The sequence below is a fragment of the Cyprinodon tularosa genome, unplaced genomic scaffold (genome assembly GCF_016077235.1).
Source record: "Cyprinodon tularosa strain WSP-4 unplaced genomic scaffold, ASM1607723v1 ctg370, whole genome shotgun sequence".
NCBI lineage: Eukaryota > Metazoa > Chordata > Actinopteri > Cyprinodontiformes > Cyprinodontidae > Cyprinodon > Cyprinodon tularosa.
Genome location: NW_024039086.1, coordinates 125,001 through 580,000, shown reverse-complemented (window position 1 = coordinate 580,000; position 455,000 = coordinate 125,001). Strand labels below are relative to the sequence as shown.

Genomic DNA, 455,000 nt, shown 5'->3' with positions numbered 1-455,000 from the left:
CTGTGATATGATTTTTTTACAAAACCCAGAGCAGGTTTTTTAAAGTCTGTTCATTCATTTCTTACCCATGGGTTCAGCAGCCAACTCTGGAGGCGGACAGGTGAAGTTAATCGTCTGCAGTGTCTTGATTTTGTTCTAAGAGAATTCTACCATTTTGAGCCCCAACAGCAGCTGACAGCTGGCTGTGAATAAATCTACTCTGTTAGGGTCTTTCTGTTGGCGTTCGATTTTAATAAAAAGCAGACAGCCTCTGAAGCCTCTGTTGTCAAATATTAGGTCATGATTCAGAGGGCAGCAATCTCTTGTGAGATTGATGGAGACTCTAAGTTTTGGCACCACTGTGTGTAACTTCTTCATTCTGGTTCGCTTCAGGTATTCACTGTTGCTGGATGACAAAGACAAGCAGGAGAAAAAGCGTCCGGCGTCTGCCATGAAGTCCTCCTCAGATTCTCCCGTAAAGACCTTCTACTACGGCGGGTCTCCGAGCAGCAGCCTGAGGAACTTCACCGGCTGCATCAGCCATGCGTACATCAACAGGTGAATCCCCCACCTTCCATTCTGCTTCAGAGGTCTTGTTCTGTTTCCAAGGTGATGTTTCCGCTCGTCATGCTGATCAGTTCTTCCCCTGTCACGCTGTAGACAAGACCGAGACATTGAGGCGGAGGACTTCCAGAAGTACACAGAGAAGGTGAACGTTTCTCTGCAGGACTGTCCGGCACAGCAGCCTCCTGCTGCGCTGATGTCACCACACAGGGCAACGTCTAAAGCCAAACAGAGCCAGAAGGTACAACAAACACGGTTGGGTCATACCCAGAAACTATAGCTCTACCACAACCTTGGAAAGATCACCTCTTTTTGAGCGCTTCCAGATGTTAAGTAGCGGTGCTTTCCACAGGTTGCCAGAGATAAGTCCAGTCATCTTCTGGAGCCGACCAGCTCTGATCAAAAGTCACCAGAGCCCAGCATCCAGTCTTGCTACCTCTCCCCAAGTCCTAGATCAACACACCAGGCCTTCCGCTATGGCGGAGTTGCCAACAGCAGGCAGCACTACGCAGGTGTCCCTGCTTCTCTTCCTGAGAGGTGGGTCAAGCCCAGAACCTTCTCATAGTAAGTGGTCCAATCAAAGCTCGCTGTATAAATCTACGCTTTGGTTTTATCTTCCAGGTGCCACTTGTCCCTGTCCCTAAAGATCCAATCTGCCTCAGGCCTCATCTTCTATGTATCCGATGAGCAAGAGGACAACTTCATGGCTCTTTTCCTGGTGGAGGGAAAGCTTGTGTTTAGTTTCAATGTAGGAGACCAGAAGGTTCAAATTCGGACAGAGAAGAGATATGACGATGGCGTCTGGCACAGTGTGAGTTCAACTAGTCTGGATCCTAAGATTCTGACGGCATATGTGAACTTCCTGGTGTTTTAAGCTGATCGGCTGGTCTCTGGGCTACAGGTTGCTTGCATCCGGGATGGGAAGACAGGGCGGCTAGTGATGGACAGACACACGGTGTTTGAAGAGAGAGCTCAGGCAGACAAGGTTGTCTGGAAAGTCAGTGACTTCCTCTTTGTTGGAGGAGTTCCTCCTGGGAGAGCACAAAGGAACATTAAGGTAGGAGTCACACCTTCATAGTTTTTAGTTTTACAACTACATATGAACTATTCTTAGTCAATTTTAAAGCAAAATTTTGATCTTTTTTTGAAAGCTTTAGAAAAAAAAAAACAGAAATAAGGATTAGAGCTAGCGATTGGTCCAGTAAGCTCGATGTTTCGGAGCATGCATAGAGCCCATAGAGGAAAACACTGCATCAGTGTGCATGTCATTTCAAGAAAGTCATGTGACCGATACAGGAGTTGTTTCTACTGACTGACTCACTAAACTGTGTTTAAAATCTGTCAACATGATGCATCTGCTAAAAAAAGTCTCATCTTTTGCAGTTTATCATTAATTGAGAAGACAACACATAAAACAGATCCATTCTACAGATAGAGAAATGTTAATAGAATAGACATCCATTATCTGTTCTAGGTTGTGTCCCTCTCTTCTTGTCCCTTTTCTACTTGTTTTCCTCTCTATGTTTTGTACTCAGCTGACTTTTCATGCTGTCTCTAAAGAAATGAAAGATTTTTTCCAAGCACTAAGCTCACTTAGCTGATTGCTCCTTCCTGTGTTTCCAAAAAGGCCAAAGTAAATAACCCAGTCCTTCTTTTCACTGTAGACAAGCCATGATCTGCTTCTCTGTTCTCCATTTTTAATTTGGATGAAATAATAGCTGTATGAATCATGAAAGCAGACAAGACTATCTGCTGAATCTGTGGGCATTTACACTGACTTGCTGTGATGTTCTTTGCTGAAAGCGAACAGAATTTCCAGAATTTCCATGCTTTAAAATGGTCCAGTCAAAGCCGGCCCTATCAGGCCCAATCAGGAATCTGTTTCATTATTCGTTCTATCCATCAAATCTGAATTTGTTTGAGCTTTTTTAGAAAATACGTTTTAAAGCTGTCAGTGTCCAGATGTGTACAACTGAAAGGACTGAAACGCATTAAAACATTCCTGCAAGGCTTTGAATCCAAATGCTTGCCACACGTTTTAGATTAGCATTTGTGATGTACTTTTTAGAGGAAATAGGTAAGAATTTCTGCAGGCTTGTGCTCTTAAAACAAATCTCCTGTTTGTTCGTATTTCCTTTAGAGGAACTCTGCACACAGCTTTACTGGCTGCATGAAGAACCTTCAGCTGGATGGACGACGCCTGTCCTCTGCAGCTGAGACTTTTGGGGTCAGCCCGTGCTTTGAAGGACTGAAGGAAGACGGAACGTACTTTTCAGAGGAGGGAGGATATGTGGTTATGGGTATGTTCTGTTCTTTGTTTGTTCTGCAACAGTTTGGCTCTGATTTAGGGATGCAATTCACTAAAGCCTTCTCCATCTACCATGCTAGTGGCTAGCATGTATTTTTATGTCATGTTACGAACATTTTGCCTGATCCTGTCCACTTTTCATCAAATCCTTGCTTTCAAAGCTTAGCAGGAAAGATCTGCTGCTCCTCCATGCAGCACAGCTTATAGGAGACATTTTGTGGCGTCAGTATTCTGCCAAAAGTCCACACCAGAGCATTTGAATCGAATGGAGCACCATGCAATTCAGGAGGATGTTCGCTCAATCGCTCTGCCACTCAAATTTATGCCAGGACTAGGGTGACCAGACGTCCTTTTTTTCCCGGACAGGTCCTACTTTTCATACCTAATGAAATGTCCGGGGGGAATTTCAAAATCATCCATAGTTTTGGTCTACTACAGTGCAGCAGAACCAAGCCATCAGCTTCGGGGCTGATTCGGGAACTGATCCGGACAGGTGGAGGGAGCCAACGGCGGACGGAGAGACCGAACCCGACCCGGTGACAGTAGTTGTGGCCAAAGCCATGCACAGTAAGGCAGGAGGGCGGAAGCTTACCGTCTCCGGGTCGGGATCGGTCACTCCGTCCCGGGCTGACTCAGGACCAGCCGGGTCGATTCGAATGCCCGGTCCCGTCCAGTCAGCTACAAAAAAAAAGCTCAGATCAAACAGGCACTTTACAGTTCACCAGATCATCCAGTCAGATTAAAGTTTTCTATCTAAGGAAAACCAGCTGATTGCATCGACTCATTGACTCAAAGGCAATCGCTCACACTAAGCATGCTTGTAGCGACAGTGGAGAGGAAAAACTCTCTTTTCACAGGAAGAAACCTCCAGCAGAACCAGGCTCAGTGTGAGCAATTGCATTGTCTTATTTTAAGTGCATATTATATAATTATCTTATTTTAAGAGTAAAATCCTCATCCCATTGGCAAACTACCTCATTTACCTACCCAAATTAAGGGTAAATACACTTTTTTAGATCGTTTTTCCAGTGCATGTATGATTACTACACTGGAAAATGATTTAGAAATAAGTGAAAAATGTCTTAAATTAAGTGTATTTACCCTTAATTTAACTAGGTAAATTTGGTAGTTTGCCTCATTTACCATTTTTACTCTTAAAATAAGATATTTTGATAAAATGCACTTGAAATAAGACAATGCAATTTAAATGTAAATTGTCTTGTTCCATTGGCAAGATGTTTCTTTTACCTCCACAATTCAAGAACAAATTCACGTATCATATGTAGAATTACTTATCTAGATTTTTATTTTTTACAGTGTAGAAACATCTGCAAGGGTGTGAATAGTTTTTACTTCACGTGAGGACCTTGATTTTGTTGATTTCAAAACCAGATAACCCACCTAGCATGGTATTTAATTGCCAAAAAAACCATGTGTAGCTGGGTGGAATATGTTGATTTCCTTACAGCTCTAGGGGGAGATGAAGGCGATGACAGGGTAGAGATATCCCTATAATGTCTCCATCTGGGTTAGATAGAAGCTGAACGAACTGACTGACTGCTCACATGCTCACAGGCTGAGGTTCTGGGCCCAGACATCCCACACATCTGTTCACATGCTGAATATTTCATCCCTTCAGATGAATCCTTCGAGCTGGGCTTGAGGTTCGAGTTAGTGATGGAAGTGCGACCGTGTGTGGCGTCAGCCGTGCTACTTCACGTGCGGGTGGCAGAGGGTTATTTCATCATGTACATTCATCAAGGAGCGGTGAGTCCTAACTCAGGTACCCTGAGAACATGCTGGCGCCTTCTGGTCAGTCCATCAAAACGCTGCATGTTTCCCTCTTCCAGGTGGTCGTTGTCGTCAACGACGGCACACATGAGTTCTCTACTAAAGTATCACCAAGGCAGGGCGTGTGTGACGGCACCTGGCACAGCATCACAGGTGAGGAAAGGATGCTTTGGCTGACAGGCAGTGCCTTGAATTCTCATCCCTTCCCCTTTCCACAGTATACTATATTATAATGTCAAGATACATTTGAAGTGTTTGACTGGTACTTTATATAATACAAACTAAGCTGTCGGTCCATGAGGATAACATGCTGGTGAAGATTCTCAGTCATCCAGGTCATAGTCATTCCAAAAAACAATCCATTGGATTTTGTTTCCAAGTTTGAAGACATTTCGCTTCCCATCCAGGAAGCTTTTTCAATTCAAAATATCAGAAATGTAAGAAGGAATCCTCTGATCTTTATATTGGAGAAACCAAACAGCCTCTCCACAGACGTATGACCCAACAGCAAAAGATGTTTATATTATCTGGATGTATTTATTAGAAAAAGCTTTTTGTTGTATGATTATTTAACTTCCAGGAGAATATTGCAATATTCCTACTTTTCTGTATTCAGTATTTTTCCTGTGTTTTCAGCATAAATCAGCTGCTCTAAATAAATGTTTCTTGATCCCTCAGTGATCCGGGATGCCAATGTGGTTCAGCTGGATGTGGACTCTGAGATCCAACGCGTTGTAGGACCCGTAAACCCCCGTTCTGCAGACACGAAGAGGCCAGTATTTATTGGAGGAGCTCCAGGTAAGGCCACAGCTCCTGCTGCTCCTTCTATTGTAACAAACATGTTCTAACTGGTTTCTTCTTCTTCTAAGATCTCTTCCTCCCAGAAAGCGTGGCCACCAGGAGGCCCTATGTGGGCTGCATGAAGAACCTGACCATCAACAAGAACCCAGTGAGCTTCAGCAAGGCGGTTCTGGTCAGCGGCGCTGTCGGCGTTGGAAGCTGTCCTGCAGCATAACGCTGTTTGTCATCAGTAGCCCCATCACAGCACTGACCAAACTCATTAAATACACCCAATAAGATTGTGTTCATTCAGTCCAAAATTCTTTGTCCAACAAAATGACCAAAACCTTTCAAATCTGATAAGTGGAAAAATTTCAAAATTATTTATCCTGTGGAAATAATTTACAATACAGATGTCCTTTATCACCTTCATCAGCTCAAAACAAAATACACACAGACTTTATTTCATTGTAAGTTTCAGTTTTCTTAGTGTCTCTAATTTGGCACATTTCTATTATAAAAATCAGGATAAAATGTTTCATTTTTGTATTTTTTTTTTTATACCTGATGAATAAAAAATATTTTACATCCAAATTAATGCTTGTCTGTTTTTTTTAGTTTACTCACAAAAACACGAACAATTAGATCTGCAGAGAATCCTCAGGTTTTTCCTTCCTTCCATCCCTGAGCTGTAACAGTGTAACAGATGAGCAGCTAGCCTCTCTGCTGATGCTGCAGCCATCCTGGGAAGAGGCTGCTAAGACCTCCAGGTCGGTGCTGCAGGGGCCAACGATGAAAAAGAACAAACACAGACACAGCTCCTTCCTCCAGACTGTTTGTGTTTAAAGCGATGAACATCACAGGCACTATTGGATCAGTGAAGGTCTCTTCCATTAAAATTGGAGGAATTCAGACCTTTTTCTTTTGTTTTTCCTTGTGCTTACTGCACAGATAAGTCTCTGCTTTCTGCCTTCCCTTCAACTATTCCCTTCCAATATTTGTTTGTTTTTTTACAAAACTTCAAACTCATAAAACTCAAAAACTGGAATTAAATAAAAGTATTCATTATTTAACTAATCTCTGACTGATAACAAAGCTAATAAATAAGAGAATAACTTCCATAGACCAACCTAATGTAAAGAAATAACAGAGATTTATACTGTACTGTAATAATTAATGTCAGTTTTTTTCTGCTGTAACCACTCCTCCAGTTTGGGGGCCCTTTCCCCCAAGGGCCCCAATGACCACGGGTACCACTGATGCCTTGAGCTTCCAGGTTTTCTCCAGCTCTTCTCTGAGCCCCTGGTATTTCTCTAGTTTCTCATGTTTTTTTTTTCTGGTGTTGCAGTCACTTGGTGTTGCTATGTCAACGGCTTTCCTCTGCTTTTTGTCCACCACTACAATGTACGGTGGGTTTGCCATTACCGTTCGGTCCGTCTGTATCTAGAGGTCCCACAGGATCTTACCCCGGTCATTTTCTACCATCTTTGTAGGTGTTTCCCACTTTGACCATACTCTGCACAGATGTTCTTGTACACTATTTCAGCCTCTATTGCTCTGGTGCTTAGAGGCCCAGATTTACCACACACACACACACACACACACACACACACACACACACACACACACACACACACACACACACACACACACACACACACACACACACACATATAGATATATATCTGTGTTTATATATCTGTATGTATATATTAAGGGGAGTGGTGACCTAGTCGTTAGGGCATAGAGCTTGAGCTGAGGTTCTGAGTTCGAAACCCACTCTCACAGACTGCCACTCTGGGTTCCTGAGCAAGAGACCCTAAACCCCACCCTGCTCCCTGGGCGGATGATGTTAAATTCAGAGGTAAAGTTTTCCAATGTGAGATCAATAAAGTTTAATTATTATATTTTCACCTCATCTAGTTTGACTTTAGTTTAAATTGGTTGGGTCTGAATAAATGTGTCTAATCTAAATTGAAGGTCCTTAAAAAGTTGTTTTGGACTTTCAAAAGGTTGTGACATGTAAGAAATTATCGTGATGTTATCTTTAACTTGTCTTTCATGTGATTAAAATTAGATCTAAGGCGCCTCCTATTAATTCTGACAGCAGCCGTCTGAACTGCGGTCTGACCCAAGATGGCCGCCCTATAGGCACGTAGACGCTCCCATTTGACGCGGGTAACGTCCAATGGGGTGGTTACTATGGTAATGATGTCATCAGCACAGGACCAAACACAGTGAAGGCGCGACTCACCACAGCCTTCAAAAGTGTTTCGCTGCGGTCTGCAGCTAACTAAATGAACCCGTAGGGCCTAGCTAACGCTACAGGACGGTCTAAGCCGCTGCTGCCATGACTCAGTCCGTTATTGTTCAAGGTGAGCGGACCTAAAGGACTGCTTTGCTCCATGGAAGCTCTGATATCTAAACTGAAATCTTCTCCCTAGTCGGACAGTGTGGAAACCAGGTCGGATGCAGGTTCTGGGATCTGGCTCTGCGCGAGCACGCGCACGTCAACAAGGTAGGCGCGCGCAGCGAAGCAGCCATCTGAGCCTGTTTTCACAAAAGGGTCTGTTCGAATTCATGGGCTATATCCTCCAAGGTCGCGGTCTACCTAGACTGGATCCTTAGAAGTCCGTGAAAATAGGGAGATCGGAAGAGTTTTAGCTGTGAATTCAAAAATTTCCACCCTTCAAGTGAGTTTTACCGCCGTAGGCTATGTTGCTTAGCAACCGTGACAGTGACACACAGGAAAAGACTGAATACAGAAGTTTTCAAAACTGTTTGTTGGACAAAGACTACACTCACAAGAATCCAGAATGGAATAAAGGTTCCAACCAGCAGGAGCAGGAACAAATAAAATCAAATGTAATGATAGAAACCTGTCAGTTAAATAACCTGCTGCTGTCATTCTGCACATCTCTGATGTTGCTGCTAGTTTCAAATATCCATTCCTGTAAAAATGTCCATAGCTGCATATTGGTTATTTATTCTCCAGTTTTAAATTGTTAAAATGCTTTACAGTATTTTATTGTTTATATTTTAACTCTTCCCTATTATGTTATTCTTATACATTTTTCTAAGGTCCACAGTTGTGTGACCATTTTCATTAATCTCTCTGCTGCTGTAAATTTGCCCATTGTGGAACAATAAAGGGATTTTCTATTCTATTAAAGGAGTAGAAATATATAAGTAAATCTAAACAATCTATGTGTAAGAAATATATCTGCAAAATCTCTAATATTCAACAACAATAGATTCTTAGTAATGCACATTAAGCAAAACAGCAAAAAAATAAAACCATCAGATTTATAGTCTCCACTCTGCAGATATCTGTCCTTAAATTACAGCCAAGCCTATTTACGCAGTAACAGATTAAAATCTATAGATAAGTCAAACATTATCCGCCACATATCTGACTCTAGAACCATTAAAACAACTATTTTCATTAATTTCAGACAGAACTATTCAAATATTTGTATTATATTAAACTGAACTTCCAATATTCATCACTGTTCGGCGCCAAGTAACCTTTCCTCTGATCATGGAGCAGCCGGCTTGCTTGGACTCGCTATGAATCCTGGGATATCCAAGGATACCGAGGATACATCGGATCCGTCCTTCAAATTGGGCAAAAAGAAGGCCGCATAACGAGGAGTCTTGGAATCCGAACACACCTCGGCGCGGCGCTATGACGTAATCTTCCTTCGAATCTGGCCTTCTGAGGACGCAGCGCATTAATTTGAACAGAGCCAAAGAACCCTGAAACTAAACGGTTTGACCCACTGGTCGCTATTCACTGGATTGCTGATTGCTCGTTGGTGGTACGGAGTTGAAGTGAAGCCACCGGCCGCCATATTGGTACTCCCTAGTTAGAGTGGTTGCAATGTAAACGATGGCATTGAACAATGATTTTCTCATTTTTATTAAAATTTTTATAAAAAAATGTTTTAAAGATAAATTAATCACTTTGACACACACTGGCTGTTTTATATCATCAGTAGATTAACTTATAATAAATAAAATAGGCTGATCACATTGCATAGTCAATATGAGGTCCATGAAGTCTCTAAATCATGTAATATAACATTATACAAATCCATCCATCATTAATGTGTTTAATGGAGCAGAATAATACAGATGTGCTGAAAGTGCTAAATTGATGATACACATGTAATGATGACATTGTTATGATAATTACATCTTACATATAATTTAGGATTTCACATAAAGACTGAATTACAAGCACATGTCTGTTAATGCTATAGTATTTTACTGTTTGCATGATGCCGTATACTTTTATCCTGTGTCTGTGCATCAGCCTTTAAATCTAACATTCATTTTTCAAAAAAGCTAAACTAATTAACCAATTGAATAACTAAAGTTTCAGTTTCTACTCTAGAAAAATCACATAAATTGGTAAAATATCAGCCAACATCAAGCTCATATTTTGCTTTTTGCTCTTAGTTACAACAAGAATCTGATCATTTGAAAAAAAACTATACATACAAGAACATATGCACACACTGACAGTGAAATTACCTGTGGAACATCTTCCCACAGCAGACAAACTGATTGTTTTTGCAGCCAAATGCTACACATGTACGCAGTTTCACTGCACATCTCCGTGGGAGTGGGGAGTACCAAGATGGCGGAAGGTGGCTTCACTTTTTTCAGGCTATCAGCAATCCAGTCAATAGAGATCAGAGGTTTAACCTCACTAAGGTTGAAGTTATCCATGAAGCATCTCTAGAAGAGCCTCTAAAGATGGAGTGACTGCAGCAGAGAAGATGACAGAGAGAGCTGAAACAGGGAACACATTAACCTCTATCTCAGGCCATTGTTAGAATAGTCTGTGTTGTGCATACTGTAGTTGTATGCACAACACAGACTGGAGGGGCTGCTCACCTGTTTAAATAGAGTGTGAAGGAAAAACTGGACTTGGATTATCCACCTCTGTAAAGAGGAACTAAACATTAGTATCCTGAAAACATAAAAATATCTCAGAAATGTGTATAAATATCACTAAACAAGACTATGTGCAGTCATATAGGAGTACACTATATCAGGGATGTCAAAACAAATACACCAAGGGCCAAAAAAACAAATTAGCTATAATCTATAATCTGGTTAAATGTTTATAAAAACTCAATTGAAATGAACATAGCCTATTAAACCATGACCTAACACATTGTTTATTAAAAATAAAATATGAATATGAATATTATTAATAAACTTTTATTATATTAATAAACTTATTAAGATAAATGAAAGTGCATGCATTATAAACCAAAAATGCATTTCTGTGCTGCTCTATGATCCTGATGCTTTCTAATAGTAAAATAAGAAAAAAAATCTAATTAGTTGTATTCCTCTCATGGCTCTGATCTGCAATTTTCCCTGAATCCATTCAACTGAAAAAAATTTATAAATAAAATGAAATACAAAAATCTATGGCACACAGACAGAACAATACTTCCTTCAAAGAAAAGTCACATCTTGTACAAAGAAATGTAAAAATGTTGTGATGAATTATGGCAGCGGATCCAGAATTCAGCCAAAGGTTCTTTAAAAAAGGAATTTCTTAAACAAAAAGCAAAGCAATACCAAAAAGGACCGAAGAATCAAAAAGACTACAGACTGCAGGTGTAAGCAGAGGCTGATTGAAGCTAAAATAAAAGGAGCCTGGATGGAGGGAGGGGTGATGGAGACACGCTGCAGAGTGAGGGGCAGGTAGATCCGCACGCCAGGCACAGAATACCAGGAGGTGAACAGACGGCACAGTCAGGGCAGAGGTCCTCGCCTGTAAGCAGAGCTCCGTCTCCATCATGCGGATCCCACCTGCCTCTCGCTCAGCAGCGTGTCTCCATCACCTGCAGCATCAGCACCGCTCCTCCCTTCAGGCTCCTTTAAATTTGGCTTCAATCAGCCTCTGCTGACTCCTGAGCGCAACAGTTGCAGAACAAAGTTAGTGCGCTCTGCCTCCTCAGACAACCGACTTCAATCCAGCTTGTATTGTTAAAGGTGGAAAAAACCAAAACAATCCAAACATGCAAAGCACAACAAAAACTTAAAATAAAAGAAAAATACAATCATGTTTTCTCCTGGGAATGTAGTGTTGGTGCCTGCAGCTCAACCACACCAACACTACATTTCCCACAATTCAACGGTAGCCCGCAAATTCACAGCAGAGCGCACCAGCAGCGGTGGCCAGTGGGCTGGTTCTAATGGTAATATCATCTAGGGCGCCGTGGATAAACAATTGACTTTGACATATGTGCTCTATATGCATACAAGCAGGCTGCATTGAACACGTCTTTGCAATATTTCCCAGGATGATAGAAGTAGCCACAGCCTAAATGGTCGTCCAGAAATGTGCTGTAAGCTGCCATCAGACATGCAGTAATAAGGCAGCAGACTGTGTGCTGACTGAAGGACTGAAGAAGATCAAACCGGCATCTGTGCACAACGACTTTACTCCTTCTTCCATCAAGGTGACAATGATCACAGCAGCACAATGTTTCTGGAACCAACTGTGTTTTCTGAGCATCCGTTTTTTTCTTTACCTCCATCTCATTTTGCACAAAGTATACAGTATTATTATCTAGTTTGTGGACTTATTTATCTGGGTTTTTATGCTTGTTTTTTGTATTTCATTGTGGTGTTGTGCTGTTTTCAAAGTTACTGTTAGTAATAAGACTCCATGGTTTAAAATCATACATGGCACAGAAGGTTCCGCTCTTTAAATCAGTCCAGGCCCGTCTTACGTTTGCCCACGGCCATTGGGACGATCCAGAAGAGTCATGGAAGAAGGACTTTTTGGTCTTGATTCCACTCGGAGGAACAAGAATGCACCATCCCTACTGTGAAGCATGGGGGTGGACGCATCATGCTTTGGGGGGTGTTTTTCTGCACATTGGACAGGTCGACTGCACTGTATTAAGGAGAGAATGATGAGGGGGCCGTGTGTCCATCCGTTAGAGCGTTGGAGACAGGTGGAGGTTGGGTCTTCCAACATGGAAATTACCCGAAGCACACAGCCAGGATAACCAAGGAGTGGCTCTGTAGGAAACATATCGAGGTTCTGGAGTAGACTAGCCAGTCTCCAATGGGGCTTACTGACAGCCCCATCAGCAGACAATGCAGGATAATGATGCACCAAGCAGGGGGTTATAGCCAGCAGCTGTCAGACGATGTCACTGTAACACTCCACCTTAAGGTCATAGGGAAGCGGCTGTTCCAACCGTTGCATTTCCGAATTCTCTCGAGTGGTGCATGACTTTATATGGTCTTTAAAACAGCAATGGAACAAAGTTCATTCCTTGCTTTTGTACTTAGCAGGTTCCCTTATGTGTGAACTGCACCCAAACTTCAGTCAATTAGTTCAGTAAATTTACTTCCATAGAAGATGCACTATAAGGCAGAGGCCTTTGCTGTGCTCTGTTCAGCTGCTCTGCATGTAATGAAAACTCTCTGGAGGTGATGGAACCAATAAGGACATTTGCTGCAAACACTTTGAGAATGTGATTTTTTTTTACTATTTTAATTAAATTAAACCTCAAAAGATGCATCAAATGTTTTTTTTTTTTTATTTAGTTTTGGCGGTATTATGGGCTTGTTCTTTTAGACAGTTGTCTGACAGGAAAGGGGCTATGACAGAGGGGGAGAAACTTGCGGCAAAGGACCACAGGTTGGATTGAAACCTGGGTCGGCCGCGTTGAGGACTAAAGCTTACTTACATGGGTCGTGTGCGCTACCCACTGCACCACCAAAGCACGCCCCGGCAAGGTTAAATTGACTGTATGCCTGCGATCGTTCAGGGAAACCAACCTTGAGTTGAATTTAACTTTTATCAAGACTAATGATGACGCTCCAACTCTGCTGACGGAAAACCAAACTGGTCCTTTTTTCACAACCTGATAAAAAAGTGGAAATAGAATCAGTCCTGATGGATCGCCGCCGAAATTCTCTTGAGTTCTTGAATAGGCTCCCCCTTGCCCTTTTTGCTGGAAACTTCTGTGCGTCCCTAGAAATTCCAGACCGACTGTGCAGAAGCATACCAGCAAAACTGGTTTGCGACCAGACCCAAGCGACATTTAATGTGTTTCAGTTGGAGTATATAAGTATAATCTGCCCTTAATGCATCTTGAGAGACCAACCACTGAACAGCTATACCTATACTTTCAGTTGAAGCTCCATTTCTCTGCAGGACAGTCTTGGACTGACTTTTCTCCTTAGGCAGATTCAATAAACCAATTTTCATCCATTTGGTGATTCTTTGTTTTTCATGTAATTATGTTTTCCTTAAATAAGCCTCATTCCTTTCAGCAGCATTTCTTCTTCCCTCTGGGATTCTCAGTTGACTCTAGATAATCAGATATATATTTGGTTTTAACCTTTGTGATGAATCAGTTTCAAAGTTTCCTGTTAATCGTTTCTGTTTTTCTTTTTTGGTCAAAATAACTTCAATCCTTTGCCTCTGGCCTTTATCCCTTTCAGCTGAGTAACTCTGCACTTCAGCAAAGCCTGTAGGTCTGAACAGGACCTTTAGCTTTAGAAAGCAGACCTGTTCTCTAAAGGGAATCCAGCGACTCGTGTTTGGATGGCTCATTCTAACATCCTTTGTCTTCCTTAGAAGGGACAGTACGACGAGGCCCTCAGTAGCTTTTTCAGGAATGTGGATCCCAGGTAACCAGCATCAGCGCAAACAGAGCTGTGGTGTAGCTGTAGGAGAGTCCATTCTCATATTTGACGTTTGTTTCCAGGAGAAGCGATGGAGGATCCTGTTGTGTTGGAGGGAGGATCCAACATCTGAAGGCCAGAGTAAGTCCAACCAACTTATTGGTAGAAATTCCCTCTTAGATTTCTCTCAAATACCTGCAGTGTGAAAACTAAGACTGACAAAGTAATCGATTATTGAAATAATCGTCAAACTAATTTAGTAATCGATTAACCGTTACCTGGAGTATAGAGACTGTAAAACATGCCTTTAGCTGACAGAGCCAACCACTTAGAGCAGCAAATATACCAAGATTGTAAAAAAATATATATAAAATTTTACATTTAGGATAAAAATATTTTCTTTCTTACAACATGGGAAAAGTGGAAAAGTTTTAGTTTTACCTGGTTTCATAAAAAAAAAGAAAAAAAAAAGTTTTCTTTAAGGAAGCTTTGGCTATCTGATTATTAATCGATTAATTGGAAAAAATAATCAACAGATTTATTGATTGGCAAAATAATTAATAATAAAATACTTTTGATTTATACTGTACTTTTCATCAAAAGATCTAAGAGTGGTACAGGTACAAAGAGAAAAGCATGAAGAGCTATTTTTAGAAGACAGAAAAATGTCTAAAGGAGACCTAAAGTCGTAGGAAAGTCATATTTAAATGTCAAATAATTCCGGCTTAAACATGTATATAAATCTACTCTTATATTATCTCAAAATATTGTCCCAAAATTAAGAAAATTTCTATTTAAAAAAAAAATCTTGTCTTAAAAATCTGGGGTTTTTTCCCCGTAATCTTCTGCAGGCCAGTTAGTTATAGGTCAGCCTGAACACCTAAATTTGGCCAATCATATGGGGGGGGCATGTCCATGGATGATTTGGTGTGTGAGGAGGGAAACCTTGCACTCAATCCTGGTGGAGATGGGAAGGAAGCCAGCTGTTGTTAGCTGCCATTAGTTTGAAAGTAAACAGCATTTTTAACCAGATAAAGTGTAAATAACTATAAAATGATTTTGGATAAATGTAATGATTACTGTAATTAAATTGTATTTATGAAGTAAATGTAAAGGTATGTTAATAAGTAAAGGTATGGATTACTCACAGATCACACACAGGTGGATGGAAATGCTATTTAATGGAAAACCTGCTGAATTTTTCACAGTTCTTGATAATAATCACCTCCTCTGGAGGTTTTTTAATGTGCTATTTTTATATATATTTTTTGAGAGTAAAACTTGCATCCCATGTTTCTGGCATTCGCTCATTGAGATAAGACATGTCTCCATATCTGCCCTGGGTTATTCTGCTTCTGGTCACTCTGTACTGTACTTCTGGTTAACATTTATGTCAACAACCTTTATCATGTTTTGCTCTGAACGTACTCCATAGTAAGCCCATATCAGTTAAGGTGAGATAATTTCCTGCTGACATCTCCTTTATCTCCAAACAAACATCCGCTTCAATAGAGCTCTCCAAACTATTTGGTAAAAGGTCAGGTGGGATGTCTTATGGTGGCTTTAGAGCCAAAATGTCTCAATTACTCTGAAATATTGTCTTTTTCAAAGTTAGTGTATTCACCGCTTTAATTCAGTTTATTTACATAGCACCAGTTCACAACACATGTCATCTCAAGGCACTTTCCAGTTCACCAGATCATCCAGTTAAATTGATTCAAAATTTTCTATCTAGGGAAAACCAGTTGATTGCATCGACTCTTTGACTCGAAGGCAATCCCTCACACTAAGCATGCTTGTGGTGACAGTGGAGAGGAAAAACTCCCTTTTAACAAGAAGAAACCTCCAGCAGAACCAGGCTCAGTGTGAGCGGCCATCTGCTGAGGCTGACTAGGGTTCAAGGAGACACAAACAGACATAGAAAAAGAAGCATAGATACTAAAGGCAGCTGTAAAAGGCAGCCCCGTCCAGGAAACTCACAACCAGGCAGACGATCTCCGAGCCAGCTCCCATGTCAGAGGATGAAGAGAGCACATCCAGTTAGTCACAGTCAGAGAAACAGGACTACACTGGAAAAACAGGTCGATCTCCAACATCTATAAACAAAGGTGTTGATGGAAGCAGCACAGCTGATATTTCTCTCCAGGATGGAGTCACAGCCAAACAGGAACAGACCAGATGAAGCTACTATGAGAAAAAGCAGAGAGAGCAGAACGTTAGAGATTGAACTAACATATTCTGCAGAGTGGGAGAATAGAGATAGAATGAAACAGAATGATGAAAAAGGGGTCCCTATGTCCTCCAGCAGTCTAAGCCTATAGCAGCATAACTATAGAGATAGCTCAGGATAACCTGAGCCACTCTAACTATAAGCTTAAACAAAAAGGAAAGTTTTAAGCCTAGCCTTAAAAGTGGACAGGGTGTCTGCCTCATGGACTAAAACTGATAGTTGGTTCCACAGGAGAGGAGCCTGATAACTAAAGGCTTCCTGTTCTCCTGTGGCCACATCCAGTGAGGTTCACTATGACCCATCTGACTATAAACCTCAGAAGCTCTGGGACATCTATTCCTAGACCTATATTTGCAAAACAGAAACCAAAATAAAGATATTCTAGGACTGTAGTCATAGAAACATGCAGCTGCATGATTCAAAGATAAAAATAAAAACAATCAACTGGACTTGGTTCCAAATGTATGGACCCTTTCGTCTGTTGCAATTTGCATTTTTTTCAAAATAAAACCAAGGCTTTGTTGGGCTACTGTATAAAACCTGGAACTCAACACTATTTCTGACATTTTGAATTGAAAAAGCTTCCTGGTTGACTTAAATGACTGAGAATCTTCGCCAGCATGAATCTACATGGAGATGCACTTATATCCGTTACCTGGAACATCCTTGTCTGTAATTGTCTTTTTCTGAGACATCTTTCCCTGTCATTTCCTGCAGTCCATGTTGGGTGTGGTATACACCATGTTACTAAACAGCATAGCATGGTACCCTTTAAATAAGGCGAAAAATCTGCAGCCTTTATCATCCAAAGGACGGTTCTTGGTCCAGGTCCAGCTAAATAAGATTCCTTCAAAGGGAACATCATTTGGATGAACATATACTTAAGAAAATTAGTCGTTAGTTTATTTTTGGTTTAAAAATGAATACATTTTCATCTATAAGATGTTATTTGTGGAAAATAGCCAATCAAAGGACGTAAAATATAGTAAAAAAGGATTTTACCCATACCTTTAGTCTCACTCTCTTGTGCAAATTCAGAGCAGTTATTTAATGAGTAAATATTAAACCTGCAGTATTTGTAAACTGTAAAGTTCAAAGATGCCTGTGATGCTAATTATAGGACTCACCCTCGTTTATCACCGTTTTTCTGTCAGACCAGCATACCAATAATCAATACGCATGCGCAAGACGTCAGATTTGCGTTTATCCCTTAAGTTTGGTATGAAAAATAGATTTTAAACTACCTCAACGGGAGTGCATCCCTTTAGTAACGTACAAAAAAACTATTTAGAGGAAAAGTCTGGTCTACAAAGAATAACCAATGGATCATTATTTATACCTTAAACTAATATGTTTGCAATGATTTAATGAATTTAGTGTTAATTAGTAAAACAATTAACATAATAATTTTCTATGCGATCACTGAGTCTGGGAGCGGCCATTTTTGCCCAAATATAGTAACCCCTCCCTCCTGCCATCTTCCAGCAGTGACGTCACGGTGCGGTAAGCCTAGCGCCATTCTCTCTGCTTTACAAGCAAAATCAATGGGAACTACTAGACACATCTGCAATCAACAACAATTATTGAAGAATTCCAGAGGACTTCACCATTGAAATTCACCAGAGCTATAGTGAAACTGACAATGCCCACGTGCATGGCAGCTGGAAAGTGGAAAAAAAAAAAAGAAGTTATTTCATCTTTCCGATTCCTGATCCTCCACGGACGGGTTCATGCACTGGGACTTGATCAACAGCCGATACCGCACCGTGACGTCACAAACCAGTAGGTGGTGTTAGTGTTCTTTGACCAACATGGATGCCTCCAGTAAAGCACATTCAAATGAAAATTACTCTGAATTAAAAACACTGATCATTTATTGAACAGTATGTAATACTTTAATATTTAAAGTACTTTCAGAAGTTTGAATTCTGAATATGAGCGGACTTTTCCTTTAAGGTCAGGTCACCATATGCTTCAAAAAACACCAAAAAGTAAGTGATTTGTTTTCTTGTACATGCCTAGGGGATACACGCCCATTGAGGTAGTTTAAAGTGAATTTTTTTGTAGAAAACTAAAGGGATAAACTAAAGGAAAAGATGGGTATTGACTATGGGTATGCTGCTCTGACAGACAGGGTTCCCGCGGGTCCTTAAAAAGTCTTAAAAGGCATTGAATTCTTCAAAATAAAACTAAGGCCTTAATTGGTATTAAAATGTCTTAAATCAGTCTTTTGTAGGTCTTAATTTTTAAAACATCATAAATAGGATTATTTTTATAAGGATTTATTTTTGTAATCTAAATAAAACGTTAAAATTGACCTTTTTTTTTTTTTTTTTTTTTTTATTTAAAAAAATAATGGCTCGCCATTATTGGTTCCGTCCCGATAGCGGAACCAATAAAAGCGTTGTTGCGGCCGGGACATTTGGGAGATGCGCCATTTACTTTTTGTATGGAAAATATGAACAAATGTAAATTGTCTATTCAGCCAAGAGTTTTCTCCATGGCTAAAACCAGGGAACATACATGAGGCTCAGTGGATTTTGTGCAAGAAGTGATTTAAGCTCAGAACGATGGGAATTAAGGCAGTGGATTCGCACATGCAAAGCATGAAACACAAAGCGTCAAAATGAAGTTACAGAGAAACAGCCGGTATTTCTCAGTTTAGTTCCACCCTTGTCTCTGCAACGCCTCCACTTATCACCAAATCAAACATACTAAGAAAACCATACAAAGAAAAATAGCTGCAAAAAAGACTTAGCACTGGTTATGTTGTGGCTTTAAAACTGATTAGTTTTGTTCCCTGCTAAAACAAAGTTTGTGAATTCAGTTAAATAATTGTTAAAATATATCTGTCATTTGTGTGTTTTTAGCTTTCTTCCTGTATGGGAAGCTTTTAAAAATATGAAACATTAGTGCAGTGGTTTATGTTAAAATAAACCTTTGGGTTAAGTTGTCACAAGCGGGTTTTTCTTGTGTTTCTTGTGAATTTGGTCTTAAATTTTTATTTCAAGTGGCATTAAAAAGTCTTAAAAAGTCTTAAATTTAACTTGCCTTATGCTGTAGGAAATCCAGGATGCTTTTGTTTTGTTTATTAGCATGAGTTACTGTATGACAGAGCAGCAGGGATGATTGTAGCAAACAAAGTGAGACCCGTTAATTAATATTCCATCAATGAATACTGAAGCAAAATGAAATGAAGCGGTCAAACAAAATTACGGCAGTCCCACCCTTCTCTTCAGTGAGACAGGTGCGTGCACACCTATTGGTGCACACCCGCCTCCCTTTGAGGCTCAACCTCCATAACGCACATGGATACCCAGGCACACCATGCAACACATAACCTTTTATATCTCCTATATATTCATTCGATGGTGTTGATTGCTATGTGTCTTGAACGCTGTGAAAACTCACACCACTGACTGCAGGTATTGCAGCAAACAGCAGATGGCGCTGCTGCACCAACACTGAGTCTGTATTTTCTCTATTAAGAGAGAGGGAAAAAAAGGCCAAGACTGGTTTATGGACCCCTGGCATGCATTCAAACCCCCATGGGCATGTCTACCTGTTCCTGATCCTGAATTCTGTTCAACCTTTTCTAGAGGAACAATCATTTTTGTCCAGGCCTGTTTTATTAGCTGCTTTAGTTTTATGTCTCTGTTCAATTACGATTTGAAAGCTCATTTTTATTGGTTAATTTAAAGTCATTTGTTATTAATGCTTTTGTCGGTTTCATGTCCTTTCACTTACTTTTTTTTGTTTGTTTTTTTTGTTAGCTATGTGTTTTTTTTCCCGATAGTGTGTCAATCAAATGAAAGATGGCTTTATCTTATGCATGTAACTAATGTCCCCTGAAGGAGGGGAAGAGGAACTACATGTCTGCCCTGCTGCTAATCTGGGCCGAGGAAAGAACAGCCATCAAACAGTACAGACAGACGCTTATGTAGTGCAGACGAGGCTTGACGCTTGTCATCAGTACATCATTTTTCCTAGTAGGAGGGAATAGAGTTATCTTGAGCCAGGGCACGCTGGGGCATGAGGTCCCACACTTCATGTGAGGTACCTTTTTACTCTGCATGCTGAAGCTTAACCCTTTATAGGGCAAGTTAGCGTTTTTGATCACTTGCAAACCCCTTACAAATGGAGTCCCCAGCCGTCCCTCAGTGAGCTCTAGAAGCACAAGATATACACTATATTGCCAAAAGTATTTGCTCACCCATCCAAATTATTGGAATCAGGTGTTCCAATCACTTCCATGGCCACAGGTGTATAAATTCAAGCACCTAGGCATGCAGACTGTTTTTACAAACATTTGTGAAAGAATGGGTCGCTCTCAGGAGCTCAGTGAATTCCAGCGTGGAACTGTGATAGGATGCCACCTGTGCAACAAATCCAGTCGTGAAATTTCCTCGCTCCTAAATATTCCACAGTCAACTGTCAGCTGTATTATAAGAAAATGGAAGTGTTTGGGAATGACAGCAACTCAGCCACGAAGTGGTAGGCCACGTAAACTGACGGAGCGGGGTCAGCGGATGCTGACGCGCATAGTGCGAAGAGGTCGCCAACTTTCTGCAGAGTCAATCACTACAGACCTCCAAACTTCATGTGGCCTTCAGATTAGCTCAAGAACAGTGCGCAGAGAGCTTCATGGAATGGGTTTCCATGGTCGAGCAGCTGCATCCAAGCCATACATCACCAAGTGCAATGCAAAGCGTCGGATGCGGTGGTGTAAAGCACGCCGCCACTGGACTCTAGAGCAGTGGAGACGCGTTCTCTGGAGTGACGAATCGCGCTTCTCCATCTGGCAATCTGATGGACGGGTCTGGGTTTGGCGGTTGCCAGGAGAACGGTACTTGTCTGACTGCATTGTGCCAAGTGTAAAGTTTGGTGGAGGGGGGATTATGGTGTGGGGTTGTTTTTCAGGAGCTGGGCTTGGCCCCTTAGTTCCAGTGAAAGGAACTCTGAATGCTTCAGCATACCAAGACATTTTGGACAATTCCATGCTCCCAACTTTGTGGGAACAGTTTGGAGCTGGCCCCTTCCTCTTCCAACATGACTGTGCACCAGTGCACAAAGCAAGGTCCATAAAGACATGGATGACAGAGTCTGGTGTGGATGAACTTGACTGGCCTGCACAGAGTCCTGACCTCAACCCGATAGAACACCTTTGGGATGAATTAGAGCGGAGACTGAGAGCCAGGCCTTCTCGTCCAACATCAGTGTGCGACCTCACAAATGCGCTTCTGGAAGAATGGTCAAAAATTCCCATAAACACACTCCTAAACCTTGTGGACAGCCTTCCCAGAAGAGTTGAAGCTGTTCTAGCTGCAAAGGGTGGACCGACGTCATATTGAACCCTATGGATTAGGAACGGGATGTCACTTAAGCTCATATGTGAGTCAAGGCAGGTGAGCAAATACTTTTGGCAATATAGTGTATGTTCAGCCATTCAGCAAAGATCCTACTACATGGCTGTACATCTTATTTTGGCATTTGACCAATTAGATGAGCCCTTAAATGATATATTACCCACTGTAAATTAATTTAAAAAAAGTTAACAAGTCAAGAAAAAAAGGTAAAAAGCTAATTGAAAAGTTAAAAAGTAAAGTTACAAAGTTAATAAGCCTAGTTAACAATAATGTTTCGTTTTATAAACTATATAAATGTAAGTGCCAGTATCAGCCTTAATGCCTCTAAGGTTATGTTATGTGTTGTGGTGCAGTTTTCTTCAACAAGCTTTGCTCAAACAAATGTGTGCTTGCATCACAGATCAGCTGCATTTAACCTGGGATTAGAACAGACAGGCTGTATTTACTGTGTCATAATGACGTTTTATTCTCCTTCCATACATTTATTCACCACTTTGTGTTGGTTTAAAATTCCAATAAAATTATCCTATAAATGCCTACAATTTCTCTCAAACATAAAATAGCATTACTAAAACTATAACTAGAAAATAACTGCAGTTTTACGATAACAGGTATAAGCACCAAAAGTATGCAGAATACCATCTAGGAAAACAGAGAAACGCACATGGGAGCTGGAAACACATGGTTTGCAGTAGCAGCAGACCTCATTGAGTGCAGCGAGAGTCACCTTTGAACAGGGAACAAAGGCATACAGTCATTGTGACTCAAGCATAACAGATTGAAAAACATTCTGAGCTATCTCTATAGTTATGCTGCTATAGGCTTTGACCGCTGGAGGACATAGGGACCCCTTTTTCATCATCCTGCTTCATTCCATCTCTATTCTCCCACTCTGCAGAATATGTTAGTTTAATCTCTTGGCTTCTGACTGTGACTAACTGGATGTGCTCTCTTCATCCTCTGACATGGACCTGGCTCGGAGCTCATCTACCTGGCTGTGTGTTTCCTGGACGGGGCCGCCTTTTACAGCTGCCTTTTGTATCTATGCTTCTTTTTCTATCTCTGCTTCTGTCTCCTTGAACCCCAGTCAGCCTCAGCAGATGGCCGCTCACACTGAGCCTGGTTCTGCTTGAGGTTTCTTCTTGTTAAAGGGGAGTTTTTCCTCTCCACTGTCGCCACTAGCATGCTTAGTGTGAGGGATTGTATTTGAGTCAATGAGTCGATGCAATCAGCTGGTTTTCCTTAGATAGAGAACTTTGAATTAATCTGACTGGATGATCTGGTGAACTGGAAAGAGCCTTGAGATGACATGTGTTGTAAATTGGTGCTATAGAAATTATCTGATTTGAATTCTCTGAAAAATCTTAACTTAAGCCATTGGATTCAAATAGTTGGTTCAAATTATTAGCTAGTAATGTAATGGTGTGTATCTGTGAGTCAAAATATGGCAGCCTGGGCTTGGCGTCATGTTCTTATCAGGACTCGCGTAATTTAAGACCACAGGCTACCTTAGTAGCATTGCCCACCATGTCTGTCTCTGTATGGGCACATTATAATACACATCTACTGATCCAGGAAAGCATCTTTGAACTGTATGGGATGGGTTATTTATATCCTGGATGAAAAGCAGACACATCTGCAGGAATGGTGACCAAAATCTTAAACATATTTTCAATCCTTTTTGTTAAATTTATTCAATTATAAATTATTTCAGTGTAAAAGGCAAAAAGGGGCAAGGTGCACTGAGTTTGGACAGTGACTGTAAACTGATAGGAAATTAGGGAGAAAATCCACTTTATAATGTATTTTTTTCCTGCATTAACTTCAAAATGTACTCTTGGAAATAAACCAACATCTATTAGCAGTGTTGAATAATCTAAAGTTATGTAAACAAAGAGGGAAGCACATACGTTTTTTAAACGGCATGCCACAGGATGACATGTAATCAAGGTCACAGGAAGAAACTGGAAAACCGCCAGCTGAGCATAGCACTGCAGTCATGTAACATGAAACACCATTCTCCACGCTGGGCACCCTTTACACAGTTTACACCACTTCTCTGGTCGCTGTTCAACAGCGTGGTTTGGGACTTAACTACAGTAACGTCTCAACACTCGCTGTTATCTAAAATGTGATACGACTTAATTTAAACATTATTTATTCCTGAGGCTTTCTTCCTTCTCAGTGTCAAAGTTTCTCCAGAGAGATTTTATATTTGAATATGATAAGCCAGCTTCAACTTTTATTGTTTTTAGAGAACTTATCTTTCAAGACTAGGCTTAAAACTTTCCTTTCTGATAAAGCTTATAGTTAGAGTGGCTCAGGTTATCCTGAGCTATCTCTATAGTTATGCTGCTATAGGCTTAGACTGCTGGAGGACATAGGGACCCCCATTTCATCATTCTGCTTCATTCTGTCTCTATTCTCCCACTCTGCAGAATCTGTTAGTTCAATCTCTAACGTTCTGCTCTCTCTGCTTTTTCTCATAGTAGCTTCATCTGGTCTGTTCCTGTTTGGCTGTGACTCCATCCTGGAGAGAAATATCAGCTGTGCTGCTTGTTTATAGATGTTGGAGATCGACCTGTTTTTCCAGTGTAGTCCTGTTTCTCTGACTGTGACTGGCTGGATGTGCTCTCTTCCTCCTCTGGCATGGGAGCTGGCTCGGAGCTCGTCTGCCTGGCTGTGTGTTTCCTGGACGGGGTCGCCTGTGGAGCTGGCTTAAAGTTGTCTATTGTGTCTCTGCTTCTGTCACCTTGAACCCCAGTCGGCCTCAGCAGATGGCCGCTTAAATTGAGCCTGGTTCTGCTGGAGGTTTCTTCCTGTTTAATTAATTTGACGTAATGGTATGGTGAACTGTAGAGTGCCTTGAGATGACATGTGTTGTGAATTGGCGCTATAGAAATATATATATGTATATATATATAACATATGACCTTTAAAAGCTCAGAGGTTCTTAGCTTCTAAAACTCAGGTCTGAAATGCCTGGTGAAGAGAGTGCGTGAGTGCGATTCCATTGAAGTGTACATGAGGGGCGCATCTCACATATTTACATCCACAGGCGGTCCTGATTGATATGGAAGAGGGCGTGGTCAACGGGATCCTGCAGGGCGCACTGAGGGAGGTGTTCGACAGCGCTCAGCTCCTCACAGACGTCTCGGGTTCAGGCAACAACTGGTGAGAGACAGACTCGCCACAGGAGTCCTTTGAGCTCTAACGGGGTGGAGCAACTGTGGTGCATCATATTTTTAAACATGTGGCAGCTATTTTACAGTCATTAACACGTGCTGTTACAACATGCTGATTGCTAATTGTTTTGTGCTTAGGGGTAGGAAATAAGCCAAATAGCTCTAATTGAGTTATATTGGTTTTCTTTTTTTTCTGGTAAAAGGATGTCAAATATCTTCACTAAAACCATCATTTTGATTGTGCTGTGAAGATGAAATGTACTGTACCTGAACTATCCAGTTCAGTTCAACTGTATCTGTGTTTTGATTTGGATTAGTGTCATTGTTTTTAATTTTCTGTGAATCATATCGCTGTACATCATAGGCAAGATTCAAAGCTTTGTGAAACAAGATGTGTGAAAATTTCCCTGCATGTGTTCTGCCACGTGACAGCGAGGCTGAAAAACCAAAGATCCATGTGAACTGAAGCTGTTAGTGACTCAGTGAGAAAAGAATTTAAGGCACATTAAAGGGGAGTTCCCACAGGACACTTTAAACCGCTTTAGCATCTTTTCTTTCAGGAACAATTACCTTTTTCATTCTGTAACTGCTGGCTGCACGGAAGCACGTTTCTTTTCTTAGTATAGTCATTATCTTGTGTCACACTAGGCGCTGACTGCACTGACGGCGGCTTTCATTCATTCCACCTCCGGAGATGTCACTGTTGCAAAACAAACTCTAGCTTTACACTTTGAGATCAGCTAGTTTTGAGTTATGTGACTTTGTTAAGCCGGCATCTGTGAAAAATCCAGAACACGTGTAGCTCTTATAGCTCTTATAAGTCTAGCAAATGGTGTTGGTGTGCCAGATAATCTCATTACATACAGTACAGTTACAATGTCTTGAAAAAATGTACTTTATATCCTTTTCTACATTATGTTGGGATCAATAATATTCTTTGATATGTTTTTTGTTTGTTTTTAGGATTTTATGCTGTGATCCAAAATGGTGTATGATAGTGAAGGTAAAGGTAGAGGATAGTATATTCTTTCAAATAAAGTTGCTGTGTAATCATATTCGTCCTTAAGCCGGGTGTAAGCTGTACGATTTTTTTTTTGCCCTTTTCGGGCCGAATCTCCAGCCGTGCGAGAATTCTTTGATCGGGCCGACTTTCAGCCTGATCGTGCGTCCTGCGTTGTGTAGTATACAGTGGGTTACGAGGGGCGACCACCTCCTGATAAGAAAACATAAGTTCAGGAGAAATCAAACAAGTTTGAAATTTATCCAGCAGTCATGAGGTGGTCGTGGACAAATCCTGCTGTTGAAGCAGAGCTACGAGCCGATTTACCAGAACCTCGAGCACTACGCATGTGCAAACAAGACAATTAGATTGCATCGGTCGCACACTGTCAGAACATGCATTGTGAGCTGTGAACTTTTAAACCCTGAGGTTTCTGTGTCCAACGATTGAAAATATCACACAGTGTATGCCCGGCTTTACAGCGGAGTCTGTAATGGAGTGTGTCTGATGAATGTAGCAGTGACGGCTGGTGAAAAATATTTTTGGTGGGGCTGATATAGCCTAGTGTATGTCTCCAACTAATCCAGAATAAGAATTCAAATAAACAATTGGAAATGAAATACAATTTAACAGTAATGATTTAATTTACTATATAATAACAGTAACAGTGATGATTTGGGTCACTGTGACGGGGTTCTTTGACCTTCAAGAATCCAGGCTCAGTCGGGTTACCGGTGTTGGTGATTTATTGTGCTCAAAAACTCAAAACAGGGTGCAAAAGAAACTAAACATATCCAAGATACTCTGGGCCTCAGCCTCCCTCCAGTTACCAGCAATGTAACAAAGAAACAGAAAACAGAAATGGCCGCTCTTCTTCCCACAGCCCTCATTAAATAGTTTAAGCCCCTCCCCTCAGGCTCTCTTATTTCTGATTTATTCGCATTAATCAGTTTTGTCCATATATTACCTCCACAAACAATTGATGTACAAAAACAAATAATTTTTACAACTTAATTCTTTTACACAGATTCATTGACTTATTCAATTACACCAAACTGGGTTTGAACCCAGCAAAGACGCAGCCAGACTGAAGATGACAAGTCCCCGTAGCATAAACACGTACACACCCACACCCCCCGCACACCCACACACACACGGCTAACCCCACTGAAATATTAAGTGTGCACCCTCAATACGCCAGCAGGTAACCAGGAACAGCTTGTGTGTTTTAAGTTCATGGAGCTACTGGTCTCAGCGCGAGTGTATTGGTCCTCACAAGCACAGTATAACAGGAATGTGTGTGTGGCACGCAAAGTTAGAGAGGTTGTTTTAAGTGACGAGGTGGATTCGTCACAGTCACAATAACCATGACATGAAATGTTCATATTCTACAACATGGATGTTCTTCTGGCAAACGGGTAGATAAATAAGGATCTCACCGAATTTGGTGGAAGCTGCATCTCGTTCGTTACATTCGCCATCTTCCCTCTAATTGTCTGCACCTGCGCTTGGGTTCAGAAGCCTGTTAAAGCGCAGTATTTTCAGCGCCCCAAGACCATAAAATTCTGAGACGCTGATTGGCCATTAAATTCACCTAGCAATAGTACACGATTGACAGATTCTCTGCATATGTGGGGCTGTCTGATCAGCGCCCCCAGAACAGAGACGGTAGGAGTCTGTCTGTGGAAATCCACAAATGAATGACAGTAGATAGGGAAATGTAGTTTATATAATTTGTTTTGCTTATAGGTACACAGTCTAGAGAGTAAAAGTGACATATATGAGTTAATTTCTAAAAATATGTTTTACGTTTCTCTCTTCTTATCAGGGAAGGAGGTGCCCCAGCGCCCCCTACGGGCCGGCCGCCACTGGAATGTAGACATGAAATATTTTCAAAATTGTTCTTCAAAAGCAGCCCTATCTCTGCCTAACCTCATGGTAGTACAATGTATTAAGTCTAGTCAAAACTCAATTCAGTTTGTTCATGAAGCGCCAATTTAAAACATGTCCTCTTAACACACTTTACATAATCAAATTATTCAGACTGACTGGTTTAATGTTGTATTGGATAATTCACTCCTAAATGACCAGCTAAAGATGGAAGACAGTCACCTACATTGTCCCTCATACTGAGTGTGTATGCTGGAGTAGAGAGGAAGAACTCCCAGAACACTCCATTGAACATCAAAAAACAGGCCTAACTTTATCATGATGAATGTTGTTAATGGCAGCAGTCCAGCTGATGCCTCCTTCAGGCATTGTTTCATGGCCAAACAGGAACAGACCAGATGAAGCTACTATGAAACGAAAAAAAAAACAGCATATAATGCCAGAAGATGAACTAACCAACAATGCAAAATAGGAGAATTAAAATGTATCACAGTGAGGAACAGTGGCCTCTATGTCCTCTAGCAGCCTAAGCCTATAGCAGCACAACTGTAGAGGAGGCTTCTACAATTCCCGTTTTCGAGGTTGTTTGCTGCACACTTTAGATGTGTCTCTGCTCATCTTTAAAAAAGTACTCAAAAGTACATCCATTTAAAAGTACTTAAGTATTCAAAATTACAAATTAAATTTTCAAATATTACTACATTTCTGTGTAATTTTCAGAGTAATTTTGCAAACTTTGTAACTTGTAATCCACCTGATGTATTGACACTCCAATTTTACGGCACCTGTAAAGAACTTAAGCATAAAAGTGCCGCAAAAAATAAGGGCAGCTATTTTGGAGAAAACAGGAGCGTCCTGAGTATCCTCACACTTTCACTGTGAAATAAAGGTTTAAACTTCAATCTATTACCACAAAGAAACTACAAACCTGCTTTGAGAACCTATCCTACTGAACAACTTGGCCACAAGGCAACAACTAACACCTTAATGAAATTTGTAACCTACAAATAATATCTGACCTGAGTTTCTCATTCCTATCTTGCATGTTTACACATGTTTTAGTTCTTCACCCTGGAGGTAGCTACTTCCTCCTCAACATGTCAAAGCTCTGCATATGCCTGCTAATGAGCGACCATTTGACCAAAGTCAAAAGACCATTTGAGTAAAAGTTAAGTGTAAAGGTACTCACAAATTTACTTCAATTCAATTCAGTTTATTTATATAGCGCCAAATTCACAACACATGTCATCTCAAGGCACTTTACAGTTCAACCAGATCATCCAGTCAAATTGATTCAAAGTTTTCTATCTAAGGAAAACCAGTTGATTGCATCGACTTATTGACTCAAATACAATCCCTCACACTAAGCATGCTTGTAGCGACAGTGGAGAGGAAAAACTCCCTTTTAACAGGAAGAAACCTCCAGCAGAACCAGGCTCAGTGTGAGCGACCATCTGCTGAGGCCGACTGGGGTTCAAGGAGACAGAAGCAGAGATAGAAAAAGAAGCAGAGACACAAAAAGCAGCTGTAAAAGGCGGCCCCGTCCAGAAAACACATAGCCAGGCAGACGAGCTCCGAGCCAGCTCCCATGCCAGAGGACGAAGAGAGAACATCACCCCAGTCACGGTCAGAGAAACAGGACTACACTGGAAAACAGGCCGATCTCCAGCATCTATAAACAAGGGTGTTGATGGAAGCAGCACAGCTGATATTTCTCTACTTAAGTACAGTAATAAAGTAAATTTTCCAAGTTATTGTCCACCACTGTATGGGTACAGTGGATTCAAAATGGCCCTTCCTAGGCAAACGCCAGCCGAATGGCAGCCCACTTCCCTGCAACCCCCAGTGAAATCCCCTCCAACATCCAGCCACTGGGGTGACCCCCTCTAGCATATTTTTTTACTCTGACTCCACCCTTTCACTGAATGACAGGGACTGACCAGGAGATGACGCTTCTCTTTAGCCCTTAATGTCTGCAAATCATGACAGTATTTTAGTACAAATATTGATGTTTAAAAAGGAATTGTAGGGGATTAGCCAAGGACCCATCAAGGAAAGTGGGGAAATTTTGAATGGCTACTACTGTATATATGTCACAATTGTTATCTTATATTCACTTTGAATGACAGACTCTAAAGCAAAGGGGGCGGAGCCACTCCTTAGCTACCGTTACTGGAAGACCCAGTCATGACCCATCTTTAACACCCTTACTCAGTATTACGGCCCATTATGCTGAAATGCAGTGGTGAGAACCCTTTTGCATTCTTCATCAGGAGCCTAGGTGTAGTGAATGCTCTCTGATAAGCCTTTCTATTGTCTCTCCACTCTACATCCATAAATTCTTTAAACATCACCCTGCCTCATCAGTTTTTAATCGAAGCACACATGGACAGGGAACACGTGGTCTTCCCATTTCCTCCGGTATTAGATTTCTACTGTGCATATAAACATGCTTATATTAATCTTTACGTGTCCATCCAGGGCTGTTGGTAACCTGACATACGGCTCTGCCTACAAGGAGTTGATAGTGGACAAACTGAGGAAGGCTGCAGAACACTGCGACTGTCTCCAGTGCTTCTTTCTCATTCACTCAATGGGAGGAGGTGAGTCACTCCAACACTCTGATAGAGAGAATAGATTCTTCAGAGTCAAGTTTGTTCAAAAATTGCCATATTTATATTTAAGGCCTGTCAATCTGGTATAACTTTAATATCTTTTTTTAAGGTAACAAAATAGTAGATGTGATTGCAAGCTGTTTTAAACTAGACATAATTTTTTTTTTTTGTTTACAGATTTTTGCATCTTCTGAGGTGTAAAGCTCTGTATGTCTAACAAACTGTTTGTGCAATCTGGGGTTTCTTCAGCCACAGAAGACACTTTTGTTTTGATGCACAGACATGCAGTGAGGCTTTTACCCTGCGTCCTATTAAAAAGTCTGTCTTTTGCTGCAAATAATCATATTACTGACATTTGATTCTTTTTTTAAAAGTGCAACAACAAACACTGAGTGTGCAAAAGTTAAGGAATTCCTTTCAAAGAAGAGAGGTTGCTGATATCTAACAAAACAGACCGAAGAACGCCACAAAAAGCCCTAAGTTAAAAACAGAGCATTTCTTATGTTGAATTTAATCAACATTTTGGTGATAAATCAACATAAATTAGTGTACATATTTTCTTGCTGTACTTGCTGTCTTGCTCCCTGTACTCGTTCGCTATGGATTAATGATGTCAATTGATGCTGATGATGGCAAGTCAAGAGAGATGCTCCTGTGACTTTGTGGACCTGAACTATGTTTGAAAATGCTTCAGCTTGGAGAAACTTCTCTCTGGTCCAGCTGCTGCTACTGGAAGAGGCAAACCACAGATTGGGATAGATTTCTGCAAGATCCTGAAATTAGAGAGCGCTCCAAGCTTCTCTCTCACCTCCTGCAGTGTGGAAAGTCTTACCTGAACAGCTTAAGTTGCAGCATCAACAGCAATGAAAAAGGAGAGCTCCAGCTTCTTCTGAGCGTCATGGCTCATCAAATTCTTAATGGGAGAACCTGCACTGTGTGGACCTCAGTGGTTTGTTTAGAACAACCTCAAACTTCATCCTCATAGATGTCCTTTGCTGACATCTTTGCAGGATTGTTTCACAGTTAAATAGAACCTAGCTGGAAAAAGCTACTACAAAATGAGAAAACAGAATAATGCCAAAAGTTTAACTAACAAGTAATGCAAAATTGGAGAATTGAAATGTATCACAGTGAGGAACAGTGGCCTCTATGTCCTCTAGCAGGCTAAGCCTATAGCAGCACAACTATAGAGCAGGCTTCTTCAATTCAGGTTCTCGAGGTCCAGTTTGCTGCACATTTTAGACGTTTCTCTGCAAATCCAGTTGCAACACTTGTTGCATGCTGGGAGAATGCATCGACTTGCTCACATGATGTTTCATACCACAACTCTACAGATGCTGAAGCTGTAGAATCTCACCTCCTCTGACAAGGACTGGGCCTCAACCTTAATGATGGGGTGATTTCTCACCTCAGTCGGTGCTTTTCTCACAGCAGCTGCCTCATATCTCAGGGGCTCAACACTCTTCACTTGACTTCCCAACCTTGTGTCAGTTTGCATCTTCAAAGTGATACCCACGTGTTTTATTTTAGTGTGGCCCATCTCTGAGTGGAGGCTGAAAATAGGGTGAAAGCTTGTGTATGATGCCAAAATAGTTAATGGAAGCTTTGGAAGCAACTTCCACAACCAAATTCAGGATATGAGCTCCATATGGCACAAAAAGAGCTCTAGGATTCATTTGTAGCAGGCTGGCTTGAACTCCCATGTTTTTCCCCTTCATGTTTGCCCCATTGTTGTAAGCCTGGCCTCTGCAGTCCTCAAAAGGAACTTTGATCTCTTCTAGTCTCTTTATGCCAAATTCAGACCTGTTGATTTCTCTGCCTCCAATAAAGCCATGCAATGTTCCTTTATGCTTCCTTCCTCCTCTGTCGGTCACACTGCAGGAGTTGATCAGTGCAGCTGATGCCTGGGGGACACTCAAGAATAATTGAGAAATGTTTTGCTTTCTTCATATCACTCTATTTCAGAAATTATCTTGCTGCCCATTAGATTGACTACCGTATTTTCACGACTATAAGGCGCACTTAAACGTCTTTTTTTTCCCCTCAAAATGTGTGGTGCGCCCTTTGGTGCGGTGCGCCTTATGTGTGTTGTAACTGCGACTTTTGAGACCACCTCATTGAGGAGATGATGAAAGAGTGGCTGAATGTAAGGAGACCACGTGTTTTTTTTCCACTCATCACCATCGCTGTTAATATGTAACTCCATGCGTGCCCATCTCACAGCTGATGTGAAAAACATGGGGAAACAAATTAACCCTGTGCTCGCTGTTCAACCGCTCGACATCGGTGTGAACCGGACCCAGCAGGTGCAGCAGAAGCAGCGAGTTTACATGCAAAGTCAATGGTTGACGCGCTTATAGGTGCAGCAAAAGGTCCTGCAGCGCGTTTTGAGCAGCAGGCGCAGCGCGTCGGGAGCGTTTAAGCATCTGACGCACCGCCAACGCGCTGCTGCTGCTCGAGATGGAAAAATTGAAGTTTTGTTGCTTGACGCGCCGCATCAACCAATCAGAAGCTGATCTGGGAGCTGACAGCGAGACAGACACAGCGCTCTGATGACATATGATATTAACGCAAATGAAAAAGGCTGGATGGATGAGGAGATGATGAAAGCGTGGCTGAGGCAGGTGTATGTGAGGAGACCAGGTGTTTTTTTCCACGCATCACCATCGCAGTTAATCTGTGACTCCATGCGTGCCCATCTCACAGCTGATGAGAAAAACATGGTGAATCAAATGGACGCTGTGCTCGCCGTTATCCCGGGAAGTCTGACAAAGGAACTTCCACCGCTCGACATCGGTGTGAAGCGGCCGTTCAAAGTAAGGCTGCGAGCGGCGTGGGAGCGATGGATGACAGACGGAGACCACAGTTTCAGGATAAGTGGAAGGCAGCGCCGGGCAAGTTACGCCACCTTTCGGATGGATTGTAGATGCTTGGACTAAAGTGTCTGCTGGCTCTGTTGTTCAAGCTTTCGCAAAAGCTGGCATTATTTCTGAGGAGCCGCGCTGCACGGAAAGTGACTCTGACAGCGAAGAATGGGAAACTGGCATGTCTGATTTAGCGCAGCTGTTTAATTCAGAAACAGAGGATGATGACTTTGATGGGTTTGATTAATACTTTGTAATAAATACATGAATAAAGCACAAACATACTCAGTTTTGCTCCCGCTCTATTTTTCTACCTGAAAACTTAATTCAACAGCAGCCTCCGGGCCGGGTCTCATCCTCTTCAGCGCGGTGGCTGGCAGGTGTTTTTTCATCTAAATAATCTAAATCTTGCAGCTATATTTGCTGTGATCAGTGGGAATAAAGTAGTTTTAATATGTTTTTAAGTGAGAAAGGCCACCTGAAAACTTAATTGCAGTCAGTTCATCCAGATTATCTATTTCTGTCGGAGGCGCTCAGACCCCCACATACCAGCGGTGCGCCGACAGTAGAAATCCCTTCAACAGCAGCCTCACCGCAGCGGCTGGCAGGTGTTTTTCATCTAAATAATTTAAACTGCAGGCACCAGGATACGGGCAATAAAAGCGAACATATTCCGTCGGCAGGTTTCAGGATTTTAAGTTAATTTAGGAGTAATCACAGCGCTCTGTCATCTGCGATGTGTCTGTCTCATGGCCAGCTCGCAGGTTTGATTAATACTTTGTAATAAATACATGAATAAAGCACAGTCATACTCAGTTTTGGGCCCGCTGTATTTTTAAATACGCAGTAGAGGTATTTAAAGGTAGTAGAGGACATGTACCTGTATATAAAAAACGCGCCCTATAGTCCGGTGCGCCTTATGTGTGTGTTAAATACAGTAATGGGACACATAACTGAGACTGCGCCTTTTAGTACGGTGCGCCTTATGGTCGTGAAAATACGGTAATGTAGGTGGGGCAACCTTGTTATAGTTGTAGGGAAGTCATATTTAAACGTCAATTTATTAATATAATTCTGGCTTAAACATGCATATAAATGTACTCTTTATCAGATGATATTGTCCCAAAAGTTAGAAAATTTCTATTTAAAAATAAAATCTGTCTTAAATGTCTTTAAATTGTTATCTTCTGCAGGCTAGTTAGTTCTACGTCAGCCTGAACACCTAAATTCGGCCAATCATATATCAACGTTCATCCGTCAATCAAATTTTTTCGGTCATAGCATCTTGATTCATATGTTGCAGCTAATACACGCAAAGGTTGAAATGAGAAATCATTTACGTTACAATTGAGTTACTAGCAAGAGGCCTTTTAATAGCCCATAGCTCACTGTCACTACATCACTAATAAAAATCGGCATAAATCTTCTGAACTTGCACTTTATGGCTTCTTTGGTCTTTTAACCTGATCCAGTTAAAAAATTAAGGTTGGATATCACCAACTTTTCTTTTTAATTATGTAAATACTCTACATTTGCCTGTCAATCAACTGGGATCCCACGAGTCATGTTTCCATATTTTATAACTCAATTTATCAGTTGTGGATGTTCCTATTAAAGGTATGCAGTAGAAGACGATTGGTTATTTCCAGATGGATCATCTCAATAAGAGGTCCTCCTAATTGTCAATCAGTTCATGCGCACTTTCAGGCATTTATATCTGTGGTAAGCTACGGTTTCAGACAGTCATTGAAGCTCACCTTTCTCACCGCGGTTCTTTGAAAATGGCAGAGGGTTGGAAGAGTGTCTATGAAGTGTATGAGAAGAAAAGAAAGGCCTCAGAAGAGACAGATATATCCAAGATTGATTTTCACAGAGAGCTTTCTTCGTAAAGCACTGTGGGATTTGCTATTACAGAGGCCCACTGTTGCCATAGGCTGTCACTACCTGACAGCGGCGACCAATAAAAAAGATGGAGAAGAGTTACATGACCAAGGCAAAAAGCAGTCATCATCTGTCCAAAGGGTCAGTTAACTGTGAGTCCCCACTGTATGTGAACACAGTAAACTTGTATGAGCTACGACAGGGGTGCCCAACCAGTCGATCGCGATCTACCAGTCGATCGCGGGCGGAGTTTCAGTCGATCGCGAGAAGTTTTACAATGTAGACCTATTTATGGCTATGACAAAAAAAAACGTTTTAAAAAACACTAATCAAATCATTGATCACGAGAGGCCAACGTCTATTTTCATAATAATAAAATGAAAAGTAAAAAGTATGCAGGGAACCTTTTTTATGCATTGGAATTGCTGGGCATGGTTTGCCACGGTTGCTAGGGTGTTACCAGGGACTCTAAAGTGCGAAGAGGAATCTGCAGAGATAATGAGATAATGACATCTATCACAACTGATGGGGCTCCATCTATGGCTTGGCACACTGCTGAATTCGTTGCTCTGTTCAAGCTGTCTGAAACTTTCCCGGATTTTTTGGATCAACCGCTGCATCATTCAGCAACAACAGCTGTGCGGCAATATTTTAAATATGAAGCATGTCATGGATGTTGCAATGCAGATCGCTTGCTCTGTTCGGGCCAGGAGTTTTCAGAGGCGTTTATTCTGTGCCCAGCTCGGGGGGGCAGGTGCAGACCATCCTGATCTGCTGCTGCACACCGACGTCAGGTGGCTGAGCCTTGGCAGATTCTTTGAAAGATTTTTGGAACTGTAAATTTAAACTTGTTCTGTATATTTATTTCCAAACTTCCACAGAACCTTTCAGTAGCAAGCTACATTCAGAACTGCCCTCTCGCTCTAGCCTCCAACCCTTGACGCCACGCGCCCCATTGCATGCTGGGTATTGGAGTTCAAGAGCTTTCTGGCTCATAACATCACAGGAACTTTTGCCGGAAATTAAAGAAACAGTCAACAACCCATTCTGCTGTATGTTACATCTTCACATCCACATAGTTTTTACCTCAGTATTTTCCTATTTTTATCTGTTTTCCTGTTGACTTTTAATCCATCTGCCAGTTTCTCTGTCAATGCCAACGCCCAGTGAAGTTTATCATTCTTCCCTTCTTAGACTTAGACAGATTTTATTTGTCATTTCGTTTACACAAGTGTAAACAAAATGACATATACATATATACAAATATATATATATATATATATATATATATATATATATATATATATATATATATATATATATATATATATATATATATAAACATATAACTGTAAATTTACAGTTCTGACGTTTTTTGTTTTCTCTCTACTGGACTGTGTTCATCAATTGGTGTATTTAGATTTTTTGTCTGCACAGCCTTTGTCTTGAGATCTTGACTGCTCTTTTCCACAGTTTGAGTGAGTGAGTGAGTGATATGGTTCTGTTTTTGCAACCTATTTTTTTGACACAATTGATAATTTCTCGTTTGTTGGACTTACTGTTTATTCTCCACCTATGCAAATAAAAAACAAATACTGCCCATCCCTTGTGTTTGGCTTGGTAGATCTCGGCATGCCATCAGCTTCAAAAGTAGAACTTGGTTTAAAAAAGGTTCGGCACCCCTGAGCTACGAGAAAAGCACAATTTAAACAGGGTGATGGGCTCGAGCAGGCATATTGTTTTTAAAGTTGTTTAAATACAATATACAACATAATAACAATGTAGTTGCTCCATCAGCTGGATGTGAACTGGGTGTACCAAGCACTAAAGACGTGAAATTTGAGGGGAAAATCACTAAGGAGTATTGAAAGTGTAGAACCAGAGTCTGGTCTAGAATATTTTCACTGTTTTAATGGATCCAAGGATGCAGCATAAACTTTCTGTTGCTCTGGTTGTGAATATAAACTCTGGTTAAACTCATTCAGTTCTCACCTTAATAGCTCCCATTTAGCCGTGCTGCATGGAGGAGCAGCTGAACATCTCTGCTTTGATTGGAAAATGTGGATATGGGTTGAAAAGTAAAAGGCATTATGCCACACACTTGTAACAGGAAAGGAATAGACCCAGCTAACTGCACAAAGTCTTTCCCAGCACTGATTCGACCATAAACAGAGAGCTATAACACAGATAGCATCCCTTTCATTCAAACAAAGGGGTAAATATTCCTACCTCCTGTCTTTTTAATGATAGTTCTACATTTCTGTACATTATAAGTTTATCGTGTTTAACAAATTTTATTTTTTAAGATTGTTCAAAATCATAACAGGTAACATAGTTTGTTATATCTTTTAAGTTTAATAACGTCAAGAAAACATTTTAGTGTAGTATGTATGTCAAACATCAGTGTCTTCCTTCTCAGCCTCTCTTTCACCCAGAGTAACAATATGAATCAAAATGCATCTAATTACCAGATAAAATAGAGCATAAAGCATGAAAATAAAATATATCACACGGACCAGAGATGCTGCAAAAAAATTGAAATCTAAATAAGTCATTTTTTCTTGCAATGAGTGCATTTTTTCTTGAATTGAGGAGTTAAATGAGACTCTTTGCCAATGGAACAAGACAATTTACATTTAAAATAAGAAAACACAATTGCATTGTCTTATTTCAAGTGAATATTATCTAATTATCTTATTTTAAGACTAAAAATACTCATTCCATTGGCAAATTATCTTATTTACCTACTCAAATTAATGGTAAATACACTTAATTCAAGACATTTTTTCTCAATTTTTAGATGGTTTTCGCAGAGATATAAACAAAATGCATTGGGCTAAATGGGTTTTCTTTTGTTCGTCCTTTGTCTTTAGTTAAATTTAGAGCAATGGTTGTACCTAAACTAAAGCTTGTTCCTACCAGTTCCTTGGTTTGTATCATTTCTATTACCACACTGACTGGTTTATCCAGGTACAGGCTCCGGTTTGGGGACCAGAGTGCTCAGCCTGCTGGAAGAGGAGTTTCCTGACGTGTGTCGCATCGTCACCGCCATGTATCCATCAGCAGAAGACGACGTCATCACTTCTCCCTACAACAGCGTCCTTGCCATGAGAGAGCTGACAGAGCATGCAGACTGTGTCCTTCCTGTGGAAAACCAGGTTTCACTTTCTCTCTTTTTTTGCTGAACTTTGCATAATAAACAAATCCCTGATTGATTTTGTTTTTGTTTGTTCCGTTTTTCTGCCCCTGCTTTGCCTTTTCTCCATTGCAGTCTTTAGTGAACATTGTGAACAAGATCAGCCTTATGTCTCATGGTGCAAAGCCTGGCTCTGTGCTGAGGAAGGACAGCGCCGTCACCTCTGGACGGGGCTCGCTCAGCCCAACAGAAAAACCTTTTGATGCAATGAATAACATAGTGGCTAACCTGCTGCTCAATATTACCAGGTATGAATCTGTGCAGAAGAACAGAACATTTTAGGTTAAAACAACATCTTAAAATATAACTTCATCCTCCACAGACAGTCGGAACAAAACTGCTTTTTTTTTTTTTCCAATTTAATGTCATGGAATTTTTTTATTCAGCTTTTTGGTCAACTCATTAAATGACATTTTTGTTTTTACAGTGTTGGACTTGTTTAGTGTAACAAAGTTAATGTTAGGTAAATATCATTTAATTGTTTGAATTATATTGAGCCAATCGATCTTAGCTCACAGTGAAAGGGATGTTTTTGACTCACTAAGGAGGAAAAAGTACCCAGATGGTAGCAACAGGATTAACGTATTCTCACGGCTATAAGGCGCATATAAACGTCTTTTTTTTTCCTCAAAATGTGCGGCGCGCCCTTTGGTGCGGTGCTCCCTATGTGTGTTGTTATTGCGGACGTTTGAGACCACCATAAGAACGTTAAAGGGGGAAGTGTGGGCGTGGAATGTGTATAAAAGAACAGGTATGTGTTTTATGCCGAACTCCTCATCTCCTCATTGAGGAGATGATGAAAGAGTGGCTGAGGGAGGTGAATGTAAGGAGACCAGGTGGTTTTTTCCCACTCATCACCATTGCTGTTAATCTGTGACTCCATGCGTGCCGATCTCACAGCTGATGTGAAAAACATGGTGAAACAAATTAACGCTGTGCTTACCGTTATTGTGGGAGGTCTGACAAAGGAACTTCAACCGCTCGACATCGGTGTGAACCGGCCGTTCAAAGTAAGGTTGCTTTCACAGAAGCAGAAGAAGCAGCGAGTTTTTTTTTTTTTTACAGTGTCCTGTCTGGCAAGGTGGCAATCAGAATAATTGTCTTGATGCCAAAAGGAGCCCAACAGATTTTACTTTCACAAGTGTAGCGGTATGGCAATTGCCATACTGCTCCACTTGTTTCATGTATATAAATTGCTTAATTATAATTATGCAGGGAGTTTTACAGTTCATATGGACACTGCAATGTAAGTAGAGCAGAAAAACAGAAGAAGAAGAAGGGAAAAGAAAAAGAAAAAAACAGGACAAAAGATGAAAGAAAGAGGAGATAGGAAGGAGACAATGACAAAACATTTTCAGTCTGCTTCAACACCTGCAATGAGATGAAAAAAAAGAACAGCACAACCAAAAGACATGGTACGAGATATACAATAAAGCAAACACCTTGAAACTATCGCTAACGTAATATTATTAAGTCTGACATGTACTCTGTGTTACCTGAAGATATGAATGTGGGGTTTCTGTTTGGAAGTGAATCTCTAAGTACCTGAAGCCTAGCACCTGTAGTTGTTTGTGAGGGTGAACTTGTGCATGTAAAGTTTTAACCATAGAAAAAATGCTCAATAGTGGTTGTGGAGAGCCGGAGAGGCACACCCCCCAGAGCACTGAGTCCAGCGCCGGGAGACCCAAAGCCCCAGGCACCCAAAGGGACCCCAGAAGCGAAGGCACCAAGGCGGGGCCAGCCCCGGAAACCAGACCCCCACCAAGGGAGGAGGAGAGACAGCCACGAAGAAGCCCCCCAGCCACCGCCATGCCGGCGCCCCGGGGAGCCGCGGGGACGAGTCCGCGGGCCCCGCCGGCAGCCGGCCACCCCGAAGTAGGGCCGGGCACCGAACACAAGCCCCCCCACGGCGCCGACCGAAACGCCCCAGCCCCACAGAGCACCGAAACACGCCCCGCCCCCCAGCACCAAGCCCCGGCGACCGGCCGCAACACCCACCGCGACCGCACCACCCAGGAAAACACTCAGGCGGCCCCGCCCCCGGCCGGGGCCCATGCGCATCCGCCGCGAACCGGCCGCGAGCGCCGCGGGACCCCCCCAAAACGCCCCCCCGGCCAAAAGCGCAGCCCCACCCCACCAAGACCGATGCCAACAGCGCGCAACGAAACACACCGCGCACAGAATCAGCCCGAGAGCAGAAAAGCCGCCCGGCGCAAAACCGCAAGAAGAGCAGGCCGCAGCCGGCGCAACCACCCCCCCCCAGCAGCCCGAGGGGCAGCACAAAGCCAGAGCGGAGCGAACCGCGCCGCCCCCCCACCGGACGAAGCCAAAGCAGCCCAGCCACGTCCGCCGCCCCCCCCGCCACCCGCACCAGGCCCTGACACGCGGCCAGAGCAGCTCCGCCGCCCCGGCCCCCCACCACGCGCCGGCCATAGCCACTCCAGGCCCCCACCCGCCCCGCAGGCCCCACCCGCCGCGATCAGGCGGGAACAGAGCAGCCCCGCCATGCCTCCAGGGGGGAAAAACCCACCTGAATACCTACCCGCGCAGCCAGCCCGCCCAGACCGGGCCCCCAACACTACCCCCCCCGGAGCCCCCCGGACCCCCACACCCCCGGGGGGCCCCCAGCAGGACCCCCACCCAGCGGGCCCCGCCCCCCCCCCCGAGAAAACAACATCCCAAAAACCCCCCAAAGGAAAAGAAAAAAAAAAAAAAAAAAAAAAAAAAAACAATCCCCCCAAAATGCGACAGGGGGAAAAAAACCAACACCACCCGCCCGCAACCCCGCCCCCCCCCCACCGAGGGAAGAGAAAAAAAAAAAAAAATAAATGGGTAAATTAATTAAATTAATTAATAATTACAATTAAAATAAATGGGCAAAGGGAAAGTGCGAGGGGAAAAAACCCAGACCCCAAAAAACAGGACCCAAACCCGCACCCCCCCCATGCCGTGCGCTCCCCCCCCCCCCCCCCCCCCCCCCCCCCCGAATAGGAAAAAAAAACCCCCCCAGGAACCGGCATCGTAGCAAAGGGGCACCGGCACCGACCCCGAAAATCCCCGAAAAACCCCCAGCCCCCCCCCCGAAGCGGACCAGTCCCAGGCCCCAGGGATCCGGGGCCCAAAGGGGCACCCGATCCCCAACAGGACCCCCAAAAACCCCCGGGGCCGGGCCCGGGGGCCAGGGGAGGGGCCGCCGGGAATGAGCCAGCAGTCCCCCGGGCATCCCCCCCCCACTCCACCAGTGCACCGGTGTCCCCCGACGCCAGCCAGCGGGGGGAGGCAGGCGGGGGGAATGGCTCCGCACTTAGCGGGGGACCTTGAGAGTATTTGGGAGAGGGTGGGGTTTGAGAACCCAACCGGGGAAAGAAAAAAAAAAAAACACACCATCTCAATCATCCCTTCCCTCCCTATGCCCCCACTCGTACCACAAAAAAAAAAAAAACACCCATTCAATCAGCCTTTCCCCCTAGTGCCCCCACTCGTACCACGGGGAAAAAAAAAAAAAATTGAATAAAATAATAATAATAATAAATAAAGAAAATAATAACGCGGACACACATTCACCATAACACTCAATCCAAAATACCAGGACCAAAAACCCGGTGACACGGTTTTTTTTTTTCGGTCCCCGGGGACATCGATACCCCATAAGGAACCTAAAATCCGGATGTAGGGGAGGGGAGCGGCGACACCGCCACCCCAACCCATCTTTTTCCCTGCTTCAAGCCCCCCCCCCCCCACCCCGCAAACGGCCCGGGACCCCCCCCACAAGACCCCCCCCCCGGGACCGGGGCCACCCTCCCCCGGCCACCCAACCAAACCCCCCCCCCCCGAACAAAAGGGGAAAAAAAAAAAAACTTCAACCGGGCCTTCATGCCCCTCCATCCAACCTTCTTGGGAGAGCAGAGGTGACAGCCCCGCCACCAGCAGGCCCCCTGGGCCCCGCAGCCAGCCCCACCAAAAAACACGGTCCAGGTGGCCCCGCTCTTCCCCCCGGGGCCCCAGACCCCCAGGCGGCACCCGGAGAACAGGGGTGTGAAAAGACCCCGATCCCCCTGCGCCCGCTGGGATGTGGTGTTGTTGGTGTTGCCTCAGATGCAATTAAAACGGGGATACCAAGAGGGGGCCCCGGCACCTCCACCCCCCTCCAGGAATAGACGGTGCCGCACACCCCCCCCTTCGACAACCCTAACCTAAATGTCTAGATGCGAGGGGGGATGGAGGGCCGACCGTGGGAGGCCCTAAAAAATAAGCCCCCCCCCCCTGGGGGCCCGACCCCCACCCCCCGAAAATGCCCTACATAATGTGTGTTGTAAAAATGATGTAGAGGGAATGTCTAAAATGCAAAAAAAAATTGGGTGGGGGGACGTCATCAGAAGGTGGGGCCCCTCCGTAACGCCCCCCTCCCCAAAAACCTACATGGTGGCAGAGTGAGGGCGGGCAGAGGAGGTTTTCGGGGAGGGGGAGAAAAGGGACGGGGGTGCTTGCTGCACTCCCAGGGAGCCAGCTCCCCCCCGACTCCAAAGGCACCCCCCGTTCCCCAACCCCCCCAAGAAGGGGCCCCCACCAGTTTCCCCCACCATAGCCCGGGGGACGACCCACAGGACCCACCACCAGCCGGGCAGGGAGCCACACCACCACCCCCCCCCCGTCCTTCCATCCAAAAAAAAAAAATAAAAAAATAAATAAAAAATAGAAAAATAAAAAAATAAAAAAAAAAAATTTAATTAATAAAAAAAAAATAAAAGGGAAAGATAAGAAAAAAAAAAAATAATAAAAATAAATAAATAATAAGGGGGGGAAAACCCCCAGCCGGCCAGCCAACCGAAAACACCGGGCCCCCACCCCGGACAAGCCCCACCGGGGGGGCAGCACGGACCAGGCCCAAGACAGGGAGCCAGCCCCGAAGCCCTTCAAAGATCCCCTTTCCCCTTTTCCACCACCCCCCACCCCCCTCCGAGATGTAATCCCCCCCTACATAAAATAAAGCTACTCACCACACAACGACAGAAGACATCCAGGCCGAGATCTACCTACTCCCCCCCCCCCCCTTTCCCCCCACTTACAGATGCAAACCCGGGGGGGGGGTAAGCACTTGCCATGGGTGTTAATGTCCATGCCCCCCCCACCCAGCGGGGCCCCAGGCACCCCGGCACCCCAGAACCCAAGCAGCACCCCCCACAAACCCAAACCCCCCCCGGGGGCCCCCCGCCCAAGGCAAGCCCCCCGGGATCCCAGCCCCCAGGACCCACCCCAGCCCACCCCGCAGTGGGCCCCGGGAAATCCCAAAAACCCCCGCCGGGCCAGCCCCCCCACCCCGACCCCGGCCCCCGAACGACCCCCCCCCAACACCGGTCCCCAGCACCAAATCCAAGAAGAAAAACCACACAACACAGAAAAGTGCAAATCCCGAGCCCCACTCCAAGCCCGACCCCCCCCACACACCCCCCCCCACACAAAAAAATAAAAAAAAAAAATAAAATAAATAAAAAAATAAAAAAAAAATATTTCTCCCCCCACGGAGAAAAACGGCCGAAAACAACCATGCCCAAACCCACCGCCACACCACAGGACCCCTCCACCCAGAGCTCCTCCCCAGAAAATAACATGCCTGCCCCCCAGGAGCGGGCAAGCCCCCCAAAAAGGAAAAACCCCCCGGCAGGCACCGCCGGGATGCGGGGCCCGAGCACCCCAACAGAAACAACCCCGGAAAGGGCCGACCGGACGCCCGACGGCACCAACCTGCCCCCAGCGGACTCCCCCACCCAAAAAAACAACGAAACCCCCCCCCGCCCCCCCGACCACGCAAACACACCCGCAAGGCAAAGCAAAGGAAAAAGCAGCCCCCCCCGGCGCCGCCAGAGACCAGAGCAGCAAGGCCCGCCCCACCCCAGAACCCGGCACAAGCAGCAAACTAAAAGCACAGACGTGACCCACCACTCCCCCGGGCCCGGCGCGAAAGCAGCCGACCCCCCCCCGCTCCGGCCCCCCGCCCACAGGCCGCCAAAGGAGGACGGCCCCCTCGGCCAGGGGCCCTCCCCCCCCCCCCCGCCCCCCGGCCCCTCCCCCAAAACCCCCTTACCCCCCAAACCCGCCCCCCCCCCCCAACCCCCCCGGGGGGCCCCGGGCCCCCCCACCCCCCCAAAACCCCCAAAGCCCCCGGACCCCCCCCCCCCCCCCCCAGCCCCCGAAACCCCCCCCCCAAACCCCCCCCCCCCGCCCCCCAAAAAACCCCCCCACCCCCCCCCCCCCCCCCCCCCGGGGGCCCCCCCGGGTGGGGGGGGGGGGCCCCCGGGGGGGGGGGGGGGGGGCCCCCCCGGGCCGGGGCCCCCCCGTGGGGGGGGGGGCCCAGGCCCCCCGAAAAGCCCCCCCGGGCCCCAAAAACGCACCCTAGCCCCCCATACACTAAGTGATGGAGCCGACAAGGGGGCCCAGAGAGTCGGTCTGAGGGGATGCAGAGCTGTCTCAAGATTAATAGATCCAACAACAGATCTCTGTACGATTGTGTTTATTTTATCCTTACTTTTCCAATTCATGAGGATAGTTTTCTTTGCGATACATAATGCAGTGAATGCCGAGCAAACCGATTTTTTTCCCATAGAGCTTCCCTCAAAGTCACCCAGCAAGCAACCTGAAGGGGAAATTGGGATTTTACAACCCAGGCACAGTGATAGATCCTTACATACCTGTACCCAGAATCTCTGAACCAGCGTGCATAACCATAACGCGTGAAAATAATTATCAAGTTGATTGCCTGTGCACTGTGGACAGATGTTAGATTGCGCAAAACCCATCTTGAATAATCTTTGACCTGTATAGTGCACTCTGTGGAGGATTTTGTATTGTATTAATTGTAAATTGGGGTTTCTGGTCATGTTAAAAGTTCTTAGACATATCTGAGCCCAGATGTTTTGTTCAAAGCTGACTGATAAATCCTCCTCCCATTTAGTAATAGGAAGAGATATTGTATCATCCAGTTTAGTCAGTGTCCTGTATAACTTACAGTAGTTTGGGGGGGGTTAACTCTAGAAACTCTGATATTTTAGTTGGAATTATTAAACCTCCATCAATATGCTTAAATTTATTTCTAATTATAGCTTTGATTTGCTCATATTCTAAGAATTTATTTTTGTTAATGCCATATTGCAAGTTTAATCTAGCGAATGTGATAAACTCCGTACCTTCAAACAAATGATCCAGATATGTAATACCTTTATTCTTCCAGTACGGAAAGTTTATCACATTATTGTTTTGTAGAATGTCAGGGTTATTCCAGATGGGTGTACGACTGCACGGGATAAGTGATGAGTTCGTTATTTTTTAGAAATTCCCACCATGCTGTCAGGGAAGAGCTGATGTTAATATTTTTGAAACATGGGTGCCGTTTGATCTTAGAGCTAATAAACGGCAAATCTGAGATTATTATATTACTGCATATATCCTGTTCTGTGTCTATCCAGGGCTCATCTAAGGGATTATGTTTTATCCATTTAGAGATGTATTGTAATCTATTTGCTAAATAGTAGTGTTGGAAGTTAGGTAAATCTAGTCCCCCTCTGTCTTTAGTTTTCTGAAGTGTTTTTAAGCTGATACGAGGGGGTTTGTCCTTCCAAAGAAATTTAGAGATGGAAGAATCTAGAGATTTAAACCATTCGGTTGATGGTTTATTTGGGATCATTGAAAATAGGTAGTTAATTCTGGGTAAGACCATCATTTTAATTGAGGCTACCCGACCCAAAAGGGAGATCGGAAGCGATTTCCATCTTTCTAGGTCCTCTTCTATTTTCATTAAAAGAGGGGTGTGGTTGAGTTTTGGTAACTCAGCTAGTTTAGATGACACAGTAATTCCCAAATATTTGATATTTCCTGATTGCAATTGTAGACCTGAGGGATTCTGTAGAGAGCAATTAATTGGTAGTATTACAGATTTAGACCAATTTATAGAGTATTCTGAGACTTTTGAGAAAGATTCTAGTAAACTAATCACTTGAGAGAGGCAAGTGTTTGAGTGCTGGAGATAAAGTAATACATCATCTGCGTAAAGACTAATTTTATGCTCCATTTACATGCCTTTTATACCTTTAATCATATTTGTTTGTCTGATTGTAGCAGCCAGAGGCTCGATAAAAATAGCAAAAAGTGAGGGGGAGAGTGGGCATCCCTGTCTGGTGCCCCTCTGGAGACAAAAACTGGAAGATGTTTGATTGTTTGTCCTGACACAGGCTGTTGGGAAGCTGTATAATATTTTTAACCAATTTATAAAGGAATTGCCAAAGCCAAATTTATGTAGAGTAGCAAATAAAAATTTCCAGTTAACTCTATCGAATGCTTTTTCTGCATCTAAGGACAATATATAGGATTTAAGATTTTTGCTGTAGGAATAATCTATTAAATTCAGCAGTCTGCGTGTGTTAGTAGCTGCCTGCCTCCCTTTAATGAAACCAGTTTGATCTGGGTGGATTATGAGGAGTGACTTTATCTAACCGTTTTGCTAAAGCTTTACAGATTATTTTAATATCCACATTAATTAAGGATATGGGACGATAGCTGGTCGGAAACATAGGATCTTTGCCTGGCTTAAGCAGGAGACTAATGGTGGCAGAATTCATATTAACTGGAAATTTGCCATTATCTAGAGTTTCCTGCAGCATTCTGTGGAACGTTGGGGCCAGAATGTCCCAGAACTCTTTATAGAACTCAGTAGGGAACCCGTCTGGACCTGGCGCTTTATTATTTGGCATGTTTTTTAATGCTTCCTGAACTTCAGCTGTAGACAGCGGTGAGTCCAAGGTCGCTCTTTGACTCTCTGATAATTTAGGAAGAGTTATTTTATCCAGAAATCGCTTGATATCATTATCTGATGGATTTAACTGTGATGTGTATAAAGATTTATAGAAATCTCGGAAGGCATTGTTAATATCCTCCGGATCCTGTAATGTATTACCAATTGAATCTGTAACTGCAAATATAGTCGTTTTTTCTTTGTTTATTTTTAGCTGGTTAGCTAAGAAGCTTCCTGACTTATTGCTATTTTCAAAGTTGTCATTTCGAAGTCTTTGAATTAAAAATTTATTTTGTTTTTCAATAAATTCGTTTAGTTCTAGTTTTGTTTTACGGATTTCCCCTAACTTTTCCTCATCTAGCGAGCTTTCTAGTAACTTTATTTTTCCCTCTAATTCCTGGATCTTTTTTTGTTCTAACTTTTTTTTATGAGATGAAAATGAAATAATTTTACCTCTCATCACTGCTTTCCCTGCCTCCCAAAGTATAGATGCTGATGTTCCTGGTAAATCATTGCACACCAAGTATGATGCCCACTCTTCCTTGAAAAATTTGAGAAACTCTTCATCTTTAAGCAGTGATGTATTTAATCTCCAGCTCTTGTTTTGTGGGGCTATTTTTTTATTTATTAGGGTTAAAGTAACAGGAGCATGATCACTGACAGCAATAGGATGGATTACAGCATCTGAGACATCAGACAGCAGTGAGCTGCTGATTAGGAAATAGTCCAGACGAGAGTAGGAATGATGGACATTGGAAAAGAAAGTGTATTCCTTACTGTTAGGATGAAGAGATCGCCATGCATCGCAAAGACCAAAATCACTCATGTATTGTTTGACTACATTTAATGATTGCCAACTGCGCTGGGTCCCTGTTGTACTCAACCTGTCCATTTCTCCATTTAGACCAAAGTTGAGGTCACCCCCAATAATTAGAGAACAATCCCCGTGCTTTGAAAGTGCATGAAAAACTTTGTGGAAGAATGAGGGGTCGTCAACATTTGGACCATATATGCTGACAATACACAACTTTTGGTTATAAATAGATATTTTAATTATGATGAATCTGCCTTCAGGATCTATAATTTTGTCTAATAAAGTAAAACTGAGGTTTTTGTGGATTAAAATAGCTACCCCTCTCTGTCTAGAGTTATAGCAGGCTGCAAACACATCAGGGAACTCAGGGGAGTTAAGATCACTTATAGATGCCGCTGATTTATGGGTTTCTTGCAATAAGACAACATCTGCATTTAATCTTTTAAGCTGGTTAAAAATCTTAAGCTTCTTCTCTCTGGTGCCAGCCCCATGCACATTCCATGTCACAAACCTTACATTCACCATAGGTGTGAGTGAGAAGATGAAAAGTACATGCCTCTGAATAAATAGTTATACCTAGACCCAGGTAGCATCAAACCGTGTGCTTGTGATTGTGTGGACCACAGGGAAGAAGCAGACGAATAAGGAAAAGGAAGACAGAAAATTAAGAGAGTGCAATGAGTGAGAAAAGGTGAAAGAAAAAGAACCCCAGCCCATGCATTCTGTACCCAGCGGTAACTAGCAGTCATACCGTGCAAACGTGCTCTAGAGCTGTGCATATATTTCATTTATCACCGTGAAATGTTCTATACACTTTGATCAGGTGTCACATGCTTTTAAACCCGCCTGTTGTGCATCTAATAAAGCCAAGGAGTGATCTTCTGATCACTGAACAACTGACCATTAATATAAAGTTTGTCAACTGCTACTGTAGCTCTGACGCCTTCACTGATGTATTTCTTCCTGATTGGGAATAACGCTCGCCTGCGATCTAATATTTCCTTCGGATACTGGTCATTGACGCTGAAATCTGTTCCTCTCAGCTCTCTGCCCTGACTCCTGACCTGCTCTTTCTGCTTGTAATGCTCAAACTTAGCTACAATTGGTCTAGGACGGGATTTATCAGGCTTCTTACCTCCGAGCCGGTGAACGCGATGGAAGGTGATGTTTTTTACCTGGTCCGCCGGGATTTTCAGCTTCTTCTGGAGGAACTCACGTACTATCGTCTCAGGGTCCTCGTCCTGCTGTTCAGCGATTCCAGCGAAGACGAGATTGTCTCTCATGCTCCGCGACTGAATGTCCAGAATGGATTCCTTCATCTTTCTATTTTCGCCGGACAGCTGGATCATCCCCTCGGCGAGTTTGGTGACTTCCCCCTTCAGCGCTTCATTCTCGGCGGTGACGGAGGCCAGCTGAGCTTGGCTGAATTCCAGCGACTCTCTCAAAGCTTGAAACTCCTTATGCAGGACTTCTACCAGGGCAAGGCGGGCGTCCAAGCTAGTTAGCTTTTTGTCGATGGATTCCAGGACGTCGCTGTAGCTCCTGTCTGGAGACAAAGTAGATGTAGAAGCAGCACTGGTTGAACTAGACCGACATCGTTTGGAAGACGGTGTGTTTGTGGATGTGGGATTCTTCGGCTTCCCCATTACGATGTTGTCAAAACACTCGTCCAGGTAGCTCTCCAGGCTCGTCAAGGTCTCGTCTTCCAGTTTGTTCCCTCGGAAATACGGTACAATTGTCAAAGTTTAAATCTGCTTGTTTTATTTACATTTATTGGCTTACTTACCAGGACTGGAATTGTTTGTTTTGAATTACCTGTATGTCGCCATTTTTACTTACGCACACGCCCACAGCTCTCGCGAGATCTCAGCCGCTCATCTCACATCTCACAAAAAAAAAAAAAAAAAAAGAAGAAGCAGCGAGTTTACATGCAAAGTCAATGGTTGACGTGCGTCAAGGCGCAGCAAAAGGTCCCGCAGCGCGTTTTGAGCAGCAGGCGCAGCGCGTCTGGAGCGTTTAAGCATCTGACGCGCGAAAAATTGAAGTTTTGCTGCTCGACACGCCGCATCAACCAATCAGAGAAGCTGATCTGCGAGCTGACAGCGAGACAGACACATCGCTGATGATACAGAGCGCTGTGATCACTCCTCTGAAACAGTTTATTAACGCCTAAATTAACTTAAAATGCTGAAACCTGCCGACAGAATATGTTCGCTTTTATTATCCTGGTGCTGCAGTTTGGATTATTTTGATGAAAAACACCTACCAGCCGCCGCAGTGAACCGCGAGGAGGCCACCCGGCCAGAGGCTGCTGTTGAATTAAGTTGTCAGGTGGATTTTCCCACTTAAAAACATATTGAAACTACTTTATTCCCACTGATCACAACAAATATAGCTGCAAGGCAAAGAAAGGATAGGACAGCTCCGCCCAAGGCGCATCAGGCACACTTTTGCACCGCGCAGCCAGAGCAGCACAGCTGCTTCAGCCGCGCGTCAGAACTAACTGGTACAATCTAAACTGCAGGCACCAGGATAATAAAAGCGAACATATTCTGCCGGCAGATTTCTGCATTTTAAGTTAATTTATGCGTCAATAAACTTTTTCAGAGGAGTGATCACAGCGCTCTGTGTCATCTGCAATGTTTCTGTCTCGCTGTCAGCTCCCAGGTTTGATTAATACTTAATAATAAATACATGAATAAAGCACAGTCATACTCAGTTTTTCTCCCGCTCTATTTTTAAATACACAGTAGAGGTATTTAAACGTAGTAGAGGACATGTACCGGTATATAAAACCCGCGCCCTATAGTCCGGTGCGCCTTATGTGTGTGTTAAATACAGAAATGGCACACATAACTGAGACTGCGCCTTTTAGTACGCTGCGAATTATGGTCGTGAAAATACAGTACTTTGTTCTAACAGGAACCTGCAGTCAATTGAATCCTGATTAATGCACAGCAAGTTCCTTTCTACAGAAGGATTCATATTTTCATGTCGATATATTAGACTAAAACCTGCAGGACTCAAAGAACCAGCTCATGTTTCTTCTACGATAATGACGCATCATTCTTCTTTAAAAGTTTAATGCCAGGGAGTATGGGGTCATTTTGAACTACCCCCATGTTGCTATAAGTCCGTTTGCTGGAGGACAAACAGACCATCTCTTTTTACTTTGTTTTCCTGCTAAAACCGATCTAAATCTGGATGACATTTTTAAATAATTATTTTTGCTGGTATTACAAAGTTTTCTGTACTTTCGAATGTAACCAAATGTATTTTAAATTGGTTTAACTGAGCAGATAGATTTACATCTTGATGTAAAACAAGCTTTTAAGCAGGATTGATCTGAAATGTATTGAATGAATTTGGGAAACTGGGTCAATGTTTCTTCAGTTGGCTTTTGCTGTGAATTAGCATTATTCAATATACTTAAAGGAGATAATTTCTGCAAGTTTCAAAATGTTAATGGGTCACCATGATCTCTCTTTGATTTACAGCTCTGCTCGTTTTGAGGGCTCTCTCAACATGGATCTGAATGAGATTGCTATGAACCTGGTCCCCTTCCCTCGTTTACACTACCTTGTGCCCAGCCTCACCCCCCTGTACACACTGGCGGATGTCAACATTCCCACTAGAAGGTCTGCTTTCTCGCTGTCAGTGCAGCTATTTTTACTTCACACTTGTGTTTTCCTCTCCGGTAGTTGAGCTCACACCTAGTCCTCAGTGACGACCTTGTTGATGTTTATTTAAAACATGGAGCGGTACTGTAGCAGCAAACTCCGCAGGAGAGGTTTCCTTCCCAGGATTATGAGAGATGATTAAAGGTACCTTTAATGTTATACAGGGTTCCTTCGGGTCCTTAAAAAGTCTTAAAAGGCATTGAATTCTTCAAAATAAAACTAAGGCCTTAATTGGTATTAAAATGTCTTAAATCAGTCTTTCGTAGGTCTTAATTTTAAAAAAATCATAAATCATATATTTATTTTTGTAATCTAAATAAAAAGTTAAAATTGACCCTTTTTTTATTTAAAAGAAATAACGGCTCGCCATTATTGGTTCCATCCCGATAGCGGAACCAATAAAGCGTTGTTGCGGCCGGGACATTTGGGAGATGCAACATTAACTTTTTGTCTGGAAAATATGAGCAAGTGTAAATGTAACCAAAATTGTCTCCAGCCAAGAGTTTTCTCCATGGCTAAAACCAGGGAACATACAGGTGCTGGTCATAAAATTAGAATATCATGAAAAAGTAGATTGATTTCAGTAATTCCATTTAAAAAGTGAAACTTGTATATTATATTCATACATTACATACAAACTCATATATTTCAGATGTTTATTTTTTTTAATTTTGATGATTACAAATGACAACAAATGAAAATCTAAAATTCATCATATCAGAAAATTAGAATATTGTGAAAAGGTTCAAAATTGATGGCCCCTGGTGCCACACTCTAATCAGCTAATTAACTCAAACCACCTGCAAAAGCCTTTAAATGGTCTTTCAGTCTAGTTCTATAGGCTACACAATCATGGGGAAGACTGCTGACTTGACAGTTGTCCAAAAGACGACCATCGACACCTTGCACAAGGAGGGCAAGACACAAAAGGTCATCGCTAAAGAGGCTGGCTGTTCACAGAGCTCAGTGTCCAAGCACATTAATAGAGAGGCGAAGGGAAGGAAAAGATGTGGTCGAAAAAAGTGTACAAGCAAGAGAGATAACCGCACCCTGGAGAGGATTGTGAAACAAAACCCCTTCAAAAATGTGGGGGAGATTCACAAAGAGTGGACTGCAGCTGGAGTGAGTGCTTCAAGAACCACCACACACAGACGTATGAAAGACATGGGTTTCTGCTGTCGCATTCCTTGTGTCAAGCCACTCTTGAACCACAGACAGCGTCAGAAGCGTCTTGCCTGGGCTAAAGAGAAACAGGACTGGACTGCTGGTGAGTGGTCCAAAGTCATGTTCTCTGATGAAAGTAAATTTTGCATTTCCTTTGGAAATCAAGGTCCCAGAGTCTGGAGGAAAAGAAGAGAGGCACTTCATCCACGTTGCTTGAAGTCCAGTGTAAAGTTTCCACAGTCAGTGATGGTTTGGGGTGCCATGTCATCTGCTGGTGTTGGTCCATTGTGTTTTCTGAGGTCCAGGGTCAACGCAGCCACATACCAGGAAGTTTTAGAGCACTTCATGCTTCCTGCAGCTGACCAACTTTTTGGAGATGCAGATTTCATTTTCCAACAGGACTTGGCACCTGCACACAGTGCCAAAGCTACCAGTACCTGGTTGAAGGACCATGGTATCCCTGTTCTTAATTGGCCAGCAAACTCTCCTGACCTTAACCTCATAGAAAATCTATGGGGTATTGTGAAGAAGAAGATGCAATACACCAGACCCAACAATTCAGAAGAGCTAAAAGCCACTATTAGAGCAACCTGGGCTATCATAACACCTGAGCAGTGCCACAGACTGATCGACTCCATGCCACGCCGCATTGCTGCAGTAATACAGGCCAAAGGAGGCCCAACTAAATACTGAGTGCTGTACATGCTCATACTTTTCATGTTCATACTTTTCAGTTGGCCAACATTTCTATAAATCCTTTGTTTTTATTGGTCTTCAGTAATATTCTAATTTTCTGATATGATGAATTTGAGATTTTCATTTGTTGTCATTTGTAATCATCAAAATTAAACAAAATAAACATCTGAAATATATGAGTTTGTATGTAATGTATGAATATAATATACAAGTTTCACTTTTTAAATGGAATTACTGAAATCAATCTACTTTTTCATGATATTCTAATTTTATGACCAGCACCTGTACATGAGGCTCAGTGGATTTTGTGCAAGAAGCGATTCAAGCTCAGAGCGATGGGAATTAAGGCAGTGGAGTCGCACATGCGAAGCACGAAACACAAAGCTTCAAAATGAAGTTACCAAGAAACATTTGGTATTTCTCAGTTTAGTTCCACCCTTGTCTCTGCAACGCCTCCACTTATCACCAAATCAAACATACTAAGAAAACGAAACAAAGAAAAATAGCTGCAAAAAGACTTAGCACTGGTTATGTTGTGGCTTTAAAACCCTGCTAAAACAAAGTTAGTGAATTCAGTTAAATAATTGTTCAAATATATCTGTCATTTGTGTGTTTTTAGCTTTCTTCCTGTATGGGAAGCTTTTCAACATTAGAAACATTAGTGCAGTGGTTTATGTTAAAATAAACCTTTGGGTTAAGTTGTCGCAAGCAGGTTTTTCTTGTGTTTCTTGTGGTCTTAAATTTTTATTTCAAGTGGCATTAAAGAGTCTTAAAAAGTCTTGAATTTAACTTGCCTTATGCTGTAGGAACCCTGTTATAGTGTACAGCTACTTGCAGAATATTCATACTTTTTTTGTGAAATTGGGGGGTTTATATATGAAAAAACACTATTCACTGCGGTTAGAGTAGCAGGTCTTTCAGAGATGAGTCTTTTTAAATTAAGCTCATCTCTACTCAATTAGGACAGTTTGGACTATTGTCCTTCACTTTCACATCCTTTACAGATTCTAATTGAGATTCAGCTCTGGACTTTGCCTGGACCACACAACCAGACACGCCGACAGGGGGGGACAAAGAGGTCAATTGTCCCGGGCCCAGGAAGTGGGGGCCCCAAAATTGACCCCAACATAAAATGTTTTGATCTGGACAACAGCGGGCTGCAACCTTTAAAATTTGTTTCGCTGTAAACTAAGGATGTCAGGTTTTCAGAAGTCTGGTGCACAGAGAAAAAAAAAGAGAAAAGGGGAAGATGACACCAAAGGCTTGAGGGAGTAGATATTAAAACAAACTGATGATGAGTCAGGAACAGATCCAGGAACGGAATTGCAGAAAAAAGATGCCCATTCAAAGCCAGGTAAGAAGCACTGCGTTCATCAATGTGATTTGAAAGTATAGCATCTCCTAAGTAGTGTAAGGGAGAAAAACACCTTTTCTTTTAAAGAAACCCTTGAGCTTAGAGCCAAAAGAGCAGAGATGGTAGAGGTCTAGGTGCAGTCTAGGGGCAAAAAGACTGTTGTGGTCCCTGGCTCTAGCAAAGCTGTCAGCTAGCCTGCACACAATAGCATCCTGTCATCTAACCCAGTTCCTTCAGCTCCAGCTCTATGCTAACAGTCATCGTCATGTTAAATAATGAACCTCTGCACCAGTCTGAAACATTTAACACCCACAGGTGGAACTAGAAACGTCCTATATGATTTCACAGCTATAACGGTTTTAAAGGATGTAGTTGTAACAGTAGTATTAATCTATCTGCATGGAGCTCCATTGTTCATTTCTCAGACAGATTTGAGGTAAAATCTTTCAGAGAAGGAAATGTTTTATTGTTGTCTCCCTTTTATCTCCTCTTTCTTTCATCTTTTCTCCTTTTTTGATTGTTTTTCCTTTTCTGTTTTACTTACATTGCAGTGTCCATATAATCTGTAAAACTCCCTGCATAATTATAATAAAGCTATTTATATGCATAAATCAAGCGGAACACTATGGCGATAGCCGTACTACTCCACTAGTGAAAGTAAAATCTGTTGGGCTCTTTTTGGCATCAAGTCAATTATTCCCACATTGCCAGACAGACAGGACACTGTTAAAAAGAAAAAAAGAAAGATTTGAGGTAAATTCATCAGCCTCCATTGAAGAAGTTAGACCATCTGGTTTGAATGAAGCTTTGCAAATATCTTGGATTTTGTTTTTAAAGTTATTTTGTATTTAAAGTGGAAAGAAAACAGAAAAGCTCCTGTTGGTCGCCCTGGTCTTGCTCTACAGCGGCCATGGATGCCCACCTTCTTTGCAGAAAGTTATAGAAATTCTTTACCGGACCATTACCTGGTAGATAATCATTCAGTTTGTTCCTTTATTGTTTCACCTCAGATTGGATCAGATGTTCAGCGATGCCTTCAGTAAAGACCACCAGTTAATCCAAGCTGATCCGAAGCACAGCCTCTATTTGGCCTGTGCTCTGATGGTCAGGGGCAACGTGCAGGTGTCTGACCTCCGCAGGAACATCGAGAGGTAGGAACGCTAACCCCTTCCTTCAAAACACCTAAACATCACAGGATTTGCTTCACCCACCCCCCCGACAGACCCAAAAATTACCTCAACCTTCCTGCTTTCCAATAATACCCCCATTCAGCAGCGTTTCATGACTGCTCTATTCAGCCCCCACCTCCCTTCTGCTCCCCTTTCATCGCTGTCTTCACTGAGAGCGTTTTCCTGAGACATTGATACCTAGACAGGTGTCAGAGCTCATATCTGTGTGAGAACACTCTATTAAAAAAAGGTAGGAGGTAAAGGAGAGGGGAGGCGTCGGCATACTACAAAGTTTCTTCTTGGAATGTTGGCAGGGGTCCGTGTCTGGGATGTTTGTGTATTTTCCCCGGCTCTGCTTCCTCCACTGTCCACAGAAACACAAGTTGAGTATTTTTAGCATTTCTGAGCGGCTGTAAGATCAGTCAGTGGAAAGAGAAACTCCACCTTCATTCTACTCTAGTTTTACCCACCAGAGAACAACGTTTTAATGTTTTTTTAAAAGAAGCAGTAAACTACGGAAGAGGATTAGGGCCACTGAAAAAAAAAGTTAACTGATTTTTACATTTTATTTCAGTTTAACATGGGAAAAAAAGTCAGAATTCTGACTTTTTTCTCAGAATTCTGACTTTAAAGGTGCACTATGCAACCGGCGTTGATTTTCCAGTGAGGCTCCCCCCAGAGAGCGAAAGTAAAAGTGCACTGTCGTAAATATGCACAGCTGTTCTCCTGGTTTCTCCGTCAAGCCAGGAGCCGTTGTTTTGAGCTTAGCAGACAGGCGAACGCAACGAATGACTAACACAGTGAAAGTATGAACATGCACACAAAGAGAGAGAAACCATTCCAATGTTACTTACAATCGCATCAGCAGAAACGCGAGGTCCGCGTCAGCCTTGCAGCCTTCTTTTTATTTTAGCTCTCGCCATTCGGAAAAAGCTTGCCCGATGTTCACCCGTGTACGACTCCTCTCTCTGTCCGGAGCCCTTTTCCTCTTTCTTGCCTGCTCCGACATGGGCTTTCGCTGTTTTCATGCTGGTTCTGCCATGATAACTGCACAAAAATCACCACTGTGCTAGCAACAAGCATGCTTTTAACTGGGGGGTGTAGCAGTTCTCGCCGTAAAGCAATACCGACTCTCGTGAGACTTCTGAGCCTGTGGGTGCGGGTCGGTGCTCCTGCAATTGCAAGTGCGGTATTTCCCCCACAGACCACCAGGGCGGCCGAGAAAACCTTTGTTCAACCTGAAATGACTCATTTAATCATCCAAAACGTTATGGAACACATTAATTAACTGAAAAATGTTGCATAGTGTGCCTTTAATCTCAGAATTCTGACTTTTTTCTCAGAATTCTGACTTTAATCTCAGAATTCTGACTGAATTCTGACAATAAAAAAAGTCAGAATTCTGAGAAAAAAGTCAGAATTCTGACTTTTTCCCATACTATACTGAAATAAAATTAAAAAATCAGTTAACTTTTTTTTTTTTTTTCCAGTGGCCCTAATCCTCTTCCGTAGTAAACAGATACGAGGGGCGTTCAATATCTAATGCCCCTGAGCCACTTCCAGTTGTTTGATCTTGCTGAAATTTTGCATGTGCATTTATTTATGTCTCTATAGATTAAGTGGCAAAATACAAGTCTGAAGTAATTATGGTTTCTGATTTCAGGTGTTTGAACTGAGTCAAGTCTGAAACGGAGCCTGTTGAGTGTCTAGCAGTGATCCGGTTTTTGTTTTGAAAGGAATCACACCACAGGAGAATTTTGATGAAATGAAAGTAAGTTATTGTGATGATGCCCGTTATATGACCTTGCAAAAGTTTTACAAGGTCATATGATAGAGCATCGTCACAATAAATTCAGGGATACACTGTAGGATTTTTTTTTTTTCCTTGTCCAGTCCTGCAAGAATCTTTCGATTTGGCCGGCTTTCAGCCTGATCGTGCGTTGGGTAGAGAACAGGGGCTAACGAGGGGCTCTCACCACCACCTCCTGATCAGGAATCGTAAGGTCGCTAAAAAATCAAACATGTTTGAAATTCAGTCGGCCGTCGTGAGGTGGTCGTTGGCAAATTGCTCAGTGCGCAAACAAGGATTCTTCTTTTTCCTCTTAGATGAAAACACAGAAGCATGGCGGGGGTGCAATGAGTGAAATGGAGTTCTTTCTGTAAAATTGACAGACATTTGTAGCCACGTTTGCTCAGCCATCTCTTTGTCCCAATACATTGCCGCCTTTTCTTTTCAGGGCTTTCAGCACAAAATCGCGCATATTCCTCATATTCCTCTTCTACTTGTCCGAGTAGCGCCAGCTCACTGCGGCGCTGAGTCCAACCTGGTTTTTAGACGTACAGTGTGAGCAGGTAGATCGCATCAGAACGTCGGGTCACACAGTGTGAGAACAAACATGGTGAGCTGTGAACCTTTAAATCCTGCGGTTATCTTGTACAGTGTGCGCTGTAGCTGCGTGCAACAACTGAAAAAAATTGCACAGCGTAAGCCCGGCTTTAGAGTGTGTGTACCTCTTTGAAATACAAAAACCAGATCACTGCTTGACACTCAACAATGCCCTTTCAGACTTGACTCATTTCAAACATCTGTAAATCAGAAACCACAATTAGTTCAGAGCTGTAATTTACAACTTAATCTATAGAGATATAAATCATTGCACATGCAAAATTTCAGCTAGATCAAACAACTGAAACTACTGAAAGTACTACTTTAACTGTTCATCAGAAAAAAATAACAAAGTCAACACAGGAGTTCTGCTACCTGTAATCGATCGATGCGCACCGCCATAGTAAAATAAAAGCCGTCACAGCTTCAGAGTCAAAAAAAATATGTTAAAACAATTTACTGATCATGATTCCGTCCTGGACTACAAAGCAGGGTATTAATGTAGTCTTTTTTTCTGTTTGTTGCTGAAACTGTTGCACTAAAATGCAACTTTATCTTGTTTAATAAGAAAAATACACTTTACCTACCTTGACGGACATGGGGAGATCACCATACGCTTCAAAAAACGCCAAAAAGAAAGTAAGTAGATTGTTTTTTTCTACTTCAATATTTTTTGAACATTCAGCTTAAAATATGCAATATAAAGTGAAATTGGAAAGAAATTCGTTGATGAAAGCTTGCAATCAGCAGCTTTATGTTACACAGGAAATTCAAGCTTTTCAGAGCAATCGGAGGTAGTTTAAGCCCCTTTTCTCAAATCTGGCCAACCATAAATGTTACAGTCGCTTTCTTTTCTAGCAATCATATTTAGCTTAAAATATGCAATATAAAGTGAAATTGGAAAGAAATTCTTTGATCAAAGCTTGCAATCAGCATCTTGATGTTATATAGCAATATAAAGCTTTTCACTCATTTTCTTTTCTGGCAATCATATTTAGCGGAAAATATGCAGTGTAAAGTCAAATTTCCCAGAAATTCTTTTATAAAAACTTGTTAGACGCCCGTTGAGGTAGTTTACCTGTATTGTTCTTACAAAACTAAAGAGATAAACTAAAGGGTTAAACGGGTATTGACTATGGGTATGCTGGTCTGACCAGGTATGCTCATCTGACAACACCAAATCACTTTGGGTTTCTGATACAGACGTGTTTCAGTTAGCATTACCACTGTGTGCTTCACAGGAACCAAGGAAAATATGAGCTTAAAAGGGGCCTTTTGTATTCATCTTCAAGTTAATAAAGAAAAAGCTAAACGTTTATCGTGATAGTGTTTACTTTGTCCTTTTTTAGTTTAAAAATGATTTTTGCACCAGGAGCAAACAGCAGACACAGTTCTTACTCACACATCCATCACTCTGGTAGCTTCTGCAGCTTCAGCTCCCACTTTGGTTGACCCCAACAGTCTTATATTTGATTTTATAGCCCTAATTGTGTCTTATCCCTACTCGCAACTTATTTACTTTTTCATTCTTGATGTTGGATCTTTCCTTGTCTTTCTCATCCAGTATAAAAATGAGCTGAGGTCCAGTTACCAGCTATTATTGTGTTAAACCTTCAACAACTAGATCCAGCAGCATTAATTGGTTAAAGTTAAATAGAGCAGACGCGTCTCCAAAGCTCCCTTAAAACCCCTGTTCAAGAAAACATAAAAACATTATTGAAAAGGAACACCTGGAATAATGCAGATGCAGAAAGTAAACATTGAAATGCATCTACTGGAGCTTTAATTAAATGTAGGTGATATTAAATGTAGGAAAAATTATTAAAGAAGAAGTCCAAAATGCCTGATGAAGATGTGAAGAACCAATCAGGGGGGAAAAAACACAAAGTGTTAAAAGTTTGTTTAGCGAGGGGGAATAAAACCATTAAACATACTATGTGTTCATCAAGAAGGCATACTCTTAATTATAGAAGTGGTTCATCATGGAGGCACCACTCTTTTGATGCTTTTATTGTTAGGATATATTTATTAGATGAAACACTGAAGCAATACAATATATAATAATAGAACAGATGATATCTTTTATTTAGCTAAGGAGCTGTAAAAAGTCATTGCCTTCTATCATTCCAGTTACCCCCTAGAAACCAATGAATAAATATGCTAGAACTGTGTCTTTGAAGATATGCTTGAATTTTTGATGGACAGGTGTATTACGACCAACCTCATTGGCATCTGTGCTGAACAGTAACCCCTTATGTGCTACATTCCTGACAGTTCAAGGGCTCATTATCCTACCGCAGCAGTGTGTTGCAGTGAGCTTGTCGCAGATATTTTTTATTTATGCCCAATATGAAGAGTCGGCCGAGGTGGTGAGGAAGTGGGGGGATGTTTGTGCGACAACGGAGGGACTTGAGGGCCAAAAGGGGAGCGGGGATCCAGGTGGAAAAAGGGTCCCAGCGTTCTCACCTCACTCTTCTAGCTGGTCCATCTTCACGAGTCGTTTTCCACAATGGCGGTCATACAAACAAAACAAGCCGGTAAGGTAGCAAACAGGAAATACATATAGTGTAGAGCGGATGTAGATTTGACCAATCAGAGGCCTCCTATCTGCGGTCATCTACAATTTCGGAGAGGTGCAGCATATCTGGGTTAACTGCAACACACACGCAGACAACCTGGTTTCTTTAGGAAAACACTGACAGCTTGGCCTCATTGTGTCATGTCAGCCGCAGGCAGTTGAAATCTCATTAAGAGAAACTGACTCTGTGGTTCAAAAATCTATGAATGTTGCAATAAAAACACATCTTAAAGAGTTGAGTCTAGAAAAGGACACACCATGTCTAGCTCTTTGCTCCTCTCAGCTCAAATATAATTTAAATCACAGGGAAATGAAAACCCTGGATATGCAGATGTTTACCCCGGAGCTCCTTCATCCTGCTCTCTGAAACCAGGCCCTGAACATCCACAGGTTTAAAAAAGAAACATACAGGCTCCTAAAGAAATGTTATCCGGATAAAGACTGGGGATGAAGTTTAAAAGGGTAAATTTAGTTCAGGTTATTTATAAAACGCTAATCTGACTTTTTGCGGTTAAAACACGTGTGTTAGTTTTGGGTATCCGTTAAAACGGAAAATCCAGAGAGTGAAAGGAGCTTTTTTTGTGTGTGTTGCCTCTTTGTTCAGACCAGAAATGTCCACAAGGGGGCACTCTCCACAAAAAACAATTTTTAGTTCTTGGCCAGCATTTGATGCAGGAAGGGATGCTAAACAAACCATGGCTAACTATGTGTACCCTCACGGGAAAATAAACTGTATGAAAAGGGGTCCAAATTAATGTTTCCCTAAAATGATTTAATCATGATTTTAAAGTAAATTGCAGAAAGAAAGGCCGCCCTCTCCATTGCGTCTTCTTTTGTGCACAAGAGACCATTGTAGGTACCAGATCTGCTCCGCCCCTTCTTATGACATCAACATATGGTAACTCCACTCAGACAAGCTGTTTTGCACCCGTTTCTTAAGGATGAAATCTATTTTAGAGTCTCAATATATTATTACCTACATTTGCTATTATTTTACATTTCATTGGCGATTTAAAGTAGCCGAAAGTTGAAAACAATCATTATCAGTTTTGAAAGAAAGTGCTGCCTTCTAAGACAGACTGAGCTCTGCTATTTAACAAGGTGACAAAACAAGTCTCAGTTTATTTTTATTCTTTTTATTAAGATCTGAGGGAAGGAAGGACAAATAAAACATCTTAAAAATGACTTTCATAGAGATTTCAGACAAATAAAACAGTTTTTCTACCTGTTGTCGCACAAACTTGCCCCAGCTTCCTTACCGCCTCGGCTGTATCTAGACTCACAGCTACTTCCTGATTGTCCCTCTTGCTTTGTGGCGTGGAATAACATAGCGCAGGCCACGCTTCAAAATTGGGCATAAATCAAAAATATCAGCAACAAGCTCACTGCGACACACTGCTGCAGGAGGATAACCAGCCCTTAAAGCTGTTAGGTTTCAGAAAATGGCTCAACTATAGCTCTTCATCACTTCTTTTTCACTGCTGTTCAGTTAGATGAAAGAATACTTGGTAATACTTGCCTGAAAAAGAATTTTTTTTTAGCATGGTTCAATAAAAAAAAAAGTATATCCATAATCTGCCCTTAGAATAGGTTTATCTGTTTTTTGCTTCCTTTGCTTTGTGTGGATTTACTCTAACAGCTTTAATTGGACCATGTAAAATAAAGTTGCTCCTTTCTCATCCTCTTCTCAGACTGAGACCGTCTCTGCCCTTCGTGTCATGGAATCAGGAGGGCTGGAAGACAGGGCTGTGTTCGGAGCCTCCGGTAGGACATTCCCACTCCCTGTTAGCGCTGGCCAACAACACCTGTGTGAAGCCCACCTTCATGGAGCTGAGGGGACGCTTCACAAAGCTCTACAAGAAAAAGGTATGCAACAAACGAACATTTGGATGCATGTTCTTCCTGTTGTTTTCATATACTCACCATGGCCATGAAATTCACCTTTCTTTTGAACTTTTAATAACTTACTACATCAATCCCTTATCATTGTTTGACTGCCGATACACAGGGATTAAAGTATTTCAGCCCCAGGCCGGATTTCCGGCTCGGAGCGATTGCCCGTGGGTGAAAGAATCACTCGAAAATAGATCGACGATAAATAAATAATAATAAATAAAATAAAAATCCCTCATGCTTTGTCAGCCAACGGTAGCAAAGAAGTGCTCTGAAACTAACACTTTTAGTCATTCATCAGAAGGGGAAAATGGTCTTAGGAAAGCTTGTTCCTCCTCTCGTTTGTTGCTCAAGTCGCCAGATAGATTGGGCTACAGTGCTGAAGTTCTACAAGGAAAGTCACCTTGCTCCATTTACGGCTCCATTCAACGAAGAGACGCGTAAATTAAAAAATTAATGAATGAAACTTTGTGTTTGGAGAGAAGGACGATAGAGAGAACGGAATTGCATGGACTGGGTGCAATGCGGTTCATGAACTCAGGGGAAGATGTCTCAACCATAGATAAATAAATGGCGCTGGGCATGGCTGGAGGAGATGGGGCAAGATGGCGAGCCATTTAGCAGCTGGTGCAGGAAGTTAGGTGAATCAGGCTCCTGCTTCTGCACGCTGTGCTCCAGGAACGCTTATTTACGCATCCAGCAGCAAAAATGTGCAAAAACATGAGTTAGACCCTGGTCATCAAGCTGCTGTTTGTGCGCTTTGGAGCTACGGCAACAGCTGATGTACCAGCGTCAATAACTCACCGCGTATGCGAGTTAAAGATAAGGGTGTGTGCTTTCCTCGCCGAACACGACGCTTAGCAGCAGAACTGGATATCAAAAGAAATGTGGTTCATGCAAGTGGTAGATATAGACTCACTTTTGCCATCTGCTGGCCGTTTTTGGTATTGGATTTTCAAAAGTCAAATTTAGTCTTCAATCATTCATGCCATCTCTGATCCCATGCCCCCACTCCCTCCTAGCATGGTGTGAAAATACACACACACTTTTGCTTTAATCCCTGCGATATAGTCGATGCATTTACGTGAATCTTTAAAGCCATTTTAGAGCATTTAGTTTAACAAACTGAAAGGAAATGGTTAAAACTGGATGGATTTACCTGAATATCTTTGCCAGAATAGGAAATAAGATCTAACAGCATCAGTCAGAATTAGTTTTTTATTCTGAAGGATAGTTTTGGCATCAGGCAAGGTGAACGTTGAGCTATTTGTCCTCTGAGACAGGATTAGAGTTAGCTCTGTAAATCTAACCAACACTGAGAAAAGCAGAGTTTTCATTTACCTGCAACCCTTTCCGTTTAGCAAGTTAGACCTCCTTCAACTGAGAATTGTTTGTTGGTGGACCTGCAGAGTGCCTGGATATTACCTGGCAACACCTCAAAGCATGGTGCTGGTAACCTTCCATATATATTACTGGATTGGTAATCATGTGACTACAGGTTGGTAATCATGTGACTACAGGGTGTGCATCAAGGAGGCATTGCCAGGCATTGAGTCATATAAAAAAACATTCTGTTCTAATAAGGAATGAGCATGAATCTGTCACTAAACCAGTGCGAGCTCTCATATTCCTTATGAAGGTTTTAAAAGTCAAATTAAAGCTGGGAAAGTTCCAATATTGCGATGCTCTGACATCCGTACTCTCTCTACCAATAATAAGCAATGTGGAGTCTATGCATTATTGTGTTGACAAATTTACGGCATTAACAACGCTGTAAATGATGTGAAAATGTCTAAACTAAAGGAGGTTCATGTGACTCCTACGGTTATGGTCAGACTGGAGCTATTGCTGAGGACCTGAACCATACGCTCTGTTCTGGTCTTGCTAATCTTATTTATTTTGAAGTGGACAGTTTAGCTGTGCAGGGACATAATGAGAGAGACACAGCCGAAGCTGAGAGACGGCGCAGAGACGGAGAGGATAAGAAAGAGAAACGCTCTGGCCTGCTGTCAGTTAATATTCATAATGGAGCAGGTACAGTAAGACAAAGACTAGTGGCCAAAAGTCTACATGCTAGCTTAGCCTATCAACCACAACTAACTCAGAAAATATGTCTTTAACCCTTTAAAGCCCGATCCAAGAATAAAACAAAACAGAAAATTACTTTTTCTTTTGGTTTGGAGTCCTTATTTGGCCTTTTAACAAAATATGTAAAAAGAAAAAACAGAAATACATTTTTGATATTAATAATTTATTACTATGCGCTAAGTCAAGATTATTTTGCCCTCTGTTATCAGGTATATCTGATTGTGTACAATAGGATTTTGAGCAAAGTTTTTACCATTAAATTATGCGAAAGGTGTCAGACACAAAACATTTCAGAAACCGTATGTCTCAAATATACATTTGGCATTACAGGGTTAATGCAAAAATCTCCAAGAATTTGCATTCTGTGAGCCCTTTACAAACTCCCCTAATAAATTAAGATCAATACGAAAACCTTTGCAATATATTATTTTATTCAACTTTAATCCAACCAGATAAAACAACTTAATGGTTAATTTTTTTAAACACTCTTACTTTTTTCAAAGGCATACCACAATGCTTGTTTTTTTTTTCTAGAATGTTTTGGAAATTTCAGTTCTGATCCTCCTGCTACTCTGACTGTTAGCACAATATGGCACCTGGGTTAGCAGTTAGCTAGCTGAAGCGCCTAATGAAGGATAACCTATCTGGTATTATTTAGATCAGGGGTGTCAAAGTGGTTCCATAAAGCGCCATGTGGCTGCATGTTTTCTTTTCTTTGACTCCATTCATCTCATCAAGTCATCATGTTCAGATTGATGACTTGATGAGATGAATAAAGTCTGGTGTGATATTGCTGGGTTGGAGAGAGAACCTGCAGCCACACGGCGCTTTCTGGAACCAGTTTGACACCCCTGCTATAGATGGTGTGCTGGTGTAGATTCTCAGTCATCCAGGTTGAAGTCATTCCAAAAAAGTAAAAAAAAAACAATCGACTTTGTTTGAAGACGTTTCTCTTCCCATCCAGGAAGTTTTTTCAATTCAAAATGTCAGGAATAGCTTTGAGTTCAAGGTTTTATAGAGTAGACCAACAAAACCTTGTTTTTGTTTAAAAAACATGCAAATTGAAACAGACGAACGGCTCCACCCCTAGCCTGCAATGCCCCATACCTGTCTATGTTTCTGATAGGGGTCATTAGAGGGAATTGTTGGCCTGGCTGAACAGGCGAGGTCTTCTGTTCCCCTCTTTGGGGGTATATAGATGGTGGTAGTGCGTTTTTCCACTACTGTTATGGACCAGCACTACTGGTCCATCACACGGGGTGGATTGATGATGGAGAAAAACCACTAGCACTGAACTTCTCCTCACATCTACTCCTAACAGTAAAAACATGGAAACATTGATGGTTTTAACAGGATACTGACTCCAAATTTAAACTGTTACGGCTGCATTGGGTCCCTGCCATTTTCCCTGTAGGGTTCGGGATACAGGCCCTCTACAGGTGTTACATTTCCCCCTGTTGGTGCTCTGTTGCTTTAAAGCTGCTATGCATGCAGCAGAGGGGAGGCTTTCCCCTCTTCAGAACTCCATTTGGTTTGGTTTCTATTGGATTGGTTGGTTTGTTAAGTCGTTTTTGTTTTATTTCTGATCAGTTTTGGACTTAACATTGATCTATTTTGGTTTCTTATTTCAGGTATTCTTTTTTTTTTTATTATTCTTTATTTCGAACATGCAAGAGAAAAGCAAAAAAACCAATAAAAAAATGTTTAAAAACATTGGAGAGAAAAACAACAAACAAGGTACCTTTCTTTCCTGAGTTAATATACCTCTATTACATGTGCAAAAAGGAGTAGGAAGAAGTAAAACTTATGTGCTCCTTCCCCTTTAATTCTTGTATTTTTTCAATTTACAATACCGTATTTTCACGACCATAAGGCGCACCGTACTAAAAGGCGCAGTCTCAGTTATGTGTGCCATTACTGTATTTAACACACACATAAGGCGCACCGGACTATAGGGCGCGTTTTTTATATACAGGTACATGTCCTCTACTACCTTTAAATACCTCTACTGCGTATTTAAAAATACAGCGGGCCCAAAACTGAGTATGACTGTGCTTTATTCATGTATTTATTACAAAGTATTAATCAAACCTGGCAGCTGGCCGTGAGTCAGACACAATCGCAGATGACAGAGCGCTGTGATCGCTCCTAAATTAACTTAAAATCCTGAAACCTGCTGACGGAATATGTTCGCTTTTATTGCCCGTATCCTGGTGCCTGCAGTTTAAATTATTTAGATGAAAAACACCTGCCAGCCACCGCATGAACCTGGAGGCTGCCCAGCCTAGAGGCTGCTGAGGAAGGGATTTCTACTGTCGGTGCACCGCTGGTATGTGGGGGTCTGAGCGCCTCCGACAGAAATAGATAATCTGGATGAACTGACTGCAATTATTAAGTTTTCAGGTGGACTTTCTCACTTAAAAACATATTAAAACTACTTTATTCCCACTGATCACAGCAAATATAGCTGCAAGATTTAGATTATTTAGATGAAAAAACACCTGCCAGCCACCGCGATGAAGAGGAGGAGACGTGCCGGGGATGCTGTCGAATTAAGTTTTCAGGTAGAAAAATAGAGCGGGAGCAAAACTGAGTATGATTGTGCTTTATTCAAGTATTTATTACAGAGTATTAATCAAACCCATCAAAGTCATCATCCTCTGTTTCTGAATTAAACAGCTGCGCTAAATCAGACATGACAGTTTCCCATTCTTCGCTGTCAGAGTCACTTTCCGTGCAGCGCAGCTCCTCAGAAATAATGCCAGCTTTTGCGAAAGCTTGAACAACAGAGCCAGCAGACACTTTAGTCCAAGCATCTACAATCCATCCGCAAACGGTGGCGTAACTTGCCCGGCGCTGCCTTCCACTTATCCTGAAACTGTGGTCTCCGTCTGTCATCCATCGCTCCCACGCCGCTCGCAGCCTTACTTTGAACGGCCGCTTCACACCGATGTCGAGCGGTGGAAGTTCCTTTGTCAGACCTCCCGGGATAACGGCGAGCACAGCGTCCATTTGATTCACCATGTTTTTCTCATCAGCTGTGAGATGGGCACGCATGGAGTCACAGATTAACTGCGATGGTGATGCGTGGAAAAAACCACCTGTTCTCCTCACATACACCTGCCTCAGCCACGCTTTCATCATCTCCTCATCCATCCAGCCTTTTTCATTTGCGTTAATATCATATATCATCAGAGCGCTGTGTCTGTCTCGCTGTCAGCTCCCAGATCAGCTTCTCTGATTGGTTGATGTGGCGCGTCCAGCAGCAAAACTTCAATTTTTCCATCTCGAGCAGCAGCAGCGCGTTGGCGGTGCGTCAGATGCTTAAACGCTCCTGCTGCTCAAAACGCGCTGCGGGACCTTTTGCTGCACCTATAAGCGCGTCAACCATTGACTTTGCATGTAAACTCGCTGCTTCTGCTGCACCTGCTGGGTCCGGTTCACACCGATGTCGAGCGGTTGAACAGCGAGCACAGCGTTAATTTGTTTCCCCATGTTTTTCACATCAGCTGTGAGATGGGCACGCATGGAGTTACATATTAACAGCGATGGTGAGGAGTGGAAAAAAACCACCTGGTCTCCTTACATTCAGCCACTCTTTCATCATCTCCTCAATGAGGTGGTCTCAAAAGTCGCAGTTACAACACACATAGGGCACACCGCACCAAAGGGCGCACCGCACCTTTTGAGGGAAAAAAAAGACGTTTAAGTGCGCCTTATAGTCGTGAAAATACGGTAATTATAATTATGTTGCTATATATATCCATATAAATACATGCCTACCTACACATTTACATACATAAATATGTATACACATATACAAATAAACAAAACAAAAAACACAAAACAGTTTTTTATTCCTTTAGGATCATTTAATAAATTAAATTTTCATTTAATCAGAAAATGCTTGTGTGGTCTCGTCTCTTACCACACAAAACAAGCCTGGTGGACTTAATATTCTAGCAGCAAACTTTCCTACTCAGTTTTCTTACAGATGAGGTGCTGCAGGATCTTATACTGGAGACTTTTTAATGTTTATCAGTGTCAAACATTTACACTGCAAAAATGTTATCTAAATAAGTCCCTATTTCTTAGAATAAGTGCATTTTTTCTTGAAATGAATAGGTAAGTAAGAGAGTTTGCCAATGGAATGGAAGAGAATTTACATTTAAAATAAGAAAAAGACAATTGCATTGTCCTATTTCAAATGCATATTATCTAATTATCTTATTTTAAAAGTAAAAATATTAATTCCATTTGCAAATCATCTTATTTACCTACTCAAGTAAAGGGTAAATACATTTAATTGAAGAGATTTTTACTTATTTCGGGATCATTTTTGCAGTCTAAGAGCAGATTCAGGTTCTCTGCAATAAAAAAATACATTCCTAGAATCATTCTGTTTGGCAGTATTCTGACTTCTCATTCCTTTTTTTTCTAACCACATTTTGATGTTCATCTTTGTGTGGGTTTTTTTTTAGTAAAAACAGCAGCTGAGATCATTTAACATATTTCTATTTCTGTCTTTCCAGGCTCACTTACATCACTACCTTCATGTAGACGGGATGGATCAGAGCATCTTCTCAGAGTCTTTGTCTTCTCTTAATGCGCTGATCGATGAGTATCATCATCTAGATGCCACAAAAGCCAGACTTCTACCTGATGCGCCCAGACTCTCCATCGCCAGATGAAACATCTCTCCCCATAAAATAAAAACTCACCTTTTTAAATCTGAAAAAAGGCCATTAAATGGATCCAGATGCATAAAGGCATCTGTTTAATGCTTTATGTATGGTGTATATAGTAACGGTTTCTGTCCAGCTGTGTGACGAAGGAGCTCAGCTGTACAGCGGTGATGCTTTCCTCATCTGAACAGAGCAAACTGTAGAGTTGTGTTCTTTCTTTTTGTGATTCTGTAAATTTGACTTTGTAAATAAAACCAATTTATTTTGTCTATTTCAAGTATTTTTTGATTCGTATTCGACTTGACTCGACGTGAATTTTAAAAAAATTATTTTTTTGCAGGATGAAATGTCTGAATTTTCCTAGAAAATATTTTCCCAGCAGATTGAAGTGTCTAAATGAAACGGTTCAAATTCTTCAGGGATTGAAGATCAAAGCATTTTTGAACGCTAACTTCCACCCTAATGAACCACGAAGGATGAATTTTAGATGGAGACAGGAAACGTATTTATAGGGGGTTGATTCAGAGCCAATATTTGTGATGTTTTCCTGTTAGGATGGAAAAAATGGACTTAAAAGTATGGAGTGAATTTTATTCTGATATCCTTGCCAATCAGAGCGTGTGAGCAGAGTGGAAGAAACATGGTGGAGAGCAGAGCGGTTTTCAATTCAAAGGCCGGAGCGAGGATTTAGCTCCGCTCCAGTTCACTCTGATGTGCTCACGTCAATTAAAAATGTTGGATTATAAAATTTGTAAAAAAACATTTATTTGATTTGAGTTAGATTTTTTTTTTCGCCTTGTTTTTTTAATTGAAGAACATTTGCAGGCCAACAATTTTTAATCCTTAAAAAATATGTAGGCCTACTGCAAAAGCCGCAGATACTGATTCCATCACATCTTGGCACATTATCCGCTATTTTCTAATTTGCAATGGGATGCAAAGTGACCTTTTTTAATGTAGTCTAGTAAAATAAATGAATAATTAAATAGGAAACGTGGGGCAATATGAATGGAGCGAAATGTTACATTCACAGCTGGGAAACGATAATTTAACAGCCAGATAAATAAGACAATACACCTGTATCGGTGACATCATTAAACCAAACGCCGTCTGTCCTAGGACCCTGGCATTACATGAAGGGGAAAGTTTAGAAAATGCCTTCTCTTGAAAGTTTGAGTGAGCGTGGAGCGATTTCGCTGGAGCGGTAGGAAAATGAAGGTGAGAGCGGAGCGGACCACCAGTTGCAAAAACTTTCAGCCAGGTCAACAACTCCCCCTAGAGACCCCCTTTCAGAGGCATAGACCAGTATCTGGCATTGCAGGCAAACAGCGAAACCTAAAACGACTCTCCTTTGTTAAGGGGCGGACCCGTTCTTCTGGTTCTATTTGCATATTTTCTAAGCCAAACCAAGGCTCTGTTTTTGGTCCACTATATAAAGCCTCGAACTCAACACTATTTCTGACATTTTGAATTAAATAAGCTTCCTGGATGGGAAGAGAAACATCTTCAAACTTGGAAACAAAGTCCAGAGGATTGATTTTGTTGGAATGACTGTAACCTGGATGACTGAGAATCTTCACCAGAATATCTGAGTAAATAAACCAAAAAAAAGGAATTCAGAAATTGAGCTAAAAAAATGTCTTAATCCAAAGAAAGGCTTTGAAATTAATGATGCACATTTCTGAAAATGTTCCAATATTTTTCTTCAGTTTTTATATACATTTATCTTTTTCAATGTTTTTCCAGATCACATTCTCTACACTTGTTGGAGCTTCTTCCTCTGGAATGAGGAGTGAAGAAGAATTTCCATCATTTGTTTTGGGCTTTAAAAATAAGGAGAATGTGATCCGCGAAAAAAAGTTTGAAAAGATTGCAATTTGTAAAACTCAACGTGAAAAATCGAAAACTTGAAAAAATAGAGTATAAAAAAAGTTTGATAAATAAATCTAAGAAAACAGCAAAGTTACTCCAAAAAACTTTTTTTGTTGAAGATTTTCTTCAAAGATTCGTTCCTTCATTGCTTTGTTTTCAAAATGTTCATTTATAAAACATGCTCTTTGATTGCAAAAATAATGGAACATAATTTATTGCAAAACATGGGAAATTTAAAACCTCATTCAAGGTTTGATGATACAGAGATATAAGGTCAGCTCCTGAAACTTAAGAAAATAAATATAAAGCTTTAGAATCCAAACACTGTTTAATTTAAGGTCCATTGAGATTTTTACTATAACGATACATCTGATATACAAAGAACAGGAAACAAAAATGAAGTCCTTCCAACCAAATTCAGGTAGAAAATAAATAAAACTGACTTTTCCATTCAGTGTTTTATTTTAGAGGGTTTTGTTTTAACTTGATTGGTTCCAGACCAGGGAGGCAAATACAGGGAGGAGAAAGTGAAATGAAGGCGATAACGTTGGTTTATAACCAGTTAGATTTAGAAATGAAGCCATTTTTAGAGTCACAGCTTCTTCTTATTGCACAAACATGTCCCAAAGAAGGAGCTCATTAAAGCTTTTCCCTTCATTTAATGATTGGTTTCAACCATTTTTAAGTAAAGAAAATGTTTTTTGGTTGGCGAATTTCTTATTGCTCATTGTCTTTTTGTAGCGGCTTCTTAAAGTAACTGCAGGTCAGAGAACATGTCACCTGGATCAGTGCACTTCCTCTGGCACACGCAGGATGTGATCCACTGCATCTTCCACTGGATACTGGAGCCTGTTTTACAGGTGAACTTGACTTTGATCATGCTGGACTTGTTGGGGACACAGCAGCGTTTATCTGTGCAAACACCGCAGTAGGTGGGTTTAAACTTCTTAGTGCTGGTGCAGCCTGAGAGCTTCAGTTTCTCTGCCTTCTTTGCTTGGAACTTTGGTCTGCATGTCTTCCCCTTCGGCACCTGGATAAAAAACACAGGCAGGTGTTTTTATGAGTATTGATCAAGCATCTATACAAATTACAGTATATAGTTATATGATTCAGGAATTCAGCTTTCCATGCTGGGTGAACCTAATGATGGGGAGAAATGCTGATATACGGAGTCAATTTTATTCCATTATTGTTGAAAACAAAAAACAATCCAGAAATCGAACTTTGAAAAATGTTAAGTTACAAATTTGTTGTTTTTTTGAAGAGATTAAGAACTCATTAAACTCAATAACAAATGAAACAAAATTGAAAATCCAAAATCAGTATTTTAAAATACTTTTAAATACTTAAAAAAAAATTTAAAAAGCGTTTGAAAAAGAAGTAATATGGAAAAATACATAAAAAATGCAAATCTTTCAAAACATTAAAATTACTCTGAAAATCTTTAAAGTTTTATATCTGGATGGCCTTTTTTTTTATTTTTTTTCCATTTACAAAACATGCTCCTTATAACAATAATGGAACAAAATTCAACCATATAGACCCGACCTTCTACTAAGAGGACGAGTCATAAACCCTGACTGACTAACAAGCCTGCTGCTCAGATTGTATCCAAGCATATGGCCTGAAAGAAATAGTTGCAGAAGCAACATGGGAAACCACAACCTTGAGGAGATTGTGAGAAAAAGCCCATTCAGGCTTTAGGGAGAAATCCATGCAGCTGAAATCGTGATTTATTCAAGCAATTTATTCAAGCTGGTGAGAAAAAGACAAGATCAGGGCTGAAGTTCTGCTATTCAGCTGTTGCTCTTATTGTAATACAAAACGAAGATAAAATCTGGGTCTTAATGAGCTATGAGACATAATGATACCAAATATAATCAACATAAATGAACAGAAACATTTGAATTATAAATCATTGAGGCTGATTCTTCTATATAATACACAAGTTCCTATTTATAAACAAACTTTTGAATGATCTTGATGCACCAGTGCATTAAGAAGACTTTGAGTGAGATAAAGCCATCACCTTGACAGTCCTAAGCAAGCTTTTCTCACACGGTCGCAGCAGGCACAGGCGGCGGTCTTTTCTCATCTCACATTTGCCGTTGTCGTTGCTGACGCGTACCGAGATGCCCAGGCCGCAGGTCTTGGAGCAGGAGCTCCAGGGGGTGGTCTGGACCAGGCAGTTCTTCTTCCAAGCTAAAGGAGGATCCCTGTAAGCTTTCAGTGTTATAGTTAAAGGGTGCTGTGTCAGCAACACCCTGCAGGGCGCCCTGGCCTGATCACAATCACAGCTCACAATGAGAAACACAGAGATGGGAAAATGTCACCAAGGAACTGGACGTAGATTGCAAACAAGGAACGGGATCAGTAATGGAAATTTGGATAAAAGTGCAAACCAGGAAGGAAACTTTGGAAAAACTTTTTATAAAAAAAAAAAAAAAAAAAAAAGATTTTGAGTCACTTTCTCAGATTTGTTTCAAATTTAGATGTTTTTTTTTTCTTGTTTTTCAGATAGGGTTTTTTCTTTCTTTACAAACTGCGTTTTAAACATTTTTGTCGGTAAATATGCAAATCAAGAGCATGCTTTTTAAAACTATTTAAAAAATAGCACTATTGCAATACTGCACTACAGGTGCTGGTCATAAAATTAGAATATCATGAAAAAGTAGATTGATTTCAGTAATTCCATTTAAAAAGTGAAACTTGTATATTATATTCATACATTACATACAAACTCATATATTTCAGATGTTTATTTGGTTTAATTTTGATGATTACAAATGACAACAAATGAAAATCTCAAATTCATCATATCAGAAAATTAGAATATTGTGAAAAGGTTCAAAATTGATGGCCCCTGGTGCCACACTCTAATCAGCTAATTAACTCAAACCACCTGCAAAAGCCTTTAAATGGTCTTTCAGTCTAGTTCTATAGGCTACACAATCATGGGGAAGACTGCTGACTTGACAGTTGTCCAAAAGACGACCATCGACACCTTGCACAAGGAGGGCAAGACACAAAAGGTCATCGCTAAAGAGGCTGGCTGTTCACAGAGCTCAGTGTCCAAGCACATTAATAGAGAGGCGAAGGGAAGGAAAAGATGTGGTCGAAAAAAGTGTACAAGCAAGAGAGATAACCGCACCCTGGAGAGGATTGTGAAACAAAACCCATTCAAAAATGTGGGGGAGATTCACAAAGAGTGGACTGCAGCTGGAGTGAGTGCTTCAAGAACCACCACACACAGACGTATGAAAGACATGGGTTTCTGCTGTCGCATTCCTTGTGTCAAGCCACTCTTGAACCACAGACAGCGTCAGAAGCATCTTGCCTGGGCTAAAGAGAAACAGGACTGGACTGCTGGTGAGTGGTCCAAAGTCATGTTCTCTGATGAAAGTAAATTTTGCATTTCCTTTGGAAATCAAGGTCCCAGAGTCTGGAGGAAAAGAAGAGAGGCACTTCATCCACGTTGCTTGAAGTCCAGTGTAAAGTTTCCACAGTCAGTGATGGTTTGGGGTGCCATGTCATCTGCTGGTGTTGGTCCATTGTGTTTTCTGAGGTCCAGGGTCAACACAGCCACATACCAGGAAGTTTTAGAGCACTTCATGCTTCCTGCAGCTGACCAACTTTTTGGAGATGCAGATTTCATTTTCCAACAGGACTTGGCACCTGCACACAGTGCCAAAGCTACCAGTACCTGGTTGAAGGACCATGGTATCCCTGTTCTTAATTGGCCAGCAAACTCTCCTGACCTTAACCCCATAGAAAATCTATGGGGTATTGTGAAGAAGAAGATGCAATACACCAGACCCAACAATTCAGAAGAGCTAAAAGCCACTATTAGAGCAACCTGGGCTATCATAACACCTGAGCAGTGCCACAGACTGATCGACTCCATGCCACGCCGCATTGCTGCAGTAATACAGGCCAAAGGAGGCCCAACTAAATACTGAGTGCTGTACATGCTCATACTTTTCATGTTCATACTTTTCAGTTGGCCAACATTTCTATAAATCCTTTGTTTTTATTGGTCTTCAGTAATATTCTAATTTTCTGATATGATGAATTTGAGATTTTCATTTGTTGTCATTTGTAATCATCAAAATTAAACAAAATAAACATCTGAAATATATGAGTTTGTATGTAATGTATGAATATAATATACAAGTTTCACTTTTTAAATGGAATTACTGAAATCAATCTACTTTTTCATGATATTCTAATTTTATGACCAGCACCTGTATTTGCAGAACAGAAATCTATTAAAATATTGTTTTTTTTTGGAAAAAAAATACAATTTGGAAAAATGTAACTGAAAATGTTAAATCTATTTTAAAAAATTTCATTTTTCTACATTAAAAAAAATCAGTGTGTTTACCAAATTTCCATTTAAAAAACATGTTTTTCCATTGGAACAAGATTCACTTTATAGACGTTTAGACTTCAGACACTTAATGGAACCTCAGGAGTTGTTGGCAGATTTTAGCAGTTTATAACTCTGGTAAGGAAGTAAAAAGACTCCAAATAATCTAAAATCGTCCATTCTACTGTGAGAAAATAGTCTACATGTGGGAAATAATCACACAACAACTTCTGCACAATCAGACTAACGTTGAGGTGTCATGTGAGTAGCGCTTTGCTCTCTTAGAAAAAACGTGAATGCTAGGCTGGCATTTGCCAAAGAGGAAGTGAACAAAGACCAGAACATCTGGTTTTGATTATGTTCCTTAGAAAAACAGATATTTGGAGAACAGAGCAGAGGACATGTTTGGCAGAAAACCCTGAGAGGCTCTTGCTATCTGTAAAGAATGGAGGTGTAGGTATCATGGTTTGGGGATACTTGGCGTTTGCAAGACCTGACCATTTAATTCTGCTGTTTTTTAGAGGTTTCTTATAGAAAATCTCCCAATATCTGGAGTGAGTCAGGCCCACATCTTGATACGGAGTGATGTTTCCAAGTTTGAAGACGTTTCCCTTCCCATCCAGGAAGATTTTTCAATTCAAACTGTCAGTAATAGTGTTGAGTTTGAGGTTTGATACAGGAGCGCAACAAAGCTGATCTTTATATTGAGAAACCAAACAACCTCTCCACAGACGCATGGCCCAACACAGAAGAGCGCATTCCTCGGGACAACACTCTGTGGTACATCTACACCTTAGCGACAAAGGACATTCTTTGGAGGACCAGAATGTTCACATTTTGGACAAAGAAGACAGGTGGTTTGAGAGGGGCGTGAAGGAAGCCATCTATGTTAAGAAAGAAAAACCAACCTTAAACAGAGGGGGTGCAGATTAAGCTTTCAAAAACCTACAATGCAGCAATTGAGTTGATTCCTTCCCGTATCATTGCAGCCCCAGTCCCTGTACAGGAGAGCGAAAGACCTCGCCTATTCAGCCAGGCCAACAATTCCCTTTAACAACCCCCCTATCAGACAGTTAGACGGTGATGGGGCATTGCAGGCTAACTAACAGACCAAACAACCCCCATTCCTAAGGGGTGGACCCGTTCATCCGTTTCAATTTGCATGTTTTGTAAACAAAAACAAGGCTTTGTTGGGCTACTGTATAAAACCCTGAACTCAATGCTATTTTCTGACATTTTGAATTGAAAAAGCTTCCTGGTTGGAAAGAAAAACGTCTTCAAACTTGGAAACAAGTCCAGTGGATTGTTTTTAATTTTCTTTCTTTTTTTTGTCTTTAAAGAATTCTACTATTCTTAGCCCCAACAGGAGAAGATGCTGTCGCCTGAATTTAAAATGGAAAAGACCCCTCAGTCATCCCACAGCTGCACGTAGGGGTTGCTGCTCAGGCTGATGCTAGAGGTTGCAAACAGAAATAGAGTTTCACAGGAAGTTATGCCACTAAAGAAAATAAAACTAGCAATGAGAGAGCAGGACGTCCTGACACCTATCACAGCTAGAGAACACCGTACTCTTTACATCCTCTGTTAAATTAAAACAAGTTGGTTTTATTTTAGTGAATAATGCAAATTCATGGTTTTCTTTTGGGATGACTGCATATTTAAATTGACTGTATCTAAACTATCCAAAGGCTCAATGGGACCATTGGGGTTTTGCCTGCAGTATTATAATAATACCATATAAAGTGGATGTTCTGAAATCTGAAAAACCTCTGCAGGTTTACTGTGACAGGAACAAAAGCAGGTACCTTCCACTTCAATCCCTTTCACACTTTGCATGCTGTTGCTAAATGCAGCTGGACAGCGCTTCCCATTAAGGCCTGCATGGCCAATCATTTACCACGAACACGCACCTGTCATGTATGTAGTCTCCTGCTGGTGTTTGCTGGGCTTTGGAGCACTTTGAAGACTGGCTGGTCTGTTACTCATCAGCGGAGCTGGGCCTAACATACCAGCGGGCTTCTGAATGAAAGCAGGCGTGCAGCCGATGGCTCCAGCAATGCATGTGCACTTATAGAGGGGGCTGGGCTGGAAAGTTTCTCCGTTCTCATAGTGGAGCCCATTCAAGTCGCAGCCAACCGCCATCATGTCTGCAGGAGAGAGAGGGGTTCATGTGGTTTTCGTTTGAGCTCAGTGTGAATCTCACGGTTCTTCTCATGATAAATAGGCTCTTTATAAAGCATGTTATGTTATTTCTATCAGCACCCTGAGTACTGTGAGATTAAGAGTTAGTTTCATCATTTAGATGCAAGAAAACCGGAGTGGGGTTTCTTTCTTCATAACTGTACATTTTTTACAACAAATGTTGTAGCATGTATTCGGTCATAACACTTTCAAAGAAGCAACCTTAAAGGGGTGGTGGGGGGGGGCTTAACCCATAAACTATAACAGTATTTCATTTTTCATTATTTTTCCAAATGAAGCAAAAGTGCTTAAGCAGAAGGTAAAACATTAACTCAGCCTTCACTTGCATTTTTATTTGGAAAGAAGGAGCCAGATTCTGCTGATCAAATGCGGATATATGAAGAGATCATCAGTAAATGTGGGCACCTCTAATTTTTGAGTAACATGGCTTAACGTTCCATGGTTTTTCAAGTCGGAATCAAACAAATAACACATTTTCTGTAAAAGAACCACAACCTTATTTAAGGAGAAAAGATCAAAGCAGTGTTTTAAGAATATAATGTGCCTCAAACCCAGCAGGGTTCCCGCGGGTCCTTAAAAAGTCTGAAAAGGCATTGAATTCTTCAAAATAAAACTAAGGCCTTAATTGGTATTAAAACGTCTTAAATCAGTCTTTCGTAGGTCTTAATTTTTAAAACATCATAAATAGGATTATTTTTATTGGGATTTATTTTTGTAATCTAATTAAAACGTTAAAATTGACCTTTTTTTTATTTAAAAAAAAAAATGGCTTGCCGGAACCAATAAAAGCGTCGTTGCGGCCGGAACATTTGGGAGATGCGCCATTAACTTTTTGTCTGGAAAATATGAGCAAGTGTAAATGTAACCAAAATTGGCTCCAGCCAAGAGTTTTCTCCATGGCTAAAACCAGGGAACATACATGAGGCTCAGTGGATTTTATGCAAGAAGTCATTCAAGCTCAGAACGATGGGAATTAAGGCGGTGGAGTCGCACATGCAAAGCACGAAACACAAAGCGTCAAAATGAAGTTACCAAGAAACATCTGGTATTTCTCAGTTTAGTTCCACCCTTGTTTCTGCAACGCCTCCACTTATCACCAAATCAAACATACTAAGAAAACGAAACAAAGAAAAATAGCTGCAAAAAGACTTAGCACTGGTTATGTTGTGGCTTTAAAACTGATTTGTTTTGTTCCCTGCTAAAACAAAGTTTGTGAATTCAGTTAAATAATTGTTCAAATATATCTGTCATTTGTGTGTTTTTAGCTTTCTTCCTGTATGGGAAGCTTTTCAAAATTAGAAACATTAGTGCAGTGGTTTATGTTAAAATAAACCTTTGGGTTAAGTTGTCACAAGCGGGTTTTTCTTGTGTTTCTGGTGAATTTGGTCTTAAATGTTTATTTCAAATGGCATTAAAAAGTCTTAAAAAGTCTTGAATTTAACTTGCCTTATGCTGTAGAAACCCTGGTTACACTAACGGCCACCCCACTCACCAGTGTAGATGTTTACTTTACTCTTTATGATTTCTACAGGCAATAGTAAATTCAAACCCTGAAATTATGGCTTTTAGTTTCAGTGCCACCCTAAGATATTTAATGGCCCCATCTGGCCCCCTCTACGAAACAGTGCTGGAGGCACCACTGATACCATGTGAAAATCCAGCTGGTGGAGAGCTTTGCCTATGTTGTTTTTACAGTTAATACATTTGAAAAAAATACCTCGATAGATCATTTGAATTTTATAGATAGTTAAAAGTGAGGGAATCTGTCTAAAAGCTACAGTTAAATAACCACTGACCAGAGAAAGAGAGCAGTGATTAAAAAAAAAATTGCTGCAGCCTTGAAACAAAGGCTGTACAGAAAAAAACACAGAGTATGGCAGGCCGCTTTAACACAAAATCATCTTTATCACTCTTAAGTTCCAGATATATGAAATGGATGTATGATACAAATACAAACCAGATAAATAAACATATGTCCAAAACCAATTTTCTAATGTATCTGATTACATTCCAACGTGTATAAATGATGTCAGGATTACCATTAAGTTTCACTGAGGCTCCAATTCATGATATCTGCAATAAAAGACTGCCTCTCTAAAAGGTATATTCCACAGAAGATTAAGATTAATCAAAAGATCAAAAGATTAATTATTACTAATCATAAAGTACATTTGAGGTGTCTTGTTTTTTTCCTTTTGTCTATTCTATAATATTATTTATGTGACGTGTTAGTTGAAGATATCTTAGATGTAATCCAAGATATCTGAAATTAAGATACTAGTTGATGCTGAACGTATTTAAAATCATCAAATTTTCTTCCAACAACCTTTTTTCTTCTAGACAGCTTTTTATGTCTAGTAAACCAGTCCCAGACTTACATAAGATTTTGGTGGAAGGTACAAACAGTAAAGCGTTTTAGCTATTTCTGCGTTTGTTGGTCAGTGGTTTGCAATGTCAGACCCAGACATGAGCGGTTAAACCTACAGCTGCTTATTCTGTTGCAGTTTAACAGAATCCAGAATGTAATGACAGATTGTCAGACCATCTTGATTTTATGCAAAACCCATCTTCCAAATATATTTAAATCATTCAAAATGTGGTTAGAAATTAATTTAGGCATGAATGAACCTTGGGGTTGTAGAACATTACTGTACTTGCATTATGGGTGCAGCCTTTAGATGTTAATCCTGGGAATTAAACTCAATGTATAGTTACTCAGATTTAGCCTCAAGCATTAAATTCATTGAACACTGATGAACTCACATGAAGAGTTCAGATGACTTCAAGTACTTTTAATAAATGTTAGATGTTTATCAGATGCATGTGAATGAAAGTAGAACACATTCCTAGATTTTCTCTGATAGTTTCCCGCTTTGAAAGCTCCCCTGAGAGTAATAGATCTAAGACATCCCTGCAGGCTTTTTCACACCTGCGTGTTTTTGGATTATTTTCGGCTGAGATTCTTTTTGGGTTTGAGCTTTGCTCCAGGCAATGATTCATGTGCACACCCTACCGAAGCAATACCTAGTTTGCTTGCTTGCTTTACATTGCATTCCGTCATTCACACGCTAATAGTGGTAAGCTACATTGTAGCAACAGCCGGCCTGGGGCTCACTGACAGAATTAGGGCTGTTGTCCACAGGCACCAGCTCTCTCTTTGACCAGCAACTGCGATAAAACTGACCTGGGGTTCAAACCAGCAACCCTCGGGTTGAGGAGGAATTTCTGCATCCTATGCCACTGTTGTCCCACTGCTCTCTGCTGATGGCGTGCAAGTCTAAACCCGTGCTCTAGGTGTTTATACTGACCTGCTGGTACAGCTTCTCAGTGGGAATTAGTTTAGAAAAGTATAAAAGTGAGAACAAATAACTTATAAACCCCAAAAATGCCTGTGTACCCTATTGCAAACATTATTTCCCATCAGCTTAAATTTGATTCTTGCAAAGTTTTAGACTCAAAAGGATAAAACAATAAAGGTTTTGTACCATAAATGTAGAGTTTAACTCTATAATTTGCATTATTTTGTGTCTCACCTTTTTCTGTTGTTTCTTTTTCTGTCACACTCTCTTTTAATGAGAAAGTGACTGATTTGTGAATTTAAAGAAAAAGTCCAGTCATCAAGGAATAATCAATGAATCATTATTTATACCTAAAACTAATACGTTTGCGGTGATTTAATGAATTTAGCATTAATCAGTAAAAAAATAAAAATATTTTTTCCCGATCAATGAGTCTGGGAGCGGCCATTTTTGCCTAAATATAGTAACACCTCACTCCTGACATCTTCCAGCAGTGACGTCACGGTGCGGTAAGCCTAGCGTCATTCTCCACACTTACATGCACACACTCCAACCTCATACCGAGGCTTGTCCGCTGAGAAGTCACAGTACATGCCCTTGTGTGGGTCACACACGTCCCTCTCGTTGCAGCGCTCTCCTATCTGCCGTGCACAGCTTTTGCAGCAACCACAGCCATCGAGGACGGAGCTCACGCCGGGGGCACAGTAGGGTCTCTCACCACACTTGCAAGGCCAATGACAGAACTGCCGCTTCTCAGCCGGCGCCTGTCCTCCTCTTGCTGCCGGCAGTTGCCCGTTCCTCTGAGCATCACTGATGTGCTGCATTAAGGGGAGGAATAACATTAATTAAGAACTGTTTTTCTGTAAAAGTAAAAAAAAATATCCACTGGACTTTGTTTCCAAGATTTGAAGACGTTTCGCCACCTCTCCAGGAAGCTTTCTCAGTTCAAATGTTCTAATTAAGAACTGGTTTTAGCTTGTTTTATAACACAGGGCTCTCTTTAGAGGTACACTCAACCTAAAAAGTCTGTCAGCCAGTAGAAACAGTCAGATTTGTAACAAATGCAGACCAGTGAGGATGGACTCTGAGCGGGGACTAAATAGTGGACTTTATAGTGAACTCAGTTAACTGACCGTTCAGAAAGATCATCACTACTTCTTGCTCCCTGTTTACATAACACAGTGAATGCACCATCTTTGTTATTAGTCGCTGCTACAACATATACCATGATGCTTTGCAATGAGAGTTCTTTCAAAGCAATCTGGGATATATCTGCTCATCTAGTGACCATGGATGATCACTACTTTTCAAGACATTCAGACACTAATCCAAAATGGCATAACCACTATATAGTGCCCTATAGAGTAGCAGCCATTCAAAATAGCCCTTTTCAGTCAAACCCCAGCCGAATGACAGCCCACTTATGTCCAACTACCAGGGAAACTCCCTCCAACTTCCAGCCACTGGATTGACCCCCTCTTGTATATTTTATTACTCTGACTCCACCCTTTCACTGAATTACAGGGTCTGACCAGGAGATGGCGCTTCTCTTCAGATCTTAATGTCCACAAATAATGACAAAAAAATATTTTGGTAGAAATATTGATGTTTAAAAAGGAATTGTAGGAGACAAGCCAAGGACCAGCCAAGGACCGGACAAGGGACCATCAAGAAAAGTGGGAACATTTTGAATGGCTACTACTGTATAGTGATTAGGGCGGATGATTGCAGAAAGCCTTTATGCCCTGCAGGCAGCCGTCTTGGTTACCCTTTGGGATCTATTATCCTACTATCAGATCTTGGTTAAGAGGACAGTGACAAAGACTTGTTCAATCATCTGCCATTGGAGCTGAATTGTAAAGGCTGATTTATGTTCAGAAACTATGTCGTCTGCGTGTGTGTCACAGTGAACACAGATATGCCCCCCCGCCCCTGCTGCAGATACTTTGGTGCACCTTTCCAAAATTGTAGGTGACCTCAGACAGTGCTGCAGACAGGAGGCCTCTGATTGGTCAAATCTACATCCACTCTACACTTTGCATATTTCCTGTTTGATACCTTACCGGCTTGTTTTGTTTTCTATGACCTCCATTTTGGAAAACGACTCGTGAAGATGGACCAGCTAGAAGAGCGAGGTGTGCGAGAACGCTGGGACCCTTTTTCGCACAAAATTCTCCTTGGATTTTTCCACTTCCTCACCGCCTCTGCCATATCTAGACCCACAGCAAGTTCCTGATTGTCCCTCTTGCGGGGGGGCGTGGAATAACATAGCACAGACCACGCTTCAAAATTGGGCATAAATCAAACATATCTGCTTCATACCTGCGACAAACTGCTGCGGGACTATAAACAGCCCTTAAGGCTGTGGTGAGCGATCAGAAAACACTGAAGTAATACTCCTTCCAGGACATTGCTGGGTGAGAGTATGCTAGTAAGTCTCGTCAGGTTCCCACTGGTTCGGGTGGCGTGGTGTGGAATCTGTGCCATCAAACTTCTAGAATCAGGGTGGACGATACCAGCAGCAGTCTATTTGCAGGGGCATTTTAACAATATGTGCAGGTAATGATCTTTGGTTGGCCCTCCTGATGACTACCATTGGTTTAATCTGATGTTGTATGACTTTATGAGAGCCTCTTATGACATTCTCCACACATGCTTTCATTGCCAACAATCTGTCAGGGTTATTAACTTGTTTTTCATAAAGTGTGATTACAACACACTTAGAGGCACTTAACTTAAACTGTCAAATGAGGGAAAATGTGACAAAACATATAGTCTGTCTTCCTTTACACTGCTAAGCTCTGCTGCTACATGCCTGATAATCGACCTGTCAGTTAGGAAACATGATTATAAAAGGAAAATGGCTTGTACCTGTTACACCACAGATCCCTCAGTATTGTTTGCAAAATCCTTTGAAGGTTAGGATTCCAGAGCAGATAGGTACATGCCCAAGAGAATAAATGCGCTCCTAATGTTTGCTAATCCCACACCGAGATGCTGGGTGAGGGACTGTAGCTGAGAATTAGGATGAAGATGCCTCTCAAATGTATTCTTCAAAAGGATAAAGCCATATTCAGCTTGGAAGATACTGATATTTCAGTGCATTGATGAAGTATCCAAATGAGACTGGATTTAAAAGGACTGGTGCCCTCACTACAGAGGCTTACTTTATGCTCACATATGTCAGCTTTTGATTTCCTGAATTGATCTTTGTATTCATCCATCCATTTTTCATCACGCTTATCCCAAGCAGGTTTGCGACAACCATCCACACACACACTCACACATAAAGAGAATTTAGAGAAGCCAGTTAACCTGACAGTCATGTTTTTGGACTGTGGGAGGAAGCCGGAGTCCCTGGAGAGAACCAACGCATGCTCAGGGAGAACATGCAAACTCCACACAGAAACATCCCGGCCCAGGAATCGAACCCAGAACCTTCTTGCTGCAAGGCAGCAGTGCTACCCACTGCTATTGTATTGTTTCATATCTATGCTTACATTGAAAATAGCTTTGATATTTTTCGATGCAGCCAATAAAAAGGCAATGGATAAAACTGTCCTATTATTTTTAAAGGAATAGTACACCCAAAACATGATTAGCCTTAATTTTCTACTCACCCCCATGCTGAACAACACCCTGGAGTACTTTTTTGATATCTCAAATGCATCTGGAGATCTGGGAGGCTTCTTGCTGTCTGCTGACATTCAAATAATGGAGGTCTATGGTGCCCGAGACAGAAAGGTCCATAAAAGTCCACAAAAAACGTGTCAATATTCCTCCATACTGCTCGTCCAATGTATTCCAAGTGTCCTGAGTGGGTAGCATCCAGAATTTACTCGAAACAAAGTCATTTAGAATGTTTTTAGAGCATAAACAGTAGTGTATAGGATTTCCTGAAAGCGCGTTCAAAGCGCTACGGAAACCGCGGCAGACCAACCCAGACGAAAGTGCGCATTCAGCTCAGCAAAGAACTCATGCTCTTCCTCAACACTGAAGTCCTCAGACATTTTTCTTTCGTTGTTTCTTTCTTTGCACAGGTAAACAGCACATTTCTTCTTCTACGCTTGCATTATCGGCAGAGCAGACGCTGAATGCGCACTTTCATCTGGTTTGGTCTGCCGTTTCCGTAGCGTCATGAACGTGCAGGTGCGTGCTTTCAGTAAATCCTATACACTACTGTTTATGCTCTAAAAACATTCTAAATGACTTCGTTTCGAGTAAATTCTGGATGCTACCCACTCAGGACACTTGGAATACATTGGACGAGCAGTATGGAGGAATATTGACACGTTTTTTGTGGACTTTTATGGACCTTTCTGTCTCGGGCACCATAGACCTCCATTATTTGAATGTCAGCAGACAGCAAGAAGCCTCCCAGATCTCCAGATGCATTTGAGATATCAAAAAAGTACTCCAGAGTGTTGTTCAGCATGGGGGTGAGTAGAAAATGAAGGCTAATCATGTTTTGGGTGTACTATTCCTTTAAGTGCTGATGAAGATTCTCAGTCATCCTGGTCATGGTCATTCCGTAAAAGTAAAAAAAATCCACTGGACTTGGTTTCCAAGATTTGAAGACGTTTCGCCACCTCTCCAGGAAGCTTTCTCAATTCAAATGTCTGGATCTGCAGTGAGTTTGAATGTTATATAGACAAAGCCTTGTATTGCTTGGAAACATGCAAATGGTAACCAATGAATGGGTCGTTTGGTTCCATTGTTAGCCTGTAATATCTGAAACCTGTCTATGATTCTGAGGGTCGGTCGTTAAGGAGGGGCATCGTCGTTAAAAGGGGGGGATTGTCTCCTACCTGAAACCTGTCTATTATTGTTAAGGGTCGGTCGTTAAGGAGGTATTGTTCACCGGCTGATGCGGGTAGGTGGTACAAAGCACCTACCCCTAAAGGAATATTATTTTTAGGCTGCTTCAAAATTGTTATTATTTTAACGATAAACCGCAAAAGATGAGACATTTTTCTAGTAGATGCATCATGTTGACAGATACGTTTTCAAACAGTTTAGTGAGTCAGTCAGTTAGAAACTACTCCTTTATTGGTCACATGACTCTCTTGAAACGACACGCGTACCGATACAGTATTTGGCTTCAAGGGCTTGACGCATGCAGCGACAGATCGCTGTTAATGGACCCATCACTAGTTATAGGTAATTATGCATTTTTTTAATCAATATCTCTACATTAAACCTACAAGAACTCATCTCTGCATTTGGGTCCTCAAGCAAGCTCACCCCCCATGTTTGCAAAGACTTTCTTATTCAATCCATTATTTGAAACATCAATACTTTCACTCTGTAGTTACCTTACCTGCCTTCATTGTGCCACTGCAATGGATTTTATATATGTATGCAAAGTGCTACAAGTTGTGTTATTAACAGCAGCCCTTTGTATTCATCCTTCCTAAAAACTGTCTCAAAAGCACAACATAGATGATCAATTTTGACAGAGATTACCTGAATTGTTTCAGTCACTAAAGTGGGCTTTTCTTTGGTAATGCCATAGAAATCAATAGAATGTCACGATTGTAGTCCCGGTAGCTGACCTGATTACTCACTTCATTCACCTGCCGTTCCCTCCCCGCTCTCTAATTATCATTCATCTTATTCAACTGCTTCCTCTGCTATATATACGGTTCAGCTAGGACCAGATCATTATTCGCTTGTATTCTTGTTACTTATGTTACTTATGTTATGTTTTCGTGTCAGTTATTTAAGTGAAACAAACCTAAATAACTGACATGAAAACATAACACAAATAAACAAAGAATAGAAGAATAAGTAATACGAATCCAAGCGAATAATAATCTGGCCCCGATAGCTGGGCTGAACTATATACACTATATTGCCAAAAGTATTTGCTCACCCATCCAAATTATTGGAATCAGGTGTTCCAATCACTTCCATGGCCACAGGTGTATAAATTCAAGCACCTAGGCATGCAGACTGTTTTTACAAACATTTGTGAAAGAATGGGTCGCTCTCAGGAGCTCAGTGAATTCCAGCGTGGAACTGTGATAGGATGCCACCTGTGCAACAAATCCAGTCGTGAAATTTCCTCGCTCCTAAATATTCCACAGTCAACTGTCAGCTGTATTATAAGAAAATGGAAGTGTTTGGGAACGACAGCAACTCAGCCACGAAGTGGTAGGCCACGTAAACTGACGGAGCGGGGTCAGCGGATGCTGACGCGCATAGTGCGAAGAGGTCGCCAACTTTCTGCAGAGTCAATCACTACAGACCTCCAAACTTCATGTGGCCTTCAGATTAGCTCAAGAACAGTGCGCAGAGAGCTTCATGGAATGGGTTTCCATGGTCGAGCAGCTGCATCCAAGCCATACATCACCAAGTGCAATGCAAAGCGTCGGATGCGGTGGTGTAAAGCACGCCGCCACTGGACTCTAGAGCAGTGGAGACGCGTTCTCTGGAGTGACGAATCGCGCTTCTCCATCTGGCAATCTGATGGACGGGTCTGGGTTTGGCGGTTGCCAGGAGAACGGTACTTGTCTGACTGCATTGTGCCAAGTGTAAAGTTTGGTGGAGGGGGGATTATGGTGTGGGGTTGTTTTTCAGGAGCTGGGCTTGGCCCCTTAGTTCCAGTGAAAGGAACTCTGAATGCTTCAGCATACCAAGACATTTTGGACAATTCCATGCTCCCAACTTTGTGGGAACAGTTTGGAGCTGGCCCCTTCCTCTTCCAACATGACTGTGCACCAGTGCACAAAGCAAGGTCCATAAAGACATGGATGACAGAGTCTGGTGTGGATGAACTTGACTGGCCTGCACAGAGTCCTGACCTCAACCCGATAGAACACCTTTGGGATGAATTAGAGCGGAGACTGAGAGCCAGGCCTTCTCGTCCAACATCAGTGTGCGACCTCACAAATGCGCTTCTGGAAGAATGGTCAAAAATTCCCATAAACACACTCCTAAACCTTGTGGACAGCCTTCCCAGAAGAGTTGAAGCTGTTCTAGCTGCAAAGGGTGGACCGACGTCATATTGAACCCTATGGATTAGGAACGGGATGTCACTTAAGCTCATATGTGAGTCAAGGCAGGTGAGCAAATACTTTTGGCAATATAGTGTATATAGCAGAGGGAGCAGGTGAATAAGATGAATGATAATTACAAAGTGGGGAGGTAATGGCAGGTGAATTAATTGAGTAATTAGATCAGCTACTGGGGCTGCAATCATGACACAGAAAGCATCTGCAGCCTTCTTTGGTTCTTTGGATCGAGGGTCGGCTTAGCGGTTTGGTCACATCAGGGTTTTAAAAGATATGACGGGAATGGTGTTCTATTATTGTTGCAAGACAATGATTTGTTTGTAATATTTTCTATTAAATCATATTCTATTTTCTCAAATTTGAATTGTCGAATTTCTTCTTTTAAGATTTAGTTTTGCAAATTGCAAATTGTTTTCAAAATGTATTTTAAAGATCTCTTTACTTTTTCTGTACTTTGGTCCAAACACAAACACTCCTTATAATGTTCACGTTCACCAGAAAAAGTGCTATTGCTGAGGTCTAGCAGACCAATAGAAACGTGTCCCTCCAGAGGAAAGCCCGCCTCCTGAAGGATAGACAATGTGATCTGGAAAACCCAATTTGAAAAAATTATATTTGTAAAATTCAAACTGAAAAGCAGAAATTTTAATAAAAACAAAGTATGAAAAAAACAGAAAACATATATATATACATTTTTAGAGGGAAAATACGGAAGAGAATTAGGGCCACTAAAAAAAAAAAAAAAAATTACTGATTTTATTTCAGTATATTATGAGAAAAGAGTCTGAATTCCGACTTTAATCTCAGAATTCTGACTTTTTTCTCATATTATTTTGAAATTAAATTTTCAAAATCAGGTAACTTTTCCATTTTTAAAGTTCCATTTGTGGATGGCATTTTTTCCCTCAAATTTCCTTTTCCAAAAGGTGTTCTGTGATTGCAACAATAATGGATCAAAATGACCTCCACCGAACAGCTCCAATCTGGTTATCTGGCAGAGATCATGGAGATCTCCAAACCTAAAAAGCCCAATGCTTCTACCCCTTTAAGCTGAAGGTCTGGCCTCTCACCGCTTCGTCCTTCTGTTGCTTGTTTTATACCAACTGATCTAAACTAGTGCTGAGTTGTCTCTCTTCCAAACAACATTGTTTACTATCATTATCAAGCGTCTCCACATGTGCCATATCTTCCCATGGTGGACCAGAAACCTCCACCTGCAGCATCCTCCTGTCTGCATCAAGGGTTTGTGTCTCAGAGCAAAGGCTCCGCTTTGCTTCGTTTTCATCCAGCTGCTGCTTGTTGCTCTAGTTCTGCAGAAAGCTTTCCAAAGGTCACTGAGGGTTATGCCAAAAATCTGAAGCCTGTCTGTCAGCTTCAATGAATGACGATGTGAAAATGGGTCTATAGGAGCTTTTAATGCAAAACCCCTAAGAACACAACATTCCCTTACCTACTCTGTGGAAATAAAGATTAAACTGGTTCATTGACCAAAGTCTGCATAGTGAGACTTTGGTCAATGAGTTAGGAATGTTTGTATGTTTATTTAATCACCGGCTTTCCTGCTACATAGCAAAGCATCTCTAAGGTGTTTCCTCCTTAAAGATGGATAATGAGTGACTCCTGTCCTCCTGAGAGAGCAGAAAAACATCTTTCTCTTCTTACCTGCTGAACAGAGATGAGCAGAACACAGCAGCTGAGGAGTGATAGCATCTCTACAGGATGAAGGTTGCTGTGAGCTCCAGAAGAGGACTCACAGGGTGCTGGGGGAGTCAGAAAATGGGCTTTAGGGTGGTTTGGACTGGGCGAGGGAGAGTGGAATGGGCTGGGATTGGGTGGGGAGAGATCGGAGAGCTGACCTTTTGGAGAAGGGGACAAAGCACCTCTCTGTCTCCTCTGCAAACACACCTTTTCCTTGCCTCACTGATCCAGAAGGGAAATATTTGTCTTCATAACTGCTGGGTGGCTCCGGGCCTTCAGGTCCTGCCCACTTGTTTATTCTAAGTCTGTGGACCTCACTCAGATTGATGGTGGTGGAAGTAAGAGCTAAATCTGTACGCCACGTTGCAAAGCGCACATTTTTTACAAGAGATGCAGAAACTGTTCAATGTAACGTGGTTTCTCGTCTGAGTAAATCCAATCAGTGCTTCCCTGTCTGGTTAGCGGGATGCGTTAGCTTCAAGTTCCAAACAAGACGTGAGCTGAAATATATCTGAGCTCACATTCTGGCAGTATTCCCACTGAGTAAACACTCTACAGGGTCTCCACATGAGAAGATGCAGCTTCTTCTTACTGTAAGGCTGATCCTGGTCTCACTGAGCCAACATGTTGGCTGGAACAAGTATAGCAGATTCCCTTCAAAGAGGTCGGAAGAGTCCATTGTGAGCAGAGACGTTAAGAATGGATTGGGTCACCAACACAGCAATCAGAGCAACCTATAGGCAACTCCTGTTATTGTAAAGGATGAAGGCCGGCACAGGAAGGTGAGTTTAAAGTGGATGTGTTAACCTTGGTCAAAGCTCCACACTTAGGGCTCTGTCACACCTTGCTGATTTATTCAGCATATGCCTGATGTCCTAGAATATCCTAAAAAGCTGGCATATGCGGACGTTTCTATTTTTTTCAATTCTGGGCAGAGTCCAGATCTAGTGTCCAACGACACCCTAACTTATGCATAATGCACGGCAGCATAATGCCCATTGGCATTAAGAAGCATCTGGTAAAGCTGCTCCCATCAGGCATATCACTGCTCCTGAGGGGGGCAGCGATGCACCCGCCCAGTCTGCATAAAAAGATGTCTTTGATCGCGGTATTAACCCAGCTGCTGTTTACCGCCCGCTCAAAAAAAAAAAAGGAAAAGAAAAAAGAAGGAAAGAAGGTTTTTGTTGGCAGTCTGTTGGCATGTCTGTTGGTGGTGAGCATAAACTTATCACCCTCACCTTCTGGATCACCCTATGATGGGGATGAAGTCTAGAGGAGAACTGACGGTTTCCTCCTGTGAACCCCCTTTATACCAAAACGCTGCCAATACGCCATTATACAGTAGCTGGAAGTTAGAAACATGTTCAGTGGTCGTCTGGAACACGTCAAACACTTTGATATGTGTTGGAGAGAAGTTCTTGATAAGTTACACAGAAGTTATGCATAAATTACTCAGAGGTTTTGATTAAGCCAGACGCCACGACTTATGAGTAATTGACACTTAACGTATGTCAACTGTAGGAGCCATTTATAGTTGTTGGTGTTTAGGTATGGTTTGTTTCTGGGTTATTTGTTTTTGGTGGTGGTGACCTATATTCTGCTCTACCATTGGTGGCGGTGTGGAGGGGAAGGCTTTATAGGTAAGACGTGAGAGGGCAGAAAGGGTTTTGGGTGACGGGAGGTCATATGGTTTTTACCGCTTTCTTTGTTACACAATAGCCTGCGTCCTCTGGTTAAATTCTGTTATATTCACATTCTTCATAACTACCTGTCCATCTCACTTGTTGTAAAGACCGCCACTCGGATTGTTTGGAAAGTTTGTTCATATACAGTACAAACGTACTTCAATAAATGGGAACACCCATACCTTATATCCTGGTTTCGACATCCTCTTTTAAGCGCGTTAAATTCTAGATTCCCCACACCCACAAGCGACAAAAAGGTGGTTGATAGACGCTACATCAACCATCAGACAACTGACCTGGAACTTAAGGCCCACCTATGGCATACACTGGCATACATCGAGAAATTTTGAGTATGCTAAAAAATTCCAGAAGTACTCGCCATATGTTGATGTGTGCCAGCATATATCAGTGTGTTTCGGCGTGCTCATAACTTATACAAAACGTACCCATAACTTATCCAACGTATGCCAGTGTTTTGGTCTAAATTGTCAAGGTGTGACAGGAGTTTTAGCCTTTTCATCCACTCATGGGGAAGTAAACAGCTCGAGCTTCCACAAGCCGTTCAGCCAAAACACTGTTCTTATTATAATGGGATCTTTCCTCTGCCTTTGATACTGTGGACCGCATACTGATAAACACACCTGGGAATTTGTTTGGGTTCACTGGTGTGGTGTTAAAATCGTTAAAGTCATACTTTACAGGAAGGTGATTAAAGTCTGTATACAGGTCCTTCTCAAAATATTTGCATATTTTCATAACGGTAAAGTTCATTATTTTCAATAATGTAATTATAAAACTTGAACATTCATATATTTTAGATTCATTCCACACTAACTAAAATATTTCAGTTCATACAGCTCATGAAAACCCAAAATTCCTATATATGTTGTCCTATAGGATCTGTATTTGGGCTGAATCTCTTTCTATTGTACTTTTTCCCATTTTGTCAGATCTTGAAGCGATACAGGAATGTCTCTCCTAATCTGTGTGTTGATGTTTAACTTTACGGCTCTTTTAAACTCTTGAAATTTCATAAACCATCTGACCTCAGCCACTGAAGGTAATGGTAGGAAGGTAAACTGATTTCAGATAATAAAGTAAACATTCTCTGTGTTGTTTTTGATCAGGACCTGTCATTTAAATCCCATATCAAAGAGGTTTCTAGATATTGAAAAAAATAGAAATCTCCTGTCCAGGACTGATGCTGAGAAACTAGTCCATGCATTTGTTACTTCAAGGCTGGACTATTGTAATTCTTTACTATCAGGAAGTCCACAAACTGTAGTTAAAAGCCTTCAGCTGATCCAAAATGCTGCAGCCAGAGTTCTGATGAAAATTAAAAACAGAGATCATATCTCTCCTCTCCTGCTTCTCTTCATTGGCTTCCTGTTAAATCCAGAATAGAATTTAAAATCCTCCTTCTCACATATAAAGCCTCAAATGGCCAAGCTCCATCTGATATCAGAGAAATAAGAAACTTTAGTTTCATTTTTGAAAGTTCTTCATCCTTTCAGCAACTTCCTAGAAAACCGGTTTTATATAATTTTCTATCATCTGAGAAACATTTAATTTGAGATCACGGGTGTAAGAACAGGAATTTGGAAAAATTATTTTGTCTCGTTTGGACTATTGCGGGGGAAACCAATTAAAAATCAGCAGGGTCCGAATAAAGAAAAAAGGTCCAGAGACATTTTTAATTATAATCTGTTTTTTACTTAAACATGCTATAAATTAAAATTTTAAATAAAAAATATAAATATATATAAACAAAAATAAAAAATATTTCCATTTTAACATTTTCAAAAAACTGTTTTTTGAAGTAGAGAACAACAACCTTTCAGTTTGGTATACAGACAATTTCCTGATTCATATATTTGATAAAACACCTGAACTGACCATTACCCGTCTTAATGTTGGCAGTGGGCTTTATGCTGCCCAGCGAGGCTTTAAACCTGGGTTTGAATGGAGACTAAGCCATTCTAAAGCACATATCAAGGAGCTCATTCTGATCCTGGATCCAGATTTATTTTTGATTCTGTTCATGGTGGAGAATCCTGCTTCACAGCAGCAGGTTGAGCCAAACATCCTCTAAATGTTCAAGGTCATCTTTGAGCACCATTTCACTTTTCTTTCACCAGTTCACCACAGTTCTTCCAGCAGTCCACACTTTCTCTGCTCTCTTTTTCTCATCATCTTCTCCTTTTTTCCCATCGCCCGGCTTGCCACAGTTAGCAGCAGCAATCCAGACTGACACACGGATCACGTGCAGCCTGGTGCTGGACGCTCCGTAGGGCTATATTACCAGGAGAAGCGGTGCAAGGGAAGTTAGACACTGTTGTCAGACAACATGCGGTAATTTATAAATGTTTTAAATCAGGACCCACCTGCTGGCTAACCCGGACCAGGACTGTGGTCCGCTAATCCGTGACCTCAGGAGTATTGTAACAGACTTTTTCCCTGGTCATTAAATATGTTTGAAATCCAGACTCTTAACAAAGAAACAACAGAAGAGAAAACTTTACTCCTGCTAAGGCCTCCTGTGCAAGAAATTATATACATTTTAAGCTTTGATGCTCATTTTCAGGCCACAACATGGCCAAAATCATATTAACTCCTGCATAATACCTTATTGATGTCTTACTGTTCCCCTTATTGCCTACTGTAAGATCAGCTGATCAGAGATTGCTTGATGTACCATGGACTCACTTTAAAAGGAGTTAAAAGTCGAGGAGATCAAGGATCTCGGCGACGGCTCCAAGGCTCAGAACTCATTCCCCCGTGCATAAACTCCATTGACTTTAATAGACATGTCTATACAAATTTGCTTTTAACTAAACCGTACATGCATTTGTAGCACGCTTTAATTCTTGCTTTCATAATTGTTAAGCAATCTGTTTCTGCAGAAACTGCTTTACAAATTCACAAACAGCATATGGTGTGAATTTTGTTCCATTATTATTGCAGCACATTTAAAAAAAAATGCAACTTTGAAAAAAACTTCTCAATCAAAAAATGTTTCTGATTTTAGTTTTTCAAAATTATTTATTTTCTTACAACCTTTGTTTTATATCTTATGTTTATCAGTTTGTTGAATTTCATTCTTTGAAAATTGCATTTTCCAGATTACATTTTCTTTAGTTTTGAGGATGTTATGGTTCTCGCCTTGTGGACTTCTGTTTCAGTTTCTTTAAAGTCAGGCATACACCATGCGATTTTTTTCGATCGTTGCACGCAGCTACAGCTCAAACTGTACAACGAAACCTCAGGGTTTGAAAGTTCACAGCTTACGATGTTTATTGTCACGCTAACAAATGCCCAACGCTTTGATACGATCTACCTCCTCACTGTACGCCTAAAAACCAGGTGGGACTCAGGGCCGCAGTGAGACTAACTCGTCTATCCAGCAGCCCAACAAGTAGAAGAGCAATCTGAAGCTCACTAGAGTGGATCGCGTTGCCTTGACAGTTTGTGCAATTTTGTGCTGAAAGTCCTAAAAAGAAAATGTGACGACGTATTTGGACAAAGACATGGCTGAGCAAACATGGCTACTACGGTCTCTTAGTTTTACACTCACACCCCCACCATGCTTCTGGGTTTACATCTGAGAGGAAGAAGAAGAATCCTTGTTTGACCACTGAGCAATGTGCCCATGACCACCTTATGATGAAATTAACTCTGATCCACTCCTGCTCCCAATCTGCTGATTAGCCTGGTCTTTGTTCAGTCTCCCGTCTATACTCCTCATCTTCAGTTTCTTGCTGAGTTGGAATTCATGGGCTGCATCCTCCGAAGGCCAAATTAGTCGGCCGATTACAACATAGCACAGTGCAAAGGTCTGTTCGGATTTGAAGAATCCTTGTTATGCAGAAGGCAAATGCATCCTTCTTTTTGCCCAGTTTGAAGGATGGGTCCGCTGTATCCTCCGTAGGCTTGAATATCCCAGGATTCATTGCGAGACGTTTTTCCTCCAAGCTAGGAGGAAAAAGGTACTTGGCGCCGAACAGTGGTGAATATTGGAAGTGCAGTTTAATATAGTATGTGAATATAAGTATGTGAATAGTTCCGTCTGAAATTAATGAAAATAATTGTTTTTAAATGGTGATTGAGTGATTGTGGCTGTAATTTAAGGACAGATTCTAAGATATATGCAGTGTGGGGACTATACATCTGATACAGTACTACTGTTAAAGCTCCTTGAAAATGTTATTAGCACCCAGATGAGCAGTGAGAAGCGATGGAGAGTTATTGTCACTGGATGATTTAAATAATAAATATAATGCATAATTCTCATCCAGGCTATATGGGCAAATTATAAATTATATCCTAAAAACATTGATCAATTTAGTTCAAGTTTGCCTCAGTAATACTACAATTCCTAAACTTAAAATACATTTATTAAAGGAATTAAAATAGTGGACAAAAAATGCAAAAACAGCTTTTTAATAAAAGTGTCAACAAATGACTTATATCCTAAACCCATTAAATGACTTTACCCATTAAAGGAATAATCCAAAAAGGAAATCTGTGCACTGAGGAAAAAAAATCTTAAATTTGCTATTCCACCTAAAAAAAGAGATTCATTTCAAAACTTTAAATGACCTTAATCCTTCCAGTGTTGGGAAAGTTCTCTTTCTACGTGAACTAGTTCAAAGTTCAGTTCACACATTTTAAAATGAACTAGTTCAGTTCATAGTTCATAATTCAAAACCAAAAAATGAACTAGTTCATAGTTCTTTTTTTTTTTTTCATATATTGCTCAATTACATCATAGCCTACTGTAGAACCACAGACAGCAATTATTTTATCAGTTGTAACTCTGAAACTGTGCGTCAGATTTCATCTTCATATCCAGTTTTGAATCCTTATCCAACCAGGGTTTACATTAGCATTGAGGGGACAGCATTTCCCCATTGTTGCTTTAACGCTTTGTTGCTGTCCATTCACTTCACACTAGTAGCAGCTGCAGCTTTCACCCCTACAGTATATTCTCAAAAACATCAGGAAAAATGTGCTGCTTGAATGGTCTTTTTTATGAGTAATTATTAAAACAAAAATAGGAAAGTAGTCTTTAAGGTGCAAATGTTTTTTTTTTATTTTAATATTTTTTTCCATTTGAAATTCCATTTCAATACATACTAAAAAGGAATACTGGAATCCTGGAAAATTATACCAGGCAGGTTTAACAAACAAGTTACATGGATAGTAAAACCCTCAAGAACAGGGGTCTTCTATGTTTTCCAGACCAAGGACCCCCAAACTGATGGCGAGATGGAGCGGGGACCCCCTATTTATATATATTGTATGAAATTGTTTCCTATAGTCACTCTATTACAGATGGAGTAATGTAAAGAAATTAATTTCTCCCTGGGATTATTAAAGTTTTTCTGATTCTGATTCCTGGTTGTTGTGAAGGAAACAGTGCCCAGCTTGAAAGAGCTCCTGTGTCGCTGAATGTGTGCATTGATGACTGAAAGACATCTTCTGCCTCCATTTATCTGTTTACTACAGTGTATTGATTTCATGTTAATGAGTATTTAAAGACATTTCAATTAGTGGGGGGAAAAATTGCAGGGGGGGAATATAAAAATATCAACTAACCATGCAGACCCTCATGCAGTACCTCCGTAGACCCTCTAGGGGTCGCGGATCCCCTGTTGAAGACCTCCGCTCAAGAAGATTTTACTAACACAAACTGAGGGACCAGGCTGAGGTAGGAATTTAAGCAGGGGCGTCTCTAGGTTTAAGACACAAGGGTGGCTCAGCCCCTAGAATATAATGCGCGCGCATAGCGCGCGCCGAATTTTTTCAGTGCACCTGCTAAGGCGTTGTCTAAGACAAGGGTGTAACTTTGTGTTGAAAGTTGGTGGGGACGGCTCATAAGGAAAGGGAGCTACCTGCGCGACGCCTTTTTTTTTTTGTTGGAAAGGATAAAGCCAAAAAAATGCGAATAACATTTATCAATTTAATGCTTACAGTTGAAAACATAACTGTTACAATATTCACTTATATATTTTGTGCAAAAAATATCACATAAATATAAACAGACAGTACAAATCAAATAAATATATCAATTTTGTAGAACATTTATTGACAGTCAATTTTGGGTCACTTTTTAAAATTAATTTACTTTTAAACCAGGACTCGGACAAGATCTTATGGGACCTTAAGCAGAATATGATTAAGCAACTCCGTCTTTCTGTCAAGAACATCCACTAGCAGGGTATCCAGGGGGGGATTTACCATTAGGCAATACTAGGCAGTTGCCTAGGGCCCCAAGTTCTGGGGGCCCCATAAAACTCTGTTTCCATGTATGGTTAATACAACTAATCCTTATTTGTGCACATTAATTATGTTTTTGATAAAAATCCTTTGTCTAAAATGCCATCAGAACGCTGATAAATAGAGAGGAAAAAGGGACAAGAAGAGAGGGACAAAATCTAGAACAAATAATGGATGTCTATTCTATTAACATTTCTCTATCTGTAGAATGGGTCTGTTTTATGGGTTTTCTTCTCAGGGGGCCCCCTGCCTGTCTTTGCCTAGGGCCCCAAATTTCCTAAATCCGCCCCTGAGGGTATCACTACTGATTTGATAGAATCTGGGAGAGCGGACTATGTTCAACCATCCATTTTCTTTAACCTTATCCCTCAGTGGGATCAGGAGGTGCTGGTGCATATCTCCAGCCACGTTCTGGGTGAGAGGTGGGATCACCCTGGACAGGTCACCAGTCTGTCGCAGTATGTTCAACCAGCTTAAAAGTAATCGGTAATCAGATTTATTATTTGCACTTTTACTAAGTGAACTTTCTAACTCCCTTAAATCTGAAATTACAATGCCAAAATTGTTTAAAGCTTTTATCTTTGGACCTCCTGCAGAGTGACGTCACACCTGCAAGATCCTATCCTTACCTTCCTGCTAGATTGCAAAAAGCAGCTTGCTCATGAGTTGTCAACTTAACACGCTAAATCTTAAATGTACGTGTACATATAAAAGAAAAAGGGGCGCAGTGCTTGCTACTGAATGGCAACACTATCAAAGTCAGGAAAAAGTTTTAAGTAAAGCCGGGATTAAAACAGTAGCTACAAGAAGCTTCAAATAAAAGGTGTTCTTTATGTTCAACCTAAACACCAACTCCGATAGACCATCAGTAGAGCAGGTGTTTAAATTAATCAATCACTGCTGCGAAAGCTTATAGCAGTGAAAGCTAATATACCACAGCCATCACTTAATAAACGCAAAATAAACAACCCTCTAAAAACGGAAAACTGTAATGGACTGAAAGTCCTGTTTTTTATGTGGGAAATTATTTGCGTGTGTTTTAGTATAATTCTGATATATTGGCGCTGTTGTCTGTTTCTATGGCAACGATACTGAATGTAGTGTAGCTTAGAGACCTGCATGGGTCGAGTTTTACCAACCCGCACCCGCCCGAACCCGTTAGGATGACTACCGAACCCGACCCGTCACCCGCGGATATCTTCAATTGAAATGTTATGGGGAGAGGGCGGAGGGGGGTGATGGGGAGAAAGCGAGAGGCAACAGATTCTTTTTTCTGAGGTATTTGTCGGGGTTTGTGGACGGTGAGAACTTTTTTTATTTTCTTTCTGAGGAGCGGCATGAATGGGGTTTTAATCAGATATACACAGCACAAAAAGCAAAATACGTGTTCAAAATATTGGTGGGGACATGTCCACACCAGTCCTTAAGGAAGTTACGCCTATGATTGTTCAGATTAACTTGTCTTCTTTATGGCTTTTATTCGGTGCTTTACAGCATTTGTTTTGGGAAAATATGAGGAAAAAATAAATACAGAAAAAAAATATATATTTTTTAAAATCGCAAAATAATTATAGGGTGGCTAATGCCAAAGAAAGGGTGGCTGAAGCCACCCTTAAATAGGTCTAACGACGCTTATGAATTTAAGGTTACTGAAGTGCGGATTTTTTTACTGAAAGCCGGCGGGCAAACTTGTTGCCATCATCCTCACCGACCACCTGGTCATAAAACTGTTTTAAGTGATCATACTGCTGCTTTGTCGCCTCCACGGTCGCCTCCACGCTGCTGTGGCTTCCACGCTGCATTTTGTTTTGATGACGCACGCGGCTGTAGGCTACGACACTGGTAGCTGGTGTTGCCAGATTGGGTGTTTTTCCCCCTACATATTAAGGCCTGTTTACGGTGTGATTTATCCGGGGTTTCGCCTGGAGGGCTCTATAGAAATCTGGCAACCTATTGAACGGAGTTGAACCAAGAGAGCGTGCCGTTCACAGACACCAGAATGAACGAGTTCACAATAACGTTCATCAGGCAGTAATACAGTACGTTCAGTTCACGTTCGCCCAAAATATGAATGAGTTCATGAACTTTCGTTCAATGAACGCGTTCAGGCACAACACTGCATCCTTCTATGCGGCAAATTAAAATTCACTGCAAACAAAAGACAAAAAATCTATGTCAGCAAGATGGGGAATCAACTGAACATCTTTTTTTATTGTGGTAAAACCCAAACATTTTTATCCTCAGTTCATAACTGGTTACTCTCTTATTCCTTAAACATACATTTTCTCTCCCCCCCACGACAAAATTTGTTATTATTGGCCAAGATACACAAAGAGAATATAGAAATAATAATATAATTATTCTGTTAATTTTTTTCCATAAACAAATAACCAAAACTCTCCCTACAATCATTTTATTTAAAAATGAAATATATGTACATACTTTTTCCTTATAGAAAATGTCTACCACCATTACTAAAAGATGCTTTTCTGAGTAAATTGTACTGTATTAAAAGGCGCAGTCTCAGTTATGTGATCCATTTGTCATGTTTGGCTTAAGGTTCCTAACCCACATGCAGAACACACTGAGGCTGGAGAAAAGTTCAGAGGTTTATTGGAATAATTCTGTACAAAGAATAAACAGATCCAGGGGTTAATCAGATCCAGGACTGGTCACGAGTAGGTTCACTGCAGAGGGGGACAGAGGAGTTAGTGGATGTCCAGGTAATTATTTAGATGAAAACCACCTACCAGCTGCCACGGTGAACCGTGAGGAGGCGACCCGGCCAGAGGCTGCTGTTGAATGGGATTTCTACTGACAGCCCACTGCTGGTATGTGGGGGTCTGAGCGGCTCCGACAGAAATAATATTGGAAGGCAGGATGGTAATCTGGATGAACTGACTGCACTGATTAAGTTTTCAGGTGTATTTTCTCACTTAAACACATATTAAAACTACTTTATTCCCACCGATCACAGCAAATATAGCTGCAAGGCTAAGATAGTGAAGGATAGTGAAGCTCCGCCAAACGCGCGTCAGACACACTTTTGCACCGCGCAGCCAGAGCTTCAGCCGCGCGTCAGAACTAACTGGTACAAGCAGCAAAAATGAAGCAGCAGACGTGTGAAAATATGGTAATTACCATTTATAGCTTATATTCTTTATGTTTTTAAGTGTAGGGATTTGTCTTTGCCAATTATTATATCTTTGTTTGATGATTTAATTTACTAATTTACTATCGCATAGCTTTTCTTTTAATTTTTTATTATTTTTATATTGCTTTTTGCTCTGTTTGCTTAACTAAGTATTGTTTGTTTTTGAATATAAGATATTTTGGGTATATATTTTTTGTACATACATTATTTAGGTTTACTTATATCTTTCTATACCTTTTATATCTTTACCTTTGCTTTTATGTGTTCATGCTCCTGTTGGTTGTCACCTTTATTCCAATCTGTATTCTCATGAATGTAGTCTTTGTTTACCTTACAATAAAAATAACAAAAATTCAAAATAAACTTGAATTATTGTAATTATTATAATTAAATTCTTTTCCTGCTTTGTATGTCATCTGTTAAGGTTGCTAGGCGACGGAGCGTACGAGCGGTGAAAGCCGCTGAAGGCTGGACCTGTTTGAATCCACAGCAAAAACTCTTGCGGTCTCCTTATTTTCAGGGACCTGGAAGGATCCAGTCCAGATAGGCTGCGTCCTTGGAGGATGCAGCCGCTGAAATCAAACACAGCCACTGATTGCTGTATCCTTGTTCTTGCTTTACTCCTCATGTGTGTTTTCCCTTGGTTTTTGGTTTCTAGTATTTTCTTCCGTGACTTTATTAAACCTGGAAGAACTCATCTCTGCATTTAGTCCTCAACCAACCTGTAACCCCACATTGACAGCAGGTTTCTTCTGGAGTGAGAAGTGAAAAATGATTTCTATTGGTCCGCTGGACCTTAGTGAGAGCCGTTTTTATTGGTCCTTTTTCATATCAAGTATTTATATTGGACTTGAAGTAAAGAGAATTTAAAGGAAAAGTATTGGAACTTCTGAAAATGCTTTAAATATAAAATTGTTCTGTTCAATAAATGATCAGTGTTTTAATTCAGAGTAATTTTCATGTGAATGTGCTTTACTGGAGGCATCCATGTTTGTCAAAGAACTCTACTGCCACCTACTGGTTAGTGACGTCACGGTGCGGTATCGGCTGTTGATCAAGTCCCAGTGCTGTATCTGGTGTTTGTCACAACGCGCTATTATCCAAGTCATCTTGAAAACATTCTTCTTCCAAATGTTGGCTACATATTACGGGTTTTTTCTCTGGCCAGAAGTTCGATGGCAAATCCTCCCTCTTCAAGTTGGCGATCCAACGACCAACCCGTCTGTGGAAGATCCATCCATCCATCCATTCATCCATCAATCCATCCATCCATCCATCCATCTTCTTCCGCTTATCTGGGGTCGAGTCGCGTGGGTAACAGCTTCAGTAGGGAGGCCCAGACATCCCTCTACCCAGCCACTTGGGCCAGCTTTTTCCACTTTTACCCGAAGTATTCCAACCTCCATCTGCCATGCACGTGGGCATTGTCAGTTTCACTATAGCTCTGGTGAATTTCAATGGTGAAGTCCTCTGGAAATCTTCAATAATTGTTGTTGATTGCAGATGTGTCTAGTAGTTCCCATTGATTTATCTTGTAAAGCGGGGAGAATGGCGCTAGGCTTACCGCACCATGACGTCACTGCTGGAAGATGGCAGGAGGGAGGGGTTACTATATTTGGGCAAAAATGGCCGCCCTCAAGACTAAGTGATCAACGAAACACTAAATTCATTAAATCACCACTATAGTATCAGTTTTAGGTATAAATAATGATCCATTGATTATTTCTTACTGACTGGACTTTTCCTTTATTCTGTATAAACTATGTTTTGGTACAAAAAAATCAAATAGGTGAAATAGTTCTTTCTATTTTAATGTTTGGCTTGAAGTGCAGATAGTGTGATCTAGAAAAACATAAAAAAATCTATTTGTGCAACTCAGTATGATAGAGAAATTTTGAAATATACATATATATATATATATATATATATATATATATATATATATATATATATACACTTAACAAATAAGTCTTCACAAAAATAATAAATCTGAGAAAACCTGCTTTTTTTAATTAAAATCTAAAAGTTGTCTGTCTGGATTGCATTTTTTTTTTTTTTTTTTTTTTTGCATACTCCAAAATACAGAGGAAAACAAACAAAACAGAGAAAAAAGAGGTTCTTCAGGATTTAAACTGTATGTTTGTAACTCCTCAACAGCGTCGTCTGCTGTGACCTCGGTGGAAAACACACTGGTCCAGTTAAACAGAGTGCAGGGCATAATTTAATGACTGAATCCACAAATGTACTGAAATGAAAATCACCCCTCAAACCCCGCTCCAAATGCAGTTGTGTTATCTGCTGGTCGATCATTCTGCGCCTTTGTGGTAGGTGGTTTTCATTACAGTATATGGCTGAGGAGGAGTTTCTGCAGCTCTGCACAATACATTGTACCCATTAGAAGAATAAATCTGACATAACGATAAAAAAGAAAAACACATTCCAACTGTTTTTTCTTCTTTTGATAAATTCAAGCAGAAAACCAAACAATAATTTGATTTGGTTTGTCTGAGCCCACGCAGCTGTTATGTGTTTTAGAAAAAAGCTCAGAAAGTGTTTGTGGCGGCAGAATTATACTGCGGGATGCTTTGAACAGAAAGAGGAAGCTTAGCGGAGGGATACATTTGAGGTTGAACCCTGCTGTATGATCGGTTCATGTTATGAAGTGTAGCTGTGTGTCAGGACCCTCAAATCAAAGGAGATTAGCAGTAAATGTTTGCAGATGTTTTTATCAAATCATTCAGAGGTGTAACAGTTAGACAGCAGGTAGAAATTCAGGAAGATAAATCCACAAACTTCAACGTTTTGTTTCTCCATCAGTCTAAGGATTTATGGGTAAACTCTGGATTATAAGCCATACCTTGATCCAGTGGCTAGACAATGGAAACTGGTTGCTCACATGCAAAAAAAACATGATTTTTAGCATCACCATGACCACTTTACATGGAGAGAAAGCCAAGTGATGCTTTCAGCACCATCTTTTAGATTAAATATGGAAAGTTTCTCTCTAGCTTCCTTTGCTCCTCTCTGAAACCAGCGATCCTCCCAATCCAACATTAGAACCTATTGACCCCTAAAAGAGAAACCTCCATCCTTCTGGCCGAGCACAGAAGTATTACTGGTCCCCGTCCTCCTGACACTTCACAATTTTAATTCAATTCAGTTTATTTCTATAGCACCAATTGACAACATGTCAATTCAAGGCGCTTTACAGTTCACCAGATCATCCAGTCAGATCGATGCAAAGTTTTCTATCTAAGGAAAAGTAGTTGATTGCATCGAAAGCAATCACTCACACTAAGCATGCTTGTAGCGACAGTGGAGAGGAAAAACACCCTTTTAACAGGAACAAACCTCCATTAGAACCAGGCTCAGTGTGAGCGGCCATCTGCTGAGGCCCACTGGGGTTCAAGGAGACAGAAGCAGACATAGAAAAAGAAGCAGAGATACAAAGTGTAATTGTCTACCAGCTCCACACAGCTCCTGAATCCACACAGCTCCAAAAATTATGAAATAAAAGGAAAAAACATAACAGAATATATTTTCCCTCTACTTCACAATGTGACACAGATGTGTAAGGCGAGACGGTCATAAAAAATAAACCTCCTGGGTAAACCCCACCTCCAGGGACACAGGGGCCAGGTAAGGTGAACAGATGAGCAAAACTCACATACTCACCACAGTACGGTATGCCAAAGCGACACACCCAGCTCCTTACATGTGCAGCACAGCTGTTTCTTTTTATTAGGCAGCAATTAAATTATTCAACGTAGCAACATATCTTGCTGTCACGTGTATGTTTCACCCAAACACATAAGCATAGTATGTTGATTAATTTAATTAAGGAATTTTTTTTCCTTTGTTGTGGGACACATGATGCACGCATCTTCAAAATGAATTAGGCATCTGTCTTCTTTAGCCAAAAGGATTAATTATTACTGCAACGTTTATTATAAAACCAGTAACAAACAGTGTCTTTAGTCATTGTGGCATCCTCTGTAAATTTCATTTGATATATAACAGCTCTGTAAGTTATGCAAAGCTATAATTTTCCATCACTGCTTTGAGTAAAACGTGACTCCTCCTCTCTGGCGCCACCACTCACAGAGAAGGCTGCAATCCTCAAGTCACATGGCAGGGACTTAGAAATTCTGTTTATACGTTACTAATGATGCCTTTTCTCTATTGGCTTTCATCAGCCCATTGAGGAACTTAGCCTCCTCTCTCCAACAAAAAAAAGATGAATACAAGAGAGGGAAGGTCATAGGATCATATAGCAGACAGGGAAGAGAGATCGCTTTAATAGTCCACTGATAAAGTACTAAAAATTAGCATGTTGAGGTAAATGAGCCTGTTTAAGGGTCGGATTTCTCCAAAACCTGTGAAACTGAACAGATGAGTTAGGTCAGATTAAAACCAAAAAAAAACACAACGTGGTAGCAGGGAATGTCTAAGAATACAAGAACTTGTGGTTTGGTTGTGAATGTCTCAAGGGATGAAGAAATAAGCTTCAATTGGATTCACTCAATACTGGATTGGATTCTGTTTCTCAGTGTCCTGTCTGCCAATGTGACAATAAGAATAATTGTCTTGATGCCAAAAAGAGCCCAACAGATTTTGCTTTCACAATATATGGACACTGCAATGGGAAAGTAGATCAGGAAAGGAAAAACAAGAAAAAGGAGAAAAGATGAAAGAAAGAGGAGAAAAAAGGGAGACAATGATAAAACGTCTTCTGTCTGCTTCATCACCTGCAAAAAGATGTAAAAAGAACAGCACAACCAACGGATATAGCATAAATCCTCTCAAAACCCACCGGGTCGCCTTCCCGGCTGAAAAAATTATAAAATACAGATCAGAAAATTCACTGGGGCTTATTTTAGCTTGAAAAGCAGCAGTTTCATTATCTTTTATAGATGCTTATGTTATTATAGGTGTAAAAAATCTACATTTTGTTATGTACACTGATTATGAAAAAGAAAGTGGAAAATACTTGCTTCAAAGAAGTTCTGCGGCCATCACAATGCTTCAGTGTTATTCTGTGGGTCAAATAGTAAAGCAAAGCATAGTAAAAGCATTTGGTACATTTGGAGATTTTTGGAGACGCTGGTGACACCAAAAGGTTAAAGCCCCACAGCTCTGGAACTTTTATAGCTAGAGGTCTGAAATCTTCTACATTTGAGGTTGACATGATGTAGAACAAATGGAATACAATGAGATGTGCCTTTTCTAAAGCATGTCTTTATTACTGCTGTTCTAAAAAGACCTATCATTTTCAAGAATAAAAAAACAACTTTGAACTGATGCAGCTTTGTCTATGTTCTACTCACCCAATTTTAGAAGGTTTCAGCTTTCAAATAAATCTATTGCACATGTAATTTGGGCTTACAGTTCCTAAGTTATTTGGTTTTCCATTTGGGTATGCAAAATAGGCGAGAATTTCCCAAAATGAGGTGGATGTTATGAGCTTTCAGATACAATAGAGTACCACCTTGATTCCATCGCTGAAGTTTATGTAGTATTATTTATTGTAACATGTATAATGTTGTAGCTGAGGATGATTATATGTATCAGACATTATCCGGAGCTTAATCTATGAAACCTTTTATCCACCTTGCGGTTTTCTCAGCTCCCTACTGACTTTGACCAAAGATGCAACATGCAGCTGACTACATAATATTCTTATCTGTACGCCTTCATTAAGCCCTGAATCCACAGATTTTGATTCTACGCCGGACTGACAGAAGATCGTGTCTGAGTTTTTATTTCCTTAAAAGCAAGAACAAACGAATCAGTTGAAAGTGTGTTATGTTCGCTGCTCTGATTCCTAAAGTCTGGGTCTTTGATCAACTACTACTGGTCTTGAGAACCACTACAGAAATTAAATGAACCAATTAAAATTATTGTTAAACTGGTTAAAGCTGCAGTGTGTAATGATTGTCAACTGAAAGTCTCAAGCCTAATGTTTGCCTTGCCTTAGAATTAAATAGGAGTCGGTTTGCATTTTGCAGACATCTTTATGCTACATTTACGCTCAAATGGGACTGCAGTTAGTTAAGCCTACATAGAATGGTTTAATGACTAATTAAAATACTAATTATAAAATTAACTATATAAATTAGGCTTATACCAGCAACAACTGGTCTGTCATTATGAAGACAGCTGATTTTGTTCTGTCCTTTATGAGCTTTTTTCTAATTGAACTTGCATCTTTGTCCTGCCCAAAACAGAGGGACAAGCTACCCGAACAACAGAGTGAGACGGCGTTCCTGAGCTCAGGCAGGAGCAGCGGGGAATCAGTGTGAGAACAGCGGCTTAGAGAGCTCTATAATCGGTACAAGTCTGCCAGCTATATTCCTCTCTGCAACCACAGCGGTAGAGGTGCCAGCTAGCTGCTGCTAGCTCAGGAAGAATGCTGAGGAGCACAGGGGATCTGCAGCAGCACAGCTGATATTTCTCTCCAGGATGGAGTGCCAAACAGGAACAGACCAGATGAAGCTACTATGAGAAAAAGCAGAGAGAGCAGAACGTTAGAGATTGAACTAACAGCTTCTGCAGAGTGGGAGAATAGAGATAGAATGAAGCAGAATGATGGAAAAAGGGGTCCCTATGTCCTCCAGCAGTCTAAGGCTATAGCAGCATAGCTATAGAAAGCAGCCTAGTATCAGCTATTTTTTCACACTGAGATATCGGAGCTTATCAAAGAAGCTCCGGTGTTTTGATGAAAACAAAGTAAGATTAATTAAGGCAGTCTGATGATAATTTTTGTCCAGCATTTTGTTCCCAATTCATTAAGTTAAAATTTGATTAAAAGGGAGTTACTCGGAGGAGTACCAGTTTTATAGATACGGGTTTGTAATATGTTTTTTTTTTTTTTTTCGATTCCTTACCAGCTTGCAGGCAACATATTAATGTTTTTTTTTTTTTATTTGAGATGGAAAGCATAACATGTCTAAGAATTTAATGTAAAAGTTAAAAGATTAAGTAAAATAGTTTTTATTGTAGCTGGTCCTGGAGGGCCGCTGTCCTGCAGGTTTTAGAGGTTCCCCTGCTTTAGCATAGCTGATAATGATGATTGCAGTTTAGCAAAAACCTGTTAATCAGCTTTCAATGAAAATCGGCTGTGCTTGAGCAAGGAAACCCCTAAAACCTGCAGGACAGCGGCCCTTGAGGACCGACTTTGGAGATGCCCAAAGGGCAAAATGGCCAAAGATGTACCTAAGTCAAAAAAAGGTTGGGAAAACCTGCTTTAACACTTTTTACGACACCGTGGGAACCATAGCTTTGTATTAAATTTTTACCCTTACTGAGATTCCTAGAGCCTGAGGTACAATGCTTTCTATGGAAAAAGGCAAAAAAAACAAATAGATTTAGTGAGCATATCTATTGTGAGCATACACTGATTCTTGGTATTTTACTTTTAAGAATTAAACAGCAGTTTTCTAACCAGCTCCTCAAGTTCTACTGCTCTGCATTGTTTAGATGTGACAGTGTTGCAGCGCACCTGATTCAAATATTTGCATGGCATTGTCAGCAGGCATCAAGTTCTGCAGTAGTCTGTTAATCATGCATTTGTATAAGTCAGGAGTGTGTCAATGAGTAGAAATCTAAAACACGCAGGCCAGTGGTACTTGAGGACCAGGGTGGGAGAACCACTGCTAGAGAAAAATATTACGTTTCACCATAGTTTTCAGATTCGTCTGGTGGATTTCACTATTTTGTTTTGCTGCTCAAAAATTTTAATGACTTCCTCCAGACTCTCCCTCATGTTTTTTGTTGCTGCAAACAAAGAAAAATCATGTTCAACACTAGTGCTGTAGTGCTATTGCATAACTCAATAAGGGAAAGGCAAAAGGGGAGTCAAACCTGGTTTGCAATATTCAATTCAATTCAGTTTATTCAAATCAGCCATCCACAGCTGCTTTACAATCACCAGATCATCCAGTCAGATTGATTCAAAGTTTTCTACCTAAGGAAAACCAGCATCGACTCATTGACTCACTGTCAGTGCTCACCACCATCAGTGTCTGAGTGTATGAGTGAATGGGTGAGTGACTGAATGTAGTGTCAAACGCTTTGGGCAAGACTTCTAAGTTGACCATGGTGCGGAAAAAATAATCAAATTGTGATAAAAAAGAAAAACCAAAAAATAATGGAGATTATTGTATTGTATTGATTTCAGAAGAACCTGGAACAAATCAAATCCTATTAGCATCCATGACAAGAGGTGGAGAAGTATGAGTACCTTGGTGTTCATCTGGACAACAGACTGGACTGGAGAACCAACTGTGAAGCTGTCTACAAGAAGGGACAGAGCAGACTGGACTTATAAAGGAAGTGTTTGAAGCAAGATGCTTCAAATCTTCAATAAGTCTGTTGTTGTCATGGAGCCAAGCGGAAGTTCAACTGAACAAACTGATTGCTCTCCTACATCCACCTGTAGCTAACACTTCATCAGAGTGTCGTTCCTCCCGGACTCTTACTCTGTTCCCTTTCTCATTTTAACCTCTTCAGTAGAAAACCATGTTGAGCCTGGTTCTGCAAGAGGTTTTTTCCCGACGGGGAGATTTTCCTCTCCACTGTCGCTTCATGCTTGCTCATCATGGACAGGTTCTCTCAACCTGTGTTCCAGGTCCCAGAGTGAAGCTCTAGTATCAGCTCACGCAGTCCACTGGATCTCCCCATAAAGTTCAGCAGACCATCTCTCCAACCAGCAATCTAAAGAATGACCAACTTCATCTATCTCCCCTCCACCACCAGTATCAGGCCTGGGGGGGAAACAGCCCCATTCTTTGCCCCTGTTCATGCATATATATCAAAATTCAGCTCTTTGTTTGCTGCTGAGGTCTGACGCCAAAGACAAAGTAATTGTATCAATAAATTTCTTCTAATGGTTTTTTTCTCTTCATGTGAGTTTTTTCAGATTGAAATTATCATAACCCTGATGACTGGATTATTGGCTCTTCTTTTCACCTGCCTAGCTCTGCCCAGTTTTCGATTTCTCACATCTGATCCACCTGTTCCATAGAGTTGTGTTTTTTATTTCTGCCTCTGGACTCCTGGGTTTTGCTTGCCCCTGTTCCGGGCTGTTTCTGCTGCTGACATTTAAAATTGTGTTTTCTCTTTAATTCTGGGGCCGGGCTTTCGTCTGGAGTGAGGAGCAAAGACACGTTTCTATTGGTTTGCCTGAACGTACCATGTTAATGGTCAATGTGTGCATTAAGAGCAAGTGTATTGGGCTTTAAGTGAAGAGAAAGAGATCTGTAATATTTGAAAAGATTGCAATTTTAACAGTTTTCTCCCTGGATCTAATTTTATTTTTATTTCCATAAACGGTGTGTATAATTTGCTTGCAACAATCGTAGAACAAAATTTGCCCCATACTGCTGGTAGTGGAATACTGCATTCTAGGACGTATGCTTACTGCATACAACTCTGCCCCTACAACAGTTTTAGCTTAATCTAAAAAAATCCCAGCCTTAGTTTGGTCCTTCTACCAGTATAATAAGGCCCTGAGAAGGGAAAGAATACCTGGATAAATGAGGACTAATGTGTGTCCAGAATGGCATCCAGCCTTTTCCCTCTACTCTCCCAATAATATGACTTTTGCCACTTAGAAACAGTCAAATACATGAATAGTGTCAATCAGTGATTCAGAAGTATAAATGTCAGATAGATGCAGATTTTTTTTTTTTTTTTTTGCTTTCCTCTGTTTTGCGTCTGAACCAAAGTAATTAATAAAGAAGCTTGATGTTTGTAATCACAAACCATTCCTTCGGATCATCTCCAAAACTTTTGAAGGAATAAAGGAATCCCAATTTATAGATTACTAATTAAAAGTGTAAACATTTATCTTTCTACTTTTTATAATTGCCACTGGCTCTAAAAGAGATACTTTCCTAGAATACAATAATGCTAATTAACATATTTTATATAAGGCATGGTAGATTACAAGAACAACGGCAGGCCATAGTGCATAGTTGATCCACTGTTAAATAAGCTGCATGCCTCATATCAGTTACTCAAAGAAAGGGCTCATGTAATGTTTTCATAAACAGGATTCCTATGGGGAGCTCATTTTGAATCTCCTTTGCTGATTTTAATTCCTGTTGAAAGGATAAAAGCATAAAAGTCTTTGCTTTAAATCAGGTTGAAGAATCGGTACGTGAAGCATGCAACCTAATCTGTTTGATCATTCAGTTGCATTCTTTTTGAGTTTGATAAAACTGCCTTAGGCCTTTTACACCTGTTTAAACGCGTAATTAACCTTTTCTCTGTAATCTTTCATACTCATGCTTAAAGAGGAGTGTTAGTTTCGCATTCCAGAGTTGTTTCCAGGTATACCAAGTGGGAACCTGTCATTCTGTCAACAATCATGTAACAACAACCAATCTTCTCAATGGCTAACATGATTCCTGTTGTCCCGTGGCGAGATTTGGTTAAGGAAGTTATCCTGCAGTCTTAATATTTCAATAGATATTTTAAAAGTATAATGTGTTGTAAATAAATTCAGCCCAACTCCATGACTTACTGCTGACATAAAGTCTAAAGTCATTAAATTTGTGAATATATTTTTGGATGGGGTTAAAGCTTCTGTGCAGAGGCTTATTGATGAACATTACTGAAGTTAGATGTTACAGGCAGAGACAGATTAAAAACAGTATTCCAAGGTTTGAACATCTCACAGGTATCTCTTTTCCTTATTCATTTGTTAGATCTTATGTGGCCCCACTTATGGCATCCCATATAGAGCAGCTGGCTCCCTAGGTGTCGGAGCTGTACAGAAAAACATCTCTGTATTGAATCTTTAGTATGTGATTGACTCAAAAAAAAAAATACTTGGTACAGGATTAAAGTAGTCAGGCCACATGAATGATCTTCAAAAAATGTGAGAGTTTGTGAGTCTGTGTTCCTCTACCTTCATAAAAATGGAGCCTAGGCAGAAGTTCAACTGAAGAAACTCGTTGCTTTCCTTCATCCACCTGCGACACAGCCAATCAGCTTTCAACCATGACTCCACGAAATTCAATCAGCATCCAAAGTTCATTTTAAAAGGCCCCTCATCCGCACCTGTCTGCTCCTGTGCGTGGGCGGCAGATGCCCTGTGTGACTTCATTAAGATGACACCGTTTCAACCCAACTCCATCCCCTCCTCCACCATCGTAGCAAACACTTTATCAGAGTGTCGTTCCTCCCGGACTCTTGCTGTGTTCCTTTTCTCATTTTAACCTGTTCGGTAGAAGACCGCCATGTTGAGCCTGGTTCTGCCAGAGGTTTTTCCCCAACTGGGAGTTTTTCCTCTCCACTGTCGCTTCATGCTTGCTCATCATGGACAGGTTCTCTCCATCTTCCAGGTCCCTGAGTGAAGCTCTTGTATCAACCCACACAGTCCACTGGATCTCCCCATAAAGCTCAGCATACCGTCTGGCTAATCAGCAGTCTACAGACTGACCAACAATGTTGGCATTTGTGGATGGGAAGATGTTTGCGCATTCCTTTAAATTTAAGTTCCTTTAAATCAAGACTAAAAACACATTTGTTTAGGATTGCCTTCGACTGTTCTAGTTAAACAGTTCAACTAAAACATATTTTCTTTAGTCCAACTGTTTTTAATATTCTTTTTTTGTTTCTGCATTTTTTATTTTATTTTATTTATTTTTTCCTACTTGCTTTGATTCTGTTTTATTTTCCTTTGCATTGTCTTTGTACTGAATTGTGCTATACAAATAAATTTGCCTTGCCTTGCATTCTCTCAGACTGGATTTAATAACAGCTTCATTTATCAGCTAACCCCGTAAAACAAATCAGGACTGTGAGACTTCTCAGCTACTACTGCTGCTTGGGCACTTTTCCATCTTCATATTATGTATCTAATCGATGTCCGCAACAAATATGCATATGTTAATGCATATATATATTCTTTTAACAACCTCAATATCAACAAAAAAGTGCTGATTACTGTACTCAACATTTAGGTTAGGAGCATGATAAACAGACAGTATATAATGTGTAAAATGGGCCCCATATAGAGCTGAATAACTGCAGAGCACTTCAAGGAGCATCTTTGTTCTCCTCTCAAGTTTCAGATGGTATAGTCCTTCCTGTACCCAACAGATATGTTAAGAAGTATTGGCAACATTCCAGTAAAACAAAATTAATAGTCTGGAAAGGGCCGTTAAAACCTCGGGGCAAGGCTATAGATCTAGGAGAAGCAATGGTACATCAGATGGCAGCAGCTTGGTGCATGTCCAGAACACATGCAAATGGTGGGCTGGGCTTAAGTGACATCAACTGTAAAGGTACATTATAGGGTTACATTTTGGCTGACCTATAATTTGTAAGTATGGCTGTAAAAGACAGATTAGGTTCAAAGCTATGTAGTTTGAGGTAATAAGGATAAAAAATAAGTGCTGCACCTGGATGAGTTTACAGGGACATTTGTCTGCATTTTTTCCTTGACTCTTCACCAATCCGTCATAACAAGCATGCAAGCAGCAACAGTGGGGAAGAAAAACTCACTTTTAAAAAGAAGACACTTCCAGTAGAACTAGGCTCAGTGTGAGCAGGCTTCTGATGAGACTGACTGGGGTTTATGGAGAATGAAGCAAAAATACAAAAGGTGATTTAACCAGCTCCACTGGTAGCCTCAGGCAGTAAAAACACTGCCAAGCAGACGGGCTCTGTGCCAATTCTTTAGTCAGAGGATGAAAGAGTATACTTACAGTTAGTCACAGTCAGAGAAACAGGACTACACTGAAAAACAGGCCAAGCTCCAGCATCTATAAACAAAGGTGTTGATGGCAGCAGCACAGCTGATATTTCTCTCCAGGATGGAGTCACAGCCAAACAGGAACAGACCAGATGAAGCTACTATGAGAAAAAGCAGAGAGAGCAGAACGTTAGAGACTGAACTAACAGATTCTGCAGAGTGGGAGAATAGAGATAGAATGAAGCAGAATGATGAAATGGGGGTCCCTATGTCCTCCAGCAGTCTAAGCCTATAGCAGCAGAACTATAGAGATAGCTCAGGATAACCTGAGCCACTCTAACTATAAGCTTTATCAAAAAGGAAGGTTTTAAGCCTAGTCTAAAAAGTAGACAGGGTGTCTGCCTCACGGACTAAAACTGGTAGTTGGTTCCACAGGAGAGGAGCCTGATAACTAAAAGATCTGCCTCCCATTCTACTTTTAGAAATTCTAGGAACCACTAGTAAACCTGCAGACTGAGACCTAAGTCCTCTGTTTGGAACATAAGGAGCAATTACCGGTATTATTATTTAACAGGAAGCCAATGAAGAGAAGCCAGGATAGGAGAGATATGATCTCTCATTTGCATTTTGCATTTTGGATCAGCTGAAGGCTTTTAACTACAGTTTGTGGACTTCCTGATAGTAAAGAATTACAATAGTCCAGCCTTGAAGTAACAAATGCATGGAATAGTTTCTCTAAATCACCCCTGGACAGGATATTTAGATTTTTTGCAATATTCTAGAGATGAAATATAGAAATACCAGAGACCTCTTTAATTTAGGATTTGAATGACAGGTCCTGATCAAAAACAACACCAAGATTTTTTACTTTATTATCTGAAATCAATTTAATCCCATCCAAATGAAGTGACTGGCTAATCACCTTCTTTTTCAAAGACTCTGGTCCAAAGGCCAGGAGAATATCATTAGTGACTTTCACCAGAGCTGTTTCAGTGCTATGATGAGCTCTAAAGCCAGACTGAAACTCTTCAAAAAGGTAATTATGATGTAAGTGGTCACACACCTGTTTAGCAAATAAACAAAATCGTTTGTAATAAAGATTCTCAACGTTTGAACAGCGCCTCAAAAAAAGATCCAGCATTTGCTGAGAGGACCTGCTTGAAGTTTAAATAATTCCATCCTGCAAAAATGTTGGAAATGTCCATCCTAAATATTCACAGCATTGATAAAGAGGTTTTCATATGCAGGTTGATTATGAAATGGAGAGTAAACTCCATGTTTGCATCAGGGTGATTCATACTTAGAGCAAAATGCATGTGTTTTTAAGTACATTTAGTATGCATGAACATTGATTTCTTGCTCACAAGTAGCAGTTCTTTTGGCAATGATAATTTATCTAAACTGAAAGGCATTAGGCAAGATTCATTTCTTTAAGAGGACCTTTGTATCTTTTAATGAGTCTTTAGAAGAACAGAATAAATAAAAAGGAGAAGAAGCTGTATTTATGGCGGCTCAGCAGAAATACAATACATATTTACTCCTTGCTAATAGTACCCCGCTGCGTTGAAGGTGATTAGGAAGACTGAGAAACACTAAGCTTTTCCTCTGCTCCATGTGAGGACCTTTTGGCCAGATTTCATAACAAGTGGTGTTCAGATCAAATGTCAGTGATGTAACAGGGGAAGCTCCATTCTGAAGTCACAACCCTGCGACAGTTTATTTAGGGAAGTGAGTCCTATTCAACATCCTGTTGCCAGTGGCCGATGGCCATACAAGGTAAGACACACCCCTTCTCAGCTGAAATCTATGCCTTGTAGCAACTAAATCCCTCCAGAGAAGTCTGTCCTTGCTGGACTGAGTCAGACTGCCTTTCCTACGATTCAGAAGGAGCTGAAGGTAGTGACCGTCTTTCATCTACTGAAGCAGATGAGAGAGCTATCCAGCTCTGGTCCACCTACACCCAACTGTCGACAAACAGCTGGGCCCAATTGCTGAAGAGCCATTAGAAGACGCTGCCCCCAAGCAATACTGGTCCTGCCAATTGCATGAGCAGGTGCCGCCGTCATCTGCACTCAGCCACCAATACCAGAACCGCGGATACCAGCTAACTGGTATAATAAATTGTTGTGTTTGTGTTTTATTTGAAAGAAGCTTTCTGATTCAACTGCTAATGGTTGTATTAATTCTGAACAGAATGGTAATGCTCACTGGGTCAAATGGAAAAACATGGTTCTGAAGAGTGCCACAGTGGACTGGCTAGCATCTTTAGCTCCCTGCTACCTCACGTCTGGCCACATTATAGAAGCCAAGTTGTGAGCTCTAACTTTCCTTTGCTTCAGGTGGACCTGCCCAGACAACACCTGCTGGGACCAGCTAATCTAACCCATTCTCTATAAGCTTCATCCCAGTTTAATGCATTCCTGGGTCATTGTTCATTTTTCACCATAAACCTGAATGAAACTGCACTGTTTTGACTGCATTAATTATCTTTGACAAAATATGTTGGACTATATACAGGTGCTGGTCATAAAATTAGAATATCATGAAAAAGTAGATTGATTTCAGTAATTCCATTTAAAAAGTGAAACTTGTATATTATATTCATACATTACATACAAACTCATATATTTCAGATGTTTATTTTGTTGAATTTTGATGATTACAAATGACAACAAATGAAAATCCCAAATTCATCATATCAGAAAATTAGAATATTACTGAAGACCAATAAAAACAAAGGATTTATAGAAATGTTGGCCAACTGAAAAGTATGAACATGAAAAGTATGAGCATGTACAGCACTCAGTATTTAGTTGGGCCTCCTTTGGCCTGTATTACTGCAGCAATGCGGCGTGGCATGGAGTCGATCAGTCTGTGGCACTGCTCAGGTGTTATGATAGCCCAGGTTGCTCTAATAGTGGCTTTTAGCTCTTCTGAATTGTTGGGTCTGGTGTATTGCATCTTCTTCTTCACAATACCCCATAGATTTTCTATGGGGTTAAGGTCAGGAGAGTTTGCTGGCCAATTAAGAACAGGGATACCATGGTCCTTCAACCAGGTACTGGTAGCTTTGGCACTGTGTGCAGGTGCCAAGTCCTGTTGGAAAATGAAATCTGCATCTCCAAAAAGTTGGTCAGCTGCAGGAAGCATGAAGTGCTCTAAAACTTCCTGGTATGTGGCTGCGTTGACCCTGGACCTCAGAAAACACAATGGACCAACACCAGCAGATGACATGGCACCCCAAACCATCACTGACTGTGGAAACTTTACACTGGACTTCAAGCAACGTGGATGAAGTGCCTCTCTTCTTTTCCTCCAGACTCTGGGACCTTGATTTCCAAAGGAAATGCAAAATTTACTTTCATCAGAGAACATGACTTTGGACCACTCACCAGCAGTCCAGTCCTGTTTCTCTTTAGCCCAGGCAAGACGCTTCTGACGCTGTCTGTGGTTCAAGAGTGGCTTGACACAAGGAATGCGACAGCAGAAACCCATGTCTTTCATACGTCTGTGTGTGGTGGTTCTTGAAGCACTCACTCCAGCTGCAGTCCACTCTTTGTGAATCTCCCCCACATTTTTGAAGGGGTTTTGTTTCACAATCCTCTCCAGGGTGCGGTTATCTCTCTTGCTTGTACACTTTTTTCGACCACATCTTTTCCTTCCCTTCGCCTCTCTATTAATGTGCTTGGACACTGAGCTCTGTGAACAGCCAGCCTCTTTAGCGATGACCTTTTGTGTCTTGCCCTCCTTGTGCAAGGTGTCGATGGTCGTCTTTTGGACAACTGTCAAGTCAGCAGTCTTCCCCATGATTGTGTAGCCTATAGAACTAGACTGAAAGACCATTTAAAGGCTTTTGCAGGTGGTTTGAGTTAATTAGCTGATTAGAGTGTGGCACCAGGGGCCATCAATTTTGAACCTTTTCACAATATTCTAATTTTCTGATATGATGAATTTGAGATTTTCATTTGTTGTCGTTTGTAATCATCAAAATTAAACAAAATAAACATCTGAAATATATGAGTTTGTATGTAATGTATGAATATAATATACAAGTTTCACTTTTTAAATGGAATTACTGAAATCAATCTACTTTTTCATGATATTCTAATTTTATGACCAGCACCTGTATATTATTTGAATAACCCTCACACATTCTTAGAGGGGTCTCCTAGACCCAATGCTGGCTTCATCACTTCACTTGGCCATCAGTGAGCTATCTACATGGGTTCCCAGCTGCTTGTTGCGAGTCGTAAAAAACATCCACCACCATTCCAAGCCCTAACAAACACGCACTGTCATTATCTTGGCACTGATGGCTGCCTAGCCTAATTGCTCACTCCATTCACCTGTCTAACTCTGCCCACTTGTTCATCACTGCTCTTCTAATTCCCCTGCTGTTAATTCTATTTATACGGCTCAGTCCCAGCCATTGTGGCCAGATTTCTGATGCTCTTGTTGGAGAGAGGGTATTTTGTCTCTCATCCACTGAGCGCATCTTTTCCATTCTGGTCTCAGTGGTTTCAGTGTAGAGAGCTGTTTTTTAGCGTACCGTAGAATTCCTTATATCCTGACCTGTTCTGCCTCTCAACCACTGAGCCTGCATGTTCCCTTCTTAACATTCTGCCTAAACTCTCTGTGGACTACTGCACTAAAAAAAAACTATCTAAAAATAAGTAAGAATGTATTAAATGAAATGTATTTACGCTTAATTTGAGTAGGTAAATGAGATAGTTTGCCAAAGGAATAAGTATTTTTACTCTTAAAACAAGAAAATTAGATAAAATGCACTTTAAATAAGACAAATAGTGTTTTCTTATTTTAAGTGTAAATTGTCTTGGTCCATTGGCAAGATGTGCCTTCTCAATCCAAGAACAAATGCACTTATTTTAAGAAAATGACTTATCTACATTTCGATTTGTTACAGTGTCGAACCCTGAATCAGCCTGTTCCTGTTCTCATCGGCATCCCTGACTGGGCTCTGGACTCCTGGACCTCTGAGCCTTCCTGTTGTGATCCGTTTCTCTGATCTGGCTCGGACTCCTGCTTGTTATCCGGGGTTGCAGCATCTGGGACAATCAGGGCGGTGCCTGCTGAAACTCCTTGGCAGCCCATCGCTGGATCCTACCTCGTTCTTTGGACATGGACTTAACTGTTAAACCAGGTTAGTGACTGATATGGATAATCACCCTTCATAAGATTATCTTGGTCACTAATCTATGTTTTTCTCCAACCAGTTTCCAGTGATGGGCTGTGCCCCGCCATAGCCGCTGATACCATGGATCCACAGCCCAATCTGTATATTAAATAAGTGCTTTAGATTATCCCTCTGTCTGTCTTGCCTTGAATACTGGGTCCTTCTGTCCTGCTTCATGACACACACCCAGTGGCGGCCGGCCCATAGGGGGCGCTGGGGCACCGCCCTCCCTGATAAGAAGAGAGAAACGTAAAATATATTTTTAGAAATTAACTCATAAATGTCAGTTTTACTCTCTAGACTGTGTACCTATAAGCAAAACAAATTATATAAACTACATTTCCCTATCTACTGTCATTAATTTGTGGATTTCCACAGACAGACTCCTACCGTCTCTGTTCTGGGGGCGCTGATCAGACTGACCCACATTTGCAGAGAATCTGTCAATCATGTACTATTGCTAGGTGAATTTAATGGCCAATCAGCGTCTCGGAACTTTATGGTCTTGGGGCGCTGAAAATACTGCTTTAACAGGCTTCTGAACCCAAGCGCAGGTGCAGACAATTAGAGGGAAGATGGCGAATGTAACGACCGAGATGCAGCTTCCACCAAATTCGGTGAGATCCTTATTTATCTACCCGTTTGCCAGAAGAACATCCCTGTTGTAGGATATGAACATTTCATGTCATGGTTATTGTGACTGTGACGAATCCACCTCGTCGCTTAAAACAACCTCTCTAACTTTGCGCGCCACACACACATTCCTGTTATACTGTGCTTGAGAGGACCAATACACTCGCGCTGAGACCAGTAGCTCCATGAACTTAAAACACACAAGCTGTTCCTGGTTACCTGCTGGCATATTGAGGGTGCACACTTAATATTTCAGTGGGGTTAGCCGTGTGTGTGTGGGGGGGGGGTGTACGTGTTTATGCTACGGGGACTTGTCATCTTCAGTCTGGCTGCGTCTTTGCTGGGTTCAAACCCAGTTTGGTGTAATTGAATAAGTCAATGAATCTGTGTAAAAGAATTAAGTTGTAAAAATTATTTGTTTTTGTACATCAATTGTTTGTGGAGGTAATATATGGACAAAACTGATTAATGAGAAGAAATCAGAAATAAGAGAGCCTGAGGGGAGGGGCTTAAACTATTTATTGAGGGAAGAAAAGCGGCAATTTCTGTTTTCTGTTTCTTTGTTAGATTGCTGGTAACTGGAGGGAGGCTGAGGCCCAGAGTATCTTGTACATGTTTAGTTTCTTTTGCACCCTGTTTTGAGTTTTTGAGCACAATAAATCACCAACACCGGTAATCCGACTGAGACTGGATTCTTGGAGGCCAAAGAACCCCGTCACAGTGACCCAAATCATCACTGTTACTGTTATTATATAGTAAATAAATCATTACTGTTAAATTGTATGTATTGTCCAATTGTTTATTTGAATTCTTATTCCGGATTAGTTGGAGACATACACTTGGCTATATCAGCCCCACCAAAAATATTTTTCACCAGCCGCCACTGCACACACCTATACATGCAGTCAAGGTAAGCAGCTCCCTGCTCCAACTGAGTACAGTATTAGCAAAGCCCTCCTCCCCCTCTGGAGTTTTGTGGAGTGAAAAACCTATTTGACAGGTAGATCTTACAACCCATAGACCCAGGTGGCCAAAAAAGTTAACATCAGGTTCTGCTTCTACTACCTCAAAAAATGAGTGTGAGAATTAAACATGACTCCTGGTGAGCCTAGGAACTACTGGAGTCCCCTTCAGAGGAGAGGTTGTAGAAAGGGGGCCTAACTTGTCCGGTTCTGCTTCCCTTCCCAGGGTTGCAATGGACAATATTTCTGCAGTAGCGGTTCCACAAAAGCACTCTGCCTTGCTGTGCTCTCACTACCACAGCTTTAATACCATGCCAGGGGTCCTGTTAGGGAGCTTGCTTTGTTTGCAAGGCAGACAAATTTTAAAAGCTTTTGTGTCATACTTACTGAGGGAAGTTTTCTCCATCATTTTCTCGCAGGATGCTACAAATGGACCTTTGGTTGGGTCATAACTCACATTCCTAATTTTAGTCTCTTGGGAGATATGCAGGTCTTTGAACTACACCTATAGAGTAGCTCAGGATCAGATCATACACCACACAATGCCATCCGATCAGCTTAGGCTCCTGATCCATCTCCTTCACCTTGGTATGCTGACCCCAGCGCAGCAGCTTTGTGGGCCCACACTGATTGAACAGCATTTTTATACATTCTTTGGTGAACGGAAGCAAGACTTTTAAGGACTCTGAGACTGCTGATAGGGTAAAGGTGGTGGGCCACTGAAGGCTCTGCTGCCCGGGATTCAAACAAACCCAAGTCATGCATGTCCTGTATCTCTAGCTCCGAGAAACCTTTGGTGGGTAGCTTCCTTTTAGGAAACTGCGCATTTCTTTCATTCACGCCAGAATTACCAACAAAAGCTGCTTAACGAAAAACCTATTCAGACTTTGGCTAAATGTTCAGAGGAAATCAACTCATGGATGTGCTAACATTTTCTTCAGCTCAATCAAAACTAAGCTAAAGTAATAAATCGGACCAAAAGAGGAGTGTTTAAAAGTTGTCACACCGCTTCAGTTAATTCAGCTAGAAACCATCCATCAGGCACGAAATCTGGATGTAACACTAACCCCCTCACTGGATTGGCCTTTCATTTCCTTTTAAAATAATTTGTATATTTTTTAATCAATAATTTTTTTTTTTATTGTTTTATTTTAATACTTGTATTCTCTTTAAATATGTTTATGTTGCCTCTTGGTTATTTTTCTCATGTTCAGTACTTTGAGTTGTCTTACCACTGAATAAACTGTTATTGATATTGTTTATTTGTTATATTTCTTAAAAAATGTAATCAGCATTTTTTTTTTTTGTAGAGCAAATAGGTAAATTAATTAGTTAAAGGTAATATTCCGCTCATATTCAGAATTCTATCTTTTAAAAGTACTTTAAATATGAAATTATTACAAACTTCAATAAATTAGGGTGACCATATTTTCATTTGGGAAAACCAGGACACCTTGGAGGGGGGGGGGGGGGGGGGGGGGTTGATCAGAGGAAATGTTACTTGGCGCACAAAAGTGGTGAAAATTGGAAGTTCAGTTTAATATAATATAACTGTGAATAGTTCCGTCTGAAATGAATGAAAATAGTTGTTTTAATGGTTATTGAGTCAGATATGTGGCGGTAATGTTTGGTTTATCTAAAGGTTTTTATCTGTTACTGTGTAAATGAGTTTGGCTGTAATTTAAGGACAGATTCTAATATATCTGCAGAGTGGGGAATATAAATCTGATAGTTTAATTTTTTTTATTGGTGTTTTGCACAATATGCTTAACTAAGTATTTTTTGTTGTTGAATATTAGAGATTTTGCAGATATATTTTGTAGATACATTGTTTAGATTTACTTATATATTTCTAACCCTTTTATAGAATAGAATAGAAAATCCCTTTATTGTCCCACAATGGGAAAATTTACAGCAGCAGAAAGTTTATTGAAAATGGTCACACAAATGAGGACCTTAGAAAAATGTATAAGAATAACATAATAGGGAAGAGTTAAAATATAAACAATAAAATACTGTAAAGTGTTTTAACAATATAAAACTGTAGAATAAATAACCAATATGCAGCTATGGACATTTATACAGTAATGGATATTTGAAACTAGCAGCAAAATCAGAGATGTGCAGAATGACAGCAGCAGGTTATTTAACTGACTAAGGTTTCTATCATTACATTTGATTTTATTTGTTCCTGCTCCCGGTGGTTGGAACCTTTATTCCACTCTGGATTCTTGTGAGTGTAGTCTTTGTTCACTTTAACTTTAAAAAAAATAAATAAATAAACAAACAGTTTTGAAAACCTCGGTATTCATTCTTTTCCTGCTTTGTGTGTCAACTTTCACGGTTGCTAAGCAACAGAGCATACGGCGGTAAAACCCGCTGAAGGGTGGACCTGTTCGAATTTACAGCCAAAACTCTTCCAGCCTCCTTATTTTCAAGGACTTCGAAGGATCCAGTCTAGGTAGAGCGCGTCCTTGGAGGATGCAGCCCAGGTTTTCAGAACAGAGCCTCTGATTAAGAACAGGGCTGCCCGCACTGACACGGCTCAGGGATTACGTCACACGGAGCGTCGTGCGCAGTGAAATCAGGACATTTCCTCACTTTCTAAAAAAAAACCGGGACGCCCTCCCTCTTCAAGTTGGCGATCCAACGACCAACCCGTCCGTGGAGGATCAGTTTCCACTTTAATCCGATATATTCCAGCATCCAGCTGCCATGCACGTGGGCATTGTCAGTTTCACTATAGCTCTGGTGAATTTCAATGGTGAAGTCCTCTGGAAATCTTCAATAATTGTTGTTGATTGCAGATGTGTCTAGTAGTTCCCATTGATTTTGCTTGTAAAGCGGGGAGAATGGCGCTAGGCTTACCGCACCGTGACGTCACTGCTGGAAGATGGCAGGAGGGAGGGGTTACTATACTTGAGTAAAAATGGCCGCTCCCAGACTCAATACACCACTATCATGGGGATTTTTATTTGTTTTAAATTAATATGCTTATGTTTGCGGGGCTTTCAAGTCTTTTTAGCAGTCTTTTTATTAAAAAAAGTCTGCTAAAAAATATACTTTTTATATTTAAGCTTACATAAAACATATGATGTTAGACGTTTTAAAGAGTATAAGTTAAACCATATAAAAAATGAGCAAACATGCATATTTTACATTAACCACACTCCTTGGGCTTGTTTGTGGGTCAGAGTGATGTCAGTTAACTCTGACCTCCAAACTGATATACTGGCTCATTGTGTAATGTCACCAGTTGCACACTATGTGTGTTATGACTTCCATTGTTTACAACAGAAGGAAGCCTTGCTTGGAGATGATTACACTTTGGATTCAGCTTCACTCATTCAAGGGGAGATAATAAAGCCATGTTTTTGAAAGTAGTGTCTGCCGTTTGCATTTGTTTCTGAAATGAGAGAAAAATTGTTCATTACTTGGATTTGTAATTAATAAATCTGAAATTTCATTTTGAAGCCATATCAACAAGCCCTAGTCTAAAAAATGATAATACAAACAAAGTAAAAACAAGAAAATGTTGATGCTTTTAAAATAATATATACTGATACAATAATAATAATACATACTAGGAAGGCTGCATTGCTAAGGTCCCAGCCAAGGTCTTGTAGGCAAACCTTCAGATTCTGTCATTTAAATTTTTATTTTATCCAGGCTGTTATATTCTAGCTGTTAACAAAAAACAATGAATGTTAATAAGTGAAAAAAAAGAACAAAACAAAATACATTTTCTTGAAAAAATTTAAAATAAAAGGGGGATAAACATGAACTCTTTACACTAGATGTCCCAGAGATTTTCAGTTTTCCTGCAAGCCCCCCTCCCCTCTGCAAGTTTGTGTATTCACTCTGCCTTGCTAACTGTCCCTATTGTAATGCAAATAACCTGTGATATGACCAGACCTTCTACATGAGACTGGATAAAGGCTGAAACAAACTGGCATCAAGACCATGTTCCAAGCACTTTTCAGGACCTGCCCCTGCAACATCATACCTTTTTGCAGGAATATATTTATAAGTCATATCTAAATCTTTTATTAAGGCAAACCTATTGAACAACCAGATATCATAGAAGTCCTAGTTCCTGAGCTGAGAACAAGTCATAACCATGCTTTTCCAACAAGGCAAGGCAGAGCCTATTTATATTGTCCATTCACCAACAGACTCATTCATATTGCAAAGCTCACTATATGAAAGAAAGAATAATTGTATTTTGTCTTGTCTCGCCTTTTTATGTCATTCAAAATTTAATCTTAGAGAATGACAAACAGTATGCCTTTAGTATTGGAGTAACATTTATGTCACAAAAGGAACAGCCCTAGTCTCTTCATCTCACAATGCTGTTTCATGTGTTCTTCCTTTATTGCCTTTTCTTGCATACAAATGTTACGAAGTTCATTTGCAAGTAGCAGAATTAACTTTGGTGGACTCTCTTTGGTCCCTGTGCATGGCTTGTACAACACATGCTCGTCTGTTGCAGCCAAGCTTGTACGCCAAGCCAAGCCAAGCCAAGCCAAGCCAAGCTTGAAATCTCAATAACTCTGAGTCGATCTACTGGGCCTATTTATCTTTGGATCCTGTACACACTGTGTACAAAACATGTGCATTTGTGGTGGCCATGTCAAGCAGGTTATAAAACACAGCCATGGGCCACCTCCGTGTTCCTGCACGCACAGAGTAGTTGCGCAGTTTCTGGTCCATAATATCAACACCACATTTGAGATGGTTGTAATCAACCACAGTGTTTGGTTTTGGTTTTTGAATGTCCACAATTTCCTCTCTGTGATGCATGGTACTCAGAAGACAGACAGATTTCTTTTTTTTGTCGCATACACCGTCAGCAAGGCACTTCCAGATTTGAAGACCTGCGTGGAGTGCAACTGGCGCCCCGAGGTTTGCTTTGCAGTTGCTGGTAGCTCCCGACGGATTTTGTTGATGGTGCCAAGCAGAGTTGTATTTCGCTGAAGGAGCCTGTTAGCCAAAGACAGAGAGGTGAAGAAATTGTCTATAGCTACAGTCCTTCCCTTGTCCAAAAATGGTTCCATCAATTTCAGAACAACGTTCTCTGACAACCTCTCTCCTTTTGGACGAGTGGGATCTTTTCCCAAGTAAGGGATGGCATTACACATGTATTTTGTGTCCAGATCTGCTGCAATCCAAAACTTGATTCCAAACTTGTCAGGCTTGGATGCAATGTACTGCAAAAATGGGCACCGAACCTTGGACGGAAACAGCTGCTCATCCACAGTAACATGCTGTCCTGGACTGTAGGACGACACACAGTTCTGAACAAACCGCAACCAGATGTCAGAAATTGCTGCAAATTTGTCATTGTGTAGGCGTTCCTTGCGGGTGTCCTTGTTGTCAAAACGAAGGTACCGTCTTATTTAAAAAAAAAAACGGTTGCGAGGAATTATGGGTTTGATATCTGCGTTTCCGAATTTATTGGCCCACATGTGTTGCATGGGACCAATGTAACCCATGGCAGCCCTTCGAAAAAGGATTGCGAGGAAAGCCATCAGCTCGTAGACACTCATCTGCCAGCTGGGTTTGTTCTGCGGGCCTCGTGGACTGTGCAGTCTCTGATGGTCAGCAACATGTTCATATCCAACAAACAGAGGAAGCTGCAAGGCGACTTGTGATTTTGCGTTTCGCAGAATCTGTTGGCCCTCCTGATCCATTGAAGGCAGTCTGTGGGGTTTCAGGAACAGAAAAGTCTTCAACTTTCCAGTGGGACCAAACAGTGCCATCTTTCGCCTTCACTGTGGATCCAGGCATTGTGCCAACATCAGCAGTTTTTTGTTTTTTGCAAGGAGGGGAGTTGCCGCGCACTGTGTCTTCCTCTTCATCTGATGTAGCCTCAGTGTTTGAACTGTCCCGCTCAATCATATAATTGACCACTCGGCCCCTGGTGCGTCTTTGGAGGGGAGGATTTGCTGGTGCAAAAGCAGTCGCATTCTCATATGAATCATCCTCTTCACTTGAAGAATCGGTTGTGCTGTTTTCATTCTGAAATGCTAAGTCTCCAACAGATCCACCATCAGATTCGTAGTCTGGCATGCTCTGAAGCATGGCTAAAGCCTCCTGATCCTTCTTGGTCGCCTTGGTTGTGCCATGGTGAATTCCGGGTGAATTCTGAGTCTGTGTGCTGTGCTTGCTCTATTTATCCCACAGAAATTCTGTAAATTACTCAACTCCTTGAAAAAGCTCCATTACAACACAAAGGGAGGCAACTTAAACAAAGAAACCCCAGCACACCAGCTGAAGTCACCAACCCACATTCTTACATTTGCATTTGATTTGAAAATGGAGCACCAGAGGAGAGCCGTTAACACCTTTGGGGGGATACTTGATACAAACTAGGTGCAGACTAAAGTCTGCACTTTGGGACTTTGAGCAGACAAAGTGGTGTTTTTTGGTGTTGAAGAGGGCTTCACATCAAGATGGTTCTGGCTTCGATTCCTGGTCTTTTTGCATGGAGTTTGCTTTTTCTTCCTGAGCATGCGTTAGTTCTCTCTGGGTACCCCAGCTTCCTACCATAGTCCAAAAAACATGACTGTTCGGTTGATATGCTTCTCTAAATTCTCCTTAGGTGTGAGTATGTGCATGAATGGTTGTTTGTCCTGTTTGTCTCTGTGTTGCCCTGCGATGGACTGGCGACCTTTCCAGTTCAATTTTTTTTGTCCAAACAGTTCCAAGCTGAACCCAGACCACCACATTGAATAATATAACCCTTTCCTGTCTTTGGAATGTGGACATCTAAAGTGCAACTCTTTGTAAATACATACACTAAACCTTGAAATATGTCTATACAAAAACAGTGTCAGAGACTCAGGACGTTGGACCCAGAATTCAAGCAGACAGATCAGATTCAGAAACAAGCATTTGTTTGGATACTCTATAGAAATGGAAACTCAGGTGAGTAAACTCAAAACTCAAAACCTGTTAAAGTTCAGTCTGATCCCAGAAAAAGGAGTGAAGTCCAGAGGAGCAGAACCCCGTAGCTTGTGAAGGAGCCAATTCCAGAGATCCAGGGGGGAAGTGGAGCAGCAACCATCAGCAGCCAGAGCACGCCAAGAAAAAGAAGGATCCAGAGGGAATATTCCAAGCCGGGGTCAGAAGACAGGTCCAAGGTCGATAACAGGCAGAATCCAGCTAACAGTCTGGAAACAGGGCAGACACACAGAGCAGAACATTGGCAACCAAAACTCTGAAGTCCTGGAGTAGAAACAGGTCAAGATCAGGTAGAATAAACACTACAGATTATGTTGGAATAATCTCACACTAGGCTTGAATAACCTGGCACCAAATGCTGGGAACAGGTAGCTTAAATAGAAGCAGGAACAGGTGGATATAATTAGAGACAAGGAGCACAGGTCAGAGCAAGGCAGATTTGAGGAAAAAAAAACGCCAAACCCCTAGGTGACAATATCATTACAAACAGGACTAGAAAATAATTTATCACAGAATCCAGTTTTTCTCTGAAGAACTAAATCTGCCTTAAATGACTTATTTCCTGTGGATTTTACTGTTTACATAAATCAATGATTTAGAAAATAGGAATCTAAAAATAGTTAATTAAATTCTGATCTGGTCCTCTATTGGAAAACCTTTTCGCAAGTGAATTAATCCTGTTTGGCAGAGAGAAATAAACTTCCTCTGGGATCCTTTCCATGAAGCAGGTTTAACAAACTCAGATTCAAATCTGCAACTCTAAATTGATCAAGCCTAATATCGGGAACTCTGAGTTTTCGGTTTCACAACGGCTGCTATAAATTAGTTCAAACCACTCCACCTAGAAACACTCAGAGTTTAGCACGGGTGTAACAAGTATGAAAAGCCATTATCAGTGGGGCACAGATTCGACGAATCACCATAACAACAGGCAACAGGAAGTGCCAATTTCCCCCCACGTTGTCGTCTTTGTTCTCTCTCGGCTCCACAACAAATCCCATGATGCTTTGTCAGGGTAGCTCGTTAAAAGCATTCTGAGATATACAGTATGTACCCTTCTAGGGACCATGGATGATCACCACTATACAAGGTGCTTTGTATTCGCTACTTTTTCATCCAAAAGATGTTTGGACCCTCGTTTAAAATGGCTTAACCCCTAGATAGTGCCCTATATAGCGATTAGGGCCGACGTTTGAAAACAGCCCAACAAACTTTTTTGTAATTCAACTGTTGCTGAAAATCTGGCCTCCCTGGTCAACTTCCAGCATCACTTTCAGGCTCCATACTGCTTAGTGCAGTGTTTGCTGGATTTCGTGTCATGATCTTGGCACTGATGACTCGCTTAATGGCTCATTCCATTCACCTGCCTAGCTTCACCCAGTTTCTCACTATGATTTATCATATCCACCTGTTACAGCTTCTATTTAAACTGCTTGCTCCCAGTCACCAGATTTTTCTTGAGCCTTTGGTGTGAGAATTATTCTAGCGTTACCACTTTGATTGCCTGATCTCAACTCATTTTGCCTTTAGACCTTTGAGCCTGCCTGTTCCTATTCTGATCTGTTTGCCAGACCTGTCTTCGGACTTCTGTTGATTTATGTTGTGGAATGAACATAGATCTGCCTCTTAACTTCACTCTTTGGATTATGCTGCCTTCCGTCATCTGCTTGGATCTGATCTGCTGCCAGTTCTGTATTCTTCAAGGCCTGTAGCGTCCAGAACTCTCTGTGCAGAAACCGCTGCATCTTGTCAACTGACCAGCTTTTATCCACCTTATGCTCTGGGCAAGGACAGTACTCTACACCAGGTTAGTTACTCACACGTACATATCATCCTCCGCCAGGTTTTTTCTTGGTCACTAATCTATGTTTCCTCTCTTCAGAGTCTCCTCACTTAGACGCCCTAGTCAATGGTACTGAAGATCCGAACACTGCTTTTTGAATAATCCCACTGTCTGTCTTGGCTGAATAGTGGTCCTCTGTTCTGAGTCATGACATTTCGGATTGGTGCAGCCTTCTTGACACTGGAGTAGACACCACCCTCTGCTGTTTGGCCATGTAAATCTAATTCAAAGATCATTGTGAATCCCCCTTCATGGTGCGATTGTTCAAAAATGCATGCTGTAGTCCCTCTTGGGAGCCAAAACACTAAAGTGCTCTCTAAAGTAGTGAGAATCAGCTATATGGTCTTATTTTTTTTTCCTCCCTGCCCTTCAAAAAGCACGCAAATAATACTGCAACAACTAATATGTAAGAATTAGGTTTCAACTCTGTCATCTCTTCGTTTAAAAGTCGAAATATTTTAGCTTTAATCAAGAAAATCTCAGTTTTGTTTTTTATATATAGTACGTTGGATAAGTTATGGATTTTGTATCAGTTATAAGCACACTAAAGTACGCTAAAGCACGCTGAAACAGGCTGGCATATGTCGACATACCGCAAGTCGAGACATTTTGAGCAAAGTTTCCAGACATACGCCAGCGTAAGCCATACGTGGGCCATAAGTAAGAAGGTTATTTTGTTTCAAAAATATTCGTGCATTCTAAGTGTGAATGTTTTTATTTTAGAATTTTTATTTGTAGAATTCGCATTTGAATTTGTTTTGCACCTTTTGTTTTAGATCAACTGTAGCAAAACTGAACGGAAGACATTTTTGATTTGCAACTCACAGAACACAATTTGTATACTTGTACTCAAAAATTTGAAGAGATGTAACTTTTTTTCATAATTGTGATAGATAAAAAAAATCTGCAATTACAAAACCCCAAAGTTTTAAATTCACAAATAGTTTAACAACAATAGATCTGGACCATTTGGAGCAAAACTGAGAATATAAGAGGTTTTTGATGTGCAACTTGCATAACAGAATGTGTGCACTTGTACTGTATTTAAAGAGGTGTAAAAATAAAAAATTGTAATAGTGATTTGAGTTATCTGATCGTTGACATACGTTGTGAAATAAGTGTAAGTTACTCATCAGTCGTGGCGTCTAACTTATTTAAAACCTCTGAGTAACTTGTGCATAACTTCTGCGTAACTTATCACGAACTTATCTCCAACTCATATCAATGTATCTGACATGTTCCAGATGACCAGCTACTGTTTAATAGTATATATTGGCAAAAAGGGGGTTCACAGGACCAACAAACTTCCTAGCAGATCATGTCATGGGCATCACGCTGCCGAGTATTATGCACAAGTTAGGCTGTCGTTGGACATAAGTTCTAGACTCGTTATGAATGCTCTATGTATACGCCCAAATTTGAAAAAAACGCATAGCAAGTTCAGCGTATGCCCATGTTTTAGGAGATTATGGGGCGTCAGGATAAATCAGCAAGGTGTGACAGGGCCCTGATGAACTAGTCATTGACTAGCAGCATTCACTACTTCATTAGCAAGTAGAAACCATGGACACTTGCTTTGTATGACCGCCATTGAAGCAGTTTTAGGTTGTTTTTGTATTTGATGAATCTGTATCATGATGGGACAAACAGTGCTTAGGTTCGTCATCATTTGATTAGCAGTCTAATCAAATATGATTTGTTTTTCACAGAGACAGTAGCAGAGGTAAGGATCAGGAGATCAGAAACAATTTTACATCAATGATGCCAATATCCCCTGAAATGGATTATCAGCAATCACATTTATTGCTTCTGTTAGTGTCACAGTTGGCTGTTTGGATCTTTGACTCTGTTCAAGTATTTACTTTGGGCTTTTCAGGTTCTCTTTTTTCTGTGTTTTGATTCATCCTGTTTTGAAGACATATTATCTCTTGTTTGGATGTTTGCTCCATTCAGGGTCATTCTGTGCTTGCTATTGAGACTTATCTTGTTTTTAGTTATCTGTTGATCATGTGTATCCTTTTTATTATGAGTTATCTTTAGTTATATTCAGTCTCTTCCCCCACCCTCTAGTTTCCCCTAATTCATCATGTGTTGTTTGCATCATCCTACTTTCATTTCCTTTTTGCTTCTTCTGAATTTATCCTAGTTAATTTTCAGTCCTGAGGCCCGTTTCACAAAGCAGGTTTAACAAACTCACACTTAAATCCTCCACTATGAATTGATCTAGCCTAAATTTGGACACTGTAATAGATTTCTCTTAATCTCATTTTTGCTGAGAAAACTGAATTTCAGAAAATAAAAAACAAAAACAAAACTGTACTAGTAAGAAATAAGTTTCATGTTCATGCAATTTTGAGATTTATAAATTCTAACTTGTAACAATAGGAATATGGAGTTCTTAAATTCTTTTTATACATCCAAAAAAAAAATATTTTAGATATTAGAACATCATTTTGTTTGATTGAATTTTACTCTTGACAAGACAAAATGTATTTCAGACAGTGGCATAAAGAGACTTTCTGAAGAGCAGGGGCGGAAAAAAAGGCTGCTTATTAAATCAAATCTGTTAGGCTATCATCTGCAGTGCCTTTTGAAAGTATTCACCCCCCCCCCCCCCCCCCCCCCATCCCTTAAACTTTTTCACCTTCTGCCACATTTCAGGCTTTAAACATAAAGATATAAATTTGCAACTTGTTGCGAAGAATCAAAAACAAGTGGGACACAATCATGAACAGAAATGAAGTTTATTGGATATTTTAACCTTTAACAAATTTAAAAAACTGAAAAATTGGGTATGAAAAAGAATTCAGGTCCCTTGAGTTAATACTTCGTAGTGTCTCTTTTTGCTGCAATTACATCTGCCAGTCATTTGCATTATGTCTCTATCAACTTTGCACATAGAGAGACTGACATTTTTACCCATTCTTCCTGCAAAACAGCTGGAGCTCAGTGAGGCTGGATGGACAGAATTTGTGAACAGCAGATTTTAGTTCTTTCCAGACAATCTCGATTAGATTCAGATCTGGACTTTGACTAGTCCATTCTAACACCTGAATATGTTTATGTGTGAATTATTCCACAGTAGATTCTGCTTCATGTTTTGAATTATTGTCTGGTTGGAAGATAAATCTCTATCCCATTCTTAGGTTTTCTTCCAGAATGCTCTGGTATTTGGCTCCATCCATCTTCCCATCAATTTTACCATCTTCCCTGTCCCTGCCGAAGAAAACCAGGCCCAAACCATGATGCTGCCACCGCCATGTTTGACATTGAGGGTGGTGTGTTCAGTTTGATGAGCTGTGTTGTTTTTATGCTGAACGTGTTTCTAACTTCCAGCTACTGTATAATGGCGTATTGGCAGTGTGTTGGTATAAAGGGGGTTCACAGGAGGAAACTGTCAGTTCTCCTCCAGACTTCATCCCCATCATAGGGTGAGCCAGAAGGTGAGGGTGATGATCCTCACTGCGTTCCCGCCCACCACCAACAAACTTCCAAGCAGACATGATGATATTCTGCTCGGACTGTAAACCTTCTTTCTCTGCTCCTGAGGGAAGGGCTGTGCCTGAGGGGAATAGCTTTAACGGATTCTTCGTAACGCCAATGGGCATTACGCTGCCGTGCGTTATTAATAAGTTAGGCTGTCGTTGGATACAAGATCTGGAATCCTTATGGATACGCTATGTATACCCCCAAACTTTAAAAAAAATACACAGAAAGTTCAGCGTATGCCAGCGTTTTAGGAGATCCTGGTTGTCGGGCATACACTGGATAAATCAGCAAGGTGTGACGTTTGTGCAATTTTGTGCTGAAAGCCCTAAAAAGAAAAGGTAACGACATATTTGGACAAAGACATGGCTGAGAAAACGTGGCTACTATGATCTGTCAATTTCACAGGAAGAACTTCATTTCACTCATTGCACTCCCGCCATGCTTCTGTGTTTTCATATGAGAAGAAGAAGAAAAAGAAGAATCCTTGTTTGCCCACTGAGCGATTTGCCCGCGATGGTCGGGAGAAAATCAAACATGTTTGATTTTCTTCTGACCTCACGATTCCTACTCGGGAGGTGGTCGTCAGAGGCTGATCGTGCCTCGTTACCCCCACAACACTACCTGACGCATGATCAGGCTGAAAGTCGGCCCGATTGGAAAATTCTCACACGACTGAAAAGTTGGGCTGAAAAGGACAAAAAAATCTTACAGTATAAGCCCGGCTTTAAAAGTTCTCTTTTCTGTTGCCAATGTTTGTACTTTTCAAGATTATTTGAGGTGAGAACATTATACTTTAAAACGTCACTGTATGGCCCATTTACTGATTTAGTGCGCAATTTAAAAAAAGTTCCAATGTTAAGAGGATCGTGGCAACCAGTGGACCTCTGAGGCTAATGTGTAGTGTGTAGTCCAACTGACTAAGATTTATTTTGCGTGCTCATGTTCTCCCCTAGGCCACACTTTACTTGGTTCTCGTCAAGAACATACTTAGCGAGGACATAAGTCCGTACTCGCATTGTTGTGAATTGAGATAAAGCCAGAGTCATAAAACTACAAAATGGTGCCTCCACCATGTGGTCAAATGAGGTGGAGTAACAGTGCTGGAAAAACAGCAGTGGTCATAAAACAAAACAAAAATGGCCGTCCCTATCATGTGACTGAAAAGGGGAGGGTTGGACTATAGGTGTGGCCGCACCATAGGTTATGAAACTCAAAGTTGCCGCTCCTATCATGTGAACAAAGGGGAGTGGTGGAGTACAGATCGAAAGAGAATGGGTTTTGAAAACCTAGAAAATGGCCGCCCCGACCATGTGGTCACATTAGACTTAAGGGCTGGTTATCCTCCCTCAGCAGTGTGTCGCAGTGAGCTTGTCGCAGATATTTTTGATTTATGCCCAATATTGAAGCGTGTTATGCCTGCCACAAGATACCACTAGATACGGCCGAGGCGGTGAGGAAGTGGGGACGAGTTTGTGCGACAACGGAGGGACATGAGGGTGAAAAAGAGCGGGAGCAGGTGGAAACAGGGTCCCAGCGTTTTCACTTCGCTCTTCTAGCTGGTCCATCTTCACGAGTCATTTTTCACAATGGCGGTCATACAAACAAAACAAGCCGGTAAGGTACCGAACAGGAAATATGCATCGTGTAGAGCGGATGTAGATTTGACCAATCAGAGGCCTCCTGTTAGCGGCACTGTCTGCGGTCAACTACAATTTTGAAAAGGTGCAGCAGAGCGTCTCCATTCACACAAGACACGCAAGCAGATGACCTGGTTTCTGAGTATAAATCAGCCTTAACCCTTTAAAGCCTGATCCAAGAATAAAACAAAACAGAAAATTACTTTTTTTTTTTGTTTGAAGTATTTGGCCTTTTAACAAAATAAGTAAAAATAAAGAACAGAAATACAGTTTTGATATTGATAATTTATTACTATGCAATAAGTCAAGATAATTTTTTGTGTAGTCTTCTGCCCTCTGTTATCAGGTATATCTGATTGTGTACAATAGGATTTTGAGGAAAGTTTTTACCATTAAATTATGCAAAAGGTGTCAGACGCAAAACATTTCAGAAGCCGTATGTATCAAATATGATACATTTGGCATTACAGTGTTAACACCCCGTGGAAAAGAGATCGTAGAACCTTAGCACGCTTGTTTTATGGTGGTATGAAGTTCCATCACAGCTTTTTGCTGATTCAACTCATCGGTGTAGGGATTTGGTCTGCTCGCATCATGGTCATCTGAGCCTGTTGGATCGTGCCCATCCAGTCACGGACTGCACGTGTCCGTATTAAAGGGTCATGCATGACACTCATTTGGTGGTCAGACTAATCATTCCAGCAGCTTTTGTGTCACAAGAAGGTGTAGAAAACTCATTCATAAGTTCTCTGTTGTAAAATGTCTTCTACTAAGGAGAAGAAACGAAAAGAAGAACAAAATGTTCTTTGGACTCTTTGGAGATTTTTATTTCAAGAAGTCTAATTGCCTAAAGTCTTAAACTCCTCTTCCTAAAAGCTTGTCTGCATGTTCCAGAGCAAACAGACCAACTATCAGCTGTAACTTAGTGATTACCTCCTCTCACTCAGCTCATTTGAATATAAACTGAAAGAAACTCTAGTTTGCATCACAGACTGAGAGCCTTACAAAACCTCAGCCTAGAGCAGTATGTGTTTAAAAAAGCCTCTATCTCCCCCTGCAGTTCTTCACATGATGATGTTAAGTAATTACAGCCAAGGTTCGTTGGCACACTTGGCATGTCGCTCCGCCTGCAGCCAAGCAGCCAGAGAGCGTGTGAGTAAGGAGAGAGGCTGGGAGGAGAAAGCGAAACAGCTTCATTCACTGATATCTGAACTATGAAGGTGTTTACGGCATAAATTCATCATTTTTGTTCCATTCTGGTCAACAAAACAGAACTTTATTTGCAGCAATATAGCATTTTATATTACAATAATATAAAAATAAGTAAATGTCTTTAAAAAATTTAAGGTATTTAGATGTTATGTACTTCAAATAAGATGTTTTCTTTCATTTTTTAAACATAAATGATTTTATTCCAGGGATGGTTTGCTTACTTTGCTTAATAAAACAGTTAATGCATTTATTTCAAGGAAGAAAACTCACTATTAGTTCAGTTACTGCTGTGTGGAGGAAATAGACTTCATAATTTTATTGTTTTTCTATACTTCTCATGCTTGGGTTTGTGCAAATCTAAATATTTTGCCGACGTTGCTGGTCTGAGGTTATAAGATGATAAAAAGTAAAAATGGCAACAAGTGTTTCTGCACTGCAAAAAATCTAAATCTAGATAAGTGATTTTTTTCTTAAAATAAGTGCCTTTGTTCTTGAATTGAGGATGTTAAAGAGACATTTTGCCAATGGAACAAGAAAATTTACACTTAAAATAAGAAAACACAATTCCATTGTCTAATTTTAAGTGTATATTATCTGATTATCTTACTTTAAGAGTAAAATTACTCATTTCATTGGCAAACTATCTCATTTACCTACTCAAATTAAGGGTGAATACACTTAATTTAAGAAATGTTTATTTATTTCTAGATCATTTTTTCAGTGTGAGGAATGCACTGGAAAAAATCTAAATCTGGATAAGTCATTTTTTCTTAAAATAAATGCATTTGTTCTTGAATTGAGGAGGTAAAGGAGACATTTTGCCAATGAAACAAGACAATTTACATTTAGAATAAGAAAATACAATTGCATTGTGTTATTTCAAGTGTATTTTATCTAAATATCTTGTTTTAAGCGTAAAAATACTCATTCCATTGGCAAACTTTCTCATTTACCTACTCAAATTGAGGGAAAATACACTTAATTTGAGTAATATTTACTTATTTATAGATTGTTTTTCAAGTGTGTGTTATCTGCTGCGAAAACCTGCAAAAAATTAGTGTCTAAAAACAAGATAAAAATACTAAATCCGAGTAAATTAAGCTTCAAAGAAGGAGAAATAATTCGCACATGCAGCACTATTAATCCAGTGGAAAAGGATTCATGAATTAAGATTTAATTTTAATTTGGACACAGAAAAAAACTCTTAAAACAGGATAAATGAGCAAACATTTCCAAATATTTGTTTGTTTGTTTCCTATAGTAACTTTAGTTGTTTAAGCTTTTGTTATCCGATCACCACAGACACACGTGAGCACTTAGACTTGTGTAACGTGTGATGGTTACTTAAAGGCCCCCTGTTGGAGGCGGGGTTTGGCCTGATGATACCAAGTGACTTCCACCCGAGGCTGAATGAGCCCTGTGAGCAACAGGGAAGCCTCTGGATGCCATTGTGTTGGCGAATGAATGGGAAGTTGAGCAGGTTACGTGAGAACCCTACAGTGACTTATGAAAGCTGGAAAATGCTGGAAACATTTCAAGAGTTTTTTTATTTGGTTTTCTTTCAGTCCAAAAACACCCATGTGAAAACTTTTTGGGGTTATGTGAGTAGAAGTCCAGGAAATCATCCACAATGCAAAACGTTGAAATCTAAATAAGTCATTTTTTATCAAAAAAAATAGGTGCATTTTGTCTTGTATTGAGGATGAAAGTGAGACACTTTGCCAATGGAACAAGACAATTTACATTTAGAATAAGAAAAAAAAATTGCATTGTCTTATATACACTGCAAAAACAATCTGAAATTAAGTAAAAATTTCTTAAATCAAGTGTATTTACCCTTAATTTGAGCAGGTAAGTAAGATAGTTTGCCAATAGGATGAGTATTTTTACACTTAAAATAAGTTAATTAGATAATATGCACTTGAAATAAGACAATGCAATTGATTTTTTTTTACCGTATTTCAAATGTAAATTGTCTTGTTCCATTGGCAAAGTGTCTCATTTATCTCCTCAAATCAAGATAAAATGCACTTATTTTAAGAAAAAATGACTTATTTAGATTTACATTTTTTGCAGTGTATTAAGTGCATTTTATCTAAATATCTTGTTTTAAGAGTAAAAATATTCTTTCCACTGGCAAATTATGTCATTTACCTACAAAGTAAGGATTAATACATATAATTTAACAATATTTTACTTACTTCTAGATTGTTTTTGCCGTGCAAGTAGTGAAAGCAGCTGTTTCCATCTGCTGAAGAGACGCCAGGGTCTCCCTCATCTGCTCACACTGAAAAAAACAATCTACAAATAAGTAAAATTGTCTTAAATTAAGTGTATTAACCCTTAATTTGAGTAGTTAAATGGGATGGAATAAGTAGTTTTACTCTTAAAATATGATGACATGCATTTGAAATAAGACAATGCAATTGTGTTTTTTTTATTTTAAATTTAAATTGTCTTCTAAGAGAAAAGGACTTTTTTCCAGTGTAGAGGGTCACTGGGTGATTATTTTTAGGAAAATCCTTCATAGATTTTTAGCTTTTAAACCAAAAGGACTCATCACTTATCAAAGAGGCACCATAAACTAAAAGCTGCAGCACAAAACAGACTTTTCTGTTTTAGGATGATGTCATATAGGGAGATTTTATCAGTCAGACACAAGCTTTGCAGCAGGTGGCACTCTTTCTTGTATTTCATGCCGCCACACATTCATTCAAACATCCAAACTTAAAGCAGCCCTGATCCATGAACGCCGGAGCTCTCAGGTTTCCAGCAGCCCACTGATCCCTAAAGATGGGAACGGAAAGTAAAGAGTGGCCTAAATCTTTCCCTGCGATCTGTTGGCTGCCTTTGTGCCACTGCCTCCACCCACGCAGCGCTCAATAGTGACAGAAGAACATAATATGACAGGAATCTCTAAGGTGTGAGTGCACTGAAAAAGATCAAAATCTAGATAAGTCGTTTTTTCTTAAGGTAAGTGCATTTTTTCTTGTTGTTAAATTGAGGAGGTAAAAGAAACATTTTGCCAACGGGACAAGACAATTTATATTTAAAATAAGAAAAAACAATTGCATCGTCTTATTTCAACAAAATATAATCTAATTGTCTTATTTTAAGAGTAAAAAATCTCATTCCTTTGGTAATTCATCTTATTTACCTAGTCAAATGAAGAGTAAATACACTTCATTTGAGAAATGTTGACTTATTTCTAGATTGTTTTTGCAGTGTAATGAGGCTTCTTCCCTTTTTTTCTTTTTCATAATCCACACAAACAGAAAAGCTTTTCCTTCATCTCTGCTGACTCCTCCCCCTGATGATACATGTCTGCCACAAACTTTTGGTTTCATCTCAAAATGAGTTACTTAATTTCATCTTATGAAACTTTTTCAGGAGGGGAGGAGAGATGAAAGGATAGCATCGTTCCTCTGCTCCTCCCCCGTGCTGCAGACGCCTCCCTCCTGCTTTAAGCTCACCCCCCCATCACTCTGAGGTCAGAGCAGCCGCACACAGTCTCACGCTGCACGGCTTCAGGTCGCTCTCAGAGCTCAGCACAGGTGCGACAGCGTCTCCCTCCTCCTGTTAATCATCTGCCTGCTCCGGCCTATTTATCTGCTCTGAAAGTATTCCCCTTGGGTTCATCTCTTGTCAGACTGGTTTGGTTCCAAACTAAAGCTCATTTAAAGTGTTGCATCTACAGCTGACTTGAACAATGAATTTCGATGAGATCCTGAGTAAAATTGGAGGCTTTGGGAAGTTCCAGAAGCTGCTGTACGTGTGGATCTGTCTACCTCAGATCTTCTTGGCGTTCCACATGCTGGTGTCAGTGTTCACCGGGGCCGTTCCTCCTCATCTGTGCCGCTCTGCTTGGCCCTCAGTGGGCACCCCTGCAAACTTCAGTCACCTGAGCGGCCCAGGAGGCCTTCCTGAGCTGTCCTGCTCCACGGCCCTGAACCTCAGCGGCTCTGCAGCTCCTGGAGACGGGCAGCCGGCCGCGAGCTGTCAGGACGGCTGGGAGTACAGCAGGGAAACATTCCAGAGCACCATAGTAACTGAGGTGAGTCAAAGCATTCAAAGCAGTTTCCCTTAATGAGTTCAAAATAACGAGCCCATGTAGCACTGAAATGTGGAAGGGGCTGAGAAGTCTTATTACAGTGGGCTCTGTGATATCTGAGACTGAGCGAGAGGATGAGATGGACACATGCAGTGCAGCCATCCTTGACTCTTCCCCCGCATGCCCTGGTAGGGTCACTTCCTCGCACGTGAAGGTGAGGGTTGGGCAGTTACATGACCGGAGCGCGTTGGACCCACGTACCAGCTCATCACATTCATTAAGCTGCGTGTAAACAGATCCACAGCTGGTGAAGGCGTCAGTCAGTCACAGGGAATCAGGATCTCTGCATCCTCTGGAGGTTCTGCTCCTTACCCATCAGAGGCAACAACCTGAGGCCTGGAAACCTGACGGCTGTTTTTCTCTGCAGGCAGCCAGTTCACTGCAAAAAAGAGAGCTGCTGTTTCACCCACAGCTGTCCTTCTTTTCTTCCAGTGGGACCTGGTCTGTTCCAACGCCGGCCTCAACAATCTGGGCTCGTCCATCTACATGTCCGGACTCCTCGTGGGAGCTCCTGTGTTTGGTCACTTGGCTGATAAGTAAGTTAAGATCGACTGCATTAGAAATCTAAATCTAGATAAGTAGTTTTTTCTTTAAAAAAGTGCATTTGTTCTTAGATTGAGGACACAAAAGAGATACACTATATTGCCAAAAGTATTTGCTCACCCATCCAAATTATTGGAATCAGGTGTTCCAATCACTTCCATGGCCACAGGTGTATAAATTCAAGCACCTAGGCATGCAGACTGTTTTTACAAACATTTGTGAAAGAATGGGTCGCTCTCAGGAGCTCAGTGAATTCCAGCGTGGAACTGTGATAGGATGCCACCTGTGCAACAAATCCAGTCGTGAAATTTCCTCGCTCCTAAATATTCCACAGTCAACTGTCAGCTGTATTATAAGAAAATGGAAGTGTTTGGGAACGACAGCAACTCAGCCACGAAGTGGTAGGCCACGTAAACTGACGGAGCGGGGTCAGCGGATGCTGACGCGCATAGTGCGAAGAGGTCGCCAACTTTCTGCAGAGTCAATCACTACAGACCTCCAAACTTCATGTGGCCTTCAGATTAGCTCAAGAACAGTGCGCAGAGAGCTTCATGGAATGGGTTTCCATGGGCGAGCAGCTGCATCCAAGCCATACATCACCAAGTGCAATGCAAAGCGTCGGATGCGGTGGTGTAAAGCACGCCGCCACTGGACTCTAGAGCAGTGGAGACGCGTTCTCTGGAGTGACGAATCGCGCTTCTCCATCTGGCAATCTGATGGACGGGTCTGGGTTTGGCGGTTGCCAGGAGAACGGTACTTGTCTGACTGCATTGTGCCAAGTGTAAAGTTTGGTGGAGGGGGGATTATGGTGTGGGGTTGTTTTTCAGGAGCTGGGCTTGGCCCCTTAGTTCCAGTGAAAGGAACTCTGAATGCTTCAGCATACCAAGACATTTTGGACAATTCCATGCTCCCAACTTTGTGGGAACAGTTTGGAGCTGGCCCCTTCCTCTTCCAACATGACTGTGCACCAGTGCACAAAGCAAGGTCCATAAAGACATGGATGACAGAGTCTGGTGTGGATGAACTTGACTGGCCTGCACAGAGTCCTGACCTCAACCCGATAGAACACCTTTGGGATGAATTAGAGCGGAGACTGAGAGCCAGGCCTTCTCGTCCAACATCAGTGTGCGACCTCACAAATGCGCTTCTGGAAGAATGGTCAAAAATTCCCATAAACACACTCCTAAACCTTGTGGACAGCCTTCCCAGAAGAGTTGAAGCTGTTCTAGCTGCAAAGGGTGGACCGACGTCATATTGAACCCTATGGATTAGGAACGGGATGTCACTTAAGCTCATATGTGAGTCAAGGCAGGTGAGCAAATACTTTTGGCAATATAGTGTATTTTCCTAGTGGAACAAGACAATTTACACTTAAAATAAGAAAACACAATTACATTGTCTTATTTAAAGTGCATATTATCTAATTATCTTATTTTAAGAGTAAAGATCCTCATTCCATTGGCAAACTATCTCATGTACCTTATTAAAATTAATGGTAAATACACTTAATTTAGGACATTTGTACTTAATTCTAGCTCGTTTTTTCCAGTGTATTGACTAGTTGTGAACCAGGCAGGTCATCCCTTGTGTTTTTCTTGTGTTTGTCAGATACGGACGCCGGATTATCATCCTGGTCAGCCTGGCTATCCAAGCAATCTTCGGTGTAGCTGCCGCCTTTGCTCCCCATTTCTACATCTACATCGCTCTTCGCTTCATGGTCGGAATGTCCATCTCCGGCGTTATCATGAACGCCTTCGTTTTAGGTCAGTGGCCTGACAGAAACCTTCCTCCATCGGCCCATTCATCCAGTGCAATAGAAAAAAATCTAAATCTAAATCATTCATTTTTTTCTGAAAATAAGTGCATTTTTTCTTGAATTGACGAGGGAAGAGAGACACTTTGCCAATGAAACAAGACTATTTACATTTAAAATAAGAAAAAAACAATTAATTTTCTTATTTCAAGTGTATATTATCTAATTATCTTATTTTAAGAGTAAAAATACTCATTCCATTGGCAAATCATCTTATTTACCTAATCAAATTAAGGCTAAATACACTTAATTTTAGACATTTTTACTTATTTCTAGATCATTTTTGCAGTGTGTTCATGTTTTAGGAGTATGGGAGGAGCCATGCGTGTATAGAGCTGTATCATGGTAAACTTCTGATCAGGATTCAGGACAGAACTGATAAATAAACCCACTGAAAAAGTTATTTTCTTGATTTTGCAGTGAGAACATACAACAGCTGCATGAATATTTGATTCAAACAGTCTAAAAGCAATTCCTAATTGTTGAGGGGCACATTTAAGAGGAAGAATAGAAATAAAATCAGCAAAGTTACATTTTTTAACAGCTTTTTAAAGTCAAGGTTTTCTTTAAAGAAAGCAAATAATAGGAGAGGCCTGTATAGTGAAGCCACGATAAGATTTTATAGGGCTACAGCATTTCTTATCCTTGATAATTAAAGATAGAATAAGGCACAGTCAGCTTTCAGACAGCTGTTTATATGCGCAGAGATAAGCCTCAAGCACAGTTCGTTCTCTTTATATCAAAATATGCTTTTATACAGATTTAAATGCTGACGTTCAGAGAAATGTTATTCAATGGTGAAACATTTCCAATTAAGAACCTTTCATTGTATGATTTTAATGAAAACAAAGGTTTAGAACTTTTTCCGATTGGGTTTTACTGGTTGCATTCTTCCAGTTTGCATTTTCCAGATCATATCCTCTTCACTTCTGGGGGCGGGGGTTTCCTCCGGAGTGAAGAGCAGAGACGCATTTCTACACTGGAAAAAAATCAAAATCTGGATACGTTTTTTTTTTCTTAAAATAAGTGGGGGGTTTTCTTAGATTTACGAGGTAAAAAAAAGACATCTTTCCAATAGAACAGAGGATTTACACTTAAAATAAGACAACACAATTGCGTTGTCTTATTTTAAGTGCATTTTATCTAATTATCTTATTTTAACAGTAAAAATACTCATTCCATTGGCAAACTATCTCATTTACCTACTCTAATTAAGGGTAAATACACTTAATTCTCATTTATCTACACTGCCAAAGCGATATAGATTTAAGTAAAAATCTTTTATATTAAGTGTATGGTATTTACCCTTAATTTGAGTAGGTAAATGAGAAGATTTGCCAATGGAATGAGGATTTTTACTCTTAAAATGTTTCTTTTATCTCCTCAATTCAAGAACAAATGCACTTATTTTAAGAAATAATGACTTATCTAGATTTAGATTTTTGCCAGTGTATTCAAATCAAGGGTAAATACGCTTAATTTGAGAAATTTCTACTTATTTCAACATCTCTTTTCCAGTGAAAAGCATAATCTGAAAAGAGGAATTAAAAAAATTAAAAGTTGAAAATATCAAATCTGTTAAAAAAAAAAAGAAAAAAAAAAAAGAAAAAATGTCTACGAAAAAGTTACAGTCAAAACCTTTTTTTTATTATTTGTGAAAGTTTTCTTTCTTGATTGCATTATTCTTTCCCCCAAATTTCCATTTACAAAACGTGTTTTTTGCTTGCAACAATAAAGGAACAAATTTCGCTCCATATTGTTCTGCTGTGCGCTCATGACTGCTTACCCCTCAGGTACTGAATGGACAGGCCCCAAACAGCGCATGCTGGCTGGTATAATCACAGACTACTTCTTCGGCTTTGGATACATCATACTGGCTGGACTCGCGTACCTCATAAGAGACTGGCGTAAGCTGCAGCTGGCTATATCTGCACCTGGCTTCATCTTCATCATCTACATTTGGTGAGTGGGCTGCCGTCTGCACCAGGATAGAGAAATAAAAACGGAATCTGGGAGTTTTTTTAAGGGTTAAAGTAAGAATCCATTCATATATATGTTTGTCTGCCTTTTTTCCTGCTCATGAATTATGGGGATTTATTCTCTGTCTGCAAGGCGTTCCTCGGACCAGAGGAAATGTGCTGACCTTCTATGAGGTTGCCTTGCAATGCCTCTTGACATGCAAGTTAATTATGATTCTCATTTACATTTCACACCGGTAAAATACAAGAGAGGAGAAACAAAGGGCAAGGGCTACATTCCTTTGAATGTGTGAAGTGATGAAACAACAGAAAGTGCCCTGAAGGACTTTTGCAGGTCCCATTTCCCGCCTTCTGAAGCCATCAATAATGCCTTTAGCACCATGTGGGTGTTATATGGTTACGAAATGTTAACATTTTCGTCCAACGGCAAAGAAAAACACCTGCCTTCAAAGCACCTTTTTCTCTAGAGGCAGAAAAAAAGGTTTTTACGACTCAGACATTAGCTAAAAAGGGAAAGTTGCTGCATTGTGCAGATTAGCAGCTAAAAAGCCGTTAGAATCACTGAGTTCTGCTTCAGTTTATTTCTATAGCACCAATTCACAACACATGTCATCTCAAGGCACTTTCCAGTTCACCAGATCATCCAGTCACATTGATTCAAAGTTCTCTATCTAAGGAAAACCAGCTGATTGCATCGACTCATTGACTCTTCAGCAATCCCTCACACTAAGCATGCTTGTAGCGACAGTAGAGAGGAAAAGCTTCCTCTTAACTGGAAGAAAGGGGGGATTGGTTTAAAAGTGCTGGTAAAGTTCAGTTGAGGCAGTTGCTACCTGGAGGGGGCGCTCCTTTACGTAATATTCTCTGCTGCTCATTTTCATGACGGGAGGGGCTGCTGATCCGACAGGGATCACTCAGAGATGCATGAATTAAGCAAAACCAATTGGTGCCTGGTTTGGATGAAGTATGGAATTAAAACACAGCAAAAATGTAAAAATGTCAATTTTTAGCCAACCTGCACAATATTGGAGAAGTAAGGCGTGAATTTTATTCCATGTTGCAAAACAGATGTTTTGTAAATGGAAATCTAACAAAAACAAATGTTTTAGTTTCATTTAAAAAAAAACATTTTTGAGAGTCAGTTTTCTCAGATTTATTTAATTAAAAATGTCTTTTACTTATTTTGAAAATAAAAATGTCCAAACTGTATTTTTCAGATATTGTTTAAGATTTTATATTTTCTTTTTTATTATTATTATTTTTGTTTTTTAGATTAAGTTTTCCAAATTGCATTCTTGTCAAATGGTTTCACCGATCGTTCTCCTCACTGCAAGCCAATAACAAACATTCGCTCTTCATAAATAAGAACGGTGAACCAAATCAAGAGAATGCTATTTGTAAAACCAAATCTACAAAAGACAATTTGGTAAAATAAAATATGAAAATATATAATCTAGAAAAAAAGAAATCTGAAATAAATAAGAGAACTCAAAGCCCTTCTTTAATGAAAAACATTTTCAGAGTGCAATTGCTGGATTGCATTTATAAATGTGTTCCTTTTTTTTATTTAAGTCAGTTATCTCAACGTTTTCTTTTCTTGCAACAATATTGGAACAACAGATGATGTTGGCCTCACCTCCTCCCTCCGCCAATCTAAGTATCACTCTATGGACTGGGGATTAGCTCCGGTTTTCCAGGAAGCGTCCTCTCTCCAGTGCTGACCTGCTCCTCATGGTTCAGGACACCAAGATCTGCAGTGAGGACCTTTTTACTTCCTCTGCAGACCCCACACATCCTGCAACAAGATGCACTTTTATTTCCAGTTCAGAGCTTCAGAGCGCTTTTTGTAGAAACCAGCAGACACACTGGAAAAAAATCAATCTCGATAAGTCATTTCTTTCTTAAAATAAGTGTTTTTTGTCTTGAATTGAGGTGTTAACTCAGACATTTGCCAATGGAACAAAATAATTTACATTTAAAATAAGAAAAAACAATTACATTGTCTTATTTCAAGTGCATATTATCTAATTATCTTATTTTAAGAGTAAAAATTCTCAGTCCATTGGCAAACTCTCATTTAACTACTCAAATTAAGGGTAAATACACTTAATTTAGGAAATATTTACTTATTCTAGATCAGTTTTCCAGTGCAGAGATATTCTTCCCCTACAGCCTGAGCAGCCACACTGCAAAAACAATCCCGAAATAAGTAAAAAATTGCTTAAATTAAGTATATTTAGCCTTAATTTGAGCAGGTAAATAAGATGATTTGCCAATGGAATGAGTATTTTCACTCTTAAAATAAGATAGTTAGATAATATTTACTTGAAATAAGAAGATAAAATTGTTTTTTCTTATTTTAAAAGGAAATTGTCTTGTTCCATTGGCAAAGTGTCTTACTTATCTCCTCAAATCAAGGAAAAACACACTTATTTTAAGAAAAAATAACTTATTGAGATTTCTATTTTTTGCAGTGCACTCTACTCTGCTGTTTAATAAGCATATTTGCACTATCAGAACCTCCTTTTTTTCTTCTCTTTTATACATTACAATAAAACAAATACATACTGCTTCCCCTTTTTTCCTATATTTATCTCCTCTACAGTTGATATGTTTATACCTAGCTACTCTGCAATGTGAGATCTGCAAACTAAAGGCAGATTAGTTGATAGTGCACACATTAACAGCCAATAAAGCTGACTCTGATATGATTGTGCTCAGGGTCTTGCCAAAATCAGCACGCTGGTTGATGGCCAACGACAGGAACGCGGAAGCGTGGGAACTGATCCTGAAGGCAGCAGAGATGAATGGGAAGCCAATCAGTAAAGACCTGGAGATATGTCAGGTAGGAATGTGGGTTTTGTAATTTATCCCTCTAATAAAAGACACACATTTCATTTTACGCCGGTGAAACCTCATTTATAAACTTATATGTGTGTCTGTCAAAACTTGAGGTGTAATATTAAGTCAGAAGCTGTTGGCGTCTGCACAGTTTTAACTCCAATGTACAGATTTATGGAATAGAAACAATTTATTATGTTGGGTTATTTTAACTGGAATTGCTGTTAGTAATAAGAAAAGTCGACTAGAACCCTGAAGGTTACCAAAACGCTGTTATATGGAGTGACATGAAAAAATACGAAGAGGTTCGGGGGTTGCAAATACTTTAGTAAGACAATGTTTATAACAGTATAGTTCACAGGGAGATCATTAGACGGACAAAAAGAAAGTAGGTCTCCAGGTCACTGTTGATTACCAAAGAAGGAAGTGAAAAAAGGTTGTTTTTCAATAATATTAGAAAAAGCACATTTAGAGATGTTTTTATTCCAAGGAGGAAGAGCTCCTTCCTCATGTGGTTTCAGATTTGGTAAGGCGATATTCCAGAGTGGCGACTAAGCAGACCTTCACACACGTGATCTCCAGCTTCCTTCTTTGCAAAAATGACCTTTCCCCTTTAAATTCTGATAGATCAGGATTTTAATCAAACAAAAACAAGAGTCCAATCTGCACACGCATATAGATGACATGATGTCATCAGAACTCTCACTGCTTTGATAAATAAGCTTTCTGTAAATCATGTGAACACTTTTCTTTAAAGAAGCCGCGTCAAACTCCCAAATATTAACTTTGATTTATTGGAGCCGTGGTGTTCTGCCTGGAGGTGTAGGTGAGGAATATTATCTCAGTCGGCGAAGAGCGACAGACCAGGATCTGAAAGCTGAGGGTTCCTGTCACCAGGGGCGGATTTAGGAAACTTGGGGCCCTAGGCAAAGACAGGCAGGGGCCCTCTGAATCAAGAAGACAACACATAAAACAGACCCATTATACAGATAGAGAAATGTTAATAGAATAAACATCCATTATTTGTTCCACATTTTCTCCCTCTCTTCTTGTCCCTTTGCTTGTTAGATAATTAGATAATATACACTTGAAATAAGACAATGCAATTGTTTCTTCTTCATGTAAATGTAAATCGTCTTGTTCCATTGGAAAAGTTTCTCATTTTCCTCCTTAATTTAAGAATAATACACTTATTTTCAGAAAAATATGAATTATTTAGATTTAAATAATTCATATACAGGCTTAGTGAAGACCCTCTGTAGGGATTTGTGTTAAGAATTCTGTGAGATTAGCTTTGTATTGGTAGAAACGTTGGAAAAGGTGACATGAATCAGCAGCTAGTCTGCTATTTTTCTGAGGATGGGTCCCACTCTGTCACCTAGGTAATCATACCAGAAACCTTCCAACATGGTGGCATCCATTCTCACTTTGAATAAAGGCTTTTGATAACAGGCTTCCATTTAAACATGCAAACTGCACGTCCCAGCCGTCCTCTGAGAGTTTTACCATCCTCTCCTCTTATCAGGTTCAACAGACTGAAGAGAAAACTGTACTGAAGAAGAAGCACTCCTTTGTTGACCTCATTCGGACCCCAACGATGCGGAAGCACTCCCTGATTGTCTTTTATCTATGGTGAGTATTTGACCAACTTTTAATTTTTTCTTCTTTAATATGACCATTTATCTAAATCGGACCATTTCTGATCAAAACACTCAAACTAAATCTGCAAGCCTTCGGTTTATACTTCAGAGCCATGGATAACATGATCGGGTCGTCCTGAGAGATGAACGCATATAAATCACTGTCATGAAACAAGCTGTGAAATGTACTCATTTAATCAATTCTTTATTCCAATGAAGTCAGTGGCTCTTTTAAGCCAGGCCGATTCTCCAGTCGTGCGATTATTTTTTCGATCGGGCCAACTTTCAGCCTGATGGTGTGTCATGTAGTGAACAGGGGGTAACGATGGGCGATCAGCCTCTCATGACCACCTCCCCATCAGGAATCTTAAGGTCGGGAGAAAATTAAGAATATTTGAAATTCAGTCGGTCGTCGTAAGGTGTTTATGGACAAATCCTGCTCTTGAAGACCAGAACCTTGAGCACTGCGCATGTGCAAACAATGGAGTTCTTCTTCCAGATTGACGAGTCTGACCAGCACCATCTTTCTAGGCTGAGTTTAACGTGTGGTTATTGGACGTACAGTGTGAGCAGGTAGATCGCATCAGAGCGTCGGGCCACACAGTGTGAGAACATACATCGTGAGCTGGGAACTTTTAAACTAGTGTTTTAAACTAGATGCCATTTTTTGGCCCTGATACCCGATACCTGGCTGTGCAGTATCGGCCGATACCGATACCCTCTGTTTGAAGTTGATGTGTGTGTATATTTGAAGAACTGCAGACTACTTGGATGTAAAATAATTGTCATCATGGCTTTGTCAAGCTGCTGCCTACCTTTGTGAAGCAGGAAAAAGACTAACACAAAGTGAATCCAGTAGAACTTGTTTTTGCCTAACAGGAGTGGGTAACAATAGTTGGATAAACTTTTAGTTCTCAAAATGGTATTGCTGCCCTATTTGTTGGTACTCACTGATACAGATAACAGCGTTTTAGTTCTGGATCGGGCCCTGCCCCATACTGGTATCGGTATTGATACAACACAAGTTCAAACCCTGCGGTTTCGTTGTACAGTTTGAGTTGTAGCTGCTTTCAATTATTGAAAATGTCGCAGTGTATTCCCAGCTTTAGAGGTAACAGCAACAGATTACTCTCCTTAATGTCCAAGCTAATTTTTTTTTTTCATGAAAACGATTCATTTTTTTCAAGAGATATACATTCACAGAGAAAAGTGATGTAGATTTACTAAAAAAAAAACAAAAAAACAAGGGTCTAAAATAAACTTATTTTTTTTTTCTGGTTTCAGTCCCTCATGTAGCAGAAATTAGGAGATTGTTGTCCATGGTTGTATGAAACACACTGCAGTTTTTTTATGTCAATAAGTTTTTTTGTTGCTCAAAACAAGAACTTTTTTTATTTATTGAAGAGGTGAGACACTTTGCCACACTGCAAGAACAATCTAGAAATAAGTAAAAACCTCTTAAATTAAGTGTATTTACCCTTTATTTGAGTAGGTAAAGGAGATAGTTTTCCAATGGAATGATGAGTATTTTTACTCTTAAAATAAGATATTTAGATAATCTGCACTTGAAATAAGACAATGCAATTGTGTTTTTCTTTTTTTTAAAGTTAATTGTCTTGTTCCATTGGCAAAAAGTCTCACCTCCTCAATTCAAGAACAAATCACTTTATTTAAGAAAAATTGGCTTATCTAGATTTCGATTTTTTTTCCAGTGCAATGTAACTAAACAATTTGCATTTAAAATTAGAAAAAAAAAACTATTGTATTGTCTTATTACAAGTGCATATTATCTAATTATCTTATTTCAAGAGAAGTATCTTATTTTAAGGTAAATACACTTAAGGCATTTTACTAATTTTTAGATCGTTTTTGCAGAGCACTCCTCTGTTTTTATTGTATGGCCTGATTCTTTCACGCCTGTTTGGTTCTGAGAACCAACCCAACATTTGAACTGATCCATTGATGGCTGTTGAATTTGGACCAACTACATTGTTATCATTACATCGGATTGATTTGCATTCCTTTATACGCTGGAACAAATGTCAATCTAAATAAGTCATTTTTTTTTTTAAATAAGTGCATTTTTTGTTGAACTGAGGAGGCAAGTGAGTCACTCTGCTAATGGAACAAGACAATTTACATTTAGAATAAGAAAAACACAATTTCATTGTCTTAATTCAAGTGCATATTATCTAATTATCTGATTTTAAGAGACAAAACACTCATTCCGTTGGCAAACTATCTCAATTACCGATGCAAATGAAGGGTAAATACACTTAATTTAAGACATTTTTGTAGTTCTAGGTTGTTTTAACAGTGTAACTGGACCCGTTTGTCTTCAAAGCTGCCTTGAGAAGGCTCTGTGGACTGAAATGAATGACTGCCTGTTGTGTCTAGGTTGATCTACTATGCATAAAAAAAAAATAAAAAAAAAATCCCTTCCAGCTAAAAGTTTGGCCATGCAGGCTGCAGCATGGTAGCAAAGAGTTATTTCTATCCAACTGGGTCACATATTTTCTCCCTTGGCATCTATGAACTGAACCCTCCCTCTATACTCTGCATTACATTGACAAACCCTCTATTCACCAGACACCGAGCAGTTGTGTAATTCGTGGAACTTAAAGCCACAGGGTGCAGAGAGCGAGCAACAACCGTCAACTGGCTCCTTTGATTCATGAAATATTTTGACCAGGCGCAGTTTTCTTAATCTGATTGTAACATTTATTCTTATGAGGGTTTAGGTTTTTTTGTTGTGTGTGACAATAAGAAGCAGCTTTCCTCTACTTTTTCCCCCCGTATAGTTTTTGCTTGCCACATATAGATTAAGCAGATGCGAGGGGGACAGGAATGTCCCGCCACAAGGAGGATGTTTTTCTGCTTACTGGACTACTTCTTAGTATCATGTGCACATTCTTGGTTTTTTACAGATGTGGTTCCTGGAGTTACTTAAATTGACTTTCTCATACAGTGATCATATCTATAAAGAAGGGCAGAGAGGATTAAATTATCCGTAGTAGAAGGATCACATGTGAAATTTCGTTATCTGTTTCTAGTGTGAAATTATTTTGAATCACTCCTGTGTTTTTTTCCCCACATCCACTCGCTCTTCCTAAACTTTGTGAGTTTGTGTTCATCCAAAGGGGGGGAAATGGTTGCAAATAACAGCAGTATGTAGTAGCCTTTTAAAATTTCCCCACTTTCCTTGATGGGTCCTTGGATGGTCCCCTACAGATCCTTTTTAAACATTAATCTTTGTACTAATATATCCGTCATGATTTGCGGACATTACGATCTAAAGAGCAAGCGTCAGAACTTACAACGACAAAACCAGTTGAAAAGAAGACAAAAAGAAAGAGTGGAAAGAAATGGTTTGTGCAGGATGCGGCCAAATTGCTTTCTTTGTGGGGAAAGGTCCAATAACAGCGTGAGTAGAGACATCAGAGCCAGGTTAGCAAGCACTGCCCACATGGCCCTTTCATCCAAGGCCAGACGTTCATGGTGTGTTTGCTTCCTGTTGAGAAGATTAAAGGCAGCCTACCAGCAATGTTACACCATAGGTGCATAAATCATTCATCTGCGTAATCAATGAAAGTTAATATTAGTCAATATCCACTTAACAGATAAAAGGTTGACATTTCTTTATTACAGGAGGAGACATACTTCAGAAGAGAGAATCTCAGTCCAACATTGGCTATAAGCTCAGTTTCCTGGTCTCTTCCTAGCAATTCTTACCAGCTCAAGACAATAAGTAGGTCATGCACAGAGTCTGTTTGTGTAGCATTTTCCTTAAATTGTTTTTATTTTGTTATTATGTTCAAGCACACTTAATTCTTTGTAAAATAGTCACAGGAACCTCCTGAAATCCCCTGCAAAAAATGAAATCTAAATAAGTTTCTTCTTAAAAATAAGTGCATTTTTTCTTGAACTGAGGAGGTAAGTGAGACAGTTTGCCAATGGAACAAGACAATTTACATTTTAAATGAGAAAAAAAAATTGCATTGTCTTATTCCAAATGCATAGTGTCAAATTATCTTATTTTAAGAGTAAGAATACTCATTCCATTGGCAAATCGTCTTATTTACCTTATTAAAATCAAGGGTAAATACACTTGATTTAAGATATTTTCACCTATTTCTTGATTGTTTTTGCAGTGAGATGATCGACACACCACAAAACCATTTGTATTGTAAAAAAAAATCTAGAAATTAGTAAAAAAAAATGTTAAATGAAGTGTATCTGCCCTTAATTTTAGTAGGTAAATAACATGATCTGCCAATAGAATAAAGATTTTTACTCTTAAAATAAGATTAGATAATATTCACTTAAAATAAGACAATGCAATTGTTTTTTCTTATTTTAAATGTACAGTTTTTATGCCACTGCACTGGAAAGATTATCTCGAAAAATTTTAAAATGTCTTAAATTAAGTGTATTTACCCTTAATTTGAGTAGGTAAATTAGACATTTTGACAATGGAATGAGTATTTTTACTCTTAAAATAAGATAATTAGATAATATGCACTTGAAATAAGACAATGCAATTATGTTTTCTTATTTTAAATGTAAATTGTCTTGTTCCATTGGCAAAATGTGTCTTTTACCTCCTCAATGCAAGAACAACTGCACTTATTTTAAGAAAAATTACATATCTAGATTTTGATTTTTTTCCCGTGTGACAGTAGTAAGCACTAACGCTATGTAACATGGGTTAGGATCCACTCAACTAGAAGAACTTTACAGTACATATAAGTAGATGTAAGAGAAGTAGTATTGTCAATTATAAAATGAGAAATAAATGTCAGCAAACTTAAGATGAAGAAAGAAACAGATGATTTAGTAATACCTGGAGGAGGAAGGTGGAAGGAGAACAATGAAAGGTTGATAACAAGACAAGTTTATGACAAAGTTTGTGGCCAAGTTAAAGCCCAGTCTAACTCTAGTTTTTTGTAGTTGATGAAATTTAGCATTCAATCAAGATTTTTCTAATTTTATGGTTTTAGCCCTGTTGCGTTTTGAATAGCGCTGATCTTGATTGGCACATGTTTTTGTTGGATCCGAAGCACGGATTACTGGTTGTCACTTCTTAATTTGGTTTTGTGAAAAAGGGAGTGTAGAGCAAGAACTTTCACACAACTATAAACCAAGTAAGGGCAACTGAGAGACTGACCTCCCTGCACTGGGTGACACTTCTCTCCCACTTAACAGGACTACCTGCGACCCCTACTAACAACCCCACAAACCTCGTCCTGGAAGGACGAGGTTTGTGGGGTTGAACCAGGAACGACCACCTGGAAGATGTAAATTAGGCCTTTCAGCGTCAGAAGGTCAGCAAAGCTCCACGACCCGATTGTAAATCACTCATTCTGCCTCAAAGCATTAGCTGAATAACTGGTCTGAATAACGTCTTTCCTAAGATGTTCAGCTACAGTAGTAGCTATTTGGTCCTTGGCTGGTCTCCTACAATTCCTTTTTAAACATAAATCCTTGTGCTAAACCATTCTCTCCATCATGATTTTGCGGACACGAGATCTAAAGAGAAGCATCCTCTCCTGGTCAGACCCTGTTATTCAGGGATTCTGGATTTCCTTGAGCTCTCTGGTTCCCTCCTGCTATAAAAGCATCATCGCAATCTGCAGGGACACCATGATACGATTCAATGGATGCAGACACTTTGAAGTCTCTGGTCATAATATCCTATGAGCGACCAATGTTGAAGCATCACAGATCCACTGATGACAAGCCGACCTGGGACAAAACTTCATCCTGTGACATTCACTAGGATCCTTTTTGAGGACTTGGCATTCCTAAACCATAAACCCAGACAATCACCGAGCTCACAGTTCCTGCCATCACCCCTCGGTAGATCAACTGCATCCTGACTGACTGGCAGCACCAGGTGAGGTTGGTGAGCAACTTATCCCAAAGAAGACCCATCAGCACCGGCACCCCCTGAGGTGTTTTCTCTCCCCACTCTGTATTTAAAAGCCTGCATTCCAGCAGCACCGTTTATGCAGCTCCTTCCCCTCAGGCTGTCTCTTTGAAGAAGGCGAAAGCACACGTTGCTGCTTGCGAAGTCAGCTTTGGAACAAAATGAGACAGTTTGCATTAAGACAATTTCATGTCTGTACACCATGATTCCTTGTTTGAGTGAAAAAATCTGGGTCAATATAGCGGATTCTGATGCTAGTAATGCTAAAATCTCAGCTCTGCAGGGAACCCCATCTGCAGCTTTTAGTAAGAGTGATGGGTGAATGTTCTATGGCAGCCAAATCGGGGTTGTCAGCGTTTTTCACAGAAATATCCTATATTTATCTGACTATTAAGTCTGTGGAAAGCTTGGGAACCCTTTTTTAGCCAGATAAACAATGTGCACTGAAGGTTGAGGGAATGGGGAGCTCTACATTGTTCTGCAGCCTGAGAAACATTCAGCCCTCCGTGAAACAGGCAGATTTCATGTTTCATTGTAAGCAATCTAAATGGATCTACAGTAGTGCATCTAGTCCCTGTGTTGAACCCAGTAGACCCACTGGTTAAAATCTAGCTGCATTAAAGCCTAAAGGGCTGGTTATACTTCTGCAGCAGTGTTTGGCAGTGAGCTTGCCGCAGATATTTTCGATTTATGCCCAATAATGAAGCGTGGTCCGCGCTATGTTATTCAACGACACAACGCAAGAGGGTCAATCGAGAACAAGCTGTGGGTCTAGATACAGGCGAGTTGGATCCACCGCTGCTGTGATTTTCTATATGCAGCAATTTAAAACCGATGAATATATCTCTTTATGAAAAGTTTATGCTTAATGCTATTGTCAACTGTTTTTACTAATTTTTAAATAGTTAAGAGTTAAATCATAAGCTCCTGATAGAGGAAGATACTTCCGCCTCACTGCAGCATTTTTTGGCGAACAGTTTTACCCACATCCTTTTAAAACCCTGATAATCACAGTGGAAACACACAAGGCCAGGTTCCTGGAAAAGATCCCAACAGTTAAACCCTGCCTTTTATCCTACAGTAGGTTAGATGGCCTGTGTTTCTTTATCATTTCAGAACATTCAGTCATTCATGCACACTCTAATGGTGACAAGCTACATTACAGCCACTGCTACCCTGGGGCACACTGACAACCCAGTGGTTGCCAGACTAAAGGGCTGGTTATACTCCCCACAGCAGTATGTCACAGGTATGACGCAGATATTTTTGATTTATGCCTAATATTGAAGCGTGGTCTGCGCTATGTTATTCCACGCCACAATGCAAGAGGGACAATCAGGAACTAGCTGTGGGTCTAGATACGTCCGAGGTGGTGAGGAAGTGGTGGCAAGTTTGTGTGACAACGGAGGGACATGAGGACCAAAAAGATCCAGGTGGAAAAAGCGTCCCAGCGTTCTCGTTCACCTCGCTCTTCTAGCAGGTCCATCTTCAGTCATTTAGTCAAACAAACAAAACAAGCCGATAAGGTACCAGAGAGGAAATACACATAGAGTAGAGCGGATGTAGAATTGACCAATCAGAGGCCTCCTGTCCTGTCTCCGGTCTACAATTTTGGGGGCACATCTGCGTTAACTGCGACACACACACACACAGATGACCTGGTTTCTGAGCATAAACCAGCCTTAAGGAGATAAATTATAATAACACTGAATGTTAAAACAGAGAAAAGAGCCAATCAGCTGTTTTTATTTTCTGTATTTAAACTGACATAGATCTGGAGTGCTGCATCTTAGTGTAAAGAAAAGAAGAAGATGATGAGCAGTTCAGGTATTCACCGTTTTTCTCTAGATGTTGTTTCTTGTCATTACTTAAATAGAAATGACCAGTGGGAGTCTTTATGCCAAACCTGTTGTAACAAAAATACAGGAATAACAGGTTGCCCAGGCGATTACTGTTATCTCACCTCAGGAGGCTGAAGGCTGCAACTGTATACTCTTCAAATGTTTACACGCTACTAAAAATTCCACCTGCTCATACCTGCCGCCCAATTAGCTGGGGTCAAATTACGGATATGTTTTTACTTTGGTGTGCTCACTTGGTGGGAATGCAGGAAACACTCAGATGGAGCAAACAGGCAGCTGGTTACTTCAGGGTAATCAAACATGACAAAATACATAAGAGGAAGGCCTTTCATTGCCCAAAAAATATATTCAGAGCTGCCAGAATTATTTCCATCAATGATTTGAATCTTTTTTCTTTTTTTTTTTTGTATGATTCACTTAATAGAAAATTTTAACAGAAGGACACTTATGCTGACCGCAGACACAATTCAGAATTATCTCTATCATGATCAAAGTGTGACAAAGTAGGTCTACAAAGGTAGCCGTTTGCTGGTGAAGATTCTCAGTCATTCCAAAAAAAGTAAAAAAAATAAAATCCACTGGACTTTGTTTCCAAGTTGGAAGACGTTTCTCTTCCCATCCAGGAAGCTTTTTCAATTCGAAATGTCAGGAATTGCTTTGAGTTTGCGGTGTTATACAGTAGCCCAACAAAGCCGCCTTGTTTTGTTTTTTTTGAAGACATGCAAATTGAAACGGATGAAGGGGTCCACCCTGCTGCTGCAGAAGACCTCACCTATTCATCCAGGCCCCCCTTTCAGAGACATAGTCAGGTATGGGGCATTGCGGGCTAACAAAGAAGCCAAACAACCCCATTCCAAGGGGGTGGACCCGTTTGTCCGTTTCAATTTGCATGTTTTCAACGAAAAAAAAGCATGGCTTTGTTGGGCTACTGTATAAAACCTCAAACTCAACGCTGTTCCTGACATTTTGAATTAAAACCTTCCTGGATGGGAAGAGAAACATCTTCAAACTCGGAAAAAAAGTCCAGTGGATTGTTTTTTTTATATTTCATTTTTTGGAATACAGCAGTAGCCACTCAAAATGTCCATACTTTCCTTGATGGGTTCTTGGCTGGTCCTCTACAGTTCCTTTTTAAACATCAATCTTTGCACTAAAATATTCTGTCATGATTTGTGGACATTAAGATCTAAAGAGAAGCGTCATCTCCTGGTCAGACCCTGTAATTCAGTGAAAGGGTGGAGTCAGAGTAGACAATATGCACGCCCAGGAGAAGGAGGGGGTCACACCAGGGGCTGGATGTTAGCCGCCATTCGGCTGGCATTTGACTGGGAAGGGCCATTTTGAATGGCTGCTACTGTTGTTAATTGAAACGCCATCTCAACAAGGTGCAGCGGTTTCAGTGTCCTAATTAAAGATGTTTGGTATACCGTAACTAGTTTGGTACCAAGGCACTGAGTCTATTAAAACGGTTCTATACTGCATTTAGTTGGGACCGCCATAATCGTCACTTCCATGCTGCTGAAGCATGGCGGCGATGATTATGGCGCAATATTTGTGGAACTGACCTGAGCGTGCATTAAGAGCGATATGCAGGATTTAAATGGTAACCTTGCCCTGCAAGCTGGATCAAGATCCGAGTTTTGAGTCTCATAACGTAGAACTCAACTCAGTTCTACACGTATCAATCTGGCTAAAGCCAGAGTTAATTAAATGGAGTCAAACCAGTGAATTATGGCTAATTAGGGAGTTTCCATAATCTTAGGTGTCCAGTAACAAAGTACAAATACTTCACTACCTTAGGTAGAAATTTTGGCTTTGCTGGAGTAATTATTTTTTAGACAACTTTTTTACTTCTGAACCTTCCAGTTTTTAGGAATTATATCTGTTTTCTACTAAAAATAGACTCATTACTTTTGTTTCATTTAAGCTCATTTTCTTTATGGCCTGTTGGTATTTAAAAAGAAATAAAAACCATCAAGATAATTTGTTTTATCCAGACAATTAATTTCTTTGTGGTTGGACTCGGTGCTGCACCACTTGAAAAATAATGTAGAAATAAGTAAAAATGTCTTAAATTAAGTGTATGTAACCTTAATTTGAGAAGGTAAATGAGATATTTTGCCAACTGAATGAGTATTTTTACTTTTAAAATAAGATGATTAGATAATATGTACTTGAAAGAAGACATTTCAATTGTCTTTTCTTATTTTAAGTGTAAATTGTCTTGTTCCATTGGCAAAATGGCTCCTTTGCCTCCTAAATCCAAGAACAAATGCACTTATTTTAAGAAAAAAATTATTATCTAGATTTTGATTTTTTTTCACCACATACCAAAATAAATTGTTTTTTAAGATGATGCAAAGTTAATTTTAAAACTGTTACCAGTAGTTATAAAAATAAGAAAATTAAGTAAAAGGAAATTATCATCCAGAATTGTAGAAAAATGTTCCTTTAATAGGCTAGAGCAATAAAGCGTCTGTCCTTAACAATTTTCCTGCATTACTTTTACGTTTTTACTTTAAGTAGTTTTTTTTTTTTTTAATGGTACTTTTACACTTTTACTAGAGTAATAATGTTAAGTTGTTAATATTACTTTTACAAAATAGTTTTTAAACAGTAGGATTTCTACTTAAGTAATAAGCATTAATACTTTTGACCTCCGTCCGTAATGAACGCCATGTTCAGGCGTTAGGATCTCCGTCATTGCACTTGGCACCAGGAGACTGCTGGAGGTGGATGATCCTCTTTGCACTTGTCTCCATAGTAATAATTCATGATTGAACTTTGTTGATCTCACATTTGCATTAATTCATCCCCTTGGGCGGCAGTGGGCTGCTATTGTGCGGTGCCTACAGAGCAGTGTGGAGTTAAGGGTTTTGCTCAGAGACCCAGACCTCAGGACTCCCAGCTCTATGCCCTAACCACTAGGCCGCCACTCCCCATAACCATTGATCATGTCACAACATTTAGCTGCATTGTGTCAAAATGTCAATTCTGAGCTGCAGAAAGGTGTTAGGCACTCAATACATTCCAGATAGAAAAGTCAAAATATGTCATATCACTGACAGGTTAAGGCCTGGAGGCTTTCTGCAACACTGACATGGGCTGATTAACCAGTTGATGCAAAATTTACCTTCTGTGCAAGACCTGACATTAGGTTCTTGTTCTTTCAGTGCACAAAGTCATATTTGCATATTTTTGAAAGTAAAAATATTTAATATTGGTCTAAACAAAGACAGTTAAGTTAGGCCAGGTTATGTCCCAAATCAATACTGAACTGCTCTTATTATTTGTATCAAAGCCTGTTTCCCCAAAAAAGGAAGAACAAGAAAACCTGCTATTGGAACCAAGACTTTCCTGCATTTACAGTTTCAGGCCAACTCTCTAAACAACTAAGTTAAGTTCGAATATTGATTCCTTTGCTTCATTTCTCTTGTTGTTTTTTGATAAAACATGCATAGTGATCTAAATTCCAGCTCGGATTAACATTTAGGGTTCCTACTCTGTATGCCAACAGTGATATTTCACTAGAATAGAATAAAATAGAATTCAATAGAAAAGTAATTATATGTTGATTCTTCAAAATATCTCATTAAAAATTAAAGGAGAGCCGCCATTAAAATATTTTTATTAATCATCTTTCAATATTTGATTTTCAGTAAAAAGTCCCCTATTTATTTTGTAAAGGAGAATAAAACATCACAATACGAGCATCTCAATAAAGAACCTTAAAAAGAAACCCTTAAAGCCTGTTAAAAGACTAAAAACAGTTCCTCTGTGCGGTTTCCTCATTTCCCTCTCTGGTACCATCTTGTGTTGACATTAAGAACAACACCTTTAAAATGCCAATCAGGGTCTAAGCCAAAACAAAAGGCATGTGATCTTCAGAAGACTTGTTTGTCTTAAAACAGGTGCTAACGTGTTTTTACAAGGAGGGCTGATCTTCAAAAAAGCTGCAAAGTGATTTCCATTCCAAGTCCCAAAGACAACAGGCGTGTGCAAACCTTTTTTCCTTAATATATAAGTAGATCACATTTTAATGCCCAATCCTTGCAAATTCGTGCTTATGCAAATGTTAACATTTACCACATGCAAAGCTGTTTTTCATATTGGAAACTCAACTAATTAGTTTAGTTTAAAAAGACGCAGTTCTATTTTAGTAGTTCTGGGTGTGGTGCAAACTGACATGTACAATTATCTGCAGTCATTGTTGCCACAAAGGAGGCTTTTATATTATAGTATAGGATGGAAAGAGAACCTCGATTTAGACAATCAGAAACGACAACAATGGAATAATATTAATGAGGAAAGGAAACATTAACTGGCAATGTAGCGTCTCTTGTTTGGAAACTCTGAAGATCAGGCCAAAAATATTGTGTCTCAGCATTGGTTTCTACAACAAAACCCAACCCCTGTGACTCAAAAAAAAAGTTTTACAGGCTTAAAAAAATTACTTTGCAACATAAAACATAATTTCTTTGCTTTTGCCCTGTTGCAAAATGACCACACAGCAGAAGATCTAAAGCAGTCTAGTTGAAATCAAACAAACAAACAAAAAAACAGCCAGAATGAAGATGTCACTCTTAAAGACTTTCTTCTAAGAATTAAGCAGCTGGAAACACTTGGCTAAATAATAAAAAAGAAATTTCACTGGACAAAAGAGTACTGTTGTAGTCAAGACCAAACCAACTAGGGCTAAGAGGTACCGAGACCAAGACTAGGCCAAGACCTTTAGAGTCAAAGACCTTTACCTTTAGGTCATATAAGGTCTTGGCCTGGTCTCTGTACTCCTTGGTCTCAGTTGGTGTGATCTTGACTACAAAACTATGAGGGAATTTTCTACTTGTCATCCTACTTGTTTATTAAGAAAAGATTAATAAAAAAGGGAGTGGTGGCCTAGTGTTTAGTGCATAGAGCTTGGAATCCTGAGGTTCTGAGTTGGACTCTGGCTCTCTGAGCAAGACCCTTAACCCCACACTGCCCCCCGGGCGCCCCATGATGACAGCCCACTGCTCCCCTAGGAGCATGGGTTAAATGCAGAGGTAAATTTCTCCAGTGTTGAACAATAAAGTTCAATCATTAATTATTATTACGGCGACAACTACCAAGAGGATCATCCACCTCCAGCACAGTGTCCTGGTGCCAAGTGCAATGATGGAGATCCTAATGCCTGAACATGGTGTTCATTACGCACAGAGGTGTCAAAGTATTAATGTTTATTACTTAAGTAGAAATCCTACTGTTTAAAAACACTTTTGTAGAAGTTAGATTGTGAACTTAAGCTTTTTACTCAAGTAAAAGTGTAAAAGTACCATTTTTAAAACAACTAAAGTAAAAAGGTAAAAGTAATGCAGGAAAAATGTTAAGGACAGATGCTTTACTGCACTAGCCTATTAAAGGAATATTATTTATTGCATGCCAGTGATGTTATGCTACATGATAGGTTGAGCGTTGCCACAGGATGTAAAACATTGGGGTTGCCCAGACAACGATAATAAGGTGTGATAATAAGGTGTAAACGTAGCATAACAGTGGCTAGCTTCCAGCCATGGCGTCCTGCACGAACATTGGGGGGTCGATTGTTTCATGTGTCAGGGTATGTGCACGGGGGGTCAAGCAGACGTAGCATGGAACCAATCATGTACAACAGACCGTCTTTTGTGATTGGTTGGGGTTATTCATTGATTTCTCACTGTAGCGGGGACGATTTATTTTTGTTTCACTTCCAGACCTTCTATTTCATGGCCTGCTAAGCAGCTATGGGGAGATATTTAAGACACATAGTAAAAAATGCATCAGAAAAGATCTACTGCACCTTTAACTGCTAGAACCTTTGGATGGGATCTTATGATCACTTTACTAGAACGGAGGTCATGGATTGGCAGACCAGGGTCCTTTATTCGGACCCCACAGATTTTTAATTTGTTTCCCCTGCTTTAGGATTTCAAACAGGTGACATTTGTTTTCTGTTCTGTGCTTCAGGTTTGTCAATGTCCTGGTGTACTACAGCCTGTCCCTCAACATTTCCGACTTCGGAATGAACATCTTCTTAACCCAGATGATCTTTGGGTTGGTGGAGATGCCTGCCCGCACAATCACGCTGTTCACCCTTAACCGTTCACGCAAGTTCTCCCAACTAGCTTTTCTAGCAGTGGGAGGTTCTGCCTGCCTCTTAACGACCTGCATCCCTAGCGGTAAGTATGACACAAACGGACAGTCTTTACTCTTGTCTAATAAAAAGTTGTGTTCTACCCTCTGTTTTTGCATGTTTGGTCACAAGTCTTTTTTTTTATCACCTTTTCTATAGACTTGCCCATTGTCAGAACAGTCCTGGCCATGATTGGGAAGTTTGGAATCACTGCCTCTCTGTCTATCATTTATGTCTACTCAGCTGAAGTATTTCCAACTGTGATCAGGTGAGTGTTGGCCTGCCGTGCATTTCTGTGTGTTTTTGAATAAAAAAGTATTTGAAAACCTTTATATTAAACACAGTCAGCTGCAGGTTTATAACCGGTCTGCCTGCTTTATCCCCGTTCTATAGGCAAAATGGGATTGGCATAGGATCCATGTGTGCCCGGATCGGAGGTGTCCTGGCTCCCATGACATACCTTCTAAGAAACATCCACCCTCATGCTCCCATGGTCCTCTCTGGCCTGTGTCCATTGCTGGGCGCTGGACTGACCCTGCTTCTGCCTGAGACGGTCAACAAGCCTCTACCGGACACCATTGAGGACGTCGAGGGGCAAAGCATCAGGTTTGACTTTACAGATTTTACTCAAAATATTTGGGTGTTGTAGGGTTAGGGTTATGTACAACCATGCTGACAAAACAGGAACAAATTAATCTAGTCTTGCCGAATTTTTTCATCATGAAAATGAACCAGCGATGACGGCCATGATTCAAAGACTGTATTTTTAATTAGAGTATTAACATAATTCATGAATGTGGACATAGAAACAAGTCCAACTGTCTGCCCAACACTTTGCTGGGCCAAAATTTAATCTCACCAGAGCATGTACTGTAGGTATAAAAGCTGCAAGCGGTCAAACTCGACATTCTCTTTTTCATATGCCTTCTCGAGATAATGACATAGCTATCATTAAGATCTCTAGTCCCAGTAAGGGTAAAATAGGCACTTCCTGTTGCCAGTCGTCAAGTTGACTCATCGAATTGGTGCTCCACTGACAATGGCTTTTCATACTTGTTACGCACGTACTAAACTCTGATAGGTTCTATTTGGAGTGGATTGACTAATTCATAGCAGCTGTTGTGAAACTGAGCCCTCAGAGTTCCCAACATTAAGCTAGATCAATTTAGAGTTCAGTTTAAATCCGAGTTTGTTAAACCTGCTTCTCAAAACAGACCCCAGGAGGAAATGATCAGTCAGTGCAGGATGTTGATCCTTATAAGCCCTCAAACATGCACTCATGTTCCTTCCCCTTTATGCTGCGTTGCATAAATAATGACGATTGGAACCAAATGCTTTTGATGATCCGCTAATGAAGCACAAATGAGGTATTCAGAGAACAAGATGAGATGCATCTTTCTGTGTTCAGACCAATTTAATTTGCTGCTTTGAAGAAATAAATATAGTTGCACATAAAAGTATTATATCTTTGCTCCACAAGTCTACCCAGATGGACCTAACTCCTTTCTCCCCTCCCCCCCATTATGTTAGTGATGAAGAGCAATGTGTGAAGACGGCCATCTTTGATCCGAGGATCACGAACGACGGCTCCAGGACTGTTTAGCACTCCAGCACCTGCTTACACATCATGTGGCATTCAGTATTTACCCATTTACCTTTTTGGAGACATACGTCTTTGCTTCCAGTGGAAGCCTCACTTACAATTTGTGTTTATGGGTTTTACAAGCTACCCAAAGTCTAACACCCTTTAAACATGGTTTGTGTTTGCTTAATCCTTCTTGATTATTTTTAGTGGGATTGTTTTTGTTGTCATTTTCTGTTATGCAGATTTCCCTCTTGTTTCAGAGTGTGTTATCTTTCCAATGTATGTTAGAAAGTTCCACTTCGGTAAAGATGTATAGAAACTTGAAGAAAAGAAAAGTTATTCCTCTACCGCAGCTTACTTCCACAATCAAAGATGTAAACAACTAATTTGAGCACATTTGTTCAACTAAGAAAGAAATTATAGGTTAGGTAAAAGCTGATTACTTGATTTCTTCAGGAACACAACAGTTACTAGCCTTGTTGGTAATTATCTATGCAAACTAATTTTACCAGCAGGAAAGAAATGCCTTTAGTGCAGTAGATGAGGGGTGCAAGTGCTCTAAAAATACATGATGCACAACAAATTTGGACAGCAAATGTACGTTGTTGGGGGGAGTGTTGGGCTAGTGGTTAGAGCCTGTGCTCTTAGAAGGTGGCAAGTACCTGGTTCAATCCCCACATCCACTCTGGGTTCCTGAGCTATGTCCTTAAAGTCAGGCTTACACTCTACAATACAGGTGCTGGTCATAAAATTAGAATATCATGAAAAAGTAGATTGATTTCAGTAATTCCATTTAAAAAGTGAAACTTGTATATTATATTCATACATTACATACAAACTCATATATTTCAGATGTTTATTTTGTTTAATTTTGATGATTACAAATGACAACAAATGAAAATCTCAAATTCATCATATCAGAAAATTAGAATATTGTGAAAAGGTTCAAAATTGATGGCCCCTGGTGCCACACTCTAATCAGCTAATTAACTCAAACCACCTGCAAAAGCCTTTAAATGGTCTTTCAGTCTAGTTCTATAGGCTACACAATCATGGGGAAGACTGCTGACTTGACAGTTGTCCAAAAGACGACCATCGACACCTTGCACAAGGAGGGCAAGACACAAAAGGTCATCGCTAAAGAGGCTGGCTGTTCACAGAGCTCAGTGTCCAAGCACATTAATAGAGAGGCGAAGGGAAGGAAAAGATGTGGTCGAAAAAAGTGTACAAGCAAGAGAGATAACCGCACCCTGGAGAGGATTGTGAAACAAAACCCATTCAAAAATGTGGGGGAGATTCACAAAGAGTGGACTGCAGCTGGAGTGAGTGCTTCAAGAACCACCACACACAGACGTATGAAAGACATGGGTTTCTGCTGTCGCATTCCTTGTGTCAAGCCACTCTTGAACCACAGACAGCGTCAGAAGCGTCTTGCCTGGGCTAAAGAGAAACAGGACTGGACTGCTGGTGAGTGGTCCAAAGTCATGTTCTCTGATGAAAGTAAATTTTGCATTTCCTTTGGAAATCAAGGTCCCAGAGTCTGGAGGAAAAGAAGAGAGGCACTTCATCCACGTTGCTTGAAGTCCAGTGTAAAGTTTCCACAGTCAGTGATGGTTTGGGGTGCCATGTCATCTGCTGGTGTTGGTCCATTGTGTTTTCTGAGATCCAGGGTCAACGCAGCCACATACCAGGAAGTTTTAGAGCACTTCATGCTTCCTGCAGCTGACCAACTTTTTGGAGATGCAGATTTCATTTTCCAACAGGACTTGGCACCTGCACACAGTGCCAAAGCTACCAGTACCTGGTTGAAGGACCATGGTATCCCTGTTCTTAATTGGCCAGCAAACTCTCCTGACCTTAACCCCATAGAAAATCTATGGGGTATTGTGAAGAAGAAGATGCAATACACCAGACCCAACAATTCAGAAGAGCTAAAAGCCACTATTAGAGCAACCTGGGCTATCATAACACCTGAGCAGTGCCACAGACTGATCGACTCCATGCCACGCCGCATTGCTGCAGTAATACAGGCCAAAGGAGGCCCAACTAAATACTGAGTGCTGTACATGCTCATACTTTTCATGTTCATACTTTTCAGTTGGCCAACATTTCTATAAATCCTTTGTTTTTATTGGTCTTCAGTAATATTCTAATTTTCTGATATGATGAATTTGAGATTTTCATTTGTTGTAATTTGTAATCATCAAAATTAAACAAAATAAACATCTGAAATATATGAGTTTGTATGTAATGTATGAATATAATATACAAGTTTCACTTTTTAAATGGAATTACTGAAATCAATCTACTTTTTCATGATATTCTAATTTTATGACCAGCACCTGTAGTTTGCCCTTTTTGGTCTGATTCTCTAGTCGTGCAAGAATTTTTCAATCGGGCCAACTTTCAGCCTGATTGCCCGTTGTTCAGTATACAGGGGGTAACAAGGGGCATTTAGCTTCTCACCACCACCTCCCCATCAGGTCAGAACAAAATCAAACATGTTTGAAATTCAGTCGGACATCGTAAGGTGTTCGTGGGCACCTTACACAGAAGCATGGCGGGGGTGCAATTAGTGAAATGGAGTTCTTTCTGTAAAATTGACAGACTGTAGTAGCCATGTTTGCTCAGCCATGTCTTTGTCCAAATATGTCGTCTCCTTTTCTTTTTAGGGCTTTCAGCACAAAATTACGCAAATTACCAAGGCAGCGCGTTTCACTCTAGTGAGCTTCATGTTCCTCTTCTACTCATTGGGCTTCGGGATAGACGAGTCTGAGTAGCGCCATCTCACTGCGGAGCTGAGTTTCACATGGTTTTTAGACGTACAGTGTGAGCAGGTAGATCGCATTAGATCGAGTGTCGGGTCGCACAGTGTGAGAACAAACATCGTGAGCTGTGATCTTTTAAACCCTGCAGTTTTGTCGTATGGTATGAGCTGTAGCTGTGGTCAACGATTGAAACTATCACACAGTGTATTCCCGGCTTAACCCTACACAATGGTAGCCCACTGCTCCCCAAGGGGATGGGTTAAATGCAAAGAGTTTAATTTGTTGCTTTGCACTTCTGACAATGTAAGGATAATAAAAGGGGACTACTATTCTTTTATTCTATAAATACAAACATGAGAATAACACAGGATGCATGGAAGGAAAAAAAAACACTGTAAAAAAGATATGCAGGAGAGTGCAAACAAAACAAATGCATAAACTCACTGCAAAGACATAAATTACTGTAACATAAAAAACAAATGCAAAGGAAAATGCTGCCAGCAGCAAAGACAACTGCAAGTTAAGAAAAGCTACAAACTTGCCCCTCACGTTGGAGCTGCTGAAAACTGTTCAGGGGAGACGATTACCGATCCATTCAGGGCTTAACTCTTAGATAAAACTGGAACAGGATGCTCCAAATGATTTAGTGTTCAAAAAAGGGTAAAAGGAAAACGTGCCTTTCCTTTTATCCCTCAAAATGTCTGCTGGATGGGTATCCTGTTTTTATTTTAGTTAAGAATCTGGTCCGTTCCATATGTGTTGATGATCACACTCTGGTGGCCTTCCATTATGTGAAGCTATTTTACAGCTTTTCATAAAGTTATTGTGGAGAATCTTTTAAAAGACCCGCCATCTCCACTTAAAAAAAAAAAAAATTTGGACATACAAGGACAAGCACGAGCCCATGTCCCCTCATGCACACTCCTTTTAAAATCAGCTGTTCTCAAAGCTCATACAAAACTTAATGTGTCCACATACAGCGGGGAATATATAGGGAACTCAGTTAACTGACCGTACTGACAGATAATCACTGATTTTTGCTCTCTGTTGGTCATGTAACTCCCACTCCATCTATGTTATTATTACCCGACAGCGACGACTAATAAATTATTGAACCACCCGGACATAAAAGATTGTACTCTTTACCTTTAACTTGTTTTTACTCTTTCTAGGATTTGTTTCTTTGCTTGCGTCTTATAAGTTGTTAGTATCGTTTTAATACTTGTTGCAGCACATCAATGGATTCACAGGCCATTTGCACCCCTCGGCGACCCTAATGTGAGACGTTATCAGTTTAATTAATAATCTAATGTAATCTGACAAACCTCTTCCTTGCCTTTAGATGAGAATCAGAGCCTTAAGCCGACCTAACAGCAGAGACAAGCTTTCTTTTTTACATCTTCATCTTTAATTCTCCCGGTCTCAAATTAGCCCAATGGTTGTCATGGAGACTTGATAAGATACCACTCTTTGCTGCAGTTCTCTATCAGTGATCATTTGAGATGCCTTATTATCAACCCGATCACTGTGAGCACCTTCAAATTAAATCTGGCCTCTCTCCAGCCTAAAAGAGATCAAAATTATTCTAGAGTTTCTGATGCATTTAAAAAAAAGTGTACTTTAAATTATAAAATGATTTTTTTGTGTTTGCTTTTGAGAGATTATTTAGCTGCTATGAATATATCATTTAATGTTTAAGTACTGTTTTATTTGGGTACCATCATGTTAGGAAAGCTATTGTACTTTGTAAAAGTCTTATTTTTCTGTGTAAATACAACAAATATCCTCAAGTTGGTAGAAATGTGTCTGATGACGAGGGAAGACTGAAGATGTTTGTCTGTAAAAGGGAAGCACTAACCCTCCGGTTGGCATTATCTTTGTGTTTTAAGCCCTTCATGTCTGCAGAGCAAACAAAAGGGAGGGATTGCTGATAACAGTTTCACCTCACAGCTCTGTTCTGGATTAGAGCAGGAAGACGCTTTCTGTTTAACAGTATAGTTTACATGATACGATGTCAGAGGAGAGTCAAACCTGCAATAAGGTAAACAGTTGTGAAGAAAAAAAAGGAAAGAGTTGAATCTAGATCTACCTTTTTTTTTTAGATTGCACATTTCGATTTTTCTAACATGGTTGAAATTAAAGATATTTATTGATGCAATCCGAGAATTTCTTTTTTTCCATAATTTTGTCTGGAGCTCACATTAACATAAAGGGACCCAGTGGAGTTTAACTCAGTATTATTCTCCCATTTCACTGTGAGAAGTCTTTTATCATTCCCTTCCTCCATAATCACGGATGTTACTCTGAGAACAAAGCTGGATTTGTGAAGAAACTACCTTTCCCAGACTTTTGTGAAGGACTTTTTCCGGCTTGCAGGGAGCAAAGACCTCCAGCACCTCTAAGGCTTATCAGCCCGAGTTCATATTCTTTATTTAGGCTCATTATGTTGTTTTGCAGAAGAAAGTTTTTCTGGTATTTGCAGATTTAAAGTCAGTTCAGCTTCAGATGTTAGTGCATCTGTGCTGCCTCACATTAGCCTGGTTAAAAACAGGCGGAAGAGGGAAGCACCTCCATGTTTACACTGATAATCTACAGCAAAATGTGTCTTTAAGGAAACACCCACAGGTAGATGGTTTCACTTCCTCTCTGGCAGCTCTGTACCAAATACCTTATATTGAAAAACATGCTTCAGATCTCATTCATACATCTATGAAATTTCACATGTTTTTTTCAGATGATGTTGTACATATTGTATGGTTTTACTGATTTTATGCAATAAAGGTTTTCTAAGAGTATGCATGTGTCACTGAGTTCTTATGTGAGCAAAAAGCAACCAAGATACCCTTGAAAGATACTGCAGATTTCACGATTGGGTTGAGGTTTTGAGGACCCAAATGCAAAGGTGAGGAGGCAGAGGTGATTTTTGAAGATTGAATGAATTACTCACAAGCAACTGAGGAAGGAATCCAAAAACCAAAGAACAAAATACATAGAACAAAAAAAAAACAGACAGCTTCATGGGGAAAAATTCACCTGGGAAAAGAATGAGGAACCAGCACCAAGGAACTGCACAGGGAGAGTATATATGGGAGACTGAACAAAGACAGGACTAATGAGCTGATTGGGATCAGGTGTGAACAGAGGACCCTAGAAGGAGCTAGGGAAAAGGAGACCAACACAAGAGGGCAACAAAGAAAACCTAAGAACTAGGTAGTCCTGGAATCTGAACCGGGTTTAGACTGCTTTGATCCAGTTGAACTCTCTGAATTAGCAAAATTATTGTCTTCATCCAAGCCTTCAACTTGTATGTTAGATCCAGTTCCAACCAGGTTATTTAAGGAGGTATTCCCTTTGATCTCCTCTTCCATTTTAGATGTGATTAATCTATCTCTGTTACAGGGATATGTACCTAAAGTTTTTAAGATTGCTGTAATTAAACCTCTGCTTAAGAAAACCGTCTCTTGACCCAGATGACTTGGTCAATTATAGACCTATATCCAATCTTCCTTTCTTATCCAAAATTCTTGAGAAAGTAGTTGCAAACAAGTCTGCGATCACTTCCACCATAATGAACTTTTTGAAGAGTTTCAGTCTGGCTTTAGAGCTCATCATAGCACTGAAACAGCTCTGGTGAAAGTCACTAATGATATTCTCATGGCCTCAGATAATGGACTTGTATCTGTGCTCGTCTGTTGGATCTTAGTGCTGCATTTGATACAGTTGACCATAATATTCTTTTAGAAAGACTTGAATATTTTGTTGGAATTAAAGGAACAGCACTAGACTGGTTTAAATCTTATCTATCTGATCGAATTCAGTTTGTTCATGTTAATGATAGATCTTCAACACGCTCAAAGGTTACCTGTGGAGTACCACAGGGATCAGTGCTAGGACCAATTCTCTTTACTTTATACATGCTCCCAATTGGTAGAATTATTAGACAGCATGGGATTAATTTCCACTGTTATGCTGATGATACCCAGCTATATCTGTCTATAAATCCAGATGAAGCTAACCCATTACATAGATTACAGGCATGTCTTGAAGACATAAAAACCTGGATGACTCTTAACTTTCTGCTTCTGAATGCAGACAAAACAGAAGTTATAGTCTTTGGACCAGAGTCTCTGAAAAAGAAACTGATTAGCCAGTCACTTCATTTGGATGGGATTAAACTGATTTCAGATAATAAAGTAAAAAATCTTGGTGTTATTTTTGATCAGGACCTGTCATTTAAATCCCATATCAAAGAGGTTTCTAGAATTTCCTTCTTTCATCTGAGGAACATTGCAAAAATTAGAAATATCCTGTCCAGGGGTGATGCTGAGAAACTAGTCCATGCATTTGTTACTTCAAGGCTGGACTATTGTAATTCTTTACTATCAGGAAGTCCACAAACTGTAGTTAAAAGCCTTCAGCTGATCCAAAATGCTGCAGCCAGAGTTCTAATGAAAATGAAAAAGAGAGATCATATCTCTCATATCCTGGCTTCTCTTCATTGGCTTCCTGTTAAATCAAGAATAGAATTTAAAATCCTCCTTCTCACATATAAAGCCTTAAATGGCCAAGCTCCATCTTATATCAGAGATCTGATTGTTCCTTATGTTCCTAACAGAGCACTTCGCTCTCAATCTGCAGGTTTACTAGTGGTTCCTAGAATTTCTAAAAGTAGAATGGGAGGCAGATCTTTTAGTTATCAGGCTCCTCTCCTGTGGAACCAACTACCAGTTTTAGTCCGTGAGGCAGACACCCTGTCTACTTTTAAGGCTAGGCTTAAAACTTTCATTTTTGATAAAGCTTATAGTTAGGGTGGCTCAGGTTATCCTGATCTATCTCTATAGTTATGCTGCTATAGGCTTAGACTTTTGGAGGACATAGGGACCCCCATTTCATCATTCTGCTTCATTCTCTCTCTGTTCTCCTATTCTGCAGAATCTGTTAGTTCAATCTCTAACCTTCTGCTCTCTCTGCTTTTCCTCAGAGTAGCTTTGCCTCGTCTGTTCCTGTTTGGCTGTGACGTCATCCTGGAAAGAAACATCAGCTGTGCTGCTTCCATCAACACCCTTGTTAATAGATGTTGGAGATCGGCCTGTTTTCCAGTGTGGTCCTGTTTCTCTGACCGTGACTGAGTGGATGTGCTCTCTTCGTCCTCTGGCATGGGAGCTGGCTCGGAGCTCGTCTGCCTGGCTGTGTGTTTCCTGGACGGGGCCGCCTTTTACAGCTGCTTTTTGTATCTCTGCTTCTGTCTCCTTGAACCCCAGTCGGCCTCGGCAGATGGCCGCTCACACTGAGCCTGGTTCTGCTGGAGGTTTCTTCCTGTTAAAAGGGAGTTTTTCCTCTCCACTGTCGCTACAAGCATGCTTAGTGTGGGGGATTGTATTTGAGTCAATGAGTCAATGCAATCAACTGGTTTTCCTTAGATAGAAAACTTTGTATCAATTTGACTGTATGATCTGGTTGAACTGTAAAGTGCCTTGAGATGACATGTGTTGTGAATTTGGCGCTATATAAATAAACTGAATTGAATTGAAATTGAATTGAATTAAGAACTCAAATATATCCAGAAAACACAACAAAATAGGAATAAAACCAATAAAAACTAGAAAACAAAGAAAAACATGGATCATAGTGAAACTGAATAGTAAAAAGAAAAGAACTTAACAGAACCAAGACCGTGACAGCAGTGGCATAGTGTTTTACGTTTTGTTTGGGTTTAGTCTGAACTCAGTGCACAATCTACAGATAGGTACAAATCATACTAGATAAGTCATTTTTCTTAAAATAAGTGAATTTTTTTCTTGGATTGAGGAGGTAAAACAGACATTTTGTGAATGGAACAAGACAATTTGCGTTGTCTTATTTCAAGTGCAGATTATCCCATTATCTTATTTTAAAATATTCATTCTATTGGCAAACTACACTGGAAAAAATCAAAATCTAGACAAGACAATTTTTTCTTAAAATACGTGAATTTGTTCTTGGATTGAGGAGATAAAAGAGACATTTTGCCAATGGAACGAGACAATTTACACTTAAAATAAGAAAACATAATTGCATTGTCTTATTTCAAGTGCATTGTATCTAATTATCTTATTTTAAGAGTAAAAAATACTCATTCCATTGGCAAACTATCTCATTTACTTACTCAAATTAAGGGTAAATACACTTAATTTAAGAATTTTTTTACTTATTTCTAGATGGTTTTTCCAGTGTATCTCATTTACCTAATCAAATTAAGGGTAAATACACTTAATGTAATAATTTTTTAGTAATTTCTAGATAGTTTTTGCAGTGCAGAAGAGAACAACGACAATAACAGAACCTCTTTGATAAGTGAAGATGGTGATAAGTCGTATATTTTAAAAGCTAAAAATCTATGAAGGATTTTCCTAAAAAAAAAAAATCACCCAGCGACCCTCTACACTGAAAAAAATCACAATCTGGATAAGTAATTTTTCTTAAAATAAGTGCATTGGTTCTTGGATTGAGGTAAAAGAGACATTTTGCCAATGGAACAAGACAATTTACAGAAGAAAACCTAATTGCATTGTCTTATTTCTAGTAAATATTGTCTAATTATCTCATTTTAAGAATAAAAATACTAATTCCATTGGCAAACTATTTCATTTACCTACTCAAATTAAGGGTAAATACACTCAATTTAAGACATTTTTACTTATTTCTAGATTATTTTTCCAGTGTAAACACCGAGGCAAAGGAGAGAAAATGGAGAGAAATAGACACTAATACATCAAAATGTATTTCCAAATAAAATACCAAATACTCACATTAAAAATGTATCAAAATAAACTACAAAATACAGCAGACATAAATGTATTAAAATAAAATACTATATTTTTGTATTTTCAAAATACTGCAATCTAATAGCCTTTTTCTTCTATCCCTTTACTTGTAAACTATCTGGAAAAAATGTCATTAAGTACAACTCTCAAGACATTTTTCATTTTTTTAAAGTGCAGCAGTGATAAAGGTAAGGAGAACTGACCATGTAAACAAATTTGAAATACATTTTTTTTCTAATACTTGTGTTAGAAATAGTGCCCATCCCTGCATGTTATATAATTCAAACTGTTCTACCAAAACCTTAATTCAGTGGTTCCCAACCCTGCTACTCTGAGATCCCTGCCCTGCTTATTTTAGGTGTTTTAGGTGTTTCCTTGTAGCAGCACACCCGAAAGAATGGATGCACTGGAAAAAATCCAAATGTAGATGAGTCATTTTTTTTTCTCAAAAGAAGTGCATTTGTTTTTTGGTTTAGGAAGTAAAAGTGACATTTCACCAATGGAACAAGGCAATTTGAATTTAAAATAAGAAAAAACAATTGCATCGTCTTGTTTCTAGTACATATTATCTAATTATCTTATTTTAAGAGTAAAAATACTCCTTTCCTTTGGCTCAAATTAAGGGTGAATACACTTAATTTAAGAAATGTTTACGTATTTCTAGATCTTTTTTTTTTTTTCATTGGTGGAAACCAGTGGCTAAATGTTCCTCACAGTTTCTTAGTCCTTTAGCATTTCCTGGGGCGGGTTGCAGCCTAGTGCAAAGTGGCAAACTTTGACTGGAAAAAGGATGTTTTTCTCCTTCAGGTTGGAGAAGAGGTCCTGCCTCAGGTGGAGCAGTATAAATATGTTGGGGACCAGTACACAAGTGAGGGGACAATAGAGCTGTAAATGCTCCACCTTTCTGTTGTGCTAAAGATAGAGCTAAGCAAAAAAGTCAGTTTACATTCCTACCCTCCCAAAAATGGCTTTTATGGTCTAGATCAAGACCAAAGAAGGAGATCCTGAATATTTCAGTTTATTTTATAGCACCAATTCACAACACGTCACCTCAAGGCACTTTACAGTTCACCATCATCTAGTCAGATTGGTTCAAAGTTTTCTATCTAAGGAAAACCAGCTGATTGCATCGATCCATTGACCCGAATGCAATCCCTCACACCAAGCATGCTTGTAGCGACAGTGGAGAGGAAAAACTCCCTTTTAACAGGAAGAAACCTCCAGCAGAACCAGGCTCAGTGTGAGCGGCCATCCACTGCGCCACCAAAGCACGCCCCATCTGTATCACCATTACTTCCACCACATAACATCCCATCTAAATCTGTGGTGGCAATGTGACTAAAATGTTGAGATATATAAAGGTACTTTGCTCCCAAACACCCTGCCTACATGCTGGCAATAATCGTCCTTCATTGTCAATGTTTTGGAATCTTTATTTTTTAGTAAAAACAGACAAAGGTCATTCTATGTACATTTATTTTAACGGCACAATCATGTTTAAGGCTTTAAGCTCTCACAGAGGCAAAACATTGAAGGGAGACATGCAGCCTATTTTATATACAGTAACATGGCGGAGGGTGAAAGCTTCCTGGAGATAGCAAGTTGTTTTTACCATAAAGCAGTCTGTTATCAACATTCCTCCATAGCTGACCTTGGCACCTAAAATGTGAATCTTCTGACTCCGACTTCTTAAAACAATCAGTAGGAAAGATTTTAAAAGAGCTCAAAGGGCAGCAGGCACCTCCTCTTGCAACAAAATCTGTAAAACATCTCACGGTTACCAGGATAACACATGACAGATTATATATTTTAACCACACCATTTAGGAACAGCTTTAGCTTATGAACTATGGAAGCTGTCAAAAGGTAAATGTGTCTGTCATCGCTGACCAACTGATACAGAGACATTACCAAGCAGATGGCCCTGAAGTTAGCAGAGGGTCAGACACAGAGAGGCATTAATGCTAGAACACCACCCCACTGCTGGGCCAAGGGAAATCAAGGAAATCTTTATAATATTAACTTTGATATCGCAATAATAACACAATGTGTGTGCGTAAAAGCATACAATTCTTAAACATTTTTATTTATTTATTTTTTTCCTTTTGGCATATATATATATATATATATATATATATATATATATATATATATATATATATATATATATATATATATATATATATATATATATATATATATATATATATATATATATATATATATATATATATATATATATATATATATATATATATATATATATATATATATAAATGATGTTAGAAGTTGGGTGCTGTTCCAAATGATACCAGAAGATGGCGCCAAAAGTTAGTAATTGTAAAAATCATTAATCCACCTATTGACTAGATCCTTTACCTGCCTATTATCAGAAGAAAAAATATAAAGTCAACATATTTATACTTTATCATATTTACAAGTAAAAGTAAAAAGTAGCAGACCAAGAAAGCAGAAGATCATACCCCATCAGACCAGCATACCCATAGTCAATATGTAAGACGTTAGGTATAAATTTATCCCTTTAGTTTGGTATGACAAATAGACTTTAAACCTAAACGGTAGTCATTTACAAATATATATATATCGCCATATGCTTCAAAAATCACCAAAAACTACGTAATTAAATCGTTTTTTTGTACATGACTAAAGGGATACACGCCTGTTGAGGTAGTTTAAAGATTATTTTTCATACAGAACTAAAGGGATAATCTAAAGAGATATACTAGGGGGGATTTGCCATTAGGCAATACTAGGCAGCTGTCTAGGGCCCCAAGTTCCTGGGGGCCCCATGAAACTCTGTTTACATATATGGTTAATACAACTATTCCTTGTGCACACTAATTATGTTTTTGATAAAAAATGCCATCGGAAAGCTTATAATATTATATTAATATTAAATGTGTCTCAGCACACATTTTTCAGCACACATGTCTCAGTACACACATTCATATCTCACTATATATAATTTAATTTCTCCCTCCTTTATTTGTTTATTTTATTATGAGGGCAACTAATTTTTAGCTTATTTATTTATTGAGCATTCTATTATTTCTGTATTTATTTATTTTTAAATATGGTACAGCTGGTCCAGACTGTAGCAGGGGCAAAGGTCACGGATATTTTGATCCCAGCTTGCTGCTAAAAAGCAGCACAAAAGTGCATTGCTAAAAGTAGACACGAGATGGCGTCCTAACGTTAGAACCAACAACGGTTCAAACAGCTGCTTACTACAGCATGTAGTAAAATAAACGTTTCCATTCGGCACCATAAACTCACTTAGAGATCCAATAACAACACAAACTTTTCAACTGCTGAATAATTTTATCTCCTGCTTATGGATAAAGTTATTATAGATTACCCAGTGTTATAAAAATGTGTACATTAACGTCCACTTTTCTAGCCGATTCCCTTTAAACCAGTGCCTGCGCAATGATTGGTCAGGATCGCTGTCACTCAAACGTCACTACTCCGCCGTGGAGTTCTATGGATCGTGTGTTTTTCAAACACCCTTGCGGGGGTCAGCTAATAACTCAACCAAACTCTAATAAATTAGTATTCAAAAACTAATTGGATATATAGTCGTTAAATATATTTGGAAAGATGTGTATTTAATTAGCATCTCTCTAGTTACAGGGGGGGATTTACACTTACGAGGCATAGATTTAAAAAAGGTAAGCTTTATTAAAATATCACTATTGCAAACAGATTTATTGTACTTTTTTTACAACATAAAACACAACTCCACGGTGTTATACTGATAAGTTAGTGTTTCTGCTCTTAAAAAAAATCTGAATCCTATATTAGTTTTCCCGATCGATGTATGTCTTCAATTTTCCGACAGCCCGTGAAGGCACCGTCAGTCTCATTGTGGCCCTGCGGATCTCTCGCCATCACACTCAGCGGCTACGAAGGAGCAGCAGGGCGACAGGACACCGGGGCCACCGCAGCCGCCCAGCCCGCTTCAGCGACACTTTGATCCCCTGCAGCCATGGAGAGCGGCGCTGTGGGTCATTAGGGGAGTTTTTTAACCGGTAAGCGGCTGTTTTTTCATCCTCCTCCTCCTCTGTGCTGCCTCCAGTGAACGGCTGGGATTCCTTTCTTATCCAGTCAGTCTCTCTGGTTATCACCGTGTCTCTGACGCTGTTCGCCTCCATCAGGTTAGGCGGTGGAACTGAGGCGTCGTCCTGATTTTAGTTGGTTTCTTTTCTTTTCCTGTTTTGAACATGATGCCCTGATGTTCCAGCAGCTCCCATCCTCTCTGGGAGGAAGCTAATGAAGCTGCTGCTGGGTTCTCCTTGCTTAGAGGGGGGGGTTCTCCTCACATCCACAGCTCCCTAAAGCCATGACGCATTTTAATCCTCTTATTTATCCCCCCCTCCCTCCATGGCTTTCCTCCCATCACACAGTGATGCTCAGTGGAGTCAGATGAAGGACACATCCTCGTTGTTTTGGTGTGATGCTGCAGGGGGATTCTGCTCAGCTCACTGATGCCGTGCAGCATCAAAAGTCAGGGTACACTGAAAAAAAAATATGCAACCGCTTTTAGTATTTACTAATGCTATAGCTACAATTAACAACACATGTCATCTTTAGGCACTTTACAGTTCAACCAGATCATCCAGTCAGATTGATTTAAAGTGTTGTATCTTAAGAAAACCAGTTGATTACATTGACTCATTGACTCAAGGCAATCCCTCACACTAAGCATGCTTGTAGCGACAGTGGAGAGGAAAAACTCCCTTTTAACAGGAAGAAACCTCCAGCAGAACCAGGCTCAGTGTGAGCGGCCATCTGCTGAGGCCGACTGGGGTTCAAGGAGACAGAAGCAGAGACACAAAAAGCAGCTGTAAAAGGCGGCCCCGTCCAGGAAACACACAGCCAGGCAGACGAGCTCTGAGCTAGCTCCCATGTCAGAGGATGAAGAGAGCACATCCAGCCAGTCACAGTCAGAGAAACAGGACTACACTGAAAAACAGGCTGATCTCCAACATCTATAAACAAAACTTAATGATATTTACCTACTTTAACACAATAGTTTTGTGTCCTACCCTGCTAATAGGGTTGTCACGATACTAAACTTTTCAACTCGATACCAATACTAAGGAAAATATTCGATACTCGATACCATTTTCGATACCATAAGGATAAAATTTCAACAGAAATATTTTGATAAATAATTAAAATACAATAAATAAATAAATACAATAAACAATAAGAACAACATTTTGAGGTTGTTTGCTGTGCACAGTATTTAGCAAGCTTGATAAAAAACTTACAAAATTAAAATTAAGTTTTCCTTACTTGGCTATGCTTTGCACACATAACAATTACACTAGCCAAACCGGTTAAGAAACAAAAATAATTCTCAGCAGCTGCAACTGTTACAAAAAAAGTCTGAAACTGAAAAGTGCACAGAATTATTCAATCACACAGTGTTCAGAAAGTGCATTTTCTTCTATTCTGCACTTTAGATGAATGACTGTTTAGGTGCGACTGGTACTCGATACTTTTGAAAATGAGTATTGTATTCGGATACAACATTTCAGTATCGATACTTTTTTGAGTATCGATACTTTTGACAACCCTACTTGCTAACATGATACAATTGCATTAAAGTAAATAAATATGGGGGGAGATCTGGCTCACTGTGTGGATTTTCTTTTCTTTGTTGTTTTTTTGTGCTGTAGTTCCAATCACAGTCACTCTATAAGGCATTTTTGATTGGTTAATAATCTAATAGTTCCAGGTTTCAAACTATTTGACCAGTTAGATGGATTCTCCACGTCTTTGGCTCTAAGTTCTACCAGCTTTGCTGCTAAACCCTGAAACAGGAACTTTTTGATGAGGCAGAGAAGGATCTGCTATTTAATTGCAGTTTGTAGAACATCTGGGATCCTGGTTGGGCTTATTTCTGCTGTTTTGTTGCTCAGACACACAGAGATGTTTGTTTATATCAGTTCTTTGCTCTTGCATGGATCCATGGTGTATTTCTCCAACTTTTCAGAGCAAGTACTGATGATTTTATTGTTAAAAAGGAATCCAGCAGCAGGGGTGTGTTTAAAACATAGTAACACATTAGTTATCATTATACTGTTTATTATTTATCATTAGTATTTATTGTTTTTATTGTGTTGGTATTATTATAATTTATTGATGACATTTAGTTTGGTGGTTTCTGTTTTTATGTTAATCTTAAATACACGCCCTAGGAACATTTCTCTAGTGTTTGGATTATGGAGCCTGCAGCTGCTGGAAACTATGGAGAGAATTTTGTTCCATTATTGTTAAAAGCAAATACATGTTAAGTAAATTAAAATGTGAAGAAAAAAAAAAACACAATCCAGGAAAGAAAGAAAGAAAATATAAAAACTCTTTTAATCTTAAAGGGTTTAGTAAACTGTAACTTTGTGGTTTAATTTACTTTTTAAAATTGTTTCTTTTTTTTTTTTTTTTTTTTTACAAATTTCTCTTCAGATTTTTCTACATTTTTTTTTTTTTTTACAAATATTCTTTTCAAATTGTATTTTCCAGATCTCTTTCTCTTCACTTCCGGGGGCGGGCTTTCCTCTGGAGGGAAGATGCTTTCCTATTGGTCTGCATAGATGTTAGAAAAAATCATTCTATTTCTGTCAGATTCAAGTTATTTCTGTCACCATTTGGGTTTTTTCTTTAATCAAATGAAAGATGCTAACAATTTTGTCCATTTTGTCCATGATAAAAGTGTAACACTGATTTAAAAATGCTACAGAAGTCTCAGTTTAAAACAAACCTTTGTTAACCAAGCAAACTGAAAATGAACAATGTAAAGCTAACAACAAAGGCACATTTAGCTGATCATTGGGCTAATTTCAGAGTGCTCCTCTTTAAGGTTTTACTATTTTTGGCACCGAACAGCTAAAGGAGTTTATTCCATGTATTAAACTCATGTATTTATAAACATGTAATAAACTAAATCCCATATTTAACATGATTTTAATTTAATTTTGAATACTTTAGGTATTTTAACCCTAGCTAAAATATTTCAGCTTCAACCCCCCCCCCCCCCCCCCCCCCCCCCCCCCTCATCATCACCCTCCTCCCCCTTGCTTTACAGTACACGGTGTTCACTTTGAAGCCAAGGTGCTGCGCTGTGGGTGAAGCTCTGAGCTCCACAGCTTCGAGCCATTCGGGGGTTTCCATTAAAGGCCCAGCACAGAGCAGGGGGAGGGGTCTGGTTTCCATTTAGCTTTAAAAAGGTAAAAGAAACTAAGTCAGAAGGGATGTTTTCCGTCTGTGGTTTCAGCTGATTAAACCTGAGCAGGTCTGGATCACAGAAGATGTTTGTAGATAAAGTAGCTGCTTTGTTAGCTCTGAGTTTGTTAGCTGTTTGACTCCTCTCAGAGAAAGAGCAAGGAGGCTGTGGTTTACAGCTGCAGGTGCTGCAACTATCAGTGCAGTAGATTCATGTGTGGAAGGATGTAGGTTAGCTGCTTTAGATCTGTAGACATCGATCATCTCTTGCATCACTTCTCAGGTTTTGTAAAGTGTTAAAAGGCATTTCTGTGAGGATACATCATTATTTTATGATTTATTTTTTATGCAGAATAAAAGTTCTTGTTATGTCTGTAGAGGTGCACTGATCCTGGCCCATAATGATGCTCCATAAGCTCTGACTTTGCAGATTCCAGTCATGACAAAGGAGAAAAACAACTGCTGCAGGCAGTAGTGTCCGTTTTAACCTGAAGAGTATTAATGCTTCTAAAAGTGCAGTGAAACAGATGCTGTTGGTTGATGAATTTATGATTTTCTAATTTTTAGAGGATGTAGATTTAAAAATGAAACCAATGAAGAAGAGCTGGATCATCTTCATTTGTTTTTAGAGAAGATGAGCAGCAGGGAATAATCTGAATAACTTCATAGCAGGGATGAATGGAACAATAAGCACCTTGAATTAAGACAGGCTGAGTGTTTGGATTATAAAACACAGCAGAACCTGATAACCAGTACTGGAGGAATCAATAGGCTGAGAAAAATGTCAAAAACGCCCAATAACCACCGACAGCATGAGGGATTCATGTATCCTAGCATGTTCTATGGAGTGAATTTTGTTCCATTATTTCTGAAATCAAAGAACACATTTTTTTAATTGATATTTGAAAAGAAAATTAACCCACAAATGAAACTTTTGTTTGAAATGCAAAATGTTTAGTTAAAAAAAGGCATTGAGAGTAATTCTGCTCTTCTCTCAGATTCTGTTTGTCAAATTATTTACTTTAAAATGTATTTTTTGTGTTTTTTTTATTCAACTTTATTATTTATTCAAATGTTAAGTTCTTAAAATAATATTTTGCAGATTTTCTTCTGATTTCAGTTTTTCTGGTTGAGCCCGCCCCCAGAAGAGAAAATAATCTGTAAAACTCGTAGTTTTACTTTATACAGGGTCATTAATAATCATTAAAAGTCATTAAATAATTATTTTTTTAATTAAGGCCTTAATTGGCATTGAAATTTATTAAATGTGTTTGTTGTGGCATTTAAAATGCTTTATTTAAAAAGAAATGTATAGAAACAATTTCCTCCGATATCAGATAGAACTGGTTCCGCGTGTGATCGTAGAGCTGTATGTTCCGAAAAGAAGCTTGAGGAGGAGAAAAAGCTAGAGAATAGGAAACTGCAAATTTCAACAACATGGCTGGAGAGCGAGGAATTCAGGACATGGGTGCAGCTACTATAAACTATAAAATTGTAGATTAAAAAAAATGTAGAAAAGAAAAAAAATATATATATAAAAATAAATAGAAAGCTTAAAAATAGCACAATCTGAGAAAACAGCAAAATGACACAAAAACTGCCAAAAAAGTAAAAAAAAAAACAATGAAGACAAATGAAGATGTTTCGCCTCACATCCAAGAAGCTTTTTCAATTCAAAATGTCAGAAATAGCGTTGAGTTTGCTGACATTTTCTATTGAAAAAGCTTCCTGGATGGGAAGCGAAACATCTTCAAACTTATAAACAAAGTCCAGCGGATTGTTTTTTTTTTTTACTTTTTTGAATGACTATGACCTGGATGACTGAGAATCTTCATCAGCATACTCTCAAAAACGTAATTAAAAAAGTTTAATTTCTGGATTTTCAAATTGAATTTTCCAAAATGTGTTCCTCACTTGCAACAATAATGGAACATAGTTCTCTCCATACGCCATTAATAAGCAGCTAACGGTCTCTCTAACTGGAGATCTACCCAGATCATCACCCATATGAGTTTTGTGTCATTTGGAGCCGTTCTGAAGATATTCCGTTAGGTTATATCCAAGTAAGAGCGAGATCATCTGTGGTAGTAGCACTAGACATCTTCCAGGCATGTGAGGAAAACTAGCAGCAGCTCAAAGGACAGGATGAATGAACGGTAGCCGGCGCGTGGATGACGTCATACACGCGCTGCTTTGTTTTTAAAAGATATAAATATAAAAAATATAACCGTCGATGCCTGGGGGACAGTGATTGGCCTACATGTTCTGAATGCTGGCGTACCATAAAGAATAAATTATGAACAGTTCAGTTTGTGCCTTCAAGTCGTTGCCCATAGGAAGACGTTAATTGGATATAACTAGGGATGCACGATATTGGGATTTTGGCCGATATCCGATATGCCGATATTTTAAAACTCATGTAACCGATAATCGATATCGATACTGATGTTAAAGCTGGACAAAAATAAGTAGTCATTGAAAATAGCAGTTTTATTATACATTTCTGACACTTAGAAAAATAATATACTCAAATATATTTTCATATGCTGATATCAAATTGATTTTTAAAAACGCGGTATCGATCTATTTTACTTTCAAATTTCATTGTTCCATTTCAAACTCTCGTGATATTTAGCAAATTCTTGTGAGATTTTGTTAGTAAAATAGATCGATACCGCGTCAATATATCAACATATAAAAATATGGCAAAATTTCGTGAATTTTCGGGGGATTTCGTAGCATAACGATGACATATAGTAATATTTCATTAGTAAAAGAGATTGATATGGTGTTTTTAAATGGCAATATATCAGCATATGAAGATATTGGGATATTTTAATGTATCAATATTTTTCCCTCGTCTTTAGAAGTTTTTAAGTCTGTAAAAAAGACGTTTCTGAGGAAGAAGAAGAAGTTTTTTTTGTTTTTGTTTTTTTTTTTTTAGACTTTAGAAACTCAGAAGCTGATCAAATATCGGCTTAAATATCGGTGGGGTGGCCGATGTCTGATATTCAGTTTTAAGGCCGATACAGGCCGATACCGATAGGGGGCCGATTATATCGTGCATCCCTAGATATAACCTAACGGAATATCTTCAGAACAGCTCCAAATGACACAAAACTCATATGGGTGAGGTGAGTAGAACATGATGTAATAATGTAAAATCAATAATGTAAAAAAAAAAACCGGGGTTCCCCTTTAAGACGGTCTTCAAAGTACGACGGGGTATTAGGACCAGCCTACAGATTTTTTTTTTTTTTTTTTTTTTTTTTTCGAGATTTAAGTTGTAATACTACAAGAATAAAGTCATAGAATTACGAGAATAGTCGTAAAGTTATGAGAATAATGTCAGAACATTATGAGAATAAAGTCTTAATATTATTGCAACTTTATTCTCATAATTTTATGACTCTATTCTGGTAATGTTACAACTTTATTCTGGTAATGTTACAACTTTATTCTCATAATTTTATGACTCTATTCTGGTAATGTTACAACTTTATTCTGGTAATGTTACAACTTTATTCTGGTAATGTTACAACTTTATTCTCGTAATGTTACAACTTTATTCTCGTAATTTTACGACTTTATTCTCATAATTTTATCACTGTATTCTCATAATTTTACGACTTTATTTTCGTAGTTTTATGACTTGTTATGATTTTATTCTCGTATTGTGACAAAGTCATTCTCGTAATTTTATGACTGTTCTCATTGCGACTTTATTCTCGTAAAGTTACAACTTTATCTTGAAATAAAAAAAAAATCTCTAGCCTGGCCCTAATACTCTGCCATACCAAAGTGTTTTTCCTAGATTACATTTTTAATCTGATAGGATACCAGCATGCTGCTGCCACCACCATGCTTCGCTGCAGGGATGGCTTTGTTCAGGCCAGTGTGCATCTGGAGGCTTTCTGCCTCCCATAATGGTCTGATTCTCATCCCAAACGTTGAATTCAAGTCTCTCTCGACCGGAGCAGGCTCCTCTCATGTCTGCTGCGTCCCTTTAAGAGGCCAGCTTCAAACAGAGCTGCTAATGTTCGCCTCCAACAATGTGATCGCCTTGTGATTTCCTCTTCTTAAAGTGGTGCATTAAGAACATGTTTTTTTTTCATTTTAATCAAAGATAAAAGATGAGGAAAAGGAAATAAAATCAGCTGTTCACAGCGCAGTTTTAAAGGTTCATCTTCAGCCCGTCTCAGTGTGATGCTTTAACCAGCCGGGTAATCTCAGATCCCCGCTTTCCTCAGAATAAGATCATCTCCACATCAAAGCATGCTTTCATAGATGACTACTCCACATGTGGTTTTCTGCTGAACTCGTTCTCGAAGAGCAAAATTAGTTTTCCTGACGAGCATCAGGGAGGTGATGTCGTAACAACGCGGCGGTCGGGTCAGCGGCTCCTCTGTGCTGCTCAGCGTCACCCCTGAACCTTTGGGGGGGGGGGGTCAGAGGCAGACCAGAACAACGCTGTTCTTTGTGTGTCGCTTACAGTGGAGAAAGACAAACACGCACTTCTTCTCTCCTCCTGCTGAGTCCTGCTCCGCTCACAGATGAGTACACAGGGAGCCGGGGATGAATGCGAGCTGTTGGAGAGACGCGCATCACATGGTCATCATCTCTGACCCCATTCTTAGGTAGAAAACTGGCTCAGATTACAGGAGAGGCTCATTTCTCTGGTTGAAGGCATCAATTTATCTGATGTTTTTCAATTAGAAGTTTGTTTGTTTTTACATCATCAGCGCCTCACTTGCACCTGCCACCGCTGGCCTTTCTGGTTGTTTACTACATGCTCTAAATACCCAGCCACTCAATGCCCTTTAGATGGCGGCTTCATCTGCCCTGAAAGGATTCCCGGCCAGCAGAGCTCCCTCTCATACCCTGCCCAACACTTTTCCATTTTTAATCTCCTTTTTTTTTCCTTTAATCGCTCCAATTCCATTTTGCTCTCAAGTCTTTTGGCCTGTATTAAGGAGTTCAGCTGTGCACTGGAGCGCCTTGTTCTATTTTTAAAACCTTGCCGCTCAGGAAGTCTTTTTAATAGAAGTTTATCTAGAAGTTTGCAGCGCTGCTGAGGTAGAGCAGAGCTAAGGCTGGGTTACTGAGACCTGTTCCAGAGGCTGAGCTCTACAAGGCTGTGATTACTGCTCCTTCACAGCAGAACAGGGACAAATGAAAGCAGAGGGAGAGTTAATGGATCACCTTCTGGACCTAGTGGTCACTACAGCAAACAGCTCTGTGAAAAATGCAGTTTATTGTTAATTATTCTGCAGGAAAGTATAACAGAAAGAAGATTTTAATGCAGACGGATTCAAAAAGAGGAGAATGAGAGTGTTTTATATTGTGGGTCTGAGGTGGAGAGAATGAGAAAGCTGTGCAGGTTGTGAAGTATGGAAGCTGAAGCAGAGGCATTTCTTTCAAGATAAAAGGTTCAAATTTATTTGACGTTCTTAGACACAGAGATAGGGCTCTGACTGACCAAAGCTTAGTACATTCATTTATACTTTACAAAAATCCCAACACACAGTAGGGAACCATCCTACGGAGCCCCTAAAGGGACATGGAGGGGGAAAAAATAACTTTTGCGAGATCCCGCAATGTGTCAGCTACAACCACGACATTATACGAATGAAGAGAGACTAGGTCAGCATGCAATCCTACGGAGCCCCTAAAAGGGACATGGAGGGAAAAAATAAACTTTTGCGAGATCTCGCAGAAGTATTGCGGGATCTCGCAAAAGCTTATTTTTTGCGAGATCTCGCAAAAGTATTGCGGGAGCTCGCAAAAGTTTATTTTTTCCTCCATGTCCCTTTAGGGGCTCCGTACTATCCCCCCTCCTGCATAAAGAACTTTTTCACACTTGAACAAAAACTAAATCTTTAGATCTTTAAGGTAAGGTTATCATTTGCAAAGCTGAAGCATGACTGGACCCAGCAAGCTGCTAGCGCAAACTATGGAAGAAGAGCAAGGGAGTAAAATTGCGTCACTCACTGGTCAGGAGGAGTTAAGCTTTTTGCTATTACCTTTAATATTTACAACAATTTTTAAACTATTTTGTAAAAAGTTTAACATCAATATCATTAACAAACTGGCTATACTGCCCTCTGCAGACATGGTGGAGAACTGCATTTAAACCATACCACTAAAGATTAGTTTATGTTTGTTCCACGTGTTAATCAGACATGCAGACCGTTTGCTAGCAGCGTTTGCAACACTTCCTGATTTTCTGGTATACTCTAAAGGGCAGGGCAGAATGCAGGCTTATAACACACAGGAAGTAAAAAACAGTTGATGTCAATGATTTTAAAGCCTATTTTTGTCATCCAAGAGTAATGCTAATTTGTTTTTCAGCGGCTCACAACCTGTTGGTCGCGGCTATGTTTAGAGGCCAAAAGATATTTCTGAAATATCTGCGTTTCTGAAATGCATTTTTCTTTATTTTAAAGGTATAGTGGAGGATGTTCTTTTTAAGGATGGATCGTCAAAATAATTGGTCCTCCTAATTGTCAGTCATTCTGGTGATATGTTTACGTAAGGCCATCCTATGTGCTCATCCCCATTTTCACTAACCAGAGGTGAGTCTGACATAGTGGAAAAAGTGCAGATCTTCTTTTGGAAAGTACGCTTATATATACAATGCAAACAGCAACTTTTACCCAGAGCTTGAACCAGGAGAAATGGGCTTGTGTAGGCTCTTTTTTTTAAGTGGAAAGGGTGGGTCTTTTAAAAAATTTGTCAAAATGATTCACTTTGCCTTTAATGCATTTTCTGGTTCTTCAAATTTCTATTTTTCAAAATGTCTTCTTCTTTTGCATCAGTAGTGAAACAAAATTCCCTCCATGAATCTCAAGCATCTGAAGATTGTACCCTAGGATGAACCAGACCCCTCAAATCCCAGTTCTTTCGCTGGCTTTATGATGCTACGTTACACTGCAAAAACTGACATAAATATGAGTAAAATTTTCATAAAATAATTGTATTTGCCATTAATTTAAGTAGATAAACAAGAATATGTGCCAGTGGAATAATGGTGTTTGGCCTAAAAATAAGATAATTAGTTCTTTTTTTCTTTTTTAAAACTTATATAATCTGATTTCATTGTTAATTTATTTCAGTTACCTGCTCATATCAAGGGTAAATCCACAAATTATATTTAATGGTTTGCATTTTTCAGTGTTTGAACTGTTGCTTTTAAAAACACCCAACGTGGGCCACCAACTAACTCAGATGTTTTGAATTGCTGTTGTTTGACTGAAGAAACCTCCTTCCTGTTAAAAAGGAGTCTTTCCTCTCCACTTTCGCTTCAAGCATGCTTGGTGTGAGGGATTGCCTTTGAGTCAATGAGTCGATGCAATCAACTGGTTTTCGTTACAAAACTTTGAATCAATCTGGCTGTATGATCCGGTTGAATTGTCTCTATAAAGTTCTTTGAGATGAAGTGTTGTGAATTGGTGCTATATAGGTAAACTGAATTGAATTGACTTTAAAGGGATGGTTTGAAAGAAGTCATGAAAAGGTAGTTAAGGCTAGCTTTGGTAAATGTAGCTATACCAGGAAGCTAGAAAGATTTAGTCGATCTCAGGTGGTGAGACTAGTTATGTCTCTTACAATGCAGTATATTTGTGCCTATGGTTTCCTGCTGTGTTGAAAATAGCCTTACTCTGAGTCTGTAGAAAGACTAACAGAAGCTGTGGCTCTTTGTGTTTGGGGGGGATTGAGCTCTCTCTCTGTTGCTGTCTAGCTTCTCATCAGCTGATGAGATCATTACATAATAACTTTCCTCACTTGTGATAATGTGCCGCTGCGTTTCTTTGCTTCTTCTCTGCATCTGATTCAGATGAACGCGACAAAGTGAGCTGCTGGACCTGCAGGTGAAGCCCCCGTCTTTGTGTGGGAACTATAATTACAGCGGCCCGGTGATTTTGTGGTCCAAGTTTCTTGGCTTTAAATACATTTTTGCTGACTTTCCACTCGGAAGGTCCCAGTAGAATAAAAAGCTCCACCTCCATATCTGGACACCCCCTCTGCCCTTCACTGTCTGAAATTAGCCCTTTAAAGCACCAGCTATGAATGTTCCACTGTAGCAGCATGAAGCACTCAGAGGGAATAACCCATAATGAGCTTCAGGGCTTATGATGGAAAAAAATTATAACATGAGTTTGACATGTATTTGCTCTTTTGCATAAGATTTTTAAAAATTATTTATATTCTACTGCTGGAAAAGGGGGCAGAGATGAAAGCTACCGCATCTTCTAAACCCAGCTGCTTGGCTTAGATACATAAAAGAAAACTTTAAATCCATAAAGATCAGAGTTTTAAATGATTCTATCACAGCACCAGCAGATGCTTTTGTATGTTTTTTTCTCCTCCAGGGTGAAAATAATAGGCTTCTAGATGGCAATAAACATCAGTTGTCAAACTTAGCCGAGGTTTACAGATGCTTATGTGTCTAAAAACCACCGTCATCCCTAAAAACAGCCAATATATGAAGAAACTAAAGACAGAAGCTAGTTGAGTTAGACAGAAAGAATCTGGCCCATGTTCCAACCAAAAGAGTAAAGATTTGTAAAAGTAAAGAGTAAGCTAGCTAGTCTGGGTTAGCTACCTTGATTCAGCTAGACTTGTTTAGCTACACTGGGTTTTCTGGGCTAGCTAGCCTGAGCTAGCTGCCTTGGGTTGGCTAGCCTAGGCAAGCTATCCTAAGTTTGCTATCCTGGTCAGCTTCCCTAAGTAAGTTGGCCATTAGCTAGTCTGGGTTAGCTAACCTGGGTTGGCTAGCCGGGGTAAACTACCCCAATTCAGCTAGTCTTGGTTAGCTAACCTCGGTTGTCTAGCAAGTGTAAACTACCCTGGGTTGGTTGGCCGGGGTAAACTACCCTGATTTAGCTAGTATAGGATAGCTAACCTGGGTTGTCTAGCTGGGATAGCTACCCTGGGTTGTCCAGCTTGGGTTAGCTACCCCCCAGTAAACTACCCTGATTCAGCTAGCTTGCTAGCTGCTCAGCTTCCCTGAGTAAGTTGGCCACTAGCTAGTCTGGGTTAGCTAGCCTGGGTTAGCTAGCCTGGGGCCATCTGGCTTCACATTCTTCTTTACAAATAATTAAAGTTTTATCCAATAAACGTTCTAAGATAAATATCTAAATGGTTAGAGTAACTCATGCAAAGTAAAACCTTGATGCCCTTCATGTCCATGTTTGTGCAGACTTTTAGGCATAGCAGTAACCAAGTAATAAGAGGTTAAGGCGTGTCTGTATAAACTCATGTCAGACTCAAACATAGCTGCCATATTTTCCACTTGACTTCAAGCCTCAAAGAATTTTAATCATAGTCCTCCTGAAATGTTTTAAATCATTAACTGGGAGGGCGGGGATCACCCATCATGTACAGGATTAATCCACATGTCATCTGTAGATGTTGCGGTTATTTCTGTTTAATAATTACAGACTTTATATAAACAATCTCAGTGTTATGGGGATATGGGGATGGATCAGAGGACAATTTAACAACAGCAGCACAGGTGGGCTGTTCAATGTGTCTGGTTGTGCTTCATTACTTATTAATGATCTGTTTATCCTGGCTGGAGGGAGACTGGTGACAATGTTTTGGTCCTCTTTGCACATTTGTTTACAGCGCAGGGAGATTGTATCCATAATTAACCTGCTGTGGGGTTTTTCACCACATTTTGAGTAGGAGTGATAAACATTGCGGTCTGACCAAACAACGCCTGGATGTCATGCAATGGAGAACTGTGTGTGTTTTATGTAGTTGTACACATAAAACTGGGCTTTGCTGCAGCATCACTGGAGGGAGGCTGATCTAACCCCCTGAAATGAGCGCTACGCCAGGCGCTCCTTCCACTGCAGCAGTCTGCTTCCTGATCTCAGCGTGTCACTTTGCTCTCCGTTTGACTGCAGCCCCTTTTCTCTGCATTGCTCAAGCTGATTTTAGATTCCTGCTAGGGAGAGCTTAGTCCCAACCCTACTTTGGGATTTAAAACATAACATGCTAACTGCGCATTAGCTAAACCTTATCTTCAGATCTCATTGTCTGTTATTTCTAAGCGATTTAAAAACTTTCTTTTTTGAGACTCCACTCTGGTTTTGGTCTCGAGTGGCTCTCATCCTAGGGACACTCTTGAGATCAGAAGAATTGTGGATTTTAACAGATTTGAAACCGAGCTGCTTCTTTCTTTTAAAGAAATACCTCAAGGACTGTTGTTTTTGGCCCATATGTTGACACTGTGGTAATTAAAGGAGTCAAAGCCTCCATCGTAACTATATGATGTGAGTTTATGATTATTTTTTACATGATGTGTGGTTGGAAACTATTGCACCAATACATTGCTCCCCACCTCCATTTTGGACAGAGTAAAAGAGTCTAAAGGTTATTGATCAAGCAGGTGAGCATTTAAAGATGCTGGAACCAAAGAGGATAATGGATAAAAATCTTCAGACCAATAAAGAAAGCTGTTTATGTGCTTGTTTTAATTAGACTTTAGCTGTGTCCGAACTAGGGCTGAAACAATTAATCAGATTAACCATGATGAAACGATTACTAAAATAATCAACAACTAATTTAATAATCGATCAGTCGTTAACTGGAGTATAGAGACTGTTAAACAGGCCTTTAGCTGACAGAGCTACCCACTTAGAGCACCAATTATATCAAAATTGTTTAAAAAATATACAAAAATTTAGCATTTAAGATAAAAAAAAAATTTCATCTGTCAATCTGTTCTATCCAGAACTCCACATGAGGAAAAGTTTTTGTTTTACCTTGTTTAGTTATGTAAAAAAAAAAAATTCTAAGGAACCTTTGACTATCTGATTATTAATCGATAAATGAAAAAATAATCGTTATAATCGGCTGGTCAATGACTGGTCTTTGGCTGGTCAATGACTTGTCCATTGCTGATCCTTGGCTGGTCCATGGCTGGTCCTTGGCTGGTCCATGGCTGGTCCTTGGCTGGTCAATGACTTGTCCATGGCTGGTCAATGGCTGGTCCATGGCTGGTCAATGGCTGGTCTATGGCTGGTCCTTGGCTGGTTCATGGCTGGTCCTTGGCTGGTCCATGGCTGGTCAATGGCTGGTCCATGGCTGGTCCTTGGCTGGTTCATGGCTGGTCCTTGGCTGGTCAATGGCTGGTCAATGGCTGGTCAATGGCTGGTCCATGGCTGGTCCATGGCTGGTCCTTGGCTGGTCCATGGCTGGTCCATGGCTGGTCCTTGGCTGGTCCATGGCTGGTCAATGGCTGGTCCTTGGCTGGTCAGTGGCTGGTCCTTGGCTGGTCCATTGCTGATCCTTGGCTGATCCTTGGCTGGTTCATGGCTGGTCCTTGGCTGGTCCATTGCTGATCCTTGGCTGGTCCATGGCTTGGTCCATGGCTGGTCAATGGCTGGTCAATGGCTGGTCAATGGCTGGTCCATGGCTGGTCCATGGCTGGTCCTTGGCTGGTCCTTGGCTGGTCCATGGCTGGTCAATGGCTGGTCCATGGCTGGTCAATGGCTGGTCCTTGGCTGGTCCATGGCTGGTCCTTGGCTGGTCAATGGCTGGTCAATGGCTGGTCCTTGGCTGGTCAATGGCTGGTCCATGGCTGGTCAATGGCTGGTCCATGGCTGGTCCATGGCTGGTCCTTGGCTGGTCCTTGGCTGGTCCATTGCTGATCCTTGGCTGGTCCATGGCTGGTCAATGGCTGGTCCATTGCTGATCCTTGGCTGGTCCATGGCTGGTCCATGTCTGGTCCTTAGCTGGTCCATGGCTGGTCCTTGGCTGGTCCATGTCTGGTCCTTAGCTGGTCCATGGCTGGTCCTTGGCTGGTCCATGGCTGGTCCTTGGCTGGTCCATGTCTGGTCAATGGCTGGTCCTTGGCTGGTCAATGGCTGGTCCATGGCTGGTCAATGGCTGGTCCATAGCTGGTCCTTGGCTGGTCAATGGCTGGTCCATGGCTGGTCAATGGCTGTTCCATGGCTGGTCCTTAGCTGGTCAATGGCTGGTCCATGGCTGGTCAATGGCTGGTCCATGGCTGGTCCATGTCTGGTCAATGGCTGGTCCTTGGCTGGTCAATGGCTGGTCCATGGCTGGTCAATGGCTGGTCCATGGCTGGTCCTTGGCTGGTCAATGGCTGGTCCATGGCTGGTCAATGGCTGGTCCATGGCTGGTCCTTGGCTGGTCAATGGCTGGTCCATGGCTGGTCAATGGCTGGTCCATGGCTGGTCCATGTCTGGTCCTTGGCTGGTCAATGGCTGGTCCATGGCTGGTCAATGGCTGGTCCATGGCTGGTCCATGTCTGGTCCTTAGCTGGTCCATGGCTGGTCCTTGGCTGGTCAATGGCTGGTCAATGGCTGGTCCTTGGCTGGTCAATGGCTGGTCCATGGCTGGTCAATGGCTGGTCAATGACTGATCCTTGGCTGGTCCATTACTAACTGGATCAGACATTTATCGGGTCGTAGTTTCTTGAATACCAGCATCGGTCCTGTGTTTAAGTAAAATTCTTACTTTGGTGTCTGTGAAAATGGCCTTTGCTGATTTGGTAAATCCAGTCAATTGGAATCTTTATACTGTTATTTAAATGTGTTCAGGTTGATAAGATGATTTGTTGTTCGTAGGGCTTCCTTTTCTGACCTAATACTATTCTCAGGTTGCCTTTTGGAATATACATGTATACATAATTAAAATCATACTTGCTTGTAGAGAGGAACTTACCATGGTTTTAAAATATCTACAGTAATGATGAGTACATGGAGGCATATACAGCTCTGGTATCCGAAACGTATCAGGATCTGATCTGCAGATTTCCTGATTCCAGCATCAGAATCGGTAGTGAAATAAAAGCAGAATCAAGGAAGCGAAACGTCTTCAATCTTAGTTCATCCCTAAACACCAGCTGTGTTTTGTTTTTTTTTTGCTAACATTAGCAGAATGTTGTAAAACATGTTAGCAGAACATCTGAACAGTTTAAGAATTAAAGCACATAATCATCAGCGTAATAAAGACCTGCTACAATGCAGACATGGAGGTAACAGAAGCCAAGATGCTGAGAGTTCAGCTGCTTTAACCAGCAGTTCTGCACCCGGGTGCCTCTGAACTCCTCTTCCTGAGTGAGGCGTCTCTATTAATCGACTCGCCAATCCTTCCCAGTGTGGCGTCGAAGCAGATGTCGGGGGCCTACTCGTCTTAGTCCGCTCCTCAACAGCCGCTGCTGGTCGTGGTTTTGCTGAGCTGGCAGCCTGCAGGAAGCGGTGATGTGTCAGTCAAGTTACAGCTGTCGGGGCTCAGGGGAGCATGTAACAGCTTTCAAGAAAAAGCCACAAAGCAGCTGATTACGGTAAGAAGACATACCCAGCGCTTTGCTCTGCCTTCAGAGACCGACCCTGATTCAGATCCCCTCCATCCTCAGCCAGAACCTTCAAAACAGCTCAACTAACTAGTCAAACAAAGAGTGAATGACATACATTTACCAGTTAAAAAAAAGGTACAGTGAATTTTACATAACACATATCAATTTTTTTGCTTTTTTCTCCACTTCCTTTCCTTGGTCCACTTAAACAGTTTAGAGGAGAGAAGGAGAGGAGGGAAGGAAAGGAAGCAGAGCAAGGAGGCGGCTGTAGAGTCTGTGTCTGAATGAATATTAGGCTCTTTAAACAGCCGAACCAGATCAGAAAACTGTTGCACCTCAGAGGACTTGGTTCTTATCAAAATCAAATGAAACCTTGTGTTTAGAATTTTTATTTAATGAATGTGTTTTTTAGGTTAATCTTTCATTTTCATTGTAATGTTGAATCAAGAAACAATCTCTACATGGAACAAGAAACAATCTGGTTCAACGGAGAGATCATTTGCCTTGGTTTGAATTCCTATCCATTCACATTCAGGGATTTATCTGTTTTTGTTTATTTTTTTTTTAGGTAAAAACAAGTTTCATTGCAAACAGTGATCTAAATTAGACGGAATACCTTAAAATAAATTTCTTTGCTCTAAATTTGAGGTGGAAAATAAGATGATCTGTTAATAGAATCAGTATTTTTGCATTTAAAGGAGGAAGGAGGAAGTCCGTTCAGCAAAGAATAATCAATGAATCATTATTTATACCTAAAACTAATACGTTCATGGTATTTTATTGAATTTAGCATTAATCAGTAAAAATAAAAATAAAAACAAATATTTTGGGCGTGATCACTGAGTCTGGGGGCGGCCATTTTTGCCCAAATATAGTAACCCCTCCCTCCTGCCATCTTCCAGCAGTGACGTCACGGTGCGGTAAGCCTAGCGCCATTCTCCCCGCTCGACAAGCTAAATCAATGGGAACTACTAGACACATCTGCAATCAACAACAATTATTGAAGAATTCCAGAGGACTTCACCATTGAAATTCACCAGAGCTATAGTGAAACTGACAATGCCCACGTGCATGGCAGCTGGATGCTGGAATACATCTATTAAAAGTGAAAGAAAAAATGAGTTATTTCACCTTTCTGATTCCTGATCCTCCACGGACGGTTTGGTCGTTGGATTGCCAACTTGAAGAGGGAGGATTTGCCATCGAACTTCTGGCCAGAGAAAAAACCCGTAATATGTAGCCAACATTTGGAAGAAGAATGTTTTCAAGATGACTTGGATAATAGCGCGTTGTGACAAACACCAGATACAGCACTGGGACTTGATCAACAGCCGATACCGCACCGTGACGTCACAAACCAGTAGGTGGCAGTAGTGTTCTTTGACAAACATGGATGCCTCCAGTAAAGCACATTTAATTGAAAATTACTCTTAGTTAAAAACACTTATTTATTGAACAGTGTGTAATAATTTCATATTTAAAGTACCTTCAGAAGTTTAAAATCTGAATATGACCAGAATTTTCCTTTAAAATAAGATATTATGCACTTGAAATAAGATAAGGGAGTTGTTTTCATTGATTTTAAACATAAATAATCTTATTCCATTGGCTAATTGTCTTAATTATTAACAAGGAAAACAATTTACCAGTGTTTGTAGAGTAATGAAGATTTAAACACTTTGTTAGAACAACTGCAAACAGGGGCTCTGCCATAGTTGATGGAGACTGGAAGGTTGTTCTATTCAAGAGAAAGATTCAGCCTGAATCGCAGATAAGGACAACATTAGCGCTGCAGTGCTTGGTTAGCATGAAGTATTACTTCAGTTAGATGTGACTCACGGTTCTCAGAGGACCGAAATAAACAGAAGTTCCAATGAATCTTGTGACGATGAAACGTCTTCTTGGAATGATAATGACAAAAAAATTCTCAGAAACTTATTGCCTCTATAGCAGAAAGTTTGGGCTTCTAAAACACTTAGCTTTCCACGCTCTGAGTGACGGTCCAAGCAGATACGGTAGGTTGGATTGGAACCTTTTTGTGATCATGTGTTAGAAATAAACGCTTTTTATGTCCGATCCCAGTCTGAGTAATTACATTTTAAATTCATCTGAAAATAAGCCAGTTTCTTAGGTCAACTGTGTAGCAGAAAAAGAAGGTGATGCAATGGAATGAGTATTTAAGCCCCTAAAGTGGAATATTTATATAAACTCTTGAAATAAGATAATGACCTTAATGTCTAATTGTGTCATTTTACTTATCTACTCTAATCAAAGACAAATACTTATTTCAAGACAAGTTTGCGTATTTTTAGTTCAGTTTTGCAGAGTTACACAAAATAAGTTTTAAAATGTGCTGTAGTTTAATGGAATCCAGATGTTTCCTATTTATCCATGAAATGCATTTGTGACTATTTGAATAAAAATAGCATAAAAAAAACATAGAAAAAATAAATATGTCTGTCTCAGTAAACAACTTGTTCACCTTTATTACTTATCCTGATCTATTACCATTTCTCCCTGTTGATCAGTGCTTGAATGTTTAAGAATTGGTTTGTATCTCTGAAGTCGTACTTTTTGTTTTATTATGTGGTTAAATTATGTTAAGCCGGGCATACACTGTGCGATTTTTCAGAAAGTCACGATGTATGTTCTCACACTACATTGGCCGATTGAATTTTAAAGATGTTTGATTTCCTCCCAACCTTAGGATTCCTGATCGGAGGTGGCGGTGAGAGGCTGATTGCCCCTCATTACCCCACTCACTACACGACGCATGATCAGGCGGAAAGTCGGCCCGATCGAAAAATTCGAAAAGAGCAAAAAATCGTACAGTATATGCCCGGCTTTAGAAGACACTGATATTTGCTTCTGTGGCACCTTTTAAACATCTGTGGACCAACACTTTCAGACAATCCGACCAGGAAAAAGCTCAGATTGTTTTTCTGGAACCCTATCTGGCAGCGCTCTAGACACGGGGTGGGGGGGCTGCCTTTCCTCCCACTGCACCGTCTGGCCCATTAACTCTCAGAATCAGAAGCATTTGCTCTGAATCCCGCTGTGTTCACCCACAGCCGGGCAGAACGTAGAGGATGGCCATTATGTTCCATCAGAGGGGGCTGCCCCCGCTGGAAGCGCCTCACCATGTCTGCCCAGACCAACGTCGCCATGAGGCAGACGCTGAACCTTTTCTTATGGTAATGAGGACTTAAAAATTTGCTTTCACATTCAGATTTCTATCAGTAAATCTGAACAGCCTCCAAATTCAAATTCAGTTTAAAAATACTTTATCTATCCCAGAAGGAAATGAAATGCTTTATTGTCTCAGAGGCTTTTTTCTCCCAGGGAGTTGCTGTATAGGGTGGCAGCTGTAGGCAGGAAGGGTTTGCTGTATTTCTCTGTCTTACTCCAAATCTGGAGAAGCCTTTGAATGTTCTTCTCCTTATGAGGAATTCCTCTTTGTTAGATCATCTCCAGAGATTCAAAAGGAGTTCCTTCTTTAAGTTTACCAGCCTTCATTAAATCTCTGTGTGCTTGTATGATCAGAGAGCATTTTTAATGTGAATGTAAATCCCTTTTATGTCCCACAACAGGAACATTCGTTTTCTGCATTTAACCCATTCTCTTGGGAAGCAGTGGGCTGCCATTGTGTGGCACCCGGGGAGCAATCAGGGGGTTAAGGGTTTTGCTCAGGGACCCAGAGTGGAGGCTGTGGGGATCAAACAGGGTACTTGAAACCTTCTCAGAGCACAGAACACTCGCCTTATTTCCTGTAATGACTGATAGAATAGAGGGCTTAAATGTTCTCCTCCTCTCTCTTCTACTTGATCCTGCTCTACATCCTCAGCTCGTCCTTTTCAGCTCAGCTGCAACCTGCAGAAGTAGTTAAAGTATTATTCCAGCTTTTGAGATGTCAGTGAGCTGCTCCCCAGTGTAAAGGAAAACCAGTTGATTGCATCGACTGATTGACTTAAAGGCAATCCCTCACACTAAGCATGCTTGTAAACTCCCTTTTAACAGGAAGAAACCTCCAGCAGAACCAGACTCAGTGTGAGTGGCCATCTGCTGAGGCCCACTGTGGTTCAATGAGACAGAAGCAGAGAAACAAAAAGCAACTGCCCACCAGCTCCACAGGCGGCTCCATCCAGGAAACACACAGCCAGGCAGACGAGCTCAGAGCCAGCTCCCATGTCAGAGGATGAAGAGAGCACATCCAGTTAGTCACAGTCAGAGAAACAGGACTACACTGGAAAACAGGCAGATCTCCAACATCTAGAAACAAAGGTGTTGATGGAAGCAGCACAGCTGATATTTCTCTCCAGGATGGAGTCACAGCCAAACAGGAACAGACCAGATGAAGCTACTATGAGAAAAAGCAGAGAGAGCAGAACGTTAGAGATTGAACTAACAGATTCTGCAGAGTGGGAGAACAGAGATAGAATGAAGCAGAATGATGAAAAAGGGGTCCCTATGTCCTCCAGCAGTCTAAGCCTATAGCAGCAGAACTATAGAGATAGCTCAGATAGCTCATAATTGGTTGCTATGGTTACACATCATATAACAAATGCCCTAAAAAGGAAAGTATTCTTAAAAGGATTAAAGCTACACTTTTTAATGGGATTTAAATTTAAAGATCAGGACAAAGTAGAAGTTGTATAAAACCTAATAATCCTCATTTTATCCCCGTCCCACAGCCTGACGCCGCCTCCAACGTGTCTCACTGAGGGGTGGAGTGTAAAGGTTACCTGTGGTTTTCTAGCACAAAGAGCTAGTTTGCATTTAGGCCAATGTTTTCCATGCCAGGCAGCATCCTTCCTCCCTGACCTGTATGCTGGGTTCTTCATGATGCTAGTTATTCTCTAAGAACTACAGATATATCCCTTTAACTGATATTTGCATTTGCCGGTCTCTTATCGCATTAATGGGCTCAACAGCCAGGGCTTTAGGTTACGTGAAGCCTCCATTGTTAATGTTTGATTTGTTGATAAATGTTTTTGATTCTAATTTTTATTTTATTAAAACTTTTTCTGTATCGTTTTTAACATCTTAAGTGGAGGAAGAAAAAACAATATTGGTTTCCAGAATTGTCTCAAAAACAGAATAAAGGTTATTCTGTTTTTGGCCTTAAAAGCCCTCAGTATCGGTTCAATCTCTGCTAAGGAAACCCTCAGACCTGAACAAAACTGATGCATTTAGCTGCAGATTGAATCAAACACAGATTATAATTTCCAATAGGCTGGCATCTGAAAGCAACAGTTTGCATTGGATTTTATTTATAGATCTTGGAGCAAAGGTGGCTGAGAAGCAGGTGTCTTAACCAGACTTTCTAAATGGTTGGTTGCTCTACTAACTGGTGTTGCAACAATACCAGTATCAGGCAGGGCCCCGAGTACCAGCAAATAGGGCAATAATACCATATTGAGAGCCAAAAGTTTATTCAACTATTGTCACCCATTCCAGGTAGGCAATAAAAAGTTCTACTGGATTCACTTTACATCCAAGTACCGTCATTTTTGGACTATAAGCCGCAACTTTTTCCCAATTTTTCAACCTTGTGGCTTATATAACAATGCGGCTTATCTACGGACTTTTACAGCTAACGGCCACTAGGGTAATTCCTAAATCTATGGATTTTACCATCCACCATGTTGACGTCACATTTGCCTCAACACACAAGTACGTTAGGCGCACACGGGAATGCGGAAGCAGACTACTGCGAGTGGTACGAGACAGAAAGACAGAGAGAAAGACGGACATTGCGAGCGCAAGACAGTTTGTGTGACACCCTCATTATGGAAAACAAACGTACCGGTTAATAGATGGGAGCTTCTATTGCACTAAACTGTAACAGTTAACGTATGCAAATATGCAAATTGTGTTGAAATGTTAATAAATAGGAGCTTCCCCAAAAAGTTAGCTCTTTCCCGACAATCCTCTCTGTGCAGGAACCGTATGGTAATCAAACATAAAAAACCTGCGGCTTATAGTCCGGTGCGGCTTGTATATGTACAAATTATGCAATTTAGCTTCTGTGGCTTATATTTAGGTGCGGCTTATAGTCGGAAAATTACGTTAGTAGTATGCAGTTCTTCATATATACACACATCAATTTCAAAATGGCATCGGTGCAGCACTACTGTTAACCATTTACATCTGATGTCACAGACCAATCACATAGAGACCACATGCCAGAGACCCCATCAGACTTTTCGTGCTGGTGTTTGCTGTCTTTCCAGCAGAGTCTGCTCCTAATCTGCGCTCAATTAATCGGGCATCAATAAAGGCAGATTAAATTAGATTAGCGAGGCTGAGCTTTAAAGTCCAATCAGTGGCTAATGACTTTGACCACATTTGGCAGCGGTGACAGCGCATCTTTTGTAAATAAAGGTCAGCATGGAGGCAGGCTGCGCTGTTAACCCCCCCCCCCCCGCTGTACAATGTCCCAGTGTGCCCACTCCTCTGTCAGCGGCTGAACAGTTTATTTATCTTGTGAACAAAAGTTGCCATGTGGGCAACATCCTAAATATCCTCGTTATGGTTGATTTCTGCTCATTTGTTGTTTGCGACTTTTCTTCCCTCAGATCAGAGACCCACAAAGCTCTGATTCTTCTGCAAGCGTTCATGAAAGCAACAAGGGGGGGAATAAGTCAGCCTCATTCTCCTGTTATAAGAAATTATCATTCAAATTCACAGCATTTAAAAAAAATATATAAATAATGCTGGAAAATTATTATATATTTAACTTTTGTGCTTTTAAAACACTTTAGTCTTTAAATGCATCAGAACTCTGGAAGCATGTTTTGTTTCTTTTTACTGTAGTTTCAGTTTCATGTTGACTCATGTTGTGAAAAACCTTTTCCATCTTCTCAGTAGATAATGTTCCATCAAACTCGGGTTATGTCCAGTCAGACTAAAGAATTGTGAAAGAAACTGAAGAAAAGGGAAGGACAGTAGCTACATCTCAGACTTTGCAGACCAATAGAACAACCAGAGAAAGACTCTTTATTTTACGCAATGTTGGCAAAGTCTGCAGAGTAACTTTGACCTCATGAAGTGATTTATCTCCTGATTTATGACTTAGAATTAGACATAGACAACCTGAATAAATACTGAATAAAACCCCTCCAGTTTTATTCAATATTAGGCTGTCTGATGGCGGCGGGGAAGAAGCTGTAGCAGAATCTGCTGAACCTGCATTGAATGCTTCGAAGTTTCTTCCCAGAGTGCATCAGGGAGACCAGTCCATGGTGGGGGGGGTGAGGGGTCATTGATGATGTTAGAGGAGATGGAAACACGTTTTTATTTAATTTACCTCTAATGATTGATCAGCTGTTTCTGCCGCCGCTGGCGTCTTTAATCCTTCCAATATAATCAGATTTCTCTCTCTCTAAATCTCTGGATGCCATGAACCATCGCCTCTATTAGCTGACATGATACAGTTAGTTCATTCAAACCTCGCTCCATTGCTGACCTGTAGCTTGCTACCTCTACTTCCTGTTCGCTACAGCCTAGCGTAGCCTAAAGCCTTGTTTATATTCAGAATCCAGGTCGTCTGCGTGTGTGTCACAGTTAACGCACATATGCCCTGCCCCTTCCTCCTCAGAGGAGGCCTCTGATTGGTCAAATCTACATCCGCTCTACACCATGTGCATTTCCTGTTTGGTACCTGATGGCACAAACTCTGGCTGCAGTGCCGTCTACAATGCCTGGCATACTTCAGACACATTCCCAGACACCGTGCAGGATGCTAGTTCGTAGCTCCGTGCAACGGTCTGTTGGTTTGCGACCGAAGCCAAAACACGCAGCGCCACGGCCAGTCTTTCAGGAACACTCACGGGTAAAATATGCGTCATCTGGCGTCGGATGAGGGGTTGCAGAAGATGAACAAGCTCGTCAAACCGACACATGGACACCCACAATTCTTGCTAGTTCCTGATTGTCCCTCTTGCGTTGTGGCGTTGAATAACAGTGCAGAGCACGCTTCAATATTGGGCATAAATCAAAAATATCTGCAACATTCCTGCGACAAGCTAACTGCGACACACTGCTGCTGGAGGAGAACCTGCCCTTAGGGACTCTATACATGGGTTATATATGCTTTTACTACCGCCTCCGCCTGTGTTTTATACTTGCATTATGCTCCTTAAACCAGACTGTGGATGCAGACAGTGCATTGGTTTATGATCGCCACCTGCAGGTGATAGGTTAAAACAAGCAGATTTGTTTTGTTTTTTTTTATTGAATTTGTGCATCATGTGTATGGTTTTTGATAAACGCAGCAATCCCCTTGGTGCTGACATCCTGCAATGTAGGAATTATTCATCCCGGATGCTCTAATCTCTCTGTATCAGCATCTGTCAGTGGGTAACCTGGATACTCAGCATAATCCTCCATCACAGCAGTGCAGGGTTCAAACAGGAGTTCTGACAGGCCCGTGGTCCCGTGGTGCTCTCCCAAAGCATTCTGGGGAACAAGATAAAATAAAAATAGCATGTTCCATTTTCACAAAGAAGCCTGAGTGACTGCTGCTGGCACACGCCGATGAGTTTTCATGTTTTATTAAATGAAGCAATGAATAATTGAGCTTTTCTGTATCCTACAGGGCCTGGGGATTTTTTACGCCAGCGTGCGAAGCAATGTGGAGGAAATAAAGATCCTGATAACCGCACAAACCAGAGGTACGACTCTTCACGCCACGTTGATCTGACACACAACAGATCCATAAATCCAGGCCTGTTTGTTTAGTGTTTACAATCTAAACGCTGCGGCAGGCAGCAGCAGATGGTAACACTGTGCCTTCTGGACAGTTTCCTCTTCTTTTGAAGGATGTAGGTCAGAGATGATTAGCCAAGGGGCTAGCCTGCTGCTGCCTACCTGTAGCACATTAGCATGGACTGGGGACACATGTTTTATAGAGAGGAAAAGGTAAACCTGAGAGCCAGTGAGAGGTCAGAGGTCACTTTGCTTCAGTCAGGTCTGCTTTATCGCTGCTCACCTTCATTTTAGTGATTTCCCCACTTCCTCGTCACATGAGGTCTTCGTTAGTGACTGTTTCTCTTCAACAGCTGTAAGCAATAAGGAAAGTAGAGGAAAAAGGAAAATTAAATAACTTTAAAGGTATGTTTTCACTGTCCAACCTCCTCCCAAGAAAAAGGGGAGTTCTCCAACATGTTGCTGTGTGTGTTGTTAATGCCACCACACAGTGCAGGCTTTAATTATCCCAGTCTGTATGAATGCTACCCACTCCCTCTGACTTAGACATGATTTTAATTCTGTTATTTTAATCCTGTTGAACTGCTGTGAAATAAGCGCAGGTCATTAGTGAAGAAAACCAGACTGTGGTTCAGACTCTGCTCTGAAAACATCAGCTCTAAATCAGTTGAGTTTGTCTGAGGCTTTTTTCAGCTGCGCTCTGGGTTCACACGGACGGACTATACATAAGTTATGAAGTGCAGTAGGCCAATTTAAGTTATAAGCTGGAATTGTTGCTTTTTATGGAAACGTTGTTTGACATCGTGGTGCCGATAACTGATCGTCCTCCTTTTCCTCTGGGAAAGCTGTAGAATGATCTCCGATTATTCAGATTGATCTGATTTTATGTTTACATTTGAAATGTCTTCACTGGGGGTAAAGTGCAAATGAAGTGAAATTCTTTGTTTAGTTTGGTGAATTTTATTTTTCTTCTGATGGCAGCGCAGTAATCATATATGGAAGAAAAACAGTCTCATTGAAATCTGCCTTTTTTTGTGAACTGAATTTTAAACACTGATTTTTTTTACACATTGAATTCCCTACACTGAGTTTTTATTTGATAAAAATTCAGCTGCAAAAAATTCAAAGGCCAATGTGTTGATATTTTGGTGACATGAAGCCAATTCAATCGACTCCTGATGCAGTCGAGCAGCTTTTAGCCAATGAAATTAGCTCATTTGGTCACATGACACAACAGTTGGACATTCCTTTATTCTCAGCTAAATGAAGCTGAATTAGTTTTTTTCTACCAGCTGCATATTTTGCAGTTGAATTTTTTGCGGGGGAATTTTTTTGCAGCTGAATTTTCACCCGATAAAAATTCAGTTTTTAAAATTCCGTGTACAAAAAAAAGGCAGATTCTAATGAGACTGTTTTTCATTAAAGCTACAGTGTGTAATTTTCAGCGACATCTAACGTCCAGACTGCAGACTGCAGCAACATGAACGTCTCCCCCCCACCGCTTCTCCCCCCCAACAGTACGGCGAGCGTTACGGGACAAAATGTCTTCCACGACGTCCGCATCACCTACCTTCTCAAGTGATGAGGTTTGTTTACATAGATAATTTTACAGATAGTATTTCATTAGTCTGTGTAGGGTATAGATTTCATGTAGACTTAAGATAATAAATATACCCGTTATTTTTTCTACGTCGTTGTGACGTTTTGGTGAGCTGCTTTGCATGGTGATATAAACAGACGAAGTAATTGTAGTCATTAGTTTAACAGCGAGATTGTGTTCGCTGGAAGAATATATATTCCCCGTTTACAGAGTCCAAGTCTTGTTTGTGGCACGGGGGTTACAAGGCAAGGAAGAGGGAGAGGAAGAGGGCAGAGAGGCCGGGGTGGGCGTGCAGCTGGGGCCAGGCGAGAGAGGGGAGCCAGCGGGGTGAGAGCAGAGGAGGAAAGGCTTGAAGATCTCCAAAGGAGCCGGAGAGAAGTAACCGAGGTATATATCCAGAAAATTATTTTACAGAAAATTACTGAATCATTACCTGTGAAACGTCAGGGACGTTGCTGAATAAGTATACTGGAGAGTAACAGCATCATCACGCAGCATGTTATTGTTTTAGACAGGTCTGAGCATCCTGTACTCCAAAAACTGCAGTGATATTAGACAATTGTGTGTATAGGATTAATTACCTGTCCAAGAGAAAACTGGCAACTTGAGCGTCACTTTGAAAACCTTTTTCCTCCATCAGTGACTTCCATCGTGTAAACGCCGTGCCAATGTTGATCCGTGTTTTTTGTCGTTTCTTGTCACTCTTGCGTTTATTCTCGTCGTGTTTCCGCTTCTTAGATGACGGGGGTTCGGTGTCCGCCGCTTTTCGTTGTGATACAGAGTAGGCATGATCCTCCATTCGTCTGATGTTTGGCCACACAGTGCCAAACAGTTTGCAAAGTCACTCACGCCTGCCGCCTTGTTCACCTTTCTTGTTACCGAGGCGCAGTATACCTGCTTCTTCTTCTTCTTTGGTTTCAGGCAGACTAAACGCTTCTCAGGCATAATACTGCCATCTACTGTTCAGTACCGTCTCAGTTCATCTCTCTCAACTTGCCGTAGTTATTTTCGAGCGTCATGGGAGATCTCGCAATCGCTAGTTTGTTGCCTCTACGCTTGCCGTAGCGCAAAGATGTCAGCCTCCATGGCTGCGAGACCCGCTCCTATGTAATTATAAATAACGAATTCTAAGGCAACGCAAATATTATGGTTAAAAGGCTGAGCTCATAGGTGATGATAAATAACATAGTTATGTATAATATATTAAATTTCTGAATTTATATGCCTGTAATTATTACACACTGTAGCTTTAAATAATCATAGATGCTTATTTATGAGGCCTTTAGCACAGACCACTACTAACGGCTGAACTAGGAGGGAACATTTTTACATAGCTTTGGTTTTCTCATGAACGTACACGCAAAAATCTTTCCTCCTTTTCTTCTTTTTTCTTTTTAAAATTGGATTCTTTTCAAATCCTGTTTTATACATTTCATTTTTTTTCTTGAATTGAGGAGGTAAGTGAGACCCTTTGCCATTGGAACAAGATAATTTAGATTAAAATAAGAAAAAATAATGGTATTGTCTTATTTTAAGTGCAAATTATCTAATTGTCCTATTTAAAGACGAACAATTCTCATTCTATCGGCAGATCACCTCATTTACCTACTTAAATTAAGGGTAAATACACTTAATTTAAGAACATTTTACTTATTTCTAAATGTTTTTTTTGCAGTGTGAACTTCTTGAGTTTAAATCTTTTCTTATCTTTTTTCCCCAAAAAAGTAAAAATAAAATAAAATCAAAAGAAATATTAAACTGTGAAAACTTTTTTTTTTTTCATTTTACATTTTTTGCTTTTAAGAAAAATGTACCAAATTTCTCCCCATATTAAAGGGAAGTCCAGCAGGACGCAGCGGTGTGCTGTTAGCCGCCTGCACGCTAACACTGAAGCCCCCCCGTGTCTTGGCACACGGCTGCGTGGGCTTGTTGCACATCGCCGCTGCGGTTCCGGCTGTGACTCAGCCCTCTTAAGGAGGCCGTCAGAGCGTCGACCGCCGATGCAAAGAAAGTGAAGACATGTCGCAGTTCTGTATGCAGCAGACGTCTAAAGAAACCTTGCAAGGCTTTGCACCGTTAGCGCATCAAATGCGGCCCTTCTGAGTGTGTGTGGGCTGCTCTGTAGGAAGGCTGCTGAAAAACAGCAAATGAGTCACAGATTCCAATCATTTTCTACAACTCAGACTCTTCTCAGTGTCTCCCTGAGTTTCCGCCTCATGCAGAAAAAGATCAGCAGAGACAGCAGAGGTAATTATCCTCACATCATGCCAGGCACTGATTATTCTCTGCCTCAGACACATGCCCATGTTCTGCCTTCGCTACGTGTCGGCACCTCTTCTCTGACATGTCAGTGTTGTGGTGACCCAGTTTGCCTCGTGGTATGAAGATGCAGAAGGAGCTCTGCTAATGAACCTGGTTAAGATTTGTTCCATTTTTCTGTCCCGTTCCCTTCTGCCTTTCTTTTCTCTATCAAATGAAGCGATCCGTTCGACTGACGCCTAAAAAACGCTGCTATAGGCTTCGTCACTTTGGGTACAAAGCTATTTATAAAGCTCCTCCTACACGATAAAAACACAGAGTGCTTCACTGAGAAAGAACATGAAAATTAAAACTTGACTATAATGCAATCAGATAAAGAAAATAATCAAACCAGAGTTCTACTCCTACACATCATTTTATGTAAAATTATACTTTAGATTTTGACTGTAGACTATTTAACAGTCTAGAAAAGTCTAGGATGAAGTCAAGGAAGGAAGGAAGGACACACAGGGAGAATTAAAGGAAGAAGGTAAGGTGATTCTAGGATGATATCCTAGCAGGGGATATTGAATAAACCTGCTAGTTAGTAGATCTACTAACTCAGATCTACTTCATTAATAACCGTTACACTTTTTATTTCTAGGAGGATTTAAAAATGAAGGTTCAGCACTTTTGGCTTCAGTCGTGTGGAGACGGGATCACAGTTTTATCTGCTACATCTGGGATCTCTGGAGCCACAATGGTTCTTTAGTTCCTCGTCTAACTTAAAGGTATAGAGGACGATCTTTTATTTCTGGGTGGATCATCTAAATAAGTGGTCCTCCCAACTGTCAATCATTCTGGTGATATGTTTACGTAAGGCCGTGCTACGTGCTCGTCCCTTAGCTGACTTTTTCTGCGCATTCTCACTTTCAGGTGATCTGAAAGTTTGCCCGATCGAAACATTTTCGCAGACTGAAAAATCGGTCCGAAAAGGGGAAAAAATCATAAATTGTAAGCCCGGCTTAAGATAGGAAGATGAAAGGAAGGAAAGAGGGGAAGGTTGATGGGAAGAAAAATATAAAAAAGAAAGAAAGACACAGAAAGAAGTAATGAGAACAAATACAAGGAAGGCAAAAAAGAAGATAAAAGAGAGGGGAACAAATTATGAAAACATCTATGATTCTTAACAGAAATTTGTAAAAAAAAAAATAAAACATAAATAAAAAAATCGGAGAAAACAGCAAATTTACTCTGAAAATCTTTTTTCTAAATTAAAACTCTGGAGGTTTTATTTTTGTTTAGCATAGTTTTTAAATTTCCGGCACAAACATCAGGCCATCAGTGCTGTACTGATTTCCACAGCGTGATAGAGGATGGCTAGCTTTGCTTCAGCCTGGCATGTTTGAGGCATGCGTCACCACGGCGACCCTCCCTACAGCTGCCTTCTCCTCCTGTGTTTCTGCGCAGCATGCAGGCTGATAGCGGCTGTGTGACAGATGCAGCAGTTCTCTAACCTCATCCTGTTTTGCTCTCAGCGGGTGGAGAGATATTAAACGGCCCATTTTCTGCGCCTCCTGGCAAAGGGGAGGAGGTCTTTATTTTCAGGTGTCATCACTTTGTCTTTCCTGTTAACTTACTAAAATAGCAGCCGTGGTTAAAATAAGTCCGTCTTTTCTGTTGATGCTGTAGATCTGCAGCAGTTTGGAGATGTTGTTTTTCGTTGCGTAAACTTAGATTGAAGGCCTCACCTTTGACGCCCTCAGCCTGACCCCTCCACTACTGTGTTTTGGGGTGGATTTGGGCTCTTTCTGCTAATATCCTGGCTCTGATTTTCATCATTGACCTTTATTCTTCAGGGAATCTTTTGGTTAATGCTTCTGCTGCTGTTTTCAGTCGGCAAGGAATAACCAATGGATCATTATTTATACCTAAAACTAATACGTTCGCAGTGATTTAATGAATTTAGCGTTAATCAGAAAATAAAAAAGAGTTATTCCACCTTTCTGATTCCTGATCCTCCACGGACGGTTTGGTCGTTGGATCGCCAACTTGAAGAGGGAGGATTTGCCATCGAACTTCTGGCCAGAGAAAAAACCCTTAATATGTAGCCAACATTTGGAAGAAGAATGTTTTCAAGATGACTTGGATAATAGCGCGTTGTGACAAACACCAGATACAGCACTGGGACTTGATCAACAGCCGATACCGCACGGTGACGTCACAAACCCGTAGGTGGCAGTAGTGTTCTTTGACAAACATGGATGCCTCCAGTAAAGCACATTCACATTAAAATTACTCTTAATTAAAAACACTGATCATCTCTTGAACAGGATGGAATAATTTCATATTTATAGTACTTTTAGAAATTTGAATTCTGAATAAAAGCAGAATTTTCCTTTAAGGACTTCTTACTCAAATCAGCTTATTTCCAAACAATTCTAAATACTTAAGTTTCACTTAATGCAGTGTACTGATTGCACTTCCTGCTTCCTGCTTGGCTGTTAACCTCTTCAAAGTTTCATTTCTGGATTGCATTTTTCTCAAATGTCCATCAACAGAACCTGCTCTTTGCTTCCAATAATGGAGCAAAAATCACTCCATACATTGAGCCTAATTTTCCCACCCAAGCCAAGAAGCTTCAATCCCTCAGATCTACATTCAGCTCACTGTTTTCTCCGAGCTGTTTTTGCTTTGTTTGTCCTGCCTCACAGCTACCATCAGCCCCCAAACACTGGAAGTTCAGCAGCTCTGGGGGTTTTATTGTAGTTGGGGAGGGGCTGCGGCCATATGCCAGCCCCCCGTCCCAGGGGACTAAAGCACTAGCTTAATGAGCATCCCAGCAGTAATTAATTCTGCTTTAGGTAGCCGCGGTGTTTTGACGGCTGGGAGAGGCTCATAAAGGGAGGAGGAAGACGGGGATCCCACTGGATTAGACCCAGACTTTAACCCCAATGCTTCCATGTCTATACATTAAACACACTTTAAGTACAGATGGAGGGTTCCAAAAAAAAAAAGGTAAAAAATCAATCCTTTGTTTTGTTTCCAAGACGTTTCTCTTCCCATCCAGGAAGCTTTTTCAATCAAAGAAGTCAGGAATAGCGTTGAGTTCAAGGCTTTATACAGTAGCCCAACAGAGCCTTGTTTTTGTTTGGAAAACATGCAAATTCAAACGGACGAAGGGATTCATTACGAGACCAAGGCTTATTTGGTCTCGCAACGAATCCTGGAATAATAAAGTATAGAAAGGATCCATCCTTCAAATCGGACAAAAAGCAGGATGCAGTCTTGGAATCTGACCAGACCTCGGTGCAGCGCTATGACGTAATCGGCCTTCGAATCTGGCCTTTGGAGGATGCTGCTCATTATTTCGCCCATGCCTTAACTACAGAAATGGCTCTGCGCCACACAGCAAAAGGGTTGCAGGACGCCCCCTACCAGAGTGGCGGTGCAGAGGTTTTCCCCTCATTGTTCTAGGTAAAAATTATTTCTTTAAATCGATATTAGGAACTGAAAGATCGATATTATCTCTGGCAGCCGAAAAATCACTTTATATCACCTAATCGTTTTTTTCCCACACGCCTAGAGTTGCAGATATCTCTGCTGCGATAATATGAGATGGTTTTAATCCCCAATGCTCCCCAGTGGAGCAACGGTTGTGTTGCTGCTCATTTTTACCGGCACATTCCCTCCCAGTCAAACGCCAGCCGAATGGCAGCCAAGTCCCCCTCAAATACCACATCCTGCCCTTCTCCTGGGCGTGCATTTATTTTACTATTGACTCCACCCTTTCACTGAATAACAGCGTCTGACCATGAGATGATGCTTCGCTTTAGATCTTAATGTCCACAAATCATGACAGAAGGAATATTTTAGTACAAAGATTGATGCTTAAAAATGTTTTTAAGGGGAAAAGCCAAGGATTCATCAAGGAAAGAGTTTGAATTGCTACTAATGTATAGGAGAAGTTTCTATGAAGCTGTTTTTGCAGAACCTCCCTGTAAATAATGTCTTTAAGTAAAAGAGCAGTTTTCCAGATCATTCAGAACTTCAAGGTGAGATGTTCACCTGCAGTGGAGGAGGATTTTATAAATGTTCAGGATTCGTCAGCAAGCAAAAAGGCAGACAGATTACACTTTTCTCCTCTAGTGCCGCTTCTTTTTCCTTTCATTGTTTTGACTGAAAGGCAACTGATGCATTTATCCGTTTTTTATTTGCGTTTTGATTTAAAACTTTTGGTTTGGATTAATGGTCCAATCCGACGCAGAGACATCCAGCAATTAGTCCTGGAAGCTGAGTTTCTTCTCTGCATGGCTCCCTCCTGTCATGCCGTCACAGTTCAACATCACTTATTGATGCCCACCCACGGCGCTGTTCTGGAGCCTCGGTGGAAACAAAGAGTAAACAGCGGGAGATGAATTAGATCAGGTCCACCTCCCTCAGACCCACCTCCGTTACAATTAGAGGTGCCTGTGTTTTATTTATAAATACAGCCGTGGTCATACAGTGGGAGGTTTAAATGGCTCTATCTGAGCAAAGGAAACTAATCATTTGTAGATATGTGACTCAGACTACGGCAAAAAAACAAAGCTGATGGAATCTAAAAGCAAGTTTTATTGCAGACCGTCAATATAAAGTTTTTGCACACATGCTTTGTGATCTGGGCTTTATTTCAGGTCTAAAGCATGTTCCACAGACCGCAGAGGGAGCTTTACAACTCCACGCCGCTGCCAAGCCGTAAAGACGCCATTCTTCCTAGAGCGCTCATTTCTAGCTTGAGCTGAATCCCTTTTCCAGCCCTTGTAAAGTTTGTAGCCACTGCCAAGATCTTTTCTAGTTTTCATCTGTTGTTTGACGTGTTTTAGCTTTAGCGTATTGGACGGGTTTAATCGCTTTTAAAGGTGTTTTGGGGGCATTTTGAAGTATCGCACGAGAAGAGCTTGATGGAAACAGCAACCTTTCAATCAGCTTACTTAATTTCAGGTTTTTAATCTCACCTGAGCTGGTTTAAGAATACACGCTGTAAAGAGGAGATGGAAACACATGTTTTTTAGAGAAGATCTGATGCAGCGAACATTTACCTCCCGGTTTCTGCCGCTGGTGTCTTTAATGCTAACAATAGAATCAGACTCTCTCTACATCTCTGGATGCCATGAACCATCTCTACTATTAGCTGCCACGATAAAGTTAGTTCATTCAAACCTCGCTCCTTTACTGATCTGTAGCTTGCTACCTCTACTTCCTGTATGCTACAGCCTAGCGTAGCCCAAACCAGGTCGTCTATGCCCCCGTTTCACAGAAACTCTAGTGCACCCTTAATTCTACATCTGCTCTACACTATGCATATTTTCTGTCTGGTACCTAATGGCAGAAACTCGTCCACAACGCCTGGAACACCTTGGACACTTTCCCAGACGCTGTGCAGGGCGCTAGTTTGTAGCTCAGTGTGACGGTCTGTTGGTTTGCACCCAAAAGCCAGAACACGCAACGCCAGTCTTTCAGGAACACTCACGGGTGAACTGTGTCGTCCGGCGTTGGATGAGGGGTAGCAGACGACAAACAAGCTTGTCAAAACGACACACGGACACCCACAATCCTAGCTAGTTCCTGCTTGTCTCTCTTGCGTTTTGGCGTGGAATAATCATAGCACTTCAATATTGGGCATAAATCAAAAATATCTGCGTCATACCTGCAACAAGCTAACTGCGACACACTGCTGCAGGAGGATAGCCAGGCCTTAAATGTATGACAACATTAATGCTGCGTTCACACCGGGGGCAGCTGGCGCGACAGAAGCAGCGAGTTTACATGCAAAGTCAATGGTTGACGCGCGTCAAGGCGCAGCAAAAGGTCCCGCGGCGCGTTTCGAGCAGCAAGCGCAGCGCTTCTGAGCAGCTGAAGCAGCGCGTCGGGCGCGTTTTGGCATCTGACGCGCCGCAAACGCGTTGCTGCTCGAGATGGAAAAATTGAATTTTTGCTGCTCGACGCGCCGCGTCAACCAATCAGAGAAGCTGATCTGGGAGCTGGCTGGGAGAGAGACACAGCGCTTATGACACAGACCGCTCTGATTACTCCTCTTAAACAGTTTATTAACGCATAATTAACTTAAAATATATACATCTGCCGGCAGAATATGTTCGCTTTTATTATTGTGGTGCCTGCAGATCGGATTATTTAGATGAAAAACACCTACCAGCCGCCGCGGTAAACCGCGAGGAGGCGACCCGCCAGAGGCTGCTGATGAATGGATTCCTTCTGTCGGCGCACCGCCGGTATGTGGGGGTCTGAGCGGCTCCGACAGAAATAATATTGGGAGGCAGGATTGTAATCTGGATGAACTGACTGCACTGATGAAGTTTTCAGGTGTATTTTCTCACTTAAAAACATATTAAAACTACTTTATTCCCACTGATCACAGCAAATATAGCTGCAAGGCAGAGAAAGGGTAGTGAAGCTCCGCCCAACGCGCGTCAGAGCCACTTTTGGACCGCGCAGGCAGAGCAGCAAAGCTGCTTCAGCCGCGCGTCAGAACTTACTGGTACAAGCAGCAAAAATGAAGCAGCAGACGCGATTTTGCTGCTTTTGCTGCCCCCGGTGTGAACGCAGCATAAGCTTCGGCTCACCTGGTTAATTCACCTTTCTTTATTGACTGCGTTAGTTGACCATTTTTAGCAGGCAGCGTTCGGTTGGGAAATGTTTTTCAGGATATGACGCAGTGAGTTTTTTCTTCTAACTTATGTCTATGTAGTTCTAGGGATGTCCCAATCAGGCGTCAGTCCGGTATGAGGCAGAAAACAAATCAGAAGCTCTAGATCTGCATCTAAAATGGCCAATGCGGACAGAAAAAGTTCACTTCTGTTTAGAGTTTATGTTACCCATCGGCTAACAACACATTTTTTGGTTCCCTGGGGTTTTCTTTTTAAGTAGCAAACCGGTCTAAACCGCATTTTTTTTGTTCAGTGAAAATAAAAAGCAGGATAGCTTAAACATCTTTTAGTGTAACATCAGGCTTTTAGCTAGGAATATTTCATAGGGGGTAAACATCAGTGTATCACAATTTTAGGCTTTGTGCAGCATGGGGGGCTCTGGTATCTTCCTTCCCCGGAAAACTTTGAAATTTACTCTCTGAAACTCTATTTCCTGCATTTTTACGTAGAATGCAGCTAACTTTTCGTCTTTTTTCCAACACTCCTTTTGTCCTGGTTAAGGGAAGTATGTGCGCCTGACCTGAAGTAGAAATTCTGTAAGGAAGACATGACATAATGTTTAGGTGCAATTTTAAGTTTCATAGGTTAATCAAAACAATCAGAAAGTGCAATTCTACATTCACACCTCGATTTGACCATTAAAATGAAGCAGGCAACGCTTTTTGTCCACATTATGGTCAGATGGACCTCAAGAAAAAAATTTTTACGCTCCTGCAGCGCGTCCAGTAAAGCGTGTCCATATTCGTCTGCTGCTTCTGCTGCTCCTGTGTTCAATGGCAGAGAGCCGCTTTGCTATATTTGCTGTGATCAGCGGGTAAAACGTAGTTTTAATATTAATATTTATGTAAGAAAGTCCACCTCCAAACATCATCTATGCAGTCAGTTCATCCAGATTACCATCCTGCCTTCAAATATTATTACTCTGTAGGAGCCACTCAGACATACCGGCAGCAGCAGCTGCCTTTGACCCTTTAGTCTCTTGGGGGTTTTCCCCTACTGTTGGTGGTAACTGGAAGTAGATGTTAGCGTTTTTCAGGTATGTGGTACAAACTGCAGGCACCAGAATAATAAAAGCAAACATATTTTGCCAGCAGGTTTCTACATTTTAAGTTAATTTTGGCGTTAATAAACTGTTTCAGGGCAGTGATCATAGTTCTTTGCTTCAGCAGTGCTGTGTCTTTGTAACTCTGCTTCTGTCTCCTTGAACCCCAGTCAGCCTCAGCAGATAGCTGCTCACACTGAGCCTGGTTCTGCTGGAGGTTTCTTCCTGTTCAAAGGGAGTTTTTCCTCTCCACTGTCACTACAAGCATGCTTAGTGTGAGGGATTGCTGAAGGGTCAATGAGTCGATGCAATCAGCTGGTTTTCCTTAGGTAGAAAACTTTGAATCAATCTGACTGGATGATCTGGTGAACTGGAAAGGTCCTTGAGATGACTTGTGTTGTGAATTGGAGCTATAGAAATAAACTGAATGTCTGTCTCCTTCAGCTCCCGTGATTGGTTGATGTGGCGAGTCGACCAGCAAAGAATTAATTAAAGAGGAACTTACTGATACCTGATGAATTAGCGTGAAAAGAAACCTAAAGGTTTTATTGTTGCTGAGTCGACATGCCATAGATGGCAGCCTGCACAGCTGTGTGAAAAAAAGGCAGTCAATAAGAAGAAATGGTAAACAGTGACGATGTTCCCCTGCTGGATCAGAGTATTTACTGGTCATAGTCTGCTCTCTGTAGGCTGCTGCTGTGCACCAGCTGCTTCTCTCTCTCACTCTGTCTAACCTGTATATCATATTCCCCTTCCTTTACATCCATGGCCTATATTTAATTATCTGCAGCCTCTTGAATCATCACAGCCAATGCATGGTTTCCCCAGCTCGGGGCTGTCTGCACGAGCACACAAAACGCTCTGTGCTAAGGAACGTTGTAACCTAGCAACGGGCACAGAGAGACAGATCAGCGCGTCAGGTCAGTGATGAGCGTCTCACATGCTGTCACTCACAGCTAGCCCTCCTTTTTACACATTACAGCAGTGATTCAACTTCTTTTCTCTGCCGGTTAACCTGCGACTGTAGGAAGCTCTCAGTGCTTGACCGGGCTTTGATTTGGTCATTGCCAGACAGAAATGGAGAACCCAGCACTTAATTTACCTGCAATCCCTTAAAGACTGATTTTTATTTTGGGAGCATTTCCACTGGGGAGTAGGGATGTTTTCAAAGGGAGCAGCTCCTTTTTTCTTGGAAATTTGTGAAGGATCAATGTAGGTTTAGGATGGATTTAATATGTCCAATATTCATTACAGTTTGGGTTTTATTTCTTCTTTCACCTGTAGACGGCTGTAAGTAGATGTATTTCAAACTATTTGAATCACAATGTTATGCTAAACGCCAAGATAGGCATCAAAATTACATCACATCATTACATACGTACAAAGACACACACATACAGTAAAAGCCAAATATGCACTTACAATAAAATTTCAATTAAAACATTGACATGTGAGGGAGTCCAACTCAAAACATTTAATTCTCAGCTTAAAAGTATTCAAAGGAACCAATTTACTAAGTTTCAATTTATTTTGCAGCAAATTCCATGTAAAGGGAGCACAGTAAGCAAACCTTCCTTATGTTCATTTTTCAGAGGAATCATTACCGTATTGTAAACTTATTTATTCAATTTGCTTCTCTAACCATGAGACACAATTCAACCAGATCATCCAGTCAGATTGGTTGAAAGGTTTCGATCTAAGGAAAAGCAGCTGATTGCATCCATTCATTGATTTAGCAGGTTTTGCCCCTCCTGGATGAGCACGTAGAAACAGTATAAATACGTTTGCACATCAAGTATGAATGCAGGGACAGTGGAGAGGAAAAACTCCCTTTTAAACTGGTACAGTAGCAGCCATTCAAAATGGCCCTTCCCAGTCAAACACCAGCCGAATGGACGCTCACTTCCCTGCATCTTCCAGCGAAATCCCCTCCAACTTCCAGCCACTGGCCTTCTCCTGGGCGTGCATATTTTTTAACTCTGACTCCACCCTTTCACTAAAGTACAGGGTATTACCAGGAAATTATACTTCTCTTTAGATCTTAATGTCCACAAATTATGACAGAATAATTTAGTATAAAGATTGATGTTTAAAACTTAATTGTCGGGGACCAGCCAATGGCCCATCAAGGAAAGTGGGGACATTTTGAATGTCTACTACTGTAAAAACCTCCAGCAGAATTAGAACTAGACTAGGGTTCAAGGAGACAGAAGCAGACATCCGTACACAGAAGAACAGATGTATAAATACTTTCTATGTTAGAGTAGGTATACTAGCCCCATAATGTAGATGGCTGTCAAGGAAAGAACGTGTTAAGATGATGAACTATGAGCCAGTTGTCATGCCAAAAGGGATGTAAGAAAACACATCCAGTCACAGTAGGAGCTGAGTCCATGGGTATGTCTTGGAGAAAAACAGGACAAACACTGAAAATTCTATCATCTATAATAAGCTGTTGATGGCAGATGCTTTTTCACCCTCACTTTTCTTTTTTCAGTGCACCCCGTGATAGATAGATAGATAGATGGATGGATGGATGGATGGATGGATGGATGGATGGATGGATGGATGGATGGATGGATGGATGGATGGATGGATGGATGGATGGATGGATGGATGGATGGATGGATGGATGGATGGATGGATGGATGGATGGATGGATGCTTTATGTTTAATCAGAACTGCTGGTGGCCATGGGAAAGGACGGTTCAGTTCAGCCGCCATACTTTTACAGGGGGGGTGAATGGAAACTCTGCGCTGCTGGAGGCGTTTGTGAAGCTTTTCACCACATCCCGCAGGCCGTCGGGTAAACAATGATGCTGACTTGACTGTGACTCCTATATAAAAACTCAAACTCACTGCGGATCCAGACATTTGAATAAAGAAAGCTTCCTGGAGAGGTGGCGAAACGTCTTCAAATCTTGGAAACCAAGTCCGGTGGATTTCTTTTTTGAACTTTTACGGAATGACTATGACCTGGATGACTGAGAATCAGCATAATACTGCTCCTCATTGTTGAGACAGCATCCCCACCATTACACATGGTAGTGGCAGCATTATACTTTGTGGGTGGTTTTCTTCAGCACAGACATGGAAGGAGTTGATGGGGTGAATCTAAAAGGTAAATCCAATGAAGAAATGTTGTCAGCTGCCCAAAGTGGCCTAATCAAAGTCCAGTCGGGCACCTAAAGGAGAACCTGTGAATTCATGTTCACACATCACCGGTAGAAACGCCTCGGCAGCCTTGATTCAAGCAAAGGTTGGCTCATGATTCTGGGAAATAGTTTCTAAAGGTGAAAACTCATTTTAGCTAGCTTCAAGCTACATAATTTTAATTTGTTTTTATCTTAAAGACTGTTATAGGTTTTCTATATTTGTCTGCTTGTATTTGTTGCGAAATTTTTGGTGGTTAAAACCCATAAAAGATCCTTTATAAATCATTTTACTAGTTTATCAAGGATGACTCTAAAGCAAATGTACTGCTAAAGGTTTGAAACCTGTCCCTGGTTCTTCCCCCTGATCAGCGTCTGAGCAGCCGGTTTCCTCTGATCGTATTCAGATAGAACCTGCAGCCTTGACAGCACTTGTTGTGGTTTTCTGCCCTATTTCTTAAGGACCTATGAGGTGAAGCAGTGTGCTGTAACAGAGCTTTATTTGCTCTGTTTCCTGTGAAGCACGCATTCAGCACTGCAGCTGCCTCCACAGTCTCTCTGTAATGACAGGATGTGTTCTTGACGGTCGGGCCCGCCTTTGTTTTTCGCTAAAGTGAACTGAAGAGCAGAACTCAGCGGGCTCGCTGCTGCTGCTTGTCTTCTGCTTTCTCTCTAGATTGACCCAGCGATGGGTTCCGACTGAGCTCAGGATTTAAATTTAACGGGGCGGTGCTGTTGGTCCCTTTGGTGATTTGCAGCGTACTGCTTACCTAGCTCATTACACACAGGGCTGCACATCATATCATCAGTTGTCTGTTCACAACTTGAATGTGACTTCTCTTGCAGAACTTAGTGCATATGGGCTACAAAGTTAGAAGATATGCAGAGTTCTGTTTGACTTTGTGGTGCTTTTAAATCTTCATGAAAGCAAAGCAAACATTCTAATATTTGGACCTATGAATTCAATTCATTTCAATTTATTTCTATAGCTCAAATTCAGAACACACGTCATCTCAAGGCTCTTTACAGTTCAACCAGATCATCCAGTCAGATTGATTAAAAGTTTTCTATCTAAGGAAAACCAGTTGATTGCATCGACTCGAAGGGAATCCCTCACACTAAGCATGCTTGTAGCGACAGTGGAGAGGAAAAACTCCATTAGAACCAGGCTCAGTGTGAGCGGCCATCTGCCGAGGCCGACTGGGGTTCAAGGAGACAGAAGCAGAGATAGAAAAAGTAAAAGGCGGCCCCGTCCAGGAAACACACAGCCTGGCAGACGAGCTCTGAGCCAGCTCCCATGTCAGAGGATGAACCTGCTAAATAGTCTGGGCCCAGAAAACTGAAGAAAACTTCAGCCACCAGCATTTGGTCTGAATTGATGTGGATTTGAGACTTCAGAAGCAGTGCTGTTTTTAAAAGCATCCTTTTTTACCTTAGTTTGTATAAAAGTGACACTATTTTGATCTTTTAGTAGTTGTGAGCAAGTGATGCCTGCTTTAATTTAGACGCAGCTGTAATTCTGTAACGTTTCCAGTAGGCATCAGGGCAAAAACGATAAATCTGATTAATCAACTATTAAAATAATCACTAATTTGGTGACTGAATTGAATTGTTGAATAGAATAATAGAACACAGACTCTAAAACAAGCAATTTGCTCAAATAATAACCTACCTACAGCAGCGGCAAAAAAACTGCAAATATAAATATATGTAAAAAGAAAATATATGCATTTTTTCCCTTAAGAATTAAAGTTCTGTTGTATTTTATATATGAGCATATATGTCATTTGCAATTTGTTACAAACAAAGGACAAACCATGTCCTTTGTCCTTTGTTTGTAACAATAATTGAACAAAATTCACTCCATATTTGTTTCTAATATAAAAAAATGAATCCTACAGTACAACTTAAAGGGCATTTAAGGCTTTGCTTCTCCATTTATTCTAAAGCGACTGACTGTAATGAAAAGATAATCTTTAGAAAGCTCTTTTGTTTTGGTGTTGATTCATCCGTCGCCCAGGGCAGAGCAGAAGCGCGGGGGCTGTCGGGTCAAGTCCTGGACACAGCTGCATCATTAGCCGAGACAGAAGGTCAGCTGTCAGCACACGTCTGCAGGGCTCGCATCAAGCAGCTCAGACCATCTCTGGGCCTCTGGCTTACCTGGTTAAGGCCGTTTAATGAAGGCGAGCAGAGCTTCTGCCACAGATGTCACACGTTTGGCTTCTAAAACATAGAACCACTAAATGAGGAGCATATCAACATGTGCAGAAGTCTTTAATCAGAAACTGTATAAACACTGAATATGTTAATGATTATAAGAGCCTATTAAACTCTAGGGAATCTGAATAAAATAGGTTTAGTTTCTTCAACATCACTTGAGCTTTTTAAGTTTTAAAGGAATAGTACACCCAAAACATGATTAGCCTTCATTTTCTACTCACCTCCATGCTGAACAACACTCTGGAGTACTTTTTTGATATCTCAAATGCATCTGGAGATCTGGGAGGCTTCTTGCTGTCTGCTGACATTCAAATAATGGAGGTCTATGGCGCCCGAGGCAGAAAGGTCCATAAAAGTCCACAAAAAACGTGTCAATATTCCTCCATACTGCTCGTCCAATGTATTCCAAGTGTCCTGAGTGGGTAGCATCCAGAATTTACTCGAAACAAAGTCATTTAGAATGTTTTTAGAGCATAAACAGTAGTGTATAGGATTTCCTAAAAGCGCGTTCACGAGTCTACGGAAACCGCGGCAGACCAAACCAGACGAAAGTGCGCATTCAGCGTCTGCCCTGCCGATAATGCAAGCGTAGAAGAAGAAATGTGCTGTTTACCTGTGCAAAGAAAGAAACAACGAAAGAAAAATGTCTGAGGGCTTCAGTGTTGAGGGAGAGCATGAGTTCTTTGCCGAGCTGAATGCGCTGGTTTGGTCTGCCGCGGTTTCCGTAGCGTCGTGAACTCACAGGCGCGCGCTTGCAACCTTTCCGTCCCTCAATTTGATTGGACAGAGAATTGGCAGAGATTTTACACCGGATACCACTCCTAACGTAGCCAGTATTCCAACCCGGGTCCCCTAGAATAAAACAGCTTGCTAAAGGGGGCTGTTTCCCATGCCAGGGTAGAAAATGGAATTACTCAAAGCATATGCTACTTTTAGAGGGGAGATGGCAAAATGAAAGAGCAGCATATTAAATCTTTTAGCGGAAGTTTTGAAGCAACAAAAAGGAAAAAGGAGAGAATATAAAGTTAGAAGTTGAACTAACAAATACTGCTGAACTATAGGATAGGGATAGAGAAAAAAAGAAAGATGAAAATGGGTCTTTATGTCCTCCAGCAGTCTAAGCCTATAGCAGCATAACTATAAAGATAGCTCAGAATAACCTGAGCCACTCTAACTATGAGCTTTATCAATAAGGAACGTTTTATGCCTAGCCTTAAAAGTAGACAGGGTGTCTGCCTTACAGACTAAAACTGGTAGTTGGCTCCACTACCAGTTTGGTAGATATGATGCATACAAAGTATACAAAGCACAGTGTAAACATCCATACAAACAGCAGTCAGGTGTCATTTACAGAGAAGAAACTTGAAATTAAAGGATAAATGAAAACTTTAAACTGTGAAGTTCTCAAAAAAACAACTTTAACAAAAAGATTTAAACGCTCAGCATAAAATATTTCCAGTGTGTATTATAAAAATGGCAACACGCTCTCCCTGCATTAAATTGCCCATCTGTTATAGCTCTAAGAAGATGCTTTAAAGGGGTAGAAACTTCAAATACCTTTATTTTAAAGTCGATTACGAAAAGAAAACTCAGTTCTCTTCCTGTAACTCCAAAGAGGACTTTAATCTGTTTAGAAAATAATCTAATTATTTAGTTTTTATGTTTTCATTCTTAGCTTTAGTCATCATATGGAGAATAGAAAGCATCACTATATTAGTTTTTTCTTTTTTTTATCATAACCAAATAAACTGCTGCAGGATTGATGAGAAAATTAGTATATTATACTATTTAAATCCAGAACCATATAATTTCCATTTGTTGCAGTATGAAGTGTTGGAGTCACATGGTCCTTATGCATTGAAAATAGCTATCCATTTTCTGTCACGCTTATTCCTGCTGGGGTCGTGAAGGGTGCTGGTGAGAGGAGGGGTACAGCCGCCAGGAAAATTTAGAGAAGCCAATTAACTTTACAGTCATGTTTTTGGACTGTGGGAGGAAGCTGGAGTAACCTGAGAGAACCCACGCATGCTCAGGGAGAACATTCAAGCTCCATGCTGAAATCTGTGCCACACACTGTGCCACTGAGCAGCATGGATTGAAAGCAATGAATGGTGAAATAGGTGCTCTTTCTCTTGACTTCTTAAATCCTTTTCTTATTTTATTAGTGTAATAAAAACAGATATGATTCAACAAACAGCAGAAATCTTTTCTTCCACCCTGTTAGTTTAAGTTTTTTTTTTTTTTTGCAGCACAAGTCACTCGTTTTTCCAACAGTAGGCTGACAGGAAAGTGTGTATGTATTCGAACCCGACTTGGCGTGGAGGACTAAGGCCTCCATATATGGGTCGTGCGTGCTAACCACTGCGCCACGAAGCACACCCTGTTCTACACCCTGTTAAAGATTTCAGCGCGAGTCATTTTCTACCCAAAGTCATCAAGGACGTTGCTCTATGGTCCGTGTTTGAGTCCTTGCACGCTCCAGCTTGTCCCGCCGATTTCCAAAGCTCTGTTATCAAAAATCTCCACCTTTGGAGAGGTTTTTTTTCTTTTCCATTGTCCGTATGGGAACTCTTCACCCCACCGCTGCTGCCATGTGAGACACTGAGCTGACCTGACACAATGGTGTCACGTCTGACTCCACCTCACCTTGTTTTGACTGGCAGGAGCTGGAAGAGTCCTTCGCAAATTTCTGGAAAGAGGTGCATAAGTGATGTGGGGCTTATATGCTTCCTCCAGCAGAGCTGTATTTTAAGAAAGAGGCAGGATGGATTGTTCCAGCTGTGACAGCTTGGAGGGTGTAGTGTAACCTAAAAAGGACTTGCTGTGCTCAAAACTATGGGTAGTGTCTTAAAATCATAAATCCATAGCAGCCAAACTCGACCTCTGCACATCCTCTGCTATCAGTCAGGGCGTCTCCTGGCAAGGGACAAAAAACGAGGGAAAGGGAGCAAAACAGCTGAACTGCCTGCCATAGAGGTGGAAATGTTTTTATCCTGCTTTATTAACACCGCCGTCCCTCCGTCATAAATCATTCCCCACGGTTAGAACAGCTGTTCCCAGTTTCCAGGCCAGCCATAAATAGACACGTCCTCCCATTCATTTCCAACCAGCCGAAGCGCCTTGGATCAGCTGCGTTTTCTGCTCCGCTCTGTTGGAGACCCTGAGCCAGGCCTGCTTCACTGCGTTCAGATGAAGGCCGACCCGGAGGCAGCAGGGATCGCTGGTGCCCTGCAGCTTTTCTCTGCCAGGGCAGCCCTCAGATGGAGTCAGTCTGACAGGAGTCCAGGAGAGTCACCTTCTCTTGTCACAACTAAAAGCTCGGCTGCTAACGGAAGACAGACAGGCTGCTGAACCCTGATCAGGCTAGATTTTAATCCCAAACGTGAACATTAGCAGCGTCAGGCCTTAAATGTGGGAAATGGGTCAGAGGCTCCAGTCTGCTGTGGTCAGGTTGGAACGGACAGAGGGGGAACTAGAAGGCCGCTTCTGATAGAACATCACAACTGTTTATAAAACACTTTTAAAAAGCTGGGAGCTGGCGTGCTTTGATGGCGCAGTGGTTAGCACGCACCACCCATGTCCTCGACGGGTCCGACCCAGGTTTGAATCCAACCTGTGGTCCTCTGCTGCGTGTCTCTCCCCCTCTCTCACACACCCTTTCCTGTCAGCCTGCTGTCCAATAATGAGCCACTAATGCCGCAAAAACTCAAAAAAAAAAAAGTGGGAGCTGACCAAAAGGGAATGAATGGTTAAATGGGACAAAAACATCCACATTTAGAACAAATAATAAAACAAGTAGGAATGAGTCATCCAAGATAAGTAGCATTTTTAAAAAAAAGGACATTTATTGTCTTTGTTAATGTAGTAGGATATTTTGGAATAAATCGTATTGTGGCACATGTACAGTATTGCAAAACTTGCCAATTCACACCCCTTATGAAGATGCTGTAGTACAGGGGCCTTCATTGTTTTCCAGGCCAAGGACCTCCAAACTGATGGCGAGATGGAGCAGGGACCCCCTAATTATATATATAGTATGAAATAGTGTTCTATCAAACTGGTCCTATAGTCACTCTATTACAGATGGAGTAATGTAACTAAAGTAATTTCTCCCTGGGATTATTAAAGTATTTCTGATTCCTGGTTGATGGGACAGGTGTTGTGAATGAAACGGTGCCCAGATTGAAAGAGCTCCTGTGTGTCTCTGAATGTGAGCATTGATGACTGAAAGACATCTTCTGCCTCCATTTATCTGTTTACTACAGTCTGTTGAATTCATCTGTGGGTATAAAGATATTTCAATTTGTGGAAAAAACTGCAGAGGGGAATATAAAAAAAGGTCTAATCAACCAAAACATTTGCGACCTGTTGAAGACCTCCGCTGTAAAGCATATGCCAGGCCCTTTGGTGGCGCTGTGACACTGCCAGAATCACACCCAAACCACTGAGAAAAACCCGGGGCATGCGCAGACTGCCCATGCTTGGTAACCACAGCAACATGGTGGCGGAGAGCTAGGTTAAACTGCAGCGGCGTGGTTTAAAAAAGACGTGGCTGACGTGTTCACGGTGAAACATGAAACCGTAATGCTCTGCCAAAACAACCAGAGCCGTTTATATCTCATAAAATATCCACTGCAATCAACTATCAGTGCATTTAGTCAATCATACTAAATACCAAATATTTCACGCTTTTTGTGTCTCAAACCTTCTATATACAGCTATCATTGCCACATTTATGATTCAGCATATTTAAACAACCTCAGTGGAGTTAAACATTAAGAATATTCCGAAGTGAAATATGTGCATTTGGCAACACACAACCCATAATACATTAAAATACATTTATATATATATATATATATATATATTAGGGCTGCAACAACGAATCGATAAAAATCGACTTTTATAAGCGTTGGCAACGAATTTCATCATCGATTAGTTGTGTCGCGCGATTAATGCGTCATCCGCCGCGCCGTCATCACTGCCTCTTGACTGAAAGAGGAAGAAAAAAAATATATGGCAGAGCGAGTCAGCGCCGCAGGTGCAGTGTTGCCAACTCAGCGACTTTTCAGACCCCTCCAGCGACTATTTTTCAAAAAAGTGACTAGCGACAAATCTGGCGACTGGCGGCTTTTGGAGACTCTTACGTGAAAGCATGTATCGTTCCTACTCTGCCGTGGGGCGCCTCCCCCACCCCAACCGCGTTTTCCCGCAGGAGTCCCTCTCAGCGCTGCAGTCAGAGCCTCAGCGTCCAGACTGCAAATGAAGCGCGCATGCACCGGGATTGACGGCGCAAATTGATCACAATAATTAAAATAGCCTGCGCTTTGTAAAGCGAAAAAAGTGATTAAAATGCAAATTTTTTTCAAAAGAAATTAACATGGCACGGAACCACCATGTTTGTTTGGTTTTGAAGTGGGGAAACGTTACGTTAGTTTCTCAGGTAGCTCATTCGATGCTTTCCTTACCGTGTTAGTAGGTTACAGACAGTGATAAGGTTGGCTACTTATTTTACTTTTAATTTCATTTGAATTAGCTTAAGCAGCGTTTACATTTACTTTATAAATAAATTAACTTGCAAATTATGAGGGCAAGGCTTTTAAAGTTTAAATCTTCTGGCAAAAATAAAGTAAAGAAGATCCTGCAATTTATGGAAGTAAAGCAGAATAAAATCCAGCAAGATCAGTAATATGTCTATTAATTATCTGCCACATTCCCATGTAAATTGGAGTCTTTGGAGGATGTGTTTTTTAGCACCCCTAGTTCTCTCTTTTTTTATTCCAAATACAATTTATAATTACAAATACAATTTATAATCACAGGGCTATTTTTATCTCTATGGCTCAGTATTTTCTCAAGTAGCAACTTTAACTGCTATACTTTCCTGTCTTAAAAGGCAGAACTCTTCTAGTCTAAAAAAAACTCATTTGTTGAAATGGGGGGCCTATTGTTTGAACCCCTTAGGGGCTTTTAAAAACAAAAATGTCTTTTTTTGCGCTTTGTGAAACAAAGTACCCTATATTTTGTGGATGTACAGCTACATTTCTCATGTAAGTTTGCGTAGTTTTAACACAAACATTTATTTCTCATATTGCACCAGGACAGTTAATGAGCAACCTGTACTTGTGTGCTTGTTTGTTGTCTAAAATGTTTATTTTGGAATAAAGAGGTTAATATAAAAAATATTTTTTGTCCGATTCATCGATTAATCGAAAAAATAATCGTCCGATTCATCGATTTTTAAAATAATCGTTAGTTGCAGCCCTAATATATATATATAAAATGTATGTATGTATGTTTTTACTGTTATTTTCTACCTATACATATCTACATCTATATATACACACATGGAATGTTGCAAATAAAAAAACAGAAAAACATAAATTATAAAATATGATTAGTGCTGTAATGATCATGATACATATGTTGATACATAGAAATATTGATTTAGTATATCTATAACCATAAATCTATTAATTGTCATTACTTTTCTAGATTGATATCGCTATTGGGATATCTTTATATTTACAGGTGCTGGTCATAAAATTAGAATATCATGAAAAAGTAGATTGATTTCAGTAATTCCATTTAAAAAGTGAAACTTGTATATTATATTCATACATTACATACAAACTCATATATTTCAGATGTTTATTTTGTTTAATTTTGATGATTACAAATGACAACAAATGAAAATCTCAAATTCATCATATCAGAAAATTAGAATATTGTGAAAAGGTTCAAAATTGATGGCCCCTGGTGCCACACTCTAATCAGCTAATTAACTCAAACCACCTGCAAAAGCCTTTAAATGGTCTTTCAGTCTAGTTCTATAGGCTACACAATCATGGGGAAGACTGCTGACTTGACAGTTGTCCAAAAGACGACCATCGACACCTTGCACAAGGAGGGCAAGACACAAAAGGTCATCGCTAAAGAGGCTGGCTGTTCACAGAGCTCAGTGTCCAAGCACATTAATAGAGAGGCGAAGGGAAGGAAAAGATGTGGTCGAAAAAAGTGTACAAGCAAGAGAGATAACCGCACCCTGGAGAGGATTGTGAAACAAAACCCCTTCAAAAATGTGGGGGAGATTCACAAAGAGTGGACTGCAGCTGGAGTGAGTGCTTCAAGAACCACCACACACAGACGTATGAAAGACATGGGTTTCTGCTGTCGCATTCCTTGTGTCAAGCCACTCTTGAACCACAGACAGCGTCAGAAGCGTCTTGCCTGGGCTAAAGAGAAACAGGACTGGACTGCTGGTGAGTGGTCCAAAGTCATGTTCTCTGATGAAAGTAAATTTTGCATTTCCTTTGGAAATCAAGGTCCCAGAGTCTGGAGGAAAAGAAGAGAGGCACTTCATCCACGTTGCTTGAAGTCCAGTGTAAAGTTTCCACAGTCAGTGATGGTTTGGGGTGCCATGTCATCTGCTGGTGTTGGTCCATTGTGTTTTCTGAGGTCCAGGGTCAACGCAGCCACATACCAGGAAGTTTTAGAGCACTTCATGCTTCCTGCAGCTGACCAACTTTTTGGAGATGCAGATTTCATTTTCCAACAGGACTTGGCACCTGCACACAGTGCCAAAGCTACCAGTACCTGGTTGAAGGACCATGGTATCCCTGTTCTTAATTGGCCAGCAAACTCTCCTGACCTTAACCCCATAGAAAATCTATGGGGTATTGTGAAGAAGAAGATGCAATACACCAGACCCAACAATTCAGAAGAGCTAAAAGCCACTATTAGAGCAACCTGGGCTATCATAACACCTGAGCAGTGCCACAGACTGATCGACTCCATGCCACGCCGCATTGCTGCAGTAATACAGGCCAAAGGAGGCCCAACTAAATACTGAGTGCTGTACATGCTCATACTTTTCATGTTCATACTTTTCAGTTGGCCAACATTTCTATAAATCCTTTGTTTTTATTGGTCTTCAGTAATATTCTAATTTTCTGATGTGATGAATTTGAGATTTTCATTTGTTGTCATTTGTAATCATCAAAATTAAACAAAATAAACATCTGAAATATATGAGTTTGTATGTAATGTATGAATATAATATACAAGTTTCACTTTTTAAATGGAATTACTGAAATCAATCTACTTTTTCATGATATTCTAATTTTATGACCAGCACCTGTATTTGGACTCAATCTACATTTTTTTTCTAGTTAATCCCAGGGTCGCATTTTAATTTAAAAATATCAACAAAACAATGTTTTCAATTAGAAATTAATTGAAAATCATCAGAAATTTAAAAAACTATTTTTGCTCCTAAATTATTGATTAAAGACATCAAACCAACGAGCCTAAGAGGTTCAGGAACGTTTTTTTTTTGGAGCAAAGCATAGTTTTACGAGCTAAATTGGGCTCAGTTTTTTTTTTTTTTTTTTTTTACAAAGCTGGATCTAAGAAGATCCAACGTTGCAACTTTTAAGACATAGGATCTCCAGCTAACACCTGGGCCCCAGGTCCCACAGCTCGCTTTCAGGGGCCTCCTGGAGCCAAACGTCTGTACTCTTCTGGCTCCAAGTTGGCTCCTAACACAATCTAAAGCAGGTAGTCATAATTTTATGCCTGATTCTACATACTAGTGATTGTTTTCATAAACTGCCAGACCATCCTTAAAGCTTTTCCTCTAATTCTGACCTCATAGCTCCTCCACACATCCCTCCTCTTGCTCTGCTTATGGTGTGAAGACAATAACTGATGCTCCGTGTCACCCAGCCGCCTGCTTGACAGCGGCGATGAGAAACGGCAGCTTCGGCTGCGTCGTCCGCAGTCCCGCTGGGTGAACAAGCCAAACAAGGACACTGCAGACAGGCGTCGCAGAGCTCTGCGCCGTTAGACGCTTTGTTCCCTGACATTTAGACCACTAGTCGGAGGTGTCACCCAGCTGTCATGATGGCGCTCCACTTCGGGCTTCTGCTTCTCTAAGGTCAGCCTTGTCCAGACAGTTTAATAATTCATTAATGGCATAGCTTTAAGTTAGCGGGGAGCTACAGTTAGATTAATCCACAGCACCGTTACCCATGTTTCCCTGAAGTCTGCATCATGAACAGGGATCAGAAACAACAGATCTCTAGATTTGATGATCATTTTGTCCCTGGCTGTTCTGCAGACGCAGGATGAATGTTTGTTTATTCTGCTTCCCACTAAGGATGGATGGAGTGAGGAGGAGTGGGATTCAATAATGGACGTATTGTGGCCTTATTTTCTTTGTAAACACAAAGACAGTATAAATATTAGGTATTGATATTTGCTCTGATTTTCATAATGGTACATCCCAAACTCAAATTATCCTTTTCCATAAGCCAGTTGTCGCACTTCTGCTCAAAACAAGGACAAATTCACGTATTTCAAGAAAGATTGACTTGGATTTTATTCTTTGCAGTGTTTGAACTTTTGTTGTATCTTTTGCAGATTAAACCACCAGAAATAAAGGTTTCTTTGAACTTTTCTCGTTGTTAGAGGACAATTGTAAAGAGTTTTTCTTTTTAAATGAGTCTGCATACAAAGTTTTAACAGCTTCGATAGAAATTGATACGTGGGCTGTTCATTTAACAGCCCAGAAATTCTTTGTTTTTATTCATTTCAGTTTATTTCTATAACGCCAATTCATAACACATCATCAAAACGCACTTTCGAGTTCACCAGATCATCCAGTCAGATTGATTCAAAGTTTTCTATCTAAGGAAAACCAGTTGATTGCATCGACTGATTGACTCATCAGCAATCCATCACACTAAGCATGCTTGTACCGACAGTGGAGAGGAAAAACTCCCTTTGAACAGGAAGAAACCTCCAGCAGAACCAGGCTCAGTGTGAGCGGCCATCTGCTGAGTCCGACTGGGGTTCAAGGAGATGGAAGCAGACAGAAAAAGAAGCAGAGATACAAAAGGCAACTGTCAACCAGCTCCACAGGCGGCCCTGTCCAGGAAACACACAGCCAGGCAGACGAGCTCCGAGCCAGCTCCCATGTCAGACAATCAGAGGTGTCAAGTAATGTTTACTAACTTGTGTAAAAGTGTATTTAAGTACAAATACTTCATTACTGTACTTAAGTACACTTTTAAGGTATCTCTACTTTACTCCATTACTTATTATTCTTCCTACTTCTGACTTCTACTCATTACATTTTCACACAAGTATCTGTACTTTCTATTCCTTACATTTTTAAAACAAATGTTACTCGTTACTCTTGGCTTCGGTTTAATGCAGAGGTCACGGATTAGCGGACCGCGGCCCGGTGTTATGCCGAAAAGTGTATGCCTGCCGAGACATGCATCCCCAGTCGTGAGAGCGAGCCTCGCTCTGTACAACTGCGACTATTGACAAGGAAAACGGATTAGCTACTTGCTGTTATGTTAATAATATAAAAAAGTTACTCTCGTGCGAAAAAAATTGTGGTTATTTGGCAGATTCATTTACAAAAGTACGGGTGTTATGACCAACATTAAATCCAAAGATTTTGTCCGAGGTACGGCTGATTTATTTGTTGTAGTCTCTTATTATTCACACACAACAATAAACAGTGATAGTCGACGTGAGTTTGGAAACTGCAAAGCTTTGTTTTAAGAGGAAAATCAAAGACGCATCTACACAGACCAGCGTTCACAGACCAGTGTGATGCATTCACGAGCATCAGATAGCTATGGTGCTTTCAGGAGCATGGGACATTTCACACTTACAAGGAAAGAGACATAAACGGAACAGAACTTAACTCAGACAATAATGTATTTTTTCAGAAACAGTGTGGGCTTTCTTACAATACTGAATAGGGTTGTCAAAAGTATCGATACTCAAAATAGTATCGATACTGAAACATTGTATCCGGATACAATACTCATTTTCAAAACTATCGATAAAGTGCAGAATAGAGGACAATGCACTTTCTGAACACTGTGTGATTGAATAATTTTGTGCACTTTTCAGTTTAAGACTTTTTTTGTAACAGTTGCAGCTGCTGAGAATTATTTTTGTTTGTTAACTGGTTTGGCTAGTGTCATTGCTATGTGTGCAAAGCATGGCCAAGTAAGGAAAACTTAATTTTAATTTTATAAGTTCATTATCAAGCTTGCTTAATACTGTGCACAGCATACAACCTCAAAATATTGTTCTTATTGTTTATTGTATTTATTTATTTTATTTTAATTATTAATCGAAATATTTCTGTTGAAATTTGGAGTTTTTAATCCTTGTGGTATCGAAAATGTATTGAGTATTTTCCTTAATATCGGTATCGAGTTGAAAAGTTTAGTTTCGTGACAACCGTAATACTGAATGCTCTATAATTGTATTTCCGTTATTTTTTGATTATGCACATCTGCTAGCTATTTATTTTTAAAAATCGATAATATTACAGCAGCGAATTATCAAAGCTTTTCAAAGGCCTGTTTAAAAGCTCCAAAAGAGGCTTCAGATCATACAGCCACAATTGTGCTGTCATTGTTTTACAGGGCAGAATTTGAATTTGCTTACCCTTGTCCTTTAACTACCGTAATTTCGGACTATAAGCCGCGACTTTTTCGTCATTATTCGACCTTGCGGCTTATATAACAATGCGGCTTATCTATGGACTTTTACAGCTAACGGCTACTAGGGTAATACCTAAATCTATGGATTTTACCATGTTGACGTCACATTTGCTTCAACACACAAGTACGTTTGCCGCAGACTTCTACGGCGAGTGGTACAAGACAGAACAACAGCGAAAAAGACGGACATTGCAAGCGCAAGACAGTTTGTGTTAAACATAAAAACCTGCGGCTTATAGTCCGGTGCGGCTCGTATATGTACAAATCATTCAATTTAGCTTCTGCGGCTTATATTCAGGTGCGGCTAATAGTCCGAAAATTACGGTACTGTTGGATATACAGCAATACAGTATCAAATCTTCTGTGATAGCATGGGATGCAATTTTTGGCAATTAAATTTTGTTTTTGGTTTTTTTCAAAATTCAATGTATAACATGGATGCATAAATACCTCATTTTATTTCAGTGTTAATTTCTGTTTAAAGTAACAGATAATTAAAAATGTCTCCAGACCTTTACTGGTTAATGATTTTCTTTATTCAGACCCGCTGATTTTTAATTGGTTGTTTATAAATATTTATTTCCCGTCATGTGATCCATCCAATGCAGATCATTGGCTCCATCCACATCTAGTGAAAACTAGTGTAATTGGATGAGTCATAGAACGCAAACACTCATTGGTTAGCTAAAGGAAATCATCAGAAGCAAGTAGGTGTTCTTCAAACTGTAAACGTGAATCATCTATGCCATGCTACAATGTAGGATTCAGAAAAAGATGTTGAAATGTCTGAAAGGTCGGACACAGGCTAGAGCGTATCAGGAGACGGAGACCAACAAGACCTCCCTCATCCTTGGCCCTATCTCAGAGAATTTTTTGAAATAGTCATAAATTGAGCTTTCAATTCATATAGAGGCATCTGGCTGTTTTTTAAAAGGTTACTTTATACTTTTATACTTTAAGTAGTTTTTGGAGCACATGCTTTTTCGCTTACACTTGAGCAAAGAGTTCAAGTTGTGTGTACTTGTGTGTATTTTTGACACCACTGCAGACGATTTAGAGAACACATCCAGCCAGTTACAGTCAGAGAAACAGGACTACACTGAATTATTGGGCCCTCTCCCCTCCTAAAATCCCTCTGCTCAGACCCTCCATATATCCAGCTCAGGGGGACGGCGGTCTACTTTATACTGACTTAATAAATCCTAATCAACCCCTTAGTCCTTTAGATGCTTTAGGTTTTTGCCTCTAATTAAGGAGCCGTATAAATCCAGCCCCCTCAGTGTTATATGAGCTGCTTTTTGCGGTAACTAATTGTGGATCTGGCTCCATTAACGGATTTGATCGATTTCATGTAGAGAAAGGAGGAACTATGAGGAGGAGGCATCAGGTCTGCTGTGACTCCTTAGTTTTCCTTTCATTTTCCAAATGTTTGAAAGTAAGGAGGCGATAAAATGGCTCCCTGCTGCCCTGTGGGGCGAGGGGGAGAGGGTCTGCAGCTGAACAGCCCCTCCGGCTAGAAGCAGGTGTCAGCCCTTCTGTGAGGAAGGAATAAATAATTGACAGAGAGGGCAGGAAGTGAGGAGAGAAGAGATGAAAGAGGCTTCAGTTCAAAGAGAGCAGCCAGCGATCTTATTGGGCCTGCAGAACCCTGAGAGGAAGCAGCCCTCCAGTCCGGGTTTATGACCGCCATGGCCTGCGCTGGAGGTTCCTTTCACTGAACTGTTACTGATCTGCAGCAGAGAAACATGACAAAAGATGACAGTGTGAGGTGTTTCTCTAGCATCATGCTGCTTCACATAAAGGACTGGATGCTTGCAGCATGTCATCATTTCCCATTTATCGCATTTTCATATCTGTTTAAAAAACCTTTGGTGGTTGTTTGTTAACTTCCTGCATTGCTTTTATTGATGCATGCAGAAGCATGTCGTCAGTTTCTCAGTCTGCTGCTCTCACTTTAAATTAAAGATAGACGGTTCATCAGCCAGACACTATTTTAGGCTGATATTAGAGGGTTTTTTCTTGCATTGGCATCAGCGTTAGATGCTAGTATGCACCATGTTTTTATTGCATTGCCCCTCCCTCTGACTGCTACCCATCTTTAATGTTTGATTTTTAGACTTATCTCCAGTTTATTCAGGCTATTGCAGAGTGAGAGAACGAGGAAGACGTTCAGGCTTTTGGAAACCTCAGACTCACTGCAAGGATCTACATTCTCCAGCATAAACACATGCAGACTTGTCTTTGTGATGCTAACTATGCTAATCTCCAGTATAAGAAGCTAAAACAGTTTAAAACAACCCTTTGATCATTTAGCTTTTATTTCTTTTTTTTAAACCTTTTACTCCCACTGTAATGAGCGTGTGATGCTTCAGCTGAGAGATCTGCTTTAATGATTTGCCAGTTCCCTTCCACTTGATCCTCAGGTTAACATCTCAAAGCAGCAGCTTCACATTGGTTCAGAGGAATCAATCCATTAGTTTCCCCTCTTTTCAAAGCCGATTCAGTCTATCTCGGCCCATTAAGGCTTACATAAATGGTCTGAACGCAGAGCATTTTGTTTTCTCTGCAGTAGTCGACTTCGGCTGAGAGCAGACGGGATTAGAGATGCTCTGCAGACTTGGACTGAGTGCAGCGCTGATGCTGATGTGCTGCTTTCCCCTCATCCTGTCACAGACGATTATAGAGCCCATTGACAGGGATATCTCGCTGTGTGCTGCAGCACCCCGACTGCAAGCACGAGGGTTTGCTTTTCACTCCGCCTGCTGGTTTCACGCCTTTGACACAGATCAAACCAAATTGATTACAGAGTGCACAAAGCTCAGCCTGCACTCCTCGTGATTGCATCTGTTCTGCATCAGTCCTTACATAAGTGTTGTTAGAGGACTGGTGAATGACCTGCGCTGACATTTCAGACTTCTACCCTCACTTAGTAGCCGAAAGCAGAAGAAATAACATTCATGTAACTAGGAATTAAAGTAAAAAGAACAACTTTTTTCTAAAAGGCCACAAACTTTGACTAGAGCTAGAACATATAAATAAAAAAGCAGCACTCTCTAATTAAGGTGCTTCCATTAATTAAGAAATGTATTTAAATTTACACGTCTGTTCATCAATTAAGTTCAATTCAGTTTATTTCTATAGCGCCAATTCACAACACGTCATCTCAAGGTACTTTACAGTTCACCAGATCATCCAGTCAGATTAATTCAAAGTTTTCTATCTAAGGAAAACCAGTTGATTGCATCGAATCATTGACTGGAAGGGAATCCCTCACACTAAGCATGCTTGTAGCGACAGTGGAGAGGAAAAACAGTAGAACCAGACTCAGTATAAACAGACTTAGAAAAAGAAGCAGAGATACAAAAGGCAAAGGTCAACCAGCTCCACAGGCGGTCCCGTCCAGGAAACACACAGCCAGGCAGATGAGCTCTGAGCCAGCTCCCATGTCAGAGGATGAAGAGAGCACATCCAGTTAGTCAAAGTCAGAGAAACAGGACTACACTGGAAAACAAGCCGATCTCCAACATCTATAAACAAAGGTGTTGATGGCAGCAGCACAGCTGATATTTCTCTCCAGGATGACGTCACAGTCAAACAGGAACAGACCAGATGAAGCTACTATGAGAAAAAGCAGAGAGAGCAGAACGTTAGAGATTGAACTAACAGATTCTGCAGAGTGGGAGAATAGAGATAGAATGAAGCAGAATGATGAAAAAGGGGTCCCTATGTCCTCCAGCAGTCTAAGCCTATAGCAGCATAACTATAGAGATAGCTCAGGATAACCTGAGCCACTCTAACTTTATCAAATTGTTCATGTGATTACCCATTAAAAAAGGTCATCCTCCTCCTACATCCTGTCCTCTTTTTCCTATTTTTACGCCAGTAGTAACATCTGGTTGTTGATCTTGTGATTCATTCAATGCGAAAAAACGAACCGTTTTATCGCTGGTCATTTAAATCGGCAATTTTCGATATACGCTAAACAGGACGCACACAAAAAAACTAAATAAATCTGAATCTAAATTACTCTGAATTAAAAACACTGATCATTTATTGAACAGGAGGTAATCATTTCATATTTAAAGTACTTTCAGAAGTTTGTATTCTGAATGTAACTGGACTTTTCCTTTAACAGAGCTACATTATGAGAGGTTGTTGGGTTTTACTGTGAAATTTGGTCAAACAGGGATTTTGCTGACGAGTCTCCTGATATAAAACAACGATAACAAAGAAGAATAATCTTCTCCTCTTTATTTAGACTGTTGGCCGTTGCTCGTTCAGCTCAGATTGTAGAACATTGCCTACCTTAGTAACTCTAATAAAATTTTGTTAATAACGCGTTATATCACTCTGTTACTGCCAGACGTAACATATCACCGTTTATAGTAGACGGTGGTAGAGCAGGACCCCCCTCTAAGAACATTGCTACACATCTTTCCATTTGCCTCAGATTGATGTGAAAAAAACATTTAATTACTTTCTCTTTGTGTGAATATGTTTTCAATATGATTTCATTGGTTTCTATGAGGACAAAGCCAGGCCTAAATGTAATAATAATTAGTACCGGGAGCATTTTGGCTCCATTATAGAAGCTAATGAGGGGCTCCAACTGTCGAGTTTGAACATCCACAGCAGGCTGAATCATAACTGATGCAGCTGATGTTTAGTATCTTCCAACGGTCCTCCATGTGTTCATCGCTGACCCTATCAGAGGGGAGCCCACAGTCTGTCTGCCGGCGAATGAAGGGCAAAACAGCGCGGGAACGAAGAAAAGAAAACTGCTTAATCTGTCATTTATGCAGCTGTTTTTATTTTCAAGCACAGGATTAGATGCTATTAGGCCCTCTGGGAGTAGGCTGCTGCTCAGATATTGATTTCTCTGGTGAACGCATAATGACTGGTGGTGTTGGATCTTTAAAGAAGCCTGTTGGTTGCACTACCTGTTGACTGGCGTGGGCTGGCTCAGCACCTGATGGTCGGCTCTCTTTCTGCTGCTTCGCCTCTACTCTCTTACATCAGTGCCTAGATCTTCTGGAAGGCAGGCGCAGGCTAATAGCCTCTCCCCTCCTCTCTGATGGTAGCTGGGGGGGGGGGGGGGGGGTTATCAGACAAAGGATGCCGCCTGTAAAGAGAGAGAAACCAGCTGGCTGTTGTTCCTCAGCACCTGTCAAATTGAGAGCATTTAGGCTGAATTTACCACCTGAGCTGCTTTTTACTTGCATCCTTTTATCAGCTTTTATCTGACATCATTGATGTGAGGCTCCCCTCCGACTGCACAGTCACTCTTCTTTAATTTCATGTGTTTGATTTAGCGTCAGACAGCGGCAGCCTGCCTAACCGCCTGTCTCTGTTTGTTTGTTGGGAACAGATCATAGATAATGGGCTGTGTGCAATGCAAGGATAAGGAGGCAACCAAACTCACAGACGACCGAGACGCCAGCATCGCCCAGGGAGCCGGGTACCGCTATGGGGCCGACCCCACGCCGCAGCACTACCCCAACTTCGGGGTCACCGCCATTCCCAACTACAACAACTTCCACGCCCCGGTCGGACAGGGGGTGACCGTCTTTGGGGGAGTCAACACTTCGTCTCACACTGGAACCCTGCGAACCCGTGGAGGGACAGGTGAGGAGACCTCCAGTACCTCCTGAATGCACCCATGAGCTTATTCAGTGTGTTTGTGTGTATAATGCAGCTTTTATTCCCAGATACTCCTGAATAAAACTGGGTACCGCCTTCAGAAATAAACTTCTCATTTGCTTCATATGTGATAGAAGCGCATTAATTTTTTTAGGGTCCTGCTCAAACATCAGGCCTGGAGACGTTCTTTAGGTGATAGGAGGCCGACTTTGTTCCTGTCTTTATGAGCCTCTGAAGGTTCAGCTCTGAGTCCATCCCTACACCAAGATTTAGAGCCTGATTGCTGCTTTCTAGCTGAAGCTAGGTGCTAACTTTGAAACACTCTTCCTTTGGTTCAGTAATTATTATTTGACTCAGCTGAAGTACATTTTGACCCATGTAGGATATTTCCTATCCATTTTCAATTCTATATATGTAGAAGGGCAATTCACAACATGTCATCTCAAGGCACATTACAGTTCACCAGATCATCCAGTCAAATTGATTCAAAGTTTTCTATCTAAGGAAAACCAGCTGATTGCATCGACTCGAAGACAATCCCTCACACTAAGCATGCTTGTAGCGACAGTGGAGAGGAAAAACTCCCTTTGAACAGGAAGAAACCTCCAGCAGAACCAGGTTTAGTGTGACGTTGGCTCGGACATGGGAGCTCCGAGCCAGCTCCCATGTCAGAGGATGAAGAGAGCACATCCAGTTAGTCACAGTCAGAAAAACAGGACTACACTGAAAAACAGGCCAAGCTCCAACATCTAGAAACAAAGGTGTTGATGGCAGCAGCACAGCTGATACAGTATTTCTCTCCAGGATGGAGTCACAGCCAAACAGGAACAGACCAGATGAAGCAACTATAAGAAAAAGCAGAGAGAGCAGAACGTTAGAGATTGAACTAACAGATTCTGCAGAGTGGGAGAATAGAGAGAGAATGAAGCAGAATGATGAAATGGGGGGTCCCTATGTCCTCCAGCAGTCTAAGCCTATAGAAGCATAACTATAGAGATAGCTCAGGATAACCTGAGCCACTCTAACTATAAGCTTTATCAAAAAGGAAAGTTTTAAGCCTAGCCTTAAAAGTAGACAGGAGAGGAGCCCGAGCAGAGGAGCTTTCCCAGAGCCTGAATGGTTTCATAGTAACCTGATGGCCTCATAATGTACAGCTGTGTGTCATCTGCATAATTATAAAAACTGCTATTGTTTATTAAGATCTGAGTTATGTGGAGCATATATTGAATAGGAGGAACCCTAAGATAGACGCTTGGGGAGTGCCACATGTGATCTTTGTAATCCCTGAGATAAAATTACCTACTCACACAAAACAGTTCCCGTTCTTCAAATAAGATGTAAACGAGTCCAGTGCTGGAGCAGAAATGCTGATTCAATTAAAGTGCAGAACTAAAGCCAATTAAGAAGACTAAAAACTCCGTACTTTAGAACTAATCCGTCAGCAGTAGGGGAAAAAGTCAGCCTTCTAGCATTATAAGCTGGAAGTGGCATAAGCCAGAGGACTTCAAGACTACAAGAAATATGATTCTATAAAGTGTTGACTGGGGTGGAAAGACTTTAAACGCGTTTAAGGTTTATTTTCATGTCAGAAAACGTGTCATTTCCTTCCATTTCACAGCCGTGCTCCACATTTCTGATGGTCTTTGATATAAAATCCTCAAATTTATATATATTTACAGGTCAAGGTATTATTATACCTGAGGCCAACTGAAAGTAACCAATCAGATTGCTGCAGATTTTACCTCGGTCTTCTCTCATTGAACTGACAGAGACACATGCTAGGTGCACCATTTTATTTAATGAGACCAGTGGAGGTAAATGGTTTCAGAAACTGAAAACAAACACTTTAAAGCTTCTTATCACTTCCCTTCAGGTTATGTGGAGTTTAGAAGCTGCAAGTGTGAATTTCAGCAGAAGAGTAAAAGTTCTCATCTTCAAACCTAAGTGGGAGCCAACACCTACAGAAGGGCCGCCTGCCACAAATGTAGAGCAACAGTAAACATGAGTCACAGTGTGGCATCGCGTGGATGGGTGAGAACTCAACACCTATCACAGCTCAAACCTGTCAAAGCCCACCTAAACTTTATGACTCGACCTGATTGAAAATAAAACAGCATGAATGATGATCATATCAGGCAACAAAAGGCAGCTATGAAGTTTATTATTATTAGTAGGGCTGCAAGTAACAATTATTTAGCAAATCAATTAATCTATCGATTATTTTTTTGATACATTATCGGATAGCCAAAAGTTCCTTTAAATATGATTTTTTTACCAAATTAAACCAGGTGAAACTAAAACTTTTCTACTTGAGGGGATCTGGATAGAGCAAATTGACAGAAAAAAAAAACATTTCTTTTATCTTAAATGCAAAATGTTTATACTAGTGCTGTCAAACTATTAAAAATTGTAATCGCGATTAATCGCATATTATCAACAGTTAACTCGAGATTAATCGCAAATTAATCGCATATTTTGTCTTTTTTTTATTTTTTTATTTTATTTGGCCATTTAAAAAAGCAATTATGCAAAAATGTAAAAAAAAACATGCTTATACAGAAAGTTTTTTAATCATCATTATTTTTCAAGCACTTTTCAGAAACTAAAATAAAAATATCCTGTTTTAAATTCTACATTTTAAATTAGGCGTTATGCTTCCATCAAAACTTTACAAAACTACAGAACAGCAAACAGTACTTGAAAGTACTCTATAAGCTTAAGTTTTTTCTCAAACAGGACAAAAATAAAGATGTACTGTTAAAATAAAGTGCACATTCCGTTATGAACTACAGATTTAATTCAAATGAAATTAAGTTACTCACAAAATAATAAATAAATCAAACGACATTACAATAACAGGACATCTCAGTAACATAACATTTTACATGTAGAACATTTTCAAAATGCTTTAATATTCCTTTGGTCTGAACAGGAACTGCAGCAGCAGCGCAGTCCACATGACTTTGTTCATTTCTTTGTCTTGGTGGCACTAAGCCAGTGAGACGCTTGTTTCTCCTGGAAAACACACAGACGACTCGGGTTTTGTCAAGAGAGCCTTCTGGCATAACTTTAAAAAAAAAACGTATCATTCAGGATACCTTGTCTGCTGGCCATTTTTGCCCATTCAAAGCATGGGTCTGTTACGCTGCGGACTCCCGCAAACTTAGCATTCCTGAAGCTACGGAAAGCGCTGAGGGTAAAACAAACAGTACAGAGAGCGCTGCGGAAAAATAAAGATTACAAGCGAACGGTGCGTTTGTTTTGATGCGCGATTAACGTGAAAAATTAAAAAATTAAAAAAAAATGTCGGCGTTATAGTCTAAAGCAGTTAACGCGTTAATAACGCTTTAAAACTGACAGCCCTAGTTTATATATTTTTTTTTACAATTTTGGTATAATTTCTGCTCAAACTGGGTCACTTTGTCAGCTAAAGAAATGTTTTAGAGTTTAATGATTAATCGATTACTAAATTAGCTGAAGATTATTTTAATAATCGATTAATTTGATTAATTGTTTCAGCGTTAAAGATTATAGCAACTATGAGTGGGACTCAGAGCCTCCCATTAACAAACGACAAAGATACTTTATTGCAGGAGTTGTCCCAACAGTACCAGTGTCACAAAATATTAAATCCAGATGTTGAAAACAAAGATGGACATCTGTTAATTGAACTTGTTTGTTTTCTGAGACTAAATGGTGAATTTAAGTGATTCAAATACACAGAATTCCCAGCTACGAATTCCATGCTGTGCAAAGCCATTCTCAAACACATATCAAGGTGCTCATTCTGAGCCTGGATCCATATTTATTTCTGATTCTGTTCATGGTGGAGAATCCTGCTTCACAGCAGCAGGTTGAGCCAAACATCCTCTAAATGTGCAGGGTCATCTTTGAGCACCATTTCACTTTTCTTTCACCAGTTCCCCGCAGTTCTTCCAGCAGTCCACACTTTCTCTGCTCTCTTTTTCTCATCATCTTCTCCTTCTTTCCCATCGCCCGGCTTGCCACAGGTTTGCCTGCTGTGTCTAAAAGTAGCAGCAGCAGCAACCCAGACTGACAGCAGCTCATTGGCTCATTTGTCTCACGTGCAGCCTGGTACCGGACGCTAGGGAGGGCTTTACCGTATTAACAGGAGAAGCAGCGCAAATTAAGTTAGACACTGCTGTCGTGTGTTTTACATGTTTTAAATCAGGTTGGGCCTGAATTAGCCAGCAGGCGGGTCCGGTCCCTGGTCCGCTAATCCATGACCTCTGCCCTAAATCCTTCTCCTTGCTGCTGGCTTCTTGTCTATCTCCTCCCAGACTCTGATCTTTATATTATAGCAATAAACATTTTGAGTTATAATCAGGAAGCTTAACTAGCTTAACATGTTGACATATTAGCATGTTTGACCTTGTCATTGAAGCCTGAGCCTGGTTCTGCTGGAAGTTTCTTCCTGTTAAAAGGGAGTTTTTCCTCTCCACTGTCGCTACAAGCATGCTTAGTGTGAGGGATTGCTAAAGAGTCAATGAATCGATGCAATCAACTGGTTTTCCTTTGAATCAATCTGACTGGATGATCTGGTGAACTGGAAAGTGCCTTGAGAGGACATGTGTTGTGAATTGATGCTATTGCAATAAACTTAACTGGATTGAATTAAAATCTTTTAACTATTTTAATTTGCAAACAACGTTAAACAACCAGACTGGTTTGTTTAAAAAAAAGGTATGAGTGAAAACATTGTGAAAAACCGTGACGTTCAGCTCAGCATCAGCCCCACGTCTTGTGTCGGACTTCCCGCGTTCACGCGTGTATACTCGAGGTGCGTTCAAAGACAGCTCGGAAAAAGAACTCACTCCACACTAATAAGGGGTTTAACTGCTGTAACGGTTAAACAGCAGCCATGTTGTGACACATCTTATTTGAAAAGCAGGGCTTGCTTAAAAAACAATAGGTGGCGTGATGTTGTTGTCTTACTGGCTACCCGCCAATGTGGCTGTTAGATTGACAGTTTCACCTAAAGCCCACATTCAGCGTGTGGGCGGGTGCCAGTTAAACGGCTCGTTCATAACTGTGTAAAATGTTGAGACCATCAAACGAATGGTGAACAAATTGCTGTCTCAGGTCGGCCGTTCACATGATGCTCACTGACAGCACAGATGGATGGGTCCTTTCTCACGGGGGCATCCCTCCCCTGGACGCGGCTGACCCCAGACCAGCCCTGTCAGGCATGTCCGGCTGGCATTAGCACGTCTTTGTGCTCTGAGCTCTTTGTTTAGGTTGAGAATATTCTTACTCAGGAAATCCTTTATGTTGGACTGAGCCAAGCCGCTCTGCAGAAGGCCTCTGTGTTTCTACAGGTGCTGGTCATAAAATTAGAATATCATGAAAAAGTAGATTGATTTCAGTAATTCCATTTAAAAAGTGAAACTTGTATATTATATTCATACATTACATACAAACTCATATATTTCAGATGTTTATTTTGTTTAATTTTGATGATTACAAATGACAACAAATGAAAATCTCAAATTCATCATATCAGAAAATTAGAATATTGTGAAAAGGTTCAAAATTGATGGCCCCTGGTGCCACACTCTAATCAGCTAATTAACTCAAACCACCTGCAAAAGCCTTTAAATGGTCTTTCAGTCTAGTTCTATAGGCTACACAATCATGGGGAAGACTGCTGACTTGACAGTTGTCCAAAAGACGACCATCGACACCTTGCACAAGGAGGGCAAGACACAAAAGGTCATCGCTAAAGAGGCTGGCTGTTCACAGAGCTCAGTGTCCAAGCACATTAATAGAGAGGCGAAGGGAAGGAAAAGATGTGGTCGAAAAAAGTGTACAAGCAAGAGAGATAACCGCACCCTGGAGAGGATTGTGAAACAAAACCTATTCAAAAATGTGGGGGAGATTCACAAAGAGTGGACTGCAGCTGGAGTGAGTGCTTCAAGAACCACCACACACAGACGTATGAAAGACATGGGTTTCTGCTGTCGCATTCCTTGTGTCAAGCCACTCTTGAACCACAGACAGCGTCAGAAGCGTCTTGCCTGGGCTAAAGAGAAACAGGACTGGACTGCTGGTGAGTGGTCCAAAGTCATGTTCTCTGATGAAAGTAAATTTTGCATTTCCTTTGGAAATCAAGGTCCCAGAGTCTGGAGGAAAAGAAGAGAGGCACTTCATCCACGTTGCTTGAAGTCCAGTGTAAAGTTTCCACAGTCAGTGATGGTTTGGGGTGCCATGTCATCTGCTGGTGTTGGTCCATTGTGTTTTCTGAGGTCCAGGGTCAACGCAGCCACATACCAGGAAGTTTTAGAGCACTTCATGCTTCCTGCAGCTGACCAACTTTTTGGAGATGCAGATTTCATTTTCCAACAGGACTTGGCACCTGCACACAGTGCCAAAGCTACCAGTACCTGGTTGAAGGACCATGGTATCCCTGTTCTTAATTGGCCAGCAAACTCTCCTGACCTTAACCCCATAGAAAATCTATGGGGTATTGTGAAGAAGAAGATGCAATACACCAGACCCAACAATTCAGAAGAGCTAAAAGCCACTATTAGAGCAACCTGGGCTATCATAACACCTGAGCAGTGCCACAGACTGATCGACTCCATGCCACGCCGCATTGCTGCAGTAATACAGGCCAAAGGAGGCCCAACTAAATACTGAGTGCTGTACATGCTCATAGTTTTCTGTTCATACTTTTCAGTTGGCCAACATTTCTATAAATCCTTTGTTTTTATTGGTCTTCAGTAATATTCTAATTTTCTGATATGATGAATTTGAGATTTTCATTTGTTGTCATTTGTAATCATCAAAATTAAACAAAATAAACATCTGAAATATATGAGTTTGTATGTAATGTATGAATATAATATACAAGTTTCACTTTTTAAATGGAATTACTGAAATCAATCTACTTTTTCATGATATTCTAATTTTATGACCAGCACCTGTATTTAACTTATCTTAACAAGACTCCACCAACTCAAAGTCTGGATTATTTTCTGCATGGTGTAATCTTAATCCACAGAGATGAAAGGAGGTTGTAGGTTTTTAATTTGGACATAAAGCATCGTTAGAAGGCGGCTGAGTCACCTCAGTTCCCCTTTCACTTCTGTCTTTTTCAGCCATCTTATTGATCATTAGCAGATCTGCTGATTTCATTTTCCAAACCAGAGTGCAGAGCGTGACTTTATGTAACGTATTGATGGGCATTCCAGCCTGCAACTCAGAGACCAATCGATGAATGAGCTTCCAGCTCACGCTAACCTCTGCTGATCTAATGGAACATGTGGATGATGCTGCTCAGCACCCAAACCATTTCCATCGTCCTGATGCTCAACAGAAACAGTTACATGTAGCAGCAGTCATGTTAGCCCCTCATAGCGCCCTGTCTTTATCTCTCTTTGAAGAGACAGAGACAGTTTGTAATGTCCTTCTGCAAGGGGCAGGTTTAGGAAATTTGTTGCCCTAGGCAAAGACAGGCCGGGGCCCCTCTGAATTGAGAAGACAACTCATAAAACAGACCCATTATCCAGATAGAGAAATGTTAATAGAATAGACATCCATTGTCTGTTCTAGGTTTTGTCCCTCTCTTCTTGTCCCTTTTCTTCTTGTGTTCCTCTCTATGTTTTGTACTCAGCTGACTTTTCATGCTGTCTCTAAAGGAATGAAAGATTTTTTCCAAGCACTAAGCTCACTTAGCTGATTGCTCCTTCCTGTGTTTCCAAAAAGGCCAAAGTAAATAACCCAGTCCTTCTTTTCACTGTAGACAAGCCATGATCTGCTTATCTGTTCTCCATTTTTCATTTGGATGAAATAATAGCTGCATGAATCATGACAGCAGACAAGATAGAGGAGAGCAGGAGGCGGAGTTACCAATCTACTTGCTCTGGAGAGCAGAGTTCGCTGCTTTTAGATGTTGGCGCCAAAGTCTCCAGTAGCAGAAAAAAGTCACTAGATTTCATGCTAGGTGCTTTTTAGAAATCAAAGTGCTAGAGGGGTCTGAAAAGTTTCTAAATATAGCGACTAAAGCGCTAAGCTGGCAACACTGCTCTTTGCATCATTTGTTTTCAAATAGTTTGCTGCTGTCTGTTTGGACCTTTCTGAACATGTGCAGCAAATGGACTGATCCAATATGGTGGACACTGAAGGGGGGGCTAAGACACACTTAATATTATCAGCGTTCTGATGACATTTTAGTGGAAGGCTTCTTATCAAAAACATCATTAATGTGCACAAATAGGGAATAGTTGTATTAACCATACATGTAAACAGAGTTTTATGGGGCCCCCAGTTACTTGGGGGCCTAGGCTACTGCCTAGTATTGCCTAATGGTAAATCCCCCCACCTTCTGCGCTCTGGCTCTATTTTAGACAGGCTGAAACAGGCTAGAATGACTGCAGAGGCCACTAGTTTATTTCTAGCTTCTGTATGATCGTAGTAAGGCTGCACTGACTCAGCTCCAATCGCAGCATCTCCCAAAGGAGCTCAATGAAAGAGCAGCTTCTGCCCTGAAAGGCTAAGATTCACCTCAGCTCACACGGTGAGTTTATCCAAGACATCAGGAGCATCGGCACGGACAGCTGATATGAACCGAGAGACACGCTGGAGAAATATAGAAGAAATATATTTAGATGTTAAACGTTTGTAATAATTTCTAATACTGATTTTATGTCCTTTTATTTTACTTTAAATTCTACTTCTGCAGCTGATTAGTTTTTTTGACATGCAGAAATAAGCATGTCAAAAAAAAATCTGCTGCAGAAGTTCAACTGCAAATATAAAACTATAGAAACCAAATCCTGAGGTAAAAGTTCCACTACAAAAACAACTGCAGAAATGTTCTTTTAGCTGTGAGCTTTCCAAAAATAGTAAAAAAAAAAATCAATCCACTGGACTTTGTTTCTAAGTTTAAAGACGTTTCTCTTCCCATCCAGGAAGCTTTTTCAATTCAAAATGTCAGAAATAGTGTTGAGTTCCTGGTTTTATAGAGTAACCCATCAAAACCTAATTTTTGTTTAGAAAAAGTGTAAATTGAAATGGACGAACGGGTCTACCTCTTTGGAATTGGGGGTCATTTGGTTTCTTTGTTAGCCTGCAATGCTCCATACCTGTCTATATCTCTGAAAGGGTTTTTTTAAAGGGAATTGTTGGCCTGGCTGAACAGACGAGGTCCTCCACTCTCCTGTACAGAGGCTGGGGCTGCAATGATAACGAGAAGGAATTAACTCAATTGCTGCATTGTAGGTTTTTAAAAGCTGAAATCTGAGTCCAACCCCTCTGTTTAAAGGAATAGTACACCCAAAACATGATTAGCCTTCATTTTCTACTCACCCCCATGCTGAACAACACTCTGGAGTACTTTTTTGATATCTCAAATGCATCTGGAGATCTGGGAGGCTTCTTGCTGTCTGCTGACATTCAAATAATGGAGGTCTATGGTGCCCGAGACAGAAAGGTCCATAAAAGTCCCCAAAAAACGTGTCAATATTCCTCCATACTGCTCGTCCAATGTATTCCAAGTGTCCTGAGTGGGTAGCGTCCATAATTTACTCGAAACGAAGTCATTTAGAATGTTTTTAGAGCATAAACAGTAGTGTATAGGATTTCCTGAAAGCGCGCGGCTGCGCGTTCACGAAGCTACAGAAGCCGGCAGACCAAACCAGATGAAAATGCGCATTCAGCTCGGCAAAGAACTCATGCTCTCCCTCAACACTGAAGTCCTCAGACATTTTTCTTTCGTTGTTTCTTTCTTTGCACAGGTAAACAGCACATTTCTTCTTCTACGCTTGCATTATCGGCAGAGCAGACGCTGAATGCGCACTTTCATCTGGCTTGGTCTGCCGCGGTTTCCGTAGAGTCGTGAGCGCGCATGTGCGCGCTTTCAGGAAATCCTATACACTACTGTTTATGCTCTAAAAACATTCTAAATGACTTCGTTTCGAGTAAATTCTGGATGCTACCCACTCAGGACACTTGGAATACATTGGACGAGCAGTATGGAGGAATATTGACACGTTTTTTGTGGACTTTTATGGACCTTTCTGCCTCGGGCGCCATAGACCTCCATTATTTGATTGTCAGCAGACAGCAAGAAGCCTCCCAGATCTCCAGATGCATTTGAGATATCAAAAAAGTACTCCAGAGTGTTGTTCAGCATGGGGGTGAGTAGAAAATGAAGGCTAATCGTGTTTTGGGTGTACTATTCCTTTAAGGTTGGTTTTTCTTTCCTAACATAGATGGCTTCCTTCACGCCCCTGTCAAAAGAAAATAGGCGGTTTGAGAGGGGCGTGAAGGAAGACATCTACCTTTTAAACCACCTTTCTTCTTTTTAAACCAAAACAAGGCTTTGTTTTGGTCCACTCTATAAAAACTCGTTATTTCTGACATTTTGAATTGAAAAAGCTTCCTGGATGGGAAGCGAAATGTCTTCAAACTTGGAGACAAAGTCCAGTGGATTGTTTTTTTACTTTTTTGGAATGACTGTAACCTGGATGACTGAGAATCTATACCAGCATGTAGCAGTTAGCTTGTAGCACAATAGTTGGATCCTGCTTTCACCAAAGGATCCATCCTTTGTAACCATGGAAACTCAGCATTTTATTGCTTACTATAGGCCATTTTCACAGGATCTGGGACCCATCAACGGTTTATGTTACACAGACTGGAGGGATGTATAACCCCGACTGACAGAAGGTCAACATTTTCAAACTCTCCATTTTCCAGGATAGAAATTCAGTGTTAAAATTCTACATGATGAGATTATATTTCTTCCATAGTGAAACTTTAACTGAGGAACATAACATCCAGATAACTGAAATCCTAACGACGGTCTCATCCTTCATACAGTCTTAAAGGCATGAAAAAGATTTTGGGTTTCCTTGGTTATGATGCAGAACAGAGTTCCTGACTGTAACGGCTGCAGGGCGCTAACCTCTGCACCACTTCAACCAGCCACTGCTGTCTCACACCTTTTTATGGAAAGACATTTGTCATTTAAGCCACAGTGGAACCAGAAGGTGCACCAGTTTCATAGTTTCATCACTCAGATGATTCAAAGCTTTCCCATTCAGCCAGTCTAATAAGACTGGATTCCCAGACTGGGAACCGACTGGGAACCAAGGAGCTGGGATACAGGCAGACTTTAGCAATATGATTTAGTCTTCTGTTAATTACTTAAACATGTTTGACCTGAAGGAGCTGCCTGAACCTGCAGCACCACAGCCTTCATGTTCCTCCACAGTATGGAGAGAATTTTGGTACAAATTTGTTGCAAAGAACCTTTAGTTTTAAATGGAAAAAAAAATCCAGAAGTAAAACTTTGAAAAAAAATCTTAAATCAGGGTTTGAGAGTAACTTTGCTGTCTTCTCAGTTTCTATTAAATTTTTTTGGTAATAATTTTTTTTTCAGATTTTGTTTTTATTTTATTTTTTTATTTTCTTACAGATTTTATATTTTAATTTTTGTTTTATAAAATTTTTACCTGTCAGGATGAGTTTGACCAATTGCATCCTTTTTTTATTTCTTTGCACAGATCACATTCTCTTGACTTTAAGCCCGATCCAGACATGGTGTTGCTAACGTCCAGCAGGCCAAAAGAAATGAAATCTTTGCTCCGCTCTCTAGACGAAAGCCCGCCCAAAGAAGTAAAGAGAATAGAATCCAATTTGGAAAACAGAAATAAAAAAAAAAGACTTTTTTAAATAAATTCAGAGAAAAGAGCAAAGTTTTTCCTCTTAATCCAAGCCTCATTTTAATGAAGAAGTTTTTACAAAGTTTAGTTATCAGATTGGGTTTTATTTTCAAATTCGCTTAGCTTCCAACGATAATGGAACAAAATTGACTCCATATATTTGCGTCCGTTCTGAATCTCTCTGCAGCTTCTTCAACGTTAGTAAACAAGTTTGAAGTTTCTTTATCTCTTTCTAATCTTCCAGCCGCTGACTCTGTTTCTCTTCTCCTCCTCCTTCTGCTCTCCCTCCTGCAGGAGTCACTCTCTTCGTGGCACTTTATGACTACGAGGCACGGACGGAGGACGACCTCAACTTCAGGAAAGGAGAGAGGTTCCAGATCCTCAACAGCACGTGAGTCCCTGCCTGCCGCTGCTAAACCCGCCGTCTGCATGCAGCCTTATCTCTGCGCTGTAGGAGTCAGTGAAAGCTGCAGGTGCGCTCCTCCACTGAGGTCAAAGGGGTGGGTCCGCATGAGGCTCCGCATCATTTAAGGCGCCTGCTGTTTGTTAACCGGTTATTATAGTTGGAGCAGATCTTCACATATGGGTTAAATAAGTCTGTGCATAAAAAAAATGTAATTCTTTCTGAAAGCAGAACTTTCACCTCCTCTGAATTCACTGGGGATTTTCACGAGGCTAAAATGACAGGCTGAGCTTGCTTCATGGCAGCGCGGCGCAAAACAGATTATTTTGGGTTTATGGAGGGTGGAGCAGGCTTCAGACTTCCATCTGGATGTGGAGCAGGAAGTGCCGAGCTCCACCCACAGGGACGCCGGCTGGTCTTCCTTCCAGTCAGCGTGTTTCCTGTGTGTCTTTATGGGGCTGTAGCCGTCCTGCTCCTCGGCTGCCGCTCAGCTTCACCTTCTGCAGCGGCGCAGTGACCTTCTGATGCGCACGCTCCAACAAATGCTGCAAACGCTGCAGTAAAAATCTCCTCACCGCTCAGTGTCTCACATTCAGAGCAGTCAGCCAAAGTTAAATACGGATCTCCCACCTAAAGCGCTTCAGGAAAGTATTCACACCCCTTCATCTAGGCCAGGTTCTGTCACAGTACGACGGAGGGTTTTATTGGGAGCTGTTAGGAAGATGCTGTTTGTCCGATCGGACTGGATGTGAGGATGTTGAATAATTTACCTTCAGTCCAATTTATGACCTTTAAAGCAAAGAGTATCATATTTGATACATGAGTTTCTGAGACTTCTGCATCATCAGTGGGATGTTTTTTGTTCTTGAAACACTGATTTAAACATTCAGACCATTGCAGCGAACAGAAAACATAAAATATATAATATAGATTTGCTTTATGTATCAAATTTGATGCAATTAAATGATCTAATTTATTTTACACCAAATTTTTCAGAAGGTTCAATGACATTCTAATTTTGAAAAACTAAAATGCTCTGTCAATTATTTCTTCGAAGGGTTAAATAAAAGGAAAATGTTTAGAAATTAAAAGATTCAAAACGCTAAGAAGGGGAATGAGCTGCGGAGCAGTGAGTAAAGGAAAGTTGAGTGGAGGAAGACTTCTACAGCGAGCTGAGGTTGTTATCACTCTGATAGCAGCTATGGAGCTGGAACACATATTTCTAGCATCTGATGACAGGTTCAGTTTCCCTCTGACCGCTGCATCACCTCAGGCGTTAGGTCACCACACCCTCCTGTATCCTGCTGCAGGCGCTGATTCCACATTCCTGCACACCCTCAGTCCCCGCTCTGCTCCTCTTCCTCAGCAGCAGTCACACAGAGCTGCGCCTTCGCTCCATCTCTCCTCCAAGCCGCTCTCCGCTCTGCTTCCCGCTGGCCTGCTTGCACCGCCACCTGCTGGACGGGGCTGGGAAGAGCAGAAGAAGAAGTGATGATGGCTGACAGGAAGGGGCCTCCTCCTGTCACAGATGTCTGTTGTTGTCTGTTAAAGCAGAGCCTCCTCAGAAAGCAGCTGTTGGACCGGAGCGGTTCTAGTCCACTCAGAGCTATGAATAAACACAGTGGTTCTGTGGACGGCTCGTCTCAGTCCACAGTTCTGACTTTAATTATACGCTCCTCTGCAGGGAGGGAGGCTCTGAACCCATCTGGAGGCAGACCAGGCTTTTTGTTTACTCCTCCTGTTGTTCTGCTCTGTATGTGGCTGAGCAGGGGAGGAGACAGAGGAGACAATAGGAGACAATAGGAGACAGTAGGGGACAGTAGGGGACAGAGCACTGCCTGTTTACGTCCTCTTGCTGTCAGCGTCTCCATCTTCATCATCAGATCTTTTGGTTCCAGACCAGTTTAGGAAAAGTTTAGAAAACTGTTTCTTCCAGACTTTCACTTCCTCTTTTCTAAACAGTTTCCACTTTCTTCCTTCCTTTGAGGTCTGCTTCCTTTCCTCCTTCCTCACCAATTTGCCTCATTCACCGCTTCACTCTTATTGAGGTGTCCTTCCTCTATTTTTCCTTCTCCTCTTCTTTAAACCCCTACTTCCTTATTTCCTTCAGTCCTTCCTTTCAACCCTTCAGCCTCTCCTTCCTTCTTGTATTGCTTCTTCCATTTAATTCTTTCTTTCCTGGTTCTCTACTTCTCTGTGAGTCCTTCCTTTCTTGTAACCTAACACGGTGAAAAAATAAAATTCCTTCTGTCCTTTTTTCTTTTGTGTCCTATATCCATTCCTTCCTTCATTCCTTCCTTCCTTTGTGTCCTTTATCCTTTCCTTCCTTCCTACCTTCCTTCCATCCCCTGTGTCCTTTATCCTTTCCTTCCTTCCTTCCTTCCTTTGTGTCCTTTATCCTTTCCTTCCTTCCTTCCATCCTTTGTGTCCTTTATCCTTTCCTTCATTCCCTTCTTCCTCCCTTCCTTCCTTCCTTGTGTCCTTTATCCTTTCCTTCCATCCTTCTATCCTTCCTTCCTTCTTTGTGTCCTTTATCCTTTCATTCCTTCCCCCTCTTCCATCTAAGTGTCCTTCCTACTTCCTTCCTTGTGTCCTTTGTCCTTTCCTTCCTTTCTCCCTTCCTTCCTTGTGTCCTTTATCATTTCCTTCCTTCCTTCTTTGTGTCCTTTATCCTTTCCTTCCTTCCTCCCTTCCTTCTACGTGTCCTTTCTTCCTTCCTTCCTTGTGTCCTTTATCCTTTCCTTCCTTCCTTCCTTCCTTCTTTATGTCCTTTATCCTTTCCTTCCTTCCTCCCTTCCTTCTGAGTCCTTCCTTCCTTCCTTCCTTGTGTCCTTTATCCCTTCCTTCCTTCCTTCTATCCTTCCTTCCTTCTTTGTGTCATTTATCCTTTCCTTCCTTCTCCCCTTTCTTCTAAGTGTCATTCCTTCCTTCCTTGTGTCCTTTATCTTTTCCTTCCTTCCTTCCTTCCTTCCTTCTTTGTGTCCTTTATCCTTTCCTTCCTTTCCCCCTTCCTTCCAAGTGCCCTTTCTTCCTTCCTTGTGTCCTTTCCTTCCTTGCTTCCTTCCTTCCTTCTTTGTGTCCTTTATCCTTTCCTTCCTTTCCCCCTTCCTTCTAAGTGTCCTTTCTTCCTTCCTTCCTTGTGTCCTTTATCCTTTCCTTCCTTCCTTCCTTCTTTCCTTCCTTGTGTCCTTTATCCTTTCCTTCCTTCCTTCCTTCTTTCCTTCCTTCTATCCTTCCTTCCTTCCTTCTTTGTGTCATTTATCCTTTCCTTCCTTCTCCCCTTTCTTCTAAGTGTCATTCCTTCCTTCCTTGTGTCCTTTATCTTTTCCTTCCTTCCTTCCTTCCTTCCTTCCTTCCTTCCTTCCTTCCTTCCTTCTTTGTGTCCTTTATCCTTTCCTTCCTTTCCCCCTTCCTTCTAAGTGTCCTTCTTCCTTCCTTCCTTGTGTCCTTTCCTTCCTTGCTTCCTTCCTTCCTTCCTTGTGTCCTTTATCCTTTCCTTCCTTCCTTCCTTCCTTCCTTGTGTCCTTTATCCTTTCCTTTTCTCTCCCCTTCATACCTCAGTAGGTTCTTCCTATTAGATGATGGGTGTTAATCTCTGAAAGGTTGGGGGTTTTTTTTGTCTAATGATGGGTAGGAATCTGTCTGAGGCTCCGTCTCTACCCCAACCCCCCACCCCACCCCCCCAGGGATCCCCTGAGCAGAAGGAGGCGTCTCTTTGTTGTCCCCATTGTGGCTTCAGTCAGCATCAGTGAAGAACCAGCAGCTCTTCCTCTCCTCCACCTCTGCTGGCTCCAGCTTTAGCTTCCTTAGCAACATCAGCAGAGATCAGAACCTCCTGATGGGAGGACTGGGCATGGCTGTGGGAGCTGTGGTAATGAGGGCGTGACCCACCAGCTGGAGCTCCTCCTTTCTGTCCTGCCTCTGCTTTCTTTATCCACGCAGACTGCTCAGTTCCCAGCTTTGTCAGACAAGATCATTTAGTGGCCAGTAGGGGTAGAGCCGCCATGTTTTTAAGGAGCTCTGCACAGCGTGGATACCTTCTACAGCTAGAATAGCATCGCTGGGAAGGAGTCGGTTTATCTGAGCAGCTGCAGAAGGGCACAAAGAAAACCAGACCAAAGGTCATTCCTTAGATTTATTGGACCTTCGTGAGCAGAATAAACCTCCACTGAACATGTAAACACAGCCTCCCCGCCATGATGGTGGTGGCAGCATCATGCTGTGTGGAGCCTTTTCTCAGTCAGAGGCAGAGAAGCTGTGAAAGTAAAATCAGTGATTTCCTGAGAGGTAGAAATGTTTATAATGTAGCAGAATATGGAAAAGCTCAGAGAACTGGATGCTGGGGAGCTTCCCCTTCTGTCGCCATGACGCCAGAATAACAGCCTACCGTTGGACACTAGGGAACTGATTCTGTATGGAGTGAGTTTGGTTCCATTATTGTTGCAAAGAACATTTTGTAAAGTGAAATTTAAAAATAATTTAATCCACAAATCTAAGTTAGAAGAACTGTTTAATCAATATGATTTTTTATTTATTTAATTATTTATTTAATGTAACATATAAGGTAAAAAAGTTTTTCCTGTAAGATCCGTAAAATTAAAGAATAATTATTTGAAAAAATAAATTATGAAAAATAAATGTGGAAAAAACAAAAACAAAATCTAAGTAAAGTAAAGTAACTCTTAAAATTTTTGTTTTTTTCATTTTGTTTTCATTTTTTTCCTTCTAATTTCAATTTACAAATCATCTTCTTTGCTTGCAACAATAATAGACTCCATACTGGTGTCGATGATGGCAGCTTCTTTTAAAAGCGTAAAGACTGACTCACTCTGAGAAAAAAAAACTCATTAGGAGAGCTGCGCCATCGCCATGACAACCGCAGCTCCAGGAAGCAGCTCTTAAAACAATGGGAAACATGCCGTCATTCTGGAAAGGTGTCATTCCTGCAGCGGAGTCCGTCCCCGTCCTCAGGCCAGTCGCTCCAACATGCTGAGACTGTGAGCGAGCGTTAGCGGGCGGCCGATACGCGCCTGTGTAATAACATCAGCAGATATCATGCATTCAGCTTCAGCCTGAAGCGAGCTGCACGTCAGGCTGCCAGGTGAAACTGCTCCAGGTTTGGTTGGAGCAAACAGACTGCAGGCTTAACCTTTAGAAAATAACAAGGAAGGAAAACTTTAATAGCAGTACGGGATGAATATTTTATAAGGATAATTATTTCCAGGAATAGATCCTGCTGTACTCTGTAGATGATCAGACTTGGAGTTCATTAAACTCAGACAGGCAGTTTGGAGCTAGAAGGTCTGGTTTCATCACATCTGACTTCTGCTCGACAACCACCTTTATTTCAGCATCATAAGTCCACCAGCTACCAGGAGATGGATGACGATGGCAGATGACCCTTCTCTGACCTCTGACCTCTCTGTGTTTCAGTGAAGGGGACTGGTGGGACGCCCGCTCGCTGACCACTGGGGGCAGCGGCTACATTCCCAGTAACTATGTGGCTCCTGTGGACTCCATCCAGGCTGAAGAGTGAGTGCTGCGTCTTGGTTGAATGTGTTTGCTCTGTTAGCATAAAGCAGCAGCTAGCTAACAGCTCTCTGTCCGCCATCACAGCTGGTACTTCGGTAAACTGGGCCGGAAGGACGCAGAGAGGCAGCTGCTGTCCACCGGAAACCCTCGGGGCACCTACCTGATCCGAGAGAGCGAAACCACCAAGGGTAAAGAACAGCTCCGTCCCCTGCTGCCTCCTATCTGTGTGTGAGGGGGGGGGGTCATTTTTCCTGTTTTCCCCTGTGTCCCCCAGGGGCCTTCTCCCTCTCCATACGGGACTGGGACGACGTGAAAGGAGATCATGTCAAGCACTATAAGATTCGCAAGCTGGACAGCGGAGGCTATTACATCACCACCAGGGCTCAGTTCGACACGCTGCAGCAGCTGGTTCAGCACTACTCAGGTACAACGCTGCGTTTGGAGCACGGCTCTGTGGGGACAGGCGGAGCCAGAGGACAGGAGGGGCCAGAGGACAGACAGGGCAAGAGGATAGGCGGGGCCAGTGGATAGGCGGGGCAAGAGGATAGGCGGGGCAAGAGGATGGGAGGGGCCAGAGGACAGGCGGGGCAAGAGGATGGGAGGGGCAAGAGGATGGGAGGGGCAAGAGGATAGGCGGGGCAAGAGGATGGGAGGGGCCAGAGGACAGGCGGGGCAAGAGGATGGGAGGGGCAAGAGGATGGGAGGGGCAAGAGGACAGGCGGGGCAAGAGGATGGGAGGGGCCAGAGGACAGGCGGGGCAAGAGGATAGGAGGGGCCAGAGGACAGGCGGGGCAAGAGGACAGGCGGGGCAAGAGGACAGGCGGGGCAAGAGGACAGGCGGGGCAAGAGGATAGGCGGGGCAAGAGGACAGGCGGGGCAAGAGGATGGGAGGGGCCAGAGGACAGGCGGGGCAAGAGGATAGGAGGGGCAAGAGATGGGAGGGGCCAGAGGACAGGCGGGGCAAGAGGATAGGAGGGGCAAGAGGATGGGAGGGGCCAGAGGACAGGCGGGGCAAGAGGACAGGCGGGGCAAGAGGACAGGCGGGGCAAGAGGACAGGCGGGGCAAGAGGATAGGCGGGGCAAGAGGACAGGCGGGGCAAGAGGATGGGAGGGGCCAGAGGACAGGCGGGGCAAGAGGATGGGAGGGGCCAGAGGATGGGAGGGGCCAGAGGACAGGCGGGGCAAGAGGATAGGAGGGGCAAGAGGATGGGAGGGGCCAGAGGACAGGCGGGGCAAGAGGACAGGCGGGGCAAGAGGACAGGCGGGGCAAGAGGACAGGCGGGGCAAGAGGACAGGCGGGGCAAGAGGATAGGCGGAGCCAGAGGACAGGAGGGGCCAGAGGACAGACAGGGCAAGAGGATAGGCGGGGCCAGTGGATAGGCGGGGCAAGAGGATAGGCGGGGCCAGTGGATAGGCGGGGCAAGAGGACAGGCGGGGCAAGAGGACAGGCGGAGCCAGAGGACAGGAGGGGCCAGAGGACAGACAGGGCAAGAGGATAGGCGGGGCCAGTGGATAGGCGGGGCAAGAGGATAGGCGGGGCAAGAGGATGGGAGGGGCCAGAGGACAGGCGGGGCAAGAGGATGGGAGGGGCAAGAGGATGGGAGGGGCAAGAGGATAGGCGGGGCAAGAGGATGGGAGGGGCCAGAGGACAGGCGGGGCAAGAGGATGGGAGGGGCAAGAGGATGGGAGGGGCAAGAGGACAGGCGGGGCAAGAGGATGGGAGGGGCCAGAGGACAGGCGGGGCAAGAGGATAGGAGGGGCCAGAGGACAGGCGGGGCAAGAGGACAGGCGGGGCAAGAGGACAGGCGGGGCAAGAGGACAGGCGGGGCAAGAGGATAGGCGGGGCAAGAGGACAGGCGGGGCAAGAGGATGGGAGGGGCCAGAGGACAGGCGGGGCAAGAGGATAGGAGGGGCAAGAGATGGGAGGGGCCAGAGGACAGGCGGGGCAAGAGGATAGGAGGGGCAAGAGGATAGGAGGGGCAAGAGGATGGGAGGGGCCAGAGGACAGGCGGGGCAAGAGGACAGGCGGGGCAAGAGGACAGGCGGGGCAAGAGGACAGGCGGGGCAAGAGGATAGGCGGGGCAAGAGGACAGGCGGGGCAAGAGGATGGGAGGGGCCAGAGGACAGGCGGGGCAAGAGGATGGGAGGGGCCAGAGGATGGGAGGGGCCAGAGGACAGGCGGGGCAAGAGGATAGGAGGGGCAAGAGGATGGGAGGGGCCAGAGGACAGGCGGGGCAAGAGGACAGGCGGGGCAAGAGGACAGGCGGGGCAAGAGGACAGGCGGGGCAAGAGGACAGGCGGGGCAAGAGGATAGGCGGGGCAAGAGGATGGGAGGGGCCAGAGGACAGGCGGGGCAAGAGGATGGGAGGGGCAAGAGGATGGGAGGGGCCAGAGGACAGGCGGGGCAAGAGGATAGGAGGGGCCAGAGGTCAGACAGGGCAAGAGGATGGGAGGGGCAAGAGGATGGGAGGGGCCAGAGGACAGGCGGGGCAAGAGGATGGGAGGGGCAAGAGGATGGGAGGGGCAAGAGGACAGGCGGGGCAAGAGGATGGGAGGGGCCAGAGGACAGGCGGGGCAAGAGGATAGGAGGGGCCAGAGGACAGGCGGGGCAAGAGGACAGGCGGGGCAAGAGGATAGGCGGGGCAAGAGGACAGGCGGGGCAAGAGGATGGGAGGGGCCAGAGGACAGGCGGGGCAAGAGGATAGGAGGGGCAAGAGGATGGGAGGGGCCAGAGGACAGGCGGGGCAAGAGGATGGGAGGGGCAAGAGGATGGGAGGGGCCAGAGGACAGGCGGGGCAAGAGGATAGGAGGGGCCAGAGGTCAGACAGGGCAAGAGGATAGGCGGGGCCAGTGGATAGGCGGGGCAAGAGGATGGGAGGGGCCAGAGGTCAGACAGGGCAAGAGGACAGGCGGGGCAAGAGGACAGGTGGGGCAAGAGGATAGGCGGGGCAAGAGGACAGGCGGGGCAAGAGGATGGGAGGGGCCAGAGGTCAGACAGGGCAAGAGGATAGGCGGGGCCAGTGGATAGGCGGGGCAAGAGGATAGGCGGGGCAAGAGGATGGGAGGGGCCAGAGGACAGGCGGGGCAAGAGGACAGGCGGGGCAAGAGGATGGGAGGGGCCAGAGGACAGGCGGGGCAAGAGGATAGGAGGGGCCAGAGGACAGGCGGGGCAAGAGGACAGGCGGGGCAAGAGGATGGGAGGGGCCAGAGGATGGGAGGGGCCAGAGGACAGGCGGGGCAAGAGGATAGGAGGGGCCAGAGGTCAGACAGGGCAAGAGGATAGGCGGGGCCAGTGGATAGGCGGGGCAAGAGGATAGGCGGGGCAAGAGGATGGGAGGGGCCAGAGGTCAGACAGGGCAAGAGGATAGGCGGGGCCAGTGGATAGGCGGGGCAAGAGGATAGGCGGGGCAAGAGGATGGGAGGGGCCAGAGGACAGGCGGGGCAAGAGGACAGGCGGGGCAAGAGGACAGGTGGGGCAAGAGGATAGGCGGGGCAAGAGGACAGGCGGGGCAAGAGGATGGGAGGGGCCAGAGGTCAGACAGGGCAAGAGGATAGGAGGGGCCAGAGGACAGGCGGGGCAAGAGGACAGGCGGGGCAAGAGGATGGGAGGGGCCAGAGGTCAGACAGGGCAAGAGGATAGGAGGGGCCAGAGGACAGGCGGGGCAAGAGGACAGGCAGGGGAAGAGGAAAGGAGGGGCCATAGGACAGCTGGGGCCAGAGGATCCGCGCAGACTGAGAAGGGGGCGCATTTAGTGTCAGATGATTGGATTCGATGATGCCACCCTATCTGGCAGCGTTCTTTAGAAAGAGGCCCACAGCATCACTGCTCTCCACCATGCTTTCCTTCAGGTCTCCAAACCCTCCTGGATGATTTGATAAAGTCTTATATTTCCTTCCCAACTTGAGCCCGTTTACTTGAAAAGACTCGGTATTTTAATTTTAAAACAGCAGTTAGTTAAAAGTGATAACTAATGTCAGTCATCCATGATAAACAAACTCCTGGACCAGATCGAATCACATCGGCCTCTGAAGAAGCTCATTTCTTCTGAGTCTGTTAACCTCAAAGTGTTCAACTTCCATCTTTGTCCCACATTTTAGCGATGGACTAATCGTTCTGCTACGATGAAATAGCCGACATCTCATCAACTGGTTGACATAGATGCAGATTTAAAGAGAAAAATTGTCCTTTATAGACATTAACATATAAAGAACAAAGAAAGACTTGAAAGTTGAGGTTTCAGACTCGAGACTACACTCTGACTTTACCATCAGATATAGGAGGACATAGCTGAGGCTGGGTCCAACCTCTGGCCTCCTCTCATGCCCCCCCCTTCCCGACAGCAGGAGGATTTTTCTGACATGCTCCAGTTGGCCCATCGACGTATCGACGGCGTGACGCCATCGCCATGGATTCGCTGCTAACCTCCCTGCTGCTCCGTATAGCCTACATTTAGGACATATCGCCGCTCTGTGAAGCAGAGCAAACGTTGTTTTTCTGCTCCAAGCTTCCCTCTGATGCCCTGAGCCTTCAGTCAGAGCGACTGGAAACCATCAACCTGTGTGTTTTTATTACAGCAGAACAGTGAGAGCTCCCTGGGCTCCAGTCTTACACTTCTCCTGATATTTGCAGCTTTTATGAACACAGGGCTGCTTTGATTTTCCTTTTGTTTAGAGCTGAGGCGGCCCAGAGGAGTCCTGATGGACAGGTTGATGGTTCAGTTCTCCAACAGGGGAGCTGCCGGGCCGTGCAAACACCCGGGGGGGAGGGGCTGTACTCCACCGGTTCAATCAATGCAGTGCAAACAGCAGAGCGATGTGGGATCAGTGGAATGGAAACCGTTAATGCCGCAACATATGAGGCCTGAACAGGACGTAATGTTCTCCTCACAGATTACAGACAGCAGGGCCATAAAAACCATAGGAGACATCATTAGCCTAAAGGAGGGAGGGGAAACACAGCAGGTCCCTCCTGGACATTCTGGCCAAGATTAGTCCCACTGATTTACAGCACAGCTCAAAATGTTTACCTTCTTTTTGCTTTTTTTGTCACTTCTAAATGTTTCAGGGCATCAAATATATTTTAATATTAGATTAATACATTCTAAGTCCTCCAAACCAACCTAGGAGAAAAACAAAACACGCAGCTTGTTCTGCTACGAGTTATCTGTCTGCAACTTTCTGCAAGCGTTTCACCAGAAATCATCTAGATCAGGGGTCACCAACCATTTCAAGGCTGAGGGGCTACTTCATGGCTACCGAATCATAGGAAGGGCTACCAATACTGACCTATGAACAAGAGGGGTCAGCGTTGACCTAAACTTCATCATAATTAAACACATTTTTATTGTTAACTTTTCATTTTTAATTTTACTTTAAACATTATCATTTTATTATTATTAAAATGCCCTATGTGATTACTATGATCAAATGCTCTATAAATGATTAAAAAGAAGAGTCAAGGAATAAAATAAAATTTCAAACTTAGCCCACTGCTGAGTTGCTGTTTTCAGAAGGCGTTGAGGGCACCCCATGTGGACGTTGGTGACCCCTACTCTAGATAGAACCTATCTGATAACAGGAAGTAGGCTAAAGGGCTGGTTATACTCCCTGCAGCAGTGTATCGCAGTGAGGTTGATGCAGACATTTTTAATTTATGCTCAATTTTGAGCGTTGTCTGTGCTACAGTACACGCTGTGGGTCTAGATACGGACGAGGCGGTGAGGAAGTGGGGACGACAACGGAAGGACATGAGGGCGAAAAACAGCGGAGATCCAGGTGGAAAAAGGGTCCCAGCATTCTCGCGCACCTCGCTCTTCTAGCAGGTCAAATTTCACGAGTTGTTTTCCGCAATTTTGGTCATAAAAACAAAACAAGATGGCCTCCTGTCTGTGGCACCTACAATTTGGGAGAGGTGCAGCGGAGTGTCTGCGGAGGGGGCGGGGACATCTTTTTGTTCACTGTGACACCTACGCAAACAACCTAGTTTCAAAGTATAAATCAGCCTTAAGAGATCGCAGACAGAAGCAGATCCAGAATCTGAAAACCTTCAAGAAGCTGATTATAGCAAATGACTGTAGATTGTTTCTGATCTGATCAGAAACAAGGAGCAGAGGAGAAGATCCTGGAACTGTCTGAGTCCTCAGCTCATCCAGGAGGCCTCAGTAGAGCCCAGAACTGCAGGTCTCACTGCCAGGTTAAGGTCAGAGTTGTTATCCTAATGATCCCCCAAACCTCTGGGATAAAACTGTAAAGCAGCGCTTTGGGTCACATGACCCATTCAGTGACGGATCTGATCCTCTGTAGCTAAACGGCTGAGTTTTTTTCAGTTTATATCGATAGGCTAATGTTAAAAATAATTTCATATATCTCAAAATAAGCTAATATTTGGCTTAAAAGTTACTCGGTGTAGCTGAAACAAAATGCCGTGAATAATAAACAAACATAAATAAAGGCTGAAAAACAAAGTGTTAAAGTAACATAACATCTGCTGCCAGTCCAACACGGCGGTGGTAGTGTGATGGTCGGGGCCAGTGTGACTGAACAAGAACTGCTCTGTAAAGAGGAGTGGGCCAGATGTCCTGTAATTAGGTTAGGTGTTGGTTTGGACAGCTGTTCTTCTGTTGATGAAATCATCTTTTGTTAATAACATTCAATACTTCCTGGGTTTAAATGATCTGATATTAAAATGTGTTTGATGCTCCTCTCAGGCTAAAGTCTGACATGAATTCTTCTCTATGCTTCACTGGATTCTGTCCTCCAGGCTTTTTATTTCCCTCTTGCTGTCTTTGCTAACCCTTTGCACACGTCTCCCTCTGCTCCTCTTTGCGTGGCGCTGCGCGGCGTGTTGCTGCAGACCGCGCTGCGGGTCTCTGCTGCCGCCTGGTGGTTCCCTGCCACAAAGGGATGCCCCGCCTCGCCGACCTGTCGGTGAAAACCAAAGACGTGTGGGAGATCCCACGGGAGTCGCTGCAGCTCATCAAGCGCCTGGGGAACGGGCAGTTTGGGGAGGTCTGGATGGGTACGGATCCTGTCGCCTCCAGAGGACGAGGCCGCGTGGACGGAGGCGGGGGGTAGGGGTCACAAACATGGGGGCAGAGACACCAGACACACAAGGAAATGTGGAAACCAATAAATAAATGATGAATAATTGATTATTGTCATGTCAGGAGCCTCTGCCTCCCTAAAGATGGCCTCCGTCCATGTGAGCCTCGGTGCATGCATCTCTCCTTCATAGTTAACCCTGTGTGCCTTGCTTCCCCCCTCCCTTTAGAGAGTGCGGATGGTTTGTGCTTTAATTTAACGGGCGTGTGCATGAACTACATCCCTGACACTGTGGGCTTGAGTCATGATGCCTGGGAGATCAGCAGAGACGCACTTCACCTGGAAGTGAAGCTGGGGACGGGATGTTTTGCCGAAGTGTTCTCTGGTAAGAATGTTTATTAAAAATAATTAAAAGTCTTTGAATTGTTGTTCAGGAAATCCTCTGATTAACAAGACACTTTTGCAATCAGCGCCTCACAAAACGATCCATAACCTCCTCAGATGTTTTTTTTTTTTTTTTTTAGATTTATTGATTTATTTGAAAGAGACAGTGTTCAATAATAAACATTCCTGAAAATGCACCAGAATTAGCCAAAAGGATATTTTTCATCTCTTGTCCCTGGAAAGATCTTAAAAAGAAATAAAAACATTTATAACTCTTTCATAACAGGTCAGCTTTAAAATACCAGCAGCCATTCTTTGGTTCTTTGGTTTGTATCTTTATTTGTACACTGAACTAATGCAATCTTCTAAAATCTAAGAATAAGGACACATTCTCAAAATAAGTGTCATTTAGATGCTAAAATAAATCATATTTAAATGTTAAATTATTTTGGCTTAAACATGTATATAAATGTACTCTTTATCAGATGATATTGTCCCTAAAGTTAGAAAATTCTGTTTTTTTTCGCTATCTTCTGCAGGCCAGTTAGTTATACATCATCCTGAACACCTAAATTCAGCCAATCATATATCAACGGTCATCTGTCAATCAAATGTCTTCGCTCATAGCATCTTGATTCATATGTTGCAGCTAATATACGCAACAGTTAAAATCAGAAATAAGAATCATTTCCTTTCCCATTGAGTTCCGTCCCAGTGTTCACGGGGATGGACGTCTGTGTCTTCAGCAGGCGTAGAGCTAACAGAACTGGCAGCGTTGCGAGGCAAGGGCTCAAACATGTGCGGCTGGAAGCCTTCTACACCAAACCAAGCTTCTGCCGCCCTGGCGTCCTCTTCCACAACATCTTCGTCCCCGCTTTCCTCCTCTAAATAAAAAATGGATGACGGAGGAGACTCATCCTCGACCTCCGACACTAAACTCTCCTCCTCTTGCATGTTTCCTCTGTCCATAGCGTTCCTTGACAGTGTCGTTTCTAAGTCACCAATTTAGTGCTACTTGGTCCCAATGGAATTTACCATTGGGAACCTACTAGCACTAAGTTGCTAACTGGTTAGCAAGATACTTCCAAGACACCGGCAACAATCGAACTTTCTTGCGAACCTTCCGCCACAACAACCACTCCCCCTTGATAATCAACCAATCACATTCACTTTATTCACTCGTGTAAAGTCTGGCAACGGTTGGAACAGCTGTTTCCCTATGACTTTAAATGCAGATAATTATGCATATGAACTAAGATAATTCTTTCTTATTTTAAATATAAAAAAATATTCTGTAGGCAAATTCTCTTACCTGCCTCCTAAATATGGGAAAAAATCTATTTATTCTAGAAAAATTACAATATTTCAGTTTTTTAACTGCCAGTAGAAGCATAAATAATGATAATTTCCTGTAAATTGTTGTATGTAAAGTAGCAACGATGCTAAGGAGCCACAATAACAGCAGACAATAAAAAAGATTAAAAAAATAATAAATAGAAGAAGAATAGATTATAAGCAGTTCACCATTAAAATTTGCATTTATGTAGAAAAATTTTATCTTCGATGATAAATAGATTGAGGAAGAAATCCTTTGGATCCGTTTTTCCTCATCATTGAAGTACAGATTAAATTATTTAAAATAAAATGCATTTATTTTACCTTAATTTGAAATAAGATGATCTGCCAATCGAGTGATGATTATTGCCCTTGACCTAAGATAATTAGATATTACTGAAATAAAATGACTGAGTTGCTTTATTTTTAACAAAAATCATCGTATTCCAGTGGCAAATATTTCATGTTTTGCATTTAGAAAGCAAAGTGTGACAGTGAGGTGAGTGTAGAACCAGCTCTCTCTGCTGCTCCAATGCCTTCATATTTTAACATCTAGAGATGTGAGATATTTTGCCAAAAAAGATCTGAATTTCAGTTATATTTTTATCATTTTTTTTACCAAAAGTGTGATTTTATTTGGGTTTTCTCTGCCTACCATAAAATGTATATCTGGCCCTTGTAGTTTGCAATTTCTCCTCCCTTCTGTTTGGCATATCAGCGTTCTAATTGTTTTATCACCACCTGCTCAGATGATCTCATTAAATGTAACCAGACTGAAAATTCAGTGTCTACCACTTGGATATTACATTTTTTCTGTTTTTAAATTGCAGCTTAATCAAAGTTCCCTTTGTTCTACCTGTCCATCAAAGCTGGATGAAATATATAAATAAGTGTAAGGAATGAAAAACTGTCTGAGGAGGTGTGAATACTTTTGTGAGGCCCTGTCTCAGTAGAAACGTCCAGACTTCCAGCAGGAGAGGCGGTGGGCTCGGGGCCTTGGCCCCTGGAGGCCTCCAGACGGCTGCTCAGCTAACAGGCATACAGTGGAATCCAGAAACCAATCCCTACTAACTGAGTGGTTCCCGAACTTTATGGAGTGAATTTTGTTCTCTTGTTGCAAACACAGAGAAAGTTTTGAAAAAGGAAATTGGGGGAAAATGAACAGAAAAAGAAACTTGAAAAAGGTCTTAATTTAGAAAAAAAAAATAAAAGTTTTTTAGATCAACTTTGCTGTTTTATTAGATTTTATTATTTTTCTTCAATATCAGATTTGTACTTTTAAAAATATCTTTTGACATTTTTCACTCTTTACTAAAGAGACGTTGACGTTAACATCCAGCAGACCAATCAAATGCTACTTTGAAGCTAATTTTGAAGCAAGAGGAGAATGTGATCTGGAAAAGGCAGTTAGAAAAAGATTAATTTGATTGACTGGCTAAATGTTTCCATCAAGTTAAAACCAGTTGATTCCATCGAATCAATGACTTGCAAGGCATGATCCTCCTCAATGAGCTTGTAGCGGCTGATTTTACCTGCATCTGTAGCTGTTTCTTAAGCATTCCCTCACACCAAGCATGAAAGAGAAAACATCCAGGCAATCAGTCAGAGAAACAGGACTACACTGAAAAACAAGCCAAGCTCCAACATCTAGAAACAAAGGTGTTGATGGCAGCAGCACAGCTGATATTTCTCTCCAGGATGGAGTCACAGCCAAACAGGAACAGACCAGATGAAGCTACTATGAGAAAAAGCAGAGAGAGCAGAACGTTAGAGATTGAACTAACAGATTCTGCAGAGTGGGAGAATAGAGATAGAATGAAGCAGAATGATGAAATAGGGGTTCCTATGTCCTCCGGCAGACTAAGCCTATAGCAGCATAGCTATAGAGATAGCTCAGGATAACCTGACTATTTTTAATGAGGTATGAGAAATCTAAAGCCAAACCAATAATGGAACAAAATTCACTCCATTAAACTGCATGAAATATGTTGCAATAAAACAAACTCTCCTTTAAATCAGAAAACGACCACTTTCAGAGTAATTATTTTTTTGTTATATATTTATCATTTTTATTTTTTCAACCCTTAATCAGAATTACAATATTTGTTGTTTTTTATTGCAATATTTGATGTGTTTTATTTATATTATCTCTTTCGTTCAGTTCATGTTTCCCATCCCCACCTGCAATTACACTGAGGGCAGCTGATTAAAGCATGATTAGTTCATCCCTGCCACACTAATAACTGCATGTTTGGCTCCAATCAATGGAGAAACTTCTTCCTGCTCTGATTCCATGTGATCGACACAGAAACCAGAGATGTGACGTTCTCAGGGTTCCTACATCTTTTCTTCGCTCCCTCTGTTGAACAGACAGATGCTTAAAGCAAGAAAGAGACATCTGCTGGTTCCCACAGTGGAAAACATGTAGGAACCCTGCTGACCAGCATGAAGCTCAGGTCCACCTCCCGCATGTCTACCCCCCTCATGCATGTGCTCTGTAATAACACATCTGAATGGCAGCAGACGGTCCGGCTGTTCTGACACCAGAATCTGTGTTCCTGTGAGCAGGGACGTGGAACGGCACCACTAAAGTGGCGGTGAAGACGCTGAAGCCCGGCACCATGTCGCCCGAGTCCTTCCTGGAGGAGGCTCAGATCATGAAGAAGCTGCGCCACGACAAGCTGGTGCAGCTGTACGCCGTGGTGTCGGAGGAGCCCATCTACATCGTCACAGAGTACATGAGCAAAGGTACGTCACAGGGCGGCGATTGGAGCCGCTGCCCTTGGTTGTCATGGTGATTTGTGTCTCCTCTTTGTCATGGTCGCGCACTGCAATGTATCGCGTCTTTTTATACGCGTTTTAGTTCAGATATAGCTGTTGATTTTATTTGCTAAAAAGAGGAATGTTCCACTTGGTTTTCCAACTCGTTTTTCATTTCATGGAGCTAAAGCTCCAAAGTTGACCAAAGTTGAGACAAAGACAATGTCAGACAAGACAAACATTGTCTTGTCTGACTGTTGTAGGAGTCTAGGGCAAGGTTTTATCTAACATAGGAACATGCTACTAACTGTCAAGCATGGTAGTGGTGGCATCATGCTGTGGGGCTGTTTTACAGGGTTCCCATGTAAAAAGACTTTAAAAAGATAAAGTCCATGTGTAACAGGAACTGCATTGGTTTGCTTTTAGCAGGTGAATAGCTGGATTGCCAACCTGTCATTTCAGGAAGCATGACTTTCAAAGTGTGGCTGTCAGAATAGGGCTCCCATAGGTCTTTGAAATCCTTGAAAGTTTGTGAGTTTTAAAAAGTCATTTCAAAGCCCAGAAGGTTTTGGAACCAGGCTATAGTAAGAGTCTGTAGCTATGATCTCAGTTTCAATTTCAGTTTATTTCTATAGCATCAATTCACAACACGTGTCATCTCAAGGCTCTTTCCAGTTCACCAGATCATCCAGTCAGATTGATTCAAAGTTTTCTATCTAGAGAAAACCAGTTGGACTCATCGACTCGAAGACAATCCCTCACACTAAGCATGCTTTTAGCGACAGTGGGGAGGAAAAACTCCCTTTTAACAGGAAGAAACCTCCAGCAGAAGCCGTCTGCTAAGAGCTAACTAGACTTCAAGGAGACAGAAGCAGAGATACTAAAGGCCACTGTAAAGCAGCTCCAGGAAACACACAGCCAGGCAGACGAGCTCCGAGCCAGCTCCCATCAGAGGAGGAAGAGAGCACATCCAGTTAGTCACAGTCAGAGAAACAGGACTACACTGGAAAAACAGGCCGATCTCCAACATCCATAAACAAAGGTGTTGATGGCAGCAGCACAGCTGATATCTGCATGACAGGACATGCATCAGTGTGCATAGTTTGCTCACAGGTGAATTGCTGATCATTCAATTGTTCTCTAGTTGGTAATAATACCACTATTAGCTTCACTTTTATTTCACAGTTGTATCATTCACATAATTTGCATCATTCACATGGACATAAGGAATCTTAGTAAAAATGTTTAATGGAAACATGGCCGTGGGAATATTCTGGCGTGTCGACCAACCACAGGTTGGCACTCACTAAGGACATTAAAAATAATCTGATCCTGACGAGGATTTCCATGCATGCAAATTAGACTGACCATCAGATAAATCACATAAACCCTGCTACCGCACATTGTGCTTCGATATGAGAACATTGGTCCTGAAAAGTTTTAGAATGTGATGTTCCCCAGGTGTTGGAACCCTTTCAAAGAAGCTCTTCTTTTTCCCATCATAGCTGGAGAACATTTAAAGAACAATCAATGTTTTGTTTCACCTTTAAACTGTTAATCCTGCTGTTTAAGCTCGGTCAGACTGCCGAACACGGAGGGAAGCTTAACTGCAGCGCAATGCAAAGACGTTTGTTATCGGGGCGCTGATGGCCTGTTCTTGTGTCTCCGTCTATTGCAGGGAGTCTGCTGGACTTTCTGAAGGACGGAGAGGGTCGAGCTCTGAAGCTGCCGAACCTGGTGGACATGGCTGCACAGGTGTGTATTACATGATTGCTTCACATTTGCAGGTATATAAGCATAGATATAGTGCCAACATTCCACCTCTGGAATGTAGATGCAGCCGTTCCAGCTCCTTATGAATCCCACCATCACTCCACTCAATCCTCCTCTTCTGGTGCATCTTCTATACCTAATTTATTATTTTTTCCTTCCACTAAACTTTTCCATGCACCCAGGTGGCAGCAGGCATGGCCTACATCGAGAGGATGAACTACATCCACAGGGACCTTCGCTCTGCCAACATCCTGGTAGGAGACAACCTGGTGTGCAAGATCGCCGACTTCGGCCTGGCTCGGCTAATCGAGGACAATGAGTACACGGCTCGGCAAGGTGGGGGCTTCCTTCCCTCTGCAGCGTCTCCGTCTCACTGAAATTACTATGCAGCATATGGCTGGAAATGATCCCAATATAACGATGATCTGACCTTTAGGTTAATACAACAAACAGCAGTGACTGACAGGGCTGAGTTTCTTCCTGAAGAACCTGTTTCTTCCAGACAAATGGAAGAATCTTAGTGAACAGGTTTTTTATTTTATTTCTACTGGAATAAACTGGAAGAAAGTCCTGGTAATAGATCTTATTTTGGAGAACTGGGATAGTTCTCCACCAGTGACGTGCGGTGAGGTTCATAGCTGGTGAGGCACTGACGTCATCAGAATCAGATTTGCAAATAGATGCATAGATTGACAGCAGTTTACAGGTTATGTTTCACTTCTGCATCCTTACACATACAAACTGTAGCTCACAAAACACACATTTCCTTAAAAAACAAAACAAAATAAATGTTATTACTGTCTTACCTTTACTTATAAATGAATAGAAGTCCTCCTTATCTTCCTTCAGTTTTAAAAGTCTCTCTGTCTCAATGGAGATCACTGCCAGGGAAGAAAGCCTTCCTTGATCCGTCCTGTTCCTGCCTTATGTTTTCAGTCTCTTGAGCACCCCCTGCCATGAGGCAAGAGAACTGCCTGCCTCACCTCGAACTTGTTCTCTGCCGTTTATAATCGCTCATTACACGAAACACGTTACACAAACACAGTTGGTGACAAAAAGCTCTGTACATTATATACATAAGCCAAATTATTAGAAATAAGTTCACATATTACATTTGTTTAAACCATTTTATTGACGCCGTACAGCAACATGCTCTCTCCGCTTTGCAGCCAGCGCAGAGCCAGGGGTTGCGCAATCCAAGGTGAGGCAGAGCTCGCTGCTGCCTCACCGGCATCGCTTCCAAGCATTTGAATGGGAAAATAAGAAAATTCAGCGATTTTGAACAAATAAAAATCGAAATTGGTGAAGCTACATGAAAAATGAATATTTTTTAGTACAAACCACCGGATGAATATAACAATTTAAATTACTTTATGATTATATATTTTCTTTCTTTCCATGATGGCTGGTGAGGCACTGCCTCACCTGCCTCCCCTGACCGCACGTCACTGTTCTCCACTATATGCACCCGGCTACATAAGGAGGAATCTTTATTAGAACACACACAGTGACACAAACTAAGAAATTAGGAAAACTCTTTCTTGTATCCTCAGATTACCCCCTTGTATTCCTGCCCACAAACCTCCCTGGTTTATAGATATTGAACCCCACCTCAAGGCTATTACTGGATTTGGGTCTCCTTAAAGGTATAGAGGAGGTCTTTTATTTCTTGGTGGATCATCTAAATAATTGGTCCTCCTAATTCTAAATCATTCTGGTGATATGCTTAAATAAAGCCGTCCTATTTGCTCGTCCCGTTAGCTATCTTTTTCTGTGCATGCGCACATTCAGGCGTATATTAGTGGTGAGCTACGGTTTCAGACTGTCATTGAAGCTCACCTTTCTCACCGCGGTTCTTTGAAAATAGCAGAGGGTCATAGGAGAAAAGGTCTCTACAAAGTGTATGAGAAGAAAAGAAAGGCCTCAGAAGAGGCAGATATATCCCATAATGCTTTGCACGGAGAGATCTCTTCGCAAAGCATTATGGGATTTGCTGTCACAACGGCCAGCTGTCACAATATGCTGCCGCTACCTGACTCCACTGCACGGTGGAGGAGGAGTTACGTGACCAACGGAGCAGAAAGCAGTGATCATCTGTCTGAACGGGCAGTTAACTGAGTTCACCATATAGTCCCCGCTGTATGTGGGCACAGTAAGCTTGTATGAACTATGAAAACAGAACATTTTAAACACAGTGTGCACGAGGAGAAATGGGCTTGTGCACACTCTGGCACGCGTGTTCTTTTAAAGTGGAGAAGGCGGGTCTTTTAAAAACTTGAAGAAAATCCTCCACAATACCTTTAAGCCAAAATATCCACCTACATAAAGAAAACTGTCTAGTACATTTCCAAGTTTTTTTCCAGAAGAATCTGTCTCTTCCTGCCGTAAGAACAATATGGAAAAATCTTGGGAAAAAACGCCATTTGTAAGGAACCTTTCAACCATGATGACTGATCAAAGCCTTTATTTCTGACTGATATTCCAGGTTTTAATTAGTTTGTTCTTTTAAAGCTAATATTTCTATAGAGTTAAATAAAAAGGCGTTTTCATAAACATGGCAAAGTAATTGTCAGGTTCCAAAAAAGTAAAAAAACAATCCACTGGAGTTTGTTTCCAAGTTTGAAGACGTTTCTCTTCCCATCCAGGAAGCCTTTTCAGTTCAAAATGTCAGAAACTGTTTTCAGTTCAAGGTTTTTTAGAGTGAACCAAAAACAAACTATCGCTGCATTGTAGATTTTTGAAAGTTACAATGCAGGGATAGAGTTGATTCCTTCCAGCTATCCTGGCAACCCTAACCCCCTATACAGGGGAACCGAAGACCTTGCCTGTTCTGCCAGGCCAACAATTCCCTCTAACGACCCCCTTTCAGAGACATAGACAGGTATGGGGCATTGCAGGCTAAGAAAAGAACCCAAACAACCCCATTCCTAAGAAGTGGACCTATTATTCAGGTTCAATTTCTAAGCCAAATCAAGTCTTTGTTTTTGGTCCACTCTGTAAAGCCAATTCCTATTTCTGACATTTTGAATTGAAAAAGCTTCCTGGATGGGAAGAGAAACGTCTTCCGACTTGGAAACAGGGTCCAGTGGATTGTTCTGTAACTGTTTTGGGATGAGTGAGAATCCTCACCAGCTAACTATCAGGTTTGCAGGCTTCTGTTGTTTGCTGGTTATTTTGTTGATATTGATGTTATTAGATGGAAAATGTGTCTGAACCGTGCAGAGGATTAACTGGATTCTCGTAGTAAAGACAGCTGAACATTAAAGCGTGCAGCGCTCTCTTCCTCTCCTTGCTACCATGATGCACAGCTATGTTCCTCTGGGATTCTGCTTAATTCGCTCCTCTGTCTTCTTTAGGAGCAAAGTTCCCCATCAAGTGGACCGCCCCGGAGGCTGCGCTGTACGGCAGGTTCACCATCAAGTCAGACGTGTGGTCGTTCGGCATCCTGTTGACGGAGCTGGTCACCAAGGGCCGCGTGCCTTACCCAGGTGAGGGACCCGATAATGACACGATCTGAACAGGCCACTGAGCTCCATCTGCCTTTTCCTGCTTCTTACAGGAGCTAAAGCTTCCTGTCAACATCACTGAGCTTTGTTTTTCACTGAGTTTGAGAAATGAGGCAGCGATCAGGATCTTTCTAGAACGAAAAGGGCTAAATGTAGTGATGTTATGAGATAAGCCGAGGCTTCCAGGCACGATCCCCGAAGGCGAGGCGTGATTCAATAAGGAGAGGGGCCAAAATTGATGACGTCCAAAGCGTACAGCGTATCTTATCTTAAATATTTTTTCTCTTCTAAGACATTTTACACAAAAAAAACGAAAGATTTTATTATACACAACAATCATTAACAATTTTAAAGGAACTTAAATGGGGGGGGGGGGGGGGGGGGGGGGGTCGTCACAGATTATATTACTAACTGTAGTTCTGCATTCCACCAGTAGGTGGTGACATGTTCACATGAAGCTTCATGAACTGTGGGGATCGTTGAAGCAATTTGGCCAAACGGTTCAACGAGGCTTCATCTCACCATCAGTAGTTAAATGTTTTATTTAACGATATTCTGAAAATAAGTAGTGCGCCAGAATATGTTAACTGTTTATTAGTCCTTCTGTATTAAAAAATTGACAGAATAAACAAAAAAAAATTGTTTACACTTCTATAAAGTATGTAAATACTAATGCTTTCCAATGAGCAGAGATTTAAAACTATCATTAACAGATGGCGAATGTCGCTCTGACATACTGTCAGACTATTTACCTTTGTTTCAGTGAAGCTAATGCTAACTGTGATATAGCTTTCTGTTTTTAGTCTAAGCCTGTAACAATCAGTGCTGGGTGAGACTTAATGCTGTTAGCAGAGCTGTTAAACTGCTGGTTCTGGTTCCTCTGAATGTTTAAACTTGGCTCCATGGAGATCATTTAGCCTTCTCCATCTATGTGCTAATTGTTAGCATGTCTTTTGCTATCATTTTACAAACATTTAGCATAATGCCTTCCACTTTCCTGTCAGCTCATCCTCACCTTCCAAACCCAGTACAGAAGTCGATGCTTCTCCTCCATGCAGCACAGATTAATGGGAGCTATTCAGAGAACTGAAGTGTCAACAAGGGGGGAGCGGTTGCTTCAGGACCCAGAAGCAGAGATGAGTTCATGTAGGTTTAATGAAGAAAAACTGAGGTAAACATAGAAAGACACTGAGAAACCAAAAAACAGCAAACATCAGGAAAAACTCACATGGGGAACCAGAGACTAGGAAACAACTAACAAAAACAAGGAAGCAGCACTGAGTGACTGCACCAGGAGAGTATATATGGGAGACCAAACAAAAATGGAGGTAATCAGTTAATATGGAGCAGGTGTAGATGGAAGTGACTAGAAGGGAGCTAGGAAAAAGGAGACAGGTATAAGGGGGCAACAGAGAGTAACTAAAGACTGGCTTAAATATAAAAACAAAATGGAAAATAAACCAAAGACCAACAAAACAGAATTACTTAGATAGTGGAAACTGAAAACTAAAAACTCAGAGTTCCAAAATGGGAGAACCATAAAATGAAGGTGTTTATCCAGAGTTTATATTTGTAACCAGAGACACAGAATGTTCATTCTGGATCCTTGTCTTCAATAAACAGTAACGTCAACATTACAACAATGAAAGGACCAGTGTTGTGCCTGAACGCGTTCATTGAACGAAAGTTCATGAACTCATTCATATTTTGGGCGAATGTGAACTTAACGTACTGCATTATTGCCTGATGAACGTTATTGTGAACTCGTTCATTCTGGTGTCTGTGAACGGCACGCTCTCTCAGTTCAGCTCCGTTCAATAGGTTGCCAGATTTCTATAGAGTCCTCCAGGCGAAACCCCGGCTAAATCACACCGTAAACAGGCCTTAATATGTAGCGGGAAAAACACCCAATCTGGCAACAGCAGCTACCAGCGTCGTAGCCTACAGCCGCGTGCGTCATCAAAACAAAATGCAGCGTGGAAGCCACAGCAGCATGCAGGCGACAAAGCAGCAGTATGATCACTTAAAACAGTTTTATGACCAGGTGGTCGGTGAGGATGATGGCAACAATCTTACATTTCTCTGCAAGCTTTGCCCGCCGGCTTTAAGTAAAAAAATCCGCACTTCAGTAACATCCAAAGCAAATCTGAAACAGCATATGTACTGAAATGGGATTTCAAATGGAAAAAATTATTAAAATTAAAAATAACATTTGCACCTTAAAGACTACTTTCCTGTTTTTCTTTTAATAATTCCTCATTAAAAAGACCATTCAAGCAGCACATTTTTCCTGATGTTTTTGAGAATATACTGTAGGGGTGAAAGCTGCAGCTGCTACTAGTGTGAAGTGAATGGACAGCAACAAAGCGTTAAAGCAACAATGGGGAAATGCTGTCCCCTCAATGCTAATGTAAACCCTGGTTGGATAAGGATTCAAAACTGGATATGAAGATGAAATCTGACGCACAGTTTCAGTGTTACAACTGATAAAATAATTGCTGTCTGTGGTTCTACAGTAGGCTATGGTGTAATTGAGTAATATATGATGAACTAGTTCATTTTTTGGAACTGTGAACTTAGTTCAAAATTTTGAATTATGAACTGAACTAGTTCATTTTAAAATGTGTGAACTGAACTTTGAACTAGTTCACGTAGAAAGAGAACTTTCCCAACACTGAAAGGACTTCCATCAATTAATCAGATGAAACTAATTTTAAACAAATAAATCTATAATTGACAAGTAGTAGTAGGTCAATTATTGGTTTAGATCTTCAATTCACAAACACAAAGGCCGTACTGTATGTGTACCTGTGCGTTCTCGTGTGCTCGTGAAACATCACCATCCTCAGCCCTAGTACTGTTCCAATTCACAAGAACAGCAACCGGATGTTGTTCTTGTCCCTCCATCTTTACCCAGCATGCACTGCGGCAGCAGAAGCAGCTTCCAGGTTAGCACTCACCAGGCTCAGAGTATGAAGTCAATAGTTCTCCTTTCTGTTGCTGTTGTTCAATAAAAGTACGTTTTAAGATCATTTGAGACGAGAATATTATACTTTTAAGTGTCACTATATGGCCCTTTTACTGATTTAATGCCTAATGGAAAAAAAGCGTGGATGTTGAGAGGGCCGTGGCAACCAGCGGAGCTCCGAGGCTAACGGCAGCCAGGGCTAACGTTAGCCTGTCTGCAGCAGCCCTCTATCTGCATAGCCGTGTGTGTGAAGGACACACACATGGCTTCGTTTCCTCTGAACACCTGATGGCAGCTTTCAGTGAGGCCTGGTTAGGGGGGGTGTATTTACACACAATCAGATCACCATGGAGACGTGATAACAGTCCGTCTGAACAGCTTTAAAGTGTCTGCTATTGATTGATTCAAGAGTCTCTTGCTGCATCTCTCTCACCTCCTGCCTCCTTTTTTGTGTGTGTTTTTATTCTGATTTCCAGGCATGAACAACCGCGAGGTTCTGGAGCAGGTGGAGCGGGGCTACAGGATGCCGTGCCCCCAGGACTGCCCCATCTCGCTGCACGAGCTGATGCTGCAGTGCTGGAAGAAGGACGCAGAGGAGAGGCCCACCTTTGAGTACCTGCAGGCCTTCTTGGAGGACTACTTCACAGCCACCGAGCCTCAGTACCAGCCTGGGGATAATCTCTAAACCCCCACAGACCCTGAAACCAGCGGCTGCACCCCCCCCCAGGGCTCGGGTTGACCTGAGTTGGGGCAGTTCTGGTCCAAGAAGTGCTGTATTTAAATAAGATCAAACTATGGAGCAGTCAGGCTTTTTTCTTTGTTGTTGTTTTTAGGGATCTGTTCAGCTTCCTCTGCTCATCGTGAGCGTCTCAGATCCACATTCCTAAAAAAGAAACTGGTCTGAGGTCTGCAGATGAAAAACTCACGGAGGGGAAGGGGGCGGGGCTCATGCAAAGAAGTGTCCTGTATAAAAAAGAAAAGCTTGTTTTAGTTTGTCTGCCTCTCTTCCAGATTTTATTTTCTCCTGCACAAAAATAAAGATGAAAAAAAAAACCCAGGGAGCGCCACGCAGTGCATGGACCCGACAGAAGCTCCAGTGTTATTTTTTAAAATGAAATACGATGCCTCAGTATATTTTTATTTTCTGCCTTTTTCTTCAGTCTAGTTTTCTTCATCTGTGTTTGCTTTGAGCGAGCTGGATGCACCTCCTGGAGGAGTCCCCTTCCTGAAGCTTCTCCTTCTCCTTTTGGGACACATGTGTGGCTCAAAGAGAATTTGCACACGTTCTCGCTCATTTGAGTGTTTTTTTTTTTGGTGCAGCCGGTGGAGGTCCGAGGCTCCTCTCCTGCACTCCTTCACACCTCAACCCCAAACCAGCTACCTACAGAGTTCCTTCATCTTTTCTATTCTCCCGATACAGTAAATGTACAGAGTCTTCACTTCAGATGGGTCTCCAGGTGGTCGTTGTAATGTTTAGTGGGAAAAAGCTCGGGGACCAGTTCAGGTAGAGGAAGTCTGAAGGTGGACGACGGTTTGATGCTCCTCAGATGTACAGCTGGATTATTTTTAAATGTGGCTAACCTCGCTCCTTTGTATCTGACATTTCTGTTGTTTTTTTTTACATTTACTGTTTTTTGTTAATTAAGTGATTTTTTTGGCGTTTGGACTTCTGGAAAAAAGACCAATAAACATTTTACACTCTTTCCATGACTCGTTCTATTTAAAACCAGGTTTTCATATACACCCATACAGAAAATAACAGAATCGAGTTCAGGTCAGAGACGGTGTTTAAAAAAAAAAATAAATTATGTTTTTTTTAGATTCAGAAGTTTGTTTACTTTTCCTCTGAATTTGGTAGAATTGTCTGAAACTTGATGATGGTTAATAAATGTACTCTTATCAGACGATATTGTCCCAACATTTAGAAAATTTCTGTTTTAAAAAAAAATCCTGTCTTAAAATCTATGTTATTTTTCTGTTATTTTCTGCAGGCCAGTTAGTTATACGTCAGCTTGAACTTCTGAATTCGGCCAATCATATATCAACGGTCATCTCATCAATCAAATTTTTTTCAGTCATAGCATCTTGATTCTTATGTCTCAGCTAATATATGCAACGATTGAAATCAGAATCATTTCCTTTCCCATTGAGTTCCGTCCCAGTGTTCACGGGGATGGACGTCTGTGTCTTCAGCAGGCGTAGAGCTAACAGAACTGGCAGCGTTGCGAGGCAAGGGCTCAAACATGTACGGCTGTAAGCCTTCTACACCAAACCAAGCTTCTGCCGCCCTGGCGTCCTCTTCCACAACATCTTCGTCCCCGCTTTCCTCCTCTAAATAAAAAATGGATGACGGAGGAGACTCATCCACGACCTCCGACACTAAACTCTCCTCCTCTTGCATGTTTCCTCTGTCCATAGCGTTCCTTGACAGTGTCGTTTCTAAGTCACCAATTTAGTGCTACTTGGTCCCAATGGAATTTCCCATTGGGAACCTGCTAGCACTAAGATGCTAACTGGTTAGCAAGAGGCTTCTTGGAAACCGGCCACAATCAAACTTGCTTTCGAACCTTTTGCCACAACAATCCCGCCCCCTCGATAAACAACCAATCACATTCCCTTTATTCACTTGTGTAAAGTCGGGCGCCATTCGGGAGAATTCAGAAATTCCCTACAACTTTAAACATTTAGGATGTCCTTCCACCAAACATCTTGTAGAAGTCACGGTGGAATTCTGACCCATTCCTCTGTCAGAATCGGTGATCTGTCAGACCAGCATACCCATACTCAATACTTGTTTATTCCTTTAGTTTTGTACAAAAAATAGACTTTAAACTAGCTCATCGAGCGTGTATCCCTTTAATCATGTACAGAAAACTATTTAATTGCTTACTTTTTGGTGTTTTTTGAAGCATATTGCGATCTGACCTTAAATTGTTTCTTTTGCACATGACTAAAGGAATGCACACATGTTAAGTTAGTTTAAAGTCTATTTTTTATACAAAACTAAATGGATAAACGCAAATTTGACGTGTTGGGCATGCGTATTGACTATAGGTATGCTGATCTGACAGAATACAGGGTCAGATTAGCAGGCCTCCCTGCTCACACACCCTATAGGAGCTCAGGGCTTCATGATTAAATAATTTCTTCAGTTGATATAATTAAAGCAACACAGCATAACATTTGACCCACATATTAGCTTAATTTTTGATATATATAATGATATTTCAGGTGGTATTGATGCTCTGTGCTAGCTGCTCTTCTCCAAACCTATTCTATGTAGCTTCAGAGGTTTAGAGCCATTGCTGACTGAGTCATGTGACCCAAAGCGCCGCTTTACAGCAGTCTGAGCTCCATTTGAACACAGAGCCCCTCCCTTTCCTCTTAAAATAAGCATGGGGAAGCACCTGCCGTAACCATACTGTGCCAGCAATGTAAATTATAAAAAAGGGAGGCAGACCACAATGATTACTGAAGACAAAGCAGCTCTTATAGCAGCTAATCTGCTCAGACACATTGTTTCTTTTTTCAGCTAAAGTCATTAAAATTACGTGGGGTTTTTTGGGCTGTGGGAGGGTCAGACTTAACCTGACTCCGCCAGATGGATTTGCTCCTCATATCCATCTGGAAACCTTCCGTTGAAGTAATTTTGGGAAGGGGCGAAAATACTGGTTAGCTGATTGGCCTATGTTGGTGATAGACGGGCCAAAGAAACCAATCAGATCAACGAAGCATATGACGTAACAGAGCGACGACGAAAACACGACCACAAGCCAGGCTACTCTTGCCGAAACCAGTCAGGAGAAGAGCAAAAACATCTTTTCCTCTGAGAAAAGCCTCCAGAGCAGTGTTTTGCTCTTCTTTCAGTGAAGAAATACTCTGTTATTCAGATAAAACTTGCTCGATAGCCACGCTAACCCTAGTTTCATCGGCTGAAGCCGCCATGTTCTCTAGACTGAACTGTCGCGCTTCTCGTTGCGTCACACCTCAACCCGCCTCAAAGCCAACGCTGATTGGACGTTCGTTTGGTGAACTGCTGCAAATTTTCTTTAACGGAGAGTCTGCGGACTGATCTGCGAGTGAAACCTTGAAAGCTCGCGAGATCAGGATGGTCTCACGAGGCTAGGTCAGACTTGGATTAGAAATGTGTGGAGATGCAGCTTCACTTTGAAGGATGGGTGGGGGTCGGAAGAAAGCAATGTTTCATCTGATGTGTGTGGAAGGTTGGCTTGGAAATCAGGACAAAGACCTTTAAAGTCCATTTAAAGGATCCATTTCCTTCCATAACTTCATGTTTTGTGCTTCCAGAAGTACCTTCTATACTTTTTCTTCATCTCATCTATTTAATAAAGCGCACCAGTCCTTCACAGTTACTACTATATTCTAAGATTTAATCCCTCACCCCTTTTTCCTTTAATTAGGCTTTTCATCCTAACTGAATATTAAACAGAGCAAAGGGCATGTCCTTAAACAAACATCTTTGTAGCTTTTAATTAAATGGCTTCTTCCTCTCAGAGCGGCCTTTCAGCCCATGCTGGTACAGCACAGTTCTAATGGCACTCTTCCACCAGCCTCAGCTAGCATATTCAAAAGGTCCATCCATTTTCCGTCACACTTATCCCAAGCTGGCGTCGTGAGGGGTGCTGGTGCCTACCTCCGGCTGTCTATCGGCGGGAGGCGGGATACACCCTGGACAGGTCTCCAGTCCATCGCAGGGCAACACAGAGACAAACAGGACAAACAACCATTCACACACTCACACCTAAGGAGAATTTAGAGAAGCTAATTAAACTAACAGACATGTTTTTGGACTGTGGGAGGAAGCCGGAGTACCCGGAGAGAACCAACGCATGCTCAGGGAGAACATGCAAACTCCATGCAGAAAGCTCGCAGGCTGGGAATCAAACCCAGAACCTGCTTGCTGCAAGGCAGCAGTTCTACCCACTGCTCCTCTTTTCCTTTTAGCTCTAAGGTTGGTTCACACATTTCAGTTGTTCTTAGGATGTATATCAGAAAAAAATTGGTAGTTAGAAACTGTACTCAAGGGAGAACTAGTTATGTTAAGGTTCACAACTGTCTTCCTGATATCATCATGTCACTTAAGGAAGCATTGTTTGACATTTTAAGACATTCTCATATATTAGGAAACAAGCTATCAGGTCTGATGATAAAAAGTTACCAGGTTTCAAAGGGGAAAATATGTCTGTTCTAACATGTTAGCAATAAACCCAGAGCTAATGGAAGTCATTTTGAACAGGGGGTACTTTAAACATTTCTTTGTTTTTTGTTTTTTCAAACAAAAGACCTATGAGCCTAAAGGCCTATTTAAAATACAATTAAAATAAAAAATTAAATAGATGAAGATTCAGCTGGCAGGAACCTGAGTCACTATGTTTATGTCACACGTGACTCTATTGGCCCTAAAATCCTTTAACCCAAACCATAAGGAAATAATCATATTATTATTCTATTTAAACATCATTAAAAAGTTCTCCACACCCAATACAAAAAGAACATTTGATCAAAATAACTCTAAAATACTATGGTTACGTTAAACTGCAAAAATAGATATGAGTTACAAGCAGGGGGCCCCGCCTGGTTACAGGTGTCCTAACGTTCAGGTGCTCTAAATCTACTATGTGTACAGTTGCAATTCCTGTCTTTGCTTCGTAACATGTGATTTTAGGAATGCCTACCCTATTCCTCCCAAACACTGCAGGATTTCTGGTCATTAAATTCACCCACCCAATCCAAACGTTTCTTCATTTTAATCTTTTCTTTAATCCTTTAAATCAGTTTTATGGCTATTAAGGGTGAGAACACATAAATATGAACAGCCGTTCCTTGTAGGTAAAGCTTCCCATTTTGCTAAATTAATTCCAGTTTCTCACATTGATCAATACCTAAAGTTAAATCATCATGAATTGTTCAAAAGGTTCTTTTTTTATGTTTTTTCATTTAGTAGAATGAAATCATTTCATTAGGAGATAAGTGTAAAAACAAGATGGCCTCTCGAAGTGATAAGAGTCATAAAAGCGTTGGAAGTTTGGGGACACGGTCAACACGGAATAAGTCTCCTTTCACCTGTCTAAAAGCAAAACAGGAACATTTGAAGTGCAGGTGAGAGATCAAAACATGCGAGGGCAGCTTTACATGAGCTGAATTTACCTGTGATTTATTAACACTACATGAATGAATAAATTAATGTGGTTTCAAAGTCTGTTCTCTGAACTGTCATTTTTCCCTGCTTTTCCACCCATCCAGGCGTGAGTCCCGTCCCCCTCCTGTGTTTGCTCTGCGCTGTTTGACCTTTTTTCTTAATGGTCTATTGATGGGTTCTTTATACCTTGTTCCAGCATCGATTTCACAACCCAAGTTTCCTTACCAACGCGGCAGCTATCTGATAAAACAAATCTGATCAAAAGTCTCAAATCTGTGTGTTTCTGTCTTCCTGTACCTCATTTGATAATTGGTTGATGCCATGTGGCGTTTCTGAGGGTTAGATTTTATTTTGGTTGGAAGACTATGAAGTTGCCAAAACACATGAAACACGCAGGATCTGAAAATTATGCATCACATGGCTGGTTCAGTCACTCTGTCTATTGATGCAGCGTTCAGGATCCGTTTGTGCAACATCTCCATCCATCCAGCTATAAAGGCAATGAATCCCTCCTTCTGGCATTTTCCGCCTGTTAGATCCCTCCTTCTGTTTAGCAAAGCCTTGTCCATATGGAGCCATAATCAGCTTGGATGCACCTGAGTACAAGACCTCTTTATGGCATCTGCATAGCTTGAAGGAGCACCGTCTGAGGTCCAGCAGGTTTGACAGATTTCAAATGATTCAACATTAAAACAGAATAATTTTTTTTAAATCTGATTAGCCAGCTTTAGTTCAGGTTATATAAAGGGAAACATAAAAAGTCAGTAAGGTGGAAGCAAACAAAGAAGAAATATATCTACTGTTATGGTCTAAGAAAGCCAGTAGAGCAGGTCCCCTCCTAGAATAACAAGCAAGATGATCTTCATCTTAATCTATATGTTGAAATACATTTTAAGTGTATAGTTTGGTAAAATAAATAGTTTTAAAGATCTTATAATATTCACCTTGGAATTCAGTATTTTTGTGTCCAGTCACTGTGTTTCTGATGGCTTTATTGCAGGTGTGAATAATGGAGGGAACCAGTGCTTCTGTGTTTGTTACCATACAGAAAATCTACTACCCGCTGCTTTGCATCGTGGGTATTCCAGGTTTGTCTTCTTCTTTTAGAGCCAACAGTTGCATTTATTTTTGTGTTTTCTGCTGATTATGACGTATAGTTTAAAGAAACCCGAAAATTAGTTGCTCAGAAAGTGGAAATATTTTATCAGACAAATGAGAGAAAATGAAGAAAACATCTGCAAGGCATGTCCTGGTCTTGTGCGGACACCCTAAAAATCTTGAAACTAAAAGCCATAATTTCAGCGTTTGAATCTACTATTTTTTTTAAACCTGCCTGTAGAAATCATAACGGCTTAAGTAAACACCTACTCATATCTTGGTTTAATGTTTGATGTTTAATGTTACGTCGCTGGCTGCTCATAATGGGACGAAATGATTAACTGATGCTACTACAATTTACACCGGTGAGTGGGGTGGCCGGGGCATTGCACAGATTTTATTAGTGGGTTGAGGGTGCTTTTTCTATGGCTTACTGCTTCAGTGGATCATGGCATGTAGGACAGTAACTTTCTGCCTTAAATAATTATAATCTGAACTATAGTCCAGTCCATCTGCTCCTCAGGACAGGTTAGAGGCTTCTGACTCTTATCTGGTTCAGCGGTTGGGACAGTTGAAAGCAATGTCCAGGATGCATCTGTCTGGCATGGCTCTGAATTCAGAAATGTCAATATAACTGAAAAATTGTTTAAATTTTACCATTCTGGTAGCAGTTATGTGTTCAATCAATCTTTTGGTTAAAACAACTATACCAATTTGGTAGAGTTTTTAACTATTCTCCACTGTGCGGAAGCGTATTGCATTCACCAAAGAAAAAACAAACAGCTTATCTCATGATGACGACATAAGATACTGATCAGTATCTCGTAATTATGAGATGTTATCTCATATTTACGAGATCTTATCTCATAAATATGAGAAAAGCTGTCTGATTTTTTTTTTCTCTGTGAATACAATAGGCTTCCATACTATTGGTAAAAGTGCAAACCAATAGAAATTGGTCACTTAGACCTGCATACACTGCTACCGCCGCTAACACTTATTGGGATTTAGTACTAGTTATTACTTTTTTTTTAAACAGTGTCCTGTCTGGCAATGTGGCAATAAGAATAATTGTCTTGATGCCAAAAAGAGCCCAACAGATTTTACTTTCACAGTACTAGTTATTACTAATGTTACAAGCCAAGATCTGCATACTGTACATAACATTATAGTTGCTCTCTAGGTCCATAACTACACAATACACCTGGCTACACCCAAACAGTCAGATAAGTAAACCATCTGTTGCCATTTTTATTGGCTGTTTGGTTAACCAATTAAAATGTTTAATCTGGAACTACGGGCTTGGTGAGTTTCTGACCAATATATTGGTTAATCTAGCCAAAGTAGTTTTAACCAGCTAGAGTGGCTGTTTTTCCAAACTCCTGAACGGGTTTTTCTGTAAAATTTATTTAAGGCTGCGGTGAAACCACTATGGTTGCTATAACTGCACACTGCAAAAACCCTTTGTAGCATCACCTGAAGAGGAGGGTGATTAAAAACTGAACAAGTGCTACTTCTACTCTCCTTTAAAAAGTAATTTAATTAAGTAATTTAATTTAACATGTATTGTTTGAAATGCTTTTTTTAACATAATATTATCATCTCTTTTTTTAAGGCAGTAATTTTGGTTTTCATTTGCAGCCACATTTTTATCAGCCTTAGCAGCCCTGATGAATTAAATAGCTTGAAGTAAATGAATGCTCCTCTCCACTATTACCTTGTTTTACCTTTAAACAAGCATGGATTATTTATAAATATAATTTAGGAAGTTACTTCTTGGTTTTGTGTCTCCTTCCAGCAAACCTCTTCACGTTCTACATGATCCGTTTCCGTAAATGTGGGATGTCCAGCTCGGCCATCGTTTACCTGAGCTGTCTGGCCATTGTTGACACGTTCTATCTGGTGTGGGTCATACTTCTGGACCTGACTTTGAGCTTTTGGATCCTTCAACCCTTCTGGCACTTCTTCCCCTGGTGTGGTATCCTTGGGTTCCTACAGTACGGCTCTCTCTACAGCTCCTCCTGGATTGTGGTGGTGTTCACCATCGAGCGCTACCTGGTCCTCCGCAGCCCAGCATCCAAGCAGAACCTTTCCCAATCCTGGGCCACTAAAATGATCTGCACAGTTGTTGTCCTGCTGTCCCACCTGGTGTCTGTGCCCATGGGCTGGATCAATATCGTCACACCTGTGAACTTCACCATACATGGGGAGAACACAACCCTCCCTCGATGTCGATATCGCAATCACACCTACTCTACAGTTGTAGTGTGGATAGCTACCTTCCTATCCGGAGGAATTCCCATTGTGTTGGTCATCACCTTCAATTGCCTCATTGGGTACCACCTATGCCGGGCCAGTAACCTCTTCACAAAGGAGGAACGACGTTTTATGTATGGAAAGAGCACCAGAAGCACATTGAAGAGAACGATTCTCCTGCTGTTAACCGTCTCTGTGGCCTTTGTCGTTCTTAGCCTGCCTCGATTTGTCACATACTGCATCCTTAGGACCAGGTACAATGATGAAACCTTCAACAGGAATGACTACAGCATTCCCATCAATGTAGCCGGGGACATGGCTAACATGCTACAGAACCTTAACTCCACCACCAACTTTTTGTTGTACTGCATGGTTAGTCGTCGCTTCCGGCAGGAGTTGGTTCAGACCATGAGGTGTAAGGCAACATCCAGCGATCTGAGCTCCCTTCTGAGCAACACCACTATGAAGGTTTTCTCTGTTGTAAATAACACGGCTTCTCCATCCAGGAACTCTATGACTGTGGTTTTAACCAGTCTCAAACCAATGGGGTAGAAAGGAACGGTTTAAATGGATTTTGGCTTCGGTTGAATCAGGTCCTCTGACTGAGCTCCTATGATGATGATGCCAACATTTCAGCCTAATAAATTATCGCAAAACAGTTTTTATTTCAACTCCATTTGGTTTAGGATTTTTCAGAAAGAATAAATGCACTAAAGAGGGGATGGAAACTCATGTTGTTAAATAAGTTTTCACGTAGTGAGAATCATTGTTAATGCCAGCAATAGAATCAGACATCCTTCTCGGTCTCATTGCTAATACAACCTAACATATTAAGTTACCTAACTACCAGGATTGCAACAAATTCATTCATCTTATTACTGCTTTGTGGTATGTGCTGTTTGCCACCTCTACTTGCTGTGCAGCCAAGTGTAACTCGGATGCATCAAGAAAAGTTCCAAAAAGGCAATAAGAAAATGCTGTCTGAATCCTTGAAATTGCACAATCCTGGCATATCTGGCATAGACAGCAGACCAGATCAGTAGTGGTATCACCAGGGGAGTTACTGGAATGAAGTCAGGGAAACAGTGAGTAAAGTTTGCTCATTATTGCATTAAATACCTCCACAAACACCTCTCAGAGCTCGATAGGGGTAATGTTTTCATGCCCCAAAGCAGTTTGTAGTAGGCAATGGTTAGCATATATGGTTAGCATATATGAACTACTCCACGGGTAGGGCACCCAACTTGCAAAACAGTTGCACAGCACCTCATGCTATCCTGTATATTCAATTCTGTTTATGTTTTATTCCATTCAATAACATTCTCTTTAAACATTCTGTCCTCACAATCAACAAAGTCCTAGTTTGTCTCCTTGCAAACCTTGAGGTACTGTGAGGAACTACTCCGGTTCAGTGTGTAGCCAGCATTTACTTCCTGGTTACTGGATCCTACAGTATGAGTTACCAGAGTTGTCAAAACAGAGCATTGCCTTTGGTATTTTATGTTGGCAAAAGTGCAGCAGCCTGCAAACAAGAAAGCTGGCAAGAATGGTTGACCAGATATAGTCTCAACATTACCTAAGAAGCCTCGGCATCCTTAACAAGTATTTGCACAACTACTGACTGTGACTGAATCATCCTCAATGATCATCTTGATTTTTTTGAGATGTGAGAACTTACTCGACAAATGTGTTTTCATCTCTGTTTTAATGTGCTTAGTCTTATTTGGAAAAAGTAATAGAAAAGCACCCCAAGTTCTTCCAATTGGATATTGAGAAAAGCACCTAAAAATTGATTATGGAAACATTTGTTAGACTCCTGAGGCCACTATCTCCCCCTCCAAAGAAAGCATGTCAGAATCCCATCCATGAGGGATAGTGTCCTGCACCTTGCACCTTTTAGATTCGTCATTGCTCTGACACATCTGAATCAAATAATTGGGTGTTTTTATCGACTGGAGAACTGGACTTAAGCTGAGGAATTTATTGAAATCAGGTGTGTTGGATCTCTAAAAGTTGCAGGATATTGGCGTAAAGTTTCAATTTCTTTAAAGAATCCAGCAGACTCTGCAAGTAATAACTCAGCAGGGGGATACAGGGGGATACCTCTGTGAAGCAGAAACTGGGCTAATGGTTCTCTATTTTAACAGTTGGACCAGAGAAAAAGGCACCAACTTTCTCAGGTTCTGGGAGAAGGAGAAGAAGGATGTTGCAGGGTCCTTTGCAGATCTTGGAACCATGGTAATGTCACTTCAGGCTTGGATGACAGATGTAGTTCTCGAATGAGACAGGAGGAAAGAGTAATGCAGGTACTTGCACTGATGAGGAACCTCTATTTTGGTCTTTAAGGAGAGAGATCATGCTTGTTGTTCTGGGGACAGACAAAAGGTCAGAGCCAATACAACCACAGGGAGAGGGATCTGAGCAAAGTCGAGACTCCGCAGCCTTAGAACCGAAACAAGGTTAAAACTTTAGAAACAGAATGAGGCTTATAGAACTAGGCGAAAAGGCGATGGTCAGGAAGTGTTGAAGTCCAGAAACCATAAAACTCTATGAGGTCCAGCCAGGTTGTGTCATGATGGGTATCAGAGCTAGCCCAATATGCAGAACACACACGGAGGCTGGATAAAAAGTTTAACAGAGTTTATTGTTTCACAAGCACATGAATATTGCACAGGAACTGGGACTGGTCAGGGGGCTGGTTCACTGGAGTCTGCAGAGATGATAGTTCAGTTGGCAAACGAACTGATGAGTAATGAGTCTTTGATATCTCAGAAGAATACCTTGAAGGAGTCCGGTTTTCACTTTGAGAGAGAGAACTGTTGGGTCCAGAGACTGTTTGTTCAGCAGAGTCCAATAACTGTTTCAGCGTCTTACTTCTGACTTTGAGGGCAGACCTTGATTTGAGTTTCCAGCTCTTAGCCAAGAGCTGCAGGGGAATCCACAGAAGAGTCTTCAGGTTTGGCTCACGAGGGCAGGCTCGGCAGGTTAAGCTCATCCAGAGCCTCAGGTAGAGACAGGATTCCTGTGAGGCAAAAACAAGGAAGAATTAGAATCTGATCTCATCAAGAGATAGCTAAGATTCTCAGGTTACTAGGCTCAGGTCGCTAACCAAACTAGATCAACACTGCGGCGTCGAAGCAAGGTCTGGAAGCAGGTTATATAGGGCTGGACTTCTGATGAGGAGATGCGCCTCAGGTGTGTTGGAAGGCTCAGCTCAGGAGGACCCACGGCACACTCTGCTGGAGGAAGGTGGTACAGCTCCAGATCCCAACAGGTTAAGGCAAAGGCAAGGCAGTTTCCAGATAGAAAGAGGATAAGAAACAAGGAATCAAGCAGAGATGGAACGCTTGACATCTCCTAACCTAATGGTTTTCAATAATCTGGCCCTGTCAACTAGTTTGTCATTTGCCTTTAAACACTGGAGCACAGCTGGGAGGAATGAGTTTAGTTGAGAGTGAGCGGGAGCAGCACAGATGTGCTCAATGAGCAATCATAAGGCGGGGTGGAAAGTGATGGGAATTACAACCAGCTGAGAGGCAGGAATCATGACAACAGGTCAGGAAGAATAACAGGAAGACATCAGTTTGACTCTAAAGCTTGCGTTGGGCATCCCTGATACCCCTGTGACTCCTTTTAAGCAATTGGCAAAAGAGAAGCACAGCTGTTGTCAATAGGTGTTTTTGTAATTATATGATCTTGTGTTTAAGTAGCTTTGAAAATATTCAAAGCAAGCCCTGTGTACCAAAACCCAGAACACAAATTCTACCTCCTTATTTTTTGACAAAGGTAATCTTCGCAAAAATGGTTAAAATTGTAGGCAACCAGATGTTCACTCAGTTTTTCTAAAAAAAAAACTTTTCGACACCTATGTAGGAGCCTTTGTCAGTTCTGATGGCTAGCACTACAGAAATCTGTAGTTTGAGCGCTGATGTTTTTAAGCACCTAGAGATTGATGGTCCTAGGCACATTCAGTTTGATTAAATTCAATTCAGTCTATTTATATAGCGCCAATTCACAGCATGTCATATCAAAGCTCTTAATAAAGACAATTAAACCAGATCATACAGTTAGATTGGTGGCAACTTAGCAACCCAGGAGACATTCAGGCCAAACGCAGTGTCTGCGGTGTTCATAGAGGACAGCAGCCGTGCAGATTATTTTAGTGGCCCAGACAGAGTTGTAGATGTTTGTAAGCTGAATCCACAACCTGCCCCCTCTGTTAAGTGATGGATTTTCTCTTTTGAGAAAAATGTCTCTGTCCAAGATTGGAACATTAGTCTCATTTACACTACCCTCTGAAAAAAAAATCAGTGCCGAGCTTGAATCAGTTAACCTTGCCGAGCACAGTTTCTTAAGACCGTTTACACACTGCGCTAGCACGGTTCCTCGCCTTCTAGTGACGTTATACGGTACTACTGCTCTCTAGAGGTAAACAAGCAAATCCAGCTGGCGGCACCGATAACATTTAGGTAGTTTGCAGAGAGTCAGGCGAAGAAGGCAACCTTTGGTGAATTTACTCGACAGAGTCGGCTTTTGGGAAGTGGATACGACAAACGATAGACTAATCAGGGCTTCTAGACAAAGGAAACAATGACGTTAATCATACTGCTGAGTAGAATCATCACTGGAAATCATGTGGGATGGTAGAGAAGCTAGGATTTTTATGAATTTCTGAAATTGCATGATTACAGAGGCTGACTTTAAGGAGGTGACACGGTCAGCTCATGCGCTCATTGGCTACGTTCACACTGCAGGCCTTGATGCTCTATTCTGATTTTTTGTGAAATCCGATTTTTTTCGCGTTGCTATTCATATTTCCAAATATGCGACTTGTATGTGATATACAACGCAGGTATCCCGCATGAGCAGTAGAGGACACAATGACGTCACAGGCCAGCGTGCTCTTTTTTTCCAGAAGTAAACGTAGATGGTAGTGCCAGCGCGCACTAGCGGTCTTTTCCAACAATAAAAACACGAATTTTTCAATATGTTTAAAGATAAATACTGCTCTCTGCATCATCATCTGCCATGGTTGTTGTTTTTCTTGCCGCTTCTACGTAGCAAGACACAGAATAGTGACCTTTGTCGGGTTTTAATGACGTTCACACACAGGTCGCATTTGAAAAGATCAGATTTGTATCGGATTCAGGACCACATAGCCAAGCGGCCTGGGTCGGATTGAAAAGAAAACCGGATCTGTGCTGTTCAGACTGACATGAAAAGATCAGATCCAGATCACATGTGGGCAAAAAAATCGGATTTGGGTCACTTCAGGCTGCAGTGTGAACGTACTGTAGCCTTTCTTACCTGGGAACTGATGCAGAATTGAACTGCGCCGAGACCTACTGATGACCTTGTACCCGTGTAGCGCGCTGCTGGTTAGGTGTTGAAACTGTCAGAAAAAGTGAGAAAACGTTTGTTTGTCTGCAGTTGACACCTGTTTAGTGGTTTCCATGACCTGCAATAACTGAGAATTTGCACAGGCACAAGGGTGATGTTTGTATAATATGTATAACCTGCCAATTTGAAAGAGTGTACTTTTTTAAACTTGGCTTGTATGTCACATTCTTCAAATAAACTTATGCTATCAAAAGGCCTCATATAGGGGGCTATAATTATCTGTTTAAATTAATGGTAGTTTCTATAAGCAGATTTGAGTGTATGATGAAAAAAGGTGATTTAACCTGCTGTATTTTCTTTGTTTTTGTTTGAAATTGTTAGCAGAGTGTAGTAAATTAAACTATTTCTGTTAGTAACATGTTTTACTTCTACTGCCAGCATTAGCATGTCTATAGTTTGGCCATTCATTATTCTCTTGCATGGGTTATTGAATGTAATAAAAGGAACTGGAGGTTGACAATATCGAGTTGGGTAAAAGGTCCTGTTTTTTTTTATCAGTCAGTCAATATTTACGGCACGTTAGGGACAGGCCTAACATAAGAAGATAAGAAAGGGTCACTGAGACCTGTCACTTAAGTGCCATGTGCCACTTTCAATGCACTCAAACTCTCCATAGTATTTAAGGATCAATATTGTGGAGTTCATAAACCTCTGAATCATTTATTATAGCACTACTTTTCTAATTGAGTTTTTTATTATTATTTTAAAAGATCAACCTATTATCTGGGTATCGGATTTCAAGTTTCCCTGCAGGTCATCTGAAAAGCTTTAGTCAAATTAATCTGGTGGTAGCTTTCACTTTTATTTCCGGGCTTCCAGTAACCAAAAGTCAATGAAGCAACATAATATCAGTCTCACTAATGGGTTTTTAGGGGGTAATTGTTACAGTATATGATGATTTATGTCATATCTAATTATGTAAAAGAAATGGTCTCATGTTACCTTTGTTTGTATTACATGTTTTAGTACAAAGATTTACTTCAACAAAGCAGCCAGCCTGCCTGCCATTGATTGTTGGGTACATTAAGAAACTCAAGGCACCACATAAATTCTTAACTTGTTAGACGATATATATCCAGCAATGATAAACCAAAAACTATATTACCTAGATCATACGTCTCAAACTCAAGGCCTGCTGACGGAATCTGTCTCCACACGGTAGATTAATCATGCCTTAAGAGCTAAAAACAGGCATATTATATCTATATAAATAGCAGTAAATTTATACACTGGAAAAACGAAATAGAAATAAATAAAATGTCTTAAATTAAGTGTATTTAGGCTTAATTTTAGTACGGTAGGTAAATGAATGCCAATGGAATGAGTATTTTTACTCTTAAAATAAGATAATTAGATAACATGCACTTGAAATAAGACTGTGCAATTGTGTTTTCTTATTTTAAATGTAAATTGTCTGGTTCCATTGGCAAAATGTGTCTTTTACCTCCTCAATCCAAGAACAAATGCACTTATTTAAAGAAAAAAATTACTTTAAAAAATACAGTACATTTTTTACAGTGCAGTGTTCTTTTCCTATACAAAATGATAAGATAAAAAGTTTCATTTATAGAGCTGCAACCTAAACTAGCTAGTTCAATGACCTCAGGGTGCTAAATGCTTAAAACCGAAAGTTAAACTTCAAACCATCACTTATCTGATTACGGTATTTTGTTATCAATTATCTGACCTCTTGAAAAGAGACTCCAAATAGCCTTTTATCCCTAAGTGGTCATTTGATCCTTTTGACCAGGCATCCCCAAAGTCCTCGAGGGCCGCTGTCCTGCAGGTTTTAGAGGTTTCTCTGCTCCATAACAGCTGATTTACATTGATGGTTGATTAACAGGCATTTGCTGAACTGCAATCGGCCTTGCTACAGCAGATAATCCTTAGGCTGGTGGCCCTCGGGGAATGACTTTGCCTGCTTTAGACTAATAAATCTATAAAGCCGGACATTGAGTCTGAGTTAGCACAACATTGTGACTTCTACACCATGAACAAAATCTAGATAAGTCATTTTTTCTTAAAATAAGTGCATTTGTTCTTGAATTGAGGAGATAAAAGAGACATCTTGCCAATGGAACAAGACAATTTAGATTTAAAATAAGAAAACACAATTGCATTGTCTTATTTCAAGTGAATATTATCTAATTATTTTATTTTAAGAGTAAAAATACTGATTCCATTGGCAAACTAACTCATTTACCTACTCAAATTAAGTGTAAATACACTTAATTTAAGAAATTTGTACTTATTTCTAGATAATTTTCCAGTGAATGATGTATGACACTAAAATTCAGTAAAGGACCACATAAAGAGGGGCAGAAATAGACAGAAAAAAGACTTGCAAATGCTTGATCTTTCACATAATACTGTCAGGTTTAGATGTCCTAACATGTAGTTTTCCAAACAGCACCAATGTGGAGTTTTTTTTCCTTTCAAGAGACGTTTAAAAACAAGCGACAGGAAGTAAGGTAAAGTGGTCCTAAAGTTATAGATATATCTGGCTGAGGAGTATTCTTTGGTCAAAGTTAAGCTTTGGGAATCTTCTTCCAGCCTATATGCCGACTAAACACCATCTAATGGAGCAAGATGTGTCTCAAAAGTTTCCTTCTAACTGTTCTTCCCCGTTTTAGTATCAGGTTATCTCTAAGACAGTTAAACTGGACTAGCCAACTGGAAAAAATCTAAATCTAGATAAGTAATTCTTTGCTTAAAATAAGAGCATTTATTCTTGGATTGAGGAGGTAAAAGACACATGTCTAATTAATTAAACTCATTCCATTGAAAAACATCATTTACCTAATCAAATTAAGAGTAAATACACTTAATTTAAGACATTTTGCTTATTTGTAGATCGTTTTCCCAGTGCGGTATACCTGTTTTTGATAAATTTACTCAATGCCCAGAGTCATTTGCATAAATGAGTCACAAGGCATCAAAACTTTGCATAAACCAGGAAGAGGGAATATTTCCTGTTTGCCTCGATGGTCTGAAGTGCGGCTGAGGAGTAGGGAGACAGAAGCTGAAGTGAGTACTTTCGGCTTTGTTCTTCTTGTTTCATTCCTCTTTTGAGGTTCGGGACACAAATGTTGATGTTGTTCTTTGGAAGACACCCCCGGCATACTTTCCAGTCAGTAGCAATGACCTTTGTACTTTTTGTGCTATCAGGTTACATTCCAGCCAGTCTCAACAGGTAGAGGTGTCGTTTCATACAGTTCAGTGATAAAGATTAATTACCGAGTTAAAGAGCTTGTGAAAAAGATTTCTCCATGTTCAGAGTCATACTTTTAATTCTGGGATAGATATACGTAGCAGCAGTTTCTGTTTGACATCCTGGGTCTGCAGTTGTTTTCATGGCTGTTCTTATGCAACATTTCTTTCTGTTTCAGTCGTTCTAGTTTCTTAGATTCCTGATATATTGTTCTCCCCTCCCTTACGGCAGATTTCTGTCTAACATGGAAAGTAACAAAGGTAGGCAACACCTTCCTCTTCAGCCTGTCTCTCTTGTTGATCTAAAAGTAGTTCCCTGTATACTGAGAGCATGTTGTGCGTTGGTTTGTTGTTTCAGGTCCTTGCTCTCATCGGAGCATTCCCATTGAGACGGATGAGAGAATGACAGTGTCCAGTGTTGACTTGGCCATGATGCCCTCTTGTAACAATTGTGCTGATCATGAAGAGCAAGGTAGGAAAGCTGAGAAGCATGGCTGGGATAGAGAGGTGTGTGAGCAGTTCCCTGGGAGGCTCCCTGAGGGCTTGTACCAATGTGAAGGAAGAACAGCTTCTCGGGCTTCTTCTGGCTTTCCTTTTGTGGCCCAACAAGCGGCTCACCCAGATCATCCTGTCAGACAGCAACAGCTATTCTACGGACGACATCCCATGAATGATCACAGGAGGGCCGTCATGGGTTCTTCTTTTGAAGAACCAGAGTTTTTGGAGCCCCCGTTACCTCTCATGTCAAACGTAAACATGGATCAGCATAATCTACAACAATACCCAACACCATTCATGCCAGGTCAGTGGAACTGCTCCATCTTTCGCATGATAACAGTTGGGATCCACACGTTGAAATGTGCTTCTTTTCACCTACAAACCGTCTTTAAATAGTTCCTATATTTGGTTAATAAGTAATTCACATCTGGACCTAAAAGAAAGACCAGCATATACAGTGCTCTGAGAGTCTACTCGTACCCATCAATTATCCTAGTGTGTTTTTCATTCAATCTAAAAAGTTACAACTGAGAAATGGGCCAACAATTCACCACCAAAATCAGAGTCGCCCTGGCAATATTTCTGGGGTGTCTGTTCCCCTCATTCCAACAGCTCCCAATGTTTATTCCCCCAACTTTAGAAACGGCTTTGCAACACTTCCCAGCTTGAGAGGTCCCAGTGACTTCTGGTTGATTTTAACACCTACTTCATGTTGTCAGACAGCTTCTGTTTACTTGGCTTCTTGGTTCTATAGGTGTGGCAGTAACCCCCGGCTCACACTGACTCCGGTCTTACCGTTGCGGTGCGGTGAGTGCGGCGCCACAGTGATTCCAAGTCATTAAAAAGACGTAAACCTCTCTCACCGGCTGAGAGAAAATTCTTGCAGAAAATTCAGCAAGAAAGCTATCCTTGCGGCGTGCCGGAGCCCTCCGCAACAAGCTCTTGCAAATATCCTTATTTGGGCTGTGTTATCGCGTGAAGTTACGTGAACTCAAGTGAACTTAAGTTAAATCTCCGGACCTGTTGCCGGAGCCGCAGAGCCGCACCACACCGTAGTCAAAAGGGCGGGGTGTGCGAGAGTTGCGGTCTCCGTCGGCTCGGTAACCGCACCGGAGCCAGTGTGAGCAAGGGTGGGGAGTTTTGAAAATGGACCAAAATATACAAGAATAAGAACATGAAATCTGATGATGGGAAACATTTAAGTCAGACAAAAAGATTTCATCCATTCATCCATCCATCCATCCATCCATCCATATATCCATTCATCAATCATCCATCCATCCATCAATCATCCATCAATCATCCATCCATCCATCCATCCATCCACCCATCCATCCATCCATCCATCCATCCACCCATCCATCCATCCATCCATCCATCAATCATCCATCCATCCACCCACCCATCCATCCACCCATCCATCCATCCATCCATCCATCAATCATCCATCCATCCATCAATCAATCATCCATCATCCATCCATCCATCCATCAAACCATACATCCATTCATCTATCAAACCATACATCCATCATCCATCCATCCATCCATCAATCCATCCATCCATCAAACCATCCATCCATCCATCCATCAAACCATCCATCCATCCATCCATCCATCCATCCATCAAACCATCCATCAAACCATCCATCCATCCATTCATCCATCCATCCATCCATTCATCAAACCATCCATCAAACCATACATCCATTCATCTATCAAACCATACATCCATCATCCATCCATCCATCAATCCATCATCCATCAAACCATCCATCCATCCATCCATCCATCAAACCATCCATCCATCATTTCATCCATCATCCATCCTTCCATCCATCAAACCATCCATCCATTCATCCATCATCCATCCTTCCATCCATCAAACCATCCATCCATCCATCCATCCATCAATCATCCATCCATCCATCCATCAAACCATCCATCCATCCATCCATCAATCATCCATCCATCCATCAATCATCCATCCATCCATCCATCATCCATCCATCCATCCATCCATCAATCATCCATCCATCCATCCATCCATCCATCCATCCATCCATCCATCCATCCATCCATCCATCCATCCATCCATCCACTTTCCACAACTTGGAAAGAAAAATCACATTGCTGCAGCAAGTAGTGTCACTACCTCAATAGAAATAAAGATCTGTTCAGAAAGCAGAGAGATCCGTTAATGTCAGGTGAAGTTTGAGCTGTGGATCTGCTGTGGGTTAATGACATTGGCCTTGGTGAGAAAATGGGGCAAACTCTACTCAAGAACAGATCTATTGGGTCCAAAGTGTATTTCATCCTGCTGATTTCATCAGTTCTCTATTAGTTGATTAAAAAATACATAATTTCAGATTTTTTTAACCATAGTACTCTACAGAAACATGCAATATGTGGCAGAGATGCAGGCAGCCTATCCAACAGATTGTTTGTTCTGCCGTCCTTCTCTACAGGCCCTGTTCCAATGCAGAGACAGGTTCCCCATCCTGCACCTCACCACCACAACAATCCCTGCTGTCACAATCAGGGCACTCCTCCACACCCACAACAGTTCGTTGTCAGATTTATTTATTAGTATGCATCGGTATCTACGATGTGCTGTGGACTTTGTCCTCCTGATGGCTCATGTCCTCTACAGGAATGGCCCACAGGGCAGGCCTCATCTTCAAGGTGTACCGTGTGTGCCACCTCCTGCTGATGTGATGCGTGAAGTCAGTGTAGACTGCTCAGGTGTTGCAGGTCCAGGAGCGGTCACCAGGGAGGTCAGGAAGACCATCAGCTTGCCGGAGGAGAGCAGTAAGCCACATGATCCTGATGTAACAGGTGTCTGTAACATTTTACCTACCAGATTAAAGATGTTTCACATCCCTCTTTATTCCAGGGAATGTTTTCATCACGTATTCAGTCGACACAGCTGATGAAATTATAAAATTTGTTGCATTTCTGACCAACCAAGGGTTCAAACCAGCCGTAAGTTCTTCTTGTCTTTCTATCACCTTTTGATCCACACGTATTTTACACACTCACCATTTTACTAATCTGCACAGATTGATATATTTGACAATCCAATCCGAAGATTGGGCATCAGCATATGGATGGACCGCTACCTGAATGATGTGAGCCTGACTGATGACTTGTCTGTCTTCTTGAAGACGAGTGTTCTCTAAAAGCTGAGTGTTGCTTTTTGACAGAAATCAGTGCTCATTATCGTGGTCATCAGCCCCAAGTACAAGGAGGATATAGAGAGAGTAGGAGACGACGAGCATGGCCTCCACACCAAGTATATCCACAACCAGGTGCACCTGCCAAAAACTGTTTCCTGTGAAAACTGCCCTCTTGTGGCTGTTTGCAAACTTGCAGTACAGTAGTGCATCCATAGACTAAATAAAACACTGAGCTGTGGAAAAACTTCTACCTATGTGAACCTTGTCTTTTAACCCTAATTCATCAACATTTTCCATCCTTTGTTTTGCCACAGATTCAAAATGAGTTCATCCAACAAGGCTGCCTGAACTTCAGACTGGTCCCTGTTTTGTTCCCAAATGCTACTAAGGTGAGAAAACACTGCAGGTTCTGTTACATTTTCCCAAAAATCCATTAGTATCATTAACAAACATCTGATTTTGACAGGCTGCACAGTAGTGTAGGTGGTAGTGCTGTTGCCTTGCAGTCACAAAGTTCAAAGTCCAGTTCACACTCCAGTGGCTTTCTGCCGGTGTTTGCATGTTTTCCCTGTGCATGTGCGGGTACCATCCAGATCCTCCAAACGTTCTTCCTTTCAAAGATCAAAATCATGACCATTAGGTTAATTGGTTCACAATTATTATTCACAAATGGGAATAAATCAAAACTATCTGCATCATACCTGTGAAAAGCTCAGTGTGACACACTGCTGCGGGGAGTATAACCAGCCCTTTAGGTTGACAATTAGCAAAGCAAAGGATGCATTTCAACCAATGGGAATGGTGCAAATTGGGTGATCAGAAATGCAGAGAGAGCAAAACAAAATTTTGCACTGAATTTTGCTTGTGTTATCCCATCAGTGACTGGATGTGGTTGTGATATAAGGTGATGTAGCAAAGCAGAAACAAAGGTATTTTCAGTCAAAAACTCACTGGAGTTAAGTCATCTCCATCACCATAAACATGGTGCAAAAAACGCATTGATATGGAAGTTCAGAGCTTTTAATATATATGGTGCAAGTATGCAGTGCTTTGGTTCGGTGTTATCAGTGAGATAGAGTTTTTTCAACATTTAGCAATCTGATGGCGGTGGGGAATAAATAAGCTGTTGCTGAATCGGCTGGACCCGCATCACATGCTGCAAAGCCTCTTCCCAGAGGGCAGCAGAGAGAACAGTCCATGGTGGGGGTGTGAGGGGTCACTGATGATGTTACGGTCGCTGGGATGAAATGTCTTTCATGGAGGGAAGATGATCCTCTCTGCTCTTCTCACCTTCTTCCAGTCTGAGGCGCTGCAGCCTCCACACCACACAGTGAGACAGCAGGTCAGAACGCTCTCTATGGGGCTTCTGTAGAAGGTGGGGAGGATGGGTGTGGCAGGTGGGCTCTCCTCATCCTCTGCAGGAAGTACAACTGCTTCTGTGACCTTTTGACCAGTGAGGTGGTGTTTATAGTCCATGTGAGGTTGTCTGTGATTTGCACCCCCAGGAATTTGGTGCTGCTGACCACCTCTACAGCTTCTTGTATCAGTTAGTCAGGTGACTAGGCCCTACAGTTCCATTAGATGGTAACAGAGGGGATTGTTTTTTCTGTCTTTGGTCTGGACCACATGTTGATTTCGTTAGAACATTAAACCCCTTTTTGACGCTTTCGATGAAGGTTTTGAAAGAGAATAAGGCGGTAAAGCTGGGATAAGGGTAGTTTATGGGGATAATCTGATCTGGTTTTCTCTTTCTGTTAGAAACATGTGCCCAGCTGGCTCCAGAACACCAGGATCTACCGCTGGCCCAATGACACCCAGGACCTGCTCCTGCGTCTGCTCAGGGAGGAGCGCTACATCATCCCTCAGAGAGGAGCTGACCTTACCCTCACTGTTCGTCCTTTGTGAGGATGCAAAAAAAAGGGACTCTTGGAAAAACATTCACCCTCTAGAAGCTCAACATACTGAATCATATCGCATTAATGTAGAATTTCAGATCTTGGAATCTTTCTCTTTTGATTTTTAAAGGCATTATTTCCCCTTCAGCATTTTATGGTTCAATCTATACTGTCAGATGAAAACTAACACATAATGTAAAATTGCAATATCTGTTAATTCTGTCTGTTAAATCACCATTAATTATTGATTATGGAGGCAGCAAAGGAATGGATAAACCCAAACAAAGTTTTTTCTTCAATACATTTTATTGAATTTTCTCTTTTTTGACACAACAAACTTACAGACAACAAACTTAACTTTCACTGAAAAAATGAATGCAATAATTTCTGGCATTTAATTAATCAGATTTTGTTACTTGTAACTAAATATGATTAATTAAATGCCAAAAGGGGTTATATTATTTTTTTCAGTTTTGTAACATGCACTTATACACACTTACATTCACTCATGCATTCAGCATTCAAACCTGCATTTGTCTAGTTCCAAAAATATACAAAATCCCTTTAGATTAAGGCAGAGAAAAATAACGAGGCGATATATGAATAGAAACTGTAGTAAAGACATCCATTCAAGACACCAATCAAAAAGCTCCACCTTCAGTCCCTATGACCATATATGGCTCCCTTAGATTCTCAGTCTCGTTGTATGTTAGTTTTGTTTTTGAGTGAATCCGCAACTTCTTTCCTGCAGAGTCCCATTGAGGGGGGCTCCATGCTCCTTCAGCATAGTGCAATAGCTTGAAGGCTTGAAGAAGTCCGTAGTCTTTCAATGCAGTTGTCCTCTGCGATTGTTTAAATTCTATTGCGTATGTTCCTAGAACACAGATTTTAATCTCTAATGGGACTTTCAGAGTAAACTATTCAGACAGGCATCTAATAACATCCTTCCAAAACCTCTGGAATTTAAGACTTTCCAAAAAAAAAAGAAAATTAAAAACAATCCACTGAACTTTGTTTCCGAGTTTGAAGATGTTTCTCTTCCCATCCAGGAAGCTTTTTCATTTCAAAATGTCAGAAATAGCGTTGAGTTCCAGGTTTTATACAGCAGCCCAACAAAGCCTTGTTTTTGTTTAGAAAACATGCAAATTGAAACGGGCGAACGGGTCCACCCCATTGGAATGAGGGTCATTTGGCTTCTTTGTTAGTCTACAATGCTCCATACCTGTCTATGTTTCTGATAGGGGTCATTAAAGTGAATTGTTGGCCTGGCTGAATAGGCGAGGTCTTCTGTTCCCCTATTTAAAAGAGGCAGACCCCTTTGTCCGTTTCAATTTGCATGTTTCCAAAATAAAAACAAGGATTTGTTGAGCTACCGTATAAAACCTCAAAATCAACGCCATTCCTGACATTTTGATTTGAAAAAGCTTCCTGGATGGGAAGAGAAACATCTTCAAACTAAGAAACAAAGTCCAGTGGATTGTTTTTAATTTTCTTTTTTTGGAATGACGATGACCTGGATGACTGAGAACCTTCACCTGCATATTGAACTCCATTTTGGGATCAATTTTAAGACATTCCCATAAACAATGGAGAAGAGTTCCTTCTACAAATAAAAGTTTAGTGCAATTATTTAGAATATCACTAGACATATGATGAAGCCTAACTGGTGTTATATAGGTTCTCATAAGCCATTTATATTGCAGAATTTTATATAGTGTGATCTGGACCCAACCTGATTTAAAACATTTATAAATTATCTCATTCTTTCCAACGGCATTGTCTAATTTCACTTGCGCCGCTTCTCCTGTTACTATGGTAAAGCCCTCCAGCACCAGGCTGCACGTGATCCGTGTGTCAGTCTGGGTTGCTGCTGCTGCTACTATTAGACACAGCAGGCAAACCTGTGACAAGCCGGGCGATGGGAAAGAAGGAGAAGATGATGAGAAAAAGAGAGCAGAGAAAGTGTGGACTGCTGGAAGAACTGTGGTGAACTGGTGAAAGAAAAGTGAAATGGTGCTCAAAGATGACCCTGAACATTTAGAGGATGTTTGGCTCAACCGGCTGCTGTGAAGCAGGATTCTCCACCATGAACAGAATCAACAATAAATATGGATCCAGGCTCTAAATGAGCTCCTTGATATGTGCTTTAGAATGGCTTAGTCTCCATTCAAACCAGGTTTAAAGCCTTGCAGGGCAGCATGAAGCCCACTGCCAACATTAAGACAGAAAAAAGAAAGAAAAAACAAACAAATGGTCAGTTCAGGTGTTTTATAAATTATGTGAATCAGGAAATTGTCTATATACCAAACTGAGCAATTGTTACCTATTTAAAATTTTTATATATTACATGGATCCATAAACACCTAATTTTATTTCTCTGCTAAATTCTGTTTAAAGTAACAGATTATAATTAAAAATGTCTCCAGACCTTTACTGGTTGATGATTTTCTTTATTCGGACCCCTCTGCACATCATTCTGACTTCATCTGCACGTTCTACATGTTTTTTCTCTCGTTATTAATAAAACACTTTTTACAGATTATATGGGTTTTATTTTACACTCTGATTCTTTATGATAATTGACCAGTAGGTGGCAGTATTCACCAATAAAAACACTATGAGCCCTGGTAGTTTTTCCTCTGCTGTGCTGTTTTATATTTGTTGTAAGAAGGAATAGAAACCAACAGGTGAGGAAGTTATTTTGAGATAAAAGAGAAATAGGTGGATTAAAAAGGTATCAGAAAGTTAACAGATCTGTAGACCAGCCACAACTGAAACATCCGGTCCAGATGTTCCACAGCAGCACCCTGATAAGCCTTCTCTGTGTGGGGCACCTGTAACGATCAGACTTCAGCCTATACCTCCTCTTTCTGCATTGTTGCAATGCTGGGTGTACCGCAGGAGGTTGGGTGATTTGCACACATTTGTTGGTGTGTGTGGTGGTGGTGGTGGGGGGGTGTGCATGTTATCAGCACCAGGTCCTGTCTCTGCAAACACCAGTGCAGCCAGAACCAATAAATCCAGCCTTTGTTATTGTGTTGCAGGACTTGCAGGACAATCCACTCAATCTTATCTTGTTATCTTGTGCGGCCAAAGCTTTGAGACGCAGACATTTCCCCCATTTTAGGACTGGAGCCCCACATCTTTTGTTTCCCACAGACATACTTGCATGTTATAACCTGTAGGCTGTACTTGTTTGTTTTTAGATTTTCCTATTGCTCTAGATTGCATTAAAATTCGTGGCTTCTCATCTGAATTTACGTCTCATCTTTGACTGGAACGTTCTAATGCATGGATTAGCTTTGATGTAAATCTTCCAATTGGAGCTCTGGCTCTATGATCAGGATGTCTGCCATGCTGGAAGGCAAAAATCCCCCCCATCCCCCCATCTCAGTCTTTTGATTCAACAAAAAGGTTTTTCTTCCAGGATTTTTCTGTATTTTGCTCTTTCTGTGTTTCCATCAAAACAGACCAGCTCCCCTGTCACCTCTGAGAAGCAACCTTTAGGATAACAAATTGTTTTCGCGGTCAGTTTCACTTTGATCCATGTTTTTCTTTGTTTTCTAGTTTTATTGGTTTAATTCCTATTTTGTTGTGTTTTCTGGAAATATTTGAGTTAGTCCTGTCTTTGTTCAGTCTCCCATATATACTCTCCCTGTGCAGTTCCTCAGTGCTGGTTCCTCGTCTTTTCCTGGCTCCTCATGTATGTTTTCCCTGATGTCACCAAGGTTCTGTTTTTTTCTGTACTTTTTATGTTAAATTTTTTGGATTCCTGCCTCAGTTGCCTTTGAGTACTTTCATTAAATCTACAAAACTCACCTCTGCATTTGGGGCCTCAAAACGTCAACCCAACCATGACAAGTATCATATATTTTTTTCTTACAGAACTGAAATCCCTAATCATGATGCTACCACTACCATGTTTCCAGAGATGGGAAGTAACGAAGGACAAATACTTCGTTACTGTACTCAAGTAGATTTTTCTGATATTTTTACTTTACTTTACTACTTATTTTTATGGAGACTTTTTACTTCTACTCCTTACATTTTTACACAAATATCTGTACTTTCTACTCCTTACATTTTAAAATATTGGCTCGTTACTTTAGTTTTGAATCATTTCAATGGAGTTACCGTTATTATTTTTCATGTCATCAATACCAAATTCAGTCTAATTGGATGGAAATCTACGTTGCATTTGACGCACAACTACAAGATGAATCGACAGATTCGGCGGTATTCATTCGCAGCAAATCATTGCAGCTTGGTGGCGGTGGCGTTAGCATAGTAGTATGGACGACGAGATGATTGAAAATGAACACAACGGAGATCTAGTCCTATTGGCAGACATCCATTTAAAATGTAGGCAACGGCATGAAAAAAGTGGTTTCTACTTTTATTTTTATACTTTAAGTAAATTTACAAGCCTGTACTTTGTTACTTTTACTTGAGTAAAGAAGTTTAATCAGTACTTCCACTTTTACCAGAGTATTTTTTGACACAAGTATCTGTACTTTTACTCAAGTACGGAAAGTGAGTACTTTTGCCATCTCTGCATGTTTCACTGTGAAAACCTTGTGTTGACATTAATGAGCGCCATCTACCACTGATCTACCAAGCAGAGGGGTATGCTGGAAGGTCAAAGAGTTCCTTTTTCTGCTCCTTTTTTAACCCGCTAACCTCCCCCCCCCTGTTGTAAACTTTAAATGTGACTTTTATTTTTTCAGAATTAAGGCCTCTGAATACAAATTCTTTTTTACAATTTATAAAATGTGATCAATGAATTGTTTTTACCATCATGCAAATCTTTGTCAGTCTGTCTTAGATATTCTCTATGTTTGTGGTTCTGCACGGACTAATTGTGACAAAGTTCAAAGAGTGTGAGTTTACCATAAAATAGGATGCATCTCTTCTTTCTAGTTTTGTTTTCCAGCCAACCGTGGCCCCAAACTCAGAGATGTTTTCACATTTGTTGATCACGGAGTTCTCAGCTTTATTCCATGTCAGAGAGGAATTTAATTATCACTTTCATTATAAAGTTGACTTTTTTCATTTAAATATTGAAATGTTTAAGACATTTTATCGCTTTCACAACCAAAGGTTTTGACAGCGATATAAATGTTTTCTATATTTAGCTGATTTCTACAGTGCATTGTGAAACAGCTGAGAGGTTTATTAGCAGATTTTTTACTCCTTGTTGTTCTGATCTTCTTCTTACTGTGGATCAAAGCTTCCCTGATAGTGAGCCATTCTTATCTTCTTAGTGTTTACAGTTCATCAATGATTGCTTGTTGTTTTTCTAATCCTGCATTTTAAGATGTGATAAGTTGTTCTCAGGTGCCTGGATGTAGTTGGAGGAAATCTGATCCATCTCTTTATGTTTTTCTGTGATTCCGCTCCCACATGGATTGCATCAGGATGCTTCCCTGTTAGCACCACCCGGCTTTTCTTCCCCAGATAAATGATTTTCCTGATATTCATTCATCAGGAGGTTGATTATGAGAGAAAATATGTTTGCACCAGTCCTCTGCTGTACTTCTAGCAGATTTTCAGTTTGTTCTTTGTTTTTTTTTTCAATGCAAAACTGTTTCTTTGCTGTTCTTCTTTTAACATATCTGTTGTTTCCAGGTTTTTGGCTCAGGTTTGATCCTAAAAATGTCCCACAATTCATCCCTGCTTTAAAAGTGAAAGGTTGTAGATTGTAGGGTTGTTTATCTCTATCCAGTAATAATGGTGGATGGCTGATTGAAGACATGTACTGTATATTGTTCCCTTACTTGAACAAAATACAGATTTGTCTGGGTTAAAATATTCTTACAAATAAACACAAACAGTTATTTTGTGGAAATTTAAAACATCACTGAAGCAGTTAAATTTGGGAAATGATCTTAATTGCAAAATGTGGTGAAATTGTTAATTATATTCAAGGGAGTCATGGTGTAATAATCATCATTCCAGAAACATTAACAAGCCCTGCACTGGAAAAACAATCTAGAAATATTTGAAAATTACTTAAATTAAGTGTATTTATCCTTAATTTGAGTAGGTAGGTTGAGATAGTTAGGTAATTAGATAATATAGACTTGAAATAAGACAATGTAATTATTTTTTCTTATATTAAATTGTCTTGTTCCATTAGCAAAGTGTCTCACTTAACTCTGTAATTCAAGAAAAATGCACTTATTTTAAGAAAAAAATGACTTATTGAGATTTACATTTTTTTGCAGGGCTAGTACTTATATATGTAGAGAAAGTAATTTGGTGACAGAGATGATTTGGGTTTCTGAACTTCCCCCCCTGGTTTTTGAACCTCCTTATTTCCATGTACCATCCCGGATGGTTGTGGATGATGCTTCCTCTCTTCCTCTCCAGATTTCCACTCAGACTAATGCAACAGCCTGGAAGTGGCAGGAAGCAGAGGAGAACATCCTCTCCACTGAAGGGGCCATCACCCTCTCCAAGCAGCTGGTTCGGTTCATTCCGAGGACATCCCGCTTAACGACTTCCTGGTGATGAGAAATGCTTCATCAGCACCTTCACATTGATGGAGAGCCTGACAGGGAGCAGGATGACCTTGAAGGAGAGCCTCGACTCTCCTAATGAGCCAATCAGAAAGCATCTGCTCAGCTTTGCCGGCAGCAAGGCTGAAAGGCTGCAAGTCTCTGCACTGGAAAAAACAGAAATAAGTAAAAATTACTTAAACTATGTGTATTTACCCTTAATTTGAGTAGGTAAGTGAGATCATTTGCCAATGGAATGAGTAGTTTTACTCTCAAAATAAGATAATTAGATAATATGCACTTGAAATAAGACAATGCAATTGTGTTTTCTTATTCTAAAATAAGTAAATTGTCTTATTCTATCGCCAAAATGTCTCTTTTAATTCCACAATCCAAGAACAAATGCACTTATTTAAAAAAAAATAAAACTTAAGATATAGATTTTTTTCAGTGTGAGCAACAAATGTACCTTCAAAATAATCTAAAAAATATGACGTATGCTAGAGTTAATGCATAGTTCTGAGGGAGCTTTTATCTGAAGTGCAGATTTTCCCAGAGGGGATGGTCCAGTAGGGAGCAGAGCCATTTCTGCTCCGATTTGTACATTTTCTCACATTTTGTCCTAGAATGAAAACTAAAGATCTGCAGACAGGATGGATAGTAAGTAAGTCAATATATAGCAATTTTCACAGATACAAATCACAAAGTGCTTCACACTAAAAATGCAATACAATAAAACAATGTAGAATGCAATGTATTGCAATGTGTTTAAAAACAAATGGAAACAAACTGCAAAAAATTGAAATTCAAGTAAGTTTATTTTTCGTAGAATAAGATGTTTTTTCTTGAATTAAGCAGTTAAGTGATACACTTTGCCAGTGGATTAAGGCAATTTACATTTAAAATTAGAAAACACTGCAGTCTCTTATTTCAGGTGCATAATATCTCATTTTATACTTATTTTAAGAGTGAAACTGCTCATTCCATTGGCAGATTATCTCATGTACCTGCTCAAATTAAGGGTAAATACACTTAAGAGATTTTTACTAATAGTTTTTGCAGTGTACAAACAAAGCCATAAAAGCCCCACGTCTAATTAAAAACCTGCTTAAATAGCAGCGTTTTCAGTTGCTTTTTAAAAGAATCAACAGAATTCATAGACATTCTCCAAAATTTTTCTGTCACAACTGCTACAGAATTTCAGATCATCAATGGATGTTTTGAAGTTGAGATTTTACGCACACAAATGAAACCTTTTATTAAAAATTCAAACTTTCTGTTGCTCACTCGCCTCCAAAACAAAGGGGATTAGATTAATCAGGCAGTCACTGTGGAGAACAGAACATTCGGTAGAACTTGATACAGAGGTCAGAATGGGAATTTAAATCCATGTTTCTCTTTCTCATTGTTCTGTGATTATAATGTATGAGAGAAACTTTTTTTTTTTTTTTTATTGTTGAACAGCTCATTTGATGTGGAGACAGATGCAGAACTACCAGAAGTGTCCAGTTTCCTTCTGATGTGTGTACAGATTAATGTTGCCACCGGTGCAGAGCTTACTAAGAGCTAATAACGCACTGGAAAAAATATATTTTGCCAATGGAACAAGACAATTTACATTTAAAATAAGACAAAATAATTGCATTTTCTTATTTCAAGTGCATGTCATCTAATTATTTAAGTTTAAGAGTAAAAATACTCGTTCCATTTGCAAATCGTCTTATTTACCAGCTAAACTTAAGGATAAATACTCTTAATTTAATTCTTTTTTACTTATTTTTAGATCATTTTTGCAGTGTGTATAGACATTTGTTTAATTTCATAGGACAGTGTGTGATTTTGAAGCAGACTAAAAAGAAAATAAGTTCATTTGTTTTTATATTTCTAAAAGTCAGAACGGAGAAAATGTAATTTTTTTTATTCAGGCCACTTTAACTATAATAACTTGCCCAATTATGAAACACAGCCAACCTTTGTATAATTGCACTGAATATTATTTAAAGACCAGTTAACTCTGAAATTAGACAAATGATAAAAGGCATGTTTTAAAGCCCAAAAACAATCTATCAATGATGGAATGAAACTATTACAATAGAAATGGTTGATGAGAACAAGCATTACCCCGGTTAAGTTAAATCAGTGGTCTCCTAATGTCCCAGACATGTGCATTAAATGTTTGGAAGGAAAGCATACTCTATATCACTGCGTATGGGATTGCCTAAATATGAAAACATATTGGAAGGAAATAGTTCTGACTTTATCTGAGATCATTAGAGTGAAGATATCTCACCTGGCAGAAATATGTATACTTGGTATATATCCAAAGAACTTTATTGTTACTCCTTATGAGTCAACTTTAAGTAATTATGGACTCCTGCAGGATGATTGCTTTGTCCTGGAGAAAAATGGATGTGCCCTTGATACATATGTGGATAAAGGAGGTGGCATCTTGCATCATGTTGGAAAGGCTGACTTATATAACCAGGCGAAGGGCTGCAGAGTTTCAGACTGTATGGAATTCCCTTAATAAAGTCTCCTAAATGTCAAAGTGCTCAAACAGCTCAAAACTGCTGCATTGATGTGCTGTTGAGTGTTTGTGTTTTAACTTTTATTTAATTTGTTAAATGTGTGAAGTATGTGAATGTTTTTTGGACATTGTGACTGATTATTTTATGGATGCTATTGTTTTGATTACTGTCTCTTTGTACAAGTAAAATATATATATATATATAACTCAATAAAGATATTATTGAAAATGAAAACTGAATGCAAATCAGAATTCTACACTGGAAAAAAAATCAAAATTTAGATAAATGTTTTTTCCAGTGTATATGTGGCAAAAAAGTAAGATTTCGTGTAATGTTAAAAAAACAAACCATGTGGTTCTGTACTGCTGCCTGGATACTGAAGCTGATCAATGTGAATGGAGCTAAATCCTTGAAAACCCTGGAAGGACACCTGTTCTTCCTTAACTTTTACAGCCGGGTTCAGATTAGCTGTCCAGTTAAGGCAGTGAGGAAACTTCTCCATGATGAGGGACGTCACATCAGCAAGTTGGCTGATGAAATCTGTGAGGGATGGACTTAAATAATCTTTTTGGCTGATCTGATAAATGATCTCCACCCTGTTCTCACTAAGCTGCAACATTAGGCCCCTAAGCTGGTGAAGATTCTCAGTCATCCAGGTCATCTTCATTCCAAAAAAAGAAAATTGAAAACAATCCACTGGACTTTGTTTCCAAGTTTTGAAGATGTTTCGCTTCCCACCCAAGAACCTCAAACTCAACGCTATTTCTGACAATTTGAATTAAAAAAGCTTCTTGAATGGGAGGCGAAACTTCTTCAAAACTTAGAAACAATCCAGTGCATTGTTTTTAATTTTATTATTTTGGATTGGGCCTCAAAGTATTTCATACTGTCCAGCTGTTTAACCTCCATCCTGTAATCACTCCCAATATGAGGATATTCACAGGAACCTGAACCACTATTTTCTAAATACCACTAATTTCATTATAATCCATTTGTTTTTAGATTATGCATCAATTCTTAGGTTCTACAGATTGTGCTAATTCAGTAGTGTAAAAGCATAATTTTAACATTATTTTGTGCATTTTTAACAAAAATTAAAGTATCTGTAAAAATCTGTAGAGGATAAAGAATAAACTTCAGTTCAGTTGATTCAATTTTATGGTGGCATGTTTTTAGCTTTATTTTGATAGTTTCCCAGTATCACTTCTTCCGGTAGAGTTGTAATATATTTTTCTACCAACGCTCCATGGAAAATTAATTATACCCACAGAGCTTCCAGTCTGCTTAGAGTTTTGTTTCTCTGAACCAAGTGATCTTATTAATTGTCATACACCTTCCCAATAATCCGTTATTTCTGATGGTCTGCTGCTGACTGCCACAGCTGGTTTTATTTTGAAAACCGGAAGTGCTTGTTCGTCACGTCTAACTTCATCCTGTTGGCGGTAGGAACTGTGCTGTTTGTAGCCTGTTATGGAAGAGGGGGGAGCTCCGGTGGGGGGCTGTCTGACTGAGGAGGACTGTGGCTGGGATCCGCTCTGAGCCGTGATTTGGAAAGATAAGGCTACACCGGTGGAACCGTCTCCCTCCACCCCAAACAATAACAGCACCGAGGCAGCGCGGGAGTCCAGCATGCGGCCAGCGGACGGAGAGCTCCGGGCTGCAGCGGCTCACACGGCGGCTCCGCTCCGCCGTTGAGCTTCGCTCTCGCGGCAGCAGTCGATCCTTTTACGGGCTGTGACAGGCTGGGCGCGCGGCAGACACGGCGAGCATTGTTTCGCTTTTTTTTTCTTTTCTTTTTTCACCGTTTTACCGCCTGACAGCCCCCCTCCTTCCTGACCAACAGGGTCTCAGATTCTCATGGACTCCCTGCGTTAGTTTTCTCCTTTTCAGCTCTTTCTCTGTGTGAGCAGCGCTGCAGTCATGTTTGCAGTGCGGATAGTCACCGCAGACTACTATCTGTCCAGCCCCATTAAAGGCCTGGACGTGTGTTACTCTGAATTCAGGGACAGCGAAGTGAAGAAGGTGCCGGTGGTGCGGATATTTGGAGCCACTCCAGCAGGTCAGTCATCTTTTTTTTCTTCCTCCCCTCTGTAACAGAATCGCGCGTGCTTTCTGGAACGCGCACGCGCGCTGACCTAGCTTGTTGCTGCTGTTCGGAGCTTTGTCTCTAAAGGAAACCCAGCTGCTCGCTCAACCACTGAAAGCTGGAGTTTGGGTGTTGACACGTTGTGTCTGCGCGACGTGAGCCGCCAGCAGCAGCGGCAGAGGGAGACCTTCTTCTCCTCCTCCCCTCCGCGCTGCTTTGTTTTCTCCCCCTGCTCCATCACGGTCTGCTGCTGCTGCTGGTGGACATGTTTCTGCTGGTAGAAAGCAGCTCACATGTGCTGCTCTTTTTTAATTTATTTATTTTTTCAAATCTTTGTATAGGTTCTTTTTCAATTTTAAAACGACAAAACATCCATAAACAGCTGGTAGAAATCGACTCACATTTGATATATTATTTATTTATTCCTTTTAAGGTTTTTATTGGTTCTTTTTAAATTAGCAAAATACAAAAAACTCATAAGCAGGAAAAAAAGCAACAATAACAAAAGACACATCACAATTTCAACAGTATTTGCATTGATATTTTGCTTGTCATGCCCAAAATTAATAAAGAAAATAAAGATATAATTAAATTCTAGATATAATCTTTCCCTAGATTAACAACACTGTTTAGTTATATAATCTCAGGTTCTTCTTTTCTCTTTAAAATCTTGATATTTCTTGCTTTCCAACGTGCATCTTTTACACTGTTCACCATTATCCAGCAGTAGATTTCATTCCTTTCCCATGATCCCTTAAATAATCCATATGCAGTATTTTCATATGTTAAATGAAAAGGTCTCCAGCTGCTTTCCAGGGTCTATGGTGTCTTTCATTTCCAGCAACCTGTGGAGTGTTTATTCAGCCTGAACACGATGCTGGTTGAAACGACAAGCAGAACCAGGACACAAAGAGAGGAGGAGGTCTGCATCCAGATGCAGACGGCACAGCTGTTTAGAATAGAATAGAATAGAATAGAAAATCCCTTTATTGCCCCACAATGGGGAAATTACATTAATCAGCTCAGAAATATGTTTTTACATTCCATACTTTATTAATGACCATTTCCAGAAAGGTGCAGAATGCAGTATGTCATTCAGTTCCTTATGTTTACTCAGTATTCTGAACCTTTATCTCTTTAATCGGTGGCGGTTCTAGACCAAATGTACCACCATGGGGGCACATGAAACAAAAAAACAGGACAAGGGATTCAAATAAATTAAGACAGCTGAATGAAGGGAAATTTCCATTCAATTAGGTTGATTAATATGATCTCTTCCAACTGAAAATATTTATTTTTGGCTTGAAAATGTTCATTTGGATCATTGTTAAAATCAAAATCCTGTAGCTATATAAATATTTAAAAAAATCTAATAAAGCATTTTATTTGGGATATTTGGTCAATATACATTAATAATTTAGGAATTTAAGATATTTCTAACTTAATTTGAGTTAAAATTACAGTTTTGTTTAAAATAAAATCCGAATGAGAACTTAAAATTAAAAACAGATAAATTCAGCTGTAAAAATTAGAGTATGTGTTTGGAAAAAAAATAAACATTTAGCAGATTAAAACTGGGATCCTATGTCCATACTATCACTCACACTATCACCGTATTGCTTTTAAATCATTAATAAACTTTATTTTAAATAATTAGAATAAAAACTTTAAAGAAAAAAAGTGAAATAGATCCGAAGGACTAGTATTATGTTTTCAGTACAGCGGCACCGGCCCCCGTTGGCCCCCGTTTAGAATCGCCCATGTCTTTAATGGCGTTTATTCCCTTCTAAATTGAACTTTATTGATCTCACAATGGAGAAACTAACTGTTTGGAATTAAGTGGGCTGCCACTGTCCAGTGCCCATGGAGCAATGAGGGGTTAAGTTTGCTCAGAGGGCCAGAGTGGCAGTCTCTGGGAGTGGGTTTCGAACTCACAACCTCAGGATTCCAAGCCCTGTGCCCCAACCTTTCTTCCTTTCCCTCCTGATGAAAACACTGTAATCAATTATCTGGAAATGATGTTTTTGGGGATGTAATGGTTATAATGATCTACATCTAGGATGTGTTTCTGTTAAGTGGGGGATGATGTCTAAACGAATCTGTTGTGTTTAAATATTTCCTGCATCTAAAACAACAAAGAAGAATGAGTTTAGAAGCCAGATGTTCTGGCTCCAGTATTATCTGAGTGACGCCTCCTTTAAATCAGTTTTGCCGGGGTTCCTCTCAGGTTTAGCGTGGACTCAGCTGACCTTCACCGACCCGGCTCTCCACATTCATCCTTCCATTCCCTTTATGTTCCTTTCAGGACTGTATTCCCAGAAATAAAATCCCATCACCATCTGGAACATATTGGAACAGAACAGGGTTTCTCTCTCTGTCTCTCTCTCCTTTTATTTTTCTTCTCCAAATTTTGTTCTCGATTAGAAAGCAGACCACACCCATTCAGATCGAGTCACTTCTTTTGTCTTTACATTGAGTTTAGTGGTGGGTTATGGGGGATCTGATCTGTGACAGCTAATCCCTGCTTTTAGCCACCATGTGGCTCTGGCTCATGTTCCTCTGTCCTTCCCTGACCTGAGCCCTGAACACTCCCACCCATCAGTCCTGTAATCTGAAGCCCCACTTCCTGCTCCGCTCCTTCTAAGTGTTTTGTAGCGGTGCTGTTGTTGTGGCAGACTGTTACCCTCAGGCCTTTCCTAGAGAGAGCAGATGAGGAAAACATTGTGATGTGGAATCCTGATCAGTTATGCCTGAAAACTTCCCAAAGGTCTACCACAGCAAACCTCGCAGCAAAGAGCTGCTGCTAAGATGTCTGCAACCTTTTGAGGATAGCGAGCGTCAGTTTTCACACTTGAGCGGGCTGCAGCTCTTCAGCCTCTAGATGTTTATTAAGTGTGTATAAACAGAGGCAGTCCAGATGAATGGGGGCAGGTTTGTAATCCGCTACGTGAAGGAATTCCTCCTGGATTTGTTCACAGGAATAATATCCTCATTAGACAGAAGTTATTTTTTCCAAATTGATTAGTTTGAATTTTCTGATCTCCATTTCTTTCTAAGTGTCTGACCTGCCAGTAACTCCCAGCCAGTTAAGATTTCTCTTTTAAGCTGGGCGTAAACTCTACGATTATTTATTTATTTTTGCCCCTTTCGAGCCGATTCTCCAGTTGTGCGATAATTTTTCGATCAGGCCGATTTTCAGCCTGATGGTGCGTCCTGTAGTGAACAGGGCGTAACGAGGGGCGATCTGCCTCTAACGACCACCTCCCGATCAGGAATCTTAAAGGAATAGTACACCCAAAACACGATTAGCCTTCATTTTCTACTCACCCCCATGCTGAACAACACTCTGGAGTACTTTTTTGATATCTCAAATGCATCTGGAGATCTGGGAGGCTTCTTGCTGTCTGCTGACATTCAAATAATGGAGGTCTATGGTGACCGAGACAGAAAGGTCCATAAGTCCACAAAAAACATGTCAATATTCCTCCATACTGCTCGTCCAATGTATTCCAAGTGTCCTGAGTGGGTAGCATCCAGAATTTACTCGAAACAAAGTCATTTAGAATGTTTTTAGAGCATAAACGCTACGGAACACGACCCTACGGAAACCGCAGCAGACCAAACCAGATGAAAGTGCGCATTCAGCGTCTGCTCTGCCGATAATGCAAGCGTAGAAGAAGAAATGTGCTGTTTACCTGTGCAAAGAAAGAAACAACGAAAGAAAAATGTCTGAGGACTTCAGTGTTGAGGAAGAGCATGAGTTCTTTGCCGAGCTGAATGCGCACTTTCATCTGGTTTGGTCTGCCGGCTTCCGTAGCGTCGTGAACTCGCAGGCGCGCGCTTTCAGGAAATCCTATACACTACTGTTTAGGCTCTAAAAACATTCTAAATGACTTCGTTTCGAGTAAATTCTGGATGCTACCCACTCAGGACACTTGGAATACATTGGACGAGCAGTATGGAGGAATATTGACACGTTTTTTGTGGACTTTTATGGACCTTTCTGCCTCGGGCGCCATAGACCTCCATTACTTGAATGTCAGCAGACAGCAAGAAGCCTCCCAGATCTCCAGATGCATTTGAGATATCAAAAAAGTACTCCAGAGTGTTGTTCAGCATGGGGGTGAGTAGAAAATGAAGGCTAATCGTGTTTTGGGTGTACTATTCCTTTAATGCTAAGTCAGTTTTTTTTTTTTGTGACATTTTTTTGCGTTTCCGTTCACATTTCCAAATATATGCCACTTGTATGTGATCTCCTGTGTGAACCATGTCAGCATGATGTGTAAATGGTCGCAAGGAACCAAACTCAGCACGGTTAACTGATCCAAACTCGGCACGATCGGTTTTCAGAGGGTAGTGTAAAATAGTTGAACACAGATATTCCTACATTCCTCATGCGATACCTGGATTGGATATCAGCTCCGATGTTGACTGATTAGCTGTAATGGATATCTGTGCTATGTGTTTGTACATCAGAGATCCAATCCAGTGCACTTTACATGGAACTGTTATTTATTTCTATTAACGATATAGTACCTTTACATCTTTGACAGTTTGTTACCTTTTTTAAAAAAATGTTATGTCATTGGCTAAAGCCTTCACTCACATGTCGAGATATATGGTTCATGGATTCATTCAACAATTGGATCGGTATCGGATATCACCCGATATGTTCAGCCGAGGTTGGAAAACTGGATCGGAAAATTGGATCGGTTTATCTCTGACAAATGGTTTTATTTCCCAGACTGATGATGTTTCCTTCCTGCTTTACAAAAATCAAGAGAAATGTATTTCTTCTCCACAAACTCACATGGAATCCATGCAGAGAGGTTCATGACTGCGTACATGACGTACCAAAGTACCTCTCGTCAGAAAGGACTATTTATATTGAACTGTTTTAAATGTGACTCCAAGATTCATACATAGGAGAGAGCAGGCAGCAAAACAAGGACACATGGTATGGAGTGAACTTTGCTCCAATATTGTTGCAAAAAACATGTTTTTCAAATTCAAAAAAAAAAAAAAAAATTCAATTCAGAAATCAAACTTTGAAAAAACATAAAAGATATTTTGAGAGTAATATTGCTGTTTAATTAAAAGTTATACAAAAATCTTTACATGTTTTATATTTTCAAATTTATTTCAAATTTCGGTTTTTCAGATGTTTTTCCCAATTTTATTCTTTTTAAATTGTATCTCACAGATCATGTTGTCTTCACTTCAAGGCCAATACAAAGTCTCGCTCCTAACAGATTTAAAATGTTAGTGCTGCAGACCAATAGAAATGCATCTTCACCTGTCACCCCAGAGGAAGTCCCGCCCCCAGAAGTGAAGAGAAGGTGATCTGGAAAATGCTAATTGAAAGGAATGCAGTTTGTAAAGATTAACCGAAAGAATAAAGAAAGACAAATTTAAATATTAAATCTGTTCAATTAAATAAAAAAAAAAAGTTATAAGTAAATCTTTTTTTTTTTTTTTTTTTTTTGAAAAGGCAAAATGGGTGAAAAAGAAGCAAAACCTGTTTTGATTAAAATTTTTTTTTCAAAGTTTAATATTTGGACTGTATTTTTTTTACAATTTAAATATACAAGATTAGTAATGGAAGAAAGTTGACTCTATACTGTGGGTCCTTGTGTCACTGCCAGCTCTGTCCTATGGAGTCTGGGTGTCACATTTTAAAAGTTCAATATAAATCCTCCTTTCTGCTACTTTGAGACGCTGCATATTTGGTCATAAAATTTCTGCTTTGCAGTTACCTTCTCTGCGCAGTCGGCTTCAAACCTGTGGCAGTATGTGGAGGTCTTTACCTACTTGCCGAGAAACCTGACATACCTGCAGCAACACACCTGTGCCTGACCTTGAGTTAGCATTAGCAGACTTTAAACTGACCTGTCCAGAAGGAAACCTGCATCCTGTCTGTGGCGTCTTTCTCTCGTTAAACTAAAAAGCTTGGCGATGTTCTCCCTCATTTTGCTTCTTTCGTTTCCCTTGAATCTGACGTAACAAAGAGAAGAAGCCATTTCTCTACTCTATCAACTCTAATCGTACTGTGGATGTATTTTTTAAAAATATGATTCATTTTGATTAAAAGCTGTGAGCTTTAGCCTCTCTTTAATGGTCTATATCAGTGATTAGCATTGCTAACCAAACTTTAACCGCCCTTCTTCTGCATATATCTGCAGAATACCAATAGAAAGAGGATTATGATACTCTGAGATCTTCCTAAAGGCTTCCAACGTTTCCAGCACGTTCCATGACTGGCAGATTAAAAGCTTAGAGGGATGAAATGGGTTCTTTGCTCTGTTCTCACCTGCTTAGGTCTTGTTCTGCTTTACAGCCTTAATGAGCTGCAGACTCGCTTTACATCTGGTGGAAAATACATTTTTTTTCATTCAGGAGGCTTCTTTCACTTTTCTCCTTCCTCTGACTTGAGGCTCTGTGGTTAGGTAGTATTAACGGAGCGCTCACTGGTCAGATAAAGATCTGTTGCTTTTTTTCTTCTTTGTTTTAATCTCTATCAACCCAAAGCGTTACAGCTTAATAAGCCCCATTTCCACTACCCTTTTGAAACCGTGCTGAGGTCGGTCTGAGAACGGTAACCAAGATGCCTGCTGAATGTAAACGGTACACAGAACTGAACCGGACTTCGCCAGACACAACCAAACCGCTCTAACATGATACTAGTTCATCAGTAGGGATTGGCGCGGTTCAGTTCTGGCATGAGCGGACCGTGTCATCTCCTTAAGGCTGATTTATACTCACAAAGCAGGTAGTCTGCGAGTGTGCCGTAGTTAACGCAGATATGTCCCGCCCCTTTTCGCAGACACTCTGCTGCACCTCTCCAAAATTGTAGGTGACCGCAGACAGTACTGCAGACAGGAGGCCTCTGATTGGTCAGATCTACATACGCTCTACATTTTGTATATTTCCTGTTTGGTTCCTTACCGGCTTGTTTTGTTTGTACGACCGCCATTGTGGAAAACGACTGGTGAAGATGGACCAGCTAGAAGAGCGAGATGCACGAGAACGCTGGGACCCTTTTCCACCTGGATCCCCGCTCTTTTTGGCCCTCATGTCCCTCCATTGGCACATAAACTTGCCACCACTTCCTCACCGCCTCGGCCGTATCTAGACCCACAGCTAGTTCATGATTGTCCGTCTTGCATTGTGGCGTGGAATAACTCAGCGCAGACCACGCTTTGTAAATCTAAAATATCTGCGACAAGCTCACTGCGACACACTACTGCGGGAGGATAACCAGCCATTTACAGTCAGCCTCCGTTATCATGACATTTCAGACATTAATAAAAATCCTAGCTTCCCTACCGTGCCACATGAAATCCAGTGATGATTCTGTTTAGCAGTGTGATGAACCTCAACGTCTGTTGTTGTTTCCTGCATCTTTAAGCCCTGATTAGTCTATTGTTTGTCGTATCAACTTCCCTAAAGCCGACTCTGTCAAGTAAATTCACCAAAGGCTGCCTTCTTCACCTGTCTCTCCACAAACTTCCTGAATGTTATGGGCGCCACCGTGTTGATTTGCTTGTTTACATCTAGAGCGTAGTAATACCGTAGATCGTCACTAGGAGGCGAGGAACCGTGCTAGCATGGTGCGCAAACGGTCGCAAGGAATAAAGCTCGGCACGGTTAACTGATCCATGCTCGGCAGAGATCAGAGAGGGGTGGAAATGTGTTTTCTGATTCCATCTGGAAGGGCAGCGTTCTCTGAAAGACTCTGGATGACCTCTGGATGACCCTCAGAGGGAGGATCTTCTGAAGACCTGGAATGGTGACGCCTGAAAACTGGATCCTGCTTGTTTACTAAACTTCATAATAACTGAGGCTGGATTTATTACTGTTGATCAAACTGATAATCAAGCTGCCAGTTTTCCTTATTTTTCCAGGTCCCTTGTTTTAATGCTGCTCCTGTGTACCTTTCTTACCTCCTTTTTGTTTACTTAGGTTGAGTTTCACCCATCCTACTTCCTGCCTTTGTTTAGTTCACAGCAGATAGTAATATGGATCTGGTAACGTTCTGCTTTAAAAGGTGGGCGTCCCTCCGCTGTTCACACACGTCTGAGTAAATCCCTGAAACATTGGGAAGGAGACTTTCTCTGCAGCATCAGGTCTGATTACTGATGGGAAAAGCCTTTAACTCCAAGCAAACACCCGGCCTGCGGTGATGTGTGAGACACAGAGCAAATTTATTAGAAATCATTGAGTATTTCATTCTCTAAAAGCACAAATCACATTTACAGATCTGATGCTTTAGGCCTGATGGTGCTGAGATGTTTTCAGCTGAGGAGTTTCATGTAATGATGCCGATAAAATACTCCTTAGAAATTAAAACCTTTCTAACAAATCATCAAAATGTTTTGGGATCTCTTCACTAAACAGACGCATCACAGGAGATTCGTATCAAAGGTCGTGTCGACGTTTGAATACTTATAGAAAAAACAAAGCCATAGATGAAGCTGTGAACATCCTGGTGTGTGTGAGCGTTCAGGAGCTGCTGCTGCTGCTGCGGCTCATTAAATCAGATTGATGGTTCCTCTGCAGGTACTTCAGCTTGCCTCGGTGGGGATGCTGCTGCAGGCCTCTCTTGTTCTGGTGCCTTTTGTTCTGTAGAGTCAGGTGGGACAGGTGACGATAACCGCTGTAACACCTGCATTCAGATACTTTAGCTTCTCTGTTATGCAGCTGGTGGATAAATTTGTTAAAAACAAGGAACCTCTAATGCTACGTTCAAACCACATGTGTCATTAAAAATCATTAAATAATTGTTTTCAATTAAGGCCTTAATTGGAATTAAAACTCAAATTAAATGTGCTTACCGTGGTGTTTAAAATGCTTTTTTTTTTGTTAAAAAAGGTAATAAGAACAATTTTGTCAGATATATTATATATAAGATATAACTGGTTCCACATGTTTGTGGTGAACTGCTTCCGGTTGACCCTAAAGCCGAATGTTCGTAAAAAGAAGTTCAAGGTGGAGAAAAGGCTAGAGAATGGGGGGAAAATGCAAATTTCAACAAAAGTGGCTGGAAAACAAGTTTTTTTTAAATCTCTTTTATTGATTATGAACTATTAGTTATCTATTTCACGTAACCTTTGATCACTAGCCAATACCTTAACTTCTGTGTACTAGAACAAGATCCAAATGTGCAAGAGTCTAATTACATTTTCATTGAGCAGTAGGAGACGAGGTATGGGTGCAGCACCTTCCACCGGGGGTGTATCCAGACAACGGCTACTATTACCCCATTTACACTACCCTTCAAAACCGTGCCGAGACCGGTCCGAACTCAGTAACTGAGATAACTTATGGTGTGTAAATGGAAAGCAAACTGAACCCACCAGTTCCAGAGGTGGGCTCGGCTCGGTTTTTCCCTGCCTCGGTTCCCTGATAACGAGATCGATGTGCAGAACGCATCATCTCCGACTGGCTGCACATCCCGATTCCCACTCCATTCCAGTAGTTGGCGGTAATGCCCCTCTGGAAGTTGCTTACCAACCAACACAAAACAGAAGAAGAACAACTATAAACAGCCACGAAAGGTTGCCGTCTTCGCCTGACCCTCCTCAAACACCGAAGTACAGCAATAACAATCAACTATAACAATCAACTATAACTTTCTGAATGTGATGGGCGCAGCTGTTTTGATTTGCTTGATTCCCTCCTTCTCAGTCTTCTTCTTCTTGTGTTTTATGGCGGTTGGCAAACAACTTTTGGTGCATTACCGCCACCAACTGCTTGATTTCCTCCGTCAGTACTGACAGTAATACCGCAGATCGTCACTAGGAGACGTGGAACCGAGATAGCGTGATGTGTAAACGGTCGTCAGATCCGAATCCGAGCTCGGCCTAGTAACTGATCCGGTCTCGGCATGGATCGGTTTTTCAAGGGTAGTGTAAATGGGGTATATGTGACTAAGATGTTGCATTTAATTGTAACAGCCGTTGCTCCATGGCTGTAGAAAGCAATATGAGCTTGGGAAAAGGTACTTATATGCAGGAAACCTACAGAAAACAAGTCAGACAGATAAATTTTCTGGAACACAAGCGGCCCCTTTGTCATTTTATTAGCACAATGTAAAAAGTTTTAGATGAAAGAATGCAGAATGAAGGAATACACTTGCGGGGGGTGGTCCGGTCCGTGTGCGGGGTGGGGGGCCGGACTTGAAGCAGGAAAGAGATGGGTTGGTGTGGCGGTGTCGCCGCTCCCCTCCCCTCACATCCGGATTTTAGGTTCACTTATGGGGTCATCCGATAGTCCCGGGACCGACCACCGGTGTCACCGGGTTTTTGGTCCTGGTATTATTGGATGTGAGTGTTATGTGTGAATGTGTGTCTGCGTTGTTATTTTCTTTATTTATTATTATTATTATTTTATTCAATTTTTTTTTTTTTTTTTTTTTTTTTTTTTTTTTTTCCTGTGGTACGAGTGGGGGCACTAGGGAGGGAAGGCATGATTGAGATGGTGTGTTTTTTTTTTTTTTTTTTTTCTTTCCCAGGTTGGGGTCTCAACCGCACCCTCTCCCAAATACATCTCAAGTCTCCGCTAAGTGCGGAGCCCATTCCCCCCGTCCTGCTCTCCCTCCGCTGGCTGGCGTCGGGGCTCACCGGTGCACTGTTGGAGCTGGGGGTGGATGCCCGGGGGACTGCTGGCTCATTCCTGGCGGCCTCTCCACTGGCCCCGGCCGGCCGGGGCTTTGCTGGGGCTCCTGTCTGGGGGTGGGGTGCCCTTGGGGCCTCGGATCCCTGGGGCCTGGGACTGGATCCGCTTCGGGGTGGGGCTGGGTGTTGTTCGGGGATTTTCGGGGTCGGTGCCGGTGCCTTCGCTACGATGCCGGTTCCTGGGCGGTGTTTCTTTCCTATGCCGGTTCTGTGGTATCGGTTCGGGGAGGGGGGGAGCTGCGCGGCATGGTGGGGTGCGGGTCTTGGGTCCTGTTTTGGGCTCCGGTTTTTCCGCTCGCACTTCTCCTCTTGCCTATTTATTTTAATTGTAATTATTAATTAATTTATTTATTTACCTATTTATTTGTTATTTTTTTTTTTTTTTTTTTTTTTTTCTCTTCCTCGGTGGGGGGGAGCGGTTGCGGGCGGGTCGGTGTCTGGTGTCCGCTGTCGCATTGTGGGGGCCCCTTTTTTTTTTTTTTTTTTTTTTTTTTTTTTCTTCTCTTTTTTTCTTTGGGGGGTTTGGCATGTCTGTTTTCTCGGGGGGCAGGCGGGCCTGCTGGGTGGGGGTCCTGCTGGCGGCGCGCCGCTGGTGTGTGGGGGTCCGGGCGGCTCCGGCGGGGGTAGTGTTGGGGGGCCGGTCTGGGCGGGCTGGCTGCGCTGGCTGGGTATTCGGGTGGGTTTTCCCTCCTGGAGGCATGGCGGGGCTGCTCTGTTCCCACTGATCGCGGCGGGTGGGGCTGCGGGGCGGGTGTGGGCCTGGGGTGGCTATGACCGGCGCGTGGTGGGGGGCCGGGGCGGCGGAGCTGCTCTGGCCGCGTGTCGGGGCCTGGTGCGGGCTGCGGGGGGGGGTGGCGGACGTGGCTGGGCTGCTTTGGCATCGTCCGGTGGGGGGGCGGCGCGGTTCGCTCCGCTCTGGCTTTGTGCTGCCCCTCGGGCTGCTGGGGGGGGTGGTTGCGCCGGCTGCGGTCTGCTCCTCTTGCGGTTTTGCGCCGGGCGGCTTTTCTGCTCTCGGGCTGATTCTGTGCGCGGTGTGTTTCGTTGCGCGCTGTTGGCATCGGTCTTGGTGGGGTGGGGCGGCGCTTTTGGCCGGGGGGGCGTTTGGGGGAGGGTCCCGCGGCGCTCGTGGCCGGTTCGCGGCGGATGCGCATGGGCCCCGGCCGGGGGCGGGGCCGTCTTAGTGTTTTCCTGGGTGGTGCGGTCGCGGTGGGTGTTGCGGCCGGTCGCCGGGGCTTGGTGCGGGGGGGCGGGGCGTGTTTCGGTGCTCTGTGGGGCTGGGGCGTTTCGGTCGGCGCCGTGGGGGGGCTGGTGTTCGGCGCCCGGCCCTACTTCGGGGTGGCCGGCTGCCGGCGGGGCCCGCGGACTCGTCCCCGCGGCTCCCCGGGGCGCCGGCATGGCGGTGGCTGGGGGGCTTCCTCGTGGCTGTCTCTCCTCCTGCCTTGGTGGGGTCTGATTTCCGGGGCTGGCCCCGCCTTGGTGCCTTCGCTTCTGGGGTCCCCTTGGGCGCCTGGGGCTTTGGGTCTCCCGGCGCTGGACTCAGTGCTCTGGGGGGTGTGCCTCTCCGGCTCTCCACAACCACTATTGAGCATTTTTTTCTATGGTTAAAACTTTACATGCACAAGTTCACCCTCACAAACAACTACAGGTGCTAGGCTTCAGGTACTTAGAGATTCACTTCCAAACAGAAACCCCACATTCATATCTTCAGGTAACACAGAGTACATGTCAGACTTAATAATATTACTTTAGTGATAGTTTCAAGGTGTTTGCTTTATTGTATATCTCGTACCATGTTTTTTGGTTGTGCTGTTCTTTTTTCTTTTTTTTTTTTTTTCTCCATCTCATTACAGGTGTTGAAGCAGACTGAAAATGTTTTGTCATTGTCTCCTTCCTATCTCCTCTTTCTTTCATCTTTTGTCCTGTTTTTTTCTTTTTCTTTTTTCTTCTTCTTCTTCTTCTGTTTTTCTGCTCTACTTACATTGCAGTGTCCATATGAACTGTAAAACTCCCTGCATAATTATAATAAAGCAATTTATATACATGAAACAAGTGGAGCGGTATGACAATTGCGATACCGCTACACTTGTGAAAGTAAAATCTGTTGGGCTCCTTTTGACATCAAGACAATTATTCTTATTGCCACCTTGCCAGACAGGACACTGTAAAAAAAAAAAAAAAAAAAAAAAAAAAAAAAAAAAAAAAAAAAAAAAAAAAAGAATGCATGGCGATTGATTAAAAAATAAAAGTGAAGTAGGCTACATTTATGGGTTATATTCTAAAAAAACAAACAAACTACGAAACGGGTTTGGTTAGAGACAAGAGGGAATATAAAGGGAAAAGTTGGATTGCTACAGCTGGATTCAAACCTGTACTGAAGCAAGATTTGCATGACATGCGTTCGCTCTATCCACTGTGCCACTTCTTAGCATAACTGTTGCAACTAATAGATGCAAAGCACAAAACATTAGTAGATGGAAAAACGTTTTTACATGAAAAAGGACATGGAAACGGATTGAAAATTACATCAAAGTGCATGTAGGGGTTATATTCCTAAAATGAAGGCTTTGTCAAATGACAATGCAGTGAACTTTGGTAACACTGACACACAGCAGATCTGTGCTGAACTTTCGGAAAAACGGGCGCTTTTAGCTTGGGAATTTCAATCTTAATGCGATAATTAGATGCGAATAGAGGCACTCTTGGCTTGCCATATTGCTCAGGTGCATCAAGATGCGCTGCTCCTGCTGTTCTAGACGCGCTCCAGGACCTTTTGCTGCGCCTCGATGCACGTCAAACATTGACTTTGTCAGGTGTGAATGTGGCCTTAGCTCTAAAGAATGAACCCAGCAATAGCAGATCAATAATGAACCTTTAAAAGAATAAAATGTTAGATTTTTTTAATGGAAACTGAAAATGTTTCATCTGGATTCATTGATCTCAATAAAAATCGCTGTTTCTATGTTGGGCATTGTTAGCCCAAAGTGGCTCTTTTAGCGTGTGACAGGAAATGACACCACCACACATCCCTTTGACAAATTATTTAGAAATCTTCTGCATTTATTGATTTTTAGTTTTTCTAGCTGCAGCTTCTCAATAATGCCTCATTTACTCCAACCTTTTCCCTTTTATCACTGTAAAGTGATGCTATGGATGCTTTTTTCGTGATGCTCTCCTGTCAGATCAGGACAGCCAATCAGGAGCTGTTTTTGTGGGAGCAACTTTGTCGCATCAATGTGACTCACCCAAAAAACACTAGTTATATTTTTAAACTGTATAAATTGGCTCCATGGGACGCTTTGGTTTTAATCTTAGGATTTTTTTTTTTATATTTTCATGTTTGATGTGGCTGAGGAAGATGAAACCAGATGAAACTGAACCTTGGAGCGCTTTGGATTCAAACCACATGACAATTTATCATCCAGCTGAATTTGTTGCCCTGAGCGGCCTTGGAACCCATGGAAAAATAAAACAAGACAACTGAATTTCAGCAAAAAGCTCCAATCCAGCATCAGTGAGGCTAACCGCTAAAAGAGATCAGTACTTGTGGTTTTATAAAATCAAAGGACTTCCTGTTCTAATTGATCTGCAGGCTGGATGATTCAGGGTGGGTACAGCGTCTTATCGCCATGGAGAGGAGCAGATAACAGGAAGTGTGTTTTGATTTAATCTGGTGGAAGCGGCAGCATTCAGTGTGGCGTGCTGGTTCCCAGTGAGGCCTCTGTTAGCAGGTTGTTCCTGCCATGTTGGCACGTGGTGCTGGGTCATGTCAGGTCCCTTCTGCATCACGGCTCTTTAAAGAGAAGGCCCCCCTCACCCCGGGGCCATTGTTAGTGCTTTAGAAGAGTTCTGCAGAGGTCTGTGGCCGACTGGAACCTCCATTGAAAGTGAATGAGAGCGTAAGGAGCTCTGCTGTTTAACATTGATGTGATGCAGTTCATTGCCTGTGGTGCAAACATATCTGAACTGCATTCAGAGAGACTGCTGTGAAAACACACAAATGAGGGAGGGTTTATCCCTTAAACAGTTCTCACTTTGAGTGATGCCCGTCTGAGGATCTTTCAGGGATGTTTTTCTCTCCAGTGAGGTGATAAAATGTTCCTTTTATGTGCGAGCTTTCTCTCTATGCCTCAGGAAAGCGTGCATCTCTTCCTTCAAATTAAAACTATATTGTTGTTTGTCAGGCTGTGATCCGCTAATGCTGCAGCCGTCCCTTTGCTCTGGTTGTCTGCGTTTGTGTGACGAAGGGAGGGGAAGGGAGTTGCTGTAGAGAAGAGCAGACATACATTCAGGGGCTGCTCAACCAACGCAGCAACAGATATGTGCTGGAGAGCGAGACGCCCTGTGAATATCAAATTTGGAGGTGCAGAGGAAAGGAGGGCAGGCGGTGCTGGTAGAATCTCAGTCAGTTCAATTCAGTTTATTTCGATAGCGCCAATTCACAACACAAGGCACTTTCCAGTTCACCAGATCATCCAGTCAGATTGATTCAAAGTTTTCTATCTAAGGAAAACCAGCTGATTGCGTCGACTCATTGACTGGAAGGCAATCCCTCACACTAAGCATGCTTGTAGCGACAGTGGAGAGGAAAAACTCCCTTTTAACAGGAAGGAACCTCCAGCAGAACCAGGCTCAGTGTGAGCGGCCATCTGCTGAGGCCGACTGGGGTTCAAGGAGACAGAAGCAGAGATACAAAAAGAAGCATAGATACAAAAGGCAACTGTCAACCTGCTCCACAGGCGGCCCCGTCCAGGAAACACACAGCAAGGCTCACGAGCCAGCTCCCATGTCAGATGATGAAGAGAGCACATCCAGCCAGTCACAGTCAGAGAAACAGGACTACACTGAAAAACAGGCTGATCTCCAACATCTATAAACAAAGGTGTTGATGGCAGCAGCACAGCTGATATTTCTCTCCAGGATGGAGTCACAGCCAAACAGGAACAGACCAGATGAAGCTACTATGAGAAAAAGCAGAGAGAGCAGAACGTTAGAGATTGAACTAACAGATTCTGCAGAGTGGGAGAATAGAGATAGAATGAAGCAGAATGATGAAAAAGGGGTCCCTATGTCCTCCAGCAGTCTAAGCCTATAGCAGCATAACTATAGAGATAGCTCAGGATAATCTGAGCAACTCTAACTATAAGTTTTATCAGTCGTCTGCTCTGTGTTTTCAGGAGTCAGTCTGTGGATTCAGACTAACTGTAACACATGGCATCACCCAGCTCTATTAGCTCTAACGGTGGTATCAGATCCTCAGCTGTGTGTGTGTGCTCTCTGATACGTGTAGACTGGTTAACCTCGTACAGTATGTGCAGCTTGCTGGGTCTCATGACCAGGGACAGAAGTGTGACTGGACAGCTGCAGGCACCTGAAGGATTCCCTCTGTTCTGACCACAGCCGGCCTCGTGTTCCCTGACGTTCTGTCCCAGACTGAGCATGGGGCTTTATCGCAGTCCCACAGGGCGCTGACCTAGAAGAAAAATACCACGCTTCCGTGTTTCCACTAACATTTAATGCGCAGATGTGCAACATGATCCATTTCACATAAGCAGAAGTTACTATTTTGAATTTAAACAATTCTGATTCTTTTAAAGGAAAGCCCGGTCATCAAGGAATAATCAGTGGATCATGATCTATATCTAAAACTAATACGTTTGCAGTAATTTTATGAATTTAGAGTTAATCAGTAAAAAAATAAAGATAATATTTTTCGGTACATAATATTTGTGGCCATTTTTGCCCAAATATAGTAACCCCTCCCTCCTGCCATCTTCCAGCAGTGACGTCACGGTGCTGTAAGCCTAGCGCCATTCTCCCCGCTTTACAAGCAAAATCAATGGGAACTACTAGACACATCTGCAATCAACAACAATTATTGAAGATTTCCAGAGGACTTCACCATTGAAATTCACCAGAGCTATAGTGAAACTGACAATGCCCACGTGCATTGCAGCTGGATGCTGGAATACATCGGGGAAAAGTGAGAAAAAACAGAGAAAAAACCCGTAATATGTAGCCAACATTTGGAGAAGAATGTTTTCAAGATGACTTGGATAATAGCGCGTTGTGACAAACACCAGATACAGCACTGGGACTTGATCAACAGCCGATACCGCACCGTGACGTCACAAACCAGTAGGTGGCAGTAGTGTTCTTTGACAAACATGGACTTTCAAAAGTTTGAATTCTGAATATGACTGTACTTTTCCTTTAAGAGGAAGGATTATAAAGTTTCCCTGTTTTCAGGTCACATTTCTATCCCACCGAGCTCTATAAGTATATTTTTCCTCATAAAAAGGAGTACACATGAACTTAAAGATGATTTTAGATGAAAAATAGCAGGTTATGACTCTTTTAATTAGTCAGGCTGTCATTCAGAGCTAACTGAGCAGTCGGATGGTCGACGTTTTCGTCCATTAATTCTGACTGGATGTTGGTGCTGAGATGGTTTTATCTGGATACGGAGGCACAGACACCGTTGATGGTCTGTTTAGGACTGTGAAGCTAATACTGAAACGCTAGCATGTGTGATCCAGCTAGCATGTGATGAAGAAGGTCTATTGAGCAATTCATGGTGGTATGGTGGTGATTTTATTGCTAATGCGATTAATTGTCCATCTCTATATAGAAACATTGATTATTTTTAAAACCCTCCTTCCAAACACACTGATAAGCCAGTGGCATGCTGCTGGCACTGTCAGCGGCCTCTTAATGTGACATTTTCTGTGGGATCTCATTAAAATATCTTTAAATCAAAGATGTAATTAACTGAAACTGTTTAAAAGCTTTTTGTAACTAAAGCCTGAACTCTGCCCGTGCTTTTCCAGCTAACGTGATTATTCTCTTGTTTCCTCTCAATCGTGGCAGCTTCTTTCATCTTTGGCTGCGATCCATGACTCTCTCTTAGCCCTGAAATTGTCCCAGACTGCCACCTCAGGGCCGTTCTATGGTGGGAGGGAAGGAAGGGCCTTTGCCTTCACCCTGTTAAACCATTTGAGCTCTGCTCCAATGCCTTTAAAGCTCTCTCAGAGCAGCACATCTCCTGCTCATTGTGTGGCCCCACACTCGCATTCTTTAACATCAGGTGGTCCCCGTCATTATTTAGGACAAATTGAAAATGGTTAGAAGTAAACTGGGTTAGCAGGAGCTCTACATAAAGGTGAAAAACCAACATCTTTTTAACATTTATTAACAATAAAAAGCTCTGAGAACAAAGTAGATTTTTATTAGATGTAATAAAAAGTATTGTAACCGTTAAAAAATGAAGTTAATAGGTGTGTAAAGGAAAAGTCCGGTCATCAAGGAATAACCAATGGATCATTATTTATACCTGAAACCAATACGTTTGTGGGGATTTAACGAGTTTAGTGTTAACAATAATATTTGTCGCGATCACTGAGTCTGGCAAATATAGTAACCCCTCCCTCCTGCCATCTTCCAGCAGTGACGTCACGGTGCGGTAAGCCTAGCGCCATTCTCCCCGCTTTACAAGCAAAATCAATGGGAACTACTAGACACATCTGCAATCAACAACAATTAGTGAAGATTTCCAGAGGACTTCACCATTAAAATTCACCAGAGCTATAGTGAAACTGACAATGCCCACGTGCATGGCAGCTGGATGTTGGAATACGTCGAGTAAAAGTGGAAACTGATCCTCCACAGACGGGTTTTTCGTTGGATGCCAACTTGAAGAGGATTTGCTATCGACTTTCTGGCCAGAGAAAAAACACGGAATATGTAGCCAATAGGGGTGGAACGGTTCACAAAATCCACGGTTCAGTTCGGTTCACGGTTTCATGGTCACGGTTTTCGGTTCGGTTTGGTATATGTTGATTGTTAGCATGACATGTTGGTCGTGTTGCTGTTAGAATAAACAAAACGTGTTGCACAATGCTTGCACACTGTTGCACATTTATCCACAACTTTCTTCCCGCCGTCATCGTAGGTCACTCTGAATGCAAAACGCTCCCATACAGCAGACCTATAAAGTGCTGCTGGCGCGTCTTCCAACTCCTGTTCTTTCCCACTCGCCATTCCCACTCAATTCTCCACAACAACCGATTTTTTTCTGCTACACCCGGCTACGCTGCTTCGCTTCTTCTTCTTCTTGTTTACTAGTGGTGGTTGGCTTTGGTCGCAGTACCGCCACCTTCTGCTCTGGAGTGTAAACGCTTCGCCTATGAGAAAAAGGAGCAGCTCATGAACCAAACGCAACACACGCGAACCGAACCGAGACAGTCGAACCGAACGATTCTGACGGTTTTCATAAACCGTTCCATCCCTAGTAGCCAACATTTGGAAGAAGAATGTTTTCAAGATGACTTGGATAATAGCGCGTTGTGACAAACACCAGATACAGCACTGGTACTTGATCAACAGCCGATACCGCACCGTGACGTCACAAACCATTAGGTGGCAGTAGTGTTCTTTGACAAACATGGATGCCTCCAGTAAAGCACATTCTAATGAAAATTACTCTTAATTAAAAACACTGATCATTTATTGAACAGAATGTAATAATTTCTCATTTAAAGTACTTTCACAAGTGTTTCAGAAGTGTCTGCAGCTCCCTCCACCTCCGTTAGCGAGTGCACTCTGCGCTCCGGTCTTCCTGCTGCCTTAAGGCTGTGCTTGGCCTACATGGCCTAGTATTGATAAAACGAGTGTCGTGGCCAAAAAAGAAACCGGTCTTTTCATCTTTTCAGGCTTTTAAGAACATAATCTGTAAACACAGCAGTAGTTAACCCTGTCTGCTCACTGCAGGACAAACCTCTGTATTCTCATCTGCTTTTTTATTTGAAGATGTTGGACATGTTTCATACCAATATTTATGTTTTTGAAGTGAGATTAAATGAGAGCTCAGATTGGAGACGTTATGATGAGTTACATCTCAAGTCTTTCCTCCAAAGCTGCAAAAGTAAAAAAAATAGAGAAAGCATTTAGGGTGAATGTTTAAAATTAATGGAGGATTGTCAATACATAGAAGAATATGCAGGTAGACTTTAAAATCTGTTTAGTTTGGATGTTTTTATTATTTTATGTCAGGAAAATTAATGCATTTAGACCTGAAAGTGTTTAAAAGCCTGCTGCACTGAAAGGCTGTTATTCTTGGAACATTTAAAAAGTTAAAAACGTTGCATTTATGGATTGCAGCTTTTAAAGAGCACCATTATGATGATGGATGATGCTGGAAAATGCTGCGGTGAATCATTATTTTATTTGCCTTCATCTAAGCTCTGATTTTGATGGCAAACATTTCCTGGTCCTCTTCCTCTAATTTCCCCTGAGTTTTTTTTTCCATCCCTTTTCCATTCAGCTCATCCCAGATTTACGGCCAGCAGCCTCCATCTAGATGCAGACGGACGTGTAGAAGCAGCAAAACAATCACAGGCCGTTGCTGACCGGCAGCGCTCCACGTTGGGCCCATGTTTTGAACAGTCATAAATTCCTGCCTGTGTTGCAAAGTGACAGTCTGGCGTGGCGCGCTTTCCAAGTCACCATCTGGTCAGCTTCAACCTTTCTGCTGCGCAGCGATCCGTCTGTGTCCTCAGCCAGGGAGATGTCTGGGATAGATGGCAGGACATCGTTCCTGTGGCTGAGGCATGGTGGTTAGATGGGGTGAAGGGAAGCTGTGGAGCTGATTCTGTCATGTACAGAGGAGGGGATCTGGCTCTGAGGCACCAACTCTTTTTGTTTTGTTTTTGTTTTTTTTTCTGAATAGCTGTTTAATATCAAAGCATAATCGTGAGCGGCGAGTAGTTTCTCATCTTTGGGGGGTTGCACTTCTGACCCGTAGAGGCAAGTCCTTCAAGGATGCTTTGCTAAATCCACAGAAAAAACTCACAAACATTTCACTACACCCTGGATTCCTTCATGTCTGGATGACCATCTCTTAGGATATCCTTCTTCCCTATTACCCAATAGCTGGCTTAGTGCTGCTGTTCTGTCAGATGAGCATACTGGGCTCAGACCAACATACCCATGGTCAATACCCATTTATCCCTATAGTTTGTATATTTAGTTTATCCCTTTAGTTTTGTAGGAAAAATAAACTTTAAACTACCTAAACAGGCATGTTTCCTTTAGTCATGTACAAAAAAAAAACTAATTACCATACGGTTCATGCACAGAGAGGATTGTTGGGAAAGAGGCAACTTTTTGGGGAAGCTCCTATTTATTAACATTTCAACACAATTGAATTGAGACAATTCTTCCTCCAACATCTCACCATTCCAAGGTTACATGCAGCGGTTCTATTTCCTTCGTTTACAGCCAAATTGACTGCCTTTAACTTAACCTGCATCATATGCATTTCAACGTTTGTTTTCCATAAAGAGGAAACACACAAATTGTCTTGCGCTCACAATGTCCGTCTTTCTCAGTCTGCTTCCGGAGAACGTCCGCATTCCCGCACGCGCGGCTACTTGTGTGTTGAAGCAAATGTGACGTCAACATGGTGGATGGTAAAATCCATAGATTTAGGTACCGTATTACCCTAGTGGCCGTTAGCTGTAAAAGTCCATAGATAAGCCGCATTGTTATATAAGCCGCAAGGTCGAAAAATGGGGAAAAAGTCGCAGCTTATAGTCCGAAAATTACGGTACTTACTTTTTGTTTTGTTTTTTTAAGCATATGGTGATCTCACCTTAAATTGTTTTTTGTCCATGACTAAAGGGATACATGCCTGTCGAGGTAGTTTAAATAACTAAAGAGATAGATGCAAATCTTACGTCTTGACTATGGGTATGCTGATCTGACAGAACACCGCCTTTTTAAACCCCGTACCAGAAGCACACTGGAAGTGTGCTTCTGGTACGGGGTTAAGACTGCAGGTCAGCCCTGAAATCACAGGACGGAGGGCTCTTTAGGAATTTATTGAAGTCGTATCATATCCACTGACCTTAGGTTTAGGTTTCTCATTCACTGATGTTAGGGTTATCCCTCAGGGGAGGGAATAAACCTACGCTATTGAATTATGTCTAGGTAATAAATCCTCTGACCTTAGCATTTCTCAATTTCTTTTGAGGGTGTTTAAGAAATATAGATGGGGAAAAGCAAAGGGTAGTTTAGAGCGTCTCTACAAACAGAAAACAACAATAACATAAGAGTACAAATTACAATCCATTTTCCATAACGCTTATCCCAGCTGGGGTCACGAGGGGTGCTGGTGCCTATCTCCAGCTGTCTACGGGCGAGAGGCGGGGTAAAACCTGGACAGGTCGCCAATAAAGACACAAACATGGACAAACAACCATTAACACACACACTCACACCTAAGGAGAATTTAGAGAAGCCAATTAACATAAAGCTGGCATACACTGTACGATTTTTTAAAATCGTTGCACAGTGTACAGTGTGAATCGTCGTGAATTCACAGCTCACGATGTATGTTCTTAGACTATGCAACGCTCTGATGCAATCTACCTTTTCACAATGTACATCTAAAAACCACGTGGGACCCAGCTCCGCAGTGAGATGGCGCTACTCTGACTCGTCTATATGGAAGCCAAACGAGTAGAAGAGGAATATTATTTTCACTAGAGTGAAACGAGCTGTCTTGGCAATTTGTGCAATTTTGTGCTGAAAGCCCTAAAAAGAAAAAAACTGCAATGTATTTGGACAAAGACATGGCTGAGCAAACGTGGCTACTACAGTCTGTCAATTTTACGGAAATAACTACATTTCACCCATTGCACCCCCACCATGCCTCTGTGTTTTCATTTGAGAAGAAGAAGAAGACTCCTTGTTTGCGCACTGAGTGATTTGCCCATGACCACCTTACGACGGCCGACTGAATTACAAACATGTTTGATTTTCTCCCGACCACCTCCCGATCAGGAATCGTCTGGGCCTGATCGCCCCTCGTTACCCCTTATACACTAGACAACGGACGACTAGAAAATTGCCCCGAAAAGGGCAAAAAAATTGTCATGTTTTTAGACTGTGGGAGGAAGCCGGAGTACCCGGAGAGAACCCACGCATGCTCAGGGATAACATGCAAACTCCATGCAGAAAGACCCCGGGCCGGGAATCAAACATTCTTGCTGCAAGGCAGCAGTGCTACCCACTGTGCGACTGAGCAGCCCCTGGTCCAGACTAAAGACAGAAAAAACAATCCCCTCTGTTAACATCTAATGGAAGTGTAGGGCCTCTGTAGTTTGAAAACCACACCTAGTCACCTAACTAACTCATACATTAATCTTTGTACTAAAATATTCTTTCTGTCATGATTTGTTCACATTAAGATCCAAAGAGAAGCATCATCTCCTCAGTGAAAGGGTGGAGTCGGAGTAAAAAATATGCACGCCCAGGAGAAAGCCAATGGCTGGAAGCTGGAGGGGATTTTGCTGCCATTTGGCTGCTGGCTTTTGACTGGGCCATTTTCAGTGGCTGCTACTGTAAATGCAGGGGTTGAACTAACACATACTACAGAATAGAGATGAAATGAAGCAAACTGATGCAAAGTGGTCCCCATGTCCCCCAGCAGCCTAAGTCTATAGCAGTATAACTGTAGCTTAGCATAACCTGGGCCAATCTGTAAGCTTTATCAAAAATGAAAGTTTTAAGCCTAGCTTTAAAATATGAATAGTAACTTTATTCATATTCACTGATTTATATTTAGAAATTCAGACACATACTTTTTTATTTGTGAGGTATCTAACCCCATCCATTTAATGCCGCTAGCATGTAAAACATGTTATTCCTTAGAGATTGTAGACCCCTGGCTAAACTAGAAACTTGCAGTATTTCTAACATAAAAGGGTAAAACAGAGAAAATGTTCCTTATATCTCATATATTCAGTCAGAACAATTTGCACATATCCAACAGGAAATGGTTTACTTTCAAATATCCTATACCAAAATTAGTAAGGTCTGGGTTTTTTTCCTTTGATAATAACTTGCAAACTGAACAGTGTGTTACCGTTAGCTTGACCTGTTAAAGTATGTGGTTGGTGCATAATTGGATCAGAATAAGATCTGGCTTTAGAAAACAGGCTTAAAATCATCTGATTTCACCCACCGCTGCTTTCCTTAATAAAATCAAAGAATAAATATAGAAATTTGGGTGTTTCTTTTGTTCTATAGCTGCTACCACAAAAATCTTTTTATTTTTTCACAGTAAGTGCATCTGTGTTTAAAAAGAGACAATCCTTTATACAAAAAAAATAACAACTTGGATAAAGATTGGAGAATTAGTGTTTTTGCTAGCTTGATTTCCCTGTCCTTAACTGACACAAACAGAGATGTTAAGTGAATTGAAAACAGATGATAAGCTCATATGAAGCTGAGTTTGAGTGCGTTGCCAGCGCTCCCATCAGAGCCATGGTTGCTTCAGCCTGACTCTAAACAGAGATCACACAATGCAGCTCTGTTTAATAACAGAGCAGGCCAGTCCTTGTGTGCTGACGGCTCATCTGTATATTTGTTCCCCTCTCTGCTCTGCAGCGGTTAATTTGGAGAGCAGATGATGGCAGTGAATCCATTAGGAAACCTGTGATTTACAGGGCTGTCACGTTCTCTGTTCCTCTTATTGCGCTCTTAACGCTCTCTTCCTCTGCAATACACACAGTGGCTCTCACAACCAAACCTTTAAACCGTACTCGCTGTTTAGCTCCTCAGACCGGATATTTTACTGTCTCTCTGAGAGTTTAAACAAAGCCCTAGTTCCAGTATGATAGTTTGGGCACTGTGCTGCATGACGTCTTTGTTTTAATCAAACGGAGGGACCTTGGGATGAGATGGAAACACATCTGCAAACCCCACTGACTTAATTTAGTAAAGGGAATGCTTTAGACATGTTGCTACCAGAGCTGCTACAATCTGATGGAGGCTATTGATTGGCTGCTGTTGTGAAGCTGGATGACCATTTCTGTCTTCCAGGAACTACATTCATACATTTACTGGGTAGCATTTACTGGTTCCAACTTTTTCAAATTTCATTGACAAGCTCTGGGCTTTGGTTTACTTTGTGTCCGCCTGTGGGTTTAGGTGTAGGCATGTTTTGTTTAGGGTAGATGATAGACAGCAATCGGATACTATTATATATACTTAGGGCTGGGCGATAATTCAATAACGATATATATTGATCGATCGACGTGTGGCGCAATAGAAAAAAAGAGAGTCGATAAAAGTTCGATAAAAAAATGCAGTTTTCCTTCCTTCTCATTGTAGCCTATCATGTAGGTTTATGCTAGTCACTACTTCCTCCCAACCAATCACAATCGTGGACCCAGGCACGGCGTCACCAAGCGCCGCCCTCTCAAACCACAACACAGAGCACATGAAGATGTCGCAGCAAGGAGAGGCGGAGGAAATTGTTCCAAAGAAGGGTTTTTGTAGTTCGCCGGTTTGGCAGTATTTCGGTTACGGCAAGTCGGACAAAAAACAAACCACAGTCATCTGTAAAATGTGTAGGGAACCAGTGAAAACGAAGTCTGATAACACAACCATTTATTTATTTGTTATATTTATTTTTGGTCACTTTTCTGGTCACTTTAGTTTATTCTTTGTCAGTATTTAATAACATAACCCAGGTCTCTTAAGTTATTTTTCTTTAAAACAATTCTGTTATGGTTAAAAAAGTTGGTTATATAAAGATTTAATTGGAAGTCTGTGTTTGTGTTCTTTGTTAAAATTAAATCATTTAGCAATATCATAAAATGTCCAGGCAAAGCTGCACATAAAATATGGTTTCAAATCTTTTCAATAATTATCGATATCGATCAATATGCATTTTTTTTATCGATAAGCTTTTTTTCTATATCGCCCAGCCCTATATATACTGTAAGGTGTTATGTTAGCTGAAGGAATAATTGCATTAGATCTGAAAACCAACAAGTAAAGCTGTATCCCGTCAGACCGTACTACCCAAGGTTGCCTTTTCTGGGAGAGCTGCAGATATTCTTTGTTGTAGAGACATTGCATTCTCAACAACAAAGTTGCATTCTCCTATGTTATCATCATCTGTTTCCCCTGCCTTGTCATACCATGCTGACAAGAAACATGTAAAGCCTAAAAGGTTTTACAACTAATTTCCACCTGAGGATGAACAACTTAATAAATCAAGAATAACTGCTGTTAATACGTATGATGCAATTCTCAAGTACTTGTACAACAATAACATGTAGAGTCACTCAATCAATCAATATTGCAAAGTAGCCATGTTTACGGAATTGGTTAGCCACAGTACTAGATTAACTACCTGAACTGGTGAGCCACCAACTGTCCTTAGGGGTTAGCCACCTGTCTACACCGACTGCCCTAAGGGGTTAGCCACCACTCTGCTCCGACTGCCATAAGGGTTTAGCCACCACTCTACCCTGACTGCCCTAAGGGGTTAGCCACCACTCCACTCCGACTGCCATAAGGGTTTAGCCATCACTCTACAACAAATGCCATAAGGGGTTAGCCACTACTATACACAGACTGCCCTAAGGGGTTAGCCACCACTATACACCGACTGCCATAAGGGGTTAACCACCACTCTACTCCAACTGCCCTAAAAGTTTAGCCACCAGTCTACACTAGGGATGGGGATCGTTAATATTTATTGATATCGATACCTTTATCGATACTCCTTATCGATCCGAGTCGTTATCGATACCACTATCGATACTTTTCTGTTATTTGGTGGAAAGACGATGCAACAAATTTTTTTTAACAGAACTGGTATTGCTTTTATTGCTTAACAAGTGAGCATAACAAAAACGTTTCTAGCCTTCAATAAACATGGCTAATGTAATAGGCCACTTCGAAATGACATAAAACTAACTAGAATATATTTTCACAATTGTTGGTTAATGTATTGTCTACTGTCACTTTTCCTCATGTTTTTAGTGATTAGGAAAATATTTAACAAATAAATAATTGTATTTTAAATTAAATGTAATTTTTAATAAATGTTGGCATCAGTAGTTTAATTATATATAGAGCAATATACAACTGTATTACTCATGTTTCTCGCCAAAAACAAAATTTCCCGTTTTCTTTACGTTATACTTGAATGCATCATGATAACCTAATTGTCGTTTTACTGAGCCAATCTGAACACATCATCACGCAGCACGTCTGATACTTTATTTACTTTTCAAGCTAACTAGCTTGTATGCTGCAGATTACAACACGGATTTCACAATTACTATTTTTAACTGACCGGACAAGCTACAAAGTCTGTGTGAGCGCTTACCAGTGGTACTCTGAGTGGATGATGAAGACGGGACGGCTGTGGAACGGCGGCAGCCGCAGGAGGAGGAGGAGTCTTTTCCGTTCAGCCATTCTCGAGTCGCGAGCAAAGTTAGGTGCCAGACTTCACTTGTTTTACTTTTAATATCTGTTTGCTTACAATTTCATTCCAAAACATTGGTGGACATGCTGCAGTGATTGGATTGATTAGATTTAAATGCTGTGACGCGACTCGAGGGACACACAATTATGTTACAGGACCTCCGGGAGAAAAAAAAAAACACGACCAGACTCGATAGTGGTATCGATAAGCCCAAACGTTATTGATTTTCGGGTTTTGAAAAAAGTGGAACCGGGTCCTTGATGGAACCGGGTTTCGATCCCCATCCCTAGTCTACACCGACTGCCATAAGGGGTTAGCCACCACTCTACACCGACTGCCCTTAGGGGTTAGCCACCACTCTACTCCGACTGCCCCAAGGGTTTAGCCACCAGTCTACACCAACTGTCCTAATGGTTTAGCCACCAGTCTACACCAACTGCCATAAGGGTTTAGCCACCAGTCTACACCGACTGCCATAAGGGTTTAGCCACCAGTCTACACCGACTGCCATAAGGGGTTAGCCACCACTATACTCCGACTGCCAAAAGGGGTTAGCCACCACTCTACTCCGACTGCCAAAAGGGGTTAGCCACCACTCTACTCCGACTGCCAAAAGGGGTTAGCCACCACTCTACTCCGACTGCCATAAGAGGTTAAGGCCAATTTATGCTTCTGACGCATAGCCTCTGCAACCGTCAAATCTGTCTAAAAAAATCCTGACTAGGCGTTGGTGGGTCGCAAAGCCACACAGACCTCAAGCGGAAGTGCGCAGACAAAAAGCAGTTGTGATTGGTCCTTGGTATGTCTTTCAGCTGTCTGTGTGGTCTTCCTCCTCGATTCGGTGCCAGGGCGCGACATTTTTAAAAACCAAGGAACAACTACAGTGGACAACTATGACGAAAGGTTAATCGGTCTTTTTGCCAACTCCATTAACAGAACCTGTCTAGCAACTCTAGATCCATCTCCTTGACGCAATGTCTTGCAGACGCGCCATCTTTGTTTTGGAAGATAAACAGTCCCGCCGGCGCCGCCAAAGTTCTCGCGAGTTCTCGAATAGGTCCCCCTTGCGCTTTGGCAGGAAACTGCTGTGCGTCCCTAGGAATTCCAGACAAACGGTGCAGAAGCATACCAGCAAAACTGATTCGCGACCAGACCCAAGCGACATTTGATGTGTGTGGTTGCAGAAGTATAATCTGCCCTTTAGCCATCGCTCTTCTCAGACAGCGCTTAGGGGAAAACAGATACCCGCAACTAGTAGGTAGGCTTCTCCAAAGGGGACAACCCTGGAAACACTACCCCTAACTTCAAGACCTCTGCTCTAGAGGTGATTTTTAAGAAGCATGATTCAAATCTAAAAAAAAATGGATGAAAACCCAGAGCAAGATTGAACAAGAATTGCCTCACCCAGAGGCTTGTTAGATGGTTTAGGTTATTTTTATTTTTTTACCTCTCCTCTGAGATTAAGACTGTATTTTTGAAATTTATTCCACTGAAACCAAACCAGAGGATCTGTCGCTGTTTTATCTTTGGATCAGTGGCCTGTTTCATTATTGTAGTAGTCCTCGTAATGTTGGCAAACAAAGGGTGTTTGAACTCATACATGTCCCTTAATGGGCACTACAGTTAGTCAGCGATGGTTAGGTTAGGGTGTGAATCCTCTCAGACAATCAAGCCTGCTCAAAGCAGCAAGTGTTGTTTTGTATTTTTCTTTCAGAAAGACGAGAACCTTTCCAGTCCATTCCTTCCTTGTTTTAACTCTACTCGTTTAGGAACATCTTTCCAATGTAAAACCCACACCCACACACCCTCCTAATTGCGCTCGCTGAGCTCTCATGTCATTCTCCCCATCTTCTCTCCTGTTGCCTAATTTTTCCCCCATTCATGCAGAAATCCTTATTTTCACTTTCACTTTGTCTCTGCTCTCACACTCCTTCTACTTCTTCACCTCTCATTTTGCCGCCTGACCAGCTGGATGGAAAGAATCCCTTGTTTATCTCTCCCGCTGTCCGTCAAGGGCTTTTGCATTACTGGTGCTGTTGCCTAGCAACTCCAGCAGAAGCTGCTATTGGCTGCTTGTGAGGGAGAGAGAGAGAGAGATGGTGGCAAAGAGCAGCTTCTATTGGACTCGGCGGAAGACAGACACGTGTGCCGCTGTGCCAGCCTTTGTGTGACTCCAGGAGGAGTTTAGCAGACCCCCAGACAGACTAATGCACTCTGTCTTCTCTTCTTTACTTATAACAGATATTTTTATTAAAGGAACTGAAACATTACACGCATTAAAGCTCAGATATGGATGCCTGACTTGTTCTGTGGATCTGCTTTTAGGTTTCACAGCATGTATTTGTGGTGACAGTTGTCATCTTTTCTTTTAAGTTGATCATGCAGACTGGTAGCCATTAAAGAAAGGTAAATTCTAATGAGGATTTCAGTAGGAAGAGGATTTAGTGGATATATGTTGCTGTGGGGAGTAGTTCCTGAACATGTGCAGACAAGTCTGGACTCAGGTCCGTCTGGCTCTGTTCTGCCTCTTCCTGTCTGTCTTTTCCCTTGGATATTCCTTTTTCTACATTCCTTTAGATATCAGTTATGCTAATGTTGAGTCAGTCTCCTTCTGTTGAGGAAAAAAATATATTTCAATCATATTTATAATTAGTCACTATCAGAAATATCCAAGTTGTGAAAACTTTTCTTCTGTCTTATAATTAGATTTCAAACTAAATGATGAAATGACAGCAGGTCGAACCCCTTAGCAGGACAGCATACACAGAAAATGACCTGTGGAAAAATGCTGCTGAAAATATTTCATAGCATTTTTGATGCCATCAGGAAAAATTATGTGAAAAATATTTTTCACAGATGCTAGTTGAATACATGCTAACAGAATAAAAACAAAATACACATAATTTAGGGCTGCCTGGTGGAGCACTGTTGCCTTGCAGTAAAGTTAGCATGTTCTCCCTGAGCATGCGTGGGCTCTCTCTGGGTACTCCGGCTTCCTCCCACAGTCCAAAAACATGATTATAAGGTTAATTGGCTTTCTCTAAATAGGGGGCCATGTCCACCCCTACAAGTTAATGTTTTGTCCCATAATTCAACACCTAAACAAACAGTTTCCTTCTAAACCAGAGGATGGCAGCAGTGAGAGTTTCAAATGAACTGTTGTGATTGATTACATTGTAGTTGTTAGTGTATTAAGCCATCAAATATCAACAGTAATACAGTAATTAAACATCTACATCAACTTACTAACATTAAAGATGACAATTACAGAATGTATGCTCTTTTCAAAGCTAGTTTTATGGGGAGAAAGCAAAGATGTGTCTTTGCACCCTTCCTAGGAGTCAGGTATGTAATTAAAGATAAATAATAACTAAACCTGTTTAATGTTGTTTATTTATTGATAATAGACAGAACTATTATTAATTAAAGGTATAGTAAGACACTTCCAAGTAGGGCTCGGTGATAAAGAAAATCTAATATCACAATATATTTGGGCTATATCGCGATACACAATATATATATATCTCGATATGTTTAAATTACCTTCAAAAACAATGGATATACTCATTTAAACTTTTGGTTTGAAATTTAAAACATTTTATTTTAACCAGCTCAAAGCTTTTCTGCCACATGATGTCTTTTGGTGTCAGTATTAGACCTTTTGTAAGATCCCAGCAACCAAACAGGGAACCAAGCAAAAACACAGAATACTGACTAAAATGCTAATTAAAAAAAGGCCCTTTTGTGGATAATAATAATTTAAAAAAAATTAGAATGTAAAAGAAAAATTGACCTCAAATTACAAAATAAACGTGGAGATACTGTCCAACAATTAGAGCATTATAAAAGCATCTCCGACATATTTACATGCTGGGAATTTTAAAGAAGCACAAAAAGTTGTACAATTGTGAACATTGCCAAGTTTAGAAAACGCCTGCAAACCTCTGAACAATATCGCATCACATCACAGGTATTAGAGCATCTAAAAGACATTTAAATAACGTAATAAATAGCGTCTGTGAATTCCCTCCATCTCTTCCTTTTTCTCCCATATGGGCTCGCTTTTTCAAACGACGAGGCCATCGGCTTCACAGCTGGTTCATTTAACGTTTAAATTGGTGACGCAGAGTTTACAACATTCTTCATTTAGCAGCAGAGGGTGGTGGAATAAATTTGCACTGCTACCTTTTGCAGCAATAGTTTTTGAGGCACGTCTTACAAATTAGCGCCTTTTGTTCGACGTCCTCGCAATGAAATCCAAACCACCGCTCAGCTGAAACACCTGCTGTCAACAGATTTTGTTCGCCAGTTTCTGTAGTGTGCAAGAAAATAATCATGTCTAGAGGAGGGGTTTATGATGCTTTCAAAGTGTGTGGGAAAAATAAAACTCAGTGAAATAGATGCAGACGACTTAATGTAGTCATGCAAATTCGTACTCGATGGCGGAGATAGTAATTTTAACTATCGCCACGGGGGAAACTCAAGATACATCGAGTATATTCGATATATCGCCCACCCCTACTTCAAAGTCACTCTTTAGTGAGTGTTTCTCCTTCAGACCATCCCGCCTGGTCTTCTGCCATTGTGTGACCAAATCTGTCAAATATCCTCTGGACTGTTTTCTTTCTAGTGAGGCTGTCCTCTACTTGTAACAACGGAAGCTAACGGAAGCTAACTAGAAACATGGAGAGCACCATTCACAATGGTGCTAGGTGAGCATGTCACAAAGTCTGGCATGTGGAACAACCAACAGATAAAACACGGCGCACAATGGCCCCTACCTGGCCACCCCTATAAAAACCACTGCAACTTGGATGAATGCTTTGGACCAACTCTGGCTACTAATTTTAGCTTAAAAGCTGTGTTTTTATTTTTAGTTTTGTCTTTAGAAACAACCCCTGATGTGATGCTCTTGTGTTCCAGGTCAGAAGACGTGTCTCCACCTCCATGGCGTGTTCCCCTACATCTATGTGCCGTACGATGGCTGCACACAGCAGCCAGAGCGCTACATGCGGCAGGTGGCCTTCAGCATCGACAGGGCCCTCAACGTTGCCATGGGAAACCCCGCCGCCAGCACCCAGCATGTCTTCAAGGTGGTGCTGGTCTCTGGCATGTAGGTGTCTCTCATCAGCTGCTCTCAGCACCGACTGCAAACAGTTTCACTCCTATTCACCGTGTCTGTTTATTTTCCTCCCAGGCCTTTCTATGGTTTTCACGCCAAAGAGAAGCACTTTATGAAGATCTACTTGTACAATCCTCAGATAGTGAAAAGGTGAGGCTAACACTGATCAATGCAGACTAATGAAACTGGGGGTTTCTGTTGTCTAAAGCTATTAAATCCCTAACGACTCAGGCAGGACTCCGTCGGCTCCCTGAACTAAAATCCATTTCTGAGTGTCCGCAGGTGTGCATATGAAAGGAAATAATTACTTTGCTAACCAGAAATAAATAAGTGAAAAAAACTCAAGTTTTCTAACAAAATTTTACAATTTTGTTAGTCGATCATTGAAATCAATTTACATAATTCAAAGGAATTTGTTAATCGATAACTTTATGATGAACATTTATGGCTCTTTACACTACAGGTCCTGATATTTCCCACACAAACAAAGACATTGAAGGGAGCTGTTATTCCAATGCCTTTCAGGTTATCTAATGAGAAAAAGTTATTTCCAGACAGATCAGGCCTCCATGTCAGCTGGATTGGATCATCACCAGCTTTTTTTTTTTTTTTACACCTAATCATATTTCAGCATAATAGTGCCACCATGAACGCAGTATTTCTGGAACAAAAGGTCAAACTGATTTCATGAATAAGTTGAAGGTGTTTGTTTTAGATTAAGATGAGCAGGTCATTCAGCACCATTATCACCAGTATGAAGGTTGAATGTAAACATGGAGCCTGCGGTCTACCAGACATTATCACTACCCGATCCGTCCCGGAAGCACGATCCATCCTGCGCATGTATATACAACCGGGTGTCCATAAATAAAGTAATTATGGTACTAAAATTACTTATTTTTATCCTTAACTCACTAAAAAACACTAATACTCATCTTTAAATAATGTTTTATTACCTTTGTGAGACAATTTTGATGCTTTTTACATTTTCTTGGTTAAATTGTATCTCTGACGTCATCATGGGACATGCTCAGAGCAGCCCGGCTAAATCTGATTAAACCATGTTTATCTGCATTTTAGTTGTTTTTTTCTTTAAGTTACGCACTATATAGCATAATATTAACACAAAAAGAAAACATAAAACTCAAAAAGATTAGATTTATGTTAAAATCCAAAGTTAAAAAAAATTAGGCACCGGAAGTAGCGTAGGAGATCGGGCAGCACAGAGTGATTAAAGAAATGATTTTAAGGCATTTATTTTCTCAGGAAATACATTATTAACCTTTAACACATTATAGTTTAGTACGTTTACAAAATATGAGAAGGGAAAAACATTATTTAACATTATTTGCACACGATTTTGTTTTTAACAAAATAAAATCGTGTGCGACCTGGATGTATATCTGGGTGCACAAATGAGCTGATGGCGGATGCGCAGAATGGACATAGCTAAATTATAGTGAAGCAAATATTTAGCACCCTACTATTTTGCGACTTCTCCCACTTAGAAATCATGGAGGGCTCTGAAATTGTCATTGTAGGTGTATCTCCACTGTGAGAGACATGATCTAAACAAAAATTCAGAAATCACACTACTTATTTATATGATCCAGCTGCAAATAAGTATTTGAACATCAGTTTATCAGTTAGAATTCTGACCCTCAAAGACCTGTTACTCTGTCTTCAAAATGTCCACTTCCATTTATTATCCATAATTAGATGCACCTGTTTGAGGTCGTTGGCTGCATAAACATACCTGTCCACCCCATACAAACAGTAAGAATCCAACTACTAACATGGCCAAGACCAAAGAGCTGGCCAAAGATACTACGTAGACACAGAACTGTAGACCTCCACAAGGCTGGAAAGGGCTACAGGGAAATTACCAAGCAGCTTGGTGAAAAAAGGTCGACTGTTGGAGCAATCATTAGAAAAAGGAAGAAGCTAAACATTACTGTCAATCTCTCTCAGACTGAGGCTCCATGCAAGAACTCCCCTGGTGGGGTCTCAGTGATCCTAAGAAAGGTGAGAAATCAGCCCAGAGCTGGTCAAAGATGAAAAGAGCTTGGACCACCGTTTCCATGGTTACTGTTGGTAATACACTAATACCCTCATGGTTTGAAATCATTCATGGCACAGGAAGGTTCCCTTGCTTAAACTAGGTATGTCCTCAATTTGCCAATAACCATCTGGATGATCCAGAGGAGTCATGGGGGAACGTCATGTGGCCAGATGAGACCAAAATAGAACTTTTTGGTCAGAATTCCACTAACCCTGTTTGGAGGAAGAAGAATGATCAGTACCATCCCAAAAACACTATCCCTACTGTGGTAGCATCATGCTTGGAGGGTGTTTTTATGCACATGGGACAGATGGACTGCACTGTATTAAGGAGAGGATGACCGGGGCCAAGTATAGCCAGATTCTGGGGAACAACCTCCTTCCCTCAGTTACACTGCAAAAAATGTAAATCTAAATAAGTTATTTTTTCTTAGAATAGGTGCATTTTGTCTTGAATTGAGGAGGTACTTTGCCAATGGAACAAGACAATTTACATTAAAAGGGGTCATAGAATGATTCTATAGGGTACTTGCTGCTTGTCCTAAAGGTCTCTGAATGGGGTGTGTAACATTAGTTGGGCTGAAAATGGCAAGCCCTAGAATGTAACGACAGGTTTTCTTCCTTTTATGGTATAATCAGGAATATTTAGATGAGCTGTGCGCTGATTGGTTGGTTTACAACGAGCGAAGCTGCTGAGCAAAGACTCATCATAGCAACAAGCACTCACTCACTGAAACATCAAATTGTTGATATGGTAAGGTGACTAGACGTCCTCTTTTTCCTGGACATGTCTTACTTTTCATAGCTTAAAAAATGTGCGGGGGAATTTCTAAATATTCTGGGATTTTGGTCGACTACAGTGCAGCCACCGTGAGATGTCTGTTACCGGCCCCGCCTGAGGACCGGCGGCTCATGGCTCTCTGCTGAGGTCTGGTCGAGTCAGTGGCCCAGCAGTCAACACCAGCGAGCTGGTCTGCATGTCAATTTCAGTGCATGACAAAAGTACGGGCCAGAAATAAGGCAACATTCCAGAGTTTACGTCTTCGTATGAATTCGCCTGTTTTATGGTGGAAGTTTAGAAGTGTGAGATTTGCAGAGAAAGGAGGTGTCGCCCACTTAACTATCGTTATTCGTTATCGTTATTATTAATTTAATGGGAAACACATCAATCTCCTTTGGCAGTTCATCACTGGCCGCTCTGGCCCACATTAACTTAAGTTAATAAACCAGCATCTAAAATAAACACAGGCAGCCAGTTGTTGTCATTGCAGCACGGAAGCTCATCCATCATCCGTTTAGTCTCACCAGATCTTCAGATCCATCTTCAACATGTTAAACCGACACCTTTTTCAAGGACTTAGTCATTGTTTTCTATCAAGGACGTTTCAAAAAGCCTAATTTCTGTTTTGGGATTGATAGAAGGAGATTAAATATTTCCCACACTGCTAAATAAATAATTTCTCTTCTTTTTTTCCCAGAGTGTGTGAGCTTTTACAGAGTGGAGCAGTGATGAACAAGAGCTACCAGCCTCACGAGGGCCACATCCCCTACCTCCTGCAGCTCTTCATGGATTATAACCTGTATGGCATGAACCTGATTAACATGGGAGCTGTGAAGTTCCGCAGGAGCCATAACAAAGGTTAGAGCATCTCACTTTATATCGAATTATATTGAAACACCCAAATTTTAAACCTTATCCATTTAATCCTAGAATCGGCCAATAATCAGCAATACTTGCCAGAGATCCTGAGGTGATATTGCTTTTTATTCATAGGTTTATAGAATAACGATTACACAATAATGACAAATGCTACACAGTGGTCTTTATTTAAACAAAAAAAGGGCAACGCATTCAATAAAACAGGCCGATATCGGCCAAAATCTCCTCTACAGGTGGTGAGTTTAATGACTTAGACAGATTTATTTTGTCATTTTGTTTACCCAGGTGCAGTGCTGGGTATTTTCGCCAAAGTCCTGAATCGATTCGATTTGTTTTTACTATAATGAAAGTGGTTCAACTGTTTACTTTTTCCTGTCACATTAAACACAAAGTGCAAACTTGTAAATCAGACAGTTTAAACTTGAGATGTGAACAAAACTGTCTCAGAAGTGCAAACTTGTTTGTGAAAAAGTGAAGCCTCACTCGAGCAAGCAGACATGCATGAGCTGCATTATCTCCACTGCACAATCCATATTTGCAGGGTTCTCTGTAACAACTACAGGGTGTTTGCTGGTCAGCCCCCATTTGTCAACCTATTGGCCATATTTGCAGCTGTCTGGCTTGAAGTCATCGTGGTGGTCTGTAGCACGAGATGCGACGCGCCACTAATCATCAGTGTAGAGGGAAGCCACCTTAATGTCACATATCCAGCACATTATCTTTAATCGTTTTAAACCCAACATGGTTCCAGATATCAGACTTCAGTCGGGACAGCTTGCTGAGCGGTGTGTTACTTGGGTCGGCATTTGAATGTGAACGTGCGTCACTATAAAACTAATCGATCTCATTCCCTAAACATCGATTTTGCAAAAATGTAAAGGAATCGATCCAAAATCGATTAAATCAATTTTTTTATCCAGCCCTCCCCAAGTGTAAACAATATAAAAATTTGTTAAGAACAGGTGGGCTCTCCTCATCCTCCCCAAGACGTCCAAGCGCTTCTGTGCCCTTTTGACCAGTGAGGTGGTGTTTCCAGTCCAGGTGAGGGTGTCTCTGATGTGCACCCCCAGGAATTTGGTGCTGTTGATCACCTCTACAGCTGAGCTGTTGATGAGCAGTGGAGCGTGGTTAGGACGGTTCTTCCTGAAGTCCAAGATGATCTCCTTGGTCTCCGTTCAGGATCAGGCTGTTATCTCTGCACCACCAGCTGCTCCACCTTCTCTCTGTAGTCCTGGTTGTTATCGTCTCTGATGAGGCCCACCACTGTGGTGTCATCTGCAAACTTCACCATGTGATTGGTGGTGAACCTGGGGACACAGTAATTTGTCATCAGGGTGAACAGCAGGGGGCTCAGGACGCAGCCCTGAGGGGAGCTTGTGCTTAGGATGATGACATCAGAGGTGTTCTGTCCGACCCGGACTGACTGAGGTCTGTTGGTGAGGAAGTCTAGCAGCCAATAGCAGAGGGGTGTATTGAATCCCAGCTGTTCCAGTTTGCCCATCAGATGCTGTGGGATGATGGTGTTGAAAGCTGAACTGAAGTCCAGGAACAGCATCCGCGCGTCCGTGTTTTCTTCACCTCCAGGTGTGCCAGGCTCAGTTGGAGAGCAGCAGAGACGGCGTCCTCAGTGGAGCAGTTCTGTCGGTAGGCGAACTGGAACGGGTGGAATGTTGGCGGCAGACTGGAGACGATGTGTTCTTTACCCATCCTTTGGAAGCACTTCATCATGATTGGAATCAGTGCGACAGGCCGGTAATCATTGAGTGAGGTGACCTGAGGCTTCTTTGGTACCGGAATAATGGAGGCAGACTTGAAGCATGCTGGCACTATGGATTGATCCAGCGAGCTGTTAAAAAGTTGTTGTTGTAGTCTGTGATCATCTGAATGCCTTTCCACATCCTCCTGGTGTTGCTGTTGTTGTGGAAAAGATCCTGGATCTAATTTAATCTGTGTTGGTCTTTGTTAAAGTCGTAGAGAGGTCATATTTAAATGTCAAATCATTCTGGCTTAAACATGTATATAGATGTACTCTTTATCAGACAATATTTCCCAAAAATTCAGAAAATTTCTATTAAAAAAAAGATCCTGTCTTAAAATCTGTGGGTTGTTTTCATTATCTTCTGCAGGTCAGTTAGTTATATATCAGCCTGAACACCTAAATTCAGCCAATCATATATCAACGGTCATCTGTCAATCACATTTTTTCACTCATAGCATCTTGATTCATATGTTGCAGCTAATATACGCAACGATTGAAATCAGAATCCTTTCCTTTCCCATTGAGTTCCGTCCCAGTGTTCACGGGGATGGACGTCTGTGTCTTCAGCAGGCGTAGAGCTAACAGAACTGGCAGCGTTGCGAGGCAAGGGCTCAAACATGTACGGCTGGAAGCCTTCTACACCAAACCAAGCTTCTGCCGCCCTGGCGTCCTCTTCCACAACATCTTCGTCCCCGCTTTCCTCCTCTAAATAAAATGTATGACAGAGGAGACTCCTCCACGACCTCCGACACTAAACTCTCCTCCTCTTGCATGTTTCCTCTGTCCATAGCGTTCCTTGACAGTGTCGTTTCTAAAGGCTGAAACCGGGTCGTCTGCATGCGTGTCGCAGTTTACGCAGATATTCACATATAGATATATGTGAGTCAGGACATAGTCTATATACTAAACTGAACAATACTTTTAAAAAAAACACTTTAGATTTAAAATAGAATTTTTTTTTTATTGAAAATTCAATGTATGAATAGTGGATGAATAAAAACCTCATTTTATTTCAGTGTTAAATTCTGTTTAAAGTAAAGGATTATAATTGAAAATGTCTTTGGACCTTTACTGGTTGATGAGTTTCTGTATTCAGGCACCGCTGATTGTTAATTGGTTACCCCTGCTATAGGTCATCGCATTAGACCCACCTCCCAACCCAACTTTGAGAATAGATTAAGGGCGATATTTTGTTTGCCGCCTGATAAGCATCATTAACGCAGCATGTTAACGTCGATAAAGGCTCACCGCTAAAAAAAAAAGATTCTTTCTTTGTTTAATCGCAGATAAATCTGATATAGTAACAGTTGAGCAATGGTTTTTAATTTAGCGTTTCCTTTGGACCTGATGGTTGTGCAGTTTTTCCTGAAGTTTCCTCTGAAACCATCCGGGCTGAACAGGTTGAAGCTTTTCAGATGCTTTATTGGATAAATCTCCTAACCAGCTTCCTGCACGGAGATTAAACCCCTGAAGCCCAGTTTGTTTGATCAACTTTATCTCTCTCCAACTCTTGTCATTTAATGGAGCTCTGACCCAGTGCTGCAGACTTTTAATAAAAGCAGGTTCTAATGATCCGTCCACTGCTATGCAATTGAAATCAATAGGATGACTCTAATGCTCTATGCAACAAAGACCCTAACACCCAAATATTGGCTCCACCTGCTCCGCCCCTGCTACAGCGTGAACGTTGGAGCAACTTGTTAATCTAGGATCAAGGGGATTAAAGGCAGAGTCGGTTTCAGACTGAAATCTTTAATGTGTTCTGGACTTCATTTTAGACATTCCACTAAAAAATGTTCATAGAGCACATTCTGTGTGAATTTGTATATGAGGGTATTAGATGTGACCACAAAAGCAGAAATATTCCACCTTATTGTATGAATGTTTCAGACTGGACGTGTGTCTCTGTTCCAGACGGAGCAGCTCCAGAGGCGGATCCATCATCTTCCAGCTCTCATCCCAGCATCAGTCCCTGGAAGATCCCCTGTTCCACCAGGCTGAACGACAGCAGCCTCGCAGGCACCTTCGTCCGCTGGGAGGAGAGCGCTCTACCCTGGTAGGTTCCCCCCCTCTGCTCAGACCTCCGTCTGAGTTGGACCCCTGCTGGCTAATGAGGTAATAACAGTGATGTGCTTGCAGCTCTTTAGTCCTGGAGAACGTGGAGAGGCAGAGCACCTGTGAGCTGGAGGTGGATGCTGTGGCTGTCGACATCCTTAACCGCCTCGACATTGAAAGTAGGTGCAGTGAGATGTTTTTCCTCCTCAGGTTTGGTCACAGAGTAGAGATTAGCGGAGATGAGGGAGTTGATCGGAGGGTGAATGTTACAAACCCCCTGAAGACCACTAATGGTCAATTCTGGCACACAAACACAGAAGTAATCTACATAAACAGATGAGGTCAGTAGCAAAATACAATTTATTTTACAATTAGCAGGGGTTCAATTACAAGAGACAACAAAACACAGGGAAGCTTTAAACCTCAGGGTCTCCACTGCCAAAGCAACAAACAAAACACACCGTTATTTAGTTATAAAAATAAAACATTTTCTAAAGGAGAACTGAAAAGAAAGCTCTGGTGCTGCGGGAATCGAAAAAAGAATCGTTCAGCGAGCTGCCAAACGATGCCATGGAATCGGAAAATACGGAACCGGTTCTTAATAGGAACCGGTTTTCGATTCCCATCCCTACTCGCAGCCTTGCTTTGAACGGCCGGTTCACACCGATGTAGAGCGGTGGAAGTTCCTTTGTCAGACCTCCCGGGATAACAGTGAGAACAGCGTTCATTTGTTTCACCATGTTTTTCACATCGGCTGTGAGATGGGCATGCATGGAGTCCCAGATTAACAGCGATGGTGATGCGTGAAAAAAACCACCTGGTCTCCTCACATACACCTGCCTCAGCCACGCTTTCATCATCTCCTCATCCATCCAGCCCTTTTCAATTGCCTTAATAACGACTCCAGCTGGAAAAGTCTCTTTAGGCAAAGTCTTTCGCTTAAAAATCACCATAGGTTCATATACACAATCCACGCCCACACTTCCCCCTTTAGCGTTCTCATGGCGGTCTCAACAACATCCGCAGTAACAACACACATAGGGCGCACCGCACATTTTGAGGGGAAAAAAAGACGTTTATATGCGCCTTATAGTGTTGAAAATAGGGTACAATACCTGAACTCCCTGGCTAACCAAAAGACAAGGAGAAAACAGTTTAACTAAAATGGCAGAGAACCTCTACCAGCTTCCACTGTGAGCAGAAAACACTTTAGTTAGATAATTATTCCCATAATGATACTCTCAATTAGGGCTGCAACTAACGATTATTTTAAAAATCGATGAATCGGCCGATTATTTTTTCGATTAATCGATGAATCGGACAAAAAAAAAAAATTTATATTAACCTCTTTATTCCAAAATAAACATTTTAGACAGAACAAACAAGCACACAAGTACAGGTTGCTCATTAACTGTACTGGTGCAATATGAAAAATAAATGTTTGTGTAAAAACTACGCAAACTTACATGAGAAATGTAGCTGTACATCCACAAAATATAGGCTACTTTGGTTCATAAAGCGCAAAAAGAGACAGGCATTTTTGTTTTTTAAAGCCCCTAAGGGGTTCAACAATAGGTCCCCCCATTTCAAGAAATGAGTTTTTTTTAGACTAGAAGAGTTCTGCCTTTTAAGACAGGAAAGTACAGCAGTTAAAGTTGCTGCTTGAGAAAATACTGAACCATAGAGATAAAAATAGCCCTGTGATTCAAATTATAAATTGTATTTGGAATAAAAATAAGAGAACTAGGGGTGGTAAAAAAACACATCCTCCAAAGACAGATATTTACATGGGAATGTGGCAGATAATTAATTGACATATTACTGATCTTGCTGGATTTTGTTCTGCTTTACTTCCATAAATTGCAGGATCTTCTTTTCTTTATCTTTGTTAGAAGATTTAAACTTTAAAAGCCTTGCCCTCATAATTTGCAAGTTAATTTATTTATAAAGAAAATATAAACGCTGCTTAAACAAATGTAAATGAAATTAAAAGTAAAATAAGTAGCCAACCTTATCACTGTCTGTAACCTACTAACAAGGTAAGGAAAGCATCAGATGAGCTACCTGAGAAACTAACGTTACGTTTCCCCTCTTTAAAATGAAACAAACATGGTTACTCATCCTGCTGATCAGCTCTCTTCACTGCCATCGAAGGCTCCAAAGTGTTTTCTTTTCAGGTGCTGCGTCATAACAGTGGTGCTTCCGTGCCATGTTAATTTCTTTTGAAAAAAGTTGCATGTTACGACTTTTTTCACTTTACAAAGCGCAGGCTATTTTAATTATTGTGATCAATTTGCGCCGTCAATCCCGGCGCATGCGCGCTTCATTTGCAGTCTGGACGCTGAGGGTAAACTCCTCACTAAAATCCTGCGGCTCTGACTGCCGCGCTGAGAGGGATTCCTGTGGGAGAGGGAGAAAGGCGTTGGGATGGGGGAGGCGCCCCACGGCAGGCAAAAGCCGCCAGTGACACCGTAAAAAGTCGCCAGATTTGTCGCTAGTCGCTTTTTTGAAAAATAGTCGCTGGAGGGGTCTGAAAAGTCGCTGAGTTGGCAACACTGCAACTGCGGCGCTGACTCGCTCCGCCATATTTTTTTTTCTTCCCCCGGATGACGGCGGCGGCGGATGACGCATTAATCGCGCGACACAACTAATCGATGATTAAATTAGTTGCCAACGCTTTTAAAAGTCGATTTTTATCGATTTTATCGATTCGTTGTTGCAGCCCTACTCTCAATATATGCTCACAGACAAGATCACTTCAGATTAAGGCCTAGGGAATAAGAGAAAGAGAAAGGGCCTGACATCTCAGGTTTGAAGCTCTTTAGGGGGCTGCTGACGAGTTCCAACACCTTGCACCTGCAGCATCCAGGTAGACCTGCAACACAAAGAGAGAGCTCTCTCCTGAAGAGAGCCCCTAGAGGTCAGTGACTGTAGCAGTGAACTCCAATAAACAGATGTTATCTGACAACATCTTTGGCTTCCAGAGGGGATGAAGTGGTCTCTGATCTCTCCTAACGCCCCCACATGTCGCTCTGGCCCTCTGCTTTGTCATCAGGATGCCAGAGATCCACCTCTTTACTGCCTGATTGATTGCCCTCCTGCAGCGTGAGTTTGCACTAATCAAACAGGGATCACTGCTGGAATCACCAGCAGGATCTCTGGGTAGCAACCAAACTCCAGATTATTCCAGCATACTGGAAGCTTTCCAGAATACTTATTTCTTCATTTCTACACCCCAGTCGTTCTGAATTCATCAATTTTTTCACAAATTAGATCCCCCCCTGAGAACTCAGTGCATCAAGATATATAACAGACACAAGATATAGTATTGTTTAACTGTAAAAACAATCTAGAAATAAGTCAGTATTTCTTAAATTAAGTGTAGTTGCCCTTAATTTGAGTAGATAAATTAGACGATCTTTTTTCTTTTTTTATTGGTCAATTTAATATCTAAATTATGTTATTAGTTATAATCAACAGTCTTGAAAGTTCAAAGATACAAAACAAATATAAAATGTTGTCTGATTTCACTTTTAGGTTGAATTTCTGACGTGAAGGTTTAAAATGAGGCTCCTTTTATCGTACAGAGGAATTAAAAAAAGACGGCACTGGCTTGGGGGGGTGCTCTCAGGAGGGGTGTGTTTAAAGATGAGGAGGGTTTGCTAGCTAACCTTTTTGTTTTTTGTTTTCTTGTTTTTTTTTTAGATCAGATTGGAAGGAACCCCGGACTGCAGGCTATTTGGGAGGATGAGAAGCAGAGGAGGAGGGAGAACAATCAGTCCTCCCAGATAGAAGCTCCTCAATCACAGGGTGAGGAGGAAGAACTGTTTAAGAACAGTTCTTAGGTCTGATTAAAGAACACGACTCTGTTTTATTATCAACATTCAGGCAGGTTCACCTGCAGGTTGTCCTGGAAGAACAATTAGAAGGAATGGTAACAACTGAGGGACTCATAAAGCCGGGCGTACACTGTACCATTTTTCACCCTTTTGGCCCGATTTTTTTTCAGTCGTGCGAGAATTTTTCGATCGGCCCGGCTTTCAGATTGATCGTGCGTTGTGTAGTGTACAGGGGGTAACGAGGGGCGATCAGCCTCTCACCATCACCTCACCGATCAGGAATAGGGGTGTAAATCACACCCATCATGGCGATTCGATTCAGTATCGATTTCCTGACCCAACGATTCGATTATTTTCGATACTCAAGAATACACCACGATACGATTCGATTCATTTTTTGTTTGTTTTTTTGTTTGTTTTTTTAACACCTTACAGGCTGGACAATGTTTCAGATTTGAAATAAATCAATGAAAGCTGTAATATCGTTATGCATTTTATTTGAGAAACAACAGGAAATAACACAAGTAGAAAAGTTGCACTCCATCTATTCCTATTAAAACCTCATTCACTGAAAAATAATAATCCCCCTGCGTTATAGATTCTGAAAGGCCTTGCATCAAAAAACACTGCACAAAATCAGTGCAATGAGTGCAATGCAATACCTCGGCTCCAGACGTCCCGCCCCCTCCACAGACGCTCCGCTGCTCCTCTTTTAAATTGTAGCTGACCGCAAACAGTGCTGCAGACAGGAGGCCGGCTTGTTTTGTTTTCATGACCGAAATTGCAGAAAACAACTCGTGAAGTTCGACCCGCTAGAAGAGCGAGGTGCGCGAGAACGCTGGGACCCTTTTTCCAGCTGGATCTCCGCTCTTTTTGGCCCTCATGTCCCTCCGTCGTCGGACTAAACTCGCCCCCACTACCTCACCGCCTCGGCCGTATCTAGACCCACAGTGTGTAGCCCAGACCACGCTGCAATATTGAGCATAATTTAAAAATGTCTGTGTCAAGCTCACTGCAACACACTGCTGTAAGAGTATAACCAGGAAGCACGGTAGGAGGGCAAAATAGGTTTAGCGCCACCGCAGCACAGGAGGGAGAATTACGCCCAGGAGCAAATGGATAAAAATAGACCGGAGGAAAAAAAAAACATGAATCGATTCTTTTGCGGACGTGTCGATGCATCGGATCGTCGACTGTTGGATCGATGCATCGATACAAAACGATTATTATTTACACCCCTAATCAGGAATCGTGAGGTCAGGAGAAAACCAAATATGTCTGAAATTCAGTCGACTGTCGTAAGGTGGTAGTGGGCAAACAAGGATTCTCAGATAAAACTAGGGGTGTAAATAATAATCGTTTTGTATCGATGCATCGATCCAAAAGCCGACGATCCGATGCATCGACACGTCCGCAAGAGAATCGATTCATGTTTTTTTTTTCCTCCGGTCTATTTTTATCCAGTTGCTCCTGGGCGTAATTCTCCCTCCTGTGCTGCGGTGGCGCTAAACCTATTTTGCCCTCCTACCGTGCTTCCTGGTTATACTCTTACAGCAGTGTGTTGCAGTGAGCTTGACACAGACATTTTTAAATTATGCTCAATATTGCAGCGTGGTCTGGGCTACACACTGTGGGTCTAGATACGGCCGAGGCGGTGAGGTAGTGGGGGCGAGTTTAGTCCGACGACGGAGGGACATGAGGGCCAAAAAGAGCGGAGATCCAGCTGGAAAAAGGGTCCCAGCGTTCTCGCGCACCTCGCTCTTCTAGCGGGTCAAACTTCACGAGTTGTTTTCCGCAATTTCAGTCATAAAAACAAAACTAGCCGGCCTCCTGTCTGCAGCACTGTTTGCGGTCAGCTACAATCGGGGAGAGGTGCAGCGGAGCGTCTCTCAAGGGAGCGGTGACGTCGACACTCTGAAGCCTTCTTCTTTTTTTTTAATGGCGGTTGGCAAACAACTTATAGGTGCATTACCGCCACCTTCCAGAATGGAGTATGGACCAGAAAAACTATTATATTCTCCCTAAAATACCCGTTCTTCTTAGAAAATTAAAAATACTACCAAAGACTACATCCCCAGATGACGTTTGAAACAATTCCCTTATATCTAGTTTATTTTTATTCCTGTCTAACTCTCTATGCAACATCTCTCTTTCCTGAGTATATTTATTACATTCTAAAAAAATATGTTGGACAGTTTCTCTGGAGCCGAGGTATTGCATTGAACTCATTACACGGATATTGTGCAGTATTTTTGCAGTATTTTTTGATGCAACTTCTCTACTTCTGTTATTTGCTGTTGTTTCTAAAGAAAATGCATAATGATATTACAGCTTTCATTGATTTATTTCAAACTTGAAACTTTGTTTAGCCTGTAAGGTGTAAAAAAAAATAATAATAAAAAAAAATAAAATTACCGATTAATCGAATCGAATCGAATCGTGGTGTATTCTTGAGTATCGAAAATAATCGAATCGTTGGGTCAGGAAATCGATACTGAATCGAATCGCCATGATGGGTGTGATTTACACCCCTAGATAAAACCATAGAAGCATGGGGGGATGCAGTAAATTTGAGTTCTTTCTGTAAAACTGACAGACCGTAGTAGCCATGTTTGTTCAGCCATGTCTTTTTCTAAATACGTCGTCTCCTTTACTTTTTAGGGCTTTCAGCACAAAATTGCACAAATTGCAAAAGGCAGCGCGTTTCACTCTAGTGAGCTTCATGTTCCTCTTCTACTGGTTTGGTTTCTGGATAGACGAGTCAGAGTAACGCCATCTCACTGTGGAGCTGAGGACAATGTGGTATTTTAGACGTACAGTGTGAGCAGGTAGATGCCATTTTTTGGCCCTGATACCTGGCTGTGCAGTATCAGCCGATACCATATGTGTGTATATATGAAGAACTGCATACTGCTTGGATGTAAAATAATTGCCATCATGGTTTGTCAAGCTGCTGCCTTCCTTTGTGAAGCAGGAAAAAGACTAATACAAAGTGAATCCAGTAGAACTTTTTATTCCCTACCTGGAATGGATGACAATAGTTGAATAAACTTTTGGCTCTCAAAATGGTATTGTGCCCTATTTGTTGGTGCTCGCTGATACTGATAACAGCATTTTAGTGCTGGATCGGGGCCCCGCCCGATAGTGGTATCGGTATTGGTGCAGCACTATAGATCGCATCAGAGCGTTGGTTCGAACAGTTTTAGAACATACATCGTGAGCTGTGAACCTTGCGGTTTCATCGTATAGTGTGAGCTGTAGCTGCGTGCAACAATTAAAAAAAATCACACAGTGTATGCCCGGCTTTAGAAGTAAAACTTAACTAAATTAGAAACATGATCAAAGAAAAACAAACAAACCTAAATTTGCTGAAAGACTGATTGGCAATAGCGGCTGGCTAGCCCCAGTGGTCTGCAAACAGACAGCCGGGGTTCTTATCCCAGCTGGGGGGATGAGCTGCCAGGGTGGGTCCTTAGGGAAGAGCCTTCATGCTTTGGGGAGTGGCAGCCTAGTGTTTAGGGCATTGCGCTTGTGCTCTGAGTTCCCACTCCCACAGACTGCCGCTCTGGGTCCTTGAGCAAGACCCTTAACCCCCGATTGCTCAATGGGCGCCGCACAATGGAAGCCCACTGCTCCCCAAGGGGATGGATTAATGCTTTGTTGTTTTGTTTCTTGTTACTCTGCATTTAACCCATCCCCCCTTCATTTCGTTGCTCTGAACTTGTTACAGTGTGATGACAATAAAAAGCTGGGTAGAAGAAGAGAAAAGGATCTTTGGCTGAAATTAACAGCACCTTGTTGGTAAAACACTAACATTCTACCCAGCATAGTGGTGGAGGAGTGATGATATGGGCTTGTTTTCCAACAAAAAACAGCTTACCAACATCAGAAAAAACCCATAATAGTGACAGAAATAAAGAGAGGTTTGTAAACATCTAGTCAAAGTCCAGACCCCAGCCTTCAGGCAGGACGATAAGAGAACTGTGCAGAAAGAAGGCCTGAAAAAAAAATGTATTTTTTGTTCCGTGTTGTTTGTTGGAAAGATCGTGATACAGACAAACCTCTTGGCTTTATTAAAGGTATTGTCGAGGATTTCCGCAATTTTTTTAAAAGACACGCCCTCTCCACTTTAAAAAAAATGCACGTGCACAACCCTGTACCCGCTTCCTATAGTGAACACCTATTAAACGTGTGCGAGAGCATGCACCATTTCTCCTGGTGCACGCTCTCTTTTAAAGTTGCTGTTTGTATCGCTCATACAAGATAACTTTACAAAAAAAGGTTTGCAATTTTTCCACTATGTCAGACTCAGCACCGGTAAGTGGAAATGTGGCCGAGCGCGTAGGACGGCCTGATGTAAACATGACAATTAGGAGGACTTATTTTTGATGATTTTATCTTGAGACTGATTTAAGGAACATCTTCCACTTCACCTTTAAGGCTTTAACTGTCACAGACTGTATTGATGTATTAGCACCGTTTGGTTTAACAATAAAAGAGAAAATAACTGAATTCCTGCGGAGAAGTAAAATAAAATCTCCTCTGTCTCTGTTCCAGAGCGTAGCTCCGTCACGTTAACGGACAGCGAGCAAACCTTCCTGAAGAGACTGAAGGACATCCTGAGGGAGAACAAGTTTGATTTGTAAGTTTCTGCCTTTGTCTGTGGTCTAAAGAGATGGTTGAAACTTTGCTCCATTTCCCTAAGGACATCTGGAGAGGAAGGCTGACAGTATTAGAGCAAGATGCTCCTGATCATAGAGAGAAACTTCCCACCAAACACCAAATGTCCCTTTCTGCTGCCAGCTTTCCTCTGAGTGCAGCGGAGGTGGAGCTGGAGGGAAGGAAAACTAGGGAAAGTGAAGTCGGAGCAGATGTTGGAGAAAAGGGGCGTGCTGAGGTCATCCACAGACGCCTTCTTCCTCTACAGCCTCACAGCGTTTCCTCTTATAAATGAAAGTAAAGTCGGCTCTGCATCTGCACACTGCTTATCGGATCCAGATGGCTTCCATGGACTAACCTCGGATCCCTGATCGCAGCGCAGCGCTCTGTGCTGACTGAAGTTAGGAAGCGGAGCAGGGACATGCTTAGTGTTCACAGACTCCTACATTCTCCTAAAGCCGCTTTTATTCTGAGAGAAATTATTTGTTTAGTTTTTTGTTTGTTTGTCGGATCCAGACATGATGCAGTTTCACATTTATAGCTACAGGGAAGAAACTAAGTATTTGCTAGTTTGCAAGTTCTCACCACTTAGAAATCATGGAGGCTCTGTCATTGTTATCGTAGGTCCATGTCCACTGAGAGACATAATCTGAGATAAAAAATCCAGAAATCACAATATATGATTTTTTTATAACTATTTATTTGTACAATATAGCTGCAAATAAATATTTGAACACCTGAGAAAATCAATGTTAATATTTGGTAAAGCAGCCTTTGTTTGCAATTCCAGATTTTTTTCCAGTGTGTGGTTTACACTCCAAAAAATGATGCTTCTTAGAGTTAAATAAGATTTTTTTCTCTTAAAATAAGATGAATAGATGTTATGCCATTGGAATTAGATAATATAGTTGTTTTTTTATCTCACATAAAACAGAAATCCTCTTAATCTATTGGTAAATTTTCTAACTTACTTCCTCAAAAAAAGGGAAATTATGCTTATTTGCAGAACAAATCAATTACTTAGATTCCATGTTCTGCTGTTTTAGTTGTGTAGCAATCACAATGTTCAGGTGTTTAACACCAAAACACTTTGAAAAGCATCCACCGTCAAGCATGTGGGAGGTAGAATGTGCTTCTAAGACGCGATGCCATTCAGGTTGGTCCACTTCTGGTGCAGAAGCTAAAATAAAGAGAGTAGTAAACGTTTCAGAGGAAAAACCTTCTTTTTCTGTAAATATTAACGAAAAACTCCTCAAATGGGTTAATAGCTTCAGCCTGGTTCAAGTGTTAAATAGGGATGCACGATATAATCGGCCCCCTATCGGTATCGGCCTGTATCGGCCTTAAAACTGAATATCGGACATCGGCCACCCCACCGATATTTAACCCGATATTTGATCAGCTTCTGAGTTTCTAAAGTCTAAAAAAAAAAAAAAAAAAAGTACTACTTCTTCTTCTTCCTCAAAAACTTCTTTTTTACAGACTTAAAAACTTCTAAAGACGGATAAAATATTGATACATTAAAATATCCCAATATCTTCATATGCTGATATATTGCCATTTAAAAACACCATATCAATCTCTTTTACTAATGAAATATTGCTATATGTCATCGTTATGCTACGACATCCCCCGAAAATTCACGAAATTTAGCCATATTTTTATATGTTGATATATTGACGCGGTATCGATCTATTTTACTAACAAAATCTCACAAGAATTTGCAAAATATCACGAGAGTTTGTAACAGAACGATGAAATTTCATGAGATTTTGAAAGTAAAATAGATCGATACCGCGTTTTTAAAAATCTATTTGATATCAGCATATGAAAATATATTGGAGTATATTATTTTTCAAAGTGTCAGAAATGGATAACAAAACTGCTATTTTCAATGACTACTTATTTTTGTCCAGCTTTAACATCGGTATCGATATCGGTTATCGGCTACATGAGTTTTAAAATATCGGCATATCGGATATCGGCCAAAATCCCAATATCGTGCATCCCTAGTGCTAAATGACATCAAACTAAAATCAGTAAGTAAAATAAGTAAAAATGTTTTAAATTAAGTGTATTTACCCTTAATTTGAGTAGTCAAATGAGATAGTTTGTCTATGGAATGAGCATTTTTAATCTTAAAACAAGATAATTAGATAAAATGCACTTGAAATTGGACAATGCAATTGTGTTTTCTTATTCTAAATGTAAATCGTCTTGTTCCATTGGCTAAATGTCTCTTTTACCTCCTCAATCCAAGAACAAATATTTTAAGAAAAAATGACTTATCTAGATTTAGATTTCTTCCAGTGAAGCATCAGTTAAGCTGCTCTGCTCAGGCGCATCAGGAGCAGTGATGATACCGCCCACCCCCCCAAAAAACTGAATAAATAAAAAGAAACCAGAAAAAGAAAGAAGGTTTTCAGTTGCATGAGATCATCATCATAATGTCTGCTAGGAAGTTTGTTGGTGGTGGGCGTGAACGCAGGGAGGATCCATCACCATCACCTTCTGGCTCACCCTATGATGGGGATGAAGTCTGGAGGAGAACTGACAGTTTAAGCTAGACGCCACAACTTATGAGTAACTTACACATAACGTGTGTCAACATCAGAAAACTTTCCTGTAACCTGTGGCCCACATATGGCAAACGCTGGCTAACGTCTCAACGTACTCGCCGCATGTCGACGTTTGCCAGCGTGCTTCAGCGTGCTCCTAACTTATCTAACATATGCCAGCATTTTTGCCACGTTTTCTGTACGTCAGGCACACGCTGGTCTAAATCGTCATGGTATGACAGGAGCTTAAAGCAGCAATGCAGGAGAGGTACCTGAGCCCACCATCTTACTTTAGGAGGATTAAAACCCCTGAAGGGAAAGTAATCGCCGGTAAACTGCAGCTGACTTTACAGGTCTATAGTTTTTATTGCTCAAGTCTGTCATTCCAGATGCTCGAAGTTATGATTGACGTTTAATGTGCTGCAGTAGAATAGTTCCTTTCTCTAACCCTGCGGTTCTCAAAGTGTGTGGCGCGACCCACTGGTGGGGAATTGAGACGTGACAGGTGGGGCGCGCCAAGTTCCGGTGTGTGTGTGTGTGTGTGTTGTGTGACCATAAATGTAGAATGTGTGAGAGCAAACTGTCCTTATAGCTGTATGTTGCCGCTTTTTAGACCAATCAAACCCACCAAGTAATCATTACTAGCCTACATGCAGTCTAATTAAAAGAACATTAGATATGAGAAACATTTCACCTGGAACTGAAGTGCCAAAATGATGATTGACGTGACGTCGGCATATTATTTGTAATAATGTTGTGTGTTGCCAACTCAGCGACTTTGTCGCTATATTTCAGACCCCTCCAGCGACTCTTTTTCAAAAAAGCGACTAGCGACAAATCTAGCGACTTTTGGAGGCTCTGACGTGAAAGCATGTATCGTTCCTTTTCTTGTCCTCCAGCGGCAGGTGCTGCCGTGGGGCGCCTCCCCCATCCCCACCCCGTTCTCCCCCGCTATCGCAGGAGTCCCTCTCAGCGCTGCAGAGACACAGCATGTTTACCCTCAGCGTCCAGACTGCAAATAAAGCGCACATGCGCCGGGATTGACGGCGCAGGTTGATCATAAATAACTGAATTTGAAATATTTTATCTTAAATAAATAACGGCGTTTGATTCACACAGCAGCATGTTAATGTTGTACCGTGATTTGTAGGCTCCTTGGTGGACCACAAGGGAAAAAAAGAAAACGTTTAAAAAAGTTTAAAAAAAATTGTAACTCCGCCATAGTGTCTCTTTATGGTTCATTTTGCCGGTCACAAACCGGGTAAGGGAGGAGGGTTAGTATTGTAATAAATTAAACATTAATAAAACAATAATAATAATAATAAACATTAATGGACAGAAAAAAGTAGCTCTATATTATTTGGGTGTTTTTACTCACTTTTTGTCTCTCTCTAACAACGTTATTTCTCCCACTCCCATCTCAGCTGAACATTGAGCATGACTTGAGAGTGGCAGTATCAAGCCTGCAACCCCGTTTTGAGAAACTGTGCAATGCAAAACAGGCTCATCGCAGCCACTAATGCAGGGATAAATAGACCTGTCTTGCCAGATGGATTTCATTTCTTTTCTTTTATTAACAGATTGCAGAGTGGCACTTAAATTTTTTCTATCTTTGAGCTTGATACAAATTTTGACACAGCTGCATTTTTATTTTCTTTATTTTTGAGCTTGCTGTTATTTGATGTAGATAGTTTGTATTTAGATACTACTTGTTACTTCAATAAAATTGGAACATTTTAAGATTGTTGCATATTTCATTAGTATTGTGTTGGGGCGATGGGGACAGGCGGGGCTTGAAAATTCCCCCTTGTCCAAAGTGGGGAATGACAGAAAAAGTTTGAGAACCACTGCTCTAACCTGAACAAAAGCAGCCAGCTCATGTCGTACATCTTGGTTTTATGTGTTATTACACTCTGTTTCTTTTTTATTTCATACCAAGAGAAACCAGCGGGTGTCTTCTGCAACAACCAGCAGCCCGTCTTTTGCAACAGTGTCTCTTTTGTCTGTGTTTCACAAGGAAAAAAGTCCCAGAAGGACGTTCCTTCAGTGAATCATTAAAGCCAAAGCTGTCTCAGAAACCATAAGGAGCGTTTTAACTTCCTGTTCTCCAAACCGGTGCTGGAGGGAAAAGGGGGTGTGTCTATTTGCTGAAATGTGTTAATCACCGCAGTGATCTCCAGACGCCTGCCAGGTTCCCTCCCTCGCCGCCTCTAAAGTCATTAAGCAACAGACTAATTAAGAGACAGACTGTGGCTCACGCTAGCCGACTCTCTGGAGCCTTTTCTTCATAACAAAGTCTCAGAATATCAATCTGTGGGGGGAAAAAAACTTGATTCAGTTTTCTTTTCTTTAGATCCACACCCATAGAGTTCTCTGCTCTGAGTTTCTGTAGCTTTCTGCTGATTTTAGCGCCACTTCCTGTTCCTCAGCATCTGCTGGAGACAGCTTTGCAGAAAAGGGTGTTGCTTTTTAAATAAACCTTATCTGTCCTCCTATAACCTCACCAATACTGAAAATAACTTCCCTTTGTAACGACTTTAACACAGAAGAGTGCAGCCATCAGGAGCTGGAAGCGCTTAAAGTGTGCTGTGTTCACAATGGAAAAAAATCGGAATCACCCACTTTTTCCACGGCGCAGCCAGAGCAGCAAAGATGCTTCGGTCACACATCAGATCTAAACTTCAAGCATCAAAAATGAAGCAGCACGCGTGTTTTTGCTGCTCCTGCTGCTTACGGCCTGAACGTAGCATAAGTGTCTCTACTATGGAGTGAATTTTGCTCCATTATTGCTGCAAAGAACACATTTTGAAATCCAAAATTTGGAAAAACTTTGCTGTTTACTCAGATTTTTAAACCTTTTTTTATTTTACTTTTATCCCTTTCAGGTTGAGTTTTACAAATTACATTATTTTGAAATTATGTTTTCCACATCTTCACTTCTGAGGGGGACTTTCCTCTGGAGTGAGGACTAGAGATGCATTTCTATAGGTCTGCTAGACGTAAGAACTTAGAGACGTTATTTATCCCCTGGGATTACTCCTTCAGGGAAATTCTGGTTCCTGTAGCTTATAGAGTAGAAAGAGTTGAAGCAAGATGCCATTAAAGATAAAAAAAAATACTACAGATAATATAAAAAGAGTGTATATAGTACAAAAAAAAAGAAAAAAACTTGTAATGTCCTGAATTATGTTTCCCTTAGATATAGAAATATCTGCACAGTAGTGCACAGCTAAGGGAAGACTGCATAGTAGTTGACTTGGATTTTTGCACTCGTTCAGCAGAAAGGTACTGATCTTCTATATTACCCACGTTTTGATTGGTCAGGGTCCAGCGTTCGCACTGCGCTTTAGTAAATGTGATCTAGAAAGGCAATTTCAAAAGAAAGTAAGAATACAATTATTCAAAATAAAATCTAAGTTCTCAAAACTTTTTTTTTTTTATATAAAGTTTTTCAAATTTTGATTTCTGTAAAATAATGGAGCAAAATTCTCTCCATACTGCCCTCCTTGCAGCCCTCCAGTCGTTTTAAAAAGGTTTCATCAGCATGTGATCTGGACCTCGATTCATCCTTCGGATAGCGGTATGATTTATTCCTGCAGCTCAGTAGCTGGAGGACTTTTCATGCTGATCTTCCACCACTCAGTGTGGGATTTTAACCTCTAACCTTATGGGTTAAAGGTTACACTTTTATTCATCATCTTTTAAAAGCCTTTCTCCAGACAGTAGCAACAACTAATAACCCAGTTTCATACTGTTGCTATACGTGCAAACCTTTGCAACTTGTTGTACGTGTGCGAGAAGCCGCTCTCTACTCTTTGTTTTAGTGTCAGGGTCTAAGTGGCGAGTTGTTGGGCAGAGCGGAGGAGGGAAAGGAGCCCAGTTGGCAGCTTGTAGCTGAGAGCAATCTGTAGGGAAACAAAGTCCCGTTGGCCGCTTGCCTAGTTTCCATTCATATTCCTCTCGTCTACACGGACTCTCAAACAAGGCAGCGTCGCTCGCCCGTATGCACGCCACACATACAGATCATCAAACAACAGAAACTCTGAGCTGTGCAGCCCTCCCACATTAAACGAAGCACTTCCCCTGATTAGGACTAATAATAAAACATGACAGTTGGAGGCCAGAAACAAAGCGGCCGCAGCCGAACAGACGGCCCCTCTGCAGCTCACAGCGCTGTCAGCACCTACAAATCCATCTGCTTTAGAGAAACGGGCAACAAAATTTAAACTTTTTGGTTTTAAAGCAATGATTTGTGGAGAGACCAATCAATGGAAATTGATCAGTGATCGGAGGGTCACTTCTTAAAGTTTGATCTTTCCCTTCATCAAATGCATCAAAACTTAAAGCAATCCCCAATAATAAGATATTAGACTAAGACTTTCAGACTTTATTGTTGTTTTCTATACACATAGAGTAAACAAAACAACATTTTGTTTTGTAAAGCTTTCAGACAATTCAACAATGATCGAATTTAAATAGCGTGGACTAAAAGCATTTTGCAAAGACGCATTTTTATGGAAGTTCAGAGCAGTGCAAAGATAAATAGATATGATGCAAATATGCAATATTTTGGTTTGGTGTTGATCATGACCGAAATCATTGGATCTATGGAATAAATTCTGTTCCATATTTGTTATGAGAAACGTGTTTTGCAAGTGGAAATTTGGAAAAAGAAAAAAAAATTTTTTATTAACATTTTTAATAAAGGAAACCATACTCCAGAAATTAGACTTTTAAAAATGTTTTAATCAAAAAAGTCTCAATTGTAAGTTGGTGTTTTTGTTTAGATTTATTTTTTTTCAATTTAGTTTTTATATACAGGGTTTCCGTGGGTCATTAAAAATCATTTAAAGTCATTAAATTATTATTTTTTAAATTAAGGCCTTACTTGGCATTAAAATTCTTTAAGTTTGATATTCGTGGCATTAAAATTGCTTCGGAATAGAGGCTTGAGGCGGAGAAAAGGCTAGAGAATGGGGGGGGAAATGCAAATTTGAACCAAAGTGGCGGGAAAACGAGGAACTCGGAACATGGCTGCAGCCTGTCCACGGTGAGGTTGATGAAGGATTTTGCCGTGTGTATGTATATATATATATATATATATATATATATATATATATATATATATATATATATATATATTTAAGTCATGGGTGCTTGTTGATGGCATTAATTATTTCTAAGAGCATTAAAAAAACATTAAATAAGAGTTACTCATTCATGTATAAACCCTGTATATATTTTATTTTGCATACTACAGATATTTTGAAAATATATATTTTCTTTTTTCATTTTTTTTCTTTCAAATTTCTGTTTTTCGGATAAGGTTTAATAATTGATTGCATTCTTTTTGTGTTTCACTGATTACGTTCTCTTCGCTCTAAGCCCAACACAAACACTCGCTCTGAAACAATAAGAGTGTTGCAATTTGAAGATGGAAATTGAAATGAAAAAAAAAATAATCTAAGAAAACAACAACTTTGTTGATGAAGTAACTTTTTTTTTTTACAAAAATTGTTCAACAGTAATGGGAGAAAATTCACTCATTAGGTTTTTATCATGTAAATGAAGGAAGAAAAAACAGCCTTAAAAATCAACTCAGATAAAATCTGCAGCACATCAGGATTGGTTCAGGATAGGTTTCTATTTCGGACTGTTCAGTAAATAAGGCGTTAAAAGTTATCCATTAATGCTATAATCTGATTATTCCTCTGTTTATGGGCTGTGTTGGAGCGCTGCATCTCTGGAGCTAAAGGTATTCATTCCACGTCTTGTAAAATCCTCATTTACATGATTTTCTTTATTCAGAACCCAGGATTTGCCGTTGGATGATGAGGAGAGTTTCTCAGCAGAGCTCACCCTGCATCCTGACCAGCCGACCCCAGACGAGCTGCCCTGTACTGCTGCTAATGCTGTGCAGGAGCACAGGGACTCTCAGCCAGGTGAGCAAACAGCTTCTATAGAAGGAAAAACTACATTTGGCGTCTAAGACATAAAGAGAAATAAAGATGGTCGCTAACCAGCTGAGAACTTCTCCATCCAATCATCTCACCTGGTTTGCTTCGTTCATTCTGGTCCGATTGTGGCGTTGTAGACTTTGGCGGTTCCAGACAGGAGCCAGCTGCTCATGGCCCCTGTACTGAAGCACAAAATAAATTCTAATCATGTGATCTGGACCAGAATTAGTAACTGATGGGTCAATTGCACCCATTTCATTTTTTTTTTTTTTTTTTACAATTTTGTCTTCATTTTGATTTAAAAATTGAAGCGATAGCTTCAGTTGTACCATTTTCATCTCCTAAATGTTATTTTGAACCAAATGTAAAATAAAAAAAAATCTTTTTAACTCAGATTTTAATTATGATTTGAAAAGAAATGGTAATTTTCATTTAGTCAGTGTCAAAAATCTGTATTTTTCCTTAGTTATTCATGTACACTGACCTAATGACTTAGTCATCCGGGGAGGACTCAGAGTAGAGCTGCTGCTCCTCCACGTCGAGAGGAGCCAGTTGAGGTGGCTCGGGCATCTGATTAGGATGCCTCCTGGACGTCTCCCTGGTGAGGTGTTCCAGGCACGTCCCACCGGGAGGAGGACCAGGGGGAGACCCAGGACACACTGGAGGGACTATGTTTCTCGGCTGGCCTGGGAACGCCTTGGGGTTCCCCTCGGAGGAGCTGGACCAAGTGGCTGGAGAGAGGGACATCTGGGCCGCCCAACTGAAGCTGCTACCCCTGTGACAGCGGAAGAAGATGGATGGATGGACCGAATATTTTCAATACACAGCTTTATTTTATCCATGTTTCTGTTCTCAGACTCGGAGAGGAGCAGTGGGAGAGTCCCAGAGGAGGCGGTCGTTGATGAGGAGGCCATCCTAAGTCTTCTGGAGAGCAGTCAGACTTTTCTCCCACTCTCACAGACGTCCAACCACTCCCCGCTGTTAGGTACGGTGTCCGACCTTCTACTCAGAGCTTTTAAGCTGAGGTTTGTTTAACCTTCCTCTTGTGTTAGCTTTCTGCTGCCATCTGTAGTGTTAGCGGGTCATTTTGGACCCGAGTATTAAATCAGCCATAAAATACCCTAAAAACAATCTTTTATCATCCAATGTTTTTCTTAACTCTTGTATAGCTGATTGGGCTCCCTTATCTATGAAAAGATTGGTTTTAATATTTTTTTGTGGCCCCCTGGGCCTTTGTTTTAGCAGCATACCCCTTGTTTTCAATGTCTAAAAAGTGGTCAAATGAACCTTAAGAGAAGAAGGCAACAAAATAATCAGTTGTTCTGTTACCTGAGTGCAACTGAGAGATATTAAAACACATTTCATAATTGTTCAACAAAAAAAAGATTTTAATTTTAATATTATCAAATATAGTAACATCTATGGTGTTTCGGGTCATTTTGGACCCGTATATATTTACTTCAAGAAAAGGGCAAAAACAAGTCTTTCTTTTTCACACAATAGAACTTAAATACAATATTTATATTAGTGTATATTTACACTTTTGGTGTGTTCTTTGCAGATATATTTGTTGCAGGTGAAGCACACTGTGTAGGTTTTTCTGTCCATATTGCTAGGGCAGACCTGACACCTCTTTCTTTTTGAGCGAGGTGGTCTCACTGGCATTGTGGCTGTGGATGGAGTGCTTGAGGCAGGGCTGGCTGCAGAGGGGGAAGGTGATGCTGATACTCTTCTTGTTGCTGTGGATGTGGATGGCGTATTTGGTGACCACTGCAGCTGTCTGACCAAGTCTGCAGTAGCTGGGTCTCGGGGCACCTGTTCCCGTTGCTCAATGTGCGGCTTGACAAGGGAATTCCCGAGCTCCTCAAGAAACATTCTCCGCTTAGTTTTGGGTTGAATTCCACCCTTGGTGAATATGGGTCCACAACACAAATGCATTGTATGCAGACACATTGAGGATGTTGTAAAACACAACCATTGGCCATCTCCTGGTCATTCGCTGGCAAGTGTAGGTGGCAGTCAGCTTGTCCAGATTGTCCACTCCTGCTGCCCTTCACCAGCCACATTTCAGCGGGCAGCTCAGGTTTATTTTTTTTATGGTGCCCACCATGGTGAGTTTCCTCCTGAGAAGTTCTTGTCCAAGGTCATAGCATGTAAAAAAATTGTCACAAGTGATGTTGTGACCCTGCAGTCCAGTAGTCAAATCGAGGACTACCCGTTTTCCTCGTTTTTTTCAAGGATGCCGCTTGCAGATTTTCCTGTGTAAATCTGTAGGTTCCACGCATAGCTTGTTTCAGCATCACAGGCTGCCCAGATTTTTATGCCATATTTGCCTGGCTTGCTGGGCATGTATTGCCGGAATGGGCATTTTCCTCGAAAAGCGAGAAAACGTTCATCCACTGTCACCTCTGGCCCTGGGTTGAACATCAGTGGAAGGATGTGCACCCATTTCTCCCAAACATCCCTGATGGGAGCAAGCTTGTCAGATTTTGCTCTGGTGTATCGATTGTCAAATCTGAGGACTCTTGAGATCATTTGAAAGGTCCAAAGAGACATTGTTGCCCGTTCTCAGAGGCCTGCTCATCTCCATCGCTAAAATCCTGCGTGTCCTCTGCCTCATTTGCAGCAAATATGTGATCCAAAGCTTTATTTACAGTGAATCTTCTCCTTATCATTGCATCCTGTGAATTGGTGATGTGTACTCTTCAAGTCACCACCTCTACACTCAAATGGCTTGACAAGCCTGGACATTTCTCCCTTTGTTTGTTCTCGCAAAAAGGCAAAGACAAAAGGCCCTAAATGAAGCTCAAGTGGTTGGAAGAAGAGGCTGTTGGTTGATTGTGTGTTCATGATTACATTTAAGGCATTTTTTTTATTGTTTTATAATCAAAAAATTTTAACCACAAAAGTAATTTTTTTCACCAGAGCACTTTATAATTTAGTAAAAAAATAAAATTAGATTTTACTTTGTTTAAATAGAAGTCCTTGACAAAGTCAAAAAGTTTCAACGCAAAAAACAAATGTATGAAGTACTTTTATGTATGCTAAAACTCAAATGGGGTCCGTAGGGACCTTAACACCATAGGAAGGTTAAACCGCTCTGCTTTGAATGATCTATGCAGCAGGTTCTTCAATGTTAACCCAAGTCAGCCCCATTTTACTGCAGCGTTGCTCTAATTCCCCTCTCCTATCCTATCCAATCCCTCAGCTGTTCTTCCATTTTTAGATGAGAAGGAATCCATCCTTTAACGCGCCGCTATGATGTTACATTTCTCAACTGATTTAAGCCAAAATTTAAAGGAATATTCAATGGAACATTATTTATAACAAATACTCATACGTTTGCAGTGATTTAATTAACTTTGCGTTAATCAGTAAAAAAAAATAACAACAATAATTTTCGTTGCAATCACTGAGTCTGGGAGCGGCCATTTTTGCCCAAATATAGTAACCCCTCCCTCCTGCCATCTTCCAGCAGTGACGTCACGGTGCGGTAAGCCCAGCGCCATTCTCCCCGCTTTACAAGCTAAATCAATGGGAACTACTAGACACATCTGCAATCAACAACAATTATTGAAGGTTTCCAGAGGACTTCACCATTGAAATTCACCAGAGCTATAGTGAAACTGACAATGCCCACGTGCATGGCAGCTGGATGCTGGAATACATCGGGTAAAAGTAAAAAAAGTTATTTCACCTTTCTGATTCCTGATCCTCCATAGACGGGTTGGTCGTTGGATCGCCAACTTGAAGAGGGAGGATTTACCATCGAACTTCTGGCCAGAGAAAAAACACGTAATATGTAGCCAACATTTGGAAGAAGAATGTTTTCAAGATGACTTGGATAATAGCGCGTTGTGACAAACACCAGATACAGCACTGGGACTTGATCAACAGCCGATACCGCACCGTGACATCACAAACCAGTAGGTGGCAGTAGTGTTCTTTGACAAACATGGACGCCTCCAGTAAAGCACATTCACATGAAAATTACTCTTAATTAAAAACACTGATCATTTATTGAACAGGATGGAATAATTTCATATTTAAAGTACTTTCAGAAGTTTGAATTCTGAATATGAGCGAACTTTTCCTTTAAAGGATCCTGTCTGTGTCTAGAAGTTGGACTTCATCCCTGTTTTCCTAAAAACAAACAACTGAAGCTTTAAAAAATGCATCAAATCACAGCAGGACTTTTGGAAACAACCGTTTCAAATTCAGATTCTTCTCCTTTTCTCCGCAGAAAGCAGTCAAGATCACGCCCTCATCGATCTGCTGGCAGGCCTGGAGGATGACGGCTTCCACCGGTCCCCCCTCAGACAGGCCGCTAAGTCTCATTCGCTGGCTGGTGCAGCAGCCTACCACTGTAATAGTGATGAAGAAGAAGCCGGGCCGGAGCTGGCGAAGGAAGAGGCGGAGCTCAGTATGATCATGTCACAGCGGTGGGACAGCAAGCGCCATGGGAGAACTGACCCGCTGAGGCAAGTCTTTTTCTCTGCTTGAGGGAGGAAATGTTCACAGCTCAGCCTCCCTGCTGGTGGAGGCAGAGAGCCACAGACAGTGTGCCAGGCTCTGCTCTGCAGGGGGGGATCCTCCTGTAAAGGCTGGTGGCTGCAAACTTGGTGACTTCATGCAGACAGCTGCGTCTCCTAGGAGACTTTTTTTTTTTTTTGGCTTTAAATTAAACACTTATTGCCAGCTTTGTATTTCTCTGATTATGTTCAGGTATCTGTTGTAAAATGTGGCTTAAGACAATATGTAATATAATACCAGAATTGAAACCGTCTCCACAGGCCTGGAGTCAGGGATGCGGAGGATGGCTTCAGCGACGAGCAGCAGGAGTCCTCTGACGAAGACATGGATTGGAGCGGGAATCATTCCCTGTTTGCCGATCTGTCCATCCCACAGCTGGATGGGGCGGCGGACGAAAGCAGCGGTGAGAAGCCAGCCTCTCTAGCACCGGCTCAGGTGTTCCAGTCACTTCACGGCCCACCTGAAGTCCATCATCTAGGCCTGCAGACTGCTTCTGCAGACATTAGTGAGAGGAGGAGGTTTCCTCAGTGGAGGGTTAGTGGTGTTTTGATAAAGTGAAGGTTAGCTGAAATGCTGAGGGTACAGAAATTAAGCTCTAATGCTGAGAAAAAAAGTCAGTTCTTCTAGAGATACCTGTGTTTACCCTTGATTTGAGCAGGGTGCATTATATAGCTATTTTAGAGGTTCCAGTTATCCATCAGGACTGATTCTATTTCCAGGTTATTATCAGGTTGTGTAAAAAGGACCGGTTTGCTTTTCCATCAGCAGAGTTGGAGCATCATCATTAGTCCTGATAAATGTTAAATCCAGGTTATTCTGTTCAATCTCAGGCATAGAGTCAATTTAACCTTTCTAATAAATACAGATATTCCTCTATGTATTTGTGAGAATGTGCTCTCTGATTATTCAATTCAGTTAATTTCCAGAGTGCCAACTCACAACACATGTCATCTCAAGGCACTTTAGAGATACAATTCAACCAGTCAAACATACAGCCATACAGTCAAATTGATTCAAAGTTTTCTATCTAAGGAAAACCAGTTGATTACATCGACTCATTGACTCGAAGGGAATCTCTCACACTAAGCATGCTTGTAGCGACAGTGGAGAGGAAAAACTTCCTTTTAACAGGAAGAAACCTACAGCATAACCAGTCTGAGGCCGACTGGGGTTCAAGGCGACAGAAGCAGAGATACAACAGGCAACACACAGCCAGGCAGATGAAGAGAGCACATCCAGCCAGTCACAGTCAGAGAAACAGGACTACACTATAAAACAGGCCATCTCACTTCCCATGGAGTATGTAGTACGCTTTAGAGTGAAGGCTTTGAGGCCACGCCTCCTGGTTCAACATTAATGTCTGACCTCGGGGAGGCCAGTGGGAAACCTTTCCAGAGCAGCTGAAGCTGTCGTCCCCATGGACCAGAAAGAGGAACTGGACGTTTCTAACCGTAACCTGATAGAGCAGCGGTTCTAACCCCCACATACTATTTTTAGTTTATTATCCAATCATTATTCCAAAGGTAGAGTAGACAAAGCAGCTCTAAGGTCAGGCTCCACATCCAATCTCTTTGTGTTTTCCTTTACCTGAACCAGAGCAGAACTAATTTGACCTTTTTTTTCTCCTCTCTTTGCTCCTAGATTCCTCCTTAACGGACACAGGCTCCATGTCTCAGTCCTCGCTTACAGTCACAGAGAAGCTGTTGGGAAAAAACAGCCCTTGCACAGGAGAGAGCGTCCACCTGGAGCCGCCTTCGCCCGCTAAGATCCTGCTGTGCAAGCATCCTGAGCACAGGCCAGGCCGCGTTTTGGACACGGAGGAACAACTGGAAAACCCCTTTCAGTTGAAAAGCAGCCAGGACGGAGCTAGTGGGTGTTCTGCAGGTTTCAGGGTCAATAAAGAAATCCCGTACATCTTGCCAGTAAAGCACCCGATTCCTGGTAAAATATCCGCCCACTCCGAGGTCTCTCCCATTTGCATGGACAAAGAGGACATCCGTCCTTTGTATGCGTGTAACAAGAAGAGCTCCAAACCCACAGATAAGGCTGAGCTGGAAGGCTTCCCCTTTGCTGCTGGAAAGGTATCAAAACACAGGAAGCAGTACAGCAGCCTGGAGACGGTGGAGGCTAAAAGTTTGTCAATTTTCCAGAAACACAGCACCATCTCCCTCTGCTACCCGGACCTCAGAACCTGCTCTGCCAAGACAGAGCTGGAGTTGAGCACTAAGGAGAGAAAAAGCCCCAAAAAGCTCATGAAGGACGGCGAGTTCAGGGATCCCAGGGAGGAGGAAATGGCCCCAGAAAGCGAGGAAGGAGATGTCGGGGAACTCAAAATCAGATACGAAGACTACCAGGAAAATAAAACCGAGCGGACTATCGTGGCCCAGCAGGAAGCGCACTACAAGTTCTTCCCCAGTGTGATCCTCTCCAACTGTCTCAACAGAAAGAAAAGCGGAAACAAAAAGCCGGCGGACGCCTGCTGTAAACCAGAGCCATCCCCGCCTTGCAAGTTGAAGCTAAAACTTCCTAAAAAGAGGTTAGGAATGGCCGGCCATAGGAGCAAAGCACTGATGTGTCAGAGCCTGTCCTCTGACGGGCCGGTTAGCACAGAGCTCTCCTCCACAACGCCTGCTTTACACGATTCAGAGACCGAGGGGCCAGTTTCAGAGGACCAACCAGAATCACAGACCGAGGCAGATAAAGAGGCCGAGCCCGTCGTAAACAGGGAGTTGGATGGTGAGAAGAAGCCTGTCATTGACCTGATAGAACCAGAGGCGGTCGTCTCCAACCTCACCGTCGAGTCCTCTTTTTGCGAAGAAGCCAAAGACACAACCGAAGAGAATCTGAGCCTTGATCCGCCTTCATCTGCTAAAGTTAGGCACACTAAACCGTCAACACTGCCAGGAAGTAAATACAAGCTGAGGGCGAAACGGAAAATGACCACTGATGGCGACAGCGAGGACCACCCAGTTTCCAGTCGTTCCAAAAAGCCGGGCAAGCTTCCCGGGTGGCAGGAGACCAAGCAAAACAAGAGACGCAAGAGGGAGCCTCCTGTCATCATCAAGTACATCATCATCAACCGGTTCAAAGGACAGAAGAACATGTTAGTGAAGATGTCCAAAGTGAGCGCCGAGGAACAGCAGGTTGTTTTGACTCCTGACAAAATGGAGCGTTACAATAAACTGGCTCCTCTGAAGAGTTTCTGGCCTAAAGTACCAGAGTCCACAGCTGTCAGGTTTCCCATCAAAGAGCCCAAAGCTAAAAAAGCACCCAAACGGAAACCGAGGGTCAACAATGCCAACATCAACCTGATCAGCGGCTCCCCCAAAACGCCCGCGACCAAACGAGGAAGGATGAGACGGACTAAAGGCTGCCCAAGGCGGCCGGATCTGCCCTCCCTACCTCCACCTCGGCCGTCTTACTGCGAGCTTGCGGATGATACCGAGAAAGATTACGCTGATGTCATGGTAGAACTGGGCTATCTGTCAGACCGATCCCCGAGCCCCACTGAATCCACGCCGCCGCGCTGCTGGTCCCCGAGCGAGCCTTCCCTGAGCTGCTCAGAGAAGCTGATCAATCCGCTCAGTGACCCGTGTCTTAGTGCTGCTCCTCAGAAGCCTGCGACCAAACGAGCCCGAAACGCCAAAGCTAAGAGGTCCGCCAACTCTAAACGGACAGCAAAAGGGTCCGCCAAGTCCTCGGAGGCACAAGAGCCCAAAGTGGAGAAATCCAGAAAACGAAACGCCGCTACTCCAAGGCAGAGGAAGAAAGCTAAAGATGGAGTTGAAAGTCCTGCAACGTTTCCGCAGCCCAGAAGGTCCCGCAAGAAGAAAACCAGCGATTCATGTAAAGCAGACTCCCAGCAGCGGGTTCCTCCACCGAAGGATTCCCCTAAAGAAGTTCCTCCATCTCAGCAGCCGTTAGGCCCCGACCACAGCAGCGCCAACAGGGAGTTCACTCCTGCTCCCTCGACCAGCTTCGTCAAGCCGAAGGCGGAGGACTGTGAGACCTCCATCATGGAGGCCAACCAAAGTCTGCTGGCTCCGGTAGAAGTGAAGCAGCAGGGCTGTCAGACCGCCGTGGTGAAATCAGAGTCCTTCCCGGAGGAGAGCGCCGCCCCTCAGCCTGAAGATGTCAAGAGAGAAAACGGTTTTCCTAAAAACGGGGAGGTCCCTCCTCTCCCTGAGGTCTCTGGCCTGGCGGTGCTGAAGCAGCTCCTCCAGAAGAGGCAGCAGGGCCAGGCGCTCCCTCTGCAGGCGGTCGGCACAGACAGACACGCTGCCGCCCTCGCTCAAGCCGCAGTGCTGCTAAACCCCTCCGCCAAACCCATCAGGACCCCTGCCACTGCTCCTCGTAAACCCCGCGCCCCGAAATCGGCCGCTTCCAAAGAGAAAAGGCCCAGAACCAAGAAAGCCAGGACCAGCTGCACTCAGCCGGAACAGCCAGGGAAGCAGGACGGCAGCACGTCTGATGACTGCCTTCTCTTCTCCTCCGCTCCCAGCCTCGCCAGCTGCAACTTCATAGAGGACAGCCTGTCCCCCGAGCTGCCCCCCTCCTACACCTTCGACATTAACACCATCCACCAGGCAGAGTTCTCTAGCCCCTACAGCGGCAGTCAGTTCGTTTTGACCGACAAAAACCTCCCCGTCAAGTTCCTCAGTGACATCTGTCAGGAAGCGCCGCCTGCTCAGACGAAGTGCGTGGAGGAGCTCCCTCAGGGCAAAACCCATCGAGGCTCGGATGTGGGCGGCGCCAGGGCAGCCAGTCCAGAACTCTTTGACAGCTCTGGGAACAGAGAGCCTTTGGCGGACATCACCTCCCTGGATTGTGAGAGGCAGAGGGAGTGGGACCGGTCTCTGTTCAAACCTCACATCCTCAGCCCCTTCCAAGACTTCCACTGCGAGAGGAAAGAGCTCCTGTTCTCCGCCTTCGACCCCGTCATCCCTCTGTCTCTGAGCTCGGTGTCGTTCATCGACCAGGAGGGCTCCCCGACCAGCGAGCTCCAGGAGAGCATCGACGGGCTGACGTCCACCACGCCCAGCAGCTCCCCTCACTCTATCAGCTCGCTGTCACAGGCTAGGGGAGGCCAGCTTCACCGGGGGGCCGCAGGCGGAGCCCACGTCCTCAAGCCACTCATGTCTCCTCCCAGTCGGGAGGAGATCCTCAGCACGCTGATGGACCTGGACATGTCAGAGGCCACTTTCCAGGAGCCCTTCTGCAGCGACCCCTCTGACATCCCAAGCAGGCCAATGTGAGTTAAGCTCCGCCCCCTTAAAGTCCGGTGTTTCAGTTAGAGGAACTCCTTTATGAAGGAAAGCTGAGATGTCTCTCTAACTGCAGGGAGTTAAACTAATGTCCCTGATCACCATCCGCTGTCCACACCGCCATCTTTCAGTCCTTCCTTCCTTCCTTCCTTCCTTCCTTCCTTACTTACTTACTTACTTAGTACCTCTCCTTCTGGCTTAACTGCAAGAAGGAAACCGCAACTTCCCTAATTTTATCGTCCTTCTTTCCAACCTCACTTCCACGCATCCGTGCATTCTAATCTCTTCTTTCCTTGTGTCCTACCTTTCTTCCTTGTGTCTTACCCTTCTTCCTTGTGTCCTACCCTTCTTCCTTGTGTCCTACCCTTCTTACTTGTGTCTTACCCCTCTTCCTTGTGTCCTACCCTTCTTACTTGTGTCTTACCCTTCTTCCTTGTGTCCTACCCTTCTTCCTTGTGTCCTACCCTTCTTGCCTTTGTCCTATCTTCCTTCATTGTGTCCTACCCTTCTTACTTGTGTCTTACCCCTCTTCCTTGTGTCCTACCCTTCTTACTTGTGTCTTACCCTTCTTCCTTGTGTCCTACCCTTCTTCCTTGTGTCCTACCCTTCTTCCTTGTGTCCTACCCTTCTTGCTTGTGTCCTTCCTTCCTTCCTTGTTTCCTACCCTTCTTCCTTGTTTTTCTACCCTTCTTCCTTGTGTCCTACCCTTCTTACTTGTGTCCTACCCTTCTTCCTTGTTTCCTACCCTTCCTCCTTGTGTCCTACCCTTCTTCCTTGTTTCCCTACCCTTCTTCCTAGTTTTTCTACCCTTCTTCCTTGTGTCCTACCCTTCTTACTTGTGTCCTACCCTTCTTCCTTGTTTCCCTACCCTTCTTCCTAGTTTTTCTACCCTTCTTCCTTGTGTCCTACCCTTCTTACTTTTGTCCTACCCTTCTTCCTTGTTTCCTACCCTTCCTCCTTGTGTCCTAACCCTTCTTCCTTGTTTACTACCATTCTTCCTTTTTTTCTACCCTTCTTCCTTGCGTCCTGCCCTTGTGTCCTACCCTTCGTCCTTGTGTCCTACCCTTCTTCCTTGTGTCCTACCTCTCTTCTTTCCTAGTCCTTTCTTTCTTCTTTGTCTCCTCCTTTTCCTGTCATCTTTTCTAGCTAAACTTTAAAAGTCCAGACCTGCTGATTTCAGTTTTGTCTCTCTCTAATAACTGATTCTTTCAGGTGTTATAAGGTCAGAATATATCTTTTAATTTTCAAATCTGTGAATCTTTGAACATGAAGAATAAAATAAAACAGACTTCAATGATTCGCTGATTCGAATTTACCTGATTTTCAATCAGTTAATTGTAAAATAAATCCAGGTGATTTTTTTCCCATTACTTCCTGTTTGGTTTAAATTAAGAGGATTTCTACTCATATCTGCCTGTTTTTTTCCAGGGAGGTCGGAGGGCGTAAACTGACAGTTGGAACCAGACTGGTGAAGGAGCTGGAGGAGTTCAGAGGAGACATCTCTTTGGAGGGCCTCCTTTTCTGGAAGACTGCCTTCTCCGTCATGACACACCCCGCTGCCACCATCACCACCTCATCGCAGGAAGCAGAGACAAAGGAAGAGAAGACCGAGCTCCCAGAATCCTCAGCCAGCGACAAGAAGGTGGTCCTCCTGCCCTGCAGAAACCCACCGAGCCGGGAGCGCGTGCAGCTGTGGCTGGAAGCCAGGAAACAGTACGACAGCCTGCAGAGAGGGAGGAGAGAGACGGGGAAGGAGAGGGGTGAGGCTGAGGTGGAGCAGGACAGTCCGGAGAGAACGGAGCTGCGGGCCGCGTCCAGAAGCCCCTCAGTTACCGTCCAACAGTGCGGGAACGTTTCCAGCACCAGAGCTCAAAGAAGGAAGAAGCTCAACCTGTCTTTCCTCTTGTCTCCTCTGGCGGATGGAGCCAGATCCAGCGCAGAGAGTCCAGGTTCTGATGAGAGCGGGGCGAGCCCGGAGCCGGAGGACAAAGACGAGGATGAAGATGATGCTTCTAAAACAACTTCTCCAGAATCCCCAGAGCTGCCTCCGTGGCAGGAATCCCATCAGCTGAGCCCTGAACGCCTCATCAACAGGAAGCCATGTGAAAACTCACCGGAACCATTGTCCCCCATGCAGCAGGAGCCCGGAGGGGGCCGATCTCCTTCCCCGTTCCTTAGCAACAACAGGGACGGAGACAGTAGCCCACTCCCCCTACACAGCACCCCCTTCATGAGGAAAAGGAGGAGGAGCACAGAGGAGCATGATCCGGTGTGCAGCACCCCCATGAGTGACAGTAAGAGCAAACCTTTCATTCTGGCTCTAATAAAACCTTCAAAGCTGATTGCTTTCCTTTTCCAGCAGGACAGGCCTAGCTTTTTCTCAATATGTGTACTACTGCGTTCTTATGTGCTCGTGTACGCGTGAAACGTCATCATCAAATTCACAAGAACAGCAGACTGACAAAGCCCCCAGATGTTGTTCTGGCCCCTCCCTCTTTACCCAGCATGCATCAGAGCAGACTTGTCCATTATTGAGATTGACAGCTGTCCCAGCATGCACTGCGGCAGCAGAAGCTTCCAGGTTAGCGCTCATAGAGTTCAGAGTATTAAGTAAAAAGTTCTGTTTCATGTTGCTGTTGTTCAATAAAAGTATGTTTTAAGATCATTTGAGGCGAGAACATTATACTTTAAAGCGTCACTATATGGACCATTTAAAGTTGAGAGGACCGCAGCAACCAGCGGCCCGCCGAGGCTAACGGCAGCCAGGGCTAACGTTAGCCTGTCTGCAGTAGCCCTCTCTCTGCATAGCCGTGTGTGAAGGACCGCTGGCTCTGATGGCGATATTTTATTTATTTTTTTTATTTGGCAAAACTGACTGTGTTCATTATTATTCCCCCAATAAATGAAAAAAGTCAGAATATATGATTATCTAAAGACTATTAATAACAGGAGGTGAAATGCAGCTCCAGACGAGCAGAGCGTGTGGTGATGTCATCAGTACGCTTCTGTTCCAATTGACCCATATTTATACTGTGTGTTCCCGCTCTCCCCAAGCCCACGCTGTCCTGTGTTCTTCTCTAGAACATATTTGGCGAGGACACGAGTCTGTACTCGCGTTCTAGTGAATTGAGAAATGGCCCAGGTCTTTAGCTCACTGTTTGTTCTTCTCTTGTAACATCAATGTGTTTATTGGTGCTCGTTGTTCTTCCTGCTGTAGAAGATCCTGTTTGTCCAAGACTTCAGCAGAGGAGAAGAAGCCAAGCTGATCCTTTGAGAAGAGTTTTACTGACCACACAGATGAAGGTGGGCGCCCATTACCTCACATCCCTGACTGCCTATGGGGGGAATTTTCTTACATTGGTGTTGGAAGGAAAAAACAGTTTTTGTTAATGAAAAAAGAAATGAAACTTTGAATAAAGTTTCAACCCATAAGGTGAAAAAGTTGAGAGTAACTGTTTTTCTTAGATTGGGTTTTTAAAAAATTTTTTTTTAAATTAGAATAATAAAAAGAAAACTTTTACAGAGAGTATTGGAATTGCAGTAAAGAGAATGTGATCTGTAAAATCTTTAAAGCTCAGTTAGAAGAAAAGAAAAAATATATACATTTTAAATCTGTAAAAAAAAATGTTTTAAATAGAAAATTAGTAATTTAAAAATCTAAAAAAAAAACTCAAAGTTCCTCTCAAAACCTTTTCTTTATCAAAAGGTTTTTCTAAGTTATATTTCTGTATTGTCTTTTTTTTCTCTCCTTTTTTTTTCAGTTTTCCATTTACAACACATATTTTTGTTTTTGGCTGCAACAATGTTGGAGCAAAGTTCACTCCATATGTGTTGTCTTGTCTCCTCAGAACCAGTTTGCTGCTATAAACGTGCCAAAGAAGGACCAGTCTCAGATTGAAGGGCCCAGCATAGCCAACTCGTACGGCTTCAAAGTCAGCATGCAGAACCTGCAGGACGCCAAGGCTCTGCATGAGGTGAGCTGCTGCTTTTGGTTCTAATCATAATAAACATGCAGAGGCTCAGTAACTCTACAGTGACAGTCCTCTCTCCTCTTTAATCTAACATTTGAACTTCCCCCCAGAAATGGCTGGAATATCAGGTACAGGAAGTGGCTGTATCAGCACCGTAGATCATATAAGCATATTAATCAGCCTTTAGGGTCCTGTCACACCTTGACAATTTATTAAGTGTATGCCTGATGTCCCAGAATATCCTAAACAGGCATCTTCAACATTTTTCATGCCAAGGACCCTCAAATTGATGGTGAGATGGAGCGGGGACCCCCCTAATTCAAACTGGTTCTATAGTCACTCTATTACAGATGGAGTAATGTAACTAAAGTAATTTCTCCCTGGGATTATTAAAGTATTTCTGATTCCTGGTTGATGGGACAGGTGTTGTGAATGAAACGGTGCCCAGCTTAAAGAGCTCCTGTGTGTCACTGAATGTGTGCATTGATGACTGAAAGACATCTTCTGCCTCCATTTATCTGTTTACTACAGTGTGTTGAATTCATGTAATGTGGATTTAAAGACATTTCAATTAGAGGAAAAAAAGAAGGGGGGAATATAAAAAAAAAAGTCTAATCAACCAAAATTTTCAACATATTATAGCAGGTTTTATTTTTATTTTATTTAAATAAAACGCCTGATGTTAGAACACAGACTGTTTATTAAGGATAGTACAACAAAGAGATATTGTAAGTTGATAATAAAACACAAATATAGATTTAAGTACTAAATTTCACACAGGAAAAAGTTATTTTCCTTCAGGATTTGGTCTTTAATCATTACACTCCATTTTCTATTTCATTTTTATTACAAGCATATGGTTTACAACACTTTTCAATGGGATGAGAACATTTGGACACTGTGACAACAATGACAGGTTTTTAAGGAACGTGTGGAAAAGAACAAGGAGCTGTTTGCTTTCAGCGGGGCGTGGAGCAGCGAAAGTTAGATTTTTCCATCTTGAGCAGCAGCGTGTTTGCGGCGCGGCGCGCGCGTCTTATGCATCACACTGGTCTGTGAACGCTGTGTTGTGTAGATGCGCATTTGATTTTACCCTAAAGAGAAAGCTTTGCATTTTCAAAACTCACGTCGGCTACCACGGTTTATTGTTGTGTGTAAATAACAAGAGACCACAACAAGTAAATCAGCCGTACCTCGGTCAAAATCTTTGGAATTAATGTTATTTAAAAAATCCATATTTTTGTAAATGAATATGCCAAATAACCACATTTATTTCCCACGAGAGGTACGCACATTCCCATGTAAATATCTGTCTTTGGAGGATGTGTTTTTTAGCACCCCTAGTTCTCTCATTTTTATTCCAAATACGATTTATAATTTGAATCACAGGGCTATTTTTATCTCTATGGTTCAGTATTTTCTCAAGTAGCAACTTTAAAGCTACAGTGTGTAATTTTCAGCGACATCTAGCAGTCAGACTGCAGACTGCAGCAACATGAACGTCTCCCCCCCACCGCTTCTCCCCCCCAACAGTACGGCGAGCGTTACGGGACAAAATGTCTTCCACGACGTCCACATCACCTACCCTCTCAAGTGATGAGGTTTGTTTACATAGATAATTTTACAGATAGTATTTCATTAGTCTGTGTAGGGTATAGATTTCATGTAGACTTAAGATAATAAATATACCCGTTATTTTTTCTACATCGTTGTGACGTCTTGGTGAGCTGCTTTGCATGGTGATATAAACAGACGAAGTAATTGTAGTCATTAGTTTAACAGCGAGATTGTGTTCGCTGGAAGAATATATATTCCCCGTTTACAGAGTCCAAGTCATTTTGGTGGCACGGGGGTTACAACGCGAGGGAGAGGGAGAGGACGAGGGCGAAGGCAGGGAGGCCGTGCAGCTAGGGCCAGGCGAGAGAGGGGAGCCAGCGGGGTGAGAGCAGAGGAGGAAAGGCTTGAAGATCTCCAAAGGAGCCGGAGAGAAGTAACCGAGGTATATATCCAGAAAATTATTTTACAGAAAATTACTGAATCATTACCTGTGAAACGTCAGGGACGTTGCTGAATAAGTATACTGGAGAGTAACAGCATCATCACGCAGCATGTTATTGTTTTAGACAGGTCTGAGCATCCTGTACTCCAAAAACTGCAGTGATATTAGACAATTGTGTGTATAGGATTAATTACCTGTCCAAGAGAAAACTGGCAACTTGAGCGTCACTTTGAAAACCTTTTTCCTCCATCAGTGACTTCCATCGTGTAAATGCCGTGCCAATGTTGATCCGTGTTTTTTGTCGTTTCTTGTCACTCTTGCGTTTATTCTCGTCGTGTTTCCGCTTCTTAGATGACGGGGGTTCGGTGTCCGCCGCTTTTCGTTGTGATACAGAGTAGGCATGATCCTCCATTCGTCTGATGTTTGGCCACACAGTGCCAAACAGTTTGCAAAGTCACTCACGCCTGCCGCCTTGTTCACCTTTCTTGTTACTGAGGCGCAGTATACCTGCTTCTTCTTCTTCTTTGGTTTCAGGCAGACTAAACGCTTCTCAGGCATAATACTGCCATCTACTGTTCAGTACCGTCTCAGTTCATCTCTCTCAACTTGCCGTAGTTATTTTCGAGCGTCATGGGAGATCTCGCAATCGCTAGTTTGTTGCCTCTGCGCTTGCCGTAGCGCAAAGATGTCAGCCTCCATGGCTGCGAGACCCGCTCCTATGTAATTATAAATAACGAATTCTAAGGCAACGCAAATATTATGGTTAAAAGGCTGAGCTCATAGGTGATGATAAATAACATAGTTATGTATAATATATTAAATTTCTGACTTTATATGCCTGTAATTATTACACACTGTAGCTTTAACTACTATACTTTCCTGTCTTAAAAGGCAGAACTCTTCTAGTCTAAAAAAACTCATTAGTTGAAATGGGGGGGCCTATTTTTTGAACCCCTTAGGGGCTTTTAAAAACAAAAATGTCTCTTTTTGCGCTTTATGAAACAAAGTACCCTATATTTTGTGGATGTACAGCTACATTTCTCATGTAAGTTTGCGTAGTTTTAACACAAACATTTATTTTTCATATTGCACCAGTACAGTTAATGAGCAACCTGTACTTGTGTGCTTGTTTGTTCTGTCTAAAATGTTTATTTTGGAATAAAGAGGTTAGTATAAAAAATATTTTTTGTCCGATTCAACGATTAATCGAAAAAATAATCGGCCGATTCATCGATTTTTTACAAATAATCGTTAGTTGCAGCCCTAGAATAAATAAAAAGAGGCGCAGCAGATCCAGCATCATGTCTGCTAGGAAGTTTGTTGGTGGTGGGCATTAACGCAGGGAGGATCCATCACCTTCTGGCTCACCCTATGATGGGGATGAAGTCTGGAGGAGAACTGATGGTTTCCTCCTGTGAACCCCCTTTATACCAAAACGCTGCCAATACGCCATTATACAGTAGCTGGAAGTTAGAAACACGTTCAGCGCTCGTCTGGAACACGTCAGATATGTTTATATGAGTTGGAGTGAATTTCTTGATAAGTTACCTAGAAGTTACTCAGAGGTTTAGGATAAGCTAGACGCCACGACTTATGAGTAACTTCCATTTAATGTATGTCAACCATCAGATAACATACCTGGAACTTATGGCCCACATATGGAATACGCTGGCGTACATCAGCTTATGCTCAACGTCCTCACTGAATATCAATGTGCTTCAATGTACTCATAATTTATACAAAACATACCCATAACTTATCCAGCGTATTCCAGCGGTTTTTGCACGACTTTTTTTGTGTGTCAGTCATATGCTGGTCTAAATCATCAAGGTGTGACAGGAGTTTTAGATTCAGCTTTTGGTTTTTGTTTTCAGGTCTGTGTTTTACCCAGTTAAGTGTTTTCATTCCTTTTATCTCTGTTGTCCTGGTAACCCAGGTGTGGTTTAAGGTCAGACCAATCCCGCCTTTAACCCCTTTATAGGGCAAGTTTTTGTTTTTGATCACTTACAAATGGAGCCCCCACATCCCTCAGTGAGATCTAGAAGCACTAGATCTATATCCAGCCATTCAGCAAAGTTGCTGCTACATGGCTGCACATCTTATTTTGGCATTTGACCACTTAGATGATCCCTAGAAAAATATATTACCTACTGGAAATTTAAGTTGGAAACAAAAGTTAATAAGTTAAGAGAAAAAGTAAAAAGCTGATTAGAAAGTTAAAAAGTAACGTTAAAAAGGTAAGAAGCTTAGTTGGTAATTATATTTAGGTTTATAAACTAACAATGTCAATGCCAGTATCAGCATTAATGCCTCTAAGATTATGTTGCACCAAAGAAAATGTGTTTGTTTCACTCTGTGTTTTTCATGAATGTCTTATAGAGAGGGGATGTAGGGATGCACGATATTGGGATTTTGGCCGATATCCGATATGCCGATATGTTAAAACTCATGTAGCCGATAACCGATATCGATACCGATGTTAAAGCTGGACAAAAATAAGTAGTAATTGAAAATAGCAGTTTTGTTATCTATTTCTGACACTTTGAAAAATAATATACTCAAATATAATTTCATATGCTGATATCAAATTGATTTTTAAAAACGCGGTATCGATCTATTTTACTTTCAAAATCTCGTGAAATTTCATCGTTCTGTTACAAACTCTCGTGATATTTTGCAAATTCTTGTGAGATTTTGTTAGTAAAATAGATCGATACCGCGTCAATATATCAACATATAAAAATATGGCAGAATTTCGTGAATTTTCGGGGGATTTCGTAGCATAACGATGACATATAGCAATATTTCATTAGTAAGAGAGATTGATATGGTGTTTTTAAATGGCAATATATCAGCGTATGAAGATATTGTGATATTTTAATGTATCAGTATTTTTTCCCTCGTCTTTAGAAGTTTTTAAGTCTGTAAAAAAGAAGTTTTTGAGGAAGAAGAAGAAGTAGTATTTTTTTCTTTTTTGTTTTAGACTTAAGAAACTCAGAAGCTGATCAAATATTGTGTTAAATATCGGTGGGGTGGCCGATGTCCGATATTCAGTTTTAAGGCCGATACCGATAGGGGGGCGATTATATCGTGCATCCCTATATAGAAGCACTTTTATTATTTTTTTTTTATATATTCGGGCAAGTTGCGTTTCTTGTTTTTATATTGACATTAATTTTTGCCATCAAAATATCCATTTTTTTAATGTTACAAAGATAATAAGGCCTTGTCCTGGATTCCTATAACACTATTGGCTTGAAATTTGTTTTTTTCAAAGGATTTCACTGAGTGCCCTATAAAGGGTTAAAAATAGAAGTTAATTTTGTGACGTTCTCCTTGTTCTAAACTGTTCTGATGAGGCTCCACTCCTAAACAAATTCAAATGAAATGAGAACATTCATTTCTGTAGGCGTTTATTTGAAGCTGCCACTTTATCAGACCAATGGGCCCAGGTCTAATTTGAAGCGGTTTAGTAGCAGCTTCATAGTCTGATGCTGCTGAGGCGGCCCAGTTAGTGGTGGGCTTTCAGAGCTCCCCCAGCGCCTCCACCATATTTATCTGACTGAACATGTTCACAGATTCTCCCTCTCTACCTCTCAGGTCCAGTACCTGACCCTGATGGGAATGGAGCTCCACGCAAGAAGCCGCCGTGACCTGGAGCCCGACCCAGAGTTTGACCCTATATGTGCCTTATTCTACTGCTTCAGTTCTGATGCCCCCCTGCAGGGAGCAGACGGCAACCAGCTGACGGGCGCCATCATGGTGGACAGAGAGCAACAGAGTGCGGGGCGAGGTCAGGGCGCTGTGCTTCCAGTGGACTCAGATGCAACAAACCGTCATTCTGGACTGATGAATGTATTCCCCCCCTTTTATAGGCTGCAGAGCGACAGCGCCGCTGCTGGTCAGGTCAGGCGTCTCTGGGCTGCAGGTGACCTATGCCAGCGAGGAGAAGATGCTGTTTCAGGAGCTCATCACCATCATGAGAAGGTGTGTGTCTGACCGGGTCAGTCTGTGCTGCAGTTCTACCAGAACTGCCATCGGTACCAATCATGTGGTTCTTCCAGGTTCGACCCAGACATCCTGGTGGGCTATGAGGTTCAGATGCGTTCATGGGGCTACCTGCTTCAGCGTGCCGCTGCGCTGGGAGTGGACCTCTGCCAGCAGCTGTCCCGGATCCCAGGTACCTCCAGGGGTCATTTAGCTGCATTAGCATTGGCTCCTGTTACAGACGGCATTAAAAACAACCTAGGCAGCATAAACTTCTCATTGTTCAGAGCAGTAGCTGTGTAACTTGACTAAACTCTGTTAATGAAATCAAATTAACTAAACTGATATTTTGAGCTAAAAAACCACCCTGCTTCTCTCACCTATGATTCTTCTGTAACAGCATTTACAGTTTAGAAGGACTGTATGTAACATTAGTCTGGCTGTCTCTGACTGACTAGAAGAAAGTGACTGAGTTAGCCATTGACATTGTGTCTAACATTAGAAAAATACAAAGTAGAGTAAATCGAACGTAGTTCACTGAATTGTCAAGGTAGTAATTCTTTATTAAGTGGATGATGCTGTAGTTTTTGTGGAGTTTGTTATATTTCTCATTTGAACAAGTCATGTGCTGAAATATATATTGCATGTTATATAATGGGATAATGCAGAAACAGCATTAAAGTATATGACATCATGGACAATTTGCAAATAAGAACATACTATACCAGTAACAGACGTGTACTTGTAATTCAGTCTTGATGTGAAATCTTGAAATTATGTGTAATATGTAATTACCATAACAATGTAACAAATACATTTATAAAACATGTACATCATCAATTTAGCACTTTTAGCACATCTGCATTATTCTGGCCATTAAGACATTAAGTCTATTGGATATTTTATAATATGTTATATTACATAATTTAGAGACTTTATTGACCTCATAATAACTATGCGATGTGATGTGCCTATTTTTTTAAATCATAAGTGAAAGTTATCTACTGATGCTATGAAACAGCCTGTTTGTTTCAAAGTGATGAATTTATTTTTATTTTAAGTCTTAAAGGTATACTATGCAACCGGTGTTGATTTTCCAGCGAGGCTCCCCCCAGAGGGCGAAAGTAAAAGTGCACTGTCGTAAATATGCACAGCTGTTCTCCTGGTTTCTCCGTCAAGCCAGGCGCGGTTGTTTTGAGCTTAGCAGACAGGCGAACGCAACGAATGACTGCACAAAGATCGCCACTGTCTTCTTCTTCATGTTTTACTGGCGACTTGCAACCAAATGGAGCATTATCGCCACCTACTTGATCTTATTTATGTTTCCTTAAATCCTTAGGTTTAGTCCAGTTTGTTGAAGATAAGATGACATGATTTTAAGTACTGTCTTTCTGGATTTATTGATCGCCACTGTGCTAGCAACGAGCATGCTTTTAACTGGGGGGTGTAGCAGTTCTCGCCGTAAAGCAAGACCGACTCTCGCGAGACTTCTGAGCCTGTGGGTGCGGGTCGGTGCTCCTGCAATTGCAAGTGCGGTATTTCCCCCACCAGGGCGGCCGAGAATATCTTTGTTCAACCTGAAATGACTAATTTAATCATCCAAAACGTTATGGAACACATTAATTTACTGAAAAATGTTGCATATTGTGCCTTTAACCTCTTACACCCTCAGGGGGTATAAATAAATTTCTGCCTGACAAAAACACACAAAAGTAAATAACTTATAGCCTCACAGCTATTAGATTTAAGAAGAAACTTTTGGTACGTCTGTAAAGGTAAGATGTCATAGAATGGTTTTCTGGTTTCAGCACCATTGTAGCTTTGACCCTGCCTGAAATATTAGGGACAAAATACAAAATATTTTGCATTTTTTGAACCTCGCCAAAATTTTCTTTGAAATAAACATTGCAAAACACTACCAAAATATTATTTATAGCACAAAAAAGTAGTACAGACTTTCAAATCTAAATGTTGTGTAAAAATATACCAAATTTGGACTCAATCGGATTAATCATATTTATTTTAGAATGGTATTAGTGAGAAATTTCTTAGGCGGAGGGGCCATTTTGGCACATTTATCCAAAAATGTCACCAAACTGTGTCAAATGTGTTTTTTACATCAATACTGGGGGTTTGTTAAAATTACGAGGTCACGTAGCAGCTGGACCCACCGGTGGGTCAGTAGGGTTCTAGGGGTTAAGACCCCTTGAAAATCAGAAACACATCGTTGTTCAATGCTGTAGTGCACATATTGTTTAGATAGCGACAGGTAAAACTAGGGAGTACCAATATGGCGGCTGGGGGCTTCACTTCAACCCCATACTACAAATGAGCTATCAGCAATCCAGAGAATGAATAGAGGTCAGTGGAATGCACACAGAAACAGGTCCACACGGGAGTAAGAGAGACTGTAGAGGCACATAAATAGAAAAGACAAGAGCAGAAGGGAGAATGGACTCATGGTTGTGATTAAATCTGCACTCAACATTCAAAATGTGCATAGAGAGTTGTTTAAAATGAGTATTTATTACTCTGACTTTATAATAAAACACTGTAATATTATATAGTGTTACTCATATAGAAACAGATTTGATTCTTTCTCAGAAACTGAAACTTAAGGTTCAATTAATGAACGATTCCACTGAAGTTAACTCAGGACTGGACATTATCATTAAAATCAAATTCATTTCAGATGATACGTCATGTTGATAGAGAAAGACCTTCAATATACCTGTGCAATATTTTGGAAATTGTTTTCTGGTTTATTTCATTACTTTAAGCCTATAAAACCAATTTTAAAAAGAAAAACAAAATCTAAGTGCACTTTTAATCAGCTGATTACCTCTCCTTCCTCATATCTATCCCACCTTCACATTTCTCTATTTCTCCTTTAGCTTTTTGAGATGAACTCATTTGTTCAGAAGACAAACAGCCTGAATGATTATGTTCATGATTTAACTATTATAGATACAATTATCCTTAAAAGATTCATAAAATGTGAGAGCAGAGCCTCTGTGTTTGGTCGGACTGAGCGTAGCAGCTCGGGGATGCTGTCTCCATGGCAGCGGTGTGTTTGTGGTCTCCAGCTGAGCGGGGATCCTCAGCCTCTGTAATTAACTTCCTGTCTGGCTCTCTGCGTGTCCCCAGGCGACTCCAAGGAAAACCGCTTCGCCGCCGAGAGGGACGAGTACGGCGCCGACACCATGACTGAGATCAACATCATCGGACGCGTCACCCTCAACCTGTGGAGGGTGATGAAGAGTGAGGCAGGTTCCTCTACACACACTAACGCCTCTCCTTGTTTTTGTGACCTCATTCCCACGTCCCTCTGGCTTTATTGGCTACTTCCATATACCAATAAAAACAATCTTAACATGTTCGCTTTTACAACCAGAATTTTAGCAATTGAAATGTGAAACCTCTTTAAAGTCGTAGGGAAGCGGCTGTTCCATCCGCTGCATTTCTGAATTCTCCTGAGCGGCGCCCGAATTTACACGAGTGAATAAAGTGAATGTGATTGGTCGATTATCAAGGGGGCGGGATTGTTGTGGTGGAAGGTTCGCAAGCAAGTTTGATTGTGGCCGTTTTGTCGGAAGCATCATTGCTAACCAGTTAGCAACTTAGTGCTAGTAGGTTCCCAATGGGAAATTCCATTGGGACCAAGTAGCACTAAATTGGTGACTTAGAAATGACGCTGTCAAGGAACGCTATGGACAGAGGAAACATGCAAGAGGAGGAGAGTTTAGTGTCAGAGGTCGTGGATGAGTCTCCCCCGTCATCCATTTTTTATTTAGAGGAGGAAAGCGGGGATGAAGATGTTGTGGAAGAGGACGCCAGGGCGGCAGAAGCTTGGTTTGGTGTAGAAGGCTTCCAGCCGTACATGTTTGAGCCCTTGCCTCGCAACGCTGCCAGTTCTGTTAGCTCTACGCCTGCTGAAGCTTGATAGAAGAACTTAAGAGACAGATTGCCCCTCCTTACCCCCTGTGCACTATATGACGCATGATGAGGGTGAAAAGGGCAAAAAATCAGTTCTTAAAACAAAACAAATTAACTCCCTTTTTTGAATCCAAATTTGTAATTATTATTATTAATTTGGTAAAATCTAAATCATTTAAAGTGGTGTTTCAAAAAGGTACAAAACAATCCACTGCATTTTGTTTCCAAGTTTGAAGACGTTTCTCTTCCCATCCAGGAAGCTTTTTTCAATTCAAAATGTCATAAATAGTGTTGAGTTCCAAGTTTTATAGAGTGGACCACAAACAAAGCCTTGTTGTGGTTTAGGAAACATGCAAATTGAACCGGACCAATGGATCCATCAGCCTGTAATACCCGATACCTGTCTATGTCTCTGAACATACAGAGAGATTGACAGTGGAGATCAGGCTGACATTTAGTTTACAGAAACCTTAGTTTTAAGGGTTTTCTATGTTATAACTTTGCATTAAACTCTTTATTACTTTAAAAACAAACAGATTGAGGTGTCACTAATGAGAGCATTGTAGAAATGTTTGAAGAAGCTGCACACAGTGTCCCTAACGCTTCTGTAATGTTTCCAGGTGACTCTGAACAACTATGGCTTTGAGAACGTGGCCTTCCATGTCCTCCACCAGCGCTTCCCTCTCTACACCCCCCGCACGCTGTCTGACTGGTTCGACCACGTCACAGACCTGTACAGGTGTGTTTTCCTCCCCTCTGCTCCATCACAGCCCGGCCTTTTAGCTCACCTCTGCATGTCGCTGCAGGTGGAAGATGGTGGACCACTACGTCAGTCGTCTGCACGGCATCATGCAGCTGCTGCAGCAGCAAGATATCATCGGCAGAACCAGCGAGCTGGCCCGACTCTTTGGGATTCAGTTCCTGCATGTTCTGACTCGAGGATCCCAGGTACGCACGCAGTCCGAGCTGCGCTCTCTCTGCTGCAGCTTTCAGCTGTCAAACATTGGGATGTTATTCTCTGTAAACACAGCTGCGCTCAGAAAGCAGGATGTTTACTTTCTAACTGTGTAAAACTCACCTTCTGATGAGCTCGACCATCTTTAGGAAATTCCACTCATTAAGCAGCTGATCCACTGATCTCTATTTATTCACTGGATTGCTGATTGGTAGTACGGGGTGGAGTGAAGCCACCTGCCGCCATATTGGTACTCCCTAGTCAGACCGGTCACAGGGCCGGATTTATCAAGATCCAATTTTGCGTGCAGTAATTTGCTCTCGCAAACTGGAACTTTGCGCGAGGGGCTGAACCATGGTTTGCGGGTGATTTAACAAGAGTGATTGCGTAACTGGTGGCAGGTGCAAAACTGTTGGAGACGCCCTATTTAAATGATGGTTTTGCGCGTTTTGTGGTTTGCGGCAAAGTAGTTTGTAGTTTGTGCAAACTAGTGCATTAAGAAATTTTAATCTTACAGTGACACCCCCACCCCCTCCAAAAAAAAAAATAAATATATATATATATAAACTTTGGCAACCTTTATTCCCTAAGGTGGTATGTGGCTGAATTTCTACTTCACTGCAGTAAAAAAAAAACAGGTGTTTTGTATTGGCCTGTAGAAAAATGCACATACCAAATGGCTCACAAGAAGTGACTGTGGATGAGATTACTGCGCGCACTTCTGAAAAACGAGATTGGGAGATCCCAGCTCTCGCTGCAACCGTACGCTGGAATGACCCAGATGCTAAAAGTGCAATGTTGCAAGGAGTTTTGTGATATCTGGTATTACGTGGGTCCTCCTTGTGGCTGGCTCCAAATCCATTCGGAGTTCCCCCAACAGCTCCAAAATGGCAATGCTGGATAAACGATATGTTTTGATGATCGTTTCCTCGTTCATTCCAAAAATATTCACACGGAGTGAAAAAATGCGTTCTCTGCGTCTCCTTGCTTCATTTCCATGTCTCCTTCTTGCGACAATAACCGCTGCCATGTGTGCGCAATTACGCATACAGACCATTTGCACCTTCTTTTGAAACGTGTTAAATATAGAGTCAGATACCGTTAGCAAAATTGCTTTCAGGTTTGATAAATCACTTTGCGAGTGCTAAATTAATATATTTACATGTTCTCCTCCCACAAGACGCACTTTTGCGTGTAAACGCCCCATATTGCATATTCATTGCAGAAAAAGTACTAAATGGATAAGAGGCGCTATTTAGCACGTTTTAAAGACCAAATCCTTTTAGCACGCTGTTGATAGATCAGTTTGTACATTTTTTAGCGTGCGCAGTGAAATAGCTCACGTTTTTATACACGCAAACCTTTGATAGATCCGGCCCACAATGTAAATAATGTAAATATGTGCGCTACAGCATCGAACAATAATGATTTTCTCATTTTCAGGGGGGCTTGACTTTTAAAATCAAGACAAATTCATCACTTTCATAGCATCAGTAGATTACTTTAACTTAACTTAAAAAATAGGCACATCACATTGCATAGTTATTATGAAGTCTATAAATCATGTAATATAACATATATAAATCCATCCCAATAGACTTAATGTGTTAATGGAGCATAATAGTAAAGATGTGCCAAATGTGCTAAATGGATGATGCACATTAAATAGACATGTTTTGATGACATTTGAAACCCATATATATATATATATATATATACATATATATATATATACATATATATATAGAAACCCTGAGATGTATATATATATATATATATATATCTCAGGGTTTCTGCGGGTCATTAAAAATTAACATTTAAGTTAAAGCTTTAATTAGCATAAAAATTCATTAAATGTGATTATCGTGACATTTAAAATGTCTTTATATATATATATATTTATATATATATATATATATATATATATATATACTTATATACTTATATAGGTTTATAAAAACAATGTTGTCAGATATATCGTGATTTATTTGTGCCGATCTGCTTTGTGTTGATTGTAAAAACATGTTCGGAAAAGAAGCGCGGGGCGACGAAAAGGCTAGATAATGGGGTAACGCAAATTCAACAAAATACGGGACACGGCTGAAGCCTGTCAACAGTAAAGATGACGAAGGATGTTGCCGTGATATAAATATATAGAAATACCAAGGGCTGAAAGAGGAGCTAGAAAAGATGTGGAAAGTAAGAGCAGCAGTGGTGCCAGTGGTTATTGGAGCACTGGGGGCTGTGACCCCCAAACTGGGAGAGTGGCTACAGCAGATTCCAGATAAAACATCAGAGGTCTCTGTCCAGAAGAGCGCAGTCCTAGGAACAGCTAAGATACTGCGCAGAACCCTCAAACTCCCAGGCCTCTGGTAGAGGACCCGAGCTTGAGGATGACACATACCACCCCACGAGGGGTGAGAAAACAGTTTTTATATATATATATATATGAGAGTCATGGCTTCTTGTTGATGGCATTACAATTATTTCTAATAGCATTAAATAATAGTTATTAATTCCTCTATAAACCCTGTATATATATTTGAGTTTCTTTTTCTTTCGCCAGTATAACATGCAATATATTTCAGCTCATGACTTTTCCAAATTAGTAATGCAACAAACTCTACAAAAAACAACAGCATCATTCACTTAATAAAGAATTACTACATTGACATTTCTTGGTTAGTTCATCCACTGACAGTGAAATTACCTGTAGAACGTCTTCCCACAGCTGGAAAAATGCTTGTTTTTGTAGCCAAATGCTACACATGTAGGCATTTTTACTGCGTGTCTCTGTGGGAGTAGGGAGTACCAATATGGTGGACGGTGGCTTCACTTTTTTCAGGCTATCAGCAATCCAGTGATTAAATATTGATCAGTGAGCTGATCTGATAGCTGATCTATCCAGTCTCTAGAAAGCCTCGACCTCCCTGCTCCAGTCTCTCTGAGAGAAATGTTCCTGTTTTAGCAGCTTTAAATGGGTTGTTAGCAGAGGCAGCGTCCTAATGTAAGAGACAAACTGCTCTTTGATTTATCTCAGCAAAGATGTGGAGATGTTAATTTAATAAGGTAATGTGATGATTTGCCAGAGGAATGAGGATTACTAGCTTTAAAATAAGATCATTAGATATTGGAAACTTGAACTGATATAAATTTGTTATTTTTTCTTGTTTTTGTCATAAATAATCTAATCTAATCAGTCGATTATTAATCTTAGTTCATATTGGACCTTTAATAGGAAAGATTTGAACCAGAACAGGCAGAATGAAGCAGTTCAGAGTCTTTGTTGTCCCACCTGTGCTCCATCCGTCGTCTTCTCCTCCCTCCCTCAGTACCGCGTGGAGTCCATGATGCTCCGCGTGGCCAAGCCTCTGAACTACATCCCCGTGACGCCCAGCGTGCAGCAGCGAGCTCAGCAGAGGGCGCCGCAGTGCATCCCTCTGGTGATGGAGCCAGAGTCCCGCTTTTACAGCAACTCTGTGGTGGTTCTGGACTTCCAGTCGCTGTATCCCTCCATCGTCATCGCCTACAACTACTGCTTCTCCACCTGCCTGGGCCACGTGGACAGCCTGGGAACGTAAGGACGCTCCAGCAGCCTCCCCTCTGGATCAGTTTAGATAAATGCAGTCAGAAGCAGATGGATATCAACCTTTGAAAGCCTAGTTTAGGTTGTGCTCTCCTCAGATCAGAGTCATGCCTCTGTTCTCTTCTGCAGGTCTGATGAGTTCAGGTTCGGCTGCACGTCTCTGCGGGTTCCTCCTGAGCTGCTCCACCAGCTCCGTAACGACATCACAGTCTCTCCAAGCGGCATCGCCTTCGTTAAGGTATGGCGGCTTCCTCAGAGTGTTTGATGATAATTTTGGGGTCAAACGCCTCAGGAGTTCACCTCCATGTGTGCTTGTGTTCAGTCGTCGGTGCGTAAAGGCGTCCTGCCCAGCATGCTGGAGGAGATCCTCAACACCAGGATCATGGTGAAGCAGTCCATGAAGACCTACAAGCAGGACAAGGCCCTGATGAGGCTGCTGGACGCCCGGCAGCTCGGACTCAAGCTCATCGCCAACGTCACCTTCGGCTACACCGCCGCAAACTACTCCGGGCGGATGCCCAGCGTGGAGGTGAGCATGTTATGACATCAGGCTTTAGTAAAATAAGTATTGAACACGCCTCCATTTTTCTCAGTACATATACCACTAGAGGGGGTTATTGACATGACAATTTTACCACGTCTGTAACAATCTATGCAATCTACACATACACAAATAGAACCCTAGATATCCTGAAATTAAGTTGCCTAAAGTGAAATGGCAGAGTGAAAAGTGCTGAACACGGTTACTGATATGTATTTAATACTTTGTACATAAGCCTTTGTTGGCAACGACAGCTTCAAGATGCCTCCTGCATGAAGAAATTAGTCGCATGTACCGCTCAGGTGGTATTTTGGCCCATTCTTCCACACAGTCTTATTTTAAAAGCTTTCCTGGGCCCCTTCTATGAACTCCGATCTTTAGTTCTTTCCATAGATTTTTTTTTTTTTTTGTATTCCAGTAAGGTGATTGGCTGGGCCTTTCTAGCAGCTTTATTTTCTTTCTCTGAAACCAATGGGAGTTTCCTTGGCTGTGTGTTTGCGGTCATTGTTTAGCTGAAATGTCCACCCACGTTTCATCTTCATCATCCTGGTAGATTTCAGCAGATTTTAATCCAGAATGTCTCTGTACATTTTTCAATTCACCTATAAGATGTCTATAAGATGACAAAAATATTTATTGAATACAGTTAAAGCTGTTTATGGGTCTGACTTTGCATAAACATCGTTCCAGTCAATGTCTCTCAAATCACAATAAAAACATATTTTTTGTGAGACTTTTTATAAATTACATTTTTTCCGCTTTCTGAATTTCACTTCTTAATTACAACAAGATGATGATCACTGAATCCAACAATACTTTAAAGGCTTCAGTATCTACTCTGTCCCTCCGGCAGAGACAGTTCATTTATTTGTTAGCCTACCCTGTACAAACTCCATTGCAGCAGTTATAATTTACTATTATTGTTCCCAGAAGTCAGATCAACAGCCGAATTATATAAGATATATGGAACTTATTGGCATCATTAAAAAAAAAATAGATCAGATAAGAAATCTGCCTGTTTTTCAGTGTAGTCCTGTTTCTCTGACTGTGACTAACTGGATGTGCTCTCTTCATCCTCTGACATGGGAGTTGGCTCAGAGCTCGTCTGCCTGGCTGTGTGTTTCCTGGACGGGACCGCCTTTTACAGTTGGTTTTTGACCCTGGTTCTGCTGGAGGTTTCTTCCTGTCCAAAAGGAGTTTTTCCTCTCTACTGTCGCTACAAGCATGCTTAGTGTGAGGGATTGCTGAAGAGTCAATGAGTCGATGGAATCAACTGGTTTTCCTTAGATTGAAAACTTTGAATCTATCTGACTGGATGATCTGGTGAACTGGAAAGTGCCTTGAGATTAAGTGTGTTGTGAATTGGTGCTTTATAAATAAACTGAACTGAATTAATTCTTCCTTCAATTATTTGACGTTTGCCACAAGAAAATGCAGAAAAACAGCCCCACACCATGATGTTCCCATCTCCAAGCTTCACTGTTGCTGTGAAGCTTGGCAAGCTTGATGAAGGGAGCACATCCAGCCAGTCACAGTCAGAGAAACAGGACTACACTGGAAAACAGGCTGATCTCCAACATCTATAAACAAAGGTGTTGATGGCAGCAGCACAGCTGATATTTCTCTCCAGGATGGAGTCACAGCCAAACAGGAACAGACCAGATGAAGCTACTATGAGAAAAAGCAGAGAGAGCAGAACGTTAGAGATTGAACTAACAGATTCTGCAGAGTGGGAGAATAGAGATAGAATGAAGCAGAATGTTGAAAAAGTGGTCCCTTGTCCTCCAGCAGTCTAAGCCTATAGCAGCATAACTATAGAGATAGCTCAGGATAACCTGAGCCACTCTAACTGTAAGCTTTATCAAATAGGAAAGTTTTAAGCCTAGCCTTAAAAGTAGACAGGGTGTCTGCCTCACCTGATTGTTACCGAGATCTGGTATAATATGTCATATCAATATCACCTCTAGAAAAATATTTACTCAGACAAATGTTGGTGTGTTCGATACTTATTTTACCCTCTGTGTGTGAACAGAATTTCATAAAGGTTGATATGATTCTGCAGGTGGGAGACAGCATCGTCCACAAAGCCAGAGAGACCCTGGAGAGAGCCATCAAGCTGGTCAATGACACCAAGAAGTGGGGAGCACGTGTCGTATACGGAGACACAGACAGGTAGCCTTGCCTACGGTGCAACGCTGGCTCTGTCTGGAGCAGCAGAAATGTGAAAGTCATATAAGCCTCGAATAGCAACACGGGCTCCAAGTGTATAAAAAAGGACTATCTGAGCTTAAATATATTATAAGCTTCGATGATTAAATGTTTATTCTGGAGCAAATGTCACATAGAAGCATGAGGTGAGGGAGGAGCAGATTTCACTGCTCGGTTTAGGTCTTGTTGCATTGATGAAATTATAGAAACACAATAAAGGAATCTTTCTATGCTGGATGTGTTTCTGTTGGGAGGAGCTGATTGAGTCGTGAGGAACCAAGCAGGAACTGACATCCATCAGAGCAGAGCTCTCTAACCCTTAAATCCCACCTCCTCCGTCACCAGCGTTCTTTAGTGTTATTTTTATGTTGAGGATTTGGGGGGAAAAATGGAAGAAAGTTTCCATCCCTGCATCAGAGCGCTAACTGTTAGATCTGTGAACGGTTTTCTGTGCTTGCAACCAATCTAGCAGCAGTAGTGGAGTTTGGAGATGCAATCCACTTCTTAAATCTATCTTTGCTCTCCTTTAATTTATCCAGAAGTTCTGCAATCGCACTTTTTCTCTTGGTGGTCAGCTGCATATTTAGCGTGGTCTGCTCAGTACTTAGCGGAGCTGTCTGCAGGTTCCTGTCAGGTAAAGTGTGACCGGCTTGTTCTGGTGTCTGCAGCATGTTTGTCCTGCTGAAAGGAGCCACCAAGGAGCAGGCCTTCAAGATCGGACAGGAGATCGCCGAGGCCGTAACCGCCACCAACCCCAAACCTGTTAAGCTCAAGTTTGAGAAGGTAGGAAAAAAAGCACGACGGGCAGGCAGCCATTGTTTATTCTGATCTGAGCTGTTAACCATGTTTCTGTGCTCCAGGTGTACCTGCCCTGCGTGCTGCAGACAAAGAAGCGCTACGTTGGCTACATGTACGAGAGTCTGGATCAAAAAGAGCCAACGTTTGATGCCAAAGGGATAGAAACAGTGCGTCGTGATGGATGCCCCGCCGTTTCCAAGGTAACAGGGCTTGCCGTCCCTGCTGTGGTTTCTCCTCTGTAGGTTCTGCTCGTGACCTGAAGCTCTTCTTGCGTGTCCCAGATTCTGGAGCGTTCCATCAAGCTGCTGTTTGAGACGCGAGACATCAGCCAGGTGAAGCAGTTTGTCCAGCGGCAGTGTGCGAAGGTTCTGGACGGCCGGGCCAGCATGCAGGACCTGACCTTCGCAAAGGAGTACCGAGGCAGCGGGTCGTACCGGCCCGGAGCCTGCGTGCCCGCTCTGGAGCTCACCAGGTGTGTGTGAGGGAAAGTGCCAGAATGTTCACCTGTTCTTCCTGCAGCAGCTGTCCTTATAGCGGCTGAATCTGTTGCTAGGCAACCCTTTTCTGACTGGTGAGATGAGATTTTACTGACAGATGGAAGGAAATGTGAGACGTCTGTTTTGTTCTTGTTGTCTTGTTGTTCTCTGCAGGCGTATGATGGCGTACGACCGCAGGTTGGAACCCCGAGTGGGAGAGAGGGTCCCCTACGTGATCGTGTACGGGATGCCCGGCGTGCCCCTCATCCAGCTGGTGCGCCGCCCCATGGAGGTGCTGCAGGACCCCAGCCTGCGCCTCAACGCCACATACTACATCACCAAGCAGATCCTGCCGCCGCTCGGCCGCCTGTTCCAGCTGATCGGGGTGGACGTCTTCAGCTGGTACCAGGAGCTCCCCCGGGTGAGCTCCGAGCTGGAAGTCAGTGGTGTGATGATAGAGCACTGCTGCCATCTGCTGGCAGCTCTGCAGATCAACACCCTGGCTCACCATGCAGACAGTTCTGATCCTGTGGTGCTCAGAGGAAAGTGTTAAAGCAGGATGTCTGTCTGTCATCAGGTCCAGAAAGCTTCCTGCTCCTCTGGGCTGGGCGGGGAGGAGCCCACTGGGAGGAAGGGAACCATTTCCCAGTACTTCACCACACTTCACTGCCCCGTCTGTGACGAGCTGACCCAGCTGGGGGTGTGCTCGCGCTGCCGGGCCGACCCTCAGAGGGTGGCGGTGACCCTGTACCAGGACATGAGGCAGTGGGAGAGTCAGCAGGAGCAGCTGCTCAAGGTGAGTCCGCCCTGAGGGACGTCACTGGAGTCTGTTTCTCTACCTGAACAAAAGCACAAACCAGGGAATCCAAAGATGAAACTTTGAAAAATGTTTTAATTTAATTCAATTCCGTTTATTTCTATCGCACCAATTTACATCACGTCATCATCAAGGCACTTTACAGTTCACCAGATCATCCAGTCAGATTGATTCAATGTTTTCTATCTATGAAAAGCTGATTGCATCGACTCATTGACTATTCAGCAATCCCTCACACTAAGCATGCTTGTAGCGACAGTGGACTCCCTTTTAACAGTGTTAAATAAGGAAGTTATGTCCCCCTGAAGGTGGTTACGCCTCAGAACTTTCCTTCCAGTTCTTTTCCTGGGAGCAAGTTACCTAGTATAATTATGCTTAACTCAAACTGAGTAAAAACATATAAAAAGGACTACAGGAGTAAAAAAGTCATAGTTTATTCAAGTTCTGGTCGTTAGAGGACAGAGAAATTGCTTGGAGTTGGCACAGCTGTGTGCTCAAAATGTCAGCAAGCGTTGGCATCAGGCAAAATTGAGCCCCGAACAAGTTTATCTCCTGCTTCTTATACCTTATGAGTCTATGTGTTGCATCAGGTGGACCCTTAGCTGTTCATGTCAGAAACTCACACACCATCCATGACCTGACCTTCATGCCTGTTGCGTCTATGCCTCAGGATTACAGATAGCGCTCCTCTATCAGTCTGGCTCCGGGATGTGTCCTTAACCCGTGTATCTTCCAAAGACAAGAAGACGGTCCTCATTAGATGGCCTCTGTACACACAGTGTAATCCACCATGTGAAGGAAGGCCTTCTACTCCATGTAATCTGGCTAACAGATTAATAATACACATGATTAATAAAGAATAAATCTAACAACAGGAAGAAACCTCCAGCAGAACCAGACTGTGTGAGCGGCCATCTGCCGAGGCTGACTGGGGTTAAAGGAGACAGAAGCAGAGATACAAAAGGCAGCTGTAAAAGTCCAGCATAACACACAGCCAGGCAGACAAGTTTTAAGCCAGCTCCCATCTCAGGGGATGAAGAGAGCACATCCAGTTAGTCACAGTCAGAGAAACAGGACTACACTGGAAAACAGGCCGATCTCTAACATCTATAAACAAAGATGTTGATGGCATAAAATCTGAAAAAATGGGTGAAAAAAAATCCTTTAATATAAAACTTACAACTATTTTTATTATGTTTTCAAAGTTTCATTCTTGAATTCCTTAAAATTTCCATTTACAAAACGTGTTCTTTGTTTGCATTAATGATGGAACAAAATCCACTCTATAGAGTCTTAGTCCTTCAATCTCAAACATTAAGTGGAACCAAACTAAATCTGTAGTCAGAATGACCTGGACGGTTTGCATTGTGAGCTCCATGAAATAAGACATTTTATAAAATATGAAAGCTGATTAGAGAAGCACAGAAATAGTAGACCTGACAGGAAAATATTTATTGGATTCTTTCCACCTGGGTTTTATGCAGTTCGATGTGACTTCATCGATTCATAAGCAAAGGAAGAAAGGCAACTACTTTAAATATGGATCATGAAAGAACAGCTGCAGGTTCACTTCAGACCTTACAGGAGAATAAGAAAATAAAGCCTTGGTCTAGTTTGGCATAAAGAAATGAAGAGAGCTCAGATCTGCACTGAGCTTTTTTATCGATTAGATGCTCCTTTCAAAATAACTTCAATATTTATACCTTTAAAACCTCAGGCGACCTTATGCCCTTAAACAAACAGCACACTGTAGAAAAATAAAATCTAAATAAGTAATTTTATCCTGGAATAAGTGCATTTTCTCTGGACTTGAGGAGGTAAGTGAAACGCTTTGCCAATGGAACAAGACAATTTACATTTAAAATAAGACAAACAACAACTGCACTGTCTTATTTCAAGTGCAGATTATCTAATCTTATTTTTATTTATTTATTATTTTTTTATTAAATATTCCAGATGAATATACAAAAATTAACATAAAATATCAAATCCCCACCCTTCCCTCTAATCTTATTTTAAGAGTAAAAAATTCTCCTTTCCTTTGGCAAATAATCTTATTTACCTGCTAAATGCACTTAATTTAAGAAATGTTTACTAATTTCTTGATTGTTTTTGCAGTGCAGCAGACTGTTAGCTTACAGAAGTGTATTGCATTCGCTCAAAAAAAAAATCGGACAGCTGATCTCATAATTACAAGATTATAAGATCTCGTAATTATGATGAGATCTCTTATTTAGGAGATCAGGAAGGACAATCATTGCTGAGCTACGCTACATGAAACGTGAACAATGCGTGGGTTGTTGGATTTAATCTGCTTTTATTTCCTTTTAGATATTCAACTCTGGGAAATACTGAGTTTCCTCAATGTGGATGGAATTAGTTTGTTTGTCAGCATTGTGCAGATACCATAAAGTCCTTAGAATTGTTTATGTGGAAAAGCCCACTCTGACCTGCTGGAATCTCCCTGTTCCTGCAGGAGCGATTAAACCAACACAGGATGCTTTATGGAGATAAACTAAAGCATCTGAAATGCATTCTTGCTGGCTTCTGGCGTCCCAAAGACAGGAGTTCAGCTGAGACTTCAGAATCGTTTAAAACGACCAGGTCCCAACTTCATGCGGCATGATGGTTCATATGACAAACTAAAACCATACGGAATTGTTTTAATGGAGCTGTAGACAGATTTTGGAATTCGGTCATAAGGCTGCATGCCTAAGTAGTAATCCAAGGTGTATCCGGTCAGACCTCGGTACAGAGAACTATTCAGTGGAACAGATGCAGATATTTTTAAGAAGCAATCATGAAGACCAGTTTTCTGAGAGAGGCTACATTACAAGCTCAAGTAATCATGACCAAATATATAGAGAAGATCTCCTAATTATTATGAGATTGTGTCTCGTAATTACGAGATCTTTTCTCATAATGAGATCAGTATCTCATAATTACAACATATGAGCTCGTAATTATGAGATACTGATCTCGTATTTGTGAAATATTGATGTCATTATGAGAAAAGATCTCATAGTTAGGAGATCTTTTCTCATTGGAGATCAGTATCTCATAATTACGAGATAAGCCGTTTTTTTCTTTGGTGAATGCAATACGCTTCCGTGGTTTGCACATCACTGATGCACTGGAAAAACGATCTAGAAATAAGACAAAAAAAACTTAAATTAAGTTTATTTACCCTTAATTTGAGTAAGTAAATGATATAGTTTGCCAATGGAATGAGTGTTTTTACTCTTAAAATAAGATAATTAGATATGTGCTTGAAATAAGACAATGCAATTGTGTTTTCTTATTTTTTAATGTAAATTGTCTTGTTCAGTTGGCAAAATGTCTCTTTAACCTCCTCAATCCAATAACAAATGCACTTATTTTATTAATAATTTCAACCTGTCGCCAGAGGGGGCGAACTTGAGCTAAGCTCCTTTAACATCATTATAGATACATTTATTCAAGTTTTGTCTTAAAATGCAGTCATTCTAAAATCATTTGGTTTGATTTGGTTATTTTAGTCATTATTTAAAAGCCTTAAAATGCAGATTTGCAAATATAAATTAGGGTTTTTAGTCTAGATTGAACACTACAACATTAAACTTGAGTCAGTATTTATATTTAATGATGTGAAATTTGTTTCCAACTTCCAGAAGAAAATTAAGTTTGGGTTTTGTAATAAAGTTATTGCTGATGAAGCTGGTTTGTTCTTATTTTCAGCAGGGATCAAAATGTGCTTTTCTAAAAAAAAAAAATTTCAGATGAAGTTAATCAGTTTTATTGAAGTTCAGCCCATCAGGATGCAGAATGTCTCATTAACCATGGCGTTGTGTGTTCAGATCTGCAGGAACTGCAGCGGCTGCGCTGAGCGGCAGGTCCCCTGCGTGTCCCTGGACTGTCCCGTCCTCTACAAGCTGTCCCGGGTCAGCAGACAGCTCTCCAAGGCCCCCTACCTCAGACAGCTGCTGGAGCAGTTCTGATCGGCTCATTTGGTGCTAAACTCTGACGCTTCACTCACATTTTAACGGTGCTTTGAATAAACTGGTTTGGTTTTTTTTATATCCGATCTGGTGATTAACTCTAAGTTATGAGACGCTGGTTTACTGCCGCCTCCATAAGCTGCTGGGTGAAGCCGATTCAGCTCCCTGATGATTGACGCCACTAAGAGACGGAGGCCACGTTTCCTCCTTCAGTCCGTCCGCGTTAGCGCGAAAGCTGAACCTTCAAAAGGTGCCATGTTTCCTGCGATTGAACCGCCATCGATCCGACGCATCCTTCAGCAGAGGGTGAGAACTGGAACTGCGTTTCTTTTCAATCTGGGACTGTTGCAATACTGTATGATAAAACGTCATGAAGAGTCTATTTCTTTGTGAACATGGGTTTGATGTACGTGTCCGGTTTCCTGTGCAAACCTGCTTCTAAACTACAGCATCTTTCCTCAAACATGGAAGATCTGTTTGTAAAAATGTAAAAAAAGAACGGGAAAAAAAAAAGATATGGAAGGTGTTTTTGATTGTTTTTATTGACGTGGCCGTGGTTGGAGGTTTGAGATGATTTAATAAAAACAAACTCAGTATTCATCAGCCTTTCTGTTCAATCATTAACCTTCACAGTGATGTCATACGTTGATTCAAAACAAAGAGATTCTTCATTCAACAGAGTCCTTCGTGAACCGCCGGGTGTCCTCAGGAAGGCACTGGAGTGTCAGGATCTGTTGGGCCTGTAGGGGGAGCCAGAGCCCCATCTATCAGCCAGTGACCCTGCTTCGCCACGCCGCAGAAACACAGGAACCAATGAAAAGCAGCGTCTCCCGGAACGCTGAGCGCCATGTTTCAGTCCTTCTTCTGTCTGTTCAGTAACAGCAGCAGCTTATGTCTGGGAGTCTCCCTGCAGCAGATCGCCGTCTGACTCTGAGGTCGCCGTCACGGCGCCGCCATCAGCAGGAGACGACTCCTTACTGGGGGAATTAGAACTCGACGCATCGTCCATTTCGATGATTTCAAAGTCTGCGTCGTTCCACTGATCGGCCTCGTTCTGCTGCTCCTCCTCCTCATCGGCGCCCGAGTCCAGCAGGGCCTGTCTGTACTCGCTGTCGTCGGCGTCCGAGCGACCCCTGATGCCGGGCTTCCTGCTCTGACCGCCGGGGGCCGAGGCGACCTTGTACATGACGGGGAAGAGGATGGAGGTGAAGGTGGCAGTGATGATGGACAGGTACATGAGCAGCGGCTGCTTTGGGAAAACGCCGAGCAGGAAGCCCACCAGAGAGGGGAGCACCATCTCTCCCAGCGCCGCCCCCACCACAAAGGCCGCCGCCGTCTTGCCCGTCACTGTGGTGTACTGCTCCAACCAGGAGATCCCGCTGGGGAAGGTGGTTGCCATGGAGGCGCCGTAGAGCCCGGTGCCGACCCACAGCACGGCGTGGTTGTTGGTGAAGAGGCAGAGAAGGAGCGAGGAGAGGACGGAGCCCAGCAGGCAGAGCAGGATCATGGTGCCGGGGTACAAGCAGGCCGCAAAGAAGATGGCCGCCCCTCGAGTGGCGGCGAAGGTGCCCCAGAACAGAGAGTTGAGCCCGGCCGCGTGGGCCTCAGGCATGTGGGCGTAGTCTGTGGCGAAGGTAAAGATGAAGGTGCCGTACGCCACCTCGGCGCCAACGTAAGCGAAGAAGAAGAAGAAGAGCAGGGCGACGAGAACAGAGTGGTGTTTGGCCACACAAGGGCGCTCTGACGCCGCCTGCGCTTTGTCCCTCGACTTGCTGCCGCAGGCGTAGAGGAGGAGGAAGAGGAAGGAGATGAAGAGGAGGACGGAGCCGATCACAATGTAGGCCCACATGGACTTCAGGGTGATGCGGCTCATGGCGGCGGGGGGGCTGGTGGGTGTGAGCGGCGAGCTGCCGTTTCCATCATGGCCAAACAGCAGCTTGGCTATGATGGGGGAGGCGAAGGCTCCCGCTGCGAAGCTGAAGTGAAGAGCCTGCATGTGGGGGCCAGAGTTCTCCCCCCACGTGTTCAGGATCAGCACGTTCCCACCTGACAGACAAGACAGAGGGAAAAGATTACCCACAACCACCACAAAAACAATCATCCTACCAGACACCAGGGGAGGGGCGGTCTAGTGGTTAGAGCACAAGGCTGGTTGAAACCAGCTGCCACTCAGGGTCCCTTAAGCCCCGATAGCTCCCCCGGCGCCCAAAGATGGCAGCCCACCGCTCCATCAGGGGATGGGTTAAATGCAGAGAGTTAACTTCTCCATTATCAGATCAATAGAGTTCAATTTCATTTATATTTTATTTATCTTTACGGCTGACCAATCAGCTTCCAGTTAGGAAACTAGAAGAGTTAACTAAACACGATCAGCAAAATAAATGTTGGACCTGAAACAGTCCTTAGTTTTTACTGCTGCAGAATATCAGGTATTTTCTACAAAAGCAGCCATGATGGCGAACAGCTGAGCCTCATAGTCTCCTATCAACCAGAACACAACCTGCATCCATTCAGCAGAGCAGGTCAGAATAGAAAGATGATTATATGGAACAAAGTTAATAAGATTACATGATAAATCCCAAACCTTAAAGGAGAAATCTGTTTGTCTGGTGATGAAAAAAAAAAAAATCAGGGTTTATACAGGAATGAGTAACTCTAATTAAATGCTTTTTAATTCTATTAGAACTCATCTTTAATGCCATCAACAGGTACCCATGACTCTCCATCATCTTTACGGCTGACAGGCTGTAGCCATGTCCTGAATTCCTGGTTTTCAGCCACTTTTGTTCAAATTTACCACGGCGGCGCTCCAAGGCAGCTCCTCTCGACAATTTAACACAATATGTCACTTGAAACGATACAACCCAGACATCAAACCCGCATCTATGATCGCCAACGCCTGCTGGAGCTACGGTCTCAAAATGTTTTAATTACTGATATCTTTGACCGTCTAAAAAGCTGCGGATGAATGTAAACAAAACAGCTGAAAATAACGAAGCATCTAGAGGGGAAGCACTGCCCTCTGCAGGTGAAAATGAGGACAGCACCCTAAATGCTTCCCTGCCAAATGCTGAAACATCGCCAGCCGGCTCCTCCCGTCCCCCTCCGCCTTCCACACCTTCTCCAGCATCATCTGTTGCTGCTAAACCTGCCGATGGCACCTCTGCTGCTTCAACCACATCTGCCTCTTCAGCCCAGGAGGCTACCACCCTCACAGCATCATCATCATCGTCCTCTTCCTCCCCTGAGCCAGGAGAAGCGAGTGCTTCAGGAGCTGGAGGCAGTAGCAGCAGCTCAACAACAACTGCTGATTAACTTATCAAGGCTGCACTATAGAGAGATGTTCTAATCCAAATTTCTTTTTCTTTACACTTGTGTATACAGAATGACTAAATAAAGTTAGCATTTTCCAATTCTCTAGCTTTTTCTCCGCCTCAAGCGTCTTTTCCCAACATACGTCTTTAGGATCAACCGGAAGCAGTTCACTGCAAACACATGGAACCAGTTATATCTGTTATATCTGACGAGATTATTTGTATAAACGTTTTTATTTTATTTTTTTATAAAGCATTTGAAATGCCACGATAATCAGATTTAATGAATTTGAATGCCAATTAAGGCCTTAACTTAAAAAAATAATAATTAAATGACATGATTTTTAATGATCCACGGAAACCCTGTTAATAATAAACTAAAGCAAAAGAAGAGGATTTTTTTTTTAAGAAATGGAAAATGATAAAAAAATATATATATATATATTTGTCTTGGTTTCATAAATAAGGTGAACAGGTCAGAAAGACGCGTCATCAGCAGAGGTGGTGGAACAGGAACAGCTCCCAAACTGGCAGCGACTCAAAGCTGCTTGAACCAAACCGGTTGGACCAAATAATACGACACTAAATTTGCCTCCTCTTCCTCACGTCTGCCGAATAAAACACAGACACAGACTGCAACAGGATAAATAGCCAGGGATGCAATGCCAACAGAGCTGCAAACACTATAAAACACAGCATGATTTGTTAAGGTGAGCTCTGTGTTTCCACCTTAAAGCTTTCTCTCTCCGGTTCTTTTCCTGAGAACGGATCACTCAGGACTAACTCTTTAAATAACACTTCATCATGTTTGTGGATTAAATAACCAGGAGACATGACTACAGATTCTGATAGAAACTGTTGAGCTTTACCCACAGTCTGACCTTCCAGCTGGCTCCTCTTACCTGTGTCTAAAGCTCCCATAGCCATCCCCACCACAGACATGATCCCGGTGAGGAACAGCACCTGCTTGCAGAAGGGGATGGCATACATCCCCAACGCCGTGAGCAGCATGGAGATCCCTGCAAGGAGAGACGGGTGGAGGAAACGTTGAAAGGTGGAGAAAAGCAGAACATCTCTTTACCAGGAGTAGGGGGGGTTACCTAGCAGGATATGGGGGTTCATGCACTCAAACAGGATGCCTCCAATGAGCGAGCCGCCGATGTAGCCGACGGCGCGGCCGGTGATGATGTAGGAGATGTTGCTAATGTTCTTGTGCACATTGGCGGCCAGATCCTGGAAGGTGGGGCCGACGACGGAGATCCCCATCCCCTGGAGAGAGAGAGAGGAGGACGCTTAGTGCTGCAGGAAGACGGCGAGCCGTCTCATTTTACAGCTGCTTCCTTTTGCCTTCAGTTTAAACGGAACAGAAAAAACTAAATCAGCAAAGAAAGCTTCTTTAAAGCCAACCTGATTCAAACCAAGCCATCTACTCTGGATCCTAACCTTAGGAAAACCCCTCTAACCAGCGGTTAGCCGCATCACACCCATTCTGCAGGTGTCTCCATCTTTACTGCCTGATGTCACGGTTTGGGATACGGCGGGTCAGAGGAAACGGCTGCACGCTCTAACCGTCGTAGATCTAGGTCTGAGCAAAGAAACAGAAGATGGTGTGTGGAAACCTGACAGAGCCAATAATTAGCTTGATTTATTTCATTCCAAAAATCTATGTAATGTTGAAAACTGGACTACGGAGTGAAGTTTACTCCATTTTTTTGCAAAAAAATTGTAAATTTGAAAATGGAAATTTGGGGGGTGGGGTGCATTCCAGAAATTTTTTTAAAATGTTTAAATGAATAAAAGGTTCTTAAGGTACATTTGCCGTTTTCTCAGACCTTTTTTTTTTTTTTACAATTTCATTTTAATATTTATATTAATGTTTCAAATTAACAAATACTTAAAAAATCATATATACACTTTTTTTTTTAAGATTGTGTCTCACAGTGGGTATGTACCAACCATGACAATTTCAGACCCTCCAAGATTTCTAAGTGGGAGACCAAAATAGCAAATAGTGTTCAAATACTTACTTCCCTTACTGTGTTTAAATATATACATATATACACATATTTTTTCATATTGAGTTTTATAAATACGTATCAAGTTCTCTTCACCTCTATCCCAATATAAACACTCGCTTTAGACCAATAAAAATCTTATTTCTAACATCCAGCAGACCAAAACAAACTCACTCCAGAGGAAAGGGGAGAAAATTGATCAGGAAAACAACATTTGAAAGAATATAATCGCAAAATTCATCTGAGGAAAAAAAATTTGAAAAAAGTTACATTTAAATAAATGTTTTTTCAAAACATTACTGAAAATCTAAATCTGAGATATGGAAATGATTTTCTTGAAAAAAAAAAAACTTAAAGTTTTATTTCTGGATTGCTTCTTTTTCTTTTAAAATTTAAATTCATTTTTTTGTAAAAGTTTTCTTTGCTTGAAACAATAATGGCACAAAAGTCCCGCCATACAGGATAAAAACATTTGTCTGCAAAAACCCACAGCAGCATGATGCCACCACCACCATGCTTCACAGCAGTCAGAGGTTCTTTAGGTCTCTTTCCCTGCCTTAACTCATCCAAACACTGTTTTTGTTGTTACAGCAAAACAGATTATTTTGTCTCGTTTCCGGTTTAACTTATCCCCTCATGAATAAACGCTTAAACAGTATTTTAAAAGAGGCAGAGGTTTACAAAACTTAACCATCACATCTAGATTTGTGTTTCTGGCAGCAACAAAATCCCAAGGTCATAAGAATATGAGGAAGAAGAAGGAGTCTTTGCTGTGAAACTGTTTAGAGTGAGGATAGTTTACCGCAGTGATCTATGAGCAGGAATAAGTGAAGTTTAATCAGGTCCTGTTTAGAGGGAACAAACCACTTCCGCTGCAGGGGAACAAAGACCTGAGCCTGTTTCACTTCTGGAACTGGAGACGTTAGGAAAACAGCAGATTCTTTCGCTGTATGTGCTGCTGGTTTCTGTAAGGTGGCATGAGCTGTGGAAGAGCAAGTTTTGCAAGTATGGAAATCCTGTCTGTGCAGGACATGGAGATAACGTCCCACAGTATGGAGAGATATTTGTGCCATCGGTTTGAGCCCGCAGGAACCAATCCGAGCGCGCAGTGAGACAACACGCGCGCGCGCAAAACCGGTCTGGCGCGCGCTCAACTCTCGCGCTCAGTTTCATCTCTGCGCGTGCTCGAATCCGTCTCTGCTCGCGCTCGCTCGACCTGCTCTCTCTCCGCGCTCAACACCAGCTGTGCGCTCGGCTGTTTCTCCGCTCGCTCGACTCTCTGCGCTCGCAACTTCAGCAATGTATGTAAATGAACCAGCCATCAGCCAATCACACTCAGCTTCTTTTCATCCAATGAAAGCATTCCTTCCTTCTTCTTCTTTTCTATCATGGCGGATCGCAAGCAACTTTAAGGTGCATACCGCCACCTACTGTTCATGAGTGTGTAGCAACATTGTTTTACATCTATTAAATTCTATTTTTTAATTTTGCATTCTGAAGATAACTAAATAATGCTTTCCTTAATCTATAAACATCCTTTATATTTCCTTTATTTCCCAATAATCCTTTAAGACTCCATTCTTGGCCTGTCATTTCAACTACTCTTCTCAATTTTTCCCTTTCAGGTTCATATGTTTTACAGTTCATTAATATGTAAGCATTCGTTCCAAATACTACATCCGGTTAGATGAAAAAAAATACATAAATAAATAAAAACACAATCAGGAAAATCAAACAACTCTTACAGTTATTTTGTCAACATTCCTAAGATAGTACTATAAAATATCTTGAATTATCTCAAATAAACTTCAGTAAAACAGTTATTAGATCATTGCCTCATCCATCTCTTTTACCTGCTATTGACATGGATTTAAATTTGATGTTTTAAAAGAAAAATAAGGAGGATATTTCAGGTTCCAGTATGGTTCAACAATATATAGATAAAAAATATTATGGATATGTTAAATTTTTTATGGATGCTTCAAAATATTCCAATATTAGGAATGGTGTTTTGTTTTAGTTTCATAATTTATTTTTAAATCGGGTAAAAGAATCAGTGATGGAATTCAGCCTACAAAGGAGAAATGTTTTGGATCATATTGGCCTTACAATGGATTGAAGAAATCGTTCCATTAAGAAGTTTAGTTTGCTCTGATTTTAGATCAGCGACCGTTATATTAATTTAAACGCAAATATTCAGACAGCAGACCTGATCTGAAATTTAACAATTATTATTTAGAAGACCTTTTACAGATGGACTCTAAATAAGAGGGTTATTCTTTATTATATATATTAAAAAGAATAATTTGATAAACAGGATTTTTCAGTTGGTGGCGGTAATTGTTGTTTGCCAACCTCCATAAAAAACAACAAAAAGAAGAAACACCCGCCACAAAAGCTAAGAGTAAGGCCAATATGATCCAAAACATTATCTATATACTGTTGAACCATACTGGAACCTGAAATATCCTCCTTATTTTTCTTTTAAAACAGCAAATTTAAATCCATGTCAATAGCAGGTAAAAGAGATGGATGAGGCAATGATCTAATAACTGTTTTACTGAAGTTTATTTGAGATAATTCAAGATATTTTATAGTACTATCTTAGGAATGTTGACAAAATAACTGTAAGAGTAGTTTGATTTTCCTGATTGTGTTTTTATTTATTTATTTATTTTTTTTTCATCTAACCGGATGTAGTATTTGGAACGAATGCTTACATATTAATGAACTGTAAAACATATGAACCTGAAAGGGAAAAATTGAGAAGAGTAGTTGAAATGACAGGCCAAGAATGGAGTCTTAAAGGATTATTGGGAAATAAAGGAAATATAAAGGATGTTTATAGATTAAGGAAAGCATTATTTAGTTATCTTCAGAATGCAAAATTAAAAAATAGAATTTAATAGATGTAAAACAATGTTGCTACACACTCATGAACAGTAGGTGGCGGTATGCACCTTGAAGTTGCTTGCGAACCGCCATGATAGAAAAGAAGAAGAAGGAAGGAATGCTTTCATTGGATGAAAAGAAGCTGGGTGTGATTGGCTGATGGTATGGTTCATTTACATACATTGCTGAAGTTGCGAGCGCAGAGAGTCGAGCGAGCGGAGAAACAGCCGAGTGCACAGCTGGTGTTGAGCGCAGAGAGAGAGCAGGTCGAGCGAGCGCGAGCAGAGACGGATTCGAGCACGCGCAGAGATGAAACTGAGCGCGAGAACAGTGTGTTGAGAGGGTTTTTCAGAGTTGAGCGCGCGCCAGACCGGTTTTGCGCGCGCGCGTGTTGTCTCACTGCGCGCTCGGATTGGTTCCTGCGCGCTCAAACCGATGGCACAAATATCTCTCCATACCACAGCAGGCTGATAACCTGATACTAACACATCACAGCTCAGCGGAGAGACAAAACAGAGTTAGGAAGGACTGGGGACGATCAGGTGCAAAACACCCAAACACTGCATGATCCTGGAAGAGTTTCAACAACAAACTTTCAATATAATGTCAATAAAACAGTGGCGGTTCTAGACCAAATGTACCAGGGGGCCAGGAGGGGGCCAGCGGGTTTTCATGGGGGCAGGTCAAGGGATTCAAACATATTAAGAGAGCTGCATGAAGAAAACATTTCCATTTAATTAGGTTTAATAAAAAAGTATGCGTCTTCCAACTGGAAATATTTATATTTTGCTTGAAAATGTTCATTTGGATTATCGTTACAATCAAAAATAAAAATCCTGTAGCTTTATAAATATCTAAAAGATCAAATAAAGCTTTTTGTTTGGAATATTAGGTCAACATACCTTCATAATTTAGGAAGATTACATATTTCAAGCTTAATTTCAGTTAAAATTACAGTTTTCTATAAAATCAGAATGAGAACTGAAACCAAAAAACTGATAAATTCAGCTGTAAAAATTAGAGTATTTGTTAAAAAAAAACATTTAGCAGATGAAAACTGGCATCCTATCTCAACACCACTGAAGTTATCACCTTATTTTTTTTAAAAATCTGTTTTATTAATTAGCCTATTTAAAAAGTCGCAGGGAAGCAGCTGTTCCAACCGTTGCATTTGCAAATTCTTCCGAGTGGCCCCAGACTTTACACCAGTGAATAAAGTGAATGTGATTGGTCGTTTATCAAGGGGGCGGGATTGTTGTGGCGGAAGGTTCGCAGGCAAGTTTGATTGTTGCCGGTGTCTTGGAAGCATCTTGCTAACCTAGTAGGTAGAGGAGGGGAGTTTAGTGTCGGAGGTCGTGGATGAGTCTCCTCCGTCATCCATTTTTTATTTAGAGGAGGAAAGCGGGGATGAAGATGTTGTGGAAGATAGGGTTAGGAATTGAAAAGATTTTCACGATTCCGATTCCCTTTTCGATTCTATGAAACGATTCGATTCTTTATCGATTCTTTTTTCGATTCCAATTTGGGGGAAAAAGGAGAACAAACAGTTTGATTATCAGCATCAACTTTGTTTACTTAACTATTGCACAATCTTACAAAATCAACAAGATCAAGATGTCCACAGGAAATGTGAAACTGGAGTAACATCCGTGTTTAAATGAAAAATGAATACAAGAACAAACTTAATAACCAACAATGTCTAATAACAAATGATGGGATAATAACCTATTTTAAATAACAAAAAATACTAATTATAAAACAGTAGTAGGGAAAATTAACAGTTCTTTTGCAGAAAGATGAGCATATCTGCTTTTTCTGGAAGGATACGGGATCTTTCAGGGCTTATGGTGTCTCCAGCCGTGGAGAACACCCTCTCAGATGGGGTGGAGGAAGCCTGCACACAGAGGTAGTTTTCAGCCAGTCCAGATAGCAAGGGCAGCGTATCTTGCTTGTTCCACCACCACAGTGTGGCGCTATCCCTGCAGGGGATGGAGGGCAAGCTTTTATAGAGCTGGATTTCCTGATCCACCCTCTGGGCTAAGGAAAGACGGGGCTTTGATTCACAAAGTGACCGCAGCTCGTTGTCTTCCTCCTCGAATAGTTCTTCCAACTTGCGTAACTTACGTAAAAAACGTGACGTAAGTCGTGCTCCCCAGAGCCGGCGCTCTAGGCTCTGGTGCTGCGGGAATCGAAAAAAGAATCGTTCAGCGAGCTGCCAAATGATGCCATGGAATCGGAAAATACGGAACCGGTTCTGAACAGGAACCGGTTTTCGATTCCCATCCCTAGTGGAAGAGGACGCCAGGGCGGCAGAAGCTTGGTTTGGTGTAGAAGGCTTACAGCCGTACATGTTTGAGCCCTTGCCTCGCAACGCTGCCAGTTCTGTTAGCTCTACGCCTGCTGAAGACACAGACGTCCATCCCCGTGAACACTGGGACGGAACTCAATGGGAAAGGAAAGGATTCTGATTTCAACCGTTGCGTATATTAGCTGCGACATATGAATCAAGATGCTATGAGTGAAAAAATGTGATTGACAGATGACCGTTGATATGTGATTGGCCGAATTTAGGTGGACAAGCTGACGTAGAACTAACTGGCCTGCAGAAGATAACGAGAAAAAAAAACACAGATTTTAAGACAGGATTTTTTTTTTTTAAATAGAAAGTTTCTAAATTTTGGGACAATATCATCTGATAAAGAGTACATTTATATACTTGTTTAAGCCGGAATGATTTGACATTTAAATGTTTTTCCTACAACTGTAAAGAAAAAAGAAAGAAATAGATCCATAGATCCAGAGGCCCTATCAGTAACCACGTCTGTTCCAGTGCAGATCATCTTTAGGATTTCTTTCAGTATTATGTCTTCAGAACAGAGGCCAGGATGGGGGCACTGACCCCCGTTGGCTCCTGTCTAGAACCGCTCATGGCGCTAGTCGAAGCCTCCTGCAGAATGCGCGCTCCCGACGCGCGGGAACAGACTGTCAGGGATACCTACTTTGACACTACATTGGTGCTTAGATCTGAGGCGCTGCTGTCAGTCTGTCAGGTCACAATTACTGAGATAAATCTAGTTCAGATGACTTAATAGATTAAATAATTCTAATAATCACAGGTCTAGGGAGCTCTATGGCGTCCAGAGCAGTTATCTGACCCAATGAAATAAATGTAGCATCATATTAATAGAACCGGATTTTTATTGTTTTACAATCAATTTAGAATGCAACATTTCTCCTGCACCTTTATTTTTTTCGGGCAATTTCTTTTTTCTTTTTTCGGTGTCTAACGTGCTGATATTTACCAAACCCAGGAAGGATCCACACAGCGCGAGCGTCACCATCCAACGGCCGCACGCGCCGCTTCCTCCAGCGGACACCCTCACCCTGCTCTCTCCTCCCGCTTTCATTGACCTCTTGGCCAACTTCAGGGCGCTCTTTAGCCCCCGGCCGGCCTCCTTCCTCTGGTCAAACAGCGTGTCCTCCTCCTGCTCCTCCTCCTCCATGTTAGCGAAGCGAACGTGCTTCTTTTTGGCGACGCTCTCGCGCCCGGACGACATACCGGGATATTGCTCCTTTTCTCCGCTGGTGTTCCGTCTAAATGCAGTCTTTAGACGGGCCGCTCCAGCTAGCAGGGCCTCTGCTTGGCTTTCACTGGATGCTGCGACATTAGCAGAGACACGGGACTCAAACGGAGCGGAGAGCAATAACCTGACAGACAGCTGAGCGAAGCTGATTCCTCCCTCAGCAGCAGCAGCTACTGGCTGCTGGAGGTCTGCAAAGATCGTCTATTGCAGAAGATGTTTCTCAGAAACTGATGCTCACTATTTTCTTTCTGAAAACGCACAAAGCAAGGTCAGGTTTAAACAGAGTAATTGTTAGGTTACATTAAAACAATACACCCTTTTTTGTGCATAGCCAGTTCATAAAGAGGCCTTTGTAAAATATTATATAAAGTCGTTGCGGGTGGGTTCGCGTTGCTGCAGTTTGACCGGTAGATGTCGCTGAAAATCACACATTGTAGCTTTAATATGGAAGCAAAACAATCTCATTAAAATCTGCCTTTTTTTGCACACCGAATTTTAAACACTCATTTTTTTTACATATTGAATTCCTTGCGCTGAATTTTTGTCTGGTAAAAAATTCAGCTGCAAAAAAAAAACACAAAAAAAACAATTGCCTGCAAAAAATTCAGCTAGAAAAAAAATTAAAGCATGAAAAAAATTCAGCTGCATAACAAATAGATGCAAAAAAATTTGCCTGCACAAAAATTAAGTTGCAAAAAAATATCCTGCAAAAACTTCAGCTGCAAAAAAATATCCTGCAAAATATTCAGCTGCAAAAAAAAAATGCCTGAAAAAAAATTCAGCTGCAAAAAAAAAATCGCCTGCAAAATATTCAGCTGCAAAAAAAAAAAAAAAAAAAAAAAAAAATGCCTGAAGAAAAAATTCAGCTGCAAAAAAAATCGCCTGCAAAATATTCAGGTGCAAATGTGTTGACCTTTTGGTGAACCCTAGCCAAAGCAATTTACACTCGATGAGTTGAGCAGCTTTTAGCCAATAAAACTAGCTAATTTGATCAGAAAAAAAAAAGAAGTTTGCTACCGGCTGCTTCTTCCAGATCAAAGCATGAGCCTAGGCAGACAGGGGGAGCTGCTCAGTTATTTCACTCAGTCAGATTAGATGAAAAACTCTACTGGCTGTCTATTAGTAGCTACCTGACGTTTTGTAATCATATCCATTTAACAAAAAAACTCCTCATTCACCTTCATTTAGACAAGAACAAAGCTGTGCCCTGTTGTCACATGACCAAATGAGCTCATTTCATTGGCTAGAAGCTGCTCGACTGTCGATTGCTTCGGCTTGAGTTCACCTAAAGGTCAACACATTTGCTGTTGAATTATTTGCAGGTGAAATTTTTGTAGGCAAATTTTAACCAAATATAAATTCGGTGTAGGGCATCCAATATGTAAAAAAAAAAAAAGTTTTTAAAATTCAGTGTTAAAAAAAATTCAGTGTTTAAAATTTGGTGGAAAAAAAAAAAAGACTGTTTCTTCCGTGCTTTAAGAACATTTAAATGATGTCTAAAAAAATCTACTTTTATGGAAAAAAAATAAAAGCAATACTTAGTTATTAAAGTTTTGATTCAGAGTTTAAAAATATGCAAAGTGAATTTTGTTCCATAATTGTTGCAGAAATTAAAATTTTTGATTAAAATGCAATCCAGAAATAAAATTTATTAATTTCTCAATTCAAAAAGGTTTTGGAAATATCACAGCTGTTTTCTAATATTTCATTTTTTATAATTATTTTAATTCTTAATACTCTGTCAGTATTTTCTACAAATTACGAATAAAAGTTTTAATATCACATTCACATCAACTTTAGAATCAAGGTAGTATGGTTCCAGAGTGAGTGTTTCATTGGGATTAAAGTAAAGAGAATTTGATCTGCAACACACGATTTGAAAAGAATGCAATTCTTAAAATCATTATCATAAAAGAGACATTTTTTTTAAATTAGGAAAAAATACTTTTTAAATAAAAGAAAAATACTTTGATAAATTAAAGCCTTAGAAAAACCAAAGTTCTTTAATTTTTTAAATACAAGTTTTTTAAAGTTTATGCATGATTTTATATTTTTAAATATCAGTTTAAAAAGCATGCTCTTTGGTTGTACAATAATGGATCAAAATCCATTCCATAAAATAAAGACCAGGTTTTGTTCTTGTTCAAGTCAAACCAGAAGTTGGATTTTCTGGACCTGGAACCAAAACCTAGAAGCTGCTGCAGAAGACCTGAGCATCTATAGAGAAGATTATCCTGATAATAATACAATGTGCATCCAGGAGTATCAGACTGACATCTAAACCTGACAAAAGCCTTAGCTCAGTAGCTGCTTAAGAGTTGTTAAACAGACCTTTGAGGGGAAATGGAAAATATATTTTCCTTTGTAATTTTAAAAAAGGAATCCACTTTAAAATCCATCGGAATAATCTGCCTTTTTTGGGGTACATTATTTATCTAAACATTTCCTTTTGAACTTGTCATTTTTTTATTATTAAAGTTTTTCTTTTCTATAAGCAATTGACTCAGACCAGGGGCAGTTTTGGAGTGTTCACCAGATCATCCAGTCAAATTGATTAAAAGTTTTCTATCTAAGGAAAACCAGCTGATTGCATCGACTCATTGACTGGAAGGCATCCCTCCCACCAAGCATGCTTGTAGCGACAGTGGAGAGCAAAAACTCCCTTTTAACAGAAAGAAACCTCCAGCAGAACCAGGTTTAGTGTGACGTTGGCTCGAACATGAGAGCTCCGAGCCAGCTCCCATGTCAGAGGATGAAGAGAGCACATCCAGTTAGTCACAGTCAGAGAAACAGGACTACACTAAAAACAGGCTGATCTCCAACATCTATGAACAAAGGTGTTGATGGCAGCAGTACAGCTGATATTTCTCTCCAGGATGGAGTCACAGCCAAACAGGAACAGACCAGATGAAGCTACTATGAGAAAAAGCAGAGAGAGCAGAACGTTAGAGATTGAACTAATAGATTCTGCAGAGTGGGAGAATAGAGATAGAATGAAGCAGAATGATGAAAAAGGGGTCCCTATGTCCTCCAGCAGTCTAAGCCTATAGCAGCATAACTATAGAGATAGCTCATCTTAAATTCTATTCTGGATTTAACAGGAAGCCAATGAAGAGAAGCCAGGATAGGACAGATATGATCTCTCTTTTTCATTTTCATCAGAACTCTGGCTGCAGCATTTTGGATCAGCTGAAGGCTTTTAACTACAGTTTGTGGACTTCCTGATAGGAAAGAATTACAATAGTCCAGGATTGAAGTAACAAATGCATGGACTAGTTTCTCAGCATCATCCCTGGACAGGAGATTTCTAATTTTTGCAACATTCTGCAGTTGAAAGAAGGAAACGTCTTTAAAATTGGATTTAAATGACAAGTGCTGATCAAAAACAACACCAAGATTTTTTACTTTATTATCTGAAATCAGTTTAATCCCATCCAAATGAAGTGACTGACTAATCAGCTTTTTCTGAGACCTTGGTTTAAAAAACAAAAGTAGAAATCATTTCCACTAAAGAAATCTCTGCCTCACTCCACTTCACAGAGCTGCATGTACATTTCAGTGATTTTTTATATTTGAAGCATGTGTTTAAATGTTGGAATAAACCAGCTATTTGTGCTTCCATCAGGAAATCTGACAGAATCTTCAGATTTATCAAAGATTATCTTCAGCCCTCACAGCTTTCTATTTAAAATATATTGTATTATAATTAGACCCTAATATTACAATTAGACCCTTTCTACAGCCTCTTTTTTTTCAAGAAAAATATTTTAGGTTTTGGGTTAAAAAAAAACAATATCTCTTTTTATGATGTCTCTGATCCTGTACTTCTTGTAGATCGTGAACTTGGAGCAGAGTATTACATCTGTCTTTGTTGTACATCTAAGCTTCAGCTGACTGGAACAATCCAGAGTTACAGGAAGTACCTGCAGATATCCCACATGACCATATGATGCTCGCAGTAAATGAAATGGTGACCTCTAGTGTTGGGCAAGAAACTGTTTCTGAAAAAAAATGTCGGACTCCGTAATTTTCTCTGGTCCCCTCCCTGGTCTGACCAGTGATGACATGTTTAGCCGCATGTCGTCATTCAACCGCTGGTTGTCTAGGTGGTGTCCTGAAAACAACGTGGGCTACATTAATAATTGGCAATCCTTTTGGGGAAAGCCTGGTCTGATTCGGAGAGACGGCATCCATCCCACTTTGGATGGTGCAGCTCTTCTTTCTAGGAATCTGGCCACATTTATTAGTCCTCCAAAACCCTGACCACCCAGGGTGCAGACCAGGAAGCAGAGTTGTAGTTTAACACACATCTCTGCAGCTTCTCTACTGTTACCCACTCTTTACTCCATCCAGACAGTGTCTTGCCCACGACCAAAATCTAATAAATTAGCAAAGATTCCCAAAGGAGTAAATCATGATAATCTAATTAAAATCAAAATAACTCCAATTGGGGAAAAAGTTAAAACAATTAAATGCGGTCTGTTTAACATAAGATCGCTTTCCTCTAAAAGTCTACTAGTTAATGACTTGATTTGTGATAATCACATTGACTTGTTTTGCCTTACAGAAACCTGGCTGCAGCAAGAGGATTATGTGAGCATAAATGAGGCAACTCCTTCAAGCTATTTAAATTTTCACATCCCCAGAAGTTCTGGGCGAGGAGGAGGAGTAGCAACAATCTTCCAGTCTGACTTACTGATTACTCCCAAAACAATTAATACCTACAACTCTTTTGAACATTTAACCCTTAATTTCCCTGATCCAAATTTCAAGGCAAGAAAACCTCTTCTTTTTGTAACTTTGTATCGTCCACCAGGTCCTTACTCTGAATTTTTAGATGAGTTTTCAGAGTTCCTTTCTGATTTGGTATTAAATACTGACAGGGTCATCATAGTGGGAGATTTTAACATCCATGCTGACATTGAAGGCGATAGCTTAAGAGCAGCCTTTAATGCTATCTTAGACACTATTGGCTTTGTTCAAAATGTGAATAGTCCCACGCATTCTCATCTTCATACTTTGGATCTTGTGCTGACATACGGCATAGAATGTGAAGAAATAACAGTATTTCCTCACAACCCTGTCCTCTCTGACCACTTTCCAATAACCTTCAGGATTACTTTAACAGAGTTCTCCTCCCCCAAAAGAAGGTTCAATTTTAGTAGATCTTTATCAGATAGTGCAGTTATAAATTTTAAAGAATCTGCTTCACTTTCTCTCTCATCTGTGTCACTGAGCAGTGCTGCAGAGTGCAAAAGCTTAGCTTATTCCCCTTCACAGGTTGATGATTTTGTTGATGGGGTTGCTAGTTCTCTGCGTATTGCCTTAGACAACGCAGCTCCTTTGAAAATGAAAACCGTTAAAAATAGAAAGCTTGCTCCTTGGTTTAATGCAGAGCTGCGTACTTTGAAGCAAAATGCTAGGAAACTGGAGAGAAAATATCGCTCCACAGGCCTGCGAGAGTCCTTCCTAGTCTGGAAAAATGGTTTACTGCTGTATAAGAGGACTCTTTGTAAAGCAAGAGCAGCATACTTCTCCTCATTAATAGAGGAGAATAAGAATAATCCTAGATTTCTTTTTAATACAGTTGCCAAACTCACCCAGAGCCATAGCTCTGTTGAACCGTCCATTCCACCTGCTCTTAGCAGCAATGATTTTATGGGATTCTTTATAAATAAGATTGATCTTATTAAAAATAAGATCATAAGCACTCCTCTATCCGCGATTGTACCTGAGGTAGTCATGGAATCTGAACCGGGTTTAGACTGCTTTGATCCAGTTGAACTCTCTGAATTAGCAAAATTATTGTCTTCATCTAAGCCTTCAACTTGTATGTTAGATCCAGTTCCAACCAGGTTATTTAAGGAGGTATTCCCTTTGATCTCCTCCTCCATTTTAGATGTGATTAATCTATCTCTGTTACAGGGATATGTACCTAAAGCTTTTAAGGTTGCTGTAATTAAACCTCTGCTTAAGAAACCGTCTCTTGACCCAGATGACTTGGTCAATTATAGACCTATATCCAATCTTCCTTTCTTATCCAAAATTCTTGAGAAAGTAGTTGCCAAACAAGTTTGCGATCACTTCCACCATAATGAACTTTTTGAAGAGTTTCAGTCTGGCTTTAGAGCTCATCATAGCACTGAAACAGCTCTGGTGAAAGTCACTAATGATATTCTCATGGCCTCAGATAATGGACTTGTATCTGTGCTCGTCCTGTTGGATCTTAGTGCTGCATTTGATACAGTTGACCATAATATTCTTTTAGAAAGACTTGAATATTTTGTTGGAATTAAAGGAACAGCACTAGACTGGTTTAAATCTTATCTATCTGATCGAATTCAGTTTGTTCATGTTAATGATAGATCTTCAACACGCTCAAAGGTTACCTGTGGAGTACCACAGGGATCAGTGCTAGGACCAATTCTCTTTACTTTATACATGCTCCCAATTGGTAGAGTTATTAGACAGCATGGGATTAATTTCCACTGTTACGCTGATGATACCCAGCTATATCTGTCTATAAATCCAGATGAAGCTAACCCATTACATAGATTACAGGCATGTCTTGAAGACATAAAAACCTGGATGACTCTTAACTTTCTGCTCCTGAATGCAGACAAAACAGAAGTTATAGTCTTTGGACCAGAGTCTCTGAAAAAGAAACTGATTAGCCAGTCACTTCATTTGGATGGGATTAAACTGATTTCAGATAATAAAGTAAAAAATCTTGGTGTTATTTTTGATCAGGACCTGTCATTTAAATCCCACATCAAAGAGGTTTCTAGAATTTCCTTCTTTCATCTGAGGAACATTACAAAAATTAGAAATATCCTGTCCAGGGGTGATGCTGAGAAACTAGTCCATGCATTTGTTACTTCAAGGCTGGACTATTGTAATTCTTTACTATCAGGAAGTCCACAAACTGTAGTTAAAAGCCTTCAGCTGATCCAAAATGCTGCAGCCAGAGTTCTAATGAAAATTAAAAAGAGAGATCATATCTCGCCTATCCTGGCTTCTCTTCATTGGCTTCCTGTTAAATCCAGAATAGAATTTAAAATCCTCCTTCTCACATATAAAGCCTTAAATGGCCAAGCTCCATCTTATATCAGAGATCTGATTGTTCCTTATGTTCCTAACAGAGCACTTCGCTCTCAGTCTGCAGGTTTACTAGTGGTTCCTAGAATTTCTAAAAGTAGAATGGGAGGCAGATCTTTTAGTTCTCAGGCTCCTCTCCTGTGGAACCAACTACCAGTTTTAGTCCGTGAGGCAGACACCCTGTCTACTTTTAAGGCTAGGCTTAAAACTTTCCTTTTTGATAAAGCTTATAGTTAGGGTGGCTCAGGTTATCCTGAGCTATCTCTATAGTTATGCTGCTATAGGCTTAGACTTTTGGAGGACATAGGGACCCCCATTTCATCATTCTGCTTCATTCTCTCTCTGTTCTCCTATTCTGCAGAATCTGTTAGTTCAATCTCTAACCTTCTGCTCTCTCTGCTTTTCCTCAGAGTAGCTTTGCCTCGTCTGTTCCTGTTTGGCTGTGACGTCATCCTGGAAAGAAACATCAGCTGTGCTGCTTCCATCAACACCCTTGTTTATAGATGTTGGAGATCGGCCGGTTTTCCAGTGTGGTCCTGTTTCTCTGACCGTGACTGAGTGGATGTGCTCTCTTCGTCCTCTGGCATGGGAGCTGCCTTGGAGCTCGTCTGCCTGGCTGTGTGTTTCCTGGACGGGGCCGCCTTTTACAGCTGCTTCTTGTATCTCTGCTTCTGTCTCCTTGAACCCCAGTCGGCCTCGGCAGATGGCCGCTCACACTGAGCCTGGTTCTGCTGGAGGTTTCTTCCTGTTAAAAGGGAGTTTTTCCTCTCCACTGTCGCTACAAGCATGCTTAGTGTGGGGGATTGTATTTGAGTCAATGAGTCAATGCAATCAACTGGTTTTCCTTAGATAGAAAACTTTGTATCAATTTGACTGTATGATCTGGTTGAACTGTAAAGTGCCTTGAGATGACATGTGTTGTGAATTTGGCGCTATATAAATAAACTGAATTGAATTGAATTGAATAATAAACCAAAATATATTTAAATAGTTTGAAGTTTTTAGATAGTAGACCATGTTTAAGTTTGAAAAAGATCTTCAATATGATCAAAATATATCACTTATGATGACGAAAGAAAGAGAAGTGGATACAGAGTAAGATTTTGATTAAAGGTATAGGATTACAGGTGGATCATCTAAATAAGTGGTCCTCCTAATTGTCAATCACTCTTGTGATATGTTTATGTAAGGCCGTCCTACGTGCTTGTCCCATTTTCACTTACAGGTGATGAGTCTATAGTGGAAAAACTGTAAATCTTCTTTAGGAAAATAAGCTTGTATGAGCGATGCAAAAAGCAACTTTTAAACAGAGCATGCACCAGGAGAAATGGGCTTGTGCACGCTCTCACACGCGTTTAATAGGCGTTCCCTGTCTGGAGCGGGTACAGGGTTGTGAATGTGTATATTTTTTTAATTGGAGAGGGTGGGTCTTTTCAAAAATTCATGAAAATCCTCCACTATACCTTATATAATTAGTTACCACATTATTAAATAAATATGATCAGAAAAGTGAGAAATCATCCTTGGAGCTGATGTCCCACCAAGTTCACTCCAGTTCAGCATCCAGCTCAGCATCACCTCAGCATTCAGCTCAGCATCCAGCTCAGCATTCAGCTCAGCATTCAACTCGGCATCCGGCTCAGCATTCAGCTCAGCATTCAGCTCAGCATTCAGCTCAGCATCCGGCCCAGCATTCAGCTCAGCATTCAGCTTAGCATTCAGCTCAGCATTCAGCTCATCATTCAGCTCGGCATCTGGCTCAGCATTCAGCTCAGCATTAAGCTCAGCATTCAGCTCAGCATCCAGCTCAGCATTCAGCTCAGCATTCAGCTCGGCATCCAGCTTGGCATCAGCTCAGCATTCAGCTCATCATTCAGCTCGGCATCCGGCTCAGCATTCAGCTCAGCATTCAGCTCAGCATTCAGCTCAGCATCCGGCCCAGCATTCAGCTCAGCATTCAGCTTAGCATTCAGCTCAGCATACGGCTTAGCATTCAGCTCAGCATATGGCTCAGCATCCAGCTCGGCATCCGCCCCAGAAATTTGGGCTCAGTTTTTCCCGCTCGCATCCGGCCCAGCATTCAGCTCAGCATTCAGCTTACCCTTTCAGCCCAGCATGGGGCCAAAGCATTAACTCGGGCACCCGGGCTCAGCTTTCCCAGCTCACATTCGGGCTCAGCACCCAGCTAAAGCACCCCAGCTAGAACCCCCCGGGGGTTTTTTCCAAAGTTTTTTCAGCTAACCCTTTAGCCCAGCCTCCAGCTCGGGCCCCCCGGGCTTAGCACCCGGGGCCGCATTCAGCCCCGGCACCCGGGTTCGCACCAGTCAGCATCCGGCTTTGAAACCCGGGCTCAGCTTTCCCAGCTCAGCACCCCGCTCAACATTCGGGCTCAGCTTCCCCGGCTCAGCATTCAGCTCAGCTTTCCACTCAGCTTTCCGGGTTTTGTGTCCGGCCAGCATTCAGCTCAGATTCAGCTCAGCTTCAGCTCACTTTCCGGCTTAAATTCAGCTCAGCATTCGGGTCAGCATCCGGCTCAGTTTAAAGGGGTCCTTTTTGGGTATCCGGCTCCCGCATTCATTCAGCTTTTCAGTCAGCCCCCGGCTTGTTCCGGCCTCTTCATTCAGCTCAGAAATTAGCCCCACATCCCCCCTCGCACCCGGGTTTTACCCGGGTCAGCATTAGTAAAGGCATTCAGCTCAGCACCCACTCGCTTTCAGTCGGGGCATTCAGCTCAGAAATCCGGCTCAGCACCCGGCCCCGCATTCACTCACATTCAGTTTAAGCATTCAGCCCAGCTACGGCCAAAAGAAATTCAGCTCAGCATCCGGCTCACATCCAGCTCAGAAATTCGTTTCAGCATCCAGTCAGCTTTCCAAAGCTAGTTTTTAGTTTAACCCTTCAGTAAAGCCCCCAACCACCCTCCAGCTTACATCCCGGCCCCTCGGGCTTTTCGCTCACATCCGGTCAGCATCCGGCTTAGCCCCCACCCTCAGCACCCGGCTTTGATCCAGCTCACATTCAGCCAGCACCCCGGCTCAGCATCCAGCTCACCCACCCCCGGCTTTGTACCCGGGCCTCGGGTTTTCAGTAAAGCATCCAGTAAACTTTTCGCCCCGGGCACCCGGCTAACCCATTCCTGGGGGTTTTTGGGTCCGGTTCAGCATTAATCAGCATTCAGCTCAGCTTTTCAGTCAACACCGGGGCTCAGCATTCAGCTCAGATTCAGCTCAGCTTTCCGGCTCACATTCAGCCCCAGATGGCTTTTGATCCGGCTCGGGCATTCAGCTCAGAAATTCAGCTCAGCATCCAGCTCAGCACCCGGGCTTTGTACCCCGGGCTCGCATTCAGCCCCGCATTCAGCTCAGCACCCGGGCCCAGTTTTCAGCTCAGCATTAAAGCTTAGAAATTCCCCCCCAATAGGGCTCAGCATTCGGGCTCAGCATCCGGGCTCGGGACCCAGTTTCGGGGCTTTCAGCTCAGCACCCCCAGCCAGCTCCGGGGCCCCAGCACCAGCTCAGCTTTCAGCTAAGCCTTCAGCTCAGCCTCCAGCTCAGCCTCCAGCTTAGCATCCGGCTCAGCATTCAGCTCAGCATCCAGCTCAGCATCCGGCTTAGCACCCAGCTCAGCATCCGGCTTTGTATCCAGCTCAGCATTCAGCTCAGCATCCGGCTCAGCATCCAGCTCAGCATCCGGCTTTGTATCCGGCTCAGCGTTCAGCTCAGCATCCAGCTCAACATTCAGCTCAGCATCCGGCTCAGCATTCAGCTCAGCATCCAGCTCAGCATCCGGCTTTGTGTCCGGCTCAGCATTCAGCTCAGCATTCAGCTCAGCATTCAGCTCAACATCCGGCTCAGCATTCAGCTCAGCATTCAGCTCAGCATCCGGCTCAGCATTCAGCTCAGCATCCGGCTTTGTATCCGGCTCAGCATTCAGCTCAGCATTCAGCTCAGCACCCGGCTTTGTATCCGGCTCAGCATTCAGCTCAGCATTCAGCTCAGCATCCAGCTCAGCATCCGGCTTTGTATCCGGCTCAGCATTCAGCTCAGCATTCAGCTCAGCATCCAGCTCAGCTTTCAGCTCAGCATTCAGCTCAGCATCCAGCTCAGCATCCGGCCCAGCATTCAGCTCAGCATTCAGCTTAGCATTCAGCCCAGCATACGGCTCAGCATTCAGCTCAGCATCCGGCTCAGCATCCAGCTCAGCATTCAGCTCAGCATCCAGCTCAGCATCCAGCTCAGCATCCAGCTTAGCTTTCAGCTAAGCCTTCAGCTCAGCATCCAGCTCAGCATCCGGCTCAGCTTTCAGCTCAGCATTCAGCTCAGCATTCAGCTCAGCATTCAGCTCAGCATCCAGCTCAGCATCCGGCTTTGTATCCGGCTCAGCATTCAGCTCAGCATTCAGCTCAGCATCCAGCTCAGCTTTCAGCTCAGCATTCAGCTCAGCATTCAGCTCAGCATCCAGCTCAGCATCCAGCTTTGTATCCGGCTCAGCATTCAGCTCAGCATCCGGCTCAGCATTCAGCTCAGCTTTCAGCTCAGCATTCAGCTCAGCATCCAGCTCAGCATTCAGCTCAGCATCCGGCTCAGCATTCAGCTCAGCATCCGGCTCAGCATTCAGCTCAGCATTCAGCTCAGCATTCAGCTCAGCATCCGGCTTAGCACCCAGCTCAGCATCCGGCTTTGTATCCAGCTCAGCATTCAGCTCAGCATCCGGCTCAGCATCCAGCTCAGCATCCGGCTTTGTATCCGGCTCAGCGTTCAGCTCAGCATCCAGCTCAACATTCAGCTCAGCATCCGGCTCAGCATCCAGCTCAGCATCCGGCTTTGTGTCCGGCTCAGCATTCAGCTCAGCATTCAGCTCAGCATCCAGCTCAGCTTTCAGCTCAGCATTCAGCTCAGCATTCAGCTCAGCATCCAGCTCAGCATCCAGCTTTGTATCCGGCTCAGCATTCAGCTCAGCATCCGGCTCAGCATCCGGCTTTGTATCCGGCTCAGCATTCAGCTCAGCATTCAGCTCAGCATCCAGCTCAGCTTTCAGCTCAGCATTCAGCTCAGCATCCAGCTCAGCATCCGGCTCAGCTTTCAGCTCAGCATTCAGCTCAGCATTCAGCTCAGCATCCAGCTCAGCATCCGGCTTTGTATCCGGCTCAGCATTCAGCTCAGCATTCAGCTCAGCATCCAGCTCAGCTTTCAGCTCAGCATTCAGCTCAGCATCCAGCTCAGCTTTCAGCTCAGCATTCAGCTCAGCATCCAGCTCAGCATCCGGCTCAGCTTTCAGCTCAGCATTCAGCTCAGCATTCAGCTCAGCATCCAGCTCAGCATCCGGCTTTGTATCCGGCTCAGCATTCAGCTCAGCATTCAGCTCAGCATCCAGCTCAGCTTTCAGCTCAGCATTCAGCTCAGCATTCAGCTCAACATCCGGCTCAGCATTCAGCTCAGCATTCAGCTCAGCATCCGGCTCAGCATTCAGCTCAGCATCCGGCTTTGTAATTCCGGCTCAGTTTTTCCCGCTCAGAATTCGGGCTCGGGCTTTCCAGTCAGCCCCGGTTTGTTTTCCGGCTAAGCATTCAGCTCAGCATTCCGAAGCTCCAGCTCCTTTCAGCCAGTTTTTCATAAATTTCAGCTCAGCATCCAGCTCAGCATCCGGTTCAGCTTTGGGGCTCGGGCATTCAGCTCAGCATTCAGCTCAGCATCCAGTTTTCAGCATCCGGGCTTTGTATCCGGTTTCAGCTTTCAGCTCAGCTTTTACTCAGCACCCCAGCTCGGGCTTTCAGCTCAGATTTTTCCTTCAGTTTCCACCCCTAAAGCTTTAGTCACCAATATCGGGTCAGCATCCGTCAGCACCCGGGTCAGTTTTTCAGCTCGGGCACCCGGCTCAGCTTCGCTCAGCTTTCAGTTTAAAGCATCCCCCAGCACCCGGGCCCTTTGTATCCGGCCAGCATTCAGCTCAGCATTCAACAGCATCCATTTTCCAGCTTTCCCCCTCAGCATTCACCCTCGCTTAGTCGGCATCCAGCTCAGCATCCAGTTTTTTGGGGGGTCGGGCATTCAGCTCAGCATCCGGCTCAGCATTCACCCTCTTTTTTCACTCACCCATTCAGCTCAGCTTTCCACCCTCCAGCTTTTCGGGCTCAGAAATTCGGCCAGCAAATTAAACCTCAGCATCCGGCTCAGCTTTTTCACTCAGCATTCAGCTCAGTTTCGCTCAGCATCCAGCTCAGACCCCGGCTTTGTATCCGGGCCCAGCATTCGCTCGCATCCGGCTTCAGCATTCAGCTCAGCACCCGGCTCGCATTAAACCAGCATTCACCCTCAGCACCCAAAGCTCAGCATCCGGCTTTGAATCCGGCTCAGCATTAGCCCCAAGCCCCTTTTGCCCCGGCTTTCAGTCAGCTTTCAGCTCACATTCGGGCTCAACTTTCCCCCCATCAGTTCAGCTCAGCATTCAGTTTTTCAGCACCCCGGTCGGCATTCAGCCCCGCACCCGGTTTTGTACCCGGGGCCCCAAGAAATTCACCCTTCAGCATTATCAGCATCCAGTTTCAGCACCCGGCTTTGTATGGCCTCAGCTTTCCCCTTCACCCTTTCAGCCCCCTTCAGTTTCAGCATCCACTCAGCTTTCAGTCACCCATTCAGCTCAGCATCCACTCGGCACCCGGGCCCTCGGGCTTTCAGCTCGGGCATTCCTCAGCTTTTCGGGTTTCACCCAATCCAGCTCGCATTTTCTTTTGAATCCGGTCAGCATTCAGCTCCCCCATTCGCTCAGCATCCAGCCCCAGTTTTCCCGGGGTTTGGGCATTCAGCTCACACCCCAGCTCAGCTTTAGCTCAGCTTTCCCAGTCAGCATCCAGTCACACCCGGGCCACTTTCAGTCCCCATTCAGCTCAGCATTCAGCTCAGTTTAAACTCGAATCCAGCCCCAGCTTTCCGGCTTTTTGACCCGGCCCAGCTTTTCAGCTAGCATTCAGCTCAGCATCCAGTCAGTTCCAGCTCAGCATTCAGCTCAGCATTCAGCTCAGCATCCAGCTCAGCATCCAGCTTTGTATCCGGCTCAGCATTCAGCTCAGCATCCGGCTCAGCATTCAGCTCAGCTTTCAGCTCAGCATTCAGCTCAGCATCCAGCTCAGCATTCAGCTCAGCATCCGGCTCAGCATTCAGCTCAGCATCCGGCTCAGCATTCAGCTCAGCATTCAGCTCAGCATTCAGCTCAGCATCCAGCTCAGCATCCGGCTTTGTATCCGGCTCAGCATTCAGCTCAGCATCCGGCTCAGCATTCAGCTCAGCATCCGGCTCAGCATTCAGCTCAGCATTCAGCTCAGCATCCAGCTCAGCATCCGGCTTTGTATCCGGCTCAGCATTCAGCTCAGCATCCGGCTCAGCATCCGGCTCAGCATTCAGCTCAGCATCCAGCTCAGCATCCGGCTTTGTATCCGGCTCAGCATTCAGCTCAGCATTCAGCTCAGCATCCAGTTCACCGTATAAGCCTACTTAGTATTTTTAAATGTCGAACAAATTATAAAAATAGTTGTTTTTTAAGTGGGCTACCCAGAAAACAAAGTTCATTCATAAGGATCTCAACTTAATTTAGTTTATTTATTCAGTACAATCCAAATGACTTTTCAGAATTTGCTGGATGAGGATGTGGCGACAGTGGAGAGGAAAACCTCTAGCAAAGCGGGGCTCAGTGTGAGAGCCCCTCTGTCGAACTGACTGGGGGTTTGAGCAGACACAAAACGAACATAGAAGCACTGATCTATAAACACTTTCTATGTTAGAAAATGTAAAAGTATACTGTCTCCTTATGGGGGCTCTGTCAATAAAAGAAAATGTTAAACGGTTAAGCCAGGGACTTCATGATTTTAAATCCTTTTGACTGAATGTCAAAGAGATTTAAAGTCACAGTAAATGCTGAGCTCTCTATCAAAGGTGTTGAATGCAGCAGCTCAACTGATATTTTACTCCAGGAGGGAGCTACTGTGACGAGGAGAGGTCAAGAAGCGTAGAGCTGTCAAAAGTACTCATATTCTTTACTTAAAGGGATAATAGAATGTTTTTACTAAAAAAAGTATCCTTCAAATTGCCTTTTCATTTGACCCATTACAACTAAAACTCTGTTTGATGAGCAGCCTGTAGCCTCTTTCCCTGAATTTACTGACATTAAGCGCATCCCTGTTGAATGGGTCTGACCCAGCGAACATTTGATATTCTAGGTGGATAACTAGAAGCTTCCAGCTCAACTCAGACACCAATGGCAACAACAGGTAAGGTAAAAAGAAAAAGAAAAACTTGTCAGGTACGAGGGTGAGCTACAAGTATAATTTGAAAACTTTGAAATTCCTCTTTAAATAAAATTACAAATATCCGTAAAAAAAAAACAAAAAAAAAGACCCTGGAAAAAGTTCTGACTGAACTTAATTGAAGTGAAACTGAACAGGTTCAACATTGTAAAATTGAGTTTTGCCGTAAATGATACAAATAACTTTAATAAACTATTGTTTAAAAAGATATTTGCGTGTATGGGTTAAAATATTACAATTTCTCCATTACTCAAGTTGTTGGTTTAGAGAACATGAATAAAATACTGACTCTGTCTAGTTTAACAGCTCTGTTGTTCACAGCTTTAAACTTGACAATATCTTTAAGATTGAAACAGAACTTGATGGGGAATGTTTTTAGATTAGATTAGATTAGATTCAACTTTATTGTCATTACACAGGTACAGGTACCAGGCAACGAAATGCAGTTTAGGTCTAACCAGAAGTGCAATAGCAGCAAGTGCAGGATGTACAATGCTATATTACTATAAAACAAATAAATAAAACTTGAACAGAAGCTTTCTGAATTAAAGTGCAGTAGAAGGTAATTCCATATTACTTTAAAGGTATGATATTGCAAATGTATATGTAAACAATTGGTACTGTATATAAACAGTTTGCAGTGCAAATCAATACTCCAGTCAAGGTAAGTAGTGCAAGATGCATTTAAACAGTTTTTACTATAGTAACAGTCAGCAGTGCAAGTGAACATTATAGTATTGCAAATAACAAAATTGAGGCAGGTGTGAGGAGGGAGAGGAGAGTCTATTAATATATGAGCGGAGTGGGATCAGTGAGGATTAGAGTTCAATAAAGAGACAGCTCTGGAGAAAAAAAACTGTTCTTTAGTCTGCAGGTCCTGGTCTGGAGGCGCCTGAAATGCCAGCTGGAGGGCAGGAGTTATTAAGGATGCTGCAAGCTCAATGTAGGAAGTGTTTCCTCTGGATGTGCTTGACGGTGGGCAGTGGAATCCAGGGACGGAATTAGGAAATTTGGGACCCTAGGCAAAGACAGGCAGGGGGCCCTCTGAATTGAGAAGACAACACATAAAACAGACCCATTACACAAATGCAGAAATTTTAATAGAATAGATATTTCTTCTTGGTTTCCTCTCTATGTTTTGTACTCAGCTGACTTTTCATGCTGTCTCTAAAGGAATGAAAGATTTTTTCCAAGCACTAAGCTCACTTAGCTGATTGCTCCTTCCTGTGTTTCCAAAAAGGCCAAAGTAAATAACCCAGTCCTTCTTTTCACTGTAGACAAGCCATGATCTGCTTCTCTGTTCTCCATTTTTCATTTGGATGAAATAATAGCTGCATGAATCATGACAGCAGACAAGATAGAGGAGAGCAGGAGGCGGGGTTACCAATCTACTCGCTCTGGAGAGCAGAGTTCGCTGCTTTTAGATGTTGTCTCCAAAGCCTCCAGTAACAGTAAAAAGTCACCAGATTTGGCACTAGGCACTTTTTTAAAATCAAAGTGCTAGAGGGGTCTGAAAAGTCACAAAATATGGCGACAACAGCGTTAAGTTGGCAACACTGCTCTTTGCATCGTTTGTATTAAAATGGTTTGCTGCTGCCTGTTTGGACCTTCCTGAACATGTGCAGCAAATGGACTGATCCAATATTGTGGACACTGAAGGGGGGGGGGGGGGGGGGGGGGGGGGGGGCTGAGACACACTTAATATTAAAAGAGTTCTGATGGCATTTTATCAAAAACATAATTAATGTGCACAAATAAGGAATAGCTGTATTAAGCCACCATCTTGGGCCCCCAGGAACTTGACACTGATAAGACCAATCACCATAGCGTTGTTGACAAACTTGATGATGGAGTTAAAGTTTTACACAGGCTTGCAGTTGTCGGTGAATAGGGGGTAGAGAAATGGGCTTAGCACACAGCCCTGTGGTACACCAGTGTTGAGTGTAATTGATATGGAGCAGTTGGAGCCTGATCAGACATTCTCGGGTCTGTTGGTCAAAAAGTCCAAAATCCAGTTGCAGTTGGAGGTGTTGATGCCCAGGTCTCAAAGTTTGGCTATTAACTTAGCCAAAATGACAGTGTTGAATTCTGAGCTAAAGTCAACAAACAGCATGTGTGCATAAATGTTCTTATTGTCCAGATGTGTCAGCACAGAGTGCAGTGCCATGGAAACGGCATCCTCTGTGCTCCTATTGCTACGGTAGGCAAACTGGTGAGAGTCCAGTGTAGATGGTAACGAGTCTTTTATCTGTGCCTGGATCAGCCGCTCATTACGATGGCTGAGACCAGAAGCCTCATGACGTCCTCACGCCACCATCTTGGTCAAAACAATTTGGTCTCAGAATCAGATCCATCATCTGCTATAATGGTCATAAGTAAACAGCTGTTCCAACCGTTGCATTTCCGAATTCTCCCGAGTGGTGCACGACTTTACACGAGTGAATAAAGTGAAAGTGATTGGTTGTTTATCAAGGGGGCGGGAGTGTTGTGGGGGAAGGTTTGCAAGCAAGGTTGGTTGTGGCCGGTTTCTCTGAAGCAATGGGAAATTCCATTGGGACCAAGTAGTACTAAATTGGTGACTTAGAAACAACGCTGTCAAGGAACGCTATGGACAGAGGAAACATGCAAGAGGAGGAGAGTTTAGTGTCGGAGGTCGTGGATGAGTCTCCTCCGTCATACATTTTTTATTTAGAGGAGGAAAGCGGGGACGAAGATGTTGTGGAAGAGGACGCCAGGGCGGCAGAAGCTTGGTTTGGTGTAGAAGGCTTCCAGCCGTACATGTTTGAGCCCTTGCCTCGCAACGCTGCCAGTTCTGTTAGCTCTACGCCTGCCGAAGACACAGACGTCCATCCCCGTAAACACTGGGACGCAACTCAATGGGAAAGGAAATTATTCTGATTTCAATCGTTGCGTATATTAGCTGCAACATATGAATCAAAATACTATAAGCAAAAAAAAATTGATTGACAGATGAACGTTGATATATGATTGGCCGAATTTAGAAGCTCAGGCTGACGTATAACTAACTGGCCTGAATAAGATAACGAGAAAAAACTGATTTTAAGAAAGGATTTTTTTTTTTTTAGATATAAATTTTCTAAATTTTGGGAAAATATCATCTATTAAAAGGTACATGTATATAATGTTTAATCCAAAACGATTTGACATTCAAATATTCTTTCCTTACGACTTTAAAGTGGAGAGGGCGGGTCTTTTAAAAATTTCTTAAAACTTAAATCATGTTTTCATCTAGAGTAAGAAGCATCATAATAATTCATCTATTCTCATAGTAAATTACCTCATATTTCATTTACTAAGTATGTCTGTAAGTAAAATAATAAAAGGAGACTCAGAGTCCAGTGATATGATGCAGACCAAAGTGCAACAGACTCAATAAAAAACAAAGTCAGTAAATTCCTGAAATCTTTTTACTTTCTTTAAAATATTGAAATGTGATTGGTTCCATAAATTGCACATTTACCAATAAAGTAAACCCCAAGCAGAACACTGTGGGAGTAGGGCAGTAGTACATGGCAAACATTTTCAATTTTATCCCAAAGAGCATTAAAATAACAGAATTTATAGAAAAGAAAAATTCAACAAACTAAGACAAAAACAGCAAAGATTAGCCAAATGCATTCATGTGCGCTGATATTGTGCATGAGGCCAGTGGTTGGATCGGCTGCCACAAGATTCAGGATTAGTAAACAATAAAATGCTTAAAGCATCAGGGCTGAAAAGAGCCCAACATGACAGACGTATAACAGATAGAAAACACTTGAATATGTCACTTTGATTGGAAAAAATTAAATCATGAGGCATCTATTTAATATAAGACAAGTGAAATTAGAAAATAAGTCCTAAATGTTTCAATAGTGATAAGAAATTACAGTATTTAAGGCTGTCGATGCATCATTCATAAGTCATCAGATATAACAAGTTATCTGTATGCTAAAGACTCAGTTATTTTAAAAATATCTAATAAAGGGAGACAACTAGTAAACATTTATTAAACTCTCACTTCTTGTGACAATAAAGGCCTCTCTGGTTTTGTGCAGAAAATGCTTCATAGCTAGGAGATATTTCTGGTCACACTTCCTCCTCTGCAGGCTGTATAACAGCGGCGTTGCTTTTCAGGAACCGTCTCATCACGATGGCGTGGACAGAGCGACCAGCGGCATGTTCAGATGGCTCCACTACCAGGAAGCAGGCCTCACAGCAAACAGGCCAGACACATTTCCACAGATACTCATTTAGTCACACTTTGGTCTGTAGCCACTAACACAAAGGCTGGAGGTGAACGTTGGTTCATTATGGCATCAAATTCCTACAAAAAAATAAATACAAGACATATCTACCTCCTATAAGTTTAGACCTCTTTAAAAAATAACATTTGATTTTCACAGCAGACTGGGCGATTCCCATTCTTTGGAATCCCAACAAACTCAAATATCCCAATCGTTTCGTTCTCAGACAGTGCTTATGCCTGACCCAAAGGTCCTCGAATTATAAAGTCTAGATCGTAGGTCTTCAACAGGGGGTCTGCGACCCTGGGGGTCCATGGAGCTACTGCATGGGGGTCATGAAAGTTTTGGTTTCCATTCATTGAAATGTCTTTAAATCCACATTAACATGAATTGTACACACTGTAGTAAACAGATAAATGGAGGCAGAAGATGTCTTTCAGTCATCAATGCACACATTCAGAAAGTTTAATAATTCCAGGGAAAAATTACTTTAGTTACATTACTCCATCTGTAATAGAGTGACTATAGGACCAGTTTGATAAAACACTGTTTCATACTATATATACAACTAGGGGGTCCTTGGCCTGGAAAACATTGAAGACCCCTGATCTAAATAATGAAAACTATCAAATTTTTAGAGGGTGGGGTATAGAATTTTGCCATAACTACTAAATAAATAAAAAGACTTACAAAGTTGCAAATAATACCGTTTAAAACCTAATAAAATTCTCTACTAGTCGATTTAAAAATATGTACAATTTGTTTTATTTGCATATATTTGTACATAACATATTTTTTTTTTAAACCCAGTAAAACAAAAAATTCAATTTCTTGAAATTCATAATGTAGAAGTCAACTCTGATTGATTATTTTCTTTGTCTATACTTTGTACAAAGACATTGGTATTTTCAATTTTTAATCAAGAAAAATGGAATTTCCTGTTTTATGGGTATTTTTATAAAATATGTAATGTACAAATAAAACAAATTGTATATATTTTTCATGGACTAGTAGAGAATTTTATTCGCTTTTTAATGGTATTATTGCCAACTTAATAAGTCATTTTTTTTAGAAGTTATAGCACAGTTTTATACGCTTCACCCTAAAAATATGACGGTTTTTCGTCAGACAGTTATAACTTGAGGGCATTTGGGTCAGGTAAGTATTGTCTGAGAACGAAATGATGCTCATTTTTGTTTTTGTCGGTTTCCAAAGAATGGCAAATCATCCAGTCTGCTATGAAAATCAAATATTGTTATATTTGGAAGAGGTCTATATAAGTTATTGGACCGAGGAAAAAGTAACTGATTAACTGGGCTCCTATCGCCTGATGGTCGTGTAGTTAATGGTTAAAGCACAGGTCCATTCAAACAGGGGAAACTCTCAGATGATAAGATACAGCAGGTGAATGAATGATAGCATGTTTTCACCAGCTCTATATTCAGCTCAGCTTTTATGGGATGTGAAATGACTTGATCTTCCATCCAAACAGGTAACCTTTGGTTGTTTTGATAGCAGCTTTATCACCTGGACCTTATCTGGTTTTCAGCATTATAGTGTTGGGAGGTTTTGTGACTTTCAAAACACTACAGATTTAAAATCTGAAACATACTGTTCTCATTAAGCCTTATTTGCACGTCACCACAAGGGGGACACAGCAGAAGTGGTCAGATAAGAACAGGCTGAAAGCAACATATATTGGAAGGACTCCCCCTGAATGCACCGCCCCCCACTCTGAAACCCAGCAGTGGCAGCATAATGCTGTGGGGATGCTTTAGGGTTGGTTTCTGGGGTCAAATTTAAAGTAAATAAACCAAAGGCAGTGGTTGTTATGTGAAAACGTGGAAAAGCTTAAAAGGCGTGAATACTTTCAAGAGCCACTGATTGTGTTTAAAAACTTTGCACTAAATCTACGGTGGCCCAGAGGTGCTGCAAAGACAAACTGACTAAGGAGCAAAACAGATGCAAAGGAGAAAAAAACGGCAAAAAAGAAACTGGAGAGAAGCGAAGTGCAAACATATAAACGCCCCGCAAACATAAATCTCACTGTAAAAATATGAAACACAATCAAACTAAACACATAGAAAGGAAAAAACAACGCTGGAAGTGCCATGCACTACCCCTTTACTGTCCACTGTCACTCCCAATGACATCACACTGGAAGCTGTGGACGACGCCTCGCTTGATTACGGCTTGTTTCCTATGCATGTGTTTGTAGTACTTTTTATATTTGCTGCACATCAATGTATTTGCAGAGCATTTGTTCCTTTTGGTCATTGTATAAAATCACAGCAAAAACAAAAATGAACACATTCCAAACACCTGTAAAGGCATGTAGAGGGATGGAGGCAACTCTAAATATTCAATCGATGATATAGAAACAATCGTTGGTAATGTTAAAGGAATAGTTCAACATTTAACCAAAACAAAAAAAATCCTAATTGTTCACATAAAAACTCCTGAGGTTTACTTCTAGTTAAGCTACGGTTGTTGGGGTTTGGAAGATATAAGGAAGCAGCTTCATTTGGATTGCTTCATTTTTAAAACTATGTAAAAGTGATCTAAAGCAGACGGTTAGCTATTATCTGTTGTTTACCATTTTAGCTTGTGGTGTGCTTACAAAGTGTCACTACCCGATCAGTCCTGCATACGTGCAAACAGATATACATCCTGGCGTCCATAAATAATGTCATTATGCTACTAAAATGACTTATTCTTATCCTTAACTCACTAAAGAATACTAATACACATCTTTGACGACATCTTAAGACAATTTTGATTATTTTTCGTTAAACTGCTTCTCTGACGTCATCATGGGACATGCTCAGAGCAGTCCGGCTAAATATGATTAAACCACGTTTATCTGCAATTTAGTTGTTTCTTTCTTTAGAATATGCACTATATAGCATAATGTTGACATGAAAGGAAAAAATAAAACTCAAATAGACTAGATTTATGTTTAAATCCAAAGCTGAAAAAGTTAGCTCCTCAAAGTAGCGTAGGAGCCCATTTCCTGTGCAGATCGGGCACAGAGTGATAAAACAGAAAGGATTTTAAGGCATTTATTATCTTAGGAAATTCATTATTAACCTTTAAAACATTATGTTTTAGTACGGTTCCTATGTTTGGGGAGGAAAAAATGTAATTTGGGTCTTTTTTACAAAATAAAATGGAGGACGACCAGGATGTATATTTGGATGCAGCATGAGCTGATGGGACGGATCAGTTAGAGACACAAACCTCCAGTTAACTGCCATCATAGCCTGTGGGGGGAAATCTACCTTGAAAATGTCACAAATTAAGATAAATCTCAGAGATTTCTCTAGTTAACGAATGTCCCTTTCAGATATGAGCGGCCCCCGAGCGAAACATAGAGGAGCCCGCTAAGTAAGAGGCTCAGGAGCCCATTCCTTCATCCTGACATACAGGTGCTGGTCATAAAATTAGAATATCATGAAAAAGTAGATTGATTTCAGTAATTCCATTTAAAAAGTGAAACTTGTATATTATATTCATACATTACATACAAACTCATATATTTCAGATGTTTATTTTGTTTAATTTTGATGATTACAAATGACAACAAATGAAAATCTCAAATTCATCATATCAGAAAATTAGAATATTACTGAAGACCAATAAAAACAAAGGATTTATAGAAATGTTGGCCAACTGAAAAGTATGAACATGAAAAGTATGAGCATGTACAGCACTCAGTATTTAGTTGGGCCTCCTTTGGCCTGTATTACTGCAGCAATGCGGCGTGGCATGGAGTCGATCAGTCTGTGGCACTGCTCAGATGTTATGATAGCCCAGGTTGCTCTAATAGTGGCTTTTAGCTCTTCTGAATTGTTGGGTCTGGTGTATTGCATCTTCTTCTTCACAATACCCCATAGATTTTCTATGGGGTTAAGGTCAGGAGAGTTTGCTGGCCAATTAAGAACAGGGATACCATGGTCCTTCAACCAGGTACTGGTAGCTTTGGCACTGTGTGCAGGTGCCAAGTCCTGTTGGAAAATGAAATCTGCATCTCCAAAAAGTTGGTCAGCTGCAGGAAGCATGAAGTGCTCTAAAACTTCCTGGTATGTGGCTGTGTTGACCCTGGACCTCAGAAAACACAATGGACCAACACCAGCAGATGACATGGCACCCCAAACCATCACTGACTGTGGAAACTTTACACTGGACTTCAAGCAACGTGGGTGAAGTGCCTCTCTTCTTTTCCTCCAGACTCTGGGACCTTGATTTCCAAAGGAAATGCAAAATTTACTTTCATCAGAGAACATGACTTTGGACCACTCACCAGCAGTCCAGTCCTGTTTCTCTTTAGCCCAGGCAAGACGCTTCTGACGCTGTCTGTGGTTCAAGAGTGGCTTGACACAAGGAATGCGACAGCAGAAACCCATGTCTTTCATACGTCTGTGTGTGGTGGTTCTTGAAGCACTCACTCCAGCTGCAGTCCACTCTTTGTGAATCTCCCCCACATTTTTGAATGGGTTTTGTTTCACAATCCTCTCCAGGGTGCGGTTATCTCTCTTGCTTGTACACTTTTTTCGACCACATCTTTTCCTTCCCTTCGCCTCTCTATTAATGTGCTTGGACACTGAGCTCTGTGAACAGCCAGCCTCTTTAGCGATGACCTTTTGTGTCTTGCCCTCCTTGTGCAAGGTGTCGATGGTCGTCTTTTGGACAACTGTCAAGTCAGCAGTCTTCCCCATGATTGTGTAGCCTATAGAACTAGACTGAAAGACCATTTAAAGGCTTTTGCAGGTGGTTTGAGTTAATTAGCTGATTAGAGTGTGGCACCAGGGGCCATCAATTTTGAACCTTTTCACAATATTCTAATTTTCTGATATGATGAATTTGAGATTTTCATTTGTTGTCATTTGTAATCATCAAAATTAAACAAAATAAACATCTGAAATATATGAGTTTGTATGTAATGTATGAATATAATATACAAGTTTCACTTTTTAAATGGAATTACTGAAATCAATCTACTTTTTCATGATATTCTAATTTTATGACCAGCACCTGTAAAGCAAAGCAGAAAGCGAGCTAAACTCTTTCCCCTTGTTTAATCCTGAAAATGCTTGGATTATGCCACATGTTTCAGCTACATGGTAGTGTCAAGCAGAGCCTTTTTTGCAGATTAAGCTGCCAGGCGAAACTTGTGGAAGTTGGTAAAGATACTGAGGACTGAGTGAGCAGCTTTATAGTGAGGTCTAAGGATCAGGATCACATTTCTCTCAGCTTTCATTCAAACACTTTAACTTCGATATGTATGGCTTTGGAATTTAATCATCCAAGGAGGTCATTAAAATTTTTGTCTAAAAACACAAAGGAAAAGCATTTTAACACTGCTGGTCAGCACTGATCCCCCAGGCTGACCAAATGATTGTCTCTTCAGTTTGTTTGGGGGTTTTTGGGGGGGCATATAGAGTTCCTTAGAGAACAGAATCTCCTATTTTGTTCTTAGCTTCTTCCTGATGCTTCTCATCCTCTATCATCTTCTGGCTGACGCCCTGCTCTTTGCTCAGGCCCTCCTCCTTTTGCTTCCTCTTGTTCCTGGCCTCCACCCAGGGTATAAGGCACAGCACCAGCCCCCCGATGATGGGGGGGATGCCTGCCAGGTAGAAGGCCACATCGTAGCTTCCCAGTTTGTCCCTCAGGAACCCTGCAGAAGGAAGCAGGAGGTTAAACGGAGAAACATCATAGATGGTAGCAAAGGAAGGAATTTAATCAGTGAACTGAAGCATCTGGAGATTTCAATGACAGGTAAATCTGCCCTTGTTTTGCTGCCTTTGGAGAACTTTAAGACTTTGGTTAGTTTGCAATGAAATAAAATATAAAGATGAATGTTAATGTGGTGTTACATTTAGTACGGTGACCAGATGTCCACAGGGACGGTCCCCGTTTTGGACCCCCAGCTAAAGCTGTCCCCGGAAATGTCCCCGATTTTACCTGCAGAAACAGCTGGTTGGCAGCTGTTAACAGATCAGCTACAGCTGGCTGCCATATTGTTCAATGAGACTCTATTATGATGCAAAAGCAAGAGGAGTTTTCTTTGGGTTGTTGTGGCAGAGAGCTGCTGCACACTGTTGGTCAGATGGCTTAGAGAGGACTATATCATTTCTAATTTTGCAAAAGGGATTTTTTTCTGCAATTTGGCCATTTTCAAATAATTTTATTCACACAAAAAAGTGCGCCACCCATCTTTCTTGCTTTAAAACCAATTAACCGCCTATCGAGATCAGAATGAAGTAAAAATAACATTCAGACAAATCAGTATGTCTGTCTTAAACACATACTGCATTTAGCAGGCATGTATTAAACTTTTGGAGTTTGGAGTAAATATGTATTAAATTAGTAAACAGTTAATAAACAATGTATGAATAATGTAAGTAGCATCAATAATATTGTTATTTGTAAGTGTTTCCAATAAATGGGTAAACTATTCCTACCAATAATACCTGTTGCTGCAATAATAGTGCATTGATCAGATAATTCATGGACCGACTATAAACTCACTGCAGCTCTGGCAGGGCTGTTTACAGCCCCTAATTGAAGTGAATCATCTAGAGTTTCTAAAAGTAAAATAAACTAGCATCCCATTTATTTACAGTTTATATTTTTGGTTTCAATTGAAAACAAGGTGCAGGAATAACCTGCAATGCAAGAACAACAACAAATAAAATAGCTATTTAAAATAGAAATAATCCCTTAAATGATGCAAAAACAGATACAATTAAATCAGAGAAACAATAAAATGATCAATGTTATCTTTGTTCTCAAGAGATAAGAGTGAACCTTATGTGTCAATCTGACCTGAGACCGAGAATATATTTGTTTTATGTATAACAAAATACATATACATGGATAGCTGTAATAAAATTGTGTTCTTTAGTTTCAGTATTTAAACAGAAATCATAATGTACAGTTTTACACTCTTTTGTATTGCTGCAGGAGGCAGCAGTTTATATATGAATCTATAATGATTTATTTGCTGTTGTTTTTTAATTTAGGATTAAAAGCCGTAAAAAGGACAGAGAAAAATAACCACAACAGATGCCTGAAAAAACTTATGACAATTAGTTTCACAGGTATTTAAAAAACTCCTCGATTATAACATTTTAGGAATATTTGCTTTCAAAAAATAGAACACATAAAACTACGTAATACTGGGAGCTTCAGTCAGTGATCTTAGCCTGTAGTGTATGTTGAAACATCAGAAAGTCATATCACTGTTAATGAATAAGGGGTGTTTGAGTCCTTGAACCCCAGTCAGCCTCAGCAGATGGCCGCTCACACTGAGCCTGGTTCTGCTGGAGGTTTCTTCCTGTTAAAAGGGAGTTTTTCCTCTCCACTATCGCTACAAGCATGCTTAGTGTGAGGGATTGCTGAAGAGTCAATGAGTCGATGCAATCAACTGGTTTTCCTTAGATAGAGAACTTTGAATAAATCTGACTGGATGATCTGTTTGAACTGGAAAGTGCCTTAAGATTACTTGTGTTATGAATTTGCGCTATAGAAATAAACTGAATTGAATTTTTTATATTCTGAACTATTGTCCATTTCTTCTCAAGTTTATGCAAAATGGGGTTATTTACTTTTACTTCCTGAGTCACTAAAGGAAAAAGGATTTTTTTTTCATGAGGCATTCATGACTAAATGAGGCTGAAGCCTCAAAAACTGCATCTTTATGAAGTGAATTTTATTCAATTATTCAAGTTTAGAAAATGTAAATTTAAAAATAGACGCAATCCAGAAATGAAACTTTGAAAAACTCCTTAAATAATACAAGGTTTTAAAAGTGACTTTTAAAAGTAGATATTTTACTATTTTTATATATTATTTGAATTTGATATTTTTTTCATATAGTGTTTTTTTATGTTTCTCTGTTGATTGAGTTTAACTTTCTTCCAGTTGTCCTTATCTTTCTTCCTCATGGCCTACAGACTTGACCGAGGAGGAATGCAGACAGTAGATGGAGCAACAAACCAGAAAATAAAAGGATTCCTGTTCTCTCTAAGCAGCGTAGTAACTTAGAGGAAAGAAGGAATCTATTCACAGAGGAAGGAGGCAAAGATGTCAGAGCTGCACATCAGCAGGGGAACTCTCACTTTAAACACAATCAGTTTGATTAGGGCAGTGAGGTATCCCAATTTAGCAATGATAATGATGATGATTTACAGTTGAAATATATATAATTTCATGTGGATTATATCATTTGTTGGTTTCGCGGTTCCAAGGATGTCCCTCAGATTCAGTCCAGCGTCGGGGGTTCAGTCAGCAATGCCTTCAGGAACCTGGGAGTTGACTTCCACCGTGAACTGAACTTCATATAACAAATAAATGCTTTTGTCAAAGCTAGCTTTTTCCAGCTGCGTCTTTTGATCACGTCTTTCTCTCAAGCCAAGACCTGGAGAAGGCTATTCATGCATTTATTAGTTCTCAGTTGGACTATTGCAACTACTCTGGCCTCCAGCAGCCGTCACTCCAACGGTTACAGTTAGTGCAGAATGCTGCAGCTGGTCTCCTCTCTGGTTCATCCCTCCCATACTCCCCTCCCTGCACTGGCTCCCAGTCTGTTTTCAGATTGATTTTAAAGTTTTGACACTTGGTTTTAAAGCCCTTCATGGTCTCGCTCTGTTATATTTGAGTGAGATGTTAACGGTACATCGCCCCAGCAGAGCTCTCCGGTCTGCTGATCAAATGGTTCTGGACGTCCCTAGGTCCCGGCATAAGCATCGGGGCATCGTTCCTTTGTGGTTACCGCACCTCAGTCTGCTGGTTCTCACTGATCTGCACCTTTTTAAGTCCCGATGAAAGAATCATTTTTTAAAACTGGCTTTTATTATTTAGGAAACATTGTTTTATGCTTCGGATTTTAGTTTTTTTGCCATGTTTTTATCCTTCTGTGAAGCACTTTAGCATTCCTGATGTTGTTGTAACGTGCTATATAAATAAACTTTGATTTAATTATATATATTTTTTTTTTTTTTTGAGTGCAAAACTACTCATTCCATTGTTAGATTGTCCTATTTACCTGCTCGAATTAACTATATTTATTTTTTGCGGTGAACGGCCAGCCAGAGTATTTACCTGCGATTGGAGGACCTGCAACCATGGGAACGGACATCAGGCCGAGCAGAAAGCCGATGGCCTGAGAAACATCTTTGGCTCCGACCAGCTCGAAGGCGATGGGGGCCATGATGCAGATGAAGCAGCCGTCAAACAGCCCCATCAGGAGGCACACGGCAATCAGCCCTCCAAAGATCTGGCACACGGGGATCATCATGGACATGACGCCGATGATGAGGAAAGAAATGACCTACAACAGAACAAGTTATTCAGGATCTTCTATATCAGTCATCATGTTTTTATTACCTTCAGTTATAATATTATTCTCATAAATGTATGAGATATTCAGTGAAAACCCCTCTAAGCTGTAAGGACCGGCGTAATCGGCTGTAATGCAGTGTGATCATGTGATCAATCAGCAGCAAACATCTCCAGTGGTCAGACCTTCTCTCTGGAGTCACGCAGCCGTACGTACCTGCAGGTACACTTTCTTGGATCCCTTGACGAAGTCCGCCACGCTGCCGAAGATAAACCGCCCCAAGCAGGAAGTGATGCCGATGCACAAGAGCAGGATCTCTTTGTTTGTGTCCTCTCCAAAACGCTCCTGCACGTGATTCATCTGGAGGGGAGAAGTCCAAAAGGTCAATCAAGCTACCTGCTGCTCAGGCTGTAGGGCTACGGTGAGAAAAATCTTAACGCTAACATTAAACAACAAATAAATGCTAAAACAAGGTGGAATCAGTACTTTTCTATTTGAGGAAACTAGCTTTGCAGTGGGGTCAGCTGTCCCAGGCTGTGTCCCGGGCCCTAGGAAAGCTGTCAGCTGGCCTGGTTCATTCAGCAGGTGAAATGTTCCACTCAAATACCAGCACTGTGCCCTTTGGTCATCTATGAGATTCTTTAATGTCTTGCTTTCTGATTCAATCACTTCATTTTATTTATCCAGTTAAATGTCAAAAAACTCAAAAGCTACAGAGAAATCGGTCCACTACCAGCTAGTCATAATAAACAGAGGATATTCAAAAGAAATAGTGAACAAGCCAAATGATCCCATTGCACAAAGTTATTTAAAGGCATTATAAAAGGTATAAACCATCAAAACCTGGAGATTTATGTAAAAAACTGATGAAAAGACCAGAGTGAAATGAGTGAGTGATGCTGATGGATCAACAGGAGACCCCAACTGTTTGGTTAAAACAATATCCTGTGATCTCGTTATAGGAAATCAGTGGCAGTTTTAGACCAAATGTATCAGGGGGCCATGAGGGGGCCAGCGTGTTTTATTAGGGGCCCAGAAAAGCATGAGTTTTTTTTTAGCATTCAAATATATTAAGAAAGCTGCATGAAGTGAATTTTCCATTCAATTAGGTTTAATTAAAATGCTATATCTTATTAGTTCAAGATACATTCATAATTTAGGAACTGTACATATGTTTGACTTAATTTAAGTTAAAATTACCATTTTCTATAACATTTTAATTAGAACTCAAGAAAAAACTGATAAATTAAGCTACAAAAATTAGAGCATTTTATATTTGTTTTGGAAAAACATTTAACAGATGAAATCTATCCCATCTCAATACCACTAAAGCTATCACCTTATTATTTTTAAATAATTAATGAAACAGATTTTTTTAAGAAAAAAATGAAATAGATCCAAAGGACCTAACAGTAACCATGTCTGTTCCAGCGCATATCATCATTACAACTTCTTTAGGTATTATGTCTTTAGTACAGGGGCCATGACATGATCTTCAGGGGCACTGGCCCCCGTTGGCCCCTGTCTAGAACCACCCATGTCTGAACTACAAACATTGTATAACACAAAATCCTGCATCTAAAATCTCTGATATCAGTTAGCTGATAGAAATGCTCTGCTTCTGTTTAAAGGTTTAGTCACTAATTGGCTAATAATTAACGGTTCAGTTGTTCTCTTAATTATTATTGTTGACTATTCTCTGTTTGAGAAATATTACTCCATCAAGCCTTTTCCAACATTCAACGCTAAGAAATAATTGATAAAGGTATGTATGATTTATGCTGATATTGTATCACAGGCATCCCCAAAATCGGTCGTGGATTGCCGCTGTCCTGCAGGTTTTAGAGGTTTCCCTGCTCCAGCACAGCTAATTTTAATTGATAGCTGATTAACAGGCTGTTGCTCAAATGCAATCATCAGAATTAGCTGCGCTAAAGCAGGGAAACCTCTAAAACATGCAGGACAGTGGCCTTTCAGGTCCGACTTTGGGGATGCCTGTATCGAGTCAGTACCGCTACCGGTTAAAATGCAAAGCTCCAATATTGGCATCATATCATAGATTATAAATCATTATATCAGGGTAACCCCAATTGTTGGGGCATAAGTCAAACAAGTGACAAAAAACAACTCAAATAATTTGAAATGGCACAAAAAAATCAAAGAAAAGCAAACTAATCAGAGAAAGCAAAACCATACCCACAGTAAAACATGGAGGTGGAAGCATCATGCCCTCGGTTTACCTTTCCTTTGGCTGAACTGTGGTTTTAAAATATCAGTGAATTTAGGAATAGTTCTAAATTCCACAAAACCTGCTGAACCTGAAGATGAGGATCGGTTCTGATTATAAATTCTTATAAGTGAAATCAGGGGATAAGAAGATCTTAAGGAAGGCCCTGCGGTCGGTGGGTTTCAAACAGCATTTCAAACTTCTGGGATCCACTGCAAACTACTGAACCATCCAAAAGCTGAACGTCTGCTTTAAAAGTTTGATAAAAGACAAAACATAAATACATTTGATGGAAAAAATAGATATGCCTTCATGTGCTCCTACTGGTTCAATCATGGCTCTCAGAAAATCACGAAAGAATGAACACCAGCAAATGTACTGCCGTCATGTCGGGATGTGGGGGGTTGGGGTTGGATGGTGCGGTGCCAGCTATTAGTACCTCCAGGCATGCTACACTACTCCAGCTCAAAGGATCTATCTGTCTGTAGCCTCTGCTCACCCTCAGCAGCCCGCAGCCCTCTGCAGATCTCCCATCCATCTGCAATACCCTCTGGGTGACTTATTGTCTCCATCCATTCATAACAACAACATGCTCTGTATTCAGGGCTTTCCTGCTCTGAGAGATCTAAACTCCAACGTCCAACGCTGCAGGCCTAACTGGATGTTAGGTGTGTGAGAGAGCATGTATGCATGGTTTCTATGCATCAGGCGAGTAACTCATGATACATAAACCAATCTGAGAGTTAAGCCCAGAGGGAAGAATCAAACAAAGAAAGCAGATGAGTCTAACACTTCATCTATATAGTTTCTTTGGTTTCAGGCTTTGATGTCTTATTCTGCAACGTCTCTATATGTTTGAACAGTCTCTAGGTCTGTGTAATCAAGTGATCATGTTATCCCGGACGAGCCCCCAATTCAAGGGAGAGACATTAGCTTAAAAAGAAAAAAAAAAGTATTCAGCAACAGCCTTCTCTTGTACACCACATATGAAGGTCTATGGAGATATGTTTATGATTAAGGACGGCTGTTAATAAAAGCACCCTCTTGTCTCGCACACAATAGTAGACCGTTGAATATTTTTTTCTTTTTGAGCTAATGTCTCTCCCACATTAGGCAAAGCAATTAAAGGACTACCACTGTTATGTACTATGTTTTCCATCCTGTAGACTTGAAAACTGGGCCCAGAGCTTATTTGTTTAGATGTATTTCACTCCGATAAGCAACTTATTTCAACACACAAAGTTCTCCTGAATCAGTGATTGCATGTTTTTTGGTGTGTTTAGTCGGTCTTCTAAAACCCCCAGTTGGCCTCATATAAAGCCAGGCATACAAATTTACAATTTTTTTCAATCGTTACAGCTACAGCTCACACTGTATGACAAAACTGCAGGGTTTAAAAGTTCACAGCTCACAATGTTTGTTCTCACACTGTGCAGCCCGACGGTCTGATGCGATCTACCGGGTCACACTGTACGTCTAAAAACCACGTGGGACTCAGCTCCGCAGTGAGATGGCGCTACTCGGACTCGTCTATCTGGAAGCCAAACGAGTAGAAGAGGAATATGAAGCTCACTAGAGTGAAACATGCTGCCTTGACAGTTTGTGCAATTTAGTGCTGAAAGCCCTAAAAAGAAAAGGCATCGACGTATTTGGACAAAGACATGGCTGAGAAAACGTGGCTACTACGGTCTGTCAATTATACAGAAAGAACTGCATTTCACTCGCATCCTGCCATGCTTCTGTGTTTTCATCTGAGAGGAAGAAAAAGAATCCCTGTTTGTGCATTGAGCGATTTGCCCACTACCACCTTATTGCGGCCTACTGAATTACAAACATGTTTGATTTTCTAGCGACCTTACGATTCCTGATCAGGTGGTCGTGAGAGGCTGATCGCCCCTCGTTACCCCCTGTTCTCTACACGACACACCATCAGGCTGAAAGTCGGTCCGATCGAAAAATTCTTGCACTACTGAAAAGTCGCCTCAAAAAGGGCAAAAAATCATAGCTTAAAAAGAAAAGGCAACGGTGTATTTAATTTAAAGCGTAGTTCATTTAAAGTTTCTCAATGTTGACACATAAAGAAAATACTAGTTTTTTTGTAGCAGTGAAACGTGATATTGCTACAATCAATCTTCCAAGCTGGCCAGAACACACTTCAAAAGAGTTTTAGCTGTGCATACAGCCTTCAGCAGTAGTACTGAAGCTGCGACCTGCTTTACTAATTAAAGGGGAACGCCGGGTTTTTACATTGGGCCTTTGATTTTACGTTATTACATCATGTTCTACTCACCCATATGAGTTTTGTGTCATTTGGAGCCAATCTGAAGATATTGCGTTAGGTTATATCCAAGTAACGTCTTCCTATGGGCGACGACTTGAAGGCACAAACTAAACTGTTCATAATTTATCATTTATGGTACGCCAGCATTCATAACATGTAGGCCAATCACTGTCCCCCAGACATCCATGGTTATATTTTTAATATTTATATTTGGTACAAACAAATTGACGGCCTAATAAAAAAAAATAAAACTGCGTTCCCCTTTAACTCCACACTTTTAGGTCACATTTATAAAGAAAACAACATGGATCCATTTTCTTCAACTTAGTTTGTGTAGTTGGTTGTGTTTTGAAAAAATGTGAACAGTTTAAAGGGTATAAATACTTTATAAAGCGCCTCTACATAGAGGAATTAAAGAGTACACTTCCTGAAGAGAACTGATGCTTATCAGGCTTGTTTCAAAGACTCTGGTACATTGCTGCAGGTTGTTTGCTGCCGGTGGTGTGCATGTCATTTATAGTGTTTCCATGAACAGTCCCTCACATGAGGCAACTCTTGATCTGAAAGCAGGTCTTGTGGGCTAAAACATCACAATCCTGCTACACAAGTAAAAAAAAAAGTTTTTTTTATAGATTTACACAAATACTTTGAAAACACTCACAGACTTATTATGTTTCTAGTTGGTTTAAGTTTCAGAATGACAAAAACAAAAACAAACAGCAAGAGGTGAAAAGTAAAGAGAAGAAATGTAAAGTAAACTATGTGAGGTGTTATGTAACAGACCACCCATCTTAGGAGGGAGAAACTGTTTGCATGACGGTTAGAAGGTTTAGTCGTATAGAAAAGAAATGAGGAGACAAAAACAGCAACATGAAACCTTTTGTAATGATCTTGGTTCTGTTGTTTTTCTTTAAGTTTTCTGTTTCAAGTTTAAGCAGGTTTTTCATTGTTTTCTAGCTTTTTTGGTGTGTCTGGATTCATTTAAGTTGCTTAGGTTTTTCTGTCTGTCCTCTGCTGCCTCCTTGTGTTCTTTTCCCTTGGCTTCCTCATCAGCTCTAATCACACCTGTTCCCTATCAGCTCGTTAGCTCTCTCTTTGTTCAGTCAGCCATAAATACACTCCCTCTGCAGTCCCTCTTTGCTGGTTCCTCGTCTTACCTTTCCTCACCCTGGCTCCTTGTTGGTTTTTCCCTGATGTCTCCATGGTTCTGGTTAGTTTTTGATTTTTATGTTGGATTTTTGGATTCCTGTTTTTGTTTAACATTTTTTAAGTTGGATTTTTGGAAACCTGTTTTTGTTGCCTGATCTTGTAATAAACCCTCCAAGAATTCATCTCTGCCTCCCAGCTTCTGCGTTTTGGGTCCTATCTAAACCTTTTAACCAAATCGTGACAGAAGGAACCAGCCAAGCATGGACCCAGCAGAACTCGGCACGGACGCTCTGAGGAGAATCTCTCTCACTCTTGTGAATGCTCTGGACTCCATATCTACTCTCAGTCCACCTTGGAAGAGGGTGAGTGCGGCTGACCAATTAAAGCCGATCTTCCTCTCTAACTCCTCACTTCTATCACCCCCAGTTTTGTCTGAGCTATTCGAGGAGTTGGAGTGGAACCGCCAAGCCGCCTTCGCCCAACTCTGCAATAGACCTCCACCACCCAAACCATCATTCCATCACCTTCCCATTCTGCTGTCTCTTACCTCCGATCCTGTTCCCCCACCATTACCAGCTGTTGGTCCTCCCCTGCCATCTGCTTCCTTCAGGCGTAAGCAACGCCGCCGGAGGAGGAAGACAACCACCTCTCCGGCGGGTCAGCCTGACGCCTCCACTCCCTCTCCGGCGGGTCAGCCTGACGCCTCCACTCCCTCTCCGGCGGGTCAGCCTGACGCCTGCTTCAATCCCACTCTTCTTCAGGTCAGTTTCCCCTATGGCCTTCGCCGTCACCTCCATGACCAGCAGTTAGCTCCTCGAGTTAGAGGTTTGAATTCAGTCACCATGATAACACCCACTGCAGTCAGAGCACCACATATTGAGGAGTCAAAGTTATGGGACTACTTTTATGGGCAAAGGGAGGATCTATTCCCTTTCCTTCCACCTCCATCGGTTCCCTGTCAGCCAGCACATCCCAAGCCCTTTAGAGGGCCAGTTTCCCCAGCTCCAGAGCCCAGTGGAGGGCCAGTTTCCAGAGCCCAGTGGAGTGCCAGTTTCCCCAGCTCCAGAGCCCAGTGGAGTGCCAGTTTCCCCAGCTCCAGAGCCCAGTGGAGGGCCAGTTTCCCCAGCTCCAGAGCCCAGTAGAGGGCCAGTTTCCCCAGCTCCAGAGCCCAGTAGAGGGCCAGTTTCCCCAGCTCCAGAGCCCAGTAGAGGGCCAGTTTCCCCAGCTCCAGAGCCCAGTAGAGGGCCAGTTTCCCCAGCTCCAGAGCCCAGTAGAGGGCCAGTTTCCCCAGCTCCAGAGCCCAGTAGAGGGCCAGTTTCCCCAGCTCCAGAGCCCAGTAGAGGGCCAGTTTCCCCAGCTCCAGAGCCCAGTAGAGGGCCAGTCTCCCCAGCTCCAGAGACTCCTGAGCCCATTTGCGGGCCGTTTAGCCTAGCGCCAGAGACTCCTGAGCCCATTAGCGGGCCGTTTAGCCTAGCGCCAGAGACTCCTGAGCCCATGAGCGGGCCGTTTAGCCTAGCGCCAGAGACTCCTGAGCCCATGAGCGGGCCGTTTAGCCTAGCGCCAGAGACTCCTGAGCCCATGAGCGGGCCGTTTAGCCTAGCGCCAGAGACTCCTGAGCCCATTAGCGGGCCGTTTAGCCTAGTGCCTGAGACCCCTGAGCCAGCCCTGAGCCGTCTTGAGTCAGCTCTGTGCCTTTTAGAAACCCCTGAGTCAGCTCTGTGCCTTTTAGAAACCCCTGAGTCAGCTCTGTACCGTTTAGAGACCCCTGAGTTAGCTCTGTGCCGTCCAAAGCCCCCTGAGCAGAACTTAAAGGAGGTGTCTGAATTCGAGGTATGTGGCTTTACGCCTCCTAGGACCTCTCTGCAGGCGCCCCAAGCCACCCAGAGCCCTCTGCGGGCACTTCAAGCCACTTCAGAGACTGAACCTTTGCGGCCATGGGTGGTTTCCCCCATGCTGGATGTGGAGCCACAGTCATTGGTCTCCCCTGTCCCTGAGGCGGAGCCGCAATCGGCGGGCTCCCCTGTTCCTGAGGGTGAGCCGCAATCGGCGGGCTCCCCTGTTCCTGAGGGTGAGCCGCAATCGGCGGGCTCCCCTGTTCCTGAGGGTGAGCCGCAATCGGCGGGCTCCCCTGTTCCTGAGGGTGAGCCGCAATCGGCGGGCTCCCCTGTTCCTGAGGGTGAGCCGCAATCGGCGGGCTCCCCTGTTCCTGAGGGTGAGCCGCAATCGGCGGGCTCCCCTGTTCCTGAGGGGGAGCCGCAATCGGCGGGCTCCCCTGTTCCTGAGGTGGAGCCGCAATCGGCGGGCTCCCCTGTTCCTGAGGTGGAGCCGCAATCGGCGGGCTCCCCTGTTCCTGAGGGTGAGCCGCAATCGGCGGGCTCCCCTGTTCCTGAGGTGGAGCCGCAATCGGCGGGCTCCCCTGTTCCTGAGGTGGAGCCGCAATCGGCGGGCTCCCCTGTTCCTGAGGGGGAGCCGCAATCGGCGGGCTCCCCTGTTCCTGAGGTGGAGCCGCAATCGGCGGGCTCCCCTGTTCCTGAGGTGGAGCCGCAATCGGCGGGCTCCCCTGTTCCTGAGGTGGAGCCGCAATCGGCGGGCTCCCCTGTTCCTGAGGTGGAGCCGCAATCGGCGGGCTCCCCTGTTCCTGAGGTGGAGCCGCAATCGGCGGGCTCCCCTGTTCCTGAGGTGGAGCCGCAATCGGCGGGCTCCCCTGTTCCTGTCCAGGGGCCGCAATCGGCGGGCCCCTCTGCTCCTGTCCAGGGGCCGCAATCGGCGGGCCCCTCTGCTCCTGTCCAGGGGCCGCAATCGGCGGGCCCCTCTGCTCCTGTCCAGGGGCCGCAATCGGCGGGCCCCTCTGCTCCTGTCCAGGGGCCGCAGTGGGCGGGCCCCTCTGCTCCTGTCCAGGGGCCGCAGTGGGCGGGCCCCTCTGCTCCTGTCCAGGGGCCGCAGTGGGCGGGCCCCTCTGCTCCTGTCCAGGGGCCGCAGTGGGCGGGCCCCTCTGCTCCTGTCCAGGGGCCGCAGTGGGCGGGCCCCTCTGCTCCTGTCCAGGGGCCGCAGTGGGCGGGCCCCTCTGCTCCTGTCCAGGGGCCGCAGTCGGCGGCAGCCTCTGGGGGTGTTCCTGAGCCGCAGTCGGCGGCAGCCTCTGGGGGTGTTCCTGAGCCGCAGTCGGCGGCAGCCTCTGGGGGTGTTCCTGAGCCGCAGTCGGCGGCAGCCTCTGGGGGTGTTCCTGAGCCGCAGTCGGCGGCAGCCTCTGGGGGTGTTCCTGAGCCGCAGTCGGCGGCAGCCTCTGGGTCTGCTCCTGAGCCGCAGTCGGCGGCAGCCTCTGGGTCTGCTCCTGAGCCGCAGTCGGCGGCCACCTCAGAGTTTGTTCCTGAGCCGCAGTCGGTGACCCCTCCTGCTCCAGTTCCTGAGCCGCAGCTGACGGCCTCCTCGGACCCTGTTCCAGTGCCGCGGCCCGCGGTCCCCTCAGAGACTGTTGCTGAGCTGCTGCAACGGAGACGTCGTGCTCCTCCGAGGTTCCTGCTGCAACGGAGACGTCGTGCTCCTCCGAGGTTCCTGCTGCAACGGAGACGTCGTGCTCCTCCGAGGTTCCTGCTGCAACGGAGACGTCGTGCTCCTCCGAGGTTCCTGCTGCAACGGAGACGTCGTCCTCCAATGGTCCCCCTTCGTTGCCTGACCCACGGCTGGCCACCTGAACGTCTGCCGTGCCCCCGGCCCCGCGGCCGGTCACCAGAGCGTCTGCCACGCCTCCGGCCCCCGCGGCCGGCCTCCAGAGCGTCTGCCACGCCTCCGGCCCCGCGGCCGGCCTCCAGAGCGTCTGCCACGCCTCCGGCCCCGCGGCCGGCCTCCAGAGCGTCTGCCTCGCCTCCGGCCCCGCGGCCGGCCTCCAGAGCGTCTGCCTCGCCTCCGGCCCCGCGGCCGTCCTCCAGAGACTCTGCCTCGCCTCTGGCCCCGCGGCCTTCCTCCAGAGACTCTGCCTCGCCTCTGGCCCCGCGGCCTTCCTCCAGAGACTCTGCCTCGCCTCTGGCCCCGCGGCCTTCCTCCAGAGACTCTGCCTCGCCTCTGGCCCCGCGGCCTTCCTCCAGAGACTCTGCCTCGCCTCTGGCCCCGCGGCCTTCCTCCAGAGACTCTGCCTCGCCTCTGGCCCCGCGGCCGCCCTCCAGAGACTCTGCCTCGCCTCTGGCCCCGCGGCCGCCCTCCAGAGACTCTGCCTCGTCTCCGGCCCTGCGGCCGGCCTTTCAGAGACTTTCAATTGTCCTCGCCCACTCTGGATGGGTTGCGTTTTGTTTCTTGGACTGTTTTTGGCTTCTTGCCCTCCTTCCTGGTTCCCCCTCCGCCCACCCTGGGTTGTTTTTTGTTTTTTTTGGACGTTAAAGGGGCGTCTGGAATCCGCCCTTAAGTGGGGGGCTCTGTAATGATCTTGGTTCTGTTGTTTTTCTTTAAGTTTTCTGTTTCAAGTTTAACCAGGTTTTTCATTGTTTTCTAGCTTTTTTGGTGTGTCTGGATTCATTTAAGTTGCTTAGGTTTTTCTGTCTGTCCTCTGCTGCCTCCTTGTGTTCTTTTCCCTTGGCTTCCTCATCAGCTCTAATCACACCTGTTCCCTATCAGCTCGTTAGCTCTCTCTTTGTTCAGTCAGCCATAAATACACTCCCTCTGCAGTCCCTCTTTGCTGGTTCCTCGTCTTACCTTTCCTCACCCTGGCTCCTTGTTGGTTTTTCCCTGATGTCTCCATGGTTCTGGTTAGTTTTTGATTTTTAAGTTGGATTTTTGGAAACCTGTTTTTGTTGCCTGATCTTGTAATAAACCCTCCAAGAATTCATCTCTGCCTCCCAGCTTCTGCGTTTTGGGTCCTATCTAAACCTTTTAACCAAATCGTGACACCTTTGGGTTAAAACGCCCCGTATGGCTCAGTTATTACAGATAAATTTGCACCCTGATGGAGTTAAGGCTCTACGAACACAGAGACGGGATCTAAATTCTTCTCTACAGGCAGCATTACTGTGAATATACTGGTGATAACCGGTCAGACTGGTACGAATGTAACTATAAATGTGCAGCAATAAGAAGCATTGCTGATGTGACCATCTGAGCCTGATAACCACCTACAGGGCCATGAATTCAACAAATGGGATTATTTGTTCCCCCTTTTTATAGAAACTCTAATTTATCCATTTATAGCCACTATAGTAGGTGCTGTGTGCTAAACTGAAAGTTGGGAGAAAAAAATTCACTTTTGCACATATAATGCAGACAGGAGGCCTCTGATTGGTCAAATCTACATCCGCTCTACACTATGCATATTTCCTGTTTGGTACCGTACCGGCTTGTTTTGTTTGTATGACCGCCATTGAATACAAACCAGTTGGAAGAGAATGAGGTGCGCGAGAACGC

The 455,000-nt window shown here is 41.7% G+C and overlaps 10 protein-coding genes across 18 annotated transcripts in view; 7 read left to right on the top strand and 3 right to left on the bottom strand.

The window, feature by feature from the left end:
• lama4 (laminin, alpha 4) overlaps positions 1-5,976 on the top strand; it is a 60,627-nt gene extending 54,651 nt beyond the window's left edge. Inside the window, exons 31-40 of the mRNA XM_038296503.1 lie at positions 373-537; positions 640-784; positions 896-1,080; positions 1,165-1,354; positions 1,445-1,600; positions 2,684-2,843; positions 4,491-4,618; positions 4,702-4,795; positions 5,321-5,440; positions 5,512-5,976. Of these exons, the coding sequence (XP_038152431.1) occupies positions 373-537; positions 640-784; positions 896-1,080; positions 1,165-1,354; positions 1,445-1,600; positions 2,684-2,843; positions 4,491-4,618; positions 4,702-4,795; positions 5,321-5,440; positions 5,512-5,657 (1,489 nt within the window). The 3' untranslated portion in view covers positions 5,658-5,976. The remainder of the gene's footprint in view (positions 1-372; positions 538-639; positions 785-895; positions 1,081-1,164; positions 1,355-1,444; positions 1,601-2,683; positions 2,844-4,490; positions 4,619-4,701; positions 4,796-5,320; positions 5,441-5,511) is intronic.
• Positions 5,977-7,705: 1,729 nt separating this feature from the next.
• On the top strand, positions 7,706-69,894 carry tube1 (tubulin, epsilon 1). The gene is made up of 12 exons (XM_038296509.1): positions 7,706-7,797; positions 7,867-7,940; positions 14,055-14,107; positions 14,185-14,242; positions 24,756-24,871; positions 30,254-30,375; positions 38,103-38,290; positions 38,404-38,576; positions 51,422-51,562; positions 55,829-55,969; positions 62,643-62,817; positions 69,465-69,894. Exons 1-12 carry the CDS (start codon positions 7,773-7,775, stop codon positions 69,621-69,623), a joined length of 1,425 nt encoding a protein of 474 aa, XP_038152437.1. The 5' UTR covers positions 7,706-7,772; the 3' UTR covers positions 69,624-69,894.
• Positions 69,895-71,798: 1,904 nt separating this feature from the next.
• ccn6 (cellular communication network factor 6) lies at positions 71,799-90,198 on the bottom strand. Of its 2 annotated transcripts, none has more exons than XM_038296494.1 (5): positions 90,038-90,198; positions 81,898-82,177; positions 77,769-78,005; positions 73,519-73,712; positions 71,799-72,519 (listed from the first exon to the last, which is right to left on the bottom strand). In XM_038296494.1, the coding sequence occupies exons 1-5, from the start codon at positions 90,083-90,085 to the stop codon at positions 72,238-72,240; spliced, it is 1,041 nt and encodes a 346-aa protein (XP_038152422.1). In that variant the 5' UTR covers positions 90,086-90,198; the 3' UTR covers positions 71,799-72,237. The 2 variants fall into 2 exon arrangements, with proteins under 2 accessions (XP_038152422.1, XP_038152423.1); XM_038296495.1 differs by having other exon boundaries at positions 73,519-73,691; positions 90,038-90,195.
• A 49,134-nt stretch (positions 90,199-139,332) lies between these two features.
• On the top strand, positions 139,333-165,010 carry si:dkey-119m7.4 (uncharacterized protein LOC560629 homolog). The gene is made up of 10 exons (XM_038296496.1): positions 139,333-139,887; positions 140,377-140,480; positions 142,096-142,250; positions 144,094-144,262; positions 147,001-147,124; positions 148,646-148,752; positions 162,534-162,745; positions 162,859-162,967; positions 163,093-163,305; positions 164,230-165,010. Exons 1-10 carry the CDS (start codon positions 139,543-139,545, stop codon positions 164,300-164,302), a joined length of 1,611 nt encoding a protein of 536 aa, XP_038152424.1. The 5' UTR covers positions 139,333-139,542; the 3' UTR covers positions 164,303-165,010.
• A 12,712-nt stretch (positions 165,011-177,722) lies between these two features.
• fynb (FYN proto-oncogene, Src family tyrosine kinase b) lies at positions 177,723-276,381 on the top strand. 4 transcript variants are annotated; one of them, XM_038296508.1, is made up of 14 exons: positions 177,723-177,906; positions 203,041-203,116; positions 237,015-237,271; positions 249,271-249,367; positions 254,813-254,911; positions 254,996-255,099; positions 255,186-255,335; positions 261,765-261,929; positions 262,182-262,337; positions 266,240-266,419; positions 268,110-268,186; positions 268,387-268,540; positions 271,561-271,692; positions 275,155-276,381. In XM_038296508.1, the coding sequence occupies exons 3-14, from the start codon at positions 237,025-237,027 to the stop codon at positions 275,361-275,363; spliced, it is 1,770 nt and encodes a 589-aa protein (XP_038152436.1). In that variant the 5' UTR covers positions 177,723-177,906; positions 203,041-203,116; positions 237,015-237,024; the 3' UTR covers positions 275,364-276,381. The 4 variants fall into 4 exon arrangements, with proteins under 4 accessions (XP_038152436.1, XP_038152435.1, XP_038152433.1 ...); XM_038296507.1 differs by lacking the exon at positions 261,765-261,929 and having other exon boundaries at positions 177,724-177,906; XM_038296505.1 differs by lacking the exon at positions 262,182-262,337 and having other exon boundaries at positions 177,725-177,906.
• A 7,361-nt stretch (positions 276,382-283,742) lies between these two features.
• LOC119790773 (probable G-protein coupled receptor 139) lies at positions 283,743-285,693 on the top strand. Its single transcript, XM_038296488.1, has one exon. The coding sequence runs from the start codon at positions 283,755-283,757 to the stop codon at positions 284,742-284,744; it is 990 nt and encodes a 329-aa protein (XP_038152416.1). The 5' UTR covers positions 283,743-283,754; the 3' UTR covers positions 284,745-285,693.
• Positions 285,694-292,521: 6,828 nt separating this feature from the next.
• Positions 292,522-298,424, top strand: traf3ip2a (TRAF3 interacting protein 2a). 5 transcript variants are annotated; one of them, XM_038296492.1, is made up of 11 exons: positions 292,522-292,619; positions 292,982-293,063; positions 293,161-293,274; positions 293,413-293,604; positions 295,768-295,864; positions 295,953-296,110; positions 296,196-296,284; positions 296,362-296,430; positions 296,506-296,610; positions 296,793-296,867; positions 298,237-298,424. In XM_038296492.1, exons 2-11 carry the CDS (start codon positions 293,048-293,050, stop codon positions 298,381-298,383), a joined length of 1,062 nt encoding a protein of 353 aa, XP_038152420.1. In that variant the 5' UTR covers positions 292,522-292,619; positions 292,982-293,047; the 3' UTR covers positions 298,384-298,424. The 5 variants fall into 5 exon arrangements, with proteins under 5 accessions (XP_038152420.1, XP_038152417.1, XP_038152419.1 ...); XM_038296489.1 differs by having other exon boundaries at positions 293,161-293,604; XM_038296491.1 differs by having other exon boundaries at positions 292,546-292,619; positions 293,035-293,063; positions 293,161-293,604.
• A 10,550-nt stretch (positions 298,425-308,974) lies between these two features.
• Positions 308,975-403,769, top strand: rev3l (REV3 like, DNA directed polymerase zeta catalytic subunit). The gene is made up of 32 exons (XM_038296500.1): positions 308,975-309,460; positions 341,375-341,564; positions 341,649-341,723; positions 345,113-345,273; positions 348,968-349,109; positions 349,193-349,287; positions 352,814-352,918; positions 357,505-357,589; positions 365,973-366,106; positions 366,978-367,106; positions 370,365-370,602; positions 370,915-371,057; positions 372,296-375,905; positions 377,347-378,212; positions 379,136-379,221; positions 379,767-379,892; positions 385,489-385,681; positions 385,764-385,875; positions 385,953-386,068; positions 389,023-389,141; positions 390,432-390,550; positions 390,618-390,759; positions 394,099-394,343; positions 394,482-394,590; positions 394,675-394,881; positions 396,956-397,065; positions 397,770-397,884; positions 397,962-398,099; positions 398,181-398,371; positions 398,550-398,796; positions 398,953-399,171; positions 403,029-403,769. The coding sequence occupies exons 1-32, from the start codon at positions 309,322-309,324 to the stop codon at positions 403,167-403,169; spliced, it is 8,847 nt and encodes a 2,948-aa protein (XP_038152428.1). The 5' UTR covers positions 308,975-309,321; the 3' UTR covers positions 403,170-403,769.
• mfsd4b (major facilitator superfamily domain containing 4B) lies at positions 403,240-415,161 on the bottom strand. The gene is made up of 4 exons (XM_038296499.1): positions 414,693-415,161; positions 407,584-407,752; positions 407,386-407,502; positions 403,240-405,215 (listed from the first exon to the last, which is right to left on the bottom strand). The coding sequence occupies exons 1-4, from the start codon at positions 414,945-414,947 to the stop codon at positions 404,059-404,061; spliced, it is 1,698 nt and encodes a 565-aa protein (XP_038152427.1). The 5' UTR covers positions 414,948-415,161; the 3' UTR covers positions 403,240-404,058.
• A 24,883-nt stretch (positions 415,162-440,044) lies between these two features.
• The window catches only part of slc16a10 (solute carrier family 16 member 10), a 60,264-nt gene continuing 45,308 nt past the window's right edge, over positions 440,045-455,000 (bottom strand). The window contains exons 4-6 of the mRNA XM_038296486.1: positions 444,175-444,318; positions 443,721-443,949; positions 440,045-440,292 (exon numbers count right to left, since the gene is read on the bottom strand). Coding sequence (XP_038152414.1) covers positions 440,063-440,292; positions 443,721-443,949; positions 444,175-444,318 — 603 coding nt within the window. The 3' untranslated portion in view covers positions 440,045-440,062. The remainder of the gene's footprint in view (positions 440,293-443,720; positions 443,950-444,174; positions 444,319-455,000) is intronic.

What these genes read in the sequence shown, in the direction of transcription:
- fynb (XM_038296508.1), top strand. Translation starts at nt 237,025, where the DNA reads ATGGGCTGTGTGCAATGCAAGGATAAGGAGGCAACCAAACTCACAGAC. An exon ending in TTCCAGATCCTCAACAGCAC is followed by an intron (nt 249,368 to 254,812) that starts GTGAGTCCCTGC and finishes TCTGTGTTTCAG; the next exon opens with TGAAGGGGACTGGTGGGACG. An exon ending in GCTGGTTCAGCACTACTCAG is followed by an intron (nt 255,336 to 261,764) that starts GTACAACGCTGC and finishes GTGTTGCTGCAG; the next exon opens with ACCGCGCTGCGGGTCTCTGC.
- rev3l (XM_038296500.1), top strand. Translation starts at nt 309,322, where the DNA reads ATGTTTGCAGTGCGGATAGTCACCGCAGACTACTATCTGTCCAGCCCC. An exon ending in CCGCAGGAGCCATAACAAAG is followed by an intron (nt 345,274 to 348,967) that starts GTTAGAGCATCT and finishes TCTCTGTTCCAG; the next exon opens with ACGGAGCAGCTCCAGAGGCG. An exon ending in GCAACAGAGTGCGGGGCGAG is followed by an intron (nt 385,682 to 385,763) that starts GTCAGGGCGCTG and finishes CCCCTTTTATAG; the next exon opens with GCTGCAGAGCGACAGCGCCG.
- tube1 (XM_038296509.1), top strand. Translation starts at nt 7,773, where the DNA reads ATGACTCAGTCCGTTATTGTTCAAG. An exon ending in TCGGGTTCAGGCAACAACTG is followed by an intron (nt 24,872 to 30,253) that starts GTGAGAGACAGA and finishes GTGTCCATCCAG; the next exon opens with GGCTGTTGGTAACCTGACAT. An exon ending in CTGCTGCTCAATATTACCAG is followed by an intron (nt 38,577 to 51,421) that starts GTATGAATCTGT and finishes TTTGATTTACAG; the next exon opens with CTCTGCTCGTTTTGAGGGCT.
- traf3ip2a (XM_038296489.1), top strand. An exon ending in CAGCTTGCCGGAGGAGAGCA is followed by an intron (nt 296,111 to 296,195) that starts GTAAGCCACATG and finishes TCTTTATTCCAG; the next exon opens with GGAATGTTTTCATCACGTAT. An exon ending in TGGACCGCTACCTGAATGAT is followed by an intron (nt 296,431 to 296,505) that starts GTGAGCCTGACT and finishes GCTTTTTGACAG; the next exon opens with AAATCAGTGCTCATTATCGT.
- mfsd4b (XM_038296499.1), bottom strand. Translation starts at nt 414,947, where the DNA reads ATGTCGTCCGGGCGCGAGAGCGTCGCCAAAAAGAAGCACGTTCGCTTC. An exon ending in GAACCCCCATATCCTGCTAG is followed by an intron (nt 407,503 to 407,583) that starts GTAACCCCCCCT and finishes CTCTCCTTGCAG; the next exon opens with GGATCTCCATGCTGCTCACG. An exon ending in TATGGGAGCTTTAGACACAG is followed by an intron (nt 405,216 to 407,385) that starts GTAAGAGGAGCC and finishes CTTGTCTGTCAG; the next exon opens with GTGGGAACGTGCTGATCCTG.
- si:dkey-119m7.4 (XM_038296496.1), top strand. Translation starts at nt 139,543, where the DNA reads ATGAATTTCGATGAGATCCTGAGTAAAATTGGAGGCTTTGGGAAGTTC. An exon ending in CTGATTGTCTTTTATCTATG is followed by an intron (nt 148,753 to 162,533) that starts GTGAGTATTTGA and finishes TCTGTGCTTCAG; the next exon opens with GTTTGTCAATGTCCTGGTGT. An exon ending in GTATTTCCAACTGTGATCAG is followed by an intron (nt 162,968 to 163,092) that starts GTGAGTGTTGGC and finishes CCCGTTCTATAG; the next exon opens with GCAAAATGGGATTGGCATAG.
- ccn6 (XM_038296494.1), bottom strand. Translation starts at nt 90,085, where the DNA reads ATGCTATCACTCCTCAGCTGCTGTGTTCTGCTCATCTCTGTTCAGCAG. An exon ending in TGCTCATCTCTGTTCAGCAG is followed by an intron (nt 82,178 to 90,037) that starts GTAAGAAGAGAA and finishes CCCTTAATGCAG; the next exon opens with CACATCAGTGATGCTCAGAG. An exon ending in TGAGGTTGGAGTGTGTGCAT is followed by an intron (nt 78,006 to 81,897) that starts GTAAGTGTGGAG and finishes TCTCTCCTGCAG; the next exon opens with ACATGATGGCGGTTGGCTGC.
- LOC119790773 (XM_038296488.1), top strand. Translation starts at nt 283,755, where the DNA reads ATGATCCGTTTCCGTAAATGTGGGATGTCCAGCTCGGCCATCGTTTAC.